The sequence below is a fragment of the Schistocerca serialis genome, chromosome 6 (genome assembly GCF_023864345.2).
Source record: "Schistocerca serialis cubense isolate TAMUIC-IGC-003099 chromosome 6, iqSchSeri2.2, whole genome shotgun sequence".
Classification (NCBI taxonomy): Eukaryota; Metazoa; Arthropoda; class Insecta; order Orthoptera; family Acrididae; genus Schistocerca; species Schistocerca serialis.
In genome coordinates this window covers 169385551-169852096 of record NC_064643.1, presented here as the reverse complement: position 1 = coordinate 169852096, position 466546 = coordinate 169385551, and the positions used below count along the sequence as shown (strand labels likewise).

Here is a 466546-nt window from a genome sequence, read left to right as displayed (position 1 = left end):
TTCATCCTCACTGTATTTAAAACAGTATGCAGGAATAAGACCTTCAAGTGGTACTATGGTGTGAAAATCTTGGGCGTTGACAGCACTGCAACGCGTCTACAGAACTTGTGTGCGCCCGGGAAAATAATACGATTCGACCCAGGTGTTCGGTGATTTCGAAGTTTTTGTCTGGGGTCAGCAATTTAAGTGTTTGTAGGCATACCCAGCATATTTAGCTTCCTTGATTGTTGTAAGTGTTACACTGATATACATTCAATGTATATTAATGAATAATAAGACACCTGCTTTAAGTTAAATGATATTTATTTGTTTAGATAGTAAGCTATTTGCCGCTTTTATTCTTTTGTTAAAATGTGTGAAATACATTGCAACCTATATTGCTACATAATTATAAAAAATGATTGAATATGTGGAAGTAATATATTCACTGCTTTGTGAAATCATTTTATCCAGTGTAACACAGTACTCCATTGGGCGGGAAGGAGGGGGGGGGGGGGGCTATAGCCCATCCCCCTCCTCATGCCACCGCCCCTGTTTTACAGTAATTTTGGGCACAGATCTTGCTCATATCCTAACCTTCTGCAGGCTGACTAGAGTGGCTTCCAGCAACCTCTCTTTTATAAGACTGCAATAATTAAAACTGCTTTCAGTTATTGCTGTCCACTGTCTTTTTTATGAGCTACAATTGAAAGTTTCTGTTTCTGAATAACTGAATAGTAAAATAAAATGTGTTTGACTGAGGACTTTTAGATAAAACAATAATTTCTGTTGGTTCATGCTGTCTAGTTTGCTAAAATATGTGATTCCACTTCAGTGACAATGCGTATAAGAATGCTAATTGCACTGAAACTAAATGAGTGCACTAGCTATATACTGTAGATACTTCACCTATTTATATATCTTTCATCTCCCTTATATGAAACTTAGCAGTTGGGTATATGTTTTTATAGGTACAGTGATAACTAAGTTTTATATTACAGGTATTTTGTAATCAGCACAATTTCTAGATAATGTAATTACACTTTTGAGTTCCAGTTAAATGGATGTAAGGGATAATAAAGTTAAGTTGGCAAAACCTTGATTGAATAGCGAAAATTTTGGGTACCGTGGCACATGCCATAAATATAAGACTATTGAAGATAATTGCAAAAAAGGGGGGGTGGGGGTCATAATAGCTGAAAGAATCAGCCTGCTTTGTCACAGACTGTGGAGAGAATAACTGCTTTAAATGAGTGCATGCAATTAGTCTAATCTTGTTTTAGGAATCCATATGGGAGTGATACTTACATGGTTGTAATCTATTCTAAGATTCATCTCTTAAAGTTGGTTCCTGAAACTTGATGAGTTGGCTTCATGTGGTATTTGCATCTATCTTAAAGTGCCAGTTCAGTTTCTGCAGCACCTTCCAAGATGCTCTTTCAGAGGTCAGACAAACCTTTGACAATTTGTTCTACCTTTCTTTGTATATTTTCTATATCCCTGTTAGTCCTATCAGTACTAATCCCAAACACTTGAGCAGTATTCTAGGATGGCTCGCATGAGTGTTTTGTAAGCAATCTCCTTTGTAAACTGATTGCATTTTCCTAATATTCTACCAATGAACCAAAGTCTGCCACCCGCTTTACCTATGACTGAGCCTATATGATCATTCGATTTCATATCCTCAAAATTATTACAGACTTGTAGTTATGTGAGTTGACAAATTCCAATTGTGACTCATTGATATTGCAATCAAAGAATACTATGTATGTGATGTACACAATTTTGCAATTTTGAACATTTGAAGCCAGCTGTGAACCTTTTCAGCACTTTGAAATCTTATTGAGATCAGACTGAATATTTGTGCAGCTTTTTTCAGACAGTACTTCATTATAGGTAACGATATCATCTGCAAAACGTCTGAGGTTCCTGCTAATATAGTCTGCAAGGTCATTTACATACACATGAGCAGCAAGGACCTCAACACACTTCCATGGAGAACATCTGATTTTACTTCTACCCTCTATCCAAGATAACAGTGTGTGTCCTTTGTATCAAGAAATTCTCAATCAGTCAAAAATTTCACTTGATTATCCATAGGCTCTTACAGCCATCAGTAAATACTGATGAGACAATAAGTCATACAGTTTTTGAGAGTCAAGAAATATTTCATCTACCAACTGTCTTTATTTAAGGCTTTAAAGACATCACATGAGAGAAATGCGAGTTGTATTTCCCTCAACCAATATTTTTAGAATTCATGGTGGTTGACATGGAGAAGGTCATTCTGTTCGAGATATCTTGTTACATTTGAGATCAGAATATGTTCTAAATACAGCAAATAAATGTCAAGGATATTGGACATTAGTTTTGTGGATCACTTTTGCTACAATTATCTTGATCATATTGAGCCCACAGCTGACATTAATGCTATTGATTAATGAAAACCATCTATGTTGTGTTCTTACACATTTACTGTGTTACAACCACTTTTGCTTCTTTGAAAATGTGCAGGTTGCCTGCAGTTAAACAAAACAGGACATTAGGCTAAAGCTACAGCATTTTAGCTTCAGCCTAATGTCCTGTTTTGTTAAATAGGTGACTAGCACTGATAACAACCTTGTACCAAATGCTGAAGTCAAAACATAGACAGTCTGATTGTTGTATGTAATATTGAAGACAACATCCAAGAACACTGATCTAAACATTCTGCCAACCACTTGGCAAAAGTGTAATGAGCTGATACATCATACTGTACAAAGTAAACTGCCTACGTAGGGGCAGTCCTTGATAGAGGTAAACATGTAGACATAGTATTTGGCCTCTGTTGAGGGTGGTAGGCGACTGTGCAAGGGTAATCATTACAAGCAATGACTAAACATTAAGTACAGAACTGATATTAGTTTAATATTAGTTCTCTACTTGAGGTTTCATCATTCCTTGTGATGACAAATATTAGTTATACACTTAAGGTTCATCATTGCTTATAACAATTACGATCACATGGTAGACTATCCCATTCAACAGAGGCCAAATACTACGTTTACAAGTTTACCTATGTCAAGGACTGCCTCTGTGTAGGCAGTTTACTGCACGCAGCATGTCATATTGGCAATAGACATACAGCTAACATGGTTTTCATTAATCATTATGTTCTGCTACCATTTTTGTAGGTGGATGTCACTTCGGTTTTCTTCCTACCACCGGTCATGGTTTTTTGTTTCAGGGGTCTACAGTATATTACTGATAAAAGATGGGCTAACTCAACTGCAAATGTGGTATAGAATCTGGTGGGGATTCCATCAGGCCCTGCAGTTTTGTTCAGTTGTAGCGGTTTCACCACTACATTTGTTCAAAGTAAGGGTCATTTCACACTTGTCCGGCTGCCATGTAAACGGCTCTGGGTGCACGGCTGTTGCATAGGCACTTTTCACGTCAGTTGCTGTGTAAATATGTGGTAGCCTGCACTGACAATAACTGACAGGCAGTAGCTGCAGCACTGAGTCAGATGTTTCTAAAGTATGACGTAGAACTAAACAAATGGATCACAATAAATTAGTTCTGTAGGTGTACTTTTATGGTCGCCTGAAGATAAGAAGAAATAGGATCCAATGGCTTCATCCAATTAACATGAGAAGATGCGATGTTACGGCATTCTCTATATCTTTTGAGGACTGGAGAAATGATTGTGATAAATTTTTCAACTGCTTTAGAATGAGTATGAATACGTTTGACAACCCTCATGTAAGAATAAAGATTTCAGTCCAAAGCCACAACACATCCTTCAGAGAAGGTATCCAGCCTATGTGGATTTTGGCAGTCACTTTCAGGGAAAATGAAACATTTCAAATTTTATTGTATGTATTTCTATTTCTTATTCAAATGACTTTAATATATTGTATAGTATTATGTATTTGAAGATATTTAGAACCAAAGACATATGTATAAAATAAAACACTGTAACAGAAAAAATAGTAAATGCAAACTGGATGTATAAAGTGATGGGGTTTCAGAGTGGTCTGAGACAGTGGGAGGATGTGCAAAATGCCCCTGTGCAGTCTTGGTAATGGTATTTTAGGGATCATGGTGGCTATCCTGTGCTGAATGGTGTCCATGATACATGCTAGGATAAGCAGCCACACTTGCATTTACTGCCTATTTTACGTTTTTTTTTTTTTTTTTTCTTTTAATTTCAGAAACAATTTGTAACTTTCTCAACTGGAATTTCACTACTCTCCCATTGTCAAAACCATCAAAGGACAGAATTATCCCATTGAAAAATGACATATGCTGATCTGGCTTTTGCTTCAAAGCACCAATTAGTTCAAATTCAGCTGGTTCTGGTCTGCTTACCTCCATTTTAAGTGATTTTAGATTCTAAAATGTTTCAGCATTCTTCATGATGAAAACAGATAACAGCAAGTATAATGCCACACGGAATAACGCAAAAGCATTGGAGACTCCAGCAACAAACGTCAAATACTACCAGATTAGTAGCCTGTATTCCATTGATCACCTCAGTTTGCTATTGGCAGCAGGCGGTTGTGACCATAGGGTCTGCCGTTTCCCATAGCAGCAGCACAGCAGCCTTGTGTTACTTAGCCAGCTCCAGACAAGTATGAAACATCTCATAAAATGTACCTTCTGACAGCTGTGTACTGGCACTGTTTACACACTAACAGACAAGTATGAGATGACCCTAAAAGAAAATATTAGCTTTTTATAATATATGTTTCTCCGGTTACCTTCTTTGTTAAGGTAACTTTTCTTGACCATTTTGTGACCTCTATTCAATATATAAGATGATTTATAAAATATCTGCCTAATCACTCTAATTTGGAGTACAGCAAATATAATCCTCACACCTCCATTATTTCTACAACATAAAGCAGTCACAGTATGTTCATTTCACCCATACTTGCAACTTGCTCCTTATTTCTGCCATTTGTCGTCGTCATAAGCTGCTGGATTTCATCTGACACTATCAGAACTAATACTAACTGGAGAAATTACTGAATATGTTCTGCTTGATGCTTTTGTCTTTTGAAAACTGTATGTAAATGGAACAGTGGTATTTATAATCTAATCTATATAGGCCTGTGACTCCACCACAAAATTATATTGAAATGTAGAGGTATGACACATGGTGCAGGAAGTAGTATCAGCTGACACTCAACATAAATGTAATTTGTTATACATAAATAGGTGTAATAATCCATTACTGTTGAATAATATGTCACTGAGATCAATGGAAAAAATCAACTTATAAATGTCTAAGAGCACCTATCCCTAGTGATAAAAAAGTACATAAAACTAGTATGAAATGCAGAGGCTAACTCAGTTCCTTGAAAGAATCCGAAGAAAATGTTACTCACACATAAGAGGATAGCTCATGATAACCTCATTAAATTTATTCTTTAGTGTTTCTCATTGGTCTGAGGCCATTAGCATGCAGGATTAATAGAACAGAACCAAATAAGAGCAGCATATTTTGTCACAGGGTCTTTTAGCAAGGATTTGAGTGTCACAGAAATGTTTATCCAATCTCAATAACAAATGCTACAATAGAACTGGTGTGGATCATAGAGAGGCTTATCACTGAATTTCACGGGGTGTATGCTCCAAAAAGAGTCAAGTATTATATTGCTTCCTCCCATGTATGTCTGATAACAGTGAACGAGACAGTAAAACTGGAGAAATTTGGGCTCATACATAGGATTAAATGCAGATGGTTTTTGTGAAGGACCCTCTTCTGCACACTTCACACAGACTCAGTTGAAGCAGTTATTCTCCCCACAGTCAGTGACAAATCTGGTGGATTCTTTCCAGCTGTTATGTTTTTCTTCCTCCTCCACCTTTTCCAGACTAATTATTGTGCACTTAGTTACCCTTGATGCCTCCCATCTGCGACCTGTATTATGTAGGGTGCTTGGTCCTGCAACATATGCTACAGGGTGCACACATCATCTCAGATGCAAATATCATTTTATGTCTTTCAGTTTTACACAGACACATAGCAAGCATGCCAAGAGCAGTCAGTCTGTGACTAGTCACCTGTGGTATAACACTACAGACAGTGTTGTTGCTATCAAAGCTAGCAATAGGAAATAAACGGCAGTTATGTTAAATATCTAAGGAAGCAGCATGTTATTACAAACAAACCTGTGACCATTCATGCTACCTTTCTTTGTATATTTTCAGTTTCATTGTTAGTCGTATTTGTACTGATCCCAAACACTTGAGCAGTATTCTAGGATGGCTCACGTGAGTGTTTAGTAAGCAATCTCCTTTGTAAAGTGATTGTATTTCGCTAATATTCTACCAATGAACCATAGTCTGCCACCTGCTTTTCCTACAACTGAGCCTATATGATCATTCCCTTTTTTCAAGGTAATGGCTTTCCTTCTAATTTACTAGATAACATCAGCCGGGTGTAAGTACAAATATTATCAAGCAGTTCATTGATAACACGGGATGTTTCTTTGATTTGTTTGCCTTTTGCTGACAAATACCTCGACACATTTCACATTTCTGAAGACTGTCCTCCTAAATGGGATCATCAGAACATAATGAATGAATGAATGAATAGTGTTCTACAAGCACACCTATGGCCTTCAAGAATGTCTATCACATTAGTGAAAGCGGATTCTGTATTGGTACAGTGAGTCATGGAATTTATTGCCATAACAGAAACGTTGCAGATGTGCTGTCCTGTGCACAAGGCCTCCAGCAGTCAACGGCTGTTGCTTGGGCTAGTTTTAGGATACATCTTTCAGCAGAAACAACCTTCAGCAGTTTAAACATAATAGTTCTGCAAGCTAACAATGACCTTACTGATTGAACAATGGAAGAAGTGTAGTGTTAGTAGCCATAGAAGCAATAGTACTAGTAACTGGGTAATGAGTTAAGTGGCCAGTAGTAGTTTTATAGTGGTAGCTTAGGAGCAGAACATGACTTTCACCAGATCCGCTCTTCTGGTCACTGGGGCACCACCCGAATTGAGTTCACATTGAACTGCTCATGAAACATTGTCCACAAAATGCTTCACAACAATTGGCTCCACAGGGCCCTGGGACCAATGGCACATAGATCAAATGAGGTCTTTTCTGAATTATATGTAGTTGGTTGTGATCACTAACTTTAAAAGTTTCCATATGTCAGTTAGAGTTCATGCCAGCTGAGTCTACCAACTGGATGTTGTTCATCAGTTTTACACTGAGGGGCTTCCAAGGTCTGTCATGACGGACAGTGGCACACAGTTCCCATCAACCCTGTTCATAGAGTTTTGTGCATGCCAGGGCTTCGAGCATCTTTCCACCATTCTGTTCCAGAACAAATGGAACTGATGTTAAGATCTGAATGAAGAAGACAATGCAAACCATTTCAACACGAGAAATTCTCGCACTCTTTTGTAGTAGCTTTAGATAAATGCCAGGCACTAGGAAGAGCTCATTCGAGAGGTATTATAGTCGCCAGCCATACACTCTACTTCATCTGCTGATTCCGTGGCTGCACTCAAAGCCACACTTCTGACACCATTGAGCACTGTCCTTTGGCAGACATCTGCGTTGAGTGGCTGCCACAGATATCAAGTCCTCACATGTATTGCTTGTACTTGGCCATGGCTGATATTTCTCATCTCCACAGAACAAGTTTCACCCCTTACAACATCAGGTGTGTCACACCCTTTCAATCTCTACCCCAGACCTTAACAACAAGGCCTCTAGACCCACGGCCACCTTTTTACTGCCATTGCTCCATGTCATCAGTCTTTACCTCCTCTGGCCACATCCGTCATAGAGATGGCACCCTTTCCTGAAGAGCTGCCTTTAATTGCCATCAGCCTCACCCTTGTTGGCATCGCCACAAGTTGGATGTTACCTACATTATGTGCCAGTTTGAAGAGTAAGAGATCTACTATCAGGCAATGAGACTGTTGATGAGGTTAAGATTGATAGCAACAAGGTTGGCTGCTGTGTTATGACATGGGTGATGCCATGTGCAACCACATCTTTCAAGAGCGGTGGTGTCCCACCCGTAGCACCGGGTTACAAGCAATTATTAGTGTGGTCCAATAGGTGAGCATCTCTCACACAATTGATAAAAAAGAAAATCCATAAAATTTCGTTTACAATAAATACCATTTATAATAAATTGAAAAATAATCCTAAATACAGGATGAAATACACACGATTGATTTTCTATTTGATGCACGAATTTGAAATAAATGTCAGGATTTTTTGAAAGAAAAATCTAAATTTTTGTATTTAAGTGACACCTTTTAAAAACAGTGTAGACATGTTTTCAGAAGTTTTTCAGATGGAATGCTTAGAGTTGCAGTCTGATGTCCAACTAAAAGAAAAATTTGATTGTGCATCTTTGTTTGGCTTTTACTAATCATACCTGCCCAGAGACAAATATCCCTTGCTGCTCAGTCATGTGTTACATATGTTATCTTTGGAAGCACATACATTTGTGAACAGCTATTTTCAAGAGTAAAGGACACAGAGTGTAAAAATAGAACCAAAATCACAGACGAACACCTTCACAATATCCTGAGAATTGCAGCCACTTCCATCAAACCTGATATTGACACAACAATTTCCCAAATTCAGTGCCATACATTGTATTAATTCTATGATTTGTATAATTATTAATGAAATCTCATATATAAAATGTCAGATTGTTGTTTTTGAAATTTAGACTTCTTAAAACGATATTTTCATGATATTCTGAGCATTTTAAAAGTGTGAATAGAATGTTTGTTTTATATCGCTTCAACCACAGCAAAAATTCTGTCGTACCACATCTCAAACTCTGCAGTTATGATTTTTTGTCAAGGTTTGTCAGGACACCATGTGGTATGACACAGTGGTAGAGAACTATTGTGTCCTGTGTGCAGTGTAATGGTGTGGCAACTTGTCTGGGAAGTTGGGAATTGTCATGGAAATTGAATTTACTGGAAAAGTTGAGGAAGTATCAAGGTGAGTGAAACTCTTCATTGACAAAAGAAATGTTCTGAATCATTTTTGTTACATATCATTCTGAGATTCTGCTTTGGGAACAATCAATTCTTGAACAGTATAAGGAAAGGTAAAGAAAGGCATTAAGTAGTTGTAACACTTGCTACTCAGTCACAGATATCTTTGGTGTGCTCACCAACCCCAGGATCTTCTGTTGTTGTCCATAGGTTCCTGAAGTCCAGGTAGTCATACTACTGCATGGTTGAGGTGTGACAGAGTGTGAAAGTAGTGTGAGAATTTGTCATGTAGCTGTGAATATTTTCAGTCACACAAAAACAACTTTCCCAAATCAACAGTGACCATAGTGTGAAGTGTGTCTGGCTTGAAACATGGTGCATCTTTGGCATACAAGTCTACTGATGTTACATTCCAGTGACAGTAGTTCAAAGTGTGTTCCGGGGCTTCTCATATACTTCAGGTTATCACGCACTGATGCAAATTGGCATGGAATGGTGACAAATGACTGTAACAAGAAATTTCCAAGGGTGAAAAGGCTTGTGGAATTGTTGTAGAAGTGGTCAGTACTATATCTCATGTAGGATGTTTATTCTTAAAACTAAAAAAGCATTTATTGTTGAATGTTTTAGCAGCTACTAAATGTTCAGTAAAATAATATCTGTTCATTACATGAACAGTATACACAGTTGCACACTTCCTTAGCTTCTGTTTCATGTATTTTTGAAGGACTGTCACAGTACTTTGTTTCTCAATTCTAAATTAGCAGTTTTGAATATTGTTATATATTCATTAACTTTGAATGCTAATTTTTCATGATTGCATTTAGTTGTAAATAATTTCAAAATGAAGCGTAGTCTTATGAAAAAGTGCTAAACAAATCCTGTAGTAATCTTCATTCAGTTATTTTAAAATTCCTATTGTGTATGCAGTGGTTTGATCTGCATTTGATATTCACTGAATTTCGGTAAGACTATTTCTCAGAGGTTACAAATTTTCATGAACTTTGTTTGTGGTGTGTATGTTTAAGTTCCATCTCGCAGGAAATGGACGTATCATGCTGAAATCCACGTACTTCTTGAGAAAGCACACACAAACTGCATTGATCTTGAGGAGAATGCTGCAATAGCCAGAATGTTAGAGAAAAATATTCTTGTATTTCATGTAATACTTGCTGCATATCTAACTATTACACTGATGTGCATAACAGTGAATGAATGAAATGTGCATTACTATAAACTGTTTCGATTTTTGCTTGAACTACTGCTTTTTTGCCTTTCGTGACATTTGTATCATAGAGTGTCTAAGACTCTGAGCTTTCAGTTTTTGACCGGTTCCTTGAAGGATAATGTCCAGTTGTTCTAAAATATGTTTTGATATTCCATCTGCAGTTTGAGGTATAATAATGATTCCCCAAACACACACAAATATTTCTCCATTTGATACAGTACATACCATAGAACAAGAGCCATTTAAGCATGTTCCAACATTTCTGTTGTGTTATCAGCCATCAGAGCTAGAAAGGAAGTTTTTCTATAACTGATTGCTGAAAAGTAATGCCTCTGACTTTTTTATGTGAAAACTTTTAAACTTTAAACAAAGCAAATGTCATTAACATTTCTAGTAAAACACCTATGAGATCCAAAATACATTAATATATGCATCGCACAGGTGAGTGTATTAGGCCCAGTCTTGATTTCCCACAGCGTGTTGGATGCGGAGAAAAAATACAGTTTGCTGATGACAGCATAAGCAATCGCAGCTAAATCTCCAACACAGTTGACAGAAAAGGCTAATGGCGCTCTCAAAGGTGTCCCCCAACTAGTCACACTGAAAGATAAAGTAATTCTAAATGTAAAGAAAACTAATTCTGTGTACTTCCAGCTCAATAAAAAACACAGCGACGCTAGATTAAAAATTAATGTGATGTATTGGAATGTGTAAAGACAGCAAATTCTTGGGGCTGAATGTAGGCTGTCAACTGAATTAGGCAGAACATGTAAAAGCTTTGGCAAAGAAACTATCCACAGCATGTTATGCTTTGCAAATACCTGCACCAATCTGCAATATTCCTTTCCTTAAAGTGACCCATTTTGAATATATATATTCAATCCTCAGTTACAAAATCATATTTTGGGAAACAACTGCTGGGAACATTCAGACTGTCTTCCAGGTACAGAAAAGGGCTGTACAGATAACAACAAACAGTAGCAGTGGAGCTCATTGTATTGGTTCGTTCAAAAAGCTGTAAATTCCAACAGGCTCATATGAATACACTGTCCAGATTATAATGTACATAAGGAAAAAAAATATTAATGTTTATACTATGAATAGCTCAATACATGACCATGAGACTAGATCCAGTCATGACATATATCTAAAACTGGAGAGGCGAGTCAAAAGCACAGAACAGTATGCTGTATAATGGTGTAAAACTGCACAACAGGCTGCCATAGGAAATTAAAGGTGTAGATGAACTTCATACCTTTAGCCAAAAGCTAAAAACATATTTATTAATTAAAAGTTGTTACACTATAAATGAATTTTTAGAATAATGACAGTCACTTAATATTTGTGAGCCCCCCCATACATTAAGCAACACTATATCACATAATTAACTATAAAAACCATAACAGTTGTAAGAATCCATGTATGTTTATTTAATAAGGAACATTGTACCAACAACTGACAACATCCATACAGTTTGTATTGCTCTGCAGATGAATAAATATATCAATCAATTCTACATCTTTATCCTTTATATCTACATATTTGCAGCCCTCTGGCACTAGAGGGCTCCAAATTGTAGCATGTAACATAGAGGTGTGTAATGTTAACTATGTCAGTGCATGAGAAACAGAGTGCTGTAACTTAGTTTGAGGTTGAGTTCACCCACACATGGAGAAGTAGCTACAAAAAAGTTCCGATTCCAACCTTGTTATAAACCTGTGTAATATCGACTTTTAAATTATATTCTTGAAAGAAAAACACCTGATTACACTTCCTGTGTCTGAGAGTTGGGGGGAGGGGCAAAAGGGGGCACTTGCACCCTCCTGGAATCTGGGTGCAGTCTTCTTATACACTAGGGAATTCTCTCGGATTTCTAACAGTCATTGTCTGTGACTCCACTGAACTGCTGATTAACATTGCCGACCATGATGAGAAATACTGCAGCTTTAGTAATCATTACATATATTTAGTTTTCTTAGGTGTTACTCTATTCACAAAAAAACTGATTCCTAGGCACAGTACGGCTTTGTGCTGATCTACAGTCAAAATACATACAAACCTTTAGAGAACCATGCCAAAATAATTCCTTCAATCTGTCGCTTCCTCATTCAGTTCTTACCGAGCTTTAGAAAGGATCTGATCTACCATACTGACACACCGATTCCATTGCCAATACCCAACACACGAACATTGTAGTAGTACAAGGGATAGGCAGAATATTGTGAACACCCATACATACTTGGGAATGGTTTATAAGGGGTTGGACCCCCATTTGCCCATAATACAGCTGCAAGTCTTTTTGGAATACTGGCATATACCGGTAATGATTACATAGTCTCCAGTGGAATGTTATGCCACTCTTTGATCAGAATGTCTTCAAACTCCTATAATGACGAGGGAAGTGGAAATCTGCTCTGGATTCTGTGCTCCAATGCCGCCCACAAGAGTGATAATGTTAAAGTCCAGGGTCTGTGCTCGTCAGGGAAGACGTGGCAGGAAGTTGCATGCTCCTCATACCAAGATTGTACTGACCTGGCTGTGTGGATGTGTCCATTATCGTCCTGAAATATAGCATAATTGTTGGAGAACAACATTTGAATCATGGGGTGCACCTGATCACCTAAAAGGTTCATATAATCGTTGGCTGTAACACGGGCTTTGAGAGTAATGATGGGACCAGCAGAGTACCATGATATGGCTGCCCACACCATCACACTTCCACCTCCATGCTTAACCGTTGGAATCAAGCAATCAGCTTCTTTTGGCATTCTCCAGATGTAAACCTGCCCCGATATTGGAAATAAATAAAATGTTGACTCCTCAGACCATATGATGTGTCTTCACTGATCAGCCATCCAGGATTTATGCTCGTAACACCATGTTTTAAGCTTCTTTGCGTTGGTTATCGACACTAATGGTTTCAGTATAGCAGCTCGTACATGAGCATTTACTATATGGAGTAGACTTGGCCACTGTTTCTATGTTTCGATACAGTGTATCGATATGTGGAACTGTTTCATTGTTTCGGAACGGCTGTGGTTCACTGTTTCGAAACAGTGGTGTTTCATTCCGCCCCTGTCTCGGATATCCGGACCAGATTCGATCTCGAGCCAGACACAGAAACTGTATCGTTGTTTCAAAATAAGGCTGTTTCAGTCCACCTGTGCTTGGAACGGACTGATTGTATCGAAACAGTGATGTTTTATTCCGCTCTGTGTCGGCCGAGAGAAACACAACATACCACTTCCAGAAACACTTTCAAGAGTCTCGAAATCGTTTTGACAAGCAATAGCATGAAGCGTAAGATATCCGAAAATAAAGTTCGTTTCTAGATGACTGTCCTATTCCGAAATGGCGTAACATTTGCTTTATAAACATTAACCAAACAATAAAACAACGCATACTATTCACATTCAAAATAATAAATATGTGAAAATCATTCAGTTAAATTACATTCTTTTTTATAGCATACGTTTCTCTGTTCAAGTACAGTAATCATATTAAGAAACGCAAGTAAGCCTAGAACATTTTGAATAAAAAAAAGGCGTAGAGTGACAGTTATTATACATATACTTAAATTTAATGTAGGTATAATTGCAAGCAATCTGTTTGACATATCACTGATAGTGTAATGGTGAACGGGAAGGGCTGGGAAGCATGGTGAATTTATAGTTTCGCTTCGAAACACCTTGAAAGACAAAAATTTTTCTGTTATATTTTGTTATTTAATCGAATTATTTGGCATTATTTGTGAGTCTATAGTCACTGTGCCTATTATCCACAATGATTCCCTTTGTGTGCATGGGAATTAGCAGGATGGGTATATTCCCATACTTGCGGAATGTGGGAATCCCAGTACCATATCCGTTGTTTCTGCAGTTCGCTCCCACCTCCAGTTCCGTTCGTGGTGGTTCTTCTGTCTTCAGCTATGGCTGTCCTCAGCCGATTGAAAAGTATGAAAGTCACACGACACGAAAGCAGCGCATTTGCTGCATGAAATACGAAACTGCCAAGACGCCTAAGTGATAGTTTCATACTTTCTGCGATATGATTAGCGCTCTCGCACCTCATTTGTGTTTATATGGACATACCTATACAGTAGACATTCAAGATGATAAAATGTCTAGGTTTATTAGATTACAAAACACAAACTGTTTCGAAACAGCGTATCGAAACATTACATTGTACTGTTTCATTTGTTTCGAAACAGTTACGTGTTTCAGTTTGCCCATCTCTAATATGGAGTTCTCGGCACACAGTGTCGATAGTTACGGGTCTCCAAGATGGCTATTGAGCTCTGCAGTCACTTCAGTTGCCGTAGTTTTGTGTTGTTTTGACACAATTCGTGTTAGTGTACGACTGTCTCTGCAATTTGGTTTTGATTTGCGCCCACTATTACGTTTACACAGTGATGCCTTTACATGTTTTGTGTAAGCTGTCACGACTGTTGAAACAGTTGCTCTTGAAACATTCAATTAGTTGGCTGTCTTGGTTACTGATGCTCCCAACAATCTGCCATCTTTGGAACTCTGTTAGGTCTTTCATTGCACGCAGACCTCGGCCTCTGAATCCAAATAGGGAGTGTGCACTAATCGTAAACAACCTGCACTGATGCCTACATACTGAACATGCACAGTCCAGCGCGACACGTGTCTTACCTGCGATGTTGACCGTGAAACACAACCATCCCATTACTATCACTGTTCACATTATTTTGTCTATCCCCTGTATATGTGCCACTCATCCGTACTCATTTCCCATAAAAGCGCCACTCCCCTTGATGCATGTCGGAATCACAACAGTAGCTTACCGTTTGTCGAAAAAGATAACTCGTAATTCCGCATTTTTATTTCACGGCAGGTCTACTGCAGCACACTCGGAACAACACAGCCATGTTATGTTGTAGGTGTGTATACGTCTAGACTTAGTCCCACATACGTCAAAAAAAATTGTAATGCCACTTTCTGCGCTAGAAGAGAATGGAAAAAATGTGCTGTCTAAGATTGGGACCTTCTCAAAGTCTATGGATGCAACAACAGTGCCACCTGCAGTCAGAGAGCTACCAATTCTGCATTCCAGTTGCCGTGCCGCAAAATAAACTGGAGAGACGAGATGTTCCAGACTGTTAACAGTTGAGTGTTTCGACTCTTACGACTACGATTTTGGGAGCTTTCCCACTAACCGCACATTAATACTGAACTTAGTGAACTACAGTTCATCTTACCAACCCAAAAATATGTATCTTTCGAAACACATTTTGTTCAACTTCATTTATACTTCTCGACGCCAAAAAAAAGAAGTCATGAAAGGAATGCAGTAAATCCATCAACATGAACAAATGGGAAGTTTTAAAAGCATAGGAAGTATTATAGACAACATCAAAGTTGAATAAGCCTGTTTCAAAGTTTATTCCTTGTTTTGTTTATTTCGAGAGGCATTAATAAGATATTTTTGTTGATATCAAACAGGATTTTCGCAATTCTTCCTGACATTTTTTTTTATTTCAATTTTTTTATTTTCAGTTTCATGCGAGTATGAGTAAATTATTTTTGCGACATTTTCTAGTATTATTTCTTAACCCGTTGGATACATTGGATTTAATCGTATAAGGATGTAATTTCAGACCGTTGAATCATGAGGTGGCATCCAGATTCATACTGACAATATAAAAAGACGTATTTTACATTTACTTCTGAAATAATTTACTGTTTTGTAACCAAATTAATCTATCCTAAAAATACTAAGTAGATAACCATCATTATTTTGAGATGCGGTAAGTATTGCGTACTTCTAGTCATTTTAGTTCTTGGGACACGAAACGTTTTCAAACTCATAGAATCACTTATTACCAAGATCGGCAAGTTTGTATTATTGACCCCTCATATAAAAATTTCTGCGAACACCTATGAGTGACGCTATTAACAAAATGAATCAGGAAAATGTGTACTGTTAATAATGTTTGTTGTATTTAAAACTCCTTAAAAGTTTTCACACAAAAATTTGGAGGCATTACATTTCAGCATGCCATCATTAATTTCCGTCCTTAACTCCTTTGTACCAGGTAATCAAGTATCTTATTCCCAATCGTCATAGAAACGCCCTCGAAGATTGCACTAGTTTCTAAGTGATTCTTCAAATCTGAATCTAATTTAGATGTAAAAATTACTAATCCTCTAAATATCCCTGAATTTTCTGAATCATCGTTTTCGTCGTGCTCACATAAGGGAGATTCAGAGTTCCCACGAAAATGTAATCTATTTTTTCGAACAGTATTTCACGGTTATTTCTGATATCTATATTATGCACGCTGATTGAAGGTCTGTATGGCGTACTAAGTTTCTCCGTAAGACCTACGGGTCATACAAGTGACGGTGAAACTACAACGTGCCTTACGGTTTTTTCTTTCATTTTGTTTATATTTATAAAACCAGTTTTTTCTACGTTACATCATCTCTATACAGCAAACACGGGCAAGACTTTTTTCACTTCACAGGCGCAAAGCCAACCTTTCCGTTCGAGCCATTCAGAATTAAAGCTACGAATATATTGCGCTTGTTGTTGTCTATGCCTGGCGAAGATACTAGGATTTAGGTGTTGAACAACCCCTTTCGTAACTGTAACTTTCTCATACAGAGGCAGTTGTGAAATTGAAGCTGTTGAAGTTCGGGTACAGTCACAGAACTTCTTTCTTGAGGATGCATGGCGATAGTTTAAGTTTTCTGAAAAAAAAAAACACCCGAATCAAATAGAATTGTTGGAAACAGTATAGTAGACTACTATACTATACTACCACTTTATATCATTCAAGAAAATGGTACACGGTTAAGCATAACAGGCGGAGTAAACAAACAGCTACTTTCCAACACGTTTTTGGAACTGTGAAGGTCACAGTTCCATAGAAAGATTTTTTTCATAAACTGAAAGGCTCACTGCTGTCAGTATGCTTAAGAATTGTATATCGTACAAGTATACAGAAAGAAATAAAGTAAAAAGATTCGTTACATTAAATGTTAAGAACAACAAAAACGGTAAAAAGAAGGTGCTGCAGTTCCACATTGTACGTGAGCCGCCACTGCTGCCAGCGTACCAAGTTAAAACTGAGCTACAAATAACGGCAGATTTCCGTTATTAATTCGCTAACAATGTTTGTTTCTCTTTGTGTGTCAAAGTTTTGTTAATGGTTGTCTTCAGTGAATTCTTGGCTGCGACCTATTTTTATGAACGCTATTCTCGCTAATGTGGAAGTTCATGGGTGTAATACGGAAATACTTTAATGATAACCTTTTTCTTTGTGTGTTATCATTGTTTACCCCCTCAGCTAATTAATTAATCAGTAAAGAACCCCTTGCAAACAGGGACGAATTCCATTGCCTTACGCAGTAAAGATTGAGACTGTGAATTATAATTAATTGGCCTTTAGCGGGAAAATGCTAAATACAGGATTTTGGCGTCCCGCGCAAAGTCCACACGGAATAATTTTTAACCCTCAGAGTCGGTAAACCGCATACTAAACGTGCCGGTTTGCAGCTCTAGGTTCAAATTCTCAGTTCTCTGAGGCAACTACGCTAAATTCCGCCCGCCAAACAAGAGTGGGGAATGTGGAACTCTCCTTCGCGACGCTGAGCGGCGCCACCAGTACATACACCGTACATCGACAGTAAATAGTTGAATTTTGATGAATAAACAGTTCAATGCAGCTATTGCACTGCAGAATGTGATTTGCAGACTAATTGCTTGTGTCAGTAGTTATTACAGCAGCCTCCAACTTTTGTCTGGAGGTCACAAGACATATATCTACTCGTCTGAATGACATAATTCTGCTTCATTATAAACCCTTTGGATCTACTTATATGTACGTTGTTAGGCGACACCTAACAATAAGTTCTGTCACGGTCGCCATATGTGACTCATTTTTTGGAGGGCATAATCGCCCAATAATGTGTAGTCAAACAATGCGGTACATGCACGATAAAATAATTTCCATGGCCCGTGGAGTGTTAAACGATGGTTAACGTGCAACATAGTCGTTATTGACAATTCGGAATTGCCATGGCGACAACCATTTCGGGACGCACGTACAGATGGCAAGTGCAACACAAACCATTTGGTGTTTCTCGAGTGAACCTCGCGCTATGTACTTTGAAGAAATTATCACAGTGGTACAAGAAACGCCGTAAGTTTGGCAATCTAGTTATTCTCAGTATAAAAATAAGTCGACTGTAAGAACGGTATGGACTGCAATAGCAATGAAGCTAATATTGACGGCAAAAATTTTTTTTTATTATGTCATTCTGTTCTGACAAAAGTAGAACAACTTTTCTTGCCACTAATGATTGTAGACGCAGTTGTGTAATACTATTACCCTATAAAATAAAATCTGAAGGAAAAGAATGTTAAATTCGCCTTTACTTTCAAGGTACTGGCAATATAGTTGATTGGCAGTTGGTGCAGGGTACTCTCGAGTGTGCATCAATATTTTTCAAAATGTAATCAAATGTAGAGACAGCCATTCTCAGGCACTCATGGAATTCACCAAGATCTGATTGTATACTCTCTTACAATGATTTAAACTCTCCAAATAATTCTCTCCCTTTTACTAGAATACTTGGACCTTTCCTTACACGAATAAGTTGGCTTTCAGAAATGTATTTTCTTCCAACCCCCCCTCCCGTCCCCCCACCCCCCGACTTCCATTAACCATGGGCCTTACCGTTGGTGGGGAGGCTTGCGTGCCTAAGCGATACAGATAGCCGTACTGTAGGTGCAACCACAATGGAGGGGTATCTATTGAGAGGCCAGACCAACGTGTGGTTCCTGAAGAGGGGCAGCAGCCTTTTCAGTAGTTGCAGGGGCAACAGTCTGGATGATTGACTGATCTGGCCTTGTAACACTAACCAAAACAGTCTTGTTGTTGTGGTACTGCGAACGGCTGAAAGCAAGGGGAAACTACAGCCGTAATTTTTCCCGAGGTCATGCAGCTTTACTGTATGATTAAATGATGATGTCGTCTTCTTGGGTAAAATATTCCAGAGGTAAAATAGTCCCCCATTCGGATCTCCGGGTGGGGACTACTCAAGAGGACGTTGTTAACAGGAGAAAGAAAACTGGCATTCTACGGATTGGAGCGTGGAATGTCAGATCCCTTAATCGGGCAGCTAGGTTAGCAAATTTGATAAGGGAAATGGATAGGTTAAAGTTAGTGCGGTGGCAGGAGGAACAAGACTTCTGGTCAGGTGAATACAGGGTTATAAATACAAAACCAAATAGGGGTAATGCAGGAGTAGGCTTAATAATAGGAAAATAGGAATGCGGGTAAGCTACTACAAACAGCATACTGAATGCATTATTGTGGCCAAGATAGACACATAGCCCACGCATATCACAGTAGTACAAGTTTATATGCCAACTAGCTCCGCAGATGACGAAGAGATTGATGAAATGTATGATGAAATAAAAGAAATTATTCAGATAGTGTAGGGAGACGAAAATTTAATAGTCATGGGTGACTGGAATTCGATAGTAGGAAAAGGAAGAGAATGAAACGTAGTAGGTGAATATGTGATGGCGGTAAGAAATGAAAGAGGAAGCCGCCTGGTAGAATTTTGCAAAGAGCATAACTTAATCATAGCTAACACTTGGTTCAAGAATCATAAAAGAAGGTTGTATACATGGAAGAGGCCTGGAAATACTCAAGGTTTCAGATAGATTATGTAATGGTAAGACAGAGATTTAGGAACCAGGTTTTAAATTGTAAGACATTTCTAGGGGCAGATGTGGACTCTGACCACAATTTATTGGTTATGAACTGTAGATTAAAACTGAAGAAACTGCAAAAAGGTGGGAATTTAAGGAGATGGGATCTGGATAAACTGCCAGAACCAGAGGTTGTAGAGTGTTTCAGGGAGAACATTAGGGAATGATTGACAGGTATGGGGGAAAGAAATACAGTAGAAGATGAATGGGTAGCTTTGAAAGATGAAATAGTGAAGGCAGCAGAGGATCAAGTAGGTAAAAAGACGAGGGCTTGTAGAAATACTTTGGTAACAGAAGATGTATTGAATTTATTGATGAAAGGAGAAAATATAAAAATGCAGTAAATGAAGCAGGCAAAAAGGAATGCAAACGTCTCAAAAATGAGATTGAGAGGAAGTGCAAAATGGCTAAGCAGGGATGGCTAGAGGACAAATGTAAGGATGTAGAGGTTTATCTCACTAGGGGTAAGATAGATACTGCGTACAGGAAAATTAAAGAGACCTTTGGAGAAAAGAGAACAACTTGTATGGTATCAAGAGCTCAGATGGAAAACCAGTTCTTAGAAAAGAAGGGAAGGCAGAAAGGTGGAAGGACTATATTGAGGGCCTATACAAGGGTGATGTACTTGAGGGTAATATTATGTAAATGAAGATGAAATGGGAGATATGACACTGTGTGAAGAGTTTTCACAGAGCACTGAAAGACCTAAGTCGAAACAAGGCCCTGGGATTAGACAACATTCCATTGGAACTACTGACGGCCTTGGGAGAGCCAACCCTGACAAAACTCATGCAGCTGGTGAGCAAGATGTATGAGACAGCGATATATCCTCAGACTCCAAGACGAATATAATAATTCCAATCCCAAGGAAAGCAAGTGTTGACAGGTGTGAAAATTACCAAAATATCAGTTTAATAAGTCACAGCTGCAAAATACTAACACAAATTATTTACAGACAAATAAAAAACTGGTAAAAGCCAACCTTGGGGAACATCAGTTTGGATTCCGCAGAAATGTTGGAACACGTGAGGCAATACTGAGCCTATGACTTATCTTAGAAGATAGATTAAGGAAAGGCAAACCTACATTTCTAGCATTTGTATGCTTAGAGAAAGCTTTTGACAATGTTGACTGGAATACTCTCTTTCAAAATCTGGAGGTGGCAGGGATAAAAAGCAGGGAGCGACAGGGTATTTACAATTTGTACAGAAACCAGATGGCAGTTATAAGAGTCAATGGGCATGAAAGGGAAGCAATGGTTGGGAATGGAGTGAGACAGGGTTGTAGCCTATCCCCAATGTTATTCAATCTGTGTATTGAGCAAGCGGTAAAGGAAACAAAAGAAAAATTTGGAGTAGGAATTAAAATCCATGAAGAAGAAATAAAAACTTTGAGGTTTGCCGATGACATTGTAATTCTGTCAGAGACAGCAAAGGACCTGGAAAACCAGCTGAATGGAATGGACAGTGTCTTGAAAGGAGGATATAAGATGAACATCAACAAAAGCAAAATGAGGATAATGGAATGTAGTCAAATTAAAACGGATGATGCTGCGGGAATTAGATTAAGAACATGAGACACTTAAAGTAGTAGATGAGTTTTGCTATTTGGGGAGCAAAATAACTGACGATGGTCGAAGTAGAGAGGATATAAAATGTAGACTGGTAATGGCAAAGTTAGCGTTTCTGAAGAAGAGAAATTTGTCCACATTGAGTATGAATTTAAGTGTCAGGAAATCATTTCTGAAAGTATTTGTGTGGAGTGTGCCCATGTATGGAAGTGAAACATGGACGATAAATAGTTTGGACAAGAATGGAATAGAAGCTTTCAAAATGTGGTGCTACAGAACAATGTTGAAGTTTAGATGGGTAGATCATAACTAATGAGGAGGTATTGATTAGAATTAGGGAAAAGAGAAGTTTGTGGCACAACTTGACTAGAAGAGGGGATCGGTTGGTAGGACATTTTCTGAGGCATCAAGGGATCAGCAATTTAGTAATGGAAGGCAGCTTGCAGGGTAAAAATCGTAGAGGGAGACCAAGAGATGAATACACTAAGCAAATTCATAATGATGTAGGTTGCAGTAGGTACTGGGAGATGAAGAAGCTTGCACAGGATAGGGTGATAGGGTAGCATAGAAAGCTGCATCAAACCAGTCAGTGGACTGAAGATCACAACAATAACAACAACATCATTTGCTTCCAGTATCAAATAGGACTGTAATGCATCCAACTATACTGCTTGTCTGATCTCTTACAGAATGCTACACACTGCTGACCCTAAGTACGACACTACAGGGGCATCTTGTGTTAGGACACTGTTGAGCGTTCAGCCCATTCCCTGCCACACTACTCAGGCCGTATGTTTGATGGGATCACTTTGTTGTCTGACTGTTTAATGCCCCCCTTTTTTTTCAGGATAGCTACAAATATCAATTTGAAGTTTATGTCGGGTGCTAAGGAGGTCAACAGTCAGTTGATGGTATAAAAAATTTCAGCTTCTAAGGCAAGGCAACTAGAAGATATGACGATTTATGTCATATTTTGATATTCGCAAATTCACTCATCAAAACCTATATGGTACTTCCCATTGACCTAGAACCAAAACTTCATAAGAAGCAAGGGTTCACAGTACAAGTAAAGGAAAAGATCCAAAAGTCATTAATTTGTTATTGTATGGTATAATTTTTTTGCCATTTGTTGTGTGTCTGCCGGTAAAGACTCCTTGCTTCTCAGGAATGCAATTTCAAGTTGAAATTTATGTCAAATACTAAAGTCTATGGTTCCTTGCCACTGTAAATAATTTAAGCTTCTAAGTCAGTGCGATCAAAAATATGGCCACGGGTGTCATATATGAACATTGTACATTCATATCAGACCTGGTGATATAGCAATATGGCGCATGCCTGAAAACCAAAGATTTCGAAACAGAATCTTCGTTGGACCACGGATTTTTCTGTCATCGTTTTATAGAAAGAATTGCATCAGGCCATTGAGTCACATGAAATTATTATTATTATCGTCTGTGCACATAATTTAGTTTATATGGAATCCTCACAGCATGAGTACTACTTGCACTTGTCCAGTCCCCTTCTTTCCCCCATTAAATGTGGCAATGCTAACAGACAGAGATGCTACACATCCTGTAGCATTTGCTAACTCTAGCTATGTGGCTAATCTGATACTGCACTAGATGGTTATAGTTATGATGTTTAGAGTGTTATTCTAATTATGATAGTTAAATCACAGGCATAGCCCTGACAAGCACAATCAGGTATCGCGTCATACATATTTATGATATTTTTAAGTAACTTTTTCTTTATTATTTAACTTTTTCACAAACTGCACTACTATCAATGCATATGGCACTAACATAGGGTATTGTGGACCCCTGCACTTAGTTGTTACTTATTAGTGCTTATTTGTACATAGGGCTATACTTTGCCCCTAGGAGGGATGACTTTCTTAAAACTCTGGAAAAAAGATTCAGTCCTGCCTAGCACCTATTTTAATAAACATTTCATAACAGTTTTGATCTTTTCCAACTGTCCAACAGTTGGCAGTTTCTACTAGCTCCTATATTTAAGTTATTCTGCCACTTGCTATCTTGAATATTTTCTGCTAATCAAATCTGTACTACTGTATTTTTGAGGTAATTTTTGCCAAGAAAAAGTGGTATTTTTCTACCAAAAAGCTACTCAAACAGAAGGTAAACACTATTCTTTTATACATAGAAAGTAATTACTCATACCCACAAACTAGTAATCAACACATTATTTATCATTTTACGGTTGAAAGCAGCCATGAAGGTTTTCTCTGTGAAAACTGGGGCAACTGTGTCCCAATGACAAAGTGGATCAAAGTTGCACCACAGTATTTTCATTACTTCATTTTAGATCTGATTCAGCTTGGAATGAATCTTATTGCATTGGAAAATGAATACTGCTAAGAGATTAATGTTGTTATAGTGTGGCACAAGTGTAAACAGGAGCTAGTACCTCACCAGTATGCAGTTTACAGCACTGAAAATCTGAAAGGGTGCCTGGAATCCATAAGAAATGAAACACTTGCTTGGAGTGTCACGAAATGCTTCTAAACAAGTGCCAGGTACTAGTAAACAGCTGAAGAAGAGAAAAATCCAAACAATGCTTGATTATTCCAGTAATGAAGCCCTAAGAGAAGAACAAATTCTTGACAAAAGTTTGGATAAAGACTGGGAATCATACAGAACAAGTCAAATGGAAATGCTAGCAGCATCTACAGGGAATGAAGAGAGACTATCAGAACTGCAGGAAAAATTGAAACAAATCCACGAGTAGGTGATTACACAATATGAAAATAAATATTTATCGAAGATGTTGCAACCTTAAATACAACTGTTAGTTTTTGTACTGGATCGCTCAGTAATACACAGATATAAATACCACACACTTTATTTCACTAACTATATGCTTGGCCTCACACAATAGACTATGAAACAAATGATAATATCACAGCAAAAAACATAGAAAGTCAACTTAAACTGAAATACCATTACCAGCTTAACTAGCGGATAAAACAACTCCCCTGTCTAAGACAGGGACAACTTAAGATTTTTTCTGGTTTTTCAGTAAGCCTGGAGCCACAGCACAACATTGGAATGTCCTGAACTACTTGCTGAGCACCTGGTTCACAACAAGTTCATTTTTCCACGTGGCTACAAGTGGCTCATTTACAACAGAGGTTGATAAGAACTCACCCTCAAGAATGCTGTCTGGGCTGAAATCAGCTACATCATCATCAATTGTTGGCATTGCATTAGCTTTAGAAATGGCACAAGACTTAGTCCACAGGTTTCCCACGAATATTACCATTAAGATCTTTTACAATTTATATAACATTTCCTTCTCTTCTGAAAACGACCCACTTTTCCCATAAATCAGAGTCGATACCATTCCTCATACATACAAAAACTCCCATATTCAACATATGACTATTCTCAAGTATTAATTTGGGTCTGATCATTGGCTGGATGTGAAATGATTTCCTTAGGCTTCAAATGCTTTCACACATTCTACATTCCTTTCAGATATTGGTTTGTTCACACATGAATACATTAGCCTTACAATTCTAGACAAGTTTGGATAAAACTTCCCACAATTATTAATCATACCACAAAATGACAAAACCTGAGTTAGGCTTGTTGGCACAACTACCATTTTTGTTTACTAATGTTCAATTCATTTTTATCAGTAATGTGACCACAACATTCCACCTCATTTTGAAAGAAAAAACCTATTTTTCTCAATGTCCACAATTAGTCCTGCATTCTCATAGTTTTCAGTTAACAGAACTAAATGGAACCAATGCTCTGCTGAGGTGAAGCCTGTGATGATAGTATCACCATGATAGGCAGCAATATGCTCTCTGAAGACCAACATGAATATTAACCATTTTTGCTTGCCATATAGCAGGGGCAGATGGAATTCCTAAAGCAAGTCTAGGAAACTTTTCAAGTCTGAAGCAATAACAAAGATTTACAGATCTTGAGATGGCTCATCCCTTTCTAATTGTAAAGTCAAGTTTAATGAATTTCTCTCCTCCTCCTAGCTTAGCAAAAGATAGAAGAGATTTCTATCTTTGATAAGGGATACTGGATGATGACAAGGTTTGGGTTCACAGTTACCTTAAAATCCCCACAAATTCTTACTGTAGGCACTTGACCTTTAGCCTGCTGAATGATAAGCATGAGAGGTGTAGCCCATTTGGCTTTGGCTAACTCCTCATTTGACAATGGTTCTTTCCTCAACCACATTCCGTATTTTATTTTCTACAGGTGAGCTATGGGAACTGAGAAGGCATGAAGGGCAATGGGTTGAGTGCCTTCTTTTAGTACTACATTACCTTTGGCATGTTTTAAGGTCCCAGGATTTTTTAGTGTTTCCTCAGGATATGTCTTCACATGTTTTCCCACTGAATCTATTTCTGGGTGGAAAACTTCTAATAGTTTCGCGTGATGTATTTTGACAATATTGTCCCAGTTAAGTGGAATAGGCCTACACCAATTTCTCCCCAGTACAGTGGAGCTGACTGATGACTTTACCACATATAGAGGCAATGAATAGTTTACTTTGTCAATTTCACCAGCAATATTAACCAAATATATACAGACCTTCACATTTGTGTTATCATACTGAATAATTTCTGTATTTACTTTGCACAACTTATCCTTAGGGAAATATTGGGTTGGTGCATAAGTTTGTAGCATTTTTCCATTGGTTTAATAAACACAGCAGATACACGTAACAAACACATTAGTCATCAATAATATATTATCCTTCACTATTTACAACAGTCTCCCAATGCTGCGATCACTTTTTGATTCCATGACTGTTGGAATCATGTGTTTTTGTGGCGAAGAACTCATCAAGTCATGTGTGGAGTGCATTTTGATCCAGAAAGAATGTTCCTTGACTTCCCAACCCACGCTTCTGCAGAATGCAGGCGGGCATTATCGTGGAGCGGTATCACTTCACGCAATCTTCCTGTCATTGTTTCTGGATTGTGTGTGCAAAACATCTCATTAGTTGACAATAAATGTCAGCAGTGTTTGTTACAGCTCGGCAAAGCAATTCGTAGTACACCACACTGTTGCCGTTCCACCAGATGCATAACATTCCCTTTTGTGAATGTGTGCAGATCTTTGTACAAGGAGTTGCTGCTTTGTTTGGGCTCAGCCATTCCTTTATTTTTATATTTTAGCAAAAAGACGCCATTCTCAGGATAGGAATGGTCAGTGTTGTTTATGATCTAATAGATGATGAATCAGGAGAGGTGCATGTTTGTCCACCTGCTGATCTTTGCGATTTGTGCTTAGAGCATGCACTACCCATACATCTTATTTTTGAACCTTACCCACTGCATGAAAATGTTGCACTTTGGTGGAATGATCAGAGTTGATCACTTTTGTCAGTTCTCCAGTACACGGACATGATCATTGTGGAGTAATGCGATTAAACAATCTTCATCAGATCCCACAGGTCTTTCTGATTGTGGAGTACTAATGTCAAAATGTTCCTCCTTAAAATGAGAAAACCATTTTCTTTCCATGCTCTGTCCAGTGGCATCATCCCCATACAAGGCGCAAATGTTTCTGGCTCCATCTACTGCTGTCACCCCTCTGTTAAATTTAAACAGAAGAATACATCTGAAATGTTCTGATTTTTCCACTAGGCACTCCATTTTCCAGTATCCACATTTCCACTCTGTATCTCCAAATAACAAAATGATAATATGTAAACTCAAACAGCAACAGCGAACTACAAATAAAAAATAACAATTGATAAATAAACTCATAGCGACTGGAATACCAACATGCAAAACAAAAATGCTATGAACTTCTGCACCAACCTAATATTTGCACCATCCTGATATGTCATACAAGTAGCATGTGGACCTGTATCCAACCGAAAACGAATTTTCTTTCCATCCACAACTATCTCTACAATCTAGGCATCATTATTCACTTCTTTAATGGAGCCAATTTCATACACTGGAATTTGCTCTGCCATAGTGATTGATTAATTAATTAATTGAGAGGGATTATAGGAGCAAATGGCGAGGTCGTCATTCCTTCTCTGCCATAGTGGAAAACACAACAACACTGTAACACTCCTCGCATTCTCTGGCTGTTCTCCATTTAGATCACACTTTTGGTACACACTTGTTTTGATGCATAACTTCCTAAGGATAATTTTTTTTATACTACTTGCTCCTCTTCTGCCCCACTGTTTGACTCTGATTCCTCTGAATCAGTGCCGGAATCCTCCAACAACAGCTTGTAAACTTTCCCGGGTTTCTTCTTGTTCCCTGCCTTATTGTTTTTCTGTGTCTCCCAGTGATTTCTTTTGGGCCCTGACTTGTTGACTATTGACTTCTTGCCTTTTCTGCAAAATATTTTTGGAATGTGCCCTTGGTTGCCACAGACTTTAAAAGTGGAACCTTTGAGTGAGCACTGTGCCTTCATGTGCTCTTGTTTGTCACAACAATAAAATTGTGTGTTTTCAGGATGCAAGCTCACTTGATGAACTCTGCTTGAAGAACACTGATTATACCCATGACCAACCACTGCAGTGGAGATTGTGACAGTCTCAATAGTCACTGCAATTTCTTGACATTTGTTGAATGTCAGTTTTTTTTTTCAGATTATCTTTAAACTTACAGTGCTATACAGGAGATTTCAACTAAGATATGTATTGTGGAATACAGTCTTCCAACGTTAGTCTTGCATGTGAAACGTACAGTGCTCCCAAACCACTGAAGGAGCAGACACCATATGGTCTTTCACTGGTGTCACTATTTCATCAAAAGTCATGTCCTCTGGCTTTTGACGGTATTCTATGTCTGTGATGAAAGCTGAATACTCAGATCTGAGTCTCAGTAGGTAGTTTGTTTGTAGTTTGTCTGCAATCATGTGCACAATGAACTTATTTTTCGTAATGGAAATATACACACCCCACTGTATTTGTTTTGCTAATTCAAGCATTGCTAAGAACTTGACATTGTCCACAGACACTAGAATTTTTCGCTGCTTCCTAGTCCTCAAGCCCACTGTTGGTGTCTAACATGCTGCAATTGACAGTTACAGGTAGTTTTTTTCCATGCTCACTATTTCAGTGAAAATTTGTACAGAGGTGTGTACGTAGGGCCCTTCTTTAATTTCTCATAAGCAGTTTGTTAGGTTTTGTACCGGAATTTTATCCATAGTGGATGTTGTTGAACTCTGTGACTTTTCTTTTTATAGGGTGTAGAAAAATTTCCACTACCAGGCACAATAAAAGATTATTTATTCGTCACACGACCAGTTTCACACTTGTGCCTACCATCAGGTGTTTATACGTTCATGTTCATGTTTGTATTGCTGGAGATCACTAAAGATGAAGCATCATAAATATTTTTCGATATAGTTGCAGACTTGTTACCATTTTCACATCCATACTTCTGTTTTATAAAGTTTACCTTTATATTTCACTATTATGTCATGCACTCGTGAAATACACAGTGTTCACCAAGGGGATGGTATATTATAGGTACAAACCTCTGAAAATGGTTAAGTGGAGGAGGCATTTTCTCAATGCTAGAGTCAGTCAATGGTGATGAATTTGTGAAAAAACATTTTTCTGATATTGTCGCTGACGGGTATTTTGACACACCAACATACCTAATGAAACATTAGCCCTTTTTTTTGTAACAAAACAACACTAAGTTTCGTTCATGTTCGTTGACTTGTTTTACAGCTTAAATAAAAAAAATGTTGCACTATCCTGAATTTTTATTATTTTTGTCTCTTTAATACTAGAAAGTGCACAAATGTTAGTTTACTATGGTAACACAACAAATTTTAAAGAGGATAACATTACTCCAAGCTATTATCCTGTCATAAAATAATGTTTATATTAAGTGGAGCAAATTACCTGCTCCTGGGTCTACATTTCTACAATTTTTAAAACATTATAAATAATATTTCAAAAATAAACCTGTGATGTCTTTGCATGCTACTAGATGATTTATGTTGTTTTAGAATAGAATAACCTCATTTTCAAAAGCCATTTTACAAAATTACTATGCATCACTTGATTTTGCTTGAAAACTGTCCAAACGTGTGACAAAATAACTCCAGTTTACGGTACTGTTTTCAGGAAGTACCTGCGAGAGAATATACCTTCCTACTACTTTTCCTTTATTGTTATAATAATAAGTCCAGGTATGAATGCAACATTATGATACCACTTCCCCTCAATCACTACAATGTGTAATAATTAGATATTTTATAGGCTTCTAGTGATAATGTATGTTTCTCAATTGTGTTTTCATCACAAGCCTGCATATTATCACTCATAATCTCTTTTTCTCCAAAGCATGGGATAGTTAAAGAAAATTGCAGTTTTAAAAATATACGAAAAGGGTAAGAGACTGCTTTAAGGAAATCTAAATTGGAAAACAAATTATAGCAAAGAACTCGATGCGTAACAGATGTCAGTCTGCCTAACTCACACAGAATGTGAACTTACCTGAGGCTAGTTTTCTAGAACATATATATTTTGATTATATCAATGTTATATAGGCCTTTCTCTTTGTCACACAAAGGGTCTCTTAGGGAAACAGGTTTTGGATGTGGAATCCCTACAGTTTCATATGGACCTTCATAATGATAGAAAAACCTACTCATCTCTTTCTTCAGTTGTGAACTGGGATGAAAAGCTTTTACTGGCACCATGTCATTTAGTATAATATTGCAGGTACTTGGTTCAAAATTATGTTGTTGCACTCAACACTGTGCTTGTTGTTTTAGACATTTCACTATATTTTTTTGTAAATCACTGGTGGTTATCTCTGGCAAAGAAAAGAATTGTATTTTAATTAAATCAACTGTATGTTCTTGGTGTAACATTGCAAAATAAATAAACAAACACTGTTTTTTGCCTTGCTTCACAAATTTTATTACAGTAACAATAATAACATCTGTGAAAAAAGGGAAAAAAACAGTGTTTGTTTAGTTAGAAGAATTTTAACAATGGTTCTTTAATATACTTTTTTATAACACTTCTACTAGTGAAAGTCCAGTCAAGAAATGAGGCAGCTCACTTAGTCTTCCAATCCAGACGTGTTGTATTGTGGGTGATACTTAGAAATAAGTACATGTCTTACGCGTTCCAATGTTAAAAACTCTTTGGTACTACTTACAAGCTGAATTCCATTATCAGTGTGCAAACTACTGGATTTGTCCACATTTGCAAAGTAATCTCTTAAGCAGTTGATTAAATAGCTGTATTTGTCAGCTGTATGTGATACAATATTTCAACCACCATTCTGCTAAGACCAAAATAAAGAAAACAGCTCCACTGCCTTGTGGTAATAGGTAAAAAAAATCAGCTGCTGTTAAGTCATGTAATGCATGTGGGATTACTGGATGCAATGAGTAAGTTGTTTGTCTGTTATTCTCCTTAACATTTTGACTTATATCACAACTTCTTAATAATTTTTTTTATTTCTCTACTCACGTTTTTAAAATAGTAAAACTTCGTCATGTGTCTGATAGATTTTCATATATCAAAATGTACATATCGCTTGTGTAAGAGCCAAATGAGATCTTTGACTGCTATGTTAGGTGTACATTACTTCAGTGATATGATTTCTCATGCTGTCTCTCCCTTAAAGAACCATTTCTCCTTATTGTCCTCTGCAAAAGCATCTTTGGAAATACTTCGATTATTCTCCTAAAATACTCATCAGGTTTCTTATCCCTAGCCAACATTCTTACCTCATTGTTCATGTAACTTGTAGCTAAACAGTTGACTCTAAATATAACACCTGAAACTGTTTTAGCTGCTGTATTCATTAAAGCTTCTAAGTCAATGCAATCAAAAGATGTGGTCATATAGGACATAAATTTTGGTACTTGCTAACTCACTCATCAAAACCTATAGATGAACTATGTAGGCTATATACATAATGAGCCTGATGGTCTATCAGTAAAGTGCATGACTCGAAACTGAGAGATCATGGTAATGAGTCTCAGTCGGACTACGGATTTTTCAGTCTTTGTCTTAACCAAGTCTTCACCTCTCAGCAATGTGAGGAGTCACCAATACAAACTGTAGAATTTCCAAAAAGGTAGGAAATTAAAAGGATTCAACCTGGATACATTGAAAGAATCAGAGCTTATTGAGAGTTTCAGAAGGAGCATTAGGCAATGACTGACTGAAAATAGGGGAAAGGAACACAGTAGGAGAGGAACAGATATCTTTGAGAGATGAAATGCTGAAGGCAACAGAGGCTCAAATAGGTAAAAAGACAAGACCTAGAAGAAATACTTGGATATCACAAGAAATACTGAACTGATGAAATGAGAAAATATAAAAATGCAGCAGGCAAAAGTGAATACAAGTGTATGAAAAATGAAACTGACAGAAAATGCAAAACGGCTAAGCAGGAATGGCTAGAGTACAAATGTAATGATATGCAAGCATATATAGCTAGAGGAGATATAGATACTGCCTATATGAAAATTAAAAATACCGGGTGATCAAAAAGTCAGTATAAATTTGAAAACTTCATAAACCACGGAATAATGTAGATAGGGAGGTAAAAATTGACACACATGCTTGGAATGACATGGGGCTTTATTAGAACAAAAAAAAAAGTTCACAAAATGTTCGACAGATGGTGCTGGACAGCAAAACGTCAGTGACTGTGCATGACAGTCGTGTATAAAAGGAGCTGTAATGAGAGAGAGAATCAGATGCGCCAGCAGTCACAGCACGTTGACGTTACCTGAAAAGGCACTTTTAGTGAAGCTGTATTATCAGAATAGGGGAATGTGCTAGTTCAGCGTTACGGTACTATCGCCATAGGAAGGGGATTTGAATGGGTAAAAGTCCATTGACAAATGCAGCTGTGGCGACAATGATTTCGAAGTTCGAAGCCACAGGTTGTTTAGACGATAGACCCCGTAGTGGCTGACCAAGCACAAGGCGTAATGCTGCTGAGACAGTTCAGGAAGAAATGGAGACTGTAGCAGGTTTGCCTATGCACAGGGAAGTCAGCCTCGTGCAGTTGCACGTCACACCGGCATTCCATACACTACTGTTTGGTTGGCACTTAAGCGTACTCTCCAATGCTAACTGTACAAAACCCATCGGCATCATGAACTGTAACCTGGTGATTTAGTGAAGTGGATGGCATTTGTGGTGTGGGCATTTCAAAAGATGGCGGAAGATGACGATTGGTTGAGTAACGTGTTGTGGACTGACGAAGCTCATTTCATGCTCCGAGGGTCTGTCAACGCCCACAACTGCAGAATTTGGGCTACCAAAAATCCTAGAACTGTCGTGGAAACTCCATTGCACAATGAGAAAGTCACGGTATGGGTTGGATTTACCACATCTACCGTTATCGGGCCTTTTTTCTTCGAGGAAATGCGTGATTCTGGTTTTGTAACTGCTACCGTGACGGGTGAGAGGTACGCCAATATGTTACAGAATCGCGTCATCCCCAGCTCGGCTGATAAACACCTGCTGGAACGTACGATGTTTATGCAGGATGGTGCTCCGCCCCATATTGCTAGACACGTGAAAGATCTCTTGCGTGCGTCGTTTGGTGATGATCGTGTGCTCAGCCACCACTTTCATCATGTTTGGCCTCCCAGGTCCCCAGACCTCAGTCCGTGCAATTATTGGCTTTGGGGTTACCTGAAGTCGCAAGCGTATCGTGATCGACCAACATCTCTAGGGATGCTGAAAGACAACATCCAACGCCAATGTCTCATCATAACTCCGGACATGCCTTACAGTGCTGTTCACAACATTATTCCTCGACTACAGCTATTGTTGAGGAATGATGGTGGACATATTGAGCATTTCCTGTAAAGAACATCATCTTTGCTTTGTCTTATTTTGTTATGCTAATTATTGCTATTCTGATCAGATGAAGCGCCATCTGTCAGACATTTTTTGAACTTTTGTATTTTTTGGTTCTAATAAAACCCCATGACATTCCAAGTATGTGTGTCAATTTGTACCTCTCTATCTACATTATTCCGTGATTTATTCAGTTTTCAAATTTATACTGACTTTTTGATCACCCGGTACATATGAAGAAATGAAAATGAAATATATAACTATAGGAGATACAGATATTGCCTATATGAAAATTAAAGATACATCTGGAGAAATGAACAGCAGCTGTATGAATCTCAAGAGCTCAGATGGGAAACCAGTACTAAGCAAAAAAGGAAAGGCCAAAAGGTGGAAGAAATACATAAGGGGGCTGTACAAGGGAAATGTACTTGAAGGCATATTTATAGAAAGAGAACAGGATACAACAGATGAAAATGGGATAGGAGATGTGATACTGCAAGAATGAAACATGGAATCTGATTAGATTGGCAAAAACTGTATACCCAACATCCAGGCTGGTAATTAGTAGAATATTCACCGAAGATCGGTAAGTGATACTTACATCAACAGGATAAATACCGGCATTAGGGAACAGTACAACAGATTTGGTGCAGTATTCATTGACACAAACAAATTCTTAAACAATAAGTGTCTGGGAAAAGACAGCCTGCACTTGAATAGAGTAGGTTCTGTGAAACTTAGTAAAATGTTCCTAAGAAGACAGGAAAACTAATTCATTCTGATAGGGGTAACAAAGAAAAGACTCAAACTGAAAATAAAAAGTTTAGGTACCCAACAAAGGATGCGTGTAAAATAACCAAAACCAAAAATGATCTATTGATGCACTGGAATATAAATGGCTCAGGGGCAGAACTATCAAATCGTAAATACTCAAAAATTGACAAACTAAAAATTCTGCTTTCAGAATCTGTAAATATTAAAATAATCTGCCCAAATGAACACTGCCTGACAGAAGATTGTATAAAAGTATTAAATAGTATTAATAATTTTAAGGTAGCTACTAGCTTTTGTAGAATAAGCAAATCTCGTGGAGGCCCCTGCATTCTTATAAATTCTTCTGTAAGTTATAAAGTAAGAGACAGTTTTAATTATTTAAATGAAGAGAGCCCGTTTAAAAGTTGCTCTGTAGAACTAAGTGACCTGAACACACTGGTTATAGCAATCTACAGAATTCCCAGATGTGCGGTAACAATAAGTCTTCTTAGCCAAATTCGAATGCCTCCTAGAAAAACCAGAAAGGAAGTAAGACAAAAGTTGTTATAGCAGCAGACTTCAACTTAAATGTCTTAGTTGACAGCAGTGATTCCACAAAATTTTGTGACTTAATTCAGAAATCTTGTTTCAAGCTAAACTTTTCTGAAGGCACTAGGGAAAACAGCAGATCAGTGACCTGCATTGATAATATTATTACCAACTACAGATTTGACAATGGAAATAAGCACAAATACTGCTTAGACTTGAGTATTTCAGATCACTCAGCTTTGTTTATTGAGCTCCCAAAAGTAAATAACCTAAAGCCTCCAAAAGTGTATATAAAAAGGGATCTCAGTAAAAGTAAAATGGGTTTATTCCACAGTAAATTAAGTATAATAAACTGGCCTGTAGACCACAATAGTTCAAGCTCAATAAACTATGACAAATTCTTAAATTGTTTCTTAGAGGTATTTACTGAATCATTTCCTTGTTGATGTAAGCAAAAGAAAGTAAATGGTAAACCCAAATGGACTACAACAGGAATAAAAATTTCTAGTGCCACAAAGGGAGAGCTCCACAATGAGTTAAAATCAAACAGAAATCCGGATTTTGTTACTTATGTTAAACAGTATAAAGCTGTATCTAGGAAAGTTGTAGTGGCAACTAAAAAAATGGCAAAAAATAAATTCATAGGAGAACACAGAAATAAGAGAAAAGCAGTGTGGTCAGTTGTTCAGTATGAACTAGCCAGAGTAAAAATTCATGAGATTTTGAAAATTAGACATGAAAATGAAATTATAGTAAACCCTCTTCAGATGTTTCAGTGAATTCTTCCTAAATGCAGTAAGATCAGATGTGGATATGACATTCTATCAAGGCATCACAAATTTGGAAAATGGCCAGAACACATCTTTTAAACAATGTGAAAAAATGACCCAAATGGATGTGGAAAAGGAAATATTGCCTCTAAAAAAACAAAACCTCGCATGGGTGGGATGAAATAACCACATCTGTAATCAAATGTGTGTACGATATTATTTCTCAACCACTGTCAATTATTATAAATCAATCTTTGAACAACGATGTTTTCCAAATGTATTGAAACATGCTGAGATCAAACCTCTATTCAAAAAAGGATTGACAGAAGATATGGGGAATTACTGCCCTATCTCTCTTTTGCCAGTCTTCTCTAAAGTGTTTGAAAAGATTGCAGCAAAACAAATTAATAAATTTCTTACTGTAAATGATATAATTTTTAAAAACCACTTTGGATTCCAACCAGGTAAAAGCACTGTGAATGCTATAAATGATTTTATCCAAAAAATATGATCCATGCTAGATAAAGGTAGAAAGGTCACAGGAATATTCTGTGATCTAGCTAAAGCTTTCGATTCAGTGAACCATGCATTACTCCTCCACAAATTACAGAGGTATTGAATCAGGGACACTGCTTTAACATGGTTTAGCTCTTACCTGTCAGATAGGAGACAAAGAGTAGTTTTAACTTCAAATGGAAACAATTATTCCTCAGACTGGAAAACACTTCCCTGAGGAGTCCCACAATGTTCAATGTTGGCTCCCTATCTGTTTCTTTTTTACGTAAATGACCTGCCACTTGCATTTAATGTTTATTCAGTCTTATTTGCTGATGATACATCAGTTATAATTGAAAAACCCAAAAATGCTTTAGAAAAACTTGAATCTTGGTTCCATCAAAACGGACTAAAACTATATGTAACTAAAACCAAAATGATACAATTTGACGCTAAATCAGTAAAAAGGACTGAAATAAAGATAACTTGCAATGATCAGGATATCACAGAGCAAACCACGTGAAGTTTTTAGGCCTAAATCTTGATAAAAATTTAATTGGAAGGTAGACATAGATTGCTTATCAAATAAACTGAACAGCTTGACATTTGCAATGTGTATTTTATCAAGTGGTGCGACAAACATGGATACCAGAAAGATAATTTATCACTGCTATTTTGAGTCAGTTATTCATTATGGCATAATCTTCTCAGGAAATTCAGCAAATGTCACTAGGCTCCTAATATTACAAAAGAAAGTAATTAGAAACGTGTGTTGCAAAAAAACAGGAATCCTGTCAACCACTGTTAAAAAATTTAAAAATTCTATCTGTCCCCTCACTTTACATATATGAGGTTGTGGTGTTCTTACATAAAAATCAACATACACTTGACACTTTCCGTTTTGACCACAACTACAGCACTCGCCACAGAGATAATTTAAAACATCCAATACATCATTTAAAACTTTATGCCCAAATGCCAGAGTATATGGGGTTAAAAATTTTCAATAAAATAAAAGGCAGTAATATATTTAAGATGGAGCTTGGTTCACTGAAAAGATTGCTCTTTACTCTTCTGGCGGAAAAGTGTTACTATTCCGTCAAAGAATTCATTGAGGACAGCTTCACAATCTGAACACAGGGATTGTATTACATGTATTATTTTATGTATTTGTGTTGCTTGCTGTAACTCAGAAATGTAAAATACAATGTAAACTTTTGTATTTCTCTTAAAAAAATTATTTGAAAATTGTACGTAATGAGATGAATAAATCACATATCACAAGAAGAATTTGAAAGAGCACTGAAAGACCAAAGGCAAAACAAGTCCTCCAGAATAGACAACATTCCATCAGAACTATTTATATCCTTGGGAAAGCCAGCCATAGCAAAACTATTCCATCTTTTGGAGATGCTGAGTTGCAGATAGGCACAACAAAAAGGCTGTAACAAAAAGAGCTTTCGGCCAACAAGGCCTTCTTCAGAGATAGAACATACAGATGCACACTCAAACAAACCAAACTCACACACACATGACTGCTGTGTCTGGCTGTTGAGGCCACACTGTGAGCAGCTGCACATCATGGGAGATGCAACTGTGTGGTGGGGGTAAGAAAGAGAGAAAGAGGCCGGGGGTGAGAGGGGGAAGGGGGCGATAGCAAGGTAGGGGTGGGAGATGGTAAAGTGATGAGAGGGTAGGGCAGCTAGATGCAGTCAGGAGGTTAGACAAATGGTGAGGGGGGGGGGGGGGGAGGGGGCAGATTAGCAGAAAAGAAGAGAGGTAAAAAGACAATGGGTGCATTGGTGGAATAGAGGACTGTGTGGTGCTGGAATGTGAACAGGGAAGGGACTAGAGGGTAAGAACAAAGCCGGCCTGAGTGGGTGAGCGGTTCTAGGCGCTACAGTCTGGAACCGCGTGACTGCTATGGTTGCAGGTTAGTTAGGTTTAAGTAGTTCTAAGTTCTAGGGGACTGATGACCTCAGAAGTTAAGTCCCATAGTGCTAGCCATGTGAACCATTTGGTAAGGACAAAGACTAACAAAGGTTGAGGTCAGGACGGCTATGGGAACGTAGGACATATTGCAGATGGAGTTCCCACTTGTGCAATTCAGAATAGCTGGTGTTGGTGGAAAGGATCCAGATAGTATGGGCCGTGAAGCAGTCATTGAAATGAAGAACATTGTATTGGGCAGCGTGCTCAGCAACAGGGTGGTGCAGCTGTTTCTTGGATACAGGTTTTTCACAGATATCCCAGCCTTTGATGGGATAAGTGATGCTCGTGACTAGACTGGAGTAAGTGGTGGTGGGAGGATGTATGGGGCAGGTCTTGCATCTAGGCCTATTATAGGGATAAGGGCCATGAGGGAAGGTGTTGGAAGCAGGAGATGTGTGGGTGGGGATGGATGAGGATATTGTGTAGATTTGGTGAGTGGCAGAATACCCCTGTGGGATGGTTGGGAAGGGTAGTGGGTAGAACATTCCTCATTTCAGGGCATGATGAGACATAGTTGAAATGCTAGTGGAGAATGTGATTCAGTTGCTTGAGTCTTGGGTGATACAAAGTCACAAGGGGATTGCTCCTCTGCGGCCGGATGGTGTGACTTTGGGAAGTGGTGGGTGATTGGGCAGATAAAGCAGAGGAGACTTTTTTTTGTACAAGGTTTGGAGGATACTTACAGTCTATGAAGACCTCAGTGAGATCCTAGGTATATTTTGGGAGGGACCACTCGTCACTACAGATGTGACAGTCATGAGTGACTAGGCTGTATGGATGGGACTTCTTGGTATGGAATGGGTAGCAGTTGTCAAATTGGAGGTATTGCAGGTGGTTGGTAGGTTTGATTGGGCAGAAGTACTGATGTAGCTATCTCTGAGGTGGAGGTCAATGTCAATGAGGGTTGCTTGCTGGGTGGATTAGGACCAGGTGAAGGAAACTGGGGAGAAGGCATTGAGGTTCTGGTGGAATGTGGATAGGGTGTCCTCACCCTTGGTCTATTTATGAAGGTGTCATAGATGAATCTGAACCAGGTGAGGGGTTTGGAATTCTGGGTGCACTGTTATCTATGCTATCCATGGGCAGCATCCTACGCGTGTCAGCCCCAGACCACAACACCAAAAACTGAATGCAGGATTGGCCTACACCTCCGTCACAGGATCACGCACAACCACTGTCGGACGACCTACTGACGGCACCTACAGTACCACCTACTCAGCCAGAACCAATGTCACAAACAGGCAAACTGCTGCACCAACCAAGACATCTGGCCAAGTATGAGCTAAACAGCATCTCTAGAGATGACCTGCACCACACTGCAACACAAACTCCATGCTTTTGGGGGAGAGAGCCCGGTGGGAACACAAGCTCTATGGACTACTGTCCCCAAGAAAATCGCTGCAAAAACAGTATCTCTGAGACTTGAGCAGTGTGTTCTGAGATGCCAAGTGTTTAAGTTGTATCTGTCCATACAATGTGTATAAATAAATATTGTGTATGTGAATCAGTAACATTGACAGTCATTACACATCATGAACATCATATTTGTTATGCAATTCCTACAAGAATATTTTTATGTTGTGAACTTTATTTTTCCCACTTATCATCTTATTTGCTCTTATTGTTGTGAAGCGCTATCAGTCTCCTGTCACTAGTTACAAATATTTCATTGAAAACTGCGATTTAAGTTGCAGATAATGAAAGTTCAATGTTTGTCTCACTCTGTTTGGTTTGTTTACATGTTTGTGGGTGCATGTGTGTTAATGTGTGTGAGTGAGAGAGAGAGAGAGTATATATGCATGGATTTCTTTTATTCTTCCTTTCTTTTTTATGTAGGGTGATTGTGCTGGTGGTTATTCAGTGTTGAATTGTAGAACGTTGCGTATGAATGTAACCACTGTCAGAGAATGACTGAATGTTTTGGTGTTCAGTGGATTTGAGTTTTGGTTTAAATGTTTTAATGTTTTGTGGAGTGGTTCATGGACAAGTGTGTGGAAAGGGGTTGAGTGGTTTTATTATTACAATCTATTAGTATAGACAATGAATTGTTTGGCATGTGTACTTGATCATTCAGTGGGGTTTTCTTTTCAGCTTTGATTTTCTGTTACATGGTAATTTTCTTGCAGGGTTAGGATGTCTCCTTCTTTAGTGGTTGGTTTGTTATTGCATTCTCTTAGGCGCTCTGCAAATGTGGAGTGGTTTACCCCACACTTCCAGGCTCTCATGTGTCCTTTGTATCTGACATCAAATGTTCTGCCTGTTTGTCCGATGTCTTTGCCATCACAAGTGTTGCACTGTAATTGAGATACACCCGATTTCTGGTATTGTTGTTGTGGTCTTAAGTCCTGAGACTGGTTTGATGCAACTCTCCATGCTACTCTATCTTGTGCAAGCTTCTTCATCTCCCAGTACTTACTGCAGCCTACATCGATTTCTGGTATATGCCTCTGTTTTTTGTCAGTTTTGGAGTGCATGTTTGGATAGAATTGTCTGTTGTGTATGCTGTATTTATTCCGTGCCTTCTGAAACTTGGTGATTTTATGTGTGAGTTTGAATTTTTATGTCATTGTGTACCATCTTCTGTTCTCCCTTATATTGTCTTGATTATTCTGTGTAGTTGTTATGGTACTGAGTGTTTGTGATTGGGTTTGGTTCTGCTGCAATGTTGTCAAGGGTTTTGTGCTTTTATTATACTTGTGTAATTTTGTTGTTTAGCTTTGCGAATACGTTACTGCTGTAACCATTGTTTTGGGCTATCTGCATTATTATGTCAGGTCCTTTTTGGTAGTTTTCTTTGATGAGTAGCACAAGACACACACACACACACACACACACACACACACACACACACACACACACACACACACACATAAACATAAAAACAGCGTATACCTCATTAGGTTGGAAACACGTACATATACAAAGCAAACAGGATGAGACTCATAATGAACTCACATCTTGAAATCATGGTTTTCTATCAAATATTTATAACTAGTGACAGAATACTGATAGAGCATCACAACAATAAGAGCAAACAAGATGAAAAGTGGGAAGAAGAAACCTCAGGACATAAAAATAATGCTTATGTTTCGTAAACAGATCTGTCGAGTGACATCCAGCATTTGATGGCTGTGAGGAAACAAAGATGCCAACCAAAAACACGTAGAACTCTAAGTAATCACTTCTTGACATAAAAAATGAGATGTGAACTGTTTTATAATCTACAAATAACACATAGAAAACAAAACTTTATCATTTTAGATCCCACTGACAAGGCCTTAAAGTGAAAAGGTGAAACACATCTCGCAGAAATAAAGTACAGTGTAGCAAGAAAGGGTGGTTTTTATTTACAAAACAAATATATTGGGTTTATTTTGTATACTTACAGATGTACATTTTATCATGGGTAACTGAAGGAGACAACACAGGTGCCAGTACACAGAAAATAATATCAGATAAAGACCCCCTGTGTCACATACAGAGGCCTATTAGTCCTCCTCACTGGAATAGTCCACAGAATCTGCAGTGCCACTGCCACTATCATGGTTATCTTGCATTTCTTCTCATAGTAGATCATCTTCACTCCCATCTAATGTGTTTGTTGCACAGCACTTCTTAAAGCCACTCACAATTGCTGCAATGGTCATGTGTGTCTGAGCAGTCTGGATCCATTCTGCAGTAAGAGATACTGATGGCTTCATCAACTTCCCAAAGGGACAAAGTCACCATCTGCTGTACAGCTGCTTCAGTTGATCCTCAAATGGCTTATTCATCACCACATCTAACACTTGTGGTTTCAAAGTCATGACTTCTGGAATGATGACAAGATCTGTGTTTAATTTCAGGAGTTTTGCATTCACTGCTGGTGTCAGGGTCCCACTGAAAGCACCATGGATCAACATCCCAAGATTCTTTAGAAGAGCATGTATGGATCCTTTCTAGAATCAGCTCATTGGTCATCCATCCTTTTCTGTAGCAATGAAATATGACACTAGGCAGCAGCTTTCCCTTTGGCATAGTTTTGCAATTAAGGATAACGTAGGGTCACATCTGTGTTCCTTCAGCAAGCACATACAACTCCAGGATGACCTGTGATTTCTCATTGCTACTGGATGGTATGTCAAAGTTAATAGGAGTCTTGTCAGCATTTCTGATTTTCCCCAAGAGGTAAGCATATTCATTTCTCAGTCTTGTAACATGTCACTAACACATGACCAACTGCTCCACATACAATGCTCATAGACTCTGAGCAAGGGATGTTCGATGTCACAGCACAAGTCCATTGCATTGCCTCATCATTGTTATCCTACAGAGCTGTCTTTAAATTGAACACTGTATTTCTGTGACAATTCATGAGAAACTGCCATTCCTTCTTTAAGGTTCTTGTGCACAAATGTCACTACTTCCATTTCAATATTTGTGAAATATCCACTCTGCGAGCCAGTGGAAGCTTTCCTAGTCAACTTCACATATTTCAGACATCCTTTGACCTTTCGCCCCTCTGAACATTGGCTTCTGTGGCTTCATACTTCCCTGAAGCCACATTATTGTTTGTTGCTTCTGCATGCCAAACAATAATAATACCTGCATCTTGTTGAAGAATTTGATGTTGAACCACGTTACTTTACACCACAAACCATTACACACTATATTGTGGAGTTTAGAAGAATGATCTCCAAAGTCAAACAATAACTTTAAAAAAAATTCCACAATAGACACTTTCTTCTATTGTATGACAATGCTCAAAACATATGAGTGCATCCAATGTTAAAGTGGTATGCAAGGCAGAGAGTAGAATTAGAGCCTAATGAAAGCTCAAGGTTCTACTTGGTGTAGAAAAGAAAAACTCCACATCATATCCTATGAAAGGAAAATGGCCCTCAACTTCTGGGCATGAATATATGGTATATTGGCTGTAACTACTAAGTTAACATACTTCATCATTTGTAATTTTTGCTTAAAATCTACAGGCTTATTTTTAAAAGATCCTCAATAAATACATTTAATTAATCTGTTGCCATATAACTTTATTTGCATTAAAATTGAGCGAGACTTTATTTTCAAACAGGCAGTCTAAACCAAGTAGTACCTGCACATTAAGATTTTGTACAATCAACAAAGTCTGCTGAAAATGGAAATTTCTAATGGTTATTGGTAACTGAGTTTCTTCCTTTAAAAGTCTCCCTTTACTAGTTGCTATTGCAACCACATAAAGTCCATTTACTGGGAGTGTTGGACAGTTACATTCGTGATGTATATTTAACATTAACTCTTGTCTTATTAAAGGTACCTCAGTCCCTGAAACTAAATGAATGTCTACTTCCCTATCAAAACTTTTTCCCTTTATAATAGATTTGTTCCTCTTCCTCTTGATATTCTTCCTCCTGGCCCTGGCTCCCGAAGGTTAATTGTTTACCAACGATTTGGCTCATGATCAAATGGTCTGTTGGTGTACAAATACCTGCATTATCTATATTATTTGTGGGAAATGTGAAGGACTGGTTACTCACTGGATTTTTTTTGTCTGTCATTATTGTTCTTCTTTATTTTGCAATAATTACTTTCAGTTTTTCTTTAGGGTCATTATCTGATTGACGGTTGCCACTTGGTGCATAATCCACATATTCTTTAGTTAATGTATGCAGATCTTCAACAATCATTAACAGGTCATTAACTATTAACCAACCTTGATACCAAATACCTTTCCTTACATTATAAGGTAATCTATGTACTAATACTTTAACCGAGTGACTCTCTTCTATTGGATTGTCCATGTATTTATCCCTTGTCAAGTTCCACTCAGCATATTTCTCACGAGCTCCCCAACTATTATTATAATACCCTGGGTCAAATAACTCAAGCACAAATTATTCTTGAGTACTGGGTGACCAGTACTTCTTTTTAAATTTAAACCAGACATGTCCCCTTCTAAATTAATTAGTGCAAAACCTATCCTCTTTGAATCATCTCATAGCTTTGGTAAAGATTTAGTAAATATTCTTAAGATGTATGTAGGGTGTACCTCCCCATCTGGCTTGAACTGTTTGGACAAATTAGTACCACTCCCAAGATGCATTTCTACTGTCAGTTCTACAGATATTCCATCTTTTCCAAAGATTTTTTTTTTAACTCCTTAGTTTTGGATAATTCATCCCAGAGTTTTTGCTCTCTATTTCATTTGTCTCTAAGATAGAGTGAAGTGTCAATGTGTGATTCAATCTTTTCTTGTACTGTATGTTTGATATCACTTACCTCCTCCTCTGAACTAGCAAAAATAGAGCCTGAAATAGCAGACACATCAAAAAACTTTGCTTTCTTTTGACACTTGTAACCTTGCTAGTATGTCTGTTATTTGTTTGTGTACTAAACTTTTGATTGCTTCAAGTCCTTGTCCACATTTCTAAATTGCTCACTCACTACATTATGGATTAAATAACTCTGTTTAGTTACCTCAGCATTTAACCCCTCTGTTAAATTGGAAAATATTGTTTATGACTGAAACATTTTATTGTGTATTTCCTGCTTCATCTTATGTGACTCTTTGATGTGTCACTCAAACATGGTATTGATTTGATTCTTGAGTTTCTCCCGGCGTATTTGATAATCAAAATATCCATCACACCGACATCATCTCAGACGTCGTCGCAATCTGTTCCACCGCGCGACCGTGGCTCGGGGCGCGGACGGCGGAGGGAGCGCGCCGCGGGCGGAGGGTATTTAAATCGGCCGCCGCCGCGACCGAACCCAGTTCCCTCTGAGCAGCCATAGCGTACGGATCTCCGTGCCGGCACGTTCACAGGAGCTCAGTTCGTCAGTTCACCTGATGATGGCGACATGTTTGATCGCCGAAATATTGTGCCCGTTGGACACTATAGACCGGCAGCACACCCGTGGATATTTTGATTATGGTATTGATTGTTTGTATTTCCTTTTTTAATTCTAATTTCTAATCTTTGTTGCAGCTGCAAGTTCATACCTTGAGTTTTCATACTAGTAGTTAACTCATTTTCAGATCTGCATTTCATTCCTTTGTATCAGGACTTAACTCCACACTAACAAGTTTAAACCACTGTCATTTGTCTCCATTTGTCTCCCTGCCTCTCATAATCATGGACATGTAACAAACGCAGTAATACATTTATAGTCAAACTTAGCTCACTATTGTAATAGTGCCCGCCATGACACTGTACTATGTCCACAAACTTTGTTTGTCAAAACACAAATATCAACCTCACTACAATCAAACTCAAAGATACTTCAGCAGGGACTGAAACAGATCACTGAATTTCTTGCAGCACTCATCAGTCTGTGATGCTGACACAGCTGAAGCAGTTGCTGTCAGTTGTTGAGCCACAGATGTGGTCTGTGACAGAAGTTGTGAAGTCATCATGGGACTCGTGATACAATTGAAGCCCTCTGATGTTATGAATGAAGATCTTCTGACTCTTGGACTAATTAATTTTTTCTTTGATGTAGATTTAATGATTGTTCTTTGACTATTCAAATCTCAAAGTTGCAGTGCTATCAGTTGCTTTTGCACTGCTGCATAATCATGGCTGTTGACCTCCATTGCTAATGACAATAGCTATCTGTTTATTGAGAATTTTTCTGATAAAAACAATTAATTTCCACCTCTCATCAAATTCTTATCGTATTTCTTCTGGTTCTGCTCTGCCTCACCAAGATGAAGTGTTTCATACATTATGTTATGTGATGTACTATATTCTTGAATAAATGTTTGGTCACAATTAATTAATAAGTCTGACTTTCTATGTTTGAACTGCAAAGTCAGAATAACTGTGTATGTCTTAACTGATGTAGACTTTGTCTCGTCCTGCAACTTCTCCTTTGCTGGAAGATGAAAAGATCTCTTACAGATTATATGCACAGAAAGAAAACAAACTTCTGAACAGCACACTCATGACTTACATAAAACTTTTATGGTTGTGATAATCATTCATCAGTTTATAAATGCTATGCAACACATTGCTTAACCAAGTTGATATGTTACATTATAAGAGGTACTGAATATAACTGGGAAAAAAGAGCTTCATGGCACAAATTCACTACATCTGTGCACCTTGTGCCTACTCACTTTGTGACTATGCTTGCCCTACACACAAGTGGGGGCACCACATGCATCTTCCTCAGCAATGTGCATGCGAGCATTTCCATTCACACTTTTGTTCACACTGGGCACTTCTACTTCCACGTTGGACAAGCTGCAGTCACACAGCAACCAGCCACAAGGTGCGCAGATGTAAACACACCTTTAGGCATCAAGGAATAGTTTATTTGGTAATGGAGCAAAGTGTGGGAGGGTAAAAAGTGTAGATGGAGACCAAGGCTTGAATGAAATAAACAGGTTCAGGTGCAGGTAGGTTGCAGTAGTTAAGGCAATGATGAAAAAGGTGCTTAGGGCAGGCTACCATGAAACCTGTCTTTGGGTTGAAGATCACAACAACAACACATGTTGACTCAACCCTGATGTAGTAGCCACCAGAAAGATCTCGGGAGGCGCACATTGGCACGGCGCGTCACGGACGGTAGTTGCCGCAAGTAGAGTCCCGTCCACCAGAGGGCACGCGAGAATTCGTACGCGACCTCTGCCAGCATGACAACAACAACAACAATAACTCCGGCAGCACGGGCCGTGCCCAGTCAGTTAACATCGGGCATGCCTAGGACACAGTCCCGGTCTACGCTAAGTGAAGTGCGACGTAAACGTGAACAGTATTATTACACAATTGGCGACGATTAGGGTCGTTCTTTCGCGTGTTGCGTCGTTGTTCCGGTTTCGCAGCTTCTCCACGGCATGGAGGATTTGGTGCGAGTTTCGGTTGCGCAGCAGACGGAACTCATGGCCACCATGAAACAAGTGCTTCTGGCATTGCTCTCCACGCGGTCTGCTCCGGCGCCGTTCCCTCCTCCCTTTCCCCCGTATGACGAGACGGCGGAGGATTGGGAAGCATATGAACATCGCCTTCGGCAGCATTTCCAGGCGTTTCATGTTGCCGATGCGGAGGTATGTCATGCTCTCTTCTTGTCTTGGATATCTCCCTCGCTGTATCAAGTTTTGCGGCAGCTAGCGCCTGCAGTTAGAAAACCCTTCCCTCGAGGGAGTCCTGTCCATTGCTCAATCATATGAAGTCTCTCACGCAGCAGATCAACAGCTGGAAGCATGGTGCGATGTCGCGGAGGTTCAGGGCGGCGCGTCCGCGTCCACTGTGTCAGGGGTGGACAACTTGCGAGCGGTACAATCCGGCCGTTACGGCCGCTCCCGCACGGCGCGTAAACAGAATTCAGGCCGCCCGCCCCTGTTGCCGTCCTGTGCGTCGTGGTATATACATCATGATCGGTCAGAGTGCCCCCAGCATTGGGCCGTCTGTCGCAAATGTAATAGAAAAGGTCACATTGCTAAAGTTTGCCGCTCAGCCTCAAAAGAATCAAAGGAAGCCAGTACAGAGGACATGGACGTTGACATTCGGGAAGTTTCATCGGGCCAGGCTCCCGACACATCGGCACGCAAACTCTTTATCGAGGTGTCGGTTCGGTCGCGCCGGTTACAACTGCAAGTCGATACGGGCGCGGCAGTTTCGTTATTGAATGCACAAACTAATTCCGACCTTGGATCGCCCCCGTTGGCGCCAGTTTACCGGCGTCTACGCGATTATGGTAAACAGTTCATTCCCCTACTGGGTCAATTCACTACCGACGTGACTTACAAATCAGTCACTCGGCCTATTACTTTTATTGTTGTCAGTGATGCGAGCTCAGCTAACCTTTTTGGCCTGGATGCCTTTCCAGCTTTCAGTTTTTCTATCGCTGACACCATATAGTTGGTCTCCGAAGTCGTTCCCTATCAATCATTGGAATCTTTGATCTCCGACTTTCCAGATATTTTTGAGGAGGGCCTGGGGCGTGTTTCAGATTTTGAAGCTCACTTAACGTTGAAGGCGTCGGCTCGCCCGCGTTTTCTACGCGTGAGGCAGATCCCCTTGGCTCTCCGCCCTCAGGTAAAGGAAGAGCTCGACTGGCTGACAGCCCTAGGGGTCATTCTTCCCATTTCTTCCAGTGAGTGGGCTTCCCCCCTCGTTATTGTAAGGAAGCCCTCGGGAAAATTACGTCTTTGTGGCGATTTCAAGGCCACCATTAATTCCCAATTGGTGGTGGATACCTATCCTTTGCCTCGTGCTGATGAATTGTTCTCCTCCATGGTGGGAGGCCAATATTTTTCGAAAATCGATCTGTCGGAGGCTTATCATCAGATACCACTTGATGAGGACTCCAAACAGTTGGCGGTCGTCAACACCCCATTTGCCCTTTACCAATACCAGCGGTTGGCCTTTGGAATACCCAGTGCCCCGGCGATATTCCAGCGTTATCTTGAGCATGTCACGTCGACAATTCCTCATTGTAATGATTACCTGGATGACATAATTGTCGCAGGCCGCAGCACGAAGGAACACTTGCACAACCTTCACACCCTCTTTCTCAAATTCAGGTCTGTGGGCTTGCGTTGCAACCTGCATAAGTCAACCTTCTTTCAAGCATCCATTGAGTATGTGGGCTACACCATCTCTCGGCACGGTATCCAGCCACTAGGCAGTTTGGTCCAAGGTATCGTCAACTTTCCTCGGCCCGCTTCGCTGAAAGAGTTACAAGCTTTTTTAGGCAAGATAGCCTATTACCACCGGTTCATTCCCAGGGCTTCCACTATAGCCCACCCCCTGTACTGCCTTCTGCACAAGGGTGTTCCTTTTGATTGGTCGCCTGCATGCGAGCGAGCGTTCACCTCGTTGAAGGGCCTCCTCACGTCAGCCCGTACTTTTGATCCCCATAAGCCGTTGGTCCTGGCTACAGATGCTTCGCAGTATGGGGTGGGGGCGGTCCTGGCCCATCGCAACGCAGATGGTTCCGAGCAGCCACTGGCGTTTGCGTCTAAAACGCTTAGTTTCGCGCAGGCCCATTACTCCCAGGTGGAAAAAGAGGCTTTGGCCATTGTCTACGCTGTTACCAAGTTTCACCCTTTCTTGTATGGCACGAAGTTTCAGTTAATCACTGACCATAAGCCGTTAATATCGGTATTTGGCCCCGCCTCTCAGATTCCGGATAGGGCGGCCCACAGACTACAGCGCTGGGCCTTGCTCCTCTCTAAGTACCATTATGACATTCATTTTCGCCCTACCAGACAGCATGCCAACGCCGACGCTCTTTCCCGTCTTCCGGTGGGCCCGGATCCTATGTTCGATCGAGAGGAGATTATGTGTTTTCATTTGGATGAGGCGTCCCGCCAAGCGGTTGATGGCTTCCCGATCACTAGTTCTCGAGTCGCCAGGGAAACGGCAGCTGACCCGGTTCTCCGGCAAGTAGTTCGCCTCATTCACCAGGGGTGGTCATCCCGCCCTCCGGACCGGGCCTCGGACCCTCTTCGTAATTATTTTCTTCTACGGGACCACCTCTCGGTCTTGGAAGGCGTTCTCCTTCTGGCTACCGATGATACAGCTCCTGGCGTGGTTGTTCCTGCAAGTTTACAACGGGAGGTCCTCACGTTATTACATGCGGGGCACTGGGGTGTTTCCCGTACTAAAACCTTGGCTCGCAGACATGTGTACTGGCCCGATATTGACAGAGAAATTGAGCACTTGGTGGCCGCCTGTTCCCAGTGTGCGAGCCAACAAGCATCTCCCAGGGCAGCATTCTCTTCATGGCCGGCAACCCAAGCATGGGAACGTGTTCACATCGATTTTGCGGGCCCGTTTCTCAACGGTTTTTGGCTCATTGTCATTGATGCTTATTCCCGATTCCCATATGTGGTTTGCTGCTCCTCAACCACTTCAGAAGTTGCAATCCAGGCACTAGCAAAAATCTTTTCTGTGGAAAGTCTGCCAATCACCCTGGTCTCAGACAATGGACCGCAGTTTATTTCGCAGACCTTCCAGGATTTTTGTAGGCGCTTCGGTATTCGGCACGTTTGCTCTCCCCCCTTTGATCCACAATCGAATGGGGAAGCCGAGCGCATGGTGCGCACATTTAAGACGCAGATGAAAAAGTATGTGCACGAATTTCCTGCGGAGGAAGCATTGACGTTTTTCTTGACAGCATACCGGACCACACCAATGGGAGAACGCAGCCCCGCAGAGCTCCTCCATGGGCGTCAGCCTAGGACTATGCTGCGCCTCCTCCGGCCTGGTCCTCGCCAGTCTTCACAAAACGGAGTACCTGGCTTTCCACAGGGTATGTCGGTCTGGGCCCGTGGGTTTGGTCACAATCCACGTTGGATACCAGTGGTGGTCCTGCGCCGAAATAGCCACCGGCTCTATACCTTGCAGGCGGGGGACCGGGTGGTACGTCGTCACCAAAATCAGCTACGTCCACGTTCGGGCACCCACCCTCCGCCCTCTAGGACACTGGTTTCCCCATTGCCAGCACCTGTGTTGGTTTCACAGGGGATGTTGCCTCTTCTCCCCGCTTTGCCTCTGCCGCACTGCGATGGTTCTCAGCCTTGGCAGCCTCCAGTAGCTCCAGCACCGGCATCGCCATCGTTCGAGATGCCCCAGCGAGAGCCGGCCCCCATAGCAGGCCCGGTTTCTCAGGAGGTTGGTTCACCTGTGGTCGTCCCTTCCCCTTCGTCCCCGCCACTGGGTCTTGCCCATCCCGGGGTGGAACAGGGTCCGGAGTTCGACAGCTTGTCGCCCGTTCTGTCCCGGGCTCCGGTTGTGGGATGACGGGGGCCTCTTCGTGTGGGTCACTTCCAGCCGTATTCAAAGGTTCCGGCTCGAGGGTTGGCAGATCCCCTCGACTCCGGCCATCCAATGGATGTTGAGGTCATCGCTCCTGCCCGCCGCTCCACCTTCCGACACAGTGGCTTCACCCCCCGAAGGAGGAGGAGTGTAGTAGCCACCAGAAAGATCGCGGGAGGCACACATTGGCACGGCGCGTCATGGACAGTAGTTGCCGCAAGTAGAGTCCCGTCCACCAGAGGGAACGCGAGAATTCGGACGCGACCTCTGCCGGCATGACAACAACAACAACAACAACAACAACAACAACAACTCCGGCAGCACGGGCCGTGCCCAGTCAGTTAACATCGGGCATGCCTAGGACACAGTCCCGGTCTACGCTAAGTGAAGTGCGACGTAAACGTGAACAGTGTCATTACACCTGACTTGTTCAGCTGGACAGTGTTTCAGTTAGTGGATGATCTATTGGTAGCAGTTCATTTTTACTTATCTGAGATATGAGTCTTTTTGATATTAAAGCCTAAACTGTTTGCTGTGAATCAGGTGTGTGGCTTTTTAGCTACCATCTGATTTACACTTTTTTCTCAAAAATACAGTGGAACCTTGCTTAATGAGCATCTCCCATAATGCGCAATTCACATAACAAGCAAATCAAGTTGTAAAAATAATCACTGACTTAACAAACGATGTTTTGCATAACAAGTGATGACAATTTAGTGTGACTTCACCAGCTGTTTGCATGCAATCAACAATATGAACACCTTTCATTGTCAGCATGACATATGAACAATGTCTTTAGTATGTACTGCAGTCTGGGTTTAGTGCTCTTTCTGCTACCATCTTAATGCAGGCTGTGATCACACATTGTTTTCACACTGGACTCGCATTCGGGAGGACGACGGTTCAATCCCGTCTCCGGCCATCCTGATTTAGGTTTTCCGTGATTTTCCTAAATCGTTTCAGGCAAATGCCGGGATGGTTCCTTTGAAAGGGCATGGCCGATTTCCTTCCCAATCCTTCCCTAACCCGAGCTTGCGCTCCGTCTCTAATGACCTCGTTGTCAACGGGACGTTAAACACTAATCACCACCACCACACATTGTTTTCAACTTGCGTTCACACAGTTTTTTTTAATGCAAATTTTAATAATCTTCATAGAAATGTCCCCAAGAAGATGACCATAAGAGAAAGAAAATGACATTAGAAATGACACATAAAATAACTGAAAAACATGAACATGGTGTGAGTGCTGCTGATTTAGCATGCACATACAATCGGTCTATGTCAGTTATTTGCACTATCCTCAAGAACAAGGACAAGATTAAGGTAACAGATGCTTCACAGGGAGTGACAAGAGTGTCTAAACAATGGTTCCATATTCTGGATGATGTCAGAAGATTGCTACTTATATGGATAAATGTAAATCAATTGCAAAATGACACTATTAACGAGAACATCATTTATGAGAAGGTGAGAATGATTTTTCCGACCTTATTAAGAAGACGGCAGGATCATCAGCAGTGAAAGAAGTGTTTTAGGGAAGCCGTAGATGGTTTGAGAAGTTTAATGGAAGAACCAGCATCCACAGCGTGTTGCCTATGTCAAGATGATTGAAGAGGTGTGTGAAGGGGTTACCAAGAGAACTCTCACTTCTGCTTGGAAGAAGCTTTGGCTGGAGTGCATTGTTGAATTTGACTCTGAGGCATTTGAGTCAGTACCTGTGGAGCCTGTAGTCAATGAGAATGTATCTTTGGCCTCGAGCATGGGACTAGAAGTGAATAACAATGACATCGATGAACTTGTGGAAGGTCGCAGCCAAGAAATGACCACCAAAGAGTTTATGGAGTTGCAGTGTGTTTCACAAGCAGTAAGTTGTGGAGATGAGTTCAGAGGAGGAGGAGGTAATGGCAAAATAGCAATCTTCTGGTGGAATAAGAGAAATGCTGAAAGCAGTGTAATCAGTTGCATTGTACATTGAAAATCATCACCCCAATAAAGCAGTGGCGATGCACACTACAAATATGTTTGATAATAATGCTGCATCAAATTTTCACCAAGTATTCAAGCATTGGCAGAAACAAATGAGTATAGATAGCTTCCTAGTAAAAAAGAACTAGTTATGTGACGTGAATAATAATAATACTGAATGTATAATTTTCTTTGAATAAATGGCATGAATAAGATAAAACTTTTCGTACTTTTTCTGCGTGGAATGCACTATCGTGCTTTACATTAATTTATATGGGATGAATTGTTTCACTTAAAGACTGTTTCACACTATGAGTAAGATTCTGGAATGAATTATGTTCACTATGCAAGGTTCCACTGTAAATTAAAATGCAACTGTCCCCATACAACCTAATTGTATCTCTGGTTATCCAGAACATTCCACACAAGGTGAAATGGAAAAAAATATTTTTAATTAAGGAGTGTAGCAGCTTACTTTCAGTCATACACTTTCTGTTGTCTGACCCTCCCAGATAACTGTGTGTGTTGAAGCATAGCCTCCGGGATGGAAGGTGTGCACCTGCAGAATGAATCCACCTAATGAATTAACAATGAGGGTCAGTGTGTCACCCAGCCTGGATGTGGTATTTACGTGGTTTCCCACATCCCACTAGATGAAAACCAAGCTGGTACCCAAGTCCCACATCAGTTACATGATTTGCAAACACTCAGAAAACTTTTGCTCACCTTTACATCAATAACACTACACACAGACAGTTGTGGTGCACACATTCCATCCCAGTGAGTAACTGGGTGGTGACAGGAAGGATATCTGGCCACCCATTATGTTAACCATGCCAAATATGTTTATAACCATACTGACACTTCACTGATGCAGGACAAAGGAAAATGAACAACAATCACCTTTTTGTCTGGTTGCTAATCTAGTTATTTTTGCATGAATCTCCCTGTTTAAAAATGTCATAATGTTTTCTGTCCACTTGATTCACTTTCCATTTTGGGTAAATTTTGATGCAAAAACTAAAGAAAGTAGTGGTTGGTTGAATGCCAGACTCATTTTTTAAAGTGCACTTAGGTACTGAGTTGCGCTGAATGCTTTATGCAAAAGGAAATGGTACTGTCACAGGTCTCAGTAGCACTCACGTTTTTAATCTGCCCTGAAAAAGATGATTTTAGTATACAAGTGACGAAACAATAAGAGACAATGGCTAAATATTCTCTTACACACTCTTCCTCCCACCAATAATATTTTTGCAGATTTTAGTGAGTGACGAAAAAAGAAAGTAAATGTTGCAAGAGTGAACTTATCCATGTCATGCACACAGGCACACATATTTTCACTAGTGCAGTAGACATCTTTGATGCCCCAAATTATTAGTTGTAAAGTAGTCAAGTGGATACATGAAAACAAGCTATACTTATCTGCAAGACAAGTAGAAACATGGATGAAGTTGGAATCTCGCAATAATAGGCAACTATCAACTACATGCGTCTTTCAATTTTCTGTTGTGCCTGAATTACTTAAGTAAAATAATCACAGTACACACATATGCCTTAGAAAGAAATATTATAGGTAGAGTACTTTGTTTTTGTCACAATTTCTTTTTTCATCATAAATTGAATGGAATTTTAGCAAGCTTGCCTTTAATAGTCTATATCTGGAACATCTGGTGGTGGCACTAATTTGTCAGGCTCCCGTACAAATGACAGCAGTTTATCCAGTTTCATTATTTCAAGTTCTCTTGGCTCAATCTGTGGTCCTTTCTTTGGTGGTTTCATTCTCTTGCGTAGATTTGGTGAAATCTTTAGGCTAGTAACGCAGCCACTGTCAAAAGAGTTATTGAAAAACATTATTAGATTCTTATAAACTCTCTTTCTGCAATCAAAAAATAGCTGTTAATGCTTACTTCTGATGAAGTAAAACTTGTTCTTGCATTTTACATAATATGTACCTGAGTTTCCGAAAGTAGTGGTTACAGGGAAGTAAAAATAAACAGGATGTTCCACGTAACATGAGTACCAGAGATGTTTCAAAAACAGTTCAAGACATCAGACTGATGTTTTCAACAAGCAGTTTACCATACTGCTAATTTGTTAACTTTTTTACCTAATGAGGTACTGATGGAACTACATACTTTATTAATGGAACCATCAGAGTGAAATGAGGAGCACAGTGCTTTTAGCAAATATTTTCATAAAATTAGGAAGAAAATGCACTGAAACAGAACTTGGAATGCTTGTACTAGTCAACACATATTAAAAATCATCTTCAAAATCTTGAACTGTATGTGAAATATTATATGTGTCCTCAACACCTGTCAGACGGAGTATTAAAATGTAACTGTCTTGCTTATGCAATATGTTTGATCCTAGGTTAAGGAAAGGATCCAACACATACATATTTCTTGAAACTACAGCTCGCTTTTTTAGCATTTTGGCACTGTCATATGGTTTTGACTAGATAATTGGCACTTTGTATTGCTTATCTACAAATTTCAGTTTATTTTGTAAATTAGATTTTGTAATTGGTGACATTAATGATGTGTGATAAAAATGTGCAAGTAAAAGGCACTTCATTGATTACATCACGTAAATTCTAAAATTTTACATAAACTGTGACTTTGATAAGAAACTGAAATTGCTTATGAAGTTAAAATTATATTGAATCGCTGAATCCATGTGGTTGAGTGCTGAAGCCCAATATTAGTCAGATAAAATCAAATATGAAATTAATAATCAAAAGAAATGTTTAAATTTGTATTTCCACTTAAAAGAAATATGATAACTTACGCAAGCATTATTGTAAATCAGAGAAAACTAATTGTGATGGTTAGTACTAATAAAACAGTGACAGTTGCCGGAAAAAATTTATTAATCACTCAGTCACAACTAGTGTCATCATGACCATGAAGTCACATCTTCAGGTGAAAACCTGGCAAACCTTAACTTTCGCTCGAAAATATAACTTTATGGGCATGAAAATAGTTGTGACTGACTGATTAATAAATCAGTTTCTGGTGGCTGTTGCTGTTTTAATAGTAGAAAGGATTACTACATCTGTGGCTGCCCCAATACCAAGTGATGTATGATTGTGGCGATATTGTAATAGTGAAAAATTATAACTGACTGTTGAGAAACTATAGATATGTATGTGTGTGTGTATGGGTGGTGGCTGGCAGGGGGGTGGTGGGAGGGGCCACTTCCTGTGCTTGAATGCCTTATTACCAATGTTATAATACGTATACATAAAAAAAGCTGATCATCAATGGGCAACAGGAGAAAACAAATAAAATATGTGAAAATGTATGAGCTTTTGGAACCAGTGATTCCGTCTTCTCACAGAACAGTTTGAAAGTAGGGAAGAAGAATGAATGAAAAGTACTTGTGAAGCTTAGGAAATGGGAAGAGTTATGGAAAAGTCACCCAGAATCCTGGGTCTGGGGAGATTTACCAGATGGGATGAGATGGAAAGACTAATTGTTGGTACTGCACTTGACAACATTTCAAAACCTGAGAACTTAAAGGTGGAAGGTAGAGTAATAATCATCTCCCTCTCCCTCACCCATCTGTCTGTCACCTAAAACGCACTTAGCTTTCTGCTCTTATGGATTATTTCACTGTGTTTTTTTCAGTAATCTCTGTCTTGCTTATTATCTTATTTCCACCTTTAAGTCCTTAGGTTTTCTGGTATCAAAAATCAGTCATTCTTTCTCATCCTGTCCATTAGTCCTGACCCCAGTGTTCTGGGCGACTTATCACTTCCCATTTTTTAAACATCACTAATCTTTGTCCTTCATTCTTCATCCTTTCCCTCTAATACTTCTGCCAGAAGAGTGAGCCATTGACTCCAAAAGTTTGGGCGTTGCCACACCTTTTATGTTTTTCCTCCTACCGCCACTTCATGAGTAGATCTTATATCTACCCGTATTATACATTCATACACTGATTATGTTCATTATTATATACTTTGTTACACATAAAGCACACCACTTACAATTTATAACACATTAGCCATTTTGAACTCTTCAAAAAAACTTTGGAGAGTGGAACTACAGCCAAAGAAATGTGAAAAACCCACTAGAAAGTGGCACGTAGAACTAGAAGTCCCATAATTCAGAAAGTGATAAAAATTTAATGAGGATATGGAATGACTACTCATTGATTAAAAACATCTAAATTCATTTTCACAATTCTGTGCCACAGAAATCAGTCCATACACTCCAGTGCACAGTACTGACATGTTCCAAAAAGCTGCATGTGAAAATGCAGTTTTTCAGAGGTCATGGCTCAGGTTCTATTGGTCACACAGGTCAAGTGTTTTGGATAGCCCTTGGCCTAGTGACCATTTGTACACCTATTGGAAGAATGGGCGTACTGTAGCTATCCTACAGTACTGGGTCAAAATTATACTGGGTCAAAATTTAAACATTACATACTTCCTCCAGCCCAGAAAAATTGAGCAAAATGGTTGGTTCTAATGGATTAGGTGTGGTCTAGGATGAAACTTGGGTGGCTCCTGAGAAAACCCCAATAAACTATGGGTTTTGGGGACTAAAAGTACAAATTATGGGGATGGCCACTTCAGTAATTTCCATTCATGGTAGGTCCATGAAATATTTACTGTATCTCTTAAGACATTATTCTTGGAGATCTTCAAAACTTTTTTTGATGTCTTTATCCATTACTGAGATCCAGAGATTCAAAGTTACCATACTTACACATAAAACAGCAAAAACCGATTTTTTGCTGTTTTTGCACCATGGGCCACAATTATCTAAATAAATAACAATACCAAATTGCTCAAATTTTAACTGCACATTCTTTACACATTCATTTAGAAATGCTATTTTTCTATTTTTGAAAGTCTGTATCCATTATCAAGATACAACTGTAAAACCATGATTTTTGGGTGCAAAAAGTGCTAACTGCGAGGATGGTCATTTCTATAATTTCTATTTACACAAAAAAAATCAAAATTTTTGCCATATGTCCTTAAAGTGGTATTTTGAGGGAACCTTGTGACTTTTTTGGATATTATTATTAGTTACCGACATCCAGAGGTTAAAATTATTGTGCTTATGCATGTAAAATATGCACATAATTTCTGATCTGAGGCATAAATGTAATTTCAACTGATGTAATGACCACATGGCAAAGGTTCAAGGGCCATCACAAGGGTTCTGAGGTCACCAAACTATGTTTTTAGTCAGAATTTTTTCACCAATAAAACTTTGATGCTCTGTCTCTGTATAATGGACACTTCACACTTATACAAATATGGCCAAAGTGGTGCGACAGTGACAAAAAAAAATGGGCTGGGAAGAGTCTTAAAATGCATGAAAAGAACTTAAAATGACTGTCAAAAATTATCCAAAACTGGAAACACTGCAAATTCAGTAAAATATTTCTATTAAGATTTTTACTCTTTCAAGATACAAATCATGAGCCATGTATTTTTGGTAATTGCAATTGATGGGTAAAGTATACAAAAAAATGTAAAGCAAAAGATTTTGTATTAATTTTATACTATGTGTACTTATTTGTTGTTTTATGTATGAAAGTAAAATGTGTCAGAAAACAAAGAAGGTGAATATGTTCCTCTTTAAAAAAAAGTCTGACATTCACCTATAATTTTAGCATGTGAACATATTCTGACTATTTTGTGCTGACAGATAGTAGCAGATACACAATGACAGTGGAAGAGTGAGGAGGCAGTGGCAGTGGCAGAGAAAGAGAGACGAGACAGTGGAAATGAAAAATACAGATGAATGAAGATCATACATAGGTTTGCATGGGGTCTGAACATTCCCTGACTGGAAAATTTTAACATGTAGGTATAGGGGAGGGCAGATGTTGGCCTGAATTTTTAAACATGTGGCTATAGTGGAAAAAAGTTGACCCCCCAAAGAATTTTTGACCTGCTGAGGTATGGCAGAGACAGTGCCAATGGTAAAAAAAAGACAAAAGGAGACAGTGGCAATTGGACATACAGTAAATCAATGGGAGAAAAAGGAGACAGTGAGAGAGAGAGACAAACACTACTGAAAAAAGGCAACACTGAGAAGGAGTTGTGGAACATAAAAGAAAGTTAGTAGGTGTGTTTCCATATTTGAAAGATGATGTCTGTTCAGATTTTACACCAGTTGCATAAGAGAGGCACTAGCAGTGCCACTATGAGGATGCAAATCAGGTTTGCTCGAAATACACATTGTAATGGTATTGAGCTTTGAGACTGCAATAGTGAGCTGATGTTAGTTAAGAATGCCTGTAATTGGACAACAATGAGATATCAACACCTCACTGGGTTTGAACAAGGTCTTGTAATTGGGCTATGAGAAGCTGGATGCTCTTTCTGTGATACTACAGAAAGCTTTGGTAGGAATGTGGCCAGTGTATGTTATTGTTGAGAGCAGTGGACACAAGAATGTATGGTCACCAGAAGACCAAGCTCTGGATGGCCAAGTGGCCCTACCGAGAGGGAAGACCATCGTGTTTGGTGTGTGGCTCTGGAGCATTGTACTGCATCTGCAGCAGCAGTTTGAGCAACAGTTGACATCACAGTGACAGAACAAACTGTTACAAACATTACTTCAAGGACAGCTCCAAGCCAGATGTCCTGTAGTGTGCATTCAACTGACCCCAACCACTACCATTTGTGACCACAGTGGCATAAAGTGAGAGCTCATTGGGGGACAGGGTGGAGGTCTGTTGTGTTTTCTGATGAAAGCTGGTTCTGCCCCGGTGCCAGTGATGGCCATGTGTTGGTTAGAAGGAGGCCAGTTGAGGGCCTGTAGCCATCCTGTCTACATGCTAGACACACCTGACCTACACCTGGAATTGTCTTCTGGGGTGCAATTTCGTATGACAGCAGGAACACTTTCATATGTTTATCCTCCACATCCTGACTACAAACTTGTGTGTCAGTCTGGTGATTTGACTTGTGATGTTGCCATTCATGAACAGCATTCCAGGGGATGTTGTCCATTAAGATAACACTTGCTCACATACATGCTCTACAGAGTGCTGAGGTGTTGCCTTAGCCTGCTGTATCATCAGATCTGTCTCCAATTGAGCACATATGGAACATCATCGGATGACAACTCAGCATCATACACAAATAGCATTAACCAATCCCTGCACTGACTAACAAAGTGCAACAGGCATGAAATTCCATCCCACAAACTGACATCCAGCACCTGTACAACACAATGCATGCACATTTGCAAGCTCACACTCAACAATCTTGTGGTTACATTGGTTATTAATATACCAGCAGTTTACATTTGTAATGACTTATCTCATCCTTACATTAACCTGTGATCTTGCAATGTTAATCACTTCAGTATATTTCCCAGACAAATATAGTCCCAAATTTCATTACTCTATGTCAATTACTTTTTGGTGTTGTAATTTTTTTCTGCCAGTGCATACAGACAATGGCAGTGATATGTAAATGTTGTGTATGAAGGCTTAACTACAAAGAGAGACTGGGTTAAATAATTTAGAATGTTATGTGTTAAAGAGAACATGTATGTTTGCATCTCAAAATAAAGCAGCTGGTTTCCCACTTTTTTGTCAGAATCTTTTAAAGAGGGACATATTTGCATTTTTGTGCTCCAACAAGAGCATTTTTTCACTAGTAAAGATATTCATAATGATAACACACAGCAGAAAACCAATTTCCATTATGAATAAGTGAGAACTAGCCATAGCCAGATAGGTAAATAGATTTGCAACAGGTTGCCCCATGAATTAAATCTTGAGGTACTTTATCAAGTTTCAAAGTCATAGCCAAAGCATTTAAGCATTCAGTTGTGACAAACTGCATATTTCCTTTTGCTTGTATGTTTATACAGGGTGTTCAGTTTATCTGAAGACACTGGAATATTTCAAAAACTACACATCAGATATAAACAATTTCAATTAAAATTTGTTTGTATCAGAGGCATACATCAAATGATACCAGATTTGTCCCCCCCTCCCCCAGCCTCATTGTTTGTGTGTGTGTGTGTGTGTGTGTGTGTGTGTGTTTGGGGGGTGAGGGCAACTTTGAATCTTAAATGGGAACCCCCATTTTTTATTGCGAGTTCAGTTTCTACAGAAAAAACACATAAGTTTTGTCTGAAACTTTTTTCCATTTTACAATTGATGGTGCTAATAATAGGAAAAATTAACATGGGAGGGGGGGGGGGGGGGGGGGAGAATCATATATTTCAAAATGCTGCCCAATGACACTTCAATCAACCCCCCTTCTCTACACTGCATGGGAAACCCCATTCTCAACTTCTTATTCCTCCAATATGTTGAGCAGGGGAATGCTTGACATGCCACTGTTGCTGCGTAGTGAACTATGACTTACCGTAACAGGCAGTGCAGTTCGGTCAGAGCCCACTTTTCTTTCAGAAGAAGAACTGAAAGCATCTACCCTTCCTTTCTACAACAGAAATGCAAGTGGACAATGGCCGTTGCAACAACAGAAGAAGAAGTTGAAATGATTTTGATGTATGGTGTTGTTGTTGTTGTTGTGGTCTTCAGTCCTGAGACTGGTTTGATGCAGCGCTCCATGCTACTCTATTCTGTGCAAGCTTCTTCATCTCCCAGTACCTACTGCAACCTGCATCCTTCTGAATCTGCTTAGTGTATTCATCTCTTGGTCTCCCTCTACGATTTTTACCCTCCACGCTGCCCTCCAATGCTAAATTTGTGATCCCTTGATGCCTCAAAACATGTCCTACCAACCGATCCCTTCTTCTAGTCAAGTTGTGCCACAAACTTCTCTTCTCCCCAATCCTATTCAATACCTCCTCATTAGTTACATGATCTACCCACCTTATCTTCAGCATTCTTCTGTAGCACCACATTTCGAAAGCTTCTATTCTCTTCGTGTCTAAACTGGTTATCGTCCATGTTTCACTTCCATACATGGCTACACTCCATACAAATACTTTCAGAAACGACTTCCTGACACTTAAATCTATACTCGATGTTAACAAATTTCTCTTCTTCAGAAACGATTTCCTTGCCATTGCCAGTCTACATTTTATATCCTCTCTACTTCGACCATCATCAGTTATTTTACTCCCTAAATAGGAAAACTCCTTTACTCCCTTAAGTGTCTCATTTTCTAATCTAATCCCCTCAATATACAGATGATGACAAGCTAAACATAAACATCCTTGGTCAGTTAATGTTTGGTGTAGAATCATAGGGAACAAACTCACTGGTTGTTATTTTATTGAAGACACTTTGAATATAATCAAATATTGAAATTTTTTGAACCAGGAACTTCCAATACTACTTGGTGCTGTTACCTTGGAAATTCAACAAAGTATGTGGTTTCAGCATGATGTTTGGCCAGTGCATTACTCAATTTCAAGCATGAGAAGTATTAGATCATGCTTACAATGGTCAGTGGATTCTCAGGGAGAACTTCCAGTCACATGTTTCTCTCTGGAAAAACTCTACAGTTTCTGCAAGGCAGGCACGGCATGTAGTGATTCCACTACTTAGGTTTGTTTTCTCACTACAAATGATCGTCTGCTGAAGCAGACAGGTGGGGGATACACGCGCACTTTAGTGAGGTGTAGCGCAGAAGCCCACCGGCTGTTGGAGGAGCAGAGCAGACCTGCAGTGAGCGATGCCTTAATCTCGGCCTGCCTAGTGGCCCGGGCATCATGGGAAAGTAGAGCCAAGAGTCATGGTGAACATCATGGGGAGAACTGGAGGGGTGAGGAGGAAGGAATGTAGCAAGGAGGTTGGCGGAAAGGCGGGAGTAGGAGAGCTGTTTGATGGAGAAAATGGTGGTGGGGCGAGATTGACACAGTGTAGATCATTGAGAGGTGGCTTTGAGAATACGGGGTTTTGCCAGGTCAAGGAGGTGGCTCTAATGAAAAATAAAATTGATGCCAAGGATGGGGTCCATAACACTGGCCATGGTAAATATCCATGGGAAAACCCTACTGAGGCCTAGGTTGATGACCGAGCCGTTAGCTACAGTGAAGAGTAGGGGAGGGGGGGGAGGTGAACAGTGGTCAGCAGAGGGTAGTAACCAGTAGGGATAAACAGAAAAGTCCGGACCTTTCTCGAGGAGGTAGGGTGTTGAGCAACGGATATTACTACGATCATGACCAAATAGGTACTGTGAAATCCTGGAGCAGCCAGGTGTGCCTATTGACAGTTGCAGCTGGCGTTTGGAGCCCACACACATGCTGCATGGCAGTTTGCAGTGTCTTTGTAGAAATGCTCATAGTAGCAGCAATATTCACTGACCCCACACGCACCATGGCCATCATAAACTGATCAGGAGGGGGAGTTGGGTGCATCTGCGCTGGCAATCATAAGCACCGCTAGGTGGAGGCAGGCAATACATGGTGTGGGGCAGGTGCATGCACTCCAGAGCAATAGTGAGCTTGTCCATCTGGCTAACCATCTTGGCAGTTAGCTGTGCCATGTCTGCAGACGGTCCACGGGCTGGGGGAGCATGGGATGCTGTTGGTTGCATGAGTGTGCAGTCAGTTGCATGGGTGTTGTGATTGTGCAAGGCACCGATGACAATTTGAGGGTCAAGGCCTTTAAAAACCCTGTCTACAGTGGTGGCCACTGGATCAGTACTCTGAAACTCATGCGCAGCTAATGCATTGCAGTGGGCAAAGGCACACGCCAAGTTGCTATTAGCAGCCTGCAGGGAAGCATTGCCAGCGTGCAGAGGTACAGGAGGAGCTGCAAGAGCTGCTTGTTTGCACACTCCTCCAGTGAAAATAGTGCATGCATGTGCTGCAATTCTGATACGGCAAGTAACTTTGCGAGTTGAGCACATAGGACATCAAATTTGCTGCACTGTGGCAGATTTGGAAAAATATCACATGCCTCCTTGGTGACTGATGGTTCCAGTTGCATGATAGGAAGTGCAAATTGTGTTGTGTCATTCGTGATGGAAGAGCCTGCAAATATCCCTCTGCAAAAGCAAGCCGCAGGCACGGGTCATGCGCATTGAAAGGAGGCAACTGTAGGGTGGCACAGGCAGATCGAGGGGTGGGAGAGGGTATGTGCACCTGCGCAGTGGTGGCATCTGTGAGCTGTGTGAGCAGCTTAGATGACCCGGTGTGGTGAGCGGTAAGCAGGTGGTGGGGGCGATTCAGTCGAGGATCACCAACATGGGAAAGACGTTCATTACTAACCTTGAAGACATAAGCTACCTATGGTGCACTAGTACATATGGGTATTAGTGGGCAAAACGTGAACAGGACACAGGAATTGCTTTTCTGGTTTTCCAGTTCCTTTGATGGAACAGAATAAAAAATTACATAAAAATCAGCTGGAGAACAATTACACAGCAATATTATATAGTAATAAAAGGGGACACAGGGGAATAATTCCTGTAGAACACAGTAGTCTTACTGAACTCAAGGCTGCAGTGAGTGGAAAGTAACAAATTGTAAATGTCAAAAATTATATACAGTGATACTACACATAAGCAAGTACAAGGAATAAAAACTAAGGGTTCACAAGTATGCCTTGCATTGAACTGTTTAGTCGAAGGGTGCATCATGTCACTACACTTGAGACGCTGAGCATAAACTGCGATAGTAACAGTGTTGGGTCTCACAGTTGAGGTTTGCATGCCTTGTATGATCATGGTGACAATGCAGAAAAAAGGAAAAAAATCTGCAGAGTTGCATGTGGTAGTCTTCAGCAATCAGATGACATGTAACACACTATCCGCTAGGATAAATTGTTACCAGGAATTTCTTGATGCGGAACTAGCCTATTGATCTTGTGAAACTGCTGGAGGAGGTGGTGTGAAGACATCAGTATCAAATTAGTCCATATGAACAAAAATTTAAAGCTCCGTCACTGGTGCTCAGTAAGGTTTGCAGATGCCAGCAATCATTGTTCAGTCGAAGCTTGCGGTACAGACTCACCAGTGTTGTCTTCCCTGCACCAATACAAGTTCAGAATATTGTTACTTCACCTCATGGCAAGTCTCTTCTTCAGGTTCACACAACAAAATTGACACTGACTATAAAACCTGTCTCACTCAGGATAACATGTCGGTCATTCAGCATCGGTGTGGGAAGTGGTCAGGGAGCACTTTCCATTGCATGCTTCTCTCCTGAAAAACCATGGAGCTGCAGCAAGGCAGTGCATGGCAGAGAGAGATTCCACTACGTAGGTCCACTATGCTCACAGCCAGTTTGCATGATGCCTGCTGTTTCCAGCTGCTGAAGCAGACGGGTGGAAGGCTCGCATGCACTGTAGTGCATCACCGCACTTTCAACACATTTTTGGGTTTTCCTTGCCCTAAACTCCTTTAAAATTCATTTAAGAAATAAAATAGTATTTCTCCGACTGTCTGCTTAAAGGTATTAATGTCCTTTATTTGGCTGATACTGTTTCAAAGGCAGTTGAATACATACACACCCACATATGTTGCACTTCTGTCATAGCAACTTGTCTGGTGTTGTACTGCTCTCTGTTTACAGCAGTGTCATGTGTCATGTTGATTAAACTCTTCATTTTTCTTAATATTACTAATGTTTTTCTTAGTGTGTGCTAGTATTCTGTATATATAAACACTTGCTACTGTTAAATGTTTAGCAGTTTAAATTTAGATCTGCAGCTTGTTCATTGTTTTGTGTTGGTCACTATGCATATAGTCTTTTTTTGTATGATGAGTACCTTCTTCATATGTACTGAGCTTACGCATAGTTCTGTTCGAAATGACATTGTAGATTCAAAGTGCACAAAGTAAAACATTATGAGGACTTTCAAACAATGGAAAATCCAGGATGGAATGAAACAATATTGTGAAAAGGATAGTTGTTACTCGCCATATAGCAGAGATGCTGAGTCACAGACGGGCACAATAAAAAGACTGTCACAAATATAGCTTTCAGTCAGTAAGGCCTTTGTCAAAATTAGGCAACAAACACACTAATACACACTCATGCTAACACTGTCTCACAGCCACAGTCTCCTCTCTTCTGTCCTACAGCTACTGCCTCCTCTCACTGTCCTCTTGCTGTCTCTTACTGCTACTACCATACTCATTCCTTCAGCTGCTGCTGTCTCTTCATACTGTCACTATCTTCCTCATTGTCACTGTAACAACTCTGTCTCTTATTATCACTGCCTCTCATCCACTTCCACTTTCTCCTTCTCTTTAGTCCTCTTCCACTGTCACTGTTTCCTTCACTCTTTTCACAGCACTGTTCTCGCACTATCAACTATATTCCACTGCCACTGTGTACCTCTCTTTCTCTCACACTGCCATTGTCTCCTCACTCCTTCTACACTGCAACCGTGGTCTAATATCCTCCAGTGTTTATAAATTTTCCGTTTCTTTCCCACTGGCACTGTCTCCTTCTTTCCCAACATAAAAGAGCATGAATATGTCTGTCTACATGCCAAAATTTTTGGGAAAACTATTAATGGTGCTGAGGGAGGTAGAATGAGGCAGTTGGTACCCCACTTTTCAGTCAGTCTTTTAAACATGGGCATATTTGCCTTTTTATGTGCTCTGATAGCATTTTTTCTCTGGTTTCCTTCTTTTCTCTGCCACAACAGGGCATGTCACTCATATGAAAAGAACTGAAGAGGTCAGCAAAATTTTAATTGTTTATTTATGTGAAATTGAAATCATGTAGAACTAATTTCACACCTCAGACTGGATTTTATGTGCACAAAATTTTTGCATGTGCTTCAGTACTATAGCTTCTGATGATAACGGAGGCACTATAAAGTATATTTCTCTGTATTGCATCACTCAACAAACTGCGTTTTTGCTTCACACTGGATTTTGTGTTTGTATTTTATGCATACAGGTTGGGTAACTCTGAACCTTTGTATTGCAGAAATAGATGAAGATATCAAGAAAATTTTCAAGGTTGTTCAAGACTTGTACTGTATCTTAGGACTGCATCATAAAAATTACCTCATTTGCTGTGCATAGCCATCTTGGAATCTGCAGCTCGGTTTTGGTAGCCAAAATCCATGTTTTTTGAGGCATTTCTCATTAAATGGGTAGATGGCCCATCTAGATAAATGCTTAGGGAATACAATGTTAAAATTTGAGCAATTTGCTGCAGTAATTTATTATTTAGATTCCACATCACACCAGATTTTACGTGCCTATTTTATGTGTACATGTAGGGTAAATTTCAACACCTCTCTCTTGGAAATAAATGTAGGTGTCTATAAACTTTTTGAGGTCATTTGAGATTGGGATTTTAGGAATATATTGTAAAAATTTCAGCCATTTGCTGTGCATAGTTGTCTTGGAGGCCACAGTTCAGTTTTGGTACGAAAAAATGGCAAAAAAACACTTTTTGGGTTTTTTTCTAAGGAACCACTCATGAACAAATAAAAATTTTTGAAAATGGGTAGATGGCACTTGTAGATAAATGTTTAGAGAATATACCATTAAAATTTGAGCAATTTAGTGTGGTTAGATTTTGCCTCATACCAGAATTTACATACATATGTGTAGAAGCAAGGTAAATTTGAACTACTATATCTCAAAAACGGATAAAGATATCAATAATATTTTCCATGTTGTTTGAGATCAGGATCTTAGGAATATATCAAGAAACTTTCACCATTTGCTATACATGGCTGTATTAGAATTTGCCACTTGATTTTGGCAGGAAAAAGTGATTAAAACAGTTTTTGAGGTTCTTCTAAGGAACCAACTATGAACTAATGGTGCCTCCATAAGTCCTTTAAGACTAAACATAGACCACATTCAAATGCAATATGAACCAAACTATTTGCTCCATTTGCCTAAGCAGGAGGAAGCGTATAACACTCATACTTTGACTATGTACTGTAGGAGAGTGACACAAAAATGATCCTTCTGTTGGGTACACAAATGGTCCCTAGCACAAGACATATGCAGAACACTTTACCTTACCTTTCTATCACCAGTGGAGCCCAAGGCATGAACTCCAGAAGAATCTTGTTTTTATGTGTGGTGTTTTGTAACATATTAGGTAGCACATGTTATCGCACAAGTACCAATGAAAATCTAAATTCAGCTGAGAATGTAACTGTAATGTGCAAGATGCACAACAAAAGTATAAAAAGCTATTCACTCTTGACCTGCAAAGAAATGTGTACAAACACTTATACTTCCAATTATTGATTACAGCAAGACTTTTCTTAGGAGAGATCACAGTGCCTGGAAGTGTTTAGGAATACCTATGTTCATTGTGTCAAACAATGGAAAATACAGATGGAATGTAACAAAATTATGAAAAGGATAGTTATTACTCACCATATAGCAGAGATGCTGAGTCGCAGATAGGCACAACAAAAAGACTGTAACAAAATGAGCTTTTGGCCAACAAGGCCTTTGTCGAAAATAGGCAACAGACACACATACTCATGCAAACGCAACTCACACACACATGACCACAGCCTCTGGCAGCAGAAGCTAGACAATGAGCAGCAGCGCATGATGGGAGAAGCAACTGGGTGGTGATAAGGAGGAGGCAGGGCAAGGCAGGGAGGGGTAAAGTGCTGCTAGTGGGAGCACGCGGGGACAAGGTGGGGAGAGGGTAGAGCAGCTAGGGCAGTCATGAGGTTGGAGGGAGGGTGGGGGAGAGAGAAGTAAAAAGACTGGGTGAGGGGTGCATTGATGGAATAGAGGTAAAAATTAAATGAGCGTATAGCATTGTTGGCCGGGAGGCCCAATGTGGGAAAGTTCGGCCGCCAAGGGCAAGTCTTATTTCAGTTGACGCCACATTGGGTGACTTGTGCACTAGTGATGAAGATGAAATGATGATGAGGACAACACAACACCCAGTCCCTGAGGAGAGAAAATCTCCAACGCGACTGGGAATTGAACCCATGCCCGCTTGCATGGGAGGTGAGCACGTTACCACCCAGCTAAGCAAGCAGATGGAATAGAGGTACTGTGTAGTGATGGAATGGGAACAGGGAATGGGCTAGATGGATATGGGCAATGAGTCATGAAGGTTGAGGCCAGGAGGTTTAGGGGAATGTAGGACACATTGCAGGGAGAGTTCCCACTAGCACAATTCAGAAAAAGCTGGTGTTGGTGGGAAGGATCCAGATGTCACAGGCTGTGGAGCAGTCATATGGATACTTCACACCAACACCAGCCTTTCTGAATTGCACAGCTTGGAACTCTCTCTGCAATATATCCTACATTCCAATAACCCTCCTGGCCTCATCCTTCATTTGTCATTGTCCTCACCCATCTGGCCCCTTCCCTGTTGCCATTTCACCACTTCACAGTGCTCTATTCCACCAATACACCCTGCACAAAGTCTTCTTACTTCTCTCCTTTTCCTCTATATTCCCCCCACCCCCCACCCTCTATCTAAATCTAACCTCCTGACTGCACTTAGCTGCCCTAACATCTTTTCACCTTGTCCTGCATGCTCCTACTAACAGCACTTTACCATGCTCCACCTATGCCTGCTATCCAAACCCCTCTCCGACCTAGCCTCCTTCTTACAGCCACATGGTTGCCTCTTCCATCATGCACTGCTGCTTATAGTCTGGCTCAGCTGCCAGAGACTGTGGTCATGTGTGTGTGTGTGTGTGTGTGTGTGTGTGTGTGTGTGTGTGTGTCTATTGTCTGTTTTTGATAAATGTCTTGTTGGCTGCAAGCTGTGTTTCCAACACTCTCTCTTGTGCCTCTCTCTTATACTTGGTGAGTAGCAACTATCCTTTTCGTAATACTGTTTTTTCATTTAATCTGTGATGTTCAACTCTTTGCTCATATTTCACCATCATATGAACAGCTATTCTGGGTGTTTGCAGCCAATTACTGCGATTTCCATACCCCCTTTCTTCTCTACTGTCTTCTCAACAGACAGTGTGCCTCATATCTCTGCTCAATCCTAATGCTATTGGATCAATAACATGGCAAAAACATTCATTCCTGTCAGAGCAAAATCCTTTCTGTTCCACTCCATCATTCAGCCAATTTCTTGAAGTCCTTCTCAGTAACAGCAACCCAACTCTGGAAAAACCTTCCACATTATATCAAACAACTGAATAACATCTCCAGCTTCAGAAGACAATAAGATATCTACTAAAGCAACAATAAGGATCACTACTGTCCCTGTAAGCACTTTTTACCATTGTGCATCCTTCTTTCCAACCTGGTCTTCCTCATTTCCCAGCATATTTAGCTGTTGCAGTCTCCTTAAATTTTCTTTCCACAGAACTTACTATACCCAAAAACATTTATTATGTACACCCATAAATTCTTTTTGTATCTGACACTATCACTATTATTATTACCATTAGCACTATTAGTGGCAGCAGCTGCAGTAGTACAAGTTCTTACAGAATTAACTTTGTTACTTCGTAGTCAGTATTATTTGCTTGCAATGCTACTTCAGTCACTCGAACCATTTTAATACTGTTTGTCATATTAAAACTGTTATTTCTTAGGTAACTATGATGCGGAAAAGGACTGTATGTATGAAATTCTGGTTCAATGTAATAGGGGGGGGGGGGCTGATGGCATTAATCATATCAGGTAAAACAAATAATTAAAGAAAACAAATAAATAATTCTCTACTTATCATTTCATATTCCAATGCTGGAGACATCATAAGAGGCTTTAATGACTTAGAAAGCTGTTACACACTCAAACAAGCTCAGTTCTAAGTCTGATGATGTCTCCAACGTTGGGCAGAGACTTGTGCCCTGAACCATTGACTTACGCCTATAAATCAAATAACAGTGATAACTGTAGTGTCTGTTTATCACACTTAAAATAAGAAAAATCATGGAGCACCCACACAACACATCTTCCGCTTGGACTGGCTAACAACACCATTCGCCTCAGCCTTCTTCCAGATGGTTGTTATTCTCTCTTGTAACAACCACTCATTCAACAACTGGGTTAATGAGGTTATTATTTGGTCTAACAATGGAAAATCCAGGCTGGAATGTAACAATACAATGAAGTGGATAGTTGCTACTCACCACATAGTGGAGATGCTGAGTAGCAGAAAGGCACAACAAAGAGACTGTTGGAAACTCAGCTTTTGGCCAACAAGGTCTTTGTTAAAACTAGACAACTCACACACACACACACACACACACACACACACACACACACACGCTCACAAAAACACACACACATACACATACTCTCTCATGCAAATGCAACTCACACACACATGACCAATGTCTCAGGCAGCTGAAGCCAGACTGTGAACAGCAGCACATTATGGGAAAGGCAACCTGATGGTGGTAAGCGTGCAGTCTGAGTGGCTCCCACAATGTTCGTCAGATGCCATTGCCAGAGGTCACATGATAACATTGGCCGAGAGCTTCATCACAGTGCGTCAGATCTCATTTGTCAGTTTTTGACGCCATCAAGAAGGTTAGGTTAAGTTAGAATCTATTTTATGTGTAAAGCAAATTATATTTTAACCTTCAAGAATGGGATGATACCACAACACCTCTGTGCTTGGAGATGAGTGCTGCAGTGTGGCTTTTGCTATTATAAGATGCATGTAAATGAGCTGTATCTATCTCGAAACAAATGTAGTGAATACAGTACTCTCTGTCCTCAGTTACTGGAATAACCAGCCAAGTTTTATGAATATATGAGGTGAAGGGAAAAACACCTTTCCACAAAAGTTAGAAGCGCTTCAACATTGTGATGCCACTTTCCTTCTGTCACCAGCAGTTAGCGCCACAAGGGGCCACTGCCTTAGAAACTAACAGGCTTTCATTGATGTTTTTCATATTTATACATATGTATTACAAAAATATGTAGTTTCAGTGATACACTGCACTGATGGTCTCTCCAAAACACATTTTTTAGAGTGTGGTTTATTATACTACAGTAGCAGGATGTAAAGCTTTTGTCAATGAGGTTAGGAGCAAACAATGGTGAATTATGTGGTGAAAGAACACGTTTCTATTATATGATGCATGGATAAAATTTGTATGGAAGGAAGCAAGAATTATCTAATTAATAAAAGGCAAATTTGTTGTTTCACAGCAGCTCACTTTATTCCAAAAATGGTGAAAATTAATGCAGTACTGACTGGATATACAGATAATCAAATTCTAGTACACTTCACTGCTCTCTAAATATTTACCCAGTGGATTTGAGAAAGGAAGTAACAATATTCCTGGTGGCAGTATTACTTCAGATAGAGTGCTGTTTTTAATAAAGAAAATCTATATTACAGTCTCTTTTAGTGCACTTGCACAGCTTCAAAATTCATTTTATAAAAACTTATAAATTTTGTAGAACAGGTATTTGAGTCACAAGAGTGAGAATATTAGATTTTAAATTAGTATTTAGAACATTGTAAATAACATCTAACATATCACACAAAAACTTTGAAACTGTACTTCTCAGAGTGTGGTATATGCCTAATCATTAGAAAGATGTAATCAGCAGTTGTCAAATATCAAAGTATCACTTCTGGTTTACTTGAACCAGAACTCTAATATAAGAATTAGATTTTTTAATAGATCTCAAATCACACCTCTACAAGTAGAAGCCTACTCAAAATTTGTTATGCTGAATGTGTTTAACATTGTGCAGGCATACGTAAAATAAACTTCAACGACTGTCATTCAGTATATGTGTGAAAGGCAAACATAAAATAGAGTAAGATATTCTGAAAACTCAAAGCACTGAAAAGTTGAAACACATGCATACACAAAATTTGGACACAATTTCATGTAACAGAATCACCACCCTACTGCCATAAAAACAACGCCAGTAAGCAGTAATAATAATTTGTAAGAAGCTGATGTCCATCTACCACAACCCAAAAAGATCCTCTACAGTAACTTTTAGCAAAAGATAATCCATCCTTGTCCCTTGAACAAAATTTTTTTCCAGGTTATAATCTCAAACCTAAAAACGCATTCCTATTTCGTAAAGAAGACGGTGAGTATCATATGCTCTGTCCTCAGTTTTCGGAATAACCGGACAAGTTTTACTAATATATGAGATGATGGGAGGAACGTACTGTTACATGTTGTTGTGGTCTTCAGTCCAGAGACTGGTTTGATGCAACTCTCCATGCTACTCTATCCGGTGCAAGTTTCTGCAACCTCTTCAAGTAACTACTGCACCCTACATCCTTCTGAATCTGCTTAGTGTATTCATCTCTTGGTCTTCCTCTACAATTTTTTCCCTGTGCACTGCTCTTCAATACTAAGTTGGTGATCCCTTGATGTCTCAGAAAATGTCCTACCAACTGATCCCTTCTTCTAGTCAAGTTGTGCCACAAATTCCTCTTCTCCCCAATTCTATTCAGTACCTCTTCAGTAGTTATGTGATCTACCCAGCTAATCTTAAGCATTCTCCTGTAGCACTACATTTCAAAAGCTTCTATTCTCTTCTTGTCTATACTATCTATCATCCATGTTTCACATCCAAACATGGCTAAACGCCATACAAATACTTTTTAAAAAAATGCTTCCTGACACTTAAATCTATACTCAATGTTAACAAATTTCTCTTCTTCAGAAACACTTTTCTTGCCATTGCCAGTCTACATTTTATATCCTCCCTACTTCGACCATCATCAGTTATTTTGCTCCCCAAATAGCAAAACTTATCTGCTACTAGTGAGTAATCTAATTCCCTTAGCATCACCTGATTTAATTAGACGACATTCCATAATCCTTGTTTTACTTTTTTGTGTTTATCTTATATCCTCCCTTCAAGACATTATCCATTCTGTTCAACTGCTCTTTTTATTTTTATTTATTTATTGAGTCCTTTGATCATATGTAGTACAGTGTACAGGATGATATTGGACTTATTACTAAGTTCAAAATGATACGTATTTAAATAATCATTTTTCAACATGCTACCAATTTCAATAGTTGTAGTTCTTACAATGATACAAATTACAGTAGCTTTAGTTCTTAACAGTTATTCTGCTCCAAGTATTCCTTTACTGAGTAGAAACAGTGGTACTGTAGATATTCTCTGACAGATCTTTCAAAAGCACTAATATTTTGTAAGCATTTTATACTATTTGATAGTCTATTATAGAGTTTAATACCCAGATAGCATGTACCTTTCTGATACAAACCGGTACTGGCCGGGGGTACATGCAAGTTATATTTTATTCGAGTATTATAATCATGTATATCTTTGTTTTTTAAAGTATTATCATCATTTCCAATCATATACTTTTTTACGTACATTAGTGTGTCAACAATAAACATACACGGTAGAGGTAGTATATTCAGTGCATTAAATATTGGTTTGCAGGACTGTCGAGCACCACTCCCTGTCATAATCCTAATGGCTCTTTTTTGTATTCTGAAAGTCCCTTGAGCTGCTGGGGAATTCCCCCAGAATATGAGTCCATACTTGAGATGGGCACTGAAGTACGCATAATAGGCACACAATAGTGCCTGTTCATTTATGCATCGTTTGAGAACCCTAAGAAGATAACAGCCCGTGCTCAGCTTGGCATTAATTTGTTCTATGTGTTTGTCCCATTTTAAGTCTCTTTGTATCCAGATGCCGAGAAATTTTGTAGCCTCATAATTTGCAATAGGGTGTTGATTGATTTTTATTTCTGGATATATCAATGTGGTGTTTTGGTGGTTATGGAAATTTAAGGCTACTGTTTTGTTGTAGTTTATTATCAACTGATTTTCTGCTGTCCAATTACTTAGATGTTTTGTAACTGTGTTTACTTCTTCTTGTATATCTTCATTTTTTGCTGCTTTTACCAATATTGTTGTGTCGTCAGCAAACAGTATTACTTTGTGGGAATCAATATGTATATCCAAATCATTGATATATAACAAGAAAAGTAGGGGTCCCATTACCGAGCCTTGCGGTATCCCGTAAGTGATTGGGCTTTCTGATGATACATATTCTGTGATTATTCGTGCTTTATCATCTATATGTCTGATGGATACTTTTTGTTTACGGTTGCTGAGAAATGAACGAATCCAATCATTTGCCAACCCCCTAATTCCATAGTGCTCTAGCTTCTTCAATAGGGTTTTGTGGTTTACCATATCAAAGGCTTTGGTTAGGTCCAAAAATATACCTGTTGTTTGTTGTTTTCCATTTATTGTTTTTAATACAGTACATATGCCTTCATAGATTGCTGTCTCCGTTGATTTCTTGCTTCTAAAGCCATGTTGAGTATTAGATAGCACACTATTTTTGTTTATAAACTTTAACAACTTACTACACATAATTTTTTCTATTACTTTTGAGAAACAGGATGTTAATGTAATGGGACAATAGTTTATTACTTCATCTTTGTCACCAGCTTTGAAAATAGGGATGACTTTTGATGTTTTTAGTTGATCTGGAAAGATGCCTGACTCTAGGGAACAGTTGCATAAGTGAGTAAGGGGGTCAATTATATTTTGGATACAGAGTTTTAGGATTCTGTTTGGTATACCATCAATTCCTGCTGAGTATGTTGTCTTTAGTTCTCTGACAGCCTTCAATGTCTCCTCCCTGCTTACTTGGTCCACAAACAGTGAAAATTTATTACTGTTGCACTTGTTTACCACTTGATGCTGAATTGAACTAAAATTAGTTTTTATTAAATTTTCAACTATCCCAGTGAAGTATTTGTTGAATATGTTTGCTGTTTCTGTAGGCTGTAAAATCTTTTTATTGTTGTGTATCAAGACAATGTTCTTTTCAGTTCTCTTATTTTTGCCAGTTTCTTTTTTAATGATGTCCCACATAGCTTTCACTTTATTTGTAGAATTATTTACGTAGTAATCATTGTACATTGTTTTTGCCTGTTTAATGACCTTTTGTAAGATTTTAGTGTATGTTTTGTAGTGAGTATGCATTTCCTCAGTGGCATTATTTTCTTTGCAGATTCTGTGGAGCTCCCTTTTTTGTGGCAAGAAGTTCTGATTCCCTTAGTAATCCAACCCTTTCCTCTTGTTTTCTCTCTTATATTTACCATTTTTTGAGGGAAGGCTGTATCAAAATGCTTTACCATTTTTTCTAGAAAAATATTGAATTTCGAATTCAGATTTTGCTTTTCATAGACATCAGACCAGTCTTCAGTATGCAATAGTGAGTTAAAGTGGTCAATGCTTTTCTGCCTGTAGATCCTTCTCTTGACCTTTAGTAAATTATTCTTAACCGGTCTTCCTTCTTTGTGGCGGTAAGTATTTGACCTTTGTGGTCACTGTATCCTGTGTTAAACACTTTTACTGACCACTCCAATTTCTCTTTATCAATCAGGATTTGATCTAAACCTGTCTGACTGGTTGGTGTTATTCTCGTTGCAACTTTAACTGTGGCTGTAAGGTTATGTGTTTTAATGAAATTGCCAAGGGCGGTTTTCTGTTTATATTTACTAAGAAAATCTATATTAAAGTCACCACATACTACAACATCACACATTGTTTTATGCAGCTTATTTAAGAAAATTTCCATTTTTTCTAAAAATACCTCAAACTTTCCCGTTGGAGAGCGGTACGCTGTAGCTATTAGCAAACCTAATTTTGGAATTTTTATCACTGTCATCTCAAAGTCTTTTTCACAACTTAGGGAGGTGACATTATCTATTTTAGTAACCACTATATTATCTTTTACATATATGGCTAACCTCCATAGTGACCACTAGGTCTACAATAGTACTCAGCCAGAGTGAAATTGTGTAGGCAGACAGATTTAATTAAGTTCTCGTCAAGCCAGTGTTCTGAAAGACACATTACGGAAATATCCTCTAGTTCATACATTAATAAAATATTTAGTTCTTCTACTTTATTGCTTAGGGACTGAACATTTTGGTGAAAGATCTTTATTACAGAATTTGTGGGAAAATCTACAGTACCACCTACCTTCAGTTTAAATGTTTCTTGTTTGTGTAATTTGTAGCTACTGCTTTTGGCAGTAAAAAATCATTCAGATGAGGAAGCTGCTTGATATTTCTTCTTGTTGGGTGAGATGAGTCTTCCCTAGTGATCCATTTCTCCAAGGTACTCTGACCTGAAATCTTTTTGTGCTTCTTGTCACTCTTGTTTACAAGACGGCAGATTTCTTCAGCCAAGAACCGTTTACCATAGTAATTCAAATGTAGGCCATGACTGGTATGCATGTCTCTGTTTAACGTACTGACATCTATTAGATTCACATAAGGATATTTTTTGCACAGTTCATTTATCTCAATGTTCACTCTTTCTATCAGTTTGTTTACACATGACCAGGGCGGTAAGTCATACCTATGGGGTTGATTTACCACAGTTACGTTTGTTTTGTTAAATTTGGGCAGCACACTGTTGAGAACTGTGATGAGTATTTTACCTTTACCTCTGCCAACGCCGTTTGCGCCTGCACAAATTACGACACAGTCATTAAAGTCAAGGTTTTCACATGATTTTGCAAGAGACTTCATAACTTCTTCCATTCCTGCCCCTGGCTTTATAAAGGCTTGTACGCTTAGGTTTGATTGTGTGTCTGTCACTTTTTCCGCCAGTTGACGACCGTGACTATCAACTTTTTTGCGTTGGTCGTGTTTTGAAACAGTAGTAGATTTCACGGAACGTGACTCCTGCTGTTTTTAATAGTTTCTGGACTCACTTGTTTTTCAGCTACACTGTTTCCAGACTCATTTGGAGTTTTGTTTGAAGCAGTTACTTTGATATGTCCAAGTTTTGTGCTTGTGGCTGCTGTACTTTTTTCGTTTACTTCACCCGTGTCCGATGTTGTTTGGAGCTTGTGTTGATAATGTTCTTCTTGATTATTACAGTCCCGATTTTCCAACTGTTTCTCTAGTTGGATTACAGTCCTTTTTAGTTCTTCTATTTCACTATTTCTTGTGGATATCACAATACGAAAGTTGTCACAATGTTTACACTCGTTGTGCACTGAACTTGCTTCCGTCTTTTCACTTGCTTTCGATCTTGTGATGATTTCATGTACGGTTTTTACTTTTAACTTACAGCAATAACATTTCCCTGGTTGGATTAAACTAGTTTTTCTGCACTGATTGCATAGAAACTCATTTTGTTTCATGATTTTCACGGAACTCGAATTTCGCGTACCTTTTTTCACCGCCAGGTCCTTTGCTGTCTCTGACAGAATTACAAAGTCATTGGCAAACCTCAAAGTTTTTATTTCTTCTCTATGGATTTTAATTCCTACTCCAAATTTTTCTTTTTATTCCTTTACTGCTTGCTCAATATACAAACTGAATAACATCGGGGATGGACCACAACCCTGTCTCACTCCCTTCTCAACCACTGCTTCCATTTCATGTCCCTCAACTCTTATAATTGCCACCTGGTTTCTGAAAGAAATTGTAAATAGCCTTTTGCACCCTGTATTTGACCCTGCAACCTTCAGAATCTGAAAGAGTGTATTCCAGTCAACATTGTTGAAAGCTTTTTCTCTGTCTACAAATGCTAGAAACGTAAGTTTGCCTTTCCTTAAGCTATCTTCTAAGATAAGTCGTAGGGTCAGTATTGCCTCTAGTGTTCCAACATTTATATGGAATCCAAACTGATGTTCCCCGGGGTCAGCTTCTACCAGTTTTTCCATTCATCTGTGAATAATTCATATTGGTATTTTGCACCTGTGACTTATTAAGCTGATAGTCCGGTAATTTTCACACCTGTCAACACCTGCTTTCTTTGGGTTGGAATTATTATATCCTTCTTGAAGTCTGAGGTTATTTCTTGCTCACCAGGTGGTAGAGTTTTGTCACGACTGGATCTCCCAAGGCTATAAGTAGTTCAAATGAAATGTTGTCCACTCTCGGAGCCTTGTTTCGACTTAGGTCTTTCAGTGCTCTGTCAAATTCTTCATGCAGTATCATATCTCCCATTTCATCTTCACTTACATCCTCTTCCATTTCCATAATATTGCCCTCAAGCACATTGCCCTTGTATAGCCTCTCTATCTACTCCTTCCATCTTTCTGCTTTCCCTTCTTTGCTTAGAACTGATTTTCCATCTGAGCTCTTGATATTCATACAAGTGGTTCTCTTTTCTCCACAGGTCTCTTTAATTTGCCTGTAGGCAGTATCTATCTTACTCCTAGTGATACATGCCTCTGCATCATTACATTTGTCCTCTAGCCATCCCTGCTTAGGCATTCTGCACTTCCTGTCAATCTCATTTTTGAGACGTTTGTATTCCCTTTTGCCTCCTTCATTTACTACATTTTTATATTTTATCCTTTCATCAATTAAATTCAATATCTCTTCTGTTACCTAACAATTTCTACTAGTCCTCATCTTTCTACTGACTTGATCCTCTGCTGCCTTCACTCTTTCATCTTTCAAAGCTACCTGGTCATCTTCTACTGTATTTCTTTTCCTGCTCCTGTCAATCATTCCCTAAGCTCTTTCCGAAACTCTCTACAACCTCTTGTTTCTTAAGTTTATCCAGGTCCCATCTCCTTAAATTCCCACCTTTTTGCAGTTTCATCAGTATTAATCTACAGTCCTTAACCAACAGATTGTGGTCAGAGTCCACATCTGCCCCTGGAAACGTCATACAATTTAAAACCTGATTCCTAAATCTCTGTCTTAACATTATATAATCTATCTGAAACCTACCAGTGTCTCCAGTCCTCTTCCACATATACAACCTTCTCTCATGAGTCTTAAACCAAGTGTTAGCTATGATTAAGTTATGCTCTGTGCAAAATTCTGTCAAGCGGCTCCGTCTTTCATTCCTTACCCCCATTCCATATTCACCTGCTCTTTTCCTTTCTCTTCCTTTTCCTATTATCAAATTCCAGTCCCTCATGACTAATAAATATTCGTCTCTCTTCACTATCTGAATAATTTCTTTTATCTCATCATACATTACTTCAATCTCTTCGTCATCTGTGGAGCTAGTTGTCATACAAACTTGTACTGTTGTAAGTGTGGGCTTCATGTCTATCTTGGCTACAATAATGTGTTCACTATGCTGTTCATAGTAGCTGACCTGTGCTCCTATTTTTTTATTCATTATTAAACCTACTCCTGCATTACCCGTATTTGATTTTGTATTTATAACCCTGTATTAACCTGACCTAAAGTCTTGTTCCTCCTGCTACCAAACTTCACTAATTCCCACTATATCTAACTTTAACCTATGCAATTCCCTTTTTAAATTTTCTAACCTGCCTGCACGGTTAAGGGACCTGATGTTCCACGCTCCGATCCGTAGAATGCCAGTTTTGTTTCTCCTGATGACGACGTCCTCCTGAGTAGCCTCTGCCTGGAGATCCAAATGGGGGACTATTTTGCCTCCAAAATATTTTACCCATGAGGATGCCATCATCATTTAACGGCAAAGCTGCAAGCCCTTGGGAAAAATTACAGCTGTAGTGTCCCTTTGGTTTCAGGTGTTCACAGTACCAGCACAGCAAGGCCGTTTTGGTTAATTTTACAAGGCCAGATCAGTCAATCATCCAGATTGGAACTACTAAAAAGCCTGCAGCCCCTCTTCAGGAACCACATGTTTGGCTGGCCTCTCAACAGATACCCCTCCATACCCTGGCGGCACCTAGCGGCTATCTGTATCAGTGAGGCACGCAAGGCTCTCCACCAACGGCAAGGTCCATGGTTCATACTGATACAACTTGAGGCAATTCATGGTGACCTTGAAATACAAGTTATAAACACTCAGCTTCGCTTATGTATTTGCAGTTGTGGTGATGTACATCAATTAACCTTCAGTGACTGTCATTTAATACACAGCTGAAAGAGAAGTATGAAGTGTAGCATAAGGTACTCTGAAAACCTACAGCACTTAAACATAGAAATACATACTGTACACTACATTTGCAAACGACTTGAATAGTGGCATATAGGTGGGCGGGCAAGTAATGTAAACCGATTAATAATTGCTCCTTAAGTAATTAATAAAATTAATTGGAAAGAATAACTGAAAGAAATTGGAAAGTATGCATATCCTGGGTGAATTTTAACTGGTGTTAATATCAACAGACCTTCAATGTAAATACATTTAATATCAATACTCATCATTTAAAAGTAAAGTACTTCTTCACATTAATTCCGTTGTGCATAGTGCTGCTTATGACAATGCTGATACAGGATTGCCCCTCTACTGCTCACGCAAATTCCTCTTGTCTGCTTCGAACCTCATGATGCAGAATTCTCGCCGCAGGCAAAATGGTGAACAGATGGGTGTAATTGATGTAATTATATATATAACTAAACTTGCCTTCCTAATATCTATTGTAACACTATTTAATAAATGTTTGAAATTGCACAGTTTTAAACAATACTGGCATATCAGAGTGAGTCATACGCCCATCTGCTACCATTTATAGAAACAAACAGGTGAAGATACAGAAATTAATCAATTAAAGAGCGTCTCTCTTCTCTTTTTTGTATCAAAACATTATCTCTGACACAAAATAACTTGTTACTTTACCATTGGTTTTATATATAGATAAAAGGAAAAGACGAAGAAAGAAAAATAACATCATCCATTGGAATTGCCGCCCACTGTACACTGACATCATATGGAGGTGGACAGTGTCTGAGCTTATTTCCCTTTTTGAGAGTTGATAACCCTGGCCAGTATCAGTGGGGACATGAGCTGTACATCCAACATCCATTGACGAGGTAAGTTTCTTGCTGTTTTACGATGCTGTCAAGCAAAGAAAATTCATGTTTTTAAGATGTTGCTGAGCACAGAAAATTCATGTTACATGAAGTATTGCCATGCTTAGTTTTTCACATGCACAGCCACATCTATCACATACGCACTTAACATTTTGGAGCCAGGTTTCTTATGTTTTTGCACTTTGTTTTTGAGCATCTTTCATACTGCTGCATTATGTAAACTTTCTGTTGTGTCCTTTCCACATACTACACACATAACAAAAAAAATACAAATACAATTACAAAATACACTTATCCTGTTCATTTGCTAACATGCATTATCATCACTTATATACCTTATAGTCTGTAACATATTCTCTTCCCTTTCCATTGCTCATCGTTTCGTTTTGGTATATCTTGTTAAATTACAATTTCATTACATGGCTCGATTCCAATTATATGAGTACACATTTTATTCTTGTTTGGTTATACATTCTTCATGTAACATTCATACAATAATAGGTTCTGTTTTCCTATATGGCATAAATTAATATACATTTCATTTCAATTTACAGTTGGAGCATATTTATCAATTCCAAAGAATTAAGGAAGTAAACAATAGTCGCTACAATAGATACTACGCACCGCTCAGATAACTATGCACTTCCTCACCTCTCTACCATTCTCCAGGGAGGATCTACACACTACAGGGTTGAGGAAATTCCATGGAAAGGCATTTATGTGCTCAGTTACCTACATCTCGTTACTAGATGTAACTGTGCTCCCAAGAACAAAATAGTTTGCTGTTTATAAACACAACTCAGATCTGACAATACCAATCATATCAAATACTTATTCAGTGTTTAAAAGTGCAGCTCAATATTTACTGGTTATGTTCATTGTATAAAGGATGACCACTTCATATGCTGAGGTACACAGAGTTGTATCATCAGTATGACATGTTACATACAGTGAGCATCAAACAGTGTTTACATAAGCAACAAACATGTATAAAGGATGACCATTTCATATGCTGAGGTACGCAGAGTTGTATCATCAATATGACATGTTACATACAATGAGCATCAAACAGTGTTTACACAAGCAACAAACATGCATAAAAATTTCAATGTATATCAGGTGTTTGATGCTTTCATGAGTAGTCAATGCTCACAGTAATTTGATTTTGAGCCTTTGATTATTTGGTAGTGCTCAACCTTAGTTTAACATCGTGATATGTGATGTACTGCAACTGTTTTCTTCTTCCAATACTTTCACAGTATCACATTCAGATGTATCATATTTACTTGCAGTGCAGTCCTTTCTTATTTTTATATGGTGCTTAACACTATACAAGCATTTACCTTTCTTCACTTTAGGACATGTCGATGCATCGTTCCCTGGAAGAAAAACTTAATACGAAATTAAAACTAAATCTTCATAGATAAGTGTATAGTGGCTCGATGGCTACTAATACCTTTTTCATATATTCAACAATGTATTCATTCACTTCAGAGTGCAGTCATGCTATCACAAAACTAAATGTCATGTATGTGTCCCTAATAACCTTATAAATCTGAAAGATAAGGTGTATTATAGGCGTGGTGCAACCTCTTATTCAGTTTGCCACTTATACTGTACTCACTTGCTTACCTGCAGCAAGAGTTTCCTGGTCCCTCAAATATAATTAAAGCATGTACTTTCACTACTTAATTTTGTAAATATTATACATATATAGATATAATGTATATAGTAGCGTAACTTCAGTAAATATCTCATAGTTTAGAGTCCCTTTCCATATATTATCCTTCGCTAATGACCATTGAAGTTGTGCGCCCTAAAACCACACCTTAGTTTAGCTTTGTATGTGTGTATTGTGCAGGTAGTCATAGTTGTAGCATAGACTCTCCCTTAATTTTCTATGTAGTGGAAACATTCTGCCATGTCTGTAGCCCATAGCAGAATGTCACCCTGTGTGTATCTGACAACAAATCTAATTTTGTGGGTTTTGGTCCAGGTATGAGGTAAAATACTTCAAAATGCTCCGATAAAACCAAAGGGTTCATTCTTATCCCTTCAGAGGTAAATACTGGAAATTATCGATGCATAAGTACTCCCTCATCTGCCAGTGACAGGCATGTTGTGTTCGCTTGTGGCATAGCACATGGCAATTGCGCTTGCTCGACAGGTACAGCTGCTGGCAAGTGTTGTTGTATTCTATAGCCTTCACATTTTTCTTTGATGGGCTAGACCCATAATGTAGGTAACCAGTGAAAGTATCTAACCTCTCTAAAAGGATGGGTTTGTTTTCTGTCAAATATTGTTTTGGAATATCAATAGTTTTTGCAATACTGCATCATAACCTTTCCTGTGCTTCCTTTAAACCTGAATCTGTTTTGCTAGAAGTTGACTTTCTTTCTCCTTTAGAGCTTCTTCTACAGTATTTACATAAATTTAGCACTTTGGCACTACCTTTTCAGCAAGGGTGCTGCCCTTATCTAGCATCCCGGCTTCAGCTTTTTCAGTTATTTCCTTTACATCTGCACATGTCGTATTTCTCTGTTTTTAGGCAAATTTTGACTCTAAACTCAACTGGTCTACTCTTTGAACTTCTGTAGGTAAGTTTTTGCATACGTCTTGCAGCTCACTGACTGCATTCATCACATTTTTTACCAACACATATGCTTGGGATTGCGTCTCCTGAAATTGAGACTATGCTTCACTAAGGTATTGTAACTCACCTGCAAGTTGTTCCTGTTTGCTGTCTACTGATCATATTTTTCTGTTAATGTATTTATATTGCAGGAGATACCGGTAATTTTTTTTTTTTTTTTTTTTTTTAGTTTGTTTACCTAGTTCTGTCAACTTTCCAGATAGTTTGTCAGATAATTCAGTGCGTATAGTTTAGCTCACCTCACTGAACTGTTGACTAATCCTATTCTTGAAATCGTTGAATGACTGATCTTGCTCTGTGAGCTGTTGTCCTATACTTTCCTGATGTTTTGTAAACTGCTGTGTAAACTTTTATCCTACACTTTCCTGATGTTTTGTGAACTACTGTGTAAACTGTTGTGTTATTAGTTGTATGACTTGTGTCAAATTGTGTGTCTCACTAGTATTTACATTGCTTTTATGGACTTTTTCTTGTTCTTGCATCTGCAATGTTGTGAGCAAATAATCAAAGGAAGTCTTGCTATTGTGCGTTTCAGTTCACAATTTGAAAAAATGTTTCCCGCTGAGAACTGAGAAACTGTCTTATGTAGCATCATAGAAGTGACATCATGATTAGCTATACTACAAGTGTTATCATTTTTTGACGGTGGGATGCCAACCTCATTGTTTTGCTAGCACTTACTTAAAAAAAAATAAAAAATGAATTTTTGTCTGTATTGGTACTTTTCAATTAAAGTAGATTTACCTGTTGTTGTTGTGGTCTTCAGTCCTGAGACTGGTTTGACGCAGCTCTCCATGCTACTCTATCCTGTGCAAGCTTCTTCATCTCCCAGTACCTACTGCAACCTACATCCTTCTGAATCTAATTGGTGTATTCAGCTCTTGGTCTCCCTCTATGATTTTTACCCTCCACGCTGCCCTCCAATACTAAATTGGTGATCCCTTGATGCCTCAGAACATGTCCTACCAACCGATCCCTTCTTCTAGTCAAGTTGTGCCACAAATTTCTCTTCTCCCCAATTCTATTCAATACCTCCTCATTAGTTATGTGACCTACCCATCTAATCTTCAGCATTCTTCTGTAGCACCACATTTTGAAAGCTTCTATTCTCTTCTTGTCTAAACTATTTATCATCCATGATTCACTTCCATACATGGCTACACTCCATACAAATACTTTCAGAAACGACTTCCTGACACTTAAATCTATACTCGATGTTAACAAATTTCTCTTCTTCAGAAAGGCTTTCCTTGCCATTGCCAGTCTACATTTTATATCCTCTCTACTTCGACCATCATCAGCTATTTTGCTCCCCAAATAGCAAAACTCCTTTACTACTTCAAGTGTCTCATTTCCTAATCTAATTCCCTCAGCATCACCCGACTTGATTTGACTACATTCCATTACCCTTGTTTTGCTTTTGTTGATGTTCATCTTGATTTGACTACATTCCATTACCCTTGTTTTGCTTTTGTTGATGTTCATCTTATATCCTTCTTTCAAGACACTGTCCATTCCGTTCAACTGCTCTTCCAAGTCCTTTGCTGTCTCTGACAGAATTACAATGTCATCGGCGAACCTCAAAGTTTTTATTTCTTCTCCATGGATTTAATTCCTACTCCGAATTTTTCTTTTGTTTCCTTCACTGCTTGCTCAATATACAGATTGAATAACATCGGGGAGAGGCTACAACCCTGTCTCACTCCCTTCCCAACCACTGCTTCCCTTTCATGTCCCTCGACTCTTATAACTGCCATCTGGTTTCTGTACAAATTGTAAATAGCCTTTCGCTCCCTGTATTTTACCCCTGCCACCTTCAGAATTTGAAAGAGAGTATTCCAATCAACATTGTCAAAAGCTTTCTCTAAGTTTACAAATGCTAGACACGTAGGTTTGCCTTTCCTTAATATAGCTTCTAAGATAAGTTGTAGGGTTAGTATTGCCTCACGTGTTCCAATATTTTTATGGAGTCCAAACTGATCTTCCCTGAGGTCGGCTTCAACTAGTTTTTCCATTCATCTGTAAAGATTTCGCGTTAGTATTTTTCAGCAGTGACTTATTAAACTGATAGTTCGGTAATTTTCACATCTGTCAACACCTGCTTTCTTTGGGATTGGAATTATTACATTCTTCTTGAAGTCTGAGGGTATTTCACCTCTCTCATACATCTTGCTCACCAGATGGTAGAGTTTTGTCAGGACTGGCTCTCCCAAGGCTGTCAGTAGTTCTAAGGGAATGTTGTCTACTCCCGGGCCTTGTTTCGATTCAGGTCTTTCAGTGCTCTGTCAAACTCTTCACACAGAATCATATCTCACATTTCATCTTCATCTACATCCTCTTCCATTTCCATAATATTGTCCTCAAGTACATCGCCCTTGTATAGACCCTCTATATACTCCTTCAACCTTTCTGCTTTCCCTTCTTTGCTTAGAACTGGGTTTCCATCTGAGCTCTTGATGTTCACACAAGTGGTTCTCTTTTCTTCAAAGGTCTCTTTAATTTTCCTGTAGGCAGTATCTATCTTACCCCCAGTGAGATCAGCCACTACATCCTTACATTTGTCCTCTAGCCATACCTGCTTACCCATTTTGCACTTCCTGTCGATCTCATTTTTGAGACGTTTGTATTCCTTTTTACCTGCTTCATTTACTGCATTTTTATATTTTCTTCTTTCATCAATTAAATTCAATATTTCTTCTGTTACCCAAGGATTTCTACTAGCCCTCGTCTTTTTGCCTACTTGATCTTCCTCTGCCTTCACTACTTCATCCCTCAAAGCTACCCATTCTTCTTCTAGTGTATTTCTTTCCCCCATTCCTGTCAATTGTTCCCTTATGCTCTCCCTGAAACTCTGTGCAACCTCTGGTTCTTTCAGTTTATTTAGGTACCATCTCCTTAAATTCCCACCTTTTTGCAGTTTTCTCAGTTTTAATCTACAGTTCATAACTAATAGATTGTGGTCAGAGTCCACATCTGCCCCTGGAAGTGTCTTACAATTTAAAACCTGATTCCTAAATCTCTGTCTTACCATTATATAATCAATCTGAAACCTGTCAGTATCTCCAGGCTTCTTCCATGTATACAACCTTCTTTTATGATTCTTGAACCAAGTGTAAGCTATGATTAACTTGTGCTCTGTGCAAAATTCTACCAGGTGGCTTCCTCTTTCATTTCTTACCCCCAATCCATAGTCACCTACTATGTTTCCTTCTCTCCCTTTTCCTACTACCGAATTCCAATCACCCATGACTATTAAATTTTCGTCTCCCTACACTATCTGAATAATTTCTTTTATTTCATCATACATTTCCTCAATTTCTTCGTCACCAGCAGAGCCAGTTGGCATATAAATTTGTACTACTGTAGTAGGCGTGGGCTTTGTGTCTATCTTGGCCACAATAATGTGTTCACTATGCTGTTTGCAGTAACTTACCCACACTCCTATTTTTTATTGATTATTAAACCAACTCCTGCATTACCCCTATTTGATTTTGTATTTATAACCCTGTATTCACCTGACCAAAAGTCTTGTTCCTCCCACCACCGAACTTCACTAATTCCCATTATATCTAAGTTTGACCTATCCATTTCCCTTTTTAAATTTTCTAACCTACCTGCCCAATTAAGGGATCTGACATTCCATGCTCCATTCCATAGAACGCCAGTTTTCTTTCTCCTGATAATGACGTCCTCTTGAGTAGTCCCCACCCAAAGATCCAAATGGGGGCCTATTTTACCTCCAGAATATTTTACCCAAGAGGACGCCATCATCATTTAATCATACAGTAAAGCTGCATGCCCTCGGGAAAAATTACGGCTGTAGTTTCCCCTTGCTTTCAGCCGTTCACAGTACCAGCACAACAAGGCCGTTTTGGTTAGTGTTACAAGGCGAGATCAGTCAATCACCCAGACTGTTGCCCCTGCAACTACTGAAAAGGCTGCTGCCCCTCTTCAGGAACCACACGTTTGTCTGGCCTCTCAACAGATACCCCTCAGTTGTGGTTGCACCTACGGTACGTCTATCTGTATTGCTGATTCATGCAAGCCTCCCCACCAACAGCAAGGTCCATGGTTCATGTGGGGGGATTTAGCTGTGTATTCACTAATAAACCTGACTATTACCTGACACAGTCTTACAGAATTCAATGACTTACCTTGCATTTTAATGATGACTTTATACAAATTTTATACAAATGTACATTTCTGTAAAGGATATTAATTGGGAGGAAAAGAGACTATCTACTGCCAGAGAGATGGCACCAAGTGCGGCCATATACGCTTTACAACATAGCTACCTCCAACCTTTACTGCTGAAATCAGCAATCCTGGTGTGTCTTGTTTGTAGGCAGAATTTAATTTTAATTTGCTCCTTCAATGATTTTCTTATTTCCAATCTCACGGGCAGGTAACAAATACAGCAAAAATCTCATCAGTTTCTTGTGACAATAAAATGAATCATGTCTCTCAAAAAAAAAAAATTATCTCAACCATTGAAAGGTCTGTTCGTGTTCCACTTGATGCCGTCCTTTAAATTGATGCCATTGAATAGCAACATATATAGGGGTGGTGGACAAAATAATGGAAACTAATTAATAATTGCTGCTTGAATAATTAAAAAAGTTAATTGGAAAGAATAACTAAAAGAAATTGCAAGGTACACATATCCTGGGTGACCTTTAACTGGTACTAATATCAACAGACCTTCAATGTCAATACATTTAAAATCAATATTCATCATTTAAAAGTTATGTACTTCTTCACATTAATTCCACTGTGCGTAGTGCTGCTTATGACAATGCTGATACAGGACCGCACCTCTGCTGTGCGCCCAAATTCCTCTTGTCTGCTTTGAACCTCACGATGCAGAATTCTCGCCTTGGGTGAAATGATGAACAGACAGGTGTTATTGATGTAATTATACATGCAAATAAACTTGTCCTCCTAATAACTTTTGTAACACCTTTTAATACACAGTTGGAATGCACATTTTTAAACAATACTGGCACGGCGGAGTGAGTCATACATCCGCCTGCTACCACTTGTATAAACAAACAACTGAAGATACAGAAATTAATTAGTTGGAGAGCATATCTCTTTGTCTTTTTTGTATCAAAACATTATCTCTGGCACAAAATAACATGTTACTTACCATTGGTTTTATATATACATAAAAGGAAAAGATGAAGAAAGAATAATAATAATATGACCTATTATACACTTCACATTAAAAGTATCATGCCAGTAATATATAGACAACTAATGACAACCTACAGTACAGCAGCTAAAAGCGTATAAGATATGACACCCTTTTCACTTGAACAAATTAATTTTTGAAGTTATAATCTATGTCTAAATTTTCCAATAAAGATTTTTCTTATTTAAGCTTTTGAATAAACCTACAATTTCTGTCCATAGATTCTGAACTATATCCTGATAATGATATTTTCATCCTCAGGGTGCCACAAACTCACTTTTTCTTAGACTAAACTTACCAGTTTCTCATGCTCCATACTTTGTGTGCAACAATGCTGGTCGATTTGACCAAAGAAAACAAACTGATTTTAATTTCAGTGATTGTCATCTGAAATCTGTAAGTTCGGGGGATAGGATCAGCTACAGTGTGACCACTCATGTAATGGCGTACTGATTGAAAAGATCGGCCATCTCTGACTGATGTCAGTCATCAGCAGAATCTATTGATATTGGCGCCAATGTGACAGCAACCTAAGGAGAAGGCTGGGGTGGGGAGGTCAGGTATAGCCTGGTAGGGGTAGAGGATGGTAAAGCACTACTGGGAGTGTGCAGAAATGAGGTGGAGAGAGTAGGGCAGCTAGGTGCAGTCGGGAAGTTAGACAGATGGCAGAGGGAAGTGGGGGATAGCGGAAAAGTAGAGAAGTATAAAGACAGGTGCATTGGTAGAATGAGGGCTGGAATGGTAACAGTGAAGGGACTAGATGGGTAAAGACAATGACTAAAGAAGGTTGAAGCCAGGAGGATTACAGGAACGTAGGATATATTGCAGGTACAGTTCCTACATGTGCAGTTCAGAAAAGCTGGTGTTGATGGGAAGGATCCAGATGGCACAGGCTGTGAAGCAGTCATCAAAATCGAGGACGTCATGTTGTGTGGCATGCTCAGCAACAGTTTGGTCCAGTAGTTTGATGGCCACAGTTTGTCAGTGGCTGTTCATGGTCATGAAGAAAGTAGCACAGTGGTTACAGCTTAGCTTGTAAATCACATGACTGGTTTCACAGGTAGCCCTGCCTAACTCAGTTCACTCCACCTTCCAATCGTGATCCACCCTAAAGCCCCAAAATAACTCCCTGTTAACTTTCCAGAATTTCTTAATCTCAAACAGTGCCTCACCATCATTCCTCAAACTCCTCAACATGCAAACTAACCTTACATCTGCAAAAATATCCACAATTTACAACCAAAAAATTGATCCCAACCTTATAATCCTAACTGCTGACAAAGGCACAATGCTGTTGTTTTGAACCTCAAGGATTACCTGGCAGAAGGACTCCATCAGCTGTCAGATTCATCCACCTACAAACTCTGCCATAGAGACTCCATCTAGAAATCCAACAAGATTTCCAGTCTCTCCTCAAATTGTTAGGCCTATCTGAAGCCTCTTCTAGGAGTCAACCTTCCTCCCCACCCCTACTACTCCCTACATTCCTACCTTCTACATGGTTCCTAAAGCCCATAAACCCAACCACCCAACATTCCCCATTGTGGCCACTTACTGTGCCCCCACTGAGAGAATCTCTGCTCTCATAGACCTACACCTTCAGCCTATTACTTGCAACATACCCTCCTATGCAAAAGATACCAATCATTTCCTCCATCAACTCTCCACAGTTCCTGTTCCTTTACCACATGGTGTCCTGCTCATCACTACTACTGCACCTCACTTTACACTAATATCTATAATTCTTATGGCCTTATCGCTATTGAACACTACCTTTCCCAATGCGGAACAGATTCCAAACCAACCACCTCCTTCCCAGTTATCATGACTAACTATATCCTCAACCACAATTACTTCTCCTTTGAAAACATTACCTACAAACAAATCGTGGAAACAGCTGTGGGCACCCGCATGGCACCATCCTATGCCAACCTATTCATGGGCCATCTAGAGATTCCTTCCTAATCACAAACCTCTCATCTGGTTGAGATTCATTGATGATATCTTTGTGATCTGGATCGATGGTGAAGACACCCTATCGACATTCCTCCAGTGCCTCTACACCTTCTCTCTCATTCACTTCACCTGGTCCTACTCAACCCATCAAGCCGCTTTCCTTGATGTTGACCTCAACTTCAAAGGCAGCTATATCAGTACCTCTGCTCATATCAAACTTACCAACCACCAGCAATACCTCCACTTTGACAGCTGCCACCCATTCCACACCAAGAAGTTCCTTCCACGCAGCCTAGCCACCATGGCCATCACATCTGTAGTGACAAGCTGTCCCTCTTGAAATATATCAAGGGTTTCACCGAGGCCTTTATAGATCGTAATTACCCTCCCAATCTTGTACAAAAACAGATGACCGTGTCTTATCTTTACAATCACCAACACCTCCCTACATCCCACTGTGTGGCAACAGAGGAGTGTTCACCTTGTGACTCAGCACCACCCCGGACTGGAGCAACTGAACTACAGTGTCTTGTCAGCTTCTGAAATGAGAAATATCATATCCACTATCTTTCCCACCCTCACCACAGTGGTATTCCACCACCCACCAAACCTTCACAGTAGCCTCATTCATCCCTACATGACACCTGCTCCCAACTCCTTACCTCATGGCTCATACCCCTGTAATAGACCTAAATGCAAGACCTGTCCCACACATCCTCCCACTGCCACCTACTCCAGTCCGGTCACAAACATCACCTATCCCAGCAAAGGCAGGGATACCTGTGAAAGCAGTCATGTGACCTACAAGCTAAGCTGCAACCAGTGTGCTGCATTCTATGTAGGCATGACTACCAACAAGCTGTCTATCCCCATGAATAGCATCCGACAAACTGTGGCCAACAATCAACTGGATCACCCTGTTGATGAGCACACCAACTAACACAACGTCCTTCATTTCAATAACTGCTTCACATCTTGTGCATCTGGATCCTTCCCAGCAACACTAGCTTTTCTGAACTGCACAGGTGGAAACTCTCTCTACAGTATATCCTAGGTTCCTGTAACCCTCCTGGCCTCAACCTTCATTAGTCATTGTCCTCACCCATATAGCCCCTTCCCTGTCCCATTCTAACAATACACAGCCCTCATTCCACCAATGCACCAACACCATCCCACCCTTCCCTGTCCCATTCTAACACTACACAGCCCTCATTCCACCAATGCACCAACACCATCCCACACCGCCATCTGTATAATCTGTCTGCACCTACCTGGTGTACCCTCTCTCCATCTTGTCTCTGCACATTCCCAGCAACACTTTACCATTCCCAATCCCTACCCTGCTATCCCTCTGCCTTCCTCCCACTGCCTCCTCCTTACCCCCACCTGGTTGCTTTTCCCATAATGCACTGCTGCTTGCAGTCTGGCTTCAGCTGCCAGAGACTGCGGTCATGTGTTTGTGGGTTTCATTATATTGTTATTATTTGGTCTTTAAGCAGTTCTTATTGAAAGCCATCAGAACCAGGAACTTTTGTTTTCTTTAGTTGCATCGGCAAACTTCCTCTTATTAAAATGGAAAAACTATTCCACTGTTTCAGTATGGCCCATTTGGCTCTCTTTTTAATTGTCCCTGTAAACAGTTATCTTTCTCCTTATTGTCTCCTGATAGTAAAGAGCCCATCAGGTATTTTATCAAATCCACCCAACCTGCTGTCATGGTTCCATGCTTTCTTCTCGTAACTGTGAGTTTGGTAGATGACCTGATCTTTTCCCTCAGATTCTTACCCAGTACTCTCTGAGCATTTCTATTTATTTGCTGATTCATCTATACATATTCTGAGTGTTCAAATCTAATCCGCAGTATTTTTTATTTATATACATTTTTCAAATCTCTGTAGGTATGCACGGGTCCGGATCATTCCAGCATACCACGAGCATACAGACACATTCTACATGCTGCATGAAGCTTTTGTCTTAATGTTGTGTGCTACTTGTTTTGTAGAATCTCATATCTTGAAATGTAAACTTTAATGAGCACAGATTTTTCTTGAGTGACTTTAGTTGCTTTCCATAAATCAAACGCTTTGTTATTTGAATTAAACCTTTAGGTAATGGGTTACAAGTAACGGTTTATTTCAGTTTGCTATTGTATGGGGTCCAGTTTATTTTTATGATGTCTTAAATCAGCGTCTGTGAACAGGATTCACTCACTTCTTAACTTTTGGTTTTCAGGAGGAAGAGTTTTGAGTTGTGATCGCTTGTCATATTATCTGTAACAGCCCATGAAGACACATTGTTGACAACATGACAATTTGTCACAATTACATATTTGTTTATTTCTGTTCCTACTCTGGTTTGGTATGTTGACATCTGATCTGGATTGTTCAGCACTTGTGGATCCAATTCAGCTATTGCATTTACCGGTTCCACACTTCTCTCATCCATTGCATGGCTATGCTAGACCACAGATTTGCGATTATCATTTAGCATAATAAGGTGCTTTCAGTTTCATCCCACATAGCAGCAACCAATAATCCCTCCAAGTAGGAAGGAACTTATGCCCACACTGAAAATATAGGTTTGTTAGCAAAGATTTTCCTGATGCCATTGTGACCTTTAAGCCCGGTCCACACGCAACGATCTGTCTGCGCAGACATCGGCGCAGATGTCTGTACATGCAAAAGATCGCTGCAAATGTGGTGTGTTCACACGACACAAACCCCAATCTACTACTCGCCCGCCATCTGTCGGTGTAGAAAAGAAATATCAGTGGCAAGCGACTACGCTCCCCGAAAACGTCAAAATTTAATTCAGTTATTTTGAAAAATAGAAATGGAGGAAGTTCTGTTGTGGTCTGTGTTCGCAACTTGTGTTGCAAAAAACATTCAGACCAACCGCAGGAAACAGAGAAAGCGGTCAAAATGGTGCAGACAGTGGCTGCTAAAGCGAAAGCAGTTTTGTCACGTAAATTTACTGCGAGAGTTGCAGGGCGAACCTGTTTTGTTTTACATAACCTCGTGTTCCATTTCCTCGCACATTGGCACTCCAATTTCATCTTCAATTGTAATCCTGCTTGGTCTTGGCGTTTCTTGATCACTAAGAAAGCCAAGTAGATCAAAATACCATAACGTTGGCTGGTATACTTGATCTACTCCTACACCAGATCTTCTAGATTTCTGAACTTTGGATAACTCTTTTCGGTAAACAGTTCGCTGACAGACTAATTTACTTGACTTGCCTTCATGAACTCATCTTTCAGGAAAGCGTAAATAGCTTCACATGTGTTGGGTATTATTTCACTCAATGCATGTTTCGATATTGCAGATGAAAATTCCAAATCATTGTAGCTCCTTCCTGTTGCTAGGAATCTTAATGTTAGTGCCAGGCGTTCATGAGGAGAAATTTCCCTTCTCATACAAGTATTTTTCTCATAATATGTGGGGTTACATGCTTTAAGAGATAATTATAAGTTTCGACATCCATCCGCAAATAATTTCGCCAGTTCGCAACGAAATTATTTTTTTATTACCGTTTCTCTGTTTGCCGAGGCGCCAACTGCCCGCAATTTTTCAATTAGAGCATTGTATGCTGCTGTCTTTTTGTCTCGGTCACTATATTCTTTACTTTTAATCTTCCACAAACATGGGTGGTTTCTGTATATTTCAGTGAATTCACTTACAAACTCTCGAGAACACTGACGAGTATCAGCCATTTTAATGCCCTGTGCACACAAATACAAACACTAGACTGAGCAAACAGCTGTTTCGCGCCAGATTTGCGACGATCTCCTGTCCACACGCTCCAACTTGTCTGCGCAGATGTGGTTTGAACCGACAGATTTGAGAGGTTTCGCTCAAACCTCCAACTCCAACTTCCAGGTTTGCACACACCTCAGGTTGGTGCAAATCTTCTGTTCACACGCAACGATCTGTCTGCGCAGATGTGATGTGCGCAGACATTTGCGCAGACAGATCGTTGCGTGTGGACGGGCCTTTAGAGTTACTACATGCTCATTGAACTGTTGTATTGTATTGTATTGTATTGTATTTTTCATTGGTCCTGTTGTCTACATAGCAGCTTATGCATAAGACATTGGACAAGTCAAGTTATAAATATACAGGCTGAAAGTCGTTTCAAGGGATACATATTTAAGGTTACAATAATACACTTTACACATAAGTGTTTATATAACATATTTCATATTTCATAAATTTAAATATTCTTCAATGGAATAAAAGCAGTGATGCTGTAAATATGACTTTAGAGAATTTCCAAATGTATTGACCTCAGTGGTAGCTTTTATGTTCTCAGGAAGTTTGTTATGAAGCTTAACTCCCATGTGAAAAGCACCTTTTTGGCACAGTGCTGTGCTGATTTGAGTCATATGTAAGTTTCTGTTTTGTCTGGTAAAGTGATCATGTATATCACAGTTTTTTTGCAGTCCCCAGTCCTTGCCTATTACATTTAATTTAAAGAACAAAAGGGTTTCCATAATGTATACACATGGTAATGGAGGAATACCAGATTTCTTGAACAGGGGTTAACAAGAGTCTCTAGGCTTGCACCCGAACAAGATTCTAATGGCCCTTTTTTGTAGTTTAAAAGTGCTATTAGCTGTTGAGTTTCCCCAGAAGGTGACCCCATATCTAAGACGAAAATGAAAGTATGCATGATATGCATTCAATACTGTTTTATCACTACAGCATGATTTTAATGAACAAAGAAGGTAACATGTTTTGCTCAGTTCTGCATTGAGATATTCAATATGCTTATTCCATCTGATGTTACTCTGCAGCCAAAGTCCTAAGAATTTGGTTTCAGTATTGTCACCAACTGGTTCGTCATTGATAGAGACTGATGGGAAAACATGTCCTTGTTAGGAACATTGTGGAATTTTAAAGCAATGGTTTTCTTACTGTTTATTACAAGCTGACTACTCTGTGCCCAGCTGTTAAGTTTTTTCGTGACCGTGTTTACTGTCTGCTGTAACTGTTCATCGTCATCTCCTTTTAGTAGAATCGTGGTGTCATCTGCAAATATGATTGTTTTGTGTGAATCAACATTTAAGCTTAGATCATTTATGTACAGAAGAAACAGAAGGGGTCCCATTACTGATCCTTGGGCTACACCACATTTAATTTGTTTATAGTCAGATAAGTGATTAGATACAGTTTTTAGTTCAATATTTGTGTGCTTGATGCACACTGGCTGCATACAATTAGTCAGGGAGGAACTGATCCACTTGTTGGGCAGACCTCTAATACTGTAACTTTCAAGCTTTGATAGCAGAATTTTATGGTCCACGATGTCAAAAGCTTTTGACAAGTCAATAAATACTCCTATTGTTTCCTGTTTTTTGTCCATCTTTTGTCCATCAGGTTTAGGATGGAATTGATGCACTCATAGACAGCAGTTGTCGTTGACCTCTTATTTTTGAATCCATGTTCATTACAAAGAATGCTGTTTTTATTTATAAATTTCATAAGTTTCTCACACATAACTTTTTCCAGTACTTTAGAGATGCAGGAGGAAATTGTGATGGGTCTGTAGTTATTCACATTGTCTTTATCCCATTTTTATTATACAGGGATGTTTTCAACACATCCTGCCTGCCTGAAGTAAGCAGTCACGTAATTGTGTGAATACTTCAATTAGGTTTGATGCGCTCTTCTTTAACATTGTTGCAGGCATACCATCAATATCTGCTGATTTGGAATTTTTTAGTCCTTTTATTGCTTTAGCTACTTCATCTTGTGAAACACAACTGATGTACATTGATCCTCTACATGCACTTATTTTATATTCATTTGCCTGGGTGCTCTTAAAGTTTGATTGTAACATATTATCAGCAACACCTGTGAAAAAGTTGTTAAATGTGTTGGCTACTTCTAAGGGGTTTGTTACTTTTTTATTTTTATGTGATAGTGTTATATTTTTGCAAGATTGTCTATATTCTCCACATTCTTTTTTTATAACACTCCACATAGCCTTTGATTTATTAGCTGAATTATAAATGATTTCATCATTATGCATTATTTTTGCTGCTTTTATTACTTTTCTTAATATTCTGGAGTATTTTTTATAGTATGTGCACACTACAGGTGAGGAATTTTTTGAGTTACATATTTCATGAAGTAGTCTTTTCTTCTAGCATGAAACCCTTATGCCCTTTGTGATCCAGCTGTTTGTTCTAGAGTTTCCCCGTATGGTTAATGTTTTCAGTGGGAATGCAAGTTCAAAGAAATGGGTTAATGTATCAATGAAAGTGTTGAATTTTTCATTTATATCATTCATTTTGTGCACTCCTGGCCATTTTTCTTTTTGTAATAAGTTGTTGAAGTAGTTTACATTATGCTGATTATAACTTTGATATGCTGTTCTGAAAGACATGTTGTTAATAATACTGCCTTGTACTTTTATGCTTCATATTTGAGCAAGATGGTCACTAAAACCTGCATCGAAAATTTTTAGTGAGGTGTTGTGTAAACTCTTCTTGACTATAGAAACTGATCAAGAGCTGTGTGCAAGTTTCTGTTACTCGGGTAGCTGCTTTTACTTCAGCCTTTAAATTGTACGAAGTTGCAAGGTTCAAAATGGTCTCCCTATTGCCACAATTCATGAGGAAATCATTATTGAAGTCACCACAGATTATCAATTCAAAATCCATTTTATTTGCTTTATTTAACAATGACTCCATTTTGTTTAAGAAAAGTTCAAAATTCCCAGATGGTGATCAGTAAACTGTAGCAATAACCAGGTTGAACTGAGTAATTTTTATAGCTGCAGTTTCATAATCCTTTTCGACATTTGCCCTAGTTAAGTCAGGTAGTGTAATAAAATCTACATTATCCTTTGTGTAAATTGCTAACCCACCCTGCTTGCTGTTTTTCCTGCAGTAGTAAGCAGCCAAAACAAATTTGTTTATTTTCATATTCTGGATTAATTCTGGGTTAAGCCAGTGCTCAGAACTGCACAACACTGAGGTATCATTAAGTTCATGTGTTAACAGTACGTTAATTTCATCGATCTTATTACGGAGGGATTGCACATTATGGTGAGAAATTTTTAGTTCGGACGTATTCACGATTTGGTAATTGGGAATCATATTTACAGCATCACATACCTCTAATTTAAATTAGGAACGTCAGTTGCACGATTTTTGTCATAACATTGTCCTTGTGTAGCACAACTGTGTTTGTCATTGGGGCCTTGCTTGTGAATACCGCGTGAGATGTGGATGGGAACCATAATATTTTGAGGTACTTTGTCTATAATTCCTGTATGCACAGTATATCTACCCATAAATCTTCAGCTATTTTCATGATGTCTTTCATCCCAGCGGAACATTAATTTGTGTTACTTTTTTTCTGCAGTTCTCTGATGCTTTGTAGATAGTCTAGATGAATGTGATCCATCAGAAACAGCTGGGCACTAGGGAAAAGTATTCTCTCATGAGATCTTGCCATGTCACAGTAAACTTCTTCCAGACTCAGTGTTTCTTGTCTTTGCATGAAAATTTCCACAATAGCTCAGAGAGACCATTCACATTGTTAGGAATATTACTTACTCAAAGGACAATTCTGTCAGCTGTGTATGGATCAGGAGAGGTGTGCAATCCTGAATGTATGTCATAGGGCAAGGAGTATGCTGGGGTTATCCAGTCAAGTTAGTTTCTTACTGTCTTCTAGATGATTGTACATTCCCTCTGATTGATTTTGTTTCTTACTTTCTCTATTTTTTTGTCTATGTTTTTCAGTGTTTTGTTTTCTTTTTTTATTACCTACAATTGGCTGATTTCTGAAATGGTATGGGATTTTTGATCCAATTTAGGGAAACATGCTTGCACTACAGCCACAGCAAAGTAAAGGCCAGTCATTTTGTCGTTGTATAATTATATGGGGAATTATGGATTTATTTCCAGTTAAATGAACATAATCACATGTTCATGATAGCAACTTTTGAATGTTTCCTATAAACTCAGTGACAGTAAAAGCTCATCAATTTAGTAGTCCAGTATAATTTTCACATACAATTTATTGAAAAAAAAAAAAAAAAAAATTAGTTGGCAGTACATGATCTCAATAAAGTCACAGTTATGTTAACATAATACTACAGTCAGACTCAAATCAATCATATGTTCATAACAGCAGCTTTTGGACATTTTCTATAAACTCAGTGACAGCAGAGGCTCAATAATTTGGTAGTCCAGTTTGACTTTCATACACAATACATAAAACCACATTACTTTGCAATACATAATCTCCTCAGTAATGTCACAGTTAAATGAACATAATATGATAGTCAGACTCAATATAATGTGGACTGCTTGATTAGTTTATCAAATAAATAATGAAGGAAATGAAATAGAAATTCAGAACAGTATCAGAATACAAGACGAAAGAATAGCAATAATGAGATTTTAAGATGAAATCACCATTCTGCAATAACAACTATTAAATGGGATGGACAGGCCAATTAAAATTAATATGATAAGAAAAAATAAAATGAAAAACTTCAGGAAACCCAAGAAAAAGAAAATGTACTAAAAACCAGTCACAGGGAAAAATTCACTTACAGAAAAGAAGAAAATTGGCTATTTAGGAAGTTGAAGTAAAGGAAATGTAAAAAGCAGGCAGGCATAAGAGAACAAAGCTCTTCTTTATAAAATACATGTTCTGTTGTCAGTTATTAACTAAAAAACTGAGAACAGAGTTAGCTGATTTATGCACTTAGGGAATAGTTGAATATGGAGTTGAACTATTGGATATGGCACAATGAAAAATAATACAACAGGGGTATCTGCAAGTGAGACCGAATGAATAGCAAGGAATAAAGAATTAAACAAAACTGTGATACATAGAGCAGTGAGGAAATATGTTGTTTCAAGTCCTGCCTATGATAAGAAGTTTCTAAGATGTTATCAAACATAAGAAATTTCACAATCCATGGACGGTGGAGAATACAGTTATGAAGCTAAATCAACAGTGCACTATGTACTGTGACCACGTTAAAAATTCATTGCAAGCTAGATGGAGAAATGGACACGTGGATCCAATTAGAATATATCCAAAACCTGTCAACTACAATTAATGGAATGAATACTGCAGCACATGAGAGGCAGAAAGCAAATTAAATTTTCACATGGTATAGACTGGTTATAAATACTATGATTTATGTAACAATGTTAACCCATATCTTCAATACTGATTTGACAGAGCTTGATAATATATCCAAAGGTCTATAGGTGGAATGTATTGAAAACAACTGTGGAATCTGTGTCTTGTGAGAAACTGAGTTTAGCAAGGAGAACTGTGAGATTATCTGCCTGCCTCTGTTTCTTGGCTATTGTTGACAAGTCAATACGATCTATTACCACATATTGATTATTTGTCTTGCATTACATGCTACCTCCTGAAATCAAATGGATGAGTAACTACTAAGTGAATATTAGAAGACAGTTGATACCCCAACATTCCAATACTGAATTATGTATTTCCTGCACAGCAAAAGAGATGATCCAGAATTCTCACTGAAAATGACTTCAACGCAATCAGTGAATGGAAAACCTGCTGGCAAAAAAACTGTTCTCCACAATGCCTGAAATTGCCCTGCATCCAGGGGAAACTATCTGGATTCGACATGCCTCAGGCAATTTGGACTATCTCGAACCACATCCAAATAGGCCATGGAATATGTGCAGATTCTCTCCATAAGTTGGCAAATCTTCATCACCATCTTATAACTGTTGTGCAAAAAGACAGACAATTGCTCATGTTTATCAACTTGTCCACTATGTGCATATAAGAGTTCTTTTGGAGACTTCCTGACAATGAAAAGTTGTGTAATAAATGAAAAAAGATGTCAATATTCACTTTTCTTTGTACATGTGTAGCTGTTCTTGTGATTCAAAACTCTTAGTATGCTATATGATAAATAATTAATAAATAACGAAATTCACTTACTTAATCTTAATTCTAATTCTTTCCTCTGTTTTTTTAGTTAACAAATAATGATATATTAACAATGAATATATGTAAAAGCAAAAAGTAAGATAGTAAGTACTGGCCAGCCATTCTGTCTCTTTGTGACAGTTCCCACATGTGAATTTTCTTTTCAAAACAGTTAGTAATACACTACTTCACTCACAGCCCCTGTTTAGTATGTTATAGTTTGTTAGTTTGTCTTACCGTTCATCTCCAACCAGTAATGCTGGTATTTTGTAATTGAAAGTGATTTTTGAAAGTCTATTCCTTCTTGCCGAGACAACAAACTGGACACATATTGGCCTATATTTGTCAATATTTAAGTCAAACACATGAACTCTTCCATCAGTAATAGCAGCAAAAACTGTACTTGAATATGGTGCCCATTCCACATCTTGAACAGGATTTCCCAGATCAAATATATAGAGAGGGTCACTGAAAAAAAATCATTTACATATTTATCAAAGGTGAGTAACAGGCTCTTGCCACTGTCTGTGACAAATCAATAACATTTTTATACATGGCATAAATTATTTGGACAGTAATGGTCTCTCTCCCTCCCTCTCTCTCTCTCTCTCTCTCTCTCTCTCTCTCTCTCTCTCTCTCTGTGTGTGTGTGTGTGTGTGTGTGTGTGTGTGTGTGTGTGTGTGTGATAGATATGAGAGAGAGAGAGAGAGAGAGAGAGAGAGAGAGAGAGAGAGAGAGAGAGAAGCTATCATCCCATAATTGTTGTTAGTAATTGTAGAATTCAGCTAATTAACATTGCTAATTTATAGTTTATGTGTGTGGAAACCAGGAAACACAACTGAGATATTACTAATGCTCTTTCTTCATAATTCATTCATCACTTCTGTAGTAGATTTTGTTGCAGACAGCATTCAGTGATGCAGAATGGCCTATTTCAACAATTAAACATCATTGTAAAATGTAAATGTAAATGTAAAATTAGAGAGATTAGAGCACGCACGGAGGCTTTCAGACAGTCGTTCTTCCCACGAACCATACGCGACTGGAACAGGAATGGGAGGTAATGACAGTGGCACGTAAAGTGCCCTCCGCCACACACCGTTGGGTGGCTTGCGGAGTATAAATGTAGATGTAGATGTAGATTGTTCTGCTATGTTTTCATTCATTCTAGACAGGATATATATAAACATAATACCTTCAGGAACATGGTATCGGTCAAGTTTCACATTAACAGACACAAACAACTACAAATGGTTATTTCTTAAAGTATATTAATAATAAAATTATGAGCAATGCTAACCTCCTGCTGCTATACTACAAAGATTAGACACTTGGCTTTCAACTTCTAAAATATGACTCTATCCATGGAAGCAGAAGACTTTTAAGCTCCAGATTATAGTGGAGCAGCACAACAGAGCAGAGCTGTGCATTGGGCAGTTGCTGAAGCTCCACTTCATGTCTGCATACAGTGGAGCAAGGGAACAGTACGGCAGCTTTAAAAGCAGAGGCCACAATGAATTTTCATCTGGTGCATGTTAGATCATATGCTGCTGCATATCAAATGTAGCTAACATATTGAAGTATTCTTTAAACTTGACAGGGCATCCATGACTCACTCCATTCTTGAGAAAATGGATTCTATATAGCACACACTATTCCACTCGTATGGCCAAATCATAAAATGAGAATAAAATATCCATAATTCTTTTGGTGTTCACAGTACAGGTGATGTGTTGTTCAGTTCGTGGAAGGAAATGTTTATTGGTGATGATCCTCTTTTCTCACAACAGCCACAAATATATAGTTTAAGTGGTAAAAACATTCTCACTGATTTTGCATGGCCACAGAAGATGGTGTGGCATGGTTCTCATCCATTGGGTGAGAGAGCTATGGATACTTATTGTGATGCACGGAACTTCAGCAGTACAGATAAAGTGGGACTGGCTTCATCAGTGTTTGCTGGCCGGCTTCTGGGGCAAGAGAGATTCTCCTGTAACAACTGATTTGCAGCTCTGTGCATTGAAGCTATAATTGTGTGAATCTTTTTGTTGTGCCTATCGCAACTCAGCATCTCCGCTATATGGTGAGTAGCAACTTTCCTCCTCTGGTATTGTTACAACTTCCTTATCTGTGTGATATACAAGTAATTACAGATTTTTCCAATGGAATAATATAATTTTTAAGGGTCATCAACAGCTGGTGAAACAAGAATTGTTACAGATTTCTAGAAGCAGGAGTTTTTGAGACTCAGCTCTGACATTCACAGTAGTGTTCACAACCATTGTAAGAAATGAGGAGTCAACTACCAAAATATGGTTGGATTATCTCAGTCACTGCATTCTCAATATTATAAATGATTTATATAACATACAGAACTTTCCAAATGCAGTCGATATTGACAGAAAACACATTTGTCTAGAATGCCCAGAAAATTCTGGTACAATGTTTTGTAGCTTCTTTCATTCAGTCTTACTCAAGCAGTTGCAGTTTCTCACAGAAAATTCATTATAATCAATTTGAAGGGTATGGGAAGTGAAACAATTGTGATAGTTCTACTGCATTTTGCTTGACGCAAGAAGGGAGTTTAATATATTGCCAGAGTCTCCACTACTAATGACACCATTTCCATTATCTTTTGCATTCTTTGTAGATGAGTCTTGTCCATTGTTAAGGCACTTTATCAAATCTTACAGCTGACTGGCTTTTCATCCAGGGAATGAATATTTCAGGAAACGCCTTTGCAAGCCATGATGATTAATTTAATGTGGTTTTGGAATAATGAGTGCTAAGTGGAACATAATCTGGAAGCCAACAGAAACTTCACCACAATTTTCTGACAATGTTGTGAAATGTACATATGTTCTGTCAATGACGTAGAAGGATCCCCAAGCATCAATGAGTAACACAGGGCTGAAACAGAGCACTCTGTGCAAGTCACTTATCAGACAGGGCAAAACTGTAACAGAGCTTCAAATAAAGCTGTGCAAATGAGGGACAGTTTTTCAAACTTATACTCACATAGCAATACGTGATTTTTATGTGTTTTCCAGCTATGCTGTTTCTTATTATTACCTCTTGTTTTAAGACAATGAAAGAAATAAGAAGTTAAGGAAATGTATTCTGTTCTTGTAGTCTTTAATTCTGCTGCCATCTCATAACATAACTTGTCCAAAATGAATCAGCTGTGGTGATTGTTGTCTCATTGGTCCCATAAAGGACCATAAGTAAACCCACCTGCTAACAAGATATCCACTGGTGCCATTTGCTCATCAGTACAACAAAAGAAACACAAGCACCAGCAATAGTATTGCCTCTGCTGCCCACAGAAACAGTCGTATGCTGCTGGTATTTCCTGAATGCTGCTGGAGACACTCAAATGCCCTGGTTGCTATTCTCAGATACAAACATGTGTGATTCACTCAGTGCTGATCTGTGCCACTCTGCTCCACATCACTTGGCTTGCAGTGCCAATATGGTCACACACATTGAGTGGCACTGGTTTGTTTTGCCAGCGTTTCTCTACTCGGTGCACTGCGCTGCTCTGGTTGTTCAGCACTGCTCCACTATAAATGGATCCTAAGCCATACCATTTTAGTTTTCCTAGCAGAATTCTATGCCCTATACCATCAAAGGTGTTGGTAAGATTACAGAAAATGCCAACAGCATAGTTTTCATTGCTTAGTTCTCCTAAAGTCAAGTTCATGAGATTGTGCATTGCCTTCTAAGTAAGCATTTACAGAAATCAAACTGAGTTGTTGTTACGGGGTTATTATCAGTATGGTGACTCAGTATTCTGTTGTAAACGACTTCTCAAACATTTTTGAGTATACTGGAAGAAGCATCTATAATTAGAGGTCAGTTGCATATCTCCACTTTTGTATATTGGTGTTAGTATTGCTAGAAAATACACCTTGACTTGACTGAATGCACAGGGAGGTGCCATCAATTCAGAACAATATTTGAATACTTTAGGTGTTGAATTTATTCAGTTCAGACCTAATAATTCTCCAAGTTACCCATGCCTTGTTCTTTAAACTTTTAATTTTTGTGCATAGAACATGGTTTTAGCCTTTTAATGCCAGACTGAAGAATTTTTATCAGTACCACTTTTAACAGAGTTTAAATCTCATACAAAACTATTCCTTTATACACTCCTGGAAATGGAAAAAAGAACACATTGACACCGGTGTGTCAGACCCACCATACTTGCTCCACTGCGAGAGGGCTGTACAAGCAATAATCACACGCACGGCACAGCGGACACACCAGGAACCACGGTGTTGGCCGTCGAATGGCGCTAGCTGCGCAGCATTTGTGCACCGCCGCCGTCAGTGTCAGCCAGTTTGCCGTGGCATACGGAGCTCCATCGCAGTCTTTAACACTGGTAGCATACCGCGACAGCGTGGACGTGAACCGTATGTGCAGTTGTGCAGTTGACGGACTTTGAGCGAGGGCTATAGTGGGCATGCGGGAGGCCGGGTGGACGTACCGCCGAATTGCTCAACACGTGGGGTGTGAGGTCTCCACAGTACATCGATGTTGTCGCCAGTGGTCGGCGGAAGGTGCACGTGCCCGTCGACCTGGGACCGGACCGCAGCGACGCACGGATGCACGCCAAGACCGTAGGATCCTACGCAGTGCCGTAGGGGACCGCACCGCCACTTCCCAGCAAATTAGGGACACTGTTGCTCCTGGGGTATCGGCGAGGACCATTCGCAACCGTCTCCATGAAGCTGGGCTACGGTCCCGCACACCGTTAGGCCGTCTTCCGCTCACGCCCCAACATCATGCAGCGCGCCTCCAGTGGTGTCGCGACAGGCGTGAATGGAGGGACGAATGGAGACGTGTCGTCTTCAGCGATGAGAGTCGCTTCTGCCTTGGTGCCAATGACGGTCGTATGCGTGTTTGGCGCCGTGCAGGTGAGCGCCACAATCAGGACTGCATACGACCGAGGCACACAGGGCCAACACCCGGCATCATGGTGTGGGGAGCGATCTCCTACACTGGCCGTACACCACTGGTGATCGTCGAGGGGACACTGAATAGTGCACGGTACATCCAAACCGTCATCGAACCCATCGTTCTACCATTCCTAGACCGGCAAGGGAACTTGCTGTTCCAACAGGGCAATGCACGTCTGCATGTATCCCGTGCCACCCAACGTGCTCTAGAAGGTGTAAGTCAACTACCCTGGCCAGCAAGATCTCCGGATCTGTCCCCCATTGAGCATGTTTGGGACTGGATGAAGTGTCGTCTCACGCGGTCTGCACGTCCAGCACGAACGCTGGTCCAACTGAGGCGCCAGGTGGAAACGGCATGGCAAGCCGTTCCACAGGACTACATCCAGCATCTCTACGATCGTCTCCATGGGAGAATAGCAGCCTGCATTGCTGCGAAAGGTGGATATACACTGTACTAGTGCCGACATTGTGCATGCTCTGTTGCCTGTGTCTATGTGCCTGTGGTTCTGTCAGTGTGATCATGTGATGTATCTGACCCCAGGAATGTGTCAATAAAGTTTCCCCTTCCTGGGACAATGAATTCACGGTGTTCTTATTTCAATTTCCAGGAGTGTATTAAACTTGTTTAGCACCCACTGCTTTGCTCGTGTACACTGTATGGTCTGCACAGACTTTTTTTTTTTCTTTAATTGAATTTTATGTTGTTCACAAATTGCAACACTTTCTAAATTTTTCAAGCTAATTGTGGCAAGGGGCTTTTTCAAATGTACTTCTGACCAAAAATCGATTCTGGTAGCTAGGGTCCAAAGTTTTTGTTAATCATGCGTTTTGTGTACTTGTTGTGGTATTTCCACAGTATTTCATTCCCTAACATCTATTTCTTTTTATGTAACTGAGAAGTAGCCAGTGGTCTAGCCATGTTGGTAATACCGATTCCCAGCAGAACACCAAAATCAAACAATGGCTAGTACTTTGATGGGTGACCATCTGGGGAAAACCAGGTGCTGTTGGTCTTCAGGACATACAAGTCACTGAAGTGGTGTCTAATTGAAAGTCTTGCACCAGGTTTGGTCGGATTGTTTGGGGGAAGAGACCAAACAGCGAGGTTATCAGATTAGGGAAGGACGGGGAAGGAAGTCGGCCGTGCCCTTTCAAATGAACCATCCCAGCATTTGCCTGGAGCGATTTAGGGAAATCACGGAAAACCTAAATCAGGATGGCCAGACGCAGGATTGAACCATCGTCGTCCTGAATGCGAGTCCAGTGTGCTAACCACTGCGCCACCTCACTCGGTCCTTGCACCAGGTCATGGTGCTACATGACACTTTTTTAATGAGAAGTGAAATACTAATTCTCAGTTTTCATAGATTTAGCTTAAAATTTTTTTTAATATAATGAAATATTTTCTTAAAAAGTTTCATCCCCTATCTCACCCTCTTAGTGGTTGAATTTCTAAAAACAATGAAATGCATATTTTTATTTCTAACAGGGGAGGCAAATACAAATTTTCATAGATTTAGCTTTGAAAATGCTTTCATAGTGAAATAATCCCATAAAACTTTTCATCAGCATTTTACTCCCTTAGGGAGTTGAATTTCCAGAAACAGTGAAATACATTTTTTTTAAATTTCAAACTGAGAAGTCTACCAAAGAAAACTTTCACCCACTCTTTTATCACCTTAGTGGTTGAATCCCCAAAAATGCTGAAACACTTATTTTTTAATTTCTGACTGAGAAATCAAATACGAATTTTTGTAGATATAGCTTCAAAACTGCCTTAATGGTGACATTTTTCAAAAATCCTTTCATCCATTATTTCATAAATAATAAATTGTGATCTGGGACTACATCTGCTCCTAGGTATACCTTACAATTCAATATCTGATTTTGGAATCTCTGCCTGAACATGGTGATGTAATAATCCAGCTGGAATCTTTCTCTGTGCTTTTTCCAAGCATACATCCTTCTCCTGTGATTTATGAACAGGGTATTTGCTGCTCTTCTTTTTCTTCTTCTTCCTCGCCTTATTGCTTACTTCATGCTTTATTGCTTACCATGGGGTCGGCATGCTATTTCAGATTTGGCATGAAAGAATACACTGCCATCTGATTGTATATTACTGTTATTCTTCTGTAATGCCTAGATTTCGGCTTTTATGCCATTACTGAGTACAATGCTAAAAGTTATTAGGTCATTAACATGGGAGTACAATTCTAAAAGTTATTAGACCATTAACATGTCTAATCCGGTAAACTGGTTACTTGTATGCCTCTGCTGTTACTGGCACCCCTTTGTGTCAGATTGAATCAATGAAGTTTTGCAAGATGCACTCTACTGGAACTGCTATTCCTGTTTCTATATATCCCTTCCATGACAAGGCATGTCACAGTGGACCAAAGACATTGCAAAAGTCATTCAGGATTACCACAGAGCCTTGCAGTGTATCAAGTGAGATATTTCGCAAACCAGCCTATCACTTTGAAGTGACTTGATGTTGAGGCTCACTGTTTAATTAAATGCAGTGAGAAGGAATGCTGGGAGCACTACATCTCTTCCCTGGGAATGTATGCTCCTTCATCCTAGGTGTGGACCAAGTTCCATATTCTTCTGGCCCACCAAAGATCCACAACTGTACCATTCATCCTTCAGAATGGTCTCTGTACCAACGTGGCGGCTCTTGCTGCGCACCATGTAACCCACTCTGCAATGGCATTGGTGTTCTCTTCTTACATGACTGACTTGAAGGCACCCCCTCTCCTTAGTTTCTCAGCATGCTGAATTATATAAAGAACCATTCACTGATTGGGAATTGCTTCAGGCTCTAGCCTCATTTTGCAAAATGGTCCCTGGCCCTGATTCCATTCATAGTTAGATTATACAACACCTGACTTACACTCAATGGCTACCTCTCCTCAGAGTCTTCAAGTGTATTTGCTTCTATAGTGTCTTGCGTTCACAATGGCAATATAGTATCATCATTCCAACCCTTAAGCCGGGCAAAAACCCAAATCCATTATTGACAGTTACCATGGTATCATCCAGAGATCATGATACCACATCAAAGTTGGCAATGCAAATTAATACCACAGACATTAGCAAGGGCTTTCTGCAATCCATGATGACATATGGGAGGCAATCCAAAAGACCATGCCTCCCTCTCAGGAACAGCATCAGCCTCACACTGAGGTTAATATAGTTTTGAGCATGCAAGAGCTCAGCCCCAGGTTGAGAGCTCAGCTACAGCAAACATCATTGGCTAGGACCAACGAGTAGTTAAAATTTCAAATCAACTTGTAGTATTGTTAATGTTGAACTTTTTACCACAAGAGAACAGTTTGTTAATTAGAGCATTAGGTGATACTTTGCTAATCCATGACATTAGTAATTATCTAGTGCATCAGGTGATACTTGGCTAATCCATGACAGTTGTAATTATCCAGTACTCCTGTGGCAAAGAAGTGTGTCAAAGTTAAGAAATTTTTTTTATTCATTTATGTAATAAAGTGAACTAATGCCTTCTAGTTTGGTTTTCCACCTCACTGAGCAATCAAAGAACCTACAACTGTGCCAGGTTGAAAATAGTTTCTTCAGATCACAAAAATGGTGATGATGATCAGTGTTTAACTTGCTCATAATCCACACCAGCTACCTGCCTGTTGTGCATATCCTTAAAAATTTTCTTCCTCTGCTTTGTGTCAGACATAATTGTGTATCTAACTACATTTCAACATGTCTAAGCTGCCACAGGAAATGTTTCTAATTGAACTTCCACTGGTTTAGGCACAGCAGATAGAAATCTGCTGCTCACTCTCAGCCAAGCAACCTCACTATTCAGTAAACAAGCAGCACTGCCACTGGAAGCTGCTCCAAAATTTTACCCCATATAATAGCCAGATGAAGAATGATCCAACTGCAGGGTGCACACTCCGCTGCAGAGTGGAAATCTCATTCTGGTTAAAGCGATGTAATTTTGCATGATTTCATTATGCAGAATGTATCTGGCACATGCTATCTTCCTGCAATTCTAAAAATGCCTGACCCTGATTTAAAAACAGTACCATCTATTGCAGAATCTCAAACAGTTGTGGACTCAGCAAAGGTTGATTTTGAGGATCATGTATTTCTTCTGTTTACAGGGCTCCGGACACTCAGTTTCATGTACAGAATAGTGTTCAAGTAATAAAGAATAGTGCTCAGACAAATAACAAGAACAGTAAAAGTAAAAATTTTGAGACTTGTAGAACACAGAGTGTGTTACAAAACTCTGGGAGAAAACTATGTACTCAGTGTTTTTCGAAGCATGGTCAGAAAAATTATCTGTGCTGTAATGGTAGTCGCTTTTAATGTGGACATGAAGGTTACATTCAAACAGTACGTTCATGTCACAAGCCAAGCAGGGGCAACAGCTGCTTCAGGGGAGCACATTGAGACCGCAACTATGTTGTCAACAGGTGTATGCAGTACGGACTATGCCATTTGCTCAGGTACGAGCTGAACCAAGTACTTCCACACTGTGGAAATCTTCTGCTGCAATATGCTGGTAGGTGAGTAAACTTTATACTCGTTTACAAGTGGAATGAAAGAGAATTAAGTTACTATTGGACACTAATACTTCTGTTTTCCTGATAAAAAAGACAATTCTGCCCGAATTGGTAGCCCACCGCTACGTCATCTACTTCTATTTTGTCTGCCAACATGGGTAAGAAATTCCAGCCCTTGATGTGTTTAGTTTTCCAGCAACTTTTCAGGGAATGACAAAGTGCCTTTCTTTTCTTGTACTCAATCCTAAAAACAGTGCAAACATGTTTGGTTTAGATGCTATTAGTTTGTGCATTCAGAACAATGAGTTACAAATCGACATTCGTGTGCCTCATACTAACATTTCTGGTATGTAATAAGTATAAAGAACTATCCGAAACAGGTGTACGAAAAACAAAAGACTCTGAAGCACAAATCATTGTGAAGAACAACACGATTTTTTTGTGCATGGCCTGTCCCCTGTGCATTACATAAGCAAGTTGCTCAGGAATTACAAAGATGCCCAGACAGCAGGGTTATGCAGCCCATTTCTGCAAGCCAATAGGCATCACCCTTGTTCATTCCGACGAAGTCTTCAGGTGGTTTACATTTGTGAACAGACTTTAAGGCAACAATAAACCCATAACAGTAGTGGATTCTTTTCCTCTTCCACGTCTAGAGGAATTGATGGCCAGACTGGGACACGGCAAATACTTTTCAAAGATAGATTTGCAAGAGGCATATTTATAGTTACCACTGGCAAACAGTCCAAGCCATACTTTGTGATACACAGTCATTTAGGTTTTTTCAGTTTCAAAGACAATTGGTTGGAAGTAGTTCACCTCTTGTAATTTTTCAGTCATTCCCGGAACAGTTAACAGCAAAAGCTAGACAATATTATGGTTGTGGTTGTATGCCTGAAGAACATTTAGAAAATTTAGATCACTTGTTTCATGTACTTTCTACAACTGGCTTAAAGTGCAGCTAGAGCAAGTGCTCCTTCTTCCATGAAAAACTGAACTATTTAGGTCACATAATCAATGCACAGAGTATACTTACAACTACATCGCACTTGGCTGTGGTTAGGGATATTCCAGCGCCCTGGAACATTAAGAAGCTTCAACTGGTCATGGGGAAGCTCACCTATTATATAAAATGTATTCCTAATGCTGCACAAATTGCTGCTCCATGTAACAGGCCGTGCTACTAAAATGTTCCTTCTTGTGGTCCTAAAAATGCCACAATATATTTCTGCAATGGAAAGATGCATTGTTGAGTCATAGATGTCTGATTAACTTTGACCCAGCTACACCTGTCATGTTAGCTGTAGATGCATCTTCTTATGGGATTGGAGCAGTGCTCTCCCATAACAGTACTCTTTCTGACAGACCTATTGCTTTCACCTCAAAAACTCTTAAATCTTAACTATAGTCAGCGTGAAAAAGAGGTGCTCATCATTATCTATGGTGTTACAAAATTCCACCAGTATTTCTATGGTCAGAAGTTACATTTTCTAAAAGATCATCAGCCTTTGATGGTCTTGTTCAATCTTGCCAAACCTGTCCCACCTCAGACAGCACAAGAATTGCAATTATCAGTATGAGTTGTTGTACAGGCCCACTTCCCAACATTCAACAGCTGACATATTGTCTCAGTTACTGGTCGGTACCAACACTAGTGTTTGGTTCATTGAGGAGTCATGTTGCACATGTATGAGTATGTCAATGTTTCTGACAAAGAATGTTTGTCTGCAGGCCCAGAATGTCACCGGAGACCTCATCTGCAGTTGTAGCTGTCGCTCTGCCTATCATGGCTGCCACCTTCCCCTGTGATGCCCACAGAGATTGATGCCTTTCTGCCACTGATGTCACTGGCATCTGCACCTGCCCAGCTGCCCAAACCGATATCCATGGTGAACTGTCCCCAGAAGTCCAATAGCCCACTCCAGAAGATCCCTTGTTATCCAACTCACCACAGCATCTGTGTCTCTGGATGTGGATGTGCACCCTGCATCTAGTTTTTTGGCTGATGTTCCCAGGCTGATGTATACAGAGATGTGGGCAGGGAGGCACCGGCAACCACAGTTACCCTACCTGCCTCCTCATCTGCATCTGTATTCAGACCCACTTAGACTGTGGTTGGCAGGTTCATGACTTGCTGTCTCCTTTGGTTTTGAAACTGTAGGATACAGTCCATCATCATAGAGTTTGACTAGCCATGTTGCCTTCTGGACCAGTCCCTGTGGATAGTCCCCTTGCCAAAGCAGGGATCTTTCCTCTTTTGTTTTGGCAGTACCAACTCTTGCTCACTTATGCAATCACCATTCAACAATTTCCTGATCATCCAGCATATCCTATTCTTTTTGCATACAAGAAGCTTGACCCCTGACTCTCACCCATCAGTGGGATTACCAGTTGGAATGTGCCCTCCCAGGACCTCTGCCTCTCCTCCTTAGAACGTACTTCCAAAGCTTTCTCATATAGCCCACAATGCTTGCTACCCAGGCCACAAATTAAGACTGATCTATCTCAAGGACCTACAGTCTCAGACACCCCCATAACCTTTCAGGATATGTTCCTTTCTGTTCTTCAGGTGTATCAGAATACTACCATGTTCGGCACTGACAGCTCTAAAGCCATGTTATACGTTTACATTTCCTATCCATCTGAAACACCATTTGTTGCTGGAAATAAGCAGTGTTTTTATGCAGGAGCTTATAGCCAATAACAGAGCCCTTCATTTTATTAAACAGCCCTCCCTTGACCATGTTTTAATATGTAGTGACTCAATGAGCAGTCTCCAGGCCACTGAATGATGTTACAATGGTCACATTATGATATCTGCTATTCATGCTCTTCTCCCTGAACTTAATAATACTGCCTTCTCAGTTGTCTTTCTCTGGGTCTCAAGTCATGTTGGTATCCTAGGGCTGATCATTTGGCTAAAAATGTGATTAATCATGTGCTATTTGGTCTAATTATCCCAGGTGTGGATTTGCATGTGCAACTAAGACCTCTGCTCAATTAGAGATGGATCATCATCTGTTGGATTACTACCCCTTCTAATAAACTCTGCAACTATCAAGGAGGCTACAGCTGCATCACATTCTTTCTTCTGTTCTTCCCAAAAGGAATGTATCAGTGTATGTTGCATCCACACTGGTCGTATCAGACTGACCCATAGTTTTATTTTACATAACATGTCACTCCCACTTGTGGTTGTGGACCCTTGCTGACAGTTGCCCATAATCCTGGTGGAATGCCCCCTCCTGGCTCTCCACTGCTTTGCTGTTTTCTCTATGGCAATAGTTTTTATTCTCAGATATAACATTTCAAACTATCTGCACGGTGTGGGCAAGAGTGAGGCAGGGTGGTTTGAGTTGCGGAGATGTCTCTTGCCACATACTGGGTCAGGATGGCCCTCAACCCTGCCTCCTTTGCCTGCTGCCTCTGTCATCCCTCCTGCTTTTTGTTTCCATTGCTTTTTGGGGGTTTATACTGCACCCTACTTTATGTTTTTGGAGTAATATTCTGTTGATTAGGGAGTTATAGGCCTTTTAAATGTGGATTTATCACAGAATGCTTTAAATACTGTGGACTGCAAGAATAACCAACACCAAAGTACTGGAACAAATGAACAAAGAGCGAGAAATGTTGACAGTGCTTAAAAGAAGAAAAACTACATCCCTAGGACATACCTGTATAGTACGGAACACCAAATATTTGCTTCTGCAGTTAATAACAGAAGGAAAGATTGAAAGAAAAAGAAGACAAGGGTGAAGAAGAACATCCTGGTTGGACAAAATAAAGCAATGGACAGGACTACGAAGTGTAGACCAGCTATTACATACAGCGGTTCACAGAAGAAAGATGCAACATGTGGTCACCAACATCCATTAATGGATAAGCAGCAGCAGAAGAAGAAGATCTTCCTCTTTAATGCATTTCCTGAGGTAAATCAGGGATGGGACAGCTCTGGGAGGGCCTGCCACCTTCAAATGCAGAGCTACAGGGAACACCCATGTGGAGACTTCACTATTTCTCTCATCTTGTCATATTATTGATGGTCCAAGTGATGCCCATTACATTTTTAGCCTTACTTGTTTTATTTTTCTTGATCCCTTGACTAGAAGGCATTCTTTACACTGTAGCTGTCTTTATCCTTAGTGAGGTTGGTGGCGTCAGATGGGAGTTAGTCTGTGTCCTGGTCTGCTCTAACCTACATACCCCAATCAAATCCATATAATTTTACTCCTCCATAAATTGGTTTTTCAGTGCTGTCATCAATACCGCAGCCGGCTGGAGTGGCCGAGCAGTTCTAGGTGCTTCAGTCTGGAACCACGTGACCGCCACGGTCGTAGGTTCAAATCCTGCCTCGGGCATGGATGTGTGTGATGTCCTTAGGTTAGTTAGGTTTAAGTAGTTCTAAGTTCTAGGGGACTGATGACCTCAGATGTTAAGCCCCATAGTGCTCAGAGCCATTTAAACCATTTGAACCATCAATACTGCCTTCAGTACCTTGATTTTACGACTCCTACTATTTTCCTCATCTGAGAACATTCTCGGTGGAGGTACTACCTCCAGGTGAATGAACCCTTGGCCAAGGGGCTGATGACTTTACTGTTTAGTCCCCTAAAACCAATCAACCTCTGACAGTAAACTTAATGTTGGAATGAAGACTGTTCAAGTAATTCTTAAGTCATCTGATCAGAATAATTTAATAATATGATTTGCCCAACATGGCCATCTGTATTACAGATGGTAGTTTTGTCCGAAAACAGTATGTCAAAGGCTGTTTGTCTCTTGATCTTAACAGGGAATTTCAGTGACACAAATAATGAAAAACTGGACATCAACAATTCTAGATGTCCATGATCAGTAGTATCTGATAGAAAATAAGATTACAGTCTTCAGAAAGAGTGACTCCAGTTAAGTCTGGATAAACTTATGACAACTGTCTCTGACTGTTTTACGTAGTGTAAGATATTACCCATTGGTAATCTGCAAATTTTCAATACGCTTAACTTGTCTTTCCTGATCCACTACTGTAGCAAGGAATTCAAAGACTTATTCAACATAACATTCAGTAACCTGAAAATCTTGGAACGTAACCCCATTTTTACATATGTAGCCATCCCCCCCCCCACTATTGTTACTGGTTGTAGAGTAGTAGAACATTAGCTTGTTTCTATCAAGATGTCTCCAGGTAATGTCAAATTTCCATGTTGTGCTCCGATAAACACAAGTCTGCTGAAGTTCTATATGCTCTTTTGTTTTTCTCTGTGAATGTTATTGAAGTTCATCAGTTTTATGAATCAGGCTTTTGATACATCTAAGGAAGATGCTAAATTATTGTCTATTAATGGAAAATCCAGGATGGAATGTAACAATATTATGAGAAGGAAAGTTGTTACTCACCACATAGCGGAGATGCTGAATCGCAGCTAGGCACAACAAAAATACTCTCACAATTAAAGCTTTCAGCCATTAAGGCCTTTGTCAACAACACACACACACACACACACACACACACACACACACACAACTCACACACACGACTGCAGTCTCAGCCAACTGAAACCACACTGTGAGCAGCAGATATTCCTTAGTTTGCATCTGAGATGCTTGGCATGACTGTCTCAATGCAGTATCACGTGCTGCTGGTAATGCTCTTTTATGAGATAGGTAACTGTGTGTCAGCACCTCTGGAGAAGTTCTGGACACTCACAGGTATGAAAAAAGGCAACATCTCCCAATGGCCTAGAGAAAATGATTATGAAATTCAAAGAGATAGGTTCTTTTGAAATGCCATGTGGCAGAGGGAGAAAAACAATTGATCCAGTGTCAGTAGATGACGTGAAGGAGGGGTCAAGCATCGGTGTGAAAACCTGCAGTGTGTGATGTCTCTGAGCATGGTGGATAAAATTCTATAAAACATCCTCCATTGCTATCCATACAAAATTATTCTTGTTCAGGAGTCGCTTCCTGCTGACCTGTCAATAAGACAAATGTTTGCTCAAGACTTTATAGCTTGCATGGAAGTGGGCAATAAACGACCATGGAAAATTCTTTGGACATGTGAAGACACAGAACTGCAGAATACGGGCAACAGAAAGTCCGCTTACACATCAGTTGGTACTGCTTCATTCTGCGAAGGTAAGTGTGTGCTTTACAGCATCATTAATTGTAGGGCCATATTTTTTCAAGAAGATGGATCCTGTGGGTCCTATTAACTGTACCATCACTGGTAAAGACTATGAGAGTCTTTTGCATACCAAAGTCATTCCAACTCAACAGTGTCGATGTGTGGGTAGGATCATTTTTATGCAAGATGACATATCTTGCAGCATTGCACAACTAGTGAGGCAGCTGCTGCAGAGGCTTTTTGAAAATTCTGGAATTGTCAGCCATCATTTCCCTACAGCTGGCCATCCTGATCACTTGATCTTAATCAATGTGACTCCTGGCTGTGAGATTTTCTGAAAGACAGTATGTTCAAAGCTTTGATTTCAAACATAGCTGAACTGAAGGTATGCATTGTGCAACAAATTCTGAACATGACCCCTTGGGATATTCCAATCTGTTGTGGAACATGCTGTTTCTCGATTTCAACTTGTGGCAGAAAACAGTGGACAGCATACTGAACATGTCTTGTGCCAGTCTCATGACAATTAAAAACCAATTTATTTGCTGCTTTTTATGTGGTTTTGGCTTCAGGCCACTTACAAAACTAATGCCAGTGTAGCTTTATATGTGATTTTTGGCCTCAGGACAGTTAAAAACTAATTTTTCCCATCTGATGTGGCAGGACCTTGCCAAGGCAGGTGGGCTTACCTAACTAATAGTGCAACAACCATTGAATGCCAAACTTGTGCAGTCATGTACATTACACAGTACAGTTGGTTTAATGTGCAACCTGCATCATATCAGTCATATTGCAATTCATCTGTCATTTGTAGCTGAAACCATTTATATTATGATGCTTGCAATGCCATCTAGTGGGAAAATTTTCATTAAGTTTTTTCCCCACAAAGCTTCCTCTTTCTTAAAATATATTCTGCTCAAATGTGATGTCATTCTGTGCAGCGGCTCTTGTTTTTACAGTGTTTTGAAGCTGGAACTTTAATTATAAACAGTCTGTATATCTTTTTGGTATATGTATGCAGCTTAAGAGAAAATGGAAACAACTGAATTATAATAAAAAGAAAGAAAAGAAAGTAATCTTGCATAGCCAGAATAGTGGTATCCTACCTTCTTTTGTCTTCCCATATCTTAACTGTCCAGTCAGCACTACAAGAAACAAATATGTCAGAGTTGTATTTGTTGTAATGAATTCTGTACACTGCCATGTTATGTGCATTGTATGTCATCAAGTATGAAGCAGTATACATAGTGCTGCACTTGTATATATGTCCTTCTTCAGTTCCAACTAAAAATACTTCTTTTTCTTTTGGGTGAAAAACCATTGTAGTGCCAGATCCTAAAACAAAAAAGTGCATCTATATTACTAAATGAGTAATGCAACACATGGTGCATGCCTCTGTAGCAGGTTGTCTATTGAATGGATTGCAGGGGCAATACAAATTTGATTTTTACTACCAGCTTTTAAAATGTTGTCACAACCTACTCATTAAGTGGCACTAACATTAAAGATTTAACAGAGTAAGACATGTTTTACCATTAGAAACTGTGTGTATGTCTCAGGCAGTGTCACTTATCACACACAAATTATACTCATCCAGTATTTGAGACGGAGCACTTTAGCAACTTCCAACAAACTTTACACATATTTTCAAAGCTTATGAAACTCTTGCTTACACCTCTCACTGATATTTACATAGAATGATGATATGATAAAAGTTTATCTCTTACAACATTTTCACTATTCACTCAGTAAAACTTCAGCATAAAACATGATATTTTAATTTATTACTTCTTTACTAATGACTCCATTCACTACACTATCTGCACACACTATTCACATATAACACTGAATGCACCTGTAAAATTACATCATCAGACCTTTGGGATTAATGGCCACTACTTGTTTGAGGATGACAGCGGTGTGGCTGTAACTGTCACTAGTGACTGATACCTAAAGATGCTGCAAGACTTCATTCTTCCCCAATTAAGTATGGTAGATGTGGATATGGAACATGTATGGTTTCAACAAGATGGAGCGACCTCGCCTACAGCCAGAATTTGCAACAGACATTTCCCGGTAGAGTAATTTCCCATTTTCATGACATTTCCTGGCCGCTTCGCTCATCTCACCTTTCATCGTCATCATCATTTAAGACTGACTATGCCTTTCAGCATTCAGTCTGGAGCATAGTCCCCATTATAAAATTCCTCCATGATCCCCTATTCAGTGCTAACATCTTCTGATGTTAAGCCTATTACTTCAAAATCATTCTTAACCAAATACAGGTACCGTCTCCTTGGTTTACTCCGACTCCTCCTACCCTCTACTGCTGAACCCATGAGTCTCTTGGATAACCTTGCTTCTCCCATGCGTGTAACATGACCCCACCATCTAAGCCTGTTCGGCCTGACTGCTACATCTATAGAGTTCATTTCCAGTTTTTCTTTGATTTGCTCATTGTGGACACCCTCCTCCCATTGTTCCCATCTACTAGTACCTGCAATCATCCTAGCTACTTTCATATCCATAACCTCAACCTTATTGATAAGGTAACCTGAATCCACCCAGCTTTTGCTCCCATACAACAAAGTTGGTCGAAAGATTGGACGGTGCACAGATAATTTAGTCTTGGTACTGACTTCCTTCTTGCAGAAGAAAGTAGATCGTAGCTGAGCGCTCACTGCATTACCTTTGCTACACCTCACTTCCAGTTCTTTCACTATGTTGCCATCTTGTGAGAATATGCATCCAAAGTACTTGAAACCGTCCACCTGTTCTAACTTTGTTCCTCCTATTTGGCACTCAATCTGTTTATATCTCTTTCCCACTGACATTACTTTCGTTTTGGAGATGCTGATCTTCATACCATAGTCCTTAAATTTCTGATCTAGCTCTGAAATATTACTTTGCAAACTTTAGATCGAATCTGCCATCACAACTAAGTCATCCGCATATGCGAGACAGCTTATTTTGTGTTCACATATCTTAAACTCACCCAGCCAGTCTATTGTTTTCAACATATGATCCATAAATAATATGAACAACAGTGGAGACAGGTTTCAGCCTTGTCTTACCCCTGAAACTACTCTGAACCATGAACTCAATTTACCGTCAACTCTAACTGCTGCCTGACTATCTATGTAAAGACCTTTAATTGCTTGCAACAGTTTGCCTCCTATTCCATAATCTCGTAGAATAGACAATAACTTCCTCCTAGGAACCTGTTCATATGCCTTTTCTAGATCTATAAAGCATAGATACAATTCCCTGTTCCACTCGTAACACTTCTCCATTATTGGCCATAAGCTAAAGATCTGGTCCTGACAACCTCTAAGAGGCCTAAACCCACACTGATTTTCATCCAATTTGTCCTCACTTTTCATGTGCAGACTTTTTCCTTTGGGGCTACCTGAAGCAAGAAGTGTTCCAAACATTTTATGCCACCATTCCTGAGATAAAGGATCGCATCAGAACTGCTATCAGCAATGTCCCAGGGAATATGTTACACCGAGTTATGGAAAGCTTCCAACACCACCTAGATAAACGTGTTGTGTAGAGGGGGCATCACTTGACAGGAGTCATATTCAAAAAGTAATCCACACAATGGACAATGCCTTACACATTAGTAAATGGCATACCTTTAACTATTAATTGACATAAGAGGTAATAAATAAATTACAGTTACTGCTTGATGGTGTGTTTTTAATATCCTACTATGAACGCTGCTGCACCCTATATTTCACAGCCAAAGCAAACAAAGAGCATCAAACTTCTGTACGTGTTGGTGGGGGGATCATGTTAATTTCGACCCACATGGTCCATGGACTGCAGTTGTAACTCTGGAAATATGTGTTTGTACTGTATGGCTGTTCAGTTTGCACTGCTGTCACTTTTGCTGACCTGCACCTGTGTATGCCACATGTTGCCAGAATTTTGCCTATCAGTAAGTAAGCACATCTATGGACACCTGACACATCTAACTTGAGCCGGCAATGTGCAGCTCTGGTCAGTTCACATTTTTGTGGCATGGCTGCCACAATACCACATAATGATACAGGCCTAAAAAGTACTGAATAAATTTTTATACTGAATGAAAATTTATTAAAAAATACTCATATGCACAAATGTATAAGACATTTAAATGTCTGCTAAATGGCAAAGAGTTATCCTTGAATAATGTTTTAACAAAACTACAAATACAGACAGTATACTATATTTTGTTGTTATACCATCCCAGATTTTACATTGTTTGGTACAATGTTTTTAGTGTTTCAAACTAAGTAAATTATTGTTGTCTACATTCTGGAGGAAGTTATTGTTCCAAGCTCAATCATAAAAACAAAATCAAATATTCAGAGGCACAATAGCAACATCACATTTCATGGCTAGAAGATTGTTTTAATCCATGTATGTTTAAGATTCAGTCAGTTTTATTTGATGATTTTCGAGTATACAAGAAGAAGAAAAGAATGGAATCACAAAATTACCGACCAATATCCCTAACTTCTGTTTGTTGCAGAATGCAGAATCCTTGAACACATTCTCAGTTTGAGTATAACAAACTCTCTTGAGACCAAGAAGCTTATATGCATGAATCAACATGGTTTTAGAAAGCACAGCTCGTGTGAAACTCAGTTTGCCCTTTTCTCACATGATATACGGAGAACTATGGATGACGGGCAACTGGCAGCCTCCACATTTTTAGATTTCCAGAAAGCATTTGATATGGTGCCCCATTGCAGCCTGGTTGTCAAGACAACCAACAAGCTGTCTGTTCACATGAAAAGCCAAAAACAAACTGTGGCCAAAAAACAAGTGCTGAACACGCTGCCGAAAATGATATCCCCTCATCTCAATGACTGCTTCACAACCTGTGCCATATGGATCCTTCCCACCAACAGCTTTTCTGAATTACGCAGGTGGGGACTTTCCCTGCAATACATCCTTTATTCCCATAACCCTCCTGGCCTCAACCTTCGTTAGTCACTGTCCTCACCCTTCCAGCCCCCTCCCTGTTCCCATTCCAGCACTACACAGCCGTCATTTCACCACCACACCCAGTCTTTTAATTTATTCTTTTTATTTCTCTCCTTTCCACTACTTACCCCCTCACCCGCTCCATACCTTCTCTCCTGCCCTCCATCTAAACTGCAACACTTCACTGACCGCCACTCCCACCACACTATCCCTCCCCCTCCCCGCCCCAGCCTCCTCCTTACCCCCACCCAGTCGCCACTCCCATCATGCACTAGTGCTGCTGCTTGTAGTGTGGTTTCAGCTCCCTGAGACTGCAGACATGTGTGCAAGTTGCATTTGCATGAGTGTGTGTGTGTGTGTGTGTGTGTGTGTGTGTGTGTGTGTGTGTGTGTGTGTATCTACTGCTGAAAAGCCTTAATGGCCGAAAGCTATAATTGTGTGAATCTTTTTGTTGTGCCTATCGTGACTCAGCATCTCTGCTATATGGTGAGTAGCAACTTTCCTTCTCTGGACTGTTAAATTCCATCCTGGATTTTCCATTGTTTGATATACAAATATGGGATTTTTTAGGCCGCCTACACAAATTAAAGAGATATTGCATCATGTCTCTCATGTCTCATATATTATAATATTCTATGTGAATGTGTCAGAAGCTTTGTGGGACAGTCTATTGAAACCATTTTCCAGTGCTGTACCCAACAACAGCACATGAAGTACAGGAATTTAGAAAAACCTGCTACTGCTTAACGCAGCCTTATGTCAACAATTTCAACAGATAAATGAGAATCACAATGAGTAATGCATGTAAGCAGGTACTTTACATTGAATGGCTGCATATCAGTATGTTTCATATTATACATCATGATGTAAAGAAAGATGCTTTGAATGAAGTTTCATCATGAGCCGTAATATAATCTCTCATCACACAGAAATTTTCCATTGTTTGATCTGTGTGATTCTGCTACTTCTTCAACAATAAGCTGCTTTCCCAATGAGGAAAATGGTGATTATTTTTGCAAGCTTAGATTTTTGTAAGAATTAACTCAACAAGTACACAAAGAACAGTATATACAAGAAATCCATTGCAAAAGACCTCATAGTTATAACCTGAACTTTGTATTGTATGTTAACTAGGCACCTAGAAACGACGGAGAGGCACCGCAGCTGCAGTGGTCCACAACCCCACAACGACTACCGCACTCCACTTCACCCCTCCACCGCCCCACACTGAACCCAGGGTTATTGTGTGGTTCAGCCCCCGGTGGACCCCCCCCCCCCCCCCCTCCAGGGAACGTCTCACACCAGACAAGTGTTAACCCCTATGTTTGCGTCGTAGAGTAATGGTGGTGTACGCATACATGGAGAACTTGTTTGCACAGCAATTGCCGACATAGTGTAACCAAGGCAGAATAAGGGGAACCAGCCCACATTCACCGAGGCAGATAGAAAACTGCCTAAAAACCATCCACAAACTGGCCAGTTCACCAGACCTTGACACAGGCGCTCCTTCCCGCCCGGAAAGCCGTGCGTTAGACCGCACGGCCAACTGGGCAGGCACCTGAACTTTACTTGACATGATCTCATTGGAGATGGTATATCTTTGCCACCCTCGGACCTATGAATGTACATACCCAGCCAATTATGGGGGGGGGGGGGGGGGGCTGCAGTTCAACACGTACCTCAAACCATGGTCAATCTTGAAATTTTCTCAATTGAAAAATTGTTGTCAGAGGTGAAAGAACTGACAAGTGACAAAAAAAGATCATTTTACACTTAATGAGCAAATCCAAGCATGCATTAGTTCCTTCCATAAGCATATTGTGCAGCACACAAGTTCTTCCTGTCTTCCACTCATAAACAGATTATAACTAATACCTACTGATGGTACTAAATTATGCAGTTCCACTGCACACAGTTTCTACTCACAATTATCCATTACTTTATTAATATGTAAATGTAGTATGCACAAAAAGTCTTTGCTACAGAATCTATAACTCTTTGCCACTCACCTACTAAACTGACTGTAGTACCATATGGTCCTGGAACTGGATCTCTGGCGAGGGTCAGTGTGAGTACAATAGCCTTGGCCAATCCTTCCAGTCCAATAATCCACTTTCGTACGGTACCATCTTCAGAAACTGAGAAGAAGCTCATTTCTCCATCTGGCAAATCTGGGACCCACAGAACCTAGTTTGTTGCAGGAGGAAAAGTTTGTGTTGTAGTGTGACAGAAAAAGGGAAGCTTTATCATTTGAGGCTGTTGTAAAGAATGCTTGTAAAGTTTTACAATTTCTTTTTCTCAAAATAATTTTCACTGTGCTCATGTTAAATATGATTTGGTCATACCATAATGAGCAATTTGAAAATTATTTTATTGCTTTATTGGAGACATGAGATATTTCACATAAAACATAAATACTAGTTAAAAGTAAGCACACTGCAGATTTTTGTATTACTTCATGCACAATAATGAAATATTAATCACAGATAAATGTTTAGACTTTTTTTTACACATTCTCTATGACAAGTGCTTCAACAGTGATAAAAATGGAAAACGAAGTATAGAGTTTATTCATATCATTGATGAAAGTTTCTCGGGTCTCCAGCCGGGAGGTAGCGTTGATATCTCGCCAGAAGATGGGTGGTATGACACTTCCCGAAATGTCGCGAGATATCAACGCTACCACCCGGCTGGAGACCCGAGAAACCTTCATCAATAGTTTACGCCGGGAAAGCCTACAGTCACATATTCATATCATGTCTCATAATGCTCCAGATTGTTCATGCCTTGTACTGGTAATTTTTAATTTTATATCCTGCAGCATGTTGTTTTGCCACTTGTATGGAATCCAATAGAAAACAAAGTATCACATTACCAAGTGATACAACAGAAATAAGATTAAATTCAGAGTCAGAAAACATCTAATACGGTGTGCCACAAGGTTCATCTTTATGCCACTTCTGTTCTTGGCCTGCATACATAATTCACCTGAAACACTGTAGGATTCTGCAAAAACTGTGATGTTCGCTGAAGATGGAAATATATTGATAAAGTGCTCAAACACATAAACATCAGACATAACCAGGAGAATAATGGAATGGGCTTACAAATGGTTCACAACCAAAACTTAACCCTTAAGCCTTCAAAATCTTGTATAAGGGCCTTCCAAAAACAAATAAAATCAATTTATAGGTACAGTGGTAGAGATCACTATGCATACACTGGCTAAGGCTCGGTAAGTGAAATTCCTACACAACAGGCGTCAGTCTGTGTTTAATAAAATAAACAGCTCAGTTCTGCTTTCTTTGCCCTTGGAAATCTCTCTCATTTTTTTCACCTGCGTACAAGATTGATAGTGTATTTGACCAAGTTCTGTCCTATGGCATAATCATCTGGAACACTGCAGCTGAAAAAAGTATTTACTCTGCAGAAGTGTGTAATAAGAATACTGTCAAAAGTTGGTAACCAAATGAGTTCCAAAAGCCTTTTCTCTGACTTACACTTACATCTGACATATATTTCCTAATGGTATTTGTAGTTAGTAACTAGAGTGAGTATAGGATGAACTCATCAATTCACAACCACAACATTAAAAGTAGAAATAATTTCCAAATAGAACATGCATCCCACCACTAGGGTTCAAAATGAAATTTTATATTCTGTTGCAAAGCCTATACCAGTTACCAGTGGATGTTTGGCAGAAAATTGAAAATCCCCAAATATTTAAAAACAAGGTAAAAAAATACCTCATTAGCCACTCTTTCAGAAATTTATCAGCATACTTGGAATCAAGACCATAAACTGCATGTAACTCTATTATTTACATTAAATAAATGCATTTTTGCATGTATATAGACAGCTGATAATGGTCTGCATAAAGTAAAATAAATGCTCTGTTTTAAATATTGGACAAAAACAGTAGCTGAGTAGAGTAGGATGACGGGCAGTTGCATTTTTCCAAAGTAGTTGTTTTTTTCATTGTATAATGTAGATGTAACTACCACACTTATCATTTTGAGAAGATTAGCGCTACTCATGATTTGTTGTTAGAATATTTCACAACTATAGCCAGCAGTGGTAGCTTCTGCCTATTAATGCATAATTTGACTTGTTCCAAATCTCTGAAGGCTTTCCTTCATCATAAAATTTAGCATACACAATGGGTGAATGAAGGAATGATTCAGTGGTTACTTTATATGGCAATCAAAGTTGTTTTTTTCCCAGAAAAAAATTGGATCAAATAACTATTGGAAAGTTCTTCTTCTTTTGGCACTAAGGCCCTTGATGGGCCTTTGCCTCCTCAACAATTTTCCTCCATACAGCTCCACTCTCTGCTTTTTCCTTCCATCTTCAGATCTCAGTTTTGGTAAGGTCAGTAAAGGCATTGTCCAACTATCTAGCTCTTGGTCAGCCCTTCCTTCTGGTGAAATAAAATTCATTTGGGCATCTTGTCAACTGTCATCACCTCCATTTGTCCTACCCAGCATATTCATTGAGATTTAAAAAAAAATCACCTTATCTTCCTCTTGTATTAGCCCTTGTATTTCATGGTTCTACCTTACTCTCCAACCCTCTGCTTCTCTCATGGGCCCATTATATTTTTCACAGGATTTTCATTTTGAATGACCTTAGGTTGTTCATATCTGCTTCTGTCACTGTCCACATTTCTGACCTATATGTAACAACATGTTGACAATGTAATAGTACAATCTTCACTTGGTTGTTCTTGTAATTAGAGAACTCTTGAATACTTGTAAGTTTGCATAACATGTTAAGTTTCCCGCTTGTATCCTTTCTCATACATTCTCTCATATTATTATCACTGGTTAGGAGATGCCTAAATAATGGAAGCAGGTAACAGATCTAAAACATTATTAAAGGCCTTCAGGTCATATAGTATTCTTCTTGCCTGAGAATTGGGCATTACTGTGTATTTGGTCTTATTTTCATTTACCAATTTTTGCTTCTTCAGCTTCCATTATTTCACACATTTCTTTAGAGATTTGTACATCTCTTGCCACAATTGCAATAACATCTGCATATGCATATATTTCACTTGATTTCGTCATTATTGATCCTCTCCTGTCTGTCCTTTGTATCAGACCATGCAGTGCTAAGCTGAACAGTAGCACCGAGAGACCGTCACTGTGTTTCATTCTATCAGTAAAGTTAAAGCTCTTGATCATTTTGGTGATCACTTTCACTTTTGCCTTTGTGTCCCTCATTTTTAATTCAGCTAACCTTCCTAAGTTGTCTCAGATGCCCAATTGTTTAAGTGATTTATGCAACACTGGCCTATGACACTATCAAAAGCTTGTTTAAAATCAAGAAACAGGAAGTGAAATTCTATATCGTATTCATAAAATTTCTCTATTATTTGTCTAATAACAGACAACTGGTCAGAAGTGAATCTATTTGGCTGAAACCACATTGGTAACCTCCAAGGAGATTTTCAGTGCACTGCTTTTATCTTTCATTCATCACAACAGAAAATATCTAGTAGGGTGTGTTCAGTAAAGTTATGCCTTTATAATTTTCACACACTCACTTTTTTCCTTTCTTATATGCATATATAGGCATACTTTCATTTTCCCATACGTCATTTATTAGAGCATGTATTTCATATACTACAAGATTACCTCCAAATTTTATAAGTTCTGACACTATCCCATCTTCACCAGGTTTTCAGTTTTAATTATCTCTGACTCCACCTCCCACATTGGTGGTCTTTTTATTTCTTCCCTTTCATCTTCTCAAGCCTCCATAATCATAATCTCCTCCTGTTTTAGTGGATCTCTTGATACCTGATCTGAGTTGAGACTATGTTCCAAATATTCTGCCCATCTCTGCAACATTTTTTGTTCATTTCTGATTATGCTGCCATTTCTATTTTTATATTTAATTTGCACTGGTTGAAATTTTTTTCTCATCTTTGTTATTGCATGATAGGATTTTCTTGTTTCATTCTGTTCCTTTAGTTCTCTTGAAATTTTTATTCTTGCCATTCCTTTTCCTTTTTCTTGCACATTCTATGAGCATTACACATCTATTCTTTATACACCTTCACATTTCTTCTTCTTCGTCTTCTTCTTCTTCTTCTCTCTCTCTCTCTCTCTCTCTCTCTCTCTCTCTCTCTGTAGCACTCTCAGTTTTGTTGCATTTTTATGGTCTATTGCTAATCTACATTCATTGTCAAATCATTCATTCTTTTCCCTTTGTCTTATCCCATCGTGCTCTGCAGAGGTGGCTGGTTCATGGGCAAAACATGTGATACATCGGGGTTGGAGCTGGTGGTGAGCGGAGCACGATGGAAGTAACATTGGAGAGCTGAACTGGGAGGGGGTGTTGGACAGAGGAATGGAAAGGTATTGTGCAGTTGGTATGGGGACATTCAGAACCACCTTGGCCCGTATTTGTTAACCTACTGTCTCCATACCCTCATCCAACAGCTTTCCCTTCCTCTGTCCATAACTCTTTCCCAATTCACCTCTCCACATCACCTTCATTGTCCGCTGCTCCCATCCAGCTCTGACACCACTGTATCACATGACCTGCCACTGCCCCTCCCACATTCCTAGTCAGAAAACTGGCTAGCTCCCTCCAAGCCACTAGCTACCACCCCCAACCCCTCTTCCTGCCTTTCACCTTTCTCTTCCCCTACCCACTCCACCCAACATAAATTCCACCCCACACTAGTCCACCTGCTGAACTGCACTCCCATCATTGTACGTTCAGCTGAAACAATGTAAGGGCACAGGTATGTGTCTATTTTGTGTGTGTATTTGTACACTAGATCAAGAGAGAATTAATCTGAAAGTTTAGAAGTTTTCTGTCTTTCTGTTTGTGCCTGTCAACAATTCAATGCTTCTGATTCTCACTGAGTGGTCTCCTTTACTCCTAAGGTATTTATTATCAAATAACTGTGATATACTGTCTTTACAGTTTTCGTGTAGATGGCATCTGATAAAGTACATGTTTCAAAAGTTAGTGTAGCAGAGCAGTGTGGAACCATTGTACTGTTCTTGTACTGCTCCTGATAGAAATATATGTATTTTTTTCTTTATTTGATCTCATTTTATGAATGACACCAATACAACTGTTACACAAACTACTTTCTTATTCAAATTGGGACTCATAAAATTTTTTAACTTACATATCTGTTTCCTGGTTAGTGATGACAGCAAGCTAGTTAGATTAATTGGAAGCAATTCTTATAAAAAGGAATTCATGATGTAACAGTCATAAGAAACACATGGTGTTCACATTTTTAGTGAGGAAATTGCTGTTTCATGCTACAGTGATATACGTCATCTTAAAGCCCTTATTCTCCTCTTCACTGTAAACAGCTTACTTTTTCCAAAAAATATTTTTTTTCAAAAAGTATTCATTATTAAAGTTTTCATGTTCCAGAATGTTTGAACCCAAAGCAGTGATTATTTCAAGTTCAAAGCTATAGTTTCGCAAACATAATTTTTCTTGTTTCAAAAAGGCCCACTTTATACTAGAAGAACTTGTTAATTTCTTAATTAGTTGATCTGGATAATTTCATTTTAGCCATTTTTGGAGGGCTCTGTGCATCCCTGCAGAAGTATAACTAATATGCATAAAGCAGTCCTTATAATTTTGTCTTTTTTCTAATCATCCAGGTCATAGTTAAACAGATTTTCTGTTTTGCTTCATATATTTTCATGTCCTTTGATTTTGTTCTATTTTCTGGTAATATTAAAAACATACTAATATATTTAGAATTTTGTTCAAATGTGCATCTATTGATAGATGCACAGGACAATACTCAGTCAGTTCTGGGTTAGTAATCAAAAAGGACATGTCATGTTATAAGTTAGCACCAAGTAACCAACTTGATAACATTTCTCAGTCACTATCAACATTTGTGAGTTAGTCAGCAGAACTGTATCACCTAAGAACCACAACCAGATTCTCCTCGTTGTCCCATTGTGAACACCATTGGGTAACCACTTTCAGATTGGCAAAACACCTGGCCAGCCTCCTTGCACCGCATGTGGGTCATAGTGTGCATCACATCAAGAACACCGACGACTTTATCAACAGAATTAAACAACTGGGTCTTAGTTAAGGAGATATAATGGTTAGTTTGGTTGTGGTCTCCCTGTTTACACATGTTCCGGTCAAAGACTGTATAGATCTCCTCTCCCAGTTATTTGATAGCACAATTGTGGGACTGTTTAAGCACACATTGACATTATCATATTTCCTACATGGCGGCCAGTATTTTGGTCAGTTGGATGGCGTGGGTATGGAAAGCCCATTAGCTCCATCCATAGCCAACCTTTTTATGGAAAAATTTGAAGACATCGCCTTGGACACGGCTCCAACTGAGCCAAGTTGCTTTTATCATTACGCCGATGACACTTTTATCATCTAGCCCCATGGTTGTGAAAAACTGCAAAAATTCTTAGAACACCTGGACAACATTCATGGCCACATCAAGTTTACGATGGAAGTTGAGACAGATGGTGCATTGTCCTTCCTTGACGTCCTCATTCAATGGAAAACCAATGGGCACCTCAGCCACAGTGTCTACAGGAAACTGACACAAACAGATTGGTCTGCACGCTCTCAGCCACCACCATCCGGCACAAAAATGTGGCGTTCTGAATACCCTCGTCCATCGTGCTAAAGTCATCTCAGATGCTGAAAGTCTGCCATCAGAACTGAGCCACCTCCGAAAGGTCTTCTGGGAAAACAGGTACAGCCACGGATAGGTGTCACATTCTATATCTGGTGTGACATGCAAGAAACACACCAACAGAGAAGAGAACACCACCGAAGAAGAAAGCAAGAAACTTGTGTTTTTCTGTGGTACTGTGTCGGGAAAGATTAGCCGGCTCCTGAAGAGATATAACATTTAATTGGTGTTCAGGTCCCCAGCATAAATTCGACAGCTCATGAGGCCTATGAACACCTGGAGTGTACAAGATACCATGTCAATGTGGCTGTTACTACATTGGCTAAACAGTACGCACTGTGGAGCAACGCCGGACGGAACACGAGAGGTGCTTACGCCTACTATATCCAGAAAAATCAGCCATTGCAGAAAACGCCTTAGGAAATGGACACCGAATTCTATTCGACAAAACACCCGTCGTTATGAGGACGAAGGGATTTTGTGGTAGCATCATAAAAGAAGCTATTGAAATAAAAACATCTGAAAACACCATCAACAAGAACGGCAGTTCAGCACAGCCTGGGACCCGGCCATTGCGAGGTTAAAGTGGTCGCAACAGATGCGGGATGAAAACATTATCATATATGGCAATGAAGAGAGTACTAGTTATGTCACTGCCAGCAGTGTGGCTATATAATGACATGGCCATGGCAACACAACAGTCATTCTTACCACTTGACAATGACTGAGGAGAGCTCAGTCGAAAGCTCATGGGGTGGGATTTTAACCATCTGACATGGCTGGAATCCCAAGAAAATTTTATTAATTCATGCATTCATACAGTAATAGATAAAGTTTCTCTGATGTCTTTATCTCATGTTAATGTATACCTTGACTCATCCTCGTTCCCTGGAGGCTCTCCTCCTTGTGCAGACCACAATGAATGAATAAACAACAAAGCCCAGTGGGCCCCAATTAGCTCTTTTGTTTTAATCTTCTGGTTTATATATTTCACTCATCTGACCCCAGGTGTGCAATCTCCAGTGTGAGGACTAATCTGCATTTATTCAGTTTACCAATAAGTGAATCATACAGTTAAATACATGTAGTGAAGAACCTCAACAAACATTAGGATCATCAGATATTGTGGTAGCTAATGACTTTATTTAACACAATATTACATATCTTAAAATGTGACAGAATGTAAGCTACACAACAGCAAAGAGTGCAATGTTCACAGCATTTTGTTTTTCCAAGGAATACTTCACAGCACAGACTTTACATATCGTGAAGCTCAATAATCTAGATAAAAGCAACAATGTCTCATCAAAATAGGGTGTCAAACACTTGGGAAACATTCTGTGGTCTCAAGGTAAACAAGTGGCCTCTGAGAGGGACACCAGGGGTGTCCACATGCATAATTTGTAAAAGTCACAGTAAAGGCTCAAGGAAGGAAAGGTAACTAATGTGTGAATGAGCAAGAAGGGGATGGAGAAGAGGGGCTGGAGGAGGGGCGACAGCACCAAATGATATGCTGTTTGTGTGAGAAACTGGCCTTGCGGGGAGCTCAGATCCAATACGCAAGTAAATTTGACCTGTAAGTCTTCAGACGCTTACATTGAACGGACTCACCTAAGGAATGCCCAAATAACTATGGAAAGGCCTATGACAATCTTTACAAAAATATAAAATATAACAAAGTGGACAAGTAATACATATAATTTTTCTCATTCATTCATTATTTAGTTTGCTAAGTAGAATTTTTGAGGCACCCAATCAGACGCTTTGGCAAAGTCCTCTTGTTTAGCTCTGCTAGCACATCATTTATGGGGTCTCATATTGCTTTCTCGGTCCATAGTTCTTCATGAAAGCCAAACAGAAGTAGCTAACAAATTCTGCTTAGTTAAATGAGTCAGTATTCTATCACAGGCTTTATTTTTTCAAATGCTTTTTAGAAGATTGGAAGCACTGATATAGGTCTGACATTAGAAGTGGTTTACTTATCTCCAGTTCTGTAGGTGGTTGTTACTGCAGCAAATTCAAGATATCAGGAAATATGCCCCAAATCACTGTTTGCTGGCAAAGATGGCTTAAGGGTAATCCTATCAAGTTAGCATAGGATTTTAATATTCTACTAGAAACACCATTGTAGCCAGCAGAACTATTACCTTTTAGTGACATGATGAATTTTGTAATCTCCTTATGAGTTCTACTTTTGAAAATAATTTCTGATGGTGGTGCATGAGAATCTGCACAAGCAAATCTACTGCTTGTCCCTTTGGTTCTTTATAAATGGGTGCACTGTTTGCTGCCACTGTAAGGAAGTAATAATTGAAGTTGGTAGTCAATGATTTTAAATTATCACTGTCTTCACCCCATTTCACTGGGGGGTATTAGTTTCATTTGGCATGATGATGTCCAGTCATGTATGGTACTGAGTCATGAGGTGTCACTCCTTTGGACCAGTCAGTGGGTATGTGAGGTATGTTAGGTGACTTTGGAGGCAAAGTGAAGGAGATTTGTTTCTGGATGAGGTAGTAAGGGTACTTTCAGTCTCTGAGATTGTTGGCATATGTTGAGAAAAACTGCTTGTCACTGAAGTTGTGATGACCATTGGTGGCTAGGCTGTATGGGAGAGACATTTTGGTATGGAATGGGCGGTATCTATTAAAGCAGAGGTATTGTCGTGATTGGTAGGTTTGATGTTGCTGGAGGTACTGATGGAGCCATCTGTGAGGCAGTCAACGTCAAGAAAGGTAGCTTGATGGGCTGAGGGGAACTAGGTGAATTGAATGGGGAAGAAAGTGCTGAGGTATTGGAAGAACGTGGATAGTTGTATCCTTGCCCTCAGTTCAGATCATGAAGATGTTACACATGAATCTTAATCAAGTGAGAGGTTTAGGATTCTGGTTGGCTAGAAAGGATTCCTCTAAATGGCCACTTGAATAGGTTGGCATAGCATGGTGCTATATGAGTGCTGACAGCTGTATCATGGATTTTTTTGTGGGTGATGCCTTCATACAAGTAATTGTGGACAAGGATATAGCAGTCATGGTGGCCAGGAAACTGGTTATATGTTTGGAGTCAGTCTCGGAAGGTAGTGGATGGATGGATATTAGTGTTTAACGTCCCGTCGACAACGAGGTCATTAGAGACGAAGCACAAGCTCGGGTGAGGGAAGGATTGGGAAGGAAATCGGCCGTGCCCTTTCAAAGGAACCATCCCGGCATTTGCCTGAAGCGATTTGAAAACCTAAATCAGGATGGCCGGAGACGGGATTGAACTGTCGTCCTCCCGAATGCGAGTCCAGTGTGCTAACCACTGCGCCACCTCGCTCGGTTGGAAGGTAGTGTTTAAAGGCAGCATGGCGCTGGGTATTGAGAATGTTAGTGTAGAGGGAGGTGTCATTGACAGTGAGGGGCAGGGAACCAGGTGGTAAAGGGTCAGAGACTGTGGACTGTCCGACGGAATAGTTAGTGTCTTATATAGGAAGGTAGGTTATGGCCAATATGCTGCAGGTGTTGACTCAGAAGGCAGAGAGTCTCTCTGTGGAGGCAACCATAAACTCACAAAGGGCATCCTGGGTGGTTGGGTTTCTGTATTTTTTGAAGTTAGTTGGTTGGTATCAAGTTTCACGAATCATTTACTTGATAAATCATAATGATGTGGAACAACTTATTTTACATTCAAATAACAAAATATGAGTTTTTTTTATGTAAGATGTCAAATATTTTATTTTCAAACCACATTTATTTTGGGGTTAGACATACATTTCTTTATTTTTCTATATAATTACCACCTTGTTTATTTAGGTACTTGTCTTACCTTCAAACTAAGTTTTGAAATCCCTCTTCAAAGATGTGTGCTGCATGCTCTGAAGACAAGAGAACACAGCTGTTTTTAGTTCTTCATCATCATTGAAGTGCTTCCCACCAAGATGATGTTTCAGCTGCCAAAAAAGGTGGAAATTGCTCACATCATGGTCAGGGCTATACGGTGTGTGTACAAAACTTCCCAACTGAGAATGTCAGTCAGTTCCCGAATATGGTCAGCAGCATGAGGCCTTGCACTATCATGAAAGAGCAAAATTCACTTCATCAGCATGCCACATCTTTTGTTCTGAAGTGCACTTTGCAGTCTGGTCTAGATTGTACAGTAGGCTTCTATACTGATGTCATTCTTCATGGCATAAAGTTCTCCAGCAGGACACCATGCCTGTCCCAAACCACAGTTGCCATGATCTTGCTCTGTGGCAGGGTTGGTTTGGGTTCAGGAGAGTTTGCGTGCCATCATTCCATTGACTGCTGCTTGGATTCAGAGGTGAAATGACCCATGTTTCACCTTCTGTGATAATTCAATTCAAAATTTCATTCTCTCCTTTGACATAACAAGTCAAAAAGGTGAAGAAACTAGTCAATCTCTTTCATTTGTGGCTTTCTGTGAGGAATTTTGGTACATGTTGAGAGTGTCAGTTCCTGAAGTTCAGGTTTTCGGACAAAATTTTACACAGTGCAGCTCTAGACACTTGAGGAAAATCCACTGAGAGTGTGGCTATTATGAATCTTCTTTTCTCATGAATTTTTGTGTCAATTGCAGTCACCAAAGACTTTGTGATCACAGATGGGTGAGCTGAGCATTCTCCAACATGAACATTTTTCATGGCTGTTTTTGAACCCTCTTATTGATTTCCACACTTTATGTTCACAAACTGCATTATCACCAATCACCTCACAAATCTGATGCTGAATGTCTGAAGCACTCAAAAAATGTAGTGGAGGCTTTACCTCACATACAGTGGGCAGTTGAATAATCTTGTATGTTTTATATTTTTGTGCTAAGGACAACCTTCATGTGGAGTAATGAATGTTATTTGTTCTTCTGGTATTGTAATTATGTACATCATTGTTCCTGTGCATAGTGGAGAAAACAAGATATTTATTCCCACATATACTCAATAATAGATGACAGTTGTACAAACATGAATGCATGCACAATGTAAAACATGGTAATAACTAACAGAAATGTGAATCAAAGAGCAACTATATCAATACAGCTTAAAATTGCCACTGCATGGAACATTTATGCACCACTGTACATTTGCAAGGACAAAACGTCAAAACAGTTCACTGCATGACTCTGCCCTTTAGTGCCAACAATAGTGCATACTGAATTTGACACACCGTCCAACCTTCATAACTACTTTTTCCTTGAAACTTGGTGGTGCATCATGAGTCAGTGCTTCTAATGGGGAGCAGGGTAGTAATCTGTCTATTTTCTGAGGTACTCATGGGGCACAGAAACACCTCTTGTTGCTGTTTCTTCTGTCTTCTCTGGTTTGCATTCCATAGTAGTTGTAATGTCTCTTGCATCCAGAAATTCTGGCTTGATCTACTCCAATGGGACTGTGGTGGGTGCATCATTGACCACTATGCAAAAAGTATTGCTGGCCCTGCTGAGTATCAGGTATGATCTCCATACGATAGCTGCAATGGCTTACACACTGTATCATTGTGTAAGAACACATCTGTGCACTTGTCTAAGCCCCAAAAATGAACAAGTGTCTTTCCAATTGGTTTCTGACCAATGTCCATCTCATCTGGTGTATATGGTCTGTTCACTGGGTGGTGAAATCTGAGGCAGTAATCCTGTCATCTGCCATGCTGTGCAAAAACTCTTCAGGTAGGCGTAACATTTGTCCATATACCAATTCTGCTGCTGGACTCTTCGTACCACTCTTAAATGATGTTCGTAGACCTAATAGTACAACAGGCAGTATCTGTGTCCATTTCTGTGTTGTGTGACATCTCGCTGCTGATTTTAGCTGCCTATGAAAATGCTCAACTATATCATTTGATACAGGGTGGTATACCATGGTGTGTAAGCGCTTTGTCCATAATAATGTGGTCAATGCTCTGAAGATGTGGGCTTCAAATTGCCATCCCTTATCAGCAGTAATTTGCAGTGGGACTCCAAATTGGGAAATCCAGTCACGAAAAAATGTTTGTACCACAGTTTCTGCCATAATGTCATTCATTGGAAATGCCTCAGGCCACCTGCTGAACCTGTCTACCACTGTGAGGCAATAACTACAGCCTTCTGAAGCTGTGAGTGGGCCTATGAAGTCAGCATGCAAATGTTTGAAATGATGATTTGGCAGAAGAAATGTGTCAAACAGTGCTCTGACATCCAGCATGATTTTATTCCTCTGACTCATAATGCCTCGCTCTACAAATGTTCCACAATTTGTGTGCATACCTGGCCAACAAAGTTCTCTTTGACTAATCTGATTGCGCCCCTTACTCCAGGGTGTGCCAGATTGTGTTTTGATGCTATTGCTTGTGCTCTGAATTCCTGTGGCATGGGTGTATCTTTCCTCCTGCTATGTCACAATATAATTCTACATTTGATTCAGGAAATGTCATGATCTGTAACCTCAGACCTTTTGATTGTTGCAATAAGTCACGCAACTTACTATCACTTTCTTCCACAAGTGCAAGGGTGTCGTAATCAGTGGCATCTGTGACACAGTGTCATCTGCTACTGCTCTCAATGTTTCTACATGCAAGAGTGTGTAAGCTACAAAATTCGGCTTCCATTCCTCATACACAACACTGGTCGTGAACTGGCTGATGTAATATAAGTGTCGCAGGTGCCTCGGTAACGCTTTCTCCGGTACTTCAAGGCATGGGAAAGTGCTTTATGATCCGTGTAGATGGTGAACTGTCACCCTTCTAATGTGTGTTTGACTCTTTTGACAGCAGCATAAGCAGAGTACAGCTCATGGTCATATGTTGCTAAATGTTGCTGGGATGGCAACAACTTATGACTATAGAATGCCTTAAACATACTGTCTGCCTCGCTAGTCTACTCTGTGGTTAGGCTTTGGTGTGCTCTTAAATAGTTCATTCGATGGTGTGGTTATCAGTATGTGATTGTGAATGAACAATTGGTAGAAAAATTTACTACTCTTAGGAACTGTCATAGTTCTCTGACTGTGAAAGGCTGGGAGTATTTACTTATGGCCTCTACGTTTTTGTGTGGTGGTCGAATACCCTCTGTGTTCACCAAATATCCTCAAAAGTGCACCTCTCCCTCACCAAAAACACTTGGCATGGTTAATTACTACTCCCTGTGTGTGTAGGCAGTCAAATGCTTGTGCCAAACAGCATAAGTGCTCCTCTTCTGATGAGGACATCACCAACAAATCATCTATGTACACATACCATAAATCTAAATCTCTTGTCACCTCGACCATAAAGGGCTGGAAGGTCTGAGCTGCATTACGCAGTCAAAATGGCATCCTGAACAGGCCAAATGGTGTCATCACTGCTGTTTCGGGAATGTCTTCTGTAGTTACAGTGACCTGATAGTATGCTTGGACTAGGTCAATGGTAGGAAATATTCTTTAACTGTGAACATTTGCAGAAAAGTCATCTGTGTGGGACTGGGTACCGGTCCGGGATGGTCCTTGAATTGTATTGGTGATAGTCACCAAAGGGATGCCATCCATTCTTCTTTTTAAGCACATTGTAATCAGGGCTGCACAGCTGCTGCTAGAAACTCTGCAGGTACCTTGCGATAGCATGCTGTGAAATTCCTGTTTTACTACCTTTAGCTTTTCAGGCATCAAACGTCTAGGCTAAGTGTGAGTTGGTGGCCCTGGCATGGTCAAAATGTGGTGAACAATTGTGTGCTTGACTGGTGAGAGAGTATGTGGCTGCTGAGTGATCTCAGGATGTCCTATCAATAGCCATACATATGGTGTATCACTTGTGATTGTGTGTAACACTGGTGAATGACACAACAGATTTTCCCTGGTGTATGCAGATTAGTAGTCAAATCTATTAATTTCTGACATCGCAGATCTGGGAGAAAGTCATAGAAGGACAAAAAATAGCTCTGATAATAGTCTGAGATATATCTGCCAATGTAAATTGCCATTCAAACACATGGCATATCCCAATGTCAAGGAATAATGTTATTCAATCATATGTTCTAATCTTGGAATCATTAGTGGCAAATAGACAGCAATCATCACAGCTCTGGCATGGTAGGCAGTTTGCTAGGTATACCAACTCTTCTGCCCCTGTATCGACCAGGTATTGTAGTTTTGTATCACAGTCTGTCACAGAAAGTCGGTGTGTGTTCGCAATAGAAGTTGTTAAACTTTCTGGCAGATTAAAACTGTGTGACGGACCAAGACTCGAACTCGAGACCTTTGCGGGAAAGTGCTCTACCATTCTGGAAACATCCCCAGGCTACGGCTAAGCCAAGTCTTCATAATATCCTTTTTTGAGGAGTGCTAGTTCTGCAAGGTCTGCAGAAGAGCTTCTGTGATGTTTGGAAGGTAGGAGACAAGGTACTGGCAGAATTGAAGCTGTAAAAGTGAGGAGTGAGTCGTGCTTCGGTAGCTCAGATGGTAGAGCACTTGCCCGTGAAAGGCAAAGGTCCCGAGTTTGAGTCTCGGTCTGGCACAGATAGTTTTATATCAGCGCACACTCTGCTGCAGAGTGAAACTCTCATTCTGGAAATAAAAGTTGTTGTCACTGCTATGGTGTCTGATTCACGTTTCTGCTTGCAAGGTTGCATACATTTTCAAGCATCATTACCAAACTTCTTGTGGTACCAGCATAGATTCTATGTAGAGGCGATTGATTACAACCTTGACTGTCGCCAGTGTGGCTGTACACAGTTGTGTGTTTTTTCTAACGCAGCTACCTTTTTGGTCAGTTCTGCCATCTGCAATTGCAAGGAAGCTAGTGTCCCTGTGGGCATATTTTCTTGTCCCAGTGTCAATGTTGAGACACCTGATAAAGGATACTTTTCACAGCCATTTGCGCCAGTGCATTTAAATTGCCTGCACGCACTGTAAGAATTTTTTGGGTGTCTGTTGGCAATTGAGACAACCATATATTCCATAGCATGTCATCACTTACAGTGTTACTTGCTAATGTGCGTAAACATCTTAGAAGTTGTGATGGAGTGCGATCTCTAGCCGTTTTGCTTCTAACTATGACAAGCATGTGATCAATTTTTAATTGATGCATACTGTTTGGTATCCTGTGGCACGGCTAGAATATCCTGGACTTCTGCTGCTAGGGCCTCCATGAGTGCTCAAACCACATAGCCGTATTTAGTCTCATCCACCAATACTTGTGTGAGGAAGAACTGATTTTCTAGCTGGGCAAATCATAATAGAGTATTATGTTGCCAGAATTGTGGGGGATTTATCATCACCCTATTAATTGCACTGCTGGCTGCTGGTTCAGTTGTGACTGGTGAGTTGTCCAAAGTCAGAAGTGTCAATGTTGCGAAACTGCATGAAATGTTGAAGCCGGCATGGACATGTCACAGTTTGTCAGGGTCACCAAATATGTGGGCAATGGAGAAAACAAGATATTCATACCCACATATACTCAATAACAGCTTACAGTTGTACAAATATGAATGCATGCACAATGTAAAACATGTGAGAACTAAGAGAAACATAAATCAAAGAGGAACTGTTTCAATACAGCTTAAAAGTGCCACTGCATGGAACATTTATCTGCCACTGTACATTTGCGAGGACATGTCAGAACAAGTCACTACATTCCTTTTGAACTGTAGATGCCCAACCCCTTAAACAGATGTCTTCAAGATGATCATTGGTGAGCAGCACATAATATTTTTACAGTATGGTTTTGAGCAATGAAGACTTCATTTCTTAAAGATTTGTTACCCCAGAACACTATTCCACATGACATTACTGAATAAATATATGCAAAATATGTTAACTTACTGATTTGCCTCTCCCCAAGATTTGCAATGATCCTAAGTGAAAATGTAGTTGAACTACGTTGTTATCAATGTTCCAAAATGTGCTTTTTCCAGTTCAGATTCTCATCAATATGGACATCTCAAAAATTTTGAAGTTTTCACCCTATTTATTATTTCCTCACCATATGTTACATTTATCACTGATGTAGTACCTCTGCATGTGCAGAACTGAATATGTTGTACCTTTTTGGAATAGCTTTTTGGAACAGACAGTGATGACATTTGCTGAAAACCAGTGAGTGATACTTTTAAGAACATTGATTAACACTTCTTCTGTTGCTGTATGTTTGCATGGATTGACTATAATTCTAGTGACATCCACAAAAAAAGTAGTTCTACTTGTATATTAGACAGAGGACCATTTACTTAGATGAGGAACAATAGTGGACATAGGATTGCACTGTCTACATCTACATCTACATGATTACTCTGCAATTCACATTTAAGTGCTTGGCAGAGGGTTCATCAAACCACAATCATACTATCTCTCTACCATTCCACTCCCGAACAGCGCGAGGGGAAAAACGAACACCTAAACCTTTCTGTTTGAGCTCTGATTTCTCTTATTTTATTTTGATGATCATTCCTACCTATGTAGGTTGGGCTCAACAAAATATTTTCGCATTCAAAAGAGAAAGTTGGTAACTGAAATTTCGTAAATAGATCTCACCGCGACGAAAAATGTCTTTGCTTTAATGACTTCCATCCCAAATCGCGTATCATATCTGCCACACTCTCTCCCCTATTACATGATAATACAAAACGAGATGCCCTTTTTTGCACCCTTTCAACGTCCTCCGTCAAACCCACCTGGTAAGGATCTCACACCTCACAGCAATATTCTAGCAGAGGACGAACGAGTGTAGTGTAAGCTGTCTCTTTAGTGGACTTGTTGCATCTTCTAAGTGTCGTGCCAATGAAACGCAACCTTTGGCTCGCCTTCCCCTCAATATTATCTATGTGGTCGTTCCAACTGAAGTTGTTCGTAATTTTAACACCCAGGTACTTAGTTGAATTGACAGCCTTTAGAATTGTACTATTTATCAAGTAATCGAATTCCAACGGATTTCTTTTGGAACTCATGTGGATCACCTCACACTTTTCGTTATTTAGCGTCAACTGCCACCTGCCACACCATACAGCAATCTTTTCGAAATCGCTTTGCAACTGATACTGGTCTTTGGATGACCTTACTAGACGGTAAATTACAGCATCATCTGCGCACAACCTAAGAGAACTGCTTAGATTGTCACCCAGGTCATTTATATAGATTAGGAACAGCAGAGGTCCCAGGACGCTTCCCTGGGGAACACCTGATATCACTTCAGTTTTACTCGATGGTTTGCCATCTATTACTATGAACTGCAACCTTCCTGACACGAAATCACGAATCCAATTGCACAACTGAGATGATACCCCATACGCCTGCAGCTTGATTAGAAGTCGCTTGTGAGGAACAGTGCCAAAAGCTTTCCGGAAATCTAGAAATATGGAATCAACTTGAGATCCACTGTCCATAGTGGCCATTACTTTGTGCGAATAAAGAGCTAGCTGCATTGCACAGGAACGATGTTTTCTGAAACCATGCTGATTACGTATCAACAGATCATTCCCTTCGAGGTGATTCATAATGTTTGAATACAGTATATGCTCCAAAACCCTTCTGCAAACCAACATCAGTGATATAGGTCTGTAGTTCGATGGATTACTCCTACTACCCTTCTTAAACACTGGTGCGACCTGCACAATTTTCCAATCTGTAGGTACAGATCTATCAGTGAGCGAGTGGTTGTATATGGGTGCTAAGTAGGGAGCTATTGTATCAGCGTAATCTGAAAGGAACCTAATCAATATACAATCTGGACCTGAACACTTGCCCGTATCAAGCGATTTGAGTTGCTTCGCAACCCCTAAGGTATCTACTTCTAAGAAACTCATGCTAGCAGCTGTTCGTGTTTCAAATTCTGGAATATCCCATTCGTCTTCCCTGGTGAAGGAATTTCGGAAAACTGCGTTCAATAACTCCGCTTTAGCGGCACAGCCATCGGTAACAGTACCATCGGCACTGCGCAGCGAAGGTATTGACTGCGTCTTGCCGCTTGTGTACTTTACATACGAGCAGAATTTCTTCGGATTTTCTACCGAATTTCGAGACAATGTTTCGTTGTGGAACCTATTAAAGGCAAATTTCGCGCGTCTGTAAATTTTAGCCAATCTTCGGGATTTCGCGTTCTTCTGAACTTCGCATGCTTTTTCCATTGCCTCTGCAACAGCGTTCGTACCATGGGGGATCAGTTCCATCTCTTACCAATTTATGAGGTATGAATCTCTCAATTGCTGTTGCTACTATATCTTTGAATTTGAGCAACATCTCATCTACATTTGCATAGTCAGTTCGGAAGGAATGGAGATTGTCTCTTAGGAAGGCTTCTAGTGACACTTTATCCGCTATTTTAAATAAAATTATTTTGCGTTTGTTTCTGATGGATTTGGAAGAAACGGTATTGAGTCTAGCTACAACGACCTTGTGATCACTAATCCCTGTATCAGTCATGATGCTCTCTATTGGCTCTGGATTGTTTGTGGCTAAGAGGTCAAGTGTTTTTTCGCAAACATTTACAATTCGCGTGGGTTCATGGACTAACTGCTCGAAATAATTTTTGGAGAAAGCATTTAGGACAATCTCGGAAGATGTTTTCCGCCTACCACCGGTTTTGAACAAGTATTTTTGCCAACATATCGAGGGAAGGTTGAAGTCCCTACCAACTATAACCAATGACATGGCGAAGGCCCATGTAAGGAGGTGTCAATGCCAACTTCATTCTGTTTCTGCATAGCATGATGTGGTGCTCAGCTGTAACTCAAGAGTTCACACAACTGTGTGAATTTCCATGCCTCAGTGCTTGGTGATGCCAGATTTGTGTCATCCTCTGGTGAGAAATGACCTCTGCTTGACTGGTGTCATCCATCATTATTGAACTTGAGTCAATAAACTCACCAGGGAGTCGCAGCACTTTGCCATAAATAAGGTCAGCTGACAGAGAGTCCAGGTTGAGCTTGTAAGTGCTTTACAGACCGAGAAAGACCAATAATAACACTGTTGTCCAATTTTAATTGACACACATGAGTGTGGCTTTTAATGAATGGTACCACCATTCTGTCACTCCATTACTTGCTGGATGATAGCTTGGTCTTGTGATATAAAGCACCACAGGATTTTCTCAACTTGGCAAAAAGTTCAAATTCAAACTGTTGGCCACAGTCTGTTGTGATAGCAGTGTTCAAAAGAGACGCATGAAATCCAGTGTGAAATGAAGACAGAGGCTAGTGTTTCCACTGAAATACTGTTGTCTGGTATGGTTTCTGGCCAGCAGGTAAAACAGTTGATTGCTGTTAATAGGTTTTTTTGACCAGTGGATGGAGGCAGTAGTCCCACTATGCTAATATGGACATGTGCAAACCTTGCTCTTGTGTCAGGGAAATTTCCCACAGGTACATGTATGGGAGGAAATACCCTACTATATTGAGATTGAACATATGCATGAGTCCACATTCGACAATCTTTCTGCTTGCCAGGCCACAAGAAATGGTTAGCATGTAGATCTGACACCAGGGTGGCATAAGTTGTGAAGACTCTCAAAAGTGTGTCTGTGGAATGAGGAAAGTATGAATGGATGAGATCTTCTGTTCAAGACTTACAATAAAACTTTACATTTGTTGCTGGAACACCTACACCTAAATCTACATTTATACTCCGCAAGCCACCCAACGGTGTGTGGCGGAGGGCACTTTACGTGCCACTGTCATTACCTCCCTTTCCTGTTCCAGTCACGTATGGTTCGCGGGAAGAACGACTGTCTGAAAGCCTCCGTGCGCGCTCTAATCTCTCTAATTTTACATTCGTGATCTCCTCAGGAGGTATAAGTAGGGGGAAGCAATATATTCGATACCTCATCCAGAAACGCACCCTCTCGAAACCTGGCGAGCAAGCTACACCGCGATGCAGAGCGCCTCTCTTGCAGAGTCTGCCACTTGAGTTTATTAAACATCTCCGTAACGCTATCACGGTTACCAAATAACCCTGTGACGAAACGCGCCGCTCTTCTTTGGATCTTCTCTATCTCCTCCGTCAGACCGATCTGGTATGGATCCCACACTGATGAGCAGTACTCAAGTATAGGTCGAACGAGTGTTTTGTAAGCCACCTCCTTTGTTGATGGACTACATTTTCTAAGCACTCTCCCAATGAATCTCAACCTGGTACCCTCCTTACCAACAATTAATTTTACATGATCATTCCACTTCAAATCGTTCCGCACACATACTCCCAGATATTTTACAGAAGTAACTGCTACCAGTGTTTGTTCCACTATCATGTAATCATACAATAAAGGATCCTTCTTTCTATGTATTCGCAATACATTACATTTGTCTATGTTAAGGGTCGGTTGCCACTCCCTGCACCAAGTGCCTATCCGCTGCAGATCTTCCTGCATTTCGCTACAATTTTCTAATGCTGCAACTTCTCTGTATACTACAGCATGATCCGCGAAAAGCCGCATGGAACTTCCGACACTATCTACTAGGTCATTTATATATATTGTGAAAAGCAATGGTCCCATAACACTCCCCTGTGGCACACCAGAGGTTACTTTAACGTCTGTAGACGTCTCTCCATTGATAACAACATGCTGTGTTCTGTTTGCTAAAAACTCTTCAATCCAGCCACACAGCTGGTCTGATATTCCGTAGGCTCTTACTTTGTTTATCAGGCGACAGTGCGGAACTGTATCGAACGCCAGTTTCAGATGAATGCTGGAGGAAGAATCTTTCAGAAGGTCCTGTAGCTCCTCGTCTGACTCTTGTGCTACCCTGTTTTCTGCTGGATGGGCAGTAGGCTACTACGCTATCAGTTCCTTATCTATAGTATGTGTCAATGCTGAACAGAGTGATAAATTGGTTGATTGGTTGATTCAAGGGAGGAGTACTGATGTGTGTCAGTGTTGAACTGAGCGATAAATTGGTTGGTTAGTTGATACGGGGAGGGGGTGGGGTAGAGGGGGGTGGGGGACCAAACAGCAATGTGATTGGTCCCATTGGATTAGGGAAGGAGGGATAAGGAAGTCAGCCATGATCTTTCAAAGGAACCATGAAACATCCTGGCATTTGCCTGGAGTGATTTAGGGAACTCACGGAAAATCTATATCAGCAAAGAGATAGAGGGGCTGGCCAGTACTTACCTCAGCTCAGTACAGCCGATAGATACACATAAAACAGAACTGAAAATTTACATTCCTAGCTTTCGGAACTTTGTTCCTTCATCAGGGAGGAGAGAGGGGAAAAAAAGGGAAGAAGGGAAAGTGGATTCAGTTACTCACAACCCAGGTTATGAAGCAACAAGGAAAGGTAAACAGGGAGGGTAGCAAGGATGGAGGCATGGTTGTCAGAGGGAAGCCAAAGATATTCTAGAAACTTTGTTCCTTCATCAGGGAGGAGAGAGGGGAAAAAAGGGAAGAAGGGAAAGTGGATTCAGTTACTCACAACCCAGGTTATGAAGCAACAGGGAAAGGTAAACAGGGAGGGTAGCAAGGATGGAGGCATGGTTGTCAGAGGGAAGCCAAAGATATTCTAGAAACTTTGTTCCTTCATCAGGGAGGAGAGAGGGGAAAAAAGGGAAGAAGGGAAAGTGGATTCAGTTACTCACAACCCAGGTTATGAAGCAACAGGGAAAGGTAAACAGGGAGGGTAGCAAGGATGGAGGCATGGTTGTCAAAGGGAAGCCAAAGATATTCTAGAATATCTTTGGCTTCCCTCTGACAACCATGCCTCCATCCTTGCTACCCTCCCTGTTTACCTTTCCCTGTTGCTTCATAACCTGGGTTGTGAGTAACTGAATCCAATTTCCCTTCTTCCCTTTTTTCCCCTCTCTCCTCCCTGATGAAGGAACAAAGTTCCGAAAGCTAGGAATGTAAATTTTCAGTTCTGTTTTATGTGTATCTATCGGCTGTACTGAGCTGAGGTAAGTACTGGCCAGCCCCTCTATCTCTTTGTTAGTATTTGTTTCACATCTTATATGAGATTTTCCATTAATCATTTAAAATCTATATCAGGATTGCTGGATATCGGTTTGAACTGTCGTCCTCCCGAATGTGAGTCCAGTATGCTAACCACTGCGCCACCTCATTCGGTGAGTGGTAAATTCCAGCTAATTGTTAACTTTTGAAAAATTTACTGGTCTGATAGATAATTAAAATAGTAATAATCTTCATTGGAATGATTTTTTAAAAACTAAAAGTCACAGGTCAAAATGGTAACTTCTAGTAACTCAATGAGCTGTTAGAAAATACCCTCTCTTTTAACTGTTTTTCTTTTAATAGTACAATTTACCAGCAAATAGATGGGTTGGCAATGGAAAATTTGCTAGTAGGAACAATAGCAGAAATATTTGTTAGTTATATTAAGATAAAATTTTACAGAGAGAATCCAGAAATTACTTATAATATCAGTCATTGTACAAAAGAAATTTGGATGATACATTACTACTTATAGAAGTTCAGAAGAAGAAATTGATCATCTTGCTACAGTTCTAGGTAGCACTCATCCAAAATTAACTTTTATTGTAGATGACGAAAAGAACAAAAGCATCAATTTTCTCAACCTTATTATCTCCAATGACAATGGTTAACACCACATTATCATTTATAAAAAACTTACAGCAACAGGTATCATCATCAACATTTTTGTCTGCTTGTGTCTGTGTATGTGCGGATGGATATGTGTGTGTGTGTGTGAGTGTATACCTGTCCTTTTTTCCCCCTAAGGTAAGTCTTTCCGCTCCCAGGATTGGAATGACTCCTTACCCTCTCCTTTAAAACCCACATCCTTTCATCTTTCCCTCTCCTTTCCTCTTTCCTGATGAAGCAACCGTTGGTTGCGAAAGCTTGAATTTTGTGTGTATGTTTGTGTTTGTTTGTGTGTCTATCAACCTGCCAGCGCTTTCGTTTGGTAAGTCACATCATCTTTGTTTTTAGATATATTCCTACCTACCTATCTTTTTATAAAATATACATTTCTTTTCTTTGGTTTTGTATTTTTATGTGACTGATTGTAATCTATAAAGGTGGTAATTATACTATTGTTTCTGCCATGAAATTAAGTCATAAGCATGTCATTGCATATATGGTACTATTTGACTAATTGTGAGTGCATTTTCTTTCACCATTTTTAAGTTTAACCATTCTGACATGTGTCCAGACATTCCTTCACCACTTATACTGTTTTACTACTGAGTTTTAGGATTTATACTTCTTAAGATTCAATTTTGATTGTCATTCACTGATTCTTGTCCCCAAATGACCGATGGCACCATTCTGCCATTGCATCTGCAGTGTGCCGTATTCGTCGGCATCAACACTACGCTTCGAGACATTACGAACTACCATCTCCATGGCAACGGTTGGTGTCGCTATCCTTATCTTTGCTTGAATATGTGAGTTTGAATTTCCACACAACACTCGTAGATGCCAGTTAAGCATTCTTACCTCCATTCCTGTTGGTCGTGTATGTATGTTCGTAGATATTTTTGGTAATGTAACATAATTACTACTGCATCCCACTTACTTTATGTAATCCTCAGTATTATGTTTTATCTACATCTAGATTGATATTTTATATTTTACATAATGTTGCCATTGTATGTTAAGCCCTACTGTGTCTCAATGATGTCATGCAGCAGGCGAAGGGCAGAACTTCTTCATAATGCATAGTGTTTTATTACTATTTAGCAGTTACCTGTGACATTCTCCAACACTTACCAATGCTCCGCCATCATCTCTGCTCACCACTTGATTGTATACAAACTGTTTATTTTCTTAAGCCTGTCTATCCATATTTATTATGTGGGGAAGTGTGTTTCAGAGGTACGGAGATGATTTTTGATAATATCAAAACAGGCTACCATTTTGATGGGTGATTGTTATTTTTTAATAAATATTTGTGGTCAACACTGATTATTATTTTAATCCAGCTGATTGTATTGCCATGGTAAGCATTTATCATTAGTCTGTCAGAAGTCACAGAGTGGTTTGGGGATAGTGAAAATCATAAACTCTATTGCCTCCAACTGTGTGCAAAAGTATTCAATAGCTTCGTACACAGCAAAAAGTTCGCTGTCATAAGTGCTCCATTTTTATTGTGATGGAGAGAGCTTGTGCAAAAGTGGATGCCATGTACCATCCATGCGCTATTGTAATGCTGCACCAATTGTGGTTTGGCTCACATCCACCATCAGAGCAAGAGTTGCTTTTAATGTTGGGTATGCAAGGAGTGCTGCATTCATAATCTTTGTTAAGCTGGCTCAAAAGCAGAGCTTATGGTATCTGTCCACTCTACTGACACTTTCCCTTTGATTTTGGGATCAGAAAATGCTATGGTTAACTGTTTTTGAAGCTCAGATGATTGGGGTAGATGACACTGATAAAAATTCAATATTTCTAGAAAGCAGCACAGTTCTTTTGGGGTTTCTGGCCATGAAATCCTCAGTAATGCCTCTACCTTTTCAGGAAATGGTAGCGACACTGCTGGCAAGATCAGATGGCCTAAAGACAGAATCTCAAGTTGGCCAAAAACACAGTTGGTAGTATTTAGCATAACCCTATATTCATTCAGGTGTTGTTCTGGCGTAGCTGGAAAGACAAGGATGTCATCAAGGTTCATGAAGCAAAACAAGCAACCTTGCAGTACTGAGTCTATAAATCTCTGCCGAGCAGTGTGCGATTTGCAGGGGGGGATTTCCCCCCCTCTGCATCAGACCATCCCCTCCTCTGGTTTTAGTTTATGCATCCCAACCTGGGTTGCTTATTTCCCACGCACTGGAGTAAAACTTTACATACAATTTAAATTTGTGGAGCCGAACACTGAAAGTTTTTAATAAGTCTTACTATTAATATTATTAATATGTTTCAGTTTTCTATCATCAGAATAAGTACAGATTTTCACAAATGTGCCTCTACTTTTTGAATTCCCCTCGTATACCTGTATATAGATGATTTTGTAAATAAGCTTTACCTATAATGTACTTTTAAAGATATAACAAGGGATGGCTTTTCTGATAGTGCATACGCGTGAATAGTGAGTTTCGGCATTAACATCAATTTATAAATAGCTGTTTAACCATGCTTAATGCCACGGTCCAAGCTAGTAACATATATAATTCTACTAACCCCCTAAGACATCCCCCCCACTGGTAAAAGCACAAATCGCACCCTGCTGCCGAGTCTCTGCACCATTGCGCAGACCGAATGTCATGGAAAGACTATTGAAGAGCCCAACTGTGGTAATTACGACCATCTTTGCTATGTCTTCATCAGCCACAGGAATTTTTATGTAGGCCTCAGCATAGACTAGCACACTAAATATAGTAGCATCACTTAAAGCTTAATTATAGTCTCTCAACAGGGGTACAGGAAAACAGTCTGGAACCATTCCAACATTAAGTAAACAGTAATCTCTGCATGGGCATGACATGCCACACCTTTTGGGTGGAAAGTGTAGAGGCAACGGCCATGGACTACTAAAGGGCGAATAATGCCTTCCTTCAACATGACATTTAATTCTGCCTTGGCAATAGCATAAAAGTCATGGCCACAGTGTCTTGACCTACATGAAATTCAATGGCTCGGCATATCTGCCATTTATCGAGTGGATAAGCTTGGTGCTTTGCATCACTGCTATGTATTGAAACCACAGCAGCTATGCTGATGATGCTATCAACGAGAGACATTGCCAATGTCTGGCAGCAGACAGTAATGTGCCAGAAGTTCTGATGATGAGTTCAGTCACGTCCTCTATGGTACAGTTCCAAGCAAAATTAGGCATAATCCCAAATCAAATTCCATGTGTTGCATGCTGTAGGTCAATGTGTCATGTTGTTGGCTGCAGAGCTGCAGAATAATGTTAGTAGCCAATGCTTAAGCAACAGAGTTCACAGGCAAACACATAAATCAGACACTGTAGTCATCAGAAACTATCACCCTGTCTTCCAGTCCATTATGAAGAGGCCAGGTACAGCGACTGGCAATTGGTTGCACCTACATCTGATTGCTGTTGCTGTTTGAAAAAGCACAGAGTGAAGTGCATTTGTATGCCTGGTCTCTGAATTTCCAATGATGCCAACAAATGTCAGGCAAAGGCTGTACTGTCCACTCCCTCATGATGAGTTCATGGAGGAATGAGTTCTTGACCGTTTATGAAAGTGCTCTCTAGTATTCTGGCAATTGAGTAGCTCACTGATTCGTTTGCCCAGGGTATTAGCCGTGTTCACACGGCAGTCATAATCCACGTGCATTACTGTGACTGTCAATGCATTGTTGCATGCTGCTGCTGCTGTACTACCTGGAGATTGCATGATCGTGTTCTGCATCCTATCTGCCAAGTCTGCTATGGTGTCCAATGGCATTATTGTCTGGGATGCTACAGTGGCCTTTAGTTGAGCTGGCAGTCGGCTGCTCCACAGTGTGTGCAGCAGTATGTCCGGTACCGTGCACACGTCGACCTGGTTGCACAGCTGTCAGTTATACTGAGACAGCTTTCTGCCCCCGAAGTCTTGCTGTATAATTACATGCCTCACATGCTTTTCCTGTGAGGTGGACATCCTCTGTATCAACTCTGCCTTGAGCTTCTCGAATGACTCTGTTGCAGGAGGTGTATTTATTATATCCAAAACTACTGCAGTGTAATGATGGTTTAGTTGTCTGATCATTAGGACAAACATTGTGGAGTTTGTGTTGCTCCAGCACAGAGAAAACTTACCTTTACTTGAGTATACCATAGTGTGGGACTGTGTGTCCAAAATGGGGGTAGTTGCACTTCGAATCTTGATATGGCAGGTGTGTCTACCATCTTGGAAAATTTTTACTCTTGAGAAGTCATTCATAATTCTTCTGCTATCACTGGTTTATTCACTTTGGCTGGATCACATCATGGTTACCACTGTTGCAAGACTAGCTGATGGTCTTCTGAACTGACTGTTATAAGTGTTCACATACTCAGCCAGGCAAGGGCACAAAATATCACTTCTGTCATACTATGATCAAAACATTTATTTAGAACAAACCATAGAAAAGCTTATGCAGACCGCTAACTAGCAAATATCTACATCTACATCTACATCTACATACATACTCCGCAATCCACCATACAGTGCGTGGCGGAGGGTACCTCGTACCACAACTAGCATCTTCTCTCCCTGTCCCACTCCCAAACAGAACGAGGGAAAAATGACTGCCTATATGCCTCTGTACGAGCCCTAATCTCTCTTATCTTATCTTTGTGGTCTTTCTGTGAAATGTAAGTTGGCAGCAGTAAAATTGTACTGCAGTCAGCCTCAAATGCACGGTCTCTAAATTTCCTCAGTAGCAATTCATGAAAAGAACGCCTTCTTTCCTCTAGAGACTCCCACCCGAGTTCCTGAAGAATTTCCGTAACACTCGCGTGATAGTCAAACCTACCAGTAACAAATCTAGCAGTCCGCCTCTGAATTGCTTCTATGTCCTCCCTCAATCTGACCTGATAGGGATCCCAAACGCTCGAGCAGTACTCAAGAATAGGTCGTATTAGTGTTTTATAAGTGGTCTCCTTTGCAGATGAACCACATCTTCCCAAAATTCTACCAATGAACCGAAGACGACTATCTGCCTTCCCCACAACTGCCATTACATGCTTGTCCCACTTCATATTGCTCTGCAATGTTATGCCCAAATATTTAATCGACATGACTGTGTCAAGCGCTACACTACTAATGGAGTATTCAAACATCACAGGATTCTTTTTCCTATTCATCTGCATTAATTTACATTTATCTATATTTAGAGTTAGCTGCCATTCTTTACACCAATCACAAATCCTGTCCAAGTCATCTTGTATCCTCCTACAGTCACTCAACAATGACACCTTCCCGTACACCACAGCATCATCAGCAAATAGCCACATATTGCTATCCACCCTATCCAAAAGATCATTTATGTAGATCGAAAACAACAGCAGACCTACCACAATTCCCTGGGGCACTCCAGATGATACCCTCACCTCCGATGAACACTCACCATCGAGGACAACGTACTGGGTTCCATTACTTAAGAAGTCTTCGAGCCACTCACATATTTGGGAACCAATCCCATATGCTCGTACATTAGTTAGGAGTCTGCCGTGGGGCATCGAGTCAAACGCTTTCGGGAAGTCAAGGAATATGGCTTCCGTCTGATACCCTTCATCCATGGTTCACAAGATATCATGCGAGAAAAGGGCGGGTTGCGTTTCACAGGAACGATGCTTTCTAAAGCAGTGCTGATGCATGGACAGCAACTTCTCTGTCTCAAGGAAATTCATTATATTCAAACTGAGAATATGTTCGAGACTCCTGGAACAAACTGATGTTAAGGATATTGGTCTGTAATTTTGAGGATCTGTCCTCCTACCCTTCTTATATACAGGCGTCACCTGCGCTTTTTTCCAGTCGTTCGGGACTTTACGTTGGGCAAGAGATTCACGATAAATGCAAGCTAAGTAAGGAGCCAATGCAGTAGAGTACTCTCTGTAAAACCAAATTGGAATCCCATCAGGACCTGGCGATTTATTTATTTTCAACCCATATCGAGCTGAAATCTGAATATGAGGTGAATCAAGGGCAGATACAATTACTACAGCTCTAAATTTGATTGTCTAAGCTCAGACAGTAACTAACTGAAGTACTATATCGAGAACCAACAGTCACAGAGTGTCACACTGCACCAGAGAGAGAATTATCAGCTGACAGCTTGTTGATGGTGTGTGTTGATGTATGCTGCTACAAACTGTAATTCATAACACTCTTATTTTCAAAACTGGAATTTTGTTTCATAAATACTCTAAGTTTGAAAGAAATCATCCTGAGGGAAATGTGAGATTCCACTTATTTTTGTCAGCATTTTGTTTTCCATTTTGTTGGTATGCAGGAGTTGGCAGAAGCTATTCACTCACATAAGTAGCATTGCAGAATATGATAGCACTGAGTGTGAACCTTGTTTCTATGCAGGCCCTGATAAGCGGATGGACCATTTGGCACTGTAGTGAGTCATTGGAGTAAGAAGAGGTAGCATCCCATAACAATGAATCTTGCTTGGAAATTAATATGTAGGGGAAACACATCCATACATGCAGGAAACTTGGGATTTTTGTTATTAAATATTGGTTATCAAAATCCACTTCTAGCATAGCAAATAGTAGGAGCTTACATGTTGTCAGAGTTTTAATATGACAGTACTACTATGAAGTAACCAGTTAAATCAGTAAACAAATGAATATTGTTAAGAATAGCTATGAATGGATGAAGACATAGTCTCACGGTGACATGAATTAATAAAATCTTCTCAGACTTCCAGTTGCATCAGGTGGTTCACATCCCAAGAGCTTCTTCTGAGCTATCCTCACCAACTTTCAAGTGGTAAATGACTGCAGCATTGTTATGGCCTCACCATCATATAGCCACACTGCTGGCTGTGATGCACTGGTGCTCTCTTCCTCGTCAGATGTTGCTTGTTTTCATCCTGTGCCTGACATGCCTGTTTTAACCTCATGATGGCCAGGTTTCAGGCTGTACAGAGCTCCATACCATTGTTCTCACTGATGATATTTTCAGATATTTTTATTTCTGCAGTTTCTTTTATAACACTATCCCAGAATCTCTTTGTTCTCGTAATGACAGATGTTTCATTGAATAGAATTCGGTGTCGAATCTCTAAAGTGTGTTATGCCATGACTGTTTTTCATGATAACATAGGTGTAAGGACATGCCCATCTCATGCTCTGTCTGGTGTTGCTCCATAGTGCATACTGTTTGGCGGACATAGTAGCAGCCACATCGACATGATATCTTGTACACTCTAGTGTTGTAAGCCCCAGATCATCTTTTACAGGCCTCATGAGCTGTCTTATTTTTGCTGGGCCTGATAAAATACTGTATCTCTACAGGAGGTGGCTACTGATTCCTGACACTGTGCCACAGAAAGGTAAAACACAAGTTTTGTGCTCTCTTCTTTGGTGGTGCTTTTCCTGCACATCTCACCAGAAATAGCCAGCAATAACTGGCAATAATTCTAGCCATTTTCCCAGAAGACTTTAAAGAGATGGCTTAGTTTTAGTGGCAGATTTTCTGCATCTGACACAACTTTAGCACAATGGATGAGGGTGTTCATAATTTTTGTGCCAGATGGTGGTGGCTGAGACCATGCAGATACTGATCTGTGTATGTAGGTTTCCTGTAGACACTGCGGCTGAGGTTTTTGGCAAATGAGAACATCAAGGAACAGCAATGCACCATCAATCTCTACTTCCATCATAAACCTAATGTGGTCATGGATTCTGTTCAGGCATTCTAAGAATTTGCACAGGTTTTCACATCCATGGGGGTACATAATAAAAATGTTGTTGACATAATGATAAAGGCATCTTGGCAAAGAGATGTCTTAAAATTCCTCTGTACAAAGTTGGCTATGAATACAGCTAAAGGACTTCCATTGCCACACCATGTAACTGGTCAAAATACAGATAGCTATAAAGAAAATACGTCGATGCCAACCGGTGCTTAAATAATCCCACAATGTACTATCAAATAACTGGGAGAGGAGATGTATATAGTCTTTGACAGGAATATGCATAAATTGGAAGGCCACATCAGAAGTGACTATTATATCACCTTGTACATGACACAGATGTTTAACTCAGCTGATGAGTCATTGGTGATCTTGATTTGATACACACAGTGACCCACATGCAGTGTATGGAGGCTGGCCACATGTTCGGCCAGTTTATAAGTTGGTAATGGAAATGCCATGTGGCTAGGGCCGCCCGTCGGGTAGACTGCAAGTCTTTCGAGTTGACGCCACTTCAGCGGCTTGTGTGTCAATGGGGATGAAATGATGATGATAAGGACAACACAACACCCAGTCCCTGAATGGATATAATCTCCGACCCAGCCGGGAATCGAACCCAGGCCGTTAGGCATGACATTCCATTGTGCTGACCACCCAGCTACCAGGGGTGGACTATAAGTTGGTGACCCTGTAGTATTCACAATGGTTCAAAGAGGAGATCTTTGGTAGCCCGTAAAGCATAGGTGGTCTCAGTGTCTGAGAGTGGCTGCTTCTACATTGGCCAAAGAGTACACACTGTTGAGCAATGCTGGACTGAACATCAGAGGTGCTTATGCCTACACTATCTTGAAAAATCAGCCATGGTAGAACATGCTTAGTAAATCAACATTGAATGCTATTTGACAAAACATCTGTCATTTGAGAATGAAGGGATTTTGATATAATGTTATAAAAAAAGCTATAGAAATAAAAATATCTGAAAACACCATCAATAAGGATGGTAGTTTGTGGCTCAGGATAGCCTGGGTCCTGGCCATCGTCAAGTTGAAGCAGATGCAATGGATGCAGGATGAAAACATTACCGTATTTGGCAAGGGAAATAGTACCAGTGACATCACAGCCAGCACCACAGTTGTATAATGGCAAGACCACAGCAACACAGCACTCACTTACCACATGACAGTGGCCAAGGAAAGCTTGGTAGATATCTCTTGTGATTTTAATTACCTGATGTTGCTGGAAATGCAAGAGGATTTTATTAATTCATATAGCCACAAGACCATCCATACATATTTTATGTATCTCTGTGGAGAGTGAACATGTGGCAGCATCAAATGCCTGTGGAGGTTGCATGTTAAGAGGGCTAACCTGTTAAGCTCTCTAGCCTTCCTGCTATGCTGCTGAGATGAAAACATGATTCCGAGATTTGCCATGGTGAGCATCACATAAGCACCTCAGCAGCCAGAAGAATCTACCATTGTGTCAGCTCTGCCCTATTGTGGGAAAGGTCACATTTCAGTAGGAGCCAGCTGGATTCACACAGTCATCAGCTAGTGGCTATCCACCTGCAATTGACAAAGGTACTGTTGGAATTAGACTGGGAATGGATCAACATGTCACTACAGCACAATAGGTGTTATGCCAGAAGAAGATCACTGAGAAACAGAAAGGACAATTCATCCAGCTCTCTCAACAACAACACAGTGCAGAATGAAAATCAACAGAATAAACTGTCATCAGTATGATGGAGATTGATGCTAGTGTCATTTCAGCACTTATAAAAGATCTCAATTTCACACCAGTGCCTCAGAGTATTCCTATCTGTGATATCACAAGTTGGGTTGAACAAACAGTCCACAAGATGCCTGGTGAGAGTGCAGATGAAATTCATCACAAAATATGCCAGATTATATCAAAATCTAAACCGCTACTATCTAAATTGCCTAGGGCTGAATGCAACACACTTCACAACTCCCTCATCGTAGTTCTGACAGCTTACAAGGGCATTACATCCATCATTCTGATTAACGCTGATAAATGACACTAAAATTCAGTTGATTCTCAAGGAGGAAACCTACTGGACACTGCCACAGGACCCAGTGTGAAGAATAACTAGGAAGACATCAATGCTCATTGTTGGAACAGGACGTTATTATGAATCTCCTTCCTGCAGCGCCGAGACCACCAGTGTTTTGTGGGCTACAGAAGATCCACAAAATAGATTCTCCTCATTGCCCCCTTGTGAACACTATTCGGTCACCAATTTATTGACTGCCAGGAGACCTGGTCAGCCTCCTTACACTGCATGTTGGCCACTGTGTGCATCACATCATGAACACTGACAATTTTATCATTCAAACTTAACATCTTCGTCTTCGGCAAGGTGATATAGTAGTCAGTTTTGATGTAGTCTCCCTGTTTATGCATGTTCCTGTCGAAGACTGTATAGACCTCCTCTCCCACTTAGTTGATAGCACAACTGAGGGACTGTTTAAACACATGCTGACATTGTCGTATTTTCTATGTGGTGGTCAGTATTTTGACCAGTTGGATGGTGCAGTGATGTGATGCCTGTTAGCTTCATCTGTAGCCAATCTTTTTATGGAGAAGTTTGAAAGAGAAGTTTGAAGGCATTCCTTTGGACATGGCCCGTGCTAAGCCAATTTCTTTTATTGTTACATCACCTGGCTCCATGGATGTGAAAAACTTTGAGAATTGAGATTTTCCTCATGTAATACCTGCTTCATTGGTTCATGGGCATCACAGTAGATAATGCTGCAGAAGCTACACAATACTTCAATGAGACAGCCGCTTGTCATCTTCAGGTGCTTAGTGATGTGTCACTGTAGTGGCGCATCAATACATATGCTGACTCAGTAGAAAAGTACAGGCACCAACAGGTGGGGCTACATCATCATCATAGATGAATCATAGAGCACAGCAATGCATGCCAGAGAAATGACTTATGGTCTTCACACATGTGATGCTGGGGATTTCCTCGTATTGTGCAAAATGCAGCCCAGCATGAGTGTCGGCAGAGTGTGGTGCCCAGTTTGAGTGTGCAGACTCTGATTCTCCATATGTGTTGACTCAGATTCATTCATCTGCGGCTGATGATGCCGTAGTACCACCAATGCTGGTCCCATATCTTGCTGAGTTGAAATCCTATGTCTCTATTAATCAGATCATTACTCATAGATATTTCAACTGCTTCTTTAATGGTGGAGCACCAGTAAATTGAAGTGGATGAAGGGATCTTTGTCTCTCTGTAATTCATGCTGTGTCTCATGTCAATACAGTGCTAAGCCACAGCAGACTTTTCTGGCTGACCAAATTTGGTGTGACATTAATGTTTGATGCATTCACCCTTAACAGTGCAACACGTGTGGCCAATGTATGATTTCTCACACTGGCACGGGATTTTGTATATCCTCAGTCTTTAACAGAACCCAGCACAGTTTTCACTCATGATGGAGTGTGGAAGACAAATTTTATTTGATGTTTCTTGAACAGCCTGCCGATCTTAAATGGAATGCCACCAACACAGGATAAAAAAACCATCCTCATGGAGCTCTCCATTTCTTCTGGTTGTTCTTGAGCTTCAGTGCATGCCAGATTGAAATGCATTGTGGATCTATTTGTCAGAATACCCATTTGATGCAAACACTGAGAGAAGATGGCTAAGCTCTGCTGATAAGCTCCCTGTATCTGAGATAACTCTAGCCTCACGAATGAGACTCTGTCACTTGAAGATGATGACCAGCTGTCTCATTGAAACATTGTGCAGCTTTCACAACATTAGCCAAAATGACACCTGTGAATCAATGAAGTATGTGGACAAGTCTTAGAACACATGAAAAGCATTCAGGATTACATTAGGTTTATGATGGAAGCAGTGACAGATAGTGCATTGCCTTTCCATGAGGTCCTCATTTGCCAGAAAACCAATGGGCCTCAGCCACAGGAACCCTATGCACACAGATCGGTATCTGGATGCTCTTAGCCACCATCATCTGGCACAAAAAAATGTCACTCTGAACACCCTCACTCATTGTGCTAAAGTAGTATCAGGCATTAAAAATTTGCCATCTCCAAAAATTCTTCGAGGAAAAAGGCTACAATCATCAACAGGCATCACTGGCTATTTCTGGTGAGATACACAGGAAAAATACTGCCAAGGAAGAGAGCAAGAAACTTGCATTCTTGCATTGCTGTGGAATAGTGTAAGTTAATGCACAAGAGTAAGAAAAACAAACCTTTAAAGTTTGGATACAGTACTAGTAATGTCCTGCTTGACACTGTCACATTCTACTTCTACATCTACATCTACATAGATACACTGCAAGCCATACGGTGCATTGCAGAGTGTACCCTGTACCACTACTTGTCATTTCCATTCCTGTTCAACTCGTAAATAGAGTAACTGAAAAACATCTATCTATATACCTCTGTATGACCCCTAATTTCTTCATGGTCCTTAGATGAAACGTACGTTGGTGGCAGAAGAATCATTCATCAGTCAGCTTCAAATGCCGGCTTTCTCAATAGTGTTACTCGAAAAGAACGTCACTTTCCCTCCAGAGATACCAATTGAGTTTCCAATGGATCTCCATAACACTTACACATTGTTTGAACCTGTCTGTAACAAATCTAGCAGCCCAACTCTGAATTACTTTGATGTCTTCCTTCAATCTGACCTGGTACGGATCTCAAACACTTGACCAGTACTCAAGAATAGGTCACACCAGTGTATATATGTGTTCTCCTTTACAGGTGAACCATTATTTCCTAAAATTCTCCCAATAAATCAAAGTTGACAATTTCCCTTCCCTACCACAGTTCTCACAAGCTCGTTCCACTAATATCGCTTTGCAATATTTAAACGAATTGACTGGGCGAAGCAGGGAACTAGTAATACTACTGTATCTGAACATTACATGATTGATCTTCCTACTCACCCACATTACCTTACATTTTTCCACATTTAGAACTAGCTGCCATTCATCACACCAACTGGAAATTTTGTCTAAGTCACTTAGTATCTTCTTACAGTCACTCAACTTCAACATCTTATTGTATACCATGGCATCATCAGCAAACAACCACAGGTTGCTGTGCACCTTGTTTGCCAATTCATTTATCTATATAGAGAACAACGGTGGTCCTATCTCACATTGTTTAAATATCTGGGCATAACATTGCAAAGCAATATGACATGGAATGAGAATGTGAAGATTGTGGTAGGAAAGGCAAATGGTCGACCAATTTATTGAGAGAATTCTAGGAAAGAATGGTTCTTTCGTAAAGGGGACTGCATATAGGATGCCAGTGCAACCTATTCTTGAAAAATTCTTGAGTGTTTGGGATCTGCACCAGGTTGTATTAAAGGAAGACATCAAAGCTATTCAGGAGATGGCTGCTAGATTTGTTACTGGTAGGTTCAAACAACACTTAAGTGCTATGGAAATGCTTCGGGAACTGAAATAGGAATCCATGGAGGGAAGGCGATGTTCTTTTCAAGGAACACTATTGAGAAAATTTAGAAGACCTGTATTTGAAGTTTTTTTCCCTCATTCTATTTGCATGTGGAACAGGAAAAGAAATGACTTGTAGTGGTGTGGGGTACCCTCCTCCATGCACTGTAAAGTGGATTGCAGAGTATCGATGTAGATGTAGTGTCAGAAAGATGAGATGGCTGCTGAAGAGACAGAACATTTCATAAGTGTTCATGCCCCCAGCAGAAATACAACGGCTCATGAGATTGTGAAGGACAACCTAGGGCTTAGACTGCCTGGATTGAACAAATTGGTTGGTTTGGGGAAGGAGACCAGACAGCGTGGTCATCGGTCTCATCAGATTAGGGAAGGAAGTCGGCCGTGCCCTTTCAGAGGAACCATGCCGGCATTTGCCTGGAGTGATTGAGGGAAATCACTGAAAACCTAAATCAGGATGGCCGGATGCGGGGTTGAACCGTCGTCCTCCCGAATGCGAGTCCAGTGTCTAACCACGAACAAATTGAACAAGATACCATGTCAGTACTACATTGGCCAAACAGTATGCACTGTGGAGCAATGCTGGACAGAACATGGACGTGCTTACACCTATGCTATCCTGAAAAATTAACCATGGCAGAACACACTTTAAAAATCAACAACAGTTCAATGAAACATCTGTCTTTGTGAGAACAGAGTTAGGAAAGAAGCTATAAAAATAAAAATATTTGAGAGCACCATCAATAAGAATAGCAGTTTACAGCTCAGCACAGCCTGGGTCCTGGCCATCATGATGTTGATGGCTGACACTATGGATGCCAGATGAAAACATTGCCATATTTGGCATGAAAAGAGCAGCAGTGGCATCAAAGCCAGCATTGGAGTTTTATAATGGTTAGGCCACAGCGATACAGCAGTCATTTGCCACTTGACAATGGTCAAGGAGAGGTCGGTGGAATGCTCATGGGATGTGAACAATCTGATGCAACTGGAAGCCCAAGAAGATTTTACTGATAGCTGCCAAGTTTTATTAAACATGCATGAAATTTTGGCTGTATGCCAATTTTGTCAGTCAGGGAGGGAGTCCAAGTCTGTTCTTCTGTGGTTGTCAATTCTGCCATGCTCTCAATATGCATTATCTTTTTGATATGAATTGTTTCAGACAATTTAATTGTAACTGTTTTATGGTGTTCACTAATAAGTGTACCATAATGGCATCCCAAGACTTATTTCAAGTAGATTAGCTATTGGCACTCCCACTTGTAATCAGAGGTCACCTACTAGCATCATCTAAAGAATACAATGTACTACAAGAACTGCTTTGAGGGCAACATGCATGATTCACAGGAAACAGGCATGAAGAAATTCTACACATCAATTCATTAAGGTAATCCAGTAAAAGGTTAATTTAACTTGCACTGTCTCAAAGCACAGGAGCAGATATAATTTTCAATGCCATGCCTTCAACCTTTCTACCTATGTTGGGTCCACATAAGTGTTCGTTGCCCACTTCCTGTTTTTTTTTTTTTAAGCTCAAATACTGTTATGATGCTGTGCTATAATATCTTGCTGAAACGCTTTTAGTATTACTAATCTGCTTTCTTGTGAATTTTCATGGTGCAAACACCATACATGGATGCAAATTCTGTCAAGATGACAAGTTTCTGGCATTCCTCATTTCTTCTCCTGCTTCTTCAATTCAGCTATGAGTACTTTGTGTATTTGGAACACACAGACTTTCCTGCTTACTGTGCTGGAATTTGACTGAAGCTTGTTAAGCTCGTGTTGGACCTCATAACAGTAATTGCTAAGTTTCAGGGCCCATTGTGTCAATTGAGTACGCGAAACTTTTAAGTTTAGAAGCTGTGGTAGTGCTACATGGTCAGTGACTAGTGTAAAACATCTAACATAAAGATAACACTTGAAATAATTTACATCGAATACCAGAGCTAGCAGCTCCTACTCGGTAGTACTCTAGTTAATTTCCGCTTTGTTAAGCTGTCAGGGCACACAACCAATTGGTTTCTCGAGACTGTCTTGTTCTGGGATCTTCATGTGATTCTAGATGATACGGTCAAGAGGAAAGAGATACAACATCGTGGATATAAAAAATACACTGGAAGAATTTTCTTCATGCAAGAAAGTAAAATTACTGCACAAGAGCTTAGTAAGAGAACACAAGAAATTTTACACAACTTTAATGAAATATGCCTGTTCCAAAACTAACTTAGGAATCAACGGTGATGGTTTTTAAGATACATTTAACTGTGCAGGGTCAGTCACAATATTATATCATTATCTACACTGGATAATTGCAGTATAGTTCTCAATGGCATTATTTGTGAATGACTTCATTTTATATTTCTTCTAATAAAGTGCTATTTTATTAGTACTACCTGGGAATCTTACTGGGTGTATGGAGCCATTCTGGTCACTACAGTTCCCAGTGATGAGGTTTAAGGACTCTGAGGTTTACAAATATTCTCAGTGTAATTGGCTGTTGTACTAATGCTACATTTGTCGTTTCAGTATGGCTGCAATCAATGGGGATGTGACCACTCACACACTTTTGTTGTTACAAAACATGCAGCAGGCAGAGGAATTACACTTGGAGAAGATGGGCAGCATCACTATGTCACTCACAGATTGACTACATGGTCTTAGGATTTCAGCTGCTGCTGCTGCTGTTACCCAGCTTTGATAAAATGCATAACACAGCTTAAGTAGTACTTCATTTCCCATGGTGTAACAGGTGACGCCCAACAAAGTGTTCTTTTTATCAGTTTTCCCCAGTGCAGAAGTGTACAGACTGCTGCAATAGTTAAACCCAAAAGTGGAACCACATGATTTGATTTATGAGCAATTTAAAATCAAATTAATAGACTATTTTGACTAACTGATTCATGTGCCTGTAGCTCACCATAATTTTTTAATTGTTGTATAACGAACAGCCAAATACATCTTGAGCAGATCACCCAGATACAAGGCCTGTCTAGGAAATGCAGATCTCAAAGTTAAATCCTAAATGTAAACAGTCATATGCACACTCATTGATGCATGGTACGATCTTTATTCATTTGTGAGATGAGGGCTATAAAAATGACTTACTGAAGCTTAATGACCCCTCTTTGCCAGCATATCTATAACTCATTTGGCGCTCAAACAAACGAGTAGGTCATCCATGGCCCTACTTGACCCAATTCATGTTTTTTCCACCTGTCAACCTTCCCAAAACCAGGCTCACTCCTGCTGTTCTAAGAACATTGGTTCCTCTACACTATCATCCTTCCTTTGGAAACTTCAGGTAGGTAGCCCTCTAGGAAGTTATATTCATGTGATAATTGCTTCATCACCCATCAATGTTAACAGTTCCCCAGCAGAATGCAAGGTGTATGCTGTGTTATAAGTAAGAACACAATGCCGAGTTCTGCATCTCTGCTCATAAATTGAATGTAGACAACATGCAGGTCATGGACATAGACTCCAACAGCAAGTCCAATGTCCCAGGGGCAGGGCTGGATGTGTTTCAAGTTCACGCAATATTGCCTTCTTCTACCCATAAAATTCCAAATAGACATAGGCTCCTCAGTGACTACATCAATATGCGAGTGTTTCAGCAAAAAGAATCACTGGCACCTCAGCAGTTTCAAAAGCAACTATAAAGCTGCAGCAATAACATTATTGTAGTGCTGGGTCACTTCAGTTCTGCCATTCACTGTTTAGGGGCAGCCCTCACTGCTAAATTATTGGAAATCTGGAAGCTAGGAGCCACAACATTTGGGCTAGACCTTTTCACCAACTCAGGTCTCAAATTGCATGACTCCATCAATCAGATATTGACCTCTTTGCCTACTTTTGCACCTCCAGTACCTCCTTACAAAATATGTCACCATTTTCAATCAACAGACAGCATGTGTTCAGAATTGTGTGGTACTCCATTTGCCTTACAGGACAAATTAAGGATACAGCTACAATGGCTGAAGGATGAAGGTGTCCTCATGCCAATATCAAACAGTCTGTTAACACACCCATTACTACTGGTTGAAAAACCAAGCAGGTTCCTTCATATCTACTGTGACTTTCAGTCCACAGTGAATGCCCTGACAGTTGTGGACACACATCCTAATGGAAAGTGGAAGACATCAAGTGAAACTTGGCAAGCAGTGCCATTTTTGCAAAAATAAATCTCCAAGAAGTGTACCTCTAACTACCATTAGATGAAGAGGCCAGACACATCCTAGTGATGAATACTCCACTTGGGTTTTCCAGTACAACCAGTTGCCACTTGAGATTTCAGGTGGAGCTGACATTTTCCATCATTAACTGGAAATGTTGAACAATGAACTATTTAGATGACATTGTTGTCATGGGAAAAACTCAAGGTATCTATCATGCAATCTGTAGATACTGCTCTCAGTTCTGGAAATAGCCAGCCTCAAATGCAAAAAAGATAAATACACATTTTTTGTCTGACAGAATACTTGAGACACATATTTAGCACTTCAGGGATCCACCCAAGATCTTGATATGTGGAGGTCATAGAAAAAATTACTGGTACCCACTGATACCAAGCAATCTAAGTCAATTCTCAGACAGCTAAACTAGTAACAGAAATTTATTCCACATGGCACAGCCATTGCAGAGTTCTTATACCAGCTTCAATAAAAAGGTGTAATATGGCATTGGTCGTTCACCTGCCAAAACGCCTTCAAAGATCTCAAGCAAGCTTTCCTCCAGCTGACCTGCCTGACAGCTTACGATCCTCAGAAACTGGTAATAGTGGCTGCAGACACATCAGATTACAGGCTAGGAACAATTCCCTGCCAAAAGGTAAATGGCATGGAACACCCTTTTGCCTGCATTTCAAAGGCTCTGATAATGGTACGATGCACCTATAGCGAGTTAGAGAAAGAGATCCTAGTAATTGTTTTTGCTTTCTAAAATTTCCATGGTTATATCTACAGCCAAACGATTCATCCTCTTGACTGACCAAAAGCTAATTTTGCCCCTTATTCAATACAGGAGCCAGTATTCCACAGAAAATGGCACAATACCTCCAACAGTGGGCCACAATTTTGTAGATGCTTCATGACAAAACATGTGAAGGGGATGTACTCTCTCACCTTCTGGCATGTCAGGACATGGAACCAGAGGCATGTTTTCACACAGACTAGGAACCTACTGAACCAGTCAATTAGTGTCCCATTCACCCAAAGCCCATTCTATGCCATGTGGTGTGTTATGTCACACATGGGTGGAAATCTGACAAAGTTAAAATGCAATCATGCTGCTGTAGCATACTGGCTTCACCAACATGAGCTCTGTTTTAAGGGTGTCCTCCTCCAGCAATAAACTTCAGATGGCCCAACACAAAACAGTCTATATACTGCTCAAAGGAAGACTACAAAGTAATCCTACCATAAATTACACAACATTGTTATACACAGACAATGGAAAACATGATATCTTGGTGTACAACTCGACAAATGACTGTCATTTGACGAACACATCAGAACAACAACTGACAGGGCTGCCAATATCATGCACAAGTTAGCCACACTTGACATAATACACTTCAGGGTACCATTACACACACTGAGAACTTACCATAGTGTGCTCTTTGAGTCTGTAGTGTGTTTTGCAGCCAGTGCAAAGACCCACTGAATATGTCTGGTGATGAATTGGAACATCGTATGGTGAGGGCAGAGAAGTGCCTTGATAAGGCTGTCAGGAGCTTTCATGACACATCAGTGAAATCACTCTGCATGGTGCTTGGAACCTTCCCTATCACCATTACCATTCGGTTTTGGGCCAAGGAGTGGAAGACAGGAGAAAGTAATCAAGATTACTTGATATGACATTACTGAGAAGTGCAAACTCGTTAAATGGCAGGTGGATACCTGACAAAGGGAATCAAGCGGTAAGGGCCGTAGGGTGTATCAGTTCTTCCCAGACATTAGGGAATGACTGAGACTGAGCCACATAAATCCCAGCTGGGGTATGGTTCACTTTCTGACAGGTCACGGCCCTTACCCTGTGCACTTATACCGCACAGGTCGCAGCTAGAGTGCTGCTTATACATGTGGATCCCCAGAACACATACTTTTTCGCTGTCACCGATACAGAGCAGTACACCAGACACCAACGCAGTACAAAAATAACATGATACAGGCAATAGGAGACAGTGGGAAAAAGTAAATAAAATCACTGATGTTGTCTCAAGGACATCACATAACGAATACAGACAGATGTGGCTGTTATGCAACACATACGAAGCATGTAAGACAGCACTCCCAATTCACGGACTGACACGGACAGCAGTACCGAAAGACACACACACACACAACCACACACACACACACACACACACACACACACACACACACACACTCACTCACTCAAACAGCAAACATTTTCACCAACATGTACCACAGACAACCTTACACAACATCTAAAATAATTAAACTGTATCAGAATAAACGGTTAAATTCAATCAACCCTGTAAACCTGTTCTAGTTTAAGTATAAACAGCAGGCATATCCATGCTGTGGTCATTACACCGCTGTTTGGATGAAACATCTGTAATGAAACACTTAGTGCACAAGGAACGTAACAGGTAAAATTCAAGACATATAATTTAGGAAGTGAAGAAATAACATACTTTACACTCACACACTACTGTGCTTTCCACAGTGTACATAATAGTTAGTGGCCGGCCGCAGTGGCCATGTGGTTCTAGGTGCTTCAGTCCGGAACCGTGCGACTGCTATGGTCATAGGTTTGAATCCTGCCGCGGGCATGGATGTGTGTGGCGTCCTTAGGTTAGTTAGGTTTAAGTAGTTCTAAGTTCTAGGGGACTGATGACCTCAGATGTTAAGTCCCATGGTGCTCAGAGCCATTTGAACCATTTAATAGTTAGTGTTTTTGTAAATAGAGTTAGAAATATTAATATTTCAATTAAACTGTAGTGATCTGGGGCTGCAAGACTGGAAGTAGTTCTGAGGCTTTCAAACCAGGTTGGCTCAGATAGAGCGACAGCTCTCTCTCTCTCTCTCTCTCTCTCTCTCTCTCTCTTACTATCCAAGTCTTTCCTATCATCTATCATCAAATCTTCTTAAAATCTGAATTTGATTTGTTGTTTTTTTTCTTTCAATTTCTAATGTATTTTTAATTTATTATTACTTTCATTGAAATTAATGAAAACAATAATTGTTGTTTGCAATATGGAATGTGTTTTGTAATCTATATGAAAAGCTGTAAAAATGAAGACCTGTCATAAAATGTGAGGCAACAGGTCTCTAAATGAGCAACAAATCAAATCAAAAACCTCCACCAGGGGTAAATGGCAAAACAAGCATTATGCAGCAACATATACTGGACATACTCCATCAAGAACACTGGGACACTCTCCTGATAAAATTGATGGCCTAGGCATATACAGGGTGGTCCATTGATATATCACGAAATAAGCACCAAACAAAAAAACTACAAAGAACGAAACTCGTCTAGCTTGAAGAGGGAAACCACATGACGCTATGGTTGGCCCACTAGATGGTGCTGCCATAGGTCAAGTGGATATCAACTGCGTTTTTTTAAAATAGGAACCCCCCCCCCCCCTTTTATTACATATTCATGTAGTATGTAAAGAAATATGAATGTTTTAGATGGACCACTTTTTTCACTTTGTGATATATGGCACTGTAATAGTCACCAAGGTATAAGTACGTGGTATCACGTAACATTCCACCAGCGTGAACGGTATTTACTTTCTGATACATTACCTGTGTTAAAATGGACCGTTTACCAATTGCAGAAAAGGTCGATATTATGTTGATATATGGCTATTGTGATCAAAATGCCCAATGGGCATATGCTATGTATGCTGCTCTGTATCCTGGACTACATCATCAAAGTGTCCAGACCATTCGCAAGATAGCTACGTTATTTACGGAAACAGGAAGTGATCAGCCACATGTGAAACATCAACCACAACTTGCAACAAATGATGATGCCCAAGTAGGTGTTTTAGCTGCTTTCGCGGCTAATCTGCACATCAGTAGCAGACAAATTGTGCGAGAACCGGGAATCTCAAAAACGTCGGTGTTGAGAATGCTACATCAACATCAATTGCACCCGTACCATATTTCTATGCACCAAGAATTGCATGGCAATGACTTTGAACATCATGTACAGTTCTGCCACTGGGCACAAGAGAAATTATGGGATGATGACAGATTTTTTGCAACCATTCTATTTAGCGACGAACCGTCATTCACCAACAGCGGTAATGTAAACCGGCATAATATGCACTACTGGGCAACGGAAAATCCACGATGGCTGCGACAAGTGGAACATCAGTGACCTTGGTGGGTTAATGTATGATGCAGCATTATGGGAGGAAGGATAATTGGCCCCCATTTTATCGATGGCAATCTAAATGGTGAAATGTATGTTGATTTCCTACATAATGTTCTACTGATGTTACTACAAGATGTTTCACTGCATGACAGAATGCCGATGTACTTCCAACATGATGGACGTCCGGCGCATAGCTCATGTGCAGTTGAAGCGGTATTGAATAGCATATTTCATGACAGGTGGATTGGTCATCGAAGCACCACACCATGACCCACACATTCACTGGATCTGACAACCCCGGATTTCTTTCTGTGGGGAAAGTTGAAGGATATTTGCTATCGTGATCCACTGACAATGCCTGACAACATGCATCAGCGCATTGTCAATGCATGTGCGAACATTACGGAAGGCGAACTACTCGCTGTTGAGAGGAATGTCATTACACGTATTGCCAAATGCATTGAGGTAGATGGACATCATTTTGAGCATTTATTGCATTCATGTGGTATTTACAGGTAATTACACTGTAAAGGCATGCATTCTCAGAAATGATAAGTTCACAAAGGTACATGTATCACATTGGAACAACCAAAATAAAATGTTCAAACATACCTACATTCTGTATTTTAATTTTAAAAACCTACCTGTTACCAACTGTTCGTCTAAAATTGTGAGCCATCTACCGCAAAGTGAAAAAAGTGGTCCAACTAAAACATTCATATTTCTTTACGTACTACATGAATATGTAATAAAAAATGGGGGTTCCTATTTTTAAAAACACAGTTGATATCCATTTCACCTACGGCAGCACCATCTAGTGGGCCAACCACAGTCCCATCTGGTTTCCCCCTTCAAGCTAGACAAGTTTCGTTCTTTGTAGTTTTTTCGTTTGATGCTTATTTCGTGAGATATTGGTCACAATCAATGGATCACCCTGTATATTGGCAAGATATCAATAAACTTATTACAGTGCACTCTCGCAAATGCCACCCTTGCCAGTAAAACCAGGTGGCTCAAGAAAAAAGTACATCAAGTGGCCGCATATTATGGGGCCGTGGTCACAAATGCATTTGGACTTTGTAAGTCTTACTCATGTCTACACAATGGCTCATCCTCATAGCAAACAGCATATACAAAATTTACATATGTCTCAAGCATGTGGTCCACAACCATGACAAAAACTACTCAAGCTCTAGCCCAAACCTTCTCCATTAAGGTTTTGGACGTTGGCTCCAAATTTTCTTCCATGGACTTTGAATAGTCATGTGAAACAAACGCAATTCAACTTGTGTGGACAGTGCCCTTTCATACTGTTTCTAATGGTATGGGAGAAGGGTTTGTGCAAACTGTTAAGACACAAATGGCCAAGCTACAGCAGGAGAGCAGTATGGAAGATGCTGTCACACTTTCCCTCACTTAATATAAAACCAAACCTCAATTTTGGGTCAGTCCAGCTGAGAAGCTTCTCAGATGACCCTCAGTGGACCAAGCAATTGATAGTAAAGCCCATCACCCATAATGACCAACTGCCATAGACCAATCTCATCATTTTAGCCTCCATAAGGACATTTGAATGACAGTGTTAAGCAGTGGAAAACACTGGTAGGTCCCTACACACAGATTGTGAGCCTGCAAGGCCGATCCATGGTAGAGTTCCAGCTACAGAACGAGACTATAAAACAAAAATGCATTAACCAGCTCCAGCTCCATCCCTGTAGGGACTCAAGAATCACAATCAATGATTCTGTCACATTTTCTTTCAACACTGCAACAGTGAGAACCTCATTGAAGAGTGACCTCAGCCCCAAAGACAGGGACACAGCCATGATGGAGGCCACAATTCAGTGGACACTGACACTGAGAGACCCACAACACTACCATCAGAGGAGATAGCCATCACAACATGACTGTACAACCTTGTAATGCTCTCCATTCTTTTGGTGGTGGGGCTTGTATCCTGCAACTCCATCTAACCACATACAGATACGACCATCAGGTCTCTGTTGCTCAGATTCCTCATCAGCCTGACAACACAAGCTGGATCAACAGTGGCCAATCAGAATGTGCCAGTCTGTTTTCAAGTCGGATTCTGGTGGACATCACAGAAATGTGTGAGTCAGCTTCGCCTCCCATGGCACTTGTGTTACCAAAGGTGGCACTACATCCCTCATCAGCCTGACAACACAGGCTGGATCAACAGTGGCCAATCAGAATGTGCCAGTCTGTTTTCAAGTTGGATTCTGGCGGACATCACAGAAATGTGTGAGTCAGCTTCACCTCCCATGGTACTTGTGTTACCAAAGGTGGCACTACATGTGCATGACTACTTTCCTCCACCAATCATGTTTCTGTGGGAACACTGTGTGGGGCGACGGGTGGAATTAATTGTTAATAATAATATTTTGTTTGTTTTTCCCGGCCGATGCACCATATGTGGGGCGGTGGGTGGAATTCATTGTTTATTTCAAATGTTCCTATTATTTATTTAATGCTGTGTTGTTGTTTGCTGTTCTCAACACTGGCTCTCTAACTACAATATTGGCAACCAGAAAGTGATTAGCAAAACGTGAAGCCTGTAATTAGAGTTCCTAGTGCCCACTTCATATGAGAAATACACTTATAGCTACAGCTTATAGCTCTGAGGAATTAGGAGATTGTCTGGGATTAATAATCAAAACCGATTCTGTCTAAAATGTTCACTATATTCTGAAAGTCACAGACCAAAAAAAAAAAAAGAATCCACACAATCCAACTACCAGAGCAGTTCAGAGTGTAATGCGCTGATGCAACTATAACTGTTCAAATTAAATGTTTAAGTGAATGCTCGCCATAATTAGATGATAATGTTCATCAAACGCCACGCTAAATAATGGTAGAATGTCTGTCCCGCGACGGCACGTGAAAATACGACATACGCAAACTGAAGATAGATCATTGAAGTCATCGCAGAATTAACACTTCACTCGAAAACAATTTCATGGTTACGCGTATCCCAAGTAACTTATTACGGCATCTGAGGCTGTTTATAGCAATGATACCAATGCGACGCGACTCCCAGCACCGATGGTGTGCTAATCAGCATCTGGAGAGAACTGGGGCCTTTCTTCTTGTGCAGCGTTCTTATATATAAAGCCGAGGTGCGGACGGCTAAGGGAACGCCTGATCAAATCGGCTCTCCCGACTAGCCGCTGGGCTAGTAATGCACCACTTTAAGTTATCGAATAAATCATTGCTTCCTTTTCTGATGGCCGATGAAGCTCTCAATTTAAATGTGCAATTAGCACACAGGTAAGTAATCATAATAAAAGTCTGATATGGCTAAGTCAATTATTTTTGGCGAGAAAAATAATTTAATTACACTACACGCAGTAGACGAGCTCTGAACTCGCCCTTTGGAGATACGCTATCACTATAGTTTCATAGTTATTAAATTGAAACTTTTCACATCTTTATGATTATAGCGGATCTCCCTTCTACTTAAATTTAAACATCCTAGCCTTATTTATTCGCCTACTTAATCTATCTTGCTTCCTTAATTTCTAAGACAAAAACCAGAAAATCATGAATTTCAACAAAAATTTTAATTTGTGAGATCCAGAATACTGTTTCTACTAAATTATTATGAAAAAGGAATCTAAATATAAATTTTTAAGTTTCTAGCTCTTTTCTGTTGCGCCAATGATTTTAACAGAAAAATGTCCAAATTTCGAAAATGGTTAAAGTTATTGAACTGACATTCAACACATATTAATTTAGTATTACTCCTGACATGCTAGAAACGTTTCAGGTTATTTACTTGATTTTTAAAGTATTGCGCAACATTTATGACGTCAGAGCTAGTTACAGCGGACTAGGCTGCCACACAATGGAAAGACTGGTGTGAATTTTATACGGCATGAGTAGGCTGCTTCCCTACAACTGTGCAAATATCAATCACTCAAGCCTGTATTTACAAGACCATACAATCACAGAGTGGCCAGTTCCAACCCCAGCACAAATCAAGGTGTATCACCACAAGCAATGAAATGAGGCACCAGCAGCTGGAGCTTGAGCCATTGCATCCACCAACCTCAGCCTCAATTGGGCATAGTGTTCCTGGGATGGTGTATGCCACTGAATCTTTGATTTTGTCACAGCACCTAATAACTGCTATCAGTGATATATGTCTGACAAGACTTGGAATAATTACCGTGTTGTCAGTTATCATCAGTGAACTAGTAATCTCAGAGGCAAAATTTCCTTTTGCAAAATCAAGAAGATTAAAATTTTGTGTGTTCAAATTTAATGGAATTACATACCCAATGACAGTGTTTGTGAATAACTTTGTTTTCTGTTTTTTGTAATAAAGTGTTACTTAGTACTACCTGGTAATCTTAACGCATGTATGGACTCAGTCTGGTCAACCCAAGTTGTATTCTTATAACCTATTTAAATCATCTGATGATGACTTGTTCAGAAGTCAGAACCAGTAATCTACATCTACATACATACTCTACAAACTGCTGTGACATGCATGGAAGGGGGTATATAGCATAGTATCATATGTTAGGGCTTCTGCTGGTTACAATTGCATATGGCATGCAGGAAGAATGACTGGTTAAAATCCACTGCATTTACTGCAATGAGTGTAATCATGTCTTCATGGTCCCTACAGGAGTGACTAGTAGTGGGCTACAGAATATCTGTGGATTCTTCTCTTAATACAAGTTCACAAAACTTTGTGGGGTAATTTATGTCTGTCTTCAAGGGCCTGCCAATTCAGATTTTTCGACATTTCTGTGACACTTTCCCATGAGTCAAACAAACTGTGACCATCTGCATCACTCTTCTTTTTATACATTCAGTATACCCTGTTAGTCTTATTTGGTATGGGTCCATCACACTTAACCAATATTTTAAGATGGGACGCCCAATCATTTTTTAAGCAGATTAAAACTGTGTGCTGGACCAAGACTCAAACTCGGGACCTTGCCTTTCATGGGCAACTGCTCTACCAGCTGAGTAAGCCAAGAACGACTCAGGACCCGTCCTCACAGCCTTACTTCTGCCAGTAACTTGTCTCCTACCTTCCAAGCTTCAGAGAAGTTCTCCTGTGAAACTTGCAGGACTAGTACTCTGATGCAGAGTGAAAATATCATTCTAGAAACACTCTCCAGGCTGTGGCTAAGCCATGTCTCCAAAGTATTCTCTCTTCCAGGAAGTCTGCAAATTTCACAGGAGAACTTCTGTGAAGTTTGGAAGGTAGGAGACAAGATACAGGTGGAAGTAAGGCTGTGGGGATTGGTCCTGAGTTGTGGTTGGGTACCTCAGTTGGTAGATCTCTTGCCCATGAAAGGCAAACGTCCTGAGTACGATTCTCGGTCTGCCAGAAAGTTTCATATCAATGCACACTCCACTGCAGAGTGAATATTTCATTTTGTAGTCTGACTGCATTTTTCCAGAAGCATGACAATGCACTTTCCTCACCCATGAATGAGAACTGCTTGAATGTTTGGAACTGGTACCAGATTGGATTGAAGGAAGACATCACAGCAATTCAGAGGCCAGCTGCTAAATTTGTTACCGGTAGGTCAGAAACAACACGTAAATTTTCCAGAGATGCTTTGGGAACTCAAATGGGAATCCCTGGAGGGAAGGCGACATTCTTTTTGAGAAACACTATTGAGAAAATTGAGAGTACTGGCATTTGAAGCTGACTGCCAAACAATTCTACCACCACCAACATACATTTCACATAAGAACCACAAAGATAAGATACAAGAAATAGGACTCATATGGAGGCATAAAGACAGTCATTTTCCCTTGCTCTATTTGCAGGTGGAACAGGAAAGGAAATGAGAAGTACAGGTGCAGGGTACCTTCCCCCACACATCATACGATGGCTTGCAGAGTATCTATGTAGACGTTAGTTGCCAGTTGGTGCACTTCACCACTAGGTCATGTCACCTATACATCAACTGCCCCTCAAAAATTGCTTATACTCCACATTTTCACAATACTGTACACACATTTTCAAAGAAAAATACTGACATAGTGCTATGAGCAAAATAGCCTTAGAAGATGATGTCAAATCAGAGCACATGCAGTCAAAAACAGACAGTTGCATCCCTTTTTTGAGTTGATTGTAGTACGGCTGATCATCAGTTCAGCACTCAACACTGGCTTCTACGTATCGCAGTGAGAGTGCTATGAAAGATGTTTCTGCCTGTTCTATTTGCATGCCAGCATTCATTTGAAGAAAAATGGTGTGCTTTTAATGCAATTCGTGGCTCACATTTGAAACAAAATGTCATAATTTAAGTGAAATAGTTTCAGTGCACTGCAGCATATTAGCATATGATCATTGGATACCAATGGTAAATAACATAGAATTTGCTGATATGTGACAGAACTATCAGTCTCCGCAATACATAACAGCTGTGGAGCATAAAATGAAAACAAACACAAACATAAGAGTGCATGCGTGGGCGCTTGTGCACACACACACACGCACACACACACACACACACACACACACACACACACACACACACACACACACACACACATAAACAAATGGAGTGCAGACTTCCAGAATCTACTGCAGTCGTATAATGAATCACCGTTTTGAGATTCCGTGTAACTAATAATTTCAACTTCAATGGAGTATTTGATGACAGAATGTTATAAGTTTGATATCTTTGAACACAATAATGTGTCCAAAATCCCCAGTGTTTCCTATAGACTGGTATTACAGTTTCTGTTTAATACAGATGTAAAATATTACTTGCCTGCCATACAATACCTCCATGCTTGTCTTTGAAGTGACTCTTCCTTGCTGGTTCCTTGTCTGACACACTAGCATTGTAAACAGCAACATTTCCATCATATAGTCCAACTACAATCATACTAGGATAGTCTGGGTGAACATCAACACACACCACTCCAGTATCAGTAAGGCAAATATATTCAGGATAGGAATGATTTTTCAGTGTGAAGAGACACATAGCTCCCTCAGGCTGTGGTTTAGTGGAGTCAACTGAAACCAGATATTGTTGATTGGTTACTTCTTTCAAAATATATATGAAAGTGATAATCTGAATTTAGAAATCTGTATTTATATCTAGTTATTTATCTATCTATAAATATAAACAAGGACGTATGTATGTATGAATGTATGTCAGGATTTCCTCCAAAACCAATAGATTGATTTCAACCAAATTTGGCACACCAATAGCAAAATTCACAAGTTTCAGCACTGTGGTGTTGATAACCTCCTATTTCCAATATCAGCGGAGATACGAGCAAAACATGTTTTTTCAGCCCCTGACATATAGGTTAACGTGCATGACATGCATGCTGTGGATGCATGATATTGGCCAGCCTTATTGACATGCTTTGAAGGTAAGCCTACATGTCAGGAGCAAGAATCAGTTCCCAGCTGCTGACTTGTAGGCTAACGTGTACAACAGGCATGTTGTGTTGGAGAAGTATTAACCTGCTTTATCAACCTGTTTTGCAGGTGCTACTTGTACAGATGGGCATGGCTAGGGGAAGATAAGATGAATAGGGAAAGTGATGAATAGACAGTGGAGGAGAGGGGGACAGGAAGAGATGGACAGGCAGAGTGAAGGGGAGGGGACATGGACAGAGAGAGGAGCAGGAGAAAGGCAGAGAGTAGGGGAGGAGGACATGGACTGAGAGAGGAAGAAGGGGAGATGGACAGGGAAAGGGGATGGAGGAGTAGGTGGGGAGGGAGAGGGGTAGAAGGAAATGGCACATAGAAGGCAAGATAGAGGAGGTCTTACCCAGTATTTTATGAGCCTCAGCTCCAGATTTCTTCATGTTAAAGCAGAAAATTGAAAGTTGGTGTAAATGATGAGAACTGAGCTTGTAAGCTGAAAGATGCAATTGAAATAACTTTATGATGAAATAACAAATCAACTAATATTTTGATGGCTTTATGTTTACAAAAGCCTAAGTTTACGTATGACACAACCAACCACCTGCAGCACCACTAGGCACTACTGCCCTCTATTGCAAGACAGTGTAACCAAAGTTGTAGACCTAATCTGTAAAGCAGACTGTGTAAATGTTTGTACTTACGTATGTATATATGTCCAGGATCTCCTGCTTGAAATGCATGAATTGAGTTCAAAAAAATTTGGCACACACACACACAAAACTTCACAAGTATCAGCACTGTGTGGTTTACAACCTCCTAGCTCCGACGGAAGTGGGGATATGAGCAATTGTGGTTTTACAGCCGCTGCCATGTAGGATGCCCTGCATCCCCCTGTTGTGTGGGAATATTAACAGTCTGCCTTATCGACCTGCTGTGCAGGGCAGCCTACAGGTCAGTTGTCCAGCTTTTGGTGTGCAGGCTGCCCTGTACAAGAGGTGTGTGGACTGGAGTAGTATCAACCTGCTTTATCAAACTGTTATGGAGTGTCTACACATTTTGACAGGGTGGCTGAGGGGGATGTAATGATAGATTTAGGAGAGGATGGACAGAGACAGAGAAAGAGGATGAGAATATGGACAGAGAGAAGGAGCAAGGGGAGACAGACAGAGATACAGGGCAGGAAGAGATGAACAGAGAGATGGGGGAGGAAGATATGGATATATAGTGAGAGGGGGAGAAGGAGGAGAGGGAAAGAGAGATGGAAGAGGAGGAGATGGGCAAATTGGGTGGTTGGAGAAGATGATGAATGAGGGAGGTGGAGATGAGCAGATAGGTGGGGAGGAAAATATTGGCAGAGAGAGGTGCAAGGAGGAGATAGACAGAGAGTGGGGGAGGATGAGGTGGGCAGAGGGGAGAAGGGGAAAATGGGCCAACACAGGGGGGAGAAGGAGGAGAAGGAGATGGAAAGATAGAGAGTTGGAAATGGTAGGTGGACAGAGAGGATGAGTTGGACACACAGAGGGGGGAGCATGTTATGTGGGCAAGCAGAAGGTTGAGGCAGAGATGGACAAAGAGGGGGTGAGGTGGGGATGGACAGAGGGGGAGAGAGGTATGGACAGAGACATGGCAGAAGAATGTGATGATCAAAGATGGAGGAGATGGGCAGAGGGGGAGGGGCAGATAGACCAAGAGGGGGGGGGGGAGAGGAGGAGAGATATGCAATATAGGTGTCAAATATGTATGCAGGCAAAGTCCTGAGGAAATGGATACAGACAGAAAGTGGTGATGGACCCAAAGAGGTAGAAAAGGAGGTGGATGAAGAGAGGTGTCAGAGGAAATGACACAGAGTTGGTATGAGGATATGGACAGAGAGGGGGGTAGGTGGATATGAACAGAAAGGAGGAGGAAGAGGAAACAGGCAGGGAAAGTGGAAGAGATGATGGAAATAGGGAGGGGGGGGGGAGTGAGACAGGAAGTGGACCGAGAGAAGGTGTAGGAGGAAATGACACAGAGGGGGTAGGCAGATAGGAAGATATGACGAGAGAGAGGGAGTAGAGAAAAAGATGGGGAAGAGGACACAGACATGGAGACTCAGAAGAGGTGATGGACATAAAGGGGGGGGGGGCAAAAGGTAGACAGGGAGAAGGGGTAGGAGGAGATGAACGGAAAGAAGGGAGTTCAAGGTGGACAGATAGAGGGAGAGAGGAGATGGACAGAGAGAGGTGGGAGATGGAGATGGATATAAAAACAGAGGAGGAGGACGAAATGGTCAGAGAGAGGGGAGGAGGTGGAATGGACAGAGAAGGGGCAGAGGAGAAGAGGGACATAGAGAGAGGGGGAGGGATGATGGACAGATTGAGGAAGGAGGAGAGGGTGGACAAAAAGAAAAAGGAGGAAAAGCTGGAAAGAGCAAGGGGGAGGAGGAGATAGGGGGGGGGTGGGGTGGAGATAGAGATGAGGGAGGAGGAGGTGAACAGAGAGTGTGGAGAGGAGAACACAGAGAGAGAGAGAGAGAGAGAGAGAGAGAGAGAGAGAGAGAGAGTGATGATGATATCGCCAGAGAGAGGGGGGACACATATATGTGTGCAATATATGTAATTTATGCATACATAGGCAAATCCAATGAGTGGAAGGCCAGTTAGATATCAAATCGGAAATTGCTAATGGAAATACTTAACATACAGGAAGAAGTATTGCCACTGACCACTGATGAAAGGCAAACCAGGTTAAAAGCTGACTTCAAAGGACAAAATAAAACATTGTAAAAAATGATAATTAATGTTTCCTTTATACATTACTAAGGGTAACCTTAGACTGATATTGATTTCATCATGGGTGGTTTTACACCAGAAATGACTTATTCAAGTGCTCACAGGTGTCACTGTATTAACTTCAGTCTTAAACCAATTGAATGTCATTGTTGTTCTGGTCTTTAGTTTAAAAAAATGGTTTGATGCATCTTTCCACACTGGTCTGCTCATGTATCCTGACCAAGTTTATTCATCTCTGCATAACTACTGTGATCTACATCTATCTGAACTTATCTGAGCCTTGGTCTCCCTTTACTGTTTGTACTGAACACATTCTACCATTACCAAGTTGATGACATCCTGAAACTTCACGATGTGTTCTTTCGTTTAGTCAGGTTGTGTCATATTTTTTTCCCCAATTAAGTTCACTTACTTAATCTACCCATCTGATCTTCAGCATCTTCTGTAGAATCAAATTTCAAAAGCTTCTATTCTCTTATGATCTGAACACAGTTTATTGTCCATGTCTAACACCAACACAAGGTTGCAGTCCACATAAATACCTGAAGAAGAACTTCCTAACATTTAAATTAATATCCAATGTTGACAAATTTCTCTTTTTCAAAAGCAGTTTTTTTGCTATTGTCAATCTACATTTTACATGTTCTGTACTTTTAAACCCATCTGTTATTTTGCTGCCCAAACAGCAAAAATCTATTACTGTGTATCATTTTTAATACAATTTCCTCGTTATAGCCTGATTTAACTGAACTACATTCCATTATCTTTGTTTTTCTTTTGTTGATTTTCATCACATCACCTATTTTCCAGTTGCTGGCCATTCAATTCAACTGCTCTTCCAGTTCTTTGCCATCAGTGAAGGAATTACGACATCATCAACAAACCTCAAACTTGTTATTTCTTCTCCATGATCTTTAATTCCATTTCTACATTTTTCTTTGGTTTCTTACACAGCTTGTCCATGTACAAATTGAATAACATCAGTGATATTTGCATGGCTATAGATGTGAATCATCCAGTCTGATCAATCTCAGAAATTTCTAATGTGTTTTCTAGACCTTTTCTTAGGGTAAACTCATCCAAATGACAGATCTGCAGAATAAATATAGTTATAGTTGAACAGCTACTAGAAAACAAAGTACTGCGATTCAGAAAAAGCCATTCTTTTAAAAGAAATGCATCTTGTATCATCCGTCAAAAGCCTCATTAATAAAAGAGATGAACTTCTCATAGCCATATGGGAAAATGAAAGAACAGATGAAATTTCAGCAGATCTGATGTACATTCCAGAACATGGAAATCATTAAAATTGAGCACATTCTTCTTGGTGGCTACAAGCTAATATAATACTGCTGTAGCCAATGAAGACATAGTGGGAGTGGCTGTATATGCAAAAAATGAGGTCAACTCTGAGCAGCTTCAAGTTAACGAACATTGTTCAAGCAGTTCTTTGAATGTTGTGGCACAATAATGGAACAGGAAAAGCATATGTTGCAGTAGTACCTGTTTACATGCCACCAGCAGAAAGTTTCTTAAGCTTCATAGAGCAGACAGAGACAGTTATAACAGCATTATTTAGACTTATCTGGAGACTCGTTGTTTGTGGAGACTTTAATGTTGATTTTGTAGAAAAAAGTATTCACTGAGGGCACGTAGAGTTGTTGATGCCAAGCTTTGGATTGTTTGCTACTGTAAAATATAAACTGAGGATTTAAGAACACAGTGCAACAGCCTGCAGTGACGTAGCTGTAAAACCAATAGTCAATGGTTTATCTGATAATGATGGTCAGATTAGCAACAAAATATACTTACTAAGTAGGTACTGACTGTAGAAGAAAAGTGTTCTACTGCAGACACATAAAAATGAACCACAATAGTGTTCAGAGAAATTAAGGGAAGTAAACTGCAGAGAGATTTATAAATCAAACAAAGTAGTTGGGAAATTTAACTCTTTCTTAAACATATTTCTACAACACTTTGAAACTTATCTTCCACTGAAACAAATAAGGGGAAAATCAAACAGGATCAAAGAAACTTGTTAATAGCTACTGGGATAAAGAATTTTGTACTTCTAAGATACATCTCACCTACTTCAGAGGAGTAGCCATAATCATGAGTAGAGACACCATTACCACCAGCATTCTAAAATTCTTCTGTCTGTTACTAAAGAAAAGCAAAGCTCAAGCACTATGCTCAAAAGATGTGCTACAAGAATCAGAAAAAAGATACGAAAGATTATTAAAAAAAAAATAACAACTGGAAAGAGACTGAACCCAAAAAATAGCTCTGGTGCAGCAATGATGACTTTACAAATCACTGGCCACCAAATTCAATGACTACTTCCACACAGTGATTGCAACTACTGCACCCAGTAATAAATAATCAAATACAGATGCATTAATTTACTTGTGCAGGCAATGGATGCACTGTCAACAGACATTAGTTTCAAATGTACAACCTTTATGGATATCAGTGCTCATGCAACAGCATGCACTACCTAAAATGTTCCAAAACAGTGCACATGAAAATGAGATTTTTCCAAGGTTTGTACTTCAGATTCTATTAGCCACAGAAAGGTAAGATCAAGTATTTTGGATAGCCCTTTGGCTTGGGACCATTCATATATCCAACAGTAGGATAGTCTTACTATAATTATTCTACAGCACATGGTCAAATTTTGAATATTACACACTTCTTCCAGCTTAGGGAAATGGAGCAAATTGGTTGGTTCTTTTTGCAATAGATGTGGCCTACAGTGCACCTTAATAGGCTTATGGAGTCGTCATTTAGTTCATGAGTGGTTCCTGAGAAAACTCAAAAAAGCATTATTCACCATCAGCAGTGGATATCTAAATAACTAACTGCAGCAAATTGCTCAAATTTTAATGGTATATTTTCTAGGCATTTATGTAGAGGTGCCATTGTCCCATTTTCAAATATCCTTATCCATTATCAAGAAACACTCAGAAAATATGGTTTTTGGCTATCAAAACCAATCCACAAATTCCAAGATGTCTATACACACCAAATGGCTGTAATTTTTACAATGTATTCCTGAGATCCCAATCTTGAGAATTTTCTTGATATCTTTAGCCTTTCCTTATTCATGTTATGCACATAAAATCCCATGTGAGGTGAAATCTAAATGATAAATAAGTGTAGCAAACTGCACAAATTTTAATGGCATGTTCTCAAGGCATGTATCTAACAGTGCCATTTTTCCATTTTCAAATATCTTTATCCAGTATCAAGACACACCATGAAAACATGGTTTTTGGGTATCAAAACCAAGCCGTGGATACCATGACAGCATTGAACAGCAAATGACTGCAATTTTTATGATATATTCCTAAGATCCTGATCTCGAACAATCTTGAAACTTTTCTTGATATCTTTATCTGTTTGCGAGATACAGAGGTTCAAAGCTATTCCCCCGTACACGTAAAATCTGGCGTGAGGTGAAGATGTAGTTTATAAAGTGACTTAGCTTGGAGAAATAGGCTGTAAAGTGTCTCCATTATCATCAGAAGAGTTCTGGAATCCCATCTTGTAGTGCTGAAGCAAATGCAAACTTTTTGTGTACACAAAATCTGGGCTCAGGTGCAAAATTGGTAAATTATCGAAATTTTACTGACCTATAAAGTTCTTTTCATATGGGCGATATAAGGAGGGAACCAGCGGAAAAGATGAATATGCTCCTGTTTAAAAATCCCCTGTCTGGATAGGACTTGAAGGCACAATAGTACCAACTGACCATTGGGTCATCCTCAGCCCACAAGCATTGATGGATGCAGTATGAAGAGCCACCTGGTCAGCTCACTGCTGTCCTCACTATTGTCAGTTTTTGTGTTCAGAGCCGCTACATCGCAGTCAAGTAGCTCCTTGATTGGCCTCACAAGAGCTGAGTGCACTCTGCCTGCCAACAGTGTTTGGCAGACCTGGAGTCACCCATCCACACCCGACAGTGCTTAGTTTCAGTGATCTGAAGTGAAGCAGTGTTACCATTGTGGCATGGACTTCGTGCCTGTTTAAAAGACTAAAAACTGAGGTGCCAGCTACCTCATTCTACCCTCTTCAGCACTTTTAAAAATGTTCTCACTAATTCTGGTATGCAAACATATTCATGCTTTTTTAAGCTGAAAGAGAAGGAGAAATTGTAGTGTGAAAGAAACAGAAAAGTAATAAATACTAGAAGATAGTAGACAGTGGTTGTGTTATAGAAAGATCGAAGCAAACAATGGCAGCATAAGAGAAAGAGGAGAACACAGTGGCTGTGGAACACAGTTGACTGTGAAAGAACAGTGCTGGGAAAAGAGTGGAGGAGATAGTGGCACTCGGAGAGAAATAAAGAGGAGGATAAAGTGGAAGTGGGTGAGAGCCAATGACAATGAGTGACAGAGTCTATGACAGTAACAACAAGGAAGAGAGAGATAGTGTCGGTGAGAAGAGACAGTACCCGCGGGAATAAATGAATGAGACAGGACCAGTGAGAGAGAGCATAATGAAGAAAGTGGCAGTGGGAGACAGTAGTAGGAGCACAAAATGAAGGAGACTGTGGCTAAGACTGGAGACAACAACATATATACACAGAGTGATAATACAAGGGTGGTTTGAATAGTTCTCAGAATAGAATAGAAAAAAAGTATTTACATCACTGAAACTTCTTTTATTTTTCAATGTAGTCTCCTTGCAGAGTAATTCACTTGGTCCAACAATGTTCCAGTGCCGTGATCCCATCTCGAAAATGAGTTTCCTCCAGGCATGCAAAATAGTTGTCAACCGTGGCTATCAATTCTTCATTTGAAGTGAATCTTCATCCACCAAGTAAAATTTTCAATTTTGGGAAGAGATGGAAGTCTGACAGAGCCACATCAGTTGAATGGAAATGTCGTGTGGCTAGGGCCTCCCGTCGGGTAGACCGTTCGCCTGGTGCAGGTCTTTCGATTTGACGCCACTTCGGCGACCTGCGCGTCGATGGGGATGAAATGATGATGATTGGGACAACACAACACCCAGTCCCTGAGCGGAGAAAATTTCTGACCCAGCCGGGAATCGAACCCGAGCCCTTAGGATTGACAGTCTGTCACGCTGACCACTCAGCTACCGGGGCGGATGCTGGTGTGGTAACAATTCATACCTTAGTTCATGTAATTTTGCCATGGCCATGGCACATGTGTGCAGGTGTGCATTGTCTTGATGGAAGATGACTTTCTTCCTTGCTAAACCTGGCCTTTTTTGCGTATCTTTTGTTGCAATTTGTCCAGGATGCTAGCACAGCATTCTCCAGTAATTGTTTGCCAAGTGGGGAAATCATCTACAAACAGAATCCTCTTCGCATCCCGGAACACTGATGCCATGTCCTTTCCCGCCAAAGGAATTGTCTTTGATTTCTTTGGTGGTGGAGAATCAGCATGTTTCCACTGCTTTGACTGTTGTTTTGTCCCTGGCGTATAGATGTCCACACAAGTTTCATCTTTGGTGACAAACCAGCACAAAAGATCTTGTTCGTTTCTTGTAAAATGGGCCAAATATTGTTCTGATATGTCCATTTTCATGCATTTTTGATCCATCGCCAAGAGTCGTGGTACCCATCTGGCAGATAATTTTTTCATTTCTAATTCTTCAGTTAAAATGTGATATACCCTTTCAGATGACCTCTGGCAAGCATAGGCAATTTCAATCGGCACTCCTCCATGACCATTTTGTGCACTTTTGCAATTTCTGGAGTAGTGACACATCTTGGCCAACCACTGTGTGGATCATAATCTAAGCTCCCCCAACCAAATTTTAAATTCATTTGTGCACTTGGCAACAGTTGAGTGTGAAGGTGCAGAGTCCCCCAGTGTATTATGTAAATCGGCACGAATGTCCTTTGCTTTCATACCCTTCTTTACGAAGTACTCCGCTCGACTCTCGATTTTTCCATCTTTGCAAATCACTAAGCAACAACAACAACAGAGCCACATCATCACGCAGCTCTCTTCCAAGAGCACTGACATGGCACGTGTTGACTGGCAACAGTCCATGAATATCATGCGAACAACTCATTGCGCTGCACTGACCTCTCCTGGTGATTCCAAGCAATTTTCAAACCAGCCTCATATGATGAGTCTGGCTCAATGAATTAGCAAGAATGGGCAACAGGGAGTGGATGGGTATGAGCACCACCACCTAAAGAGGTGGTGGTGGTATAAGTGACTTACAGATACAAACTAGTGGGTTGTGACCAAGTTACAATTAGGGGAGATTGTGAGTATGAGAGGTAAGTTGCTTGTTAAAAAGAGCACGAATATGTTTGCATGCCAAATTTTTGGGAAAAATTTTAAAGGTGCTGAAGAAAGTAGAATCAGGCAGCTGGTACCCCACTTTTAAACAGGAATATATTTGCCTTTTTTGTGCTTCAATGGGAGCATTTTTCAGCTGGTTACAAATTAATCAAGTCATTAAAAATTAGTAATTCTTCTGGCAATGATACAGTTTCCAGTAGAACAATAAAATCTTATGCTAACTCACTAGGAGTAATTTTAAGGTAGCTATATAATCAACTAATGACTTGGGCATATTTCCTGAATGGCTTAATCCTCAAATGGCAATCACAAATAACATTGCCTTGTACCATTCCATTTTTGTTTTAAAATAGCAAGCTAATACCTATTCCTTCATTATTGCTTCAGCTAACACAAACACAATGATAAATTGTGTTGTCATACATGCAAGTGAGCAGCACCAGTATAAAATAAACAACGAGCTAGGTGAGAAAGGAGTTATGATCCTTTGCAAGAAAATGATCCAGATTATGAACTAGCAGCACAGTCCCACAAAAAGGCAGTTGTCTACAGATAATTAGTAATCAAATAAGCAGTTGGTTGAGTTCTGCACTGTTAAATGCTTCAAGTGGATCATTAATGTATGATAACACTTTTCTGAGGCAACAGTGTGATACAATGAACATTTATTTTATTATTGTTTCATTAGACAGTGCTTTGGCTCATATTATGTAAGTTTGTTGATTTGTTGTTTCGCCCGCGTTCCTGGGTTCGATTCCCAGCGGGGTCAGGGATTTTCTCTGCCTCGTGATGACTGGGTGTTGTGTGCTGTCCTTAGGTTAGTTAGGTTTAAGTAGTTCTAAGTTCTAGGGGACTGATGACCATAGACGTTAAGTCCCATAGTGCTCATAGCCATTTGAACCAGTTTTTGAATTGTTGTTTAATCAAACTGAGATTAAACCATGGTTTTGCTCTTACCTGTCACAGAAATGATACAGGATTTGGGCTAGACATCATTAAAAGAAAGGCATTTTTTGTTGTGACGGAATCTTCTCACGAAATTCCAATCACCAACTTTCTCCTCCAAATGCGAAAATATTTTGTTGACACCGACCTACATAGGGAGGAACAATCACCAAGATAAAATAAGGGAAATCAGAGCTCGTACGGAAAGATACAGGTGTTCATTCTTTCCGCGCACTATACGAGATTGGGATAATAAAGAATTGTGAAGGTGGTTTGATGAATCCTCTGCCAGGTACTTAAATGTGATATGCAGAGTATCCATGTAGATGTAGATGTACCTCAGCAACAAAGACAGCTATTCTTTACATGTGTAGAAAGTACCCCATGCACCCACTCATGTTACAAAAAATTGCATACTTGCTCAAGGTTAAATATTCTGTGATATCACTCTCTATGAAACTGGATGAAGTAACTATTTCTAATTACAGATTTATTTCACTCCTGAAAGACTTTTTAAAAGTGTTTGAGAAAGTGCCCTCTGATAGCAATGGTAACCAGAATGAAAAATGCTCCTATCATTTCACATAAAGGTGAATATGTCCTCGGCAGAGATAGGGATGTAAAAGAAGGGAACTTATCTGGCTGCTTCAAAGTCATTTAAATCAAAATATCTTGACATATTCACACTTTTCTTAAATTTTTAGTTGAGTGGTTGGTTGATTTGGTGGAGGGGACCAAACAACGATGTCACAAGTCACATCGGATTAGGGAAGGATGTCAGCCATGCCCTTTGAATGGAGACATCCCAACATTTGCCTCAAGTGGTGTAGGGAAATCACAGGAAACCTAAATCAAGATGGTTGGATGTGGGTTTGAACTGTAGTCCTCCCAAATGTGATTCCAGTGTGCTAACCACTGCACCACCTCACTTGGTAACTTTTTAGTAACATGACACATGGCATCATGTCATCCAACATGTCATACGTCATGTCGTGCAGTGTGAAACAGTGTGTCATTAGAGTTTAGGATGAATGCATCCACACTCTGGGATACTTCCTATCATAAATCTACCCCATCCTTGGATATTTCCTATTGTAGATGCATTCCCACTGTCTAGAATCACATAAATTAGTGTTTATTTGTTCTTACAGCCCTCACTATACATTTAACATAGGATGAATTTGGAGGAGAAACATTCCACTTGGTAAAAGATCGATTCCCACCCACTGAGAAATCAAAAAATTATTTTAGCACCCATCCAGGAACAAATCATCTCCAAAAATTTTACTGCCCCAGAAAAACTTTATCTGTTGTTTGTATGCTCTTCAGCTATATGATATTATATTCTGTTTACTATGGCTGGCGAATCTTCTGAATTTTGGGCACAGAATTGGGAACTTTAGCCTATTAATTGCAAATGTTTTTTATTCCAGTCTTCTACATCTACATCTACATCTACATCTACATCTACATGACTACTCTGCAATTCACATTTAAGTGCTTGGCAGAGGGTTCATCGAACCACAATTATACTATCTCTCTACCATTCCACACCCGAACAGCGCGCAGGAGAAACGAACACCTAAATCTTTCTGTTCAAGCTCTGATTGCTCTTATTTTATTTTGATGATCATTCCTACCTATGTAGGTTGGGCTCAACAAAATATTTTCGCATTCGGAAGAGAAAGTTGGTGACTGAAATTTCGTAAATAGATCTCGCCGTGACGAAAAACGTCTTTGCTTTCATGACTTCCATCCCAACTCGCGTATCATATCTGCCACACTCTCTCCCCTATTACGTGATAATACAAAACGAGCTGCCCTTTTTTGCACCCTTTCGATGTCCTCCGTCAATCCCATCTGGTAAGGATCCCACACCACGCAGCAATATTCTAACAGGAGACGAACGAGTGTAGTGTAAGCTGTCTCTTTAGTGGACTTGTTGCATCTTCTAAGTGTCGTGCCAATGAAACGCAACCTTTGGCTCGCCTTCCCCATAATATTATCTATGTGGTCTTTCCAACTGAAGTTGTTTGTGATTTTAACACCCAGGTACTTAGTTGAATTGATCACAATATCAATTCTTTTGACAATGACCAGTTTCAGTCCATAATGACCATCCTCAGATCTTTTCTAATTGCAAGATGTAGGTGTACCACACTTTACAGCTAAGAGTGCTCACTGCTCTGCACCAGCAGGGATGTTCATAAAAAGTGCGAGTATGTCAAGATGTTTTGATTGAAATGTCTCTGAAGCTGCCAGATAAGATGAAAAGCTAGTTCGCTTCTTTTACATCCCTAACTCTGCCCAGGACAATTTGCATTTACGTGTGCTATGATAGGAGGATTATCCAGTCTGATTACGAACTATAACTTATCATAATTTTGACTTTAGATTGTCGCAGCTTGGGAACCATAGTAGTGTTCATCGACTAGGGTGAATACTGGTCAAGTATAAGTTCTGTATTGTCTTTCAAACCATGTTGCTTGAGTTGGGCATCATTAGTCTGGCTCCTCTATGGTTACCTGGCTGGTATAGTTGAACATGTCCCATAGAGCCTCCTGTGTTCTCATAGTACACAAGACTCACCACCAAGTCTAGGTCAGATGCCCACAGGAAATTTTGTTTTATTTTTAAATTTTTTCACATTTTTTATTGTTTTGTATTCTTTTTTACTGATTTTTTTATTTTTTGTTTTTATAGCTACACACATTTTATTTATGTATGTAAAAGATGGTATATGCAAAGATATAAAAAATTGCCGTAAATACCCAATACAGTGTGCAAAATAAGAGCAAACATAATCACAATACCAAACAAAGCATTAAATGAAACAATGGAACCTCCAGGTATGAATGTCAACAATATAGGAAAAGACAGATCACTATTTACCATAAAGAAGACACTTCAAGTTTCAGACAGGCACAATTAAAATAAACATAAAGCTTTTGGCCACAGTCTTTGTTAGTACAAGAGAAAACACACACACAATCACACACACACCAGCCAAACACACACAAGCAAGCACACCTCATCCACACACAACTGCCAGCTCCAGCATCTCAGACTGGAATGCAACTATCACGTGGGATGCAAGCAGCAATCTGTAGGGGCTGGGAAAAGGGAAGGGATAGTAGTGTATGGGTGGGGAGAGAGTGATGAACGCTGTCTGATATAATGTGCATGGACTACACTGCCAACAGGCATAGCTTTGGGAGGTTGTGGGGCAGGGAGGTGGGGAAAAAAGGAGCAAAAAAGGAAAGGAGCAGGGAAAGACAGGTGGATGCGTTGGCAGAGGGCTGCAAATAAACAGGGAGTGAGATGGGAAGGGTGAGGAGAGGATAGGACAGAGATGGTGGAAACTCTTGTGAGGAAGATGTAGCATAGGTTGAGGCCGGGATAATTATGGGAGCAGAAAATGTGATGGAAGAATAACTCCCATCTGCACAGTTCAGAAAAGCTGGTGGTGGAGGAAAGGGTCCAGCCATTGAAATCAAGTGTGTTACATTCAGATGCATGTTGTGCCACAGGGTGGTCTACTTTGCTCTTGGCCACTGTTTGGTGGTGGCCATTTATCCTGGTGGAGAGCTGGTTGATAATCATACCAATATAACAAGCTATGCAATGATTCCAGCAGAGCTGGGAAATGACATGGCTACTTTCACAGGTGGCCAGACCCCTGATGGGCTATGATAAACCTGTGACAGAACCGGAATAAGGAGTGCTGGGTGGGTAGATTGGGCAAGTTTTGCACCTGGGATCACATCCCTGTGGCAAGGGGTTGGGATTGGAAGTGCCATAGGAATGGACTAGGATATTGTGGAGATGAGCGGGCAATAGAACACCAATTTAGGAGGGGTGGGAAGTATCTCAGATAGGATGTCCCTTGTTTCAGGGAATGATGATAGGTAATCAAAGCCCTGGTGAAGAATGTGGTTCAGTTGTTCCAGTCTAGGGTGGTACTGGGTGTGAAAGGGACAAGCATTTGTGGCTGGTTCTTGGGAGTGGTGGAAGGATTTGGGATGTGAAGAAAAATGGCATGGGGATCTGTTTGCAGACTAGGTCTGGGGTAGTGCCTGTCTGTGAAGGCATGGTGTGACCCTCAGCATATTGAGCAAGGGAATTTTTGTCACTGCAGATACACTGTCCCTGGGTGGCCAGGCTATATGGGAGAGATTTTTTGGTGTGAAAAGGATGACAGCTGTCAAAATGAAGGGACTATTGGTGGCTGGTGGGTTTAATGTGGAGAGAGGTGCAGATGGAGCCATCAGAGAGCAGGACGTCAACATCTAGGAAGGTAGGACACTGGGTGGTGGAGGACCACATGAAGTGTATGGGAGAGAAGGTGCTGAGATTGTGAAGAAACAAAGATTGTGTGTCTTGGTCCTGAGTCCAGATCATGAAGATGTTATCAGTGAACCTGAACCAGACTAGGGGTTTGGTGTTTTGGGAGACTAGGAAGGCTTCCCCTAGATGGCCCATAAAAAGGTTGGCATAGGAGCGTGCCATGCGGGTGCCCATGGCTGTGCCCTGGATTTGTTTATATACGTTCCCTTCAAAGAAGAAGTAGTTGTGCGTTAGGATGAAGTTAGTAAGGTGTATGAGGAATAAGGTAGTGGGTTTGGAGTCTGAAGGACGCTGAGAAAGGTAGTGTTCACTAGCAGTAAGATCATGGGCATGAGAGATGTTGGTGTATAGAGAGGTGGTGTTAACAGTGATGAGTAGGGATCCAGGAGGTAAAGGGGTGGGGATGGTAGAGTCTCAGTGAAGGAAGTGCTTGGTGTGTTTGACGTGGGAGGCTATATTATGGGAAATTGGTTGGAGGTGTCAGTCAATGAGGGCCGAAATTCTTTCAGTGGGGGCACAATAACCAGCCACAATGGGCATCCGGGACTGTTGAATTTGTGGACTTTGGGGAGCATATAGAAGGTGGGTGTGGGGAGTGTCATAGGTGTGAGGATGGAAATGGATTCAGCGGAGATGTTCTGGGAAAAGCCTAATGCTTTAAGCAGGGATTGGAATTTATATTGGAGTTCTGGGATGGGATCACTGTGGCAGAGTTTATAGGTAGAATAGTCAGATAATTGACAGAGGCCTCCTGCCGGATAGTCACTGTGACTCACAACAACAGTGGTGAAACCTTCATCTACAGGCATAATGATTAGGTCAGGGTTTGTTTTGAGGTTGCATACGGCTGTTCTTTCTTCTACTGAAAGGTTAGTGTTCTGAGGACAGGACCTGGGGAAGGATGATGAGGCTAAGCTGGAGGTAAGGAATTCCTGGAAGGTGACCAGCAGGTGGTTAGGTGGCAGGGGGGAGGATCACAATTGGATGGTGGTATGAACTGGAAGAGGCAGTATTCATTGATGGAATTAGGGTGGTTTTGTTTGGACGAATTGGTGGCAAAGAAATGCCTCTATCGCAGGGATCGGGAGAAGGAGAGTGGGTCTTTGACAAGTCCAGCATGGTTAAGTTTAGGTTTAGGGCTAATGGTGAGGCCTTTGGATAGGACTGAAACTTCTGTGGAGCTGAAGGTTTTGGTGGAAAGGTTAACAACAGTGATATGGAAATGTTTTGGCTCTGGACTGGGGGAAGAGTCGGTAGGGAGTTTTAGGGAATGTGGAAAGTTCAATATTTCAGCTAGGCAAGGTTTAGCTGCTATGATGGGTGGACGAGGAGAACCACTGTGGGTACATAGGGGTTGGATAGTGGTACCCACACTCTCCAATAATGAAATCAAATGATAAGATGGTTTTATGAAAAATAAAATACATGGTAATCTTGGAGATCATGTTGAGCATTTGAGATGTATGTCGTATGTGAAGTTGCATTATACTCTAATTCATGAGTCACTCTAATGATCTGGAAACCCATTCAAGGAAATAAATGTTCATAAAAGGGAAGTAGTGGACATGCTTTGTTGTGGTATGTGTAGAAGTTTTTGTTATAACCTTTAATCACTAATAAAGTGCGTGGAGATACAAAAGTAGAAACACTCGCGGGTTACATGTTACTAACTCCGTATCTGTCACTCGACTCCGGGCCGTGACATGCGGCCGGCGCCGTTCATAACCAGGTGGCGCTCCCGCGCTCGGCCGAGCTGCGGAGCGCCTCTATCGCCGTGTTCGCGTACTAACGTAGCGGCACTTTTGAATGTCGTGGCACTGTCACAACACTTTTCCCCCCTTGAAAAAAAAACGCTCACTTTCGTGGAGACACGGACAGTGCGGAGACATCCATGCCCTCTTGGGAGGTCCCGAGAAGATCCCGCGGAGAAACACGAGAGTATGGTCGAAAATGTCCAGGACGGAAGCTGGCGCGTGGAACATGCCTCCTGGACGAGATGATGGGTGAAAACTCCGGAGCAGCATCCATAGGTGTCGTGGACCTGGGGGTGTGCTCCAGCGAGATGGGTCCCGGAGAAGGCGGCGTCGCGACTGGGGCCGGTTCCGGCGTACTCGGAAGCGGTAGCGACGGCGGCGGCAACAACACGCCCGGAAGATCAGCAGCAGCGACAGGACTGGCTTCTCGGACTGGTGGAGACGAAAGAAGGGGCGGTGGTACCGGCGTGGCCACCACTCGTGGGCGCATCTGGTCGTAATGGCGAACAACCATGCCACCATCCGTACGTATTTCACAAAGCCGGCGGCCGCGAAGAGCCTGGACCACCCCTGGAATCCATTTAGGGCGAGATCCATACCCCCGTGCCCACACGTCGGCGCCCACTGGGTATTTTCCCGCACTAGGGGACACAGTACAAGGCCTGACAGGGTGAAGCAGATGCAGTAGGGTGCGCGGTTGGCGGCCATGCAAGAGTTCAGCAGGGCTGCGATCACCCAGAGGCGTGAAGCGATAAGAACTCAGAAATTGCAACAGAGCGTCATCTGTGGAAAAATCACTAAGGAATTTTTTCACGTGGCTTTTGAAAGTGCGGACAAGGCGCTCGACCTCCCCATTCGATTGCGGATGGAAGGGCGGTGCTGTAACATGATGAATCCCTTGTCCAGTACAAAAATCACGGAAGGCCTGCGAAGAGAACTGAGGGCCATTGTCCGTGACAATCGTGGATGGAAGACCTTCTAGCGCAAAGATTTTTGACAAAGCCAGCGTCGTCGCCGCAGTGGTGGGCGACGGACAGCGCACAACAAACGGAAACTTCGAGAAGGCATCAATCAACAGTAGCCACTAAGTGCCGAGGAAGGGGCCGGCAAAGTCAGCGTGCACCCGTTCCCACGGCTGCGCCGGATCAGGCCACGGAGAGGGCAGAGTACGAGGCGCAGCCAGTTGTTGAACACACTGAGCACATGCAGCGACCATGTGGGCGATGTCCGAATCGATACCGGGCCAATAAACGTGCCTGCGGGCCAGGGACTTAGTCCGAGAAATCCCCCAATGGCCCTCATGCAATAGTTTGAGAACAGCTTTGCGAAGAGAGGCGGGCACCACAACCCGTGGAGATGCGCCATCCGTGGCCAGAAGAACAACACCCTCACGAACAGACAGACGAAGGCGCAAGGCATGGTAGTTGCGAAGGGGATCCGACGCCCGGCCCTTGGTCCTGTCCGGCCAACCCCGCTGAACAAAACCAATCACCTGACGCAGGACCGGATCCCGCGCAGTAGCCGACGCGACCTGCGAACCTGTAAGTGGAAAACCCTCGACCGCACGACGTTCTTCCTCATCAATGTGGAAACAGAGGAGTTCATCGCGATCGAAAACCGGGTCGGGGCCCATCGGCAAACGCGACAACGCGTCAGCGTTGGCGTGCTGGGCCGTGGGGCGATAGTGAATCTCATAGTGAAAACGAGACAAGTATAAGGCCCAACGTTGCAGGCGGTGAGCTGCCTTATCCGGAAGCGACGCCGAGGGGCTGAACAGAGAGACCAGCGGCTTGTGGTCGGTGATGAGGTGAAACTTAGAACCATACAAAAAAACGCTGAACTTTTTCAGAGCATAAACGATAGCGAGCGCCTCCTTTTCTATTTGAGAGTAACGCCGTTGGGCATCGTTGAGGGTCTTGGAAGCGTAGGCGATGGGTCGTTCCGACCCATCCTCATACCGATGGGCGAGAACAGCCCCTAGGCCATACTGTGACGCGTCAGTCGCCAGAACCAAGTGCTGACCCGGACGGAATGTGGCAAGACAAGGCGCCGACTGCAAATGAGCCTTCAGGCGGACAAAAGCCTGCTCACACTCGGCGGACCAACAGAAAGGAACGTTTTTGCGTAACAGCTGATGCAGAGGATGAGCCACCGCCGCCGCGGAGGGAATGAATTTGTGATAATAAGCAACCTTGCCTAGAAACGCCTGAAGTTCTTTGACCATAGACGGCCGGGGTAGAGCGGTAAGGGCCGCAACGTGCTGTCGTAGAGGACGTATACCCTCACGGGACAAGTGGAAACCAAGATACACAATGGAGGGTTGGAAGAACTGAGACTTGTCCAGATTGCACTTCAACCCTGCTGAATGCAGAACCCGAAACAGTGAACGCAAATTGCGAAGGTGCTCCTCAGTGGAGGCCCCCGTGACAACAATGTCATCCAGGTAGTTGATGCAGCCGGGAACGGAAGCCGTGAGCTGTTCCAAAAACCGCTGAAAAATGGCCGGCGCGCTAGCGACGCCAAATGGTAACCGCTGGTACTGATACAACCCACAAGGAGTGTTGATGACGAGAAATTCCTTGGAAGATGCATCCAGCGGCAACTGATGGTACGCCTCCGATAAGTCAAGTTTGGAAAAGAACTGGCCCCCAGCGAGCTTGGTAAATAACTCCTCAGGACGGGGAAGAGGATAAGTGTCAATGAGGCTTTGAGCATTGACAGTGGCTTTAAAATCACCACACAATCGCAGACTCCCGTTTGGTTTAGAAACCACCACGACGGGCGATGCCCATTCGCTGGAGGTAACAGGAAGGAGAATCCCCGAAGCTGTTAACCTGTCTATCTCAGCTTTGACAGGCGCACGCAACGCCATCGGAATAGGGCGTGCCCGGAAAAACTTAGGGCGAGCCGTAGGTTTAAGAGTAATGTGGGCTTCAAAATCCTTGGCCCGACCCAGACCCGCAGAGAACACGGACGAGAATTCAGAACACAAGCCATCCAGCTGTTGATACGGAATGTCCTCAGATATGAGGTGCACATCATCATCAATGGAAAACCCGAACAACTGGAAAGCATCATAACCGAACAGGTTTTCAGTGCCCGCATGATCCACCACATAAAACGTGAGGGGCCGAACAACAGACTTGTAGGCAGTGGAAGCATCAAACTGGCCAACGATAGGAATTTTCTGCTTATTATAAGTTCGTAGATTTCGCGTAACTGGAGACAAGGAAGGGGAGCCTAACTCCAAATACGTGCGAGAATTAATGAGAGTTACTGCAGAGCCAGTGTCCACTTGCATGCGAATGTCTTTATCCAGAACACGAACAGTAACAAACAACTTATTCGTTTGAGAAAGCACACAGTTAACATCCATGTCCGATGCCTCGTCCTCGTCGACAGGAACTTTAGGGGATTGACACACAGAAGCAATGTGGCCTTTTTTCCTACATGAATTACACGTGGCCCAACGTTATGGACATGCGGCTCTGTCATGCTGTATGAAACAACGTGGACAAGAAGGAAGGGCGGAACGAGCCTGCTTCTGTGGTTGCTGTTTTCGCTGCGAGCGTGGCGGCCCAACGCGACGTTGTTGACGCGAGTGCACCGCCGCCACATCGTCATTTTCCTGTGAAACAGGCACATTGTCTGCGTCGAAAGTGGTGTGTACAGCGCCTACATCACACCACGCGTCTATTTGCGCACCAGCAGCGTGAGACACTTCAAACTATTGAGCGATGCTGAGAACTTCCGACAACGACGGGTTTGGCAATTGTAAGGCACGTTGCCGAACTTCTTTATCAGGAGCAAGCCGTAAAATAGCGTCCCGAACCATTGAATCAGTGTAAGACTCATGATGAGTGTCCGTGACAAACTGACATTTCCGACTCAGACCGTGTAGTTCCGCCGCCCAAGCCCGGTAAGATTGATGGGGCTGTTTACGACACCGGTAGAAAGCCACGCGGGCGGCAACGACATGGGTGTTTTTTCGGTAATAGTTAGACAATAAGTCACACATTTCTTGGAAGGACAGAGAGGCAGGTTCCCGCAGAGGGGCTAACTGAGATAACAGCTGATAGATCCGTGGGGAAATCCAAGATAGAAATAACGACTTACACATAGGAGCGTCGACAACACCGAAAGCCAAGAAGTGTTGCCGCAAACGCTTCTCACAATCCTCCCAGTCTTCAGCGGCCTCGTCATAAGGAGGAAACGGAGGCGGAGAAGAGGAAGACAGACGATGAGTAAGCGACGTCGACAACGCCTGAATAGCAGCCGTCAGCTGTGTTTGTTGCGCCTGAATAGCAGCCGTCAGCTGTGTTTGTTGTTCAATAAGCACTTGCATAAGCTGTTCCATGTCTGCCCCGACACGAACACACAAGTCCACAACGCAGGGGAAAAAAAAATATCCGACCTCGTCGCCAAAAGTGTTATAACCTTTAATCACTAATAAAGTGCGTGGAGATACAAAAGTAGAAACACTCGCGGGTTACATGTTACTAACTCCGTATCTGTCACTCGACTCCGGGCCGTGACATGCGGCCGGCGCCGTTCATAACCAGGTGGCGCTCCCGTGCTCGGCCGAGCTGCGGAGCGCCTCTATCGCCGTGTTCGCGTACTAACGTAGCGGCACTTTTGAATGTCGTGGCACTGTCACAACAGTTTTCTTCTTCTGCTTGAATAACAGCTGCAGAACATGAAGAAGTCAAGCCTTTCCTCGGCTACACAAGGGATTTCAGAAGCACTGATTAGCAGGACCTCTACTTCAGGAGAATCAACTATGGTGACAAGATTTTTTTTTTTTAAATTTGAATATGCCAGATATTATGTCATGTGACAGATCTCATGAAGTCTTCTGATTCAGTTTCAACAACAACAAGTGATCCAGCAACTACACAAAATGCTAAACCAACAAGAAAAACACTTCATTTGGTGTCTGAGACAGCATACAGTGCATTTGAACAAAAGGAAGAAAATGGAGTATGATAAATTTACAAAATTTTGAAATCCAACGAGTGATAAATCACGGCATTGCTAAGAGCAACAAGGATTAAACAAAAGGAGAAGCTATAAGTGAACTGATGTAACTATATTGTCAAAACTCAGTAACGATCTGTTAAGAAGGAAGCAAAAGGAAATACCAGAACAATTCACAAAATCTGAAGACGAACCCTATGTATACCATTGTGGTATAAGTATTATGGCAGCTTCAATTAAATTTACATGTCAAGTAAACAACTTTGACATGTGAATAAAAGAATGTTTTAAGTATGACAGAGTATTTTCTTAGCAGGCTTGGAGGAGAAGAATTTTTCAGCATGATCAAAGAAGAAGATTTTGAATCCTGACATTGGCAGGGATGCAATAGTAGCTAAGCAGTGCTGCAGGGCTCCTGCTGTATGACACAGAGAAGTCCACCTATCGCTGTTCGAGACATCAGCTGCACCGGATGGTGCAAACCATTGCAGTGCATTGTCATATAGACGCAGCTGCATTGGCTACATGACAAGAGAGTACAGTTCATTGGAAAGGGTGCACTGTTCACAAAATACAGAAATTCTCTTAGAAATAATTTTTTTGTCAAGACAATGACACAGTGTTTCAGTGTTATCATGTTTAAGGAAACTGTGCACAAACCATTCATTACAGTAATAGTGGGTACATAATAGAGAATATCTGCATTGTATACCCATTAATACTAGAAAAATGGTTGCAGAAGCTCCCGAATGGTTTAAAGGCTTATTATAACAAACGTCTGATGAAATGAACTCTAATTTTAAGGAATAATCTGGCAAAGTACATTCTAATATTAACTAACTATGTGACAAAGTAGACTGTCTGTCAAGGTAGAAAATATGAAAGAAGAACTAAAATTAAAGATAACAAAACACATCAAACAGAAACTAGAAGCCAAATTAACTAACATTGCGAGTACTTTGACCCAGTTGCCTAAGCAGTTGAAGGATGAGATCAATAACCAATACGATTTAGCTTGTGAGGGATTTGAAGAACTTGACGGTAAAATTAACAAAGTAGGTCAATCTCTACCCCCCCATCCCCCCCTTGAACCATAGACCTTGCCGTTGGCGGGGAGGCTTGCGTGCCTCAGCGATACAGATTGCCGTACCGTAGGTGCACCCGCAACGGAGGGGTATCTGTTGAGAGGCCGGACAAACATGTGGTTCCTGAAGAGGGGCAGCAGCCTTTTCAGTAGTTGCAGGGGCAACAGTCTGGATGATTGACTGATCTGGCCTTGTAACACTAACCAAAATGGCCTTGCTGTGCTGGTACTGTGAACGGCTGAAAGCAAGGGGAAACTACAGCTGTAATTTTTCCCGAGGGCATGCAGCTTTACTCTATGGTTAAATGGTGATGGCGTCCTCTTGGGTAAAATATTCTGGGGGTAAAATAGTCCCCCATTCGGATCTCCGGGCGGGGACTACTCAAGAGGACGTCGTTATCAGGAGGAAAGAAAACTAGCATTCTACAAATCGGAGCGTGGAATGTCAGATCCCTTAATCGGCATTTAAAAAGGGAAAAGGAGAGGTTAAAGTTAGATATAGCGGGAATTAGTAAAGTTCGGTGACAGGAGGAGCAAGACTTTTGGTCATCTGGTAGAATTTTGTACAGAGCATAACTTAATCATAGCTAACACTTGGTTCAAGAATCATAAAAGAAGGCTGTATACATGGAAGAATCCTGGAGATACTAGAAGGTATCAGATAGATTATGTAACGGTAAGACAGAGATTTAGGAACCAGGTTTTAACTTGTAAGACAATTCCAGGGGCAGATGTGGACTCTGACCACAATCTATTGGTTATGAACTGTAGATTAAAACTGAAGAAACCGCAAAAAGGTGGGAATTTAAGGAGATGGGACCTGGATAAACTGACTAAACCAGAGGTTGTACAGAGTTTCAGGGAGAGTATAAGGGAACAGTTGACAGGAATGGGGGAAAGAAATACAATAGAAGAAGAATGGGTAGCTTTGAGGGCTGAGATAGTGAAGGCAGCAGAGGATCAAGTAGGTAGAAAGACGAGGGCTAGTAGAAATCCTTGGGTAACAGAAGAGATACTGAATTTAATTGATGAAAGGAGAAAATACAAAAATGCAGTAAATGAAGCAGGCAAAAAGGAATACAAACATCTCAAAAATGAGATCGACAGGAAGTGCAAAGTAGCTAAGCAGGGATGGCTAGAGGACAAATGTAAGGATGTAGAGGTTTATCTCATGAGAGGTAAGATAGATACTGCCTACAGGAAAATTAAAGAGACCTTTGGAGAAAAGAGAACCACTTGTATGAATATCAAGAGCTCAGATGGAAACCCAGTTCTAAGCAAAGAAGGGAAAGCAGAAAGGTGGAAGGAGTATATAGAGGGTATATACAGGGGTGATGTTCTTGATGACATTATTATGGAAATGGAAGAGGATGTAAATGAAGATGAAATGGGAGATATGATACTGCGTGAAGAGTTTGTCTGAGCACTGAAAGACCTGAGTCGAAACAAGGCCCGGGAGTAGACAACATTCCATTAGAACTACTGACGGCCTTGGGAGAGCCAGTCCTGACAAAACTCTACCATCTGGTGAGCAAGATGTATGAGACAGGCGAAATACCCTCAGACGTCAAGAAGAATATAATAATTCCAATCCCAAAGAAAGCAGATGTTGATAGATGTGAAAATTACTGAACTATCAGTTTAATAAGTCACAGCTGCAAAATAGTAATGCAAATTCTTTACAGACGAATGGAAAAACTGGTAGAGGCCGACCTCGGGGAAGATCAATTTGCATTCCGTAGAAATGTTGGAACACGTGAGCCAATACTGACCTTTCGACTTATCTTGGAAGTAAGATTAAGGAAAGGCAAACCTACATTTCTAGCATTTGTAGACTTAGAGAAAGATTTTGACAATGTTGACTGGAATACTCTCTTTCAAATTCTAAAGGTGACAGGGGTAAAATACAGGGAGCAAAAGGCTATTTACAATTTGTACAGAAGCCAGATGGCAGTTATAAGAGTCGAGGGACATGAAAGGGAAGCAGTGGTTGGGAAGGGAGTGGGACAGGGTTGTAGCCTCTCCCTGATGCTATTCAATCTGTATATTGAGCAAGCAGTGAAGGAAACAAAAGAAAAATTTGGAGTAGGAATTAAATCCATGGAGAAGAAATAAAAACTTTGAGGTTCGCCGATGACATTGTAATTCTGTCAGAGACAGCAAAGGACTTGGAAGAGCAGTTGAATGGAATGGACAGTGCCTTGAAAGGAGGATATAAGATGAACATCAACCAAAGCAAAACGAGGATAATGGAATGTAGTCGAATTAAGTCGGGTGATGCTGAGGGAGTTAGATTAGGAAATGAGACGCTTAAAGTAGTAAAGGAGTTTTGCTATTTGGGGAGCAAAATAATTGATGATTGTCAAAGTAGAGAGGACATAAAATGTAGATTGGCAATGGCAAAGAAAGTGTTTCTGAAGAAGAGAAATTTGTTAACATTGAGTAAGGATTTATGTGTCAGGAAGTTGTTTCTGAAAGTATTTGTATGGAGTGTAGCCATGTATGAAAGTGAAACATGGACGATAAATAGTTAGGACAAGAAGAGAATAGAAGCTTTCAAAATATGGTGCTACAGAAGGTCACTGAAGATTAGATGGGTAGAACACATAACTAATGAGGAGGTATTGAATAGAATTGGGGAGAAGACAAGTTTGTGGCACAACTTGACAACAAGAAGGGACCGGTTGGTAGGACATGTTCTGAGGCATCAGGGGATCAGAAATTTAGCATTGGAGGGCAGCGTGGAGGGTAAAAATCGTAGACGGAGACCAGGAGATGAATACACTAAGCAGATTCAGAAGGATGTGGTTGCAGTAAGTACTGGGAGGTGAAGAAACTTGCACAGGATAGAGTAGCATGGAGAGCTGCATCAAACCAGTCTAAGGACTGAAGACAACAACAACAACAGGTCAATCTGCTTTAAGAGTTCAACCAGGTTAAAGAGGAGAGGTGAATGAGCATGTAACTGTTTTAGAACAATGCAAAGAATTTAAAGAAATAATTAACACACCTAAACGCTATCTCATTTGGACGAATGATTACATGCATTTGTAAATTTTACCATACAAAAGAAAAGAAAATCGCTTAATACTAGCACTCTCTCTAAGGAAGTTGCTGAAAAAAGAATTAATGAGACTATGGGAGGCTATTGAGAGTACTAAGCAGGAAATCTCTGAGAAGGCAGGTGTAAATAACAGAGGGTTATCTTATTCGAAGAATATGAGTTGCTGTGTTGAGATTGTGTACGACCTGTCAACTCGTTAAAGAGGATAATAGTCAAGTGCACTATCTGATGATTGGTTTGCCTGATTTAACAGCAGCAGATTTCTTTGGCCATACCCCCAGGTAGGGGAGGAGTAAATTACATATTCGTGTTGGTCAAAGTATGTTAACTTTATCCCACTTAACAAGCAAATAATGATACAGTAATGCATTGTTTGCAGCAGTATTTTCAAGATGTGACTAAACCATGATGTTTATTAACTGATAATTGCCCACAATTAAACTACAAGTTCACATTTCAAGGACAATTTTGAAGATGTACAGTGCTATAGCACTAATACACTTGCAGAGAAATGCTTTACCTCACAAGGTCTTTGCATAAGCTATGACAGTTGTAAACTGAACATCCTGGAATTTAAAATAAGAAATTATTGGTTTCATACATTTTTTTAACATAGAGGAAGAAGAATAAAATGTTTGGGCTTGTCTTAGAACTTTTGTTAGGGAAGTTTAACGATGGGTAGTGATATCACATCTATCGAGTACTGACCGATGAATAGACCGACCACAGAAATTATACTGACCATTGACAATGACTTATGTGAATATACTTGCATATTCCATTAAATTTCACAGGGGCTCATTAGGATCAGTTTTCAGGGTGTCTTCAATCATGAAGCCATGGCAAGTATGTTCTGTAGGGAATGCCGAACAACTTCTCCCTGTGGTGCCATGGTGAAGTATCTCAGCAATGGGGTCACCGGGTTGGGGATGGCAAGGGAATCCATCTATGAAGTACTGTCTTCTTTTATTCTCTGATCCTAACATATCTGTCTCTCTGTTTCCTTTTCTCATTTCTCCATTAGGAGTGCCAAATCTATGTTCCCTCTGTCCACATGCAAAATTCCTATTGCAGGATTTCTTTTTTTTACAGTCTATAAGTACAATTTAGAACATACAACAGTAGGATTGCACTGGCTGGTATTTCACATATGACAGTGACAATAGTATTTTTTTTTAGGGTTAAGTAAGTGACACATGATAGTCGTGCCACACATTGCAGGGAAGAAGAATCCAGGCAGGGGATGGAAGGAAAGATGAACTGATGCCTTGCTAACATGTGTAGCTGAATAAGAATCAAGATCTTCTTAAAAGCTAACAAGAGAACAAGAAGGTTTGATAATTAGTATTGAACAAGGAGTAGGCCCATGAGGAACAAATTTTAGTAAAGGGGATGAAGTGCTAACATTATTTTAGTGTATTCACAAGAAATATCTGGAATGGAGTCTTTTGTATTTTCTGAATTAGCAATTATAAGAAAGTAAAGGATAAGCTATATGTATCAATAAGTAGATGCAAGATACATAAGTGTGAGAAGTATGTGTACATAGTGATGTATGTGTCAAAAAAAAAGGAAGATCTTAAAAGAGAGGAGTTAATTTATTTAGATAGAGAGCAGTCAGGTAATGTCACAGAAGGCAATTATGGGAGAAACTTATTGTTTAGAGTGAGCAAAGACAGAAAAAGGGACCTAGTAACTGTGTTTATGATGAAGTTAAGATGGGCCATACCCAAATAGCAGATGAGTGTAGAGAGGAAAAGGGTAGGTGGATCCATAGGAGGAATGGTCTATACATTGGTCAGGTGAATCCGTGGGAGGTACATCCACATCTATCATGGTATGGAGGACTGACACAGTGACTGCCCTTGCAGTGAATACATAAGTATGAAGCTGTATAATGACTGATTGTCATGATATGAAAGTTCTATAATCGAATAGACTTACCTGCTACTAGAGGTGAAAATGGTCAGGGCAGGAATGTTTCACACTTGTTGATTAGGGCCTGTACTGAGATTTGACTCTAGAGAGTGAATAGTAGGTGTATATCTGACAAGCATCTCCTCAGCCGATAATGTGAGAAAGAGTAAAAGCTAAGAAACTATGTAGATATACAAGAAGTAAACAAAAAACTCTCAAGTATACTGGCTTGAAGGCAATGCATTGTTATATACAGAAATAAATAAATATAAAAACCATAAGTAATTTGAAGAAGTTTATTTAAATTGGATCATGATACACATATATTAAAGTGGTTTCTTGCTGTACAGAAAGACTGGTCACTATAGGACAATTTCTTTTACTTCAGCCTTTAAATTGTAGGACGTTGCAAGGTTCAAAATGGCCTCCCTATTTCTACTATTCGTGAGGAAGTCAATATTGAAGTCACCACAGATTATCAGTTCACAATCCATTTTATTTACTTTATTTAGCAATGACTCCATTTTGTTTAAGAAAAGTTCAAAATTCCCGGACGGTGATCGGTAAACTGTACCTGGTTATTGCTACAGTTTACCGATCACCGTCCGGGAATTTTGAACTTACACAACATAAAGTCATAGCTCCAGCAAGCACAGACAACAGTCTTCCACTTTTAAGCTACTCTTGATGTTAGAGATGAAACTTTTGTAAAGGTACTGTTTCTGGCCCAGAAAAATCTATGTTTTCATTTTTGTCACGTCACAGACAATATGTACTGTGTATTTATAATAGAATATGAACTGAACATTATAAGCTTCTGAGAAGAGGTAGAAAAGAAACCTGATTCAATGGCTTCATACTCAGCGGAAACACTGTTACAACACTCTTACAAGGTCATGAAGCAATTTCTCAAGTACTTTTTGTGATTTTAGTTTGACTATCATGACCTTTCCCCTAGTAATCAGATGCATTTTCGTAATATCAGAAGTTACTGAAGATGTCCTCATCCATATAGTGAGCTACATAGATCAAAACTTCATCAGAAACACTTGCAATCTAACAGTGATTCTGGATACAGGCTATGCATATGATAACATTGAGCTTCCAATGGTCATCATGAAAATAAACTAACATTAAGAACATCAAATTTTTCTGGAATGCTTGTTGCCTAGTTTTTGATTGACTACTTCTTCCCATAACAGTAGTATGAATGTTCTAGTAGAAGGTAAATGCTTTAAGAGTAAAGGAAGCCACTCACTGGAAAGCAGAAGCATTCAGTCATTGACAGGGACACACAAAAAAAAGAAATCTTGCTATCTTTCAGAATAAATCCTTTCTCGAGTTACACACACAATACGCACACACACAATTGCATGTGCGCACACATACCTTCACTCGTAAATCCCTCCTGCCCTCAGTCTCTGTTAAATCACTGTCACCACACCCTCTACCAAACTGTTGTCAAACTCCTTGATTTACAATCATGTATGAATGCAGATCAGTGCATTTACAGCAAGCAGAGTGTAGATCATAGGCAGTGACATTCCAGGTCGTAGTCAGGGCTAGGCAGGTTAGCCTGGCCAGTGGGCAGTAGCAGAAAGTGGGAAGGGAAAGGGCAGGGAGGGGCATGGGAGAGGAGGGAAGAAGGAAGGAAGACTGAGATTTAACATCCTGTTGACACAGGGGTCATTAGTGATGGAGCAGAAGCTTGGGTAGATCCAAGGATGGGGAAGGAAATGGGCCATGCTCTTTGAAAGGAACCATCTGAGCACATGGCTTCGGCGATTTAAAGAAAACCTACTAAATCAGGACATGGGTTTGAACAGTTATCCTCCCAAATGCAAGTCCATTGTGCTAACCATTGCGCCACCTCAGTTGGTGGAGGGAGGAGACATTATTGCTGTACTGTACAGAACTCTCAGCTGGGTCTGAACCATGGAGACATTGGCAGGTGCGGCCTGCCCTGAGCTCAGTTGGCAGTAGCAGTTGTTGTTTCACAGTCTGGAGATGGCAAACATAGTGGCATCATAAGTATGTTGGCAACTGGCACAGGCTGTAAGTCATTGCAGATCCCACCTTTGCTGATTACCATGGCCCAGAACTGAATTTGCACAAGAGCCAATGTTTCTATGTCCTTGGAAAACTTTTGGAGTGGAGGCCAACCAGCTGTTGTTAATGTGGTAGTCAGTCAAACTGACAAAGCTTCCTGGCTGTTTTACTCCCAAGTCATTGGGACCAAGTCATTGGCATGCAGGAGTGGAGGAACAAAACTGTCAGTGCCAGCTGAATCGCAGTACCAGCACGGGCATTGTCCAGCGGGCTGACTGCAGCTGTTTCCCACACATGTAGCCTGATGACACAAGGGTTGATCTTGCACTTCAATGACCAGAGCCTTTTGTCTGGCTGTGACCTCTTTACAGCTCCAGGCTTTGACTCTTGCTCCAAGTTCTCCTATAGTTGTATCCTGTTACATTTCTTCCCTTCATCAAAGAAAATTTATCCTCAAATTCAGGCTGAAACACAGACACTGATTTAATTATAATTATATATACTTCATGTTTCCATCCTTGGTGTCTGTTAATCTTTATCACTATTTAAAATTCTTTTTCTTACTGACCATGCATGCACTTGGCTCACACCTGAGTCTCCATGTCTTCATTTCCACACTCTTAACCTCAACTCACTTTCTGAGTTCCATTATCAGCTACATCATTTCACACTGTCAGAAACAAATGGGGTTATAAAATGTATTCTATCTGCGTAAACTCACTAGCCATTCCATTTAACATCTATTTTTGACAAAGGCTTTGTTGGCCAAAAGCTAACTCTCCGACAGTCTTTTTGTGAGTGACCAAGAAAGTCACAAGACCAGATACATATCCCCTTGCAAGGATTTATGACACTGTTGATGACCTTGGCAAATGCAAATTCTTCACCATCTTAGATATGCATCCTGGCTACTATCAAATTCCTATAACTGTGAAAGATCAGGAAAAGCCAGCTTTTGCTGTGCCCTCCAGGCATTATGGGAACCTATGGATGCCCTTTGGTGGCTGAAACACTTTTGCTACACTTCAATATTTATGTGATTTAAAGCAACCCATGTGTCTTAATATACCTCAATGACATAACTGCCTTTTCAAGTACAATGAGAGAACATACAAAATGATTGAGAAATGTGCTAACTCACATTAGTGACACTAATGTAAATTTGAAAATGGAAAAGTGCAGTTTCATGCAGTCACAAGTGCGCTACCTAGGCCACATAATCACGGCAGATGGTATGTGACTAGATCTGCAGTTAAGGGGAGTTATAATGGAACTTTTTTTCTCATATTTTCGGATTTTTATCTAATTATAAAATTTACAATTTTCTGAATAAAATGATATATCACTTATAAATTCACATGGGAAGTATTTTTTTTTTAATATTATCTACACCAGTTGAAAATGTTAAAATTTTTATATGCATTACTTCTAGATCTAATAAAATCTGTAGTATTTATATAGGAGGCTGTGGATTGAGGAAGTTGAAATAAAGTTTGAGAGACAAGAAACTTTCTGATGGTAAAACCATAAGAAGCAGGCTGACAGACAAAAAGATTGATGAACTACAGCAGCAGTCATGGATATCATAAAACCTATTTATAGAGACCTGGTAAATCCTGAAATACTGAAGAAGTGTCTGTATGGTCAGATTCAAAATCCCAATTAGTTGTTCAGTAATTTTATATGGACCTACTTACCAAAAAATGTTTTTGTTGGAATGAAGACACTACAGTGGGCAGGGGGGGGGGGGGGGTCAGTGACGCTGCTATTGCTTTTAATGATGGCAACATTGGTAGAGTGAAAGTGGTACAGCATATGGGAATTAATCCTAGAGCAAACTGCATCAGAGAACTTGAACGGATGAACAAGGTTCACATTGATAAAGCAGAGTATGCAGCACAGTTGGCCACTAAGGAGTCCAGAAAGAAGAAAAAACTTGGAAAACGATCAAGAGGATACTGCAGAGTGCTTCAGAGCGACCAAAAATTTAAAAAAATTAAGCATATATTAAGTCTTTTGAAGCTTTAGAAGCCATTTCTCAAAATTTAAATTTTCTGTATGCATTTTCTCCTAAATCTCAGAAACCACTTTGAGTGGAGTATTCAAATTTTCAGGGAGTAATAACATACATATCCTGAGTCTACTGAACTAAAAGAAGAATATAATGTTTAGTATAATTAAAATTATTTGGGATAATGTACAAAAAAAGTGCACAAAAATTTAACCATGCAATAAAAAAATTTTATTTCCAAAAGTAGTGGCTGAAATGCAATTATTTTCCTTCAGCAGACTCAAAACATACAGTTTAACGTCCAATAAAAGTTTCATGTCAATGTCTACAGTGGCTCCTGAAATACAGGGTAGCCAAGTCACCAAATTTAACATTGGCGGAATAGGGTGTTCCAACTTCCCTTAATGGATAAAGTGAATGATTTCCCAGTGCTGAGTAATAAGGAATTGCAAACATTTCTCACATTAACAAAATACTATCATCGTTTCATAGAAAACTATGCAGCCACCATAGAACCACTCACACAATTACTAGACAGGGGAACTCCTTTTGTTTGGACATCAGACTGTGAAAACGTCATGTTAATTCTTACAAGTTCACCTATTTTGGCTTATCCAGATTTTGTGTAAACTTTTATCTAGTTGTGTGATGTTAGCAATGCTGTTGGCTGCATTTTTAGTCAAATACTGGATGATGAAGAGAAACCAAATGGTAATGCATCACACCAGCTGAATCAAGCTGAACAAAACTCCAGTATCACTGAAAAGAAAAAAAAAAAAAAACTTTCGCACTTGTTTTTGGCACCAATTGCTTTTAGCATGATTTCTATGGGTGACAGTTAATAGTAATTATAGATCATGCAGCTTTACAAGGGATTTTAAGTTTAAATGATCCCAGTAACAGACCAGATAGATGGGCCTTAAAATTTAGTGGGTATGACTAGATTGTCAAACACTGGTTTGGCAAGTTAAATCAAAATGCAGATGCCTTGAGTAGAAAAATTAGGTCGGCGAGGTGCTTATTGAGGAATTAGAAAGGTCAAAATAATTGATTTTAAGTGTAAGAAGTTGGCTACCTCACTAGATTTTTGTTACAAGAGACAACATTTTACATAAGAAAATACCACTTGGAGAACAGGTAGAGAGTCAAAGGCTACCTGTAAATCCATACTGCTACAATGTCATGATAGCATACAGGCATGTCATAATGGGAAGATCTCTGTGCAAGTGTTTGTTGCAGGTCATTATTAGTAGCCACTGTGAAAGAAAGATTTCAAAAAATATGTTCAAAATAGTCTCCTGTGTGGTAGGAGAACACAAACATGAAGACAAAAAATACCTCTTCATACTTTGCCTGATGCAGTAGGGCATTTTCATATTCTGTCTCTTGACTTAGTCAGACTATTCCCATTGTGGCTCAAAACAACAGAGATGTTTTATCTATCTCTCAATATCTTACTATGATACCAATTAAAGACATATCTGCCGAGACAGTCGTGAAAGCATTCGTCAGTCATTTAGTACTACGATTTGGAAATCCAGAGGCTATTATAAAAGACAAAGGAGCAAACTTTATGTCCAATCTTATGGTACAGGTGTGCTGATAAAGAATCCTAAAAGTAATGACAGAGTTGAACGAATTATTAAACAGTTGTAAAAATATTATCTTATTATGTGAACAGCTCACTCTCAGTTTTTGATAGGATATTGTCAAATGTAATTTCATCGTACACCATCAGGATATATGAAACAACAGGGAAGTTGAAGTCCCTTTGAGTTGGTTTACAGCCACAAAATGAATGCTCTGTTTGAGATAGAGAAGTTGCCACCTGGAATAAATTCCAACAAAGTGAAGCACCTGGTTAAAAGACAGTTTATTTGCAAGAGAGTTCACCAGAACACTGCAGCCATGACATGGAGGTAACAGCTCTGTAGTCAAAACAACACTACACCAAGTAGGAGATTATGTAATGTTATGACAAACTGTCATGAAACTAGGCAGAACTAAGGAATTTACATGTCCCTGGGCTGGACCATATCAGATATTGCATTTCATGTTGCCTGTCAATATCAAATTATAATTGCCTGATTGGAAATTTGTACTACATTTTGATCGCTTTATCAGGTATAAAGGTAGCAACATACTGTCAGCTCTAGAGGGTTCATCAAAACTCAGAAAGAATTGTTTGGCACAAATGCCAGTGCACACTGACACTGTCACACAGCAACCAATAAGTTCACATCGCTATTATTTATGTTTTGCCCCTCCATACAATTTACAGCCTGGGGATACAGAATGAATTTTACTGTCCCCCTTAGGTGGGAGTATGGTTAGTATTTTCTGTGTCTATATATTGTTTAGCCATGTTGATGATTCTGTTGTGTTTTTGCCTCTATCAGGTGATGATAGCTAGATTTTTTTTCTGTTCTTACAGAGTTGCCTCTGTGACTTATAATTTTTTAAACATGTTACTTTGTTATCACTATAGCCTGTACAACACTTTTTTCCCACAACAGCCTGGCCTTAATGGACATCTGGACTTTATCAAACAATGCCAGCCACACAGTTGATGCCTTCTGTCTGCTGTGCACCACTGTGAGTTCTAAGGTGGTTGTTCCTAGATTCCACATGACTAGCAGGCCCTGTGCTGCTAATGTGTCACTACTGTTACATTTGTATGTTACACACTCTCTGTTATCCCAAAATTAATTGGTATGCCCTTTACAACCTTGTTTTGCTCTTTTACTTATCCCTCTGTATATTATTTGCCTCTATTATTTAACAATTTTGTCATATGTATGTGTTATTTCACTATGCACAGACATTCCTGCTACATAATTTTAATGGTTGTCTAGTATGGTGAAGTTATGTTCAAAGTTAATGGAATTTGAAAATTTTGTTTACAAATGTGCAGCCCACAAGCCATCATTGTGATGAAGCCTGGAATGTTGTTTTCAAGAAATCAGCAGAAATAAGATCCCGCTCTCCACTGAAGCAAACTGCCTATTCTTCAATCACCAATTAATACGCACAGCCCAGAACCACGCCATGTGCCTGGTCTCTGAGCAGCCACTGGCAATGGAATTCAACATCTTTTGTGGACTCTACTCTTTCTTGGATAATGCTGAAGACAATTTGTCTAATATGTCAGAAATTCAACCGGTCCATGCCTGATGGTCGAATTAACACAACCTCTGTTCCATGGCATCAGAATCAGCTAGTTGCAACGCTGTCCCATATCCCATTGTGGTTGCACCTGTGAGTTCCAATCAGAATTTCGCTTCCCACATATAGGAAGTAATGCTGCATATTAGTGGACTTCTATCCAGAGCATTCCATTGTTATATCTTGGTTTTATGCACAGTTGGAAGCAACTTTGACTGCCACTATCAAACCATTCCTGTTACTTAGCCCAGAATTTAACTTCTCTTTCAGTGCTCGACCTACCTTAGCAATTCTTCCACATGCTAACAGCACTGAATTGTGGAACTCCTTGAATTAGTTGATGGCACAGGAGCACCAATAAACTTCATTAGATCAAGCTGCCACCCATATTACAGCATTTTCACATATTTTCTTTGCTGAAACTGTTCCCACAGTGATTCTGACCCTGCTTGCTATTCTAATATTGAGCACCACTATATGCTAATGTTTCACATGCAATTTATGCAGCAGAACACTACAGCTACTCCAGCTGATGAAATGCCATGGCCAAGTTCCAGTGCAAAAAGTATGGTGACTTATAAGATGCTTCAATACAATGAGAACCCCCATGTTATGCAGCTGGCATTTAATACGTTCTTCTTTTTTTTTTTTTTTGTCAAACCTGTTTAATTTCTTATATCATTATGATTGATCATCATAAGGATTTAGTCAGGTAATTGACTTGGTGCCTTCCTCATGTTAACATTACTTAGAGCATGCAATTGTTGGTGATAATGAACTCAAAATAAATTTTACTTACAATGCTTCCACCCTTCCTGATAACAGTTGAAACAAACTGTTATGTTTCAAAATTCTGTTCTGTGATTTCAATCTGCCTGTGCCACCCTGGTGGTTACCCAGTCACTATAAAAATGTTGGGCACTGTGTACTCACATCATTCTAAAACACACGGACTGCAGTGTGATGAGGAGGCCTTTCAACATCATGCAGCTCCTATTTTATTACAAACTACACTGGGTCCATTGCCACCTCTAATAACACTAGAAAAAAATCATTCAGTTTCTCTGTGTGTAAATAAATAAATAAAGAATCCCTGACTTATAAATATGTACTGATTATTTTTATTTTATATCCTAATCCTCCTCAAGTGAGTATTTCAATTGCTTGTACTCCTCAAAGATGTCTCTGAAACCAGCTCAGCTATCTTTGTAACACTGCCACCATCACAGTCCTGTATCGACATCTGTAGTTGTCACACGGTGATGTAACAATTACTCACATTCCAAGATTTGAACCGTTAAATTTAGGGGAGAAGATGTACAATGTGCCCCCAGGCCCTGAATGTAATTTTTATTACTTAAATTTTACAAAGAGTCCACCTGTTTCATCCATCATCTCTCAGCTGATGTGACAACAGTCAATCTGTTCATGCTGGAATAGGACAGATCATGATCAGTAAAGTTGATACCCTAATTGGTAATTATTTGTACAACAAATGGAAACTTGCGTTTTCCATCTCTGACAATAATGGAATTCTGAATGAGAACAAAAAGAAACAAAAATAGGAACAGAAAATTAATTACTCCTCCAACAAATTGTAAGGAAATCAGTCTTCAGCAATCTGACTGGGAGGTTTACAATATCCTCTAACGTCTCCTTACAACTGCTCTGCAATGTGCCTGTATGCAACAGACAACTTACCTCTGCGTGATCAGCAGCATGCTAAGACATTCCAAAAGCAATACTGTGATTCATGCAAAGTGCAATGCATGGACTAATTGCAACAACTACTGCCATATTTTCATACATAGAAACTGAATGATCAGGAGGGGTTTGGTCAACTAGCCTTAAACAGAGTAACATATGAAAGAAGCCAATAAACTCTATAGTCTATTATATTTGCAATATACACTCCTGGAAATTGAAATAAGAACACCGTGAATTCATTGTCCCAGGAAGGGGAAACTTTATTGACACATTCCTGGGGTCAGATACATCACATGATCACACTGACAGAACCACAGGCACATAGACACAGGCAACAGAGCATGCACAATGTCGGCACTAGTACAGTGTATATCCACCTTTCGCAGCAATGCAGGCTGCTATTCTCCCATGGAGACGATCGTAGAGATGCTGGATGTAGTCCTGTGGAACGGCTTGCCATGCCATTTCCACCTGGCGCCTCAGTTGGACCAGCGTTCGTGCTGGACGTGCAGACCGCGTGAGACGACGCTTCATCCAGTCCCAAACATGCTCAATGGGGGACAGATCCGGAGATTTTGCTGGCCAGGGTAGTTGACTTACACCTTCTAGAGCACGTTGGGTGGCACGGGATACATGCGGACGTGCATTGTCCTGTTGGAACAGCAAGTTCCCTTGCCGGTCTAGGAATGGTAGAACGATGGGTTCGATGACGGTTTGGATGTACCGTGCACTATTCAGTGTCCCCTCGACGATCACCAGTGGTGTACGGCCAGTGTAGGAGATCGCTCCCCACACCATGATGCCGGGTGTTGGCCCTGTGTGCCTCGGTCGTATGCAGTCCTGATTGTGGCGCTCACCTGCACGGCGCCAAACACGCATACGACCATAATTGGCACCAAGGCAGAAGCGATTCTCATCGCTAAAGACGACACGTCTCCATTCGTCCCTCCATTCACGCCTGTCGCGACACCACTGGAGGCGGGCTGCACGATGTTGGGGCGTGAGCGGAAGACGGCCTAACGGTGTGCGGGACCGTAGCCCAGTTTCATGGAGACGGTTGCGAATGGTCCTCGCCGATACCCCAGGAGCAACAGTGTCCCTAATTTGCTGGGAAGTGGCAGTGCGGTCCCCTACGGCACTGCGTAGGATCCTACGGTCTTGGCGTGCATCCGTGCGTCGCTGCGGTCCGGTCCCAGGTCGACGGGCACGTGCACCTTCCGCCGACCACTGGCGACAACATCGATGTACTGTGGAGACCTCACGCCCCATGTGTTGAGCAATTCGGCGGTACGTCCACCCGGCCTCCCGCATGCCCACTATACGCCCTCGCTCAAAGTCCGTCAATTGCACATACGGTTCACGTCCACGCTGTCGCGGCACGCTACCAGTGTTAAAGACTGCGATGGAGCTCCGTATGCGACGGCAAACTGGCTGACACTGACGGCGGCGGTGCACAAATGCTGCGCAGCTAGCGCCATTCGACGGCCAACACCGCGGTTCCTGGTGTGTCCGCTGTGCCGTGCGTGTGATCATTGCTTGTACAGCCCTCTCGCAGTGTCTGGAGCAAGTATGGTGGGTCTGACACACCGGTGTCAATGTGTTCTTTTTTCCATTTCCAGGAGTGTATTATTTAAACACTGCAAACTAAACACAGACTTTTAATTATTCCACAATGTCCATACTCAATAAACATGTTTCTGGCCACAACAAAGATACAAATATTACTCTCAATGTATGCATACACAAATCTGACAAAACCCCTCCAGTGCACAACCAACCAACAACTACGTGCAGTGAAAAGGCAAATTACCAAAAATCCTCAGTTAATACCAAAGTACCCTCTGGTGCTACTAGCACGATCATGGCAAGCTGTCACCTCTCATGTCACGCAGCATCTCTCCACCGCAAACTGCATCTGACCACTTCCAATTCCCCTCGACAACTGTTCACTCGCTATTTCATGCAATGATAATAATAATAATTATAATTATAATAATATCTCAGACTCTGAGCTTGTGTACGCACACAGCAGAATCATAGACTTCCACCTTTCAAAGCCACCATGCCAATTAAATCATGTCACCAAATCACCTGACTGGTGAGATTGAGAGCTCACGGAGACACGATGGAAAAATAACTCTCCTTTCTGTTCCAAGCTGCTGCCTCAAGCAGATGCTAAATGGCTTAGTCCCTTCATCTTTGAATTTTTACTTCTCCCTTGAGATGGGTTTGGGGCTACCGTAGTTATCTTCTCTTATCCTCCTGGCAATCCTTGACATGTTATCCTCATGAGCAAATAAACCTATACGATTTCTTTTTCTAAACCTGAGAAATCTTGTCTCATCCTGCTGGCAATCCTTGGCCTGTAATCCTCATCAGCAAATAAATCAATATGGTTTCTTTTTATAAACCTAAGCACCATGTATTAATTACAAGTACAAACTACTTCCAATCCTGGTTACACCTCTGCAGGGGTGTACAATCATACATGAATGTAGATCAGTGTATCTGCAGCAGGCAACGAGAAGACAGCAGGCAGACACTAGACAGCAAGCAATTACAAGCCAGATGGTAGCCAGTGCTAGGGAAGTGAGCCTATCAGGACTTCCTGGCCAATGAACATAGAGCTGATGAGTGGAGGGTGGCATCTGGCAGTGTCATTGCTGGGCTGTCTGGAACTCACAGGTTGGCCTAAATCACAAAGATAACGGCAGGTGTTGGCAGCCACAGGCTCATGTAGTGGTGCTGATGGTCACTGCTTCATGGCCCAGAGACAGCAAATGTAGCAGTGTCCTAAGTACATTGATGATTGGCAAGGCCTGCACATCATAGTAGGGAACAGCTGTCCATGGATCGGGGGATGGTTTTCTGTGGCCCAGCACTGAGATTGTGCAAGAGGCAACATTTCTGTTTGCCAGGAAACTTCTGGATCAGATACCAATGATGGGGGACCAGCTGTTGTTACTGCTGCAGCCAGTCAAAGTGCTAAAGCTTCCTGAACGCAGTTCCTCTCTCAGGTTATTAGCGCATGGGCACTGTGGTGCAGAAGTGACAGCGTCTGCTGAATTACAGTGTCAGCAGGAGCACTGTCCAGTGGGCTGATTGTGTGATGACATGAGCACCGATTGTGCAGTTCAATGATCAGCACCCGCAGTCCGGGAGTGGCCTTATAATAGTTATGGGCTCTGACTTCTGCTCCAAATTCCCCCACAGTCCTATCCCACTACATTTCTTCCCTTTTTTGAAGAAATTTTGCCCTTGAAATTTAGATGAAAGATAGTCACTGGTTTAATTAAAATTGTATACACTTCATGTTTTCATTCCCAGATGTCAGTTTATCTTTATCTGATCTGGGAGTAAGGGGTTGATCCAAGGTTCAGCTTTTAAATTCCTCCTTTTTAACACTTACATAACAAACATATGTAGTATATTCCTTAAAACGTTTGAAGCATTACAATACACTGATGGTGTGTGTATCTTGTAACTTTACTGACCTATCAGAATGGTGCCTCCGAAGTTGTCGTCTTCTTCTGTATCCAGTTATTTATTGCTCGGTGCTATGAGTAAATTTTAAATGACTTTTCACAAAACCATCAAATTAGATTTTAAAATTTATGTGTGTTTATTATCTTAATGATGATCATAAGATATTGCAGTTCACACTTGTAATAAGACAGATCAATAAACCACATGGCCTTCAATATGTCTAACTTCCATGAACAAGTGGCAGTATTAAATTGTCCATACTCAAGTCTTGATGCCGATTTTTCACGATTGACTTTCTAAACATTGATCAGTGACAGCACTAGTAGTCTGTATGTAGTTATGTAATAAATACAAAGCACATACTAAGTATATGAACAGTGAACTATCCGGAACAGAATATCGATAGGAATTGGATAGATTGCTACTCACTGCATAGCGGCTGCATTGAGTGGCAGACAAGCGTCAGTGTTCAAAGGTCTTCATCAGATGAAAGACAAACACACATACAGCTCTCAAACACATGGCCATGTATGTCTGTTAGTTTTGTGTGTGTGTGTGTGTGTGTGTGTGTGTGTGCATTTCACGTCTCATATGATGAAGGACTTTGTCGGAAAGCTGATATTTTTCAACAGTCTAATTTTAAATGAGCCTTCTGCCATTTAATGCTAGACTGACAGAGTTTCTGACTTCCTAAAACAGTGGAAAGGGGTCATTTTGATGCTGCATAAAATGTTTACACATTTGACTTAAACAAGTGCTTCCTTTTAGAGTATCAATATTATGAAAAGGAAAGTTGTTAATCACCGTATAGCAGAGATGGTGAGTGGCAGATAGGCACAACAAAAAGACTGTTACAAATAAACCTTTTTACCAGTAAGGCGTTTGTCAAAAACAGATGACAGACATACACACACTCACACAAACACAACTCACACATGACTGCAGTCTCAGGCAACTGGAGCCACACCGCAAGCGGCAGCACCAGTGCATGATGGGAGAGGCAACTTGGTAGGGGTAAGGAGGAGGCTGGGGCGGGGAGGGGGAGGGATAGTAGGGTAGGGGTGGCAGACAGTAAAGTGCTGCAGGTTCGACAGAGGGCAGGGGAGAGGTGTGGAGGGAGAGGGTGGGAATTAGTGGAAAAGGAGAGAAGTAAACAGACTGGGTGTGATGATGGAATGAGGGTTGTGTAGTGCTGGAATGCGAACAGGGAAGGGGCTGGATGGGTGAGGACAGTGACTAATGAAGGTTGAGGCCAGGAGGGTTAAGGGAATGTAGGAAGTATTGCAGGGAAAGTTCCCGCCTGCGCAATCCAGAAAAGTTGGTGTTGGTGGAAAGAATACATATGGCACAGGCTGTGAAGCAGTCACTGAAACAAAGAATGTCATGTTTGGCACAATGCTCAGCAACAGGGTGGGCCACTTGTTTCTTGGCTCCAGTTTGTCGGTGGCCATTCATGTGGACAGACAACTTGTTGGTCAACATGTCCACAAGGAATACAGCACAGTAGTTGCAGTTTAGCTTGTAGATCACATGACTGGTTTCACAGGTAGTCTTGCCTTTGATGGGATAGGTGATGTTTGCCACTGGACTGGGGTAGGTGGTGGTGGGAGGATATATGGGACAGATCTTGCATCTATGTCTATTATGGGGGTATGAGCCATGAGATAAGGGGTTGTGCAGCGATGGACAAGTATATTGTGTAGGTTCGGTGGACAGTGGAATACCACTGTGGGAGGGGTGTGGAAGGATAGTGGGCAGGACACTTCTCATTTCAGGGCACGACAAGAGGTAGTCGAAACCCAGGCAGAGAATGTAATTCAGTTCCTTCAGTCCTGGGTGGTAATGAGTTACCAGGGGAATGCTCCACTGTGGCCAGATGGTGGGACTTTGGGAAATGGTGGGAGACTGGAAAGAGGAGGCACAGGAGATTTGTTTTTGTACAAGGTTGGGAGGATAACTGGGGTCAGTGAAGGCTTCAGTGAGACCTCTGGTATATTTCGAGAAGGACCACTCGTCACTGTAGATGCGATGACCACAGATGGCTAGGCTGTATGGAAGGGACTTCTTGCTATGGAACGAGTGGCAGCTGTCGAAGTGAAGGTATTGCTGGTGGTTAGTAGGTTTGATATGGATGGAGGTACTGATGTAGCCATCTTTGATGTGGAAGTCAACATCTAGGAAGGTGGTTTGTTAGTTGAGTAGGACCAGGTGAAGCAAATGGGGAAGTTGAAGTTCTGGAGGAATGTGAATAAGGTGTCCTCACCCTCAATCCAGATCACAAAGATGTCATCGATGAATCTTAACCAGATGAGGGTTTTAGGATTCTGGATGTTCAGAAAGGCCTCTATATAGCTCATGAATAGGTTGGCGTAGGATGGTGCCATGCATGTGCCCATAGCCATACCCCAAATTTGTTTGTAGGTAATGCCTTCAAAGGAGAAGTAATTGTGGGTAAGGATATAGTTGGTTATGGTGACTAGGAATGAGGTTGTCGGTTTGGAGTATGTCAGGTGTTGGGAAATGTAGTGTTCAACAGTGGTAAGGCCATGGGAATTAGGGATATTAGTGTTTAGGGAGGTGGCATATAGTGACGAGCAGGGCACCGTGTGGTAAAGGGACAGGAACTGTGGAGAGTCGATGGAAGAACTGGTTGGTATCTTTTATATAGGAGGGTAGGTTGTGGTTAATAGATTGAAGGTGTGGGTCTATGAGAGCAGAGATTCTCTCAGTGGGGGCACAGTAACATACTCTTTTAGAGTACATTATTCATTACAATGCTTATTTAACACAATAATTAGTATATTACTTACTTATTTCTGCAAACAAATATCCTACTGATTCATTGTTACTTATGCTAACAAGTTTAATAAACTATTTCAATGCATTTAGTATTTGTAGAACCTTCTAGACACATTTAGTGTATTGGTCCATATTATATTCATTTTGTCTGTTTAAAGATGTGGGTAGTAAGGTTTTTATAAATTCTCTGAACATAGTGTTAGTTCCATATTCAATAATAAAATGCATGAATAATACGCAATACATACATATTTTAGATAAATAAGTTATGTTTAATAATAAGCTGGGTATTCTTCAAATGGCAGAATTAGTGGAATTTTGGGTGCTCTGTTATTCCTGGAACTTAGCAATGCCCACCAAGAACTCAAATTTTCTAACTAAAGCATTTGATCACCTAATACGTTACTCTAGTAAAATTATACATTTCTGGAAACAGAAATCTCAGTGGTACAATACTATGACACTGGAATTTTAAAAGGATGACACATAAGATTCACACATTACAGAGACTACCAATTTTGAACAAATATAATTTTATAGTTACACAGTGCTCAGAAAATATGTTTCATAGGAAAGAAGTGACTGAAAGTTTAAAGATAAAGTACATCAGTTAAAAAATGAACACTTATTAGTGGGTCCAATTTTGAAGTGCATGTGGCTTTTAGTAAATCACAAATTTGAATGTTTCATTAAATAAAATGTTTCTCTATGACTTATGTATATTTTTGTTATTAGCTGCATGATAAGGTTTAGAAAATTATGGTTTGGAAAGGAATTTGGACATTACACATGCATGGTATATGTATTGCATATAGGAAAGAGACCAGAAAAGGGAAAATATGGTATTTATATTAGGCCTGGTATTTTAACAATTGGAGCTATTCTAATAACATTTCAGTCCATGTGAAAAGTACATCTCTTCAGAAATGGACAGCATATAAAACATAATGCTAAAAATATTATAAAAAGGATAGATGCTCTTCACCATATAGCAGAGATGCTGAGTCACAGATAGGCACAACATAAAAACTGCTGGAAAGTGAGCTTTTGGCCAATAAAGCCTTTGTTGAAAACAGACAACATACACACACAAAACACTCATGCAAACACAACTCGTACACACACATGACTGCAGTCTCTGGCAGCTGAGGCCACACTATGAGCTTGTAGTGTGGCCTCAGCTGCCAGAGACTGCAGTCATGTGCGTGTGGGTTGTGTTTGCGTGAGTGTGTGCATGTGTGTCTATATACAACTCAGAATCTCTACTATTTGGTGAGTATTATATATCCTTTTCATAATACTGTTACATTCCATCCTGGACTCTCCATTGTTTGATAATGCCAAAAAATTGAAGCAGCTATCACCACATGGTAATCAGAGTTATGATAAGATTTTAGGAGGCTTTAATGGCCACACACATCTCACAATAGACCTGTCAATGGTATGACAAATCATTTTTTATGCAAACAGTTCTCACAGATCCACTATGTGGCAGGAAAAAATGTACAAATAGCAATACAAAGTATTATATGATACATATTATGGTTTACATGAAGATTTGTCAGCCAAGGTAATATTCAAAAGATTTCTTAAAGCATTTTCAATACTGTTTCATGCTAGTATTCAGATAAAGAAATGCAATTACCTGATAAAGACTTCAAGCGTGATGTTACAAACAGGTAAACTCCATGGTGTTCTAAATATATAACTAATTTGAAAAAAAAAATCATGCTGTGTTGTTATACCCTATATGTTTATTGGTCTGAAGATTGAAAATGCTAGATTAGCCTCAATGAATATAAAAATGCAATTCCTGAAGACCAAAAAGCACCCAATCTCAGTATTATTTAGAAATACTGTGTGTGCGAGTTGCATTTGCATGTGTGTGTGTGTGTGTGTGTGTGTGTGTGTGTGTGTGTGTGTGTGTGTGTGTATTGTTGACAAAGGCCTTAATGGCTGAAAGCTATAATTGTGAGAATCTTTTTGTTGTGTCTATCTGCGACTCAGCATCTCCGCTATATGGTGAGTAGCAACTTTCCTTCTCTAATATTGTTACATTCCATCCTGGATTTTCCATTCCTTGATTAAGATAGTAAACGACCTCATAAGAATCAAAGAAGCCTTGAAAAGAGATTTACTTAGGCACTGCTTTTGTGGTCTGGATGAGTTCCTCCAGAACCCTTGATTCAACAACACAGCTAACTTTAGCGTAAATATGTCAGCAACTCAATTGCAATTATGACAGTTGCATGACACTGTAAGATAATAAATATTAAAGTATATGGTTCAGATCGGAGCTGCTTGTGGAAGCAGTCATGTGTGTATCACGTGCTCTCGCTTGTGTGTGTGTGTGTGTGTGTGTGTGTGTGTGTTTCCTTTCCTGAAGAAGACTTTGACCAAAAGCTATTAATGTGTAATTGGCTTTTTGTTGTGCCTGTCTTCAACTGGATGGGTGATCTTTATGGTGAGTAGCAACCTGTCATTTTCCTAATATTGATAGTCCAATCTGGAGTTTCCATTGTTTGAAAGTATATAGTTAATTAGTTGCATATTCCATGGATTATTTTCACAGTTAATCATAAATACATGGAATCAGTCATTTTACATTCACATTATGCATTCATATGTACATATTACTACATTATTACCAGTTATAAGGTTTTTATATATAAATGTATATCACACACTGACTGAAAAAACAGGGAAAGCATCTAAAAGATACAGTCAGACATCAGTGTAACATGGTACACATCAGCGGATGTGTAAATGACTTAAGAGCTACAATTCTATGTGACTGGTAGATAGGCCACCAGAATGTATTGGTGCTATTTCTGTTTGTTGTTGTCACCAGGCCTGGTAGTGTGTATAATAGACGTGAACAGTGTCAGACATTGACCGATCACTGTGAAGAACACAAAGATGCAGTGGAATCGTGTCCTCGTCATGACATTTCCAGTCAACCACATCTCACCATCACAAGGGAGGATCACTGTATGTACACCAAGCTTATCATAACCCCTTCACATCTGTGTCTGTGATCCCAGTTCAGTGAACTCACTGTACCATTCTGTGTCATATCCCACCTTTGCTTGGAGACTAGCAGCAGCTGGAGTAGGGAATTACCATCCCATGCGTAGGCTGCTGTTTATACCACAACATAAATGACACTGTCTGCAGCGCTGCCATTACTGGGAAGCATGGACTGCTGATGAATGGTATCACACCATGTTCAGCAACAAATTGCGATTCTGCACTTCCCTTGATGACCACTGCTGTAAAATACAGCACCAACCTGTGGAAAGGTTTCACTCTTCAATTGTTTTGGTGAGGGATAGTAGTGTTACTCCTGGCATCGTGGTGTGGGAAACCATCAGGTATGACATCAGCTCACAGCTGGTAATCATCGACGGAATTGTGACGGCACAACAGTACGTCAAAGACATTCTGTGCCCTTGTGCATTCCCTCCTATGCAACATTACTGTGTTGCCAATTTTCAACAGGACAGTTCTCATTCAATCATTCCACTCCTATCTATGAATTGTCTGTTTGATGTTGATGTACCCATATAGCCAGCAAGATCTCCAAATCGGTCCCCAATAGGAAATGTGTGTGACCTATTTGGATATCAACTTAATCCTAGCACCCATATCTATGATATCAAGGACAATCACAACAGTTGTTGGCCAGCTTGCCCCAGGAGAGTATATAACTGCTTAATGACACCTTTTCCAACCAAATCAGTGCATGCATCCATGTTAGATTGGATGCAGTCCATACTGAGAAGTTCATTGTAAATTCAGTGGATTTTGTAATCTCTGAAATAACATCACATACCATACCATATGAAGGTTTATTTCATTTCCTCCTCCCCTTCTAGGTTTCCATCAGATCACAAGTTAAGCACCATCAGGCTTGCGTAGCACTTGGATAGGTGACCGTCCAGGTCTACTGAATGCTGTTGGCACGTAGGGTGTACTCAGTTCTTGTGAGGCCAATTGAGAAACTACTTGCTTGAGAAATGACAGCTCTGATCATGAAAGCTGACATTGGGCGAGAGAGTGGTATGCTGGCCACACGCCTCTCCATATGTGCATCTGGTGATGCCTACGGGTTGAAGATGACACGGTAGCCAATCAGTAATGTTGGGCCTTCAATGCCCGTCTGAAGTACAGGGTATAAATGCAGAGACTTTTACTGGTGACTGAGTACACTGAACAACATTACACCACACTGACTTCATTTGTAGACTAATAATTATAGCTAATTAGGAATAGTATGTTTTTAGATTGGTAGGTATTTCCAAGTACCTGTGGCAACAGTAAGCCATTAATGTTATATTTCACTAGCAGTAAGTTAAGTGTTGAAGTGGGGACCCACAGATGTGAAACAGTTAGCCTACACTGACAGGGATAGTCCATCTCATGGTACATTTACAGCCATGCAAAAAACATTAAGTAGTGAGTTATGTGACATGTTTGTGGATAGAGGCAGAAAAAAACAACTAACAAACTGAAGTGGGTACATATTAGGGTACCAATGATCACAATATCTGCAATTATACCCTTAAGTGATTCCTTCCCATCACTTTTTACACATTACAAAAATATAAATTCTTCTACAGAATAGAAGACATTGTCAAGGAGAAACTTTTTCAATTTGTTTTCCAATTTAATTTTACTGCCTGTTGCTGGGTAGATTTTGGCAGCAGCATTGTACACCTAATTTTGTACTAAAGACAACCATAATGTGGAGCGCCAAACTTTTTCATCTGACATTGTAATAATGTACATCATTTTTCTTTTTGAACTGTAGTGCATTATTTGCAACAAACTTCATGAGGGAATAAATATGTCAACTTACTGATTTGCTCCTCCCAATCTGCATGGATCTGAAGCACAAATGTAGCTGAACTAAATCATTTTAGGAGTGATAATAAGATTGAAAGTTCAAAACTGGCTGAACTGGGCTGTTTTGGAAGTTCAAAATCTCATTACTATGGATATCTAAAAATTCTGAAGTTCCCATCCTAGTTATTATTTCCTCATTATGTGTTACACATATGATTGGTTTCGTACCTTTAGATAAGCAGAATTGAAGATGTATCTTTTTTTAAATTTAAAGTGAGACCATCTACAGAAAACCACTCAATAAATCTTTCACAAACTTTACTTAACATTTCTTCTGTTGCTGTATGTATGTTTGATTATAATAGAGGGAAACAATCCACGTAGGAAAAATATATATACACATTCTTTAAATATGTCTGCTTGTGTCTGTATATGTGTGGATGGATATGTGTGTGTGTGTGTGTGTGCGAGTGTATACCCGTCCTTTTTTCCCCCTAAGGTAAGTCTTTCCACTCCCAGGATTGGAATGACTCCTTACCCTCTCCCTTAAAACCCACATCCTTTCGTCTTTCCCTCTCCTTCCCTCTTTCCTGATGAGGCAACAGTTTGTTGCGAAAGCTTGAATTTTGTGTGTATGTTTGTGTTCGTTTGTGTGTCTGTCGACCTGCCAGCACTTTCATTTGGTAAGTCACATCATCTTTGTTTTTAGATATGTATGTATGTTTGGATTGATTACAGTCCTCATGTCATTTGCAAAAGAATCTGTTTGTTATATATTAGATAGAACAGCATGCACATATGTGTGAAACAATACCCCCCCCCCCCCCCCCCCCAATTCAAATATATCTCCCCCGCTGCTTACATTCACTAAATTGTCAGGTACAGCTTTCTGCATCTTTTGGTTAGATATGGCATCTCCACTGCTGGCCTGTATCTCAATTCTGTAAAACTTCAGTTTATACAGGAAAATACTGCGATTCACACAGTAACTCTTGGTCACCATAAATACCAACTTTTTTATTGTGTTATTTAATGTTTTTAAAACTTGGTGAGTAAATGTGTAAATGACATTGTCAGTTGAGTAACTCTTATGAAATCAAAACTCCCATTTACTGATGACATTACTGCTGCTTAGGTGGGATACTATTCTAGAATATATAATCTTCTCCAAAAATTTTAGAAAATGATGTCAGTAGTGAAATGGGTATGACATTGTAATTCTGTCAGAGACAGCAAAGGACCTGGAAGAGCAGCTGAATGAAATGGACAGTGTCTTGAAAGGAGGATGTAAGATGACCATCAACAAAAGAAAAATGAGGATAATGGAATACAGACATATTAAATCAGATGATGCTGTGGTAATTAGATTAGGAAATGAGACACTTAAAGTAGAAAATGACTTTTGCTATCTGGGAAGCAAAATAGCTGATGATTGTCGAAGTACATCTACGTCTACGTGTAGGAGGATATGAAATGTAGACTGATGATGGCAAGGAAAGCATTTCCAAAGAAGATAAATTTATTAACATCAAGTACAGATTTAAACGTCAGGAAGTCTTTTCTGAAAGTATTTGCATGGAGTGTAGCCAAGTACGGAAGTGAAACATGGATGATAACTGGTTTAGACAAGAAGAGAAAAGAAGCTTTCGAAATGTGGTTTTACAGAAGAATGCTGAAGACTAGATTGGTAGATCATGTAACTAATGAGGAGCCTGGAGGTATCGATTGGTATCACACATTCTGAGGCATCACAGGATCACCAGTTTAGTACTAGGGGGCAGCATGGAGGGTAAAAATCGTAGAGGGAGACCAAGAGATGAATAAGCAGATTCAGAAGGATGTAGGTTGCAGTATTTATTCGGAGATGAAGAGACTTGCACAGGATAGAGTAGCACGGAGAGCTGCATCAAACCAGTCTCTGGACTGAAGACCACAACAGCAACACACACTGCTGCAATGGAAGAAGCAAAAGACACATTTATAGATCATAGCACAGATCTTCAAAATCAGTTAACAGCTCCGAGGTCATAGGACATTAATCATTTAATAAACACTCACAAGCTGTACAAGCATTCAAAGAAACATTATATGTCTGGTTAGTTGCCCACATGCTATGGTATAAAGTTGTATGTAAAATCAATAGATGACCTGTTCAACTTTTCTGTTATTAACTGTATTCTATCATACCTGAAGAATCTGGAGATGATAACGGCCTTCTGTGTGTTAGTTGACTGTTTTGTGTGTGTGTGTGTGTGTGTGTGTGTGTGTGTGTGTGTGTGTGTGTCTATATATTATGTATTTGATATTGTGTGTCACTTTTGTGGCCTAATGTCAATAAAATTATAATTGTTTTCACTAGTGCTGAGAGTAAATGTAAAACAAATGTATGCCACTCCTCTTTTGAAGGCATCACCTACAAACAAATCTGTGTTAAAGCAATGAGCATCTGCACAGCATCATCCTACTCCAACCTATTCATGAGCCATCTACAGTAATCCTACCTAGCTACCCAAAATACCATACTTCTCACCTGGGTCACTTTCATGAATGACTTCTTTATGATCTGGACTGAGTGTGAGGACAGCCTATCCACATTCCTCCAGGCCATCAACACCTTAGTCTGACAGTTAGCAGTCATTTTTCATTGTGGCTGCCTGCTACTCAACACCTCATCTGCATGGTGAGTAGCAATCTATGTTTTTTCATATAGTATTGTTTTATTGCTAACATCGCCAGTGGTCAATGGTAATACATAGTCAACTACAGCCTTCTAGTTTCTAGTAAAGCAAAACTAGAGAGCAGAATGCTGAGAAAAAAGCTTAAAGATTAAATGTAATCTGGGTGGTATTAAATTTACTCATCACAAAACAACATTTTTAACAGTAAGCCATACCTGGGTAAAATTATGCTCTGACTACATGCATGACCTGAAACTGACTTAGTTTAGTGTTCATTTTATTCATGCCTCACGTCGTTATTTTTCAGTTTCTAGGAAAAAATCTAAGTGTTTGTCCACTGCTGAAGGCACAGGTACATGAATATGTATTTTGGTGGTAGCATAACAAATGCTATTTGGAAAATGAGACATGTTTGTAAATACTATCATGCTATTACACTATGTTATCAGCTACATACCATAGATTTTGATCTTATGCTTTTCAACTTCCAAGCAGAATATCATAACAGAATTTATACAATAGTATCACTGATAACTCACAATAACCAAAGGACACCGCAAAGAAATCATAGTACTGTGGGTTCCAACAGACACCCGTTACATGATTTTTCTTTGTATTTTCATAAACAAATTTCCACAGTGGCAGTAAATTTCCTTCCACTTCTTTATACTGATCTGATGGGTCCTCCCAATACCTGAAATCTGATGCACACGGAATATATTTTACGAATGTAATGTAGAATTTTTCTTACAGAACATGTCAAAATCTTACATAATTTTATCACAAATTTATACAGCATGCTTATAACATAAAAAATAGAAATCAACATGACAAACTATTACTTTGCCAAAAAACACAATATAAATGTATATTTTATGTAATCATGCAGTGAGATATCTTGTGTGTGTCTGTGATACAGATAAGCATACCATAGGTGCGATCACATTAGATACATATCTGTTAAAAAGCCACACTAGCATATGGTTCCTGATGAAGAGCTGCAATCATTTCAGTAGTTCTAGTGACAACAGTCAGAATGATTTGCCCTGAAATAATAGCCAACACAGTCTTCTATGATGATTTTGCAAGTGGCTGAATAAAATGAGAACTATAGCCATTATATATCCTAGGGACATGTAGTTCTACTGTACAGTGTAATGATGATAGCATCTTTTTGTCTATAATATTTTGGAGGTAGAATAGTCCCCTGTTTAGACCTTTTGGTGGGGCTACTCAGGAGGATGTTGTGAACAGAAAAAAAAAACAATCTAGCATTCTCGGGCATGTAGCATGTATTGTTAGATCCATAAATCATGTTGGTAATGAAGAGGACTTGAAATGAGTAATGGATAGGTTGACGTTACATATAATGAAAATCAGTGAAGAGCTGCGGCAGGATGAACAGTATTTATGGTCGGATAAGAAAAGGATTATCTATACAAAATCAAATGACATCAATGCAGGAGTAGATCCAATAATGAATAAGAAAATATGAATGCAGCTGTAACAATGAACTGCATAGTGACCACACTGTTGTAGTGAAGATACAAAAAGCCAAGAACCATCACAGTTGTACAAGTGTATGTGCATACTAGCTCCACAGATGAAGAAATTGAAAGAATGTCTGATGAGATAAAAGAAATTATTCCATTAATTAAGGGAGATAAAAACTTGATTGTGATGGGTGACTGGAATTCAGTAGTAGAAAAAGGAATGGAAGGAAAAATAATAGTTGTATACGTGAATACCGGCTGCGGAAAGGAATGAAAGAAGAAGCTGCCAGGTAGAATTTTTTACAGAGTACATTGCAAACACTTGGTTTAAGAACTATGATGAGAAGTTGTGTAAGTGAAAGAGACTTGGAGACATTGGAATGTTTCAGATAGATTATATAATAACAAGATATAGCTTTAGAAAACAATAAAAAATTAAATGGCATAACATTTCTAGGAGCATCAATGGACTCCATCCAAAATTTATTGGTTATGAACTGCATTATGAAACTGAAGAAATAGCAGAAAATAAGGACATTAAGGAGATGGAATCTGACAAGCTGAAGGAACCAGAGCAAGGGACCATCTGCAAGTGACTAGCTGATATGTGCGAAAAATTATGTTACAAATTAATTTGGTAACTCTGAGAGATGAAATTGTGTACGCAGCAGAGGATCAAATAGACAAAAATAGAGCACCCAGTAGAAATCTTTGGATAACACAAACAATGTTGAATTTAATTAATAGAAGGAAATGAATATACAATTGCCTAAAATGAATTGAACAAAAAGTCATACAAACACATAAAAAATGAGAACTGAAAAGGCAGCCTCGGGGAAAATCAGTTTTGTTTTCTGGAGATATCTAGAAACACATAAGGCAATTCTAATCCTATGAATTATATTAGAAGATAGAATTAAGAAAGACTAAGTTATATTTATAGGATTTATATTTTAGACATTGGTAACACTCAATCGCCTTCAGAAGACAAGATTTTTTGTATTGTTGATAAACATATATGAAAGTACATACTTTACCCTAGCTTTAATTGATCCTTATGTATGCCCATGTGGCACCCAGGATTTACATGTTGAAGATGGCTGTCCTTAGTTTTTCTGTGTTTGTTGTTATTAGCTGAGTGGGTAGTGCATCTGACTGCCATACAGTGGTCTCAGGTTCGATTCTCATCCGGGTTGAGGGTCTGTGGGTTGCGTTGTCTCATCATCATTGACATGCATGTCACACAATGTAGTACCAACTAAAAAGAATTGCAACTCAGTGGCCAAACTTCCCCAGGTGGGGACTCCCAGCCATTAATGCCATATGATCATTTCACTTCATTTCACATTATGGAATGTCCAGTACTATCTTAGCTTCAGGAACTGTTAGATCTCTCCTTGCAGAGAAGAAAGGGATAGGTTGGTGAAGATTGAAAAGGAAGGACAGGCCAGGCCATTCAGACTCTAGTATGAGAGCAACCCACATGTCGTGAGAATGCAAGTATCTTGTAATAAAACAATATACAAATATTTATGGCAATCACCTTCAACATAAGGATCTCTCTCTCTCTCTCTCTCTCTCTCTCTCTCTCTCTCTCTCTCTCTCTTTCTCTTTCTCTCTCATAAAAACACACACACACACACACACACACACACACACACACACACACACACACACACACACACACAGAGGGGGAGAGAGAGAGAGAGAGAGAGAGAGAGAGAGAGAGAGAGGGGGGGGGGGGGGTAGGGTTCATCTCCATGACCTACGACACTGAGTGACTGCATGCCCCCAGGGTTGTTAGGTGTGTGACAAAGATCAAACGCATACCATAATTTCAAGTCTATATGATGTATGATACTAAGTGAAGGATTATATGCGAAAATATGATAATTTTGAGGTTTTTACTTTTTGGGAGCGAAATCATTGCAAAACAAATCAATTTTCCATACATTATTAGCTTATTATCAAGTGATTACAAAGCACATGCAAAACAATGAACTACACTCATGTTAAGATTCTATGGTAGCATGTACAAACATCTTCCAATATATGCACCTTGCAGAAACCTTGTTGTGCTGTAAGATTCATTTTAGTGCTGAGTTTCATTACAGTTTGGCTTAATACTTAAATATTTCACTAACAATGGATTTTGGCTAGGTGCTTCCTGCAGAGTTGGTTCCTCATTACAAGTGGTTATACTGGCAGCTGTGCTGTGAGCTGTTTAACAATTATTTTCAGCTCTTCATTCTCTAGTTCAGTACATTGAAGCCTTATTAAACAATAAGTAACTTTAACAGTTAGTGATAATTTGTGTAAGATATTAAGCAGGTGTAATGTAAAGTAGTGATGAAGAGATGTGCAGTGTCTATATGCCTAAGACAAAGCAGATGAAAAGAAGTCAGCTGCAAAAAAGTGCAGCAGAGGTTTCAAAATATTGAAATGTATGGGAGAATGATTCAGTATTTTGTTCATAGATAGCAAAGAGTCCTAATAATTGCTATAAGGCAAAATGCAAACACTGTAATAATTCTACAGTAGCTGCCCTAACTGTGCTAAAGAAACACGTGCAATCAAACAAGTATATTAACAAAATGAGTGGTATCACTGAAAAATCATACACAACTTTTTAAAGTCTTTGTCTAAAGGTACAAAAATGCTCGACAAACAAACTATGGAAGCAGAGCTTAAAATTGCCACGTTCCTAGCAGCTCAAGACATTCATTTTAATGCAACTAGTCATTCGACAGCTATTTTAAAAGTGTGTTCCCTGTTTCTAAGATAGCACAAAATGTTGTTATGAAATGGAACAAAAGCACAGCTATGATAAGAAATGCTATTGCATGTTCTCATAAAACGGATCATATTTTCATGCTTCAAACATAAAATTCTCCATTTTGGCAGATGAAAGTAACAAAATTGCTTCAGTCAGTACTGCTTGCATTGTTGTGTGTGTATTATGATGGAATGGAATATTTAGCAAACTCTACAGTTTGACTTTAATAATGACAGTGTCTGTAATTGGGGCAACTGGTGTTAACTTGTATGAGAAACTCACTCAAGTATTTGAACAACATAATATTCCATTAGAAAATGTCATTGATCTTGGCTCCGATAGGGCAAATGATATGATTGGAGAGCACAATTCTGTATCCAGTTGGCTAAAAATGCTTGTTCCTGTAATCATATTAACAAAATCCGCTTGTCATTCACTTCCATTGTGTGCTAATGATGGTTGCAAGGCACTTCCTAGTCATTGTGAAGAACTTGCAAGAGATGTACATAATTACTAAAAATAAGTTGAAAATGGCGATGTCAGCTAGCTCAGTTCCAAAAACGTATGCAGCTTAAAGTGCAGACAAGTTGGCTTTCACTTCTTTCTGGTGTAGAATGAATGTTGGGGCAGTGGGATGCATTAATTTTCCTTTTTGCTGATCAGTAGATTACAGAAAAGGTTAATAAGTCCAAAGAGATCCTAAAATTACTGTGTGATCCATTTATTAAACTGTATTTCCAGTTTCTAACGTGGATTTTGGACAAATTCAATATAATTAATGCTTACTTCCATTCTTCAAATGTTTTAGTGCTTAACTTAAAGAAACAAATGTAAAAACATTTTTAATACATTTTGCTATCCTACATGAAACAGGATTATGTTCAAAAAGAATCTCTGGATACAATCATTGTAGAGATGCAGAAAAGAGACAGTTTTTGACATTAACAACATGTATTGAGGTGTAGAACTTCTGGAAGCAATGAAGTTTTTTGCCAGGCTTCACCTCATAAGGGAATTTAGGGATTAAAGGAATTCAACTGTGGATCAAATTTAATGAACCTCTGCTGGAACATTTATCTGTATTACCTCCAATAAGAGCCTTGGTCTTGTACAGAGAAAGAAGGACACCTGCTTTAACAACACAAGCAGATCTTGTATGACGAGTCAAATCACCTGAACTGCAAAAGCAGATGATAAATGATATTCTTTTCCCTTGGATGTGCTTCAAGCAGATATTTCCTCACACTCTGAACCTGATAGATTTTGGCACAAAGTACATTGAGCTTTTCATTATAATATGCTGCATATGAACTTTTAAAATAATTTTATTTTAAATTCATGTATGAAGGGAAAAATGTTACGCCAAGCTTTAAATGTATATAAATACAGGCTTAATCAAAGGACAACGCATATATGTTTTCATGTTGGACAAATCTCGTTTGATGACAGTGCGCATTGTATGGTGCTTCAGCGAACTTTGCCATGGCATATTACCACTTCTGCGTGCCACAGCAGAATGCGAGTGAGTACTCAGGTAAGACAAAAATCATTACTGCTACAAGACTATAAGCTGTCACCATGGAACTCTTACCACTTCTGCATTCCACAGCAGAATGCAAGTGAGTATTCAGGTAAGACAAAAATCATTACTGCCACAAGACTGTAAGCTGTTTGGTTGTTACTGCTACCATCCTTACTGGCAGCTAGTGAGATTAGTTAATGAATGAGGAAAAGTGATAGAGAGACATTCCAATTTCAGATTTCCAATATAACTTTTTTGAATTACTTTTCTTTTTAAATTTTTGTCTTCAGCAAGATATTCAGAATGAAAACCAAGTTGAGAAACTGGCTGTCTATATCTATGGTGAGTGGAACTCTCCTTGTATCACAGGGTGTCAAATGGTCTGGCAGCTGCTGCACTGCCTTCCAAACAAAGTCGGCAATTCTATGATTGAAGGAATGACCACTGGTCATCATTTCCCATTGTAGGATGTGGAAGAATTTGATACATTTCCACATATATCAGGCAATTATATTGAAGTCAGTAACCATGAAAAGACAAGAGTATACAGTTCTAGCAGTGACTGTTTATTTATTTTTTTATTTTGTTAGATAGTTTTACTGTTTATTTTTTATTTTTTTTATTCTGTTAGATAGTTTTAATGTCCCCCCCATGAACCAAGGACCTTGCCGTTGGTGGGGAGGCTTGCGTGCCTCAGCGATACAGATGGCCGTACCGTAGGTGCAACCACAACGGAGGGGTATCTGTTGAGAGGCCAGACAAACATGTGGTTCCTGAAGAGGGGTAGCAGCCTTTTCAGTAGTTGCAGGGGCAACAGTCTGGATGATTAACTGATCTCGCCTTGTAACCCTAACCAAAACGGCCTTGCTGTGCTGGTACTGCGAACGGATGAAAGCAAGGGGAAACTACAGCCGTAATTTTTCCCGAGGGCATGCAGCTATACTGTATGGTTAAATGATGATGGCGTCCTCTTGGGTAAAATATTCCGGAGGTAAAATAGTCCCCCATTCGGATCGCCAGGTGGGGACTACTCAAGAGGACGTTGTTATCAGGAGAAAGAAAACTGGCGTTCTGCAGATCGGAGAATGGAATGTCAGATACCTTAATCGGGCAGGTAGGTTAGAAAACTTAAAAAGGGAAATGGATAGGTTAAAGTTAGATATAGTGGGAATTAGTGAAATTCGGTGGCAGGAGGAACAAGACTTTTGGTCAGGTGAATACAGGGTTATAAATACAAAATCAAATAGGGATAATGCAGGAGTAGGTTTAATAATGAACAAAAAAATAGGAGTGTGGGTAAGCTACTACAAACAGCATAGTGAACGCATTATTGTGGCCAAGATAGACATGAATACCACACCTACTACAACAGTACAAGTTTGTATGCCAACAAGCTCTGCAGATGATGAAGAATTTGATTAAATTTATGATGAGATAAAAGAAATTATTCAGGTAGTGAATGGAGACGAAAATTTAATAGTCATGGGTGACTGGAATTCGAGAGTAGGAAAAGGGAGGGAAGGAAACATAGTAGGTGAATATGAATTGGGGGAAAGAAATGAAAGAGGAAGCCGTCTGGTAGAATTTTGCACAGAGCATAACTTAATCATAGCTAACACTTGGTTCAAGAATAATAAAAGAAGGTTGTACACATGGAAGAATCCTAGAAATACTAGAAGGTATCAGATAGATTATATAATGGTAAGACATAGATTTAGGAACCAGGTATTAAATTGTAAGACATTTCCAGGGGCAGATGTGGACTCTGACCACAATCTATTGGTTATGAGCTGTAGATTAAAACTGAAGAAACTGCAAAAAGGTGGCAATTTAAGGAGATGGGATCTGGGCAAACTGACTAAACCAGAGGTTGTACATAGTTTCAGCGAGAGCATAAGGAAACAATTGTCACAAATGGGGGAAAGAAATACAGTAGAAGAAGAATGGGTAGCTCTGAGGGATGAAGTAGTGAAGGCAGCAGAGCATCAAGTAGGTAAAAAGATGAGGGCTAGAAGAAATCCTTGGGTAACAGAAGAAATATTGAATTTAATTGATGAAAGGAGACAATATAAAAATGCAGTAAATGAAGCAGGCAAAAAGAAATACAAACGTCTCAAAAATGAGATCGACAGGAAGTGAAAAATGGCTAAGCAGGGATGGCTAGAGGACATATGTAAGGATGTAGAGGCTTATCTCACTAGGGGTAAGATATATACTGCCTACAGGAAAATTAAAGAGACCTTTGGAGAAAAGAGAATCACTTGTATGAATATCAAGAGCTCAGATGGAAACCCAGTTCTAAGCAAAGAAGGGAAAGCAGAAAGATGGAAGGAGTATATAGAGGGTCTATACAAGGGCGATGTACTTGAGGACAATATTATGGAAATGGAAGAGAATGTAGATGAAGACAAAATGGGAGATACAATACTGCGTGAAGAGTTTGACAGAGCAATGAAAGACCTGAGTCAAAACAAGGCCCGGGAGTAGACAACATTCCATTAGAACTACTGACGGCCTTGGGAGAGCCAGTCCTCACAAAACTCTACCATCTGGTGAGCAAGATGTATGAGACAGGCGAAATACCCTCAGACTTCAAGAAGAATATAATAATTCCAACCCCAAAGATAGCAGGTGTTGACAAGATGTGAAAATTACCGAACAATCAGTTTAATAAGCCACAGCTGCAAAATACTAACGTGAATTCTTTACAGATGAATGGAAAAACTAGTAGAAGCCAACCTTGGGGAAGACCAATTTGGATTCTGTAGAAATATTGGAACACGTGAGGCAATACTGACCTTACGACTTATCTTAGAAGAAAGATTAAGGAAAGGCAAACATACATTTCTAGCATTTGTAGACTTAAGGAAAGCTTTTGGCAATGTTGACTGGAATACTCTCTTTCAAATTCTAAAGGTGGCAGGGGTAAAATACAGCGAGTGAAAGGCTATTTACAATTTGTACAGAAACCAGATGGCAGTTATAAGAGTCGAGGGACATGAAAGGGAAGCAGTGGTTGGGAAGGGAGTGAGACAGGGTTGTAGCCTCTCCCCGATGTTATTCAATCTGTATATTGAGCAAGCAGTAAAGGAAACAAAAGAAAAATTCGTAGTAGGTATTAAAATCCATGGAGAAGAAATAAAAACTTTGAGGTTCGCCGATGACATTGTTATTCTGTCAGAGACAGCAAAGGACTTGGAAGAGCAGTTGAATGGAATGAACAGTGTCTTGAAAGGAGGATATAAGATGAACATCAACAAAAGTAAAACAAGGATAATGGAATGTAGTCGACTTAAGTGGGGTGATGCTGAGGGAATTAGATTAGGAAATGAGACACTTAAGGTAGTAAAGGAGTTTTGCTATTTGGGGAGCAAAATAACTGATGATGGTCGAAGTAGAGAGGATATAAAATGTAGACTGGCAATGGCAAGAAAAGCATTTCTGAAGAAGAGAAATTTGTTAACATTGAGTATAGATTTAAGTGTCAGGAAGTCGTTTCTGAAAGTATTTGTATGGAGTGTAGCCATGTATGGAAGTGAAACATGGACGATAAATAGTTTGGACAAGAAGAGAATAGAAGCTTTCGAAATGTGGTGCTACAGAAGAATGCTGAAGATTAGATGGGTAGATCACATAACTAATGAGGAGGTATTGAATAGAATTTGGGAGAGGAGGAGTTTGTGGCATAACTTGACAAGAAGAAGGGACCGGTTGCTAGGACATGCTCTGAGGCATCAAGGGGTCACAAATTTAGCATTGGAGGGTAGTGTGGAGGGTAAAAATCATAGAGGGAAACCAAGAGATGGATACACTAAGCAGATTCAGAAGGACGTAGGTTGCAGTAAGTACTGGGAGATGAAGAAGCTGGCACAGGATAGAGTAGCATGGAGAGCTGCATCAAACCAGTCTCAGGACTGAAGACCTCAACAACAACAGTTTTAATGTTTTTTTGTAACTGTGGGACATAGGCCAATTGATACTGGAAGCATAGCCTGAGTTGGTAGTAGGTGGGAGAGATTGAAAAATGAAGATGTATGATATTTTCAGTGGTAGATTGATAATATTGTAGTGGGTTGTATGAATCACTTGCATTGACTTCCTAACAACACTGGCACCCCCCAGCCAGTATGAGTTTACTTCATATGTATGCTTGAGATCCAGTTAACATGCTCTTGTGACGTCAGACTTGATCTTTTTTTGCGAAAATTCAGCCAAAAAAGGTTTTAAAAGTCATTAATGGAGCATTTGTATGTATTTAATGCATACATGTTTTGTTTCTAATGCCAACCTTACGAAATAACATGACTAAGTTATACACTATTTTAGTGATGGGGTTATTTTTTTTGGTCATCAGTCTACTGACTGGTTTGATGCGGCGCGCCACTAATTCCTTTCCTGTGCTAACCTCTTCATCTCAGAGTAGCACTTGCAACCTACGTCCTTAATTATTTGCTTGACGTATTCCAATCTCTGTCTTCCTCTACAGTTTTTGCCCTCTACAGCTCCCTCTAGTACCATGGAAGTCATTCCCTCATGTCTTAGCAGATGTCCTATCATCCTGTCCCTTCTCCTTATCAGTGTTTTCCACATATTCCTTTCCTCTCCGATTCTGCGTAGAACCTCCTCATTCCTTACCTTATCAGTCCACCTAATTTTCAACATTCGTCTATAGCACCACATCTCAAATGCTTTGATTCTCTTCTGTTCCAGTTTTCCCACAGTCCATGTTTCACTACCATACAATGCTGTACTCCAGATGTACATCCTCAGAAATTTATTCCTCAAATTAAGGCCAGTATTTGATATTAGTAGACTTCTCTTGGCCAGAAATGCCTTTTTTGCCATAGCTAGTCTGCTTTTGATGTCCTCCTTGCTCCGTCCGTCATTGGTTATTTTACTGCCTAGGTAGCAGAATTCCTTAAATTCATTGACTTCGTGACCATCAATCCTGATGTTAAGTTTCTCGCTGTTCTCATTTCTACTACTTCTCATTACCTTCGTCTTTCTCTGATTTACTCTCAAACCATACTGTGTACTCATTAGACTGTTCATTCCGTTCAGCAGATCATTTAATTCTTCTTCACTTTCACTCAGGATAGCAATGTCATCAGCGAATCGTATCATTGATATCCTTTCACCTTGAATTTTAATTCCACTCCTGAACCTTTCTTTTATTTCCATCATTGCCTCCTCAATGTACAGATTGAAGAGTAGGGGCGAAAGGCTACAGCCTTGTCTTACACCCTTCTTAATACGAGCACTTCGTTCTTGATCGACCACTCTTATTATTCCCTCTTGGTTGTTGTACATATTGTATATGACCCGTCTCTCCCTATAGCTTACCCCTACTTTTTTCAGAATCTCGAACAGCTTGCACCATTTTATATTGTCGAACGCTTTTTCCAAGTTGACAAATCCTATGAAAGTGTCTTGATTTTTGTTTAGCCTTGCTTCCATTATTAGCCGTAATGTCAGAATTGCCTCTCTCGTCCCTTTACTTTTCCTAAAGCCAAACTGATCGTCACCGACCGAGCGGGGTGGCGCAGTGGTGAGCACACTGGACTCGCATTCGGGAGGACGACGGTTCAATCCCGTCTCCAACCATCCTGATTTAGGTTTTCCGTGATTTCCCTAAATCGTTTCAGGCAAATGCCGGGATGGTTCCTTTGAAAGGGCACGGCCGATTTCCTTCCCAATCCTTCCCTAACCCGAGCTTGCGATCCGTCTCTAATGACCTCATTGTCGACGGGACGTTAAACACTAACTACCTACCTACCTACCCTGATCGTCACCTAGCGCATTCTCAATTTTCTTTTCCATTCTTCTGTATATTATTCTTGTAAGCAGCTTCGATGCATGAGCTGTTAAGCTGATTGTGCGATAATTCTTGCACTTGTCAGCTCTTGCCGTCTTCGGAATTGTGTGGATGATGCTTTTCCGAAAGTCAGATGGTATATCACCAGACTCATATATTCTACACACGGACATGAATAGTCGTTTTGTTGCCACTTCCCCCAATGATTTTAGAAATTCTGATGGAATGTTATCTATCCCTTCTGTCTTATTTGACCGTAAGTCCTCCAAAGCTCTTTTAAATTCCGATTCTAATACTGGATCCCCTATCTCTTCTAAATCGACTCCTGTTTCTTCTTCTATCACATCAGACAAATCTTCACCCTCATAGAGGCTTTCAGTGTATTTTTTCCACCTATCTGCTCCCTCCTCTGCATTTAACAGTGGAATTCCCGTTGCACTCTTAATGTTACCACCGTTACTTTTAATGTCACCAAAGGTTGTTTTGACTTTCCTGTATGCTGAGTCTGTCCTTCCGACAATCATATCTTTTTTGATGTCTTCACATTTTTCCTGCAGCCATTTCGTCTTAGCTTCCCTGCACTTCCTATTTATTTCATTTCTCAGCGACTTGTATTTCTGTATTCCTGATTTTCCCGGAACATGTTTGTACTTCCTCCTTTCATCAATCAACTGAAGTATTTCTTCTGTTACCCATGGTTTCTTAGCAGCTACCTTCTTTGTACCTATGTTTTCCTTCCCAACTTCTGTGATGGCCCTTTTTAGAGATGTCCATTCCTCTTCAACTGTACTGCCTACTGCGCTATTCCTTATTGCTGTATCTATAGCGTTAGAGAACTTCAAACGTATCTCGTCATTCCTTAGTACTTCCGTATCCCACTTCTTTGCGTATTGATTCTTCCTGACTAATGTCTTGAACTTCAGCCTACTCTTCATCACTACTATATTGTGATCTGAGTCTATATCTGCTCCTGGGTACGCCTTACAATCCAGTATCTGATTTCGGAATCTCTGTCTGACCATGATGTAATCTAATTGAAATCTTTCCGTATCTCCCGGCCTTTTCCAAGTATACCTCCTCCTCTTGTGATTCTTGAACAGGGTATTCGCTATTACTAGCTGAAACTTGTTACAGAACTCAATTAGTCTTTCTCCTCTTTCATTCCTTGTCCCAAGCCCATATTCTCCTGTAACCTTTTCTTCTACTCCTTCCCCTACAACTGCATTCCAGTCGCCCATGACTATTAGATTTTCGTCCCCCTATACATACTGCATTACCCTTTCAATATCCTCATACACTTTCTCTATCTGTTCATCTTCAGCTTGTGACGTCGGAATGTATACCTGAACTATCGTTGTCGGTGTTGGTCTGCTGTCGATTCTGATTAGAACAACCCAGTCACTGAACTGTTCACAGTAACACACCCTCTGCCCTACCTTCCTATTCATAACGAATCCTACACCTCTTATACCATTTTCTGCTGCTGTTGATATTACCCGAAACTCATCTGACCAGAAATCCTTGTCTTCCTTCCACTTCACTTCACTGATGCCTACTGTATCTAGATTGAGCCTCTGCATTTCCCTTTTCAGATTTTCTAGTTTCCCTACCACGTTCAAGCTTCTGACATTCCATGCCCCGACTCGTAGAATGTTATCCTTTCATTGATTATTCAATCTTTTTCTCATGGTAACCTCCCCCTTGGCAGTCCCCTCCCGGAGATGCGAATGGGGGACTATTCCGGAATCTTTTGCCAATGGAGAGATCATCATGACACTTCTTCAATTACAGGTCACATGTCCTGTGGATACACATTACGTGTCTTTAATGCAGTGGTTTCCATTGCCTTCTGCATCCTCATGTCATTGATCATTGCTGATTCTTCCGCCTTTAGGGGCAATTTCCCACCCCTAGGACAAAAGAGTGCCCTGAACCTCTATCTGCTCCTCCGCCCTCTTTGACAAGGCCGTTGGCAGAATGAGGCTGACTTCTTATGCTGGAAGTCTTCGGCCGCCAATGCTGGTTATTTATCAAAATTTAGGCAGTGGCGGGGATCGAACCCGGGACCGAAGAGGTTTTGATTATGAATCAAAGACGCTACCCCTAGACCACGGGTACCGTCCTAGACCATAGGTACTGTATTATATATAATTATATTCAAGCTATGTCTCAATACTAGAACTGTGACATTTTCCTTTTACAACTCACTGAAATTGCACCTTGTTTCATGATTATGTTGAATTTCATGCAATTTAAATGCATATTTAATTTGAATTAAAGGCAAAGTGGTGTTACAAATGCTGTTTGGAGCTGTGATCATAAATTTGGAGCTGGTGGTTGTAATGCAGTTGTTTTGATATTCAGACAGCAAGAGGAAATGTAAATAAATTAATTACGAAAATACCTGAGAAACAGCAGTTTGAATTAAAGTGTCACTGTCAAAGCATGTAGGCCTGTTTGTATCCTGCTCTATGTGAAGCCAAAAGGTAATTAAATTTTATTTTATTTTGGACTATATGAAACTCAAACTGTTAAGAGATATTTCATGTCCAGTTTTTTAGCCAGACGTAGAAATGATAGGAGGGTAAGATTCAGGTTTTGATCAAAATTTTGGAACGGTATTCAATGTTTGAATAAATACTGAGGGACATAAATATTAACATTGAGAACTCAGATAAAAAATGAGTGAACTGAGAAATGAACTGAGTAGTCAAACATTTCAAAACTGACAAATGAAAAAGTGAATCAATACGTCAGGTAGGTGAAACACATGAATTTCACAAATGACGAGTTAATTAAAAACAAGTTACAAAATAACAATGTGGTGATGGCGAGATATGTAGTTGAATCTAAAATTCAAAATCTAGAGTTAAACTTGTCTAAAGAAATAGAAAAGACCTCAAAGAATTTTCAGATTGTTAATAATGCAATTAAAAGAGAAAATAGTAAATTAAAATAAAAAATTGTTGATGTAACAGAAAATTTAGAAAATAAGGTAGAATTGATTGAATGTTATACTGATGATAAAATTTCTGTAATCAATGTGAAGGTTGTGATACTACAGAAATAAATTGCACGCAATGTAGAATACTGTAAAGTGTAAAAGCAATGTCCTTACATTGGAAGGAAATCTACTTAACATGCACAACATCATCATCAGCATCTTCATCATTTAACAGTTCCTGTTTCCTGGGTACTGGTAATGAGCCTCTTCCAGTTTGTCCTGTCCAAATACATCTGTCCACGGAGAACATAATTCACTGTCCATCCTCTGGTCACTAGATCAGCCTTAATCAAATCCATCCATCGGGTTCGAGGTCTTCCTTGAGGTCTTTTCCTATCTACCTGTCTTTCCAAATTTATTTTGGCTGTTCTAGTTGGCTCCATTCTCATCATCTGCCCGTACTATCAAAGTCTAAATGCGTCAGTTCCATCTAATAGGGATATCTTTATTCCAGCTTCTTTTCTCATCTCCTCATTCCTTAACTTGTCCATCTTGGTCTTCTGGATGGTAGATTTAAGAAATTTATCTCTTGTGCTTGCAGCCTTGATGATTCTCTTTTTGTGAGGGTACATGTTTGAACACTATAGGTCAATACTGGTATGAAATAGCTATTAAACACCATCAGTTTGGCCGGCTTTGGAATCAACTCATCCCATAAAAGTGATCTTACTTGTTGGTAGAATTCAGATCCTTTTTGGGCTCTGTTGGTGATTTGATTTCTGACAAAATTATCATTGGAGAGTACACTTCCAAGGTAAGGAAAACTGTCCACACACTCTAATTGGTGCTCTCCTAGTTTTACACTTGCTAGTTGTCCATCTCTGTTAACATGCACAACAACCTTGTAGAATTACAAAAAGAGTTAGCTACAAAAAGTCTCGTTAACAACTGTGATGGCACGGGGGGCAAATATTCCCATAAGAAATTTTCCTGGTGAAAATTAGCTACTTCCTGCAGATTTTATACAACACTGCCACGATAATTTTGTTCTTGAAATGAATGACATGCTTAACCCTCAAGTGGGCATGCCTACATATAAACTGCACCACCCACAAATAACATTGTTTTGTACCACTCCATTATTGTCTTACAGTTGCTAGCCCATACCGATTCCTTCATTACTGCTTCAGCCAACATTGTGCTAACTTGTGCTCTCATACATCCAACTGAGCTTTAATAATAATAAACAAAGAGCTAGGTGAGGAAAAATTTACAGTACCTGCAAGAAAACAATGATATTACAAGGTAGTGGCAACAATCCCATAATGAGGCATTTGTCTACGAGATAATTAGCAATCAAATAAGAAGTTGGCTGAGATCTAATGTACCTGCACTGTTTAATGCTTCAAGAGAGTCATTACTGTGGAGTAACACTTGTACATGGCAATAGAGTGATCTAATAAAAGTTTATTCTATTATTGTTTAATTAAACAGTGATTTAGTTCATATAATGTAAGTTTATTTTATTGTTGTTTAATTAAAGTAAGCTTACACTGTGATTTTTTTCATACATGTTTACCTTGGTAACATAAGTACAGCTCTTCTTTAGATATGTACAAGTACACCCTATGCTAACTTGTGTTATAAAAACAGCATGCCCACTTCAGGCTTAATATTAAATTTGTAAACATTTTTTGGGTGGTGAAGCACTACCATGGGCTAATCAACATCCAAGTTCAGAATTGTCATATAGTGGATTTGGGATGGAATTTTTAAGTAAATTTTCATTTTAGTCACAACAAAAAAGGATCAAAGGGGATTTTTAAATGGGAGAAATCACAAAGGGAAGTGGCAGCGTGAAACAATATTGCGAAAAACAGCACAGAGACTAGTTCACTTATGTGAACCTTTTGATGACCTTACTGAAAAGATTACCAGGGAAAGTACCATGGGGTTTGGTATGTGGTCAGGATGACTTGACTGAACCATTTTTAAAATATGTTCAAAAGCTGGGCTGAGCTTTAGAGAAGAATGATAGACAAAATTTTAATCATGTTGGTTATCAGTATGGGGTATGGAACCAGAATCATAATGGGGGAAATTAGGAGGGATGGTATGCTGGCAATTATAGTAGTGACTACTAAGGGGCTGTAAATATAGGAAATCTTAATTAGAACAAAAATAATAGGAACATAAACAGAGAAATTGAAAGCATATGCAAGTCATGAGAGGAAAATAATAGATTACAAGACAGTAGGAGATTAGACAGTTAGGGAATATTCAAGGTACGTGATGGAAGCTTGTCAGTTTGGGACAAGGAGTGAAAACCAAAAACAAGCTAATAAGTTTGGAAAAAGATTTAAAGGGAGAAGAAAAAAAGAGATTTTACGGGTAGAGTAAAAGGGAGATATATCAGTTGAACAGACTGTATTTTGATAAAGAATTTTGGAAAGCAATGAATGATAGTATGAAAGACAACAATAATTAGGCATGTAATAAAAAATTTGGGATGGATACTGAGGTATTTACAAATTTTAATAGTTATGCAGAAAATTAAACCTTAAGGGGAGGAGTGATGACAAGTACAGGGTTATTACAAATGATTGAAGCGATTTCACAGCTCTACAATAACTTTATTATTTGAGATACTTTCACAATGCTTTGCACACACATACAAAAACTCAAAAAGTTTTTTTAGGCATTCACAAATGTTCGATATGTGCCCCTTTAGTGATTCGGCAGACATCAAGCCGATAATCAAGTTCCTCCCACACTCGGCGCAGCATGTCCCCATCAATGAGTTCGAAAGCATCGTTGATGCGAGCTCGCAGTTATGGCATGTTTCTTGGTAGAGGAGGTTTAAACACTGAATCTTTCACATAACCCCACAGAAAGAAATCCCATGGGGTGAAGACGGGAGAGCGTGGAGGCCGTGACATGAATTGCTGATCATGATCTCCACCACGACCGATCCATCGGTTTTCCAATCTCCTGTTTAAGAAATGCCGAACATCATGATGGAAGTGCGGTGGAGCACCATCCTATGGTACGTTTAGCTCCCTGCTTGCTTTATTCATCGACTTCCGCGGGCTACGCGTGAAACTTGCCCGCACGCGTTCAACCGTTTCTTCGCTCACTGCAGGCCGACCCGTTGATTTCCCCTTACAGAGGCATCCAGAAGCTTTAAACTGCGCATACCATCACCGAATGGAGTTAGCAGTTGGTGGATCTTTGTTGAACTTCGTCCTGAAGTGTCGTTGCACTGTTATGACTGACTGATGTGAGTGCATTTCAAGCACGACATACGCTTTCTCAGCTCCTGTCGCCATTTTGTCTCACTGCGCTCTCGAGCACTCTGGCGGCAGAAACCTGAAGTGCGGCTTCAGCCGAACAAAACTTTATGAGTTTTTCTACGTATCTGTAGTGTGTCGTGACCATATGTCAATGAATGGAGCTACAGTGAATTTATGAAATCGCTTCAATCATTTGTAATAGCCCTGTAGTAGTTATCATAAATTTGGGATTAATAAATTTGAGTGCTGATGAAATAGAGGCACGGTGTAGCCCTGCTGAGTCTTAACTGGTAACAGATGGATGTGGCAGCCACATATGGTGTTTTGTACCACTCCATTATTGTCTTACAGTTGCTAGCCCATACCGATTCCTTCATTACTGCTTCAGCCAACATTGTGCTAACTTGTGCTCTCATACATCCAACTGAGCTTTAATAATAATAAACAAAGAGCTAGGTGAGGAAAAATTTACAGTACCTGCAAGAAAACAATGATATTACAAGCTAGTGGCAACAATCCCATAATGAGGCATTTGTCTACGAGATAATTAGCAATCAAATAAGAAATTGGCTGAGAGGGGTGGAGGTGAAGAATTTTTGCATGTAGTAGTAATATTTCAGATCATTCTGACTTTAATGAGAATAATGACGGTACTGATGGGGTTGGTGATGATGAAAAAAATGGGATGATTTACGTGGATATTAAAGAAGAAGCAATAGAAGATAGTGATTTAGAATGTGGTGATAAAGAAGATAGGAAAAGTCAAGCCACTGGGAGGAATTTACATGAAGATCACATTCTGCCAGTACAAATTAGCAGGTGGTGAAGAGAGAAATGTTGTGTGTTGAAATGAAAATTGTGGGAAAAATAAAGATTATAAATTGTAAAAATATTACAAAAAGAATTGTTGCTACTCTCTATATAGTGGAGATGCTGAGTCACAGATAGGCACAACGAAAAGACTGTCAGACAGTGAGCTTTCAGCCAACAAGGTCTTCGTCAGAAATAGACCACATACACACACATATTCGTGCAAATGCAACTGAGTTGGTGACAGCTTCCCAACACATTTGATCCCCCCTCCTCCCCTTCTTTTCCCAGCAGTATGTTAATACAGACTTTTGCTGCCCTACCCCATATTATTAAACAGTATGATAAATGGTGATGAAATAGTCCATTGTACATATTTAACAGTGTACGTATATCAACTGTCTGGAACATTTTCTTCATTAAAAATACACTGCTACTTATTTTTGAGCTGATCTTCTCTACACCATTTTCTAAGTCATAAGTCTGTCTATTGTCAATCCCATGAACTTGCACTGTCAACTTCTGTTAGCAATGTGCCCCTAAGTCTTATATTTAGTTTCTTTTCATTTGTTGTTCTCTTTGCAAGTATTTCCATGTAAGTCGTAATTTTTTCATTTACAAATATATTGTTTTCACTCAAATATTCATTTGCCTTGTCTATGACCTTGACAGTTCTTGTTTCTGAATCATTTATTGGGCTACTACTTACAATGAGGAATGTATCATCTGCAAACATGATTATATTTTCTTTTACTGATGCTGCCATGTCATTTGTTGTTGTTGTTGTTGTGGTCTTCAGTCCTGAGACTGGTTTGATGCAGCTCTCCATGCAAGCTTTTTCATCTCCCAGTACCTACTGCAACCTACATCCTTCTGAATCTGCTTAGTGTATTCATCTCTTGGTCTCCCTCTACGATTTTTACCCTCCACGCTGCCCTCCAATATTAAATTGGTGATCCCTTGATGCCTCAGAACATGTCCTACCAACCGATCCCTTCTTCTGGTCAAGTTGTGCCACAAACTTCTCTGCCCCCCAATCCTATTCAATACTTCCTCATTAGTTATGTGATCTACCCATCTAATCTTCAGCATTCTTCTGTAGCACCACATTTCGAAAGCTTCTATTCTCTTCTTGTCCAAACTATTTATCGTCCATGTTTCACTTCCATACATGGCTACACTCCATACAAATACTTTCAGAAACGACTTCCTGACACTTAAATCTATACTCGACGTTAACAAATTCTCTTCTTCAGAAATGCTTTTCTTGCCATTGCCAGTCTACATTTTATATCCTCTCTACTTCGACCATCATCAGTTATTTTGCTCCCCAAATAGCAAAACTCCTTTACTACTTTAAGTGTCTCATTTCCTAATCTAATTCCCTCAGCATCACCCAACTTAATTAGACTACATTCCATTATCCTTGTTTTGCTTTTGTTGATGTTCATCTTATATCCTCCTTTCAAGACACTGTTCATTCCATTCAACTGCTCTTCCAAGTCCTTTGCTGTCTCTGACAGAATAACAATGTCATCGGCGAACCTCAAAGTTTTTATTTCTTCTCCATGAATTTTAATACCTACTCCGAATTTTTCTTTTGTTTCCTTTACTGCTTGCTCAATATACAGATTGAACAACATCGGGGAGAGGCTACAACCCTGTCTTACTCCCTTCCCAACCACTGCTTCCCTTTCATGTCCCTCGACTCATATAACTGCCATCTGGTTTCTGTACAAATTGTAAATAGCCTTTTGCTCCCTGTATTTTACCCCTGCCACCTTTAGAATTTGAAAGAGAGTATTCCAGTCAACATTGTCAAAAGATTTCTCTAAGTCTACAAATGCTAGAAACATAGGTTTGCCTTTCCTTAATCTTTCTTCTAAGATAAGTCATAAGGTCAGTATTGCCTCACGTGTTCCAAACTGATCTTCCCCGAGGTTGGCTTCTACTAGTTTTTCCATTCGTCTGTAAAGAATTCGTGTTAGTATTTTGCAGCTGTGACTTATTAAACTGATTGTTCGGTAATTTTCACATCTGTCAACACCTGCTTTCTTTGGGATTGGAATTATTATATTCTTCTTGAAGCCTGAGGGCATTTCGCCTGTTTCATACATCTTGCTCACCAGATGGTACAGTTTTGTCAGGACTGGCTCTCCCAAGGCCGTCAGTAATTCCAATGGAATGTTGTCTACTCTGGGGGCCTTGTTTCGAATCAGGTCTTTCAGTGCTCTGTCAAACTCTTCACGCAGTATCATATCTCCCATTTCATCTTCATCTACATCCTCTTCCATTTCCATAATATTGTCCTCAAGTACATCGCCCTTTTATAGACCCTCTATATACTCCTTCCACCTTTCTGCTTTCCCTTCTTTGCTTAGAACTGGGTTTCCATCTGAGCTCTTGATATTCATACAAGTGGTTCTCTTCTCTCCAAAGGTCTCTTTAATTTTCCTGTAGGCAGTATCTATCTTACCCCTAGTGAGATAGGCCTCTACATCCTTACATTTGTCCTCTAGCCATCCCTGCTTAGCCATTTTGCACTTAGTGTCGATCTCATTTTTGAGACGTTTGTATTCCTTTGGGGCTGCTTCATTTACTGCATTTTTATATTTTTTCCTTTCATCAATTAAATTCAATATTTCTTCTGTTACCCAAGGATTTCTATTAGCCCTCGTCTTTTTACCTATTTGATCCTCTGCTGCCTTTGCTACTTCATCCCTCAAAGCTGCCCATTCTTCTTCTACTGTATTTCTTTTCCCCATTCCTGTCAATTGTTCCCTTATGCTCTCCCTGAAACTCTGTACAACCTCTGGTTCTTTCAGTTTATCCAGGTACCATCTCCTTAAATTCCCACCTTTTTGCAGTTTTCTCAGTTTTAATCTACAGTTCATAATTAATAGATTGTGGTCAGAGTCCACATCTGCCCCTGGAAATGTCTTAAAATTTAAAACCTGGTTCCTAAATCTCTGTCTTACCATTATATAATCTATCTGATACCTTTTAGTATCTCCAGGGTTCTTCCATGTATACAACCTTCTTTCATGATTCTTAAACCAAGTGTTATCTATGATTGATTATGTTGTGCTCTGTGCAAAATTCTACCAGGCGGCTTCCTCTTTCATTTCTTAGCCCCAATCCATATTCACCTACTATGTTTCCTTCTCTCCCTTTTCCTACACTCGAATTCCAGTCACCCATGACTATTAAATTTTCGTCTCCCTTCACAATCTGAATAATTTCTTTTATTTCATCATACATTTCTTCAATTTCTTGGTCAACTGCAGGGCTAGTTGGCATATAAACTTGTACTACTATAGTAGGTGTGGGCTTCGTATCTATCTTGGCCACAATAATGCGTTCACTATGCTGTTTGTAGTAGCTTACCCGCATTCCTATTTTCCTATTCATTATTAAACCTACTCCTGCATTACCCCTATTTGATTTTGTGTTTATAACCCTGTAGTTACCTGACCAGAAGTCTTGTTCCTCCTGCCACCGAACTTCACTAATTCCCACTATATCTAACTTCAACCTATCCATTTCCCTTTTTAAATTTTCTAACCTACCTGCCCGATTAAGGGATCTGACATTCCACGCTCCGATCCGTAGAACGCCAGTTTTCTTTCTCCTGATAATGTCATTTGTATACAATATAAATATTAGTGGACCAAGGATTGCATTCTCCCACACTTTACCACTTGAAAATCAGAGTAAAAGGCTCCATCTTGTTGTTTACATTGGATCTTAATAATAAACTTTGTTCTCTGTTTTCTAAAAATTGTTTTACTAGATTGGCTGCATTCCCCCTGATAAAATATCTATGCAGTTCATCTAACAGAGTACTACGGCATACACAATTGAAGGCTATTTTGTTTTTCTATGAATTTTATAACTCTGTTTTAATAGCTATTTCTACAGTTTTTGATAAAGTGGATGTAATTGTAATAGGTCTGTAGTTTCCAGAATCTCCCTTTGTCACCATGTTTGTAAACTGGCACTATTTTACTCTTTTTTTCATATAAATGGGGAACATTCCCTTCTCCATTACCAAGTTCAATAGGAATGTTGGAGGCTTAACTAGATACTGTGAACAGTGTTTGATTACTTTTGCGGATATTCCATCCATCCCATTGTCTTGGGGATTGATTGGATTGTGAAGACTGGGGTAGGCTTTTATTTGTTTAATGAAGATTCATGTTTACTTATCCTATAAACAAAATTTCCTCAAAAGCAAAGATAATCATTTAAAATTGCGCAAACGGCAACATTCAGATTGGGGGGAGGGGGGGGGGGGGCTGGATGTACATTAATCAATGGGGATCGTTGATTGGGAATAGATATTTGATTAACATCATTATAACATAGTGGAGTCTAAAGTTAGATGAGGCTAAAAGTTTAAGTTCAAGCAGAGGGTAAAACTGAGGGAGTAATTATGAGAATATTATGATTTATTCAGAAAAAAGAGAGGAAAGGTTAGAAATGTTTAGTAGATTGAAGCTGAAGTCACATCAACCACTTTTTGTCACCATATTCCTGACATACTATTGGAAGAAGAGTGCCCAATACACAACTGAAAAAATATATGTTTGTGTCTTCAGTCACAATTTATTTACTTTGCCAACTAGCTACAGGTTTTGGTGCACTGTATCATCTTGGTGCCATTCCCTGGCACGCAGTTGTCATGTTTGCTCCCAGGTAGGTATGTCAAATACACACCCACTTGGGAAACAAACATGATGACTGTGGGCCAAGGGATGGCCCAAGGATGGTACTGTGTACCGAAACCACTGTGGACCCAGAACACCACTGTGGGCCGAAACCACTGTGGACACAGAACACCAATCCAGTAATTTTTGTCAAACCATGAATGTTCATTTTTCAAAGGGAGAAGCAGTAAAAAAAGACATACAAAAGACAGAAACCTTGGGGATAATAGAGAGGAGCAGTGGTGAATACAACACTCTTGTTTTTATCTCATAAGAAGATAGAGGAGTAAGACTTGTTCTTGATCCTAGACACGTGAATATATTTTTAAGAGAGAGAGAAACTAATCATCCTGAAAATATTGATGAATTGTTTCATAAATATGAACATATTAAATTCAAGACTAGTTTACCTCTGAGTTTCAACAAATTCCATTTGCACACAGTTCTTAAAATACAATGCTTTTGTATTGGTGGTGCATGTTACTAAAATTGTGTTGTGTCTTTTAGACTTAACATTTCTGTTGCTGAATAATTCATATATGCTTTGCACTTGGTTCTGGAGAAATACTTGATAAGAGAAATAATTCTTTATATTGATGACATTTTAACAACTGGTAAAACTGGAATGACCATTTTGAATTAAGAAGGGAAGTATGTGATGAGCTAAGTGATGGCGGCATGTCTTTAAAATGAGAAAAATATAAATTTGCTGTGAAGCAGCTTAAATTTCTGGAGTACAGCAATTCAGAGGGTGGAAGTTTGTCTGACAAAATTTAACTTGGGACCACTACAAAATTTATTTTCCAAAAACAAAAAAAAAAAAACAGTTTAAGTCTTTTGTTAAAAAAAGACTATCTGGATTTGGAAAAACAGTTGGCAAGAGACCATTGCAGAGAATAAAACACAACTTTGTGAGAGTATAATTTTCCACAAACCGGATTCATCAGTACTTTCTGCCTTATGACAGACAGCAGTGACACAGACTTGGGAGCCTATTTATTTCAAGAAATGGCAAGTGATGGGAATATTGAATACAGATCAATAGCTTTTGCCAGTATACCTTTGCAGAAACCTGAAAAAATACATACTGTCCGTGGCCTCTCTAGAACTCTCAGCAGGTATTCGCATGTAGCATTACGCCTGTCATGAAATCAGCACTAGAAGTTCTGTTTCTGTCCCAAAAAATGAAGGAGCACAATATAATAAGCTTTATTCTTAATGATTTCATACAATTTGAAACTGCACAGTTAAAAAATATTTAGGTTTGTAGTCACAGTTCTGCAGGAAGTTGCATAATGGACTTTGTTAATTGCAGTATAATACAACATGGCCACTATATCAGTCGTCTTCATGGTCTATTGGTGCTTCTTGTGCCAAATGTATATTAAAACCATTAAAGTTGCAGTGCTAACATTGGATAATACTATAATGTATGTAGAAATGTTGCTGTTTACATTTGATTCAAACCAGGTATGTTGCGTGTGAACATTCCTACACCAGAACACATGCTGCTAAACTATGTGAAATACACACATTTGTTGAAGTGATTTGCATGCCCCCTATTATAAACTTGGTGTACTAATTCAGAAGCCTTCCTGGGCATGCAGCACATGATTCATCAAAGTTTCATTGTTGCAATGGTTCATGTGCTACCTATTGTAAAATGGTCATAGTAATTTATATACCTTCACTGGTGAGTGTACAATGCACCAATGTTTCATGGACAATGAACTGAACAATTACAATTGTAAAGCTACTGTTCAAACTTAACTTATTCATTTAACTGACATATACGTGAGTAGGAAATTGAATGTGTTACAGTACTTTATGAGTCCATATATTCACAGTTTTAGTAAAAGAAATGGCGCTAAATGTGAATGTAAGTTATTTTTTACAGAGTTTTACATCCTTGACGTTTTTTATGTTCTCATTGCATCAAAACCACATGAAATGTGTCCATCTGGCAAGGTACAGTATTGGTGTCAGTTATGGGGTGACCTCTGTTTAGCCTGGTATACTGTTTGTGAATATCACATTTTTTGCAGTCTTTTTGTCTTTGTGTTAATTAAATGTACTTTAAAGAATAGGAATGCTTCTCTGATATATAGACATGGAAGAGAAAGTATATTCAGAGGTGTGAAAGTGGATTTATGTGATTCCTTGCCACCCGTTATTTTGGAAAATGTGAATCCTAACTGTCCCTCCACATACATTCATGAAATTTTAATCTGCCTACACAATGCACAAAAATTATTTGAGGAAAATCATTTTAACCACACATATAACCTGAGAAAAAAAAGTAAGTTTATGCTGCCAATGACCAACTTAAAATATACATATGGACTCCACAGTATGACAATATATAACAAGGTAATGGGCAAAAGCATATTTAATATGAAGTCAGAGATTCTAAAAACAAGGCTACAGCAGATTCTGTGGAAGAAATTCCACTATTCAGTCAAAGAATCAACAGAAAATGAAATGATAATTTGAGCAAGGGGTAATTAAGAGTCAGATTTTTTTATTGTATGTACATTTAACAAAACTGCATTACTTTATCATGTTGTTTGTTAACATCAGCTGTGTGAAATTTTATCAGAGTGTTGACATGTCTCCTGTACCTGAATCAAATGGTTTGGATTATGTACATTATGAGACTAATAAACCAAAATTCACAATCCAAAAAATTCCTTGATTTAAATTCCATTCATTATTCCAATTGTTCTCCTCTGCATTCTAAAAATTCTGACAAGGAAACATTACCAACTTGATCTCATATTTTAAGGAGAAAATGGAACAAGATGTCAGCCCCACAGTCCATTTAGTGTGAAAATGTGGATCATAAAGTGTATAGTACAGCTTTTAAATTCTGCACACACCTGTTGTTTGCCACTCGCTCTGCCCCACTGCAGCTGTCTAATGGCAAGCGCGAAGCACTGTGCTGCAGAGTGACAACCAGAGCCCTGCTATTTGCAAGGTATTGAAGGAGAGAAAGAGAAGGGCGGAAGTGGGTACATCTGCCCAATGTGTTTTGAAGGCTTGTTCAAAGAAAAAGTTATTCTACAACAAAAATAGTAAGTAATATGAGTAGATAACATGTCAACCTGTTGCACACGTACAATCACCATCATTTTAACAATATTCTCAAACTGATATTCAGCAAAAGTGTCCTAATTCCTGGACAAGGGACCCTTTTGAAATCAACAAGAATTTATCTGCTGTATCTTTTGGCTATTTGATAAAATGCAGAGGTCCTTACCACACTCATCAATGATTCAATCCCTAAAGAACACAGAAAAGTACATAGCACAGACTGGTGCCATGCCAGGCTGTGGTGTTCCTGCCTCCATCACTGCCGCTTCCTCTGCTACTCTGCCCTGATGCACTGCAAGCCGCACTGTCTGCTGCACCCGCTGGCACACCTGCGGTCACGGTTCACCAACATGCAGCTCCTCCCGCTCTCAGTGCCCAACATTACTGGGTTTGTTAACTTTATACTCGTAAGACTGTTACTTACTGAAACTGGATACTAGTCATAATACTAGTTTATCTACACTACTGTCAGACACATCTTGTGTACTGCAAGCTCTTCCTATTATGGACAATCTCCAGAATACAGCAAGCAAATGAATAAACAAATGAGAACATATTGTTCTGTTATGTGCTTCTAATGCAATCTACTTGATGTTACATACAATGCTGCATGGTTGCTTCCATTTGACAGATTATAACAGAATACCATGTGTGGAATAATAGGCTTCCATTATGTTGGTAAGTGCAAAGCTAAGACTACAACATACAAGCATTTCACAAACTTATCAAACACACAATGGTTCCATTAGAACTAAAGTATATGCTGCAGTTGCCCATAACTGTGAATAGGTCTCCAGTGACAACACTAAAACATGTTTACTGCCACTTTATCCATGGACAATAACAGAGGAATGTGTCCTCATTTGTTAACTGCATTCTGAAGGTTCTTCATAATACTAAAGAGCTTGCAGTAGAAGACATAGGTTTCACAGTAGGGAAGATAAGCAAGTGCTCATAGTTCTTAAGGCAAGCATTTTAAACCCCATGTTTACTAGACACTTTTGTCTTGTTCTGAGCCATACTACTACCTCTCAAAATATGGAATAATTTTTTTTAGGACTCCCACAACCAACCCCAGCACGCCACACATTTAAATGTCCAACAGATGTTCCAAAAATAAGTTTCATCACTGTTTTTGAAAGAGAAGATGGTTCACAAGTGATACAAACAAACACCACATGAGCCCACACCCGTTACTCATTCAATGATGGAAGGGATGTCAGCAGAAGAGAAATGGTAGTCACCAATGGAACTTTTTGCTGTTGTCTGGTATGGCTGGACACATGGGAGTAGTGTGTCCATTATCTATGAATACCTACAGACCATGTATGGTGAAGAGGTCATGTCTTGTCACAAGACTGGCACTGGTGTTGCAAGTTCAGAGAAGAAAAGCATAGTGTGAAGAATGAAGGTTGAAGTAGGTGTTCCTCCACATCCACAAATGGAAAGGACACTGCTTGAGTATTGGACACGATGCTAGGAGACAGGCATGTAACTGTGTGAGATGTGGCATCCACATTATGTATTTCATGTGCTCAGGCCCATCACATGCTTCGTAATGTATTGGGTTACTGCAAAGTGTCAGCAAAACCCCAGATCACAAAGTGCAAGAATGGGAATCAGCCTCAATCACTTGATGCAGTATGTGTGAGAGGGAAGTAAGTTCCTGTTCAGAACCACAAGTGATGAGACATGGGTGCAGCACTTTACCTCAGAATCCAAGGCTACATGAGTGACGGGGAAGCATCCTAATTCACCAGTGAAGAAAAAAATTTGAAGTGTTGTCCTTGTGTTACATCAACAGAGCTCTGGGACAAGAAAGATGTGACTCTCCTTAATTTTCTCCATCAAAGAACTATCAATACAGCACGCTACAGCAACATCCTCATGAAACTCGGGTCAACCATTCGACAAAAGAGACCAGGGCTCTCGAGTGAAGATATTGTGCTCTTGGACAATGACAGAAAACTGGACAGCAAGCTCACTCAAGAACAGATTTGTTACTTTGGATGGGAGAGATTGGATCACCTGGCCTATAGCCTCGATCTTGCCCTATCAGACTTTCATCTGTGCCCTGCACTGAAAGCCGCACTCTCAGGGTGTCACTTCCAAAGCAGTGCTGAGGTGGAGCAGGCTGTGCAACAATTCCTTGCATCACAGAGCACCAAGGTTTACCAGAGTGGTTTCTTCAAACTGACTGCAAGCTACAACAAATGTCTCAATCTCAGTGCAAGACGTATACTTCATGGTGCCACGGTGTATTTATTTTTGGCAACAAAGTTTTTGTGTGAAATGCAATGATGAAATTTAATCGCAGAATGTTCCTCATAACCTCACTTGATAGTATTTCACAGGCTACTTTCAAATTCTGATTTGTATTCCTCAATGTCACTTCCAATGAAATATGACAGAATACTACTGGTTGCACCCGTATCTTGGGCACTCTGTGGCTAGGAAGTTGGTGGAATTCGTGCAACTCCTGAATACTTACACTCGTTTCCAACTTTATCTACGTAACAGTATTGTGTGCTGTAATAAAAACTGGCCACTGTGAATATTACAGTGCTGAGCCATGGGCGGAGTTGTGCATAGTGATTGTTAATATTATTTACACAGGGTGTATATATGGACCAGAAAAAAAAGTTCCTGGGTTTTTACTGGATTTCCCAGTCAAAAATACATTTTTCTCAGATTTAAAAAAAAAAAAAGTTTCTCCAGGTGAAAATACGCTTTTTCTTGGGTGAAAATACATTTTCTCCCAGGTGAAAAGACGCTTTATCCTGATTGAATGTGCACTACATCCCAAGTGAAAGTACATTTTTTCTGTGTTAAACTTTGCCTCATTTGTTGCTAAGAATTGCAGCACTAGTGCTAGGCTCTCTTCTGCTTTTATGAACTGTTAATAATTAGTGTCTCGCTTTGAAATCTTCCATTCAATAGTAGCTAGAAGAAGGCAAAGATTGTCCATCGACATGCGGATGTAGTTTTGGAATCAAGCAAACGATGAAACGATGGCTGCAGCTGCGAATCACTAATCAGAGCCAAACCACAAACCATCACTATTTCTCACCCACACAAAAATTCAGATTCCCCCCCTCCCCCCTCCTCCCCCCCTCCTCATTCACACACACATACATTATACATTTTTCTGCATTCATGCCTTTTTGCTTTCATAACCAACAGGGTGGTTGCTACACAAAATAAATCAAGTTGCATGATTCTTTTCTCCACCACAATGTACTAATACAGGTTAAACAGCTTTACCATTACAATTTTTAGCAACAAAAAGCAAACCACATCATATACTTTATCCTTCTGTTTGCTCTAGTGCAAATGCTTATTCACAGGTACAAGTCAATGATGGTGTGTGCAAGCAAGCCTCCTGCACATTGCTTGCGAGTGTGCATTCACTTGGATTCACTCTTATGCGCTTCACTGTGAGGGTGACTTTAGAAACACAAACATGAAGCCCATGAGACTCAATGTAAACACTTGTGACGTTATGCTCACCAAATGCACTTTGTTGTTATGAAGTACTACATGGTCTTCATCCTAAAGCCTTTGACACATTTTGCTGTCGGCAGTCACTTGTGTGCACTTTCTTCCGATGTAAATGGTGCATTTTCTACAGGAGTAAAGTTTTATTTTGGCGTTATTCTCTCATTTACATCTTATTGCTGCAGTGCTATTCTGCAGTAGCAGTCTACAGTAAAATTCTTTGTGAGAGTACCAGTTCTCGCCAGCCACAATTACAAAAATTTAACTGTATACTAAAACAAAGAAAAATTCTGGAATTCTAATAGATACCCATGTTTCTCCCCAATTTTTTGCATATGAAAAAATTCACATGTTTTCCCTGGATTTCCTGGTTCTCCTGGGGCATATAAACCCTATTAGAAAAATGAGCGATCTAGCTGTAGATGCCCTTCCAGCGACTCACCATCAACTTTTGTGTCACTTCTGTGATGCTGTAAACCATTACATCTTCTTTTCTTTTATAAGCTATAAGCTCACTGTGAACCAGGTTTTTAATTGTAAGACATTTCCAGGTCCAGATGTGGACTCTGACCACAATTTATTGATTATGAACTGCAGATTAAAACTGAAGAAACTGCAAAAAGGTGGGAATTTAAGGAGATGGGACCTAAATAAACTGAAAGAATCAGAGGTTGTAGGAGTTTCAGAGAGAGCATTATGGAACAACTGACAAGCACAGGGGAAAGGAATACAGTAGAAGAAGAATGGGTAATATGAGATATGACATAGTGAAGCAGCAGAGGCGAAGGCTACAAGAAATCCTTGAGTAACAAGAGGTACTGAAATAATCTATGAAAGGAGAAAATATAAAAATGCAATAAATGAGGAGGTGAAAGAGAATACAAACGTCTAAAAAATGAGATCAACAGGAAGTGCAAAATGGCTAAGCAGGAATGTCTAGAGGACAAGTTTGAGGATGTAGAAACATGTATCACTATTCATAAGATAAATACTGCATACAGATAAATTAAAGAAACCTTTGGAGAAAAGAGACCACTTGCATGAATATCAGTCGTAAGCAAAGAAGGGAAAGCGGAAAGGTGGAAGGAGTATGTAGAGGGTCCATAAAAGGGAGATGTACTTGAGGGCAATATTATACAACTGGAAGAGAACATAGATGAAGATGAGAAGGGGGATATGATACTGTGTGAAGAATTTGACAAATCACTGAAAGACTTAAGTTGAAACAAGGCCACGGGAGTAGACAGTCTTGGGAGAGCCAGCCATGACAAGACTCTTCCATCTGGCGATTAAGATGTATAAGACAGGTTGAAATACCCGCAGACATCAAGAAGAAAATAGTAATTCCAATTCCAAAGAAAGCAGGTGCTGACAGGTGTGAAAATTACCGAACTATCAATTTAAATGATTAATGGAAAATCTCATATAAGATGTGAAACAAATACTAACAAAGAGATAGAGGGGCTGGCCAGTACTTACCTCAGCTCAGTACAGCCGATAGATACACATAAAACAGAACTGAAAATTTACATTCCTAGCTTTCGGAACTTTGTTCCTTCATCAGGGAGGAGAGAGGGGAAAAAAGGGAAGAAGGGAAAGTGGATTCAGTTACTCGCAACCCAGGTTATGAAGCAACAGGGAAAGGTAAACAGGGAGGGTAGCAAGGATGGAGGCATGGTTGTCAGAGGGAAGCCAAAGATATTCTACTGTAAGTATTGTGCCAGCTTCAAACCAAAGAGGATGCATACAGAAGTAAAGAGGTATATAGTGTAAAGATAAACACAACTATGTAGGATGAAAAGATGCGTGAATGGCCAAAGAGGAAAGGGAAAGAGGAGAAGACTGAAGAGTGAATGGGAGTGAGGTTGTTTAACGTAGGTTCAGTCCAGGGGGATGGCGGGATGAAAGGATGTGTTGGAGTGCAAGTTCCCATCTCCGCAGTTCAGAGGGACTGGTGTTGGGTGGGAGAAGCCAAATGGCACATACGGTGTAGCAGGTGCCTAGGTCCCTAGAATTATGCTGGAGGGCATGCTCCGCTACTGGGTATTGGGCATCTCCTAGGCGGACAGTTCGTCTGTGTCCGTTCATGCGCTCAGCCAGCTTGGTTGTTGTCATGCCGATGTAAAAGGCTGTGCAGTGCAGGCATGTCAGTTGATAAATGACATGTGTAGTTTCACACGTAGCCCTGCCTTGAATTGTGTATGTTTTACCAGTAGCGGGGCTGGAGTAGGTGGTTGTGGGGGGATGCATGGGGCAGGTTATGCAGCGGGGTCGGTTACAGGGGTAGGAACCGCTGGGTAGAGAAGGTAGTCTGGGAATATTGTAGGGTTTAACAAGGATGTTACGGAGGTTAGGAGGGCGACGAAAGGCAACTCTGGGTGGTGTGGGGAGAATTTTGTCAAGGGATGATCTCATTTCAGGGGTTGACTTGAGAAAGTCATATCCCTGGCGGAGTAATTTGTTGATGTTTTCGAGGCCAGGATAATATTGGGTGACAAGGGGGATGCTTCTGTGTGGTCTGGGGGTAGGAACATTGTTGTTGGACGGGGAGGAATGTATTGCTCGGGAAATCTGTTTGTGGACAAGGTCTGCAGGATAGTTGCGGGAGAGGAAAGCACTGGTCAGGTTATTGGTGTAGTTGTTGAGGGATTCGTCACTGGAGCAGATACGTTTGCCACGAATACCTAGGCTGTAGGGAAGGGAGCGTTTGATGTGGAAAGGATGGCAGCTATCAAAGTGAAGGTACTGTTGTTTGTTTGTGGGTTTGATATGGACAGAGGTGTGGATGTGAGCTTCGACAAGATGAAGGTCAACATCCAGGAAGGTGGCTTGGGTTTTGGAGAAGGACCAGGTGAAATTCAGATTCGAAAAGGAGTTGAGGTTATGGAGGAAATTAAGGAGTGTTTCTTCACCATGAGTCCAGACCACAAAGATGTCATCTATAAACCTATACCAGGCCAGGGGAAGCAGCTGTTGGGTCTTCAGGAAAGCCTCCTCCATGCGGCCCATGAAGAGGTTGGCATAGGAGGGAGCCATCCTGGTTCCCATGGCCGTTCCCCTGATTTGTTTGTAGGTCTGGCCTTCAAAAGTGAAGTAATTATGGGTGAGGATGAAGTTGGTAAGTGTGATAAGGAACGAGGTTTTTGGAAGATCTTCGGGTGGGCGTTGGGAGAGGTAGTGCTCAAGGGCAGAGAGACCATGGGTATGTGGGATGTTTGTGTAAAGGGATGTAGCATCTATGGTGACAAGAAAGGTTTCAGGTGGGAGAGGAGTGGGAATGGATTTGAGGCGTTCTAGGAAGTGGTTTGTGTCTTTGATGTAGGATGGGAGTCTGCGGGTGATAGGTTGTAGGTGTTGGTCTACCAGAGCTGAGATACGTTCAGTTGGGGATTTGAAGCCTGCTACAATGGGACGGCCAGGATGGTTCTCTTTGTGGATTTTGGGTAATAGGTAGAAGGTAGGGGTACGTGGCTCAGGTGGAGTGAGTAAGTCTATGGAAGCCGTTGTGAGGCCTTGTGAGGGACCTTGGATTTTTAGGATTTTTTGCAGCTCAGTCTGGATGGAGGGAATGGGATCCTGGGTAACAGCTTTGTAGGTTGAGGTGTCAGAGAGTTGACGTAGTCCTTCTGCCACATACTCCACACGGTCAAGTACGACAGTTGTGGAGCCTTTATCCGCCGGGAGGATGACAATAGAGCAGTCTATTTTCAGCTCCTTAATGGCACGGGATTCAGCTGGGGTGATGTTGGGGGTTGTCGGGATGTTCTTCAAGAAGGACTGGGAGGCAACACTGGATGTGAGGAATTCCTGAAATGTCTGCAAGGGATGGTTTTGGGGGAGGGGAGGAGGATCCCTTTGAGAAGGCAGTCGGAACTGTTCTAGACAGGGTTCAACACTGGGTCTAGTACTTGGGGGCTGTGTTTGGGTAGTGAAGTGATATTTCCAGTTGAGGTTCCGGGTGAATGAGAGGAGATCTTTAACCAGGGCAGTGTGGTTGAATTTAGGTGTGGGGCTCACAACGGCTTCCATAGACTTACTCACTCCACCTGAGCCACGTACCCCTACCTTCTACCTATTACCCAAAATCCACAAAGAGAACCATCCTGGCCGTCCCATTGTAGCAGGCTTCAAATCCCCAACTGAACGTATCTCAGCTCTGGTAGACCAACACCTACAACCTATCACCCGCAGACTCCCATCCTACATCAAAGACACAAACCACTTCCTAGAACGCCTCAAATCCATTCCCACTCCTCTCCCAGCTGAAACCTTTCTTGTCACCATAGATGCTACATCCCTTTACACAAACATCCCACATACCCATGGTCTCTCTGCCCTTGAGCACTACCTCTCCCAACGCCCACCCGAAGATCTTCCAAAAACCTCGTTCCTTATCACACTTACCAACTTCATCCTCACCCATAATTACTTCACTTTTGAAGGCCAGACCTACAAACAAATCAGTGAAACGGCCATGGGAACCAGGATGGCTCCCTCCTATGCCAACCTCTTCATGGGCCGCATGGAGGAGGCTTTCCTGAAGACCCAACAGCTGCTTCCCCTGGCCTGGTATAGGTTTATAGATGACATCTTTGTGGTCTGGACTCATGGTGAAGAAACACTCCTTAATTTCCTCCATAACCTCAACTCCTTTTCGAATCTGAATTTCACCTGGTCCTTCTCCAAAACCCAAGCCACCTTCCTGGATGTTGACCTTCATCTTGTTGAAGCTCACATCCACACCTCTGTCAATATCAAACCCACAAACAAACAACAGTACCTTCACTTTGATAGCTGCCATCCTTTCCACATCAAACGCTCCCTTCCCTACAGCCTAGGTATTCGTGGCAAACGTATCTGCTCCAGTGACGAATCCCTCAACAACTACACCAATAACCTGACCAGTGCTTTCCTCTCCCGCAACTATCCTGCAGACCTTGTCCACAAACAGATTTCCCGAGCAATACATTCCTCCCCGTCCAACAACAATGTTCCTACCCCCAGACCACACAGAAGCATCCCCCTTGTCACCCAATATTATCCTGGCCTCGAAAACATCAACAAATTACTCCGCCAGGGATATGACTTTCTCAAGTCAACCCCTGAAATGAGATCATCCCTTGACAAAATTCTCCCCACACCACCCAGAGTTGCCTTTCGTCGCCCTCCTAACCTCCGTAACATCCTTGTTAAACCCTACAATATTCCCAGACTACCTTCTCTACCCAGCGGTTCCTACCCCTGTAACCGACCCCGCTGCAAAACCTGCCCCATGCATCCCCCCACAACCACCTACTCCAGCCCCGCTACTGGTAAAACATACACAATTCAAGGCAGGGCTACGTGTGAAACTACACATGTCATTTATCAACTGACATGCCTGCACTGCACAGCCTTTTACATCGGCATGACAACAACCAAACTGGCTGAGCGCATGAACGGACACAGACGAACTGTCCGCCTAGGAGATGCCCAATACCCAGTAGCGGAGCATGCCCTCCAGCATAATTCTAGGGACCTAGGCACCTGCTACACCGTATGTGCCATTTGGCTTCTCCCACCCAACACCAGTCCCTCTGAACTGCGGAGATGGGAACTTGCACTCCAACACATCCTTTCATCCCGCCATCCCCCTGGACTGAACCTACGTTAAACAACCTCACTCCCATTCACTCTTCAGTCTTCTCCTCTTTCCCTTTCCTCTTTGGCCACTCACGCATCTTTTCATCCTACATAGTTGTGTTTATCTTTACACTATATACCTCTTTACTTCTGTATGCATCCTCTTTGGTTTGAAGCTGGCACAATACTTACAGTAGAATATCTTTGGCTTCCCTCTGACAACCATGCCTCCATCCTTGCTACCCTCCCTGTTTACCTTTCCCTGTTGCTTCATAACCTGGGTTGTGAGTAACTGAATCCACTTTCCCTTCTTCCCTTTTTTCCCCTCTCTCCTCCCTGATGAAGGAACAAAGTTCCGAAAGCTAGGAATGTAAATTTTCAGTTCTGTTTTATGTGTATCTATCGGCTGTACTGAGCTGAGGTAAGTACTGGCCAGCCCCTCTATCTCTTTGTTAGTATTTGAACTATCAATTTAATAAGTAACGGCTGAAAAATACAAACACAAATCCTTTATAGAAGAAAGGAAAAACTGATAGAAGTCAACCTCAGGGAAGATCAATTTGGATTCTGGAGAAATGTAGGACCATGCAAGGCAATACCGACCCTACTTCTCATAGAGGATAGATAAACCTATGATTATAGCATTTGTAGACTTAGAGACAGCTTTCAACAATGTTGACGGTAATACTTTTCCAAATTCTGAAAATGGCAGGGGCAAAATACAGGAAGTGAAAGGCTATTTACAACTTGAACAGGCACCAGATAGCAGTTATAAGAGTTGAGAGGCACGAAAGGGAAGCAGTGGTTGAGAAGTGAGTTAGACAAGGTTGTAGCCTATCCCTGATGTTATTCAATCTGTATATTGAGCAAGCAGTGAAGAAAACAAAAGAAAAATTTGAAGTAGGAATTAAAGTCCAAGGATAAGAAATAAAAACTTTGAGGTTTGCCGATGACACTGAAATTCTGTCAGAGACAACAAAGGACTTGGAAGAGCAGTTGAATGGAATGGACAGTGTCTTGAAAGGAGTATACAAGATGAACATCAACAAAGCAAAGTGAGGACAATGAAATGTAGTCGAATTAAATCAGGTGGTGTTGAGGGAATTAGATTGGAAATGAGACACTCAAAGTAGTACATGAGTTTTGCTATTTGTGAAGCAAAATAACTGATGATGGGAGGATACAAAATGTAGACTGGCAATGACAAGGAAAGCATTTATGAAGAAGAGAGATTTGTTAACATTGAGTATAGATTTAAGTGTCAGGAAGTACTTTTGAGAGTATTTTTATGGAATGCAGCCATGTATGGAAGTGAAACATAGACGATAAACAGTTTAGACAAGAAGCTTTCGAGATATGGTGCTACAGAAGAATGTTGAAGATTAGATGGGTGCATCACGTAATTAATGAGGAGTTGCTGAATAAAATTGGGGAGAAGAGAAATTTCTGGTACAACCTAACTAGAAGAAGGAATTAGTTGGTAGAACATGTTCTGTGGCATCAAGGGATCACCAATTTAGTACTGGCGGGAAGTGCGGGGGAGGGGGGGGGGGGGGTATAGAGTGTAGAGTAGCTGCATCACACCCGTCTTTGGAATGAAGACCACAACAACAACAAGCTCACTGCTCTGGGAGGAAGGGGCAGGGTTTGTCTCAGCAGCCAATGCACTACAGCAGCCAATGCACTGTGAGTTGATAGCAAGTTTCTGCTCCCAGCATTCACCACTCAGTGGCCAAGTAAAAGAGTGCAACTTACTACATAGAGGAGGCACTGAATGGCAGACAGGATACATTTAAAACTAGGCTGAACAATTACACTACGTCCATTCCCCAGATGTAGGAAACATACACAGACATTCATTCATTCACAGATAAATCACACACACACACACACACACACACACACACACACACACACACAGGCACAGCTGTCCTCGGGTCTTATTTGGGCCACAGCGCTTCTAGATATCAGATTTATTTCATGCATTTTTTTCTCTATAACTTCAATACACAGCCGTTCATGACATCTTTTGAACGCTTTTTGAACACTAGGATAACTTCAGCTGTTTTCAAACAATCAATAAAAGTGACAGATTGTTGATGTGAGTTGTACAAGCGTGCTAGAGATGTTATTACACTCTGGGCACACTTCTTTAAAGTTATTGCAGGAATGTCACTAATACACTGTAAGACAAAAAAAAGACAACACAACACTACACATAACAAGGAATTATCTGAATGGAGCAGAAATTGGTAGATGTGATGGACATGTACAGACTAACAAATGAATATATAAGCCTAGAATGGCTTGGCATAAATTGCAACAAAACAGTGCATAGAACACCTTCAACCTACCGCTTTACTATAAGAGTGCTGTGGATAACAACAAAAGAGGTCTGGTTATGAAAAGAAACGGCACCCAGACCATCATTTCTGGTGGTCGGGCCGTAAGGGGGAGGGGGGGGGGGGGTGTCATACTGGTGTCCTGGGTGTCTCCAAAGAAGACTTTGCTGGTCATCAGTGCTCATTTCAAAGTGGACATCATCACAGAAGACATTTCTACTCCAGGCTGAAGACATGTCTGGAGACACTCTGAACTTTGATGGGATACCAACCTGACAGTCGCCCCCCATATGGCCCGACAACCAACAACATTTGTTTCCATAGCAGGACGCTTCTGCTTGCCTTCCACGGCACCCTTACAGCAAAAAAAATATGTTGACAGTATTCTATGCCCCATTTTATTTCTCTTGATCACAAGCCACCCTGGGTTTAAATTTCAGCAAGATAATGTCCACTAGCACATGGCAAGAATTTGTACTGCTTGTCTTTGTACTTGTAAAATCCTACATTGGCCAGCAAGATCACCAGATCTTTCCCCAATTGAGAACATTTGGAGCATTAGGGCAAGGACGTCCAACCAGCTTGGAAGTTTGTTGATCTAATGCATCTACTGGATGGAATTTGGCACGATATCCCTCAGGAGGACATTCAACAACTCTGTCGGTCAAAGCCAAGCTGAATAACTGCTTGCATAAGAGCCAGAAGTGGACCAATGCATTATTGACTTCCTTAATTTGTGAAGCTCTTTCTCTTGAACACATCATCAAGTTTTTCTGAAATTGTAATCATTTGTTTTTCTGTACATGTACAACACGTCAACAAATTTCCACCCCTTTTGGACTATTTAAAAAAAGAAAAGAGTATACTTAATGTACTTGCTGAGTATGAGCTTATTAACACTTTTTCTGCTTTTGTAATCTCAATTCTTGTGGTGACAGTATTAATAAGCATTCTAATAAACACAAATTTATTTTAGATGTGATAATGCAGGTTCTGTTCAACCATATTTTCTACAATTCTGATAAAGAGGTTATTAAATAGGGACACGGCTGTTGAAGACTTGTTTATCTTATTTTTTCTCTCCCCTGCTCCCTCTCACAGCTGCATAGTCGTTCCTCCTTCTCTATTGTTGGCTCTTCCCACCCATCTCCCCCCCAAGCACAGCCTCTTAACTTTCAATGCTGCACCTAACAGCCCACCATCATCCCATCCCTGTACACCCTCACAAAGAGGACTACAGTTTTAACACCACACACATAAACCCAGCTATCCTTCCCCCTTTCCAACTCATGACCCATGCCTCTTCTGTACACCAACAACACACCCTAACTAAGCTCGCTGCTCACCTTAGCTGGACCTCACTGCCCAGAGGCAACAGTGGCTCTCTCTCTCTCTCTCTGTGTGTGTGTGACAAACAACTTAGTCCAATAGCTTATCCTTCAGCCTATTCTTAAATGTACCTATCTGCTACTCAATGCCTTCTCTATGTCATGAGTAGCAAGCTATCTTAATTCATATTGTTATCTTACTATTGTTACAAATTAATGTAACATCTGTATAAGTGTTACTATTTACCCCATTGGCCATGGCTTTTACTTTAATTGTTGAATTATTCATGTATCACTTTTGTGCATTCTTTTAGAAAATCTTATTACTTCATGTCCGCCCCTCGTGGTCTCGCGGTAGCGTTTTCGCTTCCCGAGCACTGGGTCCCGGGTTCGATTCCCGGCAAGGTCAGGGATTTTTCCTGCCTCGAGATGACTGGGCGTTGTTGTGTCGTCTTCATCATCATCACTCATCCCCATTACGGTCGGAGGAAGGCAATGGCAAACCACCTCCATTAGGACCTTGCCTAGTAAGGCGGTGCGGGTCTCCCGCATCGTTCCCCTACGCTCTGTAAAGAAGCATGGGACTTCATTTCCATTTCCATATTACTTCATACAGAACGTTAGTGCATGTTTTGAAATAAGTATGTAGCTCAGATGATGCTGTAGATTGTTTAAACATTTTGAAGAGCAGTGTTTTTCTGGTAGAAGGGTCTTATACCTGCAGTGATCCCTTTATGCTGGCACTGCAGTGGTCCTTTTATGCTGGCACCATTTTCCTAGTCACAGTTTTCAACACCAAGCGAGGTGGCACAGTGGCTAGCACACTGGACTCGCATTCGGGAGGAAAACAGTTCAATCCCACGTCTGGCCATCCTGATTTAGGTTTTCTGTGATTTCCCTAAATCCCTACAGGCAAATGCTGGGATGGTTCCTTTGAAAGGGCACAGCTGACTTCCTTCCCGGTCCTTCCCTAATCTGATGAGACCGATGACCTCACTGTCTGGTCTCCTCCCCCAAACAACCCAACCCAACAGTTTTCAATGGAAACACATTCTGGATGTGGTGAGATGAAGTCTCTATGACAATGCTACATTTTTCATTTACATCATCTTTTTCACAGATCTGTGTCAGTTTGTCTCCACTCAGTAATACAGTATGAGTTAATATTTTCCTCACTGAAGAATCTATGAGCACTTTTCCTAGTTGGACATCTTGCTCAAACAACTGCAATCATGGGTTACATTTAATCTCATTAACAATTATCTTGTCCAAGGCTAGTCCTGAATTAGATGTTATTCTAGCGGGAGTGTTTACCTGGTTACATATGCAACACGGTTTTATGATTTTTAAAAGTTAAGTAACCAATGTTGAAAGCTCCACAGCTTATTATGTCATGTTTACATTTAGGTATTTTGTTCAGGAAGAGCATAGATCTGTTCTTGGACAGCTTGAAGTTGTCCATTGGGAAATGAAAGACAGTGACAGTTATGAGATTTGACCTGGTAACTTTTATTGCAGGCAGTTCAAAATCCTTCTTTAGTGAAAAGGTCCTCAAAGATGTAGAGCACATTACAAAACAAGAATATATACTGCACATTTGACAAAAAAGGAGATATCTAATGTTTCTTTCCATAGATTCTTAGTGGAATGGCCCTCACAGATGAGAAAATAGTAAAAGATCTAAAACATTTTTCAGTTAAGAGCTAATACCAAATTCATCACACCCATGTAAATATATATGCACACTGAAATAATGAAGTTCTGAAAATGTAATGTAACTAGATGCATTAAAAAAACAACTCACCAAGCAGCAGGAGGACAGACACATATAAAGGTTAAGAAAATCTGCAGACTTACAGAGCCAGTGGCTCCTTCTTCTAAAAGAAGGGGAAGGAAGAGGGATGAAGAAAAAGGAATGGTGAGGTTTAGAAAAATGGAAAAACGGGGAGAGCTTGGAAAAGTTAATCAGAACCATGGGTCAGGAGAGACTGTCTGGACAGAATGAGAAGGAAAGACTGTTTGTTGGGAACTGCACCAGAAAAGATTTGAAAACCAGAGAGCTTAGTGGTGGAACATAGGGTAATAAGCAAGGCAGAGATTGTTGACAAAACATCATGAAAGAGTTAATAAGAGCAGAAAGCTACATGCATTTTATGTGGTAGAGGTGGATGGGCAGGGAAAAATAGACAAAATGGCTCAAATGGCTCTGAGCACTATCGGACTCAACATCTGAAGTCATTAGTCCCCTACAACTTAGAACTACTTAAACCTAACTAACCTAAGGACATCACACACATCCATGCCCGAGCAGGATTCGAACCTGCAACCATAGTGGTTGCGCAGTTCCAGACTGAAGCACCTAGAACCGCTCAACCACACCATCTGGCGAAAAATAGACAATTCAGATAATAAAAGATATAGAAAACTAGAAGAAATAATGAGACTGAAGAAATTAATGAAAATTAAGGGCAGGACAGTGGCAAGAACCAAGGACTTGTTATAATGCCAGTTTCCACCGGCAGAGTTCTGAGAAGCTAGTGTCTATGGGAAGAAACAAGTGTCTGGGGGAAAAATTGAGATGGCAGGTGTGGTGAAACAGGCTTGAAGGTCATGACTGTCATCTTGTAAAGCATGCTCTGCAACAGGATATTGTTGTTACCAATGTATACACTCTGTCTATGCTCATTCATCCCAACCGAAAACTTGTTGGTAGTCATACCAATGTAAATGGCTGAACAGTGTTTACATAAAAGCTGGTACATGACATGTGCATTTCACAGGTGGCTCTCTCTTTGATAGTGTATATTCTGCCTGTTACAGGGTTGGTATAAGTGATGGTAGGAGGGTGCATAGGGAAATTCTTACAGTGGGGATGATAAGGGCAGGAACCACAGGGTAAGGAAAGAAATGGGTGCAGAAGGAGCATAGGATATGGCCGATATTGTGCAGGTTTAGTGGAGAGGGGGGGGGGGGGGGGGGGGGGAGGAAAAGTTATTGTAGGTGTAGTGGGCAAGTCAAGCAGAATGGACCAAAAATTTCAGGGCCTGACTTTAGGAAGTCATTGCCTTGTCAAAGTAGCTGTTTAATACATTCAAGACCAGGATAATACTGAGTGACAAGAAGTATTTTCCTAAGTCGTTTTTGTGAGGATCATCAGTACCATGATTGGATGTGATGGCCTAGGAAATCAGCTTTTGAACTAGGCTGGTGAGGTAATTATGACTAGTAAAGGTTGAGGTGAGAATGCTGTACAGAATATGTGTCTGAACAAGTAATTTTGCCTTGAATGCCAAGGGGGTATAGGAGGGAATGTAAGAATGGATGGAGACTGTCAAAATGTATGTACTGTTGTTTGTTAGTTGGTTTAATGTGAACGGATGTGTGTAGGTGACCGTCAGTGAGGATCAGATCAACATTAAGGAAAGTGGCATGGGCTTTGGAATAGGATCATGTCAGATTTAATTGTTAGAATGTATTTAGAGATTCCAAAAATTTTAACTGATTTAACTCACCATGAATCCATATGACAAATATGTCATCAATGTATATAAACTAAACCAGGGGCTGTGCTTACAGATCCCAGAAGCGCCCCCTCCAAGTGAACCATGAAAAGGTTGGCATAGGGAGGAGCCACCTTTGTTCCCATGGCCGCGTTTTTTTGTCTGCCCCTCAGAAGAAAAGTAATTATTGGTAAGCACAAAGTTGATTACAGTGAGCAGGAAGAATATCAGACATTCAGAATCAGGTGGGAGCTGGTTGAGGTAATGTCAGCACCAGACAGACTATGTACTTGGGGGGATGTTGGTATGGAGGGAGCTGGCACCAATGGTCACAAGCAAGATGTGTGATGGAAGTTGGACAGGCATAGATTTTAGACGGTCTGTGAAACTGATGGTGTCTCTAATGTAGGAGGGAAGTCTTTTGTACAATAGATTGCAATATGGTTACCATATGTCTGCATTTATGTGGACAAGTCTGCATTTTTGGTGTTTAATATAGCATGCACACACATTTTTGCAGTTTCCACTGATGTTCACATTTCTTAGTTCAAGGAATTAAGATCTTCTGATTTCGATTTTCATCTTGTATCATCTACAATTTACATATGTTTTACTACATTTATTGAAGTATACCACCTGTTATTCACTTACAATTGAACTGTTATGCCAGTAAAACTGAAATATTGATTTATATTACTTAAAATTGATGTGTCAATCTTTTTAGCTTAGATATAGGTGTGACATCTACATTCCTCGGCTATGACACTGCCTCTTCCCTCCAGTTTTCACTTAACATTTTTGTTTTGTGGAACACATTTTTTTTTAAAGAACTAGTGTACTCTACCAGCTGTATCTTCTTTAAATCACATATTTCTTATCCCATAAAACATCCTTAACACAGGAACGTTGGACAAAGATGAGAAACAGACTGGCAGTTGAAATTGTAAAAGGGATTGCAATGGTAAGATTTAATTTCAGACACTTGAACTGCTAAACCCTTTTTAAATATTTGTGTCAACAAAAGTAATTATTAAGAGAGAATCAGCTCAGTGAGAAATACATATGGAAACTAGGCTCTAAGGTAATGCAGTTACGTATGTAATATTTTTTATTTTGTTTGTTTCATTTGTAATATAGCCATCTGACAACATAAAATTGAAATAATAGTGTTTCATTTGGTGGTCCCAAGGGGAGTATTCCAGATCATGACAGTCCCCGTTTTACAGCAATTGTACTTTCCTATTTGAAACCAAAAGACATCCCAACCTAGTTCTGACTACATGGGCTACATTGCAGATAAGGAGTATGGTAATCAAACTTTTTACTTAAAACAAAAAACAAACATTACAGCACAGCTACATATGATATGAGAGCAATGATAACCATAGTCTATCCTCTTATCAAGATCTGTACTAGAACCATCATAAGAGTGTGCAGATCAGTCCCGTTGAGAGTGTGTTCATTTTCAGGTTCCACAAGATGGTAAACCTAGGTTGCAGGTATTATTCAACTAAGACAGATATACGTTCAGTGGGTGCTTTGAAGACAGCAGCTATAGGACAGCCAGGGTTATTGGGTTTGTGGATCTTAGGGAGAAGGTAAATGATTGTGGTGCATGGTTTGGGTGGGGTATGAAGCCCTATATGCCTTCTATGGCTTTCTATCCACCTCACACACACTCACACACACACACACACACACACACACACACACACACAAACAAACACACACACACACACACACACACACCTCCCCCTTGCCCAGCATCCACAATATCCTGGCCAGATTCTATGCTCCATCTGCACCTGTTTCCTTACCCTTGTGATCATCCCCACTGTAAGACTTGCCCAATGCACCCTCCTACCAACACTTATACCAGCCCTGTAACTGGCAAAACATACACTATTGAGGGGAGAGCCACTTGTGAAATGGCACATGTCAGTCATTTACACTGGTATGACTACCACCAAGTTATCGGTTGGAATGAATGGGCACAGACAGAGGGTGTACACTGGCAACAAACAATATTCTGTTGCAGAACATGCTACACAACATGACAGTTGTAACCTTAATGTCTGTTTCACCACATGTGCCATCTGGATTTTTCCTCCAGAGATGGAATTCTTCCCCCAGACACTGGCTTCTCAGAACACTGCAGGTGGGAACAGGCATTAAAACATGTCCTTGGCTCTTGCCACTGACCTTCCTTAATTTATGTTAATTTCTTCAGTCTCATCATTTCTTTGCAGTAACTATTCCTTTACTCAGACCCTTTTAGTTTTCCATATATTTTATTTTCTGATCTGTCTATTTTTCCCTGCCCCTCCACTTCTACCACATAAAATGCACTTAGCTTTCCACTCTTATTAACTCTTGCATGATGTTTTATCAGTGGTCTATATCTTGCTTATTACCCTGCCTTCCATCTCTAAGCTCTCAGGTTTTCAAGCAACTCATCTAGTGCAGTCTCCAACAAACAGTCTTTCCTTCTCATTCTTAATCATCCTCCCCTAATTAGAGGTTCTGGGCAACTTTTCCAAGGTTTCCCTATTTCCTAAATCTTGCCAGTCCTTTCTCTTCACTCCTCTTCTTTCCCCTTAACCAGAAAAAGGAGCCACTGGCTCAGAGAGCTTGCAAATTTTCTTAACTTTTAGATGTGTGTATTCTCCTGTTACCACTTAATGAATAGATTTTTTTATCTATCCAGTTACACAGCATATACATTGAGATGCATTGCCAACCATTAAAATTGCAAATCAGGAAATATAGCAAATCACATAATTTTCTAATTGCATGTGGACAATGCACTGGAAAGAATACACAATTCTTAAAGTTTTAGGTGGCTTGAGTATATATGGGGGACTAAATTTAGTGGGCGGAGCTGCCCACCTATGACAGCATCACATTTCTATTCCATCTGGGCACTGAGTCTCACTGAGCTTGAATGAGACATGTGGGTAATCTTTCCATGCTGCTTCAACCCTGTATCAGAGGCTACCAATCACAGTGGCTGGTGAGGGGTGACACAAGTCTCTTGGCAATCTGTAATCAGTTGTTTCCAATGGGTGATAGATTTGGTGAATGTGACTGTTACAGCAACAGCCGAACAACCTTGGTATTGACATAGTCATTGACAGCATGGACAACATGCGGTCTTGCACTGTTGTTGTTGATAGATAATGTCAGAGAGACCTCAAAGATAGAGCACTACCACCAGATTTTACACATCAGAAATGTAACACCTGCTCTCCAAATTACCAGCTATGTGAACAGTGTTGGTAGTGTTACATGTGCAACGGCACTCTGTACTATCACACGAGATGCTGATGCCATATGATGATAATGAATACAATGTGGCAACATTCATTGTACTTGGAGCCTCTGGACACAGACGTAGATGTATGAGAAACCAGGACTCATTTGAAAAGGTGACATTGTGACACTCCTCCATCCAAGGCTTAGTTGGGTGCACCACTGTTGGCACGTCTCTGCTGCCACATTGAGAGAAGACAAAACAATAGTCATTGTGCTGACAGTCTATGGTACTCCCAGTGTCATCACGTGTGGACACCTGCCTAGCTGCAAATGAGCCCAGTTCTTGACTCAAGGTATATGACAACTGTACATTCCTTACAACCATGCAAACAATACACACTATGTGATCAAAAGTATTTGGACACCCCCAAAAACATATGTTTTTCAAATTAGGTTCATTGTGGTGCCACCTACTGCCAAGTTCTCCATATCAGTGACCTCAGTAGTCATTAAACATCTTGAGTGAGCAGAATGTGGTGCTCCATGGAACTCACAGACTTCGAATGTGGTCAGATGATTGGGTGTCACTTGTGTCATACGTCTGTACACAAGATTTCCACACTCCTAAACATCCCTAGGTCCACTGTTTCTGATGTGATAGTGAAATGGAAATGTGAAGGGTCATGTACAGCACAAAAGCGTGCACGTCAACCTCATCTGTTGACTGACAGAGACCACCAACAGATGAAGAGGGTCGTAATGTGTAATAGGCAGACATCTATCCATACTATCACACAAGAATTCCAAACTGCATCATAACCCACAGCAAGTACCATGACAGTTAGGTGGGAGGTGAGAAAATTTGGATCTCATGGTCAAGTGGCTGCTCATAAGCCACACATCACACCAGTAAATGACAAACGATGCCTCGCTTGGTGTAAGGAGCCCAAATATTGGATAACTGAACAGTGAAAAAATGTTGTGTGTAGTGACGAATCACAGTACACAATGTGGCAATCTGATGGCAGGGTGGGGGTATGGCGAATGCCTGGTGAACGTCATCCACAAGTGTGTGTAGTGCCAACAGTACAATTTGGAGGCGGTGGTGTTATGGTGTGGTCGCATTTTTCATGGAGGGAGCTTGCACCCCTTGTTGTTTTGCATTGAACTATCACAGCACATGCCTACATTGATGTTGTAAACACCTTCTTGCTTCCCACTGTTGAAGAACAATTTGGGGATGGCGATTGCATCTTTTAACACGATCGAGCACCTGTTCATAACGCACGGCCTGTGGTGGAGTGGTTACATGACAATAATATCCCTGTAATGGACTGGCCTGCAAAGAGTACTGATCTGAATCCTATAGAACACCTTTGGGATGTTTTGGAATGCCGACTTCATGCCAGGCGTCACCGACCGACATCGATACCTCTCCTCAGTGCAGCACTCCATGAAGAATGGGCTGGCATTCCCCAAGAAACCTTCCAGCACCTGATTGAACATATGCCTGTGAGAGTGGAAGCCATCATCAAGGCTAAGAATGGGCCAACACCATATTGAATTCCAGCAATACCGATGGAGGGTGCCACAAACTTGTAAGTCATTTTCAACCAAGTGTCCGGATACTTTTGATCACATAATGTATCTATCCTCTCAAATGCCAGTTAAGAGCTGAAAACCTGTACGGCATTGAGTATGGTTCTCTGAAACCCATTGCTTCAATATTCACATGGGAATCATGGGATCCTGACCAATACAAGCACCAATATTGCTGAATGATAAGCTCAATATGGCACAGTCCTGCTGCTGCCAAACCCCGACACATACTGGTAGACGCTTCTCCTCCTTACACGAGGCATAACATGATCTTCCCACAAACAACCCATATTCAAATACAAGTTCTGAAGGAGAAACCTGCTAAGTAGTCTTACCGCACATACAGAATGTAGCTGGAATTACTCCTATATTTGAACATGCAAGCAAATAGCATGCTTCATGCCAATTTGACATTTGTAGCATGCTGCCTGCATGTTTTGCAATTTTAATAGCTGTCAGTGTAAGTTCCAGGCTATTGTATTAATGAATCATCAAACTGAAAGTAGTCTACATTTATTTACAATGATCACATTACTTCACAGAAGATGGGCTAATGTCAGATTTCACATTAACATTCATGTCACTGGAAATCATAATAAACATAAACATCAGTTGGTTCTACAATGAAACTGATCAGTGGAGTAGAAGGAGTTGATCACCAAGAAATCTTCTGGGATCCACTGCAGGAAAATTCATGACAACTGTTGTGGTTAGTTAGTTTAGTTAATTACAAGATTCTTATAGTGTTGTGCTGAAAAATTACCTTCAAAAAGGAAGAATGAATAATAAGGAGTGTAACACTTCATTTGTGCATAAAATGAAAAACGTTATTCAGGCTAAATATCAAGATCTTGTAAAGAAGAAAGCTCCCTTACATATCAATTGTGTACCCTCAAACATATCACAGCAATCTTACAAAATAATCTCACCTTCATACTGAAATCCTTTCACATTCAACAAATTAATTGGATTTTGGCCCCAGTGGCTTAAAGAAATGACTGAGTGAAAGAATATTAATGTACCATACTGAAGTGGAAGATGAGGCAGATACTTACCTCCACATACCTGTAGCTGTAAAAGTTATTATTTTGCTGTGGTTGTTAAAAGTCTTTCGACTTTCTTGATTTACAAGGTATGTGTTGAAAAATAAAAAGACGTCAGCTCTTAAAACTTATTTTCTTTGATAGGGTTAGAACAATTGAATATCTAAAATATGTCCCAAGATAGAGAAGGTAATGTTCTTTATTTCAAGAGATCTTCCTTAATGTAGGAATCTGCATGTAAACTAATAAATAAAGCTGTATGACATTATGTTACAGATTTTATAATTAAGTAATTAGTTTTACCTTGAGCTATTTCATCATTTTCATTCTGATTGACCAGCCTTTCAAGCTTCTTAGCACATATCTGTTGTCGACTGATGAGTTTTGCCGCACGTACATCACTTTGCTTAGGTTCAGGTTTCTTGAATAAACTTACAGAAACTATTTCCTCTGGAATTTCCTTGCTTTGCTGCTGCAGAGCATAATCCTCTTGATATATGTCAAAGATCATAGATGGTGATACCAGTGCGGAGTATCGACTACGAGGAGGAGGAATCGTTTGTGTTGTCGCATCCTGATAACAAAATGAGTGTTGGTTTTAGCACTATTTCATTGAAAAAGGGAAATATAAGATACTTTAAAGCACCTATAAAACTTGCACTTTGTCATCTGCAACTGATCTCAATTTCAAAGATTTGGACCTTAAGTTGTCTCATAATTGACTACATGTTACTGACAACATACCCCACACTACAGTAGAACAGAAAACACCTGTGTCCTGAGTCCCATAACCATAGACAAAGAATTAGTAAAACAGATATTGATTGACTTAATACATACAAATAATGAAGAAAAATAAATAAATATCTTTGTTAAATAAATTGCTGCCACACTCATATCAGCTACAGAAGATTGTGACTGCTTTTCTTTGCCTTAACATCCATGATTAAAACATTGCATGAATATCCTGATAACAACATATGTTTAGGTTGATAACAGAAAGACTGGAGGTAACAACTCACCACACGTCTGACGTTTTGAGTCATTGATAGGCACATAAACGAGACTTATAGAATATTCCAAAGCTTTCAAACAAATCTTTCTTCATAGGCAACACACACACACACACACACACACACGAGTTTTTCCACCCAACTACATAGTACCAGCACTGTAGCTTGTCTGTGGCAAGTTACGTTGGGTGGAGTAGGTGAGGGGGAAAAGGAAGAAAAGGAAGAAGGGAGTATGGGGTAGTGTTGGAGGGATGAGCTTTTGAAAGCTTGGAAGGAGAGGCAGCAAGTGTACAGAACAAAAATATGGCACCAGTGAGCTCATTCGGCCACAGGCAGTTGAGTTCTGTGTGGTGCACTATTATGTGCGTGGTGAGAAATGTTATGAAATGACTGACTGAATAGCCATGTGTTTGCCACTCTCACCAGCTGCAACCAACCTTTTAATGGAGGATTTCCAAAGAACAAGCATTGAACACTGCCTCCCCCCCTCTATCCATCCTGCTTCTTTAGATACATTGACAATACATTTTTAAACTGTCCACATGCTAGTCGCTAGTGATGCATCGCAGCAGCTCACTGACCGTATGAACAGCATACATCCAAACATAAAATTTACAGTGGAGGTGGAGAAAGATGAGATGTTAAATTTCTTAGATGTGTTTGTCAAACTGAAAGCAGCCATTCTGTATACTGAAAACCAACACATACAGACCTGTACCTCAATGATCACAGCTTTCCTCATCCAGCTCAGAAGAGAGTTATGCTTAACATCCTAATATAATGAGCAAGGAACTATTTCAGATAAAGAGATCTCTGAGATCAATTATCTGATGACAGTGTTCAGAGGGAAAGGATATGCTATCGATGATATTAGTTCAACTCTGTGGAGGAAACCAAGACATGATGTTGTTCAAAGAAGCTATGAGGACCACCACATACCACAGCTTATATTCTGCAATCCAACGATGAGTAGGGTAGGTAGTCTTAAATAGACAAGGAATCACAGTGGCCACCCATGAATACTAAAGAAATGTTTCCTGAACGAATTTTGCTCTGCTGTGGAAAGTGTGCTAATATGAAACTTCCTGGCATGTTAAAACTGTGAGCTGGACTGGGACTCAACACCAGGACCTTCGCCTTTCCCAGGTAAGTGCTCTATCAACTGAGATACCTGAGCATGAATCATGACCCATGCTCACAGCTCCACTTCCACCAGTATCTCATCTCCTAAATTCCAAACTTCACAGAAGTTCTTCCATGAAACTTGTGGGACTAGCACTCTGGAGGAAAGGATATTGCGGAGATATGGACCAGCCAGAGCCTGAAAGTAGCTTCCAGAATGAATTTTCACTCTCCAGTGAAGTGTGCATTCACATGAAACTTCCCAAGAGATTAAAACTATATGCAGACTGGGACTCAAACCTGAGACCTTTACCTTTCATACTCAAGCACTCTAACAGCTAAAGAAATGTTGATACATGCTTATAGTCTTGGACCGGTATTTTTAATATTCCTTGGGAGTGTGGCGGCAGTTACATGGGACTCTATTTATGGACTATTGCCAGTCACTGTGATGAACATCAGCATCCCATGAAGAACATAAATTTTGAGAAATCAGAAGTGACCAAGCAATTCTAATAAAAAAACAGAAGAGCTGTTTGAACAGATGAAGACTGTGACTTGCACACTGAACTGTTGGGAGTCTGTGATTAGGGAAGCTGTGGAAATTAGAGCATGTAATAACAACTTCAATAGAAACATTGGCTGTGCACCTAGCAAGGCATGGAAGTCTGCAAAGGTCAGAGAGGAATACTTCACTAAGTTTACTGCCTAATACGAATGGTGGCACAGCAAGTTGAGACTGGACAGTGAGCACATCTGTGGTCAAAGAGGATGTCACATCAGCATGCATCATCGCTAAATTATGATCATGACACAATATAGCCCACTAAATGCCATCCTCTGGACACAGAAGTGGGAACGTCGCCAGTTTCATGACTGTCACATTTAGCATGTGATGATTACAATGGAGGCAGTCACACAAATGGCTGAGATTTTATCCAAATTTGTGTGAACTAAGAAGTTTTTATGCAAACCAGATACTGCTTCTAAGATTTGTTGAAGGTACAACTGTGATTTGCAACAATCAACCTTACTACAAAATAAATATGCTGTGACTTACTAAACGAGAAAGCGCTGGTAGATAGACACAATAAAAACCACACAAACAAATTTCAATGTTTGTGTGTTTTTTATTGTGTCTATCTACCAGTGCTTTCTTGTTTGGTAAGTCACAGCATATATATTTTTCCCACGTGGAATGTTTCCCTCTATTATATTACTACAAAATAAGTTATGGATGACACCTGTAAACTTACTTTCAAAGATTCACAAGAAGATTTGTTTATTCATGTAGATATACAATGAAACTAGGGAGAATGACTGAACAGAAATGTTGTAATCTTCAGTCCTAAGACTGGCTTGATGTAGCTCTCCATGCTACTCTATCCTGTGCATGCCTCTTCATCTCCAGCTATGCCTCTTCATCTCCAGCTAACTACAGCAACTTGCAACCTTCTAAATCTGCTTACTGTAGGCCTACTCACCTCTTCATCTCCCACTACAATTTTTTCCCCATGCTTCATTCCAACAATGAACTGGTGATCCTTTGATGTCTCAGAATGTGTCCTAGCAACCAGTCTCTTCCAGTAGTCAGATTGTGCCACAAATTTCTCTTCTTCCCAATTCTATTCAGTACCTCAACATTAGTTACATGGTCTACCCATCTAATCTTTATCATTCTTCTGTAGCAATACATTTTAAAAGCTTCTATTCTCTTCTTGTCTAAACTGTTTACCATCCATATTTCACTTCCATACATGACAACACTCCATAAAAATACTTTCAAGAAAGACTTCCTAACACTTAAATCTGTATTCAATGTTAACAAATTTTTCTTATTTAGAAACACATTTCTAGCTACCACCAGTCTACATTTTATGTCCTCTCTACTTCAGCCATCATCAGTTATTTTTCTGTCCAAGTAACAAAACTCAGCTCATACTTTAAGAGTCTCATTTCCTAATCTAATTCCATCTGAATTGCCTGATCTAATTAGATTACATTCTATTTCCTTGTTTTTGTTTTGTTGCTGTTCACCCTGAACTTTAATTAAACTCCCAATTTTTCTTTTGTTTCCCGTACTGATTTCTCAATGTACAGTTTCAATAACATCATAGATAGGCTACTATCCTGTCTCACTTCCTTCTCAACCACCACTTCACTTTCAGACCCCTCAACTCTTATAATTGTTGTCTGGTTTCTGTAAAAGTTGTAAATAGCCTTTCACTCACTGCATTTTGCTCTTGCTATTATCAGAATTTCAAAGAAAGTATTCCAGTCAACACTGTCAAAAGCTTTCTCTAAGTCTACAAATGCTATAAATGCAGCTTTGCCTTTTCTTAATCTATCTTCTAAAATAAGGTGTAGGGTCAGTACTGCTTCGCATGTTACTACATTTCTCCAGAATCCAAATTGTGTCTCAAACATCTTGCACGCCAAATGGAGGAGTTTTGTCATGAGTGGCGGTCCCAAGGCTATCAGATACTAATGGCAAAATTGTACGTAGCAGAATGTAGGTTACAACTGATGCAACTGTCTGAGATACACTCCTGTGGCACTTTTCAGTCAAAGATATGTAAATATATCATGTCACATGCATGAGGTTCCATACCATCAGCATGAAAAGCATGTTTAAATTTTAGGTAAAATTTTTGGATCTAGATTATTAGTCTAATTTTGATACAATACTGCCAATAGATAAAAATTTTGGAAGAAATTTAAAACAGCTTTCTTATTTGTTATATATAAAAACAAAGATGAGGTGACTTACCGAACAAAAGCGCTGGCAGGTCGATAGACACACAAACAAACACAAACATACACACAAAATTCAAGCTTTCGCAACAAACTGTTGCCTCATCAGGAAAGAGGGAAGGAGAGGGGAAGACGAAAGGAAGTGGGTTTTATAGGAGAGGGTAAGGAGTCATTCCAATCCCGGGAGCGGAAAGACTTACCTTAGGGGGAAAAAAGGACAGGTATACACTCGCACACACGCACATATCCATCCACACATACAGACACAAGCCACTTGGCTTGTGTCTGTATGTGTGGATGGATATGTGCGTGTGTGCGAGTGTATACCTGTCCTTTTTTCCCCCTAAGGTAAGTCTTTCCGCTCCCGGGATTGGAATGACTCCTTACCCTCTCCTTTAAAACCCACTTCCTTTCGTCTTCCCCTCTCCTTCCCTCTTTCCTGATGAGGCAACAGTTTGTTGCGAAAGCTTGAATTTTGTGTGTATGTTTGTGTTTGTTAGTGTGTCTATCGACCTGCCAGCGCTTTTGTTCGGTAAGTCACCTCATCTTTGTTTTTATATATAATTTTTCCCACGTGGAATGTTTCCTTCCATTATTTTCTTATTTGTTAGTAGCATAAGTTCTCTCTTCAGGGATTAAAGTAGGATAAGTTGGGAAATGTTAAAAATGGGAGGCAAGTTGTTGAGATCACAGGTTGAGAGGGACCCATCTGTTGTTGTGATGAAGGGAGACAAAAATGAAGTGGCAGACATGAGGAACAGTAGGAGGTCGAAGATAGTACACTAAAAGCCAGTCCATAGATGATAAATGAACGCAATGAAAGTAAGGGCGAAGAGAAACAAGAAATAAAATTAATAGTGCAATTAAGAACCAGGAGGGAAGTGGAAAAGGAGCACAGGAAATATGAAAGTGTCAGAGAGAGGGAAACATGAAGAAGAAAAAATAAAAAGTGATACATTAAATTACTGAGTAAATTAATTAAAAATGTACTACCAAAAAAATGAAAAAGGAAAACAGGAGAAAAGTGGGCAAAGAATGTTAACAGAATTTTATTTTGCTAGCAGACAGGATAAAGAGGGTATACTGGACAGCAAGATCCTTACTCCAGGGTTCAGCTGAGAGGGTCCAAATGGCTGATTGGGTATTGTGAGCACTCATTTCTCTTAAATCATGCTGTAGAGCATGCTCAGCACCTGGGTACTGGGTGTCCTCAAGTTCTATAGTTTAATATGCCCATTCATGAGCTCAGCCAGTTTACTGATAGTCATTCCCATATAAAATGTCACAGTGTGAACAAATGGTAGTCAGTAAACAACATGTATCCTACCACATACTGATTGTCTTTGTGTAGCAAAATTTACCAGTTGTAATGCTGGAATAAATGGTAACAATGTAATAATAATAGTAATAATAACAAATAATAAACAAGAAGATTACATATTGGATAACCACAGCGACTGCATAGAAGCGATGGAAAAAGCATATGCCTATAAATATCTAGGATACAGACAAAAAATAGGAATACATAATATAAATATTAAAGAAGAACTAAAAGAAAAATATAGACAAAGACTAACAAAAACACTGAAAACGGAATTGACAGCAAGAAACAAGACAAAAGCTATAAATACTTATGCTATACCAATATTGACCTACTCATTTGGAGTAGTGAAATGGAGTAACACAGACCTAGAATCACTCAATACACTTACACGATCACAATGCCACAAATACATCACATACATTCAGCAACAGAAAGTTTCACATTAAGCAGAAAGGAAGGAGGAAGGGGATTTATCGACATAAAAAACCTACATTATGGACAGGTAGACAATTTAAGAAAATTCTTTATAGAACGAGCAGAAACTAGCAAAATATACAAAGCAATCACTCATATAAATACATCGGCTACACCACTGCAATTTCATAACCACTTCTACAACCCTTTAGATTACATAACATCAACAGATATGAAGAAAGTAAATTGGGAAAAGAAAACACTACATGGCAAGCACCCGTATCATCTAACACAGCCACACATCGATCAAGACGCATCCAACACATGGATAAGAAAAGGCAATATATACAGTGAGACAGAAGAATTCATGATTGCAATACATGATCAAACAATAAACACCAGATATTACAGCAAGCACATTATTAAAGATCCCAATACCACAACAGATAAATGCAGACTTTGCAAACAACAAATAGAAACAGTAGATCACATCACAAGTGGATGTACAATACTAGCAAATACAGAATACACCAGAAGACATGACAATGTAGCAAAAATAATACATCAACAACTTGCCATACAACATAAATTAATAAAACAACACGTTCCCACATACAAGTATGCACCACAAAATGTACTGGAGAATAATGAATACAAATTATACTGGAACTGTTCCAGTATAACAGATAAAACAACACCACATAAAAAACCTGACATCATACTCACGAATAAAAAGAATAAATTAACACAACTAATCGAAATATCCATACCCGATACAACAAATATACAGAATAACACAGGAGAAAAAATTGAAAAATACATCCAACTGGCTGAGGAAGTCAAGGACATGTGGCATCAGGAGAAAGTTGACATTATACCAATTATACTATCAACTACAGGAGTCATACCACACAATATCCACCAGTACATCAACGCAATACAGCTACATCCAAACGTATATATACAACTACAGAAATCCGTAATTATTGATGCATGTTCAATTAGCCGAAAGTTCCTAAATGCAATGTAACATATACCATACAGTTAAAAGGAAGTCACGCTTGATCAAGGTCTGCGTCACTTTCCATTTTTAACCAGTCATAACATCTGAGAAAGGAAAGAATAATAATTTCACGTGGCTCAAAGGCATCATGCAAGTCCTTCAATTGTATAGCATTTTGGCAATTTGTGTGTTCCTAACCAGCCCCAACCAACTCCATTAATCGTACTGGGGAAGGGGATCTACATTTTAATGTAAAATCCAAACCACTTGTCTTTCCTGGCAAATCTTTACATCACTGAGAGCTGAAAGCTAGCTTCAAAATAGAGAGAAAATTCCATGATATGACTAGGATTTGATCCCGTGAACTTACAGTTTCCAGGCATGTGCTTTAACATTAGACCACCAAGCCCGGGAGAGTAAATTGCAGTGGGTGGGTGCATAAGGCAAGTTTTATATTAGAAACAATTGCAGAGGTAGGAACCTTTGTGTGTGGATAATGATCTGGGAATGTCATATAACTTGACAAGGAGGATAGGAGGGCAACAGAAAATGACAATGAGTCACATGGGATGAGTATAATGGAGAGTTCATCTCATTTCAGGGCTTGATTTGAGAAAGTCACAGCCTTGACAGACTAATGTATTCAGGCATTCAAGAACTGGGTACTGATTGGTGACAAAGGGAAAGGGGGGGGGGGGGGGGGTTTCTCAGTTTTATGGTAGTAGGTGCAGGAGAATGAATCTAGATGGGATATTCATTTTTGGAAGAGATCTTGTGGAAAATTGCATAGTTGTGGGAGAGCTGCTGTGAAAATTTGTTGGTATGCATATTGAGAGAATCAGTGATGAAGAAAATATTTATCACAGATGCCTCAGTTGGGAAGTGAGTGTCTGATGTGGAAGGGTGGCAGCTGTCAAAGTGGAGGTATTGCTGCTTACTGGACGGTTATGTATTGACTGCAGATAAAAAGTGAGCTTCGGTGAGACAGAGGTCAACTTCAAGGAAGATGACTTTAGATCTCGGAAAAGATCAAGTGAATTTGACTAGGAAAAATGAGTTAATTTATTACTACAAATGGCGAAGTTCTCCACCGTGCATCCAGACAATGAAGATGTCATCTGTACCTTGCCAGGTGGTTTAGGTTCTGAATCTCAAGGAATGCCTCTTGCAGGCAGCTCTTGGAAAAATGCCACAGGAAGAAACTGTCCTCATTCTCATAGGATTCTGCATTGTAGATCAGCTCCTCAAACGCAAAGTAGTTATGAGAAAAGACAAAGTTGTTTAGAATGATGATAAACAAGTTTTTACGGTTTTAATGATCCCTTTAGAACAATGCACTGGCACAATACCCTCTGCAACTTTTTCTTGCATGAGAAGTGCACGAAAACACATCTACAATTTATCAGTGACAGTTTTCAGTGATTGTTTATATGATAAAAGTGTACCTCCAAATCAGGAACCTCCAAATCAGGAGTGAACATAAAAGATGGAATTATTGTGTTGCAAAGTGATGTTGAAATACTGAAATATGAACTATCATTGTCAAGGGAAGAAAATAATGAACTGAAGGGTTGTAAAAGATATTTTTGTGGAAAGATTCAAGCAGGCAAATGTAACCTCAATGCCCTGTGCACTGATACTAATGAACATACCCTCAAGAACCCATGATATATTGAAACTCAGGTCTTCAGTGCATCTGCAGCGATTACCAAACAAGAATAAGCTGGAATTCTAAGCCCGGAAATAAATACCAATGGACAAGGCTAACATACAACGTAAGTGAAAATTGATGACAAAGTAGCAAAACTGATAATGAGAAACAGTAATTTCATATCATAAGTGGATCTTGATTTACTAATGCAAAAAATTGACATTCATACTAGAGTTAGGTCACATTAAATGAATAAACATTTAAAAATTATTCTAAGCTCAAATGAAGGACCTCGAGATAAATCCCACATACAGGGACAGTGCTCTCTATAGCAACAGTGAAAAATAACTTGTCAGTGAAACAAGAAATATTATTCAAACTGCCAAAAACTAAACTTAAACATAGCTTCTAGACTTGTAATTACTAGAATAATATAGAGATTATTAGTAAATGCCATGTATATAGAGAGGTTAACTTCTAATATTAGAGAGAATTGTAGTAAGTTAGGAGCAGTATTCATAGATCCTAGTAAGTTTTCACATAAAAAATGTGTAGGTAAAGATGGTTTCCATCTAAACAGATTAGCATTGAAAATGTTTAGCAAAACAATAAATGAAAAAAAATATATATAAGACTAAAACATCTGTCAAACGAAGTGTGCTTCGAATTATAATGAAAATTTAAACCTGGTATACAAAGCGTGTCTCAAAAGAAATGGTCAATATTCACAGATATGACAGGAATGATCATTCGAAAGAAGAAAGTCTAGTAAACACGGCCTCTAAAATGCTTATCATTAAGAGCTGTAAGTACTTCTTCATCTTTGATGTTGTGAAACAAATCTCTTCTACTGCAAGCTTCTTGTTTTCCATATTTTAAGATGTGGTAGTACAGATCAAAACAAGAAAAAAATGTCCAGTCAACATGGGAGATAAAGCGCATGCATTAGGAGCAATGAGCACTTACTCATCTTCGCTATTGTGAAACACATCTCTGTTAATCTCTTCTGCTGAACAAGTGCTCATAGCTGTTAACCAATTAATTCCCAGTGTTGTATACATGCAACATGAAGTTTAACTTCACAAAATGCAGTCAAAATGAACTTATAATACAAAACTCATCATGCATGAGGCATTCACAAGCTCTCTGTTCATATGTTTATATATCAAAATTGGTCTAAACTTCAGAATAAAAACAAATTACTGACAACTTTTCTTCAATATTTTTCAATAATAGTTCAAGTGCTAAAACATATTTAGTTCAACTTTTACATGCATATTCCTGAGTGCTATGTATGTGGGATACACATGGATCTCTTCCCTTGAAAATATTAGACCTATGACACAGCAGTGAATGATTTAAATAACCATTGCTCTGATGCAACATTGGGAGTTGCCTAGTTCAAGTTTATTCTGTGACAAGTCATGACCAGTGCAATCAAAAATTAGAACTTGAATGTTTGATGCCAAATAAATGGTACATGCAGTTAGGTATATTTTCTCATCAGATACTGATTGATGAAGAGATGGGGCCACATTTTAGACATCATTCTGCTAAGATGTTCATATGGGGGAAAGTCAGTACAGAGTAGAAATGTTTCAGTTATTGATAAGTCAGATATATGTACAGTATTTAACAATCACTTTATGAATATACCAGGTGAGCTAAATAGTAGCTCAGTTTCTACAGTGATTCATATAACTAGCTTACAAATTAGCTTTCTAACACTGTTATCTAAAATACTCTTCCACGATACTGAAAAGGGAGAGATTGAATCAATAATTAAATCATTAAAGACTAAAAACTCACTTGGATATGATGGGGTATCTAGCAGGATACTACTGTTCTGCATATGTTAGCCCAGTTCTTAGCCATACCAGTAGCTTTTCCTTTTGAATGGTAAATTTCCTGACCAATTAAAGTACTCAATAGTGAAGCCACTTCATAAAAAAGGAAAAGGGATAATGTATAATAAGAAAGGGATAATGTATACAGTATTAGACCTATTTCTATGCTATCGTTGTTATTGAAAAGGCTGTATATACAAGAGTAATTGATCATTTCAATTCACATAATTTGCTGTCAAATGTACAGTTTGGTTATTGAAATTGTTTTACAACTGAAAATACTATGTCCTATTTTGTGCTTGAGGCTCTGGTTGGATTAAATAAAAGGTTGTGAATGCTAGGCATGTGTTGATCACAAAATATTACTGCAGAAGTTGATCATTATGGGATAAGGGGAGTAGCTCACAACTGGTTCACTTCTTACTTGAACAGACAGCAAAAGATCATCATCCAGAGTATTAAGAAGGGCTACAACATGAAAGTCCAACTGGGGCACAATTAAGTGGGGGTGCCCCAGGGGACAGTGGTTGACATGATACTGTTTCTTATTTATATAAACAACGTGTCTTCTAGTGTTACAGATGATTCTAAAATATTTGTCTTTGCTGATGATACCAGCTTGGTAGTGAAGGATGTTGTGTGCAATACTGATGCAGTACCAAATGATGCAGATCAAGACATAAGTTCACAGAGTGTAGAAAATAAATTGATGTTAAATCACGGTACGACTCAGTTTTCACAGTTTCTAACATGCAATTAAACAAAATGTGACATTCTGATTACACAGAGTGGGCATATGAATACTGAGACTGCACAGTTCAAATTCCTAATCATTCACATAGATAGTAAGCTGCCTTGGAAAGCCCATATTCAGGATCTTGTTCAAAAACTAAATACTGCTTTATTTACCATTAGAACATTATCTGAAATAAGTTACACTTCAACATGAAAAGTAATCTATTTTGCTTATTTTCATTTGCTTATGGCATATGGCATTACTTTATGGGGTAGCTCTTCTGATTCAAAAAGGGTATTTTTGGCTCAGAAATGAGCGATTCAAGCAATATGTGGTGTATGTTTGCAAACCTCTTGTCGACCCTTGTACAGCAGTCTGAGAACTCTGACATCAGCCTCTCAATACATATTTTCTTTATTGTTATTTGTTGTCAATAATATCAGCTTATTCCCAAGACTTTGCAGCTTTCGTTCAGTTAATACTGAGCAGAAATCTAATCTGCATTTGAAACATGCCTCCTTCACTCTTGTGCAGAAAGGTGTGGAGTATTCCGCTGCATTCATTTTCAATAATCTGCCACAAGAATTCAAAAATTTTAGCAGTAATCCATACACTCCCAAGTCTAAACTGAAGAGTTTTCTTATGGTTCACTGCTTTTATTCTGTTGAGGAACTACGGAAAATTTAAAAAAATTAGCTATTCCTGTGTTACATTGTTGATTATGCTCATTTAAACTTATGGCTTGTCATCTGAATAGGAATCATATATGTTTCATTTTATCTATTCTTATTCTTCTGTTATAATTTCATGTGTACTAACCCACTTCATGACCATAGAACTTTGCTCCTCAATTTGGTCCTACAGAACATGACATTTAAAATAAAATAAACAAACAAAACCAGTAAGGTCTGGATTCAAGCTGTGGTGTAAAGTCTCAGATTTAAAATATAATAAACAAACATAACAAGTAAGGTCTGGACTCAAGCTGTGGTGTATAGTCTCAGCTGGAGGCTATGTGCATCAGTTTGACCCTAGTGGTGAAGCTTCAGGAAAGACTAATGAAAACCTGAGTTTATGTGAAAGTTTGTAACAAACTTGTTGGAAGTTGTTCATGATCCTGAAAATCTTATCATATTTCTGATAACTACTTGACAATATAGATTGTGTCTTATAGAGAAGACAACAGCAACCAGCCACTTTTTAAAAGGTCATTTATTTATTTATTTAAATAGTGCTGTTACTGGTATTCACATTTTCTTTTACAGCACCACAGTCTGGTGTACTTGTGCAACAGCAAGACAAGAAGTAAGTTTCACATAAGCCATTTTGACAGGCATTTGTCACAGCAGCCATTGTAGCCATGACCCTCCCTCTTTTTTGCCTTGTCTTCTAAATACCTTCCAAGCCTGATGCCAAGGAACAAGCAGTCCCACACAGCACGTGGAGATGCTCACTCACCATCTCGTATTATATAAGTGATGGGTTCAAGCTGCTCTCCCATCTGCATACATCCTAATAATATCTCCCACAGTGGGGTGTCCTGACACATACTTACTACTAAATGTCACTTTTAACCAGGAAACTCCCAACGTTGACCCATTGCAACATTATGTGTGGTGCAAATCAAATACATAGTAATAGTTTTTAGTACTTATAATACTATTTCAATTATTTTAAACTGAAACTGATGACAAAATACTGTATATTTTCACAGTTTTTATTTCTGGGAAAAAATCTGTTATGGTATGCATTCTATAGCCCATGTTTACTAGACTTCTTTGCTTCAAATGATCATTCCTGTCATATCCCTGAATACTGGCCATTCCTACTGGGATACCCTGTATACTGTGCACTATAATGTTCATGGTCTAAATGCTGACTTCTCAAATAACAGCAGTTATAAGGTTGATATACAACATTTTTTCTGTCTGAAAACATGAATGTAAAATTATTTGTCTCAATGAACATTAGTGGATAGAACATACTAAATATAAAATTCTAAATAAAACTAAAATTTTCAAGGCAACTATCAGTTACTGCAGAAAATGCAAATCATAGGAGCACGCTTGTTCATTCCTTTATAAATTATAAAGTAAGAAATAATTTTGACTATTTACATGAAGAAATTTGAAGGCTACAGTGTAGAGTAAGTGCATCTAAATGTTATTGTCATTTTGTTTTACAGAATATGAAGTAAAGAGACAACTGAATACTTTCTGCAAAATTTTATAGTTTTCTTGAATACAATATTTGGCAGTCATGCCTTGACTGTATAATTGAGAAAAATGTGTGATTGACTCCTACATTGAGAACTAAAGGCAAAATTATTCATATCTTTCGAAGTCATACTAACACTCTTAAAGCAGAACTGTTGTTGTTAAAGTACAAAAATATTGCAGAATGAAATTTTCACTCTGCAGCGGAGTGTGCACTGATATGAAACTTCGTGGCAGATTAAAACTGTGTGCCAGACCGAGACTCGAACTCGGGATCTTTACCTTTCGCGGGTAAGTGCTCTACCATCTGAGCTACCCAAGCACAAATTAAGCCCCGTCCTCACAGCTTCACTTCTGCCAGTATCTCGTCTCCTACCTTCCAAACTTTACAGAAGCTCTCCTGCAAACCTTGCAGAACTAGCACTCCTGAAAGAAAGGATATTGCGGAGACATGGCTTAGCCACAGCCTGGGGGATGTTTCCAGGATGAGATTTTCACTCTGCAGCAGAGTGTGCGCTGTTATGAAACTTCCTGGCAGATTAAAACTGTGTGCCGGAGAAGAGCTTCTGTAAAGTTTGGAAGGTAGGAGACGAGATACTGGCTGAAGTGAAGCTGTGAGGATGGGACGTGAGTCATGCTTGGGTAGCTCAGATGGTAGAGCACTTGCCTGCGAAAGGCAAAGGTCCCGTGTTCGAGTCTCAGTCCGGCACAACACAGTTTTAATCTGCCAGGAAGTTTTTACAAAAATATTGCGTTTTGTGTGTGAGAGGAGGGGGGGGGGGGGGGGGTGTCAGGGTGTGTGTGTGTGTGTGCACATTTAGTTTAGAGATGCTTAACAGTAAGGTTACCAGTACCCTTACAGATATTAAAAGAAATGAATGTGGATAAAAGGGCTAAAAATGTTGTCATGCCATGACAAGTAAACTTATAAAATGACACTCACTCACATTGACTCATACAATTACTCTATCTCAGCTGCCATAAGACAATGGAAAATTAGGTGAAAGGTGCTATACATGGGATTAAAACATAAAGAAAATGATGGAGGAGCTAAAAGAACAACACAGGGAAATGTGACTGGCAGATCACTTACAAAAACCAGGGTAAGCCAGTCCGTAAAATACCTTGAAGCTGCTACAACTGAACGTAAAACAAGAAATATGAGAGATGTGCTAAAGTAGAGGCATAGAGATGTGACTGGCTGACCACTACAAAAAAAATTATGGGTAATCCAGTCACCCCATTAACACGTTAAGAAGAACTCCCTAAAATTTTAGGAGACATGTTGAATATATCAAAAACCTTAAAACTGTAATCACATTCATCTCAATGCAACTTAAAGCAGAGATCAGATCTGTTGGCAGATCTGCTAATGCCGTCTAGTCTGAAAACAAAACACAGTCTAGTAAAACGTGGTGCACAGTGAGCAGTATGCCACCAGCACCACCCATTATAGGGCCCTCTTGTCAGAGCAAGAAGCCATGGACCATTGGGATGTGACCTATCTGAAGATGATTAAGGAGGATCTCATCCCAACTGCATGGCTGGAAGTAGGTATGCCACAGCCACGTTGTGGACTTGAGTGGACGCAGCTTGTAATCTGTCACTTCCTACCACTTTTCTTCCTATTGACGAATGACACTGTACCTCAACAGCAAAGTGATAGCAAACACAGGGATGGTACCCCCAACTAACTGAGTGTCACTACATGCCTCCTACACCACTATATCTGGCCTTTCATTCCCCACAATACCCATCTTCCCTGGAACCAAGCAGAAAGCCACCTCCTTCCCCAACCTTTGTAAGTGGAGAAGAGTGTCATGGATGTCCTGGACTATTTTATCAGCAAGATATAAGTATTGCAGAGACTAAAGGACACTCAGGGAGTCAAAACAAATGAAGCACTGAGCAGGCACATCACAGTTCATCTGCACCAGTGCCCTCTAGATCACAGATAATTCAGCATTGTAGACACTGAAGTCTGGAGGCAACTGAATCTTGAGAACATTAACAGGGAAAACACCAGAGCAGCCAACAGACTCTCCCTTTTTACACCCATCCATGTTCATTGCAGTAATCATTTAAAATATCATGTTAAAAACATGAACAGAAGTGCAATCTCTCCTGTAAATCTAAAATTAGCTTGGGCCTCTGCAATAACCAGGGTGGCAGTCAGTTAAAACCCTGAATATGAGTGTGTATGTGCCCCACCAATGGACTCCAGCACACACTTCATGCAGATCCCAAACAGCTTCCTTGTCCATGGAGGATTGGTAAAGAGGCATTCCATAGCAAAACGAGCAATGGTATGGTATACTGAAGAAGTGGGTGTAGCAAGGAACATAAACGGCTGATGTGGCATGAGGAGTTGCTGCCAGTTAGTAAGTGGCAGTTCACCAGCTGCAGCAGAGAGACTGGGTATGGGCCTTGTCTTGTAAGTGCCCATAGCCAGCATGATCTCCTCATGGTGTAGAGCATCATGTTCTTCAGGTAAGAAGACTTTGCTGACCTGTATACTGTGCACCCATAGGCCAATAGTGGCCACATTGAGGCCACATAAAACAGGAGCAGATGTGCCCTGTCCACTCCCCAATACCTGTGGCTAAGACACTTCAAGATGTCTGGTGCCTTTTGGGCCTTCACCTGCAGGTCCTTTAGATGTGGTAACCACAATAGGAACCTCACAAAGTCTTCAAATGGGAGACTAGTGACCCCCATAGGCGGTTCAGATAAATTAAAAATATGACAAAAACAATTAAAATGAACACACACACACACACACACACTTCTCTGCAGAAAATGTAAAACACATCTTTGTAGCCCATTCCTTCAACCTCTTCACTGTGAGTTTCAACTGATGACTTGCTGCTACAGTATTGGAGGAAGAGCAGAAGATTGCAAAATCGTCCACAAATAAGAAGCATTGGACAGGACTCCTTACTGTGGATGTTATACTGATAATGGCTGGAGAAAAAAAGGGTGTGTCTTAAAATACTGCCCTGGGGAACACCATTCTCCTGCACAAAACTATTTGATAGCAAATCATTGAGTCTGTACCTAAGAAGGTGTCTTGAGAGGAATGACTGAATGAAGATGGGATGGTGGCCACAAAACCCCTACTGGTGTAGCTGATGGAGAATATTTTGTCTCAAAGTAGTGCCATATGGTGTACTGAGGTCAGAAAATACCTCCAGACAACATCTTTTACATAGAAGAGCCTGCTGGATTCCTGTCTCTAGCAGGTCAGATTGTCAACAGTTGACTGACATCTCCTGAATGCACAATGAGAGTGGTTAAGGACCTACCTGGTCTCTAAATCCAAAACAGATGGGGTGACAAAGCACTCTAGGGTTAAGGCCATGCTCTGGTAACTACTGGAACACATGCAGCCCTTTCCTGATTTGAGGAGAAGTATCAAAACTGCCTCGTGCCACAAGTTTGGAAATGGGCCTGTCAACCACACCAAATTAAAGTATCATAAGAGGATTTCCTTTGATACCATTTGCAAGGGCTGCAGTGTGTTGTACCAGATTTGGTCATGACCAAGAGCTGTATCATGAGTGTCAGATAGTGCTGAATCCAGCTCCCACATGGAGAATGGGTGGCTGGAGGACTCAGAATTGGTGGACCCGAAGTCCAACTCTATCTTCGCCAAGGTGCCACAGTAATGACAAAACACTGAATACTAATTGACAGTGGCACAAGTCAGTGAAAAATGCTCTGGCATTGTCTGCATGATGTCTCCAGGTATTGTTTAGAGACACCTCTGTTTTAACAACACTTCTACAGGTAACTGACTGCCTTCATCAGAAATCTTCCTGATAGCTTCCCATATGGTTGTGGAACAAGTTGAATACTTGACAGAGTCCAGAAACGCTTGCCATGACCTTTTCTTGTTCCCCTGAATGATGCGCCAAGCCTCTGCCCTTACCATTTGAAAGGCTGTGAAGTTTTCCCCATTTTGCAGCCTTAAACCACACAGCAACATGCCTGATCTGAATTACTAAACAGCACTCATCATTCCACCAAGGGTCAGATGCCTCCAAAGATGACCTGAGGACTATGGGATGGAGAAGTCAGCAGCATGGTGTATCACTCGTGCGATGTGGTCCACCCACTGCTGGACACTGCCGCGGCACTTCAACACAGCCAGTTGGCTGAACAGCATCCAGTTGGCTATGCTGATTATTCATTGTGACTGCATCCTTTCTGTGAGAGCTCCATCCAGTAGATGTATCTGAAGCGGGAAGTTGTCACCAGAATGACTTCCCACTAAATTGAGTCCACAAGGACTGGAGAGCAGAAAGAGGGGTCGATCGCTGAGGATGAATGGGATTGCCTATGTTGAGGGCACATAGCTCATGATACTTAATGAGGCTCCAAGAACCTGACCTCCAAGGGCAAGTAGAATGGAGCCTCACAATACATAATGGGCATTGAAGTCTACCAGTAGGAGAAATGGTTGGGGGAGTTGTTCTATAAGATCTGTGAGAGCCTCAGAGTCTATTGCATCATGCAGAGGTAAATACACAGAACAAAAAGTGATTCTCTGACACACAAGAATTTCAAGTGCAAGTGCTTGCATGTCAGTAGCCAGGGGGAGAGCACAGGAAGGGTGTGCACTAGTGGCAAATACAGCAACTCCTCCCTTGATTCTTTCCCCAGTAAGGTCATCTTTGCAATGGAAAGTACAGCCCCATGGTACAGGGGCACTAGATGCTTTAAAATACATTTGCTTGAAACACAAGCACAGGGGGCTTCCTTGTGCTAGGAGCTTCAGTTCCAGCACATGTGTCCTGAACCCATAATATTCCAATGTGGTATGTGAGCCATTTATCACGGGGGTAGCACTTTCATCCTGTCTCTTCACCAGGAAGGGGAGCCAACAATGGGTGGAGGCTCGGTCTTGGGGCCACGGGATAGCATCGAGGTCCATTGGCTCTGAAGATGAATCATGAGAGATGTCAGAGAGTGTCGTCAACATCATTGGATGGCTTAGTAACCATCTTTGTCAGTGGTTGATGCTTTGCATTTGAGGTTTTGGCCTGTGGAGGATTCAGACCCACAACCATGGCAGTGGTAGTGGCAGTGCTGGACAGTGGATCAGACTGAACCTTTGGAAGGCCAGGGAGCTTCACAATGTCAGCAACCATGGCTTTTTCTGTTGTTCTGGAAACAGGTATGGGCTTCAAAAAAACCGCACAAGCACTAGTGCTGATGCTGGAAAGCTCTGTTTGTGCAGCAGCACTGGTTTCTAAATTGGCTTTTTAAGAACTGAAACAAAGGTTACAAATGTGGTGGGGGGGGGGGGGGGGCAGGAGGAGGGGGAGAGGGAGGGAGCTACATGGCCTTATAGACCTTCTTGGCCTAACCATATGTGATGTGATTTGTTATTTTAATCTCCCGTATCTTCCTTTCCTCAAGGAAGATACTGCAGTCTCTGCTACAGGCAGGGTGATCCCCAGAGCAATTTACACACGTCAGAGCAGATCAGATGAACAACAGATTTCTTCGTGGGTGGTATGGTGCCACAAGGCTTAGGCCTGTCCCACCGCTCAGTAAATCGACCAAGACTTATACGAATAATTGTAAGAACAGTTATTATTATTACGTTCTTTAAGTTTGTTTTTGGGTTTTCAGAAATACTGTGGAAGAAAGTTTATTTATGTTGCAGATAACGTGGAAGACATTGCCCAACAATCACCACGAAAGTTCGACGTAGCGGCAAGTGGGCAAGGAATAAAACGAATGCTGCAAACTACCGCGAGCCATGGAAGAGCCTGGCCTGCGCAGGCGTCGAGCTTCCTAGGTCATTGTTGGACAACGTCAAAGGAAGAGATATTCTGCTTTCTCTTTGCAAACAGATCAATCGAGTCTTGAAAGGTTCATGTAAAATGTATAGGCAGGTGACACACTAGGTGGGACCCAATGCCTGTAATACTTCCACAGTTATTAAAAAGTTGTTAAATGGCAAAACCAATAGTTCATCATTTATATAGATAAAAAGTAGTAAAGATATAGGAAAGGAAGAGTTGTGGTGTCAGAATGAAAAGTGATACATTGCTCAGCAACAAAGAAGGACGTAAACAGCGGCGTTACATGATGAGAACAAATCAACTGATAAAATAGTAAGTCTGTAATTAAGCATAAAGCCACGTAACACTGCAGCGGCCTTATCACATTTGACACAAGTTGTTTCTCCCTCACATCCAAGAGCGCTGTGCCCAAAGTGCTGGCATTTAAAACAGTGTGTTGGCCTGCCTTAACATGTTCTGGGAGTTTCATGCCATTGAAGGTAATGATAAAGGAGTTGGATTTTACCAGATAACCATACACTCTCTTCATGATATTTTGCACATCCGCAATACCTTCCAGAGCCCACCCATCTCTCAATTCTCCTTTTGTAATTTTGACAAGATCTCTACATGATGCAACATTTTTACTGTAGTTCAATGTGTTGTGTAACTCTATTTTGATTGCACATTCCCTGAGGCATTTTGCTTTCTGGAGGTTCTTTACTTGTTGGGAACCGGAGGTTTCTACCAAGAGTGTCCCACTGTGCAATCACTTGACAGATTTTAAAGTGCTAGCTATGCCCTCTAAACCTTTTTGAAGATAGACTGCCAAAACTTTCTCAAAGCTGCCCTCTGTCCTTTCAACTATTAGAAACACAGTCTGACTTGCAGCATGGGTTCTGTTACTATAAACACAAAACTTCTGAAAAATTCTTGAGTCAGGAGGACTGGCTACACAAGGTATCTTGTTAGATTGTGTGTTGGTACCGACCAGCGGCCAACCTAAACTACTAGAAGGGGGGAGGGACGGGGGAGTGAATTTTGAGGGTTCCATCTCAGTCTCATGAGCATCTAGAGAAGTAAGAGTCCACTCAGACAGAGCCTTGCATGCCGAGCTAAGCCTTATACATCTGAAGTGAGGCAACTTCCCCAGATGTTGTCCGCTAACATCTGTTCCACCTCAGCATCCATGCATCTCATCAGCACACAGCACACCTTGAGATGGAGGGCTTTTTTCTAGAGGTTTTTATCAACCTCGTGATCAGGGGCAGTCAGGCCACGATCCTCATTCCCCAGGGCACACAACGTTCCACTGCCACACCGTACAGTGCTCGCTGAAGTATGCCCAGAGTTTATCGCTGAAGTATGCCCAGAGTTTACAGTGACAGAGGACTGATGGTGCTTACCAGTCATCAGCTCAGGAACCCTAGGGTCACCAAGCATTTTTTGAGCCTCTGAGGGGTACTGCAATGAAATAATGAAAACACTGTGCTTGTAAGAAATCTCCAGTTGCATTGAACGTAAACCAATAAATACACAAAGAGATATAAATGATCAATCATGAAACAACTCAAGTCACCATTATGGAAGGAAAGGTCGCTGTACAAAGGTACAAAACAAATGTAAGTAGATCAGGGTAACCTATGCTGAAGATGAAAAGAAGTGTTGTAGTAAGATAGAAAGTGGATTTTTCATTGTAGGTGACTCCTTGTTAAAAACATAATTGTGCCTAACTCCAATATTGATATTTAACCATGAAAAAGGACACAAAAATTACATAAACATTTCTACATTTTACATAAGTGCAACGTATAAGGGTAGGAGGAATCTCACCAGTGTTTTTATCCTCATGGGAACAGTACAGAATTCCCTTTCAGGCAGCACGAAAGAGGAAATTTTCAGTCACACAAGAAACCTAATTCCATCCACTAGATGCCTCTACTTAAGTTCCAGACTAGTAATCAATGGCACTGTATACAAGTGAATAGCGAGTGACAGCTTTGTGCAGAGAATAAAAGGCACTTTTAAACAACAACACAATAAACTATGAGTGGTATTCATTGATCCCAACAAATTTACATGTACAGAGTGTCTTGCCAAAGACATTATAGGCTCAAAAATACTTAGCAAGATGTGTGCAGATAGCTGTCAAGTTATAAAAAAATGAGGGAAACTGATCAGTAATAATGGGTGTGATACAACATGTGAGCCAATAAGAAAGACAAAGCCAAACCATTACCCAGAAATAAAAATGCCAAAGCCCATAAGTAAGAGTCAGAGTATTTATGTTATGCATTGGTATATAAATGGCTTAAGTACTGATGCATCAAATAACAACAGCTCTAAAATGGGCAAATTGGAAATAATTCTGCCACAATGTGCAAATATTAAGAGTCTAAATGAGCACTGGTCATCACACTCGCTTGCACTGATGTACAATGATGGGGACAGCCATCACCATGCAGTTGCTTTGTTGAGTAGTGCTTAGGCAAGTACTACATTTCTGATGGTTCTATTTTTAGTTCAGGCAGCATATTAACATATGGCAGCAGCTATACCCACCTTTAAATTGACCAGAGATTCTCTACTGCATCTAAATATTACAACAAAAGTTTGTCACTATTTAATATCATCAGTAGCGCAACATGGTAACCCATACAAAACCCAAAACTAAATTCTTGAAGGAAGTGATCTGAGTGACACTTTAAAATAGATTCTGAAAACATTGAAAGCACAGAATCAGAAGCAATGGTTATGTTGATGAAGAAGAGTTTTCCCTCTGCATCTGCAGAGAGGTCAGTGGTTCGATCCCTATGAGAAATGCTGATATTGTGGTGTTACCAGCAGATAAGGGAAATTCAACTGTTATTCTCTCCACGTCAATGTATCTGAGCAAGATGCACCAGCTTTTGGACGACTCTGCATATCGCATACTAAACAAGGACCCCACAGCCAAAATTCAGCGAAAAACTTTGGAGCTCCTCAAGAACAGCACGATCTCCGATCTGGTTGCTAAGAGACTATGTACACAGGCGCCCGTACCCACAGGCTATATGGATTGCCCAAAATTCACAAGGATAATGTGCCACTGCGGCCTATTGTGAGTAACATTGGGGCACCAACATATAATCTCGCAAAACATCTGGCAGTGCAGATGAGCCCTTTAGTAGGAAACTGTGAGCACCATATCTGTAACTCACAAGACTTTATTCGTCGGCTCAAGAACTTACGACTCGCACCATCAGATATACTCATAAATTTTGACGTAGTCTCGCTCTTCACTTGAGTACCATTGCAAGAATCATTGTTGCACATTAGTGAGAAGCTGGATGGGGAACTTTTAGACTTATTCCAACACGTGCTCACCTTGATGTATTTTTTATTCAATGGACAATATTTTGAACAGACTGACGGCGTCGCAATGGGTAGTCCCTTGTCGCCCATTGTGGCTAATCTTTTTAATGGAAGACTTCGAGGAGAGAGCACTCCAGTCATCGGATTTGAAACCTATGTGTTTTTGGCAATATATGGATGACACCTTTGTTATCTGGCCTCACAGCACTGCATAGCTGAATGTATTTCTTGAGCATCTTAACTCGTTTCATCCCAACATCAAGTTCACTATGGAGATGGAGAAAAACGGGGAACTTCCATTCCTGGATGTGTTGGTACGGAGAAAAGAAGATGGCACATTAGATCACGCAGTGTACTGTAAACCAACACACATGGATTTATACTTACAGGCCACCAGCTGTCACCATCCTTTGCAACGAAGTGGCATACTTAGGACGTTGGTTCACAGAGCACGAGCCATATCAGACTCAGACAGCTTATCCAATGATCTATTCCATCTGCGTACCACTTTCCAACAAAATGGATATTGCGAATGGGAGATTTGCTGTGGCTTACACCTAAAGCGGGTTGCCCAACATGAGGAACTGGAAGAAGGCAAAGAACAAAGGGGAATGGTCATCTTGCCATACATCGGCGGTGTCTCTTCAAAAATAGGAGGATTATTGAAGAGGCATAAAGTTAAATGTGTCTTTCGTCCACTGGCAAAACTCAGAGCTCTCTTGGGCTCATCTACGGACAGCCTTGGCCTAAGAAGACCCAGTGTTTACGAGATTCCTTGTAGCTGCGGCATGTCGTAGATCGGACAAACTTCTCGTGCTGAACAATGACACTACACTCGTCTGGAGCAACCAGAGAAGTCTGCTGTGGCCGAGAATTGTCTCAGTACAGGCCTTTCTATGAATTATCAACACACCAAAATTCTTGCGGCGATGAGTTTGTACTGGGACAGTGTTATTAAGGAAGCAGTGGAAATACGTAGCTCGACGAATCTTCTAAACAGAGACACTGGCTTTCAGCTCAGTACAGCTTGGGATCCAGCAGTGGTCACATTGAAGTCACATCGAGCAGAGAGGAGTACTATTGGTCATACGACGGACGACAATTCACCAGCAAAATAAATATTCTGTTGACAACAGGAGTATAGTCACGCGCCTACGCGGATGCGCATCTTTGCTTGCGGCTTCCGACAGAGGTTCCTGGGGCATCCGATGGCCGCGCAGAGCAGCAGCGGCAACCTCCGCGCAAGCGCCAAAGTCTTTGGTTCTTCGTCTTGCAGGTGGTGTTGCTGTCCTTCCAGCTATCGGTTGATATCGTCGCTATTGACCATCGAATTTGGTGCCTCCATGCATGCACACTTCCTGCCTAAGACTGGCATAAATAGGGGGCTCTAGTCTTGCCTTAGCAGTGTGTTCATCACACCTGAAGATGTCGGCCAGTTGCGCTGATGAAATATTGTGGAGTTTTCACTATGACATCCGACGTCTCGCCCGAGAACCTATATACAACATGTACGTCGGGAAAGCCTCAAGCAACACAATAATTTGTGTACCTGCAAAAAGGTGAACTTTCTTTAATTAATTATTAAAAATTATTTTAATTATGTAAATGAATACTTTGTGTAAAAATGATGCATTATCCAGTAAAGAGCTATGAAGATAAGAAAGAAAAGTTTGTAATATTTGTTGATTTTTAGATTAGTATCACAAATGAAAGCAATTATGCTTCAACATTCACTGGCTTAGAAAAGAAACATGGTTTAAAAGTGTATTTCTCTGAATCTGCCAGAGAAAACAGCCAGTCAGCAATGTACTTGGATAATGTTTTAATCAATTAGGTATATGAAGATGTGTATAAATGTCATGTAGATTTAGGTATCTCAAATCATTGAGCATTGTTCAGTGGGCTGCCGTAGAGAGAGAGAGGAATATTTCAGGTATGAAAATTCAAATGAGAAGGGACTTGAGAAAAAAACTTGTTCATATGTGGTAATAAACTAAAAGAAACAAAATGACCTTTTGATCACTGTCACTGTACCCCAACCAACGCAGATTTTGAAAAATTCCTTAATAGGTTTTTTGATGTTTTTAATTAAACATTTCCACCTAGAGCCAGGGTAATAAAGTGACAAATAAATCAAAGTTCATCACCCACAAAAACTTCCAGTATGAGGAAAAGCAGGCTGCACTGAGAACTAACATATAATAGAAATACTTATATTATTGACTATATAAAATTATGTTTAAAAGAGTTGTCAAGACAGAAGACCTAGCAGCAAAGAACAGGATAATTATAAACCATAAATTAAAGCAAAGGTCACATGATCAGTCACTAAATCATAATTAAGGGATACGGACTGTAACTAAGAAATTTCAAATTAACTTTAAAGGAAACACTATTGTAAGTCCACTTCAAATATCATAGTACTTCAATGTATTATTTACAAGTGTAGCAAAGTCTGATGTCAAAATAATACATTAAAACCACAAAATAAATCCCTTTGGCCTTGGAAATTATGAATATCTTATAAAATTGTCAAAAGCTTCCATGAAGAAAGTAAAAAATGCTATTTTATGTAAAGCCGCCACTATTTTTTGCGTAGTACTGCAGAAACTACCAGTTCAGCCACAGTAGCTGGAGGCAGCCAGCACATGCTAAAGTGCTGGTTGCAGTATGGGGGCTACATTATGTAAAGCCATGGATTTGCGATGCTGAACACAACAATAACAACACGATAAGTATATTCATAGGGTTGTGGACTTGAGAAACTACTGTTTGGAGCTCGCATTCTATGCTAGAAAGTAAATACATGTCTATCTAAGTGTGCAACTAGAGACTGTGGTTCTGCGCATCCTCATACTAGTGACCAACTTTACGAAACTTAAAACAAAAATACCAGCATTGTTTACCAAGTGAAAAATCTGAATTTAGCAGTAATCCAAGCAAACACAGGTTTAAATATCTCTGTAAGCATTAATAATAGCTCTGCACATAAATAGTTTTTAAAGTAGTTTATTAGAGTTACATGTCTTTTTTTTCCAAAAGTGGCATGTGCTTATACACTATTTCATCTCAATGTGCTTAGACTCAGGTTATCTTGTCAACCAGAGGTCAGAGTGTCATACTGAATTCATAAGCATTGTATCAACATTCCTGTTAAGTTTGTGATAGTAGCCACAGCTTTCTCAGTTATATTTGTTGCCCAGAATAAAAATTTCTTACAGTAAGAACATTGTCCACATATACTTCCTGGTGCTTAACATATTCAGAAACAAATTTAGGTACAGTAACACTATGTTTTGTGTACATATTTGGTCATTATACTCACTCTAGAAGGGTTATCATATGTGAGTGCAGAACGCTCACAAAAGTTAAATTGATTAGTATTTTTCTTAGGGCCTCCTCCTTCATCGCCTTCTTTTTTCTCTCCTTCCTCCTCCCCTTCCCCTTCTGCCTCTGCTTCTGCCTTCGGCTCAGCTTCAGCTTCACCTTCCTTTTCTTCTCCTTCAGCTTTTTCCTCCTCAGCCCCTTCTTCTGGTTCAACAGGGGCTTCCTCTTCTGGGACTTTTTCAGCAGCCTCTTCTTCTGGTGCTTCCCCCTCCAATACAGCCTGTGATGGTGTGCCCTCTGAAACATTTAACTATGCTTCAACTCAGGCAGAGTGACAATAACACTAATTTTGGTACAAGTAACAATAACAGTAATAATAATAATAATAATAATAATAATAATACAGTAATAATCATAATAATAATTAGAGAAAGAAACAACACAGAAAACATTCCGCATGAATCACTAAAGTCATTCTCACCCCCACTTTCTAGAACAATAACAACTGAAGTGCTTGTTTGTATTCGCTGCTGGATGGTAATTTGTATCCTGAGAATCAGGAATTCATCATGGCCATCAAGATGGAGTGATTCAGAGCAAATAGCAGTCAGAAGCACATTCTGAATAGCCCAAATACTGACAGGTACCGGAAATCGAAGTGAACAGGTCAATCAGCTGAACACATAATACTAGCGATGGGTGCAAGCAAATGAAAACAACTGATCCAGTTAGCTGTTGGAAAACAATAAACTTATTTGGCATTTGGTTGTAGTTTCATGTATTGGGTGAATTATTCATTCATATAATAATAATAATAATAATAATAATTAGAGAAAGAAACAACACAGAAAACATTCCGCATGAATCACTAAAGTCATTCTCACCCCCACTTTCTAGAACAATAACAACTGAAGTGCTTGTTTGTATTCGCTGCTGGATGGTAATTTGTATCCTGAGAATCAGGAATTCATCATGGCCATCAAGATGGAGTGATTCAGAGCAAATAGCAGTCAGAAGCACATTCTGAATAGCCCAAATACTGACAGGTACCGGAAATCGAAGTGAACAGGTCAATCAGCTGAACACATAATACTAGCGATGGGTGCAAGCAAATGAAAACAACTGATCCAGTTAGCTGTTGGAAAACAATAAACTTATTTGGCATTTGGTTGTAGTTTCATGTATTGGGTGAATTATTCATTCATATAATAATAATAATAATAATAATAATAATAATAATAATAATAATAATTAGAGAAAGAAACAACACAGAAAAGATTCTGCAGGAAACTCTAAAGTCATTCTCACCCCAACTTCCTAGAACAACCAGGACTGAAGAGCTCGCTTGTATTGGCTGCTGGATGGTATTTTGTATCTTGAGAATCAGGAATTCATCATGGCTATCAAGACAGAGTGATTGAGGGCAAATAGCTGACAGAAGCACACTCTGAAGAGCCCAAATACTGATAGGTACAGGAAATCGAAGTGAGCAGGTCAATCAGCTGAACACATAATACTAGTGATGGTCGGGTGCAACCTAATGAGAACAATTGATCCAGTCAGCTGTTGGAAAACAGTATACTTATTTGGCATTTGGATGTAGTTTCATGTATTGGGTGAATTATTCATTCATATAATAATAATAATAATAATAATAATAATAATTAGAGAAAGAAACAACACAGAAAAGATTCTGCAGGAAACTCTAAAGTCATTCTCACCCCAACTTCCTAGAACAACCAGGACTGAAGAGCTCGCTTGTATTGGCTGCTGGATGGTATTTTGTATCTTGAGAATCAGGAATTCATCATGGCTATCAAGACAGAGTGATTGAGGGCAAATAGCTGACAGAAGCACACTCTGAAGAGCCCAAATACTGATAGGTACAGGAAATCGAAGTGAGCAGGTCAATCAGCTGAACACATAATACTAGTGATGGTCGGGTGCAACCTAATGAGAACAATTGATCCAGTCAGCTGTTGGAAAACAGTATACTTATTTGGTATTTGGATGTAGTTGCATGTATTGGGTGAATTATTCATTCATATAATAATAATAATAATAATAATAATAATTAGAGAAAGAAACAACGCAGAAAAGATTCTGCAGGAAACCCTAAAGTCATTCTCACCCCCACTTCCTAGAACAACCATGACTGAAGAGCTCGCTTGTATTGGCTGCTGGATGGTATTTTGTATCCTGAGAATCAGGCATTCATCATGGCTATCAAGACAGAGTGACTGAGGGCAAATAGCTGACAGAAGCACATTCTGAAGAGGCCAAATACTGACACGTACAGGAAATTGAAGTGAGCTGGTCACTCAGCTGAACACATAATAGTAGTGATGGTCAGGTGCAACCAAATGAAAACAATTGATCCAGTCAGCTGTTGGAAAACAGTATACTTATTTCGCATTTGGATGTAGATTCATGTATTGGGTGAATTATTCATTCATATAATAATAATAATAATAATAATAATAATTAGAGAAAGAAACAACGCAGAAAAGATTCTGCAGGAAACCCTAAAGTCATTCTCACCCCCACTTCCTAGAACAACCATGACTGAAGAGCTCGCTTGTATTGGCTGCTGGATGGTATTTTGTATCCTGAGAATCAGGCATTCATCATGGCTATCAAGACAGAGTGACTGAGGGCAAATAGCTGACAGAAGCACATTCTGAAGAGGCCAAATACTGACAGGTACAGGAAATTGAAGTGAGCAGGTCACTCAGCTGAACACATAATAGTAGTGATGGTCAGGTGCAACCAAATGAAAACAATTGATCCAGTCAGCTGTTGGAAAACAGTATACTTATTTGGCATTTGGATGTAGTTTCATGTATTGGGTGAATTCTTCATTCATTATTTTGAGAGAAACCAGTCTTAGGAGCAACCAAATGGAAAAAAATTAATTCAGTAGATTGTATGAGTTTTATAATTTTACGTATCACTGGATTATTATGAATTCATTTCTTTCAAGTGAAACCAGTTCATGGGCGTAACCAAATGAAAAAGGTAAACACAGTTTTACATACTGACTGATTATTCAGTCTTCATTTTCAAGTGAAGCCAGTTTGTAGATCTTTTTTTTGTCAGTCGAACCATGTATTCGATCCAACAGCTAAAACCACTCTTTAGTGCTTTAGTTGACTGAGCCATCCCTTTATACATCTATGTGAAATCAGTCTTTTAAACTTTAATTTGTGGAACTGAAGTACAAATGTCCTCAGATGCTAGACCTACCACCAGGGTTGAGTGAAGACACGTCAGTGGGAATGCCAAAGTCATAATATATAAATTCATTTGATAATGTATTCAATAGCCTAATTCTTCATTTCATCATTTAAAACTGATCAATATATTGCTGCATATTAATTTGTCCCAGATGCAATTAACACATAACTAATGCAGCTGATTATTGTTGAGGATACAAAAGGTTTAGCTTGCTAAAAACAATCTTAAGCCAAGATCATATAATGCGATCTTGGCTTTAGAGCGTTTTTAGTAAATAAAACAGATCACTCCAGCTGTCTTCTAAAAATGAGAAAATTCAGTCAAAAAGTTTAGATAAAAGTTCCCTTATGGGTCATGAAGAAGAAAAGAACAGTGTCAAATTTTAGCAAATGTTCCATCTTACTGAAAATGTGTGACAATGTCCACTAATTAATTAAGGATCATTTGAATATAAAGCCCTCTCATACTGCACATATATGCCACATGATCCACGTCAGCCTCCTGCTGGTGACTGACACACAGCCAGTGCAAGGAATTGGCCTGCTACTGCGCCAGCAGCCAAACTCCTTCCTCACATAAATTGCAGTCCTGCCTGCCAGAGACTGCTGGTGGTGACACCATTATAGTAACCTCAGACTGTTCACAGATGATACAGTTACCTATAATGAGGCACTGACTGAAAGAAGTTGCATAAATATTCGGTCAGATCTTGATAAGACTTCAAAGTGGTGCAAAGGTTGGCAACTTGCTTTAAATGCACAGAAAAGTAAAACTCTCCACTTCACAAAGCAAGAAAACACAGTATTCTATGACTATAATATCAATGTGCAAGAGCTGGCATCAGCAAACTCACACATATACTTGGGTGTAACACTTTGTTGGGATATGAAATGGGAGGATCACATAGGTCAGTTGTGGATAAGGCATGTCACAGACTTTGGTTTATTGGTAGAATACTAGAGAAATACAATCATTCTACAAAGGAGATTGCTTAAAAATCACTTGTGTGACCTAGTTTAGAAGACTGATCAAATGCGTGGGACCTGTACCAAAATAAGACTAACAGATGATATTGAACATACAACAATAAGGGCAGCATGAATGGTCACAGGTTTGTTTGACCCAAGGAAGAGTGTCACAGAGATACTGAAGAAACTGAATTGGCAGACTCTTGAAGATAAGATGTAAACAATCCTGAGAAAACCTACTTACAAAGTTTCACTAACTGGCTTTAAATGATGACTACAGGAATATACTACAACCCCCAACCTATCACTCACAAAGGGATTGTGAGGACAAGATTTGGTTAATTACAGCATACACAAAAGCATTTAAACAATCATTCTTCCCACACTTCACACATCAATGGAACAAGAAGAAACACTATGAAATGGCACAATGGGAAATACCCTCTGCTATGCATTTCACAGTGATTTGTAGAATATATATGTAGATGTAGATTTAGATGTGCCTGGATCCAAGGACACCCCACCCCCAGGTGGAAAACGGCTGAGAAAATATGTAAGTGAAATCATTCAAACCCAGAGACTGAGTAAAAACATTCACATGTGAAACTTAACCCTCAAAGACTTTTGTCAGTGAATTGTCTCACACAAGTCAAACCATTCTGACCTCATACAGCTGACTCAGCAACAGAGACTAGTTTTATGCAGCTGTTTCATTCGGTTGAAAAAACTCAGTGAATAAAACAGTCAGCTATCCCAACACTGCACAATGACCATCTTGTGCAAACTTTCAGAAGCCATGTACCGGGCCGACATAACACATTACAGATTTAACATACCAAAGTTGAATATTAACCACAGATTATTGGGAAATGATACATTATATTATAAATATACTTGTCCTCCTGCTATGTAAACAAAATATCATCTACTGAATTGGGATCAACCAGTGCTAACTGACAAAACATCTGACTACAACAGACGAGTTACAGTTCTATGGACAAAATCTAGGACTGGTATAATTACTGATATTGTAATGACCAAACAGATAATATTAGGAAAACAGAAATCAAAATATTCAAAAAGTATTATGAATTTGCAGTTAAAATAAAAAGCAGAGTCTAGGAGGCACTATAATATATAAATGAGGATGTATCCACTACTCACTGCATAGATAAGATGCTGAGGAATGAACAGGCAAGTAGGGAAGATGGAAAGTTAATTTGTTTTCAAACAAATTCCTCCTTCACTACTATTATATACGCTGTGCCTGTGTGTGTGTGTGTGTGTGTGTGTGTGTGTGTGTGTGTGTGTGTGTGAGGCAGTTTTTCCTCTTCCCTCCATGCCTGTCCACTGCTCAGTGGCACCCTGCACAGTGATTATCCTCATTTACATATTATAGTCAAATTATAAATACTTAGCATATTCATTGAGTTGAAACATACGCTATGATGATTTCAGAAAACTCTGTAAAACAAATAGTAATTAGAACTGTCTGAGAGGCTCATTAACCGATAGGAGAAAGCTGTTTTACCACAGAAAACAATAAAATGTTTGAAAAAAGAAAAAAAAGAGTCTGTGGGTCACCTGCTTCTTTCCTCAAACATTGTACCTAACAGACATGCACATACAACGCACAGACAGCTTCTTTTGAGAGGGGGACTCCTCAGTTTTCCCTAAGTCCCATCAGCAGTGGGATATTACCAATAGATTGAAGAAAGGGAAACTGGCAATGTCCTTTCAGAGGAAACAAACCCAGCATTTGCCTTAAGCTATTTAGGGAAATCACAGAAAAATTCAAACCAGGATGGATGACAGGTTTTTGAATTAGTAAGAATTAAGACCTGCCAGGGTAGGTCCCAATGTCCAATCCATATGTTAACAGTAGGCAGATTTCATTATCAATAAGATAACAATCTTGATTAATCATTCAACAGAGAAAAAATATTTGTGAGTTGCTCACCAACCCACGTTGCAGACAATGTAGTGACTGGAAGTCTGACACGCTCTTGACTAAATGTAATTTATGTGACAAAACTGTCAGCTAAATAACAATACTGAGTGGAGGTCCCCATTGGCTGGTGGACCAGACTAGATTTGGAGATCCAACTGCCACATTGAATTTCCTGTTAAGTCATACAATGTACAATATTTGTCACAAAAAATTGATCAGTCTTTCCTCTATTGTTTTCCTTTATACTGCCCTTTGTGAATCAACATCTTTCAATCATTCTGCTCAAACCAGAGTAATTTTTGCATAAATCCACATACCACTTTGTAAGTACCGCTACTGCAGTGTCAGTGCTGTTGGATGTATGCTACATCAAACTTTGTACACACCTGCTCTCAATTACTCACCTTCCTCTGAGATACTTCAGCATAAAAGGACAATGCATGCAGAGAAAATCAACAAGAATAACTCCCAGAAAAGGAACAAAATACCTGTGTACGCTGACAGCTATGGAAGAGGAATCCCAGTGTTATTAATGAAAATCGGTGTGACAATTTCTCTGATAAAGGTGAGTTTCATCCTAGTGCTCTATTTGATGTGTTTACAAACAATACCGAACAACAAACAATGGGAATGAGTGCTCAAAACTACATTGTACTTGTGGCAGATTGCAATGACATTTACTGTGACTAGAGGAATAGACTGTTCCATAACACTTTGGGCAAACTGCTGGATGTATCCAACTTTCTGCCATGACGCTTTGGTGCAAAGTCTTTTGCCATCCCCATGTGAACTCTGATGAAAAGCACTGAGCTCCCATATTTTAGATCCCACTGCTGCATGCATGGTGTACACAGTTGACATTACGTGTGCACTGCTTGAGCACATGCACTTCTGCTGCAAGTCTGTGCATTGCACCATGCACCCTCCAAGGTGGAAGCTCGCCTCATTGACATCAAACTGACTGTCTTTGCATGGTAAAGTCATGCAACAACACTGGATACACAGAGTATGAAGTTTCTCTATGACAGGATTCCATGCAGAATTTAATTAGAAGCCACTGTCTTGACTGATAAGGGACTCAGACAGTTATATTTCCACAGATTCCTTACCGATGGAACTCCAAACACTTGATGTATGGGCTACAATTTTTATTTCACCAAATGCTCTATTCAAAGAGGCCTAGGAAGACCCAACAGTACTGACTAGCTGCCACATCATCCTCAGCCAATAGGTGTCACTGAAAGCAGATATGGAGGAGCATGTCGTCAGCACACCGCTCTTGTGGCCATTGTCTGTTTTTGTGACTGGAGCTGATACTTCTCACACAAGTAGCTCCTCAACTGGCCTCAAAAGCAGCTGAGTACTCCCCACTTACCAACAGCATTTGGCATACCTTGACAGTCACCCATCCAAGTGCTAGCCAGGCCTAACAGCTATTCCATCAAATTTCCAGTAGATTACAGTATTTGGTGATAGTGGGATTATAGGCTAGGAGGAGGTGAGTATGTAATGTGATCCTGCACAGAGCGCATCATTTGCCCTATACAGGATTTGCTGCATTCGCACAAAATCCTGTAAATATCTGTTTTGCACAGACCTTAAGTTGTATTTGACAGATCTCAAAAGCACTGTAATTTTGGGAGGACAAAAGATTAATTTAAATTTACATCTGCTTAATATTATGGCCACTTTTGTTGAAACATTTTCAAATTGTGTTTGATAAGCAGTCTTTTTGAAAACTTCACCCTCTCCCTGCAGTCTTTTTGAAAACTTCACCCTCTCCCTTGTTCAATGGCTTGTACATCTGTACTACTCTCCATATTTGCTTGGATAAATATCCACTGTTCAGGAACACAGTTTGCAGGTGTTCCAGTTCCATTTTGCAGATTATCAGCATCTGAGATGGTTTGAGCTCAGTTGATTAAGGTCTTCAAAATGCTCATCATTTTTAATGGATGGTGGCAACAATCAGCCTGTAAGTACAGGTCCGTATGGGTCGGCTTTCGAAACACTGATTGTATGATGAAAGCCTACATTGTACCTGGTGATCAAAAAGTTAGTATAAATTTGAAAACTTAATAAACCACAGAATAATGTAGATAGAGAGGTAAAAATTGACACACATGCTTGAAATGACATGGGGTTTTATTAGAACCAAAAAAAAACAAAGTTCACAAAATGTCCGACAGATGGCACTGGACAACAAAATGTCAGTGACTGCGCATGACCATCTTGTATAAAAGGAGCTGTAATGAGAGAGAGAATCAGATGTGCCAGCATGTTGCCATTATCTGAAAAGGCACTTTTAGTGAAGGTGTATTACCAGAATGTGGAATGTGCTAGTTCAGCGTTACGATCCTATCACCATAGGAAGGGGATTCGAACGGGGTAGAGGTCCATTGACAAATGCAGCTGTGGCGAGAATGATTTCGAACTTCGAAGCCACAGGTTGTTTAGACGATAGACCCCATAGTGGTTGACCGAGCACAAGGCGTAATGCTGCTGAGACAGTTCAGGAAGAAATGGAGACTGTAGCAGGTTTGTCTTTGCATGGGGAAGTCAGCACTCGTGCAGTCGCACGTCGCACCAGCATTCCATACACTACTGTTTGGTTGACACTTAGGTGTACACTCCGATGCTATCCATACAAAATCCATTGGCATCATGAACTATTACCTGGTGATTTAGTGAAGTGGAGGGCATTTGCGGCATAGGCGTTTCAAAAGATGGTGGAAGATGACGATTGGTTGAGTAATTTGTTGTGGACCAACGAAGCTCATTTCACACTCCGAGGGTCTGTCAATGCCCGCAACTGCAGAATTTGGGCTACCGAAAATCGTAGAACTGTCATGGAAACTTCACTCCATGACGAGAAAGTCACGCTATGTGTTGGATTTAACGCATCTGCCGTTATCGGGCCTTTTTTCTTTGAGGAAATGCGTGATTCTGGTTTTGTAACTGCAACCATGACGGGTGAGAGGTATGCTGATATGTTACAGAATCTCATCATCCGCAGCCTGGCTGATAAACACCTGCTGGAACGTACGATGTTTATGCAGGATGGTGCTCCACCTCATATTGCTAGAAGCATGAAAGATCTCTTGCGCGTGTCATTTGGTGATGATCGTGTGCTCAGCCGGCACTTTCGTCATGATTGGCCTCCCAGGTCCCCAGACCTCAGTCCGTGTGATTATTGGCTTTGGGGGTTACCTGAAGTCACAAGTGTATCATGATCGACCGACATCTCTAGGGATGCTGAAAGACAACATCCGACGCCAATGCCTCACCGTAACTCCGGACATGCTTTACAGTGTTGTTCACAACATTATTCCTCGACTACAGCTTTTGTTGAGGAATGATGGTGGACATATTGAGCATTTCCTGCAAAGAACATCCCTCTTTTCTATGTCTTACTTTGTTATGCTGATTATTGCTATTCTGATCAGATGAAGCGCCATCTGTCGGACATTTTTTGAACTTTTGTATTTTTTTGGTTCTAACAAAACCCCACGTCATTCCAAGCATTTGTGTCAATTTGTACCTCTCTATCTACATTATTCCGTGATTTATTCTGTTTTGAAATTTACACTGACTTTTTAATCACCCGGTATGACCAATTGCCCAAGTGTGTGACTGCTCTTATGTAGCACCAAGGTGTCTGAAAATGGCAAACAACCATCTTTTTCCATCTCCATAGCAAATTTTGTTTTCATGTATGGAGTTCAGATGCTGAAGGAACTCTCGCAGACTATAAAAATGTTAGCAGTGTACGACCAAAATACTATTGGTTTTAAAACAGCTGAGGGGAATGGTCGCTCCTCAAAGTCTTCCATAAAAGGATCGGCTGCTCTAGAAGACAAAGGACTCGCCATCGTGACACCATTAGTTTGTGCAAAAAATTCATTGTTAAATAGACACGTAGATTGAGGAAAGAATGAGCACGAACACTGCTGCAACATCAGCCTCAAACCTATTGCAGAAGAGATGTGGCAAGTCCAGCTGCGGCACACTTGTGAGAAGCACCACATCGATACTCACCGACGAGCTGTTGCTTCCCAGCTTAAGCGACAGATGTCGGCTGATAAAAAATCTCTAGAATTTCTTATACAGTGTGGGTACTTGCCTAGAATGAGTTTAAGGAAAGATTCCAAGTACTTGTCAAGGGTAAGACTTGCAAAATGGCTACTTACCTACCAGATATTGGAAATGTTTCAGGGAATATACGCAGAATATTAAGAAGACACAAAGTTTTCATCTTCCTCGTCACTTTTGAGATCTGTCAAAACTGACTTACAAGCTATGCAAGAAATGTAGGTATAGGATTCCATGCAAATGCATCAAATCACAGAGCAAATGATGTGTGCTGTGCAGGATCGCAATGTAAAACATCAGCAGCATACTAACCTCCTTCAAGCCAATAAGTACACTATCACCAAATACTGAATTCTACTGAGCATTTGATTAAATACAATGAAAAAAAAAACTTGTGACCCATACATCAAACTTTTGGAGCTCCATCATCAGAGAATTAGTGGAAATACAACTGTGCAAGTCTTTTATCAATTGAGACAGTGGCTCCGAGTTAAATTCTCTCACAGAGAAACTTAATGCTCTGTGTAGCCAGGATTGTTGTATGATTTTATCATGCAAATAAAATCAATATGAGATAGATGAGACGAGCTTTCACTATGGAGGGCACACAGCACAATGAACAGACTTGCAGCACAAGTGCATGTGCTCAAGCAGCGCATGCGCAACTCCAACAGTGTACACCACTCTAATTACTAAGAATACCAATTTGGATGAGCTACAATAGAACATACCAGCAGCAAAAGATAAGTGTACCTCTTGATTTTAGGCTAATGTATTATGCTGGAATAATAGCAAGACAGGAAACACAGTATTTAATTTAAATGCCCCGAACAGGAAACTACATCAGTGAAAGTTCTTGGCATCCAGAGTGACCAAATTCTTAGCTGGGATGTACACACAGATAAATTATGCAGCAGATTCTCAATGTGATTTATCTGCTGCATAAGCTGAGAGACTGTGTTGGCGAAATGCAAAATGCTTTTGCAGTATAATCATTTTAATTTGTTCAGTTATCATTTCAAATACAGAAGTCTGCCTTACAGAAACCCACATGCATCAAATACAGCAAAAAAAGTGGGAATCACACCAAGAGGACCACGTAGAAACTACTTCAAGGAACTGAATATAGTTATAATCTTTAGTTTGTAAGTCAATAGTTGCCTACTGTGCACTATAGAAAATCTGAACAGTATTGACCTTGGAATGTAAATATATCAACACAATACAAAAAAACTGGCATGCAGTTGACAATCCGTATACCAGACTAGCAAATGTCCACAGCATACACTAGAAAGACCAGGCTGAAATAATAACAATAACGTGAAAAGTACAGATTGCTACTCATCATACAGAGGAGGAGTTGAGTCACAGAGAGGCACAATCAAGATATTGCTAAACATTTAAGCTTTCAGCCAAAAGGCCTTCTTCAGAAACATAGAACACACATGCATTCACAAATGCATGACCTACATACACACACACACACACACACACACACACACACACACACATATATATAAAATCAAAGAAGATGTGACTTACCAAACAAAAGTGCTGGCAGGTTGATAGACACACAAACAAACACAAACATACATACAAAATTCAAACTTTCGCAACCAATGGTTGCTCCGCCAGGAAAGAGGGAAGGAGAGGGAAAGACGAAAGGATGTGGGTTTCAAGGGAGAGAGTAAGGAGTCATTCCAATCCCGGGAGCGGAAAGACTTACCTTAGGGGGAAAAAAGGACAGGTATACACTCGCACACACACACATATCCATCCACACATATACGGACAAATATCTCCGCCCCGCCTGTGTCCATACACATGCGGATGGACTCGCACGTGCGTGCGAGTGTACACCCGTCCCTCCCCCCCCCCCCCCCCCCAAGGCAAGCCCCCACACTTGCGGGACCAGAACGACTCCCCACCCCCTCCCCCAAACCCACCCCCCCATCCCTCCCCCCCCCCTCCCCCCTGACGAAAAAACCGCCGGCCGCGAAAGCCTGAAATCTTGTATGTGTGTCTGTGAGTTTTTTTATTGTGTCTATCTACCAGCACTTTCCCGTTTGGTTAGTCATGGAATCTAGAAGATGTGACTTACCAAATGAAAGCACTGGCAGGTTGATAGACACACAAACAAACACACACACAAAACTCAAGCCCCTGCAACCAACGGCTGCCCCACCTGGAAAGAGGAAGGAGAGGGAAAGACGAAAGGATGTGCGCTCCAAGGGAGAGGGCAAGGAGCCACTCCAACCCCGTGAGCGGAAAGACCCACCCCAGGGGGAAAGAAGGACAGGCACACACTCGCGCACACACACACACACACACACACACACACACACACACACACACACACACACACATCCATCCGCACACACACAGACACAAGCAGACATTTGTAAAGGCAAAGAGTTTGGGCGGAGATGTCAGTCGAGGTAGAAGTACAAAGGCAAAGATGTTGTTGAATGACAGGTGAGGTATGAGCGGCGGCAACTTGAAATTAGCGGAAGTTGAGGCCTGGCGGGTAACGAGAAGAGAGGATATACTGAAGGGCAAGTTACCATCTCCGCAGTTCTGACAGGTTGGTGTTAGTGGGAAGTATCCAGATAACCCGGACGGTGTAACACTGTGCCAAGATGTGCTGGCCATGCACCAAGGCATGTTTAGCCATAGGGTGATCCTCATTACTAACAAACACTGTCTGCCTGTGTCCATTCATACCAATGGACACTTTGTTGCTGGTCATTCCCACATAGAAAGCTTCACAGTGTAGGCAGGTCAGTTGGTAGATCACGTGGGTGCTTTCACACATGGCTCTGCCTTTGATCGTGTACACCTTCCGGGTTACAGGACTGGAGTAGGTGGTGGTGGGAGGGTGCATGGGACAGGTTTTACACCGGGGGCGGTTACAAGGGTAAGAGCCAGAGGGTAGGGGAGGTGGTTTGGGGATTTCATAGGGATGAACTAAGAGGTTACGAAGGTTAGGTGGACGGCAGAAAGACACTCTTGGTGGAGTGGGGAGAATTTCATGAAGGATGGATCTCGTTTCAGGGCAGGATTTGAGGAAGTCGTATGCCTGCTGGAGAGCCACATTCAGAGTCTGATCCAGTCCCGGAAAGTATCCCGGAAAGTATCCTGTCACAAGTGGGGCACTTTTGGGGTTCTTCTGTGGGAGGTTCTGGGTTTGAGGGGATGAGGAAGTGGTTCTGGTTATTTGCTTCTGTACCAGGTCGGGAGGGTAGTTGCGGGATGTGAAAGCTGTTGTCAGGTTGTTGGTGTAATGGTTCAGGGATTCTGGACTGGAGCAGATTCGTTTGCCACGGAGACCTAGGCTGTAGGGAAGGGACCGTTTGATGTGGAATGGGCGGCAGCTGTCATAATGGAGGTACTGTTGCTTGTTGGTGGGTTTGATGTGGACAGACATGTGAAGCTGGCCATTGGACAGATGGAGGTCAACGTCAAGGAAAGTGGCATGGGATTTGGAGTAGGACCAGGTGAATCTGATGGAACCAAAGGAGTTGAGGTTGGAGAGGAAATTCTGGAGTTCTTCTTCCAGATCATGAAGATGTCATCAATAAATCTGTACCAAACTTTGGGTTGGTAGGCCTGGGTAACCAAGAAGGCTTCCTCTAAGCGACCCATGAATAGGTTGGCGTACAAGGGGGCCATCCTGGTACCCATGGCTGTTCCCTTTAATTGTTGGAATGTCTGGCCTTCGAAAGTGAAGAAGTTGTGGGTCAGGATGAAGCTGGCTAAGGTAATGAGGAAAGAGGTTTTAGGTAGGGTGGCAGGTGATCGGCGTGAAAGGAAGTACTTCTGCCTCGACTGACATCTCTGCCGAAACTCTTTGCCTTTACAAATGTCTGCCTGTGTCTGTGTATGTGCGGATGGATGTGTGTGTGTGTGTGCGTGTGTGTGTGTGTGTGTGTGTGTGTGTGTGTGTGTGTGTGTGTGTGTGCGCGAGTGTGTGCCTGTCCTTTCCGCCTAGGGTGGGTCTTTCCGCTCACGGGATTGGAGTGGCTCCTTGCCCTCTCCCTTGGAGCCCACATCCTTTCGTCTTTCCCTCTCCTTCCCTCTTTCCTGATGAAGCAACTGTTGGATGCGAAAGCTTGAATTTTGTGTGTATGTTTGTGTGTCTATCGACCTGCCAGCACTTTCGTTTGGTAAGTCACATCATCTTTGTTTATATATATATATATATATATATATATATATATATATATATATATATATATATATATACGCACATGATCAATGTCTCCAGCTGCTGTGACAAGACTGTGGACCGCAACTGCATCTGACAGGAGCAGCAATCTGGGGTTGCTAGGCAAGGGTTAAGAGGAGGCATGGCATAGGAAAGGGAGGGATAGTAGGGTGTAAGATATGGATGTAGGGAGGTGTTGTGCTGCTTGTACAAGCATCCACAGATGTGGTGGGGTTATGGTGGGGACAGGATAGGACTGTTAGTGAAAACTGAGGCTATCCCCTTACCTGCTTCCAATCCAATTCATACATGCCTTCTATCTCGCCAATGTACTGACTAGTCTTTTCTCCTTCTCTCCTTTCCTAGCTCCTCCCCCCCTCCCCCCTCCCCCTCTACAGCCTCCAGCTCAGCACTTAACAGCCCTATCCTTTCCCTACTATATCCCCACTATGTCTCAGCATACTCCTAAAAGCACCACAAAACCTCGCCCCACTCCTACCTTGCTATGCCTCCCCCTTCCTGCACCATTCCTCCTCTTTACCACCAACACCCACCCACATTGCTGCTCCCATCTGATGCAGTTGCAGTCAACAGTCCGGCCATAGCAGCTAGAGACAGTGGTTTTGTGTGTGTGTGTGCGTGTGTGTGTGTGTTCCCTGTTTCTAAAGAAGGCCTTTTGGCCACAAGCTTCAATATTTAGCAGTTTTTTCACTGTGCCTCTCTGTGACTCAGCACTCCCTCTATATGGTGAGTGGCAATCAATTCTTTTTATAATATCACTGTAAACATCCATAGCAGTTATAAATTTATTAATATCACATATTTTAACAAACTAACTAGAAATGTCAACTCAATGCCTTTGAAGAAGGTCAAAAAAATAATAATATGAGTGAAATGTAAAGCATTTTATACAATGAAAGAATTTCAAGAACTTGTAATACATGTCTCGGGGTTTTGAAACAAGGGTATAAAAGATAAGATATTATAATGTTTTATAAAGTTGTTAATGTAATACATGGGTTCATTGTGGCATAGTGTATGAGATTTGCATACAAAGGTCAGCTTATATGAGAATGTGATTAACTAAAATAGAAACCTAGATTAATGCCTCCATGTAACATAATTATAACCTAATTCCATATGAAAATACTGCAATTTTGTAACTGCAGATTTAATATCCCTGCCAGTGGACATGAGAGTTAGCAGAGCAGAAGCATGAAAGTTAAGACTTGGACAAGTGCCACAAGAGGCATGACCACCTGCACACACGGTCTCGGACACTAGCAATCTATGCAAGTGGCCACATCCTAGTCTGTTATAGTATACTGCATAATCTCTATAGGGCTTGCCTAGCTCCTACTTGGATTTCAGCCCTGCTTTGGACATTGACTTTCTGACTTATGCTCTTGGTGTTTGTACAGTGATCCACTCCTGACAACCTAGGCTTTTTTAATGGAGCATGCATTCGTATCAGGTGCAGATAGTTTCATGGCAACGTGTTCTTATTGTACCATGTGTATGGTGACATGTTCACCAATGGCTCCTATGTCATGCACCACACGTTTATGGAATTTTGGCAGCAACAGCTATCATTCCAGCAGCAACAGTTTACAGCTCAAAAGCAACAGCAAAAAGGAAAAAAGGTCATTCTCCTGCAGCTTGTGTCATGGCAGCAACAAACAAATCCATCCGTAATCACGACCTTGCCCCCACTGCTGTTTGCTGCATTCAACAAATTGTCAGAGAGCTGGGAAGTCTACTCGCCCATCATTCTGAACTATACTGTTTTGTTTGTAACTTTTCTGGTAGGCAGTCTTCTATCAGTCACTTATATCAAGTGGTGCAGAAACTGCTACTTTCAGACCCTTGTGAACTGTCTTTCACTGATCTCTGTTCTCTATAAACCAAATGCCATGGTCAGCAAAGTCTCCTTGTTTCTTTTTAGGCTCCAGTTTAATCAGTATCATAAGCAATATGAAACAAGTCCAGTTTCACATGCCAGAACTGTAAAGTTTTATACATGAAATCATTGATTTTAGATGTGGCTGTGTGCCTTGCCCCTGACAGGGAGGGCAAAACTGAAGCCTTGGCCACATCTGATCCTAATCTTGCTAAATCTTCCAAAGTTGCTCCGGCAGTTCAGCATGCTTTTACAAATGAAATTCAAGTTTTCAGGGAGTTAGTCGCTATCACAAATAGCAGTCACCTGATGATTCTGACTCACTGTCCTCTAATTATGCCTCTAAGCTTCACCAAGTTCATGGGCATCGGGACTACCAGTATCTCGTGAGGGACATCATTCTGCCTCCCCCCTCCCCCCCCCTTGTCAAGTACCCTCTTTTGTTTGCTAACTGAGTGGGTCAGAAATGCTTTCCCTCCTCGGCATTGTGTCATCAGTCACACATGTCAAAGAAACTCCTGTTCTGTCCTGATTGGGGCAGTGGAGATAACAGAAGCCAATGCTCTCTCATCATGCAGCTGACTGCTGGGCCTACAGAAAGCATGGTCATTTTGCTGTCATGTGTCAAGAAGTGGCTCTCCAACAGCGTGTTTGGCCACAACATGAGAACTACACATGGAGGTCCACATCTTCAACGCTGCAGCTCAGGCACCTCCAAAGCATTCACAAAAGTTCACTTTCAAATTGGTGCTGCTTATCAAGTCTACAGAGTTCCACCTGGATGCTGTCACTGCAGTATCTTCTATGAATGGGACACATATAACTCGATTCACTCCACTGGAGTGGTATCGGAACCATGTCTTTTTTTTGCTGGTGAGTCATTCCTCTCCTCAGAGAACTGTCAGGGAGGCTATGTAAAAAAATGTTGACCATGTACTAACCTTCTTAATGGTCCACTCCGCAATTGCTGTTAACATTTTCAGTTTAGATGCATTTACCAGTTTTGGGTTCACATTAGAGAACCAAGTTAACTTAGTGTCAACCAAAGTGCCTTCTTCTGATCATCACCCTGGTGCACTTGCAACTAATATTTCTCTGAAGTCTACTGGGATGCCTAAATTTTGCCAAGCTCCACCACATCCATTTGCGGTTCACGAAGCGGTTCAAGCAGAACTCACATGGCTCTGGGATTAAGGCGTTATTCCCGAAGTTCCCACCAATCAATGTGCATTGCCTAAGCCGCTCTTTAAAATGAAACAGGTTGTTGTGTCTTTGTGGGGATTTTAAGTCTACTATTAATTCACACCCTAACACTGATCTTTACCCTCTGCAACAGTCTCAGGAATTGTTGCATAAACCAGCTAGGGACAAGTATTATGCAAAGATAGATTTAAAGGATGTGTATCTCCAACTGCCTTTTTATGATGCTTCCAGTTAGTTGATAATTTTAAATATGCCATTTGGCTTATTCACGTACAATTGCTCATAATTTGGGGTTGCAAGTGCACCCACCATTTTCATTTGGAGTTGCGAGTGCACCCACCATTTTCCAAAAGTATTTATTTTGATTATATTATCAGTACAGAGCCAGCACATGGACAACATTACAAGAATCTTGAATTCCTTCTTCAAAGCCTCCAGAAGAATTGTTTGCACTGTCATTTGGAAAAATGCACTCAGTTTGCCACAGTCATCAAATACCTGGGTTACATTCTTAATCACAAGTGTGTCATGCACACATGCAGCCATGTTGACACTATTTATTGACATGCCTGCTTCCACTAACCTTAAACAGTTACAGTCCTTTCTGGGGAAAATCACGTAGTATGCCACGTTTATTTCTCAAGTGGGGCAGATGTGCACCCTCTCAATGGCTACACAAAAAGAGAGTCAAATTTGTGAGACAAGCTGCTCATAAACAGGTATTTCAGTGCCTTATGCACTGTCTCAAGACCACTCTGTGTTTGATGCCATATGTGTTTGGTCTGCCATTAACACTGGTGACAGATCTGTCAGAGTACGGTATCAAAGCGGTCTTCTCCACAAGTTACCACAAATGGTTAAAGGTGCCCTACTGTCTTCCCCTGCAAAAAGTTAAAAGCTGTGCAGCCCATTTACTCTCAAACTGAGAAGAATGTTTTGGCAATCGTTTGTAATCCAAACATTTTGTGTATTGTATATTTGAACAGCAGCAAATTTCATATTCTGACTAACCACAAATCCTGAATTTCCTTGTTCAGGCATCAGTCTAAGCTCCCACATAAGACTGTGCAATATCTGCAGTGCTGTGCATTGCTTGTAAATGAGTATCATTATGGAATACATTTTCGCTCTACCACTCAATATGCTATATCGGCACCACCATTTAGGATAGGGAGAGTTAGTTTTGTGCGATATTCGGAGCATGAGTTACAGCCAGGTGTGGGTCGGATTGCAGTAAGTTACGCATACCAGCAGTTGCAAAGGCAAATAGAGGCCACAGGGGCATAGAACTACCAGAGGGCGCACACAGTAGTGTCCATAGTGCAAGTCACAGGCAGAAGAGGGCCACTGGCCAACCTAAGTGTCACACGTATGTGACGCGAACCGGCGCGCTTGCCAAAATAGAGACGCACAACTGAGTAACAATAGGTGCCATTTTATAACAAGATTCATTCAAGTGTGGCAGCTCTCCTGGATGGCAGGACATGTCACACCGCCGGGCTACACGCAGCAACAGATGGGGCGACAGCGTCCCAGTCCGCGGCGGGTCGTTGGTTCGACCCTCTGAGGCCGTCGTGGGGTTCACAGTTAGCCAGTGGCAGGCCACTCTTCGACTCGCTACCACGGGTACTCGTCTCGGTTCCTGACACACGCCAGAGACTTCCGAAGCAAGGGCCGCACATTCGGACGCCGGATCGCGGGCGGTCGTTGCCGCCGCTTTCACAGCTATGCCAGCAAGGAAGAAACAGCAGCGGGGCCAGCCTACAGCTCCCAGCAGAGAAACGCAGCTCACACCAAGCAACACTGAGTCAGCTGCTGGCACAGTCATCCTGACGTAATCGGAACTCTGCAGATGGGCGTACAAGGCTGGCACGACACAGTGTTGCGTTACACAGGCAACTGGGGTGCTTCCTCAGCATTGCAGGGCCTGTGATGCAGACCAATGTAAATGGAACACTGTAGTGAAAGCAAATAAATCATTTGGAAAGTTCTCGCCGAGTTTCAATACACCACATTTGGCGTCTGATACCACAACATTTGGTGTCAGAATAGCGGACGTCACCTGTCCAGTATGACGTTCTAGCCCACCGCCTGCAGTACAGTCACAAGATATAGTGAGTGCTGTCAAAATTGTTCTTTTGAGTGTTGGTCGTTTTCTTTCTTTTTTGTTTGTGTTTTGAGTATGAAGTGTCAAAAGCCACATTGTAGATGTTTTGCATAGGCATAGTATTTTTTGTTGTCAGAGTGAATGTCAAAGTATTTGGGGCAGTAAGATTTATATTTTTTTTCCATGGCATTTTATTACTTTTGTATTGGTTTATGATGATACTGAGTATGCCGATACGGAGCTGTAGGAAGTCAGACTATTCTTGTACTTAATCCCGAAACAAAAAGACTAACTGAGAATGAAAGCAACACAATGGCAGAGTCAAGGACGCAAGGTGTGTCGGAACCAGAAGCGGTGCAGATATTGATGGAAAATATAGCACAATTGACAGCGGACAATACATAGTAGAGAAATGAATTAACATCTAGAAGTGAGCAGGAAGCCGCATCTGATCAGTCATTGTTGCCTAGGGTGCAGGAGATTGATCCAACTGCCGCGAGTCTGATTATTCTGTTTTCTGGCAAGGCATCTGAGGACGTGCATTCGTTTGTGTAGGACTTGGAAATTTCAGCTGCAGTGAGTGGTTGGTCTGATGAACAGTTGTTACGTGTAGCCAAGATTAGATTAACAAGTGAAGCAAAAACATGTGTAAGGTGTTCTGAGGCCTTAAGGAAGGCAGGACAGTCTAAGCAGTTAAAGGAAGGGCTTTTACAAAGGTACAAGAAACAGAATAGCACTCGGTACTTTAGGGAGAGGTTAAGTACAATGACAAATAGACAGGGGGAGTCGATGGAGAAATTTGCAAACAGGATAAGGGAAATTAATGAGTATACTTACGAGTTGGGTCAGAGTGAAGAAGCGAATAGTGTTCTGTTGCAGGGGGCCGAGGAAAGGGCACTTGATGGATTTTTGAGAGGGTTACTGGTGCGCATGTCACGGGAAGTGTGTGAAGGAAATCCGAAAGATTTGTATTCGGTCATTCAGCTGGCAGTTCAATGTGAGGAAATAGCTGTGGCAACCGGAGTACGTGAGAGGCAACCAGTACTTGCAGTGGGTATAAAATGTTATAAGTGTGGTCATATGGGACATGTGCGGAGTCAATGTACCCAGTCACCAAGGAATAGAGGAAGGGGTGGAAATCAGCAGCGTGGAGGATGGAGAAGTGGAGATAGGAGAGGTGGACAATCGTTAAATGGCAGAGGGAGCCCAAGACCCATCTAAGGGAGTTTCAGTTTAATTTCAATGCAATGAATATGTATGCAGAGATGGAATGTTCAGTGGTAGGATCCGTAGGAACTAAAAAGTTTAAAATTTTGTTGGACACAGAGGTGCAAGTGTCAGTGGCTACTAAGAATATTATGGGATGAAGGAAGTTAGACCCGCCATGTTGTAGGTTGCGTGGAGGTCGTGCCTTTGGGGTTGGTGACAGTTGACTTTCGCATAGGGAAAGTCTGATTTAACGCATGCATGGAGGTAGTACCGTGGGTGAGAGAGGGTTACAACATGATCCTAGGAGTAGATTTCTTGAATCAACATCATGCCAAAATTGACCCTGGACAACGAACTGTGGAACTTGGTAGAATGTTATTTCTGCTAGGGGAAACTGTTGTCAATGCAGAGCTGTCGCGAGGGATGTTCAACATAATGAACAAACTAATTGAACCGCCTACATTAGCATTAAGGCTTATTTTGCATGAGTGTGTGTCTAGTGGCACCTGGAAGTTGCTTTGGGTAAGAGTGGAGTCTAATCTACCAGTCTGCACAGTATGTGTTATTGAACCATTGGAGGATAATGAAGCTTTGGGTTCGCTGGGTTGTTTTGTGAAACATAGTGTTGTACACATGCAGGAAGGGAACAATGGGCAAGTAGTTCTTGTGAACATGGATAATTTTAGCGCTGTAGATGCGAATTTGAGGAAAGGAGTTTCAGTAGCAAATTTGGATGTGCCAGATGATGAAGACTGGTGTTCAAGAGGTAGGCGAAGCGATCAACCACTAACTGCCGATAGAACTGCATTGCATGACAAAATTAAGCATTTGAAATGAGAAGAAAGAGAGCATATGGAAGAATTATTGGGGGAATTTAAGGATTTGTTTTGTCCACAAGGGCCGTTACCAGCAACTCCATTAGTTCAACATAGGATACCAACAGCAAATGAAGCACCTGTTTACCATAAAACATACAGAATACTGAGGTATTTGCAGCCAATTGTGGAGGATTTCATTGATCAGCAGCTTGCGGACAGTATTATAGAGCATAGCAATAGTTGCTGGGGAGTGGGCATAGTCATTGTGCCTAAAAAATCTGCAGATGGAACTAAGAAATACAGGTTCTGTTGTGACTACTTATACCTCAATAATAAGACAGTAATGGATGCATACCCCATTCCAAACATCTCAGAGACTTTGGATCATTTAGGACAGTGCCAGTACTTTTCTACGGTGGATTTGACAAGTGGTTATCATCAGTCAGAGGTGGCTCCAAAGGATCATCCAGAAACTGTTTTCTCTACACCTGGAGGCCATTACCAGTACATTGGAATCCCATTCGGTTTGAAAAACACTCCAGCAATGTTTCAGAGGTTGCTAGACAGTGTCTTGAGGGGTTTGAAACCACGGCAGTGTCTTGTCTATTTGGATGACATTATAGTGTTTTCAGGTAGTATGGAGCAACATTGACAGCGGTTAAGGGAAGTCTTTATGAGGTTAAGAGCAGCTCGTTTGATGTTGAGCCTGGAGAAGTGTCATTTTGCATTAGAAGAAGTAAAATATTTGGGTCATATTATCAGTAAGGATGGAGTGCAAACAGATCTGAGGTTGGTACAGGCTGTAAGGGATTTTTGGGAACCGAAAACAGTTAAGGAAGTGTAGTCATTCATCGGAATTTGCAATGTCTCTTGAAAGTTCATGACGGGTTTTTCAGATTTAGCACAACCATTGACGCAATTTTTATGGAAGGGTGTGAAATTTGAATGGACAGAAGAGTGTCAAAAAGTGTTTGACAAACTGAAAGAAGCGTTAACATCAAGTCCGGTTCTTGTGTTTCTAGATTTTGAAAAGGAGTTTATTCTAGAACGCGATGCATCAAATCAAGCATTAGGATGTGTTCTTAGTCAGGAAACTGATGGGAAAGAACATCCTGTAGCCTATGAGTCAAGGAAGTTGAATGCAGCAGAGAAGAATTACTCAACAACAGAGAGGGAGATGCTTAGTGTGGTCTATGGAATCACATATTTTAAATATTATTTATATGGGAGAAGATTTTGGGTAGTGACAGATCATGCTGCATTGAAATGGTTGTTGGGGTTGAAGGATCCATCCACTACACTCACTAGATGGGCTGTGAAGCTTAGTGATTTAGACTACGAGGTGGTGCACAAGCCTGGGAAGAAGCACGGTAATGCAGATGCACTAAGTAGAAAGGTGGCAAAATTAGAAGTCATAGGTTATGACCTAGCAGTATGGCAAAAATTACAGGATACTGACAACAATTGTAAATTTTATCAGACACAGCCACAATTTAATATGTACGATGGTCCTCTGTGCAGGGAAATGAAGTTAGGGCCAAGGGCAGTAGTGTCAGCGAAGCTCAGAGATGAGGTTTTAAAGGAAGCTCATGATCACGTGTTATCTGGTCATGGAGGGTGTAGAGCGATGAACAGGAGAATGGTGGAGAGGTATTGGTGGAGAGGTAGGAAAGGAGATGTGGATCAGTATGTCAAGAATTGCATACCATGAGCACAGAGAGCAGATTTGAGTCAGAAACAGATACAACTACAACAATTACCAGAAGCAACATGTCCATTTTCTTTTGTGGGGATTGATGTCTTAGGACCTTTTAGGTGAACACCACCAGGGAACAGATTTTTTCTGACAATAATAGACCATTTTTTGAGGTATGTGGAGATGGTGGCTATGCCAAATCAACAGGCATCAATAGTCACACAAGCGTTAGTAAATAACTGGATTTTGAAGTTTGGTGTACCAGAGACAGTAATTACGGACCAAGGGAGCAACTTCGTGTTGGATTTAATGAAAGAGCTGTGTAAATTGTTGAACGTAAAGAAGTTGAGGCCAAGCGTGTTGCATACACAGGCCAATGGAAGGACAGAACGGGATTCTCATCACCATCAGTGGTGACGAGTATTTGAGGTGTATTGTATGCGCATACAATGCAAAGTCCATACAAACACCGGTTTGTCTTCATATGAGGTAATGTACGGGCAAAAAATGCCATCACCATTTGATTTAGTCAAGCTACAGAAAGGAAGGACTGGTGAATCTGTACAACAGTTTGCAAAGACAATTCGGGATGTTTGGAAACTGGTACAAAAGGCAAATACAAAGGCTTTGGAAAGGCAGGAAGACATAGTACAGCGGAAAGGAAGTTTACTGCAGTATAAAGTGCGGCAATGGGTAATGCTGTCTGGCCCCTATATGCAAAAAGGGAAAATGAAGAAATTCCTTACGAGATATCAAGGGCCATATCAAGTTATTGAAACCAAATCTCCCGTTAATGTTAAGCTTCAGCTGTCAACTAGAACAACGATAGTACACATTGGGCAGTTACAGCCATTTAACCGTTGCCCAGATGTAATTCCAGGCGTGTCACAGGAAGAAAAGAGGAAGAAAGATAGAGTGAAGAGAGATGCTAAGCACGGAGAAAACCAGGAAGATAGAGTACAGCATGAAGTACGATATGCTTTGCAATCTACAAAGTAGTAGAGTATTTGTAGTTTTTTTTCTTTTCATGTGATGTATCATTGGGTTTGTATAGAGTAATTAGGCATTGTATTTTATATGTATTTTCGAGTATTGTGAGCCTGCTAGGGGCAGCAGTCTTTTTGAAGAGGGAGGAAGGGTAATGGTGATCCCTGTCCTCAGGTCACTGAAAAGGGAAGTGTAGCATCTGACGTATGTGGAGTGTTGTTGGAGGAGAAATCAAACGCAGTTCTGAAGAAGTAAATGTGTCGGAGTAAATTTTGCAGCAAAGCCATAACAAATATGTGTGAACGATGTCAGAGTCATACAATTTCTTCTTTAAATTTTTAGTTGTCGACAGAGCTGGGTCAGGAAAGTCGTGTTTATTGCATGAGTTCATATAATGTAAATTTAAGGATGAGTTTGGATCAAAAATAGTGAATGTTGGAGGAAAATCTGTGAAGCTACAAAGATGGGACACATGCACGGTGCAGATATTTTTAGCTCGGGGGAAAGCAATAGACTGTCCAAACGACATCATGGAGCCAAAATTGAGCTTGCAACGGGTTGAGATACATTGGATCTTCTCCACCTACAAGAATTTGGTAGTAGTAGCAAGTTGTTTTGATCAAGGAGTATTTGCAGATGTGAAATGTATAGAGCTCGAAGGAAGCAGAATGTTAATCAATGGAACTAAGTGTAACATAATAGAACCAATCTTCCATTTGCCAGCGTCAATTTCAGAAGTCATGCAAATGAATGTTACACAGCCACAGCTGTACTGGCCAGAAACCACTTAAGAGTTTTGCCAAGGCAGAATCTGACCTTGTTAAATCAAACTCTGGAACCAGGTCTGTTGAGATCCGTAAACCAGTTCATTTTAGAGCAGGAGGGGCACACATGAGCCAAACAGCTTGTTCAGCATGTCACTCAGTATAGGGAAAGGCAACGGCAAATAACGATCATTTTGAGCACCTCTGTGCCAAGTGTCATTGCAGCCTTCACTAAGTTATGTGTTGTTTTCTTTCTGATCAGGCAGAGAGCAAATTCCCAGAGGGATCAGAGGGTAGTCCAAGTCCCAGTAGAGTAAGTAAGTATGTCATAAGTGTCAATCCAAACAAGTTTAAGAATTAGTTAAAGGATGACCTGGGGACCGGGTCTTTCCGAAGAGGGGAATAATGTAATGGCACCACTGTTTAGAATAGGGAGGGTTAGTTTTGTGTGATATTCAGAGCACAAGTGCAGCCAGTTGCAGGCCAGATTGCAGTAAGTTACGCATACCAGCAGTCGCAAAGGCAAGTAGAGGCTACAGGGGTGTAGAACTGCTGGAGAGGGCACACACAGCAGTTTCCGTAGTGCAAGTCACAGGCAGAAGAGGGCCACTGGCCAACCTAAGTGTTACATGTATGTGACACGAACCGGCACGCTTGGCAAAATAGAGACACACAGTTGAGTATAAATAGGTGCTATTTTCTAACGAGATTCATCCAAGTGTGGCAGATCTCCTGGACGGCGGGCTGTGTCATATCGCTGGGCTACACACAGCAACAGAGGGGGCGACAGTGTTCCAGTCCATGGCAGTGGACACTCTCAGGTCGACGCAGGGTCCGCAGCCAGCCAGCGGCAGGCTACTCTTCAGCTCGCTACCACGGACTGTCATCTCGGCTCCTGACACACGCCGGAGACTTCCAAGGCAACACATTCGGACACTGGATCGCAGGCGGTCGTTGCTGCCGCGTTAACAGCTATGCCAGCAAGGAAGAAGCAGCAGCGGGGCCAGCCTACAGCTCCCGGCAGAGCAGCATGGCTCACACCGAGCAATACTGAGTCGGCTGTTGGCGCAGCCATCGTGACGTAATCCGAACTCTGCAGCTGGCGTACAAGACCGGCACGACACAGTGTTGCATTGCACAGGCTGCTGGGGTGCTTCCTCTGCATTGTGGGGCCTGTGACACAGACCAGGGTGAACGGAGCACTTCAGTGGAAGCAAATAAATCATTTGGAACGATCTCGCCGAGTTGTAATACAGCACCACCTGACAGCCATCCACAACATTGCCAACACAGAGATCATGTCCCGCCACCTTTTTCGTTGAATTTGTATGCCAGGAAGCCGTTTGTTTTGCCCTGGATCAACAGCTGCAAACAATCTTAGACAGATTCCCAATGAAAGTGCTTGATTTGCCTTGTAATGTCTTGTGACCCAGTTGTGTGCAAGATTTTATCACAATCCAGAAGTGGTAGTCCAAGCATGTTTCCCACCAGACCAATCCAGTTTTTCACAATTATTTCACATTGTACTACAGGCCCAATGCCTCACATCTTAGCAATGGCCACAGAAGACTCCTACTGCTGGATCATCATTCCAAAACCCTCGCTGGCCCCACCTCCTCCGTCTCTTCACGCATCCCATTTGAGGATGACATACACGAAGGTGTTCACCAGACAGCAAGTTTACTGGGATGGCATCAGTGCCAACACTGAACACACATCCTGCTCCTACCATTCCTTCTCTCTCAGTTAAATGTCCCCAACTCAATGTTTTTCACTGTGGCCTAACCGCAGCCACTGACACCCTTGGGAGAGGGTATACGTAAATTTCGTGGGTGCTATTTCAGAGTGCTATGTGACTGCCAGTGGTGAACACCATCTCCAACTTTCATTTTGTGGTGTGCACACTATCCACTACCACTCCTGCTGTCATCCGTCACCTTGGGAGGATTTTCACTATTGCAGGGGCACCTTGCAACCCATTGTCAGATAATGGGCTACAATTTACATCAACTCAATTGAACGCTTGAATGCCTTCTGTCACTGCAGTGACATCGACCATCTGATCAATGCAGATGGCCTTACAAATGTCGATCAACAATGCCTTGCACTTCTTCCTCAAGACATCTCGCTCCTCCCACATCAGAGTGGTTAGTCCAGTGGAAATCCTGCACGGGCATACAGGCATTGCACCCTGTTTGACCAACAGTGTTCTGTGCAGCACACACATCCTGTGCGCACATGCGTGGATGCCTGTGTCTGAGCTCCAACATTCGGCCTGCATCTGGAGTGGACCGAAGGTATCGTTCTGGGCCACAGGGACCATCAGCTGTTGAGTTTCAAGGCTGTGTACATTGGCCTGATCCACCATTGAAACCAGCTCTGGCCATGACCACAGTCACAATGGCCCTGCCGTTGCCTCTGACTCTGACCCGTGGACCAGACACGAAGTCTCCTCCGGCTGTGTCTCTTATGCTTTCCCTACACATCCCGTGCCACATCGGGTGGGTGAGGGGATCACAGTTTGGAAATCTATGAAGACATAACCACTATCTCCATCCCAACCATCCTTCAACCTGGTCGCACGGGAACAATCTTGAGCTGTGGATGCACTGATGCTACCACATCCCCACAGCCATTGGTCGTGTGCCTACTGTGATCGGGGCCAAGCTAATAGTCTTAGGCCTGCTGGCCGAGTGTGCTACATGTACACTCACCTGCCCCCACCACCAGCTGACACTACGTGCCAATTTGACAGAAGAGGGATTTAGTAGCCCCATCAGTGGACGTGAGTGATAGTGGAGTGATGGCACTACAGTTAGACTCAATCAGTTGCCATTAGAGGTATGACAGCCAGATCACACAGTCTCATCAATAGCAGCTCAGTTCTAGATGAACAGTGAAGGCCCAGTCTAGTATAGTACGCCACTTGAGTCTGTTAAGTATCACCTAGATGCTATTCAGCTTTCAACCCTGGTTTGGACATTGACTCTCTGGCTTACATTCTTGTTGTCTGTACAGTGCTCTGCTCATGACAACATTGGCTTTTTATCAGGTGCAGACAGTTTAATAGACATACATAAACTTTATATGACGATGTCAATTGTATGTAAAATCATACTACGGAAAGGCCAAGATGGAATAACAACAATCTGAAAAGGATGAAGGCATTAAGTCGTCTACAGGCACAATAAGAAAAACACTAGAAACATTTTCACCTTTTCGACAAAGTCTTTCTTCAGAAATAGAACTCTCACACATTCACACAACAACAACAACATCAACAACTCACACACACATGGCCACTATCACCAGGCACTAAGGTCTGACTGAGACAGAGTGAGATGAATGCAGCAATCTAGCTGGAGTGGGATGTGAGGTAAGGAGACAACATGAGGCAAGTAGGGGGAAGGAAAGCAAGCTAGGGATGGCGGAAGCTGCTAGTGCTGCCTGTGGGAATGGATGCAGGGATGCGGTGATGACAATATAGGGGGAGAGGGTACAGAGAGGAGACAAGCAGTTGAGAGGGAGGGACTTGTAGGTACATTGGCAGGATACGAAGTGTGTTTGTACTGGAGTGGCAGCTGAGAAGAGGACAGGAAGGAGGAAGACAGGAACTGGCAAAGGTTGAGGCCAGGGTGCTTGCAGGAATGAAGACTATTTTGTAGGGAGATTTCCCACCTGTCTCATGGCTCATATCCCTGCAATAAACACAGATGTAGAATATGCACAGCAACAGCCAAGTGAAAAATCCACGCAATATGGACGTTTATTTATGAATAAAAGCCAACTTTGTGACTTTCCTTTATGTGAGACTAAGTGTATTCGTGTGTCTATTTGAAGTTCTAGATTCACATATTTTACTGTTCGGTTCCTTCGGCATAATCTTTCATTGATTTTATCAATACCTGTTTGTACTGTGATGTATTGTGAAATTCTGAACATTCGCGAATCTGAGATAAACTTGTACTGTTATTCTCAATTTTAGACTTAAACTTAACGGTTCTCTTTTAAAGTTTTTGAGAAAAGGAGGCTTATTCTCATTCAAAACAATTGTTCTCTAATTTCATTGTACAATTACATGAGGAATAGGTTATTTTTGAGAATTTTTGGACACTTACAAAACCATATTTTCATAAGTTTATGGTACGAGTGTTTGGATATGTAACTTATTTAGCAGCAAATCAGTGTTTGTGGTTCTGTGAAAGAATACAAATAAACACGTGTTTTTGAGAATTTTTGGAAGCTACCTTCGTCCTTTGCAAAACCTTTAAACAATTTGTAGTAAATCAGCATTTGTCATTTAGTTACCATAGCAGATATTCTAACTAATATATTGTGTTACATCCAGTTTTTTTTCTAAAAGAGGAGAGGCCCTATACGTTATCTGAATTTATCATAAATTAACTCTGTTTTTGAGTTTGTTAACAACTGCAAATGGCCTCAAAATGTTTTACAAAATTAGTTATTTTTACCACAGGTTTTTGTGTCGCCTTAATGGAAATATTATTCTGCATATTCGCTTCAATTCTTATAAGGAATTAGCAACTTTTCAGCTCAACAGATTAAAAGATAATCAGCAGACATAAAGTTGTTTGTTGACTGCCTTGTAATACATTGCACCAGCCAAAATTCAGCCCTTCTGTGAACACTGTTCTCAAACATAGGATGAGTTGGTTGACGTTTGTAAGCAGGTGGAAATCACCCTGATTACAGTCGAATGATTGGCAGCTACTGCGAATTGGTGTGCTGGAAGAGCTCTCAACAGTACTCACCCATTTCACTTTGGGTGGTCAAAGGTAGGTCAAGGTGTCCCGTCCAAGGATGACGGGGACCAGGCAGGACTCAGGGTGTTATACCCACCCCTCTAACCAACAAGTTCGAGGTGCTGTCTTTCACTGAAGCTGAAGCTGAGCCAGAGGAACTCACTTCAACTGTTCTGGGGAAACCTGTTTTTCCCGGTGTCAAGAGGAGGCAAACACGAAAGGTAGGAGTCTATTAATTGTCAGCAATTCAAATGTATGGTGAATGATGGTACTCCTTAGGGAAATGGCAGCAAGGGACAGGAAAGGACACCAGGTGGACTCAGTGTGTATGCCTGAAGGCCTTATTCAACACGGTGAAGATGCTATTCCAGCAACCATTGAGAGAACAAGATGCATACAACTGTAGATTGTGGCGCATATTGGAACAAATGATGCCTGTCATCTGGGCTATGAGGTCATACTTGGGTCATTCCAGCAACATGCAGAGAAGGTTGAGAAGACAAACCTTGCTCATAGAGTTTCAACGAAGCTCACAATTTGCAGCATTGTCCCCAGAACTGATCGTGGCCTTTTGGTTCTGAGTCGAGTGGAAAGACTGAAGCAGAGACTTCAAAGGTTCAATGACAAGCTAGACTAGGACTTCCTGGACTTGCAACACAGGGTTGGAACTATAGGGTCCTCCTATATGGGTTAGGTGTGCACTATACATCAGACATTGCTACTCAGGTAGCTAAATGTGTGTGAGGTGCACACAAGGAATTTTTAGATTAGATGACTCTGTCCAATCCAGATAACGACAGCTGTAGGAAACCCAAAATTATCAGTGTAAGACCAAAAGAAATGATAGGTGATAGTATTAAAATGCTAATGATAAACTGCTGAAGCATTTGCAACAAAATACCAGAGCTTGAAGTGCTCACAAAAAGCAGTGGAGCTCAGGTAATACTAGATGCAGAAAGCTGGTTGCAACCCAAAATTGATAGCAGTGAGATTTTTGGGGAAAATTTATGTGTAGGCAAATGGGAAATGTAGGTGGTCTATTTGTCACAGCAGACAAGAAACTCAATTCACTGAGGCAGAAATTAAAGTAGCATGTGAGATTGCTTGAGCAAGACTCAACATCAGGGGTGGGCAAAAAATGATAACTGGCTCCCTCTATCACCCACCAGACTCATGCCCCGAAAACTTTAGAGAATACCTCAGTTCACTTGTATGTAAGTTCCCCAATCATGCTGTAATCATCAGTGAAGACTTTAATCATCCAACAGTTAATTAGGAAAATTATAGTTTTGTTAGTGGTGGACATGATAAGACATCCTGCGAAACATTAATAAATGCCTTCTCTGAAAACTGCCTAGAACAGATAGGAACCCCACTCATGATGAAAATATATTGGATCTAATGGCAACAAATAGACCTGACCTCTTTGAGGATATCCACATTAAAACTGGTATCAGTGACCATGACATGGTTGTGGCAACAGTGATTATCAAAATACAAAGGACAACTAAAACGAGCAGAAATATATATATGTTAAGTAAACTAGATAAAATATCAGTTTTGTCATATCTCAGTGAGGAATTTGCAGGACATGTAGAGGAACTATGGCTCAAGTTTAAAAGAATAGTTGACCATACACTGGATAGATACATAACCAGTAGAACAATTCATAATGGGAGGGAACCTCCATGGTACACAGTCACCGTAAAAAAACTTCTAAACAAACAGAGATTACTGCATAATAGTTGTAAAACAAAGCATACACTATAGATAGAGAGATAATGAATGAAATGCATTTGGCTGTCAAGAGAGCAATGTGTGATGCCTTCAATGACTACTGTAATTATAAAACCCAAAGAAATTCTGGGCGACCAGAATTTCTTCTAACGGCTGTTAGTGGTACCAATGCCAGTGTCCAGTCCCTAGCAAATGAGATAGGAATTGAAATTGAGGGCAGCAAAACAAAATCTGAAATGCTTGACTCCATTTTCAAATGTTCCTTGACAAAGTGAAACCCAGGAGAATGGCCACAATTTAATCCCTGTACCACTGAATAGATGAATGAAATAAGTATTAGTGTCAGTGGTACTGAGAAACAGCTAAAATCATTAAAATCAAACAAAGCTCCAGGATCCAATGGAATCCCTGTCAAATTCTATATTGAATTTGCGGCTGAGTTAGCTCCTCTTCTAACTATAATCTATCATAGATCACTCAAACATGAAGGGTAGTATAACAAATCCATAAACTACCATCGAATATCTTTAACACTGGTTTGTTGTAGAATCTTAGAACTATTTTTGAGCTCAAACATAATGAGGTATCTTGTACAGAATGACCTCCTCAGTGTCAACCAGCATGGATTCCGAAACATCGACCATCTGAAACCCAACTCACACTTTTCTCACATGGCGTACTGGAAGCTTTGGATCAAGGCAGTCAGATAGTTGCAGTATTTCTTGATTTCCAAAAAGCATTTGACTCAGCACTTGCCGAAAGTATGATCCTACAGGATATTAAGTAGAATTTGTGACTGGATTGGTGACTTTTAGGTAGGGAGGGCACAGCGTTACCTTGGATGGAGACTCATTGTCAGATGTAGAACGAACTTCACTTGGCCCCAGGGAAGTGTGTCGGGACCCTTGCTATTTATGCTGTATATTAAGGACTTGTAAACAATATTAATTGTAACCTCAGACTTTTTGCTGAAGATGCAGTTCTCTATAATGAAGTACTATCTGCAAGTCAGCTATTGTTTAGATAATGTAAACCACTGTTGGAGCTTACAGATCATCTATACCAGTGCAATTTCACCCTGCACTTTTATAAACTAGTAAATAATATCCGAGGTTGCAAAAATATCAGTATGCCAGTCTCTAATTAATACTACCATCCCTTCCAAAAATTCTCAGTCTGGGCTTGGCTGTTAACATCATAACACCTCACAGCAACTCGTGTTGTTATTTGATATTTCTTTGTGGAGTCTAACTTGGTCACCACACGAGTAAGGTCTATGTAAGAAGTCCAAGTATAGCAAGCACCACACTAACATCTCTGTGTCACTTATTGGTTAAAGCACATGTATCTTTGAGAACTATGGTAAAAATCAGTCTGTGAGAAACGCCCATTATTGCTGTATTTTCATGTTAACAACATGGACATACGTGTATTTCTATCAGTTATGAGAAAGTTTATCGTATTCATTGACTGTGGAAGCAAAATTCAACCTTGTGATACTTGGCCATTAGAATTAGTATGTAAAAGTACACTGTAAATATTTTGCCACTGTCGTATTGTTTCATAACGCTAGTCAACAAGGGTTTTGGTATAGACAAGGTACATACAAAACTTAATTCTATACTGAAATGTGACATAAAATGTGAAATCAGAAAGTGTCCATCATGTCAGGATTAAAAGTTATGACCTGCAAGTTATATAACATATCTGGATTAACTGTATAATTTTTAAGTGCTTTGTGTTTGAAAGGAGTGTGATAAAAGTTAGTGCAGTGACCTTTTTTGTTCATAACTTTAATGTGAATTACTTTTTAAATGTAATATGTAACATTAGTGTATTTTATATTGTGTATTTAAACCCTCCAGTCACACACATTTGCTTACTCTTTCTTCTATATTATCTCAACTCTTTGAATTTTTCTTTTCTTTTTTAGGAATTGATCTGGCTAAGTTCATTCAACAGAAAAGTGTTTTGTAGGCGTTGAAAATACAACATGAAGAAATCAAAACGTGGATGTACAAACCATCCTGATTCATTTTGTTATATATGTGGTGAATTCACGACAAGGAAACAAAGACAACTAATTTCTAACTTACTGGAGACGTCGTATCATTTATACTTCAAATGCCAACTGGGAGATCACGATAAAGATTGGGCATGTCACATAACTTGCACTAGGTGCAATTCTAAACTAACACAATGGCTGAAAGGAAAAAAAAGAGCACTTACCATTTGGCATATCAATGATCTGGCGACTGCCTCAAAATCATGTTGATGATTGCTACTTCTGTTTTAGTAATGTAACTGGCTTTTCATCAAAGAATAAGAAGAATATTAAGTACCCTAACATGTCTTCAGCAATTAGACCTGTTCCCCACAGTGAAGACCTGCCAGTTCCAACTCCTCCACTAGTGTGGGAAGAAGTTCCTAATGCTGATCATGAATCTACAAACACTGAGGAAGCACAATGTCAATCAAGTGAAGAGGAGCACTTTCCAGAACAAGGACCACATTTAATTACACAAGCAGACTTGAATGACCTAGTTCATGATTTACACTTATCCCAAGAGCATTTAGAAATTTTATCTTCACATCTTAAGGAATGGAACTTACTTCATTAAGAAACAATAATTACTCACTTTAGGCAACATAATAAATATCTGATGACATATTACCATATGGTGAGCAACATTTGTGCTTGTAGTGATGTAGTAGGATTAATGAAACAGTTAAAAATACCATACAATGCTGCTGAGTGGTGCTTGTTTATCGACGCTTCCAAGACAAGACTGAAGGCTGTACTACTGCATAATGGTCATACATTTCCATCTACTCTGTGATTATGAAAGAGAACTATGTAAATTTGTCAGAGATACTTGAAGCTATTAAGTATAAGGAAGAAAATTGGAAAATATGTGGTGATCTTAAGGTGATTGGTTTACAAACTAGTCTCCAAAGTGGTTTCACAAAGTATTGCTGTTCCCTTTGTCTTTGGAACAGCCGTGCAACAGGTAAACATTATACAGTTAAACAGCAGCCACCACAAGAGAAATTGGCTCCAGGGAGAGAAAATGTAAAATATGTACCTCTGGTGGATTCTCAAAATGTTTGCTTTCCCCCACTGCATATTAAGCTTGGCCTTATGAAGAATTTTGTCAAGGGAATGGACGCAAATGCTAACGGGTTCATGTATCGACGTGAAGTGTTCCCTGTATTAAGTGACACCAAACAAAGAGGGAATTTTTATTGGGGCACAAATTAGGAAATTAATGCATGATAAGAACTTCAAAGAAAAATTAAGTCAGTTAGAACTTGCAGCCTGGCGTTCTTTTAAGGATGTTGTTGAAGGTTTCCTAGGGAATAAAAGAGCAGAAAACAGTGACATATTAGTGGGAATTATTTTTAGAGAAGTACAAAAATCTTGGATGTAGAATGTCACTAAAAAGGCACTTCCTTCATTCTTATTTAGATTTCTTCCCTACCAATTTGGGAGCAGTTAGTGATGAACATGGAGAAAGGTTCCATCAGGACTTTTTGTGAATGGAAAGCCACTATAAAGGTAGATGGAACCCTTCAATGTTAAGAGACTACCGTTGGTTTTTGAAGCGTGAAGGATATATATGCCACAGAAGGAAGTTGGCATCAAAAAGACTCAACCCTCCACCATCAACATCAACATCAGGCAAATGAATGTTGCAATTTTTCTTGTAAAAATATATATTAGGCCCAGTACACTAGAGTAAGATAGTTTTATGGCAGTTAGTATGTTATATGATGTATGTCCACAAAGTAAGTTCCATTTGGTTATACAAAACAAACATGTACACATACAGAAAAAATATTTATTATACAAAAATCTACAACTGTTAAACTACTTTCCTACATAGCTTCTGAAATTTTGTAGGCACTTGTCATAGCATGGCACAAGTTTTTGTATACCTTCTTCATAGAAGGTTACCTCCTGTGTATTCAACCATGTGGTAACATGTTCTTTCAGCTCATCGTCATCGTTGAAGTGTTGACCGCAAGGACAGATTTTAGGTGTAAGAAGAGATGAAAGTCACTAGGAGCAGGGTCCGGGCTGTACGAAAGATGATCAAACGCGTCCCAGTGATATTCCCGTAAGAGTTGTTTGGTCACATTCACCATATGAGATCGGGCATTATCGTGGAAAAAAACACCTTTTGACAGTAAGCATCGGTGCTTGTTCTGTATTGCACGGCGCAATTTCTTAATGGTCTTGGAGTAACCATATGCATTGATTGTTTGGCCTCGTGGTAAGAAATCAATCAGCAAAATGCCTTTTCTGTCCCAAAAAACAGTGCTCATGACTTTTCGAGGTGTCAAAATTTGCTTAGGCTTAACCTTTGTCGGGGATGAATTGTGCCTTCATTCCATTAATTGCCGTTTTGTTTCACGGGTGTCGTACGATACCCAAGTTTCATCCTCCGTGGCTATCTGAGAAAGAAAACCATTGCCTTCTTCATTCTAGCATGTCAAAAACTGAAGTGCACTGCCCATCCATTGTTTTTTGTGTTGCTCAGTAAGAAATTTGGGTATCCAACATGAGCAAAGTTTTCTAAATTTCAGTTTTTCAGTAACAATTTCATGTATTAGTGATTGTGAGATTTGTGGAACTCCCATAGAATGGGCACTAAGTGTTAACTTACAGTTGTGCTCAATCTTCTCTGCAAATGTGTGAACCAGTTCATCAGTAACCACACATGCGCATCCACTTCATTCTTCATCATGCACTTGATCATGTCCTTCATTGAACAGTCTGACCCATCTTCTAACCACTGAATCACTCATAGCATTTTGTCCGTAAACCTCGCAGATTTGCTAATGAATTTCCTTCAGTTTAACTTTCTTTGCATTTAGAAAACGAATCACAGATCTGATTTCACATGCAGCAGCATTTTCAATTATGGCTGACTACACTACAAAGCACACTACAAAGCACTCGTCGGCAGCAGCAATCTTAAAATGGCGTACATGTCTTCTCCTTGAGTCAGAGTAACTGCGATGCATGCTCAGAACTGCGATCATAGCACTGCCACGGATAGAAATAGAAACGGAACTTACTTTGTGGATGACCCTAGTATATTGTCTAAACTTAGTGTAGACCAACATAGTCTCTGTTTTTAGATATAGGTATTTAAAAACTCCAGTACAAAAAACTGGAGGGTGATGGCGAAAATCTAACTGCATTTTCAAACTCAGCAGGTCCAAATTAGTTAGGCCCACCATGTTTTAACTCTGTACATGAAAAAAAAAAATTTGTTGTATAACGTAATTTATTGAAAGTGTCTGCTGTGATTAACATTCTATGTGAGATATGACACTGATCATCATGTTGCTGTACGTTATCATAAGGAGTATTAAGTAAATATTGTGTTGAGTATACGATTTGAGAATTCACCTTAAAACTAAATTTCAGTAATACAATGGACATCAGATGACAACCTACCAAGTGCAAACACAAAATCACAGGTAAGATACATTTCAAACATTTAATCAAGCTGTCTGTCCATGGCATGTCATCATAGTTGTGCGACTGGATTCACGATTCCCTGTCAGAAAGGTCACAGTTCATAGTAACTGAAGGAAAGATATTGCATAAAACAGAAGTTATAGCTTCCCAAGGAAGAGCTAACAGTCCATACAAATCAATGGTTCTCAGACTTTTTTCCTCTGGGCTCCCCTTCACGAAGAAAAAAAGGTGTCTCAAAAAAAAAAAAAAACCATGAAGGAATTACCCAAATGGGACAGACAGTAGGTGTGATGCACATATACAGACAAACAAATAATTACAGTTTTAGAAATACTGGATGATCTATGAGAAAGAGCTTCACAAACTGAGCAAGTCAATAATGTGTTGGTTCATATCTATCCCTTATGCAAGAAGTTATTTGGCTTGTTCGACAGAGTTGTTGGATGTTCTCCTGAAGGATATTGTGGCAAATTTGTCCAATCAGTGTGTTAGATCATCAAAATCCCTCGCTAGTTGGAGGGCTATGCTCATAATGACACAAACGTTCTCCACTGGGGAGAGATCCCATGACCGTACTGGCTCAGGTAGGGTTTGGCAAGCATGAAGACAAGCGATAAAAACTCTTGCTGTCTGCAGACAGATATTTTCTTGTTGAAATGTAAGCCCAGGATGGCTTGCCTTCAAGGGCAACAAAAGGGGCCATAGAATACCACTGCCTTACCACTGTGCCATATGGGTGCCACAGAGGACAACCAAAGGGGTCCTGCTATGAAAATAAATGGCAACCCAAACTACCACTCCTGGTTGTCGGCTGTACGGCAGGCAAGAGTCATTTGGGCATTTATTTTTTGGACAACTTTGGGGCTGCCCACTGTACAAAATGGTGCCTCTGTGATCCCTTATAGTCAGGAATGAGGGAACATGCTTTTTTAAGATGATTCTTACATTTCTGACTTCAGAATCCACTTTGTAAATGTATCTGGAACTCGAGAAATCTCTCTCAGAGGATATTACTTCTCTGTGGAGTTTCAAGCAGCATACCACTTCCTTGTTAGGGATCTCAACAGGCAAATTACGCACTTTGATGTTCCTCACACACTACCCAGTGAAGGTAAATTTTATTTTGCTTTCTCAACTGCCCTTGTGTTTAAATTTCCTGTTTCTGCCACGTTTGGTGACCAGGGTTTTGGTGCAAATGTCAGTAGTCAGTTTCAGAAAGAGACCGTCACAGAGAAATGTAACCGTTGATTTCATTTTCATCAACTCTGAGGTTATCAAGAAACCACTTGTAGACTTTGTAGGTTGTAGGCCTTGTAAATTCTCTAGGGTTCTATGATAGTTGAACATTGTCATTTTTGTGGTGTAACTCACCAAACATTGGATACTATGGCTGATGCAACTACGGGTGGCACAGCGAAGGCCACTGGCAGGTCGATGGAAGTGGATGGCTTGGTGTTTGGTGTGCTTGACCACTGGGTCATGGCACCAACATGTCGACTGCTCCTCCAAAATCCCTCACACTCGATACTTGCACAATACCTTACATGCACTTTCAAAGTGGTACTGTGAACAACATAGTATTCTTAAGTCCAGAAGGGATGAGGTCAGATCAGAGTTGCACAGTTGAAAACAGTCAGCTTCGTCCCTTCTATGACTTATAGCACAGCTGACCATCATTTCATCACTTGACACTCATTTCTTGTTATCAAGGAGAGAGAGCTACAAAACATGTTTTCATCTGTATATTTGCATACCACATGCATTCGAAGAGAAATGGCACGCTTTTAATCCAATTTCTGGCTTGCATTTAAAGAGAAGTAGTATAATTTAAGTGCTGTAACACATTAGCAAATGATCACCACTGTGCTTTACTTTTCTTATAGGTGGCATATATAAGGGTGTGCTGAAAAGTAATGCCTCCAAATTTTTTATTCTGTTCTCAAGACCAGTTGATGTATACCGCGTCATGCATATTATTCAGTCAACTTTCCCACTTTGCTGATGCAAGTTGGAATCTTTTACTGCTATAGGGCTACGAATTGTATCGTGCAACATGGCAATGTGTAATCTAACTATGTTGGAACATGAGAAATAGTGTTCTGAACTGAGTTTCTAACTGCAGAAAACACGCCTCCCACTGATAGCCATAGAAGTATGAATGTTGTGTACAGTGATGACTGTACTGACATCAGTAATGTGCAGTGTCAAATTGTTCAAGCTCGTAATGAAGGAAATGGAGATGCTAACCCCAAAGTGTATAACAGTGCTCGGAGAGGACAACCACATACGGCATCTGATGAGACCCATCGGAACTGGGTTGATGAACTCATCACAGAAAAACATTGGGCAACACTAGACACAGCTCTCAGGTAAGTGTGGCATATCCTAAGAGCATGTACAGGCCATGATTGCAGAACTGCAATATAGAAAATTGTGTGCACGGTGGGCACCTCAACTACTCACTCTTGACATGAAACAGAGGAGACTGGACATCTGTCAATGACTTCTTTTGTGTTTTGAGCATGAGGGTGATGGGACCCTTAACAACATTGTGACAGATGATGAAAGCTGCATTCACAATTTTGATCCTGAAAACAAGAGAGTGTCACTGGGGTTCCACCACAAAGAATCACCAATCAGCAGGCAAAGTCATGCCAAGGCACCTCCTTAAACCCTGCAAGGTACTGTGAGATCCTCTGAAAATTGAAAACACAAATTTGAAGAGTTTGTCCACCCATGGAACGTCCTCTCATACAGCATGACAATGCCAGATCACACATGACTGCTGCAATATTTACAATGATCCAATGCCTTTGGTTCACTGTCGTCAGTCATCCTCCATACACACCTGACTTGCCCCATCCGATTTTCATCTGTATCCAAACCTTAAAGGGCAAAGAAAATATGAATTTATTCTATCATAGATTAAATAAGGTGGAGTGGGCTATAGATCATAGTATTTCATGCTCTGAAAATTTGCTACTTTCTTAGAAAAATTCCTGCAAGTTTTTAATGAAACTTTCCCCCTTACTGTACATCATAAAAAATTAGGAAATAAAGTAAAGTGGATTACTGAAGGAATAAAAATCTTGAGTGCAAGAAAAATACAGCTACATAGGGAACTAACACATAACAAAAGTCCTGGTTTTATTACCTATCTAAAAGATTACAAAAATATTTTTAAAAATGTTATAAAGGCAGCCAAAGGCATTATGGTCAGTGATCAAAGCTGAAACAGGTTCCATGATATTTCTAAAATCAAGATAGAGGATAAAACTATTGTAAATCCTCCTCAAATCTCTGAATTGTTTAGTGAATTCTTTATAAATGTAAACAAATGTCAATGTAGCAGAGTACGCAGACAAGGTGTATTTCTTCAACAGTGCGCAACTTGATGGTGAATTTTTCAGTACCTTTACCAAAACTACTGTAAAAGATATAGAAAATGTGATATTGTCACTAAAAGGTAAAACATCAGCAGAATGGTGTGGGATACCAACAAAAGCGATAAAAACAGTCTCTAAAATAATTGTGCAGCCACTAACTACAACAGTTAAACAGTCCCTTCAAGAAGGCTATTTTCCAGACACACTGAAGTATGTAGTAGTTCAGCCACTATTCAAAAGAATATATGGGAAACTATCGTCCAGTCTCTCTGCTTCCATCCCTATCAAAAATATTTGAAAAGGTAGTCACCATACAAATTCAAAATTTCATAGATAAATTTAAAATAATCTCAAAAAATCAGTAACGATTTCAAAAAGACAAAACCACAATATCTGCTATAAATAATTTTGTTGGTAAAATTAGCTCATCTCTAGACAACTCACTGCATGCCACAGGAATTTTTTGTGACCTACTAAAGGCCTTCGATAGTGTGAATCACTCCTTGCTACTCTGTAAACTGGAAAAGTATGGAATTAGGGGCACGGTATTAGAATGGTTTAAATCCTATCTAACCAACCCAAGACAAAGAGTGGATATAACATCAGAGAGAGGAACTTATACTTCAAAATGGAAAACCATTTCACATGGAATGACCCAAGGTTCTGTCTTAGGTCCCATACTGTTTTTGTTTTACATAAATGATCTGCTACTTAATATTGAGTGTCACTCAGTTTTATTAGAAGATGACATATCTTTAATCATTGAGAGTAACAGTACAGATCAAATTCCACAAACTGCATTAAATACTTTAGAAAAATTAGGTATCTGTTTTGATTTAAATGGGTTAAAATTAAACATGGAGAAGACTCAGTTAATGCAGTTTAAAACAAAACAAGCAAAATTAAATGATATTCGGGTCAGTCACAGAAACCAGGATTTGCAGGAAGCTAGCTGTGTGAAATTCCCAGGAATGCAACTGGATAAAAATCTGTCACAGGGATCACGTATACAGTACCTTGCAAATAAATTAAATAGCCTAGCATTGGCAATGAGAATATTGTACAATGCTACCAGTATGGGCATAAGAAAAGTAGTATATCACAGCTACTTTGAGTCAGTAATAAGGAATGAAATTGTATTTTGGGGTAACTCAGACCATATGTGTCGAATACTAAAACTTCAGAAAACCATCATTAAAAATATGCATAATGTAGGGAGAAGAAAATCATGTCGACCACTCCTAAAAAATCTAAGTATACGAAGTGTTCCCTCACTATACATATATGAGCTGATTATCTTTGTACACAGTAACCCTGATTTATTTGTAGCAAATCATTTTCAACATGATTACAACACCAGAAATCAAAATAATTTTATGCTGCCCACCCACCATTTAAAACTTTATGCTCAAACTCCACATTATATGGGTAAGAAAAAGTGAAAGGAAGAGAATTGCTCAGCATAAATTTAGAAACACTGAAAAAATCCATATGTGAGAAACTAGTGCAGAAATGTTACTATTCAGTGGAATATTTCATAAATGACAACCTGAAAATTTGACCAGGAGAGAGCAAGTACTTACGAATGTTAATCGTAAAAGTTTGTTACTTCTGAAGGAAAATTATTAATTGCTTAATTAAATAACAGTGCTGTATATTATGTTACTGGTATTATAAGGAAAATTGTAAACCAGTTTCTGTGTTTTGACGAGTCTCCTGTACTTTAAGTCAATGGCTTGAAATTGTATGTTACGAGACAATGAACTTCTACTTCTACTCCTTCTACCTTCAAGGACTGCACTTTGATAGTGATGAGGTGGTGCAAGCAGAGGTGAGTTGTGGCTCCATCAACAAAGTCAAACATTCCACAGTGACAGTATCAACAAACTGGTCTCTCACTGGAGCAGATACATTCATCACAAGGTGACAGTTGGGAAAAAAACATGTAGACATGAAGAATAAAGATGTAGAGTGTTAATATAGTTCATTTTATTTAAAAAGTTTTAAGAGCTCTCACACAAAAAATTCAGAGGCATCAATTTTCACCACACACTCGTATCTTTCCCACATTGATCCAAGCTTCTACAATCTTGCTAGTGTCCTCTACCCCTTCCTGCTTTGCGATTTTACACTTCCTGATACTCTCCTTTTTCAGACTTCTTTATTCACTTTTGTCTGATTCAATTGCTACATTTCTATACCTTCTCCTTTTGTCATTTAAATTCAGTATCTTGTTATCCATGGATTTTGATTGGGCCTTGTCTTTTGCCTCTTTCATCCTCTGCTGTCTTCACTATTCCATCTCTCAAAACTGCCTGCTTCTGTTATATTCCTTTCCACTGTTTCCATCGATTTTTGCCTTCTGCCCCCTTTGAAACTCTCAAGCACCTCTGGTTCTTTCAGTTTATCCAGATACCATCTAATTAACTTCCTATCTTGCTCCTGTTTCATCAGTTTTATTCTGCATTTCATAGCCATGTGGTGACACGAGTAGTTGAACATTAAGACCAATACTGCCTCATGAAGACAGCTGTTGCATACCTCAGAGGAAGTAACTACAGTGATAAATTTGAGACAAGTGCTGGGCACATCAAGTGACTTGCAGCTCTAGTACAGTTCACTGATAAGCTGCATCATGAATTGCATACCATGAGGAAAATTTGGTGCCCAACCATAATTGCTGTAACAACCAGATCTTTGGTTCCAGCTCCTAGAACTTTCATTTGGTGTGTATAGCATCACTGATGATAACCTTGAATTCATTCTGAGAGCCGGAGCATTAGACTCTCAAATCTTGTTGACAATGTCTGATATCATACATGACACACTAAAGGTGTGCAAATAAGCTACCTTAAGGAACCTTCTGTATCCTGATGTGACCTCCAGCCAGAAATGTCTGAATCTGTTGGAAGCATCTCTGAAAAAAGTGTAAGTTAATCAGTTGCCTTTTGTGGTCAAAAGTGGTATGGTTTCGAGTAATATCTCAACAGGTGCCCCAAAAACTGTTATAAGTGCAGTTACAGGGGATGCCACAAGTGAGGAGCAGCTTCCACTAGCATAATTATTTAGTTCTTTTCAGCATCACTACAGTGCCCTCCAACAGCAATTCCAGAAAGCTCCAGTGAGCCCCAACAGCCTTCAGCCTGCCAGATGATGCTGTTCTCACCGTGACGTCAGCAAGCACTTACGACAGTGTTGGTATCATTCCTGCTTTGTGCAGATGACTAGAAAATGCATCCCTCCATGCAGCTATCCAAAGGAGAACAGTGACTGGGTGTAGGCATGACCAAATGTTCTAATGTCAAGTGTCTACATCCCACGACTACAAGAATTTTCATTTCCTTTGGGCCAATGTCAGCTAGAACACTCAGTCCCAAGAAGGCAGATTTCTCCCTACTGTAGGGAAAGTGACTCTACCAGGCATGTATAGCTGACTTTCCACTATTAATTGTTTTATCACATAACACTGCCTGTATGCCCAAAACACCTGTTATGCACAAAATTATTTAACTGACACGGAATTGGATGTCATTGTTCTACAGGCATAACTTAAAGATCGACATTTCTGACTGCTGATGTCACTGAACCTATTCTTGGAGCTGATTTTCTGGACCATTTACACTATGACATGTCCATACCGAGTGCCCAACCCCATATGAATGCTGAGACAGTTTGCAAGCATACTAGCTGTTCACATATTACTCACAAACTAAAAAACATGGCAATTTAAGGTACAGCAGCACACAAGGGGAAGCCCATATATTCACCTATCAACACAGAAGCATCACTGTTAAAAGAACTTGTTTCGATAGCAAATATTAGCAGTGACTTAAATGGAAAGTAGCGACCTTGGAGGAAGAGAAAACATGCATTTTTGTTGATAATGATGTGTTGTGTGCTCGAATTAACTAACACACTGCAGCCGTCTGGATGGCTCAGGTTAAATTACAAATGTTACAAGATGATGTCACTCCTGGGTCACCTTGAACGACACAATACAACTATCTGATCCCCCTTCCTGTGATACTACACCCTTCCAACAATGCTGCACAACAGTGACTATTCACATTCCTACTATGCCAAGAGCACCAGTTGCTTGCAAAACCCACAGGTTGGTGTCTGAAAAGTATGCTGCAGTAAAGAAAGAATTTGAAGACTCATCAGCCACAGGGATTATTCAATGTTAAAGCAGCCCATGGGTGTCATGCCTCCTTCAGTAAAGAAGAAATATGGTTTCTGCCATCCACACAGGGACTATCATGCTTTAAACACACAGATGACTCCTGAGTGTTTCCCAGTTCCACACTTCCAGGATTTTATAACTATGCTAAAAGGCATTCAGCTTCCCGACTGTTCCCCAGTTCTACACTTCCAGGATTTTATACCTGGAACTCAGCTATTCAGCATTATTAGTTTCCCAAATGCATTTCATCAGATTTCAGTGGCACTGACAGATATACTGAACTGGAACTCAGCTATTCAGCATTATTAGTTTCCCAAATGCATTTCATCAGATTTCAGTGGCACTGACAGATATACTGAAGACAGCAGTGTTCACATATACTGAAGGCAACACTGTTCACACATTATCCCTCTCAAATACATCAGAATACCATTTGGTCTTAAGAAAGACCACAATTCAAACATGGCAGTGTTTCATTGACAAAGTGCTTCACAGTCTGCCCTTCAGTTTCACATATCTAGACAATGTGTTGGATTTCTCAAATTCTGTGGCAGGACATGATAAACATCCATAGATTATCTTCAACAACACAGTAAGAAAAGAAACAACATCAAGTTGCAGACAGGCACAATTGAAAGACATTTACATAAAGCTTTCGGCCACAGCCTTCATCAGTAACACATGACCGCCAGCTCCAGCATCTCAGGCCGCAATCTGAGGTGGGGAGGGGGGGGGGGCGGCAGGGAAGGGGAAGGGACAGTAGTGTATGGGTGGGGAGAGAGGCGAACAATGTATGGCAGAGTGTGCAGGGATAGACTGCCAACAAGTTCAGCATCAGAAGGTTGTGGGGCAGTGAGGTGGGGAAAAAAGGAGCAAAAAGAAAGAGTGGGGAAAGAAGCAGATGCATTATCAGAGGACTGCAAATAAACATGGTCAGAGATGAGAATGGGGAGAAGATGGACAGATGGGGCAGAACCTGTTGGGTTTGGGGTATGGGGACAGTATTTTACTGTAGGTTGAGGCCGGGATAGTTATGTGAGCAGACAATGTGTTGCAAGGATAACCCCCTTCTGCACAGTTTAGAAAAGCTGGTGGTGGAGGGAAAGGTCCAGCCATTGAAATCAAATGTGTTACGTTCAAATGCATGTTGAGCCACAGGGTGGTCTATATTGCTCTTGGCCACAGTGTGGTGGTGGCCTGTCATCCTTGTGGACAGTTGATTGGTAGTCATTCCAATATAAAAAGCTGTACAATGATTGCAGCAGAGCTGGTAAATGGCGTGGCTCCTTTCACTGGTGGCTGGGCCCCAGATGCGGTAGGATAAACCTGACTGGAATAGAAGTGCTGGGTGGGTGGATTGGACAGCGATGTGATCATTGTGGCAAGGGGTTGGGATTGGGATGGCATAGGGATGGACTAAGATGTTGTAGAGATTCAGTGGGCGACCGACACCACTTTAGGAGGGGTGGGAAGTATTTCACTTAGGATGTCCCTGATTTCAGGGCATAACGAAAGGTAATCAAAGCCCTGGTGAGGGATGTTGTTCAGTAGTTTCAGTCCAAGGTGGTACTGAATGATGAAGAGGACACTCCTTTGTGGCTGGTTCTGTGGGTGGTGAGAGGATTTTGGTGGGGGGGGGGGGGGGGGGCAGGGGGGGGGGAGGGGGGGGAATGACATGGAAGATCTGTTTCCAGATTAGGTCTGTGAGACAGTGCCTGTCTGTGAAGGCCTTGGTGAGACCCTCACCATACTGAGCAAGGGAGTTTTCATCATTTATCATACGTAAGCCATCCCTGGGTGGCCAGGCTGTATGGGAGGGATTTTCTTTATGTGAAATGGATGACAACTGCCAAAATGCAGGTACCGTTGGTGATTGGTGAGTTTAGGGTGGACAGATGTACGTATGGAGCCATCAGAAAGTGAAAGGTTAATATCTAGGAAGGCGGCTTGCTGGATTGAGGAGGACCACCTCCATAAATTACCCAACCTGCTGACATCTTACTGCCACCTTGGGGCACCACTATCCAAACCCTATCGTACCCACAGAGTTCCTCCTTGTTGACCCCTAATACTGGCTAACCCTGCCTAGCTGAGCTTTTCAACTTGCCACATCCCCCAAAACTACCTACCAACTCTCCACCAAACCTAGAGTTAAAACATTCCCACAACGCTGTTGTTAACCTTTCTACCAAAACCCTCAGCTCCACAGAAGTTTCAGTCCTATCCAAAGGTCTCATCTTTAACCCTACACCCAAATTTAACCAAGCTGGACTTGTCAAAGACCTACTCTCCTTCTCCCGATCCCTGCAATGGAAGCACTTCTTTGCCACCAATTGCACTTCTCTGAAACCAAAACGACCCTAATTCTAACACTGGACCCATCTCTTCCAGTCCATACCACCATCCAATTGTGATCCCAACACCTAACCACTCGCAGGTCACCTTCCAGAAATTCCTTACCTCCAACTAAGCCTCGCCACCCTTCCCCGGGTCCCTTCATCAGAACACCAACCTTTCAGTAGAAGAAAGAACAGCCATACACATCCCCAAAACAAATCCTGACCTAATCATCCTACCTGCAGACAAAGGTTCCACCACTGTTGTTTTGAACTGTAGTGACTGCCTGGCAGAAGGCCTCTGCCAATTATCTGACTTCTCCACCTAAAATCTCTGCCAGAGTGACCCCATTCAAGAAGTCCAACACAAACTCCAATCCCTGCTTAAAGCCTTAGGCCCTCCTCAGAACATCTCCCCTGAATCCATTTCCCTTCTCACCCTTATGACACCCTGCACTTCCACCTTCTACAAGCTCCCCAAAATCCACAAACACAACAATCCAGTACACCCCATTCCGGCTGGTTATTGTGTCCCCACTGAAAGAATTTAACTCCCTAGTTGACCAATACCTCCAGCCAATTGCCCATAATCTAGCATCCCACGTCAAAAACACCAACCACTTCCTTCACCAACTCTCCACCATTCCCACCACTTTACCTCCTGGATCCCTGTTCGTCACTATTGACACCACCTCCCTATACAACAACATCCCTCATGCCCATGGCCTTACCACTACTGAAGACTACCTTTCCCAACGTCCTTCAGATTCCAAACCCACTACCTCATTCCCCATACACCTTACTAACTTTATCCCTACCCATTATTACTTCTCATTTGAAGGGAAGGTATATAAACAAAACTGTGACACAGCCATGTGTACCCATATGACGCCCTCCTATGCTGATCTTTCCATGGGCCATCTGGAAGAGACCTTCCTAGCCTCCCAAAACGCCAAACCCCTAGTCTGATTCAGGTTCACTGATGTTATCTTCATGATCTGAAGACAGGGCCAAGACACCCTATCTTCATTCCTTCACAACCTCAACACCTTCTCTCCCATCCGCTTTACGTGGTCCTCCTCACCCCAGCATGCCACCTTCCAAGATGTTGACCTCCTCCTCTCTGATGATTCCATTCACACCTCTGTCCACATTAAACCCACCAACCACCAACAGTACCTGCATTTTGACAGCTGTAATCCTTTTCACACCAGAAAATTTCTCCTATACAGTGTGGCCACCCAGGAACAGCATATCTGCAGTGACAGAAACTCCCTTGCTCAGTATGCTGAGGGTCTCACCATGCATTCACAGACAGGCATTATCCCACAGACCTAGTCTGCAAACAGATCTTCTGTGCCATTTCTGCTCACAACCCTTATGCTCCATCCTGAAAAATGAGACACAAAGGAGAGTTCCCTTCATCACCAAGTACCACCCCAGACTGGAATATATGAGCCACATTCTTCACAAGGGCTTACCTAACATCATGCCCTGAAACGATAAGACAGCCTAGCTGAGGTACTTCACACCCATTCTAAAGTGGTTTTTCATCACTCACCCAACCTCCACAACATCCTAGGCCATCCCTATGCCACTCCCAATCCCAACCCCTTGCCACAAGGATCATATCCATGTGGAAGACACAGGTGAAAAACCTGGCCAGTCCACCGATCCAGCACTTCTATTCCAGTCGTGTTATAGGTTTATCCTCCCCATCAGGGGCTGGGCCACCTGTGAAAGCAGCCTTGTCATTTATCAGCTCTGCTGCAATCATTGCACAGCTTTTTATATTGGTATGACAACCAACCAGCTGTCCACCACGATGAAAAACTGTGGCCAAGTTCAAAAGTAGACCACCCTGTGGCACAACTTGCAGCTGAACATAACACATTTGATTTCAAGGGTGGCTTCACTACCCAAGCCATCTGGACCTTTTCTGCACCATTACCATTTACCATTTCTGAACTGCTTAGATGGGAGTTATCCTTATAACACACTCTCCTCTCTCATTGTTATCCTGGCCTCAACCTATGGTAACAAAACAGACTTTCAAATTACAGGTTGTAAATCAAAAAAGACAAATGTGTGCTCAGGCAGAAGGATGCGGTCTTTTTGGAACGCTTCATAATCCCCTCCAGCATTTGACCTTTACAAAATAAGGTTGACCTGGTGCAGCCTAAGCCTCTCCGAAATAACTCCCAACATTTATGCCAGTTTCTCTGTTTTGCAAATTTCTGCAGGCACCATCTTCACCATGCTGCAATCCTATAAGCACACCACACTACCACATGATAAAGCCCAACTTCAAGAGAACAATACTCTGCCACATAGACACCAGAGATATTAGCAGCATTCTGAAAATGTCAAGTCCAGTTTAAGGGAGCATCAGACAAACTATGGCTCAAGTTTAAAAGAATACTTGATCATTTGACCATGCATTGGATAGAGATGAACCTGGTAGAACAGTTCATAACAGAAGGGAACCTCCTTGTGGTACAGTCACTGTAAAGAAACTTCTAAAGAAACAGAGACTACTGCATAACAGGTGTAAAACAAAGTTTAGGGCTATAGGTAGATATATGCTGAATGAAGTATGTTTGCCTGTCAAGAGATCATTGCAAGTAGCCTTCAGTGACTACTGTAGTAGAATATTGTCAAACGATCTTTAGCAAAACCCAAAGAAATTTTGATCGTATGTAAAGGCTGTTAGTGATAACAATGCTAGTGTCTAGCCCCAGCAAATGCACAGGAACTGAAACTGAGGGTAACAAAGCAAAAGCTGAAATGCTTAACTCCATTTCCAAATGTTCCTTTACAAAGGAAAAACCAGGATAAATGCTCCAGTTTAATACTCATACCACTGAAGAGATGAGTGAAGTAAATATTAGTGTCAATGGTGTCAATAAACAGTTGAAATTCTTAAAATTGAACAAGGCTCCAGGGCCTGATGGACTCCCTATCAGATTCTATAATGAATCTGCAGCTGAGTTGGGTCCCCTTCTAACTATAATCTACTGTAGAATCCTCGAACAAAAAACTGTGTCCAGGTCTTGGAAAAAAGAACAGGTCACATCTCTCTATAAGGGCAGTGGAAGTGATCTACAAAACTACTGTCCAATATCGTTGACACTGATTTGCTACGGAATCTCAGGACATATTCTGAGCTGATACATAATGAGGTATCTTGAACAGAATGAATCCATGCCAACCAGCATGGATTCCAAAAACACAGATCATGTAAAACCCAATACTACATCTATGCTTCCTGTCAAAAGTATAATCACATGGGATTGAGGATTTTTGGTAGGGAGAATGGGGCATGTTACCTTGGACAGAGAGTAACCATCAGATGTAGTAGTAACTTTGGGTGTGTTCCAAGGTAATGTGCTGCTGTTCATGTTGCATATTAATGACATTGTAGTTAATATTAATAGTAACCTCAGAGTTTTTGCAGATGATGCAGTTAGCTATATTCAGTCAGCTCTTGACAAGATTTCAAAATATTGCAAAGATTGGCAATTTCTTTAAATGTTCACTAATGTTAAACTGTACACTTCACAAAACAAGAAAATGCAGTATCTTATGACTATAACATCAATGAGTCACTACTATAATCGGACAAATCATATGAATACCTGTGTGTAACACTTTGTAGGGATATGAAATGGAATGATCACATAGGCTCAGTCATGAATAACACAGGTGGTAGACTTCAGTTTATTGGTAGAATACTGTAGAAGTGCAATCAGTCTCCAAAGGAGATTGCTTACAGATCACTTGTGTGACCAGTTCTAGAATATTGCTCAAGTGTGTGAAACTCGTACCAAATAGGATTAATAGGGGATATTGAAAGTATACAGAGAAGGGCAGCATGAATTGTCACAGGTTTGCTTGCCCTGTGGGAGAGTGTCACAGAGAAACTGGATTGGCCGACTCTTTAAGATAAACTCAAACTATACTGAGAAAGTCTACTAATAAAGTTTCAAGAACTGGGTATAAATGATGACTCTAGAAATATATTATAACCCCGTACATATCGCTCACATATAGATCATGAAGATAAGATTAGAATAGTTTTAGCATGCGCAGAGGCATTCAAGCAATCATTCTTCCCATGCTTCATACATGAATGGAATGGGAAGAAACCCTGAAAACAGGTACAATGGGACATACCTTCTGCCATGGACTTCACGGTGGTTTGTAGAATATACATGTAGATGTAGAAGGGACACAGTGTTCCCTCTGTGCTTCCAGCTATTGTAGTTAATGCTAGCCACACAGTGATACGAGTGGCCCTGCAATAGCAAGTGAGTGGTATGTGGCAGCTGCTGTTTTTTTTTTTTTTTTTTTTTTTTTTTTTTTTTTTTTTTTTTTTTTTTTTTTTTTTTTTTTTTCTCCAGAAAACAACTGGACTTGCAAACAAAATGGAGCATCTACAACAGACAACTTTTGGTAGTCTATGGAGCCATTAAACATTTTAGACTGAATGTACAGCATGTCATTTCACAGTTTTCCTATCACAAACCAGTTTCAATAGCTTTGAGCACCTCCCATGACTCTTTCTCACCAAGATCATTCTGCCAGTTGGAATTTATTGGGCAGTTTATTACTGATATATATCATTTATAAGGGGCAGGTAGTGTTGTGGCTGATTATTTCTCTACAATAAACTTGGATTCTGTGGGCATTGACTATCATTTATAAGGGGCAGGTAGTGTTGTAGCTGATTATTTCTCTACAATAAATTTGGTTTCAGTGGGCATTGACTTCATGCAACTGGCTAAGTCACAAGACACTGATGTCGAGCTGCATGTGCTTATTAACTATACATCCACTACACAAGGACGAAAATTGCCCTTACATTTTCATTTTATTAAAAAATCAAGCAAATACCCTTCTATATTTATTCGCTTTCTTCTGTTTGTTTTTCACCTAATAAAGTACTATACTGGCTATTTCTACAGTGAACATTTTAAAATTTTTTAATAAAAACCATAGTTTTTATGCTCAAGAGCTTATTTTGCCCTGTGTTGGTACTACAGGTGAACATAATACTTATTGTCTTCCCCAAAATCACCAAGCACTGACAAAAATTGCCCATGCATTTTATTTTACAGGGCCTTCTTGTGAGTCTTTTTATTGAGTTACATTTCATTGTTAATTTATAGACTAATCATTATTATTAGCAGTTGGTTGCAGCAGAGTGAATATCTTTCTTGTAAGGAAGATTTTCTAAAGTGAGTTATAGAAGCTTCAACGAGGTAGAAATTCTTGCTAAACTTTCCATACATGACGAATTATCAGAGTTCATTGCAATGAAGAAATAAACCTCACAGGTAACACTCCAAATAAAAACATTACAAGTTCTGGTAGAGTGTATCTTGCAGAAGCTCCATGGTATTGTAAAAGGGATTTTGCCAACACAGTCGACAAACCTCAGGGAATAACTATTGTTGGGACCGTAATAAATATATGTGAATCATTCATGAAGTTTTTCACTCCTGATATAGTAAGGAAAATTGTTGATCATGCAAACAAAGAAGCTGAAAGAAAAAGACATCTCCTGCTAGTGATTCTGAAGTATATGCTTAGATGGGAATTCTTAATTCTAACAGGAGTTTACCATGACAGATAGAAGTGTAAGTGACAAATTTGCACTGCTACCTGAAGTATTTGAAGAAAAAAATGGTTCAAATGGCTCTGAGCGCTATGGGACTTAACATCTGTGGTCATCAGTCCCCTAGAACTCAGAACTACTTAAACCTAACTAACCTAAGGACATCACACACATCCATGCCCGAGGCAGGATTCAAACCTGTGACCATAGCGAAGTATTTGAAGAATTAAATGGAATATTCCTAAAGCACTTCAGAAGTTGAACTCACAGTATAAGTGGGGAAATGCTATGTCTTTTCAGACCACATTCCGGAAACAAAAAAAGATTGTGAGGGTAATTAAAAATGCCAACAGCCGAAAATCATGCAAACCATTCTTTAAAGAACTGGGGATTCTACCCCTACCATGTATCTATATACTAGAAGTTGTAATGTTCCTAAAAAAGAGCATGCTAAAAAATGGTAATGTATTTATTCAAAATAAATCTGTACACGAACACCATACAAGGGCAAACAGTGACATACACAGACATCATTGTTATACCACACTGTGCAAGAAAGGTGTATATCACTCAGGTTCACATTTGTTTAATAAGCTGCCAAGTAATCTAAAGGCCATAAACAAAATCCATAGCTTTAAAAAATCTGTAACATCATATCTCTTGGAAAACTGTTTTTACTCAGTTACACAGTATCTTGAAAAATAAGTTGGTTGTCACAGTATAAAAATGTAATGTAACAACATAGCAATATAAAAATGTAACAATTTATAAATGTAATTTATACACCAATGTAACAGTATATTAATGTAATATTTTGTCCAACATCTAAGGTATGGTATATGTACCACAAAGATTCAGGACGTAAATAAATAAATAAAATAAAAAATGAAAGCAGATGTAAGTATTACACCTGTAAATATTAGAAGTTTAATTTTAATTCATGTACATAATTTTACTGTTTATTGACTGAGGATCATTATTGACTGAGGTGATTGTCCATTTGAAGTTGTCCTCAAAGACAAGCGGGGGATATATGATATACTTAGAATTCTCGTAGTGCAGTTGATAAAATGGAAGCATATGATGACAAGGCAGTAGACATGCCTGTGAATGAAGTATTACCTGATCTTTTCTACACTTGTGTGGAATTGGCGGAAATGCTCTATGAAGATAACAATCTTCCCTTGGTTGGGAGACTCAAATCCAACAGAGAACACATACCACAAAAACTTATGATGACAGCAGACAGAGAGCTGTATTCCCAAAATTTGCATTCACAGATCCATGTACTAAGTAGCCTCTAGAAACAGTTGTCTCTTACATCATGAAGGAAAACCAAAGAAAAATCTGTTGATGATGTCTACACAACATCATGATGCAGGAGTAGAAGTTGCTACTTCAAAAAAGAAAACCAATATAAACCTGTAACATAATTGCACTAAAAGACTAGTCGGTGCCACAGATTAAAAGGCTAGGACATACTCCACAAAAAGAGGTATGAGGAGATGGGCATTGTCAATGTTCTATAACCTATTGAGCTACAATAAACTCATACACACTGTGCAAGACGAATGTGTCTAAGTCAAATGAAGGGAAAGCAAACACCAGAAAATTGTATCTCACTGAATTAGGCCTAGAACTTTTGAAATAATATGTAGATGAGTAGTTTACATTTGCTAAGGTTTCTTCCAAGGAATCTCAGTCTGGCATCTGCCTTACTGGATATTAATGTTAAGTGATTGTTCCACTTATAATCAATCTATGCACATACTACTAGATATTTTATGGGAGTACCTATTTCCAGGGATTGTTTTGCAATCGTGGATCATACAATAAAGGATCTTTGCATCTAGATATTTGCAATCCATTTATTTTGAGAGTCAACTGCCACACCCTATACCGAGTGTTGATCTCCTGCAGGTCTTACTGCATTTTGCTACAATTTTCTAACATTGCAACTTCTCTCTATACAACAGCATCATCCCCAAAAGCCCTCATGGAACTTCCAGAGTTATCTACAAGGTCATTTACATACACTGTGGAAAGTAATAGTCATATAACATTCTCTTGGGTCACACCCAAAATTCCTTGGGGCACACCCAAAGTTACTTTTACATCTGAAGACTTATTTGCATTGAGAATGGCATGCAATATTCTATTTGCTAGAATCTCTTCAGTCCAATCACACAATTGGCCTGATATTGTGTACTCTTCATTTGGCAGCAGTGTGTCAAAAGCCTTCCATAAGTCAATGAGCCTGGCATCCACTGGTGTCAGTATCTAATGCTTTCTGGGCCTTGTGGATAAATAGAGCAAGATGGGCTTCACATGAGTTTTTCAAACCCATGTTTATTCCTACAGAGATTTTCGGTCTCCAAAAATGTCATAGTACACAAGCATAAAACTTGTTCCAAAATTCTACAACAGAATGACAATAGAGTTTTTTGCATTTGTTTGATGACCTTTCTCGAAAACAGTAATGACCTGTGCTTTTTTCCAAGGAACACTCTGCTCCTCTGGAGACTTACTGGCTGCTAAAAGAGGGAAAAGTTCTTTTGTATACTCTACATAAAATTGAACTGGTATCCCATCAGATCCAGTGACGTTTCCTCTATTGAGCAATTTCAGTTGCTTTTCTGTCCCTTGACCATTTATTTCAATATTTGTCATTTTGTCATTTGTGTGACAATTTAAAGGAGGACCTACAGTTCAGTCTTCCTCTGTGAAAAAGTTTTGGGAAAAGGCATTTAGTATCTCAGCCTTTTCTGTATCATCCTCCATTTGAAAGCCATTATTGTTACACAGTATCTGAACAACAACAATGTAGGAAACAACGGATTGCTACTTACCATAAAGAAGACATGTTAAGTTGCAGACAGGCACAATTAAAAGAAACTTACATAAAGCTTCCAGGTACAGCCGTCATCAGCATTAGAGAAACACACACCACTCATACACACAAGCAAGCGCACGTGACCACCTACTCTGGCAACTGAACAGACTTACTTTACTGACTTAACATAAGACCAAAACTTAGGATTTTCAGTCATGTCAGTAGATACAATTTTACTTTTGAATTCACTGAAAGCATGATACATGGTTTTCCTTAGCTAATTTTGCCTTTGTTGAGTTCTTGTTTCTCTGTGAGGCTTTGGCTACATTTAAATTTGCAGTGCAATGCTCTTTGTTTTTGTAGCAGCATACCGTTACAACTCCCCAAACTCAGGGGTTGAAATGTGTCAGAAGGATCGAGAGGTATGGTTTGAGAGAGAAGGATGACTCACTCTGAAGGGTGCAGAGAAACTCAGGCAAGTGTATCATTGACTTTATTACATCGAAGGTACACAGCCAGCCCTGCACTGAACTCAGCAATGGCACCACGCAGCATGCCTGGGTCAGCACCAATGCCAATTGTGGAATCTTCAGCAACGGCATCTGGTTACCCAGCCTTGCAGACATAGCAATTCTACTTGTGCCATGACTAAGTGGCAGCTGTGTGTATTAACTGTGCCCATGGCTTGGAACATGACTTTCTGCTTCCTCAAGTGCAACTCACGGACTCCTAGTAGAGCGCCAAAGGGAAGCAGCCAGCTGCCATCATTGTAGTGAGCCTTCGCAGCTCTGGTCATCCAGCCAGGGCTGCTTGTTCAATGTCTGCAGACTGCTCTGCACCCAGGAGGCAGCAAGTTCATGAACTGGCCCTGCCCCTGTGGACAGCAGCTTGCAATCCACCGGATGATGTCACTTAGAGAGCAGAGGCTAACAGCCCTCTCACTCATCACACTGGTGTAGCTCCAAGGTGCAATGCTTGGCAATGACGTGTCCATCCAGCGGAAGTTGGGGGTTGCTTCAGTGGGCTGGTTGACTGCTGATATCTGTCACCAAAAGTCGACATGGTTGGCCTATAACTTAAACAATTGTTATTCTCTCTGGTTCTAGATGTGGACACACGGCGACACGACTAACTGCTTTGAGCTTCCAGGCTCACTTATTTATATATCTTTTCCTTATGCCTCTGATGAAGTTCCCCTGGAGGGGGCACGTGGAGTGCTCTTTGATAATTACACCATCAGCTCTCCTCAGCCTACTTTGGCCTCTACCCATACGTAACTAGGTGCTGTTGTAACTGCAATGTATATGTTCTTCACAGCACATTGGTGCCCTGTTCTACTCTGATTACTTCAAATTTGTATATAGTGCCCACCAGGTCACGCCTTCTAGCCTGTGAGCATTGTTGTAAACCTGCCTGGCATAATCATTTGCAAAATATCAACATGGCCTGCGTCTGCCATCTGATGTGCCAATCAGTCCCTTAATTACTGCCTTCCAGCCATAGCTGTATGAGATTTACAAGAATTCCCCAAATCCATGCCTGTCCTCATTCGTGATACAGCATGGTAAATGTTGTTGTTGTGATCTTCAGTCCTGAGACTGGTTTGATGCAGCTCTCCATGCCACTCTATCCTGTGCAAGCTTCTTCATCTCCCAGTACCTACTGCAACATACATCCTTCTGAATCTGCTTAGTGTATTCATCTCTTGGTCTCCCTCTACGATTTTTACCCTCCACACTGCCCTCCAGTACTAAACTGGTGATCCCTTGATGCCTCAGAACATGTCCTACCAACCGATCCCTTCTTCTAGTCAAGTTGTGCCACAAACTTCTCTTCTCCCCAATCCTATTCAATACTTCCTCATTAGTTATGTGATCTACCCATCTAATCTTCAGCATTTTTCTGTAGCACCACATTTCGAAAGCTTCTATTCTCTTCTTGTCCAAACTATTTATCGTCAATGTTTCACTTCCGTACATGGCTACACTCCATACAAATACTTTCAGAAACGACTTCCTGACACTTAAACCTATAGTCGATGTTAACAAATTTCTCTTCTTTAGAAATGCTTTCCTTGCCATTGACAGTCTACATTTTATATCCTCTCTACTTCGACCATCATCAGTTATTTTACTTCCTAAATAGCAAAACTCCTTTATTACCTTAAGTGTCTCATTTCCTAATCTAATTCCCTCAGCATCACCTGATTTAATTTGACTACATTCCATTATTCTCATTTTGCTTTTGTTGATGTTCATCTAATATCCTCCTTTCAAGACACTGTCCATTCCGTTCAACTGCTCTTTCAAATCCTTTGCTGTCTCTGACAGAATTACAATGTCATCGGCGAACCTTAAAGTTTTTATTTCTTCTCCATGGATTTTAATACCTAATCGGAATTTTTCTTTTGTTTCCTTTACTGCTTGCTCAATATACAGATTGAATAACATCGGGGAGAGGCTACAACCCTGTCTCACTCCCTTCCCAACCACTGCTCCCCTTTGATGTCCCTCGACTCTTATAACTGCCATCTGGTTTCTGTACAAATTGTAAATAGCCATTCGCTCCCTGTATTTTACCCCTGCCACCTTCAGAATTTGAAAGAGAGTATTCCAGTCAACATTGTCAAAAGCTTTCTCTAAGTCTACAAATGCTAGGAACGTAGGTTTGCCTTTCCTTAATCTAGCTTCTAAGATAAGTCGTAGGGTCAGTATTGCCTCACGTGTTCCAATATTTCTACAGAATCCAAACTGATCTTCCCCAAGGTCGGCTTCTACTAGTTTTTCCATTCGTCTGTAAAGAATTCATGTTAGTATTTTGCAGCTGTGGCTTATTAAACTGATTGTTCGGTAATTTTCACATCTGTCAACACCTGCTTTCTTTGGGATTGGAATTATTATATTCTTCTTGAAGTCTGAGGGTATTTCGCCTGTCTCATACATCTTGCTCACCATATGGTAGAGTTTTGTCAGGACTGGCTCTCCCAAGGCTGTCAGTAGTTCTAATGGAATGTTGTCTACTCCCAGAGCTTTGTTGCGACTCAGGTCTTTCAGTGTTCTGTCAAACTCTTCACACAGTATCATATCTCCCATTTCATCTTCATCTACATCCCCTCCCATTTCCATAATATTGTCCTCAAGAACATCGCCCTTGTATAGACCCTCTATATACTCCTTCCACCTTTCTGCTTTCCCTTCTTTACTTAGAACTGGGTTTCCATCTGAGCTCTTGATATGGTAGATAGAATTTTATTTTTGAATTCACTAAAGCATCTTGAATGGTCTTCTTAGCTAATTTTGGCTTCGTTCATTCTTGTTTCTCTGTGAAGCTTTGGCTATATTTAAATTTGCAGTCCAGTTCTCTTTGCTTCTGTAGCAGCTTTCTAACACAGTTGCCAAACCACAGTGGGTGTTTTCCATTCCTCACAACTTTGCTCAGTACATACCAGTCTAAAGCATATTGTACAATTGTCTTGAACTTCGTCCATTGATACTCGACAGTGTCAGTGTTGGAGATGAGATTTTCATGTTGACCGGTTACATAATCTGAAATCTGTTTCTTCTTTTGCTTCATAAACAGCCATATTCTGTGGTGCTGTAAGGCCTTATGGCCACTGATTCTCTCCCCTACACCGAGTTAGAAAGTTCAGGTCTGTTTGTTGCCAGCAGGTGTAGGATGTTACCTTCATGAGTTGGTTCTCTGGTTAAATGCTCAAGATAATTTTCAAAGAATGCACTTTGGACAATTTCATACAATTCTCTGTCTCTACTTCCTGTCCTAATCTCTTCTTCCAGTCTATAGCTGGTAAGTTGAAATCTGCATCTGAACTACAACTCGACCAGGAAATTTATGTGAAATATTATCTGCGTTTCCAGTCAGTTGTTCCACCCCTGTTGCTGCTGAGGCAGGGAGCCTATAAAAGCATCTGATGACTATGTTTGATCCACATTTAACATTCTGCCCAAATTATTTCACATTCTGAATCTGTGCTAATTTCATTAGATATTATTCTATGTTTTATTCCTACAAACACATCTCAGTCACCAGCGTTCAACTTATCTTTGCAATATACACTGCAGCAGGAGTTTAGAATTTCATTGCTTTCAACATTCCATTTCAACCACTTTTTGTCCGTAGTACTATGTGGGCATCGTTACTGCTTACAAGCGAAACTATTTCCGGGACCTTTCCACAGATGCTCTTCAGTTAATTAGTACTATATTAACATTTTCTTTCTCTGATTTCCTTTCTGGACTCAGAACACATTTTTCAGGATGGAAGGATTTCACTATCCTAAAATATCTCACATGTGCATGCCACATGTACTCCACTACCCTCAAAGCCAATTCCTGTGTGTAATGCATGACCTGCCTTCCAAGGGGAGCTACGTTTCTCCGCCTGATAATGGAGGTCAAGAAATCCACATCCAATACTGCCACAGAATTATCTGAGCCCCTCGTTTAAGCCTTCCACTCAGCTCCAAACTAAGGGACTGTAATTAGTTCTGGGAATGATACTACAAAATGATAGCTCCGCTTCCACCCCATGAGTGAGGCTAGCTGTCTGCACCAAATCAACCAGTCACTTGTAGCAACAGAGGATGGCTTTTGAACGCAGGTAACAGGCATCATTTGCAGTATGGATCCACATCTTGGACGAGCCCCACAACAATCAGAGAGGACATTGGCCTTATTTCCCTACAAACCTGCTACTTTCCTGAGGATCTCTGCTATATCCCACTACTAGTGCACGTGAATGTGAGTGCATCGAATGTAGTGTCACCGTGTCTGCGTACTTAAATCGACCACCAACTGTACCAGTGGAGGTGGGAAAGGAGAGGGGCGGGGGGGAGGGGGGGGGAAGGCAGCCATAGAGGCCACCTGTAGGAAGCATGCACACAGCAAGGTCTCTGCCACGCCGTCTACTGGTGACTCATGCCTGTATACACATGGAGCAGTGCTGACTCACCATCACTGTGTTCTTTTAGTTTGTACCGCTTGCATCAGTTGTACTGGGTATCACTTACGTTACACCTTCTGTATGATTCTTTCGTCTTGTTACGTGTGGAGTCACAAGAGGCTTATTTCTGTCATTGTTCAGACGTTAACGGATAAAGCCATATTTCTGTTCCTTGTATCAGTTTTGTGTATTACTTGGTTATTACATGACTGGTGAAAAGTTGGAATGGTTTCCGTGTGTGCTGTCTTTAAGAGCAGCTTCGTCAAAGTTTAGTCATTATGGATGGCATGCTACTGCTCCTGATTGTACAGCTTACTTTAGCAGTGACCAGTTTGTCAAGCTTCTGTTAACAGACTGTCTGTCCTCCTACTTTATCTCCCTATGATGGTTCAGCTGAGGATTGGGAAGCTTACAAAAAAAGACTCAGACAGCATTTTTTGACTTTTGGTGTGGCAGACTCAGATTTGTGGGAAGCCTTATTCCTCTACTGGATTCCACCTAAGGTGTATCACTTACTGTGTCAGCTTGCCCCTTTACCAGAACTAGGAGCTCTTACTTTTGATCACATGTACAGTTTATTGTGCAATTACCATTGTAAATGAACACGTCACAGTAGCATCAGTTGGATTCTACTGATGTTGCAAGAAACCAGACCAATCATATGGGCCTGGCAGCCGAAATTCACAGCCTTAGCCATAAGTGTCAGTTCATAACTGATGCTCATAACAACTCTTAGGCAGACTCTATGGTGCATGACCCATCATCTGTTTAGCTCCAGATGACGAATTGGGCCACACGTAGGGTGACCATATTTTCTTCGGACAAAAGTGGGACTTTCATAAATTTTCTTGGCCAAAAAGTGGGACAATTTTTAGTTCTCGTTAAATATCACTTTTAATGTTAACATTTCTTCTTCCTCTGCAAATATAGCCTTTATGGTTTTGTGGATTCCACACTGCAATCATATTTCTTTGAAGATGAAATTTCATTCAGCAACTCAGGTTTGCCTAATAGGTATGAATAGAAGTCGGTGCAACTGTATTTACTGAAGTTTAAACAGGTCAGTAAAATACACTTAACGCTCCTAACCGTAAATCTATTCCTCTCATCTGTCCACTGTGACGATAGTAAGCTGAAAACTCTTTCAACATTTGCATTGTGGGCAGGGAGTGAAAAGAAGTACTGCACTATATTAAGCGATTCTCTGAACTGTTCATTACACTGGCAAGATCTGAAAAACCTACATCATTTTTCATGTGCCATCAACTGATTCCATTGTTCACTGTCTGTTTCCACTTGTTGTTTCACAAATGACTGTATATGAACTATTTTATCACATAAGAGGCTGTCATTTACTAGAATGCCCTTTTCATTTAGCCACATTAAAGTATTTTCAACTACTGACCATTCTGGTGGTTCTGTGAGCATCATCCATGAGAATACAGAAAACTCAGCTATTCCCTGTAACCATGAGGATAAATAGTCTACTGAAGCATCATAAAACGTTGATACTACTATATCAAATTTCTTAACAGACCGGTCATCACAATCATTCAGCAGTTTTTCTACACTTAGTGGTACAAAAGTTCATGTTTCCTTGAATTTAGACTTGTCAAAGCTTTATTTAAGACTGCTAATACTTCACATATGGAATTACTCTGTTTCTCAATGCTGAGAATGGATTGTTGGAAAACACTCATTTTTGAATGTACAAAAAGTAAATAACATTCATTTATAGGATCACTGAAAAACTCTTTAAGATTGCAGGGCACTTTGAGTTACACTGTGACAAAAAGTAAGATTTCAAAGGTTCATACATTTTCAAGATCCTTTCTATGGCCGGCAACAATCAAAGCCACCTTGTTTTGGAAAAGGAAAGTAAATTTTTGTAAGTGACACCAACAAATTCAAAGAATTCAGTGAGTTCTAAAACACGAATAGAAAAAATATGAAAATGGTTGTACAACTTCGTGACAATGCAGCCAGTATCAACTGGTAAAACATCACAAGCACTTTGAAGTGTGTTATGAACAACATGTGCTGGACAACCTATGCCAACAATGTTAGAGTTTTTTAATTTTTCTTTCAGATGTGTGAAAACATTATTACCCTCTTTCTTCATTAACTCCCCAAAATTACAGTTAGTATTGTCTGCACCAAATGCAACACACTTTGAGATGATACTGAATGACTGTATAACATGAGAAAGATAATTGGAAATTGTTTCGGACTTTTCGTTCTGCAATTCATCAAGATCAAGCAATTTCGTCTGCAGTCCACCCTCACTTACAGAAAAATACTGAACTATCACAGGAAAAATTTTCTGATGCCCAAGGTTGCTAGCATCAGTAGATATTGAAAAGTATTTTGCACTGTTTACAGCAGCTATTACCTGTTTCTGGGAACGCGGAGCTATAACATTGTTGATAATTGCTTCACACTTCGTTCTTCCACATGAAACATTTTCTGCAATCTTAGAACCAGGAATTTTTTTTTTGTTTAGTTGAACACTGCAGTCATTAGAATGATAGGTTTGGTGTTGTTTAACAATATGGAATGACAGGGTTCCTTCTGCTGCAGCTACGTTTTTCTGTTCCTGTGTATCTGAAGTTACAAAATATCTCATCATTTTTTGCGAGGAACCTGCCGATCGAAGATATCTTCCTGTGTTTCTCTGATTCCATATGATGCTTAAGATCTGCAGCACCACCATGAGACATGGATACAGCACAGTTACATACATTACATTTTGCTGAACAGTCATTGTCTGTAGCAGTAAAGCAAGGAAATTTCCTCTGAAGCTCTTCTGAAAACTTTGATTTTCGTTTTGGCATCGCCATGACATGCTAGCACTTCATGAAACTGATACTGAGTGCTGACAACAATAGCAAGCAAAAGCAAAGAAAATAAGAGTACGCAACAGTTATAGTGCTTAAGCTGTACATTATCAGGGGGTACCAACATACGGAATGTCAGTTTCAATTGATAGTTTATAAAATCGACACTCAGAAAATATTTTAACCACTTTGTAAATGTCTGAAAATAATCGTTGAAAATCGGGACAAATTGCTTGTTTTAAAAAAAAGTCGGGACAAATTTTTGAGCTTCAAAGAACGGGACAATGCCGATTAATCGGGACGTATGGTCACCCCAGCCACAAGGCTTTATTTGCTCTGTCAAAACCCCTGTTGGCGGAAGTATTGCAAATAGAACAATCTTTTGAAGTTTCTCAGGCAGCAGGAGATCAAACTGAAGCATGGAGCAATGTGGTAGTAGTGTCACAAGATGTGTTCACTACAAAAACAGATAGCTTGCACGAGGAAGTGGCAGTGGTGGCAGTAAATGTGCAGGCCCAGTGTTGAGCAGACCAAGGCTGGCCCAAGCAGCTGCAACCACCACAGTGCCAGCACCAGCATTCTCTGTTTCCATCTTATCCTTTCTGTTTCGTCCAGCATGAACATTCTGCATGCCCCAAGAGCTGGGCTATTTGTAACACTTGCCAGAAAAAAGGCCACATCACCTCCATGTGTCATTTCCCATAGGTTGCACAGGATATGGACTGTGGTCATAAAACATTGATATGCAGACAGCTCTGAACAACCCGTTGCTTTCACCTCTAAATCTCTCACCCTGCCCCAGCAGTGTTGCTCTCAAGTAGAAAAAGAAGCTCTTGGCATAGTCCATGCTCTCCAGAAATTTCATACTTTTTTGTATGGTTCCAATTTTCACCTCATTACTGATTATAAACCCTTGGTTTCCTTGTTGAACCCTCATACTTCCTTGCCTGCCAAAGCAGCACATTTCCTACAATGCTGGGCACTGTTCTGGTCTTGTTACAATTACAAAATGCATACTCAACCTACATGTAAACATGCCAATATGGACACCTTGTCCTGCCTTCCTGTGGCTCCTGGTTCTGACTTTGATCATGATGAACTGCTTTGCTTCTCTCTTAATACTGAAACATAGGCCACACTTGAGGGTTTCTCAATTATGAGTTCGCAAATAGAAGCTGCCATTGCCGCCAAACCAATTCTCCGCCAGTTGGTTCGGTTTGTTCAACAGGGCTGACCAGATAAACAGCTGGGTCAGGTCTCAGACCTCCTCCACAACTAGTTTTCCTTACAGCATTGCCTCCCTGTTTTTGATGGCGTTCAGCTGTTGTGCACAGAATACCTCTCTTCCAGAGTTGTCATCCCGCCATGTTATGGTGTGAGGTTCTACGCATTCTCCACCAGGGCCATTGGGGAGTTTCATGTACTAAACTGTTAACTTTTGTCATGGAATGTAAGCATGCGCCCAGCAACAGGCAGCTCCCTGAGCATTTCTGTATCTTGTCCTGCTCCACACCAGCAATGGAATGCATTCATGTAGACTATGCGGATCCCTTCCTGAATTGCTATTGGCTCTTGGTTGTGTGTGCATTTTTCCAGTTTCCTTACATTATCTGATGTGCATCAATGTTGTGTGAGGCCACAATTCATATTCTTTTGCTTTTTTTTTTTTTTCTATTGAGAGGTTGTCTGTTGTCTTGTACCTTCGTTTCCAATAATAGGCCCCAGTTTTTTTCTCACACTTTTTGACTGTTTCGTTCCCATTACAGCATTCATCATGTTTCAGCTCTGCCATTCCACCTACAATCAAAAGGTGAGGTGGAACGACTAGTGCATACATTCAAGACCCAAATGAAAGAGTTTGTTGTGGATTCTTTGCCAGATGATGCTTTTCTCTGTTTTCGGAGCACCTATTGCTTCACGCCTATGAGGGAGCGGAGCCTGGCTGAGTTGCTTCACGGCTGGCAGCCAAGCACGTGCCTGCACAATCTGCGGCCTGTACCACATGTGCCACAGTCAGGTTCGTCCAACTGCTTCATGTAACCATGAGGGTTTGGTCGACAGCCCAAGTGGATACCCGCCACTGTTGCCGCTGCCAGGAACACCATCTTTGTGACTTCTGTACAGCCAATGAGCTGGTAGTGCGCCACTTTCATCAGTGGCCCCACTCACTGCCAGAAGCTACCAGTTCGTAGGTGTGGTCCCCGTCACCGCAGCTCACCCCACCGCTCTCTGCCTTGAGCCCATTGTCGCCTGCTGTAAGGGCATCCCTCTCCCACTGAGTGCCTTCTGTAAGTGTGGCACTCCGGGGTTCCAGCTTCCCAGCACCAGGCACTGGTCCATCTGCAGCCTTGGGTCCATTACCACAGCTTGCTGTTCTGGTCCAGCCACCTACACCAGCCCCCTCACCATCACTGCTTCACCCATCATCGCCAATGGGTCCAGCCCCATTTCCTCCGCACTGGGACCTACCTGCTGATGACGATGCAGAGATGGTGATGGCATTCTTCTCCCTGGAGCTGTTGTTGGATGCTGCATAGCCAACCACCCTTGGGTAGGGGCCATATTTGTGTTGCCTGGATCAGCTTCATGTATTACTTGGTTATTACAGTCTCCATCATCGAACTAACACCAGAGCTGTTAATGACAAGCAAACTCACCCTCTGCACTTGCACAGATCTCTGAGGAAGATTGGCAACAGTCCCAACAGTGAGGCAGCCCATGCTGGTTCAGATGTGCTTCCAGGAGCAGAAGCATCTCCAAACATTCCGGCCCAATGCTCCGCTGCCCACTCAGCACATTGTCTCGCCCCCATCGTTGGTACCAGTTGCCATCACTCCAGATCTGATGGATTGTCTCTTGTCATGCTGCTGGCGTCTCTTCCATCACCTGGGCATCCTCTTTGCATGAGGGAGAGATGTGATGTATCCTGCTAGTAGTGCGCGTGATTTTGAGTGTGCCTAAAGTAATGGCACCACGTGTGTACTTAAATCAACCACCAACTGTATGAGCATGGGCTGGTCACTAGAGGCTGCCTGTAGGAGGTGTGCACACTGCACAGTCTCCACTGCATCACCTGCTGGGGACTCACATCTATATACATGCAGAGCAGTCCTGACTCACTCTCAAAACGTTCTTTCAGTTTGTACCATTCACGTCAGTTGTTCTGTGTATCGCTCATTGTTGCACCTTCTGTATGATTCTTTTGTCTTGTTAGGTGTGGAGTCACGGAGGTTTATTTCTGTTATTGTTCAGAGGTTTATGAATAAAGCCATATTTGTGTTACTTGTATCAGTTTGGTGTATTACTTGGTTACTACAGTTTCCATCATCAGCCTAACACTGGAGCTGTTAATGACAAGTAATCTCATCCTCTGCACTTGTCCAGATCTCTGAGGAAGATTGGCAACAGTGCCAACAGATGAGGCATCCTACGCTGGCTCAGATGTGCTTCTGGGAGCAGAAGCATAAGATGACCATGAGGTAAGTGTCAACCAGCCAGGACATGTAAATTGGAAGGCACAGTGGCATCAAGGATCCCACATGACACTATGTGCTCTAGAGATTTTAAAGCATTCATTCAAGGTGCCCCTATGTCACTGCAAGCCTGAAGCCTGTAGACCAAGCCTGAAGCCTGTGGACCATGACCAACACAGTTTCCAGCTCTTCAAACACTCCGTGGGTGTACTGCTTGTCCATAGTGTCCAATGGGCACAATATTTCAGTGATCACACGTCGCCATCATCAGGTGCACTAACGAACTGAACTCCTGAAGGTGCATAGCTGACTAACATCGCCTGTCCCCGTGAGCTTCTCCATCTCGATCTGTTTCCATGGCCACACATCAGCAGTCACAGAGATGCATCTGTGATGGCATTGATATAAGTTCTCTGTCTGCCCTGGTTGACACATTGTTTTGTTTGTTAACAGTATTCTTAATTAAACTCAGTGCTGGTTCCCAAGACTTGCTAAGATTATAGCCACAATTTTAGTTGATGAGATCATCCCTGGTACGAATTTCTATGGCCCATCTAACAATGTTGTTTCAGTATTTGGAAGTCTGCACTGAGATCCTGATATGTTCATACTCCATCATGCAATTCTCAGACAAACAATACACTGCAACCACTGACTTGTTGAGGTACATCAGTTGAGTGTGCCTCTTGTTTTTTTGATAATGATCTTCCATTGTGAGCATTGTCTGTCCGATATATGTCTTCCCACATTGACGACAGTTCAATCCCGCGTCTGGCCATCCTGATTTAGGTTTTCCGTGATTTCCCTAAATCGCTCCAGGTAAATGCCGGGATAGTGCCTTTGAAAGGACACGGCCGACTTCCTTCCCCTTCCTTCCCTAATCCGATGAGACCCATGACCTCGCTGTCTGGTCTCCTCCCCCAAAGCAACCCAACCCAACCCACATTGACATGGAATCTGGTATACACTGACCTTCCGCAAACTGAGATCATCTGTAACACCTCCCAATAATGCTCATGTTTTATTGGGTGGGCAAAAGATAGTTTTTACTCAATGCTTCTTTAACATGCATCCAATTTTTCCTGATAGTGCGCCAGTGTACAGGTTAATGGCTGTGGCTGCCTCTTCTCTGTGGCTTCTTCTGTCTCCACAGACTGCAGTGTTGTGGTGGGGCTGAGAGTCAGGTGCCAGCTGTCAGCTGATATATGACAGAGAGTGGCAAGTTAAGTGTCTATCTTTTTCTGTTTTTATTGTAATATATTTATCAACTTTTGTGTGTGTTTTTCTGTTTCAGGGATTTAATCTCACCTTTTTCTAAGTGTAAATTCATTCAGTCTGTAGTGTAGTAGTTGCTCACTGAACAGCCAGCTATGTAGCTCATTAACGCATCAGCATCCATTGGTGACACATCAAGAGAGTAGCAAGTTATATAGCTTTAATTCTTTCTGCTTTTGTAGTTAAGTTCTAGGTTGCTCCCTCAAGAAGAAGCAGTGGCGGAGAATCTGGCCCATCGCAAAGGACACTGCCGGTGTCACGTGTTTTGCCCACAGGCTCTGCTTCCGAGGCACCTCCTAGTACACCCGATGCAGTGGATTCGCCCTCATAGTAGGGTGAGTGGTGGGTGGTAGTGTGTTCCCATCACTCGAGGTGGAGGGCCAATGCAGAGACTGGTCGCCTGGCCTTACCCATGCACCCTGTGAGTGGAAAGGTGGCCAGTCCTTCAGCAGGAGGCGAGCAAGCACACAGGGAGAGGGTTTTACTAGTTATTGGCAGCCTCAATGTTAGGCGAATTATGGAGCCCCTTGGGCAGATAGCATTCAGGGCTGGAAAAAAAGTCAATGTGCACTCGATACGTCTGCCGGGTGACCTCATCCAAGAGGTGGAGGTGGCCTTGCCTGCACCTATCGAGCATTGAGGGTGCAGTTGTCTGTAAGTTGTGGCTCACGTCAGCACCAACGATGCCTTTTTCATGGGTTCTGAGGTAATCCTCAGTTTTTGCAGGTGGCTGGCGGAGGTTGTTAAGATTGCCGGCCTCCCATGCATGGTGCAAAGCAGAGCTCGCAATTTGCAGCATTGTTCCTGGAGATTATCAGGGTCCTTTGGTTTGGAATCGAGTGGAGGGGCTGAACTAAAGGCTTTGCTGACTCTGTGATGGTCTTCGTTGCAGATTTCTAGACCTAGGTGGGGATTTGTATAACTCCCCTTGATAGGTCAGGGGTGCACTAGACAAAGGAAGCAGCAATTCGGGTAGCAGAGTACTTGTGGTGTGCACATGACGGTTTTTCAGGCTAGGCAGTAGTTTGAAGTGCTCTGATGAACACTTGGCAGTCGATACGTAGCAAGGGAAGTCATACAGCATTCAGAATAAAGACACTTCAACAGTCATAATTTGATCAGTAAACTGTCGAAGTATCAATAATAAAGTTCACAAATTTACTGCCCTCCAGGATGGTTCTGGTGCTCAGATTATTCTTGGGAATGAGAGCTGGCTGAAATCCAAAGTGGAAAGCTCTGAGATGTTAAGTGAGTCTTGGAATGTATATTGGAAAGACAGATTAGAGACCATAGGAGAGGGAATGTTCACTATAGTTGATAAAAACATTTTCTCTTGTGAGATTAATGTTGGGTGTGTCACTGAAGTTATCTGGTCATGTATACCAGGTGTAAGTGAAAACAAGTTAATTGTTGGATGTTTTTACCAGCCACTCAATTCTGCTGTGACAGTTCTAGTGTCACTCACAGAAAGTCTAAGGTCAATAGCATATAAATATCCACATCATGCAATACTAGTTGGAGGTGACTTTAACCTACCAAGTATACACTGGGATGTCTATGTACTCACTGCGGGTGAATACAGACAGACAAACATGCAAAATGCTTTTGAACGCATTTTCTGAGAATTTTCTTGAGCAGCTAGCTCAGCAGCCCACAGGCAATGGAAATATCATAGACTTTGTAGCTACAAATAGGCTGGATCTTATCGATGATATCAATATAGAAACGGGGATTAGCAATCATGATGTCATTATAGCACCTATGATTCATTCATTCATTCATTCATTCATTCATTCATGCGATCGGACCCAGTGGACCATGCACCACCACAGTTAGAGCTCTCCATCTGTCTCTGTCTTCTTCTACCTGTCTCTAGTTTTCCGTGACTCCCAGCTCCAACAAGTCTTCTCTCACTCCATCGATCTCCCTCTTTCTAGGGATTCCTACTGCTCTGCTGCCTGACGGGATCCAGTCCATTGCAATTTTGAGCCACCTTGTTCCCTCCATTCTAACTATATGTCCAGCCCATTGCAGTCTTTTGTTTCTCATCACTCCTTGTACAGCTCTTATAATTCTGTGTTATGTTGTCTTCTCCATTATCCAGTAGCCTTATCTTGGACTGGTCCAAATATTTTCCTGAGGACCTTCCTTTCAAATGCAAATAGTCGGTTAAGGTCTTGTTTTCGAGTGCTTCAGGTTTGAGAACCATGAAGTACTATTGGAATTATTAATGTCTTATACAATCATAGCTTTAGTTGCTGAGAGACACTTCTACATTTTAATATAGGGCCTAAAGTGTGATAGCATCTGTTTCCCACCTGAAATCATGCTTCTATCTCTGCTTCAGTTGATGTTACTTCTGTAAAAATTGATCCAAGATAATTGAACTCTTTCACATGTATATACCTGGTGTGGTTCACAATTAAATCTTGAGTGTTTTGGATCTTTCATCCTATGTTCAGATACCCAGTTTTCTCAGAACTAATTTGTAGACCGATCTTATCTGCCAATAACTCAAGGGTCTGGACACTTCTTTTCAGATCATCTTGTGTACAAGATAATGGAGCAATGTCATCTGCATAGGCCAGATATGTAATGTGTTCACTGCCAATTTGAATGCCCTGGAAGTTTTCTGTGTTGAAATCCAGCATTACCTTCTCAAGTGCCAGGTTGTAGAGGACAGGTGATAGCCCATCTCCTTGGCATAATTTTGTTACAACTTGGAAGCGTTCTGTTATTTTATTGGCTACCTTAAACTTAAGTTTTGTGTCATTTGGGCATAACTCTACCAGTCTGACCAATTTCTTTAGCATACCAAACTCTGTCATAGGTCCAATCAGGCTAGGTCTATGTATACTGTCATAAGCCTTCTTGAAGTCTAAAAACAGTAGATGTATCTCTCGGCCATATTCGTACATTTTTTTCACAGACCTGTTTTAGGACAAAAATTTGGTCTGTGGTTGGTCATCCTGCTTGAAAACCTCCTTGGTATTCTCCAATTATGTCTGTTGCTAGAGATTTTATTCGTTCTAATAGGCAATTGGAGAAGATCTTATAATAGATGTTGAGTAGCGCTATGCCCCTATAGTTGTCACATACTGATTTGTCTTTCTTTTTATATATGGGGCATATCACAGCTACCTTCCATTCCTCTAGTATTTCATATTTTGCCCAAATTTGCTGAATTAGCTTATGGATTTTTAAACAGAGGATTTCATCTCCAGCCTTGAGAAGTTCAGTGGGAATTCTGCCCTCTTCTGGACTTTTACCATTCTTAAGGTTTTTATCTGGTTCCTTATCTCTTCAATGGTGGGTGAAGGATATTCTGGGTCTACTGTTACTGGGTCATCAAACTCAAGTAGTTACGTTGGTTCATCAGAGTTTAGTAATTCTCTGATGTACTCCACCCATCTTCTCCCAATTTTTTGATCTTCTGTTAACATTCTACCATTGGCATCTTTTATGAATTTGTGTTGATGGTATGTCCCTCCTTTACAACTTTTCACTTTTCTATAAAGTTTTTTATATCTATTTCCATGAAAGTCTTGGTGAGTTTCCTCCATGATGCTCTTTACATATTTTCTCTCTGCTTTCCTCAATGTGGCTTGTGTCTGCCATCGTATTTCTTTGAACTTTCAGTTTTCTTCCTCCTGCATATTACTTTGTACCCACAGTAGTTTGGCCTATTGTCTCTCACTGATAGCTTCCTCACACTCCTCATTGAACCCTCTTTTTCCCTTAGTTCGCTTTAGGATTATTTCTTAGGGCTGTTTCTTTAATGATCTCTGTGATCGCCTTCCAGTTCTGATCTACCACAGTATCTCCTCCCTCTTCATTCAAAGCCTCAAAATGGTTTGTCAGTGCTATCTTGAAAGTTCTTCTTATATTATCTCTAATAAGAGTCTCCTGGTCATATCGAGTGACTCTTTGCATTCTTTTGTACTTCCTGGCTCTCCATATTGCATTCATCCTTCCCCTGACAAGGAAGTGGTCTGATCCACATTCCGCACCTCTTGCCGTTTTGACATTTTGTATCCACTTCTTTATTCTCATCTCTACAATTAGGTGGTCAATTTGATTCACTGTCTTTCCATCCGGATACACCCAGGTTCCTTTATATATCCGCTTCCTGTCGAAATCAGTACTACTTATAAACAAGCCTTTCACAGTCACAAATCAAACCAGCCTAGTGCCATTATCACTGCTCACATCATGTAAACTGTGCTTTCCAATGGTCCCAATGAAGGCTGCTTCTTTCCCTATTTTCACATTAAAATCTCCAAGGATAATTTTGGTATGTTCACTTGGTACATTATCTAAAACCATTTCTAATTCCTCATAGAAAACAATAGCACCTACAATTACAAAAGTTAATACATCAGTCAAGAAGGCTGGGAGAGTGTTCCTGCTAGATAAAGCAGATAAGCAGTTTTAGTATCTCGCTTAGAAAGCAAACTGGCAACACTTAGTTCCAGTAAGATGGATGTAGAGGAATTATGGTCAAAGCTTAAGCGGATTGTAAATTGTGGTCTCGAGAGTTATGTGCCTAGTAAGTGGATAAAGGATGAAAAAGACCCACCATGGTTTAAGAATGAAATTCGGAGGATGCTGAGGAAGCAGAGGCTCTCAGTTCAAGACGGAATGTGCAAAATGATGACAAGTGAAGGTTAGTAGAGATTTGTGCATCTCTGAAAATATCTATGCATGAAGCACACAACTACCACCTTACACCTTAACACAATTTCATACAGTCCCTTGTTGAATAGTCTGGTGTGGCAGTTGAAGATAAAAAAACAAAAGCCTAAGTTTTAAATTTGATGTTCAAGAAATCGTTCACGCAGGAGAACTGCACAGATGTATCGTCATTTGACCATAGGACAGACTCCAGTATGGACGACATAGAAATACACATACCTGGCGTAGAGAAGCAACTTAAAGATTTGAAAACAAATAAATGACCAGGTCAGGATGGAATCCCTGTTTGATTTTACAAAGCGTACTCTACGACATTGGCCCCTTACCTAGCTTGCATTTATCGTGAATCTCTCACCTAGCACAAAGTCGTTGAGTGCTGCTTGAGTGTTTGGGATACTTACCATGTCAGATTGAAGGAAGAGATTGGAGCAATTCAGAGGTAGGTTCTAACAATACGTAAGTGTTATGGAGATGCTTCAGGAACTCAAATGGGAATCCCTGGGGAGAAGGCAATGTTCTTTCTGAGAAACTCTATTGAGAAAATTTAGAGAACCGACATTTGAAGCTGACTGCTGAATGATTCTACTGCTGCCATGATATATTGTGCACAAGGACCATAAAGATAAGATACAAGAAATCAGGGTTCATATGGGGCATATAGGCAGTTATTTTTCCATCACTCTATTTGTGAATGGAACATAAAAGGAAATAACTAGTAGTGGTACAGGGTACCCTCTGCCATGAGCTGTATGGTGGTCTTGTGGAGTAGATGTAGATGTAGATGCAGATGTAGCATGCATCTAATCTGCTATACTGAGTATCCAGTTTTCAGAATACAGTTCTGATGTGTTCCACTTCCTGGGGCAGGCTCTCTGCATCTGAAATGGTGCATGCCTTGTGTACTAATGTTTTTAGTACACCATTCATCTGCAAAGGGTGGTGGCAGCTCTCTGCTTGCAAATACAATTCAGTGTGCATTTTCTTCCAATACAGATGCTGGCCAGGGTGCCATCAGCTATTCTCTTGACCATGATGTCCAGGAATGGTTATCTTCCTTCTGCTTTGGTCTCCATAGTGAATTTGATGTTGGGATGTATGGAATTCAAATGTATAAGGAAGTCAAGGAGTTTGTCCCTTCCATGGGGCCAGATGATGAACATGTCATCCACATATCGGAAAAAAATGTGGGTTTCCCTTCAGATGATGCCAGGGCTTCCTCCTCAAAGCACTCCATATACAAATTTGTGACCATAAGTTAGAGTGGGCTGCCCACTGAAACTCCTTCCAGTTGTCTGTAGTATTTTCCATTAAACAGAAAATACATAGAAGTCAGGACATGGATGTAAAGGTCGGTGGTCTTCTCCTCAAATTTCTGACCAATAAGCCCTAGTGACTCTTGTAGAGGTACCCTGGTGAATAATGAAATGATGTCAAAACTCACCAAGGTATCTGAGTCTTTCACCCTGAAACGCCCAGCACCGAGATCAAATTTGTTTCAGAACGCCATGAATCCCTTGTGAGGCTCAGGGAAAACAATAGGGTAAACCTTCTGTGGATACCTAGTCACTCAGGAATTAGTGGTAAACTACAACCTGATAGATTAGCCAGGACAAGAGCAATGATTCCATTTGTCAGACAAGAACCTGTCTTAACAGTCTCCGAAACAATGGTAAAATCAAAACTACATAGCTGGATAAGGAGGCAGCATGTAGACTACTGGACTAAGATAAGATTGGGAAAAAAAGGAAACTTCACGAGGCACCTGCACAAGATTAGTACAGAGTAAGAAGCCTCTAAATGTAGATTACATGGTGAGGAGGCCTAAACTGCATCATATTTAAGCTTCAAATGAGATGTGGTTGGGGCCAAAAGACACAGAATATTTCAATCATTTATTTCTGAAGACATTGTTCCTAACAAAGACCTAGTAGAGTGAGCTGACTTCATTAGAGTGACGGGGACACAAACCAAACAATAATTCAGTTTTGGTGCAGGTAACATCAGGCTAAGATCACTGTTGTTTTGTCTCTCTGTTAAATCAAATCAGATAAAATCCACTACTGGAAAGGGTGTGACACCTGTTCAGGAAACATATGTTACTCTGGCCCCTCCAAGATACACCTTTCATCCTACAAGATACACCTCAGATGTGGTTTCATCTACAGTCTGTATCGTAGAAACATGTGAGCCACCAAATCTCACCAAGCCCCTGGTCGTGTCAGGATCTCCTGGTGACACAAGTGTATTGATATTGGGACCAAACACATCAGTGTCAGACACAGTCAAGAGAACAGTGGAGCTAGCTTACAACTAGTTCACAGGCAACAAATTTACCCTTACCTTACAAAAACCAATTTCATGCACTGCATACAAATCAAAATGACTTACAAGTGCTAGCTGAAGAGATCAATGGATACACGCTGAATGCGGCTCCATGAGCAAAGTTCTTGGGCATCCAAATGGATAATAAAGTGAGGTAGTGTGAGCACATAGGTAATTAACCAAAAATCTCAGCTCGGACTGCTTTCCACTTAGAAATCTGTCTCATTGTGTTAACCTATGAATAGAATTGCAAAAATATTTTGCACATTTTCACTCATTACTGTCCTATGGCATAATCTTATTCGGTAATATAGTTAATACAAAAAAAAAATTGTGACAGAGAAGGATATGACAAAAACCTTGTGTAAAGTCGACTACTGAACATCTTGCAGAAGCCTCTTCAGGGGCCTCATTCTCTGATGGTAGTCATGATCAATAGCAAGAGTGAACGAAAACCTGTGGACAGCCACTAGTGGGAATTGAGGAGGCACACTGGCACAGGATTGAATCCACCAGGTAGATTAACGATTAGGGCCGTTGTGCTGTTCAGCCTGAATGTGATTTTTGGGCAGAAGGTGAAAACCAGGCTGGTACACACATCCTGCCTCAGTTCCACAATTGCTAAACATTTTGAAAATGTTCTCACACTCTGACATGTGTTAACTCTAGACGCAGACAGATGGTGCACACAAATTCTGCACCTGGTAGAAAGGGCTGGCGATAGGAAGGGCATCTGGGCAGGCTCAACCATTAACAATGCCAAATCCAAATTAACATTGTGTTCTGCACAACAATGAACAAGTTCTACACTGTGTTGGTACATCAAGGCAAATGGTTCACTCATGTGTGCTCCGTCTGGATGGCATTTCTTTTTTTCCATCTTTACTGATGTGCACACTTGAACACTGCTGTGGACCAACAAAGTCGTAACTGCCGTCTGCTTCACGTCTGCTGTGCAGCGAGCTACCTTAATTTAAGTATTAACTGTATTTTTCTTACTTGTCACTTCTTCTTCCATGTGTTTTTGCTTTTAGGAAGCTTTAATTGTCGAGTGCTAGTAATAGTGTTCCATAGATTTCGTGTTTGTTTTGAATACAGTTAGAGAGAGTCCCTTTAGTCAACCATAGTGCCAGTAGTGCTAGTGTTTGTTTTCAATACAGTCCAGAAACAGGTAGTGCTATTTTCATTGTTTTCTACAAGAAGTGGCTAGCAATCACAGTTTAGTCAACAATCAGCCGCCTTTAGTGAATTAGCAGTCTAGTTAAAAGTTGATTAACTCTCTAAAGTAAATTGATTCCTTAGGATGGATAGGATGTGTAACTGCTGTGTATAGACGCAGGAGGAGCTGGCACCTGTTCGCGAACAGCTGAGCGTGTTGACGGCCACGGTCAGCCATGTTCAGGCTGCTACCTCGGAGTGTAGCGGCAGTGGGGAGTCTGGTGCGTTGCATGGTACACCCCAGGTGTTACATGCTTCACCCACTGTCCCTGCTGTCGAGACATCTTCGGGGGTACCGGGCACGGTTGGGCCACCCTCTCCCCAAGGGGAGTGGCGGGTTCAGCGGCGTTCGTGGCACACGAGGCGGAGGGTAAATGTGGAGGCTGGCCGTGTGGCATCGCCCGCTCTGCCTGTGAGTGGACATGTGGCTGCTCCTTCAGCAAGGTCTGAGCAGGTACATGGGGGGAGGGGTTTATTAGTTATTGGGAGTTCCAACGTTAGGCGGGTGATGGAGCCCCTTAGGGAAATAGCGGAAAGGTCGGGGAAGAAGGCCAGTGTTCACTCTGCCTGCTTGCCGGGGGGTCTCATCCGAGACGTGGAGGCGGCCCTGCCGGCAGCGATAGAGAGCACTGGGTGCACCCGACTGCAAATTGTTGCTCATGTCGGCACCAATGACTCCTGCCGTCTGGGTTCAGAGGTCATCCTCAGTTCGTACAGGCGGTTGGCGGAATTGGTGAAGGTGGAAAGCCTTGCTCGCGGGGTGGAATCAGAACTATTTGTAGTATCATTCCCAGAATCGATCGCGGTCCTCTGGTTTGAAGCCCAGTGGAAGCCTTAAACCAGAGGCTCAGATGATTCTCCAGAGATCTGGGGTGCAACTTTCTCGACCTCCGCTATCGGGTGGAGAAATGTAGGATCCCCCTGAATAGGTCAGGTGTGCACTACATGCCGGAAGCGGCTACAAGGGTACCGGAGTACGTGTGGAGTGCACATGGGGATTTTTTTGGTTAGAGAATTCCCTCTCTAGGCCTGACAAGACGCCTCCTGAGATGCGACAAGGTAGGAGTAGTCAAAATGCAACAGGTAATAACAATATTAATGTGCTAATAGTAAACTGCAGGAGCGTCTATAGAAAGGTCCCAGAACTGCTCTCATTAATAAACGGTCACAACGCCCATATAGTACTTGTGGTGTCACCGCCAGACACCACACTTGCTAGGTGGTAGCCTTTAAATCGGCCGCAGTCCGTTAGTATACGTCGGACCAGCATGTCACCACTATCAGTGATTGCAGACCGAGCACCGCCACACGCACAGGTCTAGAGAGACTTCCTAGCACTCGCCCCAGTTGTATAACCGACTTTGCTAGCAATGGTTCACTGACAAAATACGCTCTCATTTGCCGAGACCATAGTTAGCATAGCCTTCAGCTACGTCATTTGCTACGACCTAGCAAGGCGCCATTACCAGTTACTATTGATACTATGAATCCTGTACCGTCAAGAGCGACGTTCACCATTAATGGATTAAAGTTAAGTATTCCACCAGCTACGTCCGTTTTTTCTAAATTCTAATTTCCTTGTCCTGTTCCAGACCTCACGCCAGCCTGCGTGAGCTAAAACGCGTGCCTTTCGGCTTCCTCTAGTAACACGGTGTTGGCTCTCCTGCCAACCACAACACTGGCGACGAGGCAATACTGCGTTCTTAACTATACTGCCCTGAATTACTTGTGTAATGGCTTCGCCACCATCTCCAGATGTACTTTCCGAATTTTATCGCTTCCAGACTCAGCAGACGCAGGCATTACTGTATGCCCTTGGACAGCTCATCCAGGGTCAATGTGCAATGCAAAACAACGCGGCAGCCACCGCTCCACCACTAATGCAGCCACAACACGCAGTTGCACCAACTTTTTGTCCTTTCGATGCTGCACTGGAAAGCTGGACGCAGTGGTCACGCCAAGTTGGATTCCATCTCGCCGCCTACAGAATTCAAGGTAACGAGCGGCAGCCGTTTTTGTTGTCTTCAGTCGGCGTACAAACGTACCGTGTGATAGTCATATTATTTCCCCGACGCGATGTAGCAACTCTGTCCTACGACGAAATTTTGTCTGCATTAGATGCATATTTCAAAGACAAAACATACGGCAGGTCAGACTAATCGGGAGTGGGTTGCAACCTTGCAAGGCCTTACTAGGGATTGTGCTTTTGAGTGTCAATGTGGACTCCCTTATTCAGATACTATGGTGCATGATGCAATTGCACAGAACGTTTCTGATGTTCGTATAAGGGAACAGATTTTGAAACTAGTCAATCCCTCCCTTCAACAAGTGATGGACATATTGGATCAGCAGTACACACTTGACTTTGCTCAGGAATCATTTGAAACTTCGCCAGCCGTGTGTCAGGTTAACCGGCCCGCCGGGCGAGCTGCACGGAACAGTAAACAGCCCTCGCACCCGGCCGCGCCGCTGCCACCAGGCTCTCAGCCACGTGTGCCACGCAGGCAAGCAAATGCAGTGCTAAAATCATGCCCGCAGTGTGCTACTAGACATTCGTGTGAGAATTGCCCGTCATGCCAAGCTATTTGCTTTTACTGTAATAAAAAAAGGCATGTTCAAAGTGTTTGCCAGAAAAAGCTCAGATCGGAAACCCAAATCATTCCAGGCCCTTTGCTTCGCCCCAGAATTGGAATCGTACCAAGGATACTCAGGCTCGCGAAACTTCACCCACGGAAATTCATACAGTCCATTCCACTCCGCCCAGTGCCACTCTCTCTAACAGTGACTGTGTTCGTGCCACAAATAGTGTGCGTCGACATCGCCGGAACTCCCATCAAGTCACAAGTGATTTTGTACCAGTGTCAGTTCACGTTGCACGAGACAGTCGCTCTTGTCGTCAGCAGGGCAATAAACTTTTTGTGGACTTTGACATTAACGGCAAAGTGATACCATTCCAGCTCGATACCGGGGCTGCAGTTTCACTGATCAATCAAGACACTTACAAACTGCTGGGCACACCTCCGTTGCGTGCCGCAACTGTTAAGTTAACTAGCTATTCAGGTCAAAAGATCCCTGTGTTAGGACAGTGCAGCCTTCTTGCAACATACAATGGACAAACAAAACTTCTGTCATTTTACGTCCTTCATTCTTCTTCTGCAGTGAACTTGTTTGTTTTTTATTTATTTCAGTTGTTTAACTTGTCTATAGTAAATCAGGTCCTATCAGTGAACCAGACTGTGCCTTCCGACAGTGTTTCTCGTCCATGTGAAGAATTTGCAGACATTTTTGCACCGGGCCTCGGTTGCGCTAAGAACTATAAAACACATTTGGAACTGAAAGTAAACGCGCAACCGAAATTTTTCAGAGCGCACAATGTTCCCCACGCATTGCGTGATGTGGTCGCAAAAACATTACACAATTTGGAATAACAAGGTGTAATTGAACGTGTGCAGGCTTCTCTCTGGACATCACCCTTAGTAATTTTGCCAAAACCTTCTGGAAAATTGAGACTCTGTGTGGACTTCAAAGCAACAGTGAATCCACAACTAGTGACTGCAACTTTTCCTTTACCCCGCCCGGAAGATCTTTTTGACAAATTGTGCCCGGGTACATATTTTTTGAAGCTGGACCTAGCGGATGCGTACTTGCAAATACCGGTGGACGAAGAATCCCAGCGCATTTTGGTGGTTAACACGCATCTTGGTTTGTATCGATTCAAACAACTGCCATTCGGGTGTGCATCCGCCCCTGCACTGTTTCAGCAATATCTACAAACTGTTTGTGCGTCGGACCCTACTGCAGCAAACTATCTGGACGATATTGTGATCTCTGGAAAGACGGAAGAAGAACATTTAGCCAATCTCACAACATTATTTCAGGTCTTGCGACAAAATGGTCTTCACTTGCGGAAGGACAAATGTGTGACTTGCCCTACCTGGGACATGTACTCAATGCCCAAGGCATACATCCCAGTCCCGAGTACCTCCGTGCCATACAAGACTTGCCTTTGCCGCAGAATTTGAAGCAGCTACAGAGTGTGCTGGGAAAAATTAACTATTATCACCGATACGTGCCGCATGCCTCTTCCATTTCAGCTTCGCTTCATCGCTTACGCCGTAAAGGTGTTCCGTTCGTCTGGACGGCGGCATGCGAACGCGCCTTTCGCCAGTTGAAATCGGCGTTGCTTTCCAATACTTGCCTTACGTCATTCAAGCCCCAGAAGCCCCTTTTGTTGATGGTGGATGCATCGGATTTCGGGATCGGTGCTGTACTTGCGCACAAAGATGGATCGCACGATCGCCCTATTGCCTTTGCGTCCAAATTGCTCTCGCTTGCGCAAAGAAATTATTCACAGATCGAGAAAGAAGCATTGGCTCTCGTATTCGGTGTTACAAAGTTTCATGATTTCTTGTATGGTCGTCGCTTTACCATCGTCACAGACCACAAACCTTTGACATCGCTTTTTCATCTGACCAAGCCCGTACCTCCACGTACAGCGCAGAAATTCATTCGCTGGTCTATTTTCCTCTCGCAGTACCGCTACGATATCTTGTATTGGTCCACTGCTAAGCATGGAAACGCCGATGCATTGTCCCGTTTGCCTGTTGCTCAGGATAGAGCATTCGATTCCTCCAAACTTGCTTGCATGTTCATTGGTGCGGAAACCGATGACGTGGTCGAATCGTTTCCAATTGATTTTCGTCGTGTAGCTACAGCCACAGCTGCCGACCCTGTCCTTGCTACCATTCTGCATTTTGTTGCTACGCAATGGCCCTTGTCAAAGTCACGGATCAGGGATCCGTTGGTTCGCCTATTTTTTGCTCACCAGGAGAGACTTTTTGTACGACGTGGTGTTTTGCTGTTGTGTTCTGATAATGATCAGTCCACGGTCGTGGTCCCACGTTCGTTACAGTCCTCTGTCTTACAGCTTCTCCACCAAGGACATTGGGGTATAGTGAGAACGGAACAACTTGCTCGTCAGCACTGTACTTGGTTCGGAATCGATGCCGCGATTACGAATATATGCTCTTCTTGCATGGTGTGTGCCGAACAACAATCAGCACCACCGCAGAAATTCTTTGCATGGCCGAAAGCCACTTCCCCTTGGCAATGCTTACACATCGATTTTGCTGGTCCATTCTGGAACGCTCGATGGCTGCTTGTGGTAGATTCATTCAGTAATTTTCCTTTTGTTGTCCGGATGTCTTCCACGATGTCGTCTGCCACCATCCAAGTGTTATCTGCTATCTTTTGCATTGAAGGTCTTCCACAGACTAATGTTTCCGACAATGGCCCACAATTCATGTCCGCAGAATTTCAGTCATTCTGCAAGGCCAATGGTGTTCAACATCTGACATCTGCGCCGTTTTCGCCACAGTCAAACGGTGCCGCTGAATGATTGGTCAGGACTTTCAAGTCACAGATGTTGAAGTTGAAAGAGTCGCAATCTCGGGAGGACGCGTTATTGCTCTTTTTGTCCCCGTATCGCTCTCAGCCCCGAGATGGTAGCTCACCGGCTGAGTTGCTCCACAGTCGCCCTCATCGAACCTTGATGTCTTTGCTACATCCGCCGCATCAGGTTCCTGTGCAGCGGCAGACACCTGCTTTTGCCCCAGGCGACGTTGTCTACTACCGCCACTACCGAGGTTCACGGCGTTGGCTCGAAGGGCGCATTCTTCGCTGCCTCGGCTGCGCTATGTATCTGGTTTTGGGGGATTCTGGTGAGGTGTGTCGGCATCTCAATCAGCTGCGCCTCTGTCATCGCATGGAATCTGCCGCTCCCCGTCTGCTTTCAGCGACGGTGCCGTCCAGTCAGCTCCCTGGGGACCCATCTACTGGCTCGCCTCGGCCCCAGGTGTTACCGACGCTACCTTCCATTTTGCCCCATGGCGACGCGGCGCCGCTGCTGCTGCCGCCGCCGCCTCTTTTCCCGCTGGCGACGCCCGCAGTGAACGCGATGCTGCAACCACCGGGCGCCTCCCTGGGTCACGCGCCGCCGATCGCCTCCCGTGACCAGTTGTCCTCCGACATGGAACTCTTGCCCGCTCTGGACCATATGTCGTCTTCGCCCGACGGGTGCCCCGGCCCGATGGAGGTCAACCCTTCGGCCCCTCCTGTCTCTCTGCAGGCGCATACACCGCATGTTGGCATGCACCCTGGAGCAGGTTTTCAGGCATTTCCTAGCTCCCCGCAGTCCGAATGGCAGGGTGCGGGTGGCACAGCCTCGCCTGTTGTTAGGCTCCCCACCTCGTCGCATACATCAACATGGGGTCCTCCCCACGGCGGGCGGAAGCCTTATACCACAACCGTACGCCGATTTGCGGGGGAGGAATGTGGTGTCACCGCCAGACACCACACTTGCTAGGTGGTAGCCTTTAAATCGGCTGCGGCCCGTTAGTATACGTCGGACCCGCGTGTCACCACTATCAGTGATTGCAGACCGAGCGCCGCCACACGCGCAGGTCTAGAGAGACTTCCTAGCACTCGCCCCAGTTGTGCAACCGACTTTGCCAGCAATGGTTCACTGACAAAATACGCTCTCATTTGCCGAGACGATAGTTAGCATAGCCTTCAGCTACGTCATTTGCTACGACCTAGCAAGGCGCCATTACCAGTTACTATTGATACTGTGAATCCTTTACCGTCAAGAGCGACGTTCACCATTAATGGATTAAAGTTAAGCATTCCACCAGCTACGTCCGTTTTTTCTAAATTCTAATTTCCTTGTACTGTTCCAGACCTCACGCCAGCCTGCGTGAGCTAAAACGCGTGCCTTTCGGCTTCCTCTAGTAACACGGTGTTGGCTCTCCTGCCAACCACAACAGTACTAGGGACAGAAAGTTGGCTGAAACCAGACGTAAACAGTAATGAAATCCTAAACTCAGATTGGAATGAATACCGCAGAGACAGGCTGGACAGTGAAGGGGGAGGCATGTTTATAGCGATAAGAAGTGCAATAGTATCGAAGGAAATTGACAGAGATCCTAAATGTGCAATGATTTGGGTGAAGGTCATGGTTAAAGCAGGCTCAGACATGGTAATTGGATGTCTCTATAGGCCCCCTGGCTCAGCAGCTGTTGTGACTGAGCACCTGAAGGATAATTTAGAAAATATTTTGATTAGATTTCCCCACCATGTTAAAGTTCTGGGTGGAGATTTTAATTTGCCGGATATAGACTGGGAGACTCAAACGTTCATAACGGGCGGCAGGGACAAAGAATCCAGTGAAATTTTTTTAAGTGCTTTATCTGAAAACTACCTTGAGCAGTTAAACAGAGAACCAAATTGTGGCGATAACATATTAGACCTTCTGGTGACAAACAGACCCGAACTATTTGAAACAATTAACGCAGAACAGGGAATCAGCGATCATAAAGCGGTTACGGCATCGATGATTTTAGCCGTAAATAGAAATATTAAAAAAGGTAGGAAGATTTTTCTGATTAGTAAAAGTGACAAAAAGCAGATTACGGAGTACCTGACAGCTCAACACAAAAGTTTTGTCTCAAGTACAGATAGTGTTGAGGATCAGTGGACAAAGTTCAAAACCATCGTACAATATGCGTTTGATGAGTATGTGCCAAGCAAGATCGTAAGAGATGGAAAAGAGCCACCATGGTACAACAACCGAGTTAGAAAACTGCTGCAGAAGCAAAGGGAACTTCACAGCAAACATAAACATAGCCAAAGCCTTGCAGACAAACAAAAATTACGCGAAGCGAAATGTAGTGTGAGGAGGGCTATGCGAGAGGCGTTCAATGAATTCGAAAGTAAAGTTATATGTACTGACTTGGCAGAAAATCCTAAGAAATTTTGGTCTTATGTCAAAGCGGTAGGTGGATCAAAACAAAATGTCCACACTCTCTGTGACCAAAATGGTACTGAAACAGAGGATAACAGACTAAAGGCCGAAATACTAACTGTCTTTTTCCAAAGCTGTTTCACAGAGGAAGACTGCACTGTAGTTCCTTCTCTAGATTGTCGTACAGATGACAAAATGGTAGATATCGAAATAGATGACAGAGGGATAGAGAAACAATTAAAATCGCTCAAAAGAGGAAAGGCCGCTGGACCTGATGGGATACCAGTTCGATTTTACACAGAGTACGCGAAGGAACTTGCCCCCCTTCTTGCAGCGGTGTACCATATGTCTCTAGAAGAGTGTATCGTTCCAAAGGATTGGAAAAGGGCACAGGTCATCCCCGTTCTCAAGAAGGGACGTCGAACAGATGTGCAGAACTACAGACCTACATCTCTAACGTCGATCAGTTGTAGAATTTTGGAACACGTATTATGTTCAAGTATAATGACTTTTCTGGAGACTAGAAATCTACTCTGTAGGAATCAGCATGAGTTTCGAAAAAGACGGTCGTGTGAAACCCAGCTCGCACTATTCGTCCACGAGACTCAGAGGGCTATAGACACGGGTTCACAGTTAGATGCCGTGTTTCTTGACTTCCGCAAGGCGTTCGATACAGTTCCCCACAGTCGTTTAATGAAGGAAGTAAGAGCATATGGACTATCAGACCAATTGTGTGATTGGATTGAAGAGTTCCTAGATAACAGAACGCAGCATGTTATTCTCAATGGCGAGAAGTCTTCCGAAGTAAGAGTGATTTCAGGTGTGCCGCAGAGGAGTGTCATAGGACTGTTGCTATTCACAATATACATAAATGACCTTGTGGATGACATTAGAAGTTCACTGTGGCTTTTTGCAGATGATTCTGTGGCGTATCGAGAGGTTGTAACAATGGAAAATTGTACTAAAATGCAGGAGGATCTGCAACGAATTGACGCATGGTGCTGGGAATAGCAATTCAATCTCAATGTAGACAAGTGTAATGTGCTGCGAATACATAGAAAGATAGATCCCTTACCATTTAGCTACAAAATTGCAGGACAGCAACTGGAAGCAGTTAATTCCATAAATTATCTGGGAGTATGCATTAGGAGTGATTTAAAATGGAATGATTATATAAAGTTGATCGTCGGTAAAGCAGATGCCAGACTGAGATTCATTGGAAGAATCCTAAGGAAATGCAATCCAAAAACAAAGGAAGTAGGTTACAGTACGCTTGTTCACCCACTGTTTGAATACTGCTCAGCAGTGTGGGATCCATACCAGATAGGGTTGATAGAAGAGATAGAGAAGATCCAACGGAGAGCAGCGCGCTTTGTTACAGGATCATTTAGTAATCGCGAAAGCATTACGAAGATGATAGATAAACTCCAGTGGAAGACTCTGCAGGAGAGATGATCAGTAGCTCGGTACGGGCTTTTGTTAAAGTTTCAAGAACATACCTTCACCGAAGAGTCAAGCAGTATATTGCTCCCTCCTACGTATATCTCGCGAAGAGACCATGAGGATAAAATCAGAGAGATTAGAGCCCACACAGAAGCATACCAACAATCCTTCTTTCCACGAACAATACAAGACTGGAATAGAAGGGAGAACCGATAGAGGTACTCAGGGTACCCTCCGCCACACACCGTCAGGTGGCTTGCGGAGTATGGATGTAGATGTAGATGTAGAAATGCTTTGCTCCACTGTATGCAAGTGTGCCCTCACCTGTGCCATTCTGAGCAGTTTTGCACCACTCATCCATGCATGTGCACAATGCATTCTGTGTGGACATGACATTAAAGGTTGTATATTTGAAACTGATGTGCAGTGGTGTTCTAAACTTAAGGACTAAAGTAACTTTTGCATAACGTGTCACTGCCAAGTAACACAGCTCAACAAAACTTGGACCACAAATAGTAAGACGTGCTACAGTATAGTACAGAAGACAACTGTAAAAGATATGCAGTGTGACAAACAAAAATGACACTTTCACTTACAAACAATAATGACAATGAAGTAATTATGACTCATGATGATCCTCTGGATATTACAAAAGTGAGACATGGTTCTTAATAGGTTGCATGAGCACTACAGGCACAGTGCATGCTCTGCAACATGCTCCCATGCTGTCCACAATGCTGGTAAGGAAATCTTGTCGTAGAGCAATCAGTTTCTCTGCCAGCATGGTTGACAACTGCTGGATAGTCATTGCTGCTTTTGGAACTGTGGCAATAACAGATCAGAGGGCATGAAAAAATGTAACTGTATCATTCAAAACAGTGCCTCTTGAATCTTTCCTGAACTAGGAACTGACCATATTCCATTACTCAGACTTACAGTACTCCAATCTGTCTTCCCTAAATTTAACACATTTGGAAATTTTAACTTAACTGGAACCAGGAATACTCTACTTTTCTTCAATGTGGCTGAACATTACATTCAAATAATTACCCAACAACTATAATATTATGAGTGATCACTCATCAGCCCAAATAAAACACATTACCACTGATAAAATAATCTCCCACGCAAACTGAACAACTCGTGATGTGTTTTTATCTAACAATGCAATGGCAGATAATGCGTAACATGCAAAATCCCTCAGCACAGCACAGTAATAATGTGTAACCATAAAACGTGCAAACACTTACAAAATATATAAACAAAGAAGTATTGGCAATTAAAAGCAAATGAAACAGGATAAAACTGTATAACTTTCACCTCATTAGTATTGATAGCAATTGTTTGCAATAATACAGACTATGTCATAAGTCAATAAGTTTGCAAAATTATTATAATTATTGAAAGAAATAAGTTAATGGATGAAACCAAGTTTTAACTATTATTCTGTACCTTATTACTGAAATGAAATCAAAATAGCATTGCAATATGATAGTTTACAATTATGTACAGTTAATAACCATGAAAAATTACTCTTGCTTATGCATATTAAGCTTCTACATCACTGATTGTTGTTGTTGTTGTGGTCTTCAGTCCTGAGACTGGTTTGATGCAGCTCTCCATGCTACTCTATCCTGTGCAAGCTTCTTCATCTCCCAGTACCTACTGCAACCTACATCCTTCTGAATCTGCTTAGTGTATTCATCTCTTGGTCTCCCTCTACGATTTTTACCCTCCACGCTGCCCTCCAATACTAAATTGGTGATCCCTTGATGCCTCAGAACATGTCCTACCAACCGATCCCTTCTTCTGGTCAAGTTGTGCCACAAACTTCTCTTCTCCCCAATCCTATTCAATACTTCCTCATTAGTTATGTGATCTACCCATCTAATCTTCAGCATTCTCCTGTAGCACCACATTTCGAAAGCTTCTATTCTCTTCTTGTCCAAACTATTTATCGTCCATGTTTCACTTCCATACATGGCTACACTCCATACAAATACTTTCAGAAATGACTTCCTGACACTTAAATCTATACTGGATGTTAACAAATTTCTCTTCTTCAGAAACGCTTTCCTTGCCATTGCCAGCCTACATTTTATATCCTCTCTACTTCGACCATCATCAGTTATTTTGCTCCCCAAATAGCAAAACTCCTTTACTACTTTAAGTGCCTCATTTCCTAATCTAATTCCCTCAGCATCACCCGACTTAATTAGACTACATTCCATTATCCTTGTTTTGCTTTTGTTGATGTTCATCTTATATCCTCCTTTCAAGACACTGTCCATTCCATTCAACTGCTCTTCCAAGTCCTTTGCTGTCTCTGACAGAATTACAATGTCATCGGCGAACCTCAAAGTTTTTATTTCTTCTCCATGAATTTTAATACCTACTCCGAATTTTTCTTTTGTTTCCTTTACTGCTTGCTCAATATACAGATTGAACAACATCGGGGAGAGGCTACAACCCTGTCTTACTCCCTTCCCAACCACTGCTTCCCTTTCATGTCCCTCGACTCTTATAACTGCCATCTGGTTTCTGTACAAATTGTAAATAGCCTTTCGCTCCCTGTATTTTACCCCTGCCACCTTTAGAATTTGAAAGAGAGTATTCCAGTCAACATTGTCAAAAGCTTTCTCTAAGTCTACAAATGCTAGAAACGTAGGTTTGCCTTTCCTTAATCTTTCTTCTAAGATAAGTCGTAAGGTCAGTATTGCCTCACGTGTTCCAGTGTTTCTACGGAATCCAAACTGATCTTCCCCGAGGTTGGCTTCTACTAGTTTTTCCATTCGTCTGTAAAGAATTCGTGTTAGTATTTTGCAGCTGTGACTTATTAAGCTGATAGTTCGGTAATTTTCACATCTGTCAACACCTGCTTTCTTTGGGATTGGCATTATTATATTCTTCTTGAAGTCTGAGGGTATTTCGCCTGTTTCATACATCTTGCTCACCAGATGGTAGAGTTTTGTCAGGACTGGCTCTCCCACGGCCGTCAGTAGTTCCAATGGAATATTGTCTACTCCGGGGGCCTTGTTTCGACTCAGGTCTTTCAGTGCTCTGTCAAACTCTTCACGCAGTATCGTATCTCCCATTTCATCTTCATCTACATCCTCTTCCATTTCCATAATATTGTCCTCAAGTACATCGCCCTTGTATAGACCCTCTATATACTCCTTCCACCTTTCTGCTTTCCCTTCTTTGCTTAGAACTGGGTTTCCATCTGAGCTCTTGATATTCATACAAGTCGTTCTCTTATCTCCAAAGGTCTCTCTAATTTTCCTGTAGGCGGTATCTATCTTACCCCTAGTGAGATAGGCCTCTACATCCTTACATTTGTCCTCTAGCCATCCCTGCTTAGCCATTTTGCACTTCCTGTCGATCTCATTTTTGAGACGTTTGTATTCCTTTTTGCCTGTTTCACTTACTGCATTTTTATATTTTCTCCTTTCATCAATTAAATTCAATATTTCTTCTGTTACCCAAGGATTTCTACTAGCCCTCGTCTTTTTACCTACTTGATCCTCTGCTGCCTTCACTACTTCATCCCTCAAAGCTACCCATTCTTCTTCTACTGTATTTATTTCCCCCATTCCTGTCAATTGCTCCCTTATGCTCTCCCTGAATCTCTGTACAACCTCTGGTTCTTTTAGTTTATCCAGGTCCCATCTCCTTAAATTCCCACCTTTTTGCAGTTTCTTCAGTTTTAATCTACAGGTCATAACCAATAGATTGTGGTCAGAGTCCACATCTGCCCCTGGAAATGTCTTACAATTTAAAACCTGGTTCCTAAATCTCTGTCTTACCATTATATAATCTATCTGATACCTTTTAGTATCTCCAGGGTTCTTCCATGTATACAACCTTCTTTCATGATTCTTAAACCAAGTGTTAGTTATGATTATATTGTGCTCTGTGCAAAATTCGACCAGGCGGCTTCCTCTTTCATTTCTGTCCCCCAATCCATATTCACCTACTATGTTTCCTTCTCTCCCTTTTCCTACACTCGAATTCCAGTCACCCATGACTATTAAATTTTCGTCTCCCTTCACAATCTGAATAATTTCTTTTATTTCATCATACATTTCTTCAATTTCTTCGTCATCTGCAGAGCTAGTTGGCATATAAACTTGTACTACTGTAGTAGGCGTGGGCTTCGTATCTATCTTGGCCACAATAATGCGTTCACTATGCTGTTTGTAGTAGCTTAACCGCATTCCTATTTTCCTATTCATTATTAAACCTACTCCTGCATTACCCCTATTTGATTTTGTGTTTATAACCCTGTAGTCACCTGACCAGAAGTCTTGTTCCTCCTGCCACCGAACTTCACTAATTCCCACTATATCTAACTTCAACCTATCCATTTCCCTTTTTAAATTTTCTAACCTACCTGCCCGATTAAGGGATCTGACATTCCACGCTCCGATCCGTAGAACGCCAGTTTTCTTTCTCCTGATAACGACATCCTCTTGAGTAGTCCCCGCCCGGAGATCCGAATGGGGGACTATTTTACCTCCGGAATATTTTACCCAAGAGGACGCCATCATCATGTAATCATACAGTAAAGCTGCATGCCCTCGGGAAAAATTACGGCTGTAGTTTCCCCTTGCTTTCAGCCGTTCGCAGTACCAGCACAGCAAGGCCGTTTTGGTTATTGTTACAAGGCCAGATCAGTCAATCATCCAGACTGTTGCCCTTTCAACTACTGAAAAGGCTGCTGCCCCTCTTCAGGAACCACACGTTTGTCTGGCCTCTCAACAGATACCCCTCCGTTGTGGTTGCACCTACGGTACAGCTATCTGTATCGCTGAGGCACGCAAGCCTCCCCACCAACGGCAAGGTCCATGGTTCATGGGGGCGGCACATCACTGATTAGAAGAACATAATTAGTGGTGTCTCTTAGTCAATGTTCCTTGGAAACAGTTTCCACACAACTGATGCCGTTGACAACTTGTCGACGTCTGCCTCGTTAGTCCATCTTCCTTGACCGTGTAATCCAGTAACTGGCATTGTCTTGCTGAGCTCCTTGATTGAAGGTGCCTGTTAAAAATCTAACAGGAACACACAATTAATTCCAACTTGTGTATCTGCATGCAGCAATGGACATAAAACAACACGCTTCTTTCCATAACACATGGCGTAAGCTAACCTCATACAGTTTATTGCACACATACACTACAGTTCTCAGACTTATGGTTCATGATCGTGGTTCAGTGCTTTTTGCAGTATATCCATCCACACTACGAATATAAATCAAGCCAATTGTTCTGTATATCATTAGTCTGATGTTTAAACAGAACAATAAATACTGTAATTGTCTATGCAATCACTTCAATTATGTGGCAATCAGCAAATCATACATTCACAGTTAATGATCTCCATATCAATATATGACACGAAAATTTGTAATGTTTTCCATTTCGTTCCACAGTCCATGGTATGCACTGAACAGTTTGTGCTGTCAACAATTGAAAACAGTACCTTTATGGCATGCACACAGCATACAGGTTAGCAAATCAAAGTTTCATGTTTAATGAGTAAAAACACAGTTCCAGCAAATGGGCAACATGATGCATGAAGTCAATAGGTCTTTAATCACAGTACACACCAAGATCATAAATTTAGTACTGACCAAATACTGATATTTTTCACAGGCCAAAAACACAACGTGTTGCAGTACATATGCGCAGCACGACAATCACCTCCACTCTCTTCTTTTTCTCACTCCTGATGCTTTGTTGATGTCTTACTTACTAAAACATCTTGCAAATATAGTAGCTCCCCTTGTCCTTAAACAAGTGTATTGTGGGTTAATACACTCACATCTGCAATATGGGATCGAGGTCCAGGGTGGGGCACCCACTGTCTATTTGGATCGCATTTTCAGGCTTCAAAAGAGAGCAGTTAAAATAGTGTAAAGAACAGTGACATCCATAATTACAATACTCGAGCCAAAAGTGACTATCATAGGATATGGACTAACAAGAAAACTACAGACCACAGTCCATATGTAACTGGGAGACAATTCTATAATAAGTTGCCAAAAAATATAAAGCAACTCCAAGGCAATCTTTTCAAGAGCAAGTTGAAAAATTGGTTAATAGAAAGATTTTTATACTCATTAAAAGAATTCTGAGCTGCAGTACTGTTAGTTTCTTCTTTTACAAACTGCAGTATATTAGTGGTGGTATTGTCATAATTGGCTAATTGATGTATATAATCATTATATGTATGGAGTGATATATAATGTGCTAATGTGTTTATAACATAATTGCACGGAATGATATACAATGTGCTACTTGATGTATATATTCATTGCTGGAATGACATGATATTGATATAATTGTACAAAAAATGACAATGTCCAAGACTGTAAAGTTATCATGGACAAATAAACATTATTATTATTATTATTATTCTCTCTCAACCTACTGATATGATTCTACATCACTCAAAAACCTCACTCCCCATAACACTTTCAAAACCTGAATACATCATTTTCTAATTTATAAAAAAACACAATTTCATATTACTCTGTCCATAGAAGACGAATTCAAAAAATTTGTTCACAAATAACAAGGTATAAAACACCAGAATAATTGAAAATGACAACTACGTTCATAACAATTACATTAACTCTTTCAGACCCTCTGGCTACAATTGTGTACATTAATTTTTACTGTGTCTTAGCTGCAGCAGAAGTACGAGGTGCATTCAAGTTCTAAGGCCTCCGATTTTTTTTCTAATTAACTACTCACCCGAAATCGATGAAACTGGCGTTACTTCTCTACGTAATCGCCCTGCAGACGTACACATTTTTCACAACGCTGATGCCACGATTCCATGGCAGCAGCAAAGGCTTCTTTAGGAGTCTGTTTTGACCACTGGAAAATTGCTGAGACAATAGTAGCACGGCTGGTGAATGTGCGGTCACGGAGAGTGTCTTTCATTGCTGGAAAAAGCCAAAAGTCACTAGGAGCCAGGTCAGGTGAGTAGGGAGCATGAGGAATCACTTCGAAGTTGTTATCACGAAGAAACTGTTGCGTAATGTTAGCTCAATGGGCGGGTGCGTTGTCTTGGTGAAACAGCACACGCGCAGCCCTTCCCGGACGTTTTTGTTGCAGTGCAGGAAGGAATTTGTTCATCAAAACATTTTCGTAGGATGCACCTTTTACCGTAGTGCCCTTTGGAATGCAAAGGGTAAGGATTACGCCCTCGCTGTCCCAGAACATGGACACCATCATTTTTTAGCACTGGCGGTTACCCGAAATTTTTTTGGTGGCGGTGAATCTGTGTGCTTCCATTGATCTGACTGGCGCTTTGTTTCTGGATTGAAAAATGGCATCCACGTCTCATCCATTGTCACAACCGATGAAAAGAAAGTCCCATTCATGCTGTCGTTGCGCGTCAACATTGCTTGGCAACATGCCACACGGCAGCCATGTGGTCGTCCGTCAGCATTCGTGGCACCCACCTGGATGACACTTTTCGCATTTTCAGGTCGTCATGCAGGATTGTGTGCACAGAACCCACAGAAATGCCAACTCTGGAGGTGATCTGTTCAACAGTCATTCGGCAATCCCCCAAAACAATTCTCTCCACTTTCTCAATCATGTCATCAGACCGGCTTGTGCGAGCCCGAGGTTGTTTCGGTTTGTTGTCACACAATGTTCTGCCTTCATTAAACTGTCACACCCACAAACGCACTTTCGACACATCCATAACTCCATCACCACATGTCTCCTTCAACTGTCGATGAATTTCAATTGGTTTCACACCACGCAAAGTCAGAAAACGAATGATTGCATGCTGTTCAAGTAAGGAAAACGTCGCCATTTTAAGTATTTAAAACAGTTCTCATTCTCACTGCTGGCGGTAAAATTCCATCTGCCATACGGTGCTGCCATCTCTGGGACGTATTGACAATGAATGCAGTCACATTTAAAAACAATGCGCATGTTTCTATCTCTTTCCAGTCCGGAGAAAAAAAATCGGAGGCCTTAGAACTTGAATGCACCTCGTATTTTTCCCAATGGAAACCTGAGGTACGTATTTGTGAATATTCAACATTTGCATTATGTGCAAGTGCTGTCAACTGTTGTACATCACTATGAAAATATCAGCTAGTTAATGTAGCACTGTGCAGCAGCTCATGACCACCAGAATACAAGGATGTGGTTGGTTCACTATATTCTACAGTATAATTGAATATTATTATCATTATTTTGCATGGTAATCATTGAACGATCATTTTACAATTTATTACAATAGATAATATTTTGTTATTAGTTATTTTAGTCCATAAAATGAATCCAAGTATACAAAGTATGTTTTGAAAACAGGTACATATTTTGGATCAATCTTGCATCTAAAAACATTACAAATGCACCACAGCTTTACCCTAAGAAAAATTTTCCTTCCTCCATAAAAAATTCAGATCATAAAGGTTTAAGTAAACAGAAACATAATGATGCCAAGAATTAAATTTATGTATCTCATCTTGAACTAACCTTTTCATTGTACGACAAAAATAAAGCAGAAAAGAAGTAAAAGAAAGTATAGTAAAAAGAGGAAAAAATGTGATCAGCCTGTATCTTCACATGTGCCCCTCGATTTTATCATGTGATGGTCTTTTGAACTTCTCATGATAAAATATATTCAACAAAGATGCATTATGTTGTATGTGTTTTTGTATTCATGTAAGCCAATTTAACGTAAAATTCTAGTGTCATATTTTGAGCTTAAAAATAACTTTTTCATTGCTCCTAAATTATCCTACCAATAATAGAAGTAATATGACACAGTCTGAAAAAGAACTAGCTTCATCTATCCTCATTGGCATACAACAAGACATAATATAATTAATTATTTACATGCAATCCCAAATAATGCCCTTCTTAGTTTTTATTGTTTTTAGTCCTTTTATGTAAGTTTTCATTTCTTAACTCCTCACATATGAAGTCATCATTTCTATACACTTATTCCTTTAGCTACAAGGGTTATGAAACTCACTGTTGCTACTTTGTTTCATGACACAAGTAGTCTTTCAATCTATTTATTATTACTGACCTATGTAATCTACCAAAAATTACATACTTTTACGAACTCCAATTCTATTTATAATTTGATGTAACTCTTGTCTATTGCTACTTTTCCTAGTATTATTTCTCCATTTGCAAGTTGTAAAACAAATTTAGAAACATTAAACTACTATTAAATTAACAGTCATCATGGTATGAAATATTCTCTCTCTCAATTGGCCTTGCAAACTTAAAAGGAAAATTAAAATTTTCACTTTTAAACTTCAAAAAACAAAATTATGCTCTCCCTTTACCTCCATTCATTTCTCCTCCTGGATCTCAATTTATTGCATCAATACATTGTTTTTGTGTTATTCTAATCTAACACAGTTTCAAATACACTATGTTCTTAAGATGAGACTTCTACTTTGAGTTTGGGTAAACTAAATAGAATGCATTCGAGTATGACATACTCATTACCTCAAGCAGACCTTCGCATACATAAAAAAAACTAATATCTCATTATTTATCTCTCTAGATTTTTCATACAGTTTAACTAATAACAATCTCCTATTTTAATGTCAACTTTCTTTACCTTCTCATCGTGTCTTCTCTTTCTCTTCTCCAGTTTCCTTTCCATCAGCTCCCTCAATTAAGTCACCAATATCGGAAATGGCTCCACCTTCTGGATCACTACTACTACATTCTTTAACTACCACATTCACCAAATTCACATTCTTTGTCTTTGAAAGGAAAATAACGCTCTCAGTGTCACCTCATTCCCTCTGGACACAGATAGTGGACAAATTTACTTATAGGTAACATTACAAAACACTGTCTTATTTAGATTCTCAGGTTATTATTATGTTGCTTTTTATTACTACTACTACTACTACTATTGCTGTTGTTGTTGTTGTTTTTGCTGTGCATACTTTCCATGTTCCATCTTAATTACTCCTTCTTCAGTTTCTCATGAAGCACAGCACTACATTAATCATCACTTTCTACATTGTTTGCTCAACCCACAAAACATATTTAACATTTATTCCACTTTTTAACTGAATATTACAATGTAGGAAAAGATAGACTGCTACTTACACACACACACACACACACACACACACACAAATAAGCAAACACACCACAAGCACACACTACCACCAACTCCAGCATCTGAGGCCAGAATGCAACATCATGTGGGATGCAAACAACAATCTGGAGGGGGTGAGGAAAGGGAAGGGGAAGGGATAGTAGTGTACAGGTGGAGAGAGAGAGAGAGAGAGACAAGTCGCTGTCTAGTGGAGTGTGCAAGGACTAGAATGCCAGCAGGTGCAGCGTCAGGAGCTTGAGGGGCAGGGTGGTGGGAGAAAAAGGAACAAAAAAGGAGAGGAGTGGGGAAAGATGGGCAGATTCATTGGCAGAAGGCTGCAAATAAACTGGATGGGAGATGAGAATGGGAAGAAGATGACAAGACAGAGGGCGTGGAAACTGTTTGGGGGAGGTTGTGGAGACAGTATGTTACCATAGGTTGAGACTGGGCTAATTACAGGAGCGGAGAATGTGTTGTAAGGATAACTCCCATCTGCATAGTAAGTATCAATCAATCTTTTTCTACATTAGTGATATTCTTATCTGGAGTTTCCATTGTTTGATTTTTACTGAGTTCAGACATTTCTCCTGACTACATAATGGCAAGGCCCTAACAACAACTCCACTTGTAATGTTCCTTACTTTTCCTCTTATTTTATCTCTTTTTTTTTTCTTTCTCTCTATCTCACATTCCTAGCACCACTATTTCTCATCTTACATTCCATATTTCCTCATTAACTATTATTTTCATTTACTCCTTATTCCTTTTACTAATTATCTAAACATTTTTCCTTATCATTGCCCATCAAAATTCATGACTTCATCCAGCAATCACTTCTTATTCTTTCATTCATATTTACCAGTAAAGGAATCACTCTCCTCAACTACTCTCCTCCACATACCTATCAGACCTCAATAAATTCTTCCTATAATACACAGCAATAAAATACTCAAAATTCGTCACTATCTTGTTCAAATTACAAATAACAAACCACATTTAGCTGTTCAATTATTTCCACACTATTATGTCAGTCTTGCCTTTTACCAGTACTCTCAAATTTCCTGTGCAAAGCTGTTCACAAACAAGCACACATAACCGGCAACTCCAGCATGCTGGGCAGTAAAGTCGTCCCGAGATACTGGAGTTGGCGGTCGTGTGTTTGTGACGTGTGCTTGCTTGTGTGTGTGTGTGAATGTTGTGCGTTTATCTCTTTTTAACTGATGAAGGCTGCGGCCGAAAGCTATATGTAGGTGTCTTTTAATCGTGCCTGTCTGCAACCTGGCATGTCTTCTTTATGATACATAGCAATCTATCTTTTCCTACATTGTTGATATTCCTACCTGGAGTTTCCATTGTTTGATTTTTGTTCACAAGCATTTAATTTATTCTAATTGTTTTAACTCATCAATAATTTATCCATTCATCATCATCAGGGATTATATCTCATTTTGAGGAATATTATCATAAACAGTTATATCTACTCAGTCCTTACTCCATATATACACATCAAAAAAAGTTTTTCATCACCCCGGTTCCCAGAACTCCTGAAGATAGATGTTGACTGCAGATATTGTATCACAGACACAGCCCCTTTGACTGTTCAGAGATGTCACTAAACCTGCACAAAGATGTAAACAAACATGCGTGAGCAGCGCCTGTTACACGGAGGGGGTCCAACAGCCGATTATTTCCAGTCATTACATCAGGAAGGAGGTACATGGCTCATGTTGTCTGTAGTTCAACCATGTCTTGCCAGTCAGTACCACAGTTCAATAGTGTCTGCATTGATACTTTGTGCCAGAAAGTGCTCTCAACAAGGGAACTATCCAGGTGTCTTGAAGTGAACCAAAGCAATGTTGTTCAGACATGGAGGAGATACAGAGAGAGACAGAAACTGTCAAATACATGCCTCGCTCAGGCCACCCAAGGGCTACTACTGCAGTTGATGACCGCTACCTACGGATTATGGTTCAGAGGAACCCTGTCAGCAATGCCACCATGTTGAATAATGCTTTTCGTGAAGCTGCAGGATGTCATGTTATGGCTCAAACTGTGCACAATGGGCTGCATGGTGCACAAATTCACTCCCAACGTCCACGGCAAGGTCCATCTTTGCAACCACGACACCATGCAGCATGGTACAGATGAGCCCAACAACATGCCGAATGAACTGCTCAGGATTGGTACCACGTTCTCTTCACCAATGAGTGTCGCATGTGCCTTCAACCAGACAATCATCAGCAACCCAGTCAGGCTGGACGCCTTAGACACACTGTCCAGCGAGTGCAGCAAGGCGGAGGTTCCCTGCTGTTTTGGGGTGTCATTTTGTGGGGCCGACGTATGCCACTGGTGGTCATGGAAGGTTCCAGAACGGCTGTACAATACATGAATACCATCCTCCAACTGATAATGCAACCATATCGGCAGCATACCGGCGAGGCATTCATCTTCATGGACGACAATTCGTGCACCCATTGTGCACATCTTGTGAATGACTTCCTTCATGATAACAACTAGAGTGGCCAGCATGTTCTCCAGACACAAATCCTGTCAAACATGCCTGGGACAGATTGAAAAGGGCTGTTCATGGACAATGTGACCCACCAACCATTCTGAGGGATCTATGCCAAATCGCTGTTGAAGAGTGAGACAATCTGGACCAACAGTGCTTTGATTAACTTGTGGATAGTATGCCACGGTGAACAGAAGCATGCATCAATGCAAGAGGACGCACTTCTGGGTATTAGAGGTACTGGTGTGTACAGCAATCTGGACAACCACCTCTGAAGGTCTCACTTTATGGTGGTACAACACACAATGTGTGGTTTTCATGAGCAATAAAAAGGGTGGAAATGATGTTTATGTTGATCTCTATTCCAATTTTCTGTACAGCTTCCCGAACTCTTGGAACCAAGGTGATACAAAACTTTTTTTGATGCTTGTACAATTGATAACTTCTCTACAATTCCTTCTGTGCTCCGCTATCCATGGTCTTTATCAGAGTTTCCCTTCTCTTCAGAGAACAGTTAGATTGCTATTTACCAATATCCATCACTCTGTACAAGATAATGCAAATTTTGATAATGCAAATTCTCTACCAACACTTCAACAATATTACTTCTTGTCCATGTAATGTCTAAATGTTTTAGTTTACTAATCATTTCTTACCGTATCCTTTCACAATTTCCTTGGAACTATCATAGTCTGGATATGCCTCACAAACTTTCATTACATCAGTCTGCCTATCATTGGACCACTACACATCCAGGAATTCCGTGGTACATTCCTTAAAATATTTGTACTTCTCTTGAGCACATGGCCCCCACCACCACATTTCAATCTTTTCCTTTTTAAGCTCACACAACCTGTTCTCAACATATTCTTTTCTGAGCTGTCAACTCTAACTTGCATCCCAATAACAGAAGTTGAATTTACTTCTACATTGAGATCAACAGTTATGCTGTCAGTGTTGTTACCACTCTGTACCTGCATTACTAAAGATGACCCCAATACATTTTTATACCCAATGCTCTCTTCTAAATCACCTGCTTCATTCTCATTTTCAGAAATGGTTTCTTTAATCTTTTCCACTTCTGCTTCATTCTTCCTACTATATTCCCTGAAAATCTGATCACAGTCACACTCTATTTAAGCTTTCTCTTGTTCATCGCCAACAGTTTGGGCTTCACTGCTTGTATCCAAGCATTCTACCTCTTCATTTCTGATACTCTCTGACTCATCTTGTTTTGTAAACATTAACTTCTTTACGTGTCTGATCTATCGGTTTACCTAGCTCCTTTTTCAACTTATTCATCATTCTGGTGATAGTTTCTATTTGCCACTTCACTGTTCCTTCAATTCTATCTGCCTTTCTTCCATTTTCTCATGTAATCTTCTTATCTGCCCACTCAGTCCTTCCTGCCCCTCTTTCATTTTTGCTATCAGCAATTCAAACATAATTTCTACTCCTCCCTTCTCATCTACTTCTCTTTTGACATTTGGCACCAATTTAATCGCTAATCCTTTTTCTACATTTTCCGTAACTCTTCCTGATCTATATCTACCCTTCGTTCACTTCGCCATGTTTGGAAACTAGCTACCCTTTCATCCTCTATAATCATAATTTTGTATACTCAATGAATACAGACAGATCAAAACAAATTACTCTTTCTACTAAATTTCAGACTTCGATCGAAAAATTAACAGGTTCTGTCAGGACAGCACTAAGATTACACTGTCCTGTCACTACACAGTCGACATATGTTGCAATAGCAGATCAAAGGGTATCACAAAATGTAACTGTATTGTCCGAAACAGCACCTATCAGACCTTGACTGAGCTAGGACTGACCATGTTCCATTACTCGGACTGATCCGCCTCCCTTAAATTTACCGTGCCCAGAAATTTTCACTGAACTCGAACCAGAGTACTCTACTTTTCTTCATTCAGGCTGAACATTACATTCACACATACAAGTAATTACCCATCAACTATAATATTATGAATGCCACCCATTAGCCCAAATCATACAGATTACCACTGATAAAATATTCTCCTAAATAAACTGAACAACTTGTGACATGTTTCTCTTTAATAATGCAATGGTAGATAATGTATGGCACACAAAATCCCTTGGCAGAGCACAATAATTCCTATGAGATCAAATGCAAAAAAATAAAACATGCAAATGCAGATAAAATCTACAAAATACATAAAGAAAGAAGCATTGGCAATTAAAAGCAAATGAAAGGGAATAAAACCGTATAACTTTTACATCATTAGTATCAATAGCAATTGTTTGCAATAACACAGATTATGCCGTAAGTTAGTGAGTTTGCAAAATTATTATAATTATTGAAAGAAATAATTTAATGGTTGAAGCCAAGTTTTAACTATTATTCTGTACATCATTACTGAACAGAAATCAAAACAGCACTGCAATATGACAGTTTACAATTATGCAAAATTAGTCACCATGACAAGTTACTCTTGCTTATGCATATTAAGTTTCTACATCACTGATCAGAACAACAAAGTTAGTGGTGTCTCTGAGTCAATGTTCCTTGGAAACAGTTTCCACACAGCTGATGCTGTCGACAAGTTGTCGACGTCCACCTTGTTAGTCCATGATCATTGACCGTGTAATCCAGTAACTGGCATTGTCTTGCTGAGCTCCTAGATTGGGGGTGCCTGTTAAAAATCTAACAGGAACACTCAACGTCTGCACAATTAATTCCAATTTGTGTATCTGCATGCAGCAATGAACATAACACACTGTTCATTCCATTAATGCATGATGTAACCTAACCTCATATAGTTTATTGCAAACATAATCCACAGTTTTCAGATTTATAATTTATGGTCGTAGCGAAGTGCTTTTTGCAGTATATCCATCCACACTATGAAAAGATTAAGTCAATTGTTCTGTAAATCATTAGTCTGATGTTTAAACAGAACAATAAATACTGTAATTGTCTATGCAATCACTTCAATTATGTGGCAATCAGCATGTCATCCATTCACAGGTAAAGTTCTCCATATCAATATATGACACAAAAATTTGTAATGTTTTCCGTTTCATTCCACAGTCCACAGTATGCACTTAACAGTGCTATCTACAATTGAAAACAGTATCTTTATGGCGTGCACATAGCTTACCGGTCTGCAAATCAAAGTTTTATGTTTAATGAGTGAAAACACAGTTCCGGCAAATGGCCAACACGATGCATGAAGTCAATAGGTCTTTAATCACAGTACACACCAAGATCATAAATGAAGTACTGACCAAACACTGATATTTTTCACTGGCCACAAGCAAAATGTGTAGCAGTACATATGCACAGCACGACTATCACCTCCACTCTCTTCTTCTTCTCATTCCCGATGCTTTGTTGATGCCTTCTCTTTCGACCTCTCAATATGATTCTACATCACTCAAATACCTCACTCCACATAACACTTTCAAAAATTCTTATTACATCATTGTCTAATTTATACAAAATCACAATTTCATATTCTCTGCCCATAGAAAATGAATTCAAATAACATGCTAACAAATAAGAAAGTATACACCGCCAGAATAATTGAAAATGGCAACTACATTCATAACAACTGCAGTATGTAAACAGAAATATAATTACATCGAGAATTAAATTTACAAAGCTCATTCTGAAATAAGCTTTTCAAAGTATGATGCAAATAAAACAGGAAAGAAGTAAAAGAAAAGACAGTAAAAAGGAAAAAAAATGTACGTCATTCTGTAGTGGTATCTTCACAATTTGCAACACAAACACACACACACACACACACACACACACACACACACACACACACTTGATATGATTTTCACTGATCAGCCAGGTCCTTATGACCGCTTAGGTAATAGCCGGAATGTCCACCTATGGCATGGATAACAGTGGCGACACGTCATGGCATGAAATGAACGAGGTCATGGTAGCTTGCTGGAGGGAGTTATCACCACATCTGCACACACAAGTCACCTAATTCCGGTAAATTCTGTTAAGAGGGGCAATGAGCTCTGACACCATGTCCAACCACATCCAGGATGCATTCAATGGGGTTCAGATCTTGCAAGTTGGGAGCCAGCACATCATTTGGAACTCGCCACAATGTTCATTTAACCACTCCAACGCACTCCTGGCCTTGTAACATGGCGTGTTATGTTGCTGAAAAATGTCACTGCCATGGGAAACAAGATAATAATAATAATAATAATAGCTTTATTCAACATCGAATGGTACACTGCACGTGTACAAAGAAACAGTAATGATTAAAGTTATTTGTACAATACACAAGGCACATTCTTCTGAATACGTCATTAATTTACAACAAAATTACAATAAGATGTTTACTGATTTCTATTCACTTAATTTCACAAAGCATTTGTTGTTTTTCATATAAGTATGGTACTATTCTAATGTGTAGAAAGGGTGTTTTACTAAAAATTTCTTAAGCTGTTGTTTCAGTTTAATTGTAGGAAGAGCCATGACTGCACTTGGCAGTGCATTAGCTAATTTTATACCTGCGTACTGAGGCCCCTTTTCGTAAAGTGCTGTTCTGTGGCTGTGAATGTAAAATCTTTCTTTATTTCTAGTATTGTACTGGTGGAAATCTGAATAAGTGTTTGGGTGCAGTATTTTCACAAGCAATATGGCTTTTAGAATGTATGTGTTTATAACAGTTAACACCTCTGTTTTTGGAAACAAGTTGTAACAAGATTCCCTATATTTTGTTCCACAGATTATTCTCACACCCCTTTTTTGAAGAATGAGTAGATTATCTAGATTATCTTTGGTTGTTGCCCCCAAATTTCAATACCATAGTTCAAGTGAGAGGAGAAAAGAGCATGGTATGCAGTCTTTAGGACTACAGTGTCTCTACAGAACTTGCAAATAGTACTGATTGCAAATATATTTTTTGACAACTTAGTTTCTAGAGAGTCAATATGTGTGTCCCATTTCAGGTTGCTTTGGATTGTTAAGCCAAGGAATTTTACACTAGACTCTTTCTTTACCAATTCGTTGCCCATGTATAATTTAATTTCATTATTCAAACTACTTTTGTTAAACTCCATCAAACATGTTTTACTGGTGCTTACATTTAAGTGGCTTTCATTAAAAAACTGAACAACTTCTTTTGTCACATTATTACACTCGGCCTCTAGTTCAATACATGATTCCTTTTACATACAATGGGTGTGTCATCAGCATACAGAACAATTTTGGAATTTATAGTACAGTATTTAATATCATTTACATAGATCAAGAACAGAAGGGGGGCCAACACCGAGCCCTGGGGCACGCCATATTTTACGCAAGTGATCTCTGATTTGTAGACACCACTTTCCGTTTTAAGTAGAACAAACTGTTTTCTACTACTCATATAACACTTTATTACATCATAAGCAGCGCCTCTAATTCCCATGTTCCATAGCTTGTCTAACAGGATGTCAACGTTCACACAACGGCTTCTTCCAGGTCTAGGTATACACCTGCCACATGTTCCTTGCTTTTGATACCCCGTAACACCTCTTCAATTAGTTGAGCAGCTGCAGTGCTAGTTGATTTACCTTTTAGGAATCATCATCAAGGGGTGTACCTGGCCTGCAACCAGTATACGATGATCTTTAGACATCATGGTGCCTTGCATGAGCTCTTATGTATCCATGGATACCCACATAAATGTTCCCCAGAGCATAATGGAGCTGCCACTAGCTTGTCTCCATCCTACAGTACACTTGTCAAGGGGCTGTTCCCCTAGAAGATGATGGATCCATGTCCTCCCATTGGAATTATCAGGATTCATCCACAGTGCCAACATCCAGTGCCCATGGTCATGTGCCCATTTCAGTTGTAGTTGCCGATCTCATGGTGTTAACATTGTCACATGCATGGGTCACTGGCTGCAGAGGCCCACTGTTAGGAGCATTTAGTGCACAGTGTGTTCAGACATACTTTTACTCTGCCCAGCCATTAAGGCCTGATGTTAGTTACGCCTGTTTTACCGGTCTGCCCAGCCTACGACATCCAACATCTGCAATGAGTGGTGGCCGCCCAACCCCATGACATCTGAAAATGGTTTCACCATGTGTTGACGACATTTTCCACAGCACTCCTGTCACCTGACAAGCCGTGCAGTTTCCGAAATGCCTCTGCCAATTTTCCGGGCCATCAAAACCTGCCCTCGGTCAAACTCAGACAGATTGCATGTCTCCCACAATCTACACACGGACAACACACTCACTGATACTACATGTAATGTGGGTGTGTCTGACTAGCAATCAATCCTCGCCAGGTGCTGCTGCTGCCGCTTGGATGGGTTTATATCAATAATAGGGTGATGGTCATAATTTTATGGCTGATCAGTGCGAGTCTGAGGAATGGGCAGGTCAGTCCATTTGCTGAATATCCACTCATTCCAAGAGCTTCTCCATCTGTGCTGTTCAATGCAATGGCACAGTTTCACCCATAAAAAAGAAGTCAGGGTCGAACACACCCCTGAAAAGGTGCACTTCAGGAAGAAGTACAGTGTCTGAAAGCAACATTATGCTTCCCCACACCATAATACGCAAAACACCAAAACAATCATGTTCGACAATGCCATACGTACCCCATATGGTGAGAAGTGTGAACACATAATGAACCAAGGAACATTGTTGAACATGATCATTTTGGTAGCCATCATTTTGGTAGCCAAAGTGCTATGATGTGGAGAGCCACAATGTTGCAAGGGTGTACTGACCCCCAAATCTAAGAACACAGAACACTCACTGTTCAATATTATTATGACACTGTACTTCTTCCTTGTATGCCTCTTTTCAGAGGTGCTTTTGGCAATTACTCCACTTTTCCAGATGACAGTGCGCAACTACATTCGAACAGTGCATGTGGAAGAGCTCTTGGAATGAGAAAATGTTCAGCAAATGGAGTGCCTATTTCCTGACTTAAATCCCTCTGATCACATGTGGGATGCGTTGGAGGCACATACTGCAGCACGTCCAAATGCACGAGCGATGATTCAGCAGTTATCAATTGCATTGATGGAGGAATGAAACACTCTGCCACAAGAATGCTTTACCAACTTTCTGGCCAACAAGAAAGCACATTATGTAGCAGTCTTGCTGTCATGGTAATCACACACCATATTAAGAATCATATTCTGCCTTTCGTAATGTCCAGGGAACCACACGAATCAAAGTAGCACTACATTGCCTACATGTTTCTGTTGTGTTTCCAGTTGACATTTTCACTATTCTGTAATATCAGTGATTATTTGCGTAAATTTAAAGTAGCACTACATTGCCTACATGTTTCTTAGTTCCCCATGTAAATTGTTTGTATTCTCTGTATGTGAAGTTACTATATTCATCAATGAACAATTTTGTGTACATTTTTTTAAATGGCAGTCCATTGCCTTTTTTTTTTCTCCAAACTACATATTTGTTAAGAAAAATGACTTGTCCTATATCATGTGTACTTTGTACAATATGTGATCCACAGGATAAATAAATAAATACAATACAATACAACCACACGAATCATGGTGACTTCAGAGTAATTATTGTCTTTGAGTAAAAGTGCCAAATCTGTTCATCTCATATTTCTTTCAGTTACCTTCCGCACTGTACTGTACTGCAGCAGTTCTTTCATGTATGGTCCAAGTTTCATTGAGCTATGTTATTTGGCAGTGACACACCATCCGAAAGCTACTTTTGTCCTTAAGTTTCGCACACCAATGTACACCTATGTTGCGAGCAAACTAAGTTCCTATATAAGCAAACCTAATGCTTTTGTTTATTGGTGGATGCAACATTTGCTGCCATTCAGATGAAATAATCATTGAATTTGATATCCAATGATTTAAATGTGTCACCACTCCTGACACACCTATCTTCAGGGAGCTCAGTTTCACTTGAATAGCTGTTTTCTTTGTTTAATAATGTTCCTAACTGCTTTTCCCTTATTCTTGGAGTGTTTTATGTTTAAAGCATAGTGCTTTTTTAATAACTGATTGAAGGATCTTACAATACTTATAACAATAGAGTTTGTGATTACAGCTTGTTCTCTGAATTAGGTAGAATCTTCTTTTCCTAGCATGAGATACTTTTAATCCTATGAGTTATCTGGCTTTTCACCTTGATTATGTTCAATTTTAGAGAAAAACGTGACTAAAAGTGATTAAATGAAATGTTTGAGGAAGAATTAAGTTTTCCATCTATTTTATCTGCTTTATAAATTTTTCACAAGCATTCTTCCCATAATTTCTCTCTAAACCGAGTGGGTGTTTATGATTCTATGAAATAATACTTTTTTTCTGTGAACTTTACATAAATGGTTAGCTTATTTTATTAACATTTTACAATCAGGTCCAGATCAGCCATTGACTATCTGAACCACTGACTGTCTAATACTTCAAACTATGTACCAGTCCTTATGACATTTTACAAGGAAAACCATATGTTATCCATATGTCAGTAGAGCTGAAGCTTCAGAACTTCAACGAAAATTGTTTTAAGTGGTATTTATGTTCCATATTCAAAATAATTGACACATTATGTGACTGCCTAATAACAATACTCTTTTACTTTAGTTCTGAATATTTGGAAAATTACTATTTCCCTTAAAAAGGGATGCACTGTCTCTACAAAAGTTATTTTTTATTTCTAGTACTCTGGTTCTTCATTTTATATTTCATTCAAATTCCTATTGTTGTTAACAACACACATCACTAGGGAGTGGCAAATAAGTGTAAAAATACAAAGATTCCTGAAGAGGCTTTTGTAAGATGTGCAGTTATCAACGTTACATAATACTTTCTGTGCACATTTGTGTAAAACAAACATTTTTTGCTTACTTGTATGTCTGGATGAACAGACATTGTTGATGATAGCCATCCAAAATTACTTAAAAATAAATGCACTGAATATGTGACTGACTTTGCTCCATCTATATTAGATATAGATGTACTACCTATTGATGATATATGAAAATTTGTGCCGGATCAGAACTCAAACCCAGATTTCCCGCCTATAGTGAGCAATCGTCTTAACCATTAGGCTACCCATGCATGCTGCCCACAACGAACCAAACTTCTGTATGTCACACATCTACATCTTTAGACCATGGCTGCCTACATTCATCACTGAATACTCGCAGTTTTACTTTGTGTTCCCACACTTACCTTGAGGATGAGACTAATGAGGAATGGTGCAACAGCTGCAAGCATTTAGTGGTAAATGTAGACTATGGTATAAAAATGTAAACAGTGTGACATATGGGAGTTTGGGTTGGTCCTGGAAATGTAAATGAATAGCCTAAAGGTTAAGGTGACCACTCACAATAAGAGGGAAATATGGGTCCAAGTCACAATCTGGCCCAAATTTTCATGCCACCAATAGATAGTACATTAATACCTGAAATAGCTGAAGCCAAGTTATTTGCTTTCAGCAACTTTATTTCAAAGTAATTTTGGGTGGTTGACTAGCATCAACAATGTCTGTTCATCCAAACATGCAAGTAAATACTACACACTGGGGTGGGCGAGAGATGATAACATCATAGGTCTCGATTCCTCATTGTCTCTTTCTCACTGGTGTGGGAGTGGATGACCAAGGTCTAGTTGTGACATATGGAAGTTTGGGTCAGTCAGAGATGCATGTGTGGATAGCCTAACGGTTAAAGCAACAGCTCATGAAAGGCAAGAAATACAGGTTCGAGTCATACTGTCACGAACTGCTAGTACAATCAAATAACGGAAAATCCAGGTTAGAATACAAACAATGTAGGGAAAAGATAGCTTGCTACTTACTGTAAAAAACAGTTTTCACCCTCTCTGTCCTGTCAACTTCTCCCTATCCTTGTCTCCCACCATCTTCATGTGCCTACCTCTGCCACTGCACCCACACACCTTTCCCTGCTCCTCCCCTTTTTTGTGCTGTGATCCCACCCCCCTTCTTCCCTCTCCATCTCCCTACCCCAAAGCCTCCTGATGCCCTGCTGTGTCCGTTGGCAGTCCAGTTGCAGTTTGTGCTGCCGGAGATGGTGGTCATGTGTGTGTGGACTTAGCTACAGTGAGGTGCCATCTCAGTTTGTTATTCATCTGGATGACTAGAAATTTTACAGTGAGTTTTATTTAGTATATAGCTGATCTCTATCTCAGGTATTTGTATGTCTGCGCACTTAGTTCTACATGTAATGAGTAAAGCAGTACTATGAATAGAAAACATGAATGTGGTAACTTGAATTTAAGGACAAATATGATTGTATTCTATGAGAAAAATGACATACTCACAGAAGAGATTGACAGGAATAAATAGATTTTATAGCCAGTTAATGCTGTTTGACAATGTCACCCTCTTCAAAGGCAGATACAAGAAAATATTCTGACACCATACGGCAATGCAGTTAGAGGATGTGGAATCTACACTACCATATAACTAACTGTTTGCTTTTTATAAAACATTTTCCATTTATTACATATAATTTAGCAAAGATAGCTTACCAAACCCACCACCTTCTCCAAACAGTTGTTGGCGGGCTTCGTCTGAATCTTTGTGTAAAATTGTGCCTTCAGTTCTGAATATAATGAAGGTTGCTCCTGTAGAAGGAAGTACAACATAGCGACCTTCTTTGTAGCTGTATTCCACAAGGTCTGTCACAATTTGTGCATGATTTGATGTTAGAACACGGGTCACCTCATCTTTGAGTTCCTGGTAAGAAAAATAAGTTGATACAATAAATGAGAAACAGACATGGTGGAACACAATACACTCTGTGCAATTGATTCTCAGCTATCTACTATTTTGGAGAGACAGCAATGTGACAGTTTGGAATAGCACTCAGCTGTGATGCCATCAGACACCGTAATGTATTGCAGAATGGGCAAGTGTGAAATATCAGAGCACTTTGTAACAGCCAGACTTCACAATAATTCTTTGGTATTCCACTCTTGAACAACGTGTGGCAAAAATGAATACCTATGTCTTTCAGTGCAAGAACTGATTTCCCGTATTTTATTATGATGACCATTTCTCCCTATGTAGGTTGGTATCAACAAAATATTTTCGCATTTGGAGAAGAAAGTTGATTCCGCCCAAAATCTTGTCTCATCTCCATTACACTCTTTCCCCATTTCTCAATAATACAAAATAAGCTGCCCTTCTTTGAATTTTCTTGAAGTACTCCATTAATCCTATATAGTATGTATTCCACAATGCACAACAGTACTCCAAAACAGGATGGACAAGCATAGTGTAGGCAGTCTCTTTAGCAGGTCTGTTGCATCTTCTAAGTATTCTGCCAATAAAATGCAGTCTTTGGTTTGGCTTCCCCACAACATTTTCTATGTGCTCTTTCCAGTTTAAGTTGTTCGTAATTGTAATTTCTAGGTATTTAGTTGAATTTATGGCCTTCAGATTTGACTGATTTAACATGTAACCAAAGTTTAACAGATTCCTTTTAGCACTAATATGGACGACCTCATACTGTTCGTTATTTAGCGTCAATTGTCAATTTTTGCACCATCCAGGTACCTTATCTAAATCATTTTGCAATTCGTTTTGATCATCTGATAACTTTACCTGATGATAAACGAGAGCATCATCTGCAAACAACATAAGACAGCTGCTTATATTGTCTCCTAAATCATTTATATAGGTAAGGAACAACAGAGCGCCTAGAACACTACCTTGGGGAACACCAGAAATCACTTCTGTGTTACTCGATGACCTTCCTTCCATTGCTATGAACTGTGACCTTTCTGGAAACAAATCATGAATCCAGTTGCATAACTGAGATGGTATTCCATAGGCACACAATTTGATTAGAAGCTGCTTGTGAGGTATGGAGTCAAAAACCTTCTGAAAATCTAGAAACAGGGAACCAATTTGAAATCCTTTATAAAAAGCACTCAACACTTTGTGTGAGCAAAGAGCCAGTTGTGTTTCACAACAACGTTTTCTAAATCCCTGTTGACTATGTGCCAATAGATCGTCCTCTTCAAGGTAATTCATAATGTTCAGGCACAATATATGTTCTAAAATCCTGCTGCATATCAAAGTTAATGATAAGGGCTAGTAATCTGGTGGATTACTCCTATTGCCTTGCTTGAATATTGGTGTGACATATGCAACTTCCCAGTCTTTGGGTATGGATTTTTCATTGAGTGAGCATTTGTATATGACTATTAAGTACAGAGCTATTGCTTCAGCATACTATGAAAGGAACCTAATTGGCACACCATCTGGACTAGAAGACTTGCTTTTATTAAATGATTTAAGTTGCTTTGCCACTCTGAGCATATCTACTTCTAACTTACTGATGTTGGCTGCCATTCTTGATTAAAATTGTGGAATATTTGCTTCGTCTTTTGGGTGAAGGAATTTCGAAAGGCTGTGTTTAGCAACTCTGCTGTAACAGCAATGTCATCGATAGTATTCCCATTATTATCATGCAGAGAAGGCACTGACTGCAGGCAGATCATCACAAATGACAAATGAATTTGTGGGTTCAGCCACTGACATAATTTTGCAATGTGGCATTCTATCGTTAGCATGTTATAGCACAAAGCAGAGTTTCCACAGCCAACTATGTGACAGGAACCTAGCTCCTAACACAACATCCCTCACTGAAACGAGTAGATATGCTACCAGCTCAGCCATTAGCACCATTCCATCAGCTCTGTAAATTCAACTGGCACAGTCTCCATTTCAGTCATCAATTGAATGAGCAGCTAAGCTATTACAGCTAGATCAAGCAGCATCACCAGCTACATGAGGCCTCTGGACTATCAGCCATCACCTGACCCTCACAGTTCTGGGCTATGAAATGGATCCAACGAGGTGCGCTCACCGAAAGGGTGCCATCACCTGACATTCTGACTAGTCTCTGAGGGTCCTGGTTTTAACTTCACGCATCTGCAGTTTTCGGTCAATCATCTTGGGCTGTGTGCAGTGTACACTGGCCCAACTGCACAGCCTCACTGTATCAGGTATGGCACCACCATTGTTAACCATTATTATGCTGCGATAGCATCCCACTATATCAACAGCTGCTACTAGCCGCTATGGTCAGCACCTAGTCTGCAGAAAAGAATGGTGTTGTTGAGTAAGCATTCTCGATTCTGGACCCATTTTCAGTACCAGAGAACACATCCCACAGCTTCCCACACATTCGCAATGTATCACGAGGAGTTAAGGAATATGCCAATATTTTAAAGTCTGAGGGTGGTCTCAGCACAGACTAAAGAATTGTTGTAGGTATTATTGGGAATAATTTAACAATGTATCACAAAAGCAAGGGAAGTGAATTAAAAACTTTGTGTACAGAGTTAGGAAGCTAAATGTCAACACATACGAGTTGACAGGTAGCAATGATACCAGTATGGCCTTCCTGCAAAAGGCAGAACAGAGGGCATTAAATGCATTTTTGTAGGGGTTTCCATCTGGTGTGTCAATAAAAGTACAGGCGAAGTTCCCTAAGAATTTATCTGAAGCCACAATGAATCCAGCAGCATTAGAAGATATAGGTGTGGTGATCCAAGTTGAGAATAGTAACAGAATTTTCACTGCAGGAGTTTCACATGTTATGCATGTGGACAGATGGGCCATGAACTGCAAGGTAAGAAATGTGGCGCCAATAAGGTGTCCGGAGTCGGATTACATGAAAAAGCCTGATGTGGAGGCATGAGAGGTGGGAATGGGGTGGGAATAATAATTCCCCATTAAATGATAATGCGGTCTCTAGAGAGGCCACACAGTGCTCCCAGTGAATATAAACACAGGAAAATGTTGTTTAGATAGCTTCCTGGATGGCGGGAAGCATACATTTTTGTTGGACAAGAGAATGCAGGTATCCATGACAAATTTGGTCCCCATGGGGAAAAGACGGTTGGGCCCACCACAATATAGATTGAGTGGAGTGGGTGAAAATGATGTGTGTTTGCTGGTTCACCAGTACTGAGGTTTTGAGTTGGGCAAAAAAAATTCTGGGGTTCAATGGAAGTTATGCCTAAAGTAGGCAATGGTTACTGCTCGATCTTAGGGTTACATTTCTTGCTTGAACACCATATAAAATTGACCTTGATCAGTACATGGTAGAACTTAATGGGACATCACTCAATCTGGGGTAAACCACTGACAGTGCCATGCCATCGCGAGATACATCCCTGGCGCAATGTTTGTGTGCTAATGTACTGCAATGTACCAGAAAACTGCTGTGGGTCACTGTAGGAACCAATCTGCCAGTAAAAGTATTGTATTGACTGATTTTTTTATTGGTCCAGTTATATCATACAGCACACATTGTAAAATTGATATTGGACAAGTCAATCAAAAGTTGAAGTAATACATACCCTTAGCAAATAGTAGCAAATTAAAATTAGGTACATATTCTTACAATTTAACTTTTAAGTAACTTTTTTTGTTATATATTCAGAAATTCTTTTATGGAACAGGAACAATGCTTTGTTAGAAATGCCTTCAGTTCAGTTTTAAATTTTGGATACATAGCGATTTTTATTTCCTCTGGTATCTTATTGTGTATTATTACACCAATGTTAATTATGCTTCTCTGTTATGATGTAGTTCTGTGATATTATTGGTGAATGATTTCCCTCTGATACAACAGTTGTGTACATTTTTGTTTTGTAGTAGTTTGCCTGTTTTCAAGAGGCAGATTCTAGTGAGCAAGATAGTTTCATAGATGAACAAGCTGGGAACATTCAGAACACCAAACTCAGTAAAATCAGATTTACAGGACTCCATCTCTTTAAATCCACAAACTATTCTTAGAGCTCTTTTTTGCATTCTAAACACCTTCATGTTATGTATTTAGAGTCCCCAGAATGTATGTAGTGGATCCAGTAGAAGAAATTAATAAAAAATACATTAAGCATGATGTTTCAAATACAGAAGTGTTGTTCACATACAGCACTTAGATGGTGAACAGGTAGCTCCTGTCAGGTTAGATAATTTTGGGACCATAGACATTAATAAAAAAATACATTAAGCATGATGTTTCAAATACAGAAGTGTTGTTCACATACAGCACTCAGATGGTGAACAGGTAGCTCCTGTCAGGTTAGATAATTTTGGGACCATAGACATGGTCCCCAATTCTGAGATCTTTCAGGAGGATCACTTAGACAGAACAAATTCAGGTCCTAAGCTTAAGTAAGTTGTCAGTTTATGGAAGAAGGTAGTGGACTTGGAAGGAGCACAGAAAATAGTGACAGAGCAGTTATTGCTAGATGATGAGGATCTTTTTAATCCTCGTGGGTCATTGCCAGTGACCCCAGTGAGAGAGTTCCAACTGGCAATGAACTGACTGTGTATAATAAACTGTACAGTAAACCACATCACCTGGAACCAGTGACAGAACAACTTATCAAACAACACCCACAAGCAGGTATTATTGAGGAAAGTACCAGTCCCTGGGGAGTGCCAGTGATAATCATCCCAAGTGTAGATGGAACAGAACCACAGGAGAGGAGGGGGGAGGGGGGGGGAGTCACTTGCCCTCTCCTGGAATCTAGGCATGGGCTTTTTATTCTTTCCTAAATTCCCTAAAATTTCTATCATCTTCGATGTTACTAATTCGCAGATTAACATTTCCTGGCACAATGGGAAGTACCATGACTTTAGCTATGACTATATGTATGGGATTTCTTTGGTTTTTATGCTATTGATGAGAAAACATGCTGGTGCGGTACCAGTTTCGGCACTATTTTGCAGTCACAATGGATGCAATTTTTTACAGCAAAGTGGTGAAATAGTGTTTTCAATCTTCTCTTTGCCTCTCCCTTGCACAGCCCATACTGAGGAGCAAGAAGGGACCAGTCCAACTCCTGTTGTGCAGGTTCCTAGCACAACATAAACACAGCAGCAGCACAAACCGATCCATCATCCATCATCAGCTTCTTCAAGAACACCCCCTCTCCTCGGGTTGTGCAGTGGAATCGCAGTAATAGTTTATTGTTCATCAATGGACAAAGAAGACCCATGATGGGCTTGCAAATCCTATATTCAGTTTTTCACAGAACTACTGCAGTAGGATCTGAAGAACACAGTTGCTTGTGCTTTACATATAGGTCCAAATGCTTCAATCAAAACAGAAAATCCTATTTATACACTAGAAGAAAAAGAAAAAATGTACAATTTCAAGGTTGAAAAGATATCCTCACGAGGAACTGAAGCCTCCTTCATCCTACAGGGTATAACACAGCACTATTTGCAGTCACAGAGCTACCAATTCTGCTATTCAATTGGTATGACTGCACAATTGTCTGACAACCTGGAGATGTAAAGATTTACTTGGTTCAATCCTAGACTGTTAAAAAAGTCAATTCTGCTGGCCAATTTGAGATTTGGTTTTGGAAGATATCTCATGTTGAAATAATCAGTTATAGGCCCTAGTCTACACTTTACATCACCAAGCCAAAAAATGTAGTTTTATACACACTTTTTGTTCAATTTTAGTTATGCCAGTCAATACAAAAAATGCGAAGCATGACAGTGATGAAATAAGTCCCCCAGTGTGATGAGATTTGTTTTGTAAGCTGAGAGAATGAAGTAGATGATACAAAATCTGTCTTCTTTCAAAGTTTACACCTGTTACCCCACTTTGAGAAGTATTAATGTTGTCTATTTTTGTTAACATTCAACAGGATTTTCTCTATTGTTCTCGCTTTTTTCTGTTTCAGGTGTTTAATTTTCATTTCCATCATGGACCTACAAATATATTTTAGTGCAAAATATGTTCAAAAAGAGTTATACGAGGTATTCTGTGTATTAACTGTAATTACTGGTACCACGAAAAATGCGTCAAAGTTAACCTGAAATACTTTAACAGTGAAGAACAGTGGACATGCCGCCAGTGCATCATACAAGCAACTGAATCCAAAGTAAACAATACTCTAAAAATGCAGGATCACATAATAACGTCATTGAAACAAGAAATAATGGACCTCAACCTGAAGCTTGAAAGCCTACTGGTGAAGTATCATGAACTATTAGTGAAGTGTAATGAACTTGAACTGGCAGTAACCAATAAAACCACGAACAATGAACTCGTTATCCGCACACCGAACGTAAATATCGGTAACAAAAACTGGCGTTTGACGGGACAATGTACTACGAGAAATAGTCAAGCCATAAATCGTGCTCAGAATGCAATGCTCAGAAATCGTGTGCTGTCTAGCGCCACGTGTGATCGTAGCCCTGTAAAATCTGCATGTAAACAAACTGCAACGGAAAACAAAGCTAATGTGGGGGTATGCCTACATGAAATGGATCAGAAAGTGATTTTAAAAGTGTAACTACTGATAACCACCGGGTGCAAGATGCTAGCAAGGTCAATTTACAGCCTAACTTTGCACAATATCTTATGCAAAAATTAACCCAAAGTGAACAATCCGCCACAAAGTGTATGAATAATCCGCCGACGAACATAATCTCTCAAGCACCAATATATGTGCAGGACAAAAACGAAAGAAATTCCAGAACGTTACATAGCAAGAAAATCTCGGAAAAAATGAAAGTACTAATATTAAGTGACAGTCATGGAAGAGACTGTGCTCAAATACTGCAAGACAAACTAGGGCCCTCTTACCAGGTAAAAAGCACAGTAAAACCTGGCGCCCCACTAAAAGAAGTGATAAAAAACGCAGAAAATTTGACAAGAAGCCTCAGTACACGTGATACTTTGATTGTAATAGGGGGTTCTAACGACATAGACAAACCTCTCGATCTAATGTTGAAGCATGTGGTAGAACCATTGGAACCAATACACGCTCTAAGTCACAAAATGAATATCATTATCCATCCTATACCCAGGAGATATGATGTTCAGAATTTAAATAGTAAAATTAATACTGCAAACCTCCACCTGATACTGGCTCTGAATTTAGCTAAACATGCATACAAAAAAAGAATTGCTGTGAACTTTGAAATAGAGAGACTAGCCAGAAACCACTTCACAACACATGGCTTACACCTAAACAAATGTGGCAAGGAGATTATCTGCAATAGATTGGCCTTCCTGACAACTATGGCGGACAATAAGAAACCAAAAGTCAAAAACCATAAACATACGCTAATAAGCAATTGAATAAAGACAAACAAGAAGGGAAATAAAAAAGAGTAATAGTGGCCATACTGTGCAAACTACACTAGACAAATGGGTCACAAAGTCACAGAGACGAAACACAAACCCCCTGTCCCCCTCAAAAAGGTCAGGAACCTGAAAGGATCAATAATGTGATGGTGAACATTATCGAGACATCCCTCCAAAAAGTCAATGTGATGCCTCAACAGTGTGAAGTGCATGTGGATACTTTTCAGGCCCACCTGGAAGATGAGATGGCTGCCAAGGACGACCAACAGAACCAGCACAACTGCTCAGAAGTCAACATACCTGGAATACAGCACAATTTAAACTAAAGGTCAGTGACACAGTAAATATGACTTCGAGCCCCCTGAGTAAACCCCACTCAGACCTGAAAATCTATTATCACAATTTCCAATCCTTGAGCAACAAAACTGATGACTTAAGCATTTTGCTGACCAGTGAACTCAGTGATATCTCAGTAGTATGCCTAGCAGAGCACTGGCTCTGCACTGATGTGGTTAAACTAATCTCACTACCCAACTTGAAATTGTGTGAACACTAATCCAGATAAAATGATGGACATGGTGGGGTTGCCATCTTCATCAAACAACACATTGAATATAGCCCACTTCCTACCCTAAAGGAAATAGGAACAGATAAGATTTTTGAATGTGCACCCATAAAGCTTACTGATCTAAATCTAATTGTAGCTACAATTTACCGTCCCCCCTCCAGTAGTATTAATGATTTTCTGTTACAAATGGCCTTGTTTCTATCCAAAATAAGTCAGTGGAAACAGGATGTGATTATATGTGGTGACTTTAATATAGACTTTCTCACCCACAACAGAAACAGGGAAACATTGATTAACATTGCAAAAACTTATAATCTGCATGGCCTTGTAAACGAGCCCACTAGAATAACACCCACATCCAAGACAGCTCTAGATCAAATTTTTGCAAATAGAAATAAACTTAACCCAACTCTAGAAGTATACAATGCAGGATTCAGCGACCACCAAGCTGTCATTCTAAAGGTCGATGTTAGCAAAGATACCTCAAACCCAGTCCCACCAAAAACTTTACGAAGGTTTTTCACCCAAGAGAACTTGAACAAGCTAAATGCCCTCCTTAGTAAAGAAAAGTGGACAGAGATGTACACAGCCAATGATGTCAACATGAAATTCAACATATTTCTTGACAAAATGATCCACCACTTTGAAGAGGCCTTTCTGCAAAAACCAGTAAGAATAAATAATAACAATAGAAACAAGAGTTGGATTACACCAGCTATAAAAATCTCTTGCAAACATAAAAGAATACTCCACATGTTATGTAAACAAAGTAGTGACTCCCCCAACTAACAGAATACTATAAAAACTACACATGTATCCTAAGAAGAGTGATAAGACAAGCAAAAAGGATGCAGAATGATGAGTACATTGACAAATGCAGCAATAAAGTAAAAGCAATGTGGAATATCATAAAAAGGGAAAGAGGGGAAATGAAAGCTTCACACATGAACTTAGAAATCAAACTCAACAATGAATCTATATCTAATCCCGAAGTTGTGGTGAACTCTTTCAACAATTTCTTTACAAGCATAGCTGAAAAACTGGTCCAAAATAATCCTAACACAAATTACCAACCAGCAAGCCAAAAATATCACACATGTGCAGAGTCAATTTTCATTACCAAAGTCACTGAAAATTATGTTGCAAAAGCCCTCAGACAGTTAAAAAATTCATATTCAGCTGGAATTGATGGTATCCCAGCAGCTGTAATCAAAAATTGTGAACACACAATTGCTGAACCATTTACTCACCTCTGTGACTGTTCTCTCCAGGCAGGTATCTTCCCTGAAGCTCTGAAACTTTCTAAAGTAATTCCTGTCTTCAAAAAAGGTGATAATAAAGATATGAATAACTACAGGCCTATCTCAATCTCATCCTGGTTTTCTAAAGGTTTTGAAAAAATAATGTCCAAAAAAATGATGGACTTCATTGAAAAAAAATATTTACTAAGTTTAGCTCAACAAGGGTTCAGAAGCAACAAATCTACTGAAACTGCAGTATATGATTGCATAAACACGCTTTTAGAACTGTTAGACAGAAAACAACCCATAACAGGCATAATTCTGGATCTGTCAAAGGCTTTTAACCACAAAATATTACTGGAAAAATTAGAACACTACGGTATCAGAGGAATTGTAAACAACTGGATTGCTACATTCCTAACCAATCGGATGCAGAGAGTCAGCATGAAATATACTAATAGACAAAGCAACTCAATAACCGAAATACTATCAAGTAATAAAACTGTAAAGCAAGGTGTTCCACAGGGCTCAGTATTGGGACTCCTACTTTTCCTCCTGTATATTAATGACTTGAGCCTGAATGTTGATGCACACAAAACAATAATATTTGCTGATGACACAACTGTACTCCTCAAAGGGGAGAATACAGAGACTGTGCAAAAAGCTGTGAACTTGGCTACTGATCAACTCAGCAACTGGGCAAAAATTGACAGATTAACTATCAACACCAAAAAGACAGCTTCCATGAACTTCCACACAACACAAAATGCAAATTCCTCTCAGCCATTTGTCACTATAAATAACCAGTCAATAGATACCAACACTGTTTTCAAGTTCCTAGGTCTGTGGGTTCAAGATAACCTGAAATGGAATACACATATACAGGAAAGGTAAATGCCAGGATTTGTACTGTCTGTTATGCATTGAGTGTACTGAAAACATGTGCTAACCTGAAAACATTAACCTGTGCATACTACGCTTACATACAAGCCCACCTAAAATATGGTGTAATATTCTGGGGAAATTCTCCAACTGCTCTGAGCACATTCAGAATCCAGAAGAGAGCAATGAGGATTATTACTGGGAGCAAACCCAGAGACTCCTGCAAACCCATCTTCAGAAAGTTGGAAATCCTTACACTGCCTTGCCTTTACATTCTTGAGACTAAAATTTTTCAGAAAACACATAGTGCCAACTGACCCCAGAGTCGTAAAAAATAATGAAATACATGAACACAACACCATGAAAAATGCAAACCTGCATGTTATACGTACAAACACTCAACTGTATAAAAAGGGAGTTTTCCACATGGGCCTCCAACAGCTCAACAATCTTCCAACTAGTATTAAGTCCATCGAGACAACATAAAATTTAGCAAAGCCGTGAAGTCATATTTGTTGTGTCACTGTTTTTACTCTGTAAATGAGAACTTAGAACAGTAATCTTGCTGTTTGTGTTAAATTGAAAACATTGAGCAATATAATACATTAGGATACTATAGGCCTACGTTAATATATGTTAACAATGTTAAATGATATTTTCCGACATCTGCAACACACTGTGTACCGTCAGATCACATGGAATAAATAAATAAAAATAAAATAAATATTTCCTCGCTTTATTTCATAGCTGACTGATTACACTGGATTTAATCATATGAGGATAAAATTTTAGATCAGTGAATCAAAACGGTAACACTCATATTTATAACATAAAAAGATGTACTTTGCATATTCAGTTGAATAGACTTACTGGCTGGATATCAAAGTAATTCATGTTAAAAATAGTGACTGGATCACTAACAACCATTTTAAGTGCAACAAATTTTGTGTACTTTTTGTCAAATTTAGTTCATGGGAGCCAATACATTTTCAAACTCAACGAATCATTTACACAAAAAAAATGGGGAAAAGAAAGGAAACCTGCAATCAGACCCTAAGGAATATGCGGTAGTCAACCAACCACAGTGTCCTGCTCAGTCATGCATCATTGGATGCACGATTGAGGGGCATGGGGTCAGCACACCTGACCCCTGTCGATGTTCCAACCTTGAAGCCACTATCTCTGTGTGGCAGCTCTTCAATTGGCATCATGAGATTGAGTGCACCCCAATCCAGTCCTCACACCAAGGAAAAATCCAAGGTAGTACTGGGAACTTAGTCCAGGTGCCCCGCAAGAGGGCACAAAGCTATGGAGGCAGAACAGGTAAGAAATGGGCAGATTCAGAATTTTGTCTTCTCTTGGAAAAATATCTCCAGATGCCCATGGATGGAACAAAGACATACACTTTTGCTGTGACTATTGGTATTTTAACAAGTGTACGATTAGAGATGCTTATCAGTCCTGAAAGTAATGGAAACCTTGGATAATCTGGGGCACTGTAGATATTTTTCTAATATGGATAATAGGATCAGCCAAGGACTGCGCTTACATTCCTGTTAGGATAGTTCTGGCATACGCCATTTGCACTTGTCACATTTCAATGCCTCTTAATAGACTGTTGTGAAGATTGAAAGCCAGACATTGCATGGTGTATTTAGATTACATAATAGCCTTTGCAAATAACATGGAACAGCATGTACTGTGGCCAAGGAAAGTGTTCAAGCAGTTGCAGAAAGGCGCATTTAACAATCAGTTTAAAATGTATGTTATCTGGAAGAAGTACGGTATTTATGACATGTAATTAGTCAAAAGGGAGTCCAAATGGACCCCAAGGGTAATAAAAGCAGTACACGATTTTCTACTAGTGTGTATGGAAAAAGAGTTGCAGTCTTTCATGCCTGGCAAATTATTACTGAAAGTCTGTACCAAAATTTGCAGAAGCAGCAAGGCTGCTCACTGATATACTGAATAAACTGACAACTCAAAGTGCACAACAGTGTGTTACACAAACAAACAAAACCCAGACCTTGTATTGTGATAAAAGCTATGTTGCAAAATGAAACGTTAAAACAGATAGATGACTAGGTATTAACACGGCATAGGAATTGTAAAACAACAGAACTATATGTATCTGAACAATATCAGCAGTGATAACGTAAGCAGGACATGTAATACTTTGTAATGAACTAAATACCAAGTACACAATGAACCAAATTAAGTCTTCATTGTGTTCTACTGCAGAGATTATCAGCATCAGCAAAGCATTTGTGATGTTCAGTCTGGACATCTTAGGCCCTTTTAGACAGACACCAGCTGGGAACCTCTATGTGTTTACAGTAATGATCACTTTTCGTACTTCCAAGAAATGATAGCTATTTTAATTAACAAGCTGACACAGTGGCATGTGTCGTGGTTAATAAATTGCCTATTAATGTTTATCACTCCAGAGGCACTGAGTACAGATCAAGGCATAAACTTCAACTCAGAACTGGTAAAGCAGCTTTGTTATCTGTTGCAAATTCATAAAATAAAAGCAAGTACATTACACCCACACAAAAATGGCAAAACAGAACATGTTGTGTGTGTGTGTGTGTGTGGTTTGAGGTTTTCGGGCGCTACACAGCGTGGTCATCAGCGCCCAGACACACAGAAACAGGAACACATGTGGTGAAGGGACGAAGACGGACAGCGAACAAGGAGAATGGCTAAAAGGCACAGGCCTGACGCAGTTCCAAATCCTCACATACAGAGGCAAAACAAGAGGAAAAGAAACGCACTAAAAAAGGAAAGGGAACACAAGGAAAAGAGAACAGAAATCAAAGTGAAACAAGTAGGTAATCGTGACTGGTGGACCTCTTACCTAAAACCTGGGTTAGCCAGTCACCCAGCAGCACATTAAAATCCTCTCCCTAAAATCCGAGGCAACAAATTGGACAGGACACAAAACCGTAAGACCTTAACCACAGTTGTTGCGTCGTCTTGCAAAATAGAGGGCAAATCTGGTGGCAAGGAAACCACCACCCTCTGGTCGGAGAATAAAGGACAGTCAAGTAAAATGTGGCAGACAGTAATCTGGGTGCCACAAGCACTGCAGATTGGGGGGTCCTCCCACCGGAGTAAAAAACCATGCGTTAAGGGACTGTGCCCGATGCGCAGAACATGTTCATATCATGATAGGGAAGATGTTGAATCACTATGTCAACAGTCATCACAATGACTGGGATATGCCATTACCTTATGTAGTGGCTGCATACAACTCAAAAATTCATGAGTATATAAGTCTATCAAAGTATGAGGTGAAATGGCGAAACACAGAGTGAGGGAAAACCGTGTATCAGTGGGGAATCTTGCATAAACCTCATAGACAGTATGGCACGAAGTACAAGATGATTACTAAGTGGTTGCAATGACCCCACCAGTAAGTGTGAAGTTACAGCACCCTAATCAAACAACAGTCGTTCACATTGCGCATATTCGACCCTTCCAGAGTGTGCCAGGGCTTTACCACCATTACCAGCAGAGGGGTAAGAACAGAAAAGTTACAAGCCAAAGTGAGCAAATAACTCCTGTGCAGTCTGCACATACTTTGCCATACATGCTAATATCAACAGACAGACACAGAGAAGAGAGAAAGCTATGCAATGCACTCCTAGTCAATGAAATGGGAGACTTGGGGACATTTTTAAATTTCAGAACAAAGTAATATCTGCCATTTATGCTAGATAGGAAGACTCATACATCAATGGCTGAAAAAGAACTGTGCCAATGCAAGAGGGAACAGGTTATAGCATGCCCTTGCAGGGTGATCCAAACTCTTGTGGGGACATACAAAATGGAACTATTTCTAAGGAGCAGAGAGTAAGAGAATATCCTTTTATTTATTCATTTATTATTTATTTTCTGTCCATATAACAAAAAGTTTTTGGACATTGTCAGGAAAATTTAGCTTACATTACACATATACAGTAAAATATTTACATTATGAATATAATAGAGGGAAACATTCCACGCGGGAAAAATATATTTAAAAACAATGATGATGTGACTTACCATACGAAAGCGCTGGCAGGTCGATAGAAACATAAACAAACACATACATACACACAAAATTCTAGCTTTCGCAACCAATGGTTGCTTCGCCAGGAAAGAGGGAAGGAGAGGGAAAGACGAAAGGATGTGGGTTTTAAGGGAGAGGGTAAGGAGTCATTCCAATCCCGGGAGCGGAAAGACTTACCTTAGGGGAAAAAAAGGACAGGTATACACTCGCACACACACACACATATCCATCCGCACATACACAGACACATGCAGACATTTGTCAGACAAATGTCTGCACTGTTTTCCAAGATGGCACTACAACTTGAAGTCATCTATAGAGTAACAACACTTCTCTATTAATAATTGCTCCAGTCTACTATTTAGCATATTTAGATTGCTTTCTTGAGTTTACAGGGTAGTGCATTGTAGAAAATTGCTCCCATTCTATGTGGGCTGTGGTCCGTTGCCTTTTTATTAGTCACAATTCTATAAAAATTTTCCCTTGGACATCACAACTTATTACAATTTTCAACATTACCATCAACTTACTGGGAACCAGTTTTGACAATACACTTCATCATCAGGACCTCTAAATACATAGTGGCTGAATTTTCCCGAAAGACATTAGTCAGGAAATCCCATGTGAAAATAATCGTCATCTGCATCAGCTCTTCTAGTAAACTCTATTTTACAAGGCAGTGCTCCAGGCACTGAATCACAGGGTCATCCGCATCCAAAAGGAGTTCCGTGCATCATGGTAACTACACCAGGACAACGCACTGGCTCACACTGCCTCTTCTTCATGGCTACCTGCCCCATATCAGTGTGAACACAATGCCACAGCCATCCCACAGTCCTGATCTGGTCCTGATGGACTTTTTCTTGTTTCCTCAGCTGAAAACAGACATCAAAGGAAAGCATTTCAAGTCCGTGGACAATGTGGAAGATACTTCAACGGCTTCCCTGGAGAGCATTTCTGACTGAGGAGTTCCAGAAATCTTACAATGCATGGAAATCACACTGGCAAAAATGTATTGATGCACAAGTGTCATACTTCACAGAATTTTAAGTTGTTGAACCTATCTGAGCAATAATTAAAACAAATAAAAAACAGCAATGCATTACTCTCTAGACAAACCTCCTGTGGGTCAGAAGCTTTTCCCTCATACATGCTACCAGCTCAAACGTTAGGATCATTCCATCAGCTTTGTGTTTTCAACTGGCACTGTCTCCACACCAACCATCAGTTGAATGTTCAGATAAGCTATTACAGCTGCATAGATCGGCATCATCTACATCTACATCCATACTCCGCAAGCCACCCGAACTATGAGCTGTCAGCTGGCCCCACTTCCGGGCTTTGAACTGATTGCACTGAGGCACGCCTGCCCAGTAGGTGCCATCACCTGACAATCGAGCCAGTTTCTGAGTGTCCTGGGTTCAACTTGGGGCAGACGCCTGCCTGCCAGCTCAGGCCACCTGCAGTAGCATGCTACACCAGCAGCAAACTCTCTCTCTGCACTGTGGAGCTGACTCCCGACGCATCTGCTAGGGCACCATTGTCGTCAACCGCTGATAAAATGCCAAAGCATTCCATTGCCTCAGCATATGCCACTCACTACTACTAACTGCTGTAGCTGGCACCTCAACCTCCTGGATGGAAGCTGTTGTGACTCGCCGATCATTCAAAGTCCCGCCGCGCAATTACGCGCGTCCTCTAAATGCAGCGCTGTCTGCCAGCCATGCAGCAGCTGCGCCACCTAAGCGGCCAGCCAACCAGCGGCCGCTAGACTTGGACTCAGTGCTCTTTCGAATGCTACCGTGTTCACGTCTTGCTTTGTCCACTTGCTCAGTGACTTATATGTGTTGTGCCGTTTTGAAATAAATGTGTTCAACTTGACGTTATAACAAAAGCGTCAAATAGTTTTGTTGTCGAATAAGCATTCTTGACTCTGCATTCACCATGGTACTGGAGGGCCCATCCCAAAGCTTCCAACGCATGCCACTCTGGAGGTCTGCAACACAGCCACTTCACATGACTGAAATACTTGTTTTTAACAGTTATACTCAATAGCCAGCATCTCTGAATGTGTCTCTTCCCTGGATGCATTGACATCCAATTATTTTATTGCCACTGAGTGACAGGTGGAACGCATGATGGATATGGAATGGTGGTCAGTATCAGATGAGCCTATCTTTTTCTTCATCTAAATGTTAAATATTTGGCATTCCTTCTGCCAGAAACCAGCCTAGACGAACATTCTGCCCTGGAGCAGTTCTGGAAACTATAGCAATGCTCTGTGTTCTTATTACTACAACACCAAAAATATATATAGGAAACAAAACTTCAAGTACACAAGTTGTCATTAAACAAAGAGAAGGTTTTCAATAAATTCTTACAAGCCATAACTTTATCATCAGTTGTGAAAGATGTCTTTAACAATGATGTCTGGTACTGCATTTCCCCTACTTACTTTTACTTAATACTGTATCAAATTCAACAAAATCTAACATTACCTCGTCTGTGAGTTCCAGCTGATCATCAGGTTTCAGCAGCAGTTTTGCACCAACAGCCACTCCTGAGTTTCCATGACGCCTCCCACCAGGTACAATAGCTGGGCGTGATTTACGTGCACTCTGCAGAATATACAAGTGTATTAGACATAATCCAATTTTTGGCATGTATCAGAATATATACATAAACAGAGGAAGACATAATAATTGCACAAAATGGGCGCACATAAAATGCATGTTTCACAAGGTCACTACATATGTTTCAGCCTAGGGGCATCCACAAACTTGTCAGTCCAAAGAACAGAGGGAAATACCAGCAATGAACGAAATATGAAGTTCCCAGCAGGTCAAAACTTCTAATGCTTGAAGCAAATGCAGGTGAAAATAGGAATCAAAAATATACACAATTACAGAAAAAGTACATTTAAGAGAACATTGTGCTGTGTAAATTCACCTTCACATTCTGTCAATTGATCTTTGCTATAATGATTGATATTACTAATGCAGAAGTTTAAGTAATATTAAAAAATAAAATTATGAAGGAAAGAAAACAAAAATAAATGTTGCATAGGCACTATGTACTACCAGTTGTACAAGTATTCCAAGACTTTTTTAAATGCTTGTATAGTTCAAGAGATGAATCAAAAAGACCCCCAAAATGACCCCATTAAGTTTTATTTACATTCCCTCTGCAAACATGCCTTCGCCCTAGCCAGATTACGCTCCCATATTCTATTTTCTCAGGCTTGTCTGACATTTGGCATTACCCCCAAAGGCCTCACACTTAAAGTTCCCATCTCTGGCTGCAACCCTTCTTTCCATCAGCCCCTATACCAGTTCCAAACTGAACAATCCATTGCCCTCACCCACCTAATCCTTCACCTACACATCAACTCAGCCAATGAACACACCCGTCAACTCCTACCCTTAATAAAAGTCCTTAATCTTTCCTCTCCCACATCCACACCGGCTGTTCAGAGCATCCTCCTACAGGCCAACCATAAATTAGAACAGCATGCCACCCTCCACCTCAAAAAACTATCCAATCTCCTGGTTTTCCACCTCCGGAAAGGCAACTCACTCACCCTTCACAACCTTTCCAGCAAACCTCAACCTCCTCTCATTGCACACAAACCCAGTCTCTCCCATCTACTCAATCTCCCACTTCCAGCTCCAGTCCCTCCAAAACCTCAAAATTCCAATCAACACAATCTGGAACCACAACACCCTAATTCAGTAGTTAACCTTTCCTTCAAACCTCTCTCCCAATCCGAAACCTCTGTCCTATCCAAAGGCCTCACCTTCAGCCCCACTCCCAGATTCAACCAAACAGCCCTCGTCAAAGATTTACTGTCCTACACTCGTACTCTCTGCTGGAAATATCACTTTGCCACGAAGAAAAATGATCCTAATCCTACTCCTAATGATCCAACTCCCCAAGACACTATCCAAATTGAACCCTGCCTGGAACAGTTCCGTCCTCGGTCGCAGCAGGACCCACCTCCTCTTCCTCAAAATCACCCTCTCCAAACCTTCCAGGAATTTCTGACTTCCAGCCTTGCATCTCAATCCTTCTTAAAAAACCTTAATCCTACTCCCAGCATCACAACTGCTGAAGCCCAGGCTATCCGTGATCTGAAGGCTGACCGATCCATCGTCATTCTTCCGGCAGACAAGGGTTCCACGACCGTGGTACTTGATCGACGGGAGTATGTGGCTGAGGGACTGCGTCAGCTTTCAGACAACACCACATACAAAGTTTGCCAAGGTAACCCCATTTCCGATGTCCAGGCAGAGCTTCAAGGAATCCTCAGAACCTTAGGCCCCCTGCAAAACCTTTCACCTGACTCCATCAACCTCCTGACCCCACCGACACCCCGCACCCCTACCTTCTACCTTCTTCCTAAAATCCACAAACCCAATCATCCCGGCCGCCCCATTGTAGCTGGTTACCAAGCCCCCACAGAATGTATCTCTGCCTACGTAGATCAACACCTTCAACCCATTACATGCAGTCTCCCTTCCTTCATCAAAGACACCAACCACTTTCTCGAACGCCTGGAATCCTTACCCAATGTGTTACCCCCGGAAACCATCCTTGTAACCATTGATGCCACTTCCTTATACACAAATTTCCCCACGTCCAGGGCCTCGCTGTGATGGAGCATTTCCTTTCACGCCGATCACCTGCCACCCTACCTAAAACCTCTTTCCTCATCACCTTGGCCAGCTTCATCCTGACCCACAACTTCTTCACTTTTGAAGGCCAGACATACCAACAATTAAAGGGAACAGCCATGGGTACCAGGATGGCCCCCTCGTACGCCAACCTATTCATGGGTCGCTTAGAGGAAGCCTTCTTGGTTACCCAGGCCTGCCAACCCAAAGTTTGGTACAGATTTATTGATGACATCTTCATGATCTGGACTCACAGTGAAGAAGAACTCCAGAATTTCCTCTCCAACCTCAACTCCTTTGGTTCCATCAGATTCACCTGGTCCTACTCCAAATCCCATGCCACTTTCCTTGACATTGACCTCCACCTGTCCAATGGCCAGCTTCACACGTCCGTCCACATCAAACCCACCAACAAGCAACAGTACCTCCATTATGACAGCTGCCACCCATTCCACATCAAACGGTCCCTTCCCTACAGCCTAGGTCTTCGTGGCAAACGAATCTGCTTCAGTCCGGAATCCTTGAACCATTACACCAACAACCTAACAACAGCTTTCGCATCCTGCAACTACCCTTCCGACCTGGTACAGAAGCAAATAACCAGAGCCACTTCCTCATCCCCTCAAACCCAGAACCTCCCACAGTGACAGGATACTTTCCGGGACTGGATCAGACTCTGAATGTGGCTCTCCAGCAGGGATACGACTTCCTCAAATCCTGCCCTGAAATGAGATCCATCCTTCATTAAATCCTCCCCACTCCACCAAGAGTGTGTTTCCTCCGTCCACCTAACCTTCGTAACCTGTTAGTTCTTCCCTATGAAATCCCCAAACCACCTTCCCTACCCTCTAGCTCCTATCCTTGTAACCGCCCCCGGTGTAAAACCTGTCCCATGCACCCTCCTACCACCACCTACTCCAGTCCTGTAACCCGGAAGGTGTACACGATCAAAGGCAGAGCCACATGTGAAAGCACCCACGTGATTTACCAACTGACCTGCCTACATTGTGATGCATTCTATGTGGGAATGACCAGCAACAAACTGTCCATTTGCATGAATGGACACAGGCAGACAGTGTTTGTTGGTAATGAGGATCACCCTGTGGCTAAACATGCCTTGGTCCACGGCCAGCACATCTTGGCACAGTGTTACACCGTCCGGGTTATCTGGATACTTCCCACCAACACCAACCTATCCGAACTCCGGAGATGGGAACTTGCTCTTCAATATATCCTCTCTTCCCGTTACCCACCAGGCCTCAATCTGTGCTAATTTCAAGTTGCCACGACTCACACCTCACCTGTCATTCAACATCATCTTTGCCTCTGCACTTCCGCCTCGACTGACATCTCTGCCCAAACTCTTTGTCTTTAAATATGTCTGCTTGTGTCTGTATATGTGTGGATGGGTATGTGTGTGTGTGCGAGTGTATACCCGTCCTTTTTTCCCCCTAAGGTAAGTCTTTCCGCTCCCGGGATTGGAATGACTCCTTACCCTCTCCCTTAAAACCCACTTCCTTTCGTCTTTCCCTCTCCTTCCCTCTTTCCTGATGAGGCAACAGTTTGTTGCAAAAGCATGAATTTTGTGTGTATGTATGTGTCTGTCTGTGTTTCTATCGACCTGCCAGTGCTTTCGTATGGTAAGTCACATCATTTTTGTTTTTAAATATACATATTCCTTTTCCACTAGTACATGAACCATAGGAAGAATGACTGCTTAAATGACTCTATGTGCACGGTCATAAGACTTTGAAGGTGATACTGAAAATCTTTAGAAAATCGAACAGAATTAGTTTTAAAAAAATTATAAACAATTTTATTGTTTTTCAAAATATTCCCCTTTGATATCAATACATTTTTGCATTCAATAAAACCAATCCTTAAAGCCATGCTGCCATTCCTCCTGAGGACTTTGGAAGACAGGTTTTTGTAATTTTCCAGTGCTTCATATGATGACAAAAAAGTGATCCCATAAATCTTATCTTTAATTTTTGAAACAAAAAGAAATCACAAGATGCTAGGTCTGGACTGTATGGTGGGGGATTCATGGTGCCAATCTTTAGGGCATCCAGGTACTCAATTGTTAGTAGTGCTATTCGCAAAAAAGCACTGTCGTGATGCACAAATTATTTTTCCTATACACATTCTTCACCAACTTATGCAAGCAGTAAACAGACAGTGTAAATGTATCAATTTGATCTAAGAGACCCTAGTCTGGAAACAATTGCCTCTCAAGTTACAACTGAAAATCGTTCTGATATCTCTGACTGTGAAATATATGTACTGGTATGATATACAGTGGAATACATATATTGATGCTAAGATTGTAGGGTAGGAAACATTCAGATGGTAGTATGGAGCAAAACAAGGAAAAACGTCTAGTAAACATGGGTTCTATAATTGATATCTTAAGAGCTATGAGCACTTGTTCATCTCTGACACGGCGAAACACGTTTCTTCTACTGGACAAGTGTCCACAGCTCTTAAGGTATGCATTTCAAAGAGGATGCAATATGCACTTCTTTTTGTCAGGTTATTCAACAATTCTTCACCAATGGAACTGTGCAACCATGGAAAAGAAGCAGTGAAAGACCAGTTGTTGGAGAGAATAATGAAATTGCAATATCAGTTGCAGTGAATCATAACCCACAAATATAACTTGGCAGTTTGTCAGACACCCATTTGTCAAATTTTGAAATGTAGAAAATATCATCTGTTTCATATTTTCTTCCATCATCTCGCTTCACCTGACTTGTTTGTGGAGTTACACGAAGAGTGAAGTTTATAATGATATGCCAACAACACACAGTAACATGATTCAGTGCATCGCGAATGCATATCAGAAGATTATATCAGAAACACTTCTCAGTTCTGATGAATCATTCCATGTGCAGATAATTAACTGCATCAAAGGGGGTGGTAACATTTTTTAGCACTTACTGTGAAATTCTTACCCAACTCAAACAAGCTCCCTGTTCATGGGACGAAGGACATACCTCAAATGAGTACTCTGTTGGTGAGAGGTGAGAGGACACACCTCAAACTTTCTTCAAAATTACTGAAAAGCTTTTTTTTTTTTTACTGAATGCATTTTTCTTGAGATCATACGATTTGTTTTTTGGGAATTTCACTCAACAAAAAAGGTTTTATATACAAAAGTTATAAATTTTTTCCCTTGTTCTTATTTAAGGTTTCAATGTTTCACCCCCCACCCCCACCCTTCCATGGGGCGGTCAGGGAGAGTATCGCCAGATAGGATTTTTTAAAATATTGAATACATATGTTTCCATTTTTTAAGCCAATGTGTAGTTTTTGTGATTTTTTGCTGTCTCAAGATAAAAAACTCACTCTGTATAATATGGACATTTGACTAATGTAGGACTGTGTTGTCAATGTGTCCAAAGATTTGTATTGACTAGTGTCAGCTGCAGCTCCAGGTATGGTAGAGAAAAATAAATAAAGCTCATTGTTAATGCCAAATACAGAGAGAATATTATAAAATGAAATCATAAAGTTCATTCAAGAGTGCTTACTGTGAATATTTAAAGTTGTGATGATACCATAAGACATCTGATTTCATGAATAGTGGTCAGGCTGAAAGACACTAGGCTGACTCAGTATTGGTCATGTGACCAAAGTTTTAAAATTAAATGCAAGACAGAGCCTAGGGATCTTTTGCTGGTGTGTGGTTGAACTGCTAAGGTGTTCAGAAGAAACTTTGCAGCCACAGAACCATTTGGGTTTAAGTATTGTACAAATATTTCAGTGACCACAATTTCAGGACTTAGAATAATATAGGGACTCTAAATGCTGGTGAAAACAGAATCACATGCTGGTTATCAGCATTTGGATAATTTTGACCAAAGCAAAATTTGTTAAAGTTTAAAGATTTGTGTGCAGTTGTTGAACTTTGTGATTATCACTGCATGTTTTTTGTGATTTTGTTGCTCAGCTCAAGCATTTAGTCTGCACTTTCTGCACTTGTTACTGCCTGAAAATTGCTCTACTTGCACTACAGATTAATTATTCAATGTAAGAAGGTCGTTTCAAAAGTCTTGTACACTGCACATGTGCAATCGTTATGGCAGTGTGATCAAGTTGCAATTCATATCAATTGCAAGTGAGACTTTAGACTTGATGGTCATATTTGTGTTTAGCTGGTTTACATGGCAGTGTTGTCAGTAATTCAGTTTTAAAATAGAAGCTGAAACCGAGTCAGATCAGATCACATGTAGTGACCAGAATAGCTACATCAAAATTGGATCCCTACCTGGAAAGAACCCAACGGCAATTTTCAATGCTTTTAGAGAGGTGTGTAGGCATTGCGTATCACGGTTACCTGCTCCTTTCTGTGAACATCAGGTAAGCACTGAGGACAACCCAAGAAGTGGAAAGCCATCTCGACTGCACCATACCACACCTCTCAGGTTATTGTTAATGATACTTTGAGAGAGGACTGATGAAAAATATGAGGAAATTGCATATGAGGCCAGAATGTCTGTCATTTCAGCATACAGAATCATAATTGAAAATAAAATTTGGGGTAAGCTACAGCCAGATGAGTTCCATATGATCTGAGTGAAGAGAAGAAAGCAGGCTGCAAAAGAATCACAGAAGAATTGCTTCAACATTAGCACATATAAGGAAAACAGTTTCTGAAACGGATTGTTGCACTTGATGAAAGCTGGATATCACATTTTGGGTAAGAACTGACATCGCAGGTGTCGCAATGGAAAAATTCCCAACTCTCCACACCCAAAAATATTCCACCACCAACAATCAACGGTGAAACTCATTATTATTTTTGTGTACGACACAAATAGTCATAGCAACAAATAGGGTGCCCCAGGGGATGTCTGTAACAGGCGCGTACTACAAGTTGTTTCTGCGAAATGTTTTGTGCCCAAAACCTCGTTCTCATTTTGCACAATAAAGAAAGACTGCATACTGCCATACCAGTGAGTTGTCCATATATTTATGTACTTAGTTATTTCACTATTTCTGCATAACATCCCAGTGCCATTGATATCATCAGTTCCTTCCTCTTCCTTTCCTTTCTCCAGCTCCACCTTCAATTTACATAATATTTCACTATTTTCTTTGCTAATAAATGTGCTTTATGAATATGAGCTGTATTAAAATCTAAGGTTGTGTAATCATGCTCTCCTTGTTACGTAGTAAATAACTGATACTTACTGGGGATGAATATCACATTATTGTTGCTGAAGCCTCAGTGAATCTGGACATTGACAGAAATGTTACAAGACAAATTCATAACTGTGAGGCCTCCAATCTCATGTTAAACATCTGAACTATTGTTCAACAGAAACAGATAACCCATAATGATTTATTTATATAAAGAAGAAGTAACATAATAAATTTTTGTAAGAACATTTAACAAGGGAAAAGTAACAGTGGAGAGCCACCAATCACAACATTTCCTAGTGTGGCCACAGTGAAACTGTTGTCAGGATGTGGTATGGTGCCAGTAAGAGCACAAGACACGGAGCAGTGGGACATCCCAGTAGAATGCAGGCAGTGATATGACAGGCTGTCTTCCATGAGACTCGAGCTAAAACTAAAAGTGTTTCAAGCTCATATTATCTGGGTCTGGTGTTAGACTATGGAGTAGTAATATCTGCCATTTGCACAACTGTATAGAAGAAGGACTCTGCCACCATCATCAAAACTGCACATGTGGATGCAAAAACTTTAATTTCAGGATGCTAGTTTTAATAGCTCATAGCTGTGTAGCAATGCTTTATTGTTCACTTCAGTATCTTAGGATTTACGCCAAACACACTGGATTTTGCACAAACTACATAGCACTATAATGTACAGCAGTATCAATGCTGAAATCACTGATTCCATTCTTTTCCAAATTTTCTTCCTCAAAACTGAGGTGGAAGCAACTAATGAACAGGTACACAAAGTGCTGTAGTCGGCTCACTCAACAAGGTGCTAAGATGTTGTTTCAGTCAAAGTAATATCATGCCACAACAGAATTGTGACCAGCAAAGTGACTGAATAACTAAATTAGTGCTTCACTATTAACTGCCTTGGTTATTATTTGATTAATTAACTCTGCCACTTCAACTTTCTAAACTAATACTGAGACACAAGTAATTATTTGAAATTTTTTATAGTGGACAATAGTTAGTAATTTACGAACATAATATCTACTGCCTCTTGTTCTAATGTCAGTTGGGCTTAACTTCATACAAGATACTGAGAGTCATCTTTTAGTGTTATAGCTGAAGGTGTCAAACTCAGTGCTCAAGTTAATCTGGAATACTCGAATAAATATTTCAAGTATCATTATTTCAACAAGTTCCTGTTACATGCTAGAGCTATCCCAAATGGTTGGGGCAATCACCACTGCAGATTCCTTGTGCACTAAAGTGTTTAGAAAGTGAAAACATGAGTAGTTGTGATCAGTAACAGAGAGATTTTACCAGACTACAGCTGTATGATAGACCAACAGTGACTGGCAGTATGTTAAAGGCACCAACAGAGAACAGAAGAATGTGTGTGTTCCCCTAGTCAAAACTTTTAAGCAAAATCACAATGAGCATTGAGGCAATCATCCCACTGACACAACAGGTTAATCATTCGGTACAACATCATGTCCAGCTGCATGAAGAAGTCCACAACTGCCTGCAGCACACCCTTGTCCCACAGGAATCGTTGACCCTTCAAGGCCTTTTCTAAGGGACAAAAGGTGTGATAATCCTGCAACGAGAGATCAGGGCTACAGGATGGGTGCTCTAGTGTATCCCATTGAGTTGGCACAAATGTCTGCATTACGACAGTAGTGATTTGGGGATGTATGACATCATAAACAGGCGGCAGCCACTGTCACAGTTTTCCCAGATGTTTTGCCTTAATTGCATGCCACAGTTCCTCCAGTGTTGTGCAGTATCACTAACCAGTGAGGTTCCTTGAAATCAATATGCAACGGGCACCTGTAATCAAAGAACAGAGTAAGCATCACCTTTTCAACAGATGACAGGCTCCTGAACTTCTTGGGACGAGGGGTTGATGGATGACACACTGCATCATCAACACTTTCAACTCCAGTTCCCTGTGACAGCACCAGCTTTCATCGCCCGCAGCAGTGCGCACAAGAAATGTATTGCCTTAAACACTGAAACACATAGCTGCTTCAGGCAAACAGTTATTCGGTTTGCTTCTTGTTTGGCATCCATCAGCCAGGGTATACACTCATTGCAGACCTTACGGTGGCATAAATCCTGACGGATAACGTGTTGCATGCTACCTGAAGTTGATGTCCCAATCCTCAGATACTGCAAGAATGGTTATGAGCCGGTCTGCCCCAGTTGCATCATCAACCACACACTTGACGTCTGTAATAGATGAGACTGGCCTCCCAGATCAATTGGCATATTGTGAAATCACAACCAGCATGTAACTTGGCACACCATTCCGTAGCAATTGTTTTCATATATGCATTTTTCAATGCTTGTCCTTCAGCAGCCACAAAAGAATAACAGCCCATTAGTTCTGTTTCGAAGCATTTGGTTATAACACCCCATAGTTCATGTTTCCGCATTTGCTTCGGAAAGACACGAATGCCGCATTAATCCTTTGAATACATGTTGATGCTTGTATACCTGTATCAGAGTCATGTGGGATTGCACATATGCTGCAGCAATGCCCTTAAAAAATTTGGCAGGATATTAACCACTAAGAGATTCCCAGAAAACTTGGTTGTATCCCAATATGATCAGATTGTCAGCACTGGTCTTGCAAAATTTGGCAGCCAATGAAAAACACTGGATCAATGTAAGACTCCATGTCCACATCCAGTAAACATAAACATGTTTACTAACAAGCTCAGAGGGAGCTCCGCACAACACTAAGGTGCCAATGTCACCTCAGGTGACACCACAAGCACAAAACTATTGTCCTACATTGGTCACGTGCTGCATGGAATCCAATCCTGTTAGCTTCTGCCAGACAGTTACATAACCAGCCACCCGGTCCATAACTGGCCTGTTCCGGCTGAGCTCCAGCCTTGGACACAGGCCATCTCCATGATCAGTCAAGACATCACTGGACACAACCAGCACCACTGATCACAGCCTCACAGAATTCTGCCTAGAGCACACTTCCAGAGTCGCCCCACCAATGCCCGTGTGGTCACTGCTTACCACGCGCCACAGCCTTGTTAGATTCAGCTTCTCTGTACACTCTACGAGCCGCTGCACAGTCATTGAGTGCAGCTACTCACAGCCAACCATGTTCTTGCCACATCCTGCCTACCCTACGTTCTTCGAGCTGCTCATCCATCACCAGGTACCTCCACAGCTCACCAGTGACCACTCTCACTTTGACTTGTATTTGTAGATGCTGTCAGAACCTCTTAATCTTGTGATTGAACTTAGACTCTGGGTTAACTTCCTAATGGTTGGATGCAGTTCAGGTGCCTGCAGAGCTCACATTAACCTGGTCTCTAAATCCTACCAATATAGTCGCCACAGACAGTGGTCATGTGGTGTGAATTGTGCTTGTGTGACAGAGTGTGTTTTCTACTTTACAAGAAGGCCATTTGGCCAAAGCCTCATGTATAGCAGTCTTTTTGTTGTGCCTCTCTTCCACATAAAGAACTTTCTTTTATGCCTGCAATGATGAAACTGTGCTCTGTGCATAAATCTATCAAGCAACTGCCCCTTTCACTCATTTCCTTCAGTCCTTGTTCTCATACTATTTTTCCTCCCCTTCTTTCTCCTACTACTGAATTATATTCACTTATCTTACTTTAATTTACATCATCCTTAATAGACTAAAAATAACTTCTTTTATTACATCACACATTTTTTTTTTCAATCTGAGCATCATCTGAGGAGATAGATGCAATGTATTGACAACTGCCTCAAGATGAAGACATGGTGCTACATGATTTTTACTATTTTCAGTGAGATAAACTGATATTATAGTGTTCATATTTAGTGCGCTGCTATAGAGGGTTTCACCAATTCACCTAGCAACAAAATCTGTTCATTTTGCAATTTATTTACATATATAAGGCAACTTCAGGATTTCCCTTTCTATGGAAGTGTGTTTATTAGATAGGCCTGCTTTGAAACTCTCATTTCTAATATTTTACTGTTCATGTCATTTTCCCATTATCTTTCACTGACTCACTGTGTATATCAAGACGAATTGTTTACTTTCACATAAATATCCTCATTTACAGAACTGTTCTCCCTTAATATCACGTGCATATTTCTATGATTAAAGGTAAATGTTTCAGAAGCTTACGCATGTTATGTGTAACATACTACACCATAAATCAACAACTGTGAGCCATATTTTGACCAGAAAACTATTTCCCACTATTGCTGTGTAGATACTTGTGTGATAAGCACAATACTTCCATTTTTCCCCCTTGTAAAGTTTTCAGAGAAAGAAGATACTGAAATACCAAGTACCAATTTCTGAATTCATAACCACAATATATCTGGTACAGCACAGATCAGATTTTCACATAGTCATCTGTAGATTGGCATTGACAACAAATGATGTCAGAGAAGCAAAGTTTCATAATTCACTACAAAATGAATAAAAAATGTTGACTGGAGAAACCTTTAAAAAGCGAGTTCAGCAAGGGCTTATCCTACAATGTCTCTATACCATGGAAAAGACATGATTGGATTTTTTTATTATTTATCTGACAAGCATAAATACTAAGCAGCAAACATTATTACAGAACACATGAAGTAAGCTACATACAGTAAACATACCCATGGTAAGTGCATGTACGATTACCCCATGGATTACCAAATGCAGGCATCCTCACAATCATTTGGGGCTGTCTGAAGCAGATCTTGCTCAGTGTACAATGCATGACTGAGCTGGCAGCACATCAAGTGGGCCACTGTTTGTGCTTCTCCATAATTTACATAGACAACTTGAAATCCCAAGTTTTGGAGATTACATCTGTATCTTCTGACTCCAGAGCATAGTCAGTTGAGAGCACACCACTTAGTGACCGCACCTTGGTATCCAGTGAGGTTTTCAGATGTTTGAGGCCAATGAGGACCGTTTACAGCTCGCACTTTCCACTTTTGACTCTTGCATTGGGTGGAGTCATTTCCAAGATGTTGCTGGTTTTCCTAAAGTTTTTTGTGGGCCTCAGTCTCTAAATTACAGGGCTCTATTTTAGGTCCCCCCCTTTTTTTGTATACATTAATGATTTCCCATCACATGTTAGGGATTCTGAACCTGTACTGTTCAAATATGAGACTAATCTATTGGTTGAAGGAAATAAAGGAGAAAATCTCACTACATCTGCAGAAGATCTTACAAAAGAAGTGACTGAATGGTTTACCAGAAACAGGCTAATAGTTAATCCCCAAAAAACAGTACTCATGAATTTCCACACAGATCAAGAATAAAAATGTGGCACACCCCATAATATGTATAGATAGCCAAATCATTAGTGCTGTCAATGAAACTAAATTTCTTTATAATGGAAGGAAACATTCCACGTGGGAAAAATTATATATAAAAACAAAGATGAGGTGACTTACCGAACAAAAGCGCTGGCAGGTCGATAGACACACAAACAAACACAAACACACACACAAAATTCAAGCTTTCGCAACAAACTGTTGCCTCATCAGGAAAGAGGGAAGGAGAGGGGAAGACGAAAGGAAGTGGGTTTTAAGGGAGAGGGTAAGGAGTCATTCCAATCCCGGGAGCGGAAAGACTTACCTTAGGGGGAAAAAAGGACAGGTATACACTCGCACACACGCACATATCCATCCACACATACAGACACAAGCAGACATATTTAAAGACCAAGAGTTTGGGCAGAGATGTCAGTCGAGGCAGAAGTGTAGAGGCAAAGAAGTTGTTGAAAGACAGGTGAGGTATGAGTGGCGGCAACTTGAAATTAGCAGAGATTGAGGCCTGGCGGATGACGAGAAGAGAGGATATACTGAAGGGCAAGTTCCCATCTCCGGAGTTCGGATAGGTTGGTGTTGGTGGGAAGTATCCAGATAACCCGGACGGTGTAACACTGTGCCAAGATGTGCTGGCTGTGCACCAAGGCATGTTTAGCCACAGGGTGATCCTCATTACCAACAAACACTGTCTGCCTGTGTCCATTCATGCGAATGGACAGTTTGTTGCTGGTCATTCCCACATAGAATGCATCACAGTGTAGGCAGGTCAGTTGGTAAATCACATGGGTGCTTTCACACGTGGCTCTGCCTCTGATCGTGTACACCTTCCGGGTTACAGGACTGGAGTAGGTGGTGGTGGGAGGGTGCATGGGACAGGTTTTGCATCGGGGGCGGTTACAAGGATAGGAGCCAGAGGGTAGGGAAGGTGGTTTGGGGATTTCATAGGGATGAACTAACAGGTTACGAAGGTTAGGTGGACGGCGGAAAGACACTCTTGGCGGAGTGGGGAGGATTTCATGAAGGATGGATCTCATTTCAGGGCAGGATTTGAGGAAGTCGTATCCCTGCTGGAGAGCCACATTCAGAGTCTGGTCCAGTCCCGGAAAGTATCCTGTCACAAGTGGGGCACTTTTGTGGTTCTTCTGTGGGGGATTCTGGGTTTGAGGGGACGAGGAAGTGGCTCTGGTTATTTGCTTCTGTACCAGGTCGGGAGGGTAGTTGCGGGATGCGAAAGCTGTTTTCAGGTTGTTGGTGTAATGATTCAGGGATTCCGGACTGGAGCAGATTCGTTTGCCACGAAGACCTAGGCTGTAGGGAAGGGACCGTTTGATGTGGAATGGGTGGCAGCTGTCATAATGGAGGTACTGTTGCCTTATTTTCTCAGGCTTGTCTGACATTTGGCATTACCCCCAGAGGCCTCACACTCAAAGTTCCCATCTCTGGCTGCAACCCTTCCTTCCATCAGTCCCTATACCAGTTCCAAACTGAACAATCCATTGCCCTCACCCACCTAATCCTTTACCTACACATCAACTCAGCCAATGAACACACCCGTCAACTCCTATCCTTAATAAAAGTCCTTAATCTTTCCTCCCCCACATCCACACCGGCTGTTCAGAGCATCCTCCTACAGGCCAACCGTAAATTAGAACAGCATGCCACCCTCCACCTCAAAAAACTATCCAATCTCCTGGTTTCCCACCTCCGGAAAGGCAACTCACTCACCCTTCACAACCTTTCCGGCAAACCTCAACCTCCTCTCATTGCACACAAACCCAGTCTCTCCCATCTACTCAATCTCCCACTTCCAGCTCCACTCCCTCCAAAACCTCAAAATTCCGATCAACACAATCTGGAACCACAACACCCTAATTCAGTAGTTAACCTTTCCTCCAAACCTCTCTCCCAATCCGAAACCTCTGTCCTATCCAAAGGCCTCACCTTCAGCCCCACTCCCAGATTCAACCAAACAGCCCTCGTCAAAGATTTACTGTCCTACACCCGTACTCTCTGCTGGAAGTATCACTTTGCCACGAAGAAAAATGATCCTAATCCTACTCCTAATGATGCGACTCCTCAAGACACCATCCAAATTGAACCCTGCCTGGAACAGTTCCGTCCTCCGTCACAGCGGGACCCACCTCCTCTTCCTCAAAATCACCCTCTCCAAACCTTCCAGGAATTTCTGACTTCCAGCCTTGCATCTCAATCCTTCTTAAAAAACCTTAATCCTACACCCAACATCACCACTGCTGAAGCCCAGGCTATCTGTGATCTGAAGGCTGACCGATCCATCGTCATTCTTCCGGCGGACAAGGGTTCCACGACCGTGGTACTTGATCGTCGGGAGTATGTGGCTGAGGGACTGCGTCAGCTTTCAGACAACACCACATACAAAGTTTGCCAAGGTAACCCCATTCAGGATGTCCAGGCGGAGCTTCAAGGAATCCTCAGAACCTTAGGCCCCCTGCAAAACCTTTCACCTGACTCCATCAACCTCCTGGCCCCACCGACACCCCGCACCCCTACCTTCTACCTTCTTCCTAAAATCCACAAACCCAATCATCCCGGCCGCCCCATTGTAGCTGGTTACCAAGCCCCCACAGAACGCATCTCTGCCTACGTAGATCAACACCTTCAACCCATTACATGCAGTCTCCCATCCTTCATCAAGGACACCAACCACTTCCTTGAACGCCTGGAATCCTTACCCAATCTGTTACCCCCGGAAACCATCCTTGTAACCATTGATGCCACGTCCTTATACACAAATATTCCCCACGTCCAGGGCCTCGCTGCGATGGAGCATTTCCTTTCACGCCGATCACCTGCCACCCTACCTAAAACCTCTTTCCTCATCACCTTAGCCAGCTTCATCCTGACCCACAACTTCTTCACTTTTGAGGGCCAGACATACCAACAATTAAAGGGAACAGCCATGGGCACCAGGATGGCCCCCTCGTACGCCAACCTATTCATGGGTCGCTTAGAGGAAGCCTTCTTGGTTACCCAAGTCTGCCAACCCAAAGTTTGGTACAGATTTATTGATGACATCTTCATGATCTGGACTCACAGTGAAGAAGAACTCCAGAACTTCCTCTCCAACCTCAACTCCTTTGGTTCCATCAGTTTCACCTGGTCCTACTCCAAATCCCATGCCACTTTCCTTGACGTTGACCTCCACCTGTCCAATGGCCAACTTCACACGTCCGTCCACATCAAACCCACCAACAAGCAACAGTACCTCCATTATGACAGCTGCCACCCATTCCACATCAAACGGTCCCTTCCCTACAGCCTAGGTCTTCGTGGCAAACGAATCTGCTCCAGTCCGGAATCCCTGAATCATTACACCAACAACCTGAAAACAGCTTTCGCATCCCGCAACTACCCTCCCGACCTGGTACAGAAGCAAATAACCAGAGCCACTTCCTCGTCCCCTCAAACCCAGAATCCCCCACAGAAGAACCACAAAAGTGCCCCACTTGTGACAGGATACTTTCCGGGACTGGACCAGACTCTGAATGTGGCTCTCCAGCAGGGATACGACTTCCTCAAATCCTGCCCTGAAATGAGATCCATCCTTCATTAAATCCTCCCCACTCCGCCAAGAGTGTCTTTCCGCCATCCACCTAACCTTCGTAACCTGTTAGTTCATCCCTATGAAATCCCCAAACCACCTTCCCTACCCTCTGGCTCCTATCCTTGTAACCGCCCCCGATGCAAAACCTGTCCCATGCACCCTCCCACCACCACCTACTCCAGTCCTGTAACCCGGAAGGTGTACACGATCAGAGGCAGAGCCACGTGTGAAAGCACCCATGTGATTTACCAACTGACCTGCCTACACTGTGATGCATTCTATGTGGGAATGACCAGCAACAAACTGTCCATTCGCATGAATGGACACAGGCAGACAGTGTTTGTTGGTAATGAGGATCACCCTGTGGCTAAACATGCCTTGGTGCACAGCCAGCACATCTTGGCACAGTGTTACACCGTCCGGGTTATCTGGATACTTCCCACCAACACCAACCTATCCGAACTCCGGAGATGGGAACTTGCCCTTCAGTATATCCTCTCTTCTCGTCATCCGCCAGGCCTCAATCTCCGCTAATTTCAAGTTGCCGCCACTCATACCTCACCTGTCTTTCAACAACTTCTTTGCCTCTACACTTCTGCCTCGACTGACATCTCTGCCCAAACTCTTGGTCTTTAAATATGTCTGCTTGTGTCTGTATGTGTGGATGGATATGTGCGTGTGTGCGAGTGTATACCTGTCCTTTTTTCCCCCTAAGGTAAGTCTTTCCGCTCCCGGGATTGGAATGACTCCTTACCCTCTCCCTTAAAACCCACTTCCTTTCGTCTTCCCCTCTCCTTCCCTCTTTCCTGATGAGGCAACAGTTTGTTGCGAAAGCTTGAATTTTGTGTGTGTGTTTGTGTTTGTTTGTGTGTCTATCGACCTGCCAGCGCTTTTGTTCGGTAAGTCACCTCATCTTTGTTTTTATATATAAACTAAATTTCTTGATATTCATATCAAGGAAAATTTTAAATGGAGCACTCATATCACATCCCTAAATTCAAAACTACCAAAAATGAGCCATGTAGTAAGAATTCTTTGCAACAATACTAGTGCAGAAATGATTAGGGCTGTATACTTTGCTCGTATACATTCAATACTGAAGTATGGTATCATTTTCTTGGGAAATGAACATCAGGCCATAATAGCTTTCAGGAAACAAAAGGCAACTATAAGAATAATGAAACAAGTGAGCAGCAGAAAACCATGCAAACCTTTCTTTAAAGATCTAAAGATCTTACCCCTTCCCTGCACTTATATACTGGAAGTAGTCATGCATGTCAAAAGAGTATACTGAGAAAAGGAAACCTTTTTCCTCAAAACAAAAGTGTCCATGATTACAGTACCAGGTCAGACAGTGACATACATGTTAATCATTGTAACACCACACTATGCCAAAAAGGCGTATATCATGCAGGAACAAAATTATACAACAGATTGCCAAGACATATCAAATCTCTTCCTGAACTAACACGGCTTTAAAAAGTCTGTGACAGCCTACCTTCTGAAAAACTGCTCCTATTCAATCTCACACTATCACATGCAAGAAAGAATGTACTTTGTATCTTTAATTGTAGAAATAAATTACAAATATACAGTATTTTAAAAATTGTAATTATTGACCATATAGATCCAATTTGTTAAAAAAAATTAAATAATGTATGTTTGATGTTTGAAAAACCAATAGATAAAAAGGTTTTCTGTCCAATGTCCTGTATATGATATATGTACTGAAAAAGAAATTTATGTGGACAAATAAGTACGCAAATAAAATAAAACTGGCAGCAATCTCATGATGGTGGATGTCTGAGGCAGCAACAGTTAGCATCTCATATACCTTGGCAAGTGTTATAGGCCACAAAACACCCAGTAATAAGCCTGCATGTTTTGTTCAGCATCTGTGAAGCTCTCTGGTGGCAGATGTGACTGAGTAAGCAGCCTTCATCTCTATTTTTTTCTTTTTTTTAGCTTGCCTTGTTAATTTCACTTTAGCTAGAGCAATCACATATATAGAATTTAGTAGGTTAGTTACAGCTAATTGATAATGCATAGTACATCATCATTAGTTTCTGACAGTATCTCCTTGGTTTACAAGCCACCTCACTTCCAATAAAACACTTGAACTTTCAATAGCTGTCTCTGCCATTGTCTTCAGAAGTTATAAACACTAATTGTCAGGAATGGCAGTGCCCCACTAGCATAGGTGTGATAGTAGTGGCTGGAACATTCCAAAGGAGGCTGCAATGAGATATTCTGATTCTCCCCACCCTCTTGTAGCCCAAAGTTGAATTATTAATTTTAAAGTAAGTTAATAATCTGGATGGCTGGTCACTTCTTCACAGCACTTGGCACACTGAGATATTGACACACTGCAGAGAGATGTAGCAACAGTAGCATCTGAGTAAACAGTTTTCATAATGCTCATCTTTTATTCTTCTTCTTTGTTGTAAGTTGTGAGCTCGTAGTCCATTCTGAAATGCAGCTTTGTATACTGGTCTAGAGGATACTCAGCTTCAATCTGTTATATATATGAACACTGATGGACTTTCTGTTGCCGAACAGATATATTTTCAGTCATTTCACTTCACAATACCAGTCAACATCAACTACTGTGCTCACACAAAACACATAATTTGTACTCCATCCTCGCACTTCAAACTCATACTACTAACTGCCCAAGGACAAGGGAATCGGTCATTTCAAGATCAGTTAGTACATTTACCTCACCATAACTAGTTTTATTACACTATGCGTGAAAGGCGAGTTGGGCAGTTCATAACAGCTCTGGCCTGCTGTGGGATTGAGTGACACCAGGTGGCACAAGAGTCCAATACAAGACACACTGTATCTTTTGGCCCAACAGTTTTCACCTCGGATCATTGAGCTGTTCAATGAGAACATACATCCTGCACTGCAATGAATTTTACAAGATGACAAATGACACACAGATGGGATCCCCACTGTCCCTGGCCACTGCAAATGTCTTCATGGAGCACTTTGAGGAGAAAGATCTGAACTCTGTGAGGTTGGATCCATCTTGCTTCCCTGGTACATTGATGATGCCTTCCTAATATGAAACCATGGTGAAAATGCACTGTAACAATTCACTGACCCCATGAACAGTGTCAATACCAAAATTAAATTTACTGTAAAGTTGGAGAGGGATGGCAAGCTTCCATTCTTGGATGCTTTAGTTGTCCAGAAGGCAGGATGCGGCTTGGTAATTCAGTGTACAGGAAATCTACAAACATTGATAACTACAACACCAATATTTTTCACACAAGAAAGCACTACTGATCACATTAGCACACAGTACTGATGTCGATCATCTACAGTCTGGGTCAGCATTGGAGATGCAAATTCAGGGAAAACGATTACAGAAAAAGAGACTGCAAAAGCTCTCAGGCACCACCGAAGAAAGACCCCTCATGAATCGGCAGAAGAGGGCAACACAGCTGTATTCCTGCCTTTGAGTTCCTGGCACATATGGTGTCAACCACAAATGCACTAGCATTTATACAGGGCAAACTATTTGCACTGTTGCTTAGCAATGTGCTCTGCACTCACAGCGTTTTTAGCAGAAAGAAATTGAGAAGTAGACCATAGATGAACACTGCCTAGGAAATGGACATAAAATCCAATTTGAAAAGACGAGAGTCTTGGCTCATACATCATCATATAGGGATTCTATCATGAAGCAGGTAGGCACCTAAAATTAGAATAAACAGCAACAATTTTAACAAAGACTGTGGGTACAGACTTAGTAGTGCAGATACACACTTAGTAGGGTATGGTGGTGAGTTTTCAATATCGAGTAAAAGCAAAGATGGATGCTTGACAATTGTAGGGAGGCTAAAACAACAGCTTCACTGTGACGCAAGCCTCCTTTGCTACTTGATATCACTCAGACCAATGGTATGCTAGAGTTGCTATGAGCTGTCCAGTTCACCTACCACGCATGCATCATTTTGGCCCTCTCTGGAAGGTTCCAGATGCTGCCATTGCACCAATATAGGAAGTGGGACATAGTGCCAGCCCTGGCAATCAACGACTGTAGCTCCTGATGATGGTGATAGTGGAGACAGTTACTGAAATCTCGAGTGTTTTAATTGAAGTGACTTGGCTGGTCAACTGAGAAGATTTTATTGAAGCTTGGCTTTATGAAAGACTCCAAGGATACATACTTAATATTCTTGTTTGAAATGATACATATGGTTTCAATGAAAGTATGTGCTCTCATAGATCATCTCCCCCTTGAAAATGTCTGTTTTGCCACTTGTTATCTGACTCACAATTAAAAGACATGGAGCAAGAAAACAAGATTAGTGGCATTATAAGATATTATGGGCATTAGATATATTGCCAAAAGTTGTGCTGAGATAAATTACAAATGACTGTGGATAGTGTCAATATAAACTCAGAACATGATTTACAGTAGACATAGTCTTTGGGTGTCAGGTTGGTAGCATCAATGAGAAGTATGGAGATTCCATGAAAAATATGAACATTAACAGCAAGAGAGACTTGGTAAAATGTTGATGACAAGAATTCTATATCATAAAACTATGCATGAAGGCAGCGAAACATGCAAAACCATGTGAAGTTGAGCTATGTCAGCAGCAGATGAGCTGTTGGTCAGAACCCACTATCTCAAGAAGTCCAACGGGTACACCAGGAAAAAATTTTGCCACAACATGTCATTATTCCAAACCCCATACTCCACCCACTCACATCATCAGCACTGTGGGCTGGTGCTTTGCAGACTGTACTACTAATTTAAATACCTTGGCCATTGCAGAAGAGCAAAATAATCAGAACAATGAGCTATGATCAGAAACATCAGGTACAGTAAGCTGTGGGAAATGCTGCATTAACGACATTCTATAATCCTCCTCTTCTCAGTCTCTAGTAGACTCTCCCTACACCCACCTTGATTCCTGCCCCATAACTTTATTCATTACTGTGTGCTGCACACAACTAGCCACACTTGCAGAGAGAATAAGTTCATCAGCGCCATGATCCTACCCTGTGTTCTGCTGCCTCACCTACCAACCGTCAGCCACCCCTCCTCAAACTTCCCACGAGTTCTCTGTCTCCTTTCTCCCCCATTTGAGCGCAGTACTCTCTCTAGCTGACAAAAGATTCATCTGAAAGCTGAGGACATTTCTCTGCACCAAAAATTAAATGAACAAGCAAAGTGCAGTCACATTCATCTGTGTTTAAACTCAAGAAATTTTTAAACAGCTGAAAAATAGATACAACACTCTTTTGGCATTATAAGGTGTATTTCTGGGACATTATGTGCAAAGAGAATGCAACATAACAACAAGTCATGCCACAATCTACTTGACAACTTTTAAAGCCTACAGGCAGATCAAAACATTGCAGTCTACAGAGTACAGGTGTATTACTGCAGTTGGAGTGTGCAAGGTCTCATACAATCCTGACTCAAATGGCTCCAAGCACTATGGAACTTAACATCTGAGGTCATCAGTCCCACAGACATAAAGCTACTTAAACCTAACTAACCTAAGGACATCATACACATCCATGCCTCAGACGGATTCGAACCTGCGACCACAGCAGCAGGCAGTTCTGGACAGAAGCACCTAGAAACACTCAGCCATATGGCCGGCTCATACAGCCCTGTTAACAATACAAAATCATGATACTATTTTCACTGAAAGTTTAATGTAACCTGAATATTCGTGTTGTCTAGCAGTAAGTAAGCATTATACATTTTGACCACTCAACGAGGCGATCTGCCACAAGAAAATTCAAGGAAATGTCAAACCAAAAGAGGCTGCACACAAGTGGTAATTATGTGAGTCTGCTGAATTTTTTTATATAAACCCAGGCATTAGTAAAATCTCAGCATACTTGCATAGATTCCAATGAAAACTATGTTTAAATGTGAAATGTTTTCAATTTACTACACACGTTCCATAACTAACAACATTTAATATTATTTTCTGCCTCAGGTTTTCAGTATTCATTAATGAAATATAAAGTATAACAGTAACATTTTGTGATTAAACTAGTGATGTACAAAATTAAAGACAGTTTTTACCACTTCTCCTGCATCTGCTTGGCGTGCATGCTTGATAGACTGTCTTGACGGGTCGTTGGTCTTTGACTGAGCTTTCGCTGCTGTATAGGCTGACTTTGACTGCATCTGGAAACAGTGCACATCATAATGAGATTTTCACTTTGCAGCAGAGTGTGCACTGATATGAAACTTCCTGACAGATTAAAACTGTGTGCCGGACCGAGACTTGAACTCGGGACCTTTGCCTTTCACAGGCAAATGCTCTACCATCTGAGCTACCCAAGCACGACTCACGCAGGTGAGCTTCTGTGGAATTTGGAAGGTAGGAGACAAGGTACTGGCAGAAGTAAAGCTGTGAGGATGGGGCATGAGTCATGCTTGGGTAGCTCAGATGGTAGAGCACTTGCTTGCGAAAGGGAAAGGTCCTGAGTTAGAGTCTCGGTCCGGCACACAGTTTTAATCTGCCAGGAAGTTTCAGTGTACATCATATTTCAAACTTATATCACTTAATTTTTGATACAGAAAGACATGTATACTAAGATAATCATGCATTTTTATGATAAAAGTTACCTCACTGGGTGTCATAATAACATCAGTTTTATAGTAATGCTAATACTATTTAGTCTTCTCTTCTTCCCTTTCAAAGAATATTAGGCCATATGGTACATTCCGACTCCTGTCAATCCCCCCTCTTTCTAGATCTTACAGTGCCTCTTTGAACCACTGGCTTGTAAATGTAAACTGTTTTTTATCTTCAACTGTTTCTCATTCCACTTAAATGCTCCTCATACTTCCTCCTATGTCTTTTATTTTTTCATTGACATTAAAAACTTTAAGCCGTTCTCTGACTACATTGTTCCCTATCTTATACAGTCATGTACACCACTTTGCTGAGCTAAGGAATTCCATCTCTCTTTATTGGGAGAGTTTTAGGAAAGTGTGGTTCATCTGTACAGGATACAGCACATAGAACACTAGTGCAGTTCACTCTTGAATACTTCTCGGGTGTTTGGTATCCCCAAAAGATCAGGTTAAAGGAAGACATCAAAGCAGTTCCGAGGCAGGCTACTAGATTTGTTACTGGTAGATTCAATCAACACGCCAAGTATTCTGGAGATGCTTCAGGAACTCAAATGGGAATCCTTGTATGGAATGCAACATTCTTTTTGAGAAACGCTATTGAGAAAATTTAGAGAACTGGAAACAAGCTGACTGCAGATGATCCTACACACACCAACATAAATTTTGTATCAGGATGACAAACATAAGATACAAGAAATTAGGGCTTGTACAGAGCCATATAGACAGTCATTTTTCCCTCAATCTATTTGCAAGTGGGAGAGGAAGGGAAATGATTAGTGGTGGTAAAGGTACCCACCACCACACACTGTATGGTGGCTTGTACAGCATGTTTAAGTCGATATAGATACATGTACACGGCTTTCATCCTTTTTGGTTATTACCCTTTTTTTTCCCGTGGGGCTCTTGCAGTATTAACTATGTGGGTAGCAGCCACATTATGAGAGATGGGTACATTGTCTTGAAGCAACTTGCTAGTTTCCCCAAGTTTTTGCACAATGGTCCAAGCTTTTCTGCTTGATTTTGTGAAATTTATGTAGGAGTTATTTTAGACAGAATGTTAAGCTACAAGGAACACTTGACAAAACAGCTGCAAAACTAAGATTGGAATGTATACCACAGAGACAGGCTGGACAGTGAAGGGGGAGGCGTGTTTATAGCGATAAGAAGTGCAATAGTATCGAAGGAAATTGATGGAGATCCGAAATGTGAAATAATTTGGGTGAAGGTCACGGTTAAAGCAGGCTCAGACATGGTGATTGGATGTCTCTATAGGCCCCCACGCTCAGCAGCTGTTGTGGCTGAGCACCTGAAGGATAATTTGGAAAATATTTCGAGTAGATTTCCCCACCATGTTATAGTTCTAGGTGGAGATTTTAATTTGCCGGATGTAGACAGGGAGACTTAAACGTTCATAACAGGTGGCAGGGACAAAGAATCCAGTGAAATTCTTTTAAGTGCTTTATCTGAAAACTACCTTGAGCAGTTAAACAGAGAACCAACTCGTGGCGATAACATATTAGACCTTCTGGTGACAAACAGACCCGAACTATCTGAAACAGGTAATGCAGAACAGGGAATCAGCGATCGTAAAGCGGTTACTACATCGATGATTTCAGCCGTAAATAGAAATATTAAAAAAGGTAGGAAGATTTTTCTGTTTAGCAAAAGTGACAAAAAGCAGATTACAGAGTACCTGACGGCTCAACACAAAAGTTTTGTCTCAAGTACAGATAGTGTTGAAGATCAGTGGACAAAGTTCAAAACCATCATACAATATGCTTTAGATGAGTATGTGCCAAGCAAGATCGTAAGAGATGGAAAAGAGCCACCGTGGTACAACAACCGAGTTAGAAAACTGCTGCGGAAGCAAAGGGAACTTCACAGCAAACATAAACATAACCAAAGCCTTGCAGACAAACAAAAATTACACAAAGCGAAATGTAGTGTGAGGAGGGCTATGCGAGAGGCATTCAATGAATTCGAAAGGAAAATTCTATGTACTGACTTGGCAGAAAATCCTAAGAAATTTTGGTCTTATGTCAAGGAGGTAGGTGGATCAAAACAAAATGTCCAGACACTCTGTGACCAAAATGGTACTGAAACAGAGGATAACAGACTAAAGGCCGAAATACTAAATGTCTTTTTCCAAAGCTGTTTCACAGAGGAAGACTGCACTATAGTTCCTTCTCTAGATTGTCGCACAGATGACAAAATGGTAGATATCGAAATAGATGACAGAGGGATAGAGAAACAATTAAAATCGCTCAAAAGAGGAAAGGCCGCTGGACCTGATAGGATACCAGTTCGATTTTAAACAGAGTACGCGAAGGAACTTGCCCCCCTTCTTCAGCGGTGTACCGTAGGTCTCCAGAAGAGCGTAGAGTTCCAAAGGATTGGAAAAGGGCACAGGTCATCCCTGTTTTCAAGAAGGGACATCGAACGGATGTGCAGAACTATAGACCTATGTCTCTAACGTCGATCAGTTGTATAATTTTGGAACACGTATTATGTTCGAGTATAATGACTTTTCTGGAGACTGGAAATCTACTCTGTAGGAATCAGCATGGGTTTCGTAAAAGACGCTCGTGTGAAACCCAGCTCGCGCTATTCGTCCACGAGACTCAGAGGGCCATAGACACGGGTTCACAGGTAGATGCCATGTTTCTTGACTTCCGCAAGGTGTTCGATACAGTTCCCCACAGTCGTTTAATGAACAAAGTAAGAGCATATGGACTATCAGACCAATTGTGTGATTGGATTGAAGAGTTCCTAGATAACAGAACGCAGCATGTCATTCTCAATGGAGAGAAGTCTTCCGAAGTAAGAGTGATTTCAGGTGTGCCACAGGGGAGTGTCGTGGGACCATTGCTATTCACAATATACATAAATGACCTTGTGGATGACATCGGAAGTTCACTGAGGCTTTTTGCGGATGATGCTGTGGTACATCGAGAGGTTGTAACAATGGAAAATTGTAGTGAAATGCAGGAGGATCTGCAGTGAATTGACGCATGGTGCAGGAAATGGCAATTGAATCGCAATGTAGACAAGTGTAATGTGCTGTGAATACATAGAAAGATAGATCCCTTATCATTTAGCTACAAAATAGCTGCTCAGCAACTGGAATCAGTTAATTCCATAAATTATCTGGGAGTACACATTAGGAGTGATTTAAAATGGAATGATTATATAAAGTTGATCGTCAGTAAAGCAGATGCCAGACTGAGATTCATTGGAAGAATCCTAAGGAAATGCAGTCCGAAAACAAAGGAAGTAGGTTACAGTATGCTTGTTTGCCCACTGCTTGAATACTGCTCAGCAGTGTGGGATCCGTACCAGATAGGGTTGATAGAAGAGATAGAGAAGATCCAACGGAGAGCAGCGCGCTTTGTTACAGGATCATTTAGTAATTGCGAAAGCGTTACGGAGATGATAGATAAACTCCAGTGAAAGACTCTGCAGGAGAGACGCTCAGTAGCTCGGTACGGGCTTTTGTTAAAGTTTCGAGAACATACCTTCACTGAAGAGTCAAGCAGTATATTGCTCCTTCCTACGTATATCTCGCGAAGAGACCATGAGGATAAAATCAGAGATTAGAGCCCACACAGAAGCATACTGACAATCCTTCCTTCCACAAGCAATACGAGACTGGAATAGAAGGGAGAACTGACAGAGGTACTCAAGGTACCCTCCGCCATACACCGTCAGATAGCTTGCGGAGTATGGATGTAGATGTAGATGTAGAAAACTCCATAAAAGGAATAATGTTGTACAAAAGCCATGTGGCATCACAAGGGTCTCTTTGGCATCTATGCTATAAACAAAAGCTTTAACACTGGTTTATTTAGTAGCAGAATACTACTGCCCCATCTGGATTCATAGCCCCCACACCAAGAAAATAGACATCAAATTAAATCACACAATGTGAATTATTTCAGGCACAACTACAAGTAGGTTACTTCCATCTTGTGGCTATCAGTTCTAAGTCATATACCTCCACCACAAGTGGGAAGACAACAAGCACTTTTAGCAGCATTCTGAAAAATTCAAAACAGTCAACAACATCCTTTCCATTCCTCCTCTAATTACATAAATATTCAAAAACTCCACTTTAAAAAAATCACCATTTGCAGAAGCTATATGCTTAGGGGAAAAACAACTTTGATATTGTGCTACACTGGGAGAAAGCCTGGGATGATAATGTAATTGTGGATCTCAAGAAATTCTAATGTAGCTTTGAAAAATCAACAGGCTCTGACGTCCTAAGAAAATCCTGGGTAATTCTAAAATTAATTAGAACCATGGCTAATGTTTTGACTCATTGTATAAATAAAAACTACACACGTATCCGAAGCTAAACAGTGGAGCAGAAAGGGAGAACATTCAGCATGTAGCACATGGCATGCACATTATCTATGAGCATATATAGAACAATTTGAAGACTTCCCGACATGTTCCACACCCAGGAGGATTACCTCTTCTATGGGTCTATGGAATGAATAATTAATCTAATTAATCTAATCTACTACAACTGATAGCTCAGTTAACTATATAGATAGCGTATAATGTTACTTTTAGTTTTGGTCATTAATGTGATTCATAACAATGCCACATAAAAAATACGTAAAACTCTGAACGGGCCTTGGAAGACCTCTCGGTACCGACTGACCACTGTGTCATCCTCAGCCAACTGGCATCATTGGATATGGATATGGAAGCGCACATGGGGTCAGGCACCATCCCTCCCCCCTTTCCCCCTTTGTCAGTTTTAGTGATCTGTAGTCACTATTACACCATCATATAGCTCCGCAATTGGTATCACGAGGCTGGATGATGGATGGATGGAGAGGGTTGTATGGGCGCACGACGGCAAGGTCTTCAGCGCCCGCTCAGTAACAGATAAAACATGGACAACACAGGAAGAAAGTGGTAGAGGGAGCTAAAACAATAAAGCAGATGGAAGTGGCTGGCTGACCGCAAGGAAAAAGGGAGGAGCCAGCCACTGTGCAATACACTAAAACCTCCAGTCTAAAAGTTTAGACCAGGGTCCAGACACATCACAAAACTTTAAAACCCTAGACACACACATCTCATCATTAGCTAAAACACAGGGCAGATCCCCATCAACTTGTGCTTCTGCCCTTGCGTCACGGTATAAAATGCAGTCAGTTAAAATGTGGCAGACAGAGATGTGCGCACCACAAGCATCACAAAATTGGGGATTCTTCTCCCGTAATAGAAAGCTATTTGTGAGAGGACAGTGCCCAATCTGAAGACGTGTGAGGGTCACTTCTTCCCGCCTGAGCAACCGGCAGGAGGAACGCCACAGCCGAGTTGTTGACTTCACCTACCACAGTTTATTGGCCGTCACCGCCAGCCATTCTTCCTCCCACAACTCCATGCACTTCTTGTGGAGTGCAGAAATGACAGACTGCAAGGGAATAGGACACTGGACCACATCCTGCTCTCTGCAGGCCTCCTTGGCAGCCTGATCATTGCCCCATATTCCTACAAGACCAGGCAACCAGCATGACACCTCCTCACCCCGCCGCTGGAGCAAGTACAGTTGGTCATATATCAGCTGGACCATCTCCTCAGTTGGGTACAGATTCTGAAATGATTGTAAAGCACTAAGAGAATTGGAGCAGAGGAGAAATCAATTGCCCCGAACACAATTCATCCGCTCCAGTGCCTTCGGGATGATGTGGAGCTCCACTGCAAAAACGGTATATTCATCAGGGAGGCGAATCCGGGTAACATGATCAGGGAACACTAGAGAACAGCCAAGGAAATTCTCCTGTTTGAAGCCATCAGTGTAAACGACGGTAAAACCGTGATGCGCATCTAAAATGTTAAAAAACTGAGATTGGAATGTAAAATATGGTGTACTATCTTTCTTAAAATTAGTCAAATGTAAAATAAGTCTGGGTCTCACACGAGGCTGAGAGCACTCTGATAGGTCAACAGAACAGGGCGACCTAGATGGTCACCCACCCAAGTGTCAACTATGCGCGACAGTACTTAAGTCTGGTGATATGACGGGAACTGGCATATCCACTGCAGCATGGCTGTTGAAGATAAATGAATATATTCCAAATGAATATATAAAAACACTGCAATAGCCATAAATTTATAAAACCTGAGTTGTGTTTCCATTCTTTTTTCCTTTCAGATAGCATTTTGCTGTACCATACATTGCTTAAAATCTGTTGAGTTTTATATGTTTATTGTTGTCATAGTTATAACCAGCTTCACTGCCTAGATAGTGAAATGAGAAACTTATTCAACAAGCATACCATCAATGTTATTTTTATCTACATGGCTATGTTATTATGAATATCATTGCTTTTGTTTTATTCTTTGAAATCAGTAAATTGTAGTCACAGGAGATCTGATTCAATTTATGATTACTGAGTTGTAGCTTGTCTTCTGTGTCATCTACAACTAACAGATCTTTAGCAAATTTGCGTGTAATGTCCTGCTGTTGTCAATTTTTATTACTTTGGGTTTGAACAAGTGTTTTCCATTTTCAAACGGTATCATCTACAGACATGTTAAGAAGAGTAGGTGAAAGGTAGTAGTCCTATTGGTTACCTTCATTCACAAATGATGAATGTAAATGTCAAACTTTTTAACTGCCGAATCTCACATTTTCCAGGAGAGCCAAGAGGCAGTGTCTCTCTTTTTGTACAAAATTTATTCGTATCCAAAAATTTAGCAGATGTGCCGACACCACAAAAATATGCTGCTTATCTCATCACTGCAAATTAGAAACTAAGTGATTTATTAAAGTGTCAACCAGAAAGATTTGTTTGAAATGCCATTAAAACTGAGGTACTACATTTTATTTGTTTTAATAAAAGTACAAAAATACAGCAGTAATGTATAAACTATAGGACCAATCGCAACAAAAACCATTTTATATTTCTAACACAATGCCATTCTTCAGCTCAGGTGTTGCAAAGTTTATTAAATAACTCCCTGTGATGCTGAGAAAGAAATGGTTTTTTATAACATTTTCCCAACAGGTTTTTGTCTGTTCACTTCTCCAACTATTTGCTATTTTTGAAATCCAGATTATTTTCTTCCATTAGACAAAGGTTTTATTGATAAAAAAAACAAAGGCTTACATTCACTCTGCTTACCACCCAATCTGTGCATCAACTAAATGCAGGAGACTTTGACTCGTGGCATTTGGAACTCCAGAGGAAAGCACTGTCTAGCACAAAGACCATGTGCCATCTACTAATGTATGTTTGAAACATTTTCTCCACAATTTCACACTTGAAACAACTCTAGGGACATGCAACAGAGTAGCAAGAACACAATAGCATGGCAAATGGATTTTGAAAAAAAATGGCACTCTTCAGTCACTAGGTTTTAGATGGTTAATCCCTAATTTGGTACTGTTGCATGTGCTCTAATACTGCTTATAGTGTAACAATATTATGAGAAGGAAAGCTGCTACTCACCATATCCTCAGCGGAGATGCTGAGTCGCAGATAGGCACACCCAAAAGACTCTCACAACTATAGCTTTCGGCCAGTAAGGCCTTCCTCAACAATAGACACACATATGCACATGCACACACCCTCACAAAAATGCAACTCGCACTCCCGACAGCAGTCTGAGGCAGGTGAAACCACATTGCGAGCAGCAGCACCAGTGCATGATGGGAGTGGTGACTGGGTTGGGATAAGGAGGCTGGGGCGGGGAGGGGGAGGGATAGTATGGTGAGGCTGGTGGACGGTGAAGTGCTGCAGGTTAGACAGAGGGCAGGGGAGAGAAGGGGAGGGGGAGGGGCGGGTAAGTAGCAGAAAAGGAGAGAAATAAAAAGACTGGATGTGGTGGTGGAATGATGGCTGCATGCACTGGAATGGGAACAGGGAAGGAGCTGGATGGTTGAGGACAGTGACCAACGTAGGTTGAGGCCAGTAGGGTTAGGGGAATGTAAGAGGTATTGCAGGGAAAGTTACCACCTGCACAATTCAGAAAAGCTGGTGTTGGTGGGAAGGATCCATATGGCACAGCCTGTGAAGCAGTCATTGAAATGAAGGATATCATGTTTGGCAATGTGTTCAGGAACCGGGTAGTCCACTTGTTTCTTAGCCACAGTTTGTCAGTGGTCATTCATGTGGGCAGACAGCTTGTTGGTTGTCATGCGCACATAGAATGCAGCATAGTGGTTGCAGCTTAGCTTGTAGACCACATGACTTGTTTCACAGGTAGCCCTGCCTTTGACAGGATAGGTGATGTTGGTGACCGGACAGGTGTAGGTGGTGGTGGGAGGATGTATGGGACAGGTCTTGCATCTAGGTCTATTACAGGGTATAAACCATGATGCAAGGGATTGGGAGCAGGCGTTGTGTAAGGAGGGATGAGTATATTGTATAGGTTCGGTGGACAGCGGAATACCACTGTGGGACAGGTGGGAAGGATGGTGGGCAGGACATTTCTCATTTCAGAGCATGACGAGAGGTAATCAAAACCCTGACGGAGAATATAATTCAGATGCTCCAGTGGTGTGTGGTACTGAGTTATGAGGGGAATGCTCCTCTGTGGCTGGACGGTGGGACTCTGGGAGGTGGTGGGAGACTGGAAAGATAACGCAGGGAAGATTTGTTTTTGTACAAAGTTGGGAGGATAACTACAGTCAGCGAAAGGCTTCAGTGAGACCCTCAGTATATTTCGAGAGGGACTGCTTATCACTGCAGATGCAATGACCGTGGGTGACTAGGTTGTACAGAAGGGACTTCCTGGTGTGGAAGATGTGGCAACTGTCAAAGTGGAGGTATTGCTGGTGGTTAGTAGGTTTGATATGGGCAGAGGTACTGATGTAGCCATCTTCAGGGTGGAGGTCAATGTCTAGGAAGGTGACTTGTTGGGCAGAGTAGGACCGGGTAAAGCAAATGGGGGAGAAGTTCCTGAGGTTCTGGAGGAACATGGGTAGGGTGTCCTCACCTTTGATCCAGATAGCAAAGATGTCATCAATGAATCTGAACCAGTGGTTCAGTGGAGGTATTGCTGGTGGTTAGTAGGTTTGGTATGGACAGAGGTACTGATGTAGCCATCTTCGGGGTGGAGGTCAATGTTTAGGAAGGTGGCTTGTTGGGCAGAGTAGGACCAGGTAAAGCAAATGGGGGAGAAGTTCCTGAGGTTCTGGAGAAACATGGGTAGGGTTTGATCCAGATAGCAAAGATGTCATCAATGAGTCTGAACCAGGTGAGCGATTTAGGATTCTGGATTTTTAGGATGGATTCCTCCAGATGGCCCATGAATAGGTTGGCATTGGATGGTGCCATGCAGGTGCCCATAGTTGTACCCCAGTTTTGTTTGTAGGTAATGTCTTCAAAGGAGAAGTAAGTGAGGGTGAGGATATAGTTGGTTATGGCGACTAGGAAGGAGATTTTTGGTTTCGGAACTGTCAGGCATTGGAGAAGATAGCGTTCAGTAGTGGTAAGACCATGGGCACTAGGAGCTTTAGTGTAAAGGGAAGTGGCATCAATAGTGATGAGCAGGGCACCATGTGGTAAAGGGACAGGAACTGTGGAGAATCAGTGGAGGAAATAGTTGGTATCTTTTATATAGGCGGGTAGGTTCCGGGTAATAGGTTGAAGGTGTTGGTCTACGAGAGCAAAGATTCTCTCAGTGGGGGCACAGTAACCGGCCACAAGGGGGCATTCTGGGTGGTTAGGTTTATGGACTTTAGGAGGCATGTTGAATGTGGGACTGCAGGAGATAGTAGGGGTAAGTAGAGAGATGGACTCCGGGGAGAGGTTCTGGGATGAGTCTAAGAATTTGAGTGGTGACTGGAGATCCTCCTGGATTACTGGAATGGGGTCACTGTGGCAAGGTTTGTAAGCGGAAGTATCTGACAGCTGGCAGAGTCCTTCCGCCACATAATCCTTGCAGTTCAAAACAACAGTGATGGATCCTTTGTCCACAGGTAGGTTTATAAGGTCAGGATCAGTTTTTAGATTTGATTTGATTTGTTATTGGTCCTGTAGATCATACAATTTGTACAGCCAAGCACATCATGATATAGGACAAGTCAATTTGAAAAATTATGTTCAGATGATATATGGTGAGTGATGACAGTAGTGGCACATAACCCACATAGCAGAATACATATAGGTTATATAGACAAAATATAAAAAAGGTGGTGTGTGATGAGAGATGACGGTGGTGCATACTGCACATAGCAGAATACACATAAGAGATACAGAGAGAATATGAGTAACAAACAATAATTAAATTATCTTACTAAGTAGAAACATCTACAACTGAATAAACAGCTTATTGCAAGTAATTACAATTTTGTTTCAAGAAATTAGTAGCAATTCCTTTAATTTAATTCTCATTATTTTTGGGCTTTTGCTTATTTCTATGTCTATTGGGAGGTGGTTGTATATTTTAATGCCCATATATTTAACCCCATTCGCATATAATTTTGTTTTGTGGGCTCTAATTTATAACTGTGTTTTGTTTCTGGTGTCATGTGTGTGGTGGTCTGCATTTCTGTTGTGGGCGTCCAAGTGCTGTACTGTAAAACAAGCTAGTTCCAATATATAGAAGCATGGCAGTGGCAGGATTTTTAGCTGTTGAAATAGTGGTTTACAGTGTTCAGTTCTTTTTTTTCACTTCATTATTCATACTACTTACAGATGGAAACCCAGTTCAAAGCAAAGAAGGGAAGGCAGAAAGGTGGAAGGAGTATATAGAGGATCTATACAAGGGCGATGTAGTTGAGGACAATATTATGGAAATGGAAGAGGATGTAGATGAAGATGAAATGGGAGATATGATACTGCGTGAAGAGTTTGACAGAGCACTGAAAGACCTGAGTCGAAACAAGGCCCCGGGAGTAGACAACATTCCATTAGAACTACTGACGACCTTGGGAGAGCCAGTCCTGACAAAACTCTACCATCTGGCGAGCAAGATGTATGAGACAGGCGAAATACCCTCAGACTTCAAGAAGAATATAATAATTCCAATCCCAAAGAAAGCAGGTGTTTACAGATGTGAAAATCACCGAACTATCAGTTTAATTAGTCACGCCTGCAAAATACTATCACAAATTCTTTACAGATGAATGGAAAAACTAGTAGAAGCCGACCTAGGGGAGGACCAGTTTGGATTCCGTAGAAATACTGGAACACGTGAGGCAATACTGACCCTACGACTTATCTTAGAAGCTAGATTAAGGAAAGGCAAACCTACGTTTCTGGCATTTGTTGACTTAGAGAAAGCTTTTGACAATGTTGACTGGAATACTCTCTTTCAAATTCTGAAGGTGGCAGGGGTAAGATATAGGGAGCGAAAGGCTATTTACAATTTGTATAGAAACCAAATGGTAGTTATAAGAGTTGAGGGGCATGGAAGGGAAGCAGTGGTTGGGAAGGGAGTGTGACAGGGTTGTAGCCTCTCCCCAATGTTATTCAATCTGTATATCGAGCAAGCAGTGAAGGGAACAAAAGAAAAATTCGTAGTAGGTATTAAAATCCATGGAGAAGAAGTAAAAACTTTGAGGTTCGCCGATGACATTGTGATTCTGTCAGAGACGGTGAAGGACTTGGAAGAGCAGTTGAACGGAATGGATAGTGTCTTGAAAGGAGGATATAAGATGAACATCAACAAAAGCAAAACGAGGATAATGGAATGTAGTAGAATTAAGTCGGGTGATGCTGAGGGAATTAGATTAGGAAATGAGGCACTTAAAGTAGTAAAGGAGTTTTGCTATTTGGGGAGCAAAATAACTGATGATCGTCGAAGTAGAGAGGATATAAAATGTAGACTGGCAATGGGAAGGAAAGCGTTTCTGAAGAAGAGAAATTTTTTAACATCGAGTATAGATTTAAGTGTCAGGAAGTCGTTTCTGAAAGTATTTGTATGGAGTGTAGCCATGTATGGAAGTGAAACATGGACGATAAATAGCTTGGACAAGAAGAGAATAGAAGCTTTCGAAATGTGGTGCTACAGAAGAATGCTGAAGATTAGATGGGTAGATCACATAACTAATGAGGAGGTACTGAATAGGATTGAGGAGAAGAGGAGTTTGTGGCACAACTTGACTAGAAGAAGGGATCGGTTGGTAGGACATGTTCTGAGGCATCAAGGGATCACCAATTTAGCATTGGAGGGCAGCGTGGAGGGAAAAAATCGTACAGGGAGACCAAGAGATGAATACACCAAGCAGATTCAGAAGGATGTAGGTTGCAGTAGGTACTGGGAGATGAAGAAGATTGCACAGGATAGAGTACGATGGAGAGCTGCATCAAACCAGTCTCAGGACTGAAGACCACAACAACAACTACTACTACTTGTTTTTGTAACTTGAAAGTTATGAGAGAATCAGAGCTCTTTCCCCAGAAGATTAAGCCATAGCTCAAGACATACTCAAACAGGGCAAGGTACACCAGCTTCAAGGTATCTACACTAGCTATGTCTTTTAATGGTCGTAACAGATAGATGGTTTTTCTAATCTTTTGTGACAATGCCTCAATATGTGGTTTCCAATTTAGTGTGTTACTGATGGTAAGTCCAAGAAATTCGGTGTCCTTCCTGTTCGTAATGTCATCTTTGCCGATAACTATAACTGCATTGAAGAGGGTTAGATTTTGTCTAGTATGGAAATTCATAGTTTTTTTAGTATTTATGAGTAGTCTCTTTGCTTCAAACCACATTTGTAAATGACAAGTAGTTTCATTAACTGCATCTTGCAATGTGTCACCTCTACTGGTTATCAGGATATTTGTGTCGTCCGCATACAGAAAGGAGCTGGCATTTGGTATGTGTTCTGGGAGATCATTTACGAACAATATGAAGAGAATAGGGCCAAGGACAGATCCCTGAGGGACGTCATTTGTTGTATGTAGTATATCTGACCTACAGTGCCTGAATGTCTCTGATTTTCTTATTTCTACATATTGCTTTCTTTGACTAAGGTAGCTATGGCACCAATTGTGGGCTACACCTCTAATCCCATACTTCTGGAGCTTCATAAGCAGCAGCTTGTGGTCCACCATGTCAGTGGTGGACTGCAGTTCTTTCTGAGGAGATAAAGCTTAGTTTGCAAGTTGAGGGATTTAGGGAATGATGGTGTGACAAGGTTTGAGGTTAAGAATTCTGGAAAGTTACCAGGGGGTGGTTTGGGGGCAGTGGGGGTGGATCACAGTTGGATGGAGGTGTGAACTGAGTTAGGCAAGGTTCAATATTGGTCTTTGGTTGAGTCTGATTGGAAGAGTTGGTTGCGAAAAAGTGTTTCCACTGTAGGGACCGGGAAAAGGAGAGAAGGTCTTTAACAAGTCCTGTATGATTGAATTTGGGAGTGGGGCAAAAGCTGAGGCCTTTGGAAAGGACTGACATTTCTGTGGGGCTAAGGCTTCTGGAGGAAAGGTTCATGACTGTTTTGTGGGTCTGTTTAGGTTCTGGATTCTGTGAGGTGATGGGAGGCAGTTGAATCAGAGTTGCACAGACTATGAGATGTAGGGGTTACATAGCCTGTCTATCCAGACTGTTGGGGAATGTCTATGTTTATAATTTAAATCTCAGGCAGTGCAATAAGAATTTGTGATGATTTAAAAGCCACTACAAACTTCACCTACAGTACAGGTGCATATCCGATGCCTTGACTAGGAGAATTACAAACCAAATTAGCCAAGCCAAGTTGCCAGTGTTTCTTAAAAATTCATTTCAGTAATGCATATTTACAATTCCCGCAACCAGTGAAAAAAAATGGTAATCCTAAATATGCAGTTTGGAACAAACACATATGTGAGACAGAAAGCAAAAAGGGACCTTTTGTTGCAGAAGTAAAATTTTCAGTACAGACAAAAATGTTCGATATGCTCTAAAAGAACCATTTTCATTTTTTTGTAAATTATAATAACTTACTTCTTTCTTTACAGACCTGATTTGGTCTGAAAATTGTTTTAAACCAGCAGGGGGCAATAATATCAATAAAAGCAATCAATGTCAGTCTTCTAGAAACAGACTTATTGTTGTTATGTGGAAATAACATAGACCTTACAAGAAGCTCCTTTACAAAATTTTGCAACTTTGTATGCAATGCTTCACAAAATATCATTTACTACATTTGAGAGGCATTTTAAGGAGCTCAGAGTAGTTTTGTACGAAAAAAGAAAATTCTGTAATTACAAAAATGATGAACAAGATATGTGGGCTCTTTTTATAATAGTTAGAAATGGCTACAGATGTTGCCAATTTGCAGTTGGTCATAACATTGACTAAAAATACCAATACTTTGCAAAAAAACATGGAGTTCACTAATTTCTCTCAACTTAGGGCCAATTCAGTCGATTTTAAATTTATGTACACTGCAATGTGCTATAGATCTTAAGTGGGCTAACAACATAACACATAGTGTTAAACATAAACAAACACTACATCATTTAGCAAGGGACATTATATGCACAATTTGTTTCTTAAATATGTCCAATTAAACCATGGTAATAAAGTGAAAGATTAAAATTCATTATCTCAAAACATCTCTTTTCCATCACAGATATTCACCTTGTCATAACTCACCCAAGTTTAGCAACAGAAATCTTTTTGTTTCTTTTTTTCCTTTTCTTGTTTTCCAAATTGTTCAGAATTTAATGCTGAATGCAAAAAATCCATAATTTTTGACAAGAGATCCTTTATCACTTTCCATCTCACTTATAATGACTCATGTGATTTTTGGGGTATCAAGTGTACAGCCGATTTTCAAAGTTATATGAAGTAAGAAAAAGGAAGGAAAATTAGGGTTTAACATTCCATCAAAGATGAAGGCTACGTCCCAACCATATCCTCTGCTGCCTACCTATGAAACTTGACAACAAGTTTGACAGACATGCAGCAAACTTGCTTTTAAACTGACAACAAAATGCGTGATACTAAAGAATAATAACACACTATCACTGTTCACATAGTGGCTACATTTATGGACTGGGAGTCAGTACTTCAACAAGTAAGGTTATCTGTTTGCATAGATAGCTGGAGCTCCTGCAGTAAGGATCAGAGGCAAGCTTTAAAACATACTTCTCACGGCACCACAGATTCAGAGTATTAGATGGTATCCTGTTTCAGTTGCATGGGACAGGGAACACAGGGTGGGGAATGAAATCCTTTTTGCCCTCTCAAAAAATCCATTCCAGCATGTGGTTGGAATGATTCTGGGAAATCATGGAAAACCTAAACCTGGAAGGCCGAATGCGGTGCCACCTCTCTTGGTAAACACCAGACGAGCCCTTCGCCCCCCCCCCCCTCCCCTCTCCAAGGGCAGTAAGCATTGGTCTCATCTGCAATTACTGCCTCCATCCTGCAATTGTGCTACGTCCTAGTTCCTCATTAAATGACAAATGTAGGAATGTACTGTAGCTTCCTACAAATTGTTCCCATAGAGACCATAAAACAGTTAAACCGACGTGCACATAGAGGCACTTATGCTCTTCACATGCAAACAGAATAGGAGGAAATCATAATATGTTGGGCAATGGCAAGTAGCCCTTGCTGTGTAATTCATATAGTTTACACTGTATGGACGTGGATACAAATGTTCTTTATGAATGTTTCATTTCTATCGTCGAAACATTTACAACAGAAGGGAAAAATAGGTTTATGTTATTCAAACATGTAACATTTGCTGAGAACAATGTTATTTGTGCTGTTTTGGACTTTCCCGACATAGTATGCATTGGTATTTGTGTTCTTACTTGTGTACATTTTATAAGAAATACATGTGCATTCATTGAGGACATCAGTACAATAATACTCATTTTCTAAGGTTGAATAATACATAAATAAAGAAAAAGGAAACATCCGGAAACTAAATCGCGTTATACTACAGCAGTTTACGTGATTCAAAGGGGTCCAGTGATTACCTTCAGCGCTAAACTCTCTTTTGAGTTTGCGGGAAACGAAAACTGTAAACAAAATTACGCCGAGTTTCCATGTAGAGTAAATTATACCACCGAAGAAGAAAATTCTCATCTGATGGGCACAGAAGTGTTAAAACTGCAACTATTATGAAAAAGAGTAAACATAAACAAGCACTTGAATAATTTCATTCTTGCAAAGGAATTGACATCTTACATGGGTCGCATGTATAAAAAGATTTAAAAAGCGCAGCAAGTAACAACGTTTTCAAAGTTGCATCTATTTTACGTCAACGACTATCCTTCTTTCGCCTAAAAAACCTTCGTGCGATTTCAAGTTTATTTTACAGAGAACGGGGCAACCAGGATTACTGACCTCGTGAGAAGCCAACAGCTTGCAGCGCAAAAGTTAATATGAACATTTTAAATTCTATCAACACGATCCCTATAACAGATTATAAAGAAAATATTTTTAGGTATACTAGTGAAGATTCTCCCGGGCATTGTTTCCGGTTTCGAATGTGCTTCCGAGTTAACAGTGCGAATGAACTGTTACTTACTACTAGACGTATAGAATAGTAGTTTTGCGTAGCCTATTTAGTGAGGTTTCTGTTTTTTATTCGGTTATACAAATATTTTCCTTGCGAGGGCGATTTTTATACCAGCTGTAAACCAACTTTTATTTATATCAGATTTTAAAAACATTGTTTAAATTGGGAGAAACAGTGTCGGTTAGATTTCACAATGTTTTGAACATTTATATTACCGGTATCATTTGTCACATTTATCACCATGTTTCCCTGTTTGTCAGGAAGTGGGGGGGGGGGGGGGGGGGGGTCCTGTAAGCCCGCTTGACAGGAAGCGAGGCCTTAGTACCTTACAAGTTTATACTAAAGAGGTACCTGCTTATTGCACACCCGTCCTCGTACATATAATACGTGATACTTCTGTTCGGAAACTCTGCTCGAGTAAACGGAAGTCCTCCTCTTGCAAAAGAAAGTTTATTTTTAGTGTAAGTAACTTTACTTCTCGTAAACAATATTTCGTTGAGCACAAAAAATATTTGGTTACCACTCAGTTCGTCCGGGTAGTCCTGCTCGAAAGACTGCATGCCAAACAGAATGTACACAGGTACGAAATTAAATCTGAAGTAGCCTAATATGTAACCAGAAAAAGGAAAATGCTACACGTTCCTTGGATTAAGTAGAAGGCAGAACATTATGGAATTGCATGAAAATACATTTGAAACGGTGGTAGGGTCGTGGTTGACAGTGAAGCATTCTATAACAAAAATACCTTTTTAAACAATCAGAAAGATATGATTTTTCATCGTAAAGATAACAGTGAACAAACCAAGTTGTAACCTATTGCTTGTAATTTAATTTGTAGCCTATGCTACGTATTTTGTGTAACAAGGTTAACAATTTGACGAGTACTACCACCGGGTAGCCACATCCATACTTTATATACAACACTCAATGGCCACTAATAGCCACCTCGCACCATATGTCCGCTGATCTTCTACAGACGAATTGATCTGTCGGCCCGACCAGTGTTACATTCCGCGTGTTTGCCGCTTGCCAGACCCCTGGCGTGACGTCAGTGGGCAGCTACCCTGGCAGCTATTG

At 40.6% G+C, this 466546-nt stretch overlaps 2 protein-coding genes across 2 annotated transcripts; both read right to left on the bottom strand.

Moving 5' to 3' along the window:
• Nucleotides 1–54249: 54249 nt before the first annotated feature.
• LOC126484717 (dynein intermediate chain 2, ciliary-like) lies at nt 54250–366814 on the bottom strand. Its single transcript, XM_050108313.1, has 11 exons — nt 366660–366814; nt 366472–366575; nt 366172–366390; nt 300714–301012; nt 274463–274733; nt 226057–226218; nt 175015–175262; nt 123533–123710; nt 117653–117881; nt 101161–101391; nt 54250–54430 (listed from the first exon to the last, which is right to left on the bottom strand). Exons 1-11 carry the CDS (start codon nt 366812–366814, stop codon nt 54250–54252), a joined length of 2277 nt encoding a protein of 758 aa, XP_049964270.1.
• Nucleotides 366815–395851: 29037 nt separating this feature from the next.
• On the bottom strand, nt 395852–465866 carry LOC126484716 (dynein intermediate chain 2, ciliary-like). The gene is made up of 6 exons (XM_050108312.1): nt 465821–465866; nt 448477–448581; nt 426219–426338; nt 409363–409570; nt 408043–408077; nt 395852–395995 (listed from the first exon to the last, which is right to left on the bottom strand). Exons 2-6 carry the CDS (start codon nt 448579–448581, stop codon nt 395852–395854), a joined length of 612 nt encoding a protein of 203 aa, XP_049964269.1. The 5' UTR covers nt 465821–465866.
• Between the last annotated feature and the right edge of the window lie 680 nt (nt 465867–466546).

Excerpts from the sequence above, each read along its gene's own strand:
- LOC126484716 (XM_050108312.1), bottom strand. The coding sequence starts at position 448,581 with ATGCAGTCAAAGTCAGCCTATACAGCAGCGAAAGCTCAGTCAAAGACC. Across the intron at positions 426,339-448,476 it reads AAGCAGATGCAGGAGAAGTG|AGTGCACGTAAATCACGCCC; the intron begins GTAAAAACTGTC and ends TATATTCTGCAG. Across the intron at positions 408,078-409,362 it reads TGGAGAAGGTGGTGGGTTTG|CTGTTGCACCATTCCTCATT; the intron begins GTAAGCTATCTT and ends AAATGCTTGCAG.
- LOC126484717 (XM_050108313.1), bottom strand. The coding sequence starts at position 366,814 with ATGGGGGCGAGACAATGTGCTGAGTGGGCAGCGGAGCATTGGGCCGGA. Across the intron at positions 366,391-366,471 it reads CTCTGCATCGTCATCAGCAG|GTGGCTGGACCAGAACAGCA; the intron begins GTAGGTCCCAGT and ends GGGCTGGTGTAG. Across the intron at positions 123,711-175,014 it reads ATGGAGGTATTGTATGGCAG|GTTCTGTGGGTCCCAGATTT; the intron begins GCAAGTAATATT and ends GCAACAAACTAG.